Source organism: Diorhabda sublineata, chromosome 2, assembly GCF_026230105.1.
Source record: "Diorhabda sublineata isolate icDioSubl1.1 chromosome 2, icDioSubl1.1, whole genome shotgun sequence".
Classification (NCBI taxonomy): domain Eukaryota; kingdom Metazoa; phylum Arthropoda; class Insecta; order Coleoptera; family Chrysomelidae; genus Diorhabda; species Diorhabda sublineata.
The window spans coordinates 12,860,062-13,403,287 of NC_079475.1; the positions used below are offsets into that span (position 1 = coordinate 12,860,062).

At 32.9% G+C, this 543,226-nt stretch overlaps 13 protein-coding genes across 17 annotated transcripts; 3 read left to right on the forward strand and 10 right to left on the reverse strand.

The window, feature by feature from the left end:
* Positions 1-11,209: 11,209 nt before the first annotated feature.
* LOC130452750 (max dimerization protein 1-like) lies at positions 11,210-344,840 on the reverse strand. The gene is made up of 6 exons (XM_056792169.1): positions 342,850-344,840; positions 342,646-342,739; positions 330,059-330,088; positions 99,567-99,681; positions 75,602-75,812; positions 11,210-18,038 (listed from the first exon to the last, which is right to left on the reverse strand). The coding sequence occupies exons 1-6, from the start codon at positions 342,905-342,907 to the stop codon at positions 17,902-17,904; spliced, it is 645 nt and encodes a 214-aa protein (XP_056648147.1). The 5' UTR covers positions 342,908-344,840; the 3' UTR covers positions 11,210-17,901.
* Positions 344,841-347,428: 2,588 nt separating this feature from the next.
* Positions 347,429-361,072, reverse strand: LOC130452751 (DALR anticodon-binding domain-containing protein 3). Of its 2 annotated transcripts, XR_008910998.1 has the most exons (6): positions 360,294-361,025; positions 360,055-360,239; positions 358,845-358,978; positions 357,332-357,499; positions 355,854-356,177; positions 347,429-350,147 (listed from the first exon to the last, which is right to left on the reverse strand). XR_008910998.1 is itself a non-coding variant. In XM_056792170.1 (5 exons), exons 1-5 carry the CDS (start codon positions 360,956-360,958, stop codon positions 356,058-356,060), a joined length of 1,272 nt encoding a protein of 423 aa, XP_056648148.1. In that variant the 5' UTR covers positions 360,959-361,072; the 3' UTR covers positions 353,565-356,057. The 2 variants fall into 2 exon arrangements, 1 of the variants encoding a protein (XP_056648148.1); XM_056792170.1 differs by lacking the exon at positions 347,429-350,147 and having other exon boundaries at positions 353,565-356,177; positions 360,294-361,072.
* Positions 361,073-362,791: 1,719 nt separating this feature from the next.
* Positions 362,792-366,058, reverse strand: LOC130452752 (dnaJ homolog subfamily C member 25 homolog). Its single transcript, XM_056792171.1, has 2 exons — positions 365,596-366,058; positions 362,792-364,950 (listed from the first exon to the last, which is right to left on the reverse strand). The coding sequence occupies exons 1-2, from the start codon at positions 365,931-365,933 to the stop codon at positions 364,284-364,286; spliced, it is 1,005 nt and encodes a 334-aa protein (XP_056648149.1). The 5' UTR covers positions 365,934-366,058; the 3' UTR covers positions 362,792-364,283.
* A 264-nt stretch (positions 366,059-366,322) lies between these two features.
* On the forward strand, positions 366,323-370,688 carry LOC130452888 (EP300-interacting inhibitor of differentiation 3). Of its 2 annotated transcripts, none has more exons than XM_056792388.1 (5): positions 366,323-366,761; positions 366,903-367,132; positions 368,289-368,700; positions 369,517-369,632; positions 369,740-369,863. In XM_056792388.1, the coding sequence occupies exons 1-5, from the start codon at positions 366,659-366,661 to the stop codon at positions 369,788-369,790; spliced, it is 912 nt and encodes a 303-aa protein (XP_056648366.1). In that variant the 5' UTR covers positions 366,323-366,658; the 3' UTR covers positions 369,791-369,863. The 2 variants fall into 2 exon arrangements, with proteins under 2 accessions (XP_056648366.1, XP_056648365.1); XM_056792387.1 differs by lacking the exon at positions 369,740-369,863 and adding an exon at positions 369,884-370,688 and having other exon boundaries at positions 366,342-366,761.
* Positions 370,689-381,496: 10,808 nt separating this feature from the next.
* Positions 381,497-391,830, reverse strand: LOC130452725 (alanine--glyoxylate aminotransferase 2, mitochondrial). Its single transcript, XM_056792143.1, has 8 exons — positions 391,711-391,830; positions 391,454-391,638; positions 390,441-390,564; positions 388,349-388,537; positions 386,343-386,630; positions 385,127-385,348; positions 384,825-385,073; positions 381,497-381,685 (listed from the first exon to the last, which is right to left on the reverse strand). The coding sequence occupies exons 1-8, from the start codon at positions 391,792-391,794 to the stop codon at positions 381,596-381,598; spliced, it is 1,431 nt and encodes a 476-aa protein (XP_056648121.1). The 5' UTR covers positions 391,795-391,830; the 3' UTR covers positions 381,497-381,595.
* Positions 391,831-394,340: 2,510 nt separating this feature from the next.
* On the reverse strand, positions 394,341-397,614 carry LOC130453400 (dimethyladenosine transferase 1, mitochondrial). Its single transcript, XM_056793117.1, has 4 exons — positions 397,081-397,614; positions 396,720-397,018; positions 396,257-396,667; positions 394,341-394,568 (listed from the first exon to the last, which is right to left on the reverse strand). The coding sequence occupies exons 1-4, from the start codon at positions 397,197-397,199 to the stop codon at positions 394,393-394,395; spliced, it is 1,005 nt and encodes a 334-aa protein (XP_056649095.1). The 5' UTR covers positions 397,200-397,614; the 3' UTR covers positions 394,341-394,392.
* Positions 397,615-398,528: 914 nt separating this feature from the next.
* LOC130453399 (m7GpppN-mRNA hydrolase) lies at positions 398,529-412,196 on the reverse strand. Its single transcript, XM_056793116.1, has 5 exons — positions 411,942-412,196; positions 410,133-410,292; positions 406,386-406,690; positions 404,723-405,007; positions 398,529-402,803 (listed from the first exon to the last, which is right to left on the reverse strand). The coding sequence occupies exons 1-5, from the start codon at positions 412,016-412,018 to the stop codon at positions 402,620-402,622; spliced, it is 1,011 nt and encodes a 336-aa protein (XP_056649094.1). The 5' UTR covers positions 412,019-412,196; the 3' UTR covers positions 398,529-402,619.
* On the forward strand, positions 412,193-448,328 carry LOC130453396 (tyrosine-protein phosphatase non-receptor type 9). 2 transcript variants are annotated; one of them, XM_056793110.1, is made up of 9 exons: positions 412,193-412,590; positions 416,877-417,107; positions 418,377-418,607; positions 439,758-440,028; positions 441,360-441,606; positions 442,929-443,125; positions 443,868-444,097; positions 445,197-445,404; positions 446,445-448,328. In XM_056793110.1, exons 1-9 carry the CDS (start codon positions 412,558-412,560, stop codon positions 446,672-446,674), a joined length of 1,878 nt encoding a protein of 625 aa, XP_056649088.1. In that variant the 5' UTR covers positions 412,193-412,557; the 3' UTR covers positions 446,675-448,328. The 2 variants fall into 2 exon arrangements, with proteins under 2 accessions (XP_056649088.1, XP_056649089.1); XM_056793111.1 differs by having other exon boundaries at positions 412,453-412,590; positions 441,363-441,606.
* Positions 448,329-449,562: 1,234 nt separating this feature from the next.
* On the reverse strand, positions 449,563-452,654 carry LOC130453395 (uncharacterized). Its single transcript, XM_056793109.1, has 2 exons — positions 452,565-452,654; positions 449,563-452,090 (listed from the first exon to the last, which is right to left on the reverse strand). The coding sequence occupies exons 1-2, from the start codon at positions 452,652-452,654 to the stop codon at positions 450,051-450,053; spliced, it is 2,130 nt and encodes a 709-aa protein (XP_056649087.1). The 3' UTR covers positions 449,563-450,050.
* A 2,213-nt stretch (positions 452,655-454,867) lies between these two features.
* On the reverse strand, positions 454,868-491,468 carry LOC130453397 (chitooligosaccharidolytic beta-N-acetylglucosaminidase). Its single transcript, XM_056793112.1, has 9 exons — positions 491,275-491,468; positions 486,094-486,145; positions 482,457-482,639; positions 481,083-481,294; positions 478,059-478,380; positions 476,256-476,583; positions 474,273-474,490; positions 472,876-473,083; positions 454,868-469,199 (listed from the first exon to the last, which is right to left on the reverse strand). Exons 1-9 carry the CDS (start codon positions 491,279-491,281, stop codon positions 468,969-468,971), a joined length of 1,761 nt encoding a protein of 586 aa, XP_056649090.1. The 5' UTR covers positions 491,282-491,468; the 3' UTR covers positions 454,868-468,968.
* Positions 454,889-456,343, reverse strand: LOC130440602 (uncharacterized). Its single transcript, XM_056773864.1, has one exon. It carries the CDS (start codon positions 456,341-456,343, stop codon positions 454,889-454,891), a length of 1,455 nt encoding a protein of 484 aa, XP_056629842.1.
* Positions 469,806-472,561, forward strand: LOC130453398 (uncharacterized). 2 transcript variants are annotated; one of them, XM_056793113.1, is made up of 3 exons: positions 469,806-470,025; positions 470,082-470,244; positions 470,302-472,561. In XM_056793113.1, the coding sequence occupies exon 3, from the start codon at positions 470,565-470,567 to the stop codon at positions 472,191-472,193; it is 1,629 nt and encodes a 542-aa protein (XP_056649091.1). In that variant the 5' UTR covers positions 469,806-470,025; positions 470,082-470,244; positions 470,302-470,564; the 3' UTR covers positions 472,194-472,561. The 2 variants fall into 2 exon arrangements, with proteins under 2 accessions (XP_056649091.1, XP_056649092.1); XM_056793114.1 differs by having other exon boundaries at positions 470,082-472,561.
* Positions 491,469-495,733: 4,265 nt separating the features above from the next.
* Positions 495,734-502,426, reverse strand: LOC130453401 (homeobox protein aristaless-like 3). The gene is made up of 3 exons (XM_056793118.1): positions 502,181-502,426; positions 497,001-497,115; positions 495,734-496,850 (listed from the first exon to the last, which is right to left on the reverse strand). The coding sequence occupies exons 1-3, from the start codon at positions 502,385-502,387 to the stop codon at positions 496,555-496,557; spliced, it is 618 nt and encodes a 205-aa protein (XP_056649096.1). The 5' UTR covers positions 502,388-502,426; the 3' UTR covers positions 495,734-496,554.
* Positions 502,427-543,226: the final 40,800 nt, after the last annotated feature.

The following is a 543,226-nucleotide window of genomic DNA, read 5'->3' on the forward strand; positions in this document are numbered from 1 at the left end:
ACAATAAAACGTGTTATTTATATCGCGTTTCATGAAATATAATGGCCGTAATAAGACATATAAAAGAATTTGTACTCTTCAAATGCTATCCGATGTTGTTCAAAAACGATGAGATCCATACACACTATTGAAAAGGTCTACTTTTACTTTTAATTGATCTTCCAAGGTATCTATTTATTTATTTAAACTACCCCACAGCACAAGTGCCAATTACAAGGTGAGAAAAACATACATAACGGTTAACAATTAAATAATTAAAATTGAATACTACAAATAAACACTGATACATTTAGATGTCTCTTAATTAATATACGAGGTCTGGCTATTAAATGGTTACGAAAAAGGTTTTTATTATAAAAATTATTCTACATTCGAATGCCCTCCTTCAATATACTCCCTTCCCTTCGCCAAACACCTTTCCATGCGTTTTTTCCATTGATCGAAGCAGTACTGGAAGTCTTCTTTGGCGAGAGCCTTTAGGAACTCCGCCGTTTTTAGCTTTACCGCTCCATCGACTCAAATCGGGTCCCTTTCGAAGCAGATTTTATCTTCGGAAACAAAAAAAGTCGCACGGTATCAAATCTGGTGAGTACGGCGGGTTTTCGAGCACTGGAGTGCGCTTACTGGCCAAATTCTACTTCACAGATAGCGCGTTATAGACAGGTGCGTTATCCTGGTGTAAAATCGGACCGTTTTTTACGAATTCGTTCTCATAGTGTAGCCAAAACTGACAAATAGTAAGTCTGGTACCGTTAATATAAAAAAAAATGATCAAAATTGCCGAGAAAAAACACGTTTATTCATTATAATGAACTTAATATTTTGAACGAGCGTCAATTTGTATATTGACTATTGAAATGAATTTAATTTTTTTATAAGAAACAACGAAATTTGATTTGTCTCAATTCTATATATATATATTAATCGGGTTAAAACGTTCTTCGCCGTCTTCCGATTCCCAGTTTCCATTTTTCTCGATCTTCCCAAAGATCTTCTTCCAATCCTCTCTCTCGAATATCCTTCTCGATACCTCCTCTCCAACTTAATCTTGGTCTTTCTCTCTTTCTTCTTCCTTGTGGTGCCCAATTTAAAATTTGTTTGGGTATGCGGTCTTCAGGCATTCTTTGGACATGTCCGTACCATCTTAACTGATTCACCCTAATGTCTTCCGTAATCGTGTGTTGCACCTTCATGATCTCCCTGATTCTGTCGTTTCTTATTTTTTCCAGTCTTGATATTCCTGCCGCGCGTCTCCAATAATCCATTTCTGTGGCTTCAAGCATTTTGCATGTTTTTTCTTTTAGAGGCCAGACTTCGCTACTATATGTTGTTATACTTTTTATTATGCTATTGTATATTCGATGTTTGTTTTCCTTGGATATTTGTTTGTCCCACAATACACTATTTAGTTGTCTTATTGCTTGTCTTCCTTGGTTATTTCTTTGTGCTATTGCTTCTAATCTTCCATCATTAGTGATGATCATGCCTAGGTATTTGTATTTTGTACAATGACTTATTTTTTGTTGTGTTTCTTCAAGTATTATATTTTGTTGTTCTCCTCCAATACACATATATTCCGTTTTACAAAAATTTACTTTTAGACCCCATTTCCTGTATTCCTCTACTAGCTTTCTTGTCATATATTCTAAGTCTTCGTAGTCCTGTGCCAAGATTATTTGGTCATCTGCAAAACACAGGGTATATAGTGTGAAATCGATTAGTGGAATGCCCATGTTCTTACATTTCCTTTTCCAGTGTGCTAGTGCGTGTTCCAGGTATATCTTGAAGAGTGTGGGCGACAGACAGCATCCTTGTTTTAATCCCTTATTGATGGAGAATCCTTTTGAGACCTTGTTTCCTATTTTTACTTGTGATTTACTGTTTGTATAAAGCTTTTGTACTGCTTTTATTAGGGCCGCATTTATATTTGTTCTTTCCAAGACATCCCATAGTTTTGTTTGCGGTACGGTGTCATATGCTTTTTTAAGGTCAACATACAAAAGGTGGAGTTCTTGATTTTTGGCGGTTTTCTTATCAATTATTTGCGAAATCCATAATTTTTCCATAAATTCTGGATATTGTACACAGCACTGTAAGTCCCCGGTAGTTGTCGCAATTTTCTCTGTCCCCTTTTTTATATATGGTAGTCATATAAGATGTTTTCCACTCTTAGGGTAGCGCTTTACCATTTATACCCTTCTGGAAAAGCATTTGCAGATGAGAAAAAAGTTTTTCAGTGCCATTTTTAATTAACTCTGGTGCTATTTGACCCGGGCCTGGAGATTTTCGATTCTTTAGTGACTGACAAACGTCTTTTACTTCTTTAATTGTAATTCTAAGCGGAGATGTGATGATGTTTACATTGTCCTGTTTTTGATTTTTGAACTCTGGTCTTGTTTATGTAAACAATTTAGAGAAGTACTCATCCCATTTTTCTAATGTTATTAGCGATATAAGATTATTTGATCTATCTTCTCGAAGAGATTTTAAGGTTTTCCAACTTTCTGTGTTTCTGCTGCCTCCTAGGTAGGTGTTTATTTGAGTGCAGGTCTTTTCCCATGTCTCGTTTTTCTTTTTTGTTATAGCTTTTCTTACTTTTGTCTGTGCTTCTTTAAAATTTCTTTTATCATTATCATTTTTCGTGCATAGAAACTTGGAGAACTTTACTTTCTTATCGTTTTTGAGATCCTCAATTTCCTTGTCCCACCAGTACATTCTTGGTCTTCTAGTGTTATCGGATCTTCCCAGGGCTTCTTCCGCTGCAGCAATCATGCTTCTTTTGATAAAGCTGTAGTTTTGTTCCGGATTGTCAAAATTTTCCTGTACCAGTTTTCCATCTAGATGTTTTTGATATAAGTTCTTTACACTTTCCTCTTGTAAGCTATTTAGATTGAATCTATTAATTTTTATTTCAAATGCTTTTTCTTGTTGCTGTTTTTCTATTTTATTTATCTGCATGAAAGGTAAAATTTTTGTTCTAAGTAAAAAGTGGTCGCTGCCACAGTTTGCCCCTCTTTGTACTTTAACATCCTGTATTCTAATTTTTGTGTTTTGTCTCATTATTATATAGTCTATAATAGATCTTGAGTCCCGTGTATGCTGTACCCATGTGTATTTATGTATCATTTTGTGTTGGAAGAAGCCATTCAGTATTTTTAATGTATTTTGTTGGCATAATGTAATAAGTCTCTTTCCATTATCATTTGTTACTTCTCCCCCGAATCTTCCTACTATCTGATCGTCTATTTTCTTGCCTGTTCTTGCATTTAGGTCTCCTAGGATAATTACCTCTCTTGAGGTGCCTACTTTAGAAATTTCTTCGGACAAACATTCAAAATAGTCATCTTTGTTATTTACTGTGTCGTCTTCATTTACCCCATATGTTCCTATGACTGTCGTTTTGTTTCCGCAAATAGCTATATTTATTTCGATAATTCGTTGATTGACTGCTTCCCAAGATGACACGTATTTTCTTAAACTTTTCTTAATTAATATAGATACTCCTTTCTGAGCTCGTTTGTCCTTAGATATTCCCGAATAGAAGTGATCATAATGACCCAAATTTTCTGAACCTTGTCCTTTCTTCTTTGTTTCCGTTAGCACCACTATATCCATATTTAGTTGTCTTATTTCTCGTAGAACTTCATTGATTTTGGTGGAGAGGCATTGTACGTTCCATGTTCCTAAATTCATTTTCCGTTTCCGTTGCTTTGGTCGTCTCAATTCTTAATTAATTAATTCTCAGACGAAGTATACATTGGTATTCGAAAGCTTGGAAATATATTAGAGTTAGTACACTTTGCCACAATCCCATTAGGAAAACGCTCTTAGGAAACATGTAGTTTTTGTGGGAATAAAGCAAGCCTCAGAAGAAAAATTTTTAATTTAAAGATCTATTATTAAATCTAAGATTCGGAGACCTGAACATCTGCGAAATCTGATGGAACCTATCTAGGTAATTTTGTACGAAATATTTTAAAAACTATTCTAGGTCAAAATAAGATATAAAAGATTATTGGAGAACATAACACAATAAAAAATATAAATGTTAAAATACCTAGTGGTTCTTACTGAACGAATGAACGATCTAAATCCAGTAAACAAAGTTTTTTTTCAAAACTTTGACGACAGCGAGGAAGAAGACGATCATAATTCTGATAGACGGAATTGCAAGAGCTTATTAAGTGTTGAATATTAAGAGCTTTTTTTAGCATTGGAAATCTCTTCAAAAGAAAACCTTGGTCTACCATAGGCTGTCTATTAACAATGATAATTATGGAAGTTAATCCCAGTATTTTCATAGAACTTTTTTTAACAAAACTTTTATTGATAATTCTCCGGAATTTTCTTTGTCTATACTCGAACATACAAACTTTTCACTTATTCAAACATTTCTACAGTCCTTTGAACTCTCGCTTCAATGAAATAATTTTGGAAACTTTTAATTAGTAGGGAATTCTTCACAAGATATTCTGTTTATGAGAAACTTTATACGAAGTTAATTTTAAAAACATGTATTCTGTTTGTATCAACATTCTATTCAAACCAATTAAATGAAGTCTAAATTAAAAACTGAAAGTATCTCTGTCGATAAAATTAATTGAGATAAATAAGTGAAATTTCAGTTGTTGGATATAAAATTTTGATACCTTTTCATAATATTGTGTATGACTAATTGGTCTACGTGCCGATCTCAATAATTATTACCAAAATGTCAGTCATATATATATAAAAAATAAATAACACAGTTTAATTACGAAAACAAATATGAATGATTGATTTTTTTGTTAATTTATACAGGGTGGGGAATGAAAAATTGTCTTAGATAAAAATTTTTATATATTCTGTATATTATGTCATAGTTTTTGCAGATTCACTGTCACATTATTTGAGATATGATGTCATCCGATAAGAAATTAGAAATTATGATATTTCGAATTTAGTTATAAATAGGTTGATGGCTCTCTGATTTACGAATTATGATTTAACATCAAACTCAACGGTAGGTTTCAATATTTATTTAATAAATAATGAACAATACTCGATAATTTACTATATATTTATAACAAAAAACCTTTGGCTACCTGTATAATTTGGCAATTACAGCATTCAGGTTAGGTTAGGTTCAGGTAATGTCTAACCCTAGACCCTCTAAGTCAGCATCATGAAGTGCAGAAAGCAAATTTCTTCTGATAGATGATTAATACGATTGGAGAGTGAACGAATTAATTCTGGTATTAAAATCTTGTGAAAGTTGTAAATATCTATCACAATTTAATATAAAAAGGATGATTCATAAACTTGACTTTCCGTTTGCTGTTAGAAAATTAAAAACATTGAAATGCATGAGACCATTAATAGTTGCCGATTGACGTCGCCGTTTGCCGTTAGTGACTTCCAATATCAAACAAAATTCTGTCATAGCAACTTTCGTAGCAATAGAAAAGAGCCATCACATCCGTTTGCGTTTGTCACGTGATCTTGCCAAATGTTTCCAATAAAAAAATCTCGTCGTCTTTTTCCATAATATGAAAACAAAAAGCAAGACACACGTCAAAAAGTATATCAAAATTTTTTAAGTTAACGTCAGCAATGTCAAGTTTATGAATAGGGTCAATAAACGTCAAACGGCAAACGTCCTAAGCGAACGGCAACGGTAAACGGAAAGTCAAGTTCATGAATCGGCCTTAACTATAATAAAAAATGATCCAAATAATCTGGTTTTTTGAATATTGTCTATAGTATTCTTCCATTCAATGCGGATTATTATTCGACCAATACCACCAATTTTTTATCCGTTCATCAGAAAATATAATGTTCCTCATTAATGTATTATTCATATCAGTTTCAGCTATAATTGTTTCATAAAACTGTAATCGTTTATCAGGACCATCTTAATTTAATGCTTGGGTTGATTGCACTTTATAAGAATGAAATTTATTTTTTTAAGTATACTTTTAATCTCACTGATATCGTTATTTATTGCAAGCTTTGATAATGAATTTGTAGGTACACTTAAGGACTTTAACTCGGAATCAGATAACCTCTGAGAGTTGCTACTTAAGTTTCGAGATATGGCAACACTGATATGAATATTATGAATACGTTAAAAAACATGTTGTCATGTAAATGCTATTTGAGTTGTTCTCATATACTTGAAACATTCATTTAACGGAGTTCAATCATTTTCCTGCGATGATTTTTTATTATTTTCGACGTGTATTAAACCAACAGCAGTGTGCCCATCAACTTGCTTCGACTTTTGGTGATGAAGCACCATCTCGAGTCACCGTGTTTTGCTGGTTTTAGTTCTCAAAAAGATTGTTTCGCGTTGGATACCGCATGATTTAAAAATCGCTAAAAAAAGCTCATGTTGATCGGTGCAAAGAAATGTCTATAAGATCGTGACAGGTCACGAATCATGGATCTATGCATATGAACCCGAAGACTGTATGGGCATTTTAAGACGAGCTTAATCCAACAAAAACGCACGAAGCACTTCGAAGAAAATGGTCGTCTGTTTTTTCGTAATAACTGGACATGTCACCAACGGTATATTAAAGCAACGTCAGAGGTGTTTGAAAAAATCAGGGAAGCCAATCGCTGAAGACAAATCATTTTCCACGACGACAATGCGAGCTCTCACACATCAGTTGAAATAAAAATGTTTTTGAATAATCGAAACATCGAATTGATGGGTCATCTTTGTTTGGTACCCAATAATTTCGTAACCTAGAACAAGATTAAGATCAAATTTGAAACATAACCTACAAAAACTTTTGGTTGCCGTTAACTTTTTGTGTGTTAATTCTTTCATGATATATATTTAGTTGTATAATAGATTCTTGATGTTTAATGATTGTTATGGAGCAGTTATCAACGATTTACCCCTCACAAAGTCTAATACTAATAAGCTATTTAGATATTGTAGACATGGTAATATGAAAACATCTGTCAGGATGTGTATCATTAAGCAAATCGGCGGCTTCTTGTAACGATCTCTTTCTATCTTCAAAACAAAACATCAACAAAAATATAATTCTTTCACGTTCACTTAGTTTTCATGTCATTAATAATGTATTAATTTTAAATATCTTGTAGAATTAAATCTGATAAAACAACTGAAACAATCTGAAACTCCAAACTTAATTATGTCTTTGTTCAGTATACTGTGATAATGGATATTAATATTTTTAGTTACTATCGAATTTGATGTTTGATTATTAGAGATCAACTTTATATAGTGAAACCTAGCCTAACCTAACCTAGTCTGTTATGGAACAAGGTTTGTAATAACGAAATCTTGAATCATCTTGAACTACAACGCTGCAACATCCTGAGTTTGTGAAAAACTGTTCATAAATAACCAAGTATGCTGTTCTATTGGAGAATATGTTTGCATAGACGAAATGTTAGTTGGATTCAGAGGTCGTTGTGAAATTCGTATGCAAATATATTATAAATAATTATCAAAAATTAATGGATACGGGGTAATGAACTTAAAATATTGATCCTTGACGTCATATCTCAAACAATACGACATAAAAACATTTTATTTTAGAGAGTCATGATTTAGCTACATATTCGTTGTCTCGCTAGTTTTTCCCAACCCTGTATAACACATTGTTGAAGGAATAACCCTTTTTATACATAATAGACTTAGTTGTACCAGCGACCACTTCGATACCTGGTAAAAATAATTTTTGTCGTGTTGTCTCAATTAGAACAATCAAAACATGTAACAGGAGACAAAAACTAATGTTAAATTAAATTAATTACATGTACCTGCACATTTCATTATTAAAAGTACATGCCATAAGATTTTTTTCATTATTTATTTTGTAGTAAATGTTCAAAATAAATTTAGATAGAATTAGATGGATTGTTTTTATGTCTGGCTCTCATAGAGGGCGTTAGTTACACGGTTCGTACCGAGTAGTATTGAAAATAACATTTTCAATATTATATTTATTAAGCAAAATTTCAAGTGAACTTAAGCGTCATTTAATTCAACCCCAAAAAGATACTTTTGATACTCGATACTGTGTACCGTTTTCGGAATATTTTGATTTAAAAGTTTTTTATCCTGGAGACGGGATTATCTTTTTTTGAAACACCTTGTAGAAGAAAGAATCATACCGAAAATACATAAAAAAATCAACAAAAACATGGAATATTTAGGCTTGGTTTTACACGACAATCTATTAGGATTAGATAGGCTAATGCATGATAAATATGATAGTTTCAATGCGTTTTGTCACATTTTCGATTTCGATGACAAAATTGTTGAAATTACATATGGAATCGCTTACGCACTTACCTCATTTACCATATTTTGTCCCACTTTTACCTGTTAACATACCTGAAAAAAAAATATATTTGCCACGAATAATGTGGTAATGGTCGGAAAATAAATGAAAATGAGCAATCGAATTTTTCAATACAAAATGGATTACAAAAAATCATTAGACAAAGAAATGTTATTCAATATAGAAGATAGAACTGGATGACAAAGATATAGTATTTACGTATAATAACTTCCAGTTAACTTAATGTCAAAATGAGATTAAGTTTTGGTTTTAAGTTATAGACCAATAAATGTTTCGAACTGTAACTGTGAAGCAAGTTAATCTTAAAACACTTACCAAAGACAATGGCGATGAGGAAGAAAACATAGAAGCAATTTATTTGGAGGAAGCAAACAGTCTTGATCAATTAACAAGATACTAATCAATTCAAGAACATACCCCAAAAAACTAAGCTGTATCTATATCGAACAGTTATCAGATTTTACGCAAGCGAAACTAAATAAAATGGGACTAAAATAAATTAGATATATGGGAGAGGTAATTACTTAAGAAGATTTTAGGAGAGAAAAAGATCTGAAAGACTAGGATGACTGAGATACTTAGGAAGAATGCAGGAATCAAGAACAACAAAGAAAAAAAATAATACCCAAAAATGGTGTATGGGGGCGCGAGGAGATCTAATGGAGAGGATTTTGGGGACTGGAAGGCAAAGAATGGACGAAAATTATTACCATGCTGTGAACCTGAACTTGAAAATAGTGTGGCCGATTCGTAGCCTTATTAATTATTTTGTGCAACCAAGGTTTCACTTTTTTTGCCACAATTGTGGCCGTCTACACTTCATTCACGATCTTAACAATTACCACTTGTCGCGCGTTGTGGTCAGTTTCTTGACAAGGATGAGAAGAAACTCAAAGTGCTATATATATATATATATATATATATATATATATATATATTGGATGGATCTGTTTATTTGGAGAAAAACTGTGAAAATTCAAAAGCTTAAAGGCAAATTCTTCCACAATCAGTTTCTAATTTGTTAAATTTGTACAGTGGAGTGTTCTGTGGGAGGTATGATGATCAAGCATGGAGGGAGAGTTATAATTTTGTTAGAAAAGAAGTTGGAGGTTGTGAGAATATGACATGTACGATTTGAGATTAGTTGAATCATTTACCATTTGAAACATTCCAATTATTATAATATATTTCTGAGGAACATAGAGATAATTCAGTGAACGATAATTACCAATTTTCATTGCAAGAAGTGGAAAAAATGCAACCATGCAATTAATAAGATATTCTCAATAAATCTTGGTATGAAAATACAAACGAATAGCGATTTAGAATATTGAATGCTGCCGAAGCATTTATCTGGGAACTTATTTAATCTATACCGATTGATAATGATAATTATCATTTATTTTTGGGAGTTAGCTATTTTGAAAATCTGCTTCCACCTTTTAACACTTGTATCGGGTCTACTATCAAAGATGGGGTTGAAAAGTAACAGATAATTATTTGGAACCAAATGTTCCCAGACCAGCACAGGACTAAAACAGAGAGATCCTTTATCCACTACGATATACATAGTACGTGGAATCGGTTTGAACAAAACAAGGACACTAAAAACAAGATCAATGCAACTACTGGCATACGCAGACGATGTACATAATCCTTTCAATATCGCAAAATGGGCTTAAGGAAACTTGCAGAGACTTCATAGAAATGGCAGAGACAGAAGATAAATCTAAATAATTGATAATGACAACACCACAAAGGAGAATAGAGCAATGAGCAGTTTGTCAATACTTTTGAACTAACAAAAGGCAATGAGCTTAGAACAAGTTCAAAGTTATGTATATCTTGGGGTGGTTATCAAGGACGAAGGTGATGATGGAGAAAATATGGAAATAATAATAAGAGTAGAAGTGAGCTACGGAGGCGAAGCGTAAGCAGAACTAAGTAAAATAATAGGAACCAAAAGAATAGAGTGGCTGGGCCAGATTTTAGAGCAATAAAAAAATGATGGACATAGAACAAGGAGGAACAAAAAAAAGGAAGATCAAGGGAACTATGGAACGCAGAAGTGATGGAAGACCTAAGAGAGAGAGAGAGAGAGAGAAAACGAAAGCAAAAAATAGGAAACGGTGGAAGGGAATCATTTCCATGATATGGGCCTAAAAGACTTGCGTGAAGCAAATTCAATCTCTACTCTGCCGGCTCCAGAAAAACTGCTTAGTACTAGTTTTTGTAACTGCAAGTCGGGTTATAAAAAGAATTGTGGCTGTCAAAAAGTGGGATTATCTTCTCCAGTATGCATCACTTATTAGGGTCAAATTTGATCTAATATTGAATCAAATACAACAGATGAAAATATTAATGATATTAATGAAGAGAAAATTGATGCATCACATTTCTTACAACAGCGTACAGAAATGCTGCAAGATGAAGAAAGTGAATATGAAGAAGAAATAGTTGTTGAAGTAGAAGTAGACAATCATCTATTACAATAAAATTTAGAAGTGATCAGAAATTCTACTGTAATGATTAGTGATAGTAACATTTTTTCAATCCTTAGGATTCGATCTGATCTGGGGGAATCACGTAAGAAAATATTATCTCATATGGTAGAGTAGGAATTTTTTTATTAAAAGCGCGATATCTCAAGAATGGTAGTCGTACGAAAAAATGTGCTGGAACGATTTTTGTAGTGAATTGTATGATCCACTATTATCACGATAAAGCTTACTGTTTTGAATCATCCTCGGGATTCTTATGGAAAATAATTGTGAAGTAGTTACTGCTTTCTTAAAATTATGAAACAAACTCATTCTTAGTAAAATGAATTTAAAAGCATTCAAGCCTCCGCAAGTGTAAAATAATGGTCAAAATATTAGTAAACAGAAATTATTTTATTTAAGGAAATAATTATAAAAATAAATCCTTAAAAATATGCAGGTACAGTGATAATGAAGAAAAAATAATATAACAAATTATAGAAATCACTTTACCCTTTTCCACTGGCGCTTAATATAAATCCTCATATTTCTAATTAGTTCTATACAGCCTGTGCATTAATATTTGTTTCTTAGAATTATTGAAATTATCACTAATTTACACAGATTTATACAGGTCATAGTAACTATTTAACAAAGAGAGGTTACTTATAAACAATTATCTCATTAAAGCGTTCCTTTCAATTAGGACTTTCGAAAAGTTTTAACTTTTAGTACAGAAACTTTTCAATTTTTAGATTTTAATCAATTCAGGATAACAGAAGTTATATAATATGTATCAAATTACTATAACTTTTAAACCTTTTTTTCTTGATAAATCGTCTTGAATCTTCTGATTGAAAATTAGTTATTAAAAAAGGTGTAAATATTGAGGTGGGGCATTTGACTAATAGATTGCACCAATCGCTTTAATTTGTGATTAATACAGTTAACAAAATAAGCAATGCATTGAATTTCCACAATTCTGCGATGAAGAAGACTACCAACGATTGCTTTTACATATCGAAGTACGCTGGTTGTCGAAATGTTTATGTTTATCAAGATTTTATTCACTTTTTGACTCACTGTTAAGGTTTTTAAAGTAAAAATCCTGATTTCAAAGAAAACCTAATCAATTTTAATAGATTTGGTTAAAAAATTTAATGACCTCTACAAATGGACAGTTTTAATATAATAAAAATAGAGAGTGTCATTTCAGCTTGGTAAATTGGAATTTATGAAGAAATATTGGTCGACGCTACTTTTCAGTTTTCAAACTTTTCGTATATGAAATGCCTTAATGAAGATGATCAGACATACGTTCAACATTTGATGTATTTAAAATCAAATTTTGACGATGGAATTACCACAATGGATCATTAATCCATTTGATGAAAGGGAAGTGGATATGTGATATTACAAGATGAGCTACTTAAGCTTAGCTCTAATGAGGAGCTGCAAAATTTTGGCTGCAAGTAGAGATACCCTACAAACATCCTGGACTGTGGGGAATTATGCAACAGCTTCTGATCGCGTTTTCCTCGTCATATCTCCTCGAAAGTTTTAGTATCGTTAAAACGTATATACAGACAAAAGGGGAAAGATTGATCATTACAGAAAGTGGAGATTCGCGGATATTCCTTAAAAAAATCAAGTCAAATATTGATAATTTGCTGTTATGCTAAATGGTTTTATCTCGTTTATTTTTGAATACATGCATGAATCTAAAAAAAATGTGACGTCACATCTGAAGGAGTATAAAAATGTAACAAAGGACGGGGGAGGGGTTTGAAAGCACTAAAATTCTTGTGAGGTAATTTATAGATGATTCCTTAAGGTAGTCACACACTTGTTGTCATTGGACGGAGCGTTCGCAACGAACGGATCGGATTTATTTCGACGGCTGCGCACGCAGGTACGTAAGCTCCAGAAATTACCGATTTCGAGGTCTCTCGCCAGTCGTGAGTGTGATTGGCTGTGGAAGTCTCGTGCGTTTGGTTTTTGACTTCGTTTATTATAAAAAATTTGGATTTTTGTGAAATGTACATTATGTATATTGAAGAAATCATAATAGTTTCTTGCTTGCTGGCAGAAGAAGAAGAGAAAGAGCATAAGCTGGCCAGAAAGTCCTCAATTTTGATTCAACAAATCAATCAGAAGAGACACACATTATTCCCTAATCTGATTGATGATGATTCCAGATTTTTTCAATACTTCTACGGAGAGAAGAATTTTAATTATATTACGACTGTTATAACAATTAATAGTGTGATAATTTATATATTTGAATAAATACCTACAACACAAGGAAATAATTGATTGGCTTTTGTGCTGTGAGACAGGAGCTGTCAGCCATCTCTAAAGATGTATTCAAACAATGTTTCGAACAGTGGAAGCACCGCTGGGACAAATGTATTACTCGTAATGAAGGGGATAAGGTTGTTTTGTAAATATTTGTGAATATATAGCATTTAAAAAATAAGTCCGGTTATTTTTGGGTACCCCCTCGTAATAATCATAAGCAGACACCAACACGACGAAGCTGAATTGGTTAGGTTAGGTTTCTAGTAGCTTATACAAATAACCTTTCGAAATTTCCTGGAGCAGATCTATTCTGGAAAAATAACGTTAGATCATTGTAGAGTATGATTGTTAATATACCAAACACAGTTTTCACATATTCTACTTTTCTATATGGGTGCCCTGAAGGTCAAAAAACAGGTGTGATTGTGAATATGGATGTTTTGTAGATGATTAATAGATTATGATGTATTAGAATCCTTAATTATCTTCTCAATTTCCAAAACTTTCTGGTCTTGGAAGTGTAAAGACATTTTGTGGTCATAAGAATATACCATTTATATTTATAGTAATAAATATAGAAGAGCAATTGCAAAAACAGCTTTTACAAAGTTTGATAAGTTAAGATGAAATGTTATATTTGGCCCAATGGTGTGGTCCCTGAAAGTGAGATCCTTAAACAGAATAGAAGCTATGGAAATGTGGTTGTTGCGCAGACTTCTGCGGATCCCAAGGACCGAGCACATGATGCGGTAAATAAACAACGAAAAGTATCTTATTTGGGACACATCCTGCGAGGACCGAGATAATCAACTTTCAAGCTTATATTGACGAGAACGGAGGGCGTGAATAACATTCCTGGTTACGGAATATAAGAGACTTATATGGAATTTAGGGTGCCTTCAGATAATAGATTAAAAGTTTTGGACAAGAGAACAGCTACAAGCGGCAAAGTTTATGGTACTTGAAGAAGAAGAATGTAGCTGCGGGAGGTGCAGCAAAATTTTGAAAGGTTTAGAACCATTGCTTTAAAGGAACGTTTCAATGAATGTAATAAAAAATATGCGCCGCAGCGCAGTCAATCTCCTCTCCTTATTACAATTTAGACTATCCCATTATGAAGTACTAAATACGAAAAGTACAAAGAGGGAATTCTACAATCACATATTTATTCAATAAGTTTTTTAGTTTGATTGTTCGTATGTATACAAGTATTTCATAATAGTACAGCTGTTACTAATATTATACGATTCAGGTTGAAACTATGTACAATTTACATATAAATAATATATATAAAGATGAATATATTGATAATTTTATTAGCTCAGACATTATGTGATCGATATTGTGAAATAAAATTTACATTTATAAGGATAACGTTTCTGTTTATGAAATAACTACGAATGTAGCAAATATACGTTCAAAAAATCAAGTAAATTCTCTAAACATAGATTTTATTCTGAATACACTGTTTAAATCACTACTACACCAACACTCACAATTACACTCTCTAACGCGCGTTTCGATAACCAAGTTATCGTCTTCAGAGACGGTTATCGTAACGCGAGTTAGACAGTGTAATTGTGAGTGTTGGTGTAGTGCTAGAAATAAAAAGTGTGTTCAGTATGAATATCACCAATGGTTCCAGAAATTCCAGTTTGATAGATTTTGTTGATATTATTGTAAAGCAAATTTTATTACTAATGACTAACCATTCTACGACAATCTTTTCTTGAATTGTATACAAGATTCTAAGATAGCTGAAACACTGATAAAATTTTCTCATACAAACCGTTATTCGTATTCAAAATCCATTTTTGAAATTGCTAGTAAAACTGTAAAACTTTTGTTTTCTATACAGTAAACTGAGTTTTACCAGAATATAATTTGATAGTGACAAAACTGGTCAGATCAGATGCTTAGAAAGATGATTTTGTTGCTTAAAAATTTTATTTGTAACTTAAAAACTGGAGTTGAAGTTATATAAGAATTTTTGATGAAAGTTGTTCAAGTAGAAACTTCTGTATGTCTTGATTGATTAGAGGATTCCAGTAGGAAGAGTAACCGTTCAATAAGAGTTTTTTGACTCATTTATTACGGTGAGTTTTGAGTTTTTCCGCTATTTTTCTCCATTTTTTCCTGTTCTGGGTATTTCTCCACCATCCACGGACTCACATTTTGTTCAGATCACTTGTTACTTGACTTTCCCATTGGTTTTTATCAAATAAGAATGTGATTTATAAGTTCAATTGTGTTGATATTCTTCAATTCTTTATGAAGAGGTTTGTGGATAAGTAGTTCGACGAGGTTCTTGTAAATGAATATATTAATACACTACCTATCAAAATTTCTTGCCTACCCTATAATACGACCGAAATTACGACAAATAATCGTCGTCTATTCGTTTTTTAGGATATTGTGAAGTTGTGGAGTAGAAGGAGGACAATGCTTTCTGACTGACTTTGAGTACGTTTTCGCTCTACAATTCTTTCATATACACTTTGAGCAGCTATGAAGAAGGCTTCGGATCGTTGTCAAGCTGGAAGATCAATTTTCTGCCGATCACACGCGTACTACATTTTCCCTTAATATTTTTTAAAGCCTTCTTTCTTCTAAATACCTTCAATTTTTACCATTTCGGTGCCTCCGATATGTTTTACAGTCGGGATTACACATCTAACATCCCTTCTTCCTTTGACCTGAATACAAACAGTCTTCTCTTAGACCAAAAAACCTCAAACTTTGATTCAAACTCTCTTCCACTCGTCATGCGTCCAATTTTTATGTTTTTTAGCCCACTGCAACCTCCAAATTTTATTTTGACTTCTTCATTGCAACCCCTTCCAAAAAGGTCAGTTTCTCTCAATCTCCTTTTCACTGTAGAAGTACTAAATGGTACGGTTACTTTTGTCTAGTTGGACGAGTTTAAACTAGTTTTTCCCTTTTCAAAACTTACAAGTTTGAATTTGCGAGAACGAAAACAATTCGTATACGAACAATAAATAAAATAGTATCAATAAAGAGGTACTTAAGCTCCCAATCGAAAATGAAGCAGGTCGCACAAATAATCCAAATGATTTTAAGCGGCTACAGCATTACACACAAAAAAAGCAAGAATTGAAATTTATTATATTTTTCGGTGCGATTTTATAAATCTAATTTCAGCGTTGTTTTGGCCTATATATTCCACTTATCATTTTTCTATCGAAGTTTTTTTTCATCAGCTTTTGTTAGATTCATCGTTTCTCCTCCATAGGTTACTGCTGACCGTATTGCTGTTCTGTAGATTTTCATTTTAGTACGTCTGTTGATGTTTTTGCATAGCCTTAGAGGCCGAAATTTATTTCGTGGTAAAACCGATATAATTACCTATTATTATCATATCAAGGGAGGTGTAGATATTCTTGATAAATTCTCTGAAACCTCTGATGTAGCCAGGCATACCAGGAAGTGACCGATGCAATGATGAAAACGGTCGGGGTGAATTCTCAAATTATTTTTGCGTGTAATAATAAAGCATATGAGATTGTGATAAGATTATATTTAAGAGATGCTGGAATATCATTGACAAGAGATCATTTGGAGCAAAGTTCTTACGAAACAAATGATCCCAGAACTGTAAGACAAAGGAGACAAGAAGTTGCTGGAACAGGAGAAACCTCTATAGATGGAGATTTCCAGCCAGGGATCAGAAAAAATGTTTCTTTTGTAAAAAAGATTAAAAAAAAATAATCTATACTGAAATGTATCATTTTATTCACCTTCATGTTTTTTATTTTCAGTTTTTAGGATATGTGACGTTTCTGGTTCGGTTTATTTAAATAATTCTTTTAATATAACGTTTGTCATTAGTAATGTGTATTTTTTTTATTAACCCATGAATATTTTTTTTTCAAAAAACACCATATATTGTGATGGGTCTCTGACCTAGAGCCCCTGGTTTGAGATCTGATTCAAGGCGCCCGACCCGCAGGGTTAATATTGCATTAAATACTTGTCACAAGCAATTCTTTGTAACTAGAGGTATTTTTTGCATAATTGGGGCAAGGGTAAATGTCTATATTGACAGTATAACTATTGAAAAAGGTACATTATTTCGAGCACCCTAAAAAAATTGTTCAAAAGCTTAATTTTGAAATTTCGGAGTACAAATTTGTCATTAATTTGTCACTAATAATTGAAAATCCTGTTTGACACACAATCTAATATAAAAATTTAAATAAAGTTATCCATTTTATCGACTTCAAGTAACTATTATCTATCTAAAATTTTGAATTTTGATCTTTGAAGGTAAAGTATTTGATAAACATAATCCAAAAGAGTTTAGTTAGTTTGATTATTTGCAAAAAAATATTTCTGATAGCAGTGTCGTTTACAATGTTAATTGTTTTAACATATGTTGTAGAACAGAACGTCTCCTTAACAAATATGGAAGAATTTTTGTGAAATTAATTATAAATAAGGTTTTTAAATGTTAGGTGTTATAAATAAGAAGCTTAGGTCTAAATACCTAAACATCCATAATTTTCCTTATTCTGTACGGCCGAGAAACGTAATTAAATGTAAATATTTTATTCCACAATTCAACATTCCAAAAATCAGTCACACATTGACTGGACTAAAGAAGAAGTGTTCGTTGACTAGTAGGACACATCCCTTAAATAGTTTGGATCACGTCCCGTTGAAAAAATTTGCTTGGGATACGGGATTGGCTGTACTGGCTTGAGAGGTGTCCACTTCCTTTTTTATTTTCATTTTTCATTGTTATTCTATTTTAGGATCAGTCTGTCTGCCTAGATCACTTCCATTTCGGAAAGAGTGAGACGGCAAGTGGAAATAATAACACCGCTGTCGCTCGATGCTGATTGGACGCTGTAATGATCATCCGTATCGCTTTGGGTACTAGTATAACCAATCACGTCCACCTCATCTGTAACAAAAATAAAATCTTTCAATACAGTTCTTTCATTTATTGAAAAAAATAATGCAAAACAAAAAGATACTCCTTAGATTAGATTAACCTTTTAAATCAGAGGTGTCAAACTCAATTTTGAAAAGTGCCATATATTAAATTTTGAATTCGTAGATGGGCTATATTGAGAATAGAAACAAATGAACTGAATTATTATATTATATTGTTGTAAATTTTTCATTCAAAATACTGTCCGATTGAAGATCTATCAACTCCATTTGCAAATGAACTGGTACCTGTGAAACTTCAAAATTGAATGGATTATTGAAAATTCCATTGCATTAATTTTGTGAAAGTCTTCAAAACAATTGTTGAAATCCGTAATCAAATTTTGCAAAAGTTGAGAATATTCATAAAATTTTTTATGGTTCACTGTGCCCCAAAAGATTCTAAATGAGGGAAATGATCCAGAGTTCGCTTTTTTGATTTTATGAGTTTTATTGATTGAAATAAGAACTTATTTTTGAGTTTATTTTCTAAATTTTACATTCAAACATTATGAATTTTCATTGGATTATTTGAAGGTAACTTTTACAGAGACAACCTGTACAATCTAAAAATAGAAAGAATAAGTTTCTTAACAAAAGGGAACTCTTCTTTTAACTCGATAAAATTTATAATTTAGGAGATATGTGGACTTTTAGATCGTTGAACATGCCAAAGAAATCGTTCGCCATAAAGAGACATTCTGAAGAAAATAATCACAAATTGTAATTATTTCTTGAAAATACTTACAGTATATAATACAACAAACATTATTGAACTGCATACTGTCAGATATCGTGTTACTTACACAAGGAGAAAATTGAAATGTGAAAAAATTTAGTTGGTTAGCCTACAACTTATCAAATAAAAACGAATAAATGTTAAAAGTTAGTACTTTGCACTTTTACATATTTCCAGAGTCTACGGCTGGAAGGATGATTATTTGACAGTAGCCGACTAGATGAAAAATAATTATTAATCTCTTTCAAGTATTTCCTTATTCCAGAAAATATGATCTCTGATATTATGTAGTATTCGAAACGGAATCGTTATAAATGGTTCAAAAACATAGAAACGAAAAAGCCATAAATGATAAAATTTGATTGCCAGCACTTCACTTTATAACGCCCGGATTGTATTATATCTTTCGCCGGGTATCTTCAACAATATTCAACTAACTAACTAGAGCTAGCTGTCTAATTACAGTTTCTTCTACAGAGTAAGCCACCCACCATCTTCCATAATTTCCACTACAATAAGTTTTGACCGCCTGATAACGTGCGGCTGTGTACCTATCACAATATTAAAGACTATAATGGAATCTTCTCCATATTGGATCTGATAGAATATGTTATTTCAACCTTAGAAATCATAAGATTATTATTATGATACTGGAGGGAAAAGTGACAATATTAAATAAAAATTTCATTACTATGGTAAATAATTATTAAAATTTGGCACAAATATTTTATATCAAACAATTAATCACACACTCCATTATTCTGAAATGTAATTTATTATGAGGGATATTTGAGAATTTTTTAGCTTCTTTCAGAATGAGAAAAGAGAAAGTAGAATGGTTCTAACTTTGATTAATTATTTGGAAAAAGAAATGGATATTAAAGAAAATGGACCAGAAGAATAATTTATAATCCCGTATTTACTGAAAGTTCGCAGCAATAGCGAAGACAAGAAAGAGCGCGTGTGATAACAAATGACTCACTAAAAAGTTTGAGAGATGAAAGAAAGTGCCTGTCCAGTGAAAGATACTATCAAAAAGAACCAACAACATAAGACAAACAGACTCTTTTTCGTTTATTTGTACAAAGAAAAAACCGATTGCGAAATTTACGAGACACATATATTTTCTTACATTTCGTCTTCAATTTGTAGAATACTTCAGCTTAGTTATAAGGGATTATTACGAAGTGTTAGTTTGTATGATATAAAACAAAATTTAGTTATTTCTTTGATTCAACATCTAAATGTGAATATGCGCCATGAAGGATATCCGTTTCAAATGGATTCCTGTGTGAATGTGAATGAATTTATTTTATTAAATCCTCTAGCTAGCGTTTGACAGAATTATTTCCAACGAAATTTCTCTTAAATAATGCCTAATTAATTTGATATTGTACAGCTATAAAGCTGCTCATCAAATTACGTAAAATATATATTTTATACATTGTATACAAAGTGTTCCGGGACTTCATGCAAAAAATTCGGGAGTGATTAGATGATGTGAAAAAAATTTCTCGTACGATCTCTAGGCATTTGAAGTTGCGAAATCAGAACTCATATTTAAGTATATTTTCTAAATTATACATACGAATATTTCTCTTTCTATATTATGAATTTTTCTTGGATGATCTGAAGTCCAGGGGCGGCTTATGCCCAGTGGTTAAAAATCCGTAACTTTTACAGGTACAATCTGTACAATCTAAAGATAGCAAAAATTAATTTTTCAATCAATTTTTCAACAAAAACGTACTCTTGGTTTAACTCGATAAAATTTATAGCTTAAGAGATATATAGACTTTTTAATCGTTGTACATGGGAAATTGTTCGGGACAAAGAGACATTCTGCTGAAAATTATCATAAATTGTAATTATTCATTGAAAAGACTAACAGAAGGTATTAAAACACAATCAAACATTTCTTGGAGAACTAATAAATAAATAAATATACATAATATCAGAAATCATATTTTCTTGCATAAGGAAAAACTTAATAATTATTTTTCATCCAGACGGCTACTGTCAAATAAGCTTCGTTCCATCTATAGACTCCGGAAGTATGTAGAAGTGCAAAGGACTCACATCGAACATTTATTATATTTTTTTGTTTTTATTTGATAAGTTGTAGGTTACCCAAATAAATTTTTTCACACTTAAATTTTCTCCTTATGTAAGTAACACGATGTTTGACAGTATGTAGTACAATAATGTTTGTTGTATTGTATACTGTAAGTATTTTCAAGAAATAATTACAATTTATGATTATTTTCTTCAGAATGCCTCTTTATGGCGAACGATTTCTTTGGCATGTACAACGATCTAAAAGTCTACATATCTCCTAAATTATAAATTTTATCGAGTTAAAAGAAGAGTTCCCTTTTGTTAAAAAAGTTATTTTTTCTATTTTTAGATTGTACTGATTGTCCCTGTAAAAGTTACGGATTGTTAACCATTGGGCATGAACTGCCCCTGGCCATCAGATCATCCAATGAAAATTTATAATATTTCAATGTATAATTTAGAAAATATGATTAAATATAAGTTTTGATTTCGCATCGTTTAAAGGCCTATATCAGAAAATTTTTTTATATCGAAGCATTAATCTCACGCCACCTACTCCGAATTTTTTGCTTTCAATCTAGGAGCATCTAGGTAAAATAAATTACCGATAATGAAGAAGAAATCTAAGAAAAACTGAAAGTTCAAGCACCGCAGGAAGATTTGCATATAATAAGGCCGCAGTGATTAAATTTCCATTTCTAAATTTTTATAGATACTGCCCATTGTATAGACATTGAAAACAAAAGAAATAAATGAATAGACTATCTAAGAAATTATTTAGAAGCAATAATGCAAATAAACCGCCTACCACTCTAAAAATTATATACAAATGAACATCAAACTAGTTCCGCCATTTATAAAAATGTGAAAGACGTCACCCGAAAAGCACCGCGCGAATTCACCAAATTTTTAAAATTTGATAGCTGGACAGGGCCGAGCTAGGGAATGATCATGCGAACTTGCTCGTAACAATAATATTCAAGTAACTTTTCCTCGGTTTTTCATAATTTTTCTACGTAGGAAATATTGTTTCATTAAAAATCGAATTTTTCTTACTACAACAGTTTCATTCATAGGAATATAAAAACTAATTAGTTTGTCAGAATCATGTGAAATTTTGACCAAAAGTTTAGCAGAAGAAAACAATGGACATATCATCACACCGCTGTCGTATTTTAAGGAATTTTTATTCTCTGCATAATTTCATTAATATGGGAGTCCTCAAATCTGTGATATTTGATCTTTACGATAATTCGATAACAAAATAACGGTTTTTATTTTTATCTTTCAAAGAGTTCTTGACAATCAACATCCATCATCATCTTTCTTGTTTCAGGCTCTTACAAATTATAAGAAACTTTCAACTTGTTTTACATACTAGAAATTGAAAATCGTTGTGTTTTCCATAATTTGAGTCTACCCAAGTTCAACTGGTTGATCCTTACTCACTTGACCAACGCAGTATTATATGGCTGCAGAATTGGTAATCGGCGTGAATAGTATTATTCAAATACTAAATTTTGAAAAGAAATTCATGCGCTAGAAAGTTTATATGCTTCTCCTGCATGAAGAGAAAGGAAAAAATTATGGAACCGAATATTCATTTTCGACGAGACTTGGGCACACCACTATATTCGGGAGAATAAACGCGCGTTGTGGAGTGTAGGAAGAAAGACGAAGACGCGCCAGTTAAAGCAAAGATGTTATGTATCATGTTTTAGGATATGAGAGGAGTAATTGCGCAGCATTATAGCAACCTCCTAAAAAACATGATGAAACCTGTTTACAGATCAAAGCGACGCTATATTCCAATCAGTAGTGCAATATTGCTGCAAGATAAAACCAGATCGCATACAGCTGGATTGGGTTGGGAAGTACTGGAACACCCTCCTTATAGTCCCGATTTGTCGTCAAGCGACTATTACTTATTTGGTTCATTGAAAGAGTCACTGGTTACATGACAAGCTCAGAGATTTTCTATAATAATGTATCCGAAAGCTCCTAGACCATATAACAAAACTGTAAAAAGTTTTTTATAGCAAAATTATGGTTTATATTTACCACCTTCGTTATGATTACTGTTGTAAAATATGACCGTGGCTGGAGACACCTTTAACAGACTTTTAAAGCAAAGAAATTATTACAAATACACTTAAAACAAATTCAAATAGTCGGAGCTATGCAATAACTGATTCGAAAAAAATTACATTCATATTATTTCCGAGAAAAAAACAAAAAAACCTACTTTTTAATAAATAGTAGATATTAATGGAGACGGAGAACTTTGCCAAACAATGGAAGAGACAAATTGTGGAAAACTTCACGTAATTAGACTGTTTGAGACAAAACGATAAAAAGCCTGCGCTCATAAAGAAATTAATTATGGAAAAAGGTAATGAGATTGGAGAAATGAGAAGAGAGGACAGAAATGTTTTTTATTTGGATGAAAGATGGATAAATAAAGGGGAAAAGTTTGATATGATAAACTTTCCGACTCTCCACTCGGTATATTTTCGCTTCGATCAATTACGTTAAAGAAATAATAATAGAGTTCACGGCAACAGCGCACGGATCACTGGTTTGGTGTGCTTAATAAGTTCTGGAACGTTAAAAGAAGCTCAGTCTTATTGTAATTTATTACATCTTAAAAGGAATATATGGAGGCAGTTAGGCCGTTTTTGCGCCGAGATTCGCTAGTTTATTTAAATAAAATGCTCGCTTTGCGGTAAAGAAAATTACCAATGATTTTTCTATTCTCTTTTCTCTCAATTCCGAGTTAATTTTAACGAAATATACTAAAAATCATGTTTCAGTATTGCCAATTATACAGGATGTCCCTATATTCGACTACCAACGTTCTAGTGGAAATTCTTTTGGTAAAATTATGCCTATCGGGATATGGAACTTATATCCGCAAACGCTTCCTTTTAAAGATAAAAAGTGTTAAAAAATCAAACGTTTTTGATGATTATCAGGTTGATAAACTACTTGTTCCAGCATGAATAGTTGACATCTCGTTTTTGCGTGTAGCAGTGGTTAAGGACCCTCCTTTTTCCACCCCTGAATTTTCTACTCTCCTTATAAATTCACTAGGGCACAAGATGTTTTACCAAGAAATATTGCGCCTTGAAAGTAATTTTATAATTGGTGTCTTCCAAATTATAGGGAGAATGAAGAATTTTCTGAATTAATATTAAAACGATGAAGCAATTTTTACTGAAGAAGGCATGTATAATTTCCGAAACAGTCATGTATAGGCGGATGAGAACCCGTATGCTACTTTTACCTATGCATATCAGCAAAAATTTTCTTAAAGGAGATATTACCAGAATTTCTGGAACAAGTTCCTCTTTATATCCGACAAAATATGATATTTATTTCAACATAATGGAGCTTCTGTACATTTTGCAGCAAATTTACGACTCCATTTAAATTCCACTTATGGACAGAACTGGCTAGGTTGAGGTGGGTCAATTGATTAACCAGCTATGTCTCCGCATCTTACTCCCCTTGATTTTTAACTATGAAGTAGCGATGATTCAGGGCTTGTGTACAAGGCTACAAAATGATGTTATTGCTTTTTTACTAAAGAATGATAACAGAATTCAAAATTTGGAAAAAAACATTTTATCCAGTGGCGGAGAATTCAAAGTTGCACTCCTCTAGAGAAAACTAGATAAAGATCAACGTGATAATCGTCAAAAAGTTTCAATAATAATCGAACACACCATTTGAAAGTTTTCGAGAAAAAATCGTTTTATTTTTGAAACTTTAACACTCTATATCTTGGAAAGGATGCGTTTACGGACATAAGTCTATCCAGATAGACATTATGTGACCCAAGGCAAGCGTTGACAGTCGAATTGTATTCAGTTCGAATCTCAAGCCCGAACGAGGATTGTTATACCAATCTGATGAGACGTAATAACGTCGAAACTAGTCAGTAGTTAAACCTTTCCTTGCGATTGCGAGCCATTGGGGATGTTGATATCGATAAAAAGGTCGATTTACATCAGGCTCTTCAGAGGAGTTGTAACTACAATATTCGTCGAAGTGTTAGCCAGGAAAGCAGTTGTTTTCTTCTTTGAAGAACGGCAGAATTCATTTTCAAAATATTGAAAATATTGAATTTCGAAATGATTTCATAGGCGATTAGTAGAAATATATATATATATATATATATATATATATATATATATATATATATATATATATATATATATATATATTAGATTACTGGTAATACATGTTTTTAATATTTGGCGGAGCTACTTGTGCATCCACCAGTATTTGAACACTTCCGCCAATATTTCTGATTGATTTTTAATATAGGCAGTAAGTTCCTCAAGCAATATTGCCCATTTGGTGGATAGAGAAGCGAATATCGATGAACTGGCTAGCACGATAAACTGATCTGACATTATTAGATTTTTTTTATAGGGATATGTGAAGCGCATTTTGTACAAAAGTGAATCTTTCGATTTAAATGTCTTAAAACAACGAATGACGCTTGACATTGACATTCATAGTTCTTTGAATTGTTTTACATAATTTTATTTAAGCGAATTTCTGTAATTTTATTTTTGATTGAAGAAAAATTACACATTTCAAATGATATATCGCATCTTATACTTCTTATTTAATAATTTGGAGATTTTGGGATTTTTTATAAATATGTTGTAACATGCCATTCGGTTTTTTGCGTTTTGAATATTCCTTTGTTCACGTATTGTGGCACAGTAGTAACTTCTGGTTTATTTATTCTATTATTCGTGTTTTTGAATAAATTATTTTGTTATTCGACTCCATTCGAAAAATTAAATAAAACTTGGAAATTGATTCGATTTCTTTCTCTACCTATCCACACTTCGAATCAAAGTAAATTTTAGTAAATTAGTGATGAGTTTTTCCTTGTTTTTTTTATCATTGTGCTCACAAAAATTCCAGTTAACATTATGTATTCTCTTTTGTTTCAAGCAAATTTTGTATTATTTTCATATATTTTCATATAAACTCGTATTTTCTATTTATTTGGGGAACAGAACGAATAGAATAGAACAGATTCCTGTTTGGTTATATTTTGAATAATATAAATTCAGCTTTTTTATATGTTAGAGCATAAGCCCCTTTTTATTCAATTCTATTCTTCCTACTCATTCCTTCTTTAGTAGTTTCCATTTGGGTTCCAGTTTCCTTCCTCATTTAATTTTTTCCCGTAGTTCTAAAACTGCTAAGTTGGAGTATTATACCTAAAGTACTCAACCGATACACCACAGAAACAAATAAATTCAACTCAACTCCAACAACCGGGAATTCGGTTGAGGGCTGCAACCATCCCGAATTTCTATAGATAAGTCCCAGTTTTATCTTATAAAAATAAATATATAGATAAATCTGAGTTGTTTTTAATTTATAACTTATTTTGTTCGTTGTGTTCTTTTGGATACGCAGTTAATGAAAATTTATTATTTATTGTTCTTGAAACTTTTTTATATTATATTATTTATATTATTTATTGTTCTTAGCAATAAATATTAATTTGGATAATCACGGGATAGTTTAGGATTATTTAATGTTTATTTTTAATTCAATTCATTTCAATTCCTTTATTTATTAATTGTTAATCGTTCGTTAAAAAGCTGGTGGCCTCCAATTTAATATTAATTGTTCACACCACATCTTAGTACTAGTTATTTATATACTTTAACTGATCCCTGAGCAAGAGTCTCCTGCTGGGGAATTTAAGGTTATAAAATTCGATGTTTTATTGAATTTCTCGAATGGAGCGGGAGGTCAATAATAAATTAATTTCATCAAAAACTCTCGAATATGAGAATAAATAAATCCGAAGTGAACAAAGGAATATTCAAAACATTTGAAGAGAAACGTAACAAGATAAATTGCATGTTACGTTTTCGGGCCAGCAGTCTGTTGATTCCTCCAGGGGAAATTTGAAAACCTGCTTGAAAAAATGGCTTGCACACTTTTGAAACGTGACAATCACTGCAGGGGCTTCTTTAAAAGATTTGAAAATCTGACAGTTCCTTATTCACATTTGAATCCGTTTGTTTAATTCGTAAGCACGCTTCTTCAATTTTAGAAAGATCGTTGCACTGTTATCCGCTTAGGAACGCGGAGCACGACCTTTATCTACCTACTCTACGTTCAGAATTAGTTAAGGGCTCAATAGTTTAGAATGCAAAAAATGCACAATCACTTGCCGCTGATGAGTTTTCACGTTATTATTTCATTCATAGCCTTAAATATCTGTATTTGCTTGATGTGAGTATTAAATTTGAATAGATAATAAAGAAACTGCGTATGCGCACATGATAAAAAGGAAAACATACGTTGCTTTCCAATTCTCTGGACAAACAATAAACAAATCCCACTGAAAGGTATTTCTTTGTATGTTGTTATGTCGACAGTAACTATATTTTGTATTTATTTGGAAACCAAATATTTGCATAGAAATGCCTGCTATTTGTGGCGACTGAAATTGGAATATCGGAAACGCAAGTGTGATACAAATACATAAAATAAACTACCGTTCGAAAGAAAAAAGTTCGAAATGTCTGAATATAGATTTCCATTTTCTTTTTCTATCAGCGTATTTCTCTACTCATATATAAATTCAACGTAGTTTTTTTTATAGCGAAAACATCGATATTTTTTATACAACCATTAGCAATTTTTCGCCAGACTTGATTTGCAAATCGTTCCATTAAAAAATCGAACGTGTCCACTCCACCTCTTTTCACGGATGGTTAGATTTTTATCCCGATTTTCTACAGCGTATGTCCTTTTAACGTGTTCCACGAACTGTGTGATATTTGCAAATTGCCGACTGCATATGCAATGAGTTCGGGGCACAACAACCACATTACTACTGGCGAAATACTGCTGACGGGGTACTCGAAAGCTTCAAACACACACCACTCACATGCGATGATGATATTCCATCCTGTAATCTCTCTGGAGAGGTGAAATGTCTATATATTTAGAAACGAACAGGTTAAACATTTTAGTATTAAAGTTCTTAGCGTTTTAATGGCGTATGTCATCTCCACTATTTAAGTGGAAGTACAATTTTTGTTTCAAACAACTAAGGGGTTTTCCAATAAGGACTTTTTTCAAAATAAAATAAAAATCATTTGAGATATTTCGAAAACTTTATTATCGGGTTTAAGTACATTCAAAACATTTATGAATGGAAACGGCTGATATTTCGCGATCACTGTTGGCTTTGAACTTTTCCAACGTCGTCGGCTTATTAACATAGACCAATGACTTGACGTATACCCAAAGAAAAAAAATCTAGAGGCGTTAAATCGAACGAACGACGCGGCCAATCGACTGGTCCATTTCTTGAGATAACACGCTCATCAAACTTCAATAAATCGATTGTAACGTGTGCTGTGTCGCTTGTGGCGCTGTCCTATTGAAACCACATGCTGTCCAAGTCCATATATTCCAGTTCAGACCAAAAATAATCGATAATCATGGCGCGATAACGATCACCATTCAAGTAACGTGCTGACAAATATCGTCGACGAAAAAATATGGCCCTATGACGCCGCCGGTATGCAAACCTCACCAAACAGTTATCTTTTGTGGATGAAGTGGTTTTTCATTAAGCACATGTGGATTTTCACCCGCCCAATACCGCATATTTTGTTTATTGACAAACCCATTGGGCCAGAAATGAGCTACGGAGTACGGAGAACGTACGTCGCTTCGAATGGTAAATCGGCTTCAATTCTTGAGTGAGCCTGATTTTGTATGGGTGTAAAGTAAGATCCTTACGCAAAATTCGACCTAAAGTGGTCTTGGCGATGCCCAACATCACACAACGAATATGTAGACTCAAATTTTTTTACTAAACTTGTTACTGCCTGTCTACTAGGTCGAGAATTACGACCGAAAATCGGAGTTAACGCTCTTAAAGTAGCGGCCACCGACTCCGAATTTCTGTAGTAAATTTTTAAGATTTGCGTTCACAAACTTAATTCAAAATTGTCAAGTCCCAAAATTTCCCGACCTCAACTTGTAGAAGAATATAAGCAGGCATTATTGATGCGGATTCAGCAGAATTTTTAGGTCCATCACCAACTGTAGTCAAACATCACTACACTCATGAAACGAGAAAACAGTCATAACAAAGGATTACAAAGCAAAAGAGTTTTTTTATCAAACGACGACGTTATCGCAGAATTGGACGCCAATTTTAAATAAAAACTAAAACTATATTATTTGAAAGGATTAAAAAGATCAAATCATCACTTGTCCAAGTGTGTAGACTTCATACAAGACTGTAGAAAAATAAAAATGATTATGAAAGAAAAAATGTCTTGTTTCTTTGGTATGAAGCAATACAGGTAACTCCCGTATTACCAGGTAATACATGACTCAATAAGTTATGTGACTAACTAAGCAAAACGTATTTTTTGCCAAAAATCGATTTTATTCATGAATGCAATCTTCTTCAAGAGCAATACAATCAATCAAACGCTTCTTTAGCTTTTCGATGTCGTGCTTGTATAAGGTTTTGTCTTTCACTTCAGATTTAGCGATTCCGTCTTCATTTGCACTGAATTTCTTACCTGCGAGCATTTTTTTGAGATCCGCAAATAGCCATTAGTCACTGGTGGTCAGATCTGGACTATACGGTGGATGAAGGAACATTTCGAAGTGTAATTCGTTTAATTTAACCATCGTTGCCATCGACTTGTGATTCATTGTGCATTGTCTTGGTGTAACAGTGGATTTTTCTTTGACATATGAGGCCATTTTTCCTTGATTCCTTGATATTGAAGCCATAACCTTCCCAGCTGACTGTTGCGCCTTTGGACGCTTCAGACGTGGTTTACCGGGTGCAGTCCACTCGGATGATGATCGTTTCGAAGTTATGGGTCCATTTTTTATCCATCGTCACATATCGATGAAAAAATTTGTTTTATTACGTGTAAACATGGCCAATCACCTCTCTGAATTACCAAAACGTTGTTGTTTCATTTTTACTTGCTTCTTAAAAAAACAAACAAACAAACTTTGCCACTACTACTTGGCCAACTTAAGTGGCTTTTTAGAACTGTTCAGAGAAAGGACACTAGCTGCTACAGGTGTGTCCCAATCTACTCAATCAAAAAATTAGTACAATTAATTTGATTATCCACTTTTGTTATAATCTTGAACCAATTTCAAGCGATTTCGGGATTTTTCCTTAAGGTCGTATGAGCACATTACTTCCGTCAGTCATGTCTCGATATATTAGTTGTACCTACACTCATTGTGTATTGAGACAAAAACTTTTTTTTAATCATGTTATAATCTGGACAAATTAAACATTCGAAGTAACAAAATTCTTATCAAGCTGAAAATCAGTAAAAGTGTTTAAAATACAATTGAAAATAGAGAATGTTCCCCATCATTTCCGTGTAAAGAAAAAATTTTATCAAGGTCAAAGGTCAAAAAATATGTTTTTCGCAATTTTTACCCAAACGGTGATTTTAATCAAAAAAAGATCTTAGATAAAAATTGTAGATCATAAAATTATCTACAAAAAACGTAACAATACTTTTTTTCTACGATCCACCGTTTCTGAGATATAATGAATCAAAAAGTTGTCGTATTTAATGGTTTCCCCAATATGGAGTGCCCATGTGGATAAAGTCGTAAATAGAATAGTACCAAGGCTGGGAGCCATAAGAAGATGTACCTACTCATTAAATTGTATTTTTGGAAGTTATCTGTATAACAGTTCTGCAGTGCATAGATACTTCAAAATAAGTGTTTAAACATAATCTACTCACTACCATATAGTACCCCCACTATAAATTTGTTATAGAAATTCGAACAGTTTGAACAAGTAAAGCTAATATATCAACTAAAAAATCGTCATCTAAAAACACAAACAACTCTAGTGCAATTAAAAAACTCTTACAAAACAAGAAAGAAGGAAGAGCTAGTAAACAAATCGGCAAGAACAAAAAAGTCCAAGACTCGCCTTTATATAGAAGTATTGAAATCTACAACATAATGACGCTGACAATAACAGAACAAGATGTTGTAAAAAGAATGTGCTGTGACCTAAAAAGTTATCTCCTGAAAATACACTGAAATATTTATTTACTAAATTATAAGAAATTTATTAATTTCTTTTTATTTTTTGTTATATTTGAAATATTTCAGTTATTGTGTTGAATTTTCGGCCCTGGTGCCAGTAGTATTGTACTGTTTACGGGGTCAGAAATAAAGATTTTGTGAAAAAATAATATTTTTAGCAGTAAACTTTTTTTACAACATTGAAATGAACCGAGACTTGTGAGTATTTGTGAGAAATTTCTTTTGACTGGTTGGAACTGTCATAAGTTCATCAAATACATTATCAATCGATGAAGATGTTGCTAAAGTTCAACGATGTTGTTCTGCCGCTTTGGGATTTCTCATGCAATCATTATAGCCATTAAATACGACAGTAACTTTGAAACATTATAACTTTTACAACTTTTTGAATCATTATACCTCAGAAACGGTGGCTCGTAGAAAAAAAAGTATTGATACGTTTTTTGTAAATAATTTTATGATCTACAATTTTTTATTTGTTTAAGGTATTTTTTTCATAAAACTCACCGTTTTGTCGATTATCGTGAAAAACTTTTTGAAATTTTTTTGACATTTGACCTTGAATAAAATTTTTTCCATCCACGGAAATGATGTAGAATATCCAAATTCTATGTTCAATTGTATTTTAAACAATTCTACTGATTTTCAGCTTGATGGGAATTTAAATAGCTTTACTCTTATTTATTGGTCTAATTTGACCGGACTATAAATGAAATTTTTCATCTCGTGAGATACTAAACATAGTCACATATCTGGAATTCAATATTTAATATTCAAGTTTTGATTGTGATAGACAATGTTTGAAAAATTTCAAAGCCCTGTATATACGGCATAGTTGTACTCGTATTACAATAAGCATTCTGTACGGATTTATTACCTCGTTATTATTGCCCTTTGTTATGCTTTGTGCAATATTGATTGATCTGTAAATAACCAGTGAGGCATTGTTATGATCCAGACTAGATGTGGAATACATCCAGCATTTGAAGTAGGTATGTACGAGCCACGTGATATTGGCAACGTTATAGAATGGATGAAAAAAATGATAAATTGGAATATTCACATTGATTAACAATTGATATCGGATGTATAAAATAGGAGTTACATCAATGAAAATGTGAATATAGTTATTTTCCTAAGAAGTGCGGAAAGTGATACTTTCCCGCACGCGAATGCAGTTGTCCCGAACCGTGCGGAGCGGAGGTCGGGCAAGCGGCCAAGTGCGGGAAAGACACTTTACGCATTATTTTTTCTACAACCGTATATACAAAAAAGTATACCAACCCATTTTTCAAAAATTATTTCATTCCAACAAACATAATAATATACAAAACTTTAACTAAAAACTACTAATTATTATAAATATTAATATTGAAAACAACAAATTGTTACATTCTGTAGACTAGTAAGAATTACCGGTCCAGTGGAGTTATTTGGTTTCAACTGGAAGGTAGATGACGTCGGTGAGGATGTAGTACAGAGAATTTTATTTGATATTTTTTATTCTGATTGTCGGAGTCCTCCAAATAGCCCTCAGCGACAGTAGTAGACTTTCAGCCACCGAGGCGCTTTAGGTTGGTTATTTTTTCGCCGGAGTCTGCTAGGAACGTTGTCGAAGAACGCCTGAAACTGTGTTCTGTATAACGTTCCGGATTAGGTAGGCGTAAATATGCAGCAATCTCTACTGGCATCTTACCAAAAGTGTTTACGCCAACGCATTGAACTGAGCATTTTCCATTCTTATAATGAATAAAAAATCGGCGGTGTGGAGTGGTAGGTAAATCTGCGTACTTTCTGTACAGCGTCAAATAGGTTCCATCATTTATTTCTTCAGATAAAACAAATGATCTTAACGAATGATTTTTGAAATCAGAAATTTTCACAACAATTAGGTTGCCTTTATCTTGAATGTCGTCGATAGTGATATTTACAAGCTCGGATCTGCGGAAAGCGCCAGCCAGTGCTAAAATAGTATTCACTTTAATCATCAGGAATACCTCATCGGGAGCTAGCATAACCCTGGATATATCTTCTTTGGTAGAAACTTACGCTTTCTTTGCTCGAAAACCAATATTTTTTTGTACAAGAAACGACGTTAGCTTATGGAAGTTTCCTATATCCAAATTTTGTTTTATTTTTACTAAACTTTTTACCAATGAATAGCGAAACCATAATGTATTAGATTTCAAAACCTTACTTAGGTCTAGATAATACGCCAGAAACACCTCTTCCTTATAAGTTTTGGCCCATTTCTCCTTACACCATGTAACAATAATGGTCGTATTGCTTCTTATACCTTAGTATGGATTTGGCAGTTAACAGCTCTGAATTAGCTTCAAAATGGTTTCGGGAAGTTCTTCGTCGGATGAATCCATTAATATTATTGTATTGTATTGTATCGGATTCGGTTTAATGTGGTTTTATTTAGAGGAAAATTGTACTTATTCGGTCACTTCCAAGACGTTTTGAAGAGCTTTGACGTTTTAGTAACAATTACACGTCTGGGTTGTCGTAGAACTTTTACGCCGGTTTTTCCAATTATTTTTTTTCATAAAAAATGAGGTTTAATTAACACTAGAGATTAATTTATCTCTTTATTCATGCCGCAACTAAAACTTCATTTATGAGTATTGAAATTAATCTGTCAGATTTATAAAAATTCTTGGTAATTTCATACTTTCGCTCTAGAAAATCGAGATTTCGATGATTTTTTTACAAAATCTTCGTTTCTACGGCGGATTTATGAAAAAAATTGGAATAAATAGAAATGAAATCTTATATTGGTTAGGTTAGATTAGGTTAGGTTAGGTTAAGTTAGGTTAGGTTAGGTTAGGTTAGGTTAAGTTAGTATGATGGTGGTAGTTTAATGGTGAAAATTTCCAATTTTTCAAACTTAACATTTAATATTCTCCATTCTCCACGTGAGAGGAATGGAAGAGAGTAGACTCCCAAGCACCGTACTTGAAGGGAAACCAATAGGGAAAAGGAAAACCGGACGGCCACCTAAGAGATGGATGGACAGCAAGCAGTCCACCTCCCAGGAACTGATACAGAGGAGCCTGCGAAACTAACAGATCATGAGATCTTAAAAATGAATAAGAAGAGGAAGAAGAACATTTAATATTGTATACTTAATTACAATAAGTTATTTTAAGAATGTTTTTGTTCATATAACTTTAATCAATACTTAATAAAAAAGGTACAAAGATTATATGAGAGAAAAGGTCAATTTTAAGAGAAATTGTTATTATTTTCAATTGTATAAACATAATAAATCAACATTTTTGTGTATTTTTTTTTAAATTTGTTCGTTTTTTTATTTAGATTATGAACAAAAAATATAGCAACTTCATTTGATTATTTGGAAAAAAGTTATCAACAATTATAAGTCAATGAGTGCATGAACATTTAGAGCCCTGAAACCAATATAGGTTTTTATTTTTTTTATTCCCATATTTTTTTTCGTAAATCCGCCGTAAAAACGGAAGTTTAAGAAAAAAATTCATCGAAATCGGATGATTTTTCGATTTTCTAGAGCCAAAAAACGAGGAGACTGCGAAAGTATAAAATTACCAAATTTTTATGGGAACATAAGTGGTTCCAACCTCTAGAAAGCTGCAAGTTATTTGATTTTCATTCAGAAGTCATCATTTTTTGTCTTTAGTCTTGTTAGTCATTGTACACCCTGTAGATAAAGCTACATTACTTCGATAACTGTTTTATATTGATGAAACTTAACCACAATTTATTTGGCACATTTTTGAGGGTTCCGATTATGATGTAAACGTATTATTCGGTTGCTATTTATTTATTTCAGGTAGATATTATAAGAAAATATTAGTTAAAGACATTATTCCACAGATTGTTCAATGTTAATTACACAACAGGAAATAATTTCTTTGTCGATTCTCTTTCTTAACATGAATGTACATCTAAAAAGTCCATTAGTCGGCACTAGTGTTGTTAATTCGTAACGTGTACTCATCACTTGATTCTTTATAGAGTAGTTTCCCTTAAACAAATATTTTATAAATAACTTCTTGATTAATTTACAGGGTGATTCGTAAAATTGACCATAAATGCTTTAGTTTTTACACAGCTCATTTGATTTTTTAAATTTCTTCATGATGCAGTACACTAATAACAAGAATTCGACTGGTATTAGCTAAACTTAAAAATTCTTGGACTGGCTTTGGTAAAATTGAGGATTCGTATTATATATTGCACCTTTTCCAAATGCAATGAGTGATTTTAAAACTACATAAATAACCAATAAAAACGACATATACCACATTTTTATTAAATTTTTAGTAAAAGCCATGAAATAGGACCTTAGGTCCTGTCAACTTTTTGTTATAAATATTATTTAAATGTTATCTCATTGCTAGTAAAAAGAGGTGGGATACTGATGCTGAAAATACATCCCTCGGATAAAAACGTTCGCGCTTGTAGGAAGTCAAAATTGACCTGTCCTCTTAAAGGACCATTACAAAACTGAGCCTAACCTAACCAATTAGTGAATAATTGGTCATTCTTGACACCAATACTCACTTTAACCAAAAACCTTGAGTAGGAGCGATGAATAGCATGGGGATTTTTTGCTGCTAAATAACGGGAATTGTCTGTTCCGTTTTTGCAAATTAGGCATCATCTGTGAATAGTGTTCTGTACAGTGTTGGTCGATGATTGTTAATCCATCTACACAATTCCAACCAATGGATTTCATCTTCAATATATAGTCGCTGAACCATTGGAATATGATATGGCTACAATTTTGTGAGACTCACTGACAGACTATTTTGGTTGAGTAACATTCAGTTCTCGACTTACAGTTCAGTGCAGCTATCCTCAAGAAACAATGCACATAAATCTGAAGAACGAGTTCATAGGTTCAACATCAATTACCAACGCAAGACTTTGGGGATGCATCAAGTATGGTTAAGTGCAGGCTAAGTATGGTTGAGTGCAGGCTAAGTATGGTTGAGTCTAGGCTATCCTCAAGAAATGATACACAGAAATCTGAAGAACGAGTTCATAGGTTCAACATGAATTACCTAAGACGCAAGACTTTCGGGACGTATCAAGTATAGTTGAGTCCAGGTTGTCCTCAAGATACAATGCACATAAATCTGAAGAACGATTTCATAGGCTCATCATGAAGCTAGACTTTGAGAAAGTATCAAGTATGGTTGAGTGCAAACTAATCTCATGATATATTAACAGCATTTTGAACGAATTCATAGGCTCAACATGGATTACGCTGCAAGACTTTGGAGATATATCAAGTATGTTTGAGTCCGGGCTATCCTCAAGGTACGAAGGCGGTTTGACACATTTATTTATTATTGAAAATATTCACAAAAATGTTCTACACCCCCCGCCCCCCAATTTTTCCGTTATCGCCTTACGTCGACACAAGTCATATATTTTTAAGACACACTGTGATGCTGCGGTTAGGCACTCGATATGAATACTAACAATTCCGTCCCAGAACCCGCCTAGAACATCTACTACCGAGAGATGATATACTATGAAATAGATGTATTAATATATATATATATATATATATATATATATATATTTTAAACAATAATTTACAAAAAAAATATTATTTGGTTTATTAGCTAAACAGATTAAAAAATAGCAAATCATTGAGTGATTACGTCACCCCAAATTCCTGATAATAACTAAATATTGTTGCGGTTTTGTGAAAAAGAAATTCACTTCATAATTGCTAGTATCGAAGATTTCCTTGGGCAACATAAATAGCTATGCGACTTTTAAGATGCATTGAAATATGAAGAACTTATTTTTCAAATACAAAGGTGTGAACCTGTAGTAGTGAGGGGTATGATTTGCTCCAGATTCACACAAGTAATATTTATGTGAGAGATAATTTCCAGAAAAGTCAAAAATTTCAGAAGATAAACCGTACTTCAAAACGTGATTGGTCACAAAACTTGCTATACCAAAAGTATGCTAAATATTAGTCCACTGCAAATAATAATCGTGCCCAAAACCAAATCATCACTTAAGGGAGCTCTTATTTTCATTTTGTATCAGAAATATTTTTTTGTAGAACCAGTACAGTTTGGTTTGGTTTTGCTGGAAATTTATAAACGATAAGGAATTAATTTCTTTTTGATACAAAATAGATATAATGCATCTAATCTTATATATTAATTCATACAAAAAATTTACCGCTGCAAAAGGACACTTCATAGGTAGGTTAGCGCTCTTGAAAGTATATTCAATTTGATCATGAAAATATCTTACTAAGAAGGTACATGGATCAGATTTATAAGGAACAAACGGTATTTTCAACCACCTTCCGCTGGAAAATCTCTCCATTGACAACGAAAACTGAAAAGAAGGGGTGGTGAATTGTCAATGTTACTGTATATAACTAAATTTTAGCTATTTACCTCGACGTTACTTCCTAGAGGTTCCGATAAAACTAAATCTATGTCTAATATTCTTGTTGTTCTGTTGATTCTTGTAAACTTGAAATTATGCATTATTTCATTTTTAGGTTTGATTTCTGGATCTGTGCATAAATACATATTTTTAACTTCATATGTAACTTTTGCTGAAAACTGGTATTTGTTATTTTTTATTTCATATCACGGAAAGAAAATTAATGTTATCATGTGAGGTATGCCGAAAGTTGGACAAACTTCTGGAAGGAACAGAATTACATAAAATAATGTTGAAATAAATGTATGTCATACGAAAATTTCTAAATAAAAACAACTGAACTGAATGCTATAAAATAATGTCTACAAAACTTTTTAAAGAGTATCTTATTATATTCTGTCTTCTACTTTTTACTTTTACAATAGGTCTATCGCCTGCTCATTTCCTCATCCAGGCTCTAGATAGCCACTCCACATCTTTCGTGGTCAATCTTTAGGCCTGGTTCCATTTGAAGATTTATTTCGTAGCTTCAATTTCATATACTGCTTGAAAAAAATGGTTTGTCGTCAAAGATTTTCCAGCAATGAATGGATGTTAATGACCAGTTACTCTTGGGACTATCCACGTAGCTTCGATTTTATCTACTACTAGAAAAAATGGTTTGTGGTCAAAGATTTTCCAACAATGAAGAGATATTGATGACTAGGTACTCCTGGGAACATCTACGTAGCATCAATTTCATCTACTACTTGAAAAAATGGTCTGTGGTCAAAGATTTTCCAGCAATGAGGGATGTTAATGACTAGAAATTTCTAGGACCATTCACGTGGCTTCAATTTCATTTACTACTTGAAAAAATGGTCTGTGTTCAAGGATTTTGCAGTAATGAAGAGATGTTAATGAGTAGGTACTCGTCGTACTAGTCCCGACATTAGTACTAAAATCTCGTAAAAACCAATTTAACGATTCATTTGGTTTATTTTCTAGTTAGAACTAATAATAAAAATCTACTATTTGCTTTTTTTCTATTTAAAATCTGGGTATAAGGAAGAAAGAAAGATACATTGAAACCAGTCCACTTACCGATATTTGGATACTGACAAGCAAAATAGTAATTAATACTCGTATGTGAAGAATTATTTTGAACCTCATTTTAGGTTTAGAAAATATATCAGGATTGAAAACTGACTACCTAGTCTTCACCCGTAGTAAAAATGATTATGATAATGTTAATATGCTTTAGATCTTTCTCCCCAAACCTGTTAAATGGCCTAGAATAAAATGATGAATTTATATACATTGGCGTCACATTATTTTTTTATTCCTTTCAATTATAATACAAATTTTTTATTACAATCATTTATAGATTTAAAAACAATTTACCTGCTTGAATGATTAGGTACATAAATTATGTACAATCAAAACTTACAAATAGACCAACTACGTTCTTATATTGAGTTATGATTTCTTTAGTAGCCTGTGGCGTTAATTTTTTCCTAAAGTTTCCAGAGGAATAATCATAAATATACAAATAAAAATATCCACTTGCTTTTCTACATATTACATAGCAGTCCTGGCATGTCTTCCGTATTCTACATTAATTTACAATAGCTTGCTATTGATACGATTAGAAACTTCTTTTGGTGCCTATTCGTGACGAAATTTGGTGATCATTAAATTGAACCAGGTTCTAAGGTTCTTAAACCATGTTCGTCTTCTCCCCGGACTTTTTTCTGAATATTTTTCCTTACAGGATGACTTGAAGCAATGTATATCTGGATTCGTTTTCTATTACGTGGTCGAAGTTTACGATTTTTTATGCTTATCATCACATCTCGTTTTTTTCAACCTTTTTTGGGTACTTTATTTGTTACCCGGGCGATCCAGGAGATCCTGAGTATTCGACTATAATGCCACATTTGTAATTTTTTATTATAATCACTTATACGTTTAAAAATAATTTACCTGCTTGAATGTTATATAAATTATGTACAATCAAAACCTATAAATTTGATAGAATACGCCTGGGAGACGTGATTAGGGGTCTTGAGAAAAACAACTTAGATTATAAGTACCAACGAGTCATCAAAGAACTTTATACCGCAACCAGAACAAGAATTAAAACTCTCTGAAGAAGTTCAAATTAATACTTGTGTTTGGCAGGGAGACAGTCTTAGCCCAACCCTATTCAACATCATAATGGATCAAATTATCGAGGAAGTCAACAAAGTCAATGCAATGGGTCACCTCTCCCTAAAAGTATTGTTTTATGCAGACGATGGTATCGCCGTAGCAGAAAATGAAGACGACTTACAACGTTTACTATATAAGATGAAAATTTCTGCCGCATAATTTAATATGAGCATCTCAGTCAACAAGACACAATCAATGGTAATATCAAAAGATCCCACTAGATGCAAATTGGTAGTCGATAGCGGAATAATACAGCAGGTATCAGGATTCAATTACCTGGGAGTGAATATATCTAGTAGAAGAAACCTGATAGAGGAGGCAGCGATGAAAGCATCAAAAGTCAGCGGCTGTCTCAGAGATATAGTGTGGAAAAACAAAGCGAAGAGCTCACAGAGCATGCCCAGAATCTATAAATACCATTAGAAACTTCTTTTGGTGCCTATTCGTGACAAAATTTGGTAATCATTAAATTGAATCAGGTTCTAAGGTTCTTCCTGGACTTTTTTCTCAATATTTGTCCTTAGAGGATGACTTGAAGCAATGTATATTTGGATTCGTTTTCTATTACGTGGCCGAAGTTTACGAGTTTTTATTACCCGGGCGATTCAGGGAATCCTGAATATTCGTCTATAATGCCACATTTCTAATTAATAACAGTGACAAGTAATACTATCCATCAGGCTTTGTATCCATCTTCTGTATTGTCAGCAAATATAATGGTGTCATCTGCATAACTGATGTATCCATTTCGCACAGTAAATTTTTCTGTATCATACAGGCATTGTGAGTGGGATAATATGCAAATATGACTAACGCCTTTCATTATTTTCTCTTTTTTTGTAGGTTCTCCTTCGATTCTGAGATTTGTAAATTGATTTCCAACTATTCTCAGGTTTTTAGAGCTAATTCCTGTTTCTTTAAGTATTTAATGTTTTATTCGATCGAATGCCTTTTTATAGCCTGTTATACATGCATACACATCGGTATTCACGTCTCTGCATCTTTATATCAAGACCTGTACTAAGAACAATACTTTCATCATACCAACAGCATTTATAAACCCGAATTGGATGGGGGGAATTTGCATCTCACATAATTTGTGAGTTCACTTGTGGATTCCTTTGAGAAATAGCTCATAAGACCAATCGTACGATATTTTCCGAATTCCTTATCATTTGGATTCTTCTAGATTATAGTTTTGGTTTCAATCAATTTGTCCTTCTATTACTTCCTCTATTTCAAAGTTGTTTCTTTGGTTCCCTAATTAGTTTTTCAAGATATCCTTCCTTCTGTCTGATTTTGTCTTCTTCTGATTATATTATATTGCCGTCTGTTCGATTGCCTTCATTTGAATCAGCCATGATTTTTGAATCGTGGTTGTCATGTTTCTTTTTCAATGCTTCAATCTCCTTCTCTCTCTTTGGCCTCTCTGGTTTTCTTCCCAATTCCTGTTTGTATTGCTCTATACCTTTCTGGGTATTGTTTAACTTTTCAAAGATATTTAATAATTTACGAAAATAACACCTACGGCACTGTCCTTTTTATTATACGAGACATTAATTACAAACCGAATATAAATATATGATTTTTTGTTCTTGTTCAGTATACACAAAATTTTAGTTTTGTCTCGTTTATATTATGCAATATAGCTAATTATAGTTAATATTGTATAATATCCTACGATTTATTATATCAAAATAATACATAGATTGTCATTTTATTACATAGATATATATCTCATCGGGTCGGGAGAATTAGTTGATCCAGGAATGATTAAAAAGTGATTCAATTTAATGTATTGCGTAAACGTTGACACTCACTACAACAATTACATTTGGTCGTTTGTATGTGGACTGTATGTAACCCGGGTTCAGATGGATCTTTTATCAGCTGATTGCTGATTCTAACTTGGAACGAGATTTAGATCGGAGTTTCCGAACGTCGCGATTAATATTCGGTAGAAATTTGAAATTTAAACCATGATTTATTAAAAACCGTTGTCAATTATTCCATTATATTTATTTAGTTGTACGGATGTTTCAATAAGAAGGCAAGATTTGAATTGCGCACCATGTTTGACAGTCATAATGTCACGTGTCAGATCGAAAATTGACAGTTGAGAATTAGTAAACATGGATATTACACTGTAGAATAAGGCGCCCTGATTGGAGAACTTTTATATGATTTGATGAAAGAATGCCAAATTATGAGCTATCCACAATAAAATGTACTGAATCTTAAGGTTCGTTCAGACGGTGACATTCATGTCATGGCATCAAATGCTGTGACAACGTTTGACATTCGACGTTATGACACTAGGTGTTCACACGTACCAACGCTTGTATTGCGACATACTATTATCAGAAATGGCGGAACACATAACTGCAGTAGCGGATGTATTAGAGGAACTATCAATTAATTTGAAGTTGAGGCATAAATTAAAAAGGCGAGTGTGGGTAAAACAGTGGATTAGACGTAGGAACACATTAGATGCATCAAGAACACTGTTGAAGGAATTGGAGATAATAGGAGACGAATTCTTTCTTTCAAGAGAGTATCTAATGAAACCTTATCCTAGGCGGCCCAACCATAGTATTACGGAACGTGTTTTTGACTCTAGATTGTGTCGAGCAAGAAGAATAAGCGAGAATGGATTCGGAATTTTAACAAATAGTTTCCGGATATTTTTAAGGGTAATAGATCTTGAACCAGAAAAAATTTGTTAAAATCAAGCTGTGCTTTATATAATTGGATTAGGAACATAGCCAAGTCAAATTATGGATCAACACCTGATGTTGAAGATACAGAGAACGCTAAAATTGTTTTAGGAACATGGAGACCACAACTTCATTCTCAAGCACTGATAAGTATGGTTTCAACAAATACTAGAAATTTCAATAATGCTGCGTGTCAAAAGCGTGCACAGTTAGCTGATTACTTTATGGGCGAAGGCGAAGTATAATGGCAATAGGGGATGGTAAATCTACAAGTCACCGGGGGTGTAGGCCATAACTGATGAAATTCCAGAAAAATTTGCATTTTCCTTTTTCTTTATCATAACACAAAGTAAAATGCAACTACTTCAAACTAACAATGCAATGGAAACATTACATGAATAAATTTAAATTACTCTAAACTAATGATTTTTTTCTTACCAAATTTGTCTCAGACTCAGGTTCAAATTCTTCGTTTTTGGAAAGGAAGGAGTGTGCAAAATTATAACAGTGGAGCTTGAGCTTATAAATTTCATTAACACCAGAACCAGTTGTCATTGATTTTTTCACCTTTCGGAATTCATTGTTTTGCCCTCAATGCTTTCACATTTCCAAATTTAAAAATGTTCAAAAGCGCTTCTTCCGCTTGATCCCGTTTATTTCTATCCTTAAATGCTGAAATGGACTTATCCCATAGACAAGGGTGTAGTAAATCAAATGAAGACAGGATCGAATAACAAACAGCAGATTCTTCGCCGATGTTCAAACCATGAAACAAGCGATGCATTTGATGTCACTGCGTCATGACACCATGACATCGAGACATTCAACTGTTCAGACAATGCATTGTTGCGGCATTCACGTCACGACATTAGGTGCCATGACATAAAATGTCATTGTCTGAACGAGCCTTTACTCCTTGCCATTTTAAGTTTCAAGCATTTGAACGCATATTGGTTAATGCTTTGTTGCCAAATATAATATATAGATTCAAACACAATAATGAATTTGGCACACATTTAGAGCAAGATGTTGAAAGTAGTATTTGGAAATAGATCTCGAACGTCTATATCTCAGCGGAGCTTCGCTGCTCCGAAGAAGAGTAAACTTCTTTACCTTTACGATTCAAAACTCCTCGGCTGAGTTAATGTGAGTAAGAAATAGAAGGAAGTGCCATGAAACGATGTATTGACATTAAGGAGGTTATAAAAGAAATGTGTCATCTTGGAATACCCAAAAGTATGTAACTTGGAATTCCCTGGGTCAGGTATCGGTCAGTTAGAAGTCGTGGTCGCCAAAGACTTTGTGTTAATATCTGATAACGCAAGTCTCTACTTCGCTTGAATTGTACACCAATATATGTGGGACAATACAGGATTGCATAAAGGCACTCTCGGCTGTTTTTTCTATTTAGAAAGAATGTTTTGAAAACAAATGTGCATGTACCTAACCTTTTGGCAGATCCTCCTACGGTTTTCGAAATAATTAGACAAAGTTTACATTGTCTTTTGCGGTTAAGTAGAAACTCTATATTGAAGTTGGTACCTCATCATGTTTTATATTTAAACTTATTTTGAAGCTGACCAGCTTACAAAACAAAATGGCTGTGAAAAATCAAACGATGTATGTATTTGGTTCTACACAATAAATTTGTACAGATTTCAATTATATTCATTGCAATTCCCCAAATCCCGGGATTAGTTAATTACAATCCCGATTTCTTCTTCTATTCTTCAACTTCTTATTTCTTAGACCTTTTGATATGTTTATGTTCCTAAATCTTCTGGATTTTAGGTCTCTTTTGTTTCAAAATTAGTTTTTTTAAAAATTTTTGAAAGATAAGTCTCTAAGTCTTTATTTGATATAGACAATTTTATTCATCTTTCAAAAATTATTGAAAAAGCTAATTTTGAAACAGGGGATACCTAAAATCAAGAAGATTTAGGAATATAATACAATATTTTTATATCACTTTTGGTTCATTGATTTAAATACAGAAAACATCTAAGACTAGTAGAGTTTAAACGAGGCGGTACGATCTGCGTCGCAGTGGACCACAAAATGAGATTACGACTCCGAAATCCACAAAGTGGTACTGGATGATCGTTGACTGAAAGTGTGCGAGCTTGCAGACTTAGTAGGCATTTCACATAAAAAAGCCGAATTTTTTGCGCTGTTTCGTAGCCATGGAAGAAAAGTAGGTCCATTACTTCACACCAGAAACAAAAGAACAATCAAAACAACGGACTGAAAAGGTAGAGCCGGATTAAAAGAAGGTAAATATCGTCTTATCTGCAGTCAAGGTCATGGCGTCGGTTTTTTAAGATAATTTTCATTGTCTATCTTGAAAAAGGAGAAATTATCAACGGCGAGTATTATGCAAACTTATTGGAACGCTTGAGCGAAGAAATTAAGTAGAAACGGCCGCATTTAGCTATGAAGAAAGCGTTGTTTCATTAAGACATTGCACCAGCTCACACATCCGTTATAGCAATGGTCAAAATTATTGAATTAAATTTTTAATTGATACCTTATGTACCCTATTCACTAGATTTAGCCCCCTCGGATTATTCTCTAAACTTGAAAAAATAGCTCGGTTATCAAAGATTTTCCAACAATGAAGAGGTGAAGTCAGCAGTTATTGGCTGTTGTAATAAATATTTTTTTTCTTGAGCAAAGTACTTCTGGGACCTCGTATAATATTGCAGACATACTCATTGAATTTTGTCATGCATACTGTTTGTAAATAAATCTAACATTTTTTTTTCATAGTAACACGAACGAGCAAAGCAAATTAAAGACTTTGTAGTTAATTGTTATATACGAGTATTTTTCCAAGCTATTGCCGAGATCCAGTACCCTCTTGTACTCAATTAACAAATTAACCACTTCTGTTCAAACGGCTGAGGCCACTATATACCTGGGACCTTTCCAATACGATATTTAATTATATTTGAGAGAGTGGATTCTGTCCAAAACCCAATTATCATGATGTGAAAGTAGCATTAGAGTTGAGCCGTGTTCTCTTTAGTGGTTTTTGGTATAAATCAAAAGGATTTAAATGTCCACCTACTTGAGACAATTAATCAGATAACTTGATAGAACTGTGGGTGGAAAAGGGATGAATAGGAGGAATCATTGGAGGGGTCTCTAGGAAAGAAAAACGGACTCAATTTATCGATGGTGTGTCAAAATATTTCTTTTTAAAAGTAGCTCTAAAAAAATTGTTATTTAAAGATTGTCGCAATGTTCATGTTCAAGTAGGGAAGTATTTTGAATTCTCTAATATATATTTAATAGAAAAATCGCCATGAATTTCTCTCTATTTATCAATTTTTTTTTTAAATTCAATTTCATTTAACCCTCTGAGGTAATATATGATAGTCCTTCTTTGAGTCAGTCTTTTTTGAGGAAAATTTCGTCAATTTTTTGCACTTGTTGTCAAATATGAAATCCTGGAAAACATTTTTCTTTATCTCATTTAAGCAGCTTTAAAAGACGGTAAAAATGTATTCGAAAAAGGGTTACTGTAAGTGTTCAATTTGATGCCCATCTTGATCAGGCAGGTCTTTTTCAATAACAGTTCGGAGGTCAGGAAGGGTGCGTGATCCTTTTGCCAAAATACACTTCTTGATAAGGTCCTACTGGAAGAAGTCGCAGGGTGCCAGGTCACAAGACCGTACAGGCCAATGAACGAATCCTCGTCTTACTATCCATTCAGCAAAATGAAAATTGAGGCACTTTGTAGTGGGGCGAAGCGTCAATCTTCGAACATTTCCAAATAATTTTTGCCTGTCACGTTACTCTCAACAATACGAATCCACCAGACCTCCCACATGGATACCAGCTCACACAGATACGCTTGGCAGGTTTAATTCTTCTTAAATGAAGACGTGAGTATTCTGGTTGTTCCAGTTCAGCTTCAAATTTGCTTTATTCCACCACAAAATGGATGCTGGAAATGTAGATAATCCTGACTGAATCCGAGATACCATTCGCACCAATCTACAATCGAAATCATCATCGTGAAGTGCGTGAAGTAGATTGGTTCGGCTCCTCAACCAACGCTAACTCCGCTGTTTTCATATTTTCGTTAGTTCTTACAGATACCGGCGGGTCGCGGATCGGCAATAGAGCCCGTTTTTAAGAATTTCTGGTACGTTTTTCACTCTGTTGAACGATTTGTTGGAGGCGAATTTGGACATTGTTGTTGAAAGATACGACGTAACAAATTTTTTTGAAGCGTGCACTTGTATAGGGTTATTCATTTTGAAAAGGCGTTCACTCGACGAGCACGCGTTATCATAACACAACATGCTTCGATTTAATCTTTTTCGACAGAGTTGCCGGACTTATGAGCGTTGCTTGACTTATACTGAAATCTGTATATTATGTGTGTACTTATAGTGTAGTTTGTTTCATAGAGTAAAATGCGAATAATTGGTTTAAAACGAACAGACTGTACGGATTTTTTGTTCCCATACCCATATAGTAAAATATCTGGAAGGGTATAGGTGAAAGACAAAGTTAAGCTGAGAAAATGAACTGTATTATCCATTTTCTCGCTATCTATATATAACATCTTACTGCTTTCTTAGTGCTGGTGGATAAGCGGGTAGTAAATCGAATATGATAAACGACGAACGTCTGCCGGTACGGCAGCTGGTTAGTCATAAAGCGATATGAGATAATTCTTGGAAATGGAGTTATAACTAGCACGGAAGCTCATGAAATGAAATTTCAACAAATTCGTTGTAATATTTGCGTTATTAAACAAAGGAAATAAATCGTAATATGATTAAAAATTACGTACCATAAAATAGAAACTGTATGAAAAATTCAGATTTGTTTGATGGCTCTTGCTATAAATTATAAAAATTAGGATGTATATTAAAACCGCTTTATTAAAAATATGTAATGGAAATGGAGGGAAGCCTTTATCTTCTAGTTGTCTGATGAAATAACTAAGAAGGACATCGAAATTCGTTTTCGAAAACAACGATGTATCATTTTTAATTTATTTTAATAAATTACAATTATGCAATTGTTTAGTTCAGTGATTATTAGAGGAAATATACAATGAATTGATAATAAGTCGGAACTGTAGTGTTCGCAACTTCTTTTTTTGTCAAACGTGATCAAGAAGGGGTGACATAAACGGGATTCCATTTTCTTTTCACCTATTTTTTCTACGCTTAGCTATCCCTGGTGAGTATTTCCACTCTCCCTAAAGTTTTCAATCTATAGGCATTCTTTCTTGGGTCATTCTTATTATATGTCAATACCAATTTAACTGTATTCATTTTATTTTATTCATTATTGAAGTTTTGTCCCTGATGTCCCTTATGTGCTCGTTTCTGAGTATATCTCAATTCGTTGTTTCTAACATTTTGTACGATGTTATATTTCAAAAGAAAATTGCTGAATTGAGAAGCATTCCTTCACTTAGGCCAAAGGGAATTTGCTCTAATTCAGGAAATTTATTTTCTTTTGTTTATGTTATTATAGTGATAGTTTTGGCGTCATCTATTTATACATTGATTTGTTGATTTGCTTACAAATTTTCTGTCTATTTTTCCGTCTTCTGAGGTGATTTGGCCAAGATAGTCATACTTCGATATTCCCTCTTTGATTTGTATAATTGCTATGATTACCGATGACCGATGTTTGTTTTTTTCAATCTCCGCATTATATTCATTTACTAATTATTGCATTTAATTTTTTGCATTTGCAATAAATGTTTTGTTATAATCTATATAACAGAAATTTTACTTTACTCACCTCTAACTGAATATTATGTTAGTGCTCCAAACACGTAGTAAAGATATGGTAGCCTAGCAACCTTAGACCAAAATCTTTTTACGTCATTACCAAATTAACAAGCTAGCACAGAAAAATTTGAGATGTAGAATTCTAGGTTATGATGGATAGATTCACCACGTCACCAAGTTGAGTACAAGCGAAACAGTGCCCAAGTCTAGAATTCAGAATATATCTCACTAGTGAGGAAGGACATGGAGACTAGAAGCGTCCACAAATTTTCATCTCCAACTACTGCCCGCGACTTATAAATCCGCTATCCTAGCACTAAGTACCTCACAGGTCATCGCCGTCGTGATGTTCGTGATCAGTGATTTCGAAAACACCCTGAATGTATATATTTGAACAATTTCATCACGAATTTGCAGGTGGCTCTAGGAGACGACTTATAAATCCGCTACCCTCTCACCAAGTACCTCGTAAATCCTCGCCGTGATGTTCGTGATCTCAAAAATCTACAAGACATAATATTCGGCCAATTTCATAGCAAATTTCCACGGGACTCGATGTAGATATTAGACATCCTGGGCACCTCGTAGACCTTCTCTGTAATGATATTCGTGTTCAGCGATTTCAAAAACCCCATAGTAGTGAAATTTCCAGCATTATTTTCCGAATTAAAATTTTTTTTTATGTAATTTCGTAGTTTCATGAGGTTCTTCCGAATCGAATATACTTTGTCACATCTTGACATCTTAGTGCAAGAAATTGCTAAACATACAGAGTTTTAATTTTATTCTTCTTCTGTAAAGCCGGTTAACTTGGTAATTTAGAACAGCGGTTCTTAACCTATGGGTCGCGAAGCATATTTCTTGGGTCGCGCTGAGTCGAACCAAAAAAGTTAGTAATACACCAAATAATAAGTAATACCAACACCTCCTAGAAGAGTTATCCTTCCCTAATATAATGTTTCGGTTTTACCGCTCTTCGCGAATGGCCTTTCGGAAGTGACGTCCAAATTCTGTCCTGTGGCTTTCTCTTCTAGGAGGTGTTGGTAATACGCACGCCATTACTTTGCGTGCGCGCAGACTCAGTAAGCTCTCTGTCAAAAACTCGTTACTGCGTATTGTGTTGTGAATAACACTGAAACGTGTAATAACAGTGAAACGTGAAAACAAGCATTTTAGAAACAAATTTTGTCTTATTATTAATAGTGGAGTGATCAAGCTGCAGTGCATATTGTAAAATTGTAATCACCCTGATAATGGCAAAACGTGAATACAAGGAAGCATTTTTAGAATTAGATTTTACTTGCATTTATGATCGAGGAGTGAACAAGCCGCAATGCGGTAATGAATCGATGAAACCGAACAAACTTAAAAGACATTTTGAGGCAAAACATAAAAATTTTTCCTTTGCGGGAAAAGATCGTACTTTTTTCGAAAGAAAAGAAGCCCATTTAAAAAGACATCGTTTGGATGTACCAAGTAGTAATGGTTTTATATATTCTGCCAAACAAGCTACACTTGCCTCTTTTTATGTGGCTTGGCATATTGCAAGACAAAAGAAACCCCATAATATTGCTGAAAAACTTATAAAACTTGCCGCTATTGACATGGCACGTATCATGTGCGGAGATGAAAGTTCAAAGAAATTACAAAAGATACCATTATCAAATGATACAATTCGTTTACGAATTAATGATATGTCATTTGATATTAAGAATCAATTTATTTCTGCTGTAAAAATTGCTGGTTTATTTAGTATTCAACTGGATGAAACGACAGATGTAAGTAAAGATGCTCAACTCATGGTTTACGTGCGGTATCCAGGTTTAACAGATATACAGGAGGACATTTTATTTTGCAAACCAATGTCAACAACAATTAGAGGTGCATCTGCCATGACAACATCTCAAAAGGGATTTTCGACAAGAGCAAAACAAATGAATTCACAAATTATATCGATTCATTGTTTGTTACATAGACAAAATCTTGCTTCAAAAAAATTATCACCCGAATTATGTATCGGTTTGGATGAAATTGTTGCGGTAGTCAATTTTATCAAATCAAGAGCTCTTAACTGTAGAATTTTCCGCGAACTGTGTTTCGAATTTGGTGCAGAATACGAACATTTATTATATTATTCTGAAGTTAGATGGCTGTCCCGGTGCAGTTGTTCAAAGAGTATTATCATTGCGGACAGAAGTCGAATTTTTTTTGAGAGAAAAGAAACACCCATTAGCATCTAAATTCTCCGAGTTGAAGTGGATTACTCAAGTTGCTTATTTGTCAGATATTTTATTTGAAATAAATAATCTAAATACGTCTATGCAAGGACGTAATCATACTATTATTGAATTAACTGAAAAAATTACATGTTTTAAAAATAAACTCAAATTATGGAGAAATAAGGTTGTAGTAAAGAAACTTGCTTCATTCCCGACTCTTAATTTACTCGTTGAAGATAATAATATTGATATCACAGATTTTGAAATACAGAAAATTATTATTAATCATTTAGAAAAACTGATAGCAGACTTTGATCGATATTTTCCTGCAGACGATGTTTTCAAATATAATTGGGTTCGAATGCCTTTTAATTTTGATGTAAGTGATTTGCATGAGGAGTTTGTTAATATTAATCAAGTTCAAGAACAATTCATAGAAATACAAAGTGACCAAGCACTTCTATACAATTTCTACAAAAACACTGAATCTTTATGTGCTTTCTGCTTAAAATTAAAAACCGAAAAGCCAATAATTGTTAAAGAAGCCATAAAAGTATTAATGCCCTTTTCAACAACATATATGTGTGAGGCTGGTTTTTCGGCTCTGTGTGTAATCAAAAATAATTACCGGAACAAGTTAAATCCTGAAATAGATATAAGGTGCTCCTTGACAAGCATTCAACCGAGGTTTGAAGATCTTTCAAAATGTATTCAAGCACAAGATTCTCATTAAAACTATATGACTTGCATTTAAAATTTAAAAGACTCAATATATGTATTGATATTCCTTTTTTTTTAGGAATAAGTTAAAATGTCAATTATTTTCGAAAAGTTATGAATATATTTTAATTTGGTCAATAAAAATTATTGAAAACACTTGATTATTAATTAAATTTTCATTGGATGGAAAAGTACTTTTGTTTATCTTTATTATTAAAAGTTAAAAAAAGTCATCATCGTAGGATTTAATATTTTTAAAAATACGATCTAAAATAAAGCAATGAAAAAATTTTGACTTTTTTTGGGTCGAGACATGAACATATTTCTCAAATTTGGATCGCGGCTTAAAAAGGTTAAGAACCACTTATTTAGAACGTTGTTAACGAATAGAGCACGAAATTTAAAATCAAATACGTTGAGAAATTCAAAAACACGACATAACATTTATCAACTATTAAATATTTTAGTTATTTTTAAAGAGATAATTAGAAAGTTATTTGCGAAAAATTTAATATTAATGTTAATTAATAAAAAGTAACTGCAATGTTCACTGTAGTGTGGAATGAGAATATAAAATGCAAAGCACTGCTGATTAGACTTTTCCTCGTAGATTTATTCGGGAGCTTGAGCTTTTCACGTTTCTAAGAACTCAAATCCTAAAAGCAATTTCCTTCAAAGCGAAAATCTAACGAATTGTCCCTATTAAATTATTACTCGACTGGAAAAGGGATTATTGACTTTTAACCTTGGGTTCCGTTTTTTTTAAATTGAAATATGCCACGTGAATTGTAGGAAACGTTACTTCCTGTTAATATGAAGCTCATAAACCATGTCTTAGTTGTTTAACTTTAGTTACTTAGAAACTTTCTCCACTATTGAAAGATTTACGAGAATTTCCTTCCTAATAAAACCCCTGGGCTATTGCTTGGTACGTCTTTGATAATATATAGGTATAAGCGTTCGTATTTTCTAATAAAATGGCACGTGGAAATATACAACTGCTATTGTTAATATTTTAAGAGCAATAAATCTCAAAGAACAATCTCAGACATCACTAGTATATTAATTCATCTCCGATAAAACACTAGTAAAATAATAATATTGTTATGTTCGACTATGACGAAGGCATCCATTAATTCAGAAGAAAAAAAAACGTTGGATGCCAATCGTGACGTATTATCTTACACAATGTAAAATAAAAATAAAAACAAATTTAGTAAAAGTGGTTTTAATATCTGCATCGTTTAAAAATTTAGATTTTTCCTGTACTCGAAAATATTTACCTATTATTTATCAACAAAATAACGATACTTGAAACATTACATGAAGAAATCTCTTTCTCTCCGTGGGTTTTATGATAATGTGTGAAACTAATTTAATTTTGATAATTACCCTAAACAATTATATCGATTCAAATATAATGATCAAATATTAAAGAAAAATATTATAAATTGTTGTTATTCTGGTTCTGTCATTTATGAAGTTGAAAAATAGAATTAAATAGAATAACAAGTATTTGAATATTATTTGATTAGTTACAAAAATTGATTTACCCTTTAAAGACAATTTGGAAAGTTAAATTTTGAAAACTTATATTCTATCTGTGTCTGATTACACTTTTTTAATTATTACGATGATCTAAAGTAACGAGTGTTTATACAGGATGTTTCGTTATTAGACCGACAAAACTCTACCACAGAGAGATCTCAATAAATGATTCATTTTGATATAATCTAGTAGGCACGTGTCATATTTTTGGTAGTTGATGACACTTTGTGTATTTGACACGTTCTAGGTAGGTTGTCGGTGCGAAAACAGTGGACAAAAATAAAGAACTAAAAAAGAAAACGACATGGTTCTGTAGGAAAAAAAAGAAAAGAAAAAATCGTACCTGGAATATATGACAAACAAAACACCACCTTCATATGAAAACACTGGGAACTCGAAAGATCTAGAACCTGACTTCTACGGATTACAAAAGGAAATGTGGAGATTTATAAGAGGACAGAAGTAAGAAATGAAAGAAATAGTAGAAGATTGTACTCACAAAACAAACTCACAACAGAAGAACCGGAAACATCAGAAATAACAACTGACGAAGAGACCAGAACAAGTACAAAGGAAATGGAGGAAGCTCAGAGAAAACTGAAAAGCCGAAATGCTACAGCCAGTGATGTATTTTTAAAAAACTGTGGGAAAGCAATGACTGAGCAGTTGGCACTGTTTATTAACAAAATATTAAAACACAAAAAAGTACCTGAAGAATGGAAAACAAGTATACTAATTCCACGGTTTGAAAAAGGTGACAGAAAAGAACCGGAAAACTATAGAGGAATCAATCTTTTAAACACTACTCTGAAAATGACAACCAAAATGTTAATTCCACTAATAAATCAAAGAATATCTTTTGAGGACGAACAACAAGGTTTTAGAAGTGGTAGATCATATACAGACGCAGTATTTGTAACTAGACAAATCACAGAGAAAACTTTAGAATATAATCGACCGGCTTTCATTTGCCTAATTGACTTGACAAAAGCCTTTGACAGAATTAGATTGAGAGACGTGGTTCACCTTTTATACAATAGACAAGTACCGTTAGACATCATCAAAACAATCGAAGACATATATAAGGACAACAAAATACAAGCTAGAATAGACGTACAACTTGCAGAAGAAATAAACATAGGCACAGGTATAAGACAGGGAGATTCCTTAAGCCCCCTACTTTTTAATCTCATAATGGATGAAATAATGAAGGCAGTGGAGAGAAGGAAAGGTTATAAGATGGGAGATAGAGAAATAATAGATAAATAAAAATTCATTTCAATTCAAAAATGCAGATGATGCTATCTCCATAGCAGAAAGTGAAGACGACCTACAAAGATTGGTCCACAAGTTTAACATAGTATCAAAGAAGCTAAACGTGGTAATTTCATACCAAAAAACAAAATCACTGGTCATTAGCAAAGAACCGATTAGATGTGAGAGAGAAATTGACGGTCCCAGCATTGAACAGATTATGGAAACTAGCTACCTAAGCATCACACTATCAAGTTATGGAGATGTAGAATCAGAAGTAAAAAATACGGAAAGCCAATAGAGCAGCAGGATGCCTCAATAATACAATATGGAGAAACAAACATATTAGAACGGAAACTAAGACTAGAATTTATAAAACCAATAATGACATACCCAGCTGAAACGCGACCGGACACGTCCTAAATACAAAGAATGCTGGATACAGCAGAGATGAGAATACGGAGGAGAATGTAGAGAAGATTATCAAGTGGTTATTGTATAGAAAAAAAGAATGGAACAATCATATAAGTAAAATGACAGATGATAGGGTAGTAAAGATCTCAAGAGACAAATCGCCGGTCGGAAGGAGAAGTGTCGGTAGACCCTGGAAAAGATGGAGCGATAATATAACTTGAAAGCACAATAAAAGAAAGAAGCAGGCAGAATGCCTATAGAAAAGATAGAAGAAGAAGATGAAGAAGAAGAAGAAGAAGAAGAAGAAGGTAGTTTAAATCATAGAATTCACAGGGATTCTCGTAGTGAATCGGCAACAAATAAGGCCACGGTGAACTACTCCAGAAGGGTAAAAATATTATGCTTATTTTACGGATTTAATTGGACCAAAAAAATCTTATTGCAATGGCGATCAAAGTTTTTATGTCTACGACCTCCTCCCGCGTCTACTTCGTTCTTCGAATTCAGCTCCAGGTGACTATTTTTTGTTTCCAAACAAAGAAGTGTATCGGAAATATATAACAATCGTCTCACCAACAAATACCTAATCTCTTCCAAAAACCTTAAAAACCTTAAAGAGATCGCTTTGAACAATGAAATAATTTTTTTCCAAAAATCTTCGTATCTCGTACAATGACTCAAAGAATATTTTTGATCGAATATGAATATTCTTCTCTGCTTGCGAGAGTTGGCAATTAAAGAGGCTATTCTTATCTTGTTTACTGCATTTCTAAACAGATCTACAGATGACATATCAAACCACTGGAATAGGTTGTGCAACCGTCTCCTCCCTAATCCCCTCTTATTATCCATTTTGTCTTGGACAATCAATTGCAAAAGAGGGTATTTGATGTTTTAGTTTGTGGCGAAACTTCTCCAGTTTCAGTTTTTTTTACTGTTAAAACAACTTCTTTCTCTTTCCTTAATCTCCGTGCTCTGTCCAGAATATATTACAAATACACATTTTGAAACAATCCAGTCTGTTTAAATTAGCCTCGGTCCAAGCATCTACATCATAGAACAAAACAGAGAATATTCAGCCACTGACTAGTCTCGATTTTACTCAATTTTAGTTCTAAAGAAATATTTTTGCTACTATATAACAAAGCATATATAGTTTCTTCATGTTATTGAACGCAGGTCGAGCTCTTTCTACGAGGATGTATATATATCTAGATAGCCTGGACCAGTTCTATGCATAAACAAAATATTTCGTTACCATAGCAACGAACAATCACTTATTAGAAGTGTCAGTGTAAAGTTTGACATCAAAAAAGTAAATCAGAGTTACGCAATAAAATGAAAGGAAAATGTCCACCGAAATTGTGAAAAACGAAAAATTGGAGTATCGAGTCATCATCAAGTTCCTGTATTTAAGAGGGTTAAGAGGTAAGCAGATTTACGAAGATATCCTTAATACCCTTGGTGATCAATGTTCTTCGTATGTGACCATGAAAAATTAGACTACAAGCTTCAAAAGAGGCAAATTTTCCATTGAAGAGGATGTCCGATCGAGAAGGCCAGTTTCTGTGTCAGTTCCCGAAAATATCGATGCAGTTCATGACATGATTTCATCAGATCGTCGAATTGGGGTAAAACGGATATCTGAAGTACTGAATATTTCATACGAACGCGTTGATCATATAGTTCACGTCAATTTGGACATGAGAAAAATTGTTGCAAAATGGATCTCCAAATGTTTGAATGTTGACCAAAAGCTTGCAAGGGTAGAAACATCGCGTTTGATCTGAGCTCGTTTTGAAAACGAATTCTTAAACCGAATTGTTACTATGAATGAGACTTGGGCACATTTCTATGATCCAGAAACAGAGCAACAATCGATGGAATGGCGACACTCTGGTTCTCTAAGACCTAAGAAGTGCTTCAGTTTTTTGGGATTGCCATGGAGTAATCATGATCTATTTTTTGTATAAGGCTAGAACAATAACTGGAGATTACTATTCGACATTACTGACCAATCTTTGGGAAAAAATTAAAGAAAAAAGCTATTCAAAAGTGTTTTGTTTTTGCAGGACAACGCTCCTGCACACAAATCTCATGTTACCATGCAAAAAATTTGTGATTTAGTGTTTGAATTACTAGACTACCCTCCATATTCACCATATTTGGCTACGTTCGACTATTATCTCTTTCCTCAACTGAAAAAAAGTTTAATAGGTCAAAAATTTTCTTCCAACGAGGAGGTAATAAAAGCTGTGGAGGTCTGGTTTGCACAGCAAGAAGAAACATTTTTTTGAAAGGTCTAGAGACGTTGTAGGTAATAAATGTATCCAATTAAGAGGAGAATATGTTGAGTAATAAGATATTTTGACATTGAAATTTTGTTTTGGTCTATAGTAAGCTAAGAATTTTCCAATATATCCTCGTATATGGCGCCAATTTCGCGTTTACTGTAGTTCCGAGATATCTGTACGTTTCTACGCGATCTATATGATAATTAGACGGATTAGAGGATGTTAACTTTTGCTAATAATCCCATTTTTTGTTTTTGATACATTCTTCACTTGCTGCGTATATTTTTTGCATAAATTTTCTCTGAATATACTTTCCAAATACCCAACGCAAATAGAATATTGAAGTAATGCATCAATATTGGCTGAAATAATTCAATTGAAATTCCTCGTAATTGGAAGAGTTAATTATTCGAAACATTCAATTATTTTTGCTTTACAAAAATGCAATAATGAAAGGCTTCATATTGTCAAAGAACAATGTGAAACTTTTTAATTAAACTCACCCATATATGAGTTTACCTGAAAAAAAAAACGTGAATTGGTACACTACTGAATTTTTTTATTTATTATAGTGAAAAATCTCCACGCACAGTTTTTAATATACCACTCAACAGTGTTGCACTTCTAGGGATAGAAAAATATACACATTATTTTTTGTTTATACAAGGAGGTCCATATGTATAGAATAAATTCAATTTTAGTCTTATGTACTATGTGAATAAAATTTGAAATAGGTCGATTTTTATTATTAATTGATATTTTACGCTGCCATAGTCAAATTCATATGACGTACCAACTTTCGAAATACTTTGTGTCAAATGTCTTGACATTTCGATAAGTCAGAAAAAAATGACAACCATTTAAGTGGAGCTACTATTGTTATTTTCAAAACCAGCAATGGGTAATAAAGTATTATCAGGACTCTAATCGATCAAAAAGAACCATTTGTTATTGGTTTGCTGAATTTAAACGTTGTCGTACAGACACCGATGATGGTAAACGCTCTGGTCGCCCAATTGAGGTAGTTACTCCAGAAAACATCAGAAAAGTCCACAAATTGGTTGTATCTGATCGTATATTGGAGTTGTGTGTTTACAATTATACATGAACACCATGGGTGCCGCGTTTACTCACAATCGATCAAAAACAACGTACTGATGATTCAGAGCGATCCATCACGCAGCTGGGACAGCTGAGAAGGTTATGGCTTCAGTATTTTGTGATGCGCATGGAATATTGTTCATCTGCAAATGGGAGAGACAATCAATAGCGAATACTAGTAGAGTTGTTGAATAGTTTGAATGAAAAAATCAAGAAAAAACGGCCATACAACGATGATAAAATTGAACGTATTATACTTCGAATTGATTCCTCATCCACCGTATAGTCCATATCTGAGCCCCAGTGACTACTGGCTATTCGCTGGTCTCAAAAAAACGCTCGCCGGTGACAAGTCGGCTCAAATGAAGAAGCAATTGCTGAAACTTAAGCCTATTTTGAGACAAAAGACAAATTCTTCTACAAGCACGGCATAGAGAAGTTCGACAAGCGTTGGTATGATTGTATTACTCTTAAAGGAGATTACATTGATGAATAAAATCAGTTTTGTTAAAAAAATGTGATTTTCTTAGTTAGTCACATGATTTATTGAGTGATGAACGTCATTTTCAAACAGAACTTATTTTACAAGCTAGAACAGAAAGTAGAGACAGTGGTAGGAGTTTGAGGTGTCAAAGGTAAATTTCCTTATCGTATTAAAATGTACCAAGGTAGACCAACAGCAGAGTTTGATTGATTTACTCGTGAATATGCCAAAATTGGATACAATAAAAAACATTTGGATGTATCAACATTTGCAAGCATGCTATTTATAATTACTGAAGACACCCAAGTAAGAAATCAAAATATTTTTGTTATGCCCAATTGTTTTAATTCTTTTTTTTTGTACTCAATATTTTTTTCTAATTCTCATGACTTGCGGCATCTAAAGATGTTATGGTATATGTTATAATATTGTAACCAAATCTTCATTTTACTATTCCCAGCATTTTAAATTTAAAAACTGCATTCAAACTACCCATGTGGAAACATTTGTAGGATAAAGACACCTGCGACATTCACACGTTTTTGAGAAAAACTGTTGCTCAAATATTTCCTTTGAGCCTATACAATACTCTAAATAAAATATTGTTCTCAGCTCCTTGTATTAAAACATCGGCGATTCGTGCCCTCGGTGCCCTCTTATGACAAGCTTTTAAAAAAGTTTCGCTTCCGAAGTTCCACTTTAAACCTGTTCACACTAAGAGTTCTAGTCTCTCTTGGCAGCTGATTTTAGTACCTTAGTCCTTGAAATGCAATCGATTGTAGTTCTTGTTGTTGTGGTTCGTTGATGGTCTTCTGATCTAACACTGTGATGGTGAATATCCCTAACCAAATTAAAGGAGATTGTGGAGTATACATCTGTGTTTTAAGTTGGCTGCTTGCTGTATTTTTACAGATTTCACATTTAAAATTCCGTTTGGGAGGTATAAGCCTGATGTACGGTGAATATGAGGGAAACCAAAGACTCGTATAGATTTGTATGAGGTATGAGAGGTGGGAATGGATAAATGAGTAATATAATGTTAGTAATTCTTTGGAAGACGAAATAAACATGGTAATCAATTGTATATTCAGTATTAATATCATCAAAATCCAATTAAGAACAAATATATACTTCGTACTAAACTTGCTATGAAAAAATTCCTGTATATTCTGTGCGTAAATCTCCCCGATGGAAAGAACTCTATTCTTTGAAAAAATAATCCTCCTTCTCTCTTTTTATTGCCATATTCATGTTTAATGAGAAACTCGAAGGTAAAGAATTTAAAGCTGAGATGCACATCTTGAGAATGTACAAAATAATGAAGTTTCTTTTTATATACAAAGTATGTATACGTATACAAAGGTTTTTTCACCTTTCTGCGTTTTCAAAGATTTATATAAGCGCCCTGAAAATGAATATTAAACAGTTTTTTATTTCAAAATGTCAAAATGACAAAATTTTATTGGATGGGTAAAAATATCTAGTATACTATGTTAGAATACAGGAAATTTAATGAAAACAACAAAGATCAAGTGAAGTAGCCGAAACGATTAGTCTTGCAACAAACTTTGCATAGAGATTTTGATGTTATTGCCTGTTACAGCAAAAAAATACTTTTCTAAAATTGTATTTTATACCTTTAATTGATATTTGATCGTCGTATAGTACGTTGTGGGGAGCCACTTCAATTTCTTTATCACGCCAAGAGTGAGAGAACGATATACTTTCAAACAGCTCAATTAATTTGATAAGGAACGAGTTTTGGTTTAACGATTGGTTGGTAAATCCCTTCGAAAAATAGCCACGAGTAGTGGGTTGGTCTCAATACCGGCGTACACAAAAAACTAGGTACAGGACGTATCACAATAGCGACCTCACTTCAAGGATTCTGGATTTAAGTTCACAAGTTTTATTATGGACCAATTAGAATAGTTTATGACCAGATTGGAAGTTACTTCATACCGTCTTCAGTTTGTCGTACATTCCACTCCTAGGCACCGAAGTGATAGACTGGGTGACCTTGGAAAACGATGTCCCAAATTATAAAAAAAAATTGGTTTGTATATCCATGATGACCATGGAAGGTTGACAAAACGGCGTTACTTGTTGAAAGACGAGATGCTTTTGTAGAAAGGCTTTTACAACTTCTGTTTGGAGGGCTATCGCTTTTCGAAGTAGATCTCCTTTGATATTCATTAGAGACAACATGACGTGCGTTTCAAACCAAAGAGACAATTTGTTTGTATTAGAATATCAGGAGCATGTTTGGACTTGAGTTATATCATGATTTTGTTTGTATTATTGTGGTCTAAAACTTAATTCGTGCGGTTTTCTTTTAAAAATTTGAACGTTTATTTAAGAAAAACCTGTACAATAGTATTATTCACAGTATTGTCCATCTGAAGCTATGACCTTTTCCCATCTTTTTGGCAATTTGTGGCTCCCATCCCAGAAGAACTGCGCCGGCTTGGCAGCCAAGAATGAATTAAGCTAATTTTTGACATCTTGCTCTGATGTGAACCGTATTCCAGTGAAGGCGTTCTGCATCGACCGGAACAAATGGTAGTCAGAAGGGGCAAAGTTTGGTCTATAAGGCGGGTCAGGTAAAACTTACCATCCACTGTTTTCCAAATAGATCTTAACTTAAATAGCAACGTGGGGCCGAACGTTGTCATGATGGAAAATTATTGCCTCGTGTCTGGTCGCATATTCCGGGCGTTTTTCGGCTACTGCATTACCTTCGCGCCATGGATATTCGGCTTTGCCTTTGGATTGGCTGGTTGGCTGGATTTCACATATGATTTTTGGCGCTTGGTGTTGTCGTAATGGATCCATTTTTCATCACCAATGACAATTCAGTGACACCCAAAGATTCTGCGAGGTCTTCTTGTGTTTGCGAATAATCTTAATCGAGTAATGCTTCCAGTTCTTTATCTTCAAACTTGTTTGGCTGTCCAGGATGTTCATCGTCTTCCAAGCCAAAATCACCACTTTTAAATCGTGCAAACTACTTTTGGCACGTTCGCTCAGCTAGAACATGTTCATTATAAACTTCCACCAAAATACGATGCATTTTTTTTCATATTAAAGTAATCAAGAAGAACTCCCCGCAAAAACACTTTTAAAGGAACAAAGTTCGACATATTTGAGTGAACAAAAAATTATTGTTGTTAACGCTGTCGTTTCAAATATCTTGCACGAACTTGATACTATTAACTCACAAGTTGTTCAACCACTGGGAAATGGATTTCCACTCCAAGGTTGATGTTGAATATTTCTGGAATCACTTCTATAGAGTAAGTTGTCATGACAGATGAGGCTTCTACCTTTACTTTTATGTTGTTTCTCTAAAGTCAATGAAGTCGAAGATAGTTTTTATATAACTTTTAAGCTTTGGAACATTTAAACAAAATGGGATGTATGATGGTGAAAGATGATTAAAGTGACGATATTACGAAAAATATTGGCATTAGATGTTTAAATCAATGAAAAACAATGAGGAAAATGTTTTCTAAATACAGAAATATATATTCCTTCATAAAAAATGTGGTTCTGGAGCTTACATTCAGTTTAACACATACGCACGTCAAATGATTTAAAGCTTGAGATGAAAAAAAGCGTCTTTTCTACTTCCACATATTCAACATTCCGCTCGTAAATTTTCAAAAATTTCCGGCTGAGATGCTACGACTCTTTTGAATCCGTCAAACCTCGGAAACGACTTTATTACAAAAAAGCGGCAGAGACGGGTTAGTAATAGTGCCATTTTAAATGATTTATATGTTGATATTATGTGAAGTAAGTGAAATGCGATAATGTGATTACACAGTTTTTTTCTGTTGCTCTGAATATATCTGCCAATTTCTATGTTTTCTATTGCGCAGAAAAATATCATGCACTACTCTTGTAGAAAGCCCTCGTTTCGCAGAAAACAGAATGTAACACACAAGCTTGTGAAATTTCAATATACAGAACAAACCAGAATGAGTAACAAAATTATAGGTGATAATTAGTATGTAAGTCCATAGTAGAAGGCACTTTCCAGTAAATATGCCCTCAAATTATTGCGAAATGCGGGAATAACTGATATCGGTTTGATTTCAATTGGTAAGTAATACTGAACATGGAATAGGTTGGAGTACGTGGATAGCCTTGCAACGACCTTTCTGAAATTAGAGAAGCGTGCTTACGAATTAGGCAAACGGATTCAAACATGAATAAGGAAGGAAAAGTCAGAATTTTTAATCTTTTAAGGAAGTTCCTACAGTGAGCCCTGCAGCTCTCTTTCGTAGTTTGAAGATTCGCTCAAATTGAGTCGCACCCCATAAGGGAAGGGCATATAAGAGATGCGACTCAATAAGGGCATAATAGACTGTTGGATGGATGGATAAGTTCAGTCCTTTGGAAACTGATCTGAGCGCTAAACAGGAGGAACTCCATTTTTATTTAATAAAAATGTATGAAATCTATTTTTATACTTTAGTTTTAGAATCGTTGAGTCAGAGAAGATTAGAATCGCACCATGATTTAAGGGTGATTAGGTCATAGATATAGTCCTATGAAATACCTTGGGATCAGGATTGCCCCAAGAGAAACTAGTATCGTTTGCAAATAAACATATTTTATCACTGATGTCTAGATGTCATTTATAAACAGAAGAAACAAAATAGGGCCTAATACTGATCGTGGTCTTATGAAGTGCCGTGACATCATCAGTGCTGCTCCAAAAGAAACTAGTATCGTCTGCAGATAGAAATATTTTACAACTCATATCTGGATATCGTTTATAAACAGAAGAATCAAAATAGGGTCTAGTAGTGAGCTTTGGGGCCCTTCACATTCTATTGACTTGCAAGAAGACATCGTTGTATCAACCCTTACAAGTTGACTTCTATTTGTAAGGTATGACTTGAACCATGCGAGAGGTGTTCCCCTGAAACCGTAGTAATGCAATTTGTTGATTAAAATATTACGATTTACACAATAGAAAACCTTAGGAAAAAATCACAAAAAGTTGTTATAATGGAGGAATATAAACAATTTTTTCATTAGTTAATGTAAATACAAATATTTTTTCTTACTTTTCGAGTGTTTATAGTGCAAGAAGTACGTATAACAGTGATTTATTTTGTTATATTTGCGGTATTTATATTATAGAAAATGGACTGAATATTTTTTTTGGATATGAAGGTATAAAAGTCTCCTAGTGGATGCCTTTTTTGAGATGCGTTTAAAATGCACATAGTGTGTGATGGAAATCAATTCGCATCAATTCCAATTTTTCATTTAAAAAAACTCAAAGAATAATATGGAAATACGAGGTCTGGCTATTAAATAATAAGACTGGTTACGAAAAAGGATTTTATTATAAAAATTATTCTATATTCGAATGCTCCCCTTCAATATACTCCCCTCCCCTCGCCACACACCTTTCCATACGTTTTTTTCTATTGATAGAAGCAGTGCTGGAAGTCTTCTTTGGTGAGCGCCTTAAGGAGCACTGCCGTTTATTGCTTTACCACTTCCATCGACTCAAATCAAGTCCGTTTCAAAGCAGATCTTTTTCTAACCTGAGCAGAGCCGTTGACGCAAGAGCTTTTGGTCAGGTGTCAGATTTTTTTGGCACTAACTTCGCACAGACTTTTGTCATGTGTAATTCCTCGTGTAAAATTTTTCCAGCCGTTCCTTTATCAGCGGTTACAGCCTCGGCAATCATCCGAATGCTCATTCGAGGATCTGCACGCACAATTTGGTTTGAGTTTGGTCACTTTTTCCGGAGTTGAAACAGTCATAGGGCGACCTGGGCGCTGATCATCTTCAATGCTCTCTCGGCCGCCACTAAAACGCTTACTCCACTCAAAAACACGCACACGAGATAGAGACTTATCCCCGTAGGCCTCTTATAACAATTTATAGCACTCAGTCGGAGTTTTTCTCAATTTAACATGTTCGTTTCAAACCGCTACTGCACAAATACTAACGGAAACGTGTTTTAATATCTAAATACTCAACGCGCTACTCGTTTTTCATACCATCCTTCTAAGGAGCCCTCTAGGGGCGCAGTCTCGTTATTTAATAGCCAGACGTCATACTAAAGTAGTTTTGGAATGGATTTATTTGGAGCATGAATAGCTGTGTAGATTTCAAAAATGTTCAATTTTGACATGTGCAAAATGTGGATACATAAAATTTCTTGCTTCATTTTGTCGTGGGATAGAAGGTCAACGATCTATGGAAGTTGTTAAATAGGGTAAGAATTATTTTAAAGTTGTCAAAATCGCTGTTGATTTAAAGAAAACTGTTGGGTGTATTGGCTATCTAGCTTCGAGTAGATGCTCCACAGGGTAGAAGGTTTAACGAGTTCCGATTTTTGTGCCAAATAAGCCAAAGTTACGTCTTCTATAAGTGTTTTGCATTCCTTTAGATACATTCAGATTAGATACTTTATCTTTGATTTCGCATTCACTGCTACTTTCCATTATTTATTCCAATAATCGCAATCAAAAAACCTTCAAAAAAACTCAATTACTAAGATGTCTTATTAGTAAGTTGGTATGCCGTTGCTATTGTTTTAGCTTTAGGCTATGATGGAATAGCCTAAAGGTTGGCGGATGCAGTGGTTTTCGATATTGTTTTTTTACATGTTTTTATCACAGCGGCGATTGTTTTTTAGAACAAATTCCTAGGAAGGTCTTTTTATCTATTTCTTTGTTTATTTACTTTCTAGAATTATTCGAGAAATTCATTATCGTATAAATACGTACTTGTTTAATAGCGAGAGGTCAGTACATAATCTGTGGTCATTCCGAACACATCAGGATAGATAAGTAAACGGTGTGTTTAAGTAAAGTAATATGTTAAGTAAGAGAAATGTGTAGTATTAAGTCTATAGTTTACTAAACTATAATAATAATGACTAGTCTAGAATACTTGATGTTAGTCTATAAATAAATTAAGTATTTAAATAAAAAACGAGTGTATGAATCCACTCCACCATATAACAAACAGTTTAATTCAATTAGAAATAAGAAAAACATTACACACAATGTCAACTCCTTCAAAAGCAATATAATCATTCCAGTGCTTCTTCAACTTGTCGATGGCGTACTTGTAGAAGGATTTGTATTTGGCCTCAAAATAAGCTTCATTTTCAGCAATTTCTTCTTCATTTGAGCTGAAGCTTCAGCTGAATTTCTTATCAGTAACCTTTTTTTGAGATTAGTAGTCACTGGGGGCCATATCTGGATTATACGGTAGATGGGAAAGCAATTCGAAGTGTGATTCGTTCAATTTAACCATCGTTGCCATCGACTTGTGAATTGGTGCATTGTCTTGGTGAACTAATAGTTTCTTCTTTGATACATGAGGCCGTTTTTCCTTGATTTTTGCATTCAAACGATCCATTTACTTCATGTAGTATTCGCTATTGATTGTCTTTCCTTTTTGGGTCCAGTTCACAAACCATATTCCATTGTCAAGTTGACAGATAGCTATCAAAAATTGAGTGAAATTGAATATAATGCAGTATAAAGTAACCTGTCAATACTTGTAGAAATTGTGTCAAAAAAAGACTGCAAAAACCTTACTTTTGACATACTTTCACGTATAATTTGCTTAATTAAAAGTCTACATTGAACTTATGGTGTGAATTTTCTATGCTGAAGTCCACCTTTTTCAAAAGGAAAACATAGCCTGTAGAAATATAAGTAAACACCCTATGTATTCATTAAATTCATACAAATGTTGTTTCATACGAAAATCCCGAGGCATAACTTGAAAAAATACTTTAACTGTCCACTAAAAGAAGTGATACGACTATGGAGTATGAATGCTTCATCAATTTACTACTCTCTCAATAATATTTTGATGCTGCCACAGTTTATTTTTCAGTAGTAGCTTATTTTAGTAAAGTTGATCATCCAATTTCATACTTTTGCAACATTTTCCAAATATTTTCACTACTATACTCAAGAGAATAACCATTGCATTGCCGGTCCTGAGAATAAAACTGGTAAAAGTAGGATGTGTGGCCAAATATACCGACGGCACAGGACAAATATTTGCTTGTAGTTAGTGACATGTTTATGTTTACACATGACAGAGCCGCCCTTGATGTAATCGATCTGAGGTGAGGCTAGACTGCACAAGTTAAAAGTAAAGTCCGGCTATCTAAACAGTTTGCTAGTTTGTGAGACGTTTGTAAAGAACAATTCTGGGAAACGTTTTGTTTTTAATACGTCTCAAGATTGTTATTTCTTCCAATTTCCCTCTAAATTTCTGTAGAAAATAATATTTATGTTTCCTAGAAAGTCGTAATAGTAAATTAATTCCAATTCAAAGTTTGCAGTTTTATTTTAAGCATAATCAACTTGTATTTATAATTGTCATATATAAATTGATGTATCAATAACTAATCCGTCAGGTCATTTATACACAAATATTTATACAGAAAAAAATTTTGGTATCAAATTTCCCTCTGTACATCGACTAAACACCCAGACTTTATTTGGAAACAAAACATAAAAGACAAATAAAAGCGCCATTTTCCAATTTCCAGCTCTTTACCTAAACATGTTTACTCGAGGAAAACCAATAAACCACAAACACCGTTTCCAATAAAATGGAAAAATGGTTAACTAAAGAAGCGAATGAATATGAGATCAAACGAAAGTTATTGAAAAGGCATCGTCAGTAGAGTTTTCATAGATTTCTCTTTGGAAACACCTGAACTGAAAACCATAAGCGCGCATCTTCAAAACAATACACTCATATTTTTCAAAATACATGTCGATGAAATATAATTATTAAAGCTGTAGATCAAAAACTGGAAGTTATGATTTTTTGCTGGATATTTCATTTGATTCTTACTTATTTCAATTGAATATTGGAAACAATTTGCAAAGGAAATTATTTTTTCTATCTTCTGCTCACCCATTTTTATCATATTAGTTGTAGCTGTTATTTGGTCAATTTATTTCATTATTCTCAGAATATCCTGCAGTTACTTGACTTGACCTCTGTTGGAATCACTCTGTTCTGTTCCTTCCTTTCTGTAAATAGCAGTTCATTTAGTCCCAGAGCTGGCTACAAAAAACAGGGTCGATAAGGTGCGCGCCATTTCAGCTTGTAAACTGGCGGCTCCCACTTAATACATCACCGAACGCCACTTCTTAAGGTCAGCACAGGTCGGATATGAAAATGCCAGCCGCTTTTCCCGAACGAAAAAATTGGCTGAAAAACCTCATAACGTGCACGCGTGAAACCTTTTGTAACGTGGGGCTTAAGCCTCAAATAAGAGCGGTGTAATAGTGCAAGAAGTTTTGCAGGCCGGAAAACCCTCGTAAGAAGTGATCGAACTTTATCAAAAAGTATAACCATTCCCAGAAGTTTTAAAAAAAATTTGATCAAAATCACTTGATAATTGGCGCAGTAAATGAATTAAAAAAAAAAATTAGAAGCCCGTTTTTGCGTTGTTGGCGGCGGCTCGAGTAGGTGGAAAATGAGTAAGCGCTATAAAATCACGCGCGCGATAAAAAATGATTATATTTCAGCGAGTTTTCATCGTATCTTGATGATTTTTTTTTTAATTTCGGGTAGCTCAAACAGGTATTTTGAATGGAGACATCAAAAATAATTTTCATTTCAAATCTACGCCGATTTTCTTCAATTTTTTTTGGGGGTTTTCCGGCCCGCAAAACTTCTTGCGCTATCACACCGCTCTTAGTTGAAACTCTAAAAACCTATTAAAAAAGTTTCGCGCGCGCACGTTATGAGGTTTTTCAGATGAGTTTTCCGACACGTTCGATCACTTCTTACGAGGGTTTTCCGGCCTGCAAAACTTCTTGCACTATTACACCGCTCTTATTTGAGGCTTAAACCACACGTTACAAAAGGTTTCGCTCGCGCACGTTATGAGGTTTTTCAGATGAGTTTTCCGACACTTTCGATCACTTCTTACGAGGGTTTTCCGGCCTGCAAAACTTCTTGCACTATTACACCGCTCTTATTTGAGGCTTAAACCACACGTTACAAAAGGTTTCGCTCGCGCACGTTATGAGGTTTTTCAGCCAATTTTTTCGTTCGGGAAAACCGGCTGGCATTTTCATATCCGACCTGTGCTGACCTTAAGAAGTGGCGTTCGGTGATGTATTAAGTGGGAGGAGCCGCCAGTTTACAAGCTGAAATGGCGCGCACCTTATCGACCCTGTTTTTTGTAGCCAGCTCCCCGTCTAATTGTCTAGAGGTTAAGTTTTCCACAACGCAGTCTCTATAATTTGCAGGACTACCTCAACCACAATGTACGCATATTCTTTCGAAATATGTTTTTCAGGGCATCTCACATATTTAGGTTGTTTCACATAGTAAGGCAGTTTTCTGAACAAATTCGTTGCTTTCAATTTACTTCTAAATAACTTAGAAAACTATAGAAAACATAAATTTTGTATTGTTCCAATCGTCATATGTTGTTATTTCAATTTTTGTCAAATATTAACTAAGTAATGGCGTACATGTTAGAGATTGGAAAAAGTATATACAGTTTATTTGTAGAGTTGTCAAAAACTGTCATTTTGATTATATTTCGAAAATATTGCACTTTCGACCATTTATAAAACAATAAGTGAATATAAAAAATAATACCATGTTTGAATCTTCCAAAAAGTAGGCGACCTAAAGCTTTGATTACCGCCCAGTCAAATAGATTGGTGGAATATGCAAATGACAAATACGGATTACATAGAAAATTTGCTCGATGACGTGAAATATAAACCCTAAAAGAAATTTGAAGATAAAGTTTTGGTATGGTGTGCCATATCCGAAGAAAGTATTTCACGTCCTTATATTCGGAATGTGTGGGGTGAGACGTTGGAAGCACATTTTACAGAAAGATCTACATCATCCCAATATTGAAGCAATATTTCGGCTTTTTGTGACTACGCCATAATAACCAGAGATTTGTTAGACATTCGTACTGAAAGTTGATAATCTCCCAAATGTTCCCCAAGCTCGCCCTATTGAAGAGTTTTGAGAAATATTGAGTAAGAAGTGTATGATAAGGGCTGGGAATCTGAAAATGAGAAACAGCTTTGAAGTAAAATATTTCAAAGAAATCGCGAAATTAACAAATAGCGTATGATGCAATGCGTTAAGGAAAAATCACTCGCAATTAAAATGGTCTTTTAAGTATGATTTAAATTGTTTCTTGTCAACTATATGCCAAGAAAAAAATTCTGATTGATTCTGAATTGTTAGAAGTTCCAAAATTGTACTACAAATTTTTTTACAAGTGTGTGTTCATTGCTTGACAGCCTTTATACAGTTGTTGTTCATGCTTTATTGGAAATATATAAAACATATTACCAATTTCACGTGATTACTTCACATGACATTAGCGAGATATAAGTTTATAAAAGGTGTTTTATTGACAAGTTGCTAGTAAGTTTCACCTCCTTTTCTCAGCAGTATAAATTGGTTCAAATACTCTAGAGTAATCAATCATACAAAATTTCCAAGAAACTTTGACGGTATATCCTTGTATTCCATCAGGACGTGCTCGTATTTCAGAGTTGAACTAGCTCTTTTCAAGACGACGGGCCATTTAAATATTAATTTTATGTTATTCCCAGTTTCATAAACAAAATTTTTTATTACAAAAGTTGTACGATAAGATATCTTCCCTTGTGAATATGAGGATGGCCATCGACAAAGTCTACAGTCCTAACATTCACTATTCTTAAAATTAGAGGGGACAAGATATAGTCGTTGCTACTTGACTGATCAACTGTCCGGGGTATATATTAGAGCAATAGATCAACATGTTTTTGATATATAGGGTAACAAGTTGATGTGGTACTACCAATAGACTCATTCACTTTTCCTCTAATAAAAACTTGAGTTTCCCAAGAACCAAATCCTAAGCAGTTGTGTTTGAATGTGGAACAATCAACACCATTCATTCATTAACACATAGAAAAACTTTCTTTAAGGTTACTTTGTAAATTGTTTTTGATTGATACGAAGGTTGCTACTTGAATTTTTGAGATATAGCAACACTGATGTGAATGTCAAATCTTATGTTGCCATCATAGAGTTTGACATTTTTAATCGTGAACGTACTCCAATTGTGAGGTACGAGAAGTGACTATTAATCAGTGCACAGTAAAACGAAGACTGTAGGAAAATAACCTGATATCTAAAACCGCTGCAATTGACCCAAAGCTAACTCCAGCTCATTGGCAAGCACGCCTGCGTTTTGCACAGGATCATCTGAATTGGACGTTGAAATAAAAGGATCTGCTCTCATATGATACAGAATATACCTTCATGGTAGCATTCGAAGAAGAAAAATGTACCGAAGACCAGGACAGCGATTTGCAGATTGATGCTTTGAAGAGCATGGAGGTGATTCCTGTATGATCTGGCATGCGATTTTTATAGTAGCCCGAATTGACCCTGTGTTCGTAGGAACGACCGTATTCACGGAAGAAGAGGTTTAACAGCTGGTAGGTATATTAGCAATTCAAGTGGTAACTTAAGTTGACAATGCAAGGTCGCATACCACCAGAATTGTGCAAGATTACATTGCAAAAGTCGGTTTCCAGGTTATGGAATAACCAGTATACAATTCTGACCTAAATCTGATAGAATATTTATGGCATGAATTAAAAAGAAAAATTCTAGTTAGACTTCCTACCCCAAACTCTATCCCAGTGCTTATTGTTGCAGTAGAAGAAGAAGAAGAACATGCGACAAGAAAAAATAGCTAAATCTATGATGAATTGATTAGATCTATGCACAATGCTATAAGAACAAGAGGAGGTCATACCCATTATTAAAAAATTGACTGTTAAGTTTTCAATTGTCAATAACCCTATTTATGTTGTTAATGAAAAAGCTTAATTTGCTTAATGCATTAATTTCACTATGCTAAACATAGGAAGTTTTCATAAATTCCCCTCACATTAAAGCATATTAATTTGTCTTTCACACAGCGCATTTCTTTTTTTATCTGATGAACAATTTGAAAAATATGTATAGTTAAAATCAAAAGTTAACAGTAGACCGATTTCTATGCACGCAATTTTTAAAAGGATCTTTCTGAATACTTCATTTGGATCTTATTTACGACATCTGATTAGAAATACATAATTTTCAAAAAAAAGGGCATTAGAAAATATTTTTTTTGATTTAAAAAAAAAATGTTTTGCTCATTTTTTCTCCATAACTATGAGAGATACAAAAACAAGTAAATAGTGAAATTAAAGCATTTTTCACGACGATTATTTTGCCTTTTTTTAATTTTTTTGTAGCATAAAAATTGACGGAATTATAACCAAATTAATCTGTCACTGAATGCTTAGACACAGCCCTTTGACCCTTTATTAATAAAATGTGGAGGATTTTAAGCCCTTCAAACATACATAGGCTTATAGCCCTGAAAAGTACCTTCAAAATGTTTTTTCGTAGGATGTGATAGCTTCAAAATTGATGGAGTTACATGCTAAGTTTCCTGTAGGGGTGGTTCTTAAGGGGTGTCATGGTCTAGAGATTTTTTTTTTAATTTTTATCAAAATCTAAAAGTTGACAGTCATTAGATTTATTTTTATTCCATTCTCTGCAAATGGGTTGAATGATAAAAATTAATAACCAATTAACTTTTATTAAAATGGCATGAATTTTTTATAGTAAAAATGAAATTGCAATGTTTTAAATCGTTAAAAGATTTTTCCTTTATTATTTTCATCAGAAGGGTAGTTTTAAAGATTTTTAAGGGTTGATACTTCAAAATATATAAATTTTCTATAAAACAATATGTTAAGATATTTATGCTGCATAAACGAAAGACATTTGAATTGAAAAAAAGTAGGAAACAATGTAATATCGGTATTTTTCGATAAGGGGTGGTTTTCACCTCTTAAAAACAATTTGCGACCATGTAGATCTTAATATGGAGGGTAAGATAAGTTTAACTCTAAATTTTCAGGAAAATCGGAGCTGCATTAAAGAATTCGGAGGTTTGACACCATTTTGAGCTTAAAAGCCTGCACTAAGATTACAGATTTACAGCAAAATAGCTAACTAGTAGAACTTCAAATTAATTTTTTGAAAAATGGTTAAAACATATCATACATAACATATCCGAAACTAATTTCACCATGGATTTCAGCAATATTCGACCGTAAATGAAAATGGTTTTAATTTAACTTCAAAAACAATTTTCATTTTAAGAAAAACCTAACCAATCATTTCAAAAATATCCCATCCACATCCCGTATGGGCATTATTGATGCAGATAATATATTCTCGTTCTTATATTTTGATATATTTCAAACTGCTTTTATGAGATGATTTTGTATAATTGTACTCTTTAGGATCAATGATAAAATTCAAGATTTACAAGGATATGTTGGGTCCCTACAAGCCTCTCGCAACAAGACCAAGACCAAAACTAAGACCGGACTATGCGCAAGACCACATATGAGGCTGCAAGAGCAAGACCAAGACCAAAACCAAGACCGGACTATGGAAAACTCAGGCCAAGACCAAGACCAAAAACCACATATGAGGCTGCAAGAGCAAGACCAAGACTAAGCCGGTTTTGACAACCTATTTGTATTGAAATCTTAGTAGTTTGTGGGTTTTTTTTTCAATTTTCACTGTTTGTATTTAGCTGACTAATTTCGTTTCTCATTCATCGGACATTAGTATGATGTAGAAATACCATACGCAAATACTGTACGTAATAAATCATTACAGTGTACGATCTTTATAACAAGCACGTATAAAGGAGATCGAGATTTGAATTACAACAGTGGCAACAGAAGTTATCATCCTATAATATTGTGCCGCGATTATATTAGTATGCAAATTGCTTGAAAGTGCAACAAAGCATTTGCTAATTTGGCTCTTCACTCATCACGTTTGATATACCAATTAATATGTCTCTTGTTGTTTTGAAACCTTCAAATTTTTAATTCGTTTGATACACTCTACAAAATCGATTAGTTTGATTATGGATATACCTAAGAATGTTCTTGCAGACACGTTCAACTCAAGTGACAAATTGGACTATTGGACTATTGGACTATCTTTTTGTTAGATCATATTCAAGCAAAGAATTCGAAGTTTTTTTGCTTTTATTCCCATCGTCTTTGATACTGAATGTCAGATGGGAATGGAGGAAATGACATTCGAGCACCAAGGGATTTGTAGGCATCTAGAAGTTCTTCAACTAACTATTGGTAGTTTGGATCTATATTGTTACCCAAAAATCCCCTCACTACACAAGCAACTGCTTTCCGTGTTCGAAGTTTCTGTCTGTGAGCTTTTTCATCGTCTGGGGAAAGACTTCTCTAATGTATTCGGATCCATTACCCTCTTTATACATAGCCTTTACAAAGTTTTTCATCAATCCAAGTTTAATGTGAAGGGAGGCAGAATGACATTTTTGGGATCTACAAGGGGATAAACTCAACATTTTGAGATCCCGGGTAAAACTTACTACTTGCTTACCAATTTTTTTTACATAGTGTTGATTTACTGCCCGACAGCCCCAAAGACAAAGAATGTTTCTGAAACCCTTCATGAAGTCCCATTAAAATTCCAATCAATCTGCCATTTATAGTTGTTGTAGTTAATTTTGTCTAAAAGCAAGCTAATATTTTCATTCAACTTCACAGAATGAGCAAATGATATAGATGGTTTTAAATTTCCATTGTGTCATAACTCTGCTTTTAAACTGTATTTAGACGATTCAATAAATAGGCGCCACTCACTGGGATTATGCTCAATATTAAGTTCGTAAATTTTGTCTCTTTGGTTAACAAGTTCCATCCCTTAAGATGCGGGGCAAGAAGTTCAGACTGTTGCTTTGATAACCCCAAATCACGTGCTGAATCATTCAACTCACTTTGAACAATTAAATGTGGCTAGTCAGTACTTGGAGTAAAAATAAGGTCGGTACATTGTTCTTCGGAGATTCCTGATGGTACGTTGTCTCCAGTATCTTCTAAAACAATATTTTGCGAGTGAAATGCATTTTCTTTCGTCCCGATATGTTGAGTTTTAGAGGAGATACAGCAGTTTCTTCTCCAGCCGGGGACGTAATTTTCCTTGGACTCGTGGCGCGAAAACTTTTTAGTAAGATGTGATCCCGAAGTTTGGGCGCATTTTACAAAGAAATGATAGCTCTTAGGGAAAAACCACAGAGAACCTTTTTTATAGAAAATTTCTTAAGCTACATTTTTTATCCTCTAATATTCCCCGAAATTTGGCATAGATTTCTAATTATTTGCAAAATTCGGAATTTTGAAAATTTAATCAAAAATATATCGATTAGCGGCCAAAACTTTGATGTTAACTTTCACTATATCCTGAGAAACTACCTAAATCCAGAAAATCAGCAACATAACTAATTTTCGTGGGTCAGGAGTTGTGATCACTGGACTTACTTGTCGAATTCCCGTTGGATGCAGTAGATCCAACATCAGAGCTGCTGGTCTGTAAATGTGTTATGCGAGATTCTAGGCAGTCCAATAATTGGACCTTTTTGTTTTAAGACAGTTAAAGTAGAAAGATATTTACACTTTTTAAGCAACGAATTATGACACCCATTTTCAAGAGCCCCATATAGAAGAAGCTGATGACACTATAAAATTTCGCTTATTATAACATTCACATTATGTTTAAATTAAAAAGACATGTTAGTTAGTCAGTTAGTTGTTTGTCACATAATTCAACGTAAATTTTATTGTCGGGAATGTAAGGGAAGTGTAAAGTAATATAATAATAATTTTTTTTTAAAGTGATTTTCCACCTTCGGTGATTTATTTAACGAATTGCCTGTACTGTCTTCAACATTTTTGTGTGTGGTAGCGATTGTGGGTGCTCCACCTTCATAATCATCTGTATGTATTTACCAAACATTTGTAGATTTACCAAATATGTGTAAAAGTTAATATATGATAACCATGTAGCATACTTCAACAGGATGTCATATTCTAAACATAGTATAATACAATATGATGTAATGATCAGTAATTTTTTTGGATCATAAATGAGTCAGGCAAGAAGCAAATCTTTTGAATAAATTATTCACAATTTTTTGGATTCGCTTCTACATTCAGAATCGAATATTTTGATATCTCTATCAATCGAAGTAATACTAAATGTACTTTTAGTTTGAATATCTTATAAACCAAATTGTCTCTGTATACATTTGGGTTTTTATGGTTTTGTTGATTTCATATAGTATATATTTTCATAATAAAATCCGTATATTATAATATGATTTTAATTTCAATAACAGTAAACTGATGATCAAGATCTTCCATTATTAATGTTGCTAAAACTTTTCCGTTTCTCAAATTTCAAATACACTGAAGTGAGTGTTAATTGCATAGCTATGATAAATTCGTATTTTTAATTAACTTTTTTTGAATCAATATTGATGATTGACTATTTTCTCATTGGCAAAGTTAACTTACCTGATTCCGAAATAGGCGAGGGAGCAGAGGAAAATGACGTGTTTGAATAACTACTAGATAATGTTGAAGACGAGGAACATTCCGATACGGAACGTCTTTTCGACATGGCAAAATCAACTGAGAGTTGTTCTAACCTCCTCCTAAGAAACCTTTGTTCCCTGCTTAATTGTTCCTTTATATGTGAATGTTTTCTTTCTTTATCTTCCAAATTCTGAAACGAAAAAACATCGGCCAATTATTACGAATATTATTTAACTTATACAATAATTTGTAATTACAGTAGTTACCATTTTATAAGACACAACGACCCTATCAGAGGCCTACGTGTGTAATGGTACCTGACCGCCTACTACCTAAACTATGAATTCAACTGATATTATCCAATTTCGAAAATCGGTTTTGCCTATCTTCAAAGGAGAAGACAATTTATTTTCTCACTAAAGTCGCGACAAATATTGAATATATACCAGGATGGTCCAAGAAGTACCTGGCTTGACCTAGAAGATGGCGGTAGCTTCTTAAAAATCACCACTGTGTTAGAAAGTACAAAATCTATACAGCATATTTTTCAAGTTTGAAGACGCTACGTTCTTTAGTATTTGTTATTTAAACGAGGCCGTACAATCTACGAAAATCAGCATCGCAGTGGTCAACCAAATGAGACGACTCTAGAAATGTTGATGAAAATCCGAAAAGCTGTACTGGATGATCGTCGACTGAAAGTGCGCGAGCTAGCAGTTATAGTAAGCATTTCAGAAAGTACTGTACATTGCTTATTAACTGAAAATTTGGACATGAGTAAGATGTGCGCAAAATGGAACAAAAAAAGGGTCATGAAGATGTTTCCATCGAATGTTTAGCAATGTTTCACAGAAATGGAGCCTATTTTTGCGCTGTTTCATCACCATGGATGAAACGTGAGTCCATCATTTACCACCCGAAACAAAAGAACAATCAAAACAATGGATTAAAAAGAGAGAATCGGCTTCAAAGAAGGAAAAGAACCTTCCATCTGCAGGCAAGGTTATCGCGTTGGTTTTTTGAGATGCGCGTGGGATAATTTCCATTGACTACCATGAAAAAGTGGGAACCATCAACAGCAAGTATTATGCAAACTTATTGGAACGCTTGAGCGAAGAAATTAAGCAAAAACGGCCGCATTTGGCAACATTGGAACACAATGCACCAGCTCACACATTTTCTGGTCAAAGATTTTCCAACAATGAAGATGTGATGTCGCCAGTTAATGTATATTTTGAGGAGATTGACGATTCTTAGTATAAAAATTGTATCGAACTTATTGAAAATTGCTGGGAAAAGTGCATGGAGCTTACGTTAAAAACTGAATATATTTCTTCCCAAAATTTGTGTTTTGTTTCTTGGTCCAAGTACCTCTGGGATCATTCTCGTATAACTGGTTCAAGAATTTATTGTGATTATAGTTTTGACTGAGAGATGAAGATTTGCCTATGAAAGTAATAATGAAGATAAACATTATAAAGCTAATGTGTTTCTCGATGAAAAGGAATGTTTGAATTGTACAGATAACCACCTTCATTAAAAATTTTTATTAAATAAGAATATTCATTGGTTTGTATAAACATAAACTGGAAGAGTATCATTTGAATTCAACACTTACTCACTCAAACTTACAACAACGTAAAAATATGAAAATGAAATATACAAACAAATTGATGGTTGCGCTATGGGGGCTTCCATTTCAAATTTTATGGAAGATCTCGAGTAAAATATCCTAAGAAAATTTGATATAAATATTCTATTCTTTTTCCGATATGTAGATGATTGCATTACTACCGTACCAAAGAATGAAATTGAAAACATAAATAAAAAATTCAAGTCTTATTATAAAAAACTTCAATTTACAATCGAAATCGAAAAAAATAATAAAATCCTTTTTATTGAGGTCACGATATATAAAATTAAAAATAACATAAAAACATATTGGTATACGAAACCAACTTGGTCCTTAAGATATTTGAGCGCTGCCTACATAGGGCAGACCTCTCAATATTTAGAAAATAGACTAAAAGGTCAATAATACGATAAAAATAATAAAACTGCATTAACGAACCACGAAAAGAGAATTTTTAGAAATTTAGATTTCTAATAGAACTACAAATAATTTAATTTATGACTACTACATATTTTCGAGATGAAAAACTGAGGAAACAATAAATTTCTATTTTGATATTCATGATGTAGGTGATTAATATGAATAAGCAAATTGTCAGTGTCAATATCATATTTTAATAAAGACTGAAAGTAGTCGGAACGACAAAATTTTTATCTATCTTTCAAAAATTCTTAAAAAAAAACTAATTTTCCAACAAATATATTCTTTATAATGGAGTAGTATGCCGTTGTGTTCGACGATCACGTCGCGATTCAGTTGCAAAGTCGAATAGGTCTTTTCCACCAGGGAACTACCTTTTTAGATCGTGGACTTCCAACTTAAGCACTTTTCTCTTCTTATACTTTGAGAGTCATTGCCATTGCTATCGACTTACAACGAGCTAATATTTCCTGCTGGAAAACTCTCCATAGTTACGTGATTGTTGTACCTATCGAGTCAAAATTCGTTTATTACCTCTAACAAGATGTATATATAGGGGAGCAGCAGATATTCATATAGAGCACTTTGTCTCGATTTGTAAATTTGGTAGAAATTGTCATAGTTACTAAGAAATAAATAAAAAATAATAGCCTTAAGAAATTCTCCTATTACGTAGCCTTGGTTAGAAACAGCAAGATTTTTATAATTTTTTGCTGATAAAACGTTAAACAAAGGTTAAAGAGCATTTTTCCGGCCTGAGAAATCATTAAATTGGAAAACTAAGAATTATACAATATGTTTATTGTACTCCAGAAAACCATTTACATTTTTATATTGATAGCGACTCGTTTTCAGTATTTTCACGATATTAACATCTTAATTAATTTCAATCAAGATCCGAATCTTAAGCTCATTTTCTGATAAGGAAACAAAATCTGTTTATTGGTAATTAGACTGATACTACTTTTCTCTGTTTTCTCTTTGAATTGAGTAAACTGAAATGATTTATTTCCTTCTAAAACCTTTTATACAACGTGTTCAGTTCACAGCATATGGAACATTTTATTATCAATAAATAAAAATTTATTGTTCATAAAAAGTGATGCGTGATATAAAATTTGAATTGTTATTATCAAATATCAAATTTTTTTAGTTGCATGCAAAATATGTTGAAGATCATTAATTTTACACAAAAAGAAAGTATACGAGGTGTTCCGAGTCTTGATACAAAATTAAATTGAAATTAATGCTGTGACATAAAAAAAATTTCACATACGACGTCTCTGAGTTATAGGCCTTTAAAAATGCGAAATGTGTAAACATGTACAACCTAAAGATAGCAAAAATGATTTTTTCGATAGATTTTTTAACAAAAAGGTACTCTTAGTTTAACTTGATAAAACTTATGGTTTAGGAGATATGTAGATTTTTAGATCGTTGTACATTCTAACGGAACCGTTCGCCATAAAGAGACATTCTGAAGAAAATTATCATAAATTGTTATTATTTATTGAAAATACTCACAGAAGGTAAAGATGTATAACTTAAAAACGAGGAGTCGTATGAGAAAATTTTTCCTATGTCATAGCATTCGTTTCACGACATCTACTTACTCCCGAATTTTTTGCATCGAGTCCCAGAACATCCTGTATACAAGATTTTGTATATTTTTATATTATCTACTCCACATTAGTAGAAAGAAAAAGAGGACTACTTTATTTTCAAAAATTGTTTACAATTTATACACAAAAAAATATGCACAATAAAGTAAAATCTAAATAAAAAGAAAATACACGAAAAATACAATACACACATAATGATAACTTTTTTAAAATGTAACTGTTCAAAATTTTATATGTAATACACATAGGAACTCTCAAAATATGTAAAATTTTGTATTAAAAATCTATATTAACATTAAATCAGAGCGTAGAATGTTGAAAATCAAATTATTATTATAACACAACTCAAAATTATTGGGAAATGCGGGTAAAGATATTATAGATTTGATTCCAATTGGCAAATGATTATGCAATTTTTTCTAATTGTACAGTATTGAACTTCAACTAACCACGAACGTGGACAGCTTTTCCAAGTGGATAGTTGTACAATGATTTCTCTAAAATTGGAAAAGCTCGCTTACGAATTAGTAAACGGTTTCAAAGATAAATAAGAAAGGAAGAGTCAATATTTTGAATCTTCTAAAGAAGTCACTGCAGTGAGCCCTGCTGTTGAATTTGAGTAAGTAGCTAATAACACTTTTTTGTGTTCAAATTGAGTTGCATAACACGTATCCTAGAAGGGAAGGGTATATCGCGGATGCGACTCAAAAACGGCATAAGAAGCGGTCTTACGGGTTGATGAATTTAGTTCCTTGAGAGAGAGATATATATTTTCTTCAGTTTCTTTCTTTCTTTCTTGGTTCAAACACTAAGAGTTTTTGTTTTGAACCTTCGTTTCTATTTCATAAGTAAGGACTGGGCATATTAGGTCTTTGTAAAAGAAAACTTTGGTTCCTCTAGGCAATGATCGGCTATTCATGAATTTCATAAAATCATGTTGGCAGATACAAGTCTTAAATTCATTCCCAGGTATAAGTTCTCTTGGAGAACTGTGTTTTACGCTATCCTCCGATGTCCATAAATATCAGACACGTTTGGAAATTTCATTTATTCATAGAGGATGATTTCGTAATATATATAGTGCATCGTCGGTGTTGCAGGTTTTCTGAGGTTTCCCTGCAACCTGGTGAAACGGTTCCCCAGCCAAATGGCCGGCTATAGGGATTAAAGCAGCCGCAGCTGTACCCGTAAAGCGAATAAAAAAAAATTTTCAAAAATTCGACAAAAAGAAGAGCCGCTTTTACTTGAAAGCTCTCTTTTCGTTTTCTTCTAACCAAAAATCGTAGATCGTAGATCTTCGCTTTTCCTTCTCCAGAAAAGTCAGCAAACACAACCCCACGGAACCCCCAGAGCCCCAGCCCTGCAGAGGAGCAATTCCTATATCAGGGTCAACTCCAACAAACCCTCATCGAATATCTACCTCTCTTATATTATAGTTCCAAAAGCTTTAAGGCCAGAATAACTGATTGTAACTAACTGACATAACATTTTTTGGGGATATGTAAATGTCTTAGTTTATGAAGTGCTTTAGGATTTGTTGTATGTATGTCCATTCCCATCTGATAGTTTTCCCCGAAAATTTGGTTAGCTGTCAGTGATGAGCAGGGTGATTGGTTTTTAAAAAGAGAGAATGCAAATAATCAAAGTAGAGCTAATTGATATTTAAAGTGATTTTTTTTGAAATTTTTGTTTTTAATAGATGTGAGGTATGTTTATTAGATGTATACTATAAATATTGTCAATATATAAGATTTAAAAAACGTGAAATTATTTGATTATTGTATTATATACATTTTGAATTTATTTCCGAAACATGAAATAATTATAGTATGTACAAAGCAAACCAACAGAATGTAGTCAATCAGAATCCGAAGCAGATATCTGAAGGAAAAAGCCTTTTTGAAACTAAAGGATGAGATAATCATGGCTGTGTTTCAAAGGAGTAGGAGGCGTCGCTATCGATTTCATAAGAGATATTTAGTCATTGTCGTCGACAATGTGACGCTCTAAACAATCTAATTATCAAAACGAAACCGACTCTTGCATCATTAACTAAGTTAACGCCCGCTGCCGTCGCCAACGGTGATGGGAGCAACATGAATAATGAACATTCTAGAACCGTTCGCAATGTTACTGATAACATATACTGCCAGATTCTATTTCTTTTTTGTTAATACATTTAATTGAAGGGTGGAAAAATTGGAATGTTTACAATTTATTGGCCTTTTGAAATAGAAAAATGAAGCTACAAACCGTCATGATAAAAACATGGTAAAGACTCATCGCAAATTTCTCTTTTATTTGGTCAACTTCATCGAATGTCGATTATGGCCTATCCTAAATAGATTCACCCAGAAAAAAATCGACGTTTTTTGATTTTTTTAAAACTTCGGTGTATCATTCTATATTCAATTTGAAGGAATTTTGCCACTTTCATTTTTTCCGAAAAACGTTTTTTTTACAAAAATCGATTTCTAAAAATCCCACCCTTAATTTGTGCGAATTTTGGAAATGTTTTTCAGAAATTCCTGACCTAAATTTTTGTCAATGGCGTATTCACAATAAGGACGATATTTCTTCAAATTGGATATAGAATGATATACCAAAGTTTGGATTTCTTTGCTGGGTGAATCCATTTGGAATTGGCCCTATACCAAGATGGTTTTCTGAAATCTTTGAATGATTTGTCCACTATTTGATAATCACCGCTTCATAATTGAATACAATACGAATACATGGATTTGAGAGTGTATGTTTATAAAGCATGAGTTGGGTCCATTTTATTCTATCAACCAATACATTCAGTACACTTAGTTTTATATTGTTTTTTTTAACATCTTCTTCATCATCAGGGGTTATACCAACTTTTCTTTTAATTTTTTTCAAACTTTGGGGTATCATTCTATATTCAATTTGAAGAAATATGACCACTTTCATCTTCTCTAAAATCGTTTTTTGAACCCTCTGGCGCCATGCTGAAGTCTACATTGTGAATACGCTATTTAAGCGTTTCAAGTGATACACTCATTTCAAACGGTCGCCATTATGTCCCAAACTGGCCTATCGGGACCAATTTTTTTTAAATAAGCGTGTTTCACTCTACTCTCAGCTGGTACTTTCAGAATTAACATCGAATAAAAAATTTCCCGTTAAAACTAAAAAATGTTTCGATTTCTAAAAATCCCACCTTTAATTTGTGCGAATTTTGGATATGTTTTTCAGAAATTCCTGACCTAAATTTTTGCCAATGGCGTATTCACAACGTGGACTTCCACATGGCGCCACAGGGTTCAAAAAACGTTTTTCGGAAATATGAAAGGGGCCATATTTTTTCAAATTGAATATAGAGTGATATACCAAAGTTTAGAAAAAATCGATCGATTTGTTTGCTGGGTGAATTCATTTAGAATGGGCCCTATACCAAGATGGTTTTATAAAATCTTCGAATGAATTGTCGACTAATTTGATAATCACAGCTTCATAGTTGAATACAATACGAACACATGGATTTGAGTGTATGTTTATGAAGCATGAGTGGGGTCCAGAAAAATTGGAATTTTGTCCTATCAACCAATACATTCAATATACTTAGTTTGAAATTGTTTTCTTTAACATCTTCTTCGTATCGAAGGTTATACCTACCTTTGGAATAAATTATTTCAATTCTCCACTATTTGGTTAATTTTCTATTTCTTTGTTTGATACCTATAGTATTTCACCCGCTTTCTCATGACTATTTTCTACTGCTAGTATGGCAGTATTGTCTGCAACATTGACTAATTTAGGCATATCATTCGTATTCATGAGTTGTTGGAGAATTTCAACATACTTTGGCACTCCATAATTTTCTTAAGATCAGAGTAGCCTTCCTCTTGTTGTCTGAGATGTATGATAATGAAATTGTATAGTCAATTCCAATGCATTTGGAAGCATTCCCATTACTAAATGCAAGAACAGTTTAAATAGGGATAAAGGGCCTATTCCTTATAACTCACTTTATAGGTTAGTACTTATGGAATGAATATGAAGATGACCTCCAAGGAAATTTTCACGCTTAAATTATCTTTCGCGGGAGAAGGTTCGTGGGTGGGAAACTTCAGTATAAAATAGGGAGATCACGTTATTAGGTTTATTTTCATTTTCTTGGGACGATAACCAAGAAATGCACGTCAGACTGAGTAATCGTGACTGTCACGTAATTGTCACTGTGAAATTAGAACAGTAACAAGATGATACCGCGTCTGCGCAGTTTGTAGTTACTTTTTTATTACTCCATTTTTTTTCAAGTTGTTTAGCCTTGAGTGAGATATAAAAAACTTCTGTTAATAAAATCATTGTTCATCCAAATCCACTGTTGTGTCTACACCTTAATAATTTCTTTAAAAGATTAAAAATTCTGACATTTTCTCGGTTTTTCATCTTTAGTTAACGGCTCAATATTTTACAATGTGAAAAAAATGCACAATCACTTGCCAATTAATATCAAAGTTATTTTTATGTTTGTTTTTTAGTTTTTATAAGCTTTTGTCAACAAAGTGTAACAATTTTTTGATAATAAAACATTTCTCTTCCTCTCTGGATGTGGTACTTCCGGTTGAACTATAAGTAGACGTGTAACTTTTTTATTTTAACTAGAATCTTATTTTATTTTAGATGAACTCTATATAAAAAATGGAGATTCGAGATATTTATACATTTATACAAAAATCCAACCACTTTTGACATATTTTGTGTTAACCTCTTCGCACATCAAAATTAGTTTTCGCTTATGTCGACACCTTCGAAATCGATACTGTTCCCTTTGGTATTCGATTATATCCAAAGATTTAATTGTTTTATACAGTGTGGTATATTGATCTTCAAAGCAAACAAACCAAAAATCAATTCACTATCACATATCCAATGATACCACTTAGTATGATAAATTTTTTCACGTTTCTGTTCGAGAAGTAACAACAGATGATGGAAAAAGTTTCCAAAACTGTTAATGAATTTCTCGCGGAAGTAAATAAATAAAATCTCTAGCTATAGAACTTGTTTAATTAGTTTCTTGTATTTAATTACAGTCTCTAGTAGTCAGCAGTATAAAATACGTGCTAACAGTCTATCCATAGACGGCAATTTACCCAATCGATCTCTACAGAGAAGTTCCAATGTTTTTCGGAGAAGAAGATGATTAAATCAAAAAGTAATATTAAAATCTGTTGAAGTTTCTGAAAAGTTTGAATAGCACAGTCTATTGAATAAGCATTAAGTACAAAGTAAAATATGAATGAGTACTTATAAATGAACTACATAAACTTCTAATCAAGGTTATTGAAATATTTTTATTAGTGCTGCTTTCTTCATTTGATACTGGTATAATTTGTCGAAAAGAATGTTATCCGTTTATAACGATTGATTATCTGAATTCTAAAGATGTCTAGTAGTTAAAAATCATACACTTGGTTTATCGAACTTTCAGTTTTTCATAACCGACTAAAAAAATAATCGTTAGGGTTTTTCTTTTGTCTGAAGCTGCTTGTGATCAGAACTATTTTTTTAGGTTTGAAATCAAAAATGATCGAAAAAAGTAAGCAAATGAAGACATAGATCGTAATCAAGAGATAATCAATAACATGAGATAATTAAGTAGAAAACATTAACAAAGTGAAACCAATGGTTTTATCAAATGTAGTCTTCAATAGAGAAAAACAATTTTGTAATAAAAATTGTAAATGTAAATGATAAAAATCATAGAATCGACTCTGGTACAATTTTTTCATGTTCTTATAAGTATGCAAGTTGAGAAACTTAAATTATGATAAATGTATTTTCGAAATTAATTTTCTGGGTAATTTATTAAGTAAATAAAATATTTCTATTATAAAGAATTGAATTTATATAACATTATTATAAAAACTATCAGGCATTTGAAAGAAATACTATATCATTGTACACAATTGTATATTTAATAGAAGTGAATTTTTAAGTTTCTTTTTTGTAAAATAATATCCCAGTCTGATAAATAGTAAATAGTCGTCATAATACAATAAATCTGCAAAAAGCATGCGCGTTAAGACAATGACAACTTATTTAATTTTTTAAATATTAAATTACATTGACCAAATATTTATATAACCAGATCCATTATCAGCGAATGCCTAAGTTTTTACCCCTGAATGCATTAAAATGGAAAATACCGGGTGGTTCTATTAAAAAAATGAAGAAATTTCATATTTATGAAGTTAAACTTTGAACACTTTTTATACACATCCTGTATAAAATAAAAAATTGTTCAACATAGATTCAAATACGTCTAACCTTGCTAAAAGCAACCGAATAGAAACCATGCAACGGTCAAATTTTTTACAAAAAAATTAATAACTCAAAAAGTATGTATTGTTCTAAAAAAGTTTTTAGACAAAACTATACTATAATTCTAAGCAGATTTCAAAGTTGTATTAGTATATAGGGTAGAACCAGAAGTCGGCCATGTTTAAAACTATTTTAGTTAAAAGATCGTATTCGAAAACCCAAACGTAGAAATTTTCATGATTTCACTATAAGTATTTTGCCATATACAGATAGTTTTAACTCGTCGTGGGAAATGGCAGGTTCCCATATTCCGTGAAAGGTTCGCGGCAATGTTTTAGAATTATTACCGAGATTTAATGTGCTAATGTGATTCCCAACAATTTCTGAGATTTCAGAACCTCGTTTTGCAGAGTTAAATTTTCTTAGTTTTTGCTTTTATTAATTTCAGATTTCTCGAATCAGAGCAAGATTTTTTCACCTTTAGCTTATCGATGCTGACGTTTTCATTCCTTTCTGTTAGGAATGTAGCATCGGTAATTAAAATTGGTCGACAGACGCTGGTAAATCGTTTATATATAGCAGAAACATTAATAGTTCTAATACTGAACCCTGAAGGACTCCATCGCTCACTAATAACTAGATTCACGGGTGTTGTAGCTTAGGTACTGCTGTCGATTTTCTGAATAAGATTCGAACAAATCCAGCTCTCTACCTCGGATTCCATAGTGTTCCATCTTAAGCCACAAAAGTTCACTCAGTCAAAGGTTTTAGTTAGGTCACACATAAAGGTGTACGTGTTTTAACCAATAGTGGACAAGTGGACTGGAGCTCTTTCATACAACAAATATGGTCCTCTTTCCTCGAATTTGACATTTTATTTGGACAAATCAGCGTAGCATTGTTCAGTTATGCTTTTTTTATAAATTGTCAATAAAATTATAATCTTGGAAACTCAAAATACTATTCGAGCGGATTATGCTGTGGACTGTGGGATTTTCAGCGTATTTTCTAGTGCAAAAATGAGTGGGATAAAGGTATAATTAAAAATATAAAAACTTTTTAAAACAACGAATGTATTTTTTAAAATTATATTTTCAACGATAATCATTTTGAAAGTGAAGATATAATTCTTCAACTTCAAAACATTCTCTTTAGAAATCTAAGATTCCATGTCATTTTTTGCTAATTATTAATAAAAGGACTTTTTCAAACTTTAATTAAACTTCTTTAAAAACTAATTTACTGGAGTTGCCTATTTCTTATTTTATCAAAAACTTTTTGTTTGACGTTATGAGTTAAAAACCATCAATTATAAAAGAATTACTTTCAACACAACTTTAATGAAAGGGGAAATTAGGGAAAAAACTTTAGGGGATAATTGGATAAGATGATCTAGAAAGTAAGGAATATTTTAAGTCCAATTTGTACTTCTAAAGCTAATGTTGATAAGAAAAATAAGAAAATTAAACTTTCTATTGCAAATTATAAGCAAAAAAACTTCCAAATTTAGATGAACTTAAGATATTAAATGATATAAAAAAATAATTCAAATGTATCGCAAACTATATTTGAATTTAAAAATTATTTTACGAATTATAAAGAAAATTACTTATTGTACATAATAATACTATCGATCCAAACTTTTGTAATCGTAAGTCAATGGTAAATAAACTGGACACGAAATTGTATTTTTCTTAATAAAATATCAAAGCTAATGGAATTAGCTTCAAAATGATTTAAAAAATTGTGAAGTTTCCAACCAGCTTATGACTTTTTCTTTTAACAAAAAAAATATTCAATTGAAACATAACCTGCCAGGATTTTATGCAAAACTTTCAACAACTTTATCATTAAAATTATTTAGGTTTTTATTGATTATAGATTATGTGTACTTAAAGGATGGCCCTACTGTACAGGTCGTGCATGGTAAAGCGATCAAAATTTTTAATGCTTTTTCTGTTTCGGGAAAGAAGGAATTTGTTTCTTTAAGGATATTAACAACTATTAGATTTATTAGATTAAGCCTATTCTGCCACAATTAGTGTCAAAGTTCAATTTCATTCTTTATGTTCGGTATATCATGAAATTGAGCAATAGATTCAGATTTTCAGTTGTCATCTTTTGCATCTGCGCTGGGTGTAACCTAGATAATGTGAATGATGGCGTACCTCAAGTCAGGTAATAATTGAATTACTAAAGACCTCTTCCAGTATTCTGAAGGGCTTTCTGCTGGATGATTGCTTCTATGACGTTGTTTCCCCGTAATACGTGGCATTGATGTGATGTCCTCCTCCAGCACCAACATCTTCCCTTATAATTTCATTTGTAACTTTTTCCGGATTTTCACGGTGGTTTTTAATTAAAAGTAAAATAATTTCAACGTGTTCCGAGGCTTTGACCACGTCCAAATCTACAGATTAGACAGAAATTATACAAAACTAACGTGAATGCTGGTGAACGGCTGTCGTAGAAAGAAATGCAATGCACATAAACTCTATACATATCTTTATACTGTTTAATGGCCTTGAGTTTTTGCAAATCTGATATAGTCTGAATCTGAATATTTCAATACTTTCTACAATATACAGTGCTTTTCAGATAAAAGTATCCACCTTTAATAACTTTTGTAATACTGGTATTTAGAAAAAATCCAAAAACACGTCAATTTATGTTGGAAGGGGTAAGCATTATGGCTTATTTAAACTTACTGGAAAAGTCACCCCCTCACCCCTAGCCGTATCCCCTTTATTTTTTTAAATTACTTGTCATATTTTTTATGTAAAATTTGGATACTCCTCTTTGAGCTGATTTCAAAAATGTATAATGCTTGTAGGTTAAAGTGGTTAGTTTATGAGATAAACAATTTTTCTTTTAAGAGCACAAATTTTACTTATTATTTACTTTCACCTTATTTGCCTGTACTAAAATGGGTTGTACAACAGTTCAAACTCTTTAATCTTTTTAACTGTGCTATTTATTATGAAGTTACAATAAGTGTTCAAAATGAGTACCATTCACTTCCATACAATGGTATAATCTATTTTGAAATGCCTCTCTGACATTGCTTAATACGGCTGGATTTAATTGTCGACATTCATTTTCTATCCTCTCTCGTAAATCATCCAGAGATTCTGGTTGGGTAGCATAAACTTTTGTTTTTAAATACCCCCATAAAAAGAAGTCTAGGGGTGTTAAATCCGGTGACCTAGGTGGCCACTCCATCATCTGCCCCCTTCTACCTATCCAACGACAGGTATAGCATAGTGTGGGGGAGCTCCGTCTTGTTGAAATACCAGTAAATCTTCGGAAAGGTTATCATCATTTTCTATTATTGTTGTAATACGTGGGTCAACCCCTTCCCTGACTAACTCAAGATATGATTCACCATTTAAATTTCCGTTGATGAAGAAAGGTCCGACAATGTGGTCACCTAGGATACCACACCAAACGTTTAACTTTTGGGGATGTTGTGTATGGAATTCACGCATACTATGTGGATCACTTTCAGCCCAATATCTACAATTATGCCTACTTACTAAGCCATTTAATGACCATGAGCATTCATCGGAAAAGCAAATATTGTTTAACAATTGTGGATTGTTATTGATAATTTGCGTCATTGATTCGCAAAACTCTAGACGACGATCAAAATCATCTCCATTCAACTCGTGCACCAACTTAACTTTGTATGGGTGGTACTTGAATTTATGTAGAACTCGGAAAACTGTAGAAGATGAAACACCGATCGCTCTACTTATTGTTGACAACGATTGGGGTTGTTGAGCCTCTAAGCTGACTTGCCCTAAAATTTCCACTTGGATTGCTTTGAGTCCCTCTCGCTTATGCACTTTATTGCAAACAGACCCTGTTGTGGTAAATTTCTCCATCAGTTGAATTACATACTTATGAGTTGCATGTCTTCCGTCATGTAATTCGTTAAATATTCTAGCAGCAGCTCTTGCACAATTATTATTTTGGTAGTATAAACCTACAATTTCAATTCTTTCTTGCAAAGAGTAAACCATTTCAGAGAAACAAAATAAATAATGTATCAAATTACACTATCAATAGTGACTACAAATTCTAGTTGACAATGTCAAACTTTAATAAAAAGTAGAGTTTTTTGTTGTTTGGATTTTTTAAGTAGAATAAATAGCACAGTTAAAAAGATTAAAGAGTTTGAACTGTTGTACAACCCATTTTAGTACAGGCAAATAAGGTGAAAGTAAATAATAAGTAAAATTTGTGCTCTTAAAAGAAAAATTGTTTATCTCATAAACTAACCACTTTAACCTACAAGTATTATACATTTTTGAAATCAGCTCAAAGAGGAGTATCCAAATTTTACATAAAAAATATGAAAAGTAATTTAAAAAAATAAAGGGGATGCTGCTAGGGGTGAGGGGGTGGCTTTTCCAGTAAGTTTAAATAAGCCATAATGCTTGCCCCTTCCAACATAAATTGACGTGTTTTTGGATTTTTTCTAAATACCAGTATTACAAAAGTTATTAAAGGTGGATTCTTTTATATGAAAAGCACTGTATATTAAACTTTAATTTGTCATGCGATACGGAATTTATTAATAGGTAAGGAAGTCAATTGCTCGAATGGCCTTAGGACTTTATTTGCTTTGCGTCTAGCTACATTTAATCTCTAGGAGGGGCAACTGCCCTCTCCCTGCCCCCCATTAGTGACGCCCTTGGATGTTTTTTGCTCTCACTCAGTCTAACAATACGTTATGATCGGTTCTAATTGACGTACCTTTATTAGTACTGCTGAAAAACTTTTCGATATTTCGATATCATTTTCTTTTCATAAACGCAATTTTTCTTTTAGTGCCATCGATGATTTTAGAGTAAATTTGAAAACTAGCTGCAATCAGGTTAAAAGTGATATAATGATATGAAGTGTTTGTAATCATTGGTTAGAATTGAATCAAAAACTGGGAAAATTGCATATCGATTCGTATGCACGCGGAATCTAACAATGTTGCGAATTCAACGAGAGTAAAAATAATGAATCTCAATTAAAAATGGTGATTGCAGGCTCAGAAGAATAACTGCAATTAATAAACGCTAGCGAGCTTATCGCAAAGGGAGGCGAATAGTAATGAGAATGGGAGGAAAAGCATTCCGTAACGAATCGACATCCATTTCATTAAGTAAACCGCAGTCTATAATTAAATAAATATTCGAACGAATAGTGCCTATCAATAGGGTTTTAATTAAAAATATCTTGTTACTTCTTAGTATCGACATGTTTATTTATACATGTTGCGAATATAACGAGTTTCGAAAGTGATACACCTCGTACTAGTTAATGTTTTGGACGAACAGATAAACGGCGAATATTGAAAGGTAAAAAGTGAAAAATACACGTTTAAACGAGTTGTGTACACTATTTTTCCAATGACCACGTATTAAATTTTTCAACAAAACGTATTTTTTAAATAAGAAAGTCAATTAAACAATATCACACAAAATATATAAACATGTGTGCTGAAAAGTTGAAAAATCCTACATTTTTTTTTTATTTTGTAATAACCAATGATTATGGAATATTTTATAGAAAACAACCAATAGAACAATAAATGTTTTGTAGGTATATTAGATACCTAATAAGAACTAAATAAGTATTTATACATTGACGGACAGTAGAAATAAGTGAAGTTCGAAAATTAGCACTATATTTTTTTGTAATTTTTAGAATATTCGAAGTATTGTTCTACTTTTTTCGCATAAATAAAATTAAATTTGGTTATTTCAGCACCTTTAATTAGGCTATAACCGCCATGGCACCAGCGGAGTCTAGAAACTAAGTAAAGGGACGATGGCGGCTATCACAAAAAAAATTTAAAAACGTCTCAAATCAGCAATTTTTGTGCGCATAAAAATATTTTTGGGAGTTTTCCACGAAACTTGGGAAATTATTTCCAAAACAAGACACTAGGATTTTACTCGTACGCCAGTAAATGAATATTTGTGCCGTTATAGCCTTATTATCAAAAAACGACCGTTTTGTTTTAGACGGCTATTGCCGCTTTGACACATCTAATGATTCAAGTGTCCCTCAACGAGTTAATATAATCTCAAAAAATCATATTGTTTACTTCTTCAGTCTTTTTAAATTTAGCCTTGTGCCTAACGGCACCCAGCCAGGTTCATATTGTATTCGCGTATTCTCTTTATCGTTTGAGACCATATATAATATAAGAAAAAGAAGCATTTCAATACATGTATGTTTCGTTATTTTTAGAACAGGTGTGGAATAAGTTACTTTTTTAGGTAAAAATGAGTGTGTAATCTATTATTTTCATAAGTGGTCGTAGGAAATAGTTATTTATGCAACAAGTGAGTAAAGTAATACTTTTTTTACGAGTTGGACGGTTTGACGGAAATTCCATATTAAAGCAACCTGAAAAATGCTACAAATAATATCTAAGCTTACATTAAAAATTTTGCTGCCATGCCTTATGCATGAGATAATGATCGTTTGAAGCTTGTAACAGAAACTTATTTGTGGTGCTCTTCAAATCAATTATTTTGTGGGCTAGTTTTTTCGGCAATGGTCGAATTTGTATCTGGAGTACGCTTTGTCATTGAACGAGTTACAGCGAAAATTTTTATAGATGTGGCAGAGATGTTTTTAAGATCTTCGACGTGAATACGAGATAAGGCATCTGCGTCTACGTTATCTTTACCTTTAATGTATTCTACCTCAAAGTCGTACTCTTCTAAGTCTAGACGCATACGTGTTAATTTGGAAGAGGGATCTTTCATAGTAAATAAATAAACGAGTGGTTTATGGTCCGATCTTACTAAAAATTTATAGCCAAAAAGATATGGCCTAAAATACTTAATTGCCCAGTGTACAGCAGCCAATTCTTTCTCAATTGTGGCCTTGTTAGTTTCACCTTTTGTAAAAGACCTCGATGCATAGGCGATTGGTAGTTCGACTCCATTAAAATTTTGTGAAAGAATTGCTCCACAGGCCTGTTTGGAGGCGTCCGTGGTTAAGATAAATTGTTTTCCAAAGTCGGGGTATTGCAGAATTTGAGATTTTAAAAGCTAACTTTTTAGCTTTAAAAAGGAGTTTAGGCACTCTTCGGTCCAAACAAATTTCGAATTCTTTTTTGTTAAGTGGAACTGCAAACTCGGCAAAATTTTTAATAAAGCGACGATAATAATTTAAGAAGGCAATGAACCTTTTGACCTCATCGACGTTTGTAGGTACTGGGTATTTGTTTATAATTTCGAATTTTGATTTGTCAGGTAAAATTCCATCGCTTGTAATAGTATGACCTAGATAAGAAACATTATTTTGAAAGAATTTACATTTACAACAACAACAACAAATTTCTTCACGGGCAAATGTTTTAGATCTTTTGGGTTTATAGCCAACTGATTTATTTTTAAATTCGCAATGAGTTTCGAGTATTTACTTATGTCTACGTCCTTATTTACTATTATGGTGGCTTTCAGTTTTGAATAAGTCGACCAAAGTGTTGAGGACTTCCACATTTTGGATTTAGTTTCAAAGTAAGCTAGTAACATTCTTTTTATGAAGCTGTTTATGCCTTTTCAAGTACGCCACTCCATAAAAGAATTATATTCCTTTAAATACTGTTCCCTGGATGTCTTAGTTGTTGCAGTTACCGACAAAATCTTCTAGTGTGCAGTTTAAACTTTCTTTACTATCACTTTCCATCACCAATAATAATATTGTTGCGTACCCACTATTTTGATAAAACAATTTTAAAGTTGCATTAAAAGATGACACGTTACGACACTTCTTTTAACGCAAAATCGTGAAAAAATAAACCGTTACGGTACTTTTTTGACCAATTCAGCAATTACATTCTTTATGGATGAAAAAAAAACGTGAATATTATATCGAACGTAGAAAAAAAAACATTTTCATTATAGTCTAGACGTTTTCTGTTTCACGTTAGTTTATTAGTTGTTATTATATCGAAAAAGTTAAATAATCTGTGGCTAATCAACTTGTTCTGGCACAGGCACATTTGGTCTTTTAGTCGTTCGTGGTACATATTCTTAGTATGCTACATCATAGATCAAAAGCGTCTATCCACCGTCTTTCAGCCCATCGCACAACCCAGGTCTTATTGTGAAAAAAATTCATAAGGTTTTTAAAACAGGTTACCTAGTCTGGAGGATTTCAAAACATTTATTTATTAATATACTCTACAGGCCATGTAGGCCTAGGGCAAGAATTGCAATCTTAAATAGTTTTATATATTATATATCAAAGTCGTCTATTTTGCATTTTCCACACAATATTTCTCCATCCCTTCCTGTTCACAGCTTTTTCTCTCCAATTCTGAACATTATTATTTTTTAGGTCTTCCATCTCTTCCTTTCTCTTTTTCCCTATTGGTCTTTGTCTCCTCTTAGTATCTTCCTCTCCCATCTTTCCAACATGGCTTCATGTGCCTTTTTTAATATCCATGTCTCACATGCATATTTTATATATTCTTATTTTTGTTTTTCTTCACACGTATTTTGACTTCATCAGTGATTTAATACTGGCTTTAAGTTCTAATTCTTCTACTCCCTTGTCTTCTATTACTACTCCTAGATACACAAAGATGGAAACTCTTTCGAAATTGTACTCTTTTTGTCTGGTTGTCCTAAAAGACAAGTAATCCTCTGTTTCTAACTGTGTATCTCCCATGATCATATAATTTGTCTTCTCTTGATTTATTTTTGGCTTCCTCTTCCAATTTTATTACTGCCTTCTTTAAATGCTTCTTGGATTTTGCTATCAATGCTACGTCTTCTGCGAAAGCTAGACATTGGCATTCGTTATTGAAGATTGTCCCATCGCTTTTTAATTTAGAATTTTGGATAATTACTTCCAAAAACATATTACATAATACAGTGGAGAGCGGGTGACCTTGTTGGAGTCCTCTGTTGACCTGAAATTCTTCAGACTTATACCCTTTCCATATAACTTCATTTTTTGTTTTATCTAAGGTTAGTCTAACTAATCTGATTATTTTTGCCGGTACTCCTAATTTGCTTATTGCTGCGTACATTTTGTTCCTATTTAATTTGTCATATGCCTGCTTAAAATCTATAAACAAGGAATAAAGTGGTATCTTGTATTCATAGCAGGTGGTTTGTAATTATTTTAGGGAGGATATTTGGTCCGTTATTGATCTATTAGCTCTAAATCCCGCTTGATATTCCCCTAGTATTTTCTCGGCACATTCTTGTTCTTTATTATTTTTGTTAGCACTTTATAGCAGGTATCTAGCAATGCAATTCCCCTATAGTTTTCGCAAAGCAGTTTATCACCTTTTTTTGGAATTGGAAGTGCTTTACTCCATTCTTGGGGCATTCTCTCTTCTTCCCATATTATTATATAAAAATAGAATTAAAAATTATCTAGATAATAAATTCAAAAATACACAAAGTGTACTAAAGCTACTAACCAATTCAGGGGTGGTTCCGAGTTTAATCAATTCCAACATTGTAAGCTTGGGTCTGAATTGAGTAGAAAGTCGGACAAAAGTACGAAATAAAATTAATATTGTTCAAATAATTATTTGAAAAAAAGTGAAAAATTTGCCTGCAATCTGAATGAATATAGGGAAATTCTTTCTTCCAAGCTGCAACTCAACTTTTCAAATGCAATGGTATATTAAGTTTGGTCATCGAAAAGCTCGTACTCATGTGATGATTGTAAAATAATTTTTTTTATAAACACAAATACAAAATGAATAGCTTTTCATTGCTATTTCAAACATCATCACTCTCCAATAAACGGTTCACCGTATCTACATCGATGGTGCTTCATTTCGAAATTCCATGAAAAGGGGTGATTGAGAGGCGATATGTACTGGCACTGATACTCTGATGGGTATTAGTGTTGAACTCGAGCTTAGTACATCCCATCGGTCAAATTAGACTGCAAGCATGATTTATGTATATGCTGCGTGTCTCAGATTGATTGTTGAATCCTAATTACATGAAATGCTGATGGAGGTTTTGATCTATTTAGAACGTGAGTAATCCAGCTGAAAACACGTTACGCTATAGAGAGAAGTTGACCGATTAACGAAAGTTTTCAATAGAATTCAGTTTATATGATAGTAAATTATTCCAGTGATACAGAATGATTTTTGAAAAAAAATCGACGTGTCAATTTTAACCTATTAATGTCCATAACTATGTGAATATTTCTAAATGATTAAAATCATTATTTTGTGTTGAAAAATTATGAAATATGACATAAAATATGTTTGAAAAAATCATCTTCTTTTGGTCTGTTGGCATATAATCTAATGGAAAGTTGCACTACTACACAAGCCCTCTTAGGTCTGGGAATTAAGCTCCATAGCAAAATTAAACCAATATATTGAATATTATTATTAGAATAGAGGTCATTTATAATGTAGAAGGCACTTTCCAGTAAATATGCCCCCAAATTATTGCGGAAGATGATATCAATTTGATTTCAAACGGCATATAATAGTGCATTTTTTTGTATTGTGAAGTATTGAGCCCTTAACTAATTCTGAACTTGGAGTAGATCGTTCTCCGCGCTCCTAAGTGGATAGCCATGCAACATCCTTTCTGAAATTTTAAGAATTTTTAATGTTTTAAAGAGGCCCAGCAGCTTTCTATTGTAGTTTGTAGGATCGCTCAAAATAGAATGGTAAGGAGGCGGATAAGTTCAGTTCTTTGGAAACTGATCTCAGCGCAAAATAGGAGAAAATCAATGTTTTGGATAAGGCGACACTATGTAACGCCCATCTCAAGGAATTGTCCTCCACAACAAGCCATAAGAATTTAAAAGATTCAACGACATCAATGGTGGTGTTATTTAATAAAAAAGGCTGCAATTTCGTCTGCAAATAAAAATATTTTACCACTGATATCTAGATAGGCGATGTCGTTTATAAACAAAAGAAACAAAATAAGGCCTAGTACTGAGCCTTGGAGCACTCCTCATTCTATTGTTTAGGTTCTATCGAAAGCCTAAAGTTCCGATTGAATGTAAACTGTGGACGACAACCGAATATAACAATGAAATTCAATTCCGTTGGAGTACCAAAATCAAGTGAAAAGGATCTGACAGCGAAAACGATCAAAAGCCGTAGAGGATTCAAGGGCGAAATGGACAACAAACCAAAAACCAAACACACGGATACTACTAGGTTGTCCACCGCAAAGATGTTATGACAGCTGGAGCACAGCGTCTCAAGAACTCTTGTTTATAGTTTATCTCAATGATAATTTAATAATCTGTCACAATTTTTGTGCATTTGTTAATATCTAGAAGGAGTGTGATATTTGTTAACCAATATGACAAATATGATGTTCGGTAAGTGTTTTTCGGTTTCCTTAAGTTTTAGAAATACATTTTAATTTGAATCAGACAAGTTTTTCTCTTTTTACTATTTCTTCGGAACAACAAGTTTCGAACATCAGACATTCCTTGTGAAATTACGAATTATTGGAAAAACTTTCACCGCAATCACTTGAAATAATGTATCAGAAGTTTTGTTATTTCTAAATTTTCCTCGAGTTCTTTGACGAGCGAAAAACTTTTGGAACTTTCATAGCCCTTAAATATTTTCTTTGTTAATAAGTTAGTGAAACTTTGCTAGAAGTGAAAACACACTGTCGTAAAAAAGTCTCGCTTTTTCAAAGTTGACGAATGAAACGGTTTAATGATTATTTTGTTCATAAAATAATAACTTTTAACTTAAACGTCTGAAAAACCATCGATATGGTACTAATTAAATACAAATTGGCAAAGTAATTCTACGAAATAATAAGGAAAAAATGATTTTTGCGCAGTTGTGTTATTATAACGAACTCCTCCACAACATGAACCGTGAAACCAGTCCTGATAGATTTTGTAAATGGAACTGTTTGGTGCACAGCGCTCAGTATAAATTTCCAAGAACGGCAAATCTTTTCATAACTTATTCACAGTGTGTAATTTCCGTATTCACAGAACTAACTTCTAGAAAAGCCTTTTTGTTTCTTTACTTTCTAGAATTGAATTATCGAAAAATCCTTTTTGTAATAATATGCGCTTGTTTATCAGTCCGTAAATAATCTGATATCATTCCGAACACAACGGGATAGAAAAGTAAACGGTGTGATTAAATAAATTAAATCAAATATTAAAAATTAGATAATTGTTTAGTAATAAGTCTGAGTGTATAGTTTAGTGAATAGTAACTTGTTAAGTGTATTTATTCAAAGAAATACATAAATTGTTGTTCGAATAAATAGTGTGGTAAAAATGCTTTGAAGTCTAAATGGTAATCGTTGCATCGAAGACGTTTCGAAATGGATTTTGGAAACAGAACCATTAAAATGGGTTCTGAAGATGAATTAGTCTAAGAGTAGCACGCTGCTCGAAGAGAAACCATGATAGTAGCGCGGCTACTGGTAATCTTGGAAGAAGGTACACCGGTTATGATGAATCCACGACGAACAGAATAACAAAAGAGTACTTATTGGAAAAGGAATAGTTACATTGGCGAAAGACATCCCAATACGTATAATAAACGTAAACTGGATTACCACCAAAAAGGAAACCAGTGTTGGATCCTGAGTACTACTAACTTCTAAAGTCAACAACAAGCTGAGAACTGGAGAATGAAGAAGTTTCTCTCGCAGTATCGAGACCTATTCGTACCAAAAGGAGGGAAGATTGGTAGAACATCAACCGTCAAACACAAAATCGATACTGGTGATTCCAAGCCAAACAGTCAATCTGATCACAAACTATCAAGAGCGAAGAGAGAGGAAGAAGAAGTGAGAACAATATTAGTGCTTAGAGAACCAGTATGAGATTTGATGGAAGAATGGCTTTTTAATGGAAATGTTACTTTATTCTAAAAAAATATATTTTTTATGAACAAAATTACAATCAGTCCATGGGGTTTGTAATACTTTCAAAAAATTGTATAAGATATTAAGTAGAATATCCATTTGTATCTTCCAGCACCTCTTCACTCTTCAGCAAACTATTTTTAGAAAGTGTTTTAAAGAAATCGTAAAACAGTTGGACGAATTTTTCTGCAACAATATGGGACAATTTCCATACTATATTCATAAATAAAACCATTCAGACTGACATCCATGAAACTCAACAAATTTCTTCTTCCATTTATTCCATATTCAGTTATAATCCAATTATTTGGTTCGCCTTTTTCTTTATTCTGTACAATTAGTACATTTAAGCCAATATAAATAGAACTGAGATAGTTGTTAGTTCTTTTTTCAGATTCAAGTCGCTTGAATATAAATTTGCTTCTGACCCACAACATTTTTCATCCACATTCTAGTTTATTTCATGTTTCATTTTTTTTACTTACACATATCTTTAATACGTTAGTTTTTGAACCTTTCTCTATTATATTATCGTGAATAAATTATCATTTTATTATGATGATTTTACCACACTCATTTCACATTTACAAACTTGATGAATAAGAGTTTTTCCGTAGTGGTATTGTGGCAAAATTAAACACCAAAGTGTACTAACTCTAATATATTATTGAGTCTTTCGAATGCATTCGCACTCATCGTCTGGAAATTAATTAGTTGAGAATTGCAGCGTTTTAAATTTCGTTAATTTTTTCAAAATTTATCGATTTCAAAAAGCAATACTTAATTAACGCTAGGTATACATATCAAAGTTATTGATTGAGAATCAACGAAATTTAAAACGCCGAAATTCTTAATTAATTTCCAGACGATGTATACACAAGTCTTCGAAACCTCAGAAATATATTACAGTTAGTAGACCTAAATGTTTAATTTTGCCACAATCCCACTAAGAAAATTCTGCTAAACAAAACATGGTAAATAATATGCCAGTACTATTTCCTTTTTTAATATAATTGTGTATGGATTATTGTATTTCTTAATTTTAGTTTGTTAACGCTAATTCTTTTACTAAAAAATGTATGAGAACTTACTTTTATAAACCTCTTTGCCTTTGTTAAAAGTCCTAATGTAGTATGCCTAGATGCTTCGGGTCCCAGAGGCACTATATCTTTAAGTTTCTCTAAGCAGTTTCGCAAATGTGCCCGTCTGAAAATAAAAACAACTTGTTACTTTAGAGTATTTACAAACTCTGAAGCCACCATAAAAGAGAAGTCACAGTGAAAAAGTTGTAATTGAATTTGCTCATCAAAATGAAACAAATTTCATATTTTATTGATATATTGTGCAATTTGACCGGTCTTGACATTTCAATAGTACTATTCAGGATATAGTTTATAGTATATTCATAGTTTTTGAATATCACCCTACACACACATAGTTGCATCTCCGCGAAAAAATGCCTTTCGGGAAGAGCTTCCAATCGCTACCCATATCTCTTCCGACGGTGCCATCAGCTTGAAATCTGGCTTTGCGTGTTGTGTTTTTCGCAGCCTCTTCTTGCCTTGATCTTTGTCTTCACGGCTAATCGTGGACAAGCTGTTTTCTCGACCTTGGTTGCTTGACATAATCTTCCGTCAACTATCTCAGTTGGATGATTGTTTGTGTCTAATTGTCCTTTTGCTTCTTCGTCTTTCCTTGGTTTAGGATTACTCCTAGATATTTGGTTTTGGTGTCCCAGGTAATTGCTGCTACCACGATGTTCACATTGTCTTCTGGTGTCTTCCTCTTCTGATAGAATACATCTTGGGTCTTTCGCGTTGATGCTAAAACTGGATTTTGTGTGTGTGTTTCAAACCTAACCAAACTTCGATGACGGTGGTTTAAGTACTGGAGCACGAAGATCAAAAGGATGACTTTATGGCCGCATCAGCTTCATTGATACCCTTCTTTGGACCGTAAGCCTCCTGCGGCGTAACAAAAATAGCTACTAAGAATAGAATACAACTTTAGGGCAGTGGCGAAGGAATTAAACACGTCAAAGACAAGCAAACAATTTACATTACCCATCATAAAACTTCAAAGCAAAAATTATTAGTAAAGACAGTGAAACTGATAAAATTTTTGTGTTATCGTGGCATTGTGAGGTCAATAAACATTAAAAATTGCTAGAATTGACAGAGGAGTTCTTGTATAGGTTCCGTTGAACAGAGAAGGAAACTGCATAGCAAATATTATGTCATTGTGATAGCTTCACAAACAAACAGCTCACAGCATAAGTTTGAGGAAAGCCACTGAGGAGTTGAAGTGGAATAAAACATTAGCCACTTCAGTGAAGACCAAAACCTAGCTGCCTAAGTAGCAAAATCTAGACCGTATATGTTATGGTTTGATTCTGCTTGTTCATCGCTAAACACTGTTAGATTTTTCCCTCTATTAACATCTAGATATAACGTTTTATACCTAATGTTTTTTTTTCTTTATATTTTCAGCTTTCATTCGGAGTGAGTTGAATGTGTGAATCACATTTTCAGGATTTGTCTATTTATTTATATGTACCTAATAAGAAGTAATGTATTCATTTCACTCGACTTCTCTACATCTTTCACTTATATGTTGTTTTTATGATGTCGCGTTCTTGATGTTTACTTTAAATGGAAGATCTCCACCGTATAAGACTGTATAGGACACTGGGGTAAAAGGATTTCTATACAAAAGTTTATTCTGTTTAATGTTTGTTTTCTTGAAATCTGGCGCCGTCGTCGTCGCAATCCTTATACAAAATAAAGCTGAAACTATCTTTTGTCAGCAAATCTCTAAAGATAAGCTTTTCAATTTAGAAATTCGGTGGAATTTACTCTGAAGTAAACCGCTAGAAACAATAAACAAATTTGATTCATTATAAGATGACAGCATACACAAGAATTTTAAAAATATATGGGACAAAAAATCTGGACGTAACTAATTCGGTTGATCAAAAATATTGTTTTTGGAAATCCCTAGGATATAATTATTTATTTAGAGAAAATGAAGACAGTTCACATCCATTTACCCTCGATAATTGAGTTATCATACGGATTATTTAAAGAAGAATGATCTTGGACCTTGAAAGCTCAAATGATAAAAAAACCTTGGACTGACAAAATCACCAACGACAAAGTACTAAGACGCATTGGTCGCAAAAGAAAGCTGTTGACAATTATTAAGATAAGAAAAACATCTTACATAGGACACATCTTACGCAAAAACCTGCTACATAACATAATGCAGGTCCTATAGAAAAAAATTAAATGGCAAAGTTGTAGCTACTAAAAAGTTCTACACTTTAATCATGCAATTTGAAAATTCAAGTGAAAAATTCAAATAACAAAATTTTTGGTTTTTATTCTTATTTGAAAAAAATATTTTCCTTTACAAAATTAGATGACAACTCACATTTGATGTACAAAACACACTGTATTTATTCAGTGAAAATATTATTTGGGTCAATATCGAAAAAAAACCCTTATTTTGAATCAATAATTCTCTTGTTGAAATATCGGTTTTTTCAAAAAATGTCGTTGTGCTCATTGTTCATTGGAATACCTACTTTCTAATGGATGAAAAAATATACATTGTTGTGGTGAATTTTTTCAGAAAACACAGAAACAAACGAAGGAAATTCCAATACAAAAAAATTTTAATTAATCTCTATGGATAATTTTTAGCTGTTTACTATAATTTTACACTTAAATTCACTAAAGCAAAGTATATTTTTACCACCATTAAAAACTGGAGATTTCATTCAACAGAAAGCCTACCGATTTTTTTAAAAAGCCCAAATTTCTGAATAAAAATTGGGCTACCAGTCAAAATGAGGTGAAAAACTAAATATTTCAAATCAAAAATTACAGTGTGTTTGGAATAAAAAGTTTTCATCAAATTCCATGAAGATATAGTTTTTCTAACTAGTCTGGAAAGTTACTTATATCCAAATTTTGTTTTATTTTTACTAAACTTTTTACTATCGAATAGCGGGACCATAATGTATGAAATTTCAAAACCTTACTTAGGTCTGAAAACAGAAACACCTCTTCCTCATAAATTTTGGCCTCTTTCTCCTTACACCATGTAACAAATTGGTTGTATTGCTTCTCATACCTTAGTCTGGATTTGGCAGGTAGCAGCTGGGAATTAGCTTCATTTGCAGCCTTCAAAATGGCTGCTAGAAGTTCATCGTCGGATGAATCCATTAATATTATTGTATCGGATTCGTGGTTTAATATAGAAGAAGATTACTTATTCGGTCACTTCCAAGACGTTTTGAATAACGTTGAAGTTTTAGTAACAAAAACACGCCTGGGCTGTCATAGTAAATGATATCAAGCTCGGGTGGTTTGATAGTTGTTTTGTGACACTCCTTTGAAGAATGTACATGGTTATCTAAAAAATATCTTTATTATTTTATATTTTCAAAAAATTTAAAATGCTACAAAAAGCTAGAAAAGGTTTAAATATTATTTGATGGATTATTTCGTAAATATTTATTTGCTTGTAATAACAAAAGTTATAACGTCCGAAGTAAAAAACTATCTAATAAGGTAAAAATTGCATAATTTTACTTTCCCGCACTAGTGCGTTCTTTGTAGCAAAACCAGCGCTAATGTCGCTAGTTCACTCAGTTCACTGTACATCCTGAACTCGGTCTAGAGCCAGTGCAAGATAGTGCAATAAGTGTAAACTGGAAATAGTGGAATTACATCTTCGACGAATGTAAAATATCAAAAAGTACTAAATCGTTTTCCGTTATTGTTATTACTACAATACTGGAATAACATCAAATACACAATCAACAAATGCTCCATTGCTCTCTGCACTCTGTACTGTACAGTTCATTAAAGTTCCAGTGCAGCTACGAAGAACAAACCTATGGATACAAGACTATCCTCAATATACAAGAGTAAGTGAGAAATTCTGAAAAATAGCATAATTCAATTCAAAATCAGACGCATTGTATTCTATAGAAATGAAAATTGAATTTTCAAACTTCAATTAGGTGTTACCACCTCTATTCCAATAACATAGTTCCAGTAACAATTAATTGTACAAAAAATTCTTCATTCGTATTCAAAATGTATGTATCCCTCACCAAAAGAATTTTGGGTTCTGTATGGTGGAAAGAAATTGATACCGAACTTGTGAAGGATTTCTACCCATAAAAATATATTTTGACCGTTACCGAATAAATTGTTACAGTTAAATACAGTTTTCCTGATTTCATATGAAACACATTACGGTACATTTACATGACTCAATGGCAATTTCAGATACAATCAATGCGCGCTTGTCAACAAATATGTTATAAATTTAACAGGTTAACAGAATTTGATGTATCAAATTTACATATAAATTTGAAAACATGGGCACTACATGCAACGCTGTTTAACTGATGGAAATTGCTATGTAAATTTTTCACGAACATACCGATTGAATTTGATTATAAAATTGAAAGATAATAAATGGGAGATGAGTTAAACAAAAATAAGAAACTAGCTGACCCGGCAGACTTAGTACTGCCTCAATCCATAATTAAAGTACCTAAACTTTTGTATAAAATAAACTTTAAGCGAACAAAAGGAATCCTTTTTTTTATTAAAACAAATATAAAATGCTCGGTATAAATGAAGTTTTATTATTATTTTCAATTAATTACACATGATGTTTCTTACTTACAAAACTGAAATACTGAAACTCCCAGTTGATTTCGTAAACTTCCTACGACTGGCCTTTCGATTTATTTATTGTTATTGCAATGGCCAGACATACCGGATATTGTAAGCGGTTAAAATCGAATGATAAACCCGTTGTAATCATCGGCATGATTGCCACAATGAAGTTATTCATCACCTTTTTCACAGTTTGTTCCATTGCACACTCGAGGTTGATGAATGTTACGCAGCATGATGACTACTGTAAATTGTGAGGTGGTAATCCAGAAAATTCCAGTGAATTTATGTGGGATAATTGACTACGTCATCCCACGGTGTCGATTGATTTGAAGAGAACCAACTGTCCTGGAAGAAAATTCTTAACGGTCGCATTGAGATCCTCGATATATTTCACCCAGCCAATTTCTATTGCAAATCGTCTTTATGTATAGATCTATAATGCGAAATACATTATGTGCAGGAAAAAATCAAACAATTATCAAGTTTATTGATAGTCTTTGAGAACGCCAAATTTTTGGAAAGCGTGCAAGCTTGTTTATCAAGCAATGTAAATGTTTGAAGTGTTTAGAAGAAATATTATTCGACAGTGTGTTTGACAAATCTATTTGAAAGTGTGCAACTGCGAAGATTGAAAACATTTCTGAAAAAGACTCTCTATTGCAATTCATCTTTATGTATGGGTGTATATCGCGAAATACATGCTGTGTAGGATAAAATTGAAGAAGAAAAAACCAAGAGACTCTTTAAAATCAACACCTATAGCCAGGTTCCTCAAGTTTATAGATAATCTTTGGAAAGGTAAAATTTTTGGAAAGCATGCAAGCTTGTATGTCAAGCAATGTAAATGTTTGAAGTATTTAGAAGAAATATTATTCCACAGTGTGTTTGACAAATCTACTTGAAAGTGTGCAACTGCGAAGTTTAAAAACATTTCTGAAAAAGATTTTCTATGACAATTCATCTTTATGTATAGATTTATATCGTGAAATACATACTGTGTAGGATAAAATCACAGAAGAAGAAAACAAGAGAATATTCTAAATCGACACCTATAACCAGGTACCTCAAGTTTATAGATAGTCTTTAAGAAGCTGGTATAGATTAAACATGAAGGTATCCAATTTCACAGTGCAAAGACTTAACATTGTTGAAATATATGTATATTCAAATGTTTGTGCAGATAAAATATGCTATTCTGTTATAAAATTTCAAGAGTTATCTCATAATAATTAACCACCTGCGGTTCCCTCACTAAACCACATGCGATTCCCTCACAAACAAGTGGCTTCTGATGTGATATTATGGTTCCCCACTTGTACACAAAATTATTTATAATTTATTGGATAATACCTTTCATAACAAGTAATATTCTCATTATTGAGGTCTAGAGTTAAGAGAACGCGTCTACAACCTCACAGGGGTTTATATAAAAATTTTGTTCAAGTTACAGACCTTACTTACGCTTACTTAGACAAGATATTTTCAAAACAAATCATTTCTTGTAGATTCACATCTTTTGCATAGAAGAAAAAAGTATTGATTAATTTTTATCAATATTTCAAAAGATATTTGAGATAAGAACATAAAAGGAACCTCTTTATTGAAAGTTTCAGTTAGATGAAAAATCATCTTGAGGCAACTCTAGCCACCAGTCATTTGATTCGGCTTTCAAAAGATATAGCTAGGAGTAAATGAAATTTTCCAAATTTCGCTACATTCATCAAGAGAAGTTAACTTCGAGAATGAGATAGTTTAATGCTTTTTCAATATTTCTACGCTAATAAACCTGATACGAGTGTTTAACAAAAAGTTTTAAATATATTTTAATATATATTTTAATTTCCTCGCCATAACCTAAGGAATGTTGCAGAAAATAAACTCAAATTTACATGGTGATTGTTTGGGGACGATCATACGTTGTAATTTCTAGAACTTCTGACATTTAATAGACAAAAATCTAATTTTGAATTATTTCTTAAATTTTACGAGATTGTGTACAATACATTTTTTGTTAAATTGTCCACCTTCTATACATACCATTCGTTCTGTGTAATAACTTTGGACAAAAAATAATTGTATATGTACAACTTGTATAAAACATTGAAAAAATTTGCATTAGACACCTAAATCCAGATGCGGTTTATAGCAATCAGCAAAACAATCTACATAATACCTGAATTCCGAAATTGCAATTTATTTATAAATGAGAAATTTTTTTCTTCGGAATCGATACGATAAATGATTAAGAAGAATTTGAGTTTCTATATTGGAGTGCGTGTAGAGGAGCTGGTGAACACGCTCATTTATGATTAAAATTATTTAATATTCTTTGAAATAAATCGAAACGCAACAAAAACATATATACATTTCCACCAACAATAATCAACTTTTCAATCACTCAAATTTTGGCATTAAGTCCCTCATCATATTTGTCACTAATCATTAAGTTGATGAAAAACATAATACAAAATTTTGGCAGTTCTATTAAATAACTATAACTTTGATTCTCTTAAGACGATAACTTGGTTATCGAAACACGCGTCAGACGTGATGAAAGACCTCCAGCGTTTCTACTTCAACTTATAGCTCGATATGAATAATGCGATTAAGACGAAAATATCAAAATATGTATTATTATGAAATAATAAACTGAATCCTTCGATTAATTTTTGAAGCCTGTTATTGATTAACAACTTTCAGGTACATTATTGCTGCTATAGTTTACGTAAATTATGAAAGAGCTTTTTTCGATACGCTTGTGTCTGCTGCATTCGTTTGCAAGGTTCTCACTTGCGTCTGAATAATCCCGTCGTAATTAAAATTCAAAGCGGCCTGGAAAGCTATAGTGGTATTTTTTTTATCAAAAGCTCAAATAAAAAAAGTTTGAAGTATAGCGGAATTCTCATGAAGGAATCTCAAACGTTACCAATCAACTTTTTGCGACATCAATTACATTCCAGCCTAGCAAAAACTATCATATATTTATTCTGAACTTACACTTTGATGATCGTATAGCAATTTTGGTGAAACATTAGTAAACTATGTTGGAAACTTTTTGACTTTCTACACATGAATTTACTTTGGTCATGAGGTGCGGTTTAGAAAAAAGGTACTTTATTGTGAAAACAATATTTTATTGCTCGACTTGCTTTGCTTATGCTGTTGTTATGATAAAAAAATCGCGCCAACTATTTGTTTTAATTAAACTATTTACACTTTACTCTATAAAACAATGGTTATCAAACTATAATTATACATATTTTATACAACTAAATCAGCACCCAGTCGGCTGGCTTTCCTAATTTTTGTTGTTAAATGTTATATTCAATTAGGAAATACTGATCTCGTGTTTGCCGTTGTTTTATCAAAATAATCTTTTTTAATTCTTCATGTGTTGTTGCATTCCAACGTTCAGAATATACGCTTCATTTCGAATTTAGCCAAAAGCGTTCAATTAGTTTCAATCGAGGCACATTAAGAACATCCCCTCTTAATAAACGGAATTTTCAACTGTGCAAAAGCTCCCAAAATGTCCATTGCATAATGAGCAGTTTGACATATATGGCAACACTTCTGAATTCACTTCATCGCCTTTCTGACAATGGAAGTCTTATTATTCGTCATTTTAATCGCGTTAAAAGTAAAATATGACCCATCATCGATAATGATTTTTTAGCGGGCGAAAATTCGTTTTCACTGAGAGTTCTAAGTTTGGATTTTGGTTTCATTTGTTACGTTCCAACGTTTAGAATATACGTTTCGATTCAAACTTACCAAAAGCGTTCAATTAGCTTCAGTTGAGGCGCATCAAGTGCATTCCTTCTCAATAAACGGAATATTCAACTTTGCAAAAGCTCCCATAAGGTCCTTTGCATAATGAGCAGTTTGTCATATATGGCCAAAGCACAAAATTTCTGTATGAACTGCATTAATCTAGATCTCTTTTTTACATATTTTCACAGTTACAGAATTGCCAGAAGGATTGTTGAGATTTTTTGTTTCTTTAGAAATTCACTTGTGATTTTTCTTCATCGCCTTTCTCTCAATGAAAGTCTTATGATTTGCCGTTTCACTCGTCATTGATAATGATTTCCAAATCTTTGACGGGCGAAAATTCGTTGTCACTGAGAGTTTGTTAGTCATTTGGAATATTTGTGTACCCATTTTCTTGATTTTTGAACTTTATTCTGTTCCTTTATAAGGTTGCTTACATATTTTTTATGAATTTTAAATTTTCTACCAAATTTTCGCAAACTGTCTCCCAGTTTACCGTGAGCTACTTTAACCAAAGCTTCTCTCTTCTATTTTGACATTTTTTGTTGCTTCTCTGCCTGATCCTGACTTTCTGTCAATCGAAATACGCGTTTCAACATCCCAACAGATATCGTAAATTATTTGTCTATCAAATCCCATTCTTACAAACTGATTAACCGTAATCGATTTCTTTAGATCTTGATTTTGTTCATAATTATTTTACTTCGATCGTTTTCTTTTAGATTTTTCATAATTGAAACTAAACTTTTAACAAAGACGTAATGTTATTTGATAGTGACAAAAAATAATCTCAAATTCCCAAATTACGTGTTTGTTCCTCTATATTTATCTATGGGAGCTAGATAAGGTGTATACATATGATGAGGTGATATATTAAAACGTTGCCTATATTTCTGCAACAATCGCGGAGACATGGAGAAGCAATGTTGTGGTTAGAGAAACTCTTTTCCTCAATAAACGCAGTCGTTTTTTTTCAGTTCGCCATTATAACATCTCAGAATATTAGCACAACTTAAAACTCTTTGTATTTAATGAGAAATCGTCCTTTATTCAGGTGTTAAATACTTGTTTAAAATGAGTAAAATATTCTGATATAAAGGAGACACATATCTTGTGAACCTGAACTACCTAAATCCTGATCATATTACAGAGAAAATATACCAACATAAATCTTCTTAGTAGTCATCCTTGTCAAGTCTGAAGTACCTTTGTGAGTAGAGTTGCAAGTAATAGATGCAATTTCGACTTTGATATAGAGTTCGTTGCGATTGACCTTTCGTTTAAGTGAAATGCGATTGCTACCCGTAGCGGCATCCATTTCTCAACAGCTTTCCACAGGAACGTCTCCAGATGAAATTCAGATCTCGAAATCAAGAGTTACTCGTATCGAACTCAAATTTAATGAGTTGAAATTATGTATCCAACGTATAGATTTGAATCCAATATTGTTACAAAATGAATGATTCTTCGATGCACAATCAGCATTCAGCAATTTGTAATATATTCAGAGAAATCAACAGAAGATGAATCAATCATTTCTTGTTTGGCAACCAATGATTTTTATTATTTCTGCAGACCGAAAAAAATTGCATGTTTCTACACCCGAAGAAGCGTCCAATTATAAATATTTGTTTTTATTTATATAAGTAACAACCCTCGTATTTATAATTACTGTTATATATCAAATATTGTGATGTACGGAAATATTAATCGAAAAGGCTGAGACTTTCTAAATAAATATTCTAAATTAAAGAATTATAATGTTTAAGTGAGTGGACTTACTAGTTGATGAATTTATCAACAGATCTCTATCTACGTAAATGGCCTTGACATAAAGCGATGTCATAACATTTTGACAGTGAGATTTTTATTCAGTTTAAATGAACTAACGAACTTTATAAAATTCAAGGAATGATTGTAATAACGAAGATTGTCTGAAAAGTTTCTGACCTCAACCTGAGGACTTTTAAATATGAGAAAACCAGCAACTAATATTTGAAAAGTTTAAAAACGTCCCGCTAGAAAAATTATATAATAGTTATTTATGCAACAAGTGAGTAAAGTAATACTTTTTTTCCGAGTAGGACGGTTTGACGGCAATTTCTACGAATGAAAATAGTTACTTTACTCACGAGTTTCATACAGATTTTTTTCTATGTCCATAGACTTAAAAATTCGATAAGACTTTCTAACGAGTTGTGTACACTATTCTTCCCACGACTACGTACTAAATTCTTCAAAAAAATGTATTTTTTAAATAAGAAAGTCAATTAAAAAATATCACACGTGTGTTGAAAATTTAAGAAATGCTATATTTTTTTTTATTTTGTAATAGTGAGGATGACAAAAACGAAAACAAAAAGAACCAATAGAACAATAAATTTTTCTGTAACTATATTAGATATCTAACAAGAACTAAATAATTATTAATATAACCTCAAAAAATTATATATTGTCTATTTCATCAGGCTTCTTAAATTTGGCTATTTGCCTTTCGGCACCCAACCAGATTCAAATTGTATTCTCGTATTCTCTTCATTGTTCGAGACCATATATAACATACGAAAAAGAATCATTTCAATATATGTATGTTGTATGTTGTTATTTTTTATATAAAATAAGCTACTTTCTTAGGTAAAAATAAATGTGCAATCTATCATTTCCATGAGTGGTCGTAGGAAATATTTATTTATTCAACAAGTCAGTAAAGTAATAGTTTTTCAAGAGTAAGACGGTTTGACGGCAATTCCTTCGAGTTAAAAGAGTTACATAACTCAAGAGTTTTATATAAAAATTTTCATTCGACAACGAAAACATTCGACAAAACGTTTATCAATTTTTGATTTAGTAATAGTAATATTAAAAGTACAAATGTGGGCATTATTTATTTGAAGTGAAGAAGAAGTTACATTAGTATTGGTACTTGAATTGGCAACATTTAACAAGTTTAAAGAAATAACATCCTCTATAGTTGTATTAGTACTTATTGGATTGTTGGTAGAATCGTGAACATTTACAATGTTGCTTCAAGTCGAACTAGTTGTTCCAGTTAAAATTTTCACTGCGGAATCCATTTTGTTTTTTATTGAGTCGTCTACGTAGCCCTCCGTAACTGTGTTGGATTTCCACCCGTCGTGCTTCTTTAGTTGAATTAAATCACTAACGAAATCCACTATTAGAGACGCCGAAGAGCGACGAAATGTATGCCCAGTGTAATTTTTTGTGGGTCGTTGGTTTTTATATTTTTTATAAATGTTTACCAAGTTTAATCTATTGTCAGATATTTCACCAATAACAGTAAATCGACGTTAAACATCAGTTTTTGTATCAGTTGCTGTGATAATTAAAACATTTTCGGTATTATTAATATCGTTACACTTCATTTTATGTAATTTCTCCCTCCGCAGAGCTCCTGTGATTCCGAATATTAAAACAACCTGAAATATGTTACAAATAATATCTAAGCTTACATTAAAAATTTTGCTGCCATGCCTTATGCATGAGATAATGATCGTTTGTAACTTGCAACAAAAACTTATTAATTTCTTCACGGGTAAATGTTTTAGATCTTTTGGGTTTATAGCCAACTGATTTATTTTTAAATTCGCAATGAGTTTCGAGTATTTAATGATGTATACGTCGTTATTTACCATTAGGGTGCCTTTCAGTTTTGAATAAGTCGACCGAAGTGTTGGAGACTTCCACATTTTGAATTTAGTTTCAAAGTAAGCTAGTAACTCTCTTCCTGCGAAGCTGTTTATGCCTTTTTTAGTACACCACTCCATAAAAGAATTATATTCCTTTAAATACTGTTACCTGCATGTCTCGTTGCAGTTGCCGATTCAACAACATCTTCTGGTGTGAACTTTAAACTTTCTTCACTATTACTCTCCATCACTAATAATAATACTGCACAAAACGGATTTTCGCAAAAACGTGAAACAATGAACCACGATGGTACTTTTTCTCACGCTTTTTGACCGACGTAGAAAAAAGACTTTAAAACAAATTATGTTGAAAAATGAGAATGATATTGAAAAAAACTTATTTTTTGATAAGTCGATAAATTTTCTGAAAACCATCTTATTTTCAATTTAATTTAATTTTAAACCTACCTATTTAAATTTTTTTATTTAATATTTATTTGGTAATAAATATGAATATTCTTGTATGTAATATCTTGTTTCAATTACAATAGCCAATTTGGTTACTGTCGATCACAATTTTCCTACAAACGCTACTGTAATGCGGTTTCCTGCCCTATGCCTCACACTCTTTTCTTGACCATTCATTTCCATCTCAAATGGCAGGGTCTACTTTGTTTCATTACCGAGTTGCCTTTAAACCCGACTAGCTTGTCCGAACATAAGATGTTATACAACTTATGGTCCTTTACTAATATGTGGTCGTATGTGACCAGAGTACTTCATTCGGTGGTTTTTGTGGGTTAAAATGGCGGCCACTCTTCTAGTTCAAATGGAAATTGGAAGCGGCATATTTTGCCACAACTACTATAATTTATATGAACACTTTAAGCACAGTTGAGTTTCATAATATTGTCTTTAAAAGTTTCACGAATATACAGGGTGTCCCACGATAAGTTAAAAGTATCTGTATATGGTAAAATACTTATAGTAGAATCATGAAAATTTCTACGATTCGGTTTTCGGATACGATCTTTTCAACTGGAATATTTTACAAAATGGCCGACCTCCGGTTTAACTGTAACTTTGATTTTAAGTCGAACATCCTGTATATTGATATTGAAATCTCCGTGAAATTTTAGTATACTTTTGTCTAAGTAGTTTTTTCGAAAAATGCATACTTTTTGAGTTATTTGACTATTATAAATAATTTTTTACGAGGATACCATTAAAGACATGAACATGGTTTCTATTTGGTTGCTTTTAGCAAGGTCAGCCATATTTGAATCTATGTTGAAAAATTTTTCATTTTATACAGGGTGTGTATAAAAAGTATTCAAAGTTTAACGTCATAAATATCAAATTTCTTTATTTTTTTAAATAGAACCACCCGGTTTTTTATTTTAATGTATTTAGGGGTGGTTAAAAAATAAAGCAAATTCATGTATATTTTCTTAAGCCCAAACCTTACCGTTATCCATATATTAAATGTTTTCTGTAAATTTTTAGAGATGCATGAGTGGTTAGCAGGCCTAATAGTGATAGGACTGAAAATTATTAAAAGTTAATGAGTTTATTCGGAGGGTTGAAAATTTCGTAGAAAAATACATACTTGTATTAAATCCATATGACTTTCAGTCACATGGATTTAGTCCCAGCCTTCAAAAGACACAATTAGTTTATTAACATTTTGCGTGAAGTTAATACGAAATAATAATACACAGGTTTTTACAATTCAATACATTTTTCCCTCATAACATAAAAATTTGACATTTGTTGTTTGACCTAATTTTTTATTTATCACCATTTTTATTATGTTCTTTGGCTAATTGGCCTATTAAGTTTTTGCGTATTTTTATCTTCTATTTCATTATTTACTTAACGTGGAGCAGTAGTCACGCCTGTTGTATAGTCACTTCCCAAACTTGACAGCTGTCAGCAAATCATACATTAGACACTTGGTAGTTCAAGAAAACTGAATTCAAAGTTGATGACAACTTGGTAAATACGGAGAGTTGTAAGGCGAGGTCGAAATCGCTTACCTGGTGCCCTCATAGGCATGCATTAGTATCTTGAAATTTTTCGATTTCGACCTCTCTGTATTGAACAAGCTGTAAATAAATTTGGATTTAGTTTCCTTAATCTTTTGAGTGTCTAATATGTGAGCTGCTGATATTTGTCATGTCACATTTTCAACCACCAGCCACCATCCCCTATACGCTCAAGGCTGTTAGCAACCCTTGAAATTATTCCTAACAACACCCAAACAATGGTATTAACTAAAATTTTCACCATTGATCGATGAAGTACAAAACTCGCTTCTATCTCTTAGACTAGAATACAAATAATAATCAGGTCCATTTAGACATTCGAAGTTACATAAATACCCATCAAGCTGTGTATGTAAAAGATTTTATTCAAAGTCAAAGGTTAAAAAATGAGTTTTTCGCAATTTTCAGCAAAACAGTGAGTTTCATCATAAAAATACCTCAGTTAAAAATTGTAGATCATAAAATTATCTATAATAAACGTATTGATACTTTTTTCCTACAAGCCACTGTTTCTGAGATATATTGATTCAAAAAGTTGTAAAAGTTGTTGGATTTAATGGTTTCACCAATATATTTTCAGTATTTTCTTACAGCATTGAAATGAACCGAGACTTGTTGTGAGTATTTGTAAGAAATTTCTTGTGACTGGTTGGAGCTGTCATAAGTTCATCAAATAAATTATCAATCGACGAAGATGTTGCTAAAGTTCGAGGATGTAGTTCTGCAGCTTTGGTATTTCTAGTGCAATCATTAGCCATTAAATACTGCAGTAAATCTGAAACAATTTTCACAACTTTTTGAACAGTCATATCTCCGAAACGGTGGCTCGTAAGAAAAAAAATATTGATGAGTTTTTAATAGATAATTTTATGATCTACAATTACTGTGTGAGATATTTTCACGATAAAATCACCATTTTGCTGATATTCACGAAAAACTCATTTTTTTTACCTTTGATCTTGAATAAAAATTTTTCCATACACGGAAATGATGGGGAACATTCAAATTTTATTTTCAATTGTATTTTAAACAATTTTACTGATTTTCAGCTTTATGGGAATTTATGTAGCCTCACTCTTATTTTTTGGTCTAATTTATAATTATCGCTATGAAGAACAAGCGAGAAATTAAAAGTTCAGAATATTAATTATTATTGTTTGTTATGAATGCAATTATTGGGATTATTTGAATAAATTTTTGTATAATTTTTGCTTTGAAATTTAGTTTTCCAGTAACTAATCGAATCGGTTATAAAAAAAGGCAAAGTTTACGTCAGTCACGTCCTTATTAGTAGGTAATTTTTTCTCATTCTTTTCTTGTTTAATAATAATTTGTATAATTTATCTGCCTGTCTAGTATTTTTGTAAATTTTAGATCCCCCGTCTATACTGCTCAATTGTAAATGGTAGAAACTATATTTGAACCACACATAAACTCACAATTCCAAAAGTTCCAACAACTCCTTAAATTAAGTATGTCTAATAAATCCAGGTCGTTGGATCTAAGAAATCTCTTTCACAATTACAACTGATAAAAATATTCTAAGTTAGTTGGTAATAACTAAGTTGGAAATTCTTCATTCAACTTAACGACTTTATATGATCCTCTAATTATTGAAGGCCACGATTATAAATTTTGTGAAAAGATTCAATCTCGACACTTTAAATCCAAGAGAAGTTTACAAGAGAGGGTAGAGTGTTTACTTTGTCATTTACTCCATAAATCTTCTTTAATCCATCTCTACATTTAGCAAACCAAAAGAATGTTATCATTATCTCTACTTATTTCAGTTTTATATAGAGATGCTGAAGCATATTAGAATGATAAATTATGATAACCTATATAGTAACTTTTTTATCATCAGAATTGATTGTGCATAGCGAACGGAGTTTTTTTTAAATTGATAAGAAAAATCTATTCTTTTCCCAAAGAGGAAAAAAATTGATTTTATGCAATTTTAGGGGGTACGGCTAAATGTAATATTGAATGTAATGAAAGCCAGCGAATAACAATTCTTAATCACCAAAAATTGAAGCGACTTGATTGACACAATGCTGTTGGTTCAATCCACGTCGAAAGTCAAAAAATCATCGTACGAAAAAGTTCGCGATTTAATGAATCTATAAGCAATTAAATAACACCCGTATGACAACACGTTGACCATTGCAAATGTTAAACTTTATGATTGCAATGTCAGATTTGACATATTCACATGTTGCTATAACTCAAAACTTACGTAGCGACCCTCGTATTCTCATTAATGGAAAAAGGTTTCAAAGTTGTCAAAAATCGAAAAAAAAATTCTCGGTAACATTGGAAACTAAGTTTAAGTGGGTTCTTGTAGCTAATTTTCCCCATTATCAATCTATTTTGAGAAGTTTTGATTTATTTGGAAAAGGTTTCAAATTTGTCCACTTGTTCTAAAAATAATGAAGAGTCTAATTTCTTATTCTGGCTCAAACTACAAGTTTTTTTGAATTTTTAGCTGCTGACTTCTTTATATTATCACCATATCGAGAAGATTGCTTGTAAAAAGGTTGTCATTCTAAGCAGATAAAACAAAGTCCTCAATTCTCTTGATTTTGAGTGAAAACACAAGTTTAAGAGTTAACTGATGATTATATATGGTATATATGGTTTAGATCGTCCATTTTTCATTGTGTTATATTGTTAAATTATTTCTCTCTTGATCGTTTCATTCCTTCCATCCATATTTTACTTGGTTTCCTCTTTTTCGGTTTTCTGGTGCTATCCATCTCATTACTTTCTCTGCTAACATGCTAACATATTAAATGTTTCCTTCCTATACATTCCATTTTCCTTTTAACTTGTTCTTTTTTCTGCAACGACTCTGATCTATATATCAATGTAGATAAATATAATAGTGATATTATCGATTTCAAGTATTTCAATTTCAATTATTATTAAATTTTATTCCAGTAAATAGAACTGGTTAGTTAATCTAGAGTAATATTCACATTCCATAATTCATCATGTTCTCTTATTAACATTTGTGCCGAAGTAACTTTTCAAGATAATCACACTTTGTTAAACAAGAAACCCAGAACATTTATACTTTCACAGATTTAATCAAGCTAAGTGCCTCCGACATTCTGTTTTCGCTAGTGACGACAATGGTACGTACCTACCATGATATTAGAGAGAATTTTTAGTGAATACATTTCTTGGTTTAGCAGTGGCGGCTGATAATACAAGACTCTAATCTTGTAACATGTATTCATAAACATCTAAACCGAATATTATAGTATTAAAATCATTTATAATTAGAACAAACAAATAGAAGACTCTATTAAAAAAAAAACATTTTTCTAGATTCTAATGACAGTCAATTTACAATTTTCATGATATTAATGATTAAAGTCTACGCTCGGTATTATTGTTTCTTCTATTGATGAGAAAGCAGCTTATTATGAAGCAGTCAAGTATTTTATCAAAACTGTTAATCATCATAAACTCCTTTCGTTCAAATCTGTTCTTTCTACTCGTTTTTCCATACTTTCCAGCCGTGTTCCCGTTTCCTTCTTCATTTTATTATTTTTTTCCACAGTCCTACAGCTCCCATGAAATTGTATCCAGCCACCTGACAAATTCAACGCACTCCAACAACTGGGAATCTAGTTGAGGGCTGCAACCATTCCGGATTTCCATAGATAAGTCCCAGTTTTATCTTCAATATATAAATAAATTATTTTTAATTATTTATAACTGCTTTTGTTCGTTATGCTCTTTTGAATACGCAGTTGATGCGAATTTATTATTTTTTCAATTATTTCGTAGCAATAAATATTAATTTGGATAATCGTTTCCGGGGAAAGTTTGAGATTGTTTAATTGTCATTTTCAATTTAATTCATGTGGTTTTTCCAGCTTCTCCGCCTTTTTTATTAATTGTTAACGTCGTTCGCTAGAAAGCTGGTGGTGTCCAATTTGATATGAATTCTTCATCCCATCTGAATACCAGTTATTTACATACATTAACTGAGGCCAAATACCACTTCCTGAAAAAGTCTGTTCCCGGGGGATTTAAGGTTATACAGTCTAGGTAGCGAATATCCAACCACAGAAAAAACTATTTGCTTAACAAATTACCAACAATTAGAACATATATGGTACTAGCACAAAATCTTTAGAAAATTTTCAAAACGATACAAAACTGCAAAACAATGCAATTATAGATAAAACTTGCAGATGCTGAGTTGTAGTCAATACTTCAGAATTACCAGTAATATATAACAAAAAACAAAATTAGGAACCAACAAGAAGGTTGAATTAATCACAGAAGATACAAGAGTTTAGTATTTCAATTATAGTATTTCATTAGTATTTCAATAAATCAGTTTACTATTTGATCGTTCACGTTATGTCTAATTACAATCATGTTGTTCACTTACATATGTATGAATTTAGTGTATAATTTTTGTCACCCTTTCCAGTTTTTCGCAGGAAGAAAGAAATGGAATACTCAACAATTAATTCTCCATAAAAATCCAAACCAACGATAACCCTAAATTTTTTTATACAGAAAAATACATCAGATACTGCAATCGCAAATCACTAGCAAAAAAAATTAATACGAAATTGTATTTTTGTTAGTAAAATTTTGCAGCTAATGCCATTATCTTCAAAATGCTCTCACTGTCCAACAATATACATATTATGATACTACTATCTCTAGGGGTAATGACTTTTATACCGATACATATCTCACAACAAATAAGAATTCTACGTGGATGGAAATGGACACACCAAGTGCTAAAGCTCCTCAAGTGGCCCTCTTAGTGCGACAAAACGAGAGTCAGCCAGTGCTCCAGTGCGTAAACATGAAGCGATCTGTTATTTCTAGAGTTTACCGTCGTTACCAAGAGACGCGTAACTTTCATTGAAGATGCAGTTTAAGTCCAACAAGAGCTCAGAGAAACGCGAGGACTGGCTGTGAGTAGCTGGACAGTCAGAGGAAGACTCAAAACAGATAACAAAAAGGCCAGCTACTTGTCCCAAATTGAGCCCAGCCGACCAAGTAGCCCACCTACGATTTGCCAGAGAATACGTTGATTGGACGAATGTTCTCTTCTCAGACGAAAGCAGAGTGGTTCTACATGGTAGTGATAGAAGAGGACGAGTTCACATCAGACCTAGAGAAAGATTTGCGCAGTGTTGCTTATAGAAAACGTGACTTTCGGAGGAACTTGGTAGGCATTTCAATGGGAACAAAAACCGAGTTTTTATTGAAATTGGAGGTGGAGTGGGGGGCTTAACGGCGAACTTATACATAGAACAAATTCGTCGTTCCTTTCGTTAATTTCATTGGCGAAAACTTTATCCTAATGTAGGACAATGCCCGTCCACATACTGCAGGTTCTGTACGGTTGTATTTACAGGATGTAGAAATTGTCGCTATAGATTGGCCAGTGCGTAGTCCGAACCTAAATCCTATAGAGCGTTTATGGTATGAACTTAAGAGAAAAGTTCAGACCTTAAGATGGCGCTCACGAAATAATAGAATAGTAAGAGCACTGAATATTGATAGGTTAATTTCAAATAAAGTATTAATCTGACTAATTTGAGTTAGTATTTTCTTTACTGTTAATTATAACTCTTTTTCATTGTTTGAGATTCCTTTTCCTTTGATATTTGCCCTTTACCAAAAAATAACTCAATAACAACATAGACCATTCATTATAAAGCTAAAACTAATGACCTTAAAATGCTTAAATCAGAAAAACAATGAAAGCTACAAATTTTTTGCTAGTGACTTTTGACCTCGAGTTTTTTTTCGAATGATAATTATATTGACTCCATTTCTTAATAAAGCATTTTCTGCAGATAGTGTAAATAGTTAATTATAGAATTTCCATTTACACTAAAATAGTTCTTCAACAACCTTTTTTAAATGACGCCATCTGAAAGTTGTTCGTTCTGTATTCATTTACAAATGGAAAGTTGCGTTTTCAGTGTTCCATGTAGTGAAAGTGACAGTTCCGTACTGCAAAACACTTTCGGGATGCTCTGGAGTAGACAACTTTAACTCAATGTTGACAGTTGACAGTTTAACTTCGATGATTTTGCATAACCTTATAGCTTATATAGATGACTCAATAACAAACAAGACACAAACACATCTACAAATTGTATCGAAATTACAAACATATCTACAGAGATTCCATCATCAACATGGAATGTGTATATTCCATCTGCATTCAATCCAATAAATATTAATAATTGCCCTGGAGGTACAATCAAACATTACTTTATGTAAATAATTAATAAATTAATATTGAAATTGCAAATATCATTAAGTTCATTATACTGTTCAATAAATAAAATGTTTATAATTCTCTCTTTATAATTATTTATATTCTTTCCTCAGTGTAATTGAAACAGTTTTGGATCTTTGCGTCGTCTGAAAAATGTTGTGTACGCCGCGGCTGAAATACTACTTTGTAGGACTCGTCTGTCGTAGCACTTTCAGTCCTTTGCATACAAATAACTATTTTTCGTAATTTAATCAACAAATAATATGAAATTCTAATTTCAATTCTCATATATTCTCTTATGTGACGCTTTTGTGGGGATATCGATCAAATAAACTTTTCGCATATATCAAAACAAAGTTTTAGAGTTTCTGTACATATTTTTATTTAAAACAGTGAAGATACCATCAGTTTGCATACAATTGTATGCTATTATTATTATTCCAGAACTCTATATTATTACTTGTGAAATCTTTTGTGAGAGGTACCGGCGGGAGACTTAATCTTTGGTTTGCAAGTTTGTTTTGTTTCATGTATCTGCGAAGATATTTATCACCCCTTCTCGAGAATATATTCGCCGGTGACTAATATCCGGAGATAAACCATTGTTTTACAGAATTATCGTCTTGGAAAAATATACAGAGAGAATATACAGATTTACGTGACTTAAATAAGGCAAATTTGGTAGTTTTTTTCATGTGAAAAGCAAGCACAAGAAGGTTAACCCCTGGAGATGCCTGCGTATATTGATTTTGTTGAAATTCTATATGTTGTAGGGTTAGGAAAGACGTGCCTTGGTAGCTGATTCCACAGACTTGCACTTCTCCAAAGAATTGAGTCGCGGTAAATTAAAGTTCTGGGCGGCTGCAGGTGAACTGGGTGTTCATTAGCCACATCTGCCTGTTGAGTTGCAAAAACTACTCTAGACGGGATTATGTTGGACAACTCTGAAGAGCATTGGTCGTGTTAGTAAAACAGAGTCAAGTGCTCTAAGCTGTCTAAGCTTTTGGTCAACTCTGGATCATCTATAAGTCGAACAGCTCTCTCATGTATTAAGTCGTCCATATGGACGAATTTGGGTCTTGTAGAGGATAAGAAGATGTTGCGGAGTATATAACTTTTTGGTCTTAACGTTATTGTGAAGCTGCCTTAGCTAAATTGGTCAAATGACTATGCCAGGACATACTGCTTCCAACCTCAACATTCAACAAATGAATTTGCGGCGATGGTGATATTTTATGTGCAGACAAGACCAAATCCTGAGCTGCAATGCCAGCCTACTTTGTAAAAATAGCAGCCTGGATCTTTACTGCATTGAACTAAATCAAATTGCTTCCATCTCACTCCAGAATGTTTACAAGATCGATATTGATGGGTTTGCAGATATTGGGTTTGCAGATTTGTCGAATAGATCATTGATGTGCAGGAGGAAGAGATTAGATTGCATACCCGAGAAACACCAGCGTTGACCTCAAATCTTTCTGAGGTGTATCCATCTATAGCGACCTGGATGGATCGGTCTTTGAGAAAGCTACTAAGCTAGTCGATAAGTCATAACGATAAACCGTACGATCTTAATTTAAAAGGTTGTCATGCTAAACTCTGTCAAAAGCTTTTTTATAGTTTCAGTTCATACGTTGTTGACTTAGGCCAGGAGGACCCCGGTCGATCTATGTTTACGGAAGCCGTATGACGATCGCTGATGATGTTACCAGACTCAAGGTGCTGGTTAACGATTTTCCATGACAATCGGACGGTAGTTATTGGGAACCGTTTTTTTCCTTTTTTTTTTGGTATGGGTTGAATTCGAGCAATTTTCCAATCTGCAGGAAAGAGGCCTCTTTTACTTAATAGAGCAAAGAGTTTGTAAAGTGGATTTGTTAGTGTATTGTTAGTCAGTTAGTATTTGTTTGTGAATACAATTGGTGATATTTCATCTTGGCGAGTCGCTTTATTGATGTTCAAGCCTTTGAGAAGTTTGGCCATATTTCGGTGACAAAATTCTATTTTTGGCTTAGATATACCAACTCCGGGCACAATGGGTAATTTTCCACGCCAATCAAGAGTTGAATTTAAAGCAAACATGCGACCTAAAAAGTCAAATATCTCATAGAAAATATTACTTCTTCCATTTTATGTAGTTACAGGTTTTGATTTATTGATATATTTTGATAATTTATTATATCCTTCATGATTCATTTCGATATGATATTTATTAAAATGATGTGATAGTTTTGAAGACCTTGTTTATATGATGAGAGAAGGTGATGTACATTTTAATCTTTAGGATCTGATTTTTTCGTAAATTGATAATACGAGGATGTATTGATAGATAGTTAGTCTAGACCAGTTCCATGCATAAACAAAATATTGCGTTACCATAGCAACGAACAATAACTTATTAGAAGTATAAGTGTAAAGTTTGACGTCAAAAAAGTGAAACAGAGTTACGCAATAAATTAAAAGAAAAAAGATGTCTATCGAAATTGTGAAAATCGAAAAATTGGAGTATCGAACCATCATCAAGAACCTTTATTTAAAAGGGTTAAGAAGTAAGCAGATTTACGAAGATATGCTTAATACCCTTGGTGATATATGCCCTTCGTATGCGACACGAAAAATTGGATTGCAAGCTTCGAAAGAGGTAAATTTTCCATTGAAGATGATGACCGATCGGGAAGGCCAGTTTCTGGGTCAGTCCCCGAAAATATCGATGTAGTTCATAACACGATTTTACCAGACGGTCGAATTGGGCTAAAACGGATATCTGAAGCACGGAATATTTCATACGAACGCGTTCATCATATAGTTCACGTCAATCTGGATATGAGAAAAATTGCTGCAAAATGGATCTCCAAAATGGGTAGAAGCGTTCGATCTGTGCTCGATTTGAAAACGATGTAAACTTCTTATACCGAGTTGTTACTATGGATGAGACTTGGGTACATTTCTATGATCGATCGAATGGTGGCAATCTGGTTCTCCAAGACCTAAGAAGTTTCGTGTCCAAAAATCTGCTGGAAAAGTTCTTGCTTCAGTTTTTTGCGATTACCTTGGAGTAATCATGATTTATTTTTTAGATAAGGGTAGAACGATAGCTGGAGATTACTATTCGACATTACTGACCACACTACGGGAACAAATTAAAGACAACGCCCCTGCACACAAATTGCATGTGTCCATGCAAAAAATTCGTGATTCAGGGTTTGAATTATTAGAACATCCCCCATATTAACCAGATTTGGCTCCGTACGACAATCATCTCTTTCCTCAACTGAAAAAAAGTCCTAAAAAAGGTCCTAAATTTTCTCCCAACGAGGAGGTAATAACACATGTGGAGGTCTGGTTTGCAGAGCAAGAGGAATAATTTTTTTTGAAAGGTCTAGAGATGTTGCAGGTTCGCTGTAACTAATGTATCCAATTAAGAGGAGAGTATGTTGAGTAATAAAATATTTTGATTGGTTATATAGTAGGCTAAGAATTTTTCAATATATCCTTTTATTTGTTTATCCTTCTTTCCAATATTATATTAGTAATTTTTTCGTGATAATTATTTCCTCTTTATGCGGTTTTAACTTTTTACATAGTTGTGTATACACGATCTGATAGATGGATAGCTTATTAACCAAAGTAATAATCACTTTTTTGTGACATAAGATGAGACCATTGACTGGAAACTTTTTTGTCTTTTAAATATTCTTGACAATAAGCTAATAGCACATTTTGAGTAAACACAGTTTACGTTTCTATTGTTGCACCAGTTTTTGAAAATGTTCGATAATTTTTGTTGAGTAGCTGGCGTTGCTATCTTATTAGTTTACCTACTTTTATGACTTAATTACGTAACGAATTGTTTCCAATTTTCAAGGAAAGAAATTTTCTGTTAAAATAATAGTTTTGATTTCTAGCCTTCTCAATATTTTTATCAAAAGAAAATCAACTTTAGCTTGCGTTGATGGGCTTGATTTATACAGGAAAAGTCTTCAACTTTATACTTATTTATTACTTTATATCTGTAAAAGTAATACAGATCTTAAACAGTATCATAAAATCTAATGTAAGTAAATTTCACGCCAGAAGTTTCTATAAATCATTTTCAATGGATGATCATATTTAACATCAGATTTAAATCAACGAACCCTGCTTATTGAGTCAGTAAAATAGAGTGCAGGTTTTTTTGAGTAGTTACTACTTAACCTAACCTAACCTAACCTAACCCTTATTTGTTCTCTTAGTATTCATAATATTAAGTAATTTGGAATTAAAACGCTGAAGTATACCAGCCATTATTCAATGTTTTATTTTTTACGAGAGGGTAGCGGAAAAAGTCTACAAACAACTACTTCTGAAATCTCGTGGTTGCCATATACCTAGCAGTTGCTTAAACTGAACAAATTTTCCTAAAGTTAGGTACTTAAATGATTATTAATAAGCAGCATTATATTACGCGAGCCGAGGTCTTCTAAATCTAAAATAATTTCATTCGGGTTCTGGATAAATCAGAACAGTCACAACGCGTTCTGCCAAACGCAAGGTGCACAGAACGCGTTTTGGCCGTTTTCGGTCTAACATATATATATATATATATATATATATATATATATATATATATATATATATATATATATATATATATATATATATGGGACAACTTCAGAAACAGTAGAATGATTATTTATAAGTGTTTTCTATCTATAATTAGAACCAATCTTGATACGCGGATTGGAGATCTCAGTTCAGATCATAAAATCACGTTGAGCATCGTACTTATCTGCTCGGTTCCAAAAGATGACTCGATTTTATATTGTTGTTCATTTCAATAATCTGTGATAACAATCTGGAAAATAGTTTATAGTTTGAAATATGTAATCAGCTAGTGTTCTCAAAGCTTCCAACAAGTTTTATTCTTTATGCGCCTCTAGCATTTCTCAATTATGGAACAAAACACGAATCATGCTTCTGACGTCATTGTCATACTTTCAAAACTCGAAATAATGGAGCTATATGATTCCCTCGAGTTTACATTATATACTCGAATGCCATAACAGCATCTAACTAATTATTTCCACGTCAATAGTAAATTAGTTATAGGAGTTATAGGTTAGAGCCGGCTCAGCTCACATTTCCGTCAGGAAATATGGACGGTTTCAACGTTCGGCGTTAATTAATATCGAAAAAATATACAAGGTGATATTTCATAGTTAGAAGCCCAAAAGAGGGCTATACATACATGTAATCGAATATGTAGTGAATCTAATTGAATGGGATAATAAGTTTGTAATTGATAAGCTTCATTCATTTAACTATAAATCAATTTTCTTCCATTGCAGAATTTTCAACGGACATTAAAGACAACAAAGGTGTTGAAAATATCGTTATCAATACAAAACAAGCTGTTTTTTTTAATTTAAATTTTCTAAGAACCCCTTTCGATCTTATGCAGACAACGGAGTTATCATTTACTATCGTTTTTTTTTATATATAATCGCTTTTATCGCTTTTTATAAAAACTTAATTGTCTGTTTGGGACACTGTTCCAAACTCACCAAACCAGAAAATTTTTAGGAAAACATTGTTTAGACCTCATAAAGGGAATCGGGATTAAACAACAGGAAATTTTAATTTTCTTTGATTTAAATTCACAATTTCCTAGTAGACCAGATCTAGGAGTATCTTGGAACTAAACATTAATAATTTTAGGGTTGGTATGACTGAAGAATTCCTACGTTTAACTTTATTCAGGATAAGGTTTATATAAGAGGTCTTTCAAACCAAACAATCACATGTCTATAAATGTGGCAGTAGCTAAATACTTTTATGACTCTGTCCACAGCTCGATAGGTAGAAACTTAAACGTTCCACAAGCTTTGATTGGCTAAACCCTGACATGTGATTATTTGGTGATTTTTATTAGATTTTTGTCGCTTAATGCAGTGACATAACTCCTGAAAGACCCTGTATAATATAATAGCCGCCCTTTAGAATCACGCGGAATCACCTCTTTAGTTTTCTTGGTCTACTCTCCAGCCTGTTACAGCTTCTTGCTCATTTCCCTCACTATCCAGTCCTCTCTATCCTACATCTCCAGTCCCCTCCGCTGCAATATCCTGTATTACTAGCGTGCTTTGCATCGATCTCTTGACCATTTTATGGCTTGCTTCTACTCCATTACCTTCCATATCAGGGCTTTCGGATCTCTTCTTCATATATATCCAAACCAAATAAGCCTTTGAATCTTTATCAATGTCACAATATCACCATCATTCACTTAGTTTTTAATCTTGTGATTCATTAACCTTCTTAGGTATCCTCCATCGTTCTTGACAGATCCCAGCTCTCTCTTCATTATTCGAAGCTCGTTCTCGTCCTTTTCCGATAGCCACAGAGTTTCAGCTCTATATGTATCGACTGGTATAACTCCTGTTCTGTATATTTTTGCGTTCATGCTCAGCTCTTTAATCCTTAGTAACCTCACGTACCTCCAGTACGCTCTATTTGCCGCTCAGATTCTCTTCGCCAATTCTATGCTTTCATTATTTATCTCGCTTATTGTAAATATTCGAAATCTTCCACTCTTTAGAATTAATATCCTTCCAGAATGATCTCCCTCTCTTCATTTGTCCTTTTCTCAATCATCAACATAAATCACGTTTACCTCCAGTCTCTGAAGACGATGGCTTCTGACAAGCTATTTAGAGGGCGGATTCGCTAGTTCAGCCTTCAAGAAAAAAGAAATTTTCCGTCACAGTCAAGCGTTTTTTGAAATTCACTAGCTCTTGTAGAAATTCTGTATAGCTAGAATTTAAGTGATTATTATTTAATTGAATCAGAAGTAACAATCTAGCTCTAAAAATTAGCCGTAACCGAAAAATCTAGATCAGGTTAAAAATCAAGGTAAGCTCATTCCACAGAGCTAAATGTCACTATAACAATTAATAATAGATTAGCATCGAGTATTTGATTAACCGACTAATGTTCTTTATAAGATTAATTTAAATGATAGCTTCTGATTCCCCACTAGTTTCCACAGATATCTTTTATTCAGTTTGTATACATTTATCATTAATGAAACTGAAATTATTTTTTGTATAAGTTCATAAAGATGAGAAAAAAATTTCAGTTTAATTCCGAAATAGATTTGTATGGATTTAATAGAAATTCCTGCCCAACGTTATCCCTCAAGTCTATTATACTCTTTTTCAGAAAAAAATATTGTGGTCCGTTATTACTCCTGGGGTTGCTATTTGGAATTCAGTCGATTAACTCAAGGAGAAAATCCAAAAGGGTAGTCGCCAACTGTGCTCTGGCTGCTTTTCATATCGGCGGATCCATTCTTCATTGCTAGTTGTTTCCATTTAAACTGAAAATACTAGAAGACTAGAAAATGCATAAATTACTGTATTGAATTAGTCTTGTATTTGATCTAGAGAAATAACTAAATAGAGGTTAATCGTAAGATATTTCTCTTTAATAGATCGGAATGTTACCTCACATAAACTGTAAACAAATTTGTTGATTACAAAGCCAAATATGCTTTGATGACTGAGCCCTGTAATAGCGAGATTACACTGCAAGAATAACACCCCACATGCAAGATTAAGACTATCCAGCTCGTAGTCTTAAACTTCATTTACATTTACTCATCATAGTGGTTTTGCAAAATCCGATCCGATTTTTCTTCGATCTTTGCAATGCTGAATCGTCGGTTTTTAAAAAACATTTTAAGGTGTTGCAGTGAGTGCTCCATCGACTGTCTACAAGGATAGTCACTGAAGAATGTTGGAAAATATATATTTATTTTCAACGTAATTTTCCAAGCGCTGTTCAATAAGTTTGATAGCCTTTCTATACTAAGAATCGTCAAGTTTCTCAATATAACCATTCAATGGCAACTTGCCACTTCATTTTTGGAAAATCTTTGACCACTGTGACATTTTTACAAATCTGGAAACAAAAAATAATCCTAAATATGGTGATGGGTGCATGAGGTAGCAATTCAAACTCCAATTCATTTATTTTGGTCATTTCAACGTTGGATGTGTGAACTAGTGATGAAACAACACTTCTTTCTTTTTTTTAGTCAAAAGCGGCCGTTTTTGCTTGATTTCGTCGCCCAAACGTTGCAATAAGTTCGTATAATATTCGCCGTTAATAGTTTTTCCTTTTTCAAGTTGGCCAATGGAAATTATTCCATGAGTATCCCAAAAACGCCATGATCTTGTCTGCAGATGAAATGATCTTGGCTTTCTTTGGTGCCGGTTTTCCCTTTTCAGTCAAAAAACTCAATGGAAACATCTTCAAGATACCGTTTACGTTGCATTCCACATTTTTTGAAAATGCTATGTCTGCTAGCTCGCGCAACTACAGTCGATGATCGTCCAGTACCGTGGATTTACTTCAGCATTTCTGGAGTAGTCACCTCATTTGGTTGACCACTGCGATGCTGGCCCTCGCAGGTCATACGGCCTCGTTTAAATTCTGTTACCCAATATTTTACTGTTGATAACGAAGAAACAGTCTCTTCCAGAGTAGAATTTAGACTTTCAAATAAAAGTATATATATCACATAACGATTACCATGTTCACAAATTCACTGAAAACGTTCACTACTAATGACTACCAAACAAATACTAAACAACGTTGCGTCTTCAAATTTGGAACATATGCTGTATAGATTATATACTTTCTAATACAGTGGAATTTTTTCCAGCAACTACCGCTATCTCTAGGTCAGACCAGGTACTGAAATTTTTGACATATTTAAACTCGATATACCATATTCATCTCTGTATGCAGAATCTCCTAATTTATCCATCGAATGTTTATGATTTTTTGGTACAACTTTTGTAATTGGAAATAACCAATAATTGCGCGTCGCTCTATACAATCCATTTTGACACTGTGAAAAAACTTTTTAGAATTCAAAATTCCTCTGTAGGTTCGGTTCAATAGATTCACACTTGTCAGTTGCGTGCTTCGGCCCATAGTACGTAATAATGTGATACTACGAGAAATAAGTGCCTTACAAAGGGATCAACCCTCCTATATATTGAATAATAAATCCAATTAGTGTTTATAAAATACTAATGATAAACCAGTTTGGGTGCTAATGCATTAGTTTGCGTGAATTTTCTATTTAAATATCTTTCTAATGATATGTCGCCCATAATATACTACCTATTAAAAAACCAGCGTTTAAGGAAATTTAAAATTTAAGGGATAGGTTTAACAAATATCTATCCCACAAAAAAATCGATTTGTTTCAGAATTTCTTCAAAATCTAATGAATACTACCAGATATCACCTTAGATTGTTTTCTATGACTAATCCTGTATAGTTTTCTCATCTCGTAGTTACATTTTACAAATAATATTATACGATATTATTTGTCAATCCTAGTATAAGTTTCATACAAATCGGGGAACAATATCTGTATCCAGTCAATGGTTCCAGAAAGGCCACGATAAATTTGATTTGATCGCAAATAATGGAATGAACAATAAAAAATGCTGTTTGATTTTGGTAGAACCTTCAAATATAAAAAATAACATCGAAAAGACGTTTTTTGCAGTTTTCCCTACTACAATGATATGCTACAATGATATTGACAGAATAGGAAAAAAATGATTAAATAGAAAATGAGAAACCTACGATTTCCGCCAATAAAAAAAGTCGTGATTCTAGCAAGCCATGATGTGAACATTTGTTTCCTTTCACGGAAAACTATGAAGTTTTCTCTATCCAAAATACCACAAAATTTTCTTTTATGGCACTTCTTTTACCAACTTTATTTCTCTTTATGCTCTCACAAAAGTTAATCTCGAGTCAGTGCTGTTACCAATTCCGTGCAGAGACGTTGAATGTAGAGTTATTAAGCTTTCGACCTTCGTTGATATTATTTGCACTAATCTGTTACAATTTTTGATAATGAACAATAACAGAGTGTAAGTAAGAAAAAAATAACCAATGGAAGAGATACAAAAAATATTTATTTTTATATAACAACTTTCACACTTCTTTAATTTTCCTGAATCTACTTTTTGCTGGAATTCAGGAAGTTCCCAAGAAACCCACGCTCCGTTATGTTCATTTCTAATTTCTCTTATGGGTATAAAAAGTAGTATACGGATTTTTTTTCATATTGTGATAAAAATTGTCCTTTATAATCTCCCTAGAGCTTGAATGATTTCCGAGGTGCAAATTCTTTGAAAATTAGAGACTTAACAAATTAAGGTGACTATTTGACATTTTTTGTGAAGGTTTAAAGCGTTTGAAGTTTTAATCGTGGAAAAAAAAGGTACGAGAATATTAAAATCAACAAAATGTAAATAATTTTTGACATTTTTAAAGAGAGAAAGTTTGTAGTGCATGGTTATCTGAAGATATTTTTCTCATTTTCTCTTCTTAGCGCATAACTTTTGGTGATTGAACTTTCTGATAATGTGATTTTAAGATGAATTAACTAATTCCTCAAATTTTGTCTCTGACCAAAACTAAATTCAGTGTAATCTCAATATAAATTAGTGAAGTGGAATTTGAATAAGAAGCATAAATATGATGTTGCTATTATTTCTCTTGCAGTAAAATCTCCCCTTTGTTTTGGAAATATTCATTAAAAAATAATTCTTCATGTAACTCTGTTGTTTGTTACAATGGAACTTTTGAAACGAGTTACGGATATTTAATTGCTAGCGAGAATAGCTGTTGTGTGAAGAAAGGCCAACTATATTTTATTCACCATAATGATGTATTCATGTCACATTTCTATTTATGTACAGTAGAATTTTCAAAAAGAGAACTTTGAATGAGGACTATTGTTTCCTGAAGTAATTTAGGTATTGCAAGCTGTAGAGGTAAAAAAATGCCCTCAAGCATTTTTTACACGACGCGAGTTTTTGTTACAAAGTATACTGGATGTTCACTCATGAATATAAATAATACAGGGTGTGTTCCAAATAATGAAAATATTGCTGTGACGAAAAAAATTTCTCAAACCATCCCTCGTTTCTGAGTTGTACGCTTTTAAAGTGGTCAAATCAAACTTCCATTGTGACGCTATAAGGCAGTGCAAGTTGCCCACTTCAAACATTAATTTTTTTTGTTTTTGATTGGTAAGTAGTAGGCTAACTAACCAAATCTTCTACATTTCAATTTTTTCCTTATTTAAGTAACACGATGTTCGACAGTATGCAGTTCAATTTTTATTGTATTTCAACGAATAATTACAATTTATAATAATTTTTTGAAAATGTCTCTTCAGTTCTGAAACATCCTGTATAATGAAAAGTCACTTGATTTTCTGTCTAGAGTAGAGGTCACTTAATTCCTGATCATTTAATTAGTTTTGGCAAGAAGTAAGCTGTCTTCTATTTAGCCCGTATTCTGCCCAAGTATGGAGAATGCAAAAGATAACATTTTCTTAATAAATTTTGATTCATTTTAAAAGATACCAGACCAGCTCTAGCTATTAAGTTTTTGGTTTTATAAACATCCATTTTCTAGGCTATATTGATTGAATTTGACTCTGTCTCATCAATAAATACTTTCCTTGTTGCATAATAAAACTTATCAGCTTTGTCAGATCTATGGTTCAAAATCGGTTCCTGCTTTTCCTTTAAATCAACTATTTCTTCTGTAGAAGAACAGTTTTGGTGTAATTAATAATGGAAAGTTTGATAGACCCACATATTATGCTAATATTGTTTTTATTATCTCTTGAATGAACGACCTATCTCAAAACTCTTCCACTTGTATGAAACTTTTGTAAGACACGGAACGCCGCCGTTCACAATTTGCATATTATTCGTGATTTTACATAATATCAGAGGAAAATTCAGAATTTCATTCAAATGAGTCTGCATAACAGGACTTTTCTATTTAATAAAGTGGAAAGTCTTTGAGATAACAATAAATAAAAGAAATTCTGATGCAAATGTGAAAAAGATATACAAGTTTCATCTCGATATGGTTTTAAAGTTTCCCAATCCTACATATACTTAAGTACATTTTTTCCAGAAACGTTTTCAGTACACAAATCTTTAATCAACATAACGAATTAAGTAATTAAGCAAAATTTCCTGCATATATGTTGCTCTTTTTTTTTTCTACGCCCCCAATTACACCTCAACAAAACAGTAGTGAATCCTTGTCAGGATAAAGAGAAGAAAGAAAAATTATGCAATAACTCCAATAAAAGGCTCAGAAGACTCATATAGAAACAGATTCTACGAAAGGTCAAAACCTCGAAAAATAACCTCAAACGAAATGAATTGAGGGGCTATTAAGAAACAATGACAAAAGTATACTAGCTGATAAAGAAATTGATGGCGATGGCGATGGTGGCGATGAATATCGAATATCGCCAAGCCAAAGTAAATTCTCCGCTCGATTTAGGCACGTACAAGATTCTAAAAAATAACAGAATAGCAGACAATATTGGTAAAAGGATGAAGATGAAGATACCGGACTACCAAAGATTCATAAAACCACTACGACCAATTGTAAGCACTGAAGTTTTTCCTTTATATGACTTGACCAAATAGAAATTTACTACAACTATATCTTTCGAACCCAGTAGTCCTTTGCATTCTGATTTTATGTGGAAAAGTATTACCAAAAAACGGTCTATTATCACTATTATCAAAGAACGCGAAGCCAATTGACGCCTGGGATAGCAGAATATGCATTAACATGCAACAGGCAACTATTATCATATGAAATTTGAGAAACCACAACTAGTTGTTAAAGAGGCTATTGAAACCACTTCTACAACTAGAACGTACCTACAACTAGAACGTACTAGTTGTAGAGAATATACAAAAACAATATTGAGTGTGCATTTGACATTCAATTTACTCCAAAGCACACTTGTTCTACTAAACTACATCATTCTCGAATTCGTTATCCAAAATTTGATTTGTTGGTATCTAAAAACGATGTTTTTTCGCAATTGGCAGTAAAGTGAAACATTAATGCCGATTGGTCGATATAAATCGCTTTTCAGCACCTAGACACTGAAGTAGCTGAACTGCCCTCCGCTTCATTTCCGTCAGAAATAAAACAGCTTACAACCTTTTGACATCACAAATAATTCAAACTGTCCTATTACCATAAATATAAATAAATAGAACGAAATAAGGTTTGCATGCCGATTTTAAAAAAATAATCATATGTTAATGGTACAGAAGTACCTGGCCAGCAAAAAAAAAACACAATAATTTTGGAAAAAAAATATATTTATTTTTCAATATAGTGTTTATCTCAGCGATGTTCGATACCTTTTTATAGTAAGAATCGTCAAGCAACCTCAAAATAACCATAAACCCGATATCACCACTTCATATTTATCTTGCTCTTTGATCAACGAGCATTTTTTTAAGTCTGGAAACAGATAATAATCCTAAATCTGGTAAATGAGGTGCATGAGATAGAAATTAAAACTTTAATTCATCAAATTTGACCATTGCAATAACGGATGTGTCAGCTGGTGCATTGTTATGTTGAAACCACACTTTCTTCTAAGTCAAATGCTTGATTTCTTCACTGAAACGTTGCAATAAGTTCGCATAATACTCTGTTGATATTTTTTCCTTTTTCAAGATAGTGAATGGAAATTATAGCACCCGCATCCCAAAAAATTGAAGGTAAGACCTTGCCTGCAGATGGAACGATCTTTATTTACTTTGGAGTCGGTTCTCCCTTTTCAGTCCTTTGTTTAGATTGTTATTTTGTATCAGGTGTGAACTGATGGACCCACGTTTCATCTATGGTTATGAAACTGCGCAAAATTCTTTATTTCTGTGAAACATTACCAAACACTCAATAGAAACATCATCAAGACGCTGTTTTTGTTCCATTATGAGCCAACGCCGCACTCATCTTGCGCATAGGCTTTTCATGTCAAAATTTTCATTCAAGATGCGATCTACCGCATTTTTCGAAATACCTACTAACTCCAGTACTGCTTTGTGGATTTTCTTTAACAGTCGTCACCTCATTTGGTCGACCACTGCGATGCTGGTCCTCGCAGGTCATACGGCCTCGTTTAAACACCGCTACACAATATTTTACTGTTAATAACGGAGGAGCAGTCTCACTTATAGTAGAGTCTGGTTCATATTTTATATTGATCGGGCTAATGCCTTTCAAATAAAAGTAATAAAAGTATTGTGTCACAAAAAGATGAAAACCCAACAACGTGGCGTCTTCAAACTTGAAACATTAGATGTACTCGTATAGATTGTGTACTATCTAATCTAACTACCACCATCTCTAGGTCGGGCCAGGTACGCAGTCAGCTGTGTAATCAAACGAGGCACTAATAACCTAATCTGCTCGCCTCAATTCCAAATATTTTTGAATTTGGGAGATTTCGAAAAAATGTGTTATCTAACGCCTTGATCTATAAATAACACATTCATTTATGTCCTTTTCGACAATAACGATTTAATTTTTATATCATTATCTCAATTATATTGTATACGAAATAAGTATAGAACTTCCATTGATTAAATTGTCGGCACATTTTTCAATTGAAATTCTATATTTGCTTAAAATATTTCATTGTAGCAATTTGAACAATTTGATAGAAAAGATAAGTGAAACAACCGCGACAGCTGCGAAAATTTAAATTGGCGCAAAGATTACTTGGAATATAAGGAGAATAAGCAAAATCGAGAAGAGCTGAGAATTTCTAATTTAAAAGTAGATTGGCTATGTTTCCTAGGTGGAAATTGCATTTAAAACATTTATTCGACTCAAATCTCTGAAAATATTGATAAATTCCTTAATATATTTTTGAAGGAGATTTTCATTTGCTCTAGTTCTTGAAAACATATATTCAGTTACTCACTATTGATCATTCTCTTGATTAAGAGCATTCAGCATTTTTGCACTATAACAATAATTTTTGTAAGCAGATGAATAATTAAAATAAATAATCAACTTCGCTTCCTAGAATTTTTACATTTACTAGCACCAACCAAAGTAATGATAAAATTTGAATTTACCCAATAACTAATTATTTATGTATTAATTATATTCAGTAATCTATTGTATATCGTGCCTAGCTGAAGATGGTGTAAGTTATCAAAATATTGAGCAAACTATGTGAGAATAGGAATATTAAACTCTTACGTAAAAACGTGTTTTAAGTTGCACACTACCTTAAAGAAAAAGTGTTTGAAGACATGAAAGCACGACGGGCAACGTTGTGTTCCACGAAACAATTTCAATTTTTACATAATCCACCATAGTTGATACCAAAAGCAAAATTCGTCACTAATATCATTTGATACCGTTCGTGCAGCAAGTTAGTTCAATTTTACCATAAATGAAGATAATGTATAAGAATAAGACTTCACCTAACAGTAAACGGCATGGTATCAATCATTTGCAATCGATGAAGTTGTTGAAAACTTGACTTTTCTTGAAATGTGTCAACAATTTGTAGTACTTGACGCTAATTTTTTTCATTAGATATTGCTTTCTGTTTATACTGTACTTTTTACCAAAAAATAAATAAACTAGAATTTCTTCACGGTTGACATTGGTTCAAAATTTAAAATTTGAGACCCCTGCTTCATTTGATTGTCTATTGTCTTTTTCCAATTAAAAAATCATATCCAGAAGATTTTGTTTTTTTATTCAGAAATTCTACGCTGGCAGGTTTGGTTTGGTTTCTGAGGCTCTATTTTGACCATAGTTTCTTGAATCTTAACAAATCCTGAATTTTTAAGTTAATATTGATCTGGATTTGATCAGTTTTCATAAAATTGTGTATTGCCTTCCAATTGAAAAATCATATCCTGCAGATTTTGTATTATTTTCTTCAGAAATTCTACTCTGGCAGGTATGATTTGAAATAATTCTTTTTGTGACTGCAATACTTGAGACGTTTTTGTTTAAAATCCTTGTTATTTTCTAAGGCTCTTTTTTGTTTATGTTAACAAATCCTGGATTTTCTCGGTTAATATTGATTTTTCTGAAATTTGTAGCTTGGACGTATTGATAAACTTTCAGAAGCATGTTTAAAATAGAAAAAGTCCTCGCGTTTCATAATTGTAAAAATAAAAGGTATTTTCCAAAGTCCACTGGTACCTCGCACGCTTCTTGCAGTTGTTAATTTTAAATTTAGACGTAATATATATCGCAGCTCATAAATAAATGACCTAACGCTAAATTCTTATGATTGATCTCATCAAAATTCCCATTGGAAACTAAATAAATTCATAAAAACAAAAACATTTTGTTTTTATTTTGCCCGGCGTAGTTATCTTTCACATCTGCGTCAATATAATATTAGTGAAATTTTTTCTTGGACTTTTCGATCACAGTTAAAAATGTTGATGAGAAAAATTCTTTATGAATATCTAAGAAATAGTTTGAGGAAGAAAGATGCAAAAGAAATATAAAAATTTCCATAACAGATGATTGGGAGTATGAGAACGAGCTTTCCATTTTATTCACTCATACTAGAAACATTTAAGCAAATAGAAATCCCATATTGTGTTTGCTCTTCCACACATAGAAACTACATTAGTTTGAAATTATTAGTTTTCATTTAATTGACTTCTATACTCGAAAACTTAATTATAAAATTTTGTTTATGTTTCAAACTCTACTATAAGTTTTAACGCTCCTCAAACTATTATATGTATTTGTTCCATGAGGTACAGTTTAGTAGAAGTAGCAAAATTTTGTGGAAACGAGCTTAAGCATACAGCATATTATTATATCCGAAGCTGATATGCTGCAAGCGTTAACTTCAGCTAAAATCTGTTTCCAAATATTTTACATATTACTCATATTACATAAGATACGTACTTCATTGTTTGACATGTTATAGCATTTTCGTTTATTGTTTAATTATTGCTGAATTCTAACAGAATTTCTATTTAGTTGATAATATAGTTTCGAAGACGTACCCAACCAGCCAAATATTGAAGGATACAATGTTAAGAAAATAATGTTTCAGAATGGGCGGGCGTTTAATACCCGCCATAAAAATTTGGGGATAGTGGTTGACATGAAGATTAGACAACCCGGGACGGAAAATTATGCAGCTCGGGATTCAATTATGAAATGAAAAATGGAAATAAAATATATTAGTGTATTTCGGTAAATAATATTTTGCGTTTTTGAATACATAACACCTAACCTAACCTAATCTAATGTAACCTGTTTGAAGAATGAAGAACGGTGTAACGAATTTATCATTTTAATTTGAAAAAGGGTGGTGGCAATATTGGGGGTAGAAGTTTAACCAATAGCAAATGTACATTATTGTGTTGGAATTTTACAAATGACGGCTTGTGCAAATTTTAAAATTTCATTTCTTTATTGTTCTTTTCTTAGTAACTACCTAATGTTCAAATGCAATTTAAGAGATTTGGAAACTCTAATATTTAATTTTTGGATTTTCAAACTTTACATAGTGGATTAGGTACTGAATTCCAAGTAATCCTCTTAATGAATTCGTCACGAGTTGTATTATGTACTAGGAATACCTTGTCGTTTACCTGAAATATCCTTGCAGGGAGCAAAAAACCGAATACCTCGTTTTGCGTCCCATAGAAAAATATGAAATATAAAAATCTACAACTCCTATATCCATCCTTTTTCACACAATGCCAAAATTTTTGTGATAAATTGAAATAACCAAGTTTATGGTTCATTATTTTTCTTTTAGAAAAAAATTTTTCCCTTAAATTCACACTGTAATTAACTTGATTTGAAACATTCATTTTTCAGCTTATTTTGACGTATTACCGAAAAAGCACCCTAATTTTCAACCAAAAATTCTCCTGTCAAAATATCAGCTTTTTTTAAAAAGTGAGTTTTTTGTTCATCGAAATCTCTACTTTATGATGGTGTAGAAAATATCACCATTACTATGATCAATTCTTTTAGAAAAGGTTAAAAGAAATAAAATCTATGTAAGTACAAACTTTGTAGCTCATAAAATGTGCAGTACAGAAGAGCTTTGCTAGTTGTTTCAATAGTTTTGAAAACAAAGTAAATCAAGGACTATTTTAACATTATACTGGTTTGTGAGTACTTACACTTTATATGTGGCGAGATTTCACTATTTGTAAATATTCTACTGCTATTAAAAAATGGTAGAAATACGAGGGTTGATACGATGATTCTCTATAACTTCCGACGTGGATTAAACTAACAACAATGTGCCGATCAACTTGCTTCGACTTTTGATGATAAAGCACCATCTCAACTCACCTGGTTTGCTGGTTTTCCGAATTCAAACATGGTCGCACTTCGCTACAGGATGAATTTCTTGATAGGTCGTCAAAAATCGGCAGTTGTGCCAGAAATTGATGATGAGTGCAAACTCATATTGCAAGATAGTCAAGTGTCATACAGCCGAGTTTATTGGTGCGAAGAAATGCTGAAAAAATTCGATGGCGGTGTTTAAAAAGACGTCTGTAGAATCGTGACAGATGAGGAATCATGGATCTATGAATATGAACCCTAAACTAAACATCAGTTCAAACAAAAACGTTTTTCAACAGTCAAAACATCCAATTGATCCAATATACAGTCCTTTCACTAATTACAAGTTTTTGAAACACCTCAATCAGAATGGAAAAAATGCATCCTTATCTCAATGGATTAATTATTTTTGCCGTAGTATTCAGGAGAATGATTGATCAGTATTTTAGAAACTTTGAAAAAATTTTCTAAAAATGTAAAAGTCTCAGATCTTTCATCAAGTTTTTTTACGATTTACGATTATTTAGGAATTATCACCTCACCTGCAAACTGAATTCGTTTATAGCCATGAAAATTGTAGTCAGAACTTAGATTAATTAACTCAGATTAATGAAAAATGTATTGAAATTTATAAAAAGAAGCAAAATCAACCTTCATGTTCATCTCCGAAAAAAAAGCTACGAAATAGCACTGATCTATTGAGCTTCGACTGGGAAGAAAATTGTGTCTTTTATGGACAAGAAGCTGGTGTAGCAAAAGAAGCAACATTGATTCAAAATCGATGAAGAAAAACTTACTGCAACGCTTTGACAATACTTAATCAAAAATTTTGAGAAACGCCGTGATTCACACGAATCAGCAAAAATATTTAAGTTCAATGAAGACTCCAATAATAGATTTTATGGTGTAGCAAATATCTTGGCTTTATATGGAGCAAATAATTGAATACATTGAGATATAATTTTTTCATTGAAGCTACAACTAAATACAAGTTATTTTATCATCTTCACCACCTACAACTAATGACAGATATGAACACCTGAATAGGGTGTACCTGCAAACCCAGATATGATTAGGAAATGACATAAATATTGGAGATTTTGAATGGAAGTTTCTCATCAACATATTTATCCCGATAACGATAAACTAATCACCAGCACTAGAATCTGCTACAAATGTTATTTTGTAATTATAAAAAATGGTGTGGAGTTGCTTGTGGAAGAGTTGTTTATAATGTAGTATAGCATGTTTACTGTAACGAAGGTTTGTATGATTTTGAAGCTCTACTATTCAGGCACCACATCGATGCTCAAAGTATGAAGTTGTGATTCGAACCGCTATTCATATTACAACTACAAAAAACGCAAAGATAATTGCAGACTTTCTTGCTCATAAACTTTATATCCATTTGTAGTTGATTCCGTTCATTTTAAGTTATTTTTATTTTATTTTTATGGTATGTTGATCTAATAATACCGTTTATGAGCAATATAGCTAGTGACTATTTTATTAAGGAGTTTTTATTTACAATAAAGTTGTTTTGCGAACGGCTGGTAAAATACTTAAGGGGCACATAAAAAGTTTATTTCTACGAATTGAAAAACTGTTCATGTTTATTTGGAGTATGACAGGGATAAAAAGGGACTAAAAAAATAACGACGATGCCGATAAATGGTGAATACTTTCACAGTAAGGATTCAATTAGCAAGGGAGATATAAACGCAAAGGTTAATCATTGAACTTTTTAAAACGAAGATGTCACGACTTTATTTGATGAATGATAATCAAGAAACATTTGTATTAAAAAGCAATAACAACATTAAACCAGTGCGCAGGATGCTTAGAATTAAATATTATCAATAGAATAAGAGTCGTTTACAGAGTAGAAGGCACTTTCTAGTAAATATGCCTTTAAATTATTGTGAAATGCGGGAAAAGATGATATAGATTAAATTTAAATTGGCAAGTGATTATGCATTATTTTGCACTGTACAGTATTGAACAATTAACTAATTCTGATCGTGGAGTAGGTAGGTGAAGGTCGTGCTCCACGTTCCTAAAAGGATATCTGTACAACGATCTTTCTAAAATTGGAGAAGCGTGCTTACGAATTAGCTAAACAGATTCAAAGATAAATAAGGAAGGAATAGTCAATATTTTGAATCTTTTAAAGAAATCCTCCTGTTTGGTCTGAGTAGACTTTTTAAGTCTGAAGATTCGCTCAATTTGAGTCGCACCCCATAAGGGAAGGGCATATCGGACATGAGACTCAATAAGGGTATAATGAACTGTTATAGAGGTGGATGAGTTCAGTTCTTTGATAACTGATCTCAGCACAAACCAGGAAGAAGAAAGAATGTTTTAGATATGTAACTCAAAGAATTGTCCTCAACAAGCCCTAAGAATTTCATATTCAACGACGTAAATTTTAGTTTTAGAAACTTGAGACACAGAAAATTAGAATCGCACCATGATTAAAGGTAATTAGTGTGCAAAGCAAGCTGAGTAGGAGGATAAAAGATAAATTGTTCATACAACTTCATTTCTTCAAAAATGATAGATAAAAAAAGGATAAAGATTAGAGTGGAGAAAAATGGAAAAGCTGTCAGAATGGGATACAGAAAGACGTACTTATATAGGAAACTACAGAGAATATCTAAAATTAAAGTATTATATGATAAAATTAACGGAAAAAAATAATTTAAAATCAAAATGGTTTGATGATGAGATTGTAAATCAAGGTCCGAGCAAATTGGTTGGATGTGCACCTGAATTAGATATCTATGAAGAAATGAGAGAGTAACAGAGAAAATAGAAAGTTATTTGAACTCGTGAATACACAGAAACGAACTAAAAGTTACCAATAGACGTTAAAACGAGAAAATTGAAAATCACACTTTGGAATTGTATATACATAAAAGCAGAGATAAAATAGAAGGAATCGAGAGGATCACAGTGAGTGAATCTTCTTGCTACTAAGACTACAATTAATCGTTAATACATAGAAAACCTTTTTTTTTCTTGAAATCTACCAAGAAACTTTGTTTAATAGAGATACGACACTGAATAATTAGATGAGATTCCTATTCGGTGCCTCTGTTTGGCGAATGCCATTTTGAAATGGATAAATTCATTTAGTGTTTTGGTTCATTTCCTTATATTTGAGATAAATTGTGACATATTAACAATTATTGATGAATAAATCTGTATACTGTATATTCCATATTCTGTTCAATAGTAATAATGACCTAAAAATGTAAATGTTCTATATTCCCAGGAAATAATACATAAATCCGTAGTTTTTCTGTTACAATCTCTTCTGATGATGTCAATTCCAAAGTCGCTTCCGGGAAATGGCTAGTATTTGTCATCCGATATTGACAATCCAGTCTGCAGTCTGCGACAGTGTTTTTACATGAGAAATATCCGAGAAACGCAAAAATTGCACCATTTCCTTCAATAGTAAAAAGAAAATCATTAAAAAGAAAAATGATTCTTGGTGGACACACATTTTCCATATAAATATCAAAGAGCTATAAGGAGTTCTTTTAGCGGAAAACGGTGATCGCATAGATCGTAAATTCCAGAAAATGCGATTTTTCTGCGCTTACCTTATGTATTCCATTTATTATTGTAATATCTTTGCGTGATACTGTAGCTTTATGTGCAGTAATTTATAATTCCACGTTTTCTGCTTGTTTCCATTTCTGCATGCCTAATAACAGTATTTTCTTGAGTAATAATTTTACATGCATTATCTTTAAACGGCAAATATGCCTGTTTGAGTTATGATGATGACTCCTTTGTGACATTCAAAGAAAGGATGAACTTAATTTATTCCATTGGAATAGCATCGTTTTCATATAAATCAGAAGAAAGCTCGGATAAAGTAAAGAATAAGAATGTTGTTTTTTTGGAAAAAAACTTTATGGGTCTTTAAATTTTTAATAAATGGTAAATATAGAATATAGATACCATTTTTTCGAAATAGTCTTTGATTCTATGAAAAGTATTCATTCTCTCTTTGTTTATTCATGATTGGATATGGCTTTATTCATTTCAAAATATTTTCCATAAGGATCAATGTTTCCATGCGTTTGAACCAATTTTCCATTTTGATTGAGGTACAATGCATCAATCGCTTTTTCAAGTTTAAAAAAACGATAACCTCGCAATTTATTTTTGATTTGTTTGCGGGTACAAGAAGGAATCAATCAAGGGCTATATGGTGGATGACTCATCAATCGATTTGTTTTGACTTGAACTTGAGCATTGTCATGATGGAGAATAATTCGTTTCCTGCGATTGGTTTACCTGGTTTTTCGAACACTTCTGGCAAGCAATTGCTGGTGAATCATTCAGAATTAATCGTTCTAAGTTGCTCTAATGAAAGAGCGGCGACGTGTCTAGTTATACCGAAAAAACAGACAACCATTTGTTTCGAAGTGCTTTGTGCGCGAACAACTTTTGTTGGGTTAGACCTATACAGTCGATTGTTGTTTAATTCATATGCATAGATCCATCATTCGTCATCTTTCGCGATCTTATTGACGACTTTTGAGGCACTGCGATTCAATTTTCTCACCATTTCTTTGCACCAATTGACACGAACTTCATTTGGAGCGATTGTCAAATTATGCGGTATCCAACGTTAACAAATCTTATCGACAGCGTAATATTGGATGGAATGGAATATACAACTAATATTCAAATATGCTTTAATCTCAAGGTATGTCAGATGAAGATCCTGCAATATAAGTTTACCAACAGCATCGATGTTTTCTGACACAACTGCAGATTTTGAACCACCTTCACGAAATTTATGTTGTAGCAAATTGCGACCACGATTAAATTCATAAAACCAGCGAAACACTGTTGTTCGAAAAGGTGCTTCTTCACCAAAAGTCGAATCGAGTTGGTTGGCTCACTGCTTGGCTTAATCCAGGTCGAAAGTCATAGAAAAGCATTGTATGAAAACGTTTTAATTCTATTTTTTTGACCAAGACCAAGGTTTCAAGAATTCATGAACAATTCAAATAGCACTCGTATGACAACACGTTCTGAGTAGGTTCACCATAAAAAAAATGTATGTCAAATGTCAGATTTGACATGTCACATCTGTATCTTAAACTGTTGTTATTTTCAGTGGGTTTGTGTTCTTTGTTGAGAAATGATGTTCAAAGTTGACAAAATGTTCAGTTCAAAGTTTCAAAAGGTACCTGTCAATGTACAAAAAAATCAGTATTTATTACAATTTTATTAAGAAAATTAATGAACAATATTTTGACATGTAGCGACAAGATTTAAATACAAAACTAAAGCTTAATTTGATAAGGAACGAACTTACCTTTTGAATCGTTTGACAATACTTGTTTTGATTAACAAAACTCTTGCTAAACAATCGATACTTAACAATTCTTGAGATTAGAAATTGGAGTACGTTTGGCTGTCGCCATTATATTTCGCTTTTTCGGTGTCGCGTGAACATATCAAAGTGCTTATGGCCTGCCAACTTAACTAAATTAAAAATTAACATGAATATTATCACCAACTTTGACTATAAAACAAAATAATGTGAGATAAGTATAGGGTCTAGGTTTGGATAGGTCGGGTCAGCTGTCAATTTGATCAATTCTCAACCTAAACCTCAACTAGCAGTCCTCATCAATAGTTTGGAGTACGATAAATATGAAATTCAATAAACATCAATATGCAGAAGGACAACCATATGAGCTACGAATATATTCTTTTTTATACATTTTTTCTTTTTTGTATATTCCTTCAATGTGGAAGATTTTAACTAGAGCTATGGAAGAACTCATAAGTGGAAAAATTATTTAGATAAGTTTTGTACGACGGAAGTTTCTCTAACTAAAGCAGTCTAAGTAAATTCTTAAAATATGCATAGAGATAAGTGTAACGTGTAGTAATTCTCATCCTTGAGATCATGAAAATGCGTTCGTTAACTCTAGAAACTATTCCAAGGGTACTTTAAAACAAAATTAACTAACTGTATTCTGGAGAGTTTAATACAAATCAGCCGCAAAAGAGTGACTGAATTCAGTTCTATCAAACCATTTAATGTTTTTTAACTGTATTAATAACAAAATAGATCTTTCAATGGATTGAGAGGATAAACAGTACTATCAAATCACCTTATTCGATTCATACACATAATACAAATATACATTTATTCATCAGTATAGGCTCTGAACAAAAAAATAGGTCGTGGTTATACTATGTGAGTCATGAGGAACTTCACATACTCTTCCCACCAGAGAGAATATCATGAAGCTACTAAAAAATATCAACTCTCCTAGTTTATCAATTTACAGAGTGATTATTGAAATTGGCCATGAATTATAGTCATTCTTGATATTATTGCTATATGTAGTATTGATATTGATATTATTGTCTTCCTAGTATGAAACAAATTTCTAGACAATAATATCAAGAATCTTCATCTGGGTTTTTCGAAAGCAGATAGCCAACATTCTAAATAAATAAATTTCATTTTCCGGATGTGTTCAATATGTTAAAGATAAAACTTAAATAAAACAAAGTTAATAATAAAAAACACAATTTAAGCGTTGATCATCTTTAGCACAGACGAGGAGCTTAAGCGGAAGCTTGTTGTGACTGTCATGGTAAAAACAGTGTCATCGTGAAATTAGAACAGTAATAAGACGATACAGCACCTGCGCTGTTTTTTTATTACTCTCCTTTTTTTCAAGATATCGAACCTTGCGTCAGATATATAAAAAGCTACTATCAATAAAATCAGTGTTCATCCAATTTCACAGTCGTGTTCGTTTACCCTCAATTACATAGAGAAGCTCTTGCTGTCGTTTTTACAGTCATATCTTTCTGTGTTCAACTACAACGTAGTATTCAAGAGCGGTCGTCTAAATGCCGAAAAGATTGTTTTTCCAGACCTCTGGTTCATCAGGCGACAATTTCAGCCGACGCCGCCTTCAATCTTGAAATTTCTCACATTTGCATGGCTGACGTCAATCAAATTTCATCTCAAATTGTGAATGCCTTTATTCTCTGATAGTGAAATTCAAAAGATAATTGCTGAAATCGAAATCGATCCAACCTTGGAATGTTAATACACTGATGAAGATGGTATAATGTTCAGAGGAAATCGAATTGTTGTTCCGAAATCTCTACAACAGGCAATCTTGGACGAAATTCATCGGACTCATTTGGGCACAACTAAAATGAAGCGATTAGTCCGTCGACATGTGAACTGGCAGGAATCCCATGGGACGAACCAGAATCAAACTGGGAGCGTATCATATCGATTACGCTGACCCGTTTCATAGTTACCAGTTTTTCATTGTGATCGATGCTAAGTCAAGATGGGCGGAGGTAAACATTCGCCTATTTCGGAATCAATAATCGAATTGCTGAAAGACATATTTGCTACTCATGGATTTCCCACCATGATGATCTCGGATAAGGCGTCAATCTTTGTAAGTGAAGAATTTAAGTGATTTTGTTCCCAAAGTGGTATTTTTCAAAAACTCATTGCTCCGGATCATCCAGCTACCAATGGTATGGCTTAAACATCATTTAAAAACCATGGCTGACGATCCAGACGTGTATGTGTATCCGTGTATGCAAAAGTCCACCAGATCTTGTTCAGATACAGGTCCATCCACTGGTTTGTGGAAAATCACCAGCAAAGATTGACCTTGGAAGGAACATTAGATGCCAACTGGATGTACTTCGTTCAATTAATCACAAGCCAAACGTCGATCATGGTCTCCAGAGCCACCAATTAAGCGTGGGAGATCGCGTCTTATCGAGGTAATATGCCAACAACCAGAATCAGTGGAAGTTTGGCACCATTCTAAAGAAGCTCGGAAGACTTCACTACATCGTTCAGCTCGACGATCAACAAGTGGAGATAAAGCGCACATTGACCAGCTTCGGCGTTCAGAAATATCAAAGAAGAAGGTTCACTGTGCCCCTGAACCAGAGGGAGATGATTTGCAACCTACCTCGACTGCTCATTCTCCTCCAAACCTACATGACCTTCAACCTATTCCTGCTCCAGATTCTGACCGTACTCAACGAGGAAGACTTTCAAGTTCCGGCCTAAGTCAGACTCCAACACCAGAGGTTCCAGTTGCAGGGGCTGCTCCAGAGCCTCCCACTACTGATATCAGGCGTTGCAACCGTCCTCGCAAAGCTCCCTCTTACTTGAAAGACTATATAACGTTTTAATAAGCGTGGGAGACAGTCATGGTGAAAGCAGTGTATTCGTGAAATTAGAACAGTAATAAGATGATACCGCGCCTGCGTAGTTTCTAGTGACTTTTTTATTACTTCACTTTTTTTAACGAACCTTACGTCAGATATATAAAAAAATACTGTCAATAAAATCAGTGTTCATCCAATTTCACTATTGTGTTCGTCTACATCTTAATAAAGCTCAACCAAGGTTATCAGGTTTATCGCCTTTTTCTCAACAAAGGTTTCAGTATGGTTACAAGAATTTTGACAAAAAAACAAACCGTTTGGGAATCATTGAAGCAGGGTCACGGGGAAAAACGATCAAAGTCCAATTTTTTGGCAAATTCACGTTATCACGAGACCCGTTTGTTTATTACAAGTAGTTTTCAACTGTACTATGATTTAGACGAGAAAGATCATAGTCACTGAGTTATAACAGTCAAAAGATTGAAACTAACGGGGAAGAACGATCACAGTCCGTGGACAGATCTATAACCTCAACCTAACCTCTTTTAATATTCAAATTGCAGTATGTTGAGTGACAACAGACAATGTAGATGGGACTAGTGAACAAGGTAATGTGAAAGAAAGGAAGAAACCTCAAGTAATGAGATTGGTGAGAATTGCAGGTGCTTCCGGTGTTTTTGCCTGAGGAACGACAACGCATAATATCTAACTTCAATAAACTGGGTATAACAAACAGAATCAGTATTTGTGTGGATTGATCACCGTTGTTCCTGTTCAGAGGCGTCTCAACAGAAAGAATGATGCACAAGTAAGTAATCACATGACCTCTTATTCTTATCGTGTACGTGCTCATAATGATGATAGCCATACATTAATGGATGTAACAGTTTACCACAAAACTTTTTTAGCCTTTTTCGGTATAACAAATCACCGTGTGCAAACAGTAGACCGAATTTGATGAATCCCAAATAGATGGTCGTGGTAAACACAACAACAGACCAAATGAAACTAAATTATTTATTGTTATTGACTTTATTAAATCAGGAAATCCCACTGTTCATTAAAATATACATCAAGGGTGTATTTTCCTGAAGAAGTAAATAAAGTATAGAATGTACAATGATGCTAACAAAGATTACCGTGCTGGTTTGACAACATTTCGTGAATTTTTTGATGGAAGCTTCGATATTTCCTTTGGTTTTCCTCGAAAGGATAAATGCAATAGTTGTGATTTACTTAATACTGAGATTTCAGTTTCAGAAGATAAAATTGACGATGAAATTAGAGAAAGTATTACATAAAAAGGAGAGCAAAAAAGTACATTTGGCTATAAGTGAAAAGTGTTAATCAATCAAAAGAAACTGTCGCAAAGAAGCTAGAAAAAATGAAGGAGTTGAGGGAATTACCATTGACTTTCAAAAAAATCTACCTACTCCTAATATAACTATGTACTACAGTTGTCAACTGAACTTCAACATTCAAGAGTTGTCAGACTCGACATCACTCTTTTATACATACGACGAAAGACGTTTTCTTCATTACACATTTTGTACACTGAAACGATTTCAGACTGCTAAAGTGGTCTTCCCCATAAAAGGTCACTCTTATATGAAGGGAGATAAGGACATGAGCCTTGTGAATCATAAATCGTACACTGGGACACCCGATGACTGGAAGGATGTACACAGAAACAGCAGAATCAAACCTTCATCGTTCACAGCAATTAACTGCGGCGATGAGGAAAAATTTGAAACTTTGACTGATTTTTTGTCTTGTGTCTACATTAAAGCGAATTTGGTAGAAGGAAAAAGTCAAGAAAGTTTGTGCAAGAAGTAAGCCAACTTGAAAATCTGTACATTAGGAAACTGGTCATTGAACCGGCTAAATTAAAAAACCTCCTTCATTTAAAGCGGTTCTTGACCAATCCAGGTGTACAAAGATTCTACGACTCATTGATCCCTGCCCTTGTTGAAGAAGATAACATCGAGTGACTGACCCACCAATTGATGAACCTCCTCAGTAGCTATCTGGAAAAAACGATCAGGGTCCATTTTTCTTTTTAGTTTTTATATAATTTGTTTAGGTTCAATGTACTAAATGCATTACTTAATTTGTTACAATGTAATAAAAAATGTATTACAGCTACAAGACTTTGAAAAATTTAATTACCACCATTTTTAAGCTTTTTATTCGACTTCAACCTTAAAAAACGCAATGCTGAAAATTTTTGTTTTTGGAACTGTGATCGTTGTTCACTAGATTCAGCAGAAGAATTCTCCAATCTTTTATATTCAATTTTCTGGTTATCACTGAATTCACTTATAAAATTTAAAATGATGAACAATTACGTACAAAAAAAGCTATTGATGAAATTGCAAACGAATGTGATGTTTCAGTTCTTCGATTACTACTATATCAGTACGAATTCAATCCCATCGATTTGATTTGGTCACAAATGAAAATATTATGGTTCGGCCTCTTACTATATAATATATATTTATTCTAAATCATAAATAAAAGTTGGTGAATAGTAAAATAAAACGCGGGCTTATAGAAGAATAAAATATATGGGGGTTTGACAATCTGTTATATCTTATGAAACCAATAATGAATCAAGTGAACCTTTTCATATAACGGTTCTAAATGTTTCTCTACAATATTATTTTGATGTATTCTAGTTAGATCTCATGATAAATACTACCAACAGCTCATACTTCAAATGATTCTATTTTTGCACAAATGTTATGTCTTTTAAATCACCAACATTATTGTGACATGACAATTTGTCGCGAGCAATCATATCCTCGTAGTAAACGTATCTATATCTCTTGTGACAAATAGGAGGAGTAATTTTTCTGAAAAATCCTTGAGTAGTTGATAGTAGAGTAGCATGTTGAAATCATTTCTTAAAGTGTCAACTTTTGTAAAATAAAATGAAAAATATGTTAAGAAATGGAAATGGAACAAATAGGAAATGAAAGTTCCGATTCGACATCATTTGTAAATTTTGTTTACCATCTGAGACGACAGTTAATTCGAAAACAACTAATTCTTTTATATATTTTCTGACATTTATTTAAACCCATACTTATTTTGAGATTAATAAAAAGATTTATTCCATCACCGATAGATTTTATACGAAAATATGTGACTACTGGTCAAAACTGTTAAAGAAACGTTTATAAAATAATGTAATGTTACGAACTCGTCAACTAATATAGACCGTGAAGCCGGTTTTGTTCTATTATGTTATCGAAACTAAAGTTTGGTGGATGCGTTCGTATTGTTTGGCTTACCAATTATACATTACGTTGTTTTTATAGAGAAGATTTCTAAGAAGGTATTTTTGTTTGTTTACGGCATTTTTAGTGGATGATCAGCAACTGTTACGTACATATGCCTTATGATAGGCTCGTCATGTCCTAATGAAAATTACCAAAGGTCGATGTCCTTTGCAAAACTAATCAGGTACCTTAACTTGAAACTAATTACGAAAACAGTAAAACTTATCCAAGTATTTAAGCCTCGCAAAAGTGTGTGCTGGGCACTCACGGATGACATATTCTGCAGTTTCTGCCTCCTCTATAGACCAGTAGCATTGCGTGATATCTAGTATATAGATGGCGTCTGAGATAACCGATCAGGAGGCCAGTTACCAGTCATTTCTGCGCCTATTGAAGTGGAGCAGTTGACCGTTTTGCGAGTAGACTACTGAGAGATGTAATAGCTACAATTTTGGCTATACCAACAATAAGTTCTGGTCTAATTGGTGGTTGAGCGTCGTTGTCTTTGTTACCCAAGTGACTGAACCTTGTAGTTATCACTCATCAAGTACTATTTCAGCCATTACATTGAAAGTTATCAACTTTTTAAACACAATGTACGAAGATGTTCCCAAAAGTACCTGGCCTGACCCAGATATGGCGGTAGTTGCTTGGAAAATAATACTGTATTAGAAAGTACACAATCTATATAGCATATGTTTCAAATTTGAAGACGCCGCGTTTTTTAGTATTTGTTTGACAGCGTCAATAATGAACGTTTTCAGTTGTCAGTGATACAATAATTTTATTTGAGAAGCATCAAACCAAATAATATGAAAGTTCAACTAGATTCCACTTTGGGTGAGACTTTCATTCGTTACATTGGGTAGCAGAGTTTAAACGAGGCTGTACTACCTGCGAAAACCAGCATCGCAGTGGTCGACTAAATGAGGAGACGACTCCAGAAATGTTGATGATCGTTAACTGAAGGTTCGCGAACTAGGAGACGTAGTAGGCATTCCAAAACGTGCGGTACATCGTATATTAACTGAAAATTTGAACATGAGAAAGTTGTGCGTTTGCTCATAATAGAACAAAAACAGCGTCTGAAGATCCATCCATGTTTAACAGAAATGAAGCTGAATTTTTACGCGGTTTCATGACCATGAATGAAACGTGGGTCTATCACTTTAGAAGACAAAGACCGTTTCATCTGCAGGCAAGGTCATGCCGTCGGTTTTCTTCTTTGAATATCTTGAAACAAGAAAAACTATTAACGGCGAGCATTATGCGAATTTATTGCTACATTCGATCGAAGAAATAATGCAAAAACGACCGCACTCGACTGAGAAGAAAGTGTTGTTTTATTAAGACAATGCACCAGCTCACACATCCGTTAATGTCATGGCCAAAGTAATAAATTAAAGTTTGAATTGGTATCTCATTCATCCAGTCTGTTCACAGACAGGAAAAAATGCCTCGATGGTCAAAGATTTTCCAACAATGAAGTGGTGATGTTTGCAGTTAATGACTATTTTGAGGAACTTGACGATTCTTATTATAAAAAGGGTATAGAACTTATTAAACATCGCTGGGAAAAGTGTATTGAGCTAAAAAGAGATTACGTTGAAAAATTCTATATTTTGTGTTCCCTTTGTTGGACTAGGTACTTCTGATACCATCCTCGTATGAGTTATTGTAGGTATTTTGTGATTTATCATTGTGTTCTAAAAAAGGAAAGAGTGTTAGTGGAAACGTAATTGCCTTATAAATTTTTGAAAAATCTAGTCTCTCTGATAAGAGCGAAAAACTATTGTTGAGTAGATTAAATCTCAACTATAAATTTAACTCGACAATTTTTCCTGGTAACTTCCATAAATCAGGAACAATGAAAAACCTTGAATTCGAAACGCGAAACTTGTTAGATTTTCGTCAACCACTCAAGTGATGGAGGCCAATTTATTTGAACCGATGTCTCATACAATACGGAAATGTTCTTTTGTTTTTTTTAAGATGAATTCACCTACGAGATTTATTTTCTCTTTGGAAAAGATGAGACATTAATATATTTGGCTGGAATGTTTCTATTATCTCACCAGAATTGATTCGGAAAAGTAAAATGAACAGAGGGTTAAGAATGATCGACAGTTAATTTGAGATAGATATATAGAATGCTTGGTGAATCGATACAAACCTTCATTAGGTATATCGTTTCAAGTTACGCATAATCACCTCATTATGAAGTTGGATTAACAGATTCCCGATATTTTCTCTTTTTTTTTAGAGCTTATTAGAGTTTTAGAGATTTATTTTTAGGATTATCATATAGTACGATACGAAAAATGTATGGAGTGGTTTATATATTCAACGTAGACTTTTGGAGAACCAAGGGAAGAGGAAATTGACAAATAGAATTATTGAATAAGTTTATTATCAAAAAAATGTTAAATATTTATTTTGTTAATGTAAACAAAAAATGTCAAAATCCGTAGTAGCGTTGCTTCACTCATCCACTAAATTTCAATGATTTAAGTGATTTTTTTAGAAGAGTTTCCTCCGGTAGTGTTTTTGTTAGAAGTTTAAAACTGATGTTGTGCTCCACCATGACAACTCCAGACTACAACAATGTTTCTATAGCGTATAGACAAGATATTACATCATTCAACTATTATTTGATTTGTCTAAACATTCTTGGTGTCACAAAAATTTGATAATAAACGATCATCATCTACACCGATGGAATTATGAAACTTTGCAAAAAATGAGGCCTTTTGTTATTGTTATTATTATTATTATATTGACTGAAGAGTTATGGATGCATAAGCTACCCGCGCGTTAGGTCAAAAACATCTGCCGTATCATATATTTCTTTTCAAATTTTGTAATGTCATGAATGTGGCATTGGTTTTCTTGGGTGCTCGTCATAGTTCTTGATTTATCTTTTTTCCTATTTAGTACACTTATTGTGAAACACTGATGGTAAGAAATGAGTTGAACAAATGCGTGTTTTCTTTTTCTAAGCGTGCCGTATCAAGTCCCTTTGACGTTGGCGATCAGCATGACAAAACTCTCTCTATCTAATCGCTAATCGCTAATTCAAATAACTGTCTTGTTTTTGTTATCCCAGTCCATTTTCTAATATTCTTCAACCAAGAGGCTTGTTACCTTCCAATTTCTCTACGACCTTCAACTTTTTTCATGCATTTAATGTTATCCACCAACTCACGAACCTCATTTGCTCTGTTAAGGATTGCATCGTTTATTTGCATAACTAGACACGGTATCTTGAGCAGTCTATATAAGCACATTTCAAAAGCCTCTAGGCGATTAATGGTAGATGCTTCGACACCAAATAAGAGAATTGACCATATGTAACATTTGATCATCCGTTTCCGGAGGTGAAATTTTGAATAATCATTAGAGAATAGTGATCTCATTTTAAAAAATGTTGCATGAGCTTCCTCAATTCTACATTTTATTTCTTTATCGGCATCCAGTTGTTTAGTGATGTAGCAACCAAGATATTGGTTAGGACACTGGACACTCTTTGAATCGTTTGTCCGTTTACCTGTCCATACACTATAATTGTATTGTCTGCGTATCTTATTGTATTTATAAGTTTACCGTTCATCTTTACTCCATATGATGAGTTGTGTTTAGCTTGCTTAAAAATCATATCTGAATACAAATTAAACAGAAGTGGTGACAATATACAGCCTTTTCTGACTTCTATTAAGATTTTGCATTCTTCTGTCGATTTTCCGTTGTTTCTAACGCCCGCTCTTTGGTGCCAATATAATTTTTTCGATGATTCTTACGTCGGAAGTATCAACTTCTGTTTCCCTTAATATATTTATTAACTTATATCGTGTTGTACTCGATCGAGTGCCTTTTCGTAATCGATAAAGACTGCAAATACATCTTTCTCGTTCGTCTCGGCATTTTTGTAGTAATATATTCAATGCAAAAAGTGCTTCTCGTGTTCTCAACCCATATCTGAAGCTGAATTGAGTTTCGTCTTGATCTTCTTCGCATTTATTTCTGATTCTATCGTGGATGATTCTTAAGAATATTTTTATAGTGTGACTCATAAGACTTGTTGTTGAATTTATTTAAATAATTTCACACTGAATTTTACTATCCGTTATATGTCATATTCTCTTAAGATTCCTGTCTTTTCTATTCAGCTGCCAGCTTTAAAACCAATATAAGGAGGAATGAAGCCTGACATTTTTATAATCTAATATCAGTTCTTGAAGTTTTGCCACTTTAAATTCGCGCTTATCAAAATAAGGAGTTTCTAGATTGAAATATCTAAAAACGACTTTCTGCGATAAAATTGTGAATGTTTTTGATGCTGAAATTTACCTGAACCGGTCTAACATTATTTAATAAAATGAAAATTTCAATTTGTCTTTGTTATCTTTGACAATGTCTCATAATTTCCGTACCAATTTGAATATAAATTATACTTACAGCTGTAAGCATTTTCTTAATTATTTCTTGTATCCAGGTGTTTCAATCAACGTTTTTCTCTTTCTAAAATACTATCTTTGCATCCGAAAATATTTTTAATTCGCGGATAATATATAAATTTTGAATTTATTTGTGTCCAGTTCATTGGAAAGGAAAACTCAAATGCTTAACACACTTTGAAGAAAGTGTTGGCATTTTCTGTTTGAGACAAATAGAAATAAATATTTGTAATTGGATAAAATTTTATTATTTTTCAAAATATTCTGCATTAAGTCAATATAATTCTGCATTTTTTTTATTCCGATTGAGGTATCTCCAAAAAATATGATTTGAACTCATCAACCGCTTCTTTACGTGTAGAAAAACGTTGTCTTTGTAGTTTATTATTGATCTGAGGGAATAAGAAGGAATCATTAGGCGTTGAAAAAGGACTGTATTGTGGATGAGTCATCAATTCGATGTTTTGGCAGTTCAAAAACTTTTTTGTTTGGACTGATGTGTGAGAGCTCGCATTGTATTGGTAGCGAATGCTGGTGTATCATTCAGAATTGACCGTTCTACGTTGCTCTAATAGAATAGTCACGACATGTCTAGTTATACTGAATAAACAGGGAATCATTTACTTCGAAGTACTTCATGCAAGAACAACTTTTGTTGGACTTGGCTCGTCTTATAGATGTGTTTTGAAGCACCACTAGTGAATTTTTTCAGCATATCTTTACGCCAATCGACTCGAGCTTTTCTATGAACGATTGTGAAATTACGCGATATCAAACGCGAACAAACTGTTTTGACAGCCAAAAGTTCATGCGATTTTCAATATATGCGACTGAAACAGCATGCCTCAATCTTACGGTGTGTCACATGACAATCTCGCAATATTATTTTACGTACAGCATCGATGTTTTCTAGCACAACAGCCGATTTCGGACGATCTTCACGAAATTCATCCCGTAGCGAAGTGAGACCACGATAGAATTCGGAAAACCAGCGAAACACGATGTCTCAAGATGGTGCTTCATCACCAAAAGTCGAAGCGTGTCAATCGGCACACTGTTGTTGATTTAATCCACGTCGACAGTCATAGAAAATCATCGATCCATCGATCCTATTTTTTCACCAAGATGAATGGTTCAAGTATCTGTATATAACTCAAACAGCAGTCTTATGACAACACGTCAATGTCAAACTTTATGATCAGATTTGACATATTCACATCAATGTTGCCATATCTTAAAACTAAAATAGCAACTACCGTATCATGTTCAATTAACATTTTAGGCTTCAATCAGCTTTAGATTAGGGCACCAACAATGTTCGACCATAATAAACTATACCAGGACCGTACTTTTGTTACATCGATTGAGAATTATACGTTTTAGAAGCGATACGGTAAGGAAAATAGTTCGAAAATTACGCGGTTAGGAAAAATTCCGGTTTTGGTTATTACAATTGCCGTGCCTAAAGTTTTCGAGAAACTTTCGTCTAGTACATTTTGTCATCACTACAATTTGCAGTTCTGTCAAAACAAGAGAAGGTGAACGACGATCTTTTGATTTTTCGTTAATTTTTTTTGTATTTCTTTATATTATAAGTTAACTTCTCTCTGAGCTCTAAAACTGGAGCATTGCAGACATGAAATGCTATAATATTAATTTATTGTGAGTTATTTTTCGTATGGTATGATAAAAATATCCATTTGCTCACTAATGATAGCTGATTTCATTCAAGTTAGTAATTATACATATGAAATTGAATCATGGTTGCCGACCACAACGTCGTTGAAAAAACTGGAAGTTTTTGTTAGGTCTGTAATTCCGATATACTATAATATTAACCTTAATAATATTTGAGATCAATAATAACATCAAAAAAGTGGAATAATTGCTGTAGCTATTTCTTCAAGTGGAAATATTCGATTACAGATTACGTGATTTTAGAAACTTAGAAAACGGTTTACCTTAACTACCACAGAGCTTTTCTGGATCGCAGCAGCTAACAGAATATCCATGTTAAGGTAGTCCACACTTGTCGTCATCGGACTGAGCACACGCACGCATCGGAGGGATCGGATTTTCCGAATGTGATTAAAAAGTGTGAATCAAATCGATCTGAGCGCACAAATTCATTCCGAATCATCCGGACGGAGTGACAACAGTATCAGGAATGCCTCCGTACGGAGCCTATTGTAGTTAGAATATTCAGTCCGATGTTTAATACGTGATGGACCCCATGTATCAATATATTATTTTATAATAACTCGATTGTTACCTGAGATGGATGCAGCTCAGTTAATTGTGATCGTGCAGAAATATGAAGAGTTATATAATCTGAGGAACCCTCAATACTCAAATCAACAACCCAGGGATAATTTTTGGGAAGAGATAAGAAGGAGGATGAACCATCCTAGTAAGTAACAATGCATTTATTTCAATGATTTCGTTCATTTTGTTTATATAGTTTACATAGTTACTTATATAGTCCTAAAATAAAGATAAAAATTATTTGAAGTACTTTCATCAATGAATTGTAGTAAATGTTATCGAATTGAAATCTTAAGGTTATTTTTAGATCACATGTCAATGTGTGATATTCTCCATACTCCTGTCTCTTCTGATTGATTTGAAGAACCTAAATTGAGAGCTTTTTGGCCAGCTTATGCTCTTTCTCTTCTTCTTCTGTCAGCAAGCAGGAAACTATTATAATTTCTTCGATATCCATACTGTACATTCAATCAAAGTTTTTACAATAAACGAAGTCAAAAGCCAAATTCACGAGACTTCCACAGCCACTTAAACTCACGACTGGCGAGATACCTCGGAATCGGTAATTTGTTAAGCTGTGTGCGCAGCCGTCTTAATAAATCCGATCCGTTTGTTGCAAAAGCTCCATCCGATGACGATAACCGAATAGACATTACCAGAAGAAGAATACCACTAGCGTTTACCAATCCACTGGACCACAAACATAGAGAAATGCACTATTCACAAATGATATAATTCTTTCGTTGTGCGGAGAAATTTTGTCCTGGATGATAGTTACCTTACAAATATATGTCCCATTTCTGAAAGTCAGTACATTTTCAGCCTTTTTCATGCACATTCAGTAATGAATACTGGATGTACATATCTATTTAACTAATTCATATTTTTAACAATTTAAAGATGATATAAGAATGAATTATGTATGAAAAAAATTTACATACAAAACTGTTGAACCAAACTGTTCAATTCACGAATCTGTCAGAATCAATCAGACATGTTTTGATGAATTGGAATTTGAAGAGCTTTTAATCAATTCAGATCCAAAACAATTAATATGGAAGAGAATAACCAAATTCAAAGTGACAAAATGAGAGACAATATAATGCAATCAGCATAAAACGTGAAAAATTCTATTGTGAAATACATGAAATTTGTAAATGGTTGATTATAAAGTATTTTACGATGAATTGTAATGGTGATTACACAATAATGGCAGTCAAAAATGCATATTATAGGTCTTTTAGATAACTTTAGGAGTAACTGGTAGTAATTATAGCACGCCATAAACTATTTTCCGGATATGCATCGTTCATTTAACCACAATAACGATAATCGCAAAAGTTTGATATTATATTCATAAATTAAAGATTGTCCAAAATAGGTTTTATAAGTAATTATTTAACCTACTCTAAACATAACTAAGAGTTGGTATTCCCCTTTAAAGAATTTCTTATCTGAATCTTAATAAATTTTATTTATAGAGTCTCATGTTATAATTCAATTACTTCGTTATCGATTTCTTTAGAGTCGTAAATTTCCAGGATTATATTTTTTATTTATATTATTTCTAAATCATTTATGAATTGTTGATATAATGATTTAAGGGTGTGGGGACACAAAATCCGTACATTTTTAGATAGCTTAGCAAGTAAAGTAAACGTTTACCGATAGTGTTTTGAATATACCAAGTATAAACATGACATCTCTGTTAGAAGTTTGGTTGCAAGTATGGAAAATTTGAAAGAAAATGAACGACGTGTAATAATTGCCAGGTTTTAAGAATAAATCAAGATTTAATGTGTTGGAGAGTTAAGACAGGTATTTTGATTGGAAGAAAATCAAAACACAATAACAAAAAAGAGGAGAGAAGCTTTGGTTAAAGCGACTCATGGAAAACTGTTAGTCAGTTTACAAAAACTAGACATAAAATTCCAAATCGATAAAAAATATGTAAGTAACATTCTAAAGGAACAGAATGTAGTTCAAGAGTAGTTCAAAAATCGAGAAAATCTGCACACAAATATAGCAGCAAATGGAACAACAGTCAAAACTTAGTAGTCTCAGTAACAAGGGGAGGTTTCGCTCGTTTGGAAAGCATTATCGACGATGATATGTTACTTTTGAAGGGAGTAAAACGGCAAATGATAAGACTTATTAGGAAAGCGATGAAATAAAGTGTATTTCAAATGACACAAAAAGTTCAACCCAAAATTTTTGATATAATTGACGTTATTCAGTATACATTTGTCCTTCTGGAAATTCTGTAACTGCCAAAATATATGAAAAAAAGTGTGTTAGGTATAGATTAAAGCAGTTCATAAAGAAAAAAGTATTCTGAAAGAAATTTTGTGTTTTGACCAGATATGAGTTGAGGTAAAGAAAACTGGACAAGTAAAAAGACAGGTGCAATAGTAGAAAGTACTACTACTACAGAAAGAAAATAAAACAAAAACAAAACAAATTATTTAATGCAATGAAAGCATCATTATTAGTGAATAAGAAATACCAACAAATAGGAATATAGTGAGACGTAGAAAATATAAAAAGAATTGAAACAAATAGAGTAACACTAAAACTAAAAGGAATTAGAGATGAGATACGAGGATGTATTGATATCTAGTTAGCCTAGACCAATTCCATGCATAAAGAAAATATTGCGTTACCATAGTAACGAACAATAATTTATTAGAAGTGTCAGTCTAAAGTTTGACGTCAAAAAAGTAAACCAGAATTACGCAATAAAAAGAAAAAGGATATTCACCGAAATTATGAAAATCGAAAAATTGGAGTATCAATCCATCATCAAGTACCTGTATTTAAAAGGGTTAAGAGGTAAGCAGATTTACGAAGATATGCTTAATAACCTTGGTGATCAATGTCCATTGCATGCGACCGTGAAAAATTGGACTGCAAGCTTATCAGACCGTCGAATTGGGCTAAAACAGAGTAGAAGCACTGAATATTCCATACGAACACGTTCACGTCAATTTGGACATGAGAAAAATTGCTGCAAAATGGATCCCCAAATGTTTGAATGTTGACCAAAAGCGTGCAAGGGCGGAACGGCGACACAATGGTTCTCCAAGACCTAAGAAGTTTCGTATCCAAAAATCTGCTGGAAAAGTTCTTGCTTCAGTTTCTTGGGATTGCCATGGAGTAATCATGATTGATTTTTTGGATAAGTGTACAACAATAAAAGGAGATTACTATTCGACATTACTGACCACTCTACGCGAAAAACATAGGAAGAAAAGACGCGGAAAGAAATCCAAAGGTATTTTTCTTGCAAAACAACTCTTATTCACCAGATTTGGCACCGTCCGACTATTATCTCTTTCCTCAACTGAAAAAAACTTTGATAGGCCGTAAATTTTCTTCCAACGAAGAGGTAATAAAAGCTGTGGAGGTCTGGTTTGCAGAGCAAGAAGAAACATTTTTTTTTAAGGGTCTAGAGACGTTTTAGGTTCGCTGTAATAATTGTATCCAATTAAGAGGAGAATATGTTAAGTAATAAAATATCTCGCAATTGAAATTTTGTTTGCTTCTATAGTAGGCTAAGAATTTTTCAATATATCCTCGTATATTAAGCACAAAATAGTAGTATAAAGAAAGATAAACAAGCAGTTGAGACAATTGGAATAAAATAGAAAAAAAATTAGAGATTGGGCGAAAGATAGACCCATAATCCACAATAAAACAGCCATATACCTCACGGTAATCTGGCTTAGACATCGACTTTGTAGTCATGGTAAAATATTTATCATCTTCATGGTCAGACAATTCCTAAGAAAGACAAAATAACTGAGCCCATCTTATAATACAAAAGGCTAGTAATTCGAAATGGAGTAATTTTTAATCCCGATGTTTCTGCAAGCTCCGAGTGGTCTCCTTGGATTCAATACCTGAAAGTTGGTCGACTGACATACCATTTAGCCCTTTTTATCACTTGTGCATAAGTATATGGCTACCATGAATTTAAAAAATAGTATAGTATATATTTTGACTTTATTAGGTTAGGTCATTTTGACATTTTTGAAATCAAATCTTTCAAGATATATTTATGTGGATGTTTCTGCCATAAAACTAGAAATTATCACGTGGAATCAGTAAAATCTGTAGCCAAATAAATAACATTCCGCAAACTCCAGCTTATATTCGATGGACTACATGAATTCTTCAAGCAACTAGACATTTTAACATACCGTTCACATAACAATTTTTGTTGATATATTTGAGGTTTGTGACTTTTGAATGTCATTGTCAGATTATAGGGAAAAAGGGATATGTAAATCTTTTCGATAGTGCGAGTAAACTACGTATATGCATAAATGACAAATTCTGAAGAAACACAGAATGCCCTCGAGCGGAGATCTACCAGAAACTTTATTAAAGAAAACGTTCATAATATTAAACAAATACAAGGCGTAATGCAGATGCAGAAAGGATCGAAGTCAAAGTTGATAAAAAGTGACAGGTTTCGAAATTTCCCTACTGGACATTTTAGGAGAATAATCCCGGAAAAAGCCAATGGGGAGCAAAGTAAATTTAAAAGATCTGAGGTAACTTTGAAAGCTAAATCTGAACTTGTAAAAACTGAGAAAAGACATGATATTCTTTCTGATACAATGCAAAAGTTTTCTCACCGTTCCGTACAAACCGAGAGAACAGATGATCTCGTTTCTTTATACGAAACTGGTGTAATAAAGTATGCCAGCGCGAAGCCGTTCAAATCTGCAACAAAAAATAATAGATGTCACGCTGAAGGGGATTATGAAGATGGGAATGATTTCGGAGAAAAAGATCATATTAAAAAGAATATAGAAAATTTGAAATCAAAAACAATTCGCCACCAAGTTCCTAAAGTTCCTGTTGATGTTCCTCCGACATATCAAAAAGGTAGATTACCAAAGTATTTGCAAAACAAAAAAGAGGAAATCAAAGAAGAGGAGGATACCTGTCCAATAGGACACATTCTCCTTCCTGAAGCCGAAAGAAAAGATACTTTGAAATTATTACGAGAAAGTTATGCCAGTCGGATTCAAGAATTGAATACATTACCAGTAAGAAGTGATACATTGCGAGTTAAAAAAAGAAAACAGGAAATTGAAGAAGATCTAAAGAAATTAGATAGCGGTATAAGGGTGTTCCAACGTCCCAAGGTTTTTGTTAAAATTGATTCGTGAATTAATTATAATGAGGGGTTCAAAACAACAACTCATAAAAACTAAATTATTTGTACAACGTGGTCTACTCATTTTATGTTAAATTATCTGGTTGAAATTGTCTAGAAGATTCTATTAAAATTATAATTTGAATATTGGTTGTATTTTGTTCCATAGATCACTGCTATATTTATTATTTGACAAATTCAATAAGTCCGTTTGTGCTCATATGGAGCTCTACCTATAATTTTTGCTATTATCGGTCCCATTACGAATAGCAACTGGTTCCATAACCGTATCTACTGGAAACTTCCACTTAGGGAGTACTACGTCCTTTTTCTTTTGCCTTGCTTTTCTCTTTACCAGCAAGACATAAACTGTTTCTTGTCCCGTATCCCGTCTTATTTAGAAAACTTTGTATTTGCTCATATCCCGTTAGTAATTAAGCTAGGTAATATTTTACTTCACCATGTATCCTTTCCTCCCAGTCTTTCACATTTCCTGTTAGCCAGTGGATCCATAGTCCTCCAGTTTCACTGCTCTATCTCTTTTTCGTTCCCTCCAGAGGATAAAGTCTTCCTGGTAAGCTCCCAAAATGATAGCTTGGAGTCTGACAACATTCCTAGATACGAAACTGCGGGTGATGTTTCATGATAGTTTCACCTCCGATCTTAACTAGAGTGAACAGTTGAACCAACTTAGTATTTACAAACATGGACTTCCTTCTAATGTTCAGCAAGGGACAGAAACCTTCACTCCATTCATTTTATAACTCTCTTCATGGTGTCATCGAACAGTATCGGCAGTTTCTCCATTGTGCTTGCATCTATAACTCTCTCCATGCGCAGCGTAGCGTAATTGATACTCCACGGGACCTAGAACTGAACCCTGTACAACCCATGAGGTGATCTATTCTTTCCTTGTACCATCTTAGTTTCCGTCAGTTGGTGATCATCTTATCATCAGTCTGCGTGGATTTTGATGCTGTTACTATTTCATTGATCGCATTTATGATCGATTAATGCTGAGAGTAACTCTATTTATTGCAGTACGAATGAACGACTTTTGATTCGAGCTGTGATTTGAGTCTATCCTGTAACGCGTCGAAGATCTTAGAAGTAACTAACCCACCTTAATATTGACCTGATATTTCTTAACCTAACCTAACCTATTCTTAATCTAACATAATCTCATGTTGACCTAACCAAACCTCAAGTTATCTTAATCTAACCTAGATTAAAAAAAGTTTGAGATTATGTTAGGTTAGGTTAAGATTAGGTTAGGTAAGGTTTGATGTCTAACCGATAGTGGTGGGTCAGTTAGATATCATTTTGAAGATAATGATATTAGCCTTAGATTTTTTTGCTTAGTATGTGTATTTTCTAATAAAACGATTGCTTTAATAGGAATAGGATCTACGCGTTGATAATACAATCTTATATTCTTAAGAATGTCCTTATATGTTATTTCCTTAGGAAGTACAGCTGGATTATCCTTATTTCATATATTAAAAATTTCTGTTCCTTGTACAGGGTAATTCATTAAGAATGTCCAATCTATGAACTGTAGATTCTAGACCTCAAAATATGATGATTCTGCTCAACATGCCTTATGCAAATATTGCTAGTTTCCGAGATTCAAAGTTTAGTTTAAATTTTGATTTTAGCAATAATTTTTTATGTTTTCACGATTTCTCTTCGAAAATTGGCAATTTTTGGTTTTTTTGGCATGAGGGATCATAAATTGCACTCTAATTTAACATTGCTAATAGAGGGCGCTAGTTACACTTGTTTGTGTTAATTAAATCAAAGTAAACTTTTTTTGGGCTAAACTTACAACTAAAATAATAAAAAAATATTAAAAATTCTACAAAAAAAAGTTACTCTTATTTGAATCAATCGGTTATCGAGTTATTTGCTTCTAAAAAGTTCAATAAATTTCAATTTTTTTACAAAAAATTGCCCAAAATGCCCACCATTTACTTCAATACACTTTATGATCCGCTTTCGTAAAGATCTCTTAACACAAACAAGTGTAACTAGCGCCTTCTATTAGCAATGTTAAATTAGAATGCAAATTATGATTCCTCGTGCCAAAAAAACGTAAAATTGCCAATTTTCAAAGAGAAATTGTGAAAACATAAAAAATTTTTGCGAAAATAAAAATTTAAATTTAAACTTTGAACACCCCATATCTCGGAAACTAGCAATATTTGCATAAGACATGTTGAGCAGAATCATCATATTTTGAGATCTAGAATCTACAGTTTAGACTTTCTTAATAAATCACACTGTATATACATAAATTAGTACTTTCTTGTACTTTAAGAGCATTCTAATAAAGTTAAAATTTTTTAGGTAACAACTTTTTTCTATAAACAACGATGTTATTGACGTGATTAATAATATACAACTCTGGTCATAATATATAAGTACAATCGAAGGATTATAAGCGTTTATTGATTACGTCTAGACATTAGTTGAAAAAAAATGTCATAAATACTTAAATTCAGCAAAAAGTACCACAACGTAGAAAATCTATTCAAATTCAGATGCGTGAACAATCACTTGAAGTAAAACGTTGAAAGAAAGGACAGTTATGCCCGAAAATTACTTCTTCATGTAAATGAATAACGAAGTGCCTAGGGAGGAAACGGAAACGTCTCTGTCGTATTTCCACCACCTCTCAACTATCCACGATTCGTATCTTGAAGTGTTTTCACTTTGAAAAAACAAGACTCTCATCTCTTTTCAATTCAGAAGAACAATTTTAAAATCTATTCTAGATAGAATCGCAAAAATGAATCTAGAGAGATTTGCACTTAATTTATTGTATAGTTCTGATAATCCTGATTTTAGTTGACTGAAAAATGTAAATTCCTGCGCTTGCATTATCCTGAATAACAGATATATGTTATTCATTGTGAATAATATATGTTTTTTATATTATATTTTCGTTTTTTTTCCTAAAAAAATTAACGTTTTGCTGTACCCTTTCGTCAATTTCCAATCACTTCATTGGTTGATGGATTGGAAAAAGAGAACTTGTGAAGTAACGAGTTCAATCACGCAATTTAAACTCTTCAGATTTCTTTCTCCGGGGTTACGTCAGATTAAAGGTGTTCCAAACACATTGTGAATTCAAAAAAGATTTACATACATTTCGAGGATGCGATTCATCGACTCAAAATTAACTCTAATTTTATGTACTATTCAATAAAAAGAGTATTTCCCTACTTCTATAACAAAGAAGATTATGAGAAATTTCCATAAACATAGAGATTTAATTAGACTTTTCCTATCTGATCATCGCATTCACACTTTTAGCTTAGTACTAGGCAGATTTCCAGATAAGAACGAGATTTCCGAAGGAGGTTGAATACTCCAGATGGTCGAAAGTTCCTAATTTTTCACTACACTTCACATCATTCTATACACGTCGACAGATATAATTTTCAACACACACAACACAATTCCGCTTTCGCCAAATGTTATATTTTCATTATAACCTGACAGGGTCAGCTTCACGGCCTATGTCGTGGGCTTGGATATTATTGGAAACGCAATTGTGTGAATATTCGATCTAGTCCCGCTAGTGTCTGTTTTATTACTAGATAGAGCTTCATTTGAGTGGTGAATATTTGTAAGAATCAAATTGGTCTCTAATACTGATATTGTAAAAGGTGGATTTAAAAAAGTTCTGTCATTTTATCTTTATGATTGTGATTCTTGAAGCACAATTTAATTTTGTATTGAGAAAATTACTCTTCGGCAACAGCAGTGGATTTCCATCCTCCATGTTGTTTTAATTGAAGAATGTTTTCATTCTAATCAACTGGAAGCGATGCCGAAGTACATTGAAACCTATGACCTGTATATTCTTTTGAATACAGCAACAAATTGTTGCCACATTTGCCTTTGCTATGATTTCAAAGTCAGAATTTTTATTTTCTTTCTTAACAATAATAATAATAATAGGAAGCCACTACTAAATTAAGACAAATCGAAATATTGATTAAAGTCAAATCAGTTCATGCGCTACTATGTTAAAATTAAAGGTGACTTGATATATTTTTTCAATAAAGGTGTGGACGAATTGCACTAATCGACTGTGTTAGCTTATGGAAAACGTGAAATAAGTGAACGTTATGACACTTTTTTTCACTCTAACCATGAATCACCGCTTTAAGCGCAACAAAAGAAAAAAAATTTTGTGCTTCTCGACAACTCTGTTTCCATGTAATATTCTATTAATAACAGTCTTCCACACTGTCATATTTTATATAATATTGAGATTTTTCGGTTGAACAAATTCTCATTAATAGAAAGAGAAAAAGTTATATGGAGTATATATTAACAGATTATTGTGTTCTATTCCATTGGACTTTCGTTATTATCTCTTCTGACACAGCGAGTGTATAAAATGACTATACGGGTGCATGAACATTCGTTAAACATTACTACGTACGAAATCCGCTTACAGCAACCAAAATACCAGTTAGCGTTGGATATTGAAGTTCCATTATTTTGGTTTGTAAATGAAACGCTAATACGCCTGATCGCTTCTTTTAGATTATTAAATGTATTCCGATTCAATTTAATAACTTTAATACAGTTCTACCGATTCAGTTGTTTCGTTTAATCTTCTTAGTAAACTTAAATTAGTTAATTATTCCTCTATTTACTTTTGTTAGATATACTGAAGGAGGTTATTTTCTGAAAAAAATCTTGTAAGTAAAAATAAAAAAACTCTGCTGCTAAATCCGGTTCAATATTTGTGAGTAGCAGCTTTAAACATCTTTTCAAGAAGATGCGGAATCCTTAGCCTACCTACTAAGCCGCCATCTTCTCCGTCCAACTAGAAACTATGGTGATATTACTTCTGGTTCGGGATCTCTCCGTCATACTAAGCAGTCGTCGACATTCTTTTGTCCAAGAATTCTTTCTCTGTAACAACAAGCTGCCACCATTCTACCTTGTGCAGCATCACCTGGACGATATTATCAGAGTAGATTTCCAACAGTCGCTACTTCTTGTATCAAACCCCTTTAGTAGTTACACACGAAGAACGTGTGTTTGGCAATCGTGTTCATAATACGTACACTCGGGTGTACTTTCTTCATTTTTGGAGACACCGTCAGAAGGTGAATACATCAGAAATTCACATCTTCGAACTTCCTTTCGGTCCACAGTTTTAGGTCTTTTATCAGTCGTCGCGTCCATTTAACTGATTTTTCTTCTGTCCACCGTTGTCGCCACGTATATATTGTTCTAGTGCGTTCGATGGCTGCCGCATCCTGTCGTCTTATATCTGAGCTGTTTCTATATATCCTGAGGAGGTCCACAGGGATTACAACTGCCACCACTAGAACAGCCTATGCAGAGACAGTCTGATAGGAGCTGACGATTCTCTAATTCTTTACAGAAACCTTCAACATCTAAAATTAAGAGTTAAGAGGATACATCTCGTGTGTTCTCACACTCGTGAGAAGAATTGAACTCTTCCCACTTGTTGCACAATATACTATGGCTTACACACAAATATTGACAAGTAAAAACGTCAAGAAGAATTGCTTCGAATCTAGTTGACAGTATTTTTTATAAGGACTAGTAGCATCTAGTATTCAGATTTTAGTGGTTACTAGGTATACTAAATTGAAGAACTCGACGGTTTGTTTTTTATTTCTGCAGAAAATATGATTGGTATATTTCTTTCTCATTTCAATAATGCATCTCTATATGTTATTTCTTTCAAAAGTTTCATATAATCGAGAAGCATATATTCACATATACATATTTCGAAATAAAGAGAATTATATGTCGATAAAAGTAATATTTATGTGTTATAAAATTGAAGAACACTGCCACAAATTTTTAAAATTACTTTTGAAGCAGTATTTGGAAACTAGTGTACACGATAAAATAGGAATGTTTTTATTTCCATCAGATTATTCAAAAGCTATTATGATAACATGGAACCGGTGAAGCAATTTAGATTGCGTTTCAACTTGATGTATGACTTCACATCGAAGCTTATCTTAGAGGTAGTTGGTTTTTGTTGAATTTATTTTTATATATAAATTCGTGGTCATAAATAACGCACCACCCTTTATTTCAATATCTAAAACTAAAATGTTAATCTTTTGTTTTCTATCACAAAAAGTTAAGTATCTTAAATATTAGCCATAAAATGTAGCGAAATTTCTAATCAGCAAATCATTATTTTTGTGGTTTTTTAAAATTTTAATTTTATGCATATTTTAAGGTTTCTTTTATTCTATTGTTGTACCAACGTGTGGAGAGTAGTAATTTAAGTCAATCAAGGTGTGTTAAAGTCGAGACTAGTTAAACAAAAAATAAGTAGCTCTAGGCAGTCCAGTCAACGCGAAGCTGAAAGAATAGCCGAGTTATTGGACAGAGAAGTGGCAAATCTGTTTGGCGTACACCACACAACCATTGGCAGATTGATGCAAAGATTTCGAGGGACCGGTTCACATTCTAAGAGGCCTTTCAGTCCTTTCAGTTTTAACTCCTCGAGATGACCGTTTTTTGCAATTAAATTCAATAAGAAATCGGTCAATGACAAGTGTCGATCTCAACAGCCTTTTACGAGAAGTTCGAAATATAAATATCTCTGATAGATCAATAAGATGACACCTTCAGCATGCTGGTCTACACAGCAGAAGAGCTCTCCAGGCACCTTTGCTAACCAGGCAGTATCTTGTTGCTATACTAAGATTTGCAAGGCAACAGTTAGATTGGATTTTAGAAAATTGGGTTTATTTACTGATAAGTCAAGAATCAGTCTGAGGTCCAGATGGACGTAATCAGATTCGAAGACGGCGAGGAGAAAGTTTTGCGCAGTCTTGTATCATTTCCAGGGAGCCGTTCCAAGAAGGGTCTATCTTGTTTTGAGGAGGAATTTGTTTTGATGCCCGCACAGAATCTCTTCCTATAACCGCCCTTAACGCAGCAAGATACATAACTGACATACTTGAAAATCACGTCGTTCCATTTGGGCCATTTATTGGTGATGATTTTCGTTTAATGCTATAATAATGCTAGACCACACGTAGCGGCAGATATTCTGAATTACCTAAACCAAGTAGGAATTCATACCTTGGACTGGCTATCAAGATATGAATCCTATCGAGCATGTCTGGGTCATTTTTAAACGCCTCATTCGTCGTCTAAATCCATCTCCTCAAAATTCAAATGAGCTTGAGCAAGCGGCATTAGAGGAATGGGAGAACATACCTCAAGAAGTGATACAGCAACCAATTGAAAGCATGCCCAGGAGAATGTTTGCAACAATTACATCCAGAGGCGGAAATACACGCTACTAGCGTTTTAAAAAAGAAAACATTATTGCTTAGAATGCAAGTTTTATTTTTAATAAAATTTGGTTTTACTGCAATGTTTTCTATTTTTATTTTTTTTACTCATTAAAAATCATTCAAAATTACTACAAATATCTTATTATTGCGTCAAAATGATTGAAAAGAAGTTAAACAATAGCAATATTAATTTAAATTTATTAAACAAAAAAATATTTTCAGAAATCAAGGTGGTGCGTTATTTTTGTCCACGAATGTATATATAGAAGCACCTACTGTTTCTATTTCGTAGTACAATAGAACTTATATAATCAAAGCTACTGATTTGAATTTTTCTGATAACCAGCGTATTGGGTTTAAGTACTAAAAGAAGTAACCAATAAATTCACCATAATACTGTATTTAAATGTTTTCCGTTCCATATTCGTATATTATATGGCAAATAATATGATATTATAAATAGAATTTTTATTTTTCATTATCAAATAACAATAAAGCATGAACATGGAATGCATAGAAAAACCAAAACAAGACATGAAAACATTGAAATAAAAAAAAATAGAAGAAGATAAAGGAAACCTGAGCATTGGAGCGATTTATCAATCAAATTTATATTGTATAGTGGAAAAACTGACAACTGAATTAAAAATATAGAATTTCGGGAAAAATTAGACAAAACATTGCATTCAGTAAGTTAATAAAACTAACGAACTAACCGATCAATCAATTATTTTATTCCAGCCAATGTAAATGTAGTGTTTTATAATGTTTTTAGAAAAATTGAATAGAATCACATTTACATTTCAATTCTGTAGATGTCTGTTATCGATTATTTAAATGTGTTACCATTAAACTCTAATCAACCATAATTCTCTCTTTTATATTCAAAAATTCGACAATTTTCTTAAAACTATATAAAATACTCCTAAAGTTTTTTTTTAAGTTTTCCAACCGATCTTAAATTATTCCCAAATATTTAAAGACATTTGCTGGTTTTATTGTGATAGAGTTTTGTATTGTTATATCAAATTTTGGAAAAGATGTCTGGAGACTTCCGAATGGTAGATAAACTGTTTTTTTGAAATTCACCGATAATCTATAATCCAACCAAGTTTTAATTTCTACAAAATCCCTTTCAATTTTCAATTTCAAGTTGTACCAGATTGTGTTTTTATATACGATCACAGTATCATCGGCAAAGCTAATGATTTTTCCCATGTTTTCCAATAAAAATATGTTATTCATGTAAATTAGTGAATAACAATAGGCCTAAGACTGTTCCTTGAGGCACTCCACATGTCACTTCTTTTGTCCTTTATTTTGACCTGTTGTAGGTTCTGTTTTGAATACTGACTATAGTTTACTCTAGCTCAATTCCATTAATAGATCTAAGGAAGAGACTCTCGGTGATTCTTTTAGAAGGAACGTGAAAAGAAAGAGCACCACGACCTAGAGATATTTTAGAACTAATATTCTTTCTAACGAAATAATTATTAGGATCGATTGGGTCGAGGTGACTAGTGTTTGATGAACGTGTTTCGTTTCTTAAATTATGGAATCATAGGCTGGGGAGGTGTTTCAAAAACACACTATAAGACACTAAAAGTTTCGCAAAAAAAAATGTTTGAAATTACTCCTGAGAGTATAACACGTGTCCTACTGATGAACTTTATATCGAAACTAAATTATTAGATATTCTTCAAATACATTACCAGGTCTGGCTATTAAATAACGAGACTGTGCGCCTAGAGGGCGCTCTAGACAGGTGGTGTAAAAAACGAGTAGTGCGTTGGGTATTTAGATATCTATCTAAACAGGAGCAACGTATCATTTTGAAATTTCTCGTTAAATTGAAAAAAAACTCCGATTGAGTGCTATAAATTGTTGCAAGAGGTTTATGGGGACAATTCTCTATCTCGTGCGCGTGTTTTTGACTGGTGTAACCGCTTCAGTGAGTGCCGAGGAAGCAAATCAAAATTCAAGGCAAAGTTGATCGTTTTTTTCGACATTAACGGTATCGTGATGACTGAATGGGTCCCAAAGGAACAGATCGTCCACCAGACTTACTATTTGTCAGTTTTGGTAATACTGCGAGAATGAGTTCGTAGAAATTGGCCCGAGTTGTGGAAGATTTGGAGTATTTTGCACCAGGACAACGTACCTGCCCATATCTGTGGAGCAGTATTTGGCCAGTAAGCGCACTCTAGTGCTCGAACACCAAATTTGGCACCGTGCGACTTGTTTTTATTTCCGAAGATAAAATCTGCTTTGAAAGGGATCAAGAAAAGATATTAATGAATTAATTGACAGTTCTTGATCTAAAATAAACTTAAAACGTACATTGATTGTGAAAAAACTTTCTACTTTCATTTTTTTATTTGTTTCATTTCTTATATATAACAGTTAACTTAAATAAGTTTAATAATAAGTACTAAATTGCTTATGTATTTGTTAAGCTTTTATTTAACGAAATATCCCACCACGTACAGAAGTTTCTGTGGTTATTCATGTGTTTATTGAAGTAAATGTATATTTAAATATTTCATCTCAATGTAATTAATCATGTCAATCAATGTATTTTTTTGCCAATAAATAGTTTACATTGAGTGGCAACACTGTGCAAAACAAACCGACAGCCTCATCCCCAACCACTGTCGATAATATAATTCATTGCCAATGCAGATTTTTCTTCGCCATTCCTGAATTCACTAGACGTAATGGCCGTAGAAAGGCCTAGCTAGATCGGGCTTCAATAAAGCGTTAGTAAGGCTTATTTATGTTCCGAAGTCGTGGTCCAACGGAGCAACATTTATACTAGAATCGATTTTGCATAGATTCGGTTACGTGAGTATAGGGAGGAAATTCCTCTCCTATATCCATATATTGTCTGGACGTTACTTTAACCCTAAATTTTAATTTAATTCCACATTATTAGTTTTCTGGTGAATTATCACGAATTTTCAATACCTTCAGTGTATCCGAATTTTACTGATTATATGAGTTGCGAAAGTTCGAAATTGAAATTCCGAAAGCGGGAATATATCGGTTCCAGTATAAAGCTTGTTTGATTGTGTAATTTTTTTTCGAAACACATTAACTAGAACCGAATAACTAGAATTAAAAAATTGCTGGTGTTATGAATATGCTATAGTTAATAACTTTGGCATATACTTGGTGTCCCAACTTCGGGACGTATCGCAGTTGCACAATCAACACATTAACTAACATATTATGGACTTGAATGCTTATAAGCAATCTAGTAGTTTCCATAAAGAAAAATTCCTCCTCTATTTCATGAAAATTGAGAGTTTGTAAATAGTTATTTGTATGCCAAGGACTGAAAGTGCTTCTTTGTTAGACGAGTACAACAGTACGAGTACAGAGTATTTCAGCCGCAGTGTACACAACATTTTTTAGACAAAACATAAGATCCAAAACTTTTTCAATTACACCGAGGAAAGAAAATGAATAATAGAGAATTATAAATATTCTATTTATTGAACAATATAATGTATTTAATGATATTTACAAAGTCAATATTAATTTATTAATTAATTGCAAAATGTTATTAATATTTATATCATCGGAGTAAAACTGTCAACCGTCAACATTGAGTTAAAGTTGTCTACTCCAAAGCGTCCCGAAAGTGTTTTGCAGTACGGATCTGTCACTTTCACTTCATGGAAAACTGAAAACGCAACTTTCGGTATATAAATGAATACACAACGAACAACTATCAGATAGCGTCGTCTAAAATAGTTATTTATTTTGTCGCACGCGTTTTTTAGAACACCAAGAGCTCGGCGATAAGTACTACAAAGCAACGAGTGCTACGAAATTATATAGTGTAATACAGAATTTTTCCTATTTTGCAACTATTTTAAATTGGAAAGTTGTTTAAACGTTATACTAGGAAAATTGTGGTAACTCTAATTTGGTAGTAACACTGATAAAAAATCTAGATGAACAAGTTCCAAATTGTCATTTCTTGATACGTCAAATATAAAAGTTTTATTTCAAAATACTAGAAAATGGGTAAAAACCGAGGAAAATAATTTAATTACACACCTCCAGGATTACGTAAAGTAAGTAGGACTTTACGAATGGCCCAATATAGGCCCAGACTTGGGCCAACTATGTACAACTCTACCCTAGCTTAGAAGTAGTTATTGGTCCAGACTTGGTGAGACTCTGGGATGGTAACAATGTCCTTCGCTTGGTTTGTAAGCCTGGACCAGGCTGGGTTGCCTAGATGAACCAAATAACTGGTCTGCAGCCGTGGGTCATGCTGGTTGCTTGTAAAAATAGATTTTTGATATATTGTTAATCAAATTATAGTTTTATCTCAAATTTTTATTGATGCACTCTACTTATTAATGTACATAAAAATATTAGTTAAAAAATTAAACATAAAGAAATGATACTATTTTTTATTATTCTATGTTCTATTGTCTTTTGTGCATAAAAGAATTTTATTCATAAAAAAGTATTACTTTTAAGTAATGTCAAGACATCAATTATGGATAAAATAATAGAACAAAACTTTATATAGTTTTTCAGAGTTCTGCCAAGTCTGGCTAACTGCAGAATGGCCGAGGTCGCGTTACCCAGACTTCAACCTGGCTTTGGCCCGGGTTTCCCAGCGTTGTCTCAGGCTAAGCCCCTTCGTTCAATCTGGGGGCTCCTACATGGGTAATCCGTTCCAAAAAAGTTTTCAAAAAAAATATATCAGAAATTTCGATTATGGCGTGATGCTAACAATGTGCACACAATAACCGAAAATATTGAAAATCTAAGATAAAAAATCATCCACCTTGCTATGCACACATTGAAGGCAATGCAGTGTGTAGATAAAAGTGTTGATATTTCGAAATATTCAAGACTTCACGCTTACCTGAAAACATATTATTATGAACAGTTTTTAGAATCTGAAAACATTCATTGTTTAATTGCTGGAACTGATAATAACGTGTACTTAGCAATTAAATTATGTATTATTTAGTTATATATGGGTTTCCACATTAAATAAATGATGTATATACACTATCTTGAAATAAAAGCTGTTGTTATTATGGTATCCGTACTTAAAACGAAACTATTTTAAACTGATACCTACTATTTTAACACATAAATGCTTAATATTTAAATATCGTAGTTGCAATATAGTCCAATTGTGGAATGGCACATTCCATGTTTTATAGTGTTCTTCACTGTTTTCGAACGTTCAATGGTTCAATGGGTACTATAAAACCGCATGGAGGTTGGGCTACATTAACAATTCTATCAAGAAAAAAATGGAAGTAAATCAAATGTTTTCTTCGGGAAGATCTCAACCATCAACATCAGTTTCTTCATGTTTATATAATACAAACAAACAAACAAAGCATTGAAGTGAATGCAAAAGACACAGCAAATGTTTCCATAAAAGTATTTACTAACTGTACGATTCACAATTAATATGTTAGACGTTTTTCGTTCTTTGTTTTATTCATTTACTCATTTAATTAGACAAAATATATCTATTTCGTTTAATATAACAACATTGATTAAAAATACTTCACTCAAATTTACAATAATCGATCATACAAATACGTAAAAAATACAAAATAACAGCTGATATTTGAGGTTATGTTTGAAGTTTTCGACTGGTTGTAAACTGGTTGCCGACTGCCTTTACTATCTAGAAAGTCAAAATTTTGTCAAAATCATTATACGTTTCATAAATTTGGTGATTATTCTACTTCGTTGAAGAGATCATCAACTTAACTTTTTGTGTTTGACACTTAACAGTGACAGATCGTGCAAAATAAAAAAGAAAAATGTATATTGAAAAGAACTATAATTAAAATCAATCTCTGTTATTCAAAATTATAATAAATACAGTTGAAACACGATGAATTATAATTGATTATATAGACTTGTCCAGTAGCAAACAGTCGATAACTTACATAAACAACAATGAGATCAAAGGAGCAGTCTTCAGTCCACCGATACCAAATAATATTTGGTATCGGTGCATGTTTCTATCAATTTAACGCCACGTTTTAGCAGTGATTATTTATGAAGTTACTGATCAATTTACGTCGTCGGTAAGTAGAATCCATTTATCAAACCGCATCTACGGTAGAAGATCATTAATCCTGATGAGACTGATAAGGATAATGGGATAAAGTTCTTGAATTAGTGTATTGCCGTCGGCGTCGGTCCTTAATAAATATGCAAAATTTCGAATTTATCTGATTGGGTGCAAAACAACGAGTCCAAAGATTATAATTCATGAAATTATATCCATAGACTGGCATACATAGGCAAGAGAAACGTCTTAACACGCGTCGGTTACATTTAAGAATATTGAATTGTCCAACATGGGATGGCGTGGCGTGGCGTTTTTTTATATTAACAAGTTCCGATCGCAAAAGTTGGATGAGGAGCGGTACGTTGGTGAAAAGTATTCGCTGTTAGTTACTTTGATGTTTGATGATAACTTACCAAACTTTTGCTTAATGAAAGTAAAAATTAGCGAAACATTTTTTTAATTGTGTCATCTCTTAATGTAATTTTCAATGATAAGTGACGCCTACTTTCGATAATTACATATCGTGCTTTGTAATATAACGTCCGTCATATAACCATCAATCATATAAAAACAGTTTTGTGATTAAAGACAGTAACTTCATCACTGACGATGATCGGAACATGCTACGAAATCACGCGATCCGCTTTCCCTGGGTAAGGTATAATATACGTTGACTGTTGCTTCCAATTCTCGATTTATATTCGATGATTTCTCGTGTCATCGCTATATTACTTTATACTATTCACAAATCTGTGTAATAAAGGATCGTCGTTGCCATCGACTTATGAATCGGTACATTGTGGTTTTTTCTTCGACATATGATGTCGTTTTTTCTTGATTTTTGCATTCAATCGATCCAAAAAATCTATGTAGTATTCGCTATTGATTGTCTCCCTTTTAAAAGATAGTCGATTAACAATATTTCATGCGCTTCCAAAAATACTGAAGTTTACTGTTGACAGTTGACATTTGGCTGTTGAATGTTGTGCCTTTGGACGCTTCTGACGTTTCAGTCCACTCAGTTGATGATCGTTTTAATACCGGAGCTGGTCCATGTTTCATCAGTTGTTACATATTGACGCAAAAAATCTTATTTATCATATGTAAACATGGTCAAAAACTGCTTCGATTTATCCACACGTTGTTTTTGATCAACTGTGAATGATCGCGAAAGTGAATTTTGAAAAAAGCTTTCTCATAGTCAAATGCTCATGCATAATTGTAAACCCAATGCCTATTGATATTTTCGCGGCCTCAGATATATCCCGGAATTTCAATTTACGATTCGATATAACAACCTCAATTGGACGACCAGAACGTTCACCATCATAAGTGTCTGTACGACCACGTTTAAATTCAGCAAACCAATAAAAAATGGTTCTTGTCGATGAAGCAGAGTCCAGATAAGACTTTTAAAGCCATCGCTGAGCGTGTGTTTTTTTCATCAAGAAACAATAATTAAGTAAAACACGAAATGGTTTTGAAAACAACAAAGGTAGCTTCAATTAAAAGGCTGTCACTTTTTTCTGATTAATCGAAATGTCACGACATTTCATAAATAGTCTTTTGAAAGTTGGTACTTCATAAACGTCATTTAGATTTGACAATCACAGCGCCATCTGTGTCTCAATCACACGACTTATTTAGTGATGTATTACATCAGCAAATCATGTTTATAATCTTATTTTCAGATTATTATTTCATTAAAAATAAAAATAAAACGATGCTATAGAAAATTAAGAGAAGTTTAACTCTTTCACTCTCTAACGTCAAACTTAAAGATCTAAATGGCAGTATTTTTAGCAAGTAATAGATCTAACTTACTTCAATCTGAAGCGCTTTTGTATCTGATGCTAAATTATTTTTACTGATGTGTCACCTCGACTGTCCTATATAAAGATCTTATATATGGTAAAGGGACTCAGATATCCTTCTTTATGTCCATCTAACACGATTCAGTTAATCCCAAAATCCCTTCTTGGACTCCCCTATTATATCTGTAGTTCTAATTAAATCCGCACCATCAAGTTGAACAGGATTTAAATGAGCTATATAAAACTAGAAGAACATTATTTAAGATGGCGCATCGCTATTTTGTTGTAGATAGAAAATAACTACTGGACGAAAATCGCTTGTTCTACACGATTCAAAAGTAATTCGATGGTTTTTTTTGTTCTCAATACCCCATTAGGAGTTTCAGTATCGTTCAAGCCGTCAAAATTAACATTTTAAATTCGGTCATGAAAATTATCCAGTCTATTTCATGCGGCTTCTTTTGTTTGATATCAAAATACCACTATAAACGAGAAACGTTTTTGAAAAGTTGCAATTAGAATTCATATTGTTTCATTATTCCTTTGTCGAAGTTACTTTGCCGGAGGGTGTGAATAGAATTTGCCAGTGAATAATCCAAATATGATGAAAAAATTTAGAATACATTTGAAAAAGGGATGAATACGAGACACCATCATAACTATGGATGCAGACACGTTATTCAAAAAGAACCATGTGACATTTGTATGTATGTTTTGATTAGTTTGTCATGTAAATTGCGATCCAAAGGATCTATAGTGTCCCTTTTTCTTACAGAGAGACATAAACTGTATTGTCATAAAAAAATTTACCGATACTTAGTATCGGTCATCAAGTATCGGTAATTAGTATCATCCATTGAAATATATGTAATAAGTAATGGTATTCTTTTTGGATAAATAAAAAATTAAAAGATATCATGAAAAGAAATCTGTTTTTGTAGTGCTTTCCAAAAATATCAATTTTTCTAAATTATTGTCGGTTAGACGATCTCTGGAAGCTGTGGCTGTTGCGCTAGATTTGAAATACAGCTTTTCGCAATGTACGTACCACGCTCAAATATATTTGTGCTCGTTTATGTAACGCTGGGAATAAATGGGATTTAAATTCTAATTGACACTTCATCTGCTTTTGAGAAAGCACGCCTCAACTTCTGGCCAACTGCGAGTCGTTTGTGGTATGACCAAAAATCAAAATCTTCTTTGGCGGTTTGAACTTCACATCTACTTCTCTCGGGTGATTATCTCTTATTTCCAAGCCCGAATTGATAGATAGGTTTCAGCTCCATCATCTTGAAAACAAATGCCTATTCTAATGATCTTAAAAAATCTCGTTTTTTATAGGGATCAAGAAGCTTTGGATTTGTATCGAAATGGAAAATAAATTTATTAAAAAAACGATGGATTTTTGGAACAGCCCTCGTATTATACGACACGCATATTACATTCTCATATATAGATAAAGATTCGTTTCTTTTTACGGTTTGACTGACTGCGACTTAAGGCATCTGATTATCATCTGGAAGGATACAGAATGCTCAATGTGACCATTATAAATAGCGTAACGCCAAATAAGTACCTCCACTAAGCTTGAGCAATAAATTGATCTTCTTGAAAGACAGTTATTGAAATGGATTATTATACTACTTTGATGCTGAATTGGTTGATAAGATTTATTTGAAGAACGTTTCTATGTACAGATACTTTAATGACTATTGGTCCGCAAAGGATTCAAATTCGATGCGATTTCTAAGTGACATTAGAATCGCTACATGTTCTGAAAGTGAAGGTGAAGGCATAAATATTATTTTTTAAGACTATATGTACAGTTTCTGTAATTTCAACTGGATTGGTAGAATGTTGAAGCAGTTATTGCGTTAACTGTATTGCTTGAACAAAGTAATTCTGTTTCAGTGATAAGAGAATATTAACTGGATGAAAATTGAAAATCTTCAAGGCAAATTTTCTAAGATATATGCAGATATTATATAACAGACAATGGAAACAAAAGAACTGTCACAATAAAAGAATAAAGTAAATAAGGTGAAGAATGAAATGAGAAACATTTTTAGAACGGTACACCAGAGGATGATATTGAGTTATGGTACAATTACAATAACAAAGAAAGAGACTAAAATACTGAAAATAGAAAGGAAAGTAAAACGTATAAAGAAGAACAAACAACAAAAGATGTGATGTGGTGAAGATAATATGATTAAAATTGTGAGAGTATCTATGGGAAGATATACTAGAAGCTAGGAAGAAAAGGATGGATGAGAAAGGAAAGGATCAATGTCGAGATGGTTGGATGAGGTTGAGATTCGTTTAGAAAGAATGGAGGTGCCATAAAGAAATTTGTTTGTTTTTGATGTTTTGTTACAAATTAAATTTCTGTACGCAACCATAATATTTGACAGTTGACAACCAACTAATATGTCGATATATCCTCTATGTCGATCGATACCTCAGACAAAGAATGCATCCTTTATCTTTGTGAGAGACAATTACCGAAACTTCCTTTACTTCGTTGATCCTTTGTGATAGTGACATTTTAAGTTATGTGCTCTTTTTGTGTTGATCTTTACTAGTAATTGCGTGAGAACTTTTTTCATTTTGATTGATTACAATTTACGATTCCGAGGAGGAGACGACCTCATTTAGATCGACGCAGTCAATGAAATATGTGAAGAGCTACCCCACGTGCTAACCGCACTGATCACCAGAGAGAGATAGATCAAGAAAATAGTCGTATTGTTATATCAGAATTACGAACATCTTAAAAGGAAAAAAACAATGGAAAGGATCTCTTGATCCCGCTTATACCGATGATTCTGAAGGTTTTACCATTCGATTTTAAGCGTTTACATTTTCCGGTACATCTGGCTTTTACGATGACCATAAATAAATCGCAAGGCCAGGAGTTTGGAAGTTTGCAGAATCAACTTGGAGTTTCCCTGTTTCGCGCATGGACAATAACAAATTTAAATCTTATAAATAGCCAGTATATCAGGAAAAAAATAATAAAACTTCATTCATACAGAGTATTTTTTTATTTGTTCAAATGAGAAAAATATTCCTTCTGTTTCTTTTAAGTTTATTTCATAGAAAAGTTTAGGTTTTAAATTTATTGTACGAAGTCTGCCAGGTCAGCTAGTATACAGAGTGTTCCAAAATTATCTCTGCAACTTAAAAAATTCATAACTTTGCGTTGAAGCTCGACTACTGCATGTGGGATTTCAGAACACCAAATTCGTACGTTGTGGCGGTTCATTGTACCAGACACATGGACCTTGGCCTCATCACTGAAACACACCTTTTTCAAGAAATCTACATCATGTTCAATACGCTGTAAGATGTCTACGGCAAATTCCACACATTTTGGTCGATCTGTTGGCAACAGTGCCTGCAGCAACTGTACCTTATAGGCATACAGACGCAACTGTTTATGAAGAAACTTGTGGATTGTGTTGTAGGTATTTGGAGTTGCCTTGAAGCCTGACGAATTGAAGTTTTTGGATTTGCCGTATTCGCTCCACATTTTCTGGACTTGTGCTGGGTCGTCCAGCTCCACTTTTATGCAATAATGATCCAGTGCTCATGAAGCTTGTGTGCCAGGCACGGATGGAGATTCTGGATGGTGGGTCTTTTTATAATTTTGTCCTGAATTTCCGTTGAATCTGTGTATCCGATTTCGTCTGTTTGAACCATGACACGCATTGAGCTTTCTGTTGTAGTGTCCACATCTTCACTTATAACTGTTCAGCCTATTGAAAAAAAAATTTTATTAGTTGCAGTAATACATGCAAAAGACAGAATATAAATATTTTGTTTATGTTCGAAGTTATGAATTTTTTATGAAGTTATAAAGATAATTTTGGTATTATATAAATCTTTCCCGCTTCTCAGAATGTGCTCATAATCCTTTATATATGGATTGTCAAATGAGTAATAACATTTGAGAAAGTAAATATTCCTTCATTTGATATTAAATTTGTATCATGTGAAATAAAAAATTCGCAAAAGCTATGACATCATATGAAACAGATGGATCTTTGGTTATAGTTTTATCTAAGATTTTTAACATTGCTGATACGTTTCTTCTTACAAATTGATCCAATCAAGTGACACAAAAACACATTCTATAGAATGTGAATTACATATTATACTGAGATATTAGCATAATATATCGAACGATAAGGCAAAAACGGAATAAGAAAAAATTAATAAGTCCACCCAATTAGCACAAGGAATAAAAGAGCAAGAACAAGAAGTCTCTATAGTTATATCGGCGACACGAATAGCAACAAAATGTTTCTCGAAATAAATTACGACACTAAAGATGGGACCACAAAAACATATAGAAAGCAGTATTATTGAAAACAGCAGCAATAATTCGGAAATTTCTGTATCCATAAAAATGAAACAAAAAATAGCAGAAAATGTTTTGATAGGGCCTGATCTCTGATACTACCGTAATAACTAAAAGAAAGCCGCGTTCCCGAAAAGTAGAGGAAAAAACACATAATAATAACAATGATAATTGAAAACCGACCCAAATTAAACGGAAAATTGATAATAAGAAACACGCAGTTTAGAATATCATAATGTTATTCAATCATCTATCTATTAAGAATTTTTAATTATAATTTGAGTAGTTCACAGAAATATGTTCAATGTGCCTTTGGCATCTTGTCAAAAATATGGCGAATATTTCATCAGCCCTCAAATGTGTCTTGTAATCTTGCGATAGACATTGTCACAGCATGCTGTGCTCTACACAATTTTGTAGTGATTATAAATGGAGTACATCAATCGGAAGACTTATTTATTAATGAGGCATTTTGAGATGAACAGCCAGCCCGCCGTATATGTAGTTACTAAACAGATTTCAAATTAATGTTATGAATTTCGGCAAATTTATTAGCAGTTGAAAAAATATAACTCTCAATTACTAATGTTGTGCTTTCTCTGGTTTTCTTCTCATCGAAATTATACTGGCGAGCAAAAAATTGAGGTCACCTTAACATTTTCATGTTTTCAGATAGTATTCGCAAAATGTACATCATTGCATGTGCGTTTGTAAGCTGAATGTTATACTCTATACTAAAGAAAAATGTATTCTTTTCTTGGATTTAATGATTTATTCTGAAAAAGAAACAAATTAACGATGGTCGATGTTATCTCATTCCTGCAACAGCAATCTTTTCAGCTCCTAGGAGGTTCTTGGTGCTGGTGTATGTCTGCGGATCAGTCGTCTCAACACATCCCAGACATGTTCTATGTGATTCATGTCGGAGCTACGGCTAGCCAGTGAAAGTCCCTAGTTTCTACCTCATCCAGATATTCTCTGACAAGTCTGGCTGTATGTGGTGTGGCATTATCTTGCATAAAAATGCCACGTTCCCCCATAGTCACCATGAAAGGCATAACACGGTCTTCTAGAGCCTCCGTAATGTACCTGCGAGATGTTAGGGGGCCATTTTCTATGAAGACCAACTCTGTACGAGCTCGTGCAGTGATTTCCGCCCAAATTATAACTGACCCACCGCCAAATGGAAGACGCTCGTCAATGCAAACTTTAGCATATCTTTCCCCAGGTGTCATCATCATTCCAACGAACGTGATCTCTGGCAAATATCCATCTTACAGTCCGTTGCAACGGGGGACCTGTAGCCATTCTTCTTTATGAAAGTCCAGCAGTATGAAGCCTTCTTCTAACGGTCCATTCACTAACGTTCACATTTCTCACTTCTTGCCACAACAATCAGATCTAAAGGCATTATGGGCCTGTTAAATCACTACACTTTGCAATCGTTAAGTTTTACACAAAGAATCAACAGTAAACTGGAAAACAGGCAAGGGAAATGTGAATGTTCAATTAGCGCAAAGCCACATTTTTCATCGTACTCTAAGTACGTCGTAAGTAAGAAAGTCGTACTCTAATAGATCGAATGACAGCTAATCGCAGCTGTCAAGTATCGGAAAAAATTTGCTTTAACCCCTACTAATCCTTATCAATATTGACGCTAAAATTATTCGCAATATCTGAATTATTCGCAATTTCTGAAATGACCTCAATTTTTTGGTAAGCAGAGTTTGACAGATAATCTACTATTTTTCTGTTGATAAGGTGACAATCGCCAAATTGTTTGATATAATAATCTATTTTCAATGTTTCAAATTGTGGACAATGTCTTGAAGTATTATTTCAAATATGTTTTTTGGTTGAAGTCACATAAATTCACACAATCAACTGTCCAATAATTGGAAATGGTTACGGAAAGACTTATCCACTTCCCACTTTCACTTAACGTATTTGCGTGCTTCCCACCTATGGAATTTTGACTGTTGTTGATACCTTGATGGTCATAATTCACAATTCCGTTGCACCCTCCCCTTATATCAGACACGATAAGTGTCACAAGAGCAATTCTGTCCACCAAACACTTAGTGTTATTTCGGTAACCCATATTGTATTTACCATTGGCTAATATTAGTACATCTATTTCCGCAATGGAACCGGAACAAGCTATTCCAGGAGATTTACTTAACAAATTTACTGCACATACTTCACTACTAGTTTACTAATATCCGAATTATCTATTTAGACATCATGATACAAAGCATAAATTAGAATGAGTATATGTATGAGTAAGTACGAGGATGGTACCAGAATTACCTGGTCCATCAAATAAAACACAGACAGTTTCGTAAAAATGATATTTTTTTTTCAACGTAATCTCTTTTTAGCTCCATTCACTTTTCTCAATAATGTTAAATCAGTCCGTAACCCTTTTTATAATAAGATTAATCAAGCTCCTCAAAATAACCATCAACTGCAGACATCACATCTTCAATACTAGAAAATCTTTGACCACAGAGCCATTTTTTCAAGTTTTGTAACAGAAAATAATCCGAGGGGGTTAAATCTGGCGAATAGAGTGCATGAAGTAGCAAATCAAACATTAATTTACTAATTTGGGTCATTGCAATAACAGATGTGTGATCTGGTGCATTGTCTTGATGAAACAACACTTTTTTCTTAGCCAAATGCGGCCATTTTAGTTTGATTTCTTCGCACAAACGTTGCAATAAGTTTGCATAATACTCGCCGTTGATAGTTCCTCCTTTTTCAAGATAGTCTTTAAAAATTATTCCAAAATACCGACGCCAAGACCTTGCCGGCAGATGGAACGGTCTTTGCTTGTTGAAGTGATTGGTCTACGTTTTATCCATGGTTATGAAACGGCGCAAAAAATTGGCTTCATTTCTGTGTTTGTCATTGCCAAACATTTGATGGAAACATATTCAAGACGCTGTTTTTGTTCCATTGTGAGCAAACTCGGCACCCTTCTTGCACGCAGACCATATTTCTAGTTAATATGCGATGTACCGCACTTTTTAGAATGCCTACTGTATCTGTTAACTCGCACAAATTCAGTCGACGATCATCTAATACCATTTTGTGAATTTTCTTCAACATTTCTGGAGGCGTCACCACATTTGGTCGACCACTGCAATGCTGGTCTTATATTATGTTTGTATATATACTTCATTGTACATTTTCCTTACAAGAAATGGAGGTATTGGTTTATATATCCTGGGAAAGGATAAATAACGTATTCACGAGAAGGTTAAACATATAATATAATCAATTAAGGAACAAAATGAAAACTAAACATCAAGATGTATAACACCTTTCCTTGAGATATGTACAAGAACTTTTTCACATTGTTTCAGTAAATACGATATTAGTATAATTCGTAAAGGTCATAATACATTATCGAAATATTCCACTAAACTAAAATCTAAGACACCCAAAAACAACACAGTATACATAGGACAGACATCCTAATATTTGGAAAATAGATTAACATTGATCAATACTTAAAAAAAATTAAACTGCATTAACAAACCACGGAATATCAAAAAACAAAAATTAAATTGTATATATTCAAAGAATGTTGAAACGAAGTCAAAAAGAAGAGAATTTTTAAACATAGTTGATATACATAGGAACGAAAAAGCTGGCAATGATAAAATGGTAAAAAATGTAATTTGAGTAAAATTCACAATTCTATTTAATAAATTTCATTGCAAGTATAAATAATTCAATTGATGACTGCTACTTATTTTTTTAAAATTATGCATTGTACGTGAAACTAATTTTTATTTCATATTCATGTTGTTGATGATCTATTTATTAATATATATATATATTATGTAAATTGTTAGTTTCAAATTATATTTTGATCAAGACCTAAATAGGTCGAATGGTCTGGATTATTAATTAGCAAAAACTCTTAGCTTCGGAAAATAGTTTTTCTACAAATGATTGGTTAAGGAGATATAGAAGCTTAACACGTATTTGAGGAAAAATCAAAAAAGTAGCTACCAATACAGTGAGTGCTCGAGTTTCAAGAAATTCCACATAATTCTGATCGAGAAGCAGAACCACTGTTCAGCGTTAGCCACAGATCAATTTTTCTTCCAGTAGAAAATATGCGATATCCTGGAAAAATTAAGTTTGGACAGGAATTGTGGGAAATCATATCTTAGATCCTGTCAACTTTGACAAACTTTTCTTATCCAAGAAAACCCAAAAGTTTCTGACAATATAATATGATTGAAAATAGGTATAGGACATTGTAAATAAATTTATTGAAGAATTTAAACCATAAATAATATACAGGAGGTTTAATTTAAAATAAGAAACTCACATATTCAATAATATAAATCAACGTATTAAAGCGTTTTCTCAACGTGGTTTCATTTATTTATTAACATGACTTATAAACATAGTTATTATAAAGGGTGTGATCATCATCAAAAGCACGACATTCCAGAATGGGCTAGATTTTTCTTTGGAAAGATTTCCAAGCGACGACCATCCTCCTGCTTTTCTAGTTTTTGTTAATACAAATCCCCTTCCCATATTGTCTATCCATTTACATTTTAGATTACATTCATTAGTATTTTATCACCAATATTTGATAGTAATTCAAGTTATAATTTAGTAACTATGTCTAAATATATATTATTCAGGCGTCTAAGAAAAGAAGCTTCCATCCGCTACCTATGTTTTGGAAACATTTTACAGGACACCTTGTATATTCTGTTCTCCATTTTCTGGACTATGTTGTTTTCGTGTTAACTAATTATGGTTACGATAGAATTTATAATTACACTCCACAATTCTTTGAAAAATATGAACAGTTATATCGGCTGTATCGGTCGTTCTGGATATTTTAAGTTCCTCACTTTCTTTTTGTGTTTTTTTCCGCTATCAAGTGGAAGTTGATAATTTCTAGATGAAATATAATGTCGAGTCATTCTATTTGCCAGCGTAAATCTTTTAACAATATTTATACACTCAATATTTCTATTAAGTCAAACAGCCATTAGATGTTAACGCAGTTTTTCAGGAAAATCATGACTGGCAGATTTATCGCCTTTCATACAGCTATGTATCAAATTGATAGGTTGATCGGTAAATTCATGATAAAGAAAATGAACTTCATCAGGAGATAATATCGCGTTTAATAGAGAACTTTGGTAATAATAGGTAAAAATAGAAAATTAAAAAAGTCTACTGGATAAACATATTTTTACTTTTCTAGAGGTTTTCTTAAAACAAGTAGAAAAGTCGTACGTAAATATTAACAAAAATCTTAACCCTTTAAGTACCATGAGTCCCATTTGGGGATTGCGCAGTTTTGCCCTACTGCAGTTCCATTTGGTTGATTTGTCATGTGTGAGTTATATCGTTCGCACTGTTAATTTATTCAACAATTGTAGAAATAGAAATTTGAACTGACTGAGTAACTAAACTCTCAGTTGTTATTTATTTTTGAGGTTATATTCGAACATATTTCTGATTTTAACATGATCGGTTAGGTTAAAAACAATTGTTGGGCAATCCTAATGATAAAATACCAAATTGTAACTAAATGTATTTTTAGGTATACTAAGAGACCCGTTATTGCCCGGTTTGAAGAGCACATAGCTCATTTGAAATATGGACATATCGAAAAATCAGCTATTGCCGATCACGCTGCCAGTCACAATCAGGACATAAATATTAATAATGTAAAATTATTAAAAAATGTATCCAATAACAAATTGTTGGATGCATTTGGGAGCACTGAAATTACTAGATGTAAAAGTAGCTTAAATAGGGACAAAAGGCCAATTCCTTACAGCCCACTCTTTAGTTTAGTAGTCAAAGAATGAACATGAATATTCCCGCCAAGGAGTTTTTTCCCTCTGGAATTAATTTTGGCGGCAGAAGGTTTATTGGTAGGAAAATTTAGTATAAAACAGGTAAGTTATTAGATTTTAGTTTACCTTCAGTCTCTGAAGACGATAATTTGGTTATCGAAACGCGCCTCAGACAGAGTAATCGTGAGTGTTGGTGTAGTGGTAATGTAAATAGTGTATTCATTATGAATATCGGCAACGGTTCCAGAAATTCCAACTTAGATGATCGGTTGAAAATTTGTTATGTTCTTGTTGTTTTGAATCTTATATGTCATCGTATACATATACGATTTTTTTTACTTTATCTCCATTCAGTTTCTTTCTCTTCTTAGTTGAACACTTATACATGCAGTAGATACTGTCGATGATGGTCCGAGTAATTCGGGTTACCAGTCAACTAGAAAAACAACCTCTGCTAGAGCAAAAAAATCTCGTCATCTTAAAATACATAATGTCGACTCAGAACATGATTCTGGTGAGGATTCGAATACACCCACTCTTCATCAAAGTAAGAAAAGGAAGTCATCAATTCCTGATAGTACCGAGACACAACCAGTTCTTCTTGAAAGTTCCCTCTTTACTTTTTAATGGTAATATTTAGACTGATAGAAAAAACCAACAATATTAATGGGACCTGATGGCAAGTGACTCTTCATTTGTAAGGTATTTAGAATACCTAGTTAACTAAACGAATTTCATGCGGCGAAACGCTTTTTTAATGAGTGTTACCCTGAACGCCCTATTTTGCAACTTATTCAAAGGAGTTGCAGAAATTGTATTAAACCCTTCCACAGCCCAAGTAGTGTTTATCTGTGAGGTCAGCCAGCTTGTTAGGTGTGAGGCTGGAAGCAATATGTCCTGCCATAGTCACGTGACCGATTTAGCCAAGGAAGCTTCACAAAAACTTGGAGTCCTCTTTAAGAACAGAAAGCTACATATTCCTTAACATCTTCTCATTTGTCCATTTTTTATTGCTCGCACATTTTGAGCTCAGCTCAAAGCATAACCTTAGGATGCTCGTCTCAATACAGAAGGTATTCGACTAACGGGTGACCCAGAAGCTTGGAAGGCTTAGAACGTAAAGAAAAAGTCGCTGACTTGACTCCGTTTCATTAATTCTACCCTGAAGATGCTCTTCCGAGCTGTCCAACCAAATCTCACCTAGAGCATTATTTGCAAGACTTACTCGACAGGTAGAGATGAACACATATAGACGACCTGAACGTCAATAGTCGAGCCTTTTTTGAACTCTCATTTAATCGGTAAAGTATATCTCGAGATGTTAGAGATGGCAATTGAGCCGTTAATTCTTCAAATTCTGGAAGATAATCCAGATGAAATTTGGTAACTTCAAAATAACGTTCCAATAACTTTGCAGTAAGACGATGAGGAATATTCTTGTAGATGGAATCGATGACGCTGTCCATTAGAATGACCAGTATGATCACCGAACCTAGTACCTTTAGATTTTTTTGGGAATACTTTAAATTAAGTTTACGCTACAGCTCCTGGTAGTATTGTCGTTTTAAAACAATGAATTGTTTGATAATATGAGGCAATTTCCCCTGACACATTTCAATTAGTCCGACAAGATTTAATAATAGGTTATTTCATCGGCAGGAAGTAAATATAGCAAATTATTTTAAGAACTAATTATTAAAAAATTATAATTATTAAGAATTAATTAAAAGCGAATCTCAAATGAGGGATTATGCGGTGCATTTGATTCAAGTTTTTATCACAGCGACGATTTGTTTTCATTATTTTTCTAGAACTAATACTTACAAAGGCCTTTCTTTGTTTGTTTATTTTATAGAATTTTTAAGAAATTCGTTATTAGTATATAAAGGAGTTTGTTTAGCGGAGTTAGTGAGTTTATTTAGTAATTCGAAAAAAAATAGATTTTTGAGTGATGATTGTCTATCTCTTGTCAGATTATTGTGGAGGGTCATCAGTGAGGATTTGATCTGACAACGGCTCCAGGACTTGGTTAATGGGAAATCGCTCAAAAATGACGCTCAATCAAATAACAAAAAAATAATTGCCAGCTACCAAAGAATTGACAGAAATGTTAATCCTAACTAAATAATGAAAAGGTTAGACCTGCGATCAGGGCTTATCTTCCGGTTGGAAGTCCTCCTTAACAATTAAGAAAATTAGGGGGCAACTAATACATTAATGGAAATTGTCATTAGCCTCCCTACAACTAATGAATAGTGAGATGCAAATACAACAAAGGAATTTCCGGAAATTTTTACTTTGTAGTTAATTACGAAAATTTGAATTAATAGTTTCATATACAAAGCGACAAAGACCTGTTATTTCATGTGAATTATTGATCAAAACAACAAACAGGGGTAAATTGCTTCCAGATTTAACGGTGCGTGCCAAACTAGCTTAAAGTTATATAGAATTTAATTAAGTCGCTAGTCTGGTTCGGTAAAGGTCTGCAATATACTTTTTCTCAAAGTTCAAAATAACTCAGAACAAAGCAGTTTCACTCGCATAAGGCGTATTGTCGACAAGGTGCCAACACTTCAAAGTTGATATCGTGTTGTGTAAATGTATGTGATTAATTTCGTTAACTATGTTGACATAATTTAATCGGAAAGGAATAATGGTAAGCAGATTGTATGGAATATTAACCACGATGCCTTTCTTACAAGAATTAATATAAAACAAATTTTCGCGGTAACCATATTGTTTCAAACATACATTGTGAGAATAGCAACAGCGTGCATTGTATCCTTTGGATTTCTTCTCAAATATTGACCTAGACTACCGGGCAAATTTTTTTGCACACCCTTTAACGTCTTCTTATCTCTATTACGAGTAAAATTTCAAGGTTGGCAAATAAGAAAAACTCGCCAAAGCCCAGATATGGTGAATACAGTGGACAGTCAATCAATACGAAGTGTAACTCCTGTATTTTAGCAATAACCATCACCGAATTGTGAGAAGATGCATTGTCCTTTCTTTTTCTTCAAATTCAGTTTACTTTTTTATAATTTCTTTCTTCACCCCATCAAGCAATGATGCGTAATACCCACTTCTTACCATTTTAAAAGATAGTTGATGGACGCAATTTTGATCCTTTATCATTAGAATGAGCTCTAAGTCCTATTTTGTCATAATGTAGCTTTTTATAGAGACCGACTTCGCTTTTAATCACATAAGCTGCTGTTTAGGTTCGAAGAAATGTTCCTTCTGTTTGTTCCAAGTATCTTAATGCCCAAATACCGCGTGAATATATGAAGGTAGGTAGTACAACGCTGTTATACAGGGTTTTTATTGACTAGAGAGATGCTATACCCGCTCAGTTTATATTTCTCAGACTTCTTGGGATAGTCATACTTTTCGATCTCGCTGTCTTAACTACACAAAAGTCGTAAACTTTTTTATAATCAGTAGGCTGCCTCCATATTCATACTTCTTACCTTCAAATCTATTTTTCACGTGAAAATTCAGGTGCCGATCTATCTTGACTTCGAATGGGAAGATTATAATAACCTTCAACAGCTACACAGAGTTTTATATTTGACAACAAAGTAAATTTTAATTCTTACTTCGAAGAATTTGCCGTAAATGTTTCAAAAATAGTTACTGTCATTTTTACAATTTTTGGAAGACCAAATAACGTCGTTCCTTGCTAGAGCTCGCTCTCATATTATTCGCTAACTCCCCTAACCATCGCGAAAATCATTTTTTCTACGACCGTGCGTTTTAACCCACTTTCCCGCACGCATTTTATGCACATTTTGACCATATTAGATAGTTTTTCACATCTACAAATTGTATCGAAATCACGAACACATCTGCATAGATTCGATCAACATCTAGTAGAGATATACAATCAACATTACTTTTTGCAAATAATTAATAAATTGATATTGACTTTGCAAATATCATGTAAATTATATTGTTAACTAAATTAAAATGTTCATAATTCTCTATTATTTATTCTCTTTCCTCGATGTAATTGAAAAAGTTTTGGATCTTATGCGTCGTTTAAAAAATGTTGTGTACGCCGTGGCTGAAATACTACTTTGTTGGACTCATCTGTTGCTCGCCTTACCTTCGGTCGTCTCGCAATTTTCAAGTTTGTTCAACAAAATAGCACTTTCAGTTCTTGGCATACAAATAACTATTCTTCAAACTGTCTGTCAAAATATTTATTCCTTATTGTACAATGTTCACTTTTAGTCGTAGACCATCAGAAAATATTCATTCAATAAGCAACTACAGAAAATTCTTTCTTTGTTGACTACCTCGTATAAATACGTCAATTTGTAGTACACCTCAACATTAGTTTCGAGGTCACCAATAACATTTCACTACACAATTAACTCAAATAATATCTGAACTTCTGAAACAACAATATGTTAAAATTGTACCAACATTAGGGTTGCGGTTTCTGTTTCGTGTCCTTTGTCGTTTATCCGACTCTTCGGTGGCGGGACACATTATTCACAAAGTTTAAAATATCATCACTAAGTAACAATGAGCGCACGTCTCCAATTATGATTATTTCATCGCACTATAGCTTGTTCTCGAAACATTGTGGAAATATATGGCTAATATTAGGACTCACGTTGGGAATAAATCTCACAAATGAGATCTGAAGAAATTCCCACAATATTTATGAGAGCAAAAATATATAAAATCTTCGCACGTTTCTTGTAGTCCCATAAATAAATTCAAAAAGAAAACTATCCAACGGAATATCAGAGATAAATGAATCGCTATTTTAAATTTACATAACATGATTTTTTTTTTATTACAAAATTCGCATCAACCGTATACTGGTTATTAGCGATTGACTAAAAATTAAGTATTTTATCTATAAATATGATAGATATCTGTTTAAGGTAATTTTGAAGGTAAGTAATATTGTATTTAGGTCCTAAAATTTTACGTATTGTTCCGAATGGTAGATTTGATGGTCATTCTGCGATTATATGTTTTATAGTCAATTTGCAATTGCAGTTGCTACATTTTTGTTCAGGTTTCGTATCAAATAAATAGCTATGCGTCAATCGCGTATGGTATAGACCAGAGGTGGATAACCTTTTTACATTAGAGGCCACATTTAAATTAGGCAGCAATAAGGGAGGCTGCATAAGCTGATTAACCTAAGAAAGTGACTTTTGTGAAATTATTATAGTTTTTCTATAGATTTAACAATTTATTGCATTATATATAAAGAATAAAATATAATACTACAAAATTCTAAATATAATATACATATAAAATAAATATAAAAAAATACAAAGATATTTTTTTATTCACTAAGTTAGTGACTTATTTGGCTTTGTTTTTTATTTGACAGTAATTGTATATTTGAATCAAGCTTCGTAAAGCACAGATTTAATTATTGATCCTCTAAATGTGCATCTGTAATTTGCGTTCTTAAATTTGTTTTTATTTTTGATATGAGAGAAAAAGTTGTCTCGCAACAGTAGATACTTCCGAAGGAAGGAAAGTAAACGGCGTGCATATTCTCGAAGGCATGGATATTCAACAGCATTTTTCCATATTTCTATGGGATCCTTTTTAGCGTTAAAAAGGGATTTGATGATACTATCTTCTCCTAAATCAATTTACTGTATTAACTATGTAGTTCTGCAGGAGCCTCGGATATATCTATTAAATGTGGTTCAAATGCCAGTTTCATATCAGGAGTGTGCTCGTCAAAATCAGAATCAGTTCTGTTCATTTAATATTTTAGCTAGTTCCGGGAAGTGTTGTGCAGATATTTCCGATCGATTAAGCAATGTTTTGAAAAATGATAAATTTTCTCTAAACATTTGGATCTTTTGCCACATTTCATAAATATACCTCGTTTCACCTTGCAGGCAAATATTTAAATTGTTTTGTTTTGTCATCATATCAGACAAAAATGCAAGGTTTTTGAAAAATACTTCATCTGATAGATCACAATGTTTTCCTTGTTCTTGATAAAAGTTTGTCGTCGTAAAGACAAAACTTTTATCAAAACCTGACCTGTTGAGAGCCAGCGAACCTTGCAGTAGTATGGTAGGTCAATACTATACGTTTCCTCGTTTAAAGAGAGCATCTGCCGAAATTCACGATGACGCATTGCATTTACGCGAATATAGTCGACAATGGCAATGGTTCTATCCAGAGTGTCTTGCAAAATGGTAGATTTTGCGCAAAAATTTTGCTGATGCAAAATGCAGGGAAATGATATCAATTTTTTCAAGTTTAAGTTTTTCTTTTTTAACAAAGCAACGAATCCTTCTTTTTTGCCTCTCATGGAAGGTGCGCCATCGGTGCAGACACTGACTAAATTACTGACATTCACTTGTAATTTATTACATACTTCTTTAAAGTTTTCGAAAATATCGGCTCCGCGAGTGCTTCCAGTTAGCGTACCCAACGCAAGTAGTTCTTCGTAACATTGAAAATCTTCAGTTATAGCACGAATAAAATATAAAACTTGTGTCGAATCTGTTTTATCAGTGCTTTCATCTGAAGCAATTGAAAAATACACATCTTCATATTGTATAATTGTATGAAGTTGCTCTATTACATTTTGCGCTAATTCGTGCTGTCAATCTGTTACAGTTCTTCTGGAAAGAGGTAATTGTTTGTATTTGTCGACATTTCTTGGATCTAACATACTCACTGTTTAAACAATGTCACTAAATTGTTTACCCCTTTTTCCAAGTATGTGTGATATTTTATACGCAACAGTAACTGCAGCGGAATTTTGATTTACAAAGGCACTAAAAGATGCCTGCTGATGATGCTCCTCATTTTTCAACTTTTAAAGAGCAGCTTTTCGTGATTCACCTTCTAAAGCGAAATATTTATATACTTTACGAGTCATGTAGTGTTTATTTGCATTCGCTTTTTTCAAAGTACTTAAAACTGTATTGCACAACAAACCCATCATTTTATCTTTCTCAGCAGTAAAGAAAAAATCTAACTCCTATTCTACATTAAATGTTCTGTTTTCATCACCTAATTTTTTTCTCTTACTATTTGACATGATGGATAAAAAAACGAATTTCAAATAATATCTTTAACAAAGTGTATACTTTCTAGAAATACAATAAAACCGTGTAACTGTTATAAGCACGCACTGTTAACTACAGTTTGCTGAACATCGCAACAGGGAAGCGTTGAGAGATGCGACTCAGAGAAGCCAAAGCAAGGTGTGACACTCAAATAGGAGATCTGAAACCGAGTTTTGTTTACTTCTTAGACAAGGTAGTTGACGCTGCTAGCGCTACTTTAATTTTTTTTGCAAAGACAATCAGCTGACTAATGAATGGCTCTGTGTAATCGATGATGCAACCAATCAATATCGATGTAAACATATCGTCTGCTAGCATGTGGCTGCTCTGTATGACAAATTTTGTAAATAATATTTTGTAATTTTACTTTATTTTCAAATAAATATAACATAGAACATTATTCGTTTCTTTTAGATATGTAAATTACATAAACAATGTGGAATTTTCAGTAAAGTGAAAAATTATTTATTTGGATATAAAACCAACATTTCGGCAATACTCTGAAAAAAGCATAATTGATTTCTGAAATTCTGATATCTTCGAATAAATAATTTTTCAATTACCTGACAACTCTACAATTTTTTAATTCCCAATATTCCTTCTAAATAAAAAAAGAAAAAGATAAGAAAAAGTTCATTCTTATTGCAGCTTGGGGGCGCTAAAAACTATTTAAAAAATTAACATTGAGGGTCCAAGTCTGAAACGGATGGTCTGTGGGCAAGAGCTTCGCTCATACGGATTAGCATTTCAGACTAGTATTCATCTTACAATATGAGTGTTTTTGGCGGGATTTGTCGCGCAACTGTCATGGCGTTGATGTACAATAGTTGTTTGAAACGAACTCTACCATTTTGTACTAGGTGACAAAGGGCCGCACAAGAACCTCGCGGAGGCCGCAGGTTCCCCACCTATGGTATAGACGGAAACGTGTTAGAAGAACTTCATCTCTGCAGTAGAATTGATCATGGTTTTACTGAGTTTTTCACTTCACGAAGTTTATATGTGGACGTTGACCATTTTTTCTCCCATTCATTAAGCACTTTACGCTTTAGGATTTTTTAAATATCGGCAGTAATTAAAAAGTTCACGCACTCCGCACTATCACTATTTATTTATATTTCTATTTTTTTGTTGTTGTCTTCTATATATTGCAGTTGTTGCTTGATTTTGATTGCTAAGGAATTTGTGATGTGAATTTTTTTAAGAGTTTGGATTGAGCTAAGGGAATCTGCGAGTATGAGGTGATTAGATCCGTTCGAGATATCGATGCGTCTGTGTAAATGTGTACAAAGTACTCATTGAGTATGATTGGTGTGATGTTTGTCGAAAGAAGTGTGCTGGGTAATGAATTTAGTGCTTTGTATTGTCCATGGTGGAGTCTGAGAAGATTCGATAGGAATGCATTCAGGAAGGAAGAAATTTAATTTGCTTAGATTGGAGGGTTCTGGGCATATTTGAAAAAAGATTTGTGAATTTCTTGGAGAAGCAGTTTTGGAGGGTTGGATTTGAAGGATTGGATTCAAGTTTGGCTGCATATGTAAGGCACAAATATATTCTTCTGTCTCCCAAGGATGGTTCCCCTGATTCGCAGTACAGACTTTCTACTGGTGTTGTTTTGAATGCACCTGTTATTAAACGTAAGGCTGAGTTGTGGAAGCTGTCGAGTTTTTTCAGAAGCGATTTGTTAGCTGTAGAAAATACAATTTATCCTTAATCTAGTTTTGATCGAATAAGTGTTCGGTACAATGTTAATTATGTCTGTCGATCTGCACCAAGATATTAATATCCTAGGCAGGATATTCCTCTTAAAGTATATATATAGTTTTTATTAGTAAACCTTAACAAGTCAAACAAGTTTGGGCAAATCATGTATTCAGTCATTCTATGAAAAGCCGGGTATTTTTAGGCAAAGTATGGAATCGAGCATTCATTCAATGGTTCGAATAGGCATTCTATGAAATATCTAGGTCATGTATATAATATTCATATTAACTACGTGAGTTTATATTAAAAGATACTTTATTTATCTACTGACAATTGACGTGACTAATGAAGTTTACTACTGTTAATATAACAATGAATGCAGAACACACCTATCGAAAAATCATAACAGACACAGAGTTATATAAAAAATAACAGTGAAATTATTGATATAAATTATTAACAGTCGTTTAAATGTAAAAAAGTATATTACTAAAATCAATTTTCGCTGCATATCCACCTATTTGTTTTTGCATGAGGAATTGTGGCATTTTGAATTGCATTGAACTTTATGTTTGACGCAGTTAGGTTAGATTAGGTTAGGTTAGGTTATGATAGGTTAAGTTAGGCTAGGTTAGGTTAGGTTATATTAGTTATATTAACTATTGACTATATGGATATAAAACATATATCCATATATCAGTTGTAAACTTAACTGGTTACGTCAATTGTCAGAAGATAAATAAATTATCTTTTAATACAAACTCAAGTAGTTAATATGAATATTTTTTGTTATTTTAATTTTATGACATACGTTGAAGAGAAAGTTTAGTGGACAAAAATTATAGTAAAGCAAGGAGATAGTCTTAGTCCTCTCCTATTTATATTTTTTATGAATGATAGGATGATGGAAATTGGAGAATTGGAAGAAGAAGTAGATAAAGTTGATAAAGACAATAGAAGACCTGAAAGTGGAAATGAACATAAAAAAATGAAGAACAATGGACTGAAAAATAGATATAGATACAGAGATAGCAAAGTGATTAAGATCAGCAAATCATATATAAAAATGCAAATCTTAATAGGAGAATTTTTGGGAAAAAAGGAATAGAACAAGACATAAAAATAAAAGTAAGTATATAATTCGACGTTAATATATGGAAATGAGACTTGGCTAATGAACAAAAGGATACAGGTAGAATAGTGGAGATGAAGAAACTGAGGAAAATAGCAGGAAAAACAGGGAAGGTTAGGTTACGAAATAAGGTAATTTCATAGACGTTAACCAATCTGAAACAAAATAAGTAGAAGAACTTGTACGGACAGCCTAATAATGAAAGTGGAAGAGACAAAAAGATAAAAAAACGCAAGAAAGACACAGGAAAACTTGGCTATAGCAAGTAACACAGAAAGGGGAACGACGATAAGGGAAAACAACACAGTCGATGAATGAAGTAGCAATGGATCGAAAAGAGTGCAAAAATAGATGAAAGGAGAATGAAAACTTAAATTCCAATATTCTGAAATACGAAAGGTCAAAAAACAAACGAAATATCAAGGTATTATTGCATAGATTGTCTGTACAGGTCACGACAGGTTATAAACCGTCTAAAAATATACGTTTCCCATTTTTTACATTTTTAATAAGTATTTTTATTAACGTTTTGACAGTTTATATTTATACTAATAACTAACATCCATGTAATAATTAATTGAAATTAATAAAAAACATCGCGTTGGTTAAAAACTCAAATCACAAAAAGTGAAAACTACAAATTTTTTTAAATATTATTGAAAACTTCTCTTCCTATTGGTTGTTTCTCATAGCTCGACAAGGAATTTTTTCAAAATAAATATCATTGTATATTCATATTGGATTTTCTTTAGAAATATTTTTACTCGTTTCCTTCTTAACTAAATTATAATCTTCCCCTTTTCAGTTTCTATGTCCCTGAATAGTCAGTTAATTGAGTTCAAGTGGAGTTGTAATTGATTCTTGCTATCAGAAATGTAGCTAAATGACAGCGTCATTATAGAAATAATTTGTTTTTCAGATTTTTCCATAAGTATAATTCCAAACGACTCCATTTTAGTTTCATCGCAATTTAGGGAGGACTTTCTTGATTTTGATTTTAACTCCGAAGTATGATGAATGATACGGCAGTTACTTTTCATTTTCCGTTGATTCATGTTTCTATATATATATGCTATAATATAAACCACTCGAGTATCTAGCAATGCAGCATATTTTCCAATTTTTACTGTAAGACGATTTTTATAAATGTGCTAGTCCTTCGCTGACAAAAAAATATGAAGAAATACGCATAAGCCGTTGAAATTGGTGCGGAAAATAAATCCCAGAAGATCAGTTTCTGGCATAAACTGTAATTACTACGGGAAGTTTTGCAGGAAATTGTAAAATATAATTGTGGTGTTGTCGGAACTTGTTTCTTTCAGTTTTCTTTCCACATTACTTCTTTCGCGAACAAATTGAAATTTGAAATAAAATGAGAAATGTTTCATTTTATTCCCACGACGTTTAGAAATATCATCAGTTCCTTGTTTCCGATTAATGTTTTTCTTAGAAACATTGGAGTCCGCTTTTGAAAGTAAAAAAAAGATAATTATCATTATTAAAATTGAACCAATATGCTAAGAAACAGGCAACATTTTCAATTTCGTTCATATAACAAAGACAACAAATACAGTAGCAATCTCAAAAATACAAAAAAAAATTGGTAAGTCTATTTTAAGAACCCAGTTTTGTAAAAAAGAACATTTATGCTAGGCACCATTGAACTGTCAATATCTTGATTCAACAATTTGCAACTTCTTCTTTTTAACAGATGGAATAATCTCCTTGTGTTCTGTCCATATACTGTTCGTACTAAGAAAAAAACACTAAAAAACAACTATAGATTTGACAATTGTATAAAAACTATTTTGAATTCAATGTTTCCATCGGTTGTGTATCTTTTACACCACCTGGTACAATTTACATCATTGGTTGCAAGCTAGTATGCATTTTCAATTTTTAGGGTTTTTAATCAAAGTGATCTTCCAATACATACCAGGCTTGTCTAAAAAGTTTCCGCTTTCATCCTGAAGATTTAGCACTTATTAATATAAGATGGGAAATATATTTCCCACTAAAATTTCAGCCATTTTGAACGCTCAATTTCTGTTTAACATATACGTAAGTCGTGATTTTTCTGAAAATGGTTGAATTTTGAGCTATAATTAAATATCATTCAGGTAGCCGTTAGCTCGACCAACGACGAACCGTTCGAGATGGCCAAAAACTGCAACAACCAACGATGTAATTGAAAAGGTTGACCAAATGGTCCTAGACAATTAAGATTGATGAGATAGGATAGGCTATCAGCTCAACTATTTGCCATATATTGAAGATTTATGTATACGTAAGATATGCGAACGTTGCGTTGATTTAAGCAGAATGAGGCGTTAACTCAACTGTAGATGAAACCTTGATCGACTACTACGAACCTTAAACAAAAAACCCTGGATTTCCAAAGGTGAATCTCTTCCAAATAAGGGCATAGATGGTTTCATAGGAAAAGTGACCTCCTATCAGAGGTTGAAAATCAGATACATTACTCTTACAGATTTTTGTAACCAGAAAAACTGTTGTTTACTTTTTTTTCCTTTTGATGTTGCCTTACATTTAATTGCATTACTATTTATATTACCACAAGATTACAAAAGCTTCAATGTTCTCAATATTTGTCTACTTAACCGCCATGTTGCCATACCATGACCCAGAAACTTTGCAAGAAGTCTCCATTCGGAATAGATACTCTTAACTTTCGATGGATGTCAAAATATCTTTCTTTCTAAAACGAGAAAGTCGTGGGAATAGAAAGAGCTCTGAGGATTCAGATCTGTTAATAATGATGGATACACCACTATTTTTTTGCCACAAACTATTTGAAGATATTGGCTATTTAAGGGTAAACATTTTTGTGCACATGAACCTTGTTGTACATATTGGACTCGTACCCTGTGTCGACATTACATAATGGTTAATTTTACTTTAAAGCCAAGTACCTATCAAAAAATTTAAGAAACGTATGATATATTTCGAAGTTATCCTTAGAAATAATCTAATTCACGTAATCTAGAATTTTTTTAAGTCTTACAGGTTATCACATATAAAAAGAACTTTAGTATTGCATTCTTGCGAGTGTTACGCATTCATTCATTTATGAAAGAAGTTTATATGAACAATTTTTATATATGGGAAATGTAGAAAATGCGCAAGAATAACGGCAATAATATTTATCATAGTTTACTGAAACTGTTTCCGTATTTTGGCGCAATTTCAAAGCACCTTTTTTGTAGAACTATCCACATTACTTCCCAATGTTATCGCCAAGTAAAATTAAATCACGAAACAGTGATAGAAGATGTATTTCATTCGAAGACTTCAAAAAAAGATTTGTGAGACAATTATACTTATTCATTCTACCACCCTGTAGATCAGTATAAGTTCAGTGCGAACTAAAAGCTACTCCATTTTTTTATCTAAAAAAACTATCTTGGAACGTTGCAAGTTTTGTGCTAGATATTTCATAAGTTCGACCCTGCAGCGTCCGATTACCAGACTTTGCAGATTTGCAGATCGCCGTAGAGATGAATCAGATTTAATCAAAATGCTAATTTTATGGGTCTTCCAAGGCGGCCACTTGGCTGTTTCGACCAGAAACCAGATTTTATTTGTTCAGCCAATGAGACGATTTTGATAAATAAATGTACTACTACAATGTACCGTGTTCTTTTTAATACTTGAATATATTAATTATTCAAAACGATTCTTAATATACCATCTGTTTCAAATAGATTTTGAAACTGTGTATATACGAGAATGATCCAAGAAGTACCTGGCTCAACGAAGAAAAATTTTGGGAAAAAATATATTAATTTTTCTCCATACACTTTTCCCAGCAGTGTTCAATAAGTTCGATTGCCTTTTTATAATAAGAATCGTCAAGCTCTTCAAAATAGTCTTCACATCTTCATTATTGGAAAATGTTTGACCAGCGAGCCATTTTTTCAAATCTAGGAACATAAAATGAAGCCAGGAGGCTAAATCTGGCATGAGATAGCCATTCAAACTTTAAATCATTAATTTGTGTGAGCTGGGGCATTGTTTTGATGAAACAACACTTTCTTCTAAATCAAATACGGTCGTTTTTGCTAGATTGCTTCGCTCAGACGTTGCAATAAGTTCGCAAAATACTCCCCGTTGATACTTTTTCCTTTTTCATGAAATTCAATGAAAATTATCCCATGCACGTTCCAAAAAACCGACGCCATCTCCTTGCCTGCAGATATAACAATATTTGTCCACTTTTGAGCCGGTTCTCCCTTTTCAGTCTATTGTTTTGGATGTAAAGTAATGGAGCCCTGTTTTATCTATGGTTATGGAACGATGGAAACATCTTCAGGACGATGTTTTTGTTCCATTGTGAGCAAACGCGGCACCCATCTTACGCACATCTTTCTCATGTCCAAATTTTCAGATAATATGAGATGTACCGCATTTTAAAATGCCGACTATGTCTGCAAGTTCGCGTTGCTGGGTTTGCTGGTCGTAGGTCTAGTTTAAACTCTGTTACCCAATATTTTACTATTGTTAACGAACGAGTAGTCTCTTCCAGATTAGAATCTAGTTCAGCTCTCATATTGGTTGGCCTAAGGACTTTCAATCGAGCTGATCTAAGGAAAAATCGAGAGAAAACGTGGTCCTGACAGTCGACAGGCTTTATGGCTGAAGAATATTCGCGAGTGGACCGTTTTAGACTTTCAGATGCTGATAAGAAGGGCCAGAAACAGAAATGACTTTGCTGGGGTTATCGCCAACGTTCCTAGGAAGAGTGCACCCAAAGGAGAAGAAAAAATGCCAATAATAAAAAGAATACTACTCACTAGCGAGAAAATAGAAACTAAACTGTGAAATATACAATAGTGAACAACAGTGAAAAACCCCTTAATTATCTATTTAATATGACAACGAATTCGTGAAGAATCATCTATCACGTTTAGTGGAGAAACTAATACAAGAAAATCAGGAGAATCTATCCAAAAGATTGCAAAGTTACTTATTGACTCTAGAGCCATAAGCCCTAAAGTTGCTAATAACCGGTATGTTTGAGAATATAGCTTTCTGAATCGACCTAGAAGAGCTTGAGTTAATATGGACAATTGGTCAAAAACTATGGCCCTTGAGCATTAATAAAAATGCTCATAGTGATCTACAATAAAAGAAAGAAGGTAAAACGATGAGATCCATTCTTTCAAATCACTTTTCCTAATCTTCTTGGCATCTTCCCATGATGTTTCAATAGCTTCCCATAGCTCCTCTTTATTTCTAGCAAGAAAATTCCTTTTGTAATTTTTTCCTACCAACCACCTCCTTAATTTTCAATCAGATTTATACCAGGACTATTTCCCGACCACGGTAAAGTCTCAATACAGTTTTGTCGAAACCACTATTGAATTATGCCTGCGGTGTAGACAGGACAATTATCATGTTAATAGATAAAATCGTTTACATCATAAGTTTCATTTACTGACATAATGCTGTCTAAAATATTGAGGCAAACTTCAGAGTTGAACCTTTCACTAATTCTCCAATAAACGCCTGTCACATTGATTCTTCTCCAAGCTCTAATTTGCCGGATTTATTACTTCCGTCAACATATTACTCTTCAAACCTCGAATTTGGTTAGATTAGAATTAACGCTAAAAATTGCACGACTTGAATCTTTTTTCATCTGTGAAGACGATTCGTTTTTAAAAGTCTAGATCAAGATACACATAAATAAATGCAAATACAACTCTGGATTGCTTACACAATTTTTCGAATTCTTAGCTTCAATTTGACAGCACTAGCAGCCGACTCGAAGGAATATTCCTCTTAAAAAAATTAATCAATGCAACACCTTGTGCGTCATTTGAAATTTTCTTTCCTCCAGACCGAACCTGGTCACATCTTGTTCCCATCGCTTCTTCGCTGTGGTCACGTCTTGTTTCCATCGCTTCTTCGCTCTGGTCACGTCTTGATTCCATCGCTTCTTCGCTCTGGTCACGTCTTATTCCCATCGCTTCTTTAGTTACCAATCTTTTGATAGACCATTTTGCAATTTGGCAATAATAGCAGCTTTCCGAATTTCAGTTTCACTTAAATTAAACTCAAATTAATTATTGAATTATCTATTATTAGGTAAAAACGAAGGCAAAATGTACATGTAGAAGCGTAATTTTACATTAAAAGATACATTAAAAGGAATATATTTTTTGAGTTACACACGTATGTCAAGTGAATTGATGATACAAATACATGGAAAATTCTGAGGAAAACTTCTGAGTATGATACTGAACTGGATGAAGTCGAAATTGTTTATTTATTTTTCTATCAATAAAGCAAAACCGAGCGTTTACCGCAGGTACGTATACACAAACTTCCACACATACTTACGTGATAAAAGGCTAAACTGTCTGCCAACAGCAAAGCCGCATTCTGGTTTCGTATGTGGTTTGTTCTCGGTCGGAGCAAAAAGAAAGATGGAATGACATCGTTAGTCAAGCCTGACAAGGTTGGGTCAATGAGCTGGGGGAATAGATGTCGATTAGAGTCGGAAATTTTCTTTTTATTTTTTCACAAAAGGTCAAGGAAAAAGTACGTTGATACAATACATCAAATTTATTAGAAGCGAAAAATTTGAAATTGAATTTACAATAACATTCAATTTTTTTAGGGGGGCTTAAATGACGTATCATTATTTTCATACATGAAAAGATACGCTATTTGTATCAATTTCCGTTTCCCTAAAAGACAACAATACTTTATATCAGGGGTGGCAGCCTTTTAAGTTAGAAGAGCCAAAAGTTACAATTTACATAATTTCAAAGTTTTCAAAGGGCCACAAAATTTTTACTGATAATAAAAAGTACTCGCATAAATAAAATTTTTGGCAAAAAACACTAATTTTTCATTCAGAAGGAAAAATATCTATTTATTTATATATTTCTTTAATTTCTTATTTCTTAGACCTTTTGATAAGTTTATGTTTCTAAATCTTCTTGATTTTAGGTCTCTTCTGTTTCAAAATTAATTGAATTTATGTTTTTTTTATATTTCATGGTTCTTTGATGCAGTTCTATATTTTATCGTATTGATGACCTCTTAGTCTATTCTCTAAATACTGATATGTCTGCCCTATTTACACAGCGTCACGATTATTACTCGTCCAAGGCAATTGATGTATAATATTACTTCTATTTTTAGTCTTTTTGATTTTAATTTAGTGAAATATTTGGATATATATAATGGAATGAAAATAAACTGTAAAAGTGGGATCAAAACACCATACAAAAAATGCCATTAAATGGATCAAAGACAACGGACGGTAATGAAATAGGATTGTACGGGCCCAGAACCAAACCAAAAAAAGTCTGTGGCAGCGCACTAAGCATTTTTCGAGCAGAAATTTATGCAATTGAAACATGTTTTCCATTCAATCCAGGAAGGACTTATCGCAAACAGAAGATCTTCATCCTGTCCGATAGTCAGGCAGCCACTACAGCTCTAAGCTCTATGCTATTGGTTTCGCAAGAAAAATAAAATTACAATGAATTCCGGGATACACCGGGAAGTGAAATAGCTGATAAGCTCGCTAAAGCGGGGATAGACAAGCCCTTCATTGGACCTGAACCCTTCTGTAGTATCAGCTACAGATCAATGGAAAAAACACACTGGAAAAGAAGGTAGATAGGAGCAAAACCAATTATTGGGACAACCTACAAGGATTGAAACAGGCAAAGGCTCTTCTGGGAAACTATAACCAAGAGTAGATCTGCTGAATGTCTCAATCTAAGTAAAAACAACCTTCAAATACTAACAGAAGACCTGAAGACGCGGCGTGTAGGCTATGTTACACAGAGGACGAAACCACATTCTCTCAAAGTGTGAAACACTGAGAAACTCCAGAGCACTACACCTGGAAGTGCATAAAATAGAACACGAAGATCTTTGGATATTGAAGTCATCCCACATTCTATACTTTTTGAAAGGAGTAGAATTGATAGATCAGCTGTAAGCACGGGGTTCTCCATGATCGCAGCAAGAGAGAGGAACGCAATAGATCCTTTGGGTCGCAGTGTATACGACACCCCAAATCCATATATACTCGAACATATATGGTAGAACGAACATAAGAAATTATGAGACATACTAATTGAAGTAACATGCAACGGAAATAAAAATTCTATTCATCGTATTTTCATATCATGCCTCGTAATTCACTTTTCATCTCAATCTAACTTATCTAGTCAGCTACACTGTTTCAACTGAATAAATATAGAAGTTCAAAGCTTGTGCATAAAGCATCGCTTATCCTATCTATCCGTAGTATCTGTTCAGAAACAAGATAAAGAAAAATTTCCCAAGAAACGTTTTATATCATAAAAGAAAATCTGTTTTCTTTCACAAAATATTGAAATTTTATGTACTCGTATCTCTTTGTACACCGCTTGGTTTTTCACTCAATTTAATATTTCAAAAACAATTTTATAGTTATTGCCGTATTCTCTATTCATATTTCACCAAGAATACTACCTTATTTACAAGTGAAAAAACTTTAGTAATACCTAAGCATTGTAATGTTTTTTTTTTATTTATTCAAACTATTTTTAACGGAGGGTTCAACACGTGCCGAGTTATACATCGGGGACAGCGGTAAAGAAGGAGAAGGACCACTCGGATTAGATCTTTGCTTTCCGAAAAGGATTGGAAAGGTTTTACCTGAGGCAAAGAAGCACACACACAATAAGACGTCCAGAAAAAGAAGCCAAGAATGTATAGCCAAGGCTAACTCTTAACAAAAAGATAAGACTTTCCAGAATCTCCCATAGAACTCAGGGGAGAAGGAGAAGAAGAACTAGTATGAGCACCTGTCAAAATAACATTTTCCGTTTCCGTGTATTTGGAGTGGATGCTGATAGAGATGGGTTTTCTCACATGCACGTGTATGTGTGTGTTAAGGCCTAACACCACTGTAGAAATTTAAGAAGTCAATTTCGTCATTGGTTCATAATATACTTCGAACCTTTTAGAATATAATACCGAAGGTTTCATTCCGAAAAAAGAATTTTCTTTTGCATTTTCTGGACTTATACCTGCCGCTCCGATCGCTTACCTGCGAAAAGTATGTACCTGGTTACCAAACTTGGTACTATAGATGTCGATTTTAACCTGTTATGAGCCAGTTGAACTAGTCTTAAAATAAGCCCCGGTGCGGTCCATAGGCTCATACTTGCACTTTCCTCACAGTCCAGAGCGGTCCTATGGACCGTATTTTATTTCGAACCTTCACCACGACTTAACATACCATATTTAAATATGTTTTGCAGTTTGGTTGAACCGTCCTGGATCCTTGAATCATTACCTTACACTTGGTCTAGTTGTCTCTTTGCACCTTGTGACTTGGACATTGTTTTTATTTTGGCATCTCTCAATCAGCAACAGCCTTATTTTCTTTCGTTAGTAAATTCATTGCTACACTGATTTGAAATTCAGTAGTTACTATAATCTTTTATGAATAATATGGGCGTTCACTATTTCTGTATTAATATAACAATTCGATAGCAACTTTCCTATACCACATTCTTCTCAAAGAAATATTGTAAGTTGATGATTTGATCAGACCGATCTAGAGAAGATTTACCTTTGTTATAGTCGACCACAGCTTAAGACTTTACAACAAGGACCGGCTTCACGGTCCATGTCGTGGACAAGTTCACATCGCTTTTTTATTAGGTAGGAATCTATAAAAACAAAGATTTCCGTTGCGAACAAAGGTTGAAGTAAATAGTGTGTTCACTGAAAAATAGAATCAAGATTAAGTAGCTGTAAGGATTCTCAAAGATCAAGATAAAATAATCAATTTGCTAATTGAAAAAAAAAATATAGAATACAAGGTAATACATCTCGAAAATATTGTGAATTTCTGTTTGTTTGTAGTCTTCAGGATGATGTGAAGAGCCTTCTGTTTTCTGGAAAAGTTATACACATCCTCAAGAAGACCACAGTATAGAACAACACAATAACATTAGATTTTTTCAAAGGGAAACTTGAACAATTAAACGTTCCCACTACAGGTTACAGTGCGATTATATTTATTTTCACCAGATGGTATAATCATCTTCACAAAAAGATGTAAGAGTCGCCCCACTGCAAACTGAGTAGTAAACAATTTGTGCAGGTACGTATTAGAAAATTTAATTTTCCGAATCAATGTGATGCAGTGATCAAAGCAGTCCACAAGCTGAGATCGAATATGTGGTCAGTCAGAACAAAAAGACTTGGATGGGGCATACAACCAGTTAGTTGGATCTTTATTAAGGGGGGGAAGGAGGAGCGAAAAGGAGAAGAGGGCGCCCACTGAAAAAATAGAAAGAAGCATGTAGAGAAGTTCTGGAAAGAATAGCAGTCATGAACAAAAAAAAAATGGAAGAGAGTAATGGAACAACACCACCAAACGTTATGCCTACAGGGTCTGTTGAGCTGTTTTAAATATATAAATATAATTCAACAGAAATGGGTTGTTCAAAAATTAATTTCTTTTAGTTGATATAGAACAGAAATCACTATAGATTCACTATGATTAATGATATAGAAAACAAATATGATAAAAGTAATTATCATTTGTAACGCGTTTTCAATTATTCCACATTTTATATAGGGTAGACTAGAAAGGCGTACAATTTTACAAGCTCTATGGTGGGGATGAGTGTGATTCGATCGTGGGTCAGAAAGTTCGAAGCTACTGGTTCGATTCTCAATCAGAAGCCTACGGGACGCCCAAGATCAACAAGAAAAGAAGACACAATTCAACAAGTTCATCATAATCCTGATCTATGGACTCGCTAGCAATTAGCCGAACTTGTAATCTGAAATTACGCTTATGCAGAAATTACAGCCAAATGATTTAATTTTAAGACGAGCTTTTGTTGGAATAATGTTGGAACGCTTTCAGAGTTTCAACAATATTCTGTTCTCCAACGAAGCTCATTTCACTTAAATGGGCCTATTAATAGCTTCTGCATTCGCCGAAAGTAACCGTTCGGGCGGACATATCATCGCACAGAATTATCGGACCCTATTTCTTTCAAAATCAACAGGAGCAATTTGAACGATACATACATGTTAAGTGATTTTTTCTTTCCGCAACTGCAACAATTTGAAGCCTATAATCGTATGACATGGTTTAAACAAGATGGCGTGACATGTCATACTTAAGCCTCTAATGGTGGTCGTAAAACAGATGTTTGCTGGAAAACTGATCTCGCCGAGGTGACATTGCTTGGCCACCTAGAAGTCCGGACCTAACACCACTGGATTTTTTATTGGGGGAATACTTCAAAAGTAGAGTCTTATCCAATAACCCAGCCACGATTAATCAGTTGAACACCAACATCCGAGTAGAAATAGCAGCTATTCCCCGCGCAATGTGCGTAGATTTCACCAATTTGATATCTAGATTCGAGAAATGTTTGCAGCGCGATGGTGCACACCTTTTTAAAAATGAATTTTCCAGATTTATATTTCAAATAAAATAAAAAATTGTATGTGGATTGTATTTAGTTTTATTATTATTATTTTTTTAAATTGGCAAAACTTTCTGGCCCACCCGCAAGATCCTAAGGATAAACTTTCTTGGATATCTTGAAAGTAAAAATTTTTATTATTTTTATTTTATAATGAGATCGTATGTATTCAGATTGCACATCAAATTCAGTGACTGGTAACATTTTCGATGTCATTTTCGAAGCTTAAAGCGAAGTCTTCGTTATATTGGAAGAGATACAGAGCATACGTAGTTGAGTAGGTTAAGAAACATAGAACGACATTTATATGTAGATAGAACGAATTTACTACCCAAGAATATGATAATATTATGGATTACGGAAATAGATCGTTTCTTTTTTGTCTAACAAATATATGCATGGGTAACTTATTCCATATAATTCCTAATATTCCTGCAACGGATTCCAAGATTATATCAAATGTCTTCTTTCATATAGTTTCCAAATTAGATTTTATACATATAATCATACAGGATAATGGACCTCAAATCAAACAATAATCAACTGAAATTTAAAATTTATACTCGGTCAAATAAAAAATGTAAAATTGTGAAATTTCCTTTAGCCAATCCAGCGGAACAAAGTACAGGGTTATTCTAAATGATGGACTCATTTTTATTAAAGTACGAATGCTACTTGAATACTTTTTATACCAATTAAAAAGGGAAGTTTAAAATTTTTTTTCAAAGTAGGCTGTGATGGTTCCAGAAGTGTCTGCTAGAGTTCTCACGGCAATAGGCCGCCATTTGCTGTCACTGCCAGATGTGAGTGAGATGGAGACTGTGGAGCACAAGGTGTTCTGTGTTATCAAGTGTGTCGCAAATTGTAGTGCAGCGGGCATTTCGTGCTGAAGTTGGTATTAAACCACCTACTATAAAAAGCATTATTCGTTGGTTCAAATAATTTAAAGAGACTGGAAGTATGTGTAAAAGAAAAAGCACAAGCCGACCGCGTGTGTCAGAAGATTATGTCAGACGGATAGAAGACAGTTTTGTTCGCAGTCCAAGTACCTAGTAAAGAACTTGGAATACCCCAACTGTATGCCTCGTGCAGGCTCTCAACCCAAATGACAAAGAGAAGCGATGACACAGTTGTAAAGCGTATCATATTTAGCGATGAAGTAACTTTCCACCTTAGTGAAAATATCAACAGACACAATATTCGCATATTGTGGATTTGCAAAATCCACAAACAGCATTGCAATACGAAAGAGACTCACCGAATATAAACGTGTTCTGTGCCTTATCACGTACATATTTTTTTGCTGAAAGAGCTGAGTCTGGAATAACGTTCCTGGACATGTTTGAACAATGGCTAATCCCTTTCTCAGCGTTGGATTGGTCGCAAGGGAAATGAAGACCTGGCTCTACACTTCTGGCTACCGAGATCTCCTGATCTCACCCCATGTGACTATTTCTTATGGGGCTGTGTCTTATATTTTCGTGATCTTATCTATGATCATGAAATAGTTTTAGTACATATTCTTCCAAACGTTCCAGTTGCTTTTTGAATTTGGGTATTTCACATCCGTTTTCATCTTCAAAAACATTGGGTGTTTGTGGTTTAATTTGACCGACAATAATAAGGCTTCTTATGTAAGTTAAGAGAGTCATAATGTTCTGGCTTCCCTGATTTTTCTTCTTATTACACTCAGAATACTTTTCCATTTATTCTCTCATCCATTTGAGGAACTTGGTTTTCTTTTTCTGTTAGTTTAACTTCTTGAACATGGTTTTGCATTCCCTCTAAACAACTTCCACTTCATTCTTCTTTTTAAGATGTATAATGCATTCCTCTGCATGACACCAAGGATAGTAGCAAAGTCATTTAGCACAGAATTTGCTTAACTTTCCATTTTTTAGCTGTAAATACTCTCAATTTGTAATATCAATTCAGCACTCCGACGAAAACTATTGAAAAAAAATTATTAGAACATAATTTATGTGATTTAGGTATCCCACATCTAATGATCTTCTATGAGTGGAAGTTTCATAGGGTCTACATCTCAGTTGATCGTATTCCATCAGTCCAAACATTTATTGCAGTGCAATTATTTTAAAGATAAGAAAATCTTCTTCGGTAGTTTAGTGGAAAAAGTAGTGTTCAGTTTGACCATGACGTCATTTAATTTCATAATCTCGAGACTATACAATCAGCTTAAGTAATTTCTCAAATTTTCTTCTAAGACCTTTCTGGTCATTTTTTAAATATATGTTCTTGATTTTAACTCTGTCTTGAAGAATGACTGACTATTTATATACATTATTTTTGACGTTTTGACCTAACTTCTGAATCGATTGAAGTATGATCTAAAATGAACAATTCTGAGGAATGAATTTATAGATCAAGTAACACTGCTTTAACCATACGAAGCTTTCTTGTTCTTCACTCTCACAAATCAAAATGCAGTAGAAAAAACAAATATTTTCCTTACCATTAATAGGTTTCAAATTTTGCCTCACGCGTGGAGATGTAATGGTTTAGAAAGAAGTGCCTTGGTAGCTAACTCCACAGACTTGGATGCACTGCAGAATGATTAAAGTTCAGGACGTCTGCAGGCGAAGTCGGTATTCATGAGCCACGTCTGCTTTTCGAGAAGATCTTGCAGATACAGAAGAGCATCTGCCGTGGTAGTATCGGTCAGAGTCAGTCCAGCGACCTCTCTTCTATGCTCTTAGCTGTCTAAGTTCCTGGTTAACACTGAATCGCCTATTAGTCGATTTACTCTCTTCTGTATAGCATCGAGTATCCTAAAGGCATGCTCAGGAGCCGAGCTCCAATGTGGACGAATCTGGGCCTTACAGAGGATTAGAAGCTGTTCTGGAGGATATATCTTTTTGGTCTTATTTAAGATTTTGGAGAGGATTTTGTAACATTTGAATTATATTACTTAAATTTTCAAACTTCCCTGATAAAGACAATATGTCTTCTTCGAAACAGTGAATATTGGAGATGAAAATGTTAAGAAGAGGTGTAACTAATTTTATTAACATGATAATTTATCACTCATTGTCTACAGCTGTGTAGTTTGCATCAGACAAATAGTAAAACTTCCAGTGGACGATACTTCTTCAGTATCCTCACTGATGGGAATGAGATCTGCAGCAAGTTCATTTAATGGTCTCGTTTGATCAGGTAGTTTTGTTGGCGCCCCTCTATCTTCTTCCACCCACCCACGATAGATAATAGTTTGATAAAGACCAAAATCAGTTCGTCAAAATTAGTTCTTTAAAATAGATAAAAATAAATTAAATAAGGGTCAATTTTGTAAACGTATGGAGTTGGTAGAATCCTCATTTTCCTACACCGATCGACATTAATGGTATAAACTGGAACAAACACATGAAATTACATCAAAACCAATATATGAGAAGCTTATTTTCAAAGAATTTTTGTTATAATACGTTTAGCAGAGAATGTATACATCAAACAAAGGAAAACATCCAGAAAATTGAGTTTGACCTGTGAGTGGGACATAAGTTCTGTGACGAGGTTAAATTTTTTGTTAGAAATAACACAAGAAACTGACACAACTCCTATTTTCTCAGCGTAACTGTTGATTGGGACGGAGCCAAAAACCTTACGCTTCACTTAGTTGCGAGCTTGAAAGAAAAATAAACTACGTTTAATGTTTTTGGAATTGACTAGATTTGGATGTGCGAACGTAAGTGAATTCGAATTATTGAATAGTTTTCCAAAGACATATAAACAAGAAAATTAAATAACGAAAAAAAACTTTTATTACGATTCCAAAACTCCATTAGATGCTATTAGATGATATTAGCTGCAAATGATTTTAGTTAAATGATTTAGTCAGTAATTTTTCAAAAAAAAACGATCACTTTTAATAACAAATGTTTTTCTTATGATAATAGAAATTATTAAAAAATCTTTGGAACACCTATGGGCTTATCAATATTTCCTGTACCAGCACATTATCTAATAGATTATACGAGGTGTATTTGAATTTATGCGCCAAAATGTAGGAGGTGATTGCTCGTATGTAATTGAGATGGGTCTTTCCTCTATCAAAATTTTCTCAGCCCACTTCTTTCCGAGATATCACCCTTAAAACGTGGTGACTAGAATCCAGTTTTTATTTATTTTTATAAAATTTCAGTATAGCTAGAAATTTTGTAATTTTTGTGCACTCGCGGAGAACTAATCCTCACATTATTTCACATCAATACTTTCTACTAAAGATAAAGTTTTATGTAATAAAATTAGAACTTCAGATCCTTGTTTTGTTTATAAATTTTTTTCATTCTCAAATGTTTTCCCAAAACAAATAGCTGCAAAGAAAAAAAATGAACAGTAAAGATGTAAAATGTAATACGTTTCATAGTAAATACGGAAAATAACCACCTCTAGCCAAAATACACGAACGTGTCATGGATTGCCGTACATACGGTACACGTAAATTTGATGTGTATATCATATGGTGTCACACGGTATTTGAATAAGATTTTTCAAATCGTTGATATCAACTATATGTGTCATGTAGACTAATAATTAAAGGATGCTAGTGGTTAGTCTCTGCGAGTAAACGAAAATTACAGAATTTCAAGTTTCTAGCATAGAACGATCTTAGTTTCATACGATAAATCACTACCTGGATTTTGTTGTATGAATTTAATAGTATTTTGGGCTTTTCAATATTTGTTTTATCACAGTATTTCAAGTTTCTGGCATAGAACGATCTTAGTTTCATACGAGAAATCACTACCTAGATTTTGTCGTATGAATTTAATAGTATTTTGGGCTTTTCAATATCTGTTTTATTACAGTATTTCAAGTTTTTAGCATAGAATGATCTTAGTTTCATACGAGAAATCACTACCTGGATTTTGTCGTATGAATTTAATAGTATTTTGGGCTTTTCAATATCTCTTTTATTACAGTATTTCAAGTTTCTGGCATAGAACTATCTTAGTTTCATACGAGCAATCAGCACCCGAATTTTATCGTATGAATTTAATAGTATATTGGACTTTGTAATATCTGTTTTATCCTTTAGATTATTCTTTATTAAACAGTATTTAGATGATATAATTTCATTACTTTCCTATGATGAAATCGATTATAAACAATTTCCCTTCAATAGTTTTGATCCTCATCTACAGTTCACTATAGGAAGAGAAAATATTAAACGATGACACTAGAAACGAACAATTAAATTATTTTTTCATACTGCAAAAAAACGAGTTTTATCAAATGAGTTTTTGCCATTACTTCATCACAACCCTATATATATCTTATTAAGTAATATATCAACTGCTTAATATCAAAAGTAGGTTGTGAGTTGAATATATTCTGTATTTTTGTACCCTACACAAAGAGCAATTTGACGGTCGACAAAACAAGTGAAAAGTAGACTCTAGATAATATCACGAACTTTTAGAGTTCTATAAGTGCATCTTTAGAAATAATAGCTACATATATATATTTTTTCGTCTCTTTTGTACATAAAAGGGAAAACAAAAGAGACGAATAACGTGCCCTTATATATAAAAGACGGTCTGTCGTTCCACGGAATGGTTTATTTTATGAGAAGAATCGAGAATTTTTTTGTTTGTTAAAAGCTTCTATCAACGATTTAACTTTTGAAGTAGTAGAAGATTGAACCGTCAGTTGTCAACATTGCCTTTGAATAAGTCCTATACACTTCGCTTCTAATAGACAAAATATATCTTTTAATAATATTATCGCTCTTATAAATATTCCTTACCTTAGTTGTATTAATTTTAGTAATGAATTCATTGTTGATTCTATATACAATGCGATCCATGTGTATGGAATAAGTTTAGCGGTAATATGTACTATGTGAAAACCTGATACAGGTCGTTTTTTATTCTTAAATTGATAATTCTATCCCCTCCAGCACCCCTTCTATATTATAAGCCCCCCTTGAGAATTTTAAATGAGAAAGGGAGTCGTGAGGCACCTTGTTGAAAAGGGATTTTAGTCCTCTAACATAAGAATTGGTTAAAAATGTTCTAAGAAATGATCACCATCATCAATACTGATCTTGAAAACATGCTGGAATAAGGTCGAAGCAATCTGATTCAGTTCAATGCAGCAAAGACCCAAGCTTTGGATTTGGTCCCGTGTGGACATAAAATATCACCGCAAATTCGCTTGTTGGGTTTGAGGTTGAAAACAATATGCCTTGGCATAGTCACTTGACCGATTTAGCTGAGGCAGCTTCACGAAATTATAGTTTCTAAACCTCCAAAAGGCTCAGATTTGTCCATCTTTAGAATATTGCCCGCACATTTGGGGCTCGGACCCCAAGAATACCCCGACTCAATACAGAAACCTGGACAGCTTAGTGCATAGAAGAACGGTCGCCGACCTGACTCGCCTAGAATAGTTTTTGCAAGACATACTCGACATGCAGACGCGGCTTATGAACACCAAGTGCGCCTGCAGACGCGGCTTATGAACACCAAGTGCGCCTGCAGACGCCAGGATTCATTTCTTTGGAGAAGTTCAAAATCTATATCTTGCTTGCTTTTTACATAATAAAAAAACAATGAAAATTACCGCTAATTAATTATATAAAGTCCAATTAATGTATGTTAACAGTTCTCTTAAACTCATTTCCATTACTTACACGTTAATTTATTCTCTAAAGGCAACGGTCAAGTTAGCAAAGAACATTGAGAGTGCTTTCGTTAAGATTTTTGAGCAATATTACACAAACCAAGCTTTGCTACGTAAATATTGCTGGTGTGTTATGGGGCACAGGAAATTTAAAAATAAAAGCTGATTTTTTATTTACTAAACTTGTTTCGTGAATCAGAAATAATGATTATTTCGAACAAGGGACATTGAAAGTATATCAATTGTTTTTATGTGTGATAAAATCTTTAATAGGTTTCATATATGTAAAATGAACTATTCTAGCTGATGGAAACAAAACTATTAACCGGATTCTTCGCGTTAAAGTGAATCTAGATACGCCAATGAATCAATTTTCGACATTAACAAATCCCTTTTCTTTGAAGTCATTATTTTTAGGCAGAAGAACACAGTCCACAAACTCCAACAACTCCATAAAAGATGACAGGATTAGACAATTTTGAAATGTGCAATTTAAAATCCGATTTACTCGTGATGCAGTTTCTCTTCGTTAAATCTCACTAGCTTTCCTTAGTCCTGGGAAAGACAATAATAAAACAAAGGATTTTGCCGTAATTATATTATTCCTTTTTTGTTGATTAGGGGAGGAAGATTAGGTTTCTCTTTCCATTTCAATAGATACAGGAAACGGAAATGTTTATTTTCAAAAAGTTCAAGTTAAATTTACTGCCGGGTGATTTGTAATTTAGAATAAATTTCTTCAATTTCTTATTTCTTAGACCTTTTCATATGTTTATGTTTCTAAATCTTCTTGATTTTAATTCTCTTCTTTTTCAAAATTAGTTTTTTAATAAATTTTAGGAAATAACAGGATATAGAGCATACAGAGCATAATAGAACAAATTTTGAAAGATGTTGAGCTTGACAGGTGTTTGAAGACAATAGTATTGTCCAGGTAAAAATTTTATTGCAAGACATTTTTGACATTGTTTATTATTATGTGCTATACGCGATTTTTTTTTATAAAAGTATTTGATAATGTCTGTAATTTGAATATTATGTTATTTAAAGATGAGAAAAGCTTAAAATTAATTTGCCAGACATTAATTCGATTGTTGAACCTTGAATTAAAATAAAAAAAGTCATGAAAAGTATTGCAGTATGATGCTAGTATGGGACAGAGCACCATACAAAAGTAAATTACTTGTCATTGTACATAATAATAATAATTAAATAATAGTATGGAAAACTTCTGGTATAAGATATTCCCGAGCGTACACAGGAAATTAGCGATGCAATTTTCTTACCTCCTACAGAATCCAGAAGATACTCCAACGTTTTTAGCACTGGGTTCCACTCATTTGCTTCAAAAGATCTGACGGATGACCCCACTCAGTACAGACCTATCACGTACCTACCCACTTTATAACTAATTTCATTGATACTTAAATCACAAGTCTAGCTAGAGAGAACATATTCTAACGTTTTTTGATTATCTAAATTTGAAGCAGCATCTTCTGATGGTACCTCACGGTTAAAATCTAAATCAGGATGTCTTTGGTTATTTGAACTAGGAGCAACATCTTCTGGTGTTATTTTACTATTCAAATTCAGTTCAAAATCTATTCTCTCTGATTTTATCTGAATATTTAAACATGAAGGAGCAACCTCACTGTAGGAGTTTTGAGTTACGTTAATATCTTCTGGAGTACTCAATAACAAAGTGAGTGAAGTGGAGTTACTGGCATAATCCGTTTCTGATGAATTGAGAAATGTATGTGATCTTCTACCACAGTTGTAGTGTTAACTCTACTAGAGTAATTTTGTAATGAGTTATGTGAGTAATGCTGGTATCTTTTTGGCAACAGTGTTTTTGACAGATCACGCGTGATTCGTGTCTTGTGTCATTGTCAAACTTGTTCAGATTTGTCTATAATTTAATCATTAACCGACTTACGAACGAACAACGCTTGCAAATTACTGAATTTTACAATAAAAATTCATGCTCGGTTAAGAGCATCGCACACTTTTTCCAATTTAAGGGCAGTTTAGTCGGCCTACTGAGGGAACTATTTGGAACCTTGTGACTAAATTTCAAACCTAGTTTACACTATTGGATATTTAACCACTAACAAGCAAACGTACATTGAAGACCGAAGAAAATATTGTGGCTGTATCCGCCAGTGTTACTGATGACCATGTAATGTCGATTTGCCGCCGTTCGCAGAAATTGGGCCTCTGTTACTCCACTACGTGGAAAATTTTGCGAAAGGATTTGGTTGTCAAGCCTCATAAGATAAGGCTGGTGCAAGAATTGAAGCCACACGATCTTCCACAATGTCTACCATTTGGTGTATAGGCGCAGACAAAGTTTGAGGAAGATCCATTTTTTTATCGAAAAATTGTGTTCTGGTTAGGTTAGGTCTGGTTGAATGGATACGTCAACAAGCAAAATTGTCGCATCTGGAGTGAAGACCAGCCAGAAGCATTGCAAGAGCTACCAATGCATCCCGAAAAAGTCACTGTTTGGTGTGGATTATGGACCGGTGGCCAAACTGAGAGCCGCCTTCGGTGAACAGTTCATCTCACGTTTGAGGCCCGTTAATTGGCAGTCTAGATCATGTGATTTTACGCCTTTGGACTATTTCTTGTGGGGCCATGTTAAGGCTAATGTCTACGCACGATTTATTAATTGATTGACGCAGTGTAAGCCAATATTGAAGCATTTATTTGTGAAATACCGGCCGATATATTGGAGAGAGTTTGCCAAAGTTTGACCTTGCTTATGGGCTATCTAATGCGGAGCCGCAGCCAACTTTAGCATGAAATCATCTTCAAACATTAAATTATACTGATCGTTCTATCGATTCCAATAAAGATATCAAATTTTTCAAATCTAGACGAAATATCTCACAAAGAATAAATTAGTTTCTATATCCATGTTTCCAATTGCTCCTAATGTGGGCGCCTATACTTCATTCAACGTCAAGCTACAGGCGAACAACGATGGTTGCTACGATCCATGCTTCCTCCAATAGTGCATTGCGAAGTGTGATTGGTTTTCTACAAGCTAAAGCATGCAATGCTACTGATATTCATCGGGAAATAAATAATGAACGGTGTGTGAGTAAAACTTTGAGAAAGTACGCCCACGATAAAGATGGTCAAGTTTATATTAATCATGGGGTACAGACACATGGAGGATACTTTCAGTAAAGTTTCTATAATCTTGTAACTGCAGGGATAATATAACAAAAACCGTGTTGCTATTGGTTCTCAAAAGTGTTAAGCTTCAATGAATGCCATCAAAGAGCAACCAAAGCAATGTACTAGTTCTTAAAAAACAAACATAAGAATTTGAAAAAGAGGAAAACAAAGGCTAATATATTTTGGAAAGTATTTAGCGTGCTTCTTACCAGTTTCGTGGAGCAATAAGTAACAGTAACAAATGAAGTCTAGTCTCTGATCCTAAGTTGCCACAGGGGGGCATTGCGAAGCTGCATGCTCTCATCCGACTTTGTGACGAAAAAACTCTCCCAATAGTTCATGTGGGAAGTGTTCTATCAACCACTATATAATCCTAATTTAGGATCCAGTAGTCTTAATCTCTCTCAAGAAATGAAAGTGTGGTTAGGTGGACGGGACATCAACAAAGAGCTATAATGACCTATCTGAGTTTATTGGTAACGAACTTCTTCATGTTGATATTGTTGGCGAATGAATATGACTGTGAAAATTTGTTAATAAGAAAATCATCTTTTTATCTGAATACGTTTTTATTTATTTCTAATAATATCAATTATCATTCATATAAAAATTGATATAGTTTACACAGTAAAATGCGAAACATTGATGTTAATTTCAATCCCGATAACACAAGTTTTTTTTAATATATTTTCCATGTTAGAGTCACGCAAATAGTAACAAGAAGAAATATTTTCCAGGTGTAATTTTATTATTACCTAGCATGAAATGATTTTCAATTTAAAATCACAATTTGCTGCTATATTTTTTCCCGTTTTCAGTTAGAGTTGCAGTGCGTAGGAAGTTACGAAATGAGATATAATTTCAGTAACATATTGATTTTCTCTTCAACATGTACAGTCCTTGTAATTCAACTGGTCTATTTTGTCAAATGCACCTTGATTTCTGAGATTTCGAATTCAATTCAATAAATATTGTTACAAAACGTGATGAAAAAATAGTGATTTTTTCAAAATATTTTTTAAGTAATGTTTTTTTGCGATGAAGCAACTTTTTGTATTAATGGAAACGTAAATTGTCATAACAGTAGATACTGGTCACGTAACCATCCTCGTTATATGCTTGAATTCCACACCCAATATCTCGAAAAACTGAATATAAGGGCTGGAATGATAGGCGACAAAATAATTGGTCCCTTTTTCATTGAGGGTAGCTTAAACGGTCCGGTATATGTAGATTTATTGGAAAATAGTTTATATCCAAAACTAAACGTGGATGTTCAATAACTATATCCCAAACAACAATATTTGGCTACAACAAGATGCCCCACGTGTGTGGTGACCCCCGCGATCAACTGACATGAATCCTTTAGACTATTTCCTGTGGGGTCACTTCGTTCATAAAACAAAGCCTACCAATATTTTTATAATTATCATTATAACCTTACTGAAAAGGCATCGAGGACAATTTTAGCGAGGCGGGTTTTAAAGTTTTATCGTTTTCAAAGAAACTTTTTCTAAGGAGAGTTTCTCTTTTTAAATGAAGCTATGCATATATTTCAACCGGTGAATGAAAAAAGTCCACGCGAAGTACATACAATTGTACACAAACTTCAGAAGCTCGTTTAAAATAACCATAGGCGTACGATCAACAAGGGAAATAAATATCTCTATTCATAAAATGAAAAGATAGCATTGGACGAATTTCTGAATAGGAGGCAATAGCGATAATTATCCTTCTCTCAATCGATTTTAAAACCGTATAATTTTGATTCCCGCGAGACAAATACCTAGTGCCATCTTTTGAGTATCTCCCAATAAGATTTTTATGTTATTTACGTATTGCCTTTAGTAGGAATAAAACACATGCCTTTGGGTATACCATACCCACGTTATATTTATTTATTTTAATCTCAACATGAAGACGAGAACCAAGTAAGCTAACGCTCAGAAGATTAAATTACTGAACAACAAATGATTGATGATGAGTGATACCCCATGAAGATATGAAGCGATAGTAAAAGAAATAGTGACCATAATAAATAGGGAAAAGTCACCAAATGTTCTTCAATAGCAAAATGAAGTAGAGCAAAAGTTTGATGATTCAATGCTCTCATTTGAATTTGAGTCTCAGGTATATTAATAGTTTGTTGTAGTTAAAAAAGAATAAATCAGTTTGTCCTAAACCATTTCAGAATGAAAAAATACTAACAATACCCCTAAGTTAAATAACTTATTTCACAACTTTGGAAAACTATTTATCAACATAAAATATAAATAAATAAATCGATTTAAATGATCTGACTACTGTAGTCGTTGGATGTCAAGACTATATAGAACACTCTATGCGTGTTTCTGCTCTTTTAAATACTAATCCTATTGTATACAAAATTTATAATTAATAAGTTAATGGAACTTCAAATATCTAAGGGACATGTGGAACCGCTTAAGTAAGACGTTGAGGACGGTCAGTTTAGTGGTTTGGTATCCCCTTAACATTTGAGATGACCGAAAATTGAACGCAATCCCAAAACCACTACGAGAAATCATAATGATCGAAATGAAGCAAAATTGTTTAAAATAATATTAATCTGTAATCATTTTTATACTTTAACATTTGATAAGAAATTTATACATGACGTACATTTTGTGACATAACTAATTTGTTGATTGGAATTCCGTTTGTTGCTTTGTTTTTCTAACTACTTACATTCTCTTCTGTCGTTTCAGTCATAATTCTATAAATTTCATCTCGACCTTACCTGAAACAAAAAAAAATTACAAGTTCCAACATATATTAGTTTGAGGAATCATAATATCGAGCAAGTTGAACAAAACACTGTTTATATGAAAAATAAGAAAGGGTAAATAATCTTAGATGAGACCGAAATGATCCAAAGATGGGAAGAGCATTTCAAAGAAACGTTAAAAAAGCAAAAAACGAAGATGGAGGAATTTACAGCCCTATTCTAGAAAACGGCAAGTCCCTGGGAGAGGACGAAATAGAGCCAGAATTAATCAAGTATGGTGAAACTACACTGAAGACGAGAATATATCTTTGAATAAGCAGTATATAGAAGCAAGAGACAATACCAGAAACGTACCAATACACAAGAAAAGGAAAAAAAATAAATGCTGAAACTACAGAGGTATAGCGCTACTAGATACATACTACAAAATTTAAACGAAGATAAATGTTTGAGAAAACAGTATAGAGAAAACTTGTTCAGAGACAGCCAATGCTCAATAGGATGATGATGGTGTTCAAGACAAGACAAATTTTATGAAAATCAGCAGACGTATACACATGCACAACTCTGGTTGAATGGAAATTGGTTGCACTAGGACTGGAAGGATGAGAAAGAATTGAATTGGCCTGCAATTCCAGAGTACCCTAAACATCTAAGATAATAGCTTGAAACTGAGAATGCGATACACTAGATGTTACGTATGGTCGGTATTTTTTTTATTACTTGGCATTAACCAATTTTTGGTTATCAACGCTTCAAATTTTTCTTAACAATAATAGTATTCTATTCACATATATTTGTTAAAATAAGTTTATAATCAAGATCTGTCTAAGGTAATTTTTGAGGTTAATAATATTTAGGTCCGAAGATTTCAAATATTGTTAGAACTTCATCTCTACGATTTCTCGGTAGCTCCGACCATGGTTTCGGGAAGTATTTCACTTTACGAACGTTCTGGTTGACCTACTAAAGTTGATGATTACGAAATCAAAGTCACAATTGAAAAGGATGTCAAATAACTGTTTGTGAGGTTGCGAAGAGGTTTCATGTATCGCACACAATTGGGAAACCCTTAAAATGTATTGGGCTTGTTAAGAAGCTTGATATTTGGATATCTCACGAATTGAAATAAATTCATTTAACAATCAATATTTGCGTTATGCACCTTAAGCTGACCCTTTTTTGAAAAGAATCATCACCGGTAATGATAAATGGGTCCTGTCAGGAACGTAGTTCGAAAATGACCATGAAGCAAATACGATGAACCAGCACGAACCACATCAAAACCTGAGAAACAACAAAAAATCTCATGCTGTTAGTTTGGTGCGATTACAAAGATCTTGTGTTTTTTGAGCTACTTCTAATTAACCAATACAATTCTTATGTTTACTGTAAAAAATTGATGAAAATGGATGAAGCAATCAAAGAAAAACGATGATATTGCAAGGCCTCACACATCTGTATCTTCAGAATTATTTGATTAGTCAAACTGGACATGTTTTAGAGTTGATTTGATATCGATACTAGTTAGAAAGTTCACGCACTTCACACTAATCACAGTTTCCTTAGCAACCAAGTTTGCTTCCTCACTATTCCAGTTTGTAAGGTGTGAATTTTTTTGAACAGTTTGATTTGAGCTAAAGGAATCTGGGAGTATGAAGTTTTACTTCATAGTATTGGGACATGGACGCTTCAAAACTCAGACATTAATAAATTCGAAGCATTTGAAATATGGAGCTACCGTCGAATACTAGGAGAACCGTGGACTGAAAACACGACAATTGAAGAAATCATTGGAAGAATGGAAAAAGACAGAGAAATTTCTGAATGTAAAAAAATAGGCTACTCAAAGGATCCAAAAATCCATTGAGTCATGGTTATAAAGAAGTGGAAACATTAAATAAGACCCTAGGTATGAAACAATCGAAAAGTTTTTTCTGGTCTGGAAAGACGAGTTAAGGAGAAACTCATAGTTGAAGGTATGATAGAGGGTAAACGAAGAGTAGGGAGAAAACAAATTTCTTGGCTGAGGAGATCTGGTTGACACATGGGCGGATAGAGAAACGTACGAAAATATAATAATCCAATAATATTAGATCAATACCGAACGTAGATGATAATGTTCAAGTAATGCCAATTAAATCCAAATATAACTACATTCACATTATTACCAAATATTCTCATTTACCAAAAAAGTGGAAGACATCTCCGTTCTGGTTAAATTAGAGGGATAATTCCAATATATGGGTACAGCAAGCCAAAACCTTCATAGGTTGCAGCTAACTAAAGGAAAGGCGAATACTCTGGTAGTCTTTATTACACAGTTCTGTTCTGTGGACAAATGTCTTATTATTCCATTTCTGGAAAATCTCCATGGGCTAGGATGAAGACGATCAACCGGAAAAGGATTACCAGGATTACCCATACAATTCCATTCACATTTAGTAAGACTGATTTACTCCAGGAGAAGAGCTACATCTAGTATAACAGCAGATCTGTATTCTTGAAACGTCACAGTGACAACTATAAATCGTAGAAATCAGTAATTTTTATCAATTATTAAATTAAAATGTGTTTAAAATAGTATTCCATTGGTGATTTTGCTTTTTCTTGTTGATTATATACAATATGTTTAGAATTTAATAATTGCCATGACAAAATAAATGGAGCCGGAAAAACATTGGAATACAGATTTAGGGACCAAAAAAATAAGAAAATTGCTGTACCTCCAAGGAATAAACAAATAATTGAAAATATAGAAAAGCATAACATAGATCTAATCAGTAACTTTCAGACCTACTTTCCTGAATGCACCTGGATTATACTATAGAATCAACGGTGTTTATTTTTAGATGAAAAATTTCAAAATTCCATTGCAAATAGAATTTCTGTATCGTATTATCTCATTATCACTACGCTTGTTTTTATCCTTTTCAGATCCAAAAAACGAGATTCTATTTTTCAAGTTTCAATTGAATTTGTTCTGTCAGCCATTCGCTTTGTGAAGAATAAAGTTAACACCTGTTGGAGGCAGGTAAACGATGGACGAGAACTTATTCTTAACAATGTTCAAGCAATTTAAAAATCAGATACGTCCATTACTTATCCCTATAAGAAGCTGAAGGATAGAATAAACAGTGTAAATATAAACGAAATACTTTCGCTTTATACTGTTGAATTTTTTAAATAACTTGTGTTAGTACTGTTCTTTACCGTTTGTCACATTGACGCAACTTTAGAAGCAAGTAAGATGTGATTTTTATTGAAGATATGAGTTGTGTATTAATTTTAAATGGAGGTGTAAAAAATTCCGTTCTGGAGATTTTTTTCCCAAAGATGAGCAACGTCTGGTCGTTGATGATGACCAAATCAAAGTCACAAATGAAGAGGATGTCATGTAATTGTTCGAGAGGTTGCGAAGAGGATACATGTATCGCACACAACATTTTAAAAACGATAAAATGTCTTTGGATAGTTAAGAAGCTTGATATTTCACGAATTGAAATAAATTCATTTAACACAAAAAATCAATATTTACGATAAGTGATGATAAATGGGTCCTGTACGGGAACATAGATCGAAAACGATCATGGAGCAAACACGATTAACCGCATCCAAACCTTAAAAGAACAAAAAAAGCTCATGCTGTCAGTTTGGTGAGATTCCAAAAATGTTGTGTTTTTTGAGCTGCTTCTATTTAACCAATGGATCAATTATGATGTTTACTGACAGCTATTAATGAAACTGGATGAAGCTATCCAAGGAAAACGATGATATTGCAAGGTCTCACACATCTGCATCTGCAGAATTATTTGAATGGTCAAACTGTCACAAATGACGATGATCTTCAATCGAACCTGGTTCAGCTTTATGCTGATAAGCTGAAAGAACGATGGTAAAAGGTTATAGAGCAAAATAAAAAATATATAATTGATTAAAAATTATTCTATGTTTATTTTATTTTATATTACAAAATCGAAATTGCTTTGTGGCCAAATATTTTCGACAAAAAGACTTATCGAAACTCATTGTATCATGTATATGATCTAAACAGGTGGAAAATTTCACAATCAATTTGTGTAGCTTGCAATTTTCTCAGAAAAAATTAGAATTTCTCATCAGCAAATGGTGATATGCAGATTGTGAATTATTCCATTTGATATTCACATACACGCTTTTTGTGTAGTCTTCTGATGTAACACGCAAACTTGTTAGTTCAGTAATTATGGGCTATAGGAAGCGATATTGATCAAGTAAATTTTGCACAATTTTCTTATCATACTCCTATGAAATTAAAATGCAATTTCAATATTAGTGTTCCGAGTATACATTCCAAATGTCAAATACGGTCTTTAAAGCAACAAGTTGTCTCAAAATAAAGTTTACATTTAAAAAAATCATTTTTGAAAAAAAAATATTAAAAATACAATGCTTAGTAACTGGACATCGTCCAAAACTAAACCCGTTGCGCTTGCTTTATTTAAAAGAAACATCGTGACAGATATTTTCTTTTAATCGTATCAGGAAAGTCTATTTGTTAACTTAAACTTTAGAATTGACATAAACCCACAAGAAAAAGTCCATATTTGTTAAATTGGGATTGCGTGATGGCCAATTTATGTCACCTCTCCTGGAGATCAATTTACTATAAAAACTTCATGAACTCGTGGCAGTATGTAAGGTTACTTCGTCTTGCTGAAACAATTGTCTTTGGATATAATTATTAAAGTTGTAATTAACGTAAAGTACTAAAGGTTTAATTTGACGAGAGCTTTGTTTACTGTGCTGTGTTTATTTCCTTATTTATTAATAGTAAATAGTTTATACTTTGTATAATTAGTAAATCTCTTTTTTTTCAAAATTCGACAGATGCAACATCACGACTGATGGTTGTTTTTTGTTGCTAATCAACAAGAAAAATTTAAGAAGAAAATGATCATAATCGGAGCTATTTCTGAGAACATTCGAAAATTGACTGTTTCATGATTTTCAAATTAACTTTTTAAGAACTTCATTTCGCACGATTATTTTTATGCGTGTTTACAATTAACGAACTTACTAGAAAAATTATTACAACTGATTGTAACTGAAAAGAACGATGATCTACAGATGAAGTACGTCTAAATGCTTTGTAACTTGATACTGTGGTGTTTTTTTATTCATCTAAATCATGCATCTAATCTTACAAATAACCGACACTTTACATTTAACTCAGTTTACAAAAGATTGGTGCTTTGGAGCTTGGAGACTGTGTCTCCATTATCGATAAATTCGAACACTTCGTCGTTTACGTTGTTATCAATTCTTTCTTCTTGACCCTCAGCAATTTTCTTTATCTCTTCTTTGACTGCTTTAATATAGTGTTCCCAGTATGGATTATTATTATTCCTGTGGTGGTTATTGAAAAAACTAACTGTATCAACAATTCGAAAAAGTGGGTTTGACTAAAACGTCAGTAATACACATTTGGAGAAGTTTACTCAGTTGATTTGGGTTGCACCTTTCTTATTAAACAATAAACCTATTCTGAATTATTGAACTCAAGTTACATTGATCTATAAACTATGAAAATCGTTCCGTTAATGTGTGAATTTGCATCACACTGTAAAATATTGCAGATATTACTGCAATAAATCAATAATGCGGGTTAAAAAATAACGTCAAATGCAAACTGACAATGCTGTACGTATGCAACGTCGCCCTCGGTTTTTGTAATATTAAAATATCCATCATAAAATTTTTATCTGCAAACCTGTCTGGCGTACATTATATCCCATTAATGTGTGTTCGCGTATTTTTGCTTTCACCCGAAATTGTCATTGTTTTTGTTGTAGCTGCATGGTTAAATAGAGGGATATTCAAAGGCAGTGAATAATCTGTATTGTTCAAATCATTACTATTTAGATTATCTACATAGATTCATCCGACGCTTCATTATCACAACAAAGAGTAGTAGTATTTTGCTAAGCATTTGATACCGGTTGTTATAAATTCAAAATATCGTTAAAACATCACAAAGGCAATTTCCGAGTTAATTTATTATGCCGTTTAAAGAAGACTTCACTTAAATTGCACTTCAGTCCATTATGTCGTGAATATCATAAACGCAATTAAGGAGAAACCGTTACTAACAACTAAGACAGCTCAGAGATGTGAGGATTCGTCGGTGGGGGAATGAGAATTAACTTAAATAAATACGTATGGCTGCATTTTGATCATTTATACCCAAACACATATATTTTCAACACGAACTATTCTATTTATAAAAAAAAGTTCTCTATATTAATATTTCATATTGAAACTGAATTGTCTTGTTATCAGTGTACATGATTAGAAAAATAACTTCGCATGTCACAGGTGGCGCTAGTTTCTCTGGTTCCCAAGTTCCATGACTGAGAGATCAATTTTCAAAAGTAAGGCTTATAGGACGACAGGACACTTGCATAACTGAGTTCTCGGAAGGGAACAGATCTACTTGAAGAATCATTCTAATCATCAGTTTATGATGCCTTATTAGATGGCAAAGCATCCAACAGAACTTCTGGAGCTGATTACGAAGATTTGAAGAACCAATCCCAAATCTTATCAACTCGAATCGAGACATTGTTGGCGTTCGCGATTAGCTTTCACAAGTTTTACATCTGCAGTTTTACTACCCATAAATATGTATTCGATGTAGGCAATTACAAGGAGCTAATTCTACCAAAACATCTATTTGCAGCCACTTCTTGGATGAGAGAGGTGTTTTGGAGAGAACCACAGAAGATCATTGGTTTACAGAGCGAAAGATAAATCTTTTAAAATTAGTTCAGCTTCTTTATAAATTAATACTCAAGCTAAGAACGTCCCGCTCCAATCCGAGAACCGATATTGACGAATCATATTATGTTTACTCCTATCCACTAAAGTTTAAAGTACCTTCTGCCATAGCTTGTGTAGCTACATTTTCAAAATCGAGAATTTTATATGAAATATTCAAACTACAGTACAAATTATCGACATAAAAATGTTTTTCATTAGCTGAAGTCATTTTCCAGATTCCGGAACCATTTTTTTAATAACATGGTAAATTTGGTAGTCAATCACTGTAGCCAACAGGTTAGTTAAAGTCAAAACGAAAGTATTATCTCTCATGGTGACAGTTTTCAAGACAGTGGAATCTTCCTGGTCCAACGACGACCACTTGGACTTCAAATATTGTTAGTTTATAGGGTTCAATTCAATTTGCTTTTACAATGTCGGCTGATAATTCAAAGAAAGAAGACCTGGTCATATTTGTGAAAAAAGTGATCACTCAATTTTCTCTTAGTAACAGCTAAGCGTTTCTCTACAAGCTCATGGTTTGGAGAAAGGTCAAGCATCATCTCATTCCAAGGCAACCTCACCCTGTAACTCTACTGTATTATTGAAATATTCAAGAATGTCAAGAAAACTTTTTTCTCATCTACTCTACTCTTTCGACGGCTACTTTACCAAATATATATATATATATATATATATATATATATATATATATATATATATATATATATATATATATATATATATATATATGCGACAAAAATAATAATACAAAAGAAAAGGTGAAATTAAAAGTATCCAATTTAAATGCATATGGAAATTGTGGTAGATTATATTCTTAACCTAACTTAATACATTCTTCTTAGAATTTAAACAGGATTCAAGAGGAGTCAATATTTTATGAATACGAACAGAACTCATACCAAATTAAGAGATGAAAAATAATGTTTACTCCCCGTATAAAATTCGGTAAACATCTAACAAACCATCAGTCCACGTGGACTCAACATATCTTCACTGTTCGTCAATGAAAACATCGAATCGTAAATATAAATCCATTTCTATTGGCTGAAGCCGTATGTACACAGTTTGTTTGAAATGTTAAGAAAAAGCAGTGGCGTAACTTGGTGAGATTCATTTCATTCATAAATTTATTTAAATAAATAGAAATATGGCGTTCTTTAGATAAGATACTGGGAGATAAAAACAAAATTATGTGACAAAATTGCGACAATTGGCGACTCTCTAAAGAAGCGGAAATCCAAGTTGCTATAAAAAATAAGAAGCTCGCATTTATGGTCGAAAATGGAGCTTAAAGGAAACAGAAGGTAAAAGAAGAACACAAAAAGGAAATGTTTTAGTATGAAAAACAAATAGAATTGGTAGATTTAGAGTTAAAATTAAAACTATATTATTAAATTTGAGTATGATATTCATTTGAGTTAAAAGACACACATGGTAATGAAACAGCTGATCGATTAGCAAAAGATTCAGTACTAAATGGTTTTTTATAAGGTATATACAGTATATACCGCCTCAAGATCGTCAAATTACACCTATTTTCAAATTTATCCTACTTTACCCTCACCCCCAAACTATATTTTCAAATACATATCTTCGAAATTTTACTCAGCCAGTATACCTAGAATGAAGACTGGTCATGCCCATCTTGCAAATCTGGGTGTTATACAATCATCAGTCTGTACCTGCGATGATAAATCTTGTACTGATCTCAATCACATTTTTTTCGAATGCAGCAATCACATTCATAAAATAAAAAATTTGTTGCAGTTACTTGTTAAACAAAACTACTCCCTACCTTTAAAACTTACAAAGCTTTTAAACATATTTAACCTACAAACTTTTATCAAGAATATTAAAATTAATATCTAAGTGGTATTATTGAAAAATTCTATAGCTGATGGACTTGCAATTCTCTTTCACACACACAAACTCAAAATTAAAATTGGAAAAAAATGTCGATGTACAAATTGATGTCGAATATTATGAATTCCATTGTTGTGAGATTTCGTTGTTATATTGTGTGTCTACTATTTGGCAATTTATACGCAACTAACAATCCACGTCACGACCAAGGTCAGTTAAACATTTTTTTCTTGGACTATTATTGGCACCTAAATTATCAGTTTTCAAATGCATGTTTCACTCAACGTTCATAATCTTTACGTTTGTATACATTGTGTACTAGCCAAGAATAGATTCATGATTTAAATTATATATATTATTATATTTATAAAAAGTTCTGAACATGTCAAACTTAAATTTTACATTGACATTTCACAACGTGACAGATCAGTCTCTGAAAACGATAACTTGATAATTATCGAAACGCGAGTTAGACAGTGTAATTGTGAGTGTTGGTGTAGTGGTAGTGTAAGTAGTGTGTTCAGATGGAAAAATGTACTTAAAAAAACAGATCATACAGAAAACCTGAAAATAATGAAAGGAGTTTGTCAAATCTGCATATTATAACCACTCAACTTCAACAGAAAATATATTCAGCGAATCTCTATATTAGATAGAAAAAAGGATACTGCTAAACAACATCAGATGTGCAGATGACACCGTTGTATTTGATGATAACATAGAAGATTTATCTCATGGATAATATCATCCGTCACAGTCAGCAATTATGCCTTAATATCAATGTCAAAATGACAAATCAAGTTCTAATAGGAAGAATCACAATATAAATACCTTGGTGCTATTATAAAAGGGGATTGGATCAAGAAAGGGTTGCGTCGAAAAGGAAATATCCATCTTTAACCGTTTGAGTGCCTTTTCCAAAAGTTGCAATCTCTCTATCAAAATAAAAATAGGAATCTTAAGATGCTACGTTTTCTCTGTCCTGTTTTATGGAGTTGAGACCTAGAACGAAGTTCAGAGCAAAAAGTTAGAAGCATTCGAAATCTAGCTTTATAGACGAATATAGTCCTTAAAAGAATGGAAAAATAACGAAATTTAATAAGTATAAAAACTCGCAAACTACAATACGTCGGCTATATAATACGAAACGAAGATATGCATTACTCCAAGTCATCCTGCAAGACAAAATATTTGCGAAAAAGGTCCAGGAAGAACATGAACATCCAGGCTTCAGAACCTGATTCAATAGAATCTTTCGCATTGCTGCTGACAGAATAAAGTTGTTGTCACGGATAGGTACCAAGTTCAAATCTATGTTATAAGCAAACCCTGTACAACACTGACTCATTAATTATTTCTGAATGACAAAGAAGTTTCCAAATAATATCTAAAGATTAGTACCCAAGCCTTGTGTATTTATTGCCTGTCCTTATTTAGCAAACTGTCTTAAAAAGTAACAAATTGTAGTTAACTTTAATTAATTTCAATTTCAATTAAAAACCTGGAGTTAAACCTTTCCCTCAAATACTTGTAAATTTGCTTCTTCTAAAAAACACGCTTCGAGAGATTTTCTGGAAATTCCCTCTTTAATAGAACGTGAACAAAGACAGAAAGGAAATATTAGTGAATTAATTATGTATCTTAAGTTTTCTTCTGGCACAAACGGTATAGACTAGTGAACATGAACTTGAAACTACAATAGTGTTTTCTGTATACGAGGTATGGCTATTAAGTAACGAGGCTGCTGATATAAAATATTTTATTTTGATATTATTTTTATTACAATCTTCAATACATACCACTACATCGCTTCATGGCAATCTTCCATTATTCTAAGCAGTGTAGGAAGTCTTTTTCTGTCAGTTTTACACCTTCAATAGACTCAAATCTTCTTCCTTTTAATGTCGATTTGACTTAGGATAGAAGTCGCACGGTGCCAGATCTGGCGAATCTGGTTGCACTGGGATGTTGTACTTGGCTAGAAACCTCTTAACGACTGTGCGGAATGAGGCACACTTTTCGAATGTTAAAAATTTCATTCACACATTCTTTGTCAGTTCTTATAGATTCAATAGCTCGAATACATAGCCTACGGTCAAATCGAACAAGATTACTGACTTTTTCGATATTTTCTTAGCGTAAAAGGGCACAACAATCCGTTGCTTTATTTTTACGTCGATCATTTCTATTGCAGAACAGCTTCTATACAAACAAAGGAACGGCTACGCTGGTTTGTTTACAGACACCTCGTATACTCCATTTTTATCAGGCTTATTCATAATAAAGGCTTGCGCACGACACAAACAAATGAACAATACTTTCACAATTAAAATCTTTCTCCAGCCGTATCGCTTAGATTACTCGACTCAACTGACTCACGTCACGCCGACGCACTCGTTTTATATAGTTAAATAAGGTTCTAGTCTAGACTCGAAGCGTGTGGAAGATTCTATGTTCTCTACAAAACTAATAGTATATTTCCGCTGCTGCTAAGAGATGGCAATACTCTCGCTTGACTAGGCACGTACTGCTCTTGAAATTACTTATAAACATCCGTAGACTTCATAGTACGAGAATTTAAAATATCCGTAAAGGAATCGAATGAAGTCTAAAAGCTCTAAGGAAACATTATTCTTCTTTCTGTGAAACATTGCCTTATTGATACGGTCCAGGGGCCGGAAGGGCCATATCTTTGACATGACTTGTATACACCGTTCATATACCAGTGAACGAAACTGATACCAAAGATAAAAGTTATGGAGAGATAGATATAAAATAATAATAAAATACTTGAATAAAAACTACTGTTAAATTGAGTTTAGGAAACACTTCACTTGAAAAATATTTGTAGAGCTACAAATAATACCTTGAATAAAAAAAGGATCTGTCAAAAGTGGATAACGATATATTTAGAGGTAAATAATGTTCAACAAAATGGAGAGCGTATCAGATAAGTGCGCGGGTCTCTATGTAGATACAAAATTAGAGCATTCTTCCGGAAACGTTCATCTTTAGATGACCTCATATTCGCAATCAATGATGTAGACTGAAGGTAAATACAAACCTAATGAACACTTTGTATGCACAGAGATAAAATTGTAGCTTGAGAACGAGCAAACACTATTCTATATACGTATACAGGGCTATTCATTATTTAGTACATAGCTTGTTTCCATTATCTGTTTTTCGTTTTTATAATTACATTGCAAATAGTCTCAAACGCAGTCGCTAACCAATTAAATTTGTAATTCCAAGTTGAAGTAAGTCGTTAATAATTAAAAATACTGAAAATGAAACAGAAGGTACAAAATGCTAGATGACCCACTTAATGGTTCATTTACTATATATTTTCATTAATTATTAAATTATATTTTATGATCAGAGAAAAATATTTCTAGATAGTTTAGGTGAAATCATGATATAAAAGGTGATTACGTAATGAGTTAAATTATAAATGTATGTTCACGAACACTAAAAAGTCGGTACCGCACTTTGAAGTTACATAAATACAGAGTTTGTTCCAGTTTGTTCTAGCTTTATTCTCCTTTTCCCTGCATAAGAATGAGAATTAAAAAAAAAGATTTTTGAAATAGTTGAATGTGTGGCGATTCTGGCAGTTGTTCAGTGTTGTTCTAAGTTTATAGTACACTGTTCCAATTATAATCGTTGTTTTTACTTATTTCAAATTTATTCCCAATTGTTCTTTGTTATTGCTGATTAAAAAAAAACATTTTCATACATTTTGGGTGAAGTATATTATGTCGTAAATATTTCACCTCAGTTTAGAGAAATCGCTTTTATATAAGTTGTTCCAGGTTGTTCTAGCTTCCTCCTATATTTTTGCGATTGTTCTAGGTTTGTTATACTTAGTACCAGAACGGAATAGAACTAGAAAAACAAAAACGATGTTTGAACTAGCACCGCATTTCTTATTTGTGGCGATTCCAGCGGTTGTTCTGTATTATTTCAGGTTTGTTATATGCTGTTCCAAAATATAGCATTGGAAAAAATTATTTTGGACGAATTTGTTAAAAAATTATTTCTCAGCTGGCATGATACTTTCGGGAAATTGCGATTATAATCGTTGTTCTGAGTTGTTTCAATTTTTTTTCATTTGTTCTACAATATAACTTCCGAAAAAAAAAATATTTTTCATGAATTTTAGGAGGATTGATCGTATTATTATCCTAAATATTCCACTGCTACCTTAGTTTCGAGAAATAGCTTTTATATGAGTTGTTCTGGGTTTTTTATAGCTTCTTTCTAGATTTTTTCTGTTGTTCTAGGTTTTTCATACTTTTTACCAGAACGGCATAGAACTAGAAACTTGATAAACAAAAACGATGTTTGAACTAGCATTGCATTTTTAAGGGAGACCATTCTAGCAGTTGTTCTATACTGTTCCAGGTTTATTCAAGTTTACTTCTCACAAATTTCGCGAAAAATAATTTCTGAACTTGCATGTTGCTTTCAAATTGTTTCAAATTATTTTTCAATTATTCGACATATATTTTTTAATGAATTTTAGGAGAATTGATCATATTATTATCCGTAAATATTCCACTGCCACATCAGTTTCGACAAATAGATTTTATATGAGTTGTTCTGGGTTTTTTCTAGCTTCTTCCTAGATTTTTGCGGTTGTTCTAGATTCATTCTCCTTTGTTTCAAAGAAGAATAATTTAAAAAAAATTATTTCTATATTCCGGAAAAGCCTTTAACTATTGTTGTCGCTCATTCCAACTAATATAAATGCTGAACTAGATTCGTTTGTAGACTTCCTTCGTTATCAACAGTAAAATATTGGGTAGCAAAGTTTGAACGAGGGCGTACGACCTGCAAAGACCAAATGAGGAGACGAAATGTTGATGAAAATCCGCAAATCTTTCCTGGATGATCGTCGACGGAAACTGCTGGAGCTAACAGACATAGTAGGCATTTCAAAAAATGCGGCACATCGCATATTATCTGAAAATTTGGGCATGAGAAAGGTGCCACGTTTGCTCACAATGGAACAAAAACAGCTTCATCGAGATTGACAATATTGAAAAAGGAAAAACTATCAACGGCGAGTATTATGCGAACTTATTGCAACGTTTGAGCAAAAAAATCAAGAAAAATCGATTGCATTTGGTCAAGAAGATAATTTGTAATTAAGTCAATTCACCAGCACTCAAATCCGTTATTGCAATGATCAAAATTAATGAATTAAACTTTGAATTGCTACCTCATGCACCCTATTCGCCAGATTTGGCCCCCTAGGATTATTTTTTGTTTCCACACTTGAAAAAATAACTCGGTGGTCTAAGATTTTCCAACAATAATTAGTTATTGGCTATTTTTATGAGCTTGTCGATTCTTATTATAAAAAGGGTATCGAACTTATTGAACATCACTGATTAAAGTGTATAGAGCTAAAAAGAGATTTTAGTGTTTTTTTGTTAGGTCACGTACAATCCGTGTAACTATTCGAGACTCAGCATGTTCATTCGACTTTAGTAAATTGCATCATTGATATAATTAGATGCGACCTGCGGTCGCCCGTTATTTTGGTCATCTGTGAGCGGTGTACGCGTTGCTATGCTAGGATTGGCTCTGAATTTCATATCTATCAATTAAAAAACTTTGATGACAAGCTTGATTCAAAAGAACTGAACGACGAGTCAACCAGAAATGAAGCTCAATAATAACTGTTTGTTCAGAATACGAAATATATCTTGAAATACCAGCTGGACATCCGAAGTTTTTTGAATAAATGTTGTACTGGGGAAAAAAGGATGGAAGCCGTGAGTTTGGAACTAAAAAATCTAATACAATTCTTCAATCAGCAGTGAGAGAAGTACTGAAAGCTAATATGATCGCTAGGAGTATAGTACGTCAAGAAGATTGGGTTTTTGTGTCCATCTAATATACCTATGAATAAATAATTATCTCGCTTGGGCTTCAATAATTTATTCGAAACTCATTCAAATAATAGAAATCATTGTTTAAAGTTATTAATGTAACACAGGGATTCTTTATGACACTGTCATAGTTATTATGTTGCCCTTCTTTTTATAAAACTTATCTAAGGAATGAACGGACAAGTACAAGAGAGATTCGAATGATTTAACATGTTTCTTTATACTCGAATCGTGTTGCAACAAGGGGCTTTACGAAACGTAGGCCTCATATTACACGATAGTCACGATCGTGTTAAAACTTGTTTGGTTTGCTGGAGAGTTCGGAAACGAGTAAATTCTGAGTTTGAAATTCGCCGACATGATAAGATATATTTACATAATAAATATTAATGTGGCGTTTGGTTTTTATATCAATTTCACATAGAGTAAACTTTATTGATAATTTATATAAAAAATACGAATTAGATGTAGTCATAAATGGATGGATTATCTTAGTTTGTTATATAAAAGTTTCGTTTTGAAGAAAACATATGTTTGTTTTGAAATATTTATTGATTCAATTTCACACTTCATCATATTTTGAGTCATGCTATAGAATAAATAGATTGGAATGATTTTTTATTAAAATTAAACTTTGGGATAGTCCTAATACTTGGGTCTCACCAATTTGTTCTACCTATTATGATATTAAACTCATCCGAAACTTATGAATAAATTGAGAAATGTAAAGATAACGTACCACTCGGAAAACAGAATTAATATTAAATTGTTCACCAGTTTCTTGTTTCAACTTCTGAAAATAATGTGCTTTTAAAATGTAAATTTGAACAGAAGAGGAAACAAACACAAAAGAAAAGCACTTGAAGAATTAGTATTAAATTGCGTTTGAAATTGTTTGAAAGTCGAAAGTTGAGAACTATATTTCTTCTAAAGTAAAAATAGAAGGAAGAAAATATTCTAAACTCGCATTGGATTATATGTAAGTACAGCGTGTTCAAAAAATCAGGTAAATTCAAGACAATTAGCAATGTAGGTTCAGCTTTTTTGTGGAAATATTGCCTTCAACAAAATACAATTAAGCGAAACATCAAGTTAGAATAGAATTTTAATATAATAAAGAAATTAACCAGATCAAAAATTTTTTATTAACAATATCCCCATTAAAGAAAACTAATAAAATATATTTTTCTTCTTTATTAGGCTACCGAGATTGCAAGGTTATGTGGAATTTTCATCCACTAACTCCTCCAGAAGATATTACTTCATCATACTGCTTGGACTTATCTTGGTATATCTACTACATCTTTTCCAGGCTTTCTCGCAGCCTCTAATTCGTTTCTAACAATTTTGTTAGTCAAAAAGCTGTGCTTTTCAGTGACCTCCAAGAAACATCCATGCCTTGTGTTCTATTGAGTAAAACATTAATACAGACTCTCGTTAATCCGGCAGACATCAGACTCGGGTTGTGCCGGATTAGTAAAAACTTCAGATTACTGGAAAATGATAGTAATAATTCGCAAAAAGTACAGAAGAAGTCAAGTTTTATTTTTGAATTCTAAGTAAAAAGTACATATTACAAACAAAAAGAGTTTAATGGTCTCTGTTAAAAAATGATTTTTTAAATGTAATCGTCTTGGGCCCTGCCCATTGTAAACAGTAACGTAAACATACCAAGACTTACAGATCTGATGGACTATTCCATTGGAGTGAAAAAAACTATCAGTTGTCTTTTGCTTCTTGGCTTGAAACGACACTCTTAACACATTTTCTTGAAACCCCTTTTAAACAAAAATATTATTTGCGAAAACATAATTTTCTTCTGCAGACTTTATGGAAGTAGCAAATTCACTCATTGCAGGATCATTGAACATCAAACGCTTCATCTCGATTATCACTATATTCGTCTTCTTCTCTACTTAACACATCTTCGATTACTACGTTGTCTATCATAAACTGGCCGTTTTCTTCTTCTTCGCCGGCTAGCCACACGCTCACGTCATCTGTAGTTAAGCTTTCGTATCCATCAACAAGTTTTCCGCCGATTACCTCTATCAATTCACGATTAATTCTTTTTCTCAGGTTCTTCAGTAGCAAGAGAAACTTCCTCCTCTACATCTCAAACATCATTTTTTTTTCTATCTTTTCTTTATATATTGCTCTGAGAGTGTCATAAACAGCCATTAGTTGCTCCACGAACAAACTAGAACTTTTTCGGGTAGATTCTCTCAAGCGTTTGCAATTGAAAAAACCACATATTTCAAGATCATTTTCTTTTAGATTTTTTTTTACTTTTGGAACAAATATTCCACAGAACTAATCCTTAAAAACAGCTTGTATAATCCATCGCCTATTTTGGTTTTTATAATCATCAGGTGGATTAACATTTTTGAAAGGCCTGGAATTTTTCGCCATTCCAATCACCAATAGATTCAACTAAGTTAGAATTTCTGAAACAGTTGGCGATATTCATACCGAATACACTGTTTATATCAACACTCACAATTACACTGCCTGGCGCGTGTTTCTATAACCAAGTTATCGTCTTCAGAAACTGAAGATAAACTGTTTATGTGTGCTACTTGCATTAGAACATGATATAAACGTTTCAGTACGATGGACAAATGTCTTTTTAGGCTAGCCGCCAAAATAAACCGCTCCCATATGCATTATAGATTTAGTCTGGAGTTAGGCATAATTCTTTGACGAACTTCTTCAACTTATCTTTATATGGGTCGACTGCTACGGTATCACAAGATAGTTTTTCGCCCGTTATACTTAACAGACGATTTCCAAAACGCTTTTTGGATTTTTCAAGTTATCCTTCACTGCCTTGAAAATCATCTTTACTCATTATTTTAACGAATTTGGTTTTATCTTCAAGAACTTCTAATGAATTCGGTATATGCTAGTTTCACTATTGGAGGCATCAAGTTTACAGGCTAGGCTGTCCTGCCCCGAGGAAACTCTTCAGTTTTCAATGTTTCTAAATTATCAATGTTTTTGTAAAAAGATTTTATTTTGTCAGTGTTTTTTCATAAGTCGTTTTTATTGTAGTATTTTCCATCATTAGGTCTACAAACTCTTCACATCTATCAGAATCGTCATCTGACAACTCTTGAACCAACGTTACTTTGTTTGGATGGAATTTATTATCGCGTAAAATTTTAATTACGGATGTTTGCGAAATATCAATTTCCCTAGATATTTGTCCAGTACTCAATTGTGGATCGTCTAAAGATTTGTTTTCAGTTGATGCAGTTTTTCTGCACCCTGATTTGGATAAATCTTTTACTGAACCAGTTTCACTAAACTTTTCCACTAATTGACTGACAGTAGTAGTAGTTGTTATGAGATTTCGGTTAGGATATAAATTATTAATGATATTACACGTTCCTTGTTGATTTCTACGCCTATCACCAAACATTAAAATAGTAATTCGTTCTTTTTCAGATAAACGTTGTGATAACAATAATAAAATAAAATAATAAGTATTTCTTAAGGATATCGAAAAGCGACAAATATACAGGGTGATCCATTTGAAATAACAAAGTTCATTATTATCCGGAAAAAAGAAAGATCTGACAACAATTTAAATGCCACTATAAAATTTATGAAAATTGTACAAGCAGTTTCCGAGATAATTGAGGCGTTCCATACATAAAATTCACTCTGTATATGAACGAAATTTTGTAATTGAGACTGGTTTATCGGGGTTGGAATATGATAAATAAAAGAAAAATATTAAAATTTGTACCGCACATTTTGTGATGATGTCACTAGTTTTTATATTTCTTTCTTGTTTAGTAGTTTTCTTTTTGTTATTTTCACTGTACTATGTTACTTTTGTGATCTTAAAGACTCGCCGAAAAGAAAATTGTTCTTGGTCTGAGGGCGAGAATTCACCAGAACAACCGACAAGACTTAATTTATGAAAAATTGCTTCGCGAATTAAGACTTCGTTTATCCTTTCGGGGTTATGGAGGAGGAAAAAGTCAGCACCATTAGCAGCGCTTTTTCAATCTAACGAACTTTTTGCAAAGATAATTTTAATCTGAAACCTTAATGATAATTGAGGTGAAATTTATTTCTAAGTTTTCGTTAATGAAACTCTTTTGCATTGAAAGAAGTTCCTTTTGCAAGAGATGATGGAAACGTTTTAAAGAATACACATCTTTAATTACGACGAACAAAAACGATGAGACAAAACTATTTTAAATTCTGCATTTTTAAAAGAGGATATTAAATGTTAAATCGACTTAAAAAATGAACGAATAGTACAGGGGAAGTCATCTGTATTTATCTTGTGTCCAATGAGCAAATGGTGAAATTTTTTAATAACTTTTTCTCATAGTAAATTAATCATTAAGAGTTATACATGAGAAAATTTGTTAACATATAAACATATAAACGATTTTTCAATTAAAACGATATCTATATAGTTACATTTCAATGTTAGACATATAAAATTCAATTATGTATACAGGGTATCAGACGACGAGTTAAAATTTAGACCACACTTGTATCTCTTAAAATTTCCAGATATTTATGAATTTAAACTTTGAACACTTTTTATACACACCCTGTAGAAAATAAAAAATTTTTCAGCATAGATCCACATACGTCTGAACTTGTTTAAAGCAACCGAATAGAAACTATTTTCATATCTTTAAGGATATCGTCGTAAAAAAATAATTTATAAGGGTCTGCAACGGTCAAATTTCTTACAAAATCATTAATAACTTAAAAAGTATGCATTTTTCGAAAAAAGTTTGTATACAAAAGTATACTAAAATTTTACGTGGATTCCAAAAATGTATCAATATACAGGGTGTTCTATTTAAAATAACAAAGTTACAATCGACTTCGGGTAGAACCGGAAGTGCACCATCTTTAAAAATATTTTAGTTAAAAAAACCGTAGAAATGTATTTACTAAGAGTATTTTGCAATATACATATAGTTTTAACTCGTCGTGGGACATCCTGTATATGTTGTAAATATACACTGTAACCCAAAGAATATATTATGACTCCTTTATTGCTCTGGCAATGGAGGTATTCAGTTTTTACAGCTGATCTATTAATCCCATTCATTATAGGAAGACTAGGATGTTGAATGACTCTAGTTTCCAAAGATCTTCCCAAAGACTGTGCCAGTTGTAATGTTCTGGAGCTCCGTAGTCTCCCACAACTTGGGGAGCTTGAATAAAGGTTTCGTCTTCTACCTAACAGAATCTGTAAGTTGCACTCTAGCCTCTTCTAGTGTCCCTGTAGATGAAAATTCCCCCGACAAGATTCGTATATTGTTTTTACCTTGAATGATACCTTCAATAAACTTCACCTGATTATAGTTTCCAAGAATATTTTCATCTGCGTCAAATTTTGTAGATAGTTCCAGTAACTGTTTTTTCCCTATCTATGTTTTTCTCCAGTTACTTCTCCATTGTTCTTTTGCAGATTCCATAAAAGAATTCTGGTTCTTTGAATGGTTTACCCGCCCGTACCCAAACTACCTGGGATCTTATGACATTGAAGCTTAAAGATCTAACGGGTGCTTGACTACCGAGCAAAATAATAATCGTATTCTAAATATACCGGTAGATGTCTCTCCAGTACTTCAGTAAAAGTGATATTGACAGTGTACGATTTAGGCGAGACAGTACGATATAGGCGACTGTCTCCTATATTCGCATCAAATTTTCAAGTATGTTTGAGAAGCTACCTCTTAAAAGTACATATAATATATGTCATCTATGCTTCTGGGTCAATTCTTAACCTATACTAGCACCTAGATTTCAAACCTCGTTCTATCGATTATCGATTGAAAAATTTTATGATCATAGCAATCTTTCTGCGTTCAATTGTATGTGAAATAAGTAAACAGTAACCGTGAAATAAAAGTTTTCATGGTAAACTAATTTTGTTTTCATCTAAGATAAATATTTCTACGTTTGTTAAAGTTTTCTGAACCGTTTGGCATCTGGTTATGCATTCATTGACAATCCTATTTTGTTTTAAATGAATTTTTCAATAGAAAAAGCGTAATAATAGAACTTTCCTATACAAATCGCTTTTCTACTATCAATTGGAAGCATGGAATTGGGATAGAAGATTTTAATTTTGCTCTTCTTGGTCAAATATTTTCTTCAAACGGAATATTTACTTTCACATATTAAACTTACTATTAATTTTGAAGGGTTGCTACTTAAGTTTTGAGATATGGCAACACTGATGTGAATATGTCAAATCTGACATTTCCATCATAAAGTTTGACATTTTTAATTTAGTGTACGTGATGTCATACGAGTGCCAATTGAGTTTTTTACAGATATTTGGAAAATTTGTCAAAAAATGCGATTCAATCGTTGATTCAAACTTTTCATGCAAAGAATCAAAAGACGTGCTTCCAAAGACGTCTATAAGATCTTCACAGGCGAGAATCCCGGATCCATGCATATAAAACCGGAACTAAACAACAATCGAACGACGAATGGGTCGTTCAAGACGAGCTAATTACAACAAAAGTTGTTAGCGCACGAAGTAAATAGTCGTCTGTTTTTGATATTTTCTGAATGGCATTTGTTTGCCAGAAGTGGAAAATCAATCGCAGAGGATAAATCATTCAGATATCAGTTCAAACAAAAACGTTTTTAAACACTCAAAACATCGAATTGATGGATAATTCATCGTACAGTCCTTGTTTGGCACCCAATGATTTCGTTCAAATCACATGTTTTGGAGGTACCTCAATCGCTATGAAAAAAATGATTCGACAATTGGTTCAAATGCATAAAAAAGTTTGTTGATCTCAATGGAGAATATTTTTAAAAAGTCATATCAAATTATAAATATTTGTTTCTATTTATCTATCTCAAAATTAAGTAGCAACCCTCGTATGTATAAAACATGTCAACTTATGTCCCTTAATGCAAATTGTACTTAGAAGAATTTTACAATTTTTTTAATATGTTTATGCAAAAAGAAAAATTAAATATACAAGATTTATGCCAGTTTTATAAAACGCTTTCACGAACTTGAAAGACAGACCTAATCCCAAAGATAAAATATTTGGAGAAGAGTGGTTCCGAAATTGACGTATGTTGTTAATATCCGGTTTAAAGAGCAACTAACTCATTTCAAATGTGAACGGACAGGAAAATTGAATATTGCGGAAAACGCTATTATTCATAATCATGAAATAAATATGAATAATATAATAATAATATCCAATAACAATAAAATGTTGAAAGCTTCTGAAACTATTGATATTGTTTGATATAAGAATAGTTTGAAGAAGAACCTAGGGTCTATTTTTTCAGTCCACTCTGTACTTTAATAATTAGTGAATGAATGTGAAATTTATAGACAGATTAAGTTATTGAGTTTCAGTTTATCTTTGATCTCTGACGACGTGGTTATCGACACGCGCGTCATATAATGTACACGGGCGTAACCAGGATTTAGTTTCGGGAGGGGTTTGGTTTGAAGTATATATTCATCGGAAAAATTACAACATAGGTAATTATAAAGCTCTTAACTTCAAATAAAATTAATATCGTTCCTCTGCGCTAAATCTATAACCATTAAAGAAGAAATCTTCGGCTTTTTCTTCTAAATTTATCCACTATTTCATCTTCATCTGCATGAATTTTTTTTCCATAGTGAATATTTATGAAAGCCAAACCATTAAGTCTGTTTTCACTTGTAGTAAATAGTTTTTCAGTTTCATTAGGCTCCAGAAAAACCTTTCTGGGGTAGCAACGGATACAGGACTGGTAGCCAAGATTTGTAGTAATGTGTAAATATTAGGATAAAGGTTTTTATAGCATATATCTAGGTATTCCAAATTAGATTTAGGGGTAGGCGAGATACTTGTCATCACTGTCTTCCATACTTCAATCTCTGTTTTACCCACTGATACGGTGTTTCTTAAATTTCAGAACTTGCAGTAAAATTAAAAGATAGCACACCAAATAATGCTTATACTACTTTACGATGTTTGGTAAACCTTTCAACCAATTGTTGAATTGTATGATCAAGAAATGGAATGAAAAAATTAATTTTGTAATACGTGCATACATCCAATGCAGGAATGTTGTAAGTATACCAGCATTTTCTTCCAGTAAAACCTTTGCGTTTTCATAGATATGAAGATATCCGATCGAAGCGTACTTAGCAATTGGGCGGATTGTCGCGATGTTTCCTTATTGTGATTAAATTGGAGTCCTTCGAAAGCATTCACAATCGCTGAATTTCTTTATTAGAAACCCTTTGACTACATCACTTTTTCCAGTAGTCCATACCTTCAAATTTATCACCCTCCCTTTTTGTCCCTCCATTTTTCGACAATAATAATGATTCACGTATCTCTCCTTAACACGGTTACCGAATAACACTGCTCTAAAATTACTCACTTACACGTTACACTGAATTCTCTTCACTATTCATTCACCACTTTCCACTTTTATTCGTTTTGAATTCGCATGGAAAAATACTGCCGCAAGCCACTTATATAGCAGCCAAGTAGCCGTCCAGAAACTTCCACAAAGCTCCGCTCATTCCGACCGAGGAGCGTGGCAAATAATCGAGAAACAACGCGAAGTGTGCATACAATACAAATTAGTTCGGATACTCGACTAGAGATCGCGATACTGTGCGGAACGTCCCTTGGCTACGCTACGTGATGTGTGGTATATTCACTATGGAAGAATATCTGGAATTGAGTTTACTTGGGAATATGTTGTATGAGTGTATAAAAAAATTGTACCCGTACATACACTTTTTTTGGATTTGCTACATTAGCAAACTATTTGCGAGATCTACAAGGTCCTTTTCCTTTTATAATAAAACTTTATATATCAGCGAATAACAACTTGATAGGTCCCTAATAATAATTGACGATACTCCCATAGAAAAAACTAAGTTGAATACGTCAATTGCAACATGAATGACAAATTAATTAGCAAATGTGGATATAAATATACTGCTTTCATCAAAGTATAACGAATTATAAGTTTTCGTATGCTGAAATGCTATGTTTACTCGCAAAATAATATTTATACGAGTTTATTGACTTTATGCCACAAACCGACGAGATTTGCATATTATCTTGGTAGTTAAAATACGTATTCACCTTGATATCAAACAAATTTTCTTTTCATAAATCCCTATAGTGTAAGCAGGGCAACAAATTATCATTTGTAGAAATTTCCCTGAACATGCTAACTAAAATGAGTCGTATGATCGTGATTAGCTTCATATCCCCAGGGGAATGTCCTATTAAAAGGTCCTTATACCTCAGATATTTCCATCTAATCAGTTTGCTTCATATCAAAACCCTCCGATCTACTTATTTATATTCCGCTTGCAAAAATATATATTAAAACTAACGTTGGAAATCAAACAATAGACGTATCAGAGAACGGATTTTCAAAATACGAATCACAAATAATAATGGTTCATATACACGAGGTTTAATAGTAAATTATGATGTATGAATTAGATTTTAATGAGTGGTGTGAGCGATTCTAAAGTAGAAATGAGTTAGTTAAGGACGACGAACGGTTGAGAAATTCTACGACTTAAACATGTGGTGATAATGTACAAAGATTGGCTACAATACGATGTACAAAGAACATATTTAAGGTATGGACCAACGAAACGGCTTTCTTCTTCACCGCGACGCCCACCGACCCATGAAACGCTTTTAACTCCGTTTTTTGACTGCTGAAAGACTTCTTGTTTATGCAGATATGCCTTATTCACCTGATTTAGCACTATGCGCCTGGATCAAAGAACATCGTTTCTTAAAAAATCTTAGAAAAATGCTTTTATTCAAGGATTCAACGCTAATGTAGATGCTTTGCTCGCAAAGAGCAGGTTTTTGAAGTAAATTATTCCAAATTTTATGTCATTTGCTTAATACTTTGTCTCAGATCAGTTATTTCTTTTGATAACATTGGTGAGTCGTAAACCTGGACTTGAGCTGATCCATCATGATTGTCCATGAAACTAGTTTCCTAACCAATTGGAGTTTGTTGTTCATTTTCAGACTTTTTATTTGTGGAGACTGTGTATATCGTCAATTTTCTTCCATTTCGAGTCATGGTCACTTGGAATGTCATATATTTCTTTTTTAAGCAGGAACCTAGAGCTTCGACATTTTCTAGAGGAAAACTGTGACAGTTTAACGTGGGGTTATTTTAGATTGAGAGAAACACAAACTTTGCAGAAAAATCTAATATTATGGTACTTTTGATGATAGAGTACTTCTGTTGTGGTCTTGTCCAGTACAACTCATGCAAAAAATTCTCTCCACTACAGCGGAGTATATACGAGGATTTAATGATATCTAGTTAACCTAGACCATTTCCATGCATAAACAAAATATTGCGCAACGAACAATAACTTCAACGTCAAAAAAGTAAATCATAGTTACGCAATAAATTAGAAAAAAAGATGTCCACCGAAATTGTGAAAATCGAAAAATTGGAGTATCGAGCCATCATCAAGTACCTGTATTTAAAAGGGTTAAGAGGTAAACAGTTTTACGAAGATATGTTTAATATCCTTCGTGATCAATGTCCTTTGTATGCGACCGTGAAAAATTGGACTGCAAGCCTCAAAAGAGGTAAATTTTCCATTGAAGATGATGACCGATCGGGAAGGCCAGTTTCTGTGTCGTTCCCCGAATATATCGATGCAATTCATGACATGATTTTATCAGACCGTCTAATTGGGCTAAAACGGATATCTGAAGCACTGAATATTTCATACGAATGCGTTCATCATATAGTTCAAGTCAATTTGGACATGAGAAAATTGCTGCAAAATGGATCGCCAAATGTTTGAATGCTGACCAAAAGCGTGCAAGGGTAGAAGCATCGCGTTCAATCTGTGTTCGATTTGAAAATGATGTAGACTTCTTAAACCGAATTGTTACTATGGATGAGACTTGGGTACATTTCTATGATCCAGAAACAAAGCAACAATCGATGGAATGGCGATACTGGTTCTCCACGACCTAAGCAGTTTCGTGTCCAAAAATTTGCTGGAAAAGTTTTTGCTTCAGTTTTTTGGGATTGCCATGGAGTAATCATGATTGATATTTTGTATAAGGATAGAACAATAACTGGATATTACTATTCGACATTACTGACCACTCCATGGGAAAAAATTAAAGAGAAAAAACGCGAAAAGCTTTCCAAAAGTGTTGTTTTTCAGCACAACGCACCTGCACACAAATCTCATGGTGCTATGCAAAAAATCACTAAAATACTCCCCTTATTCATTAGATTTGGCTCCGTTCGACTCTTTGTCCTTAACTGAAAACAAGTGTAAAAAGTCCTAACTTTTCTTCCAACGAGGAGGTAATAAAAGCTGTGAAGGTCTGGTTTGCAGAGCATGAAGAAACATTTTTTTTATAGGTTTAGAGACGTTCAGGTTCGCTGTAATGAATGTATCCAATTAAAAGGAGAGTATGTTGAGTAATCAAATATTTTGACATTGAAATTTTGTTTGGTTCTATAGTAGACTAAGAATTTTTCTCCTTTCCTAAGATGGTCTTTTGACAAGAATCTTAAATTCCGCCATATTAAAGTGAAATTCAATATTCCTAATTAAATGTTAGTCTGAAAAAGTAAATAAATATCACTGGTAATACTCAATTTTAGTAAAACACAAACTAGGACGTCTGTATGATGTCGGACCAAAACAAAAATTAAAAAACAAGTCAAAACAAAACAAACACTCAATAAAGACAGAGACAACATACAACCGTTTTCTACGACTGCTAATATTGAACTGTATTGGTGTATAATAAGAAAAACTGATTCAAAAAACTATAAGAAGAAGGCCAATATTTGCCATTTTCAAGTATTTTGTTTTTGTTTAAAGTTAAAGAAGCACACTTTGTTCGCGATGAAATCGAAACTTCTTGCTTTCCCAGCTCCAGCAGATTGCTACTTCCTGCCCTCTTCTTGCATTGGTATTATTATTTGTCTTCTTTTCTCCATCATCTTCAGCATTACTGGAAAACGCGTATTATAAGAAGTTTGCGTGTTGATTTGCATTTTACTTTGGTTATGATTCATGACGTTTTTCTCATTTTTTCTTTCTTATCTTCTTTCAGTACCTGCTTCATTCTAATGAAGAATGGATATCATCCTTTGGAATTCCTCACGATCTTCAATTATGCATATTAGATTTACGACATCACGTACATGGAACCAATCTCGAAGGTTTTTTAACCATGAAAATCTTTTTTCTACCCAAGCCTCGCTTACCTTCTATCTTCTCGTTTTTTGTTCCTTTGTCTTAGCTCCTCGTCGTTGGTCACCCGATCCGTTCATGGTATTTTAAGGATCCATATAAAGAGCCACACTTCAAAAGCTTTCACCTTACGAATGCTGGAGACCTTCAACGTCCAGCTCTAAACACAATAAAGTATAGTAGCATTGTGTTATTCTCCAGCGTGTTCTCAGGTTAAAGTCATTAGTACGTAGTACTGATAGTATTTACTCTGTTTGAAAGCTGTTGAATATCTTAAATGATGTGGGCTAGTATTACAGTGTCATCTACATACCAAATATTGTTTAAGATTTTCCCATTAATTTTAATTCCATTGGAAAATTAATGAGGCTAAGATTTCTGTCTTATACTAGTATTTATGAATATTTATAAAAATATGTTTATCACGATCAACACTTTTCTGATTCTTAAAAAGTTTCTCAGTATCTTTGCTTTCCAAGTCCATCATAAATTAGAGTGAAAATTCTTTTCTATATCAGATGCGTTTTATATCTGAGATATTTCTATTAATATTCTACCTGCTAGTAAAACAAGATTTAAAAAATTTTCTATTGATATTGATAAAAAATATGGATTGAGGAACGAATATAATCTTTTCGACTATCCACGTTTTCCTTTTCATTCTCTAAATCGAGCACCTCCCCATTAGTTACACAATATCTAACGTTAGGATTGCCCTCGAGGAAATAGATGGGACTGTAGGTTCTGAATAATGTTTCACTTCCTTGTTTCCTAATTGGCTACTTAACCTGCCCAGTCCCTTATAATTATCTCCATAGATCTTAAATGTAATGAGAGTAAATTATTTCGCGTAGCGAAAAACGACTCTCAAACAGCAATCTATTTTAAGGAGAAAATTTGGAATGATGTAATTTCTCAGTTTCCTAATATATTCCTATGAATATAAATGTGATATTATATCCGCTTTCTTACAATATTATTCGATGGTATTCATTATTCACAAACGATTTTATTTAAAATAAAATGAATGAAATGCTTTATGTTCATAATACATTCATCAACAAACGGCTCAACAACGAACATTTTTTTTCTTATGAGTATTAAATCTAACCAATATGTCAAATTTTGACAGATAACGTTGAAACCATGCGAAAACTAACAATATAATCACTGTAACAAAAGTCAAACCACCATCTTAAGTTTCATCCTTAGATATACCGAAATGTACGTGGCAGCGCGCGTTGGAGCGTGGGGCTAGGAAGAGGAAGGTTGAATAGGGTTAGTGCATATCTCTTTCGGAGGGCGGTCGAAGTCAAAATGAAAAAAAAAAACGATCGAGTAGCCATAAGCGATCAATTTTTGCGCGAGACTAAACGAAACGCAATGCTTCAGGAGGTATTTGAGGCTGATTATGTTTTGAAATCTCAGTTGGATAGTTGACAAAGATATTTTAAGATGACCGGGAAACTGTCGAAAACACTCCGAATTTCTACCACCTAGACAAACTCTTACTGCTATATCAACTTCATCAGGATTCTTGGAAGCTTTGTCACGACTAGGCGTCAACTCACTCGGCCTCCTTTCCGACATCATTACTTGACAAAAACACGATGTCAAAGTTATATTCCAGTCGGCCTACAAGATCGACCTCAGCAAGGCAGATTTCTTTTTGTTCCCTCGGCTATAAATATCGCTGGATGACGACAAATTGACAACATTAGAGCCATTTAACGAGGTCTTTTTATAACATCCTCGTTGAAACCTTCCACGAAGTCTATACCGCATGGTAATATCGATGGTTAAAGTATATTGATGAAAAGAGTTTTATTTCGAATAATATTGTACTAATCCATTCAATAAATTTTTAAATCCAAAGTATATTACTTTCCGGCCATACCCTGTATAATCGGTCTTTTCACATTTCTCTTTTTGGTGATAAATTAAAAAAAAACTTCATCCCTTTTTTTATTTTATTTTTTTCGACAACTTTTTGAGAAAAATGATACAATTTCGGTACACGTTTTCCACTAGTTACTTCTTCAGTCATTTTGTAGCTTTTACTACATGTCTACTTACGAGGGTTGCTACTCAAGTTTCGAAATATGGCGATACTGATGTGAATATGTCAAATCAGACATTGCCGTCATAAAGTTTGACGTTTTAACACACGTCAGAACGTGTTGTAATCGAGTGCTATTTGAATTGCTTAGAGATACTTAAAACATTCGTTCCAAAAAACTTTATACTAGGATATGTGCTTTGTGGGCTCGTATAACAAATATAAAGGAGAAGTACTTCAAAATGATTACTTGGAATGAGGTAGCGTTGTCGCTCTTAACTTACTGGGAATCTTTTCACAGAAGCCACTGGCCCATGGAAATTCGCTGACTTTGAGGACTCTTCTACTAGATCAAATCCCAGGATTTTCTCCAGGTGTTAGTAGGAGCTCGACAGGATGTGTACTATAGTTTCCTCCTCCATTATTAAGTGCCTTGTAGCATTTTCGAATCAGATTTAATGCCATTAGTACCGCTGTACTGTTTGAATAGATGTGCACTTCAATGTGCTGTAAACTGAACTAGAGTGAATAAGTCCACTACCTCATTTTGATCAACTCGTCTCCGTTGAGAAGCTGGACTTTGATTTCCTATCAAATAAGTTATTATTTCGCCTGGTGGACTACACTAGGGGAGGTGCCTGTGCTGACTTTTCCGTCACTGTTGCTCCGTCAGCGTCAGAGCTCTATGTGCCGTTTTACTGTCAATAATTTTGTCCTAGACCAGAGAAAAGTAAATTGGTTTGGATATAACGATGATCACGAACGATCAAGGTCGAAATAATGAGTGTATCTCTTTGTACTAGGTCTTTACTATATAATTGAGCGTTTTCCTTGAAATTTTATTGTATTACAATGAATAGTTAAGAAATGAGGTTTTTCTTTTGAGAATTATTGGGATCTACACATTGAAAAAAAAAACTTTGACATTCCAACATTATTGTGAGTTCTACTCGATTCCAAAATGTTGTCATTGCGTTTCTGGCGTTCTGCATTGAATATCTATTTTTGTATTGTCTATAGAAATCAATTAATTTCATGGATTAACCACAATGACAACATCAGCATTAATTAATTAATTATGTTCTATACAGTATTCAATACATCTACTCATTATCAGGAACGGTTTGTAATTAGCATTTTTAGTCAAAAGAGAGACATATTTATTTAACGAAAACTAAACAAACAAATAATTGGAAGGAGATTGAAATCCAATCAAAAAAATGTAACTAATTGTGTACAGAATAAAATGGAAATAATCTGATTTCATGCCACTCTAGAATTAATACGGTGTCTCGTGATCGATTAGCGTTGCTGCCTTGCCTGTATTGATCTAAATGAAACTCTTTGTTCTCTAGATATTATAAATACAAGAGTTTTAATAAAAACTATTTTTTTTTTTTTTTTTTCGGTATAATATAAGCTATAAGTTAATATTTTTGAATTAGGCGTAAAACTCTTTACATATAAAAATATTTTTCTTTAATTTCTTATTTCTTAGACTTTTTGATATGTTTGTGTTTCTAAATCTTCTTGATTTTAGATTTGTTCTGTTTCAAAATATTTTTTGATTATCTCCAACTTTTATACTTCTTAGACCTTTTTATATGTTTTTCGTGGTAATTTGTCTTGATTTTGGTTCTCCTTTAGAGATTAATTAACAGTAGAAGAGGCAAATGCATCACGATTTGTGACTAAGGTACGTTGGCCTGTTGAAGTTGTACATGACGCTATTGGTAAATGTTCTGGACAAAAAGCTTTTACTTCTGGCAAAACTATTTGTTAAAAAATTGAGCTTTGTCGAATTTGTTGATACTATCATTGCTTTTATGAAGGATCGTCGAAATCAAAAGAATGCAATACAAAAATGAGTTAAAAATGAAAACTTGAATCGGCGAAGAAACTTTTTTCGAAATTATTTTCAACTAGTCTAATAGATTTTCCATAACTGAGTGAGACTGATCTAAAATATCACATACAAGCATTTATCAATTATCATAAGCATCTCACTGGAATAATAACTGACAAAGAATTAAAGCTTCTAATTTTAGAAGTTCCCGGAAAGATCATAAAACTGAAAGTACTATCAAGTCCTAAAGATACCCAAGATCACCAGCGACGAAGTACTAAGACGCATTTGTCGCAAATGAAGCTGTTGATAATTATTAAGATAAGAAAGCGCAGTGCATAAATTTTATGAGTTTGTTACCTAAAATCAAGAGCATTTAGAAATATAAATAATTAGTTTATCGATAGTCCTATATGATTTCAATTTCATGAATCCGCTAGATCCTTTCACTTAAATTATTTAGATCTCTTTTATCGTTGATAGCTAACTCATTCCTATGTATGTGAACTATTTCTTAGAATTCTCTTTTTTCTTATATTTGATTCCGTAAAATTTTCACATTTTTATAATTAAATGTATGTTTTTTTTTAATTATTCATGGTTTGTTAATGCTGTTTAATTTTTTTATTTATTTATATTTATATTTTATATTTAATTTTTTTTATCTTTCTTATTTTTCGGTCTATTTTCTACGTACTGATATGTCAGCCCTATAAAAAGTTTTATCTCAGCTCAACACTAAATTTTTCTCAAGTTTTAAGATCTCTGAGGCAATTATTCAATCTGAGTTTCAACATATATAAACATTTCTAAAATCGTAATTCAATAACTTGGGGTTATTATATCTCTCTATGATGTCCACGAACCTCCAAGGATGTTAGTTGGCTAAGGGCCACCTTCCTACAAGATCTAAGAGCATAGCTTCTATATGAACCAAATGGATTTTGATCAATCAATTGCAAAACGATTGCAATTAAATGTAATTTGAGACGAACGACTGTCTCTTTGATCATTTTAAGTTGTTGCTTTACAAAGTATCAAACAGAAATATTTTTTCACCGATTCGTAGTACCAAATATCAGATATATCCGCATTCAAACATATTAACCAACACTTATGACAGATGACTACATGTACTAACATAGATATTAACGGTATTGCACATGCACTAAAAGTCAGCAACAATGCAGTGCCTACTCTTACTGTATACATATAAGTATAGTCGTAGTTTCATTTAAACCATAGTTGTTTTTTGGTTTCATATGAAAAACTTATACTCATAATCTATTAAAAGACATGCAGGGCAATGAATTTTAGCATACTAAGTGTTTTCAAGTAATTTCGGCGTTTTCAATATGACCGAGACTATTGACACCTAGTCCATTTTTTCACGGAAAAAAATATCGAAACATATGGTTTTATCTGCCCATCGATTTTTGTGCTAATCCGTGCTACAAAATTTGCAAGACAATTTTAGAACGAAAAAGTCCAAATTGGTGTTCAAAATTCTCATCTTTGAACAACAAGAACTTTTTAAATTTTCTGTAAGAATCTCTCAAAACATATGCAAATGTACATCTTAACTAATATTGATAAGTAGTGACATCTTCATGATGAACTCGAAAACTTTTTAGAAATCTCTTGTATCTAAAAGTCACGTCAATTAATTTCAACTGATATCAATATTTCGTATAGTTTTTATTCCCTTTTAATCGTATTTCTGATGGTTTGGTACTTCATTCATTTGTCATATTATTTTTTCTTTTTTTTTGTCCTTTCCGTGCTACTTGTTTTAGCTAAGTTTTTCTGGGTTTCTTTTTCCTTCTCTTTTTATGGATCTTTATTTCTGTTACTTCTCTTATTAGACTTTGTGGTATTCTTCTCATTATGTACCCTTCTCAATTCAACTATTTTATTCCAGTCATTGGTAGTTTTACCATGAAAGTTTTTGTGGAGTTTTGGAAATTAGAGGTTTAAACTTGTTTTTTGACAAATAGTCATTTCCAACTCATGCAGCTTTTGACTCAATACATGTAATTCTCCCACTTCTGTTTTATTCTCGTTTCTATTAAGCTCCTTATTATTTATATGATACGTATCGTTAGTTTCTCTTTTCTACATTTACCTTACTCGTGCTCCAATTCCTCTTCAATATATTTTCTTATCTTTGTCTCAGTGATTCTTGTACAAATTTTCACATTAAAAACATAAGTTAATGGATAGAAATAGACGGTAGATTTATCGGAAAACTTCTAAAGACATATTATCTCGTATACTATCTCCAATTACTTTTATTATAACTTTTAGGGAAGAATAAATTAATACTTCGTAAAAGTACGATCCTAGAGATAGTTTTTTTAAGGGGACCGGAATGATAAAATACCGTCGGCGCCAGATACATTCTTCCTCTAAAGCATGTATTACAAATTCTCTGGACACATTTCTACTAGAGTGGGCAGTCAAGTGACCTAAAGGATTTATTTATGGACGTGGTTTACATTATATCCATTCATAAATATTTCTTGTTTGCCTATATATGTACCGACGAACCTATATTGTAAAAATGTTATATAATTGAACTTTTTTTGTTTATAAATGGAAAATGTTGAAATCAGAGGCAATTTTATTTAAACGATAAGTTTGACTGCAAATAAATGTGTGTCTGCTGATCATTTTCCATTCTATCGACATGTTTTCACAAAGTTCTAATCCATACTACTATATCTGAGACATCAGACGTTAATACGATTTTTCTTTTTCAATTGTCCTCAAAGGCTTCTTTTTCAGTTGTCTTCGAAAGCTTCTTTTTCAGTTATTCACAAAAGCTTCTTTTTCAGTTATTCACAAAAGCTTCTTTTTCAGTTATCTTCAAAAGCTTCTTTTCCAGTTGTCATCAAAAGCTTCTTTTTCAGATGTTCTCAAAAGCTTCTTTTTCAGTTATCCTCAAAAGCTTCTTTTTCAGTTGCCCTCAAAAGCTTCTTTTTCAATTGTTCTCAAAAGCTTCTTTTTCAGTTATCCTCAAAAACTTCTTTTTCAGTTGCCCTCAAAAGCTTCATTTTCAATTGTTCTCAAAAGCTTCTTTTTCAGTTATCCTCAAAAGCTTCTTTTTCAGTTGTCATCAAAAGCTTCTTTTTCAGTTATCCTCAAAAGCTTCTTTTTTAGTTATCCTCAAAAGCTTCTTTTTCAGTTGCCTTCAAAAGCTTCTTTTTCAGTTATCCTCAAAAGCTTCGTTTTCAGTTATCCTCAAAAGCCTCTTTTTCAGTTGTCATCAAAAGTTTCTTTTTCAGTTGTTCTTAAAAGCTTATTTTTCAGTTACCCTCAAATGCTTCTTTTTCAATTATCCTCAAAAGCTTCTTTTTCAGTTGCCCTCAAAAGCTTCTTTTTCAGTTGTACTCAAAAGCTTCTTTTTCAGTTGCCCTCAAAAGCTAACTCTGTCCTAGTCTCTATTGCGTATTTCATAATGAGCCAGACGCTTATTTTTCTTCTCATTTTTCTTTTAGCCCTCTCTATCAATTCACCCATTTCCTCAATCTTTTGCTATTCTATGCCGTTTGATTCATTGTTTAATGCATTCGCTTTCCTTTATCTGTTATTGGTCTTCCCCTCCTCCTTCTTCTTATAGTTGTATATCCGAACCAGTTTAACATCCTCTATCTCCCTTAAATATATTGGGAAATGCGGAAAAGATGTTATAGATTTGATTTCAATTAGCAAATGATTTTGAATTTTTTGCGTTGTAAAGTATTGAGCCCTGAACTGATTCTGAACGATGAGTAGGTAGATGAAGGACGTGCTCCGCGTTCCTAAGTAGATAACTGTACAACGATCTTTCTAAAATTGGAGAAGCGTGATTAAGAATTAGCCAAACCGAAAAAAGAGTCAATATTTTTAATCTTTTATCGAATTCTCGGCAGTGAGCTCTGTTGTTTAGTCTATTTTAAAGAATTGTCTACAACAAGCCCTAAGAATTTAACAGATTCAACGACGTCAATGGTAGTTTTATGCAATAAAAAGGGCTGCAATGTATTTTTATATGATAAAACTTTGGTTTTAGAACCGTTGGGACACAGCAGATTAGAATCGCATCATGATTCAAGGGTGATTAGGTTAAGATCCGGGCTGCTCAAACAGTCTACAAAAAGACATATTTTACTACTGATGGGAGATATCGTTGATAAGAAGGAGTAACAAAATATGGCCTAGTACTGAATCTTGAGGTACTCCACATTCTATTGTCTAGCAAGAAGACATCGTTGTATCAACCCTTACAAGCTGACTTCTGTTTGTAAGGTATGACTTAACCTAGACGAGAGATTTTAACCCTGAAACCGTAGTAATGTATAACAAGCTTGTCGTTAAGATGAAATGTTATTTTTGAATTTCCTTGATGCTTCAAAGATAATTGACTCATCTATGAATCTATTTGAAGAGATTATCATTAGCAAAATCGAGGTAATCCCACACAATCGGAGACCAGCTCATTCTCCAAACCATTGCAGAAGTCCTTAACGATCTTATAAAGGCCACTTGACCTCTTGATCAAAAGCATGCGCAGATGAAGTTCAGCTAATTGTTTCATGTAAGATTTCGCACTTGCAGCATTATCGGTTTCTTAGTTATCTTATGTTTAATTTTTATTGGGAGTTTTTGAAATGTTTATTTATTCTTTCTCAAATAATTTTTGTATGTTTTCTCATCTCATTCCAAGGCTTGTTCCACCATTCCCTGAGTACTATTTCTGTTCATGGGGCTGTTAAAGTAAGTCAGCAACAGATAGGATTATTGCGAATGACGCACTTTTTCTTATTAACTTTCTCTTATTAACTCACAAAATATTGAATAAAATTTGAGGTTAGAAAATTGTTTACTTTTCCTTATGGAATTTTGACTTGCATAATGCCAAGTGACGTGCAATATATGTTAGACCGCCTTTAAGAGAACTCCTTGGAGCAATCAAACCTTAAAGTTGAATAAATAAGACGAGTGGCAACATGGGAAACATTTCGTGCAATTTTCTATAGATCAATAAAGTTTACCTTCAGTTAAACGAGTCTATATAACCTGTTTATTTAGAGAAAAATTATTTTTGTCGATTCACCCAGTCGTAGAACGGTTAGTTTTCCGACAAAACCATTTCGTGAAAAACTATTTATAATTGATCATCGTCGCTGTGGTTTTACAGTTCCACAAAAGCCTATAAAATAAGCTTATATATAGAAGAAATGCTCTGAAATGTCGATTATTTGCACACTACTTGGTTATGTCTAATCATTTTTTTCAATTGTAATAAGAAAATGATGATTAAAAATTATCAAAGTTGTAAGTATTTTGTATGAATAGAGATATATTCGGTTTATGCGGATATAAGGTAACAATTTATTTATGAAAAAAGGTGTTTTGCACTAGGAAATCTATGTTTTAGTGTGACTGCAAAGAATAGATCATAATATTTAGAGTTCGATCTACATCGAAAAACTATTGCTTCATAAAAAATGTATATATTATTACAATATTTGTTTCCATTCGGTGGATATCTACAACATTTGGCAATTTAAACTATTTTCATCCATTTCCTCACCTATTGTCAAGTTCTTTTTGGAAAAGAATGAGGGTGACCAACTAAAAATTGTCTGCCCGTTTTCTTTGTGACAAACGTAGAAATTAGTGAAGGATTACTGAGGTTTAAGGAGGTCTTAGAAGTCCAAGGAATTCAAGTAATGGATTTGTTTCTTATACCAGAGATTTATCCGATTATGGGTGATGGAATCCTTACTACCTTTAGGTTACTTTAAAAGGCTGCCATTTAAAAATGAGATGAATTAGTTCTGTAATATTACAACTTCTTGTACTATAGGGCTTCGACAACTCTTATTTCATGCATCGGTTGCAAATAAATACGATAATTTATAGATACTATGACTCATATTCATTTACGTGATAATGAAACCCGCAAACTATATTTTTATATCAAATAAGTAATTCGTTTTATCGGCTTAATTTCTTTTGCATTTTATTTGTAATGAAAATTATATAAGCTTTAAATATTACTATTATTGTATTGTATAATGGATATATCAAAAAAATGTGTTTGTGAAAAAATTCATTTCTCTTTCAATGAACATCCGATTTTTCGTAGAAAAATGTTTTTGACGTTTCCAAACAATACTGATCTCAATTAAATCATAACTTGACATTTTGCTGGTATGAAATGTCGAAAATATCTATCTAGTTCAAAAAAACAATACATTTCCAGTCGAAAATGTTAATTGTTGGCTGAAACTCATCGTCCTGGAATGTACTTTTACTACCAAATTTATTTTTATTGCACTCATTTAATTTTTGCCTATGAAAAAATTTCCTTGATAATAACAGCTCGATATCGTTGTCAAATGTCAAAAAAAGAAGTGTTACTTATAAGGATGTTGATTTGCATGTTGGAAAAGTTGCTTCCGCAGAAATATGTGCTTTCCAGTAAGAGCAGTGAATTTCAGAAGTTGCATTATCCTTTTTTAGCTAAATTTTCGTCTGTACGATTTCCATTTAGACTAGAATCATTGCAGTAACAGCCTAGCCGATGTATTTTGTTTTCTTGTACCTCTTGCTACGATATTCGATTATATTACCTTGAGCTTGCATAATAATAGAGTGGCGCAATATAACGTGCATTTAATAAGTATAGACTAAAACAATAAATAAATAAGGTATTGTTGGAATAAAATATATGATGATTAGGTAATTAAATAAACTTTATTTTTTAAAAATAATATCATCTAAATGACGGCACTCCTCTAGACGCGAAGGCAGATTTGTGATAACTCTTGTCAATAAATCTGGCGCGATTGCTGCCATTTACTAGCGGATATTTTACTTTAGTTGACCGATATCCCTCGGATTGTTCATGTAGACTTTATGTTTGAAGTGTCCCAACCAAAAAAATCAAGAGGTGTCAAGTCAGAGCTACGTGGGTGTCAAGGGATATCACCTCTATTGGAAATTAGTCGTGCGGGAAACATCTGTCTCACAACCGTCATATAGTTATTTTTATAGTCTACAATCCAGCTTAGTAAAAGTTGGATATTACAAAGGGCAATAAACCAAAAGCAAAAAAATCTTTTTTTGTGGAGAAAAGGAATCATCCTTTCTCCCTAGGATTTAATAAGAAAGAGATTTCTTACTAGATTACGCCCGTTGCAGATATTTTCTTTTATAGTTGAGAAACCTCGGGAGTAATTCAAATTGATGACTAATCCAGTAGTAACCATTATTGAAGTTTCTAGATTGGAGCTTTTTGTAGATCACGGGTCCACAAATTCCTGTCTATTGCATATGCCAAAGAATTTCTCCCACTGTATGTATGAGAAGTAGTGAAGCAGCAGTGTCAAGTTTTAATAAATTCACCTTTTCTTGGTGGTTTTTGATGAAGTTTTATACTAGGACTCAAGCCCTAGAGCCTGCAGGTCTACAAAACCAACAACATGTTGCATAAACGAATAAGAGCGCTTCTTTAGAAAAAATATAACTTTGCTATGCCGTCACCACATTAAAGACCATGTATATTACTAAATAATTTTAATATATGGAACTATTGACTTTCTGTATACGTCTTGAGACAACGGAGTCATTGAATACTATTTATAAGTGAAACATTTTAAAGTCTCTGAACCCCCGAGCCAAGCCCCCAAGCATTAGAAGGAATACTTTTGCAGCAACATGTTTAAAAGAAATAATTGTAGAATTATTCGATTTGCTCTATTTGAAAATAGCAGTTTCCCCTTACAAAAACGTATTTTCTTATTTAATTTGAAAAATCTCAATAGAATAGCTACATCTCGTGTTACGTACAATTTTCATGTTTACTGAAGAAGCAACTGCAGAGACTAATTGAGCCATAAAGAAGAAGACATTCGACAGTCGAAAACTATGGAATCAAATGAAATCTTTAGAGACAGACATTGTCAGGCAAACACGTAATAGGATACATTTTTAAACTCTTGTTCGAAAGTTGAATAATTAAATAATTTAATCTAGTACTTTCTCACCTTACGAGGATGGTCTTAGAAGTACCTGCCTGACCTAGAGATAGAGGGAATGACAGCATATGTTTCCAGTTAAAAGAGGCCATGTTGTTTAGTATTTGTTTGGCAGCCATCATTAGTGAATACTTTTATTTGAAAGGCATTAACCCAATTAATACAGAAGCAGAACTAGATTCTAATCTGGGTGAGACTGCTTCTTCGTTATCAACAGTAAAATATTGGGTAGCAGAGTTTAAACAAGACCGTACGACCTCCCAAGACCGGCATCGCAGTGGTCAATCAAATGAGGTGACGACTCTAGAAATAATGAGGAAAATTCACAAAATGTTACTGGATGATCGTCGACTGAATTTGTGCGAGCTAACAGATACAGTAAGGATTCTAAAAAGTGCTGCACATCGCATATTAACTGGAAATTTGCCCATGAGAGAGCTGTGCGCAAGATGGGTGCTGCATTTGCTCACAATGGAACAAAACGTCGTGAAGATGTTTCCATCGTATGTTTGGCAATGTTTCACAGAAATAAAGCCGTTTGGACGAAGCGTGGGTCCATCACTTTACACCCGAAACAAAATTTTTTAAAAATTAAGTTTTATATTATTGCTCCAGATCTTGAATCGAAGGTTAAAGGGACTAGGGTCAATATTTTGAACGTACGACATACATTATTATTAGAAATAAATGTAGGGTGATCCCATAAAAATTGGGTAACGAATACTGAAAGATTGAGAAGTATGGCATAGAATTATAATCAATATAATACTTCTATACTTTCCAATTGCCGGATCTATTTCATCTTGCCGTCTGGTATGGAGTGTTAAAATATTAAAGAATGATTCGTCCACTTCTATAATTCGGAGACCCGCTCCATTGGCCTATAGTATTCCACCTTTATTTGAGAGCAGCAAAAACATTAATTGATTTTGACATAAATTTACTAAAAGTGGCATAACCTTATGTATTTGAATGACAAATGGCTCTCCTGTATTGAAAACTCTTAGTACAGGGTACAGCAGTCAATCCTGCATTTCTGAAATAGCCGTGGATACGTGGAGGAGTTGTCAAAGTTAGATGTTCTCCAATTCAAAGTTTGAAACAGTGGTCAAAGCACCGAGTATTTGCCGTGGAAGCGTTTTACCAAACCGGTAGCTATGCAGCAGCTCAGCGTCGTTTTCTTACTCTTTTTGAAGTTAAACACAATCACCCAGTGGCTTGTGTAAATTTAATAAAACTGGCAGTTGGCAGAACTAGATCCGTTCGAACTTTTGAGAATGTTGAACGCGTGAGAATTGCTGTAGAAAGAAGCCCGCGAAGGTCAACGCGTCTGCAGAGAGTCGCTGTTGTAATAAAGGATCTTAAAGACTGATTTGCACCATCGACTTTACGTAATTCAAATAGTTCAGCAAGTATAGAACAAAAACGATTTTGCTCCCAATGGTAACTCTGAGACGAGGTACATTTTCATCTCTCGGGACAAACAAAACATTAGGTACTGGAGTGATCAAATTTGTGAGTGCCATATCCTCATCGGTAATGAAAGACATATTTTTTCGAAAATGAACTAATTCGGAAATGTTAAGGTCATTTTTCATTCCTCAATTTCATCAATAAGGTGTGAATGATCAAACCTTAATAAAACAAAATAGAGCCACAAGCCACACAGCTTATTGAGATTTTCCCGAATCGTGTTATACAGCGAAACGGAGCGATTCATTGGCCTCCCCATCCACCCAACATCATACCATGTGAGTTTTTCTTGTGGATGTTATGGGGATTCCTGAAAAGTGAAGTGTACGATGAACGACCTCGTACAAGGAAAGAATTCTATTGGATATCTTGAAAATTCCTCAGGCCATGTGTCATAACGTGATGGACAATTAACGCCATCTGACTGATGTTTTTTTAAACGTTGATTAATCACAGTAACGTTTCGTCTATGTTTTTGAATACACAATGAAATTATATCAATATAATTTTGAAAAATGCATCCATTTATTTTTCACAGTCATATCAATGCAGGATTGACTGTATTACAACAGTGAAATCAAATTTATTTCAATACAGTTCCTTAAAATCGAATTATATGTTATTGTAAAAACAAATTAAACTTATTTTTTTGTTCAACTTCCTACATGTCATTTTTTGCTAAATGGAGTTCCAAAATCTAAAACATAAATTTCTATTCGAATCCATCCCTGTTTCTCAACGAAATGAAATTCTTTTCACAGGAACAACCGATGACACCAGCGAAATTGTGAAATGGATATCACAGGAGTTTGATTACTTTGCTACCAGCAGTGAAAGAGGTTATATTTATTTATGGGTCTCACTCCAGTCCGACAGTAACGCTGCATTTAGTATTTGATATAACGAGCTCCCTTATACTCGTTCAATGTAGAGACGTTTCTTTGTTAGTTATTAAATTTTCACTCTCAAACGTTTGCAATGAGATAGGACAAGGTGCTTTTATACAAAAGACAAAAATATTTAGACCAAAATGGTTTTCTATTATGAAATATAGTAATTTACTGCAAATTACTTCACCTATCCTCAAGCTCGAGGCAATTACTTTCCAAACTCCGGAATGTCTCACTTGATTTAACATTGACGTGATACTTCATTTCAAATTATAATGAAGAATGTTTCTTAAGAGTATAATGCATTGAAGATGTCTAGGTGCTGTGTTTGGATTTTGGTCTGAAGCAAGGAAGGAGGTATCCACTGCAAATGTTGCGTACATCTCCATATATTAAATTAAATAGTGGCCAAGAACGCTACCTTGTGGAACTCCTGATTTGGTTATAGTTCTGTGCATTCGATTTCATAGAATCTCTCCCTAAGGTTAGACTATGAATAGAATCTTTAAAAGCAAATCTACTTTCCCTTAAGCATTAAAAATGATAAATATAAAATAACATTTAATAATTGAATCTATTTAATAAAACAAATTTGATAGGCATCCGTTTTAGGAATAATCTCTGTAAAATTAACTTAAAGTAATAGAAAAAACAGAATTACAAAAGATGAAGACATATTTTTTCAAAATATTATAGTTAAAACAACTGTTATTGCTTTCATTTGATAAATACATCGGAACGGCAGTTGGAAAAGCAGCCCTTATATCAACGGAAATAGAATAAAGATCAATCTGAAATAAAATGTGGCTACATCTAAAAATGCAGTCTAAGAATATTTCTTGTTTTCAATATCATTTTCCATTTCAACAATAACTCTGTGAACTTGTTCTGTAGTTTTGTATTATTGACAAAATTCAAATTTGTAATTGAGTATGAGTAGATTTCTCTTCTATTATTGGAGTCTCTTAACTATTAACTTTTCAATAGCTTTGGGTCTATTTAAACTTCATTATTTGGTTATGTTCCTGGTATCATTGTCATTTGAGCTATCTTCTGTCTGTCAGTTCCATCAGGACGCACGCCAATTATTCTTTCAGAGCTTCAATAAACTCAAACTTGATCCTTTCCTTGCATATTTAATTCGTCACACTTTATTATCTTTTCTAATAAGTTTGAGTTATTTAAAATCATATTTAAAGTGTCAATACAAATATTTTGCGACCTTCTTGTTGTTCAAATATGAGGATTTTCGCATGTTAAAATTTGCCTTACGCATTCTTTGTTAATTCCTATAGATTCAGCAGCCGCACGAATACTTAGCCGACGGTCAGATCAAAGATTACTTACTTCTTCAACTTCTTCTCCGCCATCTTGAAAACCACTTGAAACTACGTGGATACTATAAACATTCTTTGCCATACACTTGTTTCAGTTGCAGCTTGACCCAGTTTCATGTGAACTTTCCCAACAATCCGTTGCTTTCGTTCGTTTTTACGACGAAACAAAAAATAGCCTCTATACAAACGAGGTCCACAGCTACACTGATTTATTTGAAGACACGGTAGACATTGGATCCGAAACAGTAGACTTTCGTAATCTGTTGTACTTACTAGTAATAAGAACATAACCTGGAGCTTTTCTTAGATCGATTTCATTTAAAGCTAGCTTTTACCCGCGGCTTGCTCGCATCGAATCAATTAAACAAGTATCAGAAATCATTATAATAGAAAAGAACGAACTCTGTATGTATATTAGAACCTGAGATATAGATTTTTGAATGTAGAAAAATGTCAAAAACCTACAAAAATCCATAACTCCACATTGAATGTCCGCGCCTAGCTCCTCTCCAACTCAACCGATTCAAGTGTTCAAAAACTCAAAAGAAGGAAGATGTTTCAGCGAGTGTTCTTAAACCAAAACGAAGTCTTTATCTTGAATAGAACCTGAGATATTGAGGATAGAACGTGGGTATGTGGAAAACTCCCATAAGTAATGTACAGGGGGATATCGCATTTGAGTATAACTTGAGAATGGTGAAAATTAGATGAAATCCGATGGTTGATGGCTGATCTGTGCATCCATACCTTTCATTGAAAAAAAAATTAAGCAAATCGGTGGGGTAGAACGCCTGAACGGACTCGGAATGGAAATCATCAATTTTTTTAATATAACTGTTTTTATTCGAGATTATTTATTATTTCTTCATGCTTTTTTGGTCATTTAAATTTTTTGTCTCTTATAAATTATATTAATATCTATGGTTTTATAGTTTTTTTGTAACTAGTCCAAGCGATTAATCTTACTTGTTACCTTCTCCAGGTATTTTTGCATCGATTGATATTTGTTATCTATATTTTTAGTTCTCTTGATATTAAATTGGTGTAGCTATGTGTACGATTTCGTTGCCTTAGTCTCCTTTTCTCATTCATCTTTTCTTATACAAATGGTGGACAATTCTCTTTATTCTTAGTGTTTGGGTGTACCTGAACAATTTAAATATTTATATTTGTTTTATTTAGTTTTTCTGTTTACATATATACTAGTTTATCGATTATGTTATATCTAGATTTGATGTTAGTGTGAGTTGCCTAATATAAATACCTCCATTCACTTAAAACTCTAAGAGGTCTTTAATCGGGTCAAAAAGCCAATTGATTCACCTGTAGATACAAATTTTGAGTCATTGTCGATTATAGCTGCTGAAAATTCATGTCCTTTTGAAATTGTGATTCCTACCTCAAATACTATTTTTTGGTAATGAATTGAAAAAAAAATATTAAAAAATAGCTAAACTAATAATACTAGTACATCAAACAGTGCACTAGGAAAGGTTAAAACTACAAAGAAAACTCATGAAATTGAAAGGAAACTTAAGATGAATTGAACAACTGGACAATGAGTACCCAGTGGATATAACATTTTGAGAAAGAAAAATATGAAAGTTAGACAAATTAGGCAACAGTGGAGAGATTCTACAAATAAATCTACACAATCTACACAACCTTCAAAAATAGAAATTGTCAAAATAAATGATGAAACGGACAATTCTATAAGTCTATATTAGTCCAAAGAAAACTTTTTTTTATCAAATTTAGAAATAAATGTTTGCATATAAATATGTCATAATGAAGGGTAATTTAAATCATCACTTCGTTACCCTTGATCATATTCAGGTCGATTGGCGGTGTTCGATTGTCTTTGGCGGTCCGCCACTTTCTATTACGCGATTGCACTCACCAAACAACCCAAAGGTCTTTGAACCGTTAATCAGCGAACGTATCGCATAATTATTAGCGCCATGGGGTCGAGTAGATCAGTCCGATGGAGAAAAGGGAGATATACTCACGAGAGCTTGAATCGCAGTCGCCTGGGTCACGCACCCGTCAAAACAACTGACGATCAACGGAGAAGGCGACACGGAAATTGGAGAAATAATCAGTAGCGTAACAATGTTACTGAAATATTACAACACTAATTTTTGAAAAAGTTATACATCTTTTTTTAGAACGTCACACTTAAACACCAAATATGTGGTAAAAAGCATTTGAAAGAGTTAGTAAAAGTTGTGAAAGGATAAGGAGGAAAGCAAATATGATATTTAGACGGAACTTGGATGAATGATGGCCATACCGTCTCCAAAATTTCAATACCACAATTTCTAAACAAATAATTATCCTCCGGCGGTTGCCTAAACATAGTCTAGAGGAGTCTCAGACAATATGATATTCACCAGGAGATTAGTTTCGAGTTTAAAGGGTGGATTATTTGAAAATAATAATTTACAAAGTTTTACAGAAGAGTTTTGACAAGCATCCAAGTTTTCTACGAGTTTTTTTCACTTACCTTAGTTTTAACCTTAATGTGTTGAAATCACGTTATTACTAAAAACCACCGTATCTCCAATAGCGTTTTTAACCGTTAGCTCCTCAAATCCTGTTAATACGACGTATGTATATTGTATCAAAAAATATCTACATAATTTCAACTTTTTATCTGCCGTTGTTTATTGGAGAAGAAAACTATTTTCCTAAATAATACCATCACAAATATCCGAAGAACGTGACGTCCATAGATCTATTGGTTAATAATAACAGACTGACTCCCAATTGCAAGGAGAGAGACGTAATCCGCTGACCGGTTTAGATCTTGTTGGAACTCTTCAGATAGGAATAATACCACCTCATTCAGAAGGTCTGATCCGAACTGGAAACAATATCAAAACCATAGCACAACTTAATTCGTCTGCCTAATTTTCTTGATTTACTAAGGGTGGCTATTAAAGCTTTATAGTTGCTTCTAGTTGCAAATATTATACGAGTGAGTTCAAAGTCACTAGCACTGTAATTCCTTCTTCATTTATTTATTTCTTGACTAGAACTTCTCTTTGTACCTTCTGAAACATGTGATTTAACCGGATCATCCGCTTCTTTAGGTATAGAAAAACATGAACTTCGCTATATATTATTGATCTGAGTGAACAAGAAGAAATGATTGGGTGCCAAACAAGAACTGTACGGCGGATGACCCATCAATTCGATGTTTTGACTATTCAAAAATGTTTTGGTTTGAACTGATGTGTGAGAGCTCGCCTTTTCGAGGTGGAGATTTTTCCGAACTGTTGACCGTTCTACGTTGCTCTAATAGAACTGTGGGGACCGTTATTCCGAGGTTTTTCGTGCGCCATCAACCATCCTTGGATTTGGTTCGTTTTGACAGACCCATACAGTCGATTGTTGTTCAGTTTCGAGTTCCCTTGCACAGATCCATGATTCATCGACTGTCACGATCTTGTAGACTTCTTTTGAAGAATCGCGATTAAATTTGTTCAACATTTCTTTGCTTCAATAGACACGATCTTTTTTAGGCGATATTCAATTCGTACCAATATTTTTGACAGCCAGATGTTCATACAATATTGAATTAATGCGAATGGAACTAATGCCTAAGTATGCCTCCATTTTACGAATATCACATGACATTATCTTGCAATATCGCCTCACGCACAGCATCGATGTTTTCTGGCCCAACAAACGTTTTGGGAAGATCTCCACGAAATTCATCCTGTAGCGAAATGCGACCACGATTGAATTCAGTAACCAGCGGTGTCTTGCGATGTACTTCACCATATGAAAATCATAGGAAATTATAGAAAATCATAGAAAATCATAAAAAATCATAGAAAATCATAGAAAATCATAGAAAATCATAAAAAATCATAGAAAATCATAGTAAATAATAGAAAATAATAGAAAATCATAGGAAATCATAAATAATCATAAAAAATCATAGAAAATCATAGAAAATCATAGGAAATCATATGAAATCATAGGAAATCATAGGAAATCATAGGAAATCATAGGAAATCAAAGAAAATCATAGAAAATCATAGAAAATCATAGGAAATCATAGAAAATCATAGGAAATCATAGGAAATCATAGGAAATCATAGAAAATCATAGGAAATCATAGGAAATCATAGGAAATCAAAGAAAATCATAGAAAATCATAGGAAATCATAGAAAATCATAGAAAATCATAGAAAATCATAAAAAAATCATAGAAAATCATAGGAAATCATAGAAAATTATAGAAAATCATAGAAAATCATAGAAAACTATAAAAAACTATAGAAAATGGTAGGAAAGAATTTCTGCTATATTTGGCTATGCCTTTTCTGATTATTTTTTTTCTTATAATCAAAAATTTTAGAATATTCTCACAAAATACCCCTACAGTCTTTGTAGTTGGCAGTTGTGTCCTCTACCAGATTTGTTTCCTAACCATACCAGTTCTGTTAGAAATTTTTTTCTATCAGTATTAACTTCACATGTTATCCATATGTTTAATTCAGTTTTATTCCCTTACAATTCTGTTTTCACATTCAGTTTATGTCTCATTATCCACGTTCAAGCGCTTAAGTATCGGTATGCATATCTTTTTCCACAGACATTCTTCCGCACATGCGTCAATCATCACACACAGATAGATGACATCTATCGAACAAAGTTATCCATGGTTCGATATCTGTTAGCCTTCCTGAGATAATCGCCACTTCCGGTATCTCTGGAAGTAAATGTTTCCGCATAAAATAGATATGATAAATCGATTTCTCGTATCATCAATAGTCTATGTATAGAGTTTCATGATGATTGTCGTGGGGTGGCTTATCATACTTATGCCAAAACGTTTGCAAATAGTCCAAACATAGAATTGATGGGTCATCTACTACAATCCTTTTTTACTACTCAATGATTTCTTCTTGTTGTTATTTGTTTATCTCAAAACTGAAGTAGCAACGCTTATACCTGAGCAGAATAGAAAATGCCAGTTATAGGTCCAAAACATCTGCATGTATTCTAATGATTTTATGAATGTTCATCGTTCAATTTTATACTTTTTTCATTATTCATAGCAATTTCCAACCTACGAATTCATTGAAGTCAATATTGAAACAATTCGATTTATATTGTTGAATAAAATAGCTGTTTAGAATAATAGTCATAAAAAAGAAAAATGTTTCAGACGGCTCCTTTTAAATTACTTCTATGCATCAGTAAATATGCCATTAACAAAACTCCTATTCTTTGAAGTGAAGTAAAAGCCTTTAAAGATAATCGTAATAAAAATTGATTTTCTATAAAATCTACTGTAGGCTAGTAGCGAATATCTTAGATCAGCTATTTTTCTTTTCTTTTTGGATAGAGACTTTCGTTGGATACTAAAGTTGCTAAAGTAAGCAGAAACATTCCAGTTAAACAAAAATTCGACAAACAAAGTTATTCTTTATTATTTTGGCTGCAATAAATCGAAAGTTGTTCACGACTATGACAAATATAATCTACATTATAAAGAAAACAATTATTTGGATTATTGAATCGTATTTACTACTTTGTTTTGGATAATTACTCCCAATTTTTGAATTGGTTTATGATACATCGTTTGAAAATACATAATTTAATAAAGACCAAAATAGGTCGAAACATCAGTTGTTTACCAATCTATATACAACGGATTTCTCGATAATTCGGATGCTAGAATGTAAACAAACCAAGAAGCCTCCTTAGAATCGTCCCTATAGAAAGATGTCATGAAAGATATAATCAGCTTATAAAAACAATACAAAGAATTGCCGCCCTGTAAAAGAATATCAGGTAACTACACGTTAATTACCTGGTTCATTCGGCAAAGCTAGCTTCTATTAATACAACAGGACTGGCTTCAGTGGACAAATTCGTAAGATTGAGTTATCAAATTAAAACTTACCAATCATAATTGAGACAGCTTACCTAAAACAGAAATAATCCAACATAAATTCGTCATTTAATCGTTAAAACAAACTTTGCCTGCAGTGCTTCTGGGTAGACTGAGTAGCCTAGTGGCCGGTCCCAAGCCCGAAAAAAAGAGGAAGGGATCGATTTGGGATTGTGTTCATCGACAATCTTCAAGGCAAAGGAAACCGATCTAACCTAACATAACCGATCGCATTCGAGGTAAAAGAAAATGCTTTTCAAGGACTACGGACCTTTTCACACTTCGATGATACGTTAATGTTTATTTGAAGAAAAAATGTAGCAGCTAATATTTAAAAGGATTAAAAAAGTTGGATTCATTCAGATCTTTTACAAGTTCGAGTGTAACCACGTGCGAAGGATACTTAGATAAAGTTTTATATTGATGATAGGACACTTGAAGTACTGTAGCTGACAGAAGTTCTAGTGAAATTTAATTTCTCATTTAGTTTCTTCCTATAAATATATCTTTTATTTTCTTATTCATAATGTAAATACCAGTTCCAATTTTTAAAATAATCCATATCTCTTTTATATTTCCTTTAGATTTCAACAGTATATTCAAAGTTTACAAAATGGATTCAATTTGCTCGGAAAACTTAGATTTGTTTACAAAATCGTTGAAAAGGTTTACTTTCTCGGTTTACGTTTGTTCGAAGATCTAAAATATCTCCAGTTCCTCTCTAGAGATCTAAATATTTCAGAGGAGATTGTCTCCATTCTGTTTTTAATTCGGAATAAAAATTTATTTTTACATCAAAACATCAATTACATTTTCTATGAATGAACGTTTATTTTTGTGCTCTACATTGACACATTTTCATTAAAAACATTTTTAATTGAAAAACAATATTCAAAGCAAATGTTTATTTCAAAACCTAGCAATTTTTTTTTTAATTTTGCGAGTGAGTGACCAATAAAATGTACGGAGGATATACACAGATTACATATCTGATGTCTTAAAGAAAAAAAAAACACTCGTGAGTAAAGGGTGTAATCGCAAATCACTGAACACGAAACTGTATTTTTCTCAGTAGAATCTTGAAGCTTATTTTATTAGCTTCAAAATTAGATGAACTTTTTCTTGTTTTCACTGTCAAACAATACGTTATATTCGGTAACCACCCTTTTTAGACTTGTGGGGAGTAACAGGCCCTTATAAAAGGTTATCTACCCTACCCACTACTATCAGTTAGCGATCAAACGTCAACTGATACACAAACGAGAGTTCTACCTGAAAATGGACACAACAAGGAATAAAGCTGCTCAAGCAATCACCTTATTCCTACAAGGCAGGTTTGAGAGAGATCACTGATTCATTGTCAGCACATCGCTGAGGAATCTGGACCTCACTGGTGTTCAAATCTAAGAAGATATTAGAGAAATGTGGAAGTAGCTGTCAATCGCTGGATAGAAGATTAAGGTAGCTAACCTTCAGCCAAAAAGGCCAGCTACTGGCTCCAAATTGACCCTAATACTCCAAGCAGTCTGTCTACGATTTCCTAGAGAACACGTTAATTGGATGGAAACTGGCAATTACTGCCACTATAAATTGGCCAGCTCGTTGCCAAGGCTTAAATCCTTCCGAGCATTTATAATATGAACTTAAAAGAAAAGTTCGCGCTGGAAATTCTGCGCCAGCTACGAAATTGGAAATTGGATAATATCCACCAAAATCGAGAAGTTACAGATTTGTTGGTAGAGACTTTTGACTACGATTCTGCGATTGGCTACGATTTTTTCTCATGAAAAAAAATTATATCATTTGAATCCGTCAAAATGATTATATAGGTAGTTCCCAGTGTAGATTCTCTACGAAGAGAAATTCCTATTCGATGAAACGTTAACCTAGGATCCTCAAATATTAATAATCCCATGGTTCCACATCGTCCATGATCCCAAATAATTCTCTTATATTATCCTCCATGGCTAGAAAAGCAGCTCCAGATAATAATTAAGCCTGCACCTTGTTTGTTTGTTTTAACTACACAGTCTGGTATCATCTTTTCTTGGACACTGCGTCGAAAATTCTTCGTTTTGAACCGAATAGCTCAAACTCGGATTCATAGGTCCAAAGAACTTTTCTAAAATCGTCTTCAGTCCAATCTCGATGAGCAAGGGTTCATTGCATCAATTTTTTCTTGTTGTGTGGTTCTCAAATGAAAAGCCATTCAGATATCTTCAAATACTTAAGCCATTACAAGTTTTTCTTCATATCAAAGAATAAGAAGTCTATGCTTTTTTGGAGTTCATGTCAAACATTTTCTAATAATTATATATACGTCATTTTCAGAACTCTGTCCAAACTCCAACACTGTTCTTGTCACCAACATGAATATGACTATATAGCTATGTAAATCCAGAATCGTTCTCCTGTCTAGTTCCTGCTAATAATTCTATTTATGAATGATGCTGAATAGCTTGAATTATACAACTTTGGAAGTTTATTGTCAAACGTATATAGGGTGTTAAACTGACACACAAGAGACTACGTGCTGGAATTAACTGCTTTTGTTAACTCTTGACATATCAAGTGAGGTTAAACAATGGATAAAGGGGAACCAATATTATAACCGTCCTTATTATAATTAAGCATGTATCACTTCCTATTTGAAAGAATAAAGATTAGACATTGTCTAATATTATAGCAAACAAATAAATTAAGAATTCATCCAAACAAAAAAAACGTCTTTTTAGTTATATTTTCGACGTCCGATAATTTATTTTTTAAAAATTAATCGAACTCAATAATACAGTATTTTTAAAAAGTTGAATGAACACAATTGATTTCACAAACGAATTAACTACAATTCATGCAACTTTGTAAAAATATTGGGTAATTATACACTTTCACGGTCACCTGGTTTTTTTGGCTCTAGAAAATCGAAAAATGGATGGATTTTAATGATATTGGTCTCAAAATGTTCCATTTTTCGGCGGATTTATAGAAAAAATACGAAAATTAAAAAAAATAAATATTTTTTACAGTTTCATAACTTTAAATGCAAAAAAATGAATTTCTACATATAATCCTTCGTAACTGCTCTGACGTCATGGAATCAAGTTCGTATATTTTTTTTCGCAATTTACATAAAAAAAATGAATATTTTGAAAAAAAAGTTTTTCTACTATGTAAGGTTTAAAACTATTAAAAACCGCAAATTCAGCCACTTCCCCCGTGTTTTTCATAAATTCGTCGTAAAATGGAACATTTTGAGACCAAAATTATAAAATTTATCTATTTTTCGATTTTTAATGATCCAAAAACTATTAACATTGAAGAATATAGTACGAAACTATTCACGAAAATTGATTGTTTTTCATCGATTTCATTTTAAGCTATAAAAACTGAAAAAATCATTCTTTTTGGATTTTTTTATAAATTGTTTATTAATTTATGTAGAATACAAAAAAAAATATAAGAACTTTATCTGATAATGAGATAATTTTTTGTAAAGGATTATTTTGCAAAACCGTTTTTTTTACGATTTAAAACAGTAAAACTATGAGAAATTTTCATTCCAGCTATTTCTACTAATTTTTTTATAAATCCGATCATTAAAATCCATCCATTTTTCGATTTTCTAGAGCCAAAAAACCAGGTGACCGTGAAAGTGTATAATTACCAAATATTGTAATATTGAGTGTAATAAATTTTTAAAAATAAATTTTCGGACATAGAAAATGCAACTGGCGCAGTCATTCGGATTCGTGCGGTCACAATTTTTTCCGCTAGTGCGAAAAAAAACCTGCTAAGACTTTATCAATCCGTTGAGTTAGGAAGATATAATTTTTGTAACATTTAAAGTTTAAAATTTTTATGAACGAAATGGGAATTATTTAATTTAAAATTGGAAAATATCAAACCATATGATATGAGATATTAATAATTTAAATAAATTTATACATAGATATGAAAATTTAATTGAAACATGCAATTTTTAATGATTGTGACATAAATTTACATGTATTAGGATGCATAGAAGAAAAGTTAGTGGGACAAGCTGAACTTATGGTATGGGAATACAAAATAATTGAACACATAGCAAAAAATTAAAGAAGCATTAATACAGTGTTTTGCGGATAGACGAGACTTAGATTGTATTCTACAAGAATTAACAAGAACAAGTTAAAAAATGAAAACTTAACTTTGGAAATAGTTTACAACTTTTAAAAAGACAAAATTTGAATCCAAGTGAGATAGATAAGAGATGTCAAATTAATCATTGCGAAAAAAAGGCATTGAATACCTTTATCGTAGGATGTTCAGGGATAATAAGGAACAATATGCATTTGAAAATGCCTAGCTCTTTGGAAGACGCTATGGCATACTACAGTTCATTCAACTTTGTAAAAATATCGTAATATTGAGTTTGATAAATTTTTAAAAAATAAACTTTCGGACATCGAAAATATAACTGGCGCAGTCATTCGGATTCGTGCGGTCATTTTAAGATGAATTTAATGAAAAATAATAAATACACTAATAATAATAATGATAATAAATCATTAACTAATTATCCCTACCATCATCAGTATTATAATAATAATAGAAATCATTTTAATTATCCACGAGATAATAATTATAATGGATATAATAATAACAATCATAATAATGATTTTCCTAGTCAACCAATTAATATAAACCCAATACCTAAACAACGAAGAAATTACCCAATTAACGCTCAGGTGTTTGGCACCAGAAAAAATGTTTTCCGGTCAAACCTGTACAAAGACTACCAAAACCAGAACCAATGTCTACAGCATCTAGAAATTTCACTGATAGACCTTGAAGAAATGTTAATACTAATCCTAATAACAAATATTTCTAATCCAGAAATGAAAAACCAAATTTTACATCAGAAGAACTATATAATAATTATTATAATAATAAAAAAACGAAAAAAGAAATAGAAAAAATAGCAGAGAGTTTTGAAAATTTATTCGAATTAGAAGAAAACGATAATAATCAAGCAGTAATTTTTTAAAATCAGCCTCGGAAGAAAAATTAAAAATAGTTAAAATAAATGTTGCTGCTAATAATCCATTACCTTATATTGAAATTAAGAACCCTAAACTGATATTATTAATTGATACCGGAAGTAATAAATCTCTAGTAAAACCATCAATTGTCGAAAATATAATTTTTCAATATTTTTTATAATGATTGATTAAAAATTAAATTGAGAAAAATATTGATCGCATCCATAATGACTAAGTTGGAATTATTGAATTTATTTCTAGCACTACACCAATATTTACAATTACACTGTATTACGCGCGTTTCGAATCCCAGGTATCGTCTTCAGAGACTGAGGATAAACTAAAAAATAAATTTTTCTTTCTTCTTTTGAAAGTTTTATGTTTTGATATATCGTTAAACCTATGACAGGTGCGTAACCTGAATGGACGCAATTCATCTGAGAGATCAAGATCAAAAAGTTTTACTTGTAGCCTAAGTTTCATTCAACGAAACCAGGAATAAGCAACGATGCAAATTTTTATATTTGCTATCAATAGAAGACAACGCAACAGAAATTGCTTTGCAATAATATATTAGTCAGTCGTTTGTAGTAAAGTTTTTGAAGAAATAAAAACTGTACGTATACAAAGTTTCACTTGTTCACAAACTTTTGAGAAAGGAATTTTGTGAAATATTCATGAGGCATTGTGATGAAAATTCAAATTATCTAAACACCGTAGTATTTTAAAACGTTTTGTTCAAGTGATACAGTAAATCTACATAATTCTCCCTTGATCTTGGGAAACACCCACTGGATTCGTTTAACACGCCCAACGTCCCGAAAAAATTATATTTGGGTAGGGAAATTTATTGGTCTATATATCTTTTATGGGAGTTTTCAGCTGAGCAATCTTTGGAGCAACTTTGTATGGCAGTGCTTCCAATTGAGTCTTTGCCAGACCCAGATAATAGGGAAAATTTTATCTAATTAATTACAAATGATTGGACCATATGGTGGACTGAAGGACTGCCAATTACTCTTAAGAGTTTTTCTGGTGTTAATATTATCAAATCGAGTACACGTCACAAGAAATTTCATTCTTTTATAATTAATGGAACCGTTTCACTCAATATCCGCCCTAACATCTCAGTTCTTCCAAGTATTGCCGATCACTCTTATTTTTTGGTCTAATTTTACCGAACTATACCTCTGTAGGTTTTGCGTCTCTAGCACAACAACTCTCTGTTGTGAAACAAAAACTTGTTATACCAAAATATATGTTACTCATTTTATAGATTAAATGCGCCCGACGAAAGGTTAAAGTTAGTCACATTAACTTTACTAATTTTGTATAACTAGAAAATAGTGTTTTCTATGTAGTAATAACTAGAAAGTTAATAGAAAATAAGAAAAAAATAGGACTTCGATAAACCTTGTGGAAACTATTGAATCAACATAGTTTATAATCTGTTAAGTGTTAGCATTATCAGAAAAAAATTATTTATAATTTGAAGTAAAAGTATTTACATGCTTAAAAATAAATATTTCATTGTTATAAGAAACAATAGCTATTGAATTTAAATGAATTATCTCGATGAAGTGTATAATTAGAAGATAATTTGAATTTTTTATAATTAATACTGTGAAAGGATGTAGGGTGACATATTTCTAGATTGATACAATGAATCAAAGCTCCCACATTTGATTACAGGCCTTGTAAATAGGATAAGGCTCGACCCCCCTCCCAACCTTTTTGTTCGCGTGCTCCCACTATGTAGTAAATTTCCATTTTGAGATAAATTTCCCTTACTGACCAAGTTAACAAAATAATAAAATTATGACAAAGTTATGAGCTAAGCAATTAATATTTCTCTAATTACAAAACGCATACTTTGACGCTTTCATTTCACTAAAATCATTGATGACGTCAGAAATGTCAATAGTCAACTCTCAATTGGCAACATTGCCGGATGGTTCAGACGAGTTTGGCCAGTTGTGCTTCGTTGCCAGGTTTTCAGTGAATTCGACATTCCACTAAAAGACCTCTCAGCCGTTGAAACTGTAACTGGGATAGTACAGAAAAGTCTTATAGCTGTGCATAGGTTCAAGAAAATGGGCTGGAGGTTTTTCTCATATATTGATAAACGGGTACTTTTCTGACTGGAATACTATTTCAAGATTTTCTTTTCTAAGTGACAATTCTGCTACGGCGACCTGTTTAATCAGTTTTAATCAGTTGAGTTTCTGGAACGAAATTCCTTTCCTTTGAATGATCTCATTTCTTTGATCAATTGAGGTCAAGATCTTGTGCCAAACCGATGATTTCCAGAGGCCTTTTAAAGACCTGACGGAAAATGTAGGGGTGAGTAGGCGCTTGGTAGAGTATGTAGGGCCCGAGCAGGCGTTGTATGCAAACATTGCAAACAGTAACTAGCAAGTGCGCATCTAATTAATTAGTAACTAACCTGAAATCTAGAATTTACATTAATTTATGAAAAATCCACGGTAAAATATTCTGCAATAAAATTAAAAATTAAACTGAAAGAGGGCTAAGCTCGGGCTCCCCGTGGGCCCGTGCCCTGTGACTAGAGTTGCATCAGCCATACCCTTGTGAGGGCGATGAAATGAATACTTCAGAATGTTTTCACATAAATCAAATGTTTCATCCAAATTTTCGTACCATTGGAAAATCTTATATATCAACGCCGATGTCTAGATTAGACTACAAAGTAAAATAATAGGGAATGTTTCCACATACCGAAGAAACAGCAATATCATAAAGAGTTTTTTTGTCAAGTAACAACCTTTGTTCCGTGTTTACGGGTTCGTCAGCCGGTTATGCAAAAAAGCTAGAAAGAAACGTAAAGCTGAACAAATGTACTGGAGCAGAAGGGTCGGACTGAGGATATTCTTAAAAATTAGATCGTATAAGTTCTTTCTGTATTAATTAATCTTCTACATATCGTCGCCATCGAGTATAAACCTGCTAAACTTACTTTTTGTCTCAAATGACTAATGAATGCTAATCGAAAGAAGACGCTCTATCGTTTGAGAAAAAAGGTAACGTCAAATCAAGAATCACAGCGTATAAAAATGAGTTATGACTGCTAACCTGCTAAAGCCATACGATTCAAACTTTCACGGTTAAGTCCATCGTCATTATCGCTTAGTCTTTGCTGCTGTCACTTAGTGGTCTCAATAATTAACGGTTTCTGTGTTTATTTCGAATGTTTAAATAATTCGTGATAATTATTAATGCAAAGTAAGTACTATATGTCTAGTGTTATTTTTACGAGATCTATCAATATTTTTTTGAAATCATAACTGTAAAAGTTGTTACCATTAACGTTTTTTAGATCTAAAAGGTGGTCCAACTATAATGCACGATGTTAATTGTGAGTCGCACCTTAACGTCAAGTTTTTTACCCAACTTAATTTGACATTTCTTTGTTTCAGTGTTTGACAAATTCAACCATAGAGAGGTACACAATTGAGCAGCGCGTTAAGATTGTTGAAACCTTTTACGAAAATGGGCGTTCAAATCAAAATGCATTTCGTGTACTTGGTGATTTTTTTGGTCAGCATAATCGACCAAATGTGTGCACAATAGGGAGAATTGTGCGCAAATTTCAGCAAACCGTGTCTGTAGAAAATGTGGTAACACCAGTGCATGCTCGCCCCGTTCGATCTGCGGAAAACTTTTCTGTTATTCGCGATAGTGTGGCAGAAGAGCCGTCAACCTCGACTCGTCGTCGTGCCCAACAATTAAACATCTCACGAATATCACCGATGCGAATTTTGAATAAAGATTTGAATTTACACGCTAACAAGGTTCAATTGACTCAAGAGCTGAAACCTGCTGACCATTTCAAGCGTCGTCAATACGCCGAATGGTTGGTTGAACAGACAGAAGTGAATGGTGACTTTACAAAGAAAATCATCTTCAGCGACGAGGCACACTTTCATCTCAGTGGATTCGTTATCAAGCAGAATTGCCGCAATTGCATCCAAAAAGAGTGACTTTTTGGTGCGGTTTATGGGCTGGCGGCGTCATCGGACCGTACTTCTTCGAAAATGAGGTCGGCCAAGCAGTTACCGTGAATGGTGTTCGCTATCACGAGATGATAACGGACTTCTTGGGGCCAGAAACTGAGGATATGGATCTCGACGATATGTGGTTCCAACAGGATGGTGCCACTTGCCACACAGTCAACGAAACAATGGCTCTTCTGCGCGAGAAATTCAATGGTCGTGTTATCTCACGTCGTGGCGATGTTAATTGGTCGCCACGATCATGTGGTTTGACACCGTTGGACTTCTTTCTTTGGTGATATTTGAAAGAAAAAGTGTACGTCAATAAGCCAAGTACAATTCAAGAGCTAAAGGATGACACACATTAAAGACATTGAACCTCAATTATGTCTCAGAGTCATTGAAAATATGGACCATCGGATAGAGGTATGCCATCGAAGACGTGGCGAGCATTTGGCCGATATTTTGTTTCACACATAATTGTCATAGATCCTTCTATCATTATAAGAAATATTGAGATAATGCTCTGAAAACTTGTTTTATTCACAATTAGCATCGTGCATTTTGGTTAGACCTCCCTTTATCTGGTTTTTTGTAATTTCTACTTAGCTATTTCAGTTCATTTCACATATAAGTTTGCAAATGTTTGGGTTGCCTAAATTGAAAAAAGTTATTGCCATGTTTTCAACTATCGAATGAGCGCTAAAAAACAAAGCCATAAATGTCCCTGCAGAGTATGTTGAGGTTTGCAGATCAGCTAGAAAAAAAAAATAAAGCCGTTTGATGTAATCTCCACCAACTCTTAAAAAGTTGAACGTTGAATTTCTTCAAAAGCATTCGTCCTTGTCGCAAAGGCGATGCATAAAAAACAGATATTCGAGCTATGCGTTATCCTCCAAGCTATGACATACATATATTTGCCATTCACTCAGCTTACAAATCCTCATGAAAATAGAAGGAAAATTACTGCCAGAAAGTTCGAAGATCCGCAATATTCGAAGAGATCACAGCCCGAAGATTATAGAACATAATATACAAAAAAAATTGTAAATTTGTATTTGAAATTATGTTAAATAGATCAACAACTTTTGTCTTTTTTGTCCTAAATAGCAATCAAGAACTTTATGAAGTTTTTTCTCTTGTAAAAACACCTTGAAGTTAGTTAGCTGGTTTACACTCCAAGCCGATGATATTTATTCTCTTGATTACACTCCACAGTCTTGAAACTGGACCCTCAATATAAGATTTCGGTTTGAGTGATTCCTCCTTCACAAATGCACCACACGTTTACAGACGTTTTCTCAACTTCCCAGTAGAATCTACATATGTTATTTCTCCAAGTTTCCCTGTAAGTTGATTCACTATTATCCTGATTGATTGATTATATTACCTACCTCTGTCCTGATCTATAGGTCTATCAAAATTGAGACTCTCTATATCCAGTTTGAAGCTTTAAAAAGGATTATCGCAAATTGGTTCCTCATTTTCCAGGTTTCCTGGGATGTGTCCAAACTATTGTCTGTACTGTAAGATGCACATGAATGTAAATTACGATTCCATAGATTGCAAAAAATGATTTAGAATTATTTCTAGAATAAAGCGCATAGAAGGAAAATATAACAGAGCATTTGGGAAAATGTACAGCTGCACTATTTACAAATTTAATTTATACATTACCTAAAATTTAATTTATTGAATATTGCACAAAATATATGACAATCTTTGAACTACATGAGAAAGACTATCAATTAGAACTGACAAAGGACTCTCCAGGAGCAACTTCTTTATCCCTTCACATCCTGAAAGTTCATGCTATGGAAATAGAAGATTCTCCAGCTAGATTGACCTACGTTCAATGGCTTCTAGATAAACAACGAGTTGATAGTACATTTATTTGACAAGTACCAAGACTCAATATCAATTTTGTGTTAATGTGTGGGCAGGAATAGTGATTAATAATTTAGTATTTAGTAGTCCATATTTTTGTGATAATAACCTGAATGGTCAGCGATACTTAGAATTTCCCCAAAATGATTTCCCACCCATGTTATGTATATGCAACAGATGCATTGATCGGAGAGGTCCATTTGTATGACCACCACGTTCCCCTGAATTAAATACAATTGATTCATTTTTTGCAACACCGGTAAACACGAGGAATGAATTGATCGATATATATGACGCTGTAAGACTGAATCTTGGAATGCTCTTCCAAGATCAAAGAAATATCCTGCGGAGTTTTCTTTATATTATTAGTTCAATCTTTGGTACTAACTTTCTCCATTTGATTTTGTTATATGCCTCTTCTTCCCATCTTTCTATACCAATTTTTGTTTATCTGCTTTACCTGTTCTTTACATTTCTTCTTTGGTCTTCATTTTTTCTCTTTCCCTCTTCTCTTCATTTCGGTATTCCTAAATTATTCATTCTAAAGACGTGCTCGATCCATCTAATTGATCGTTGATCGTATACGGTCATTATTTCTTCATTTGATCTTCTTCTCCAGACCCCTTTATGAGATTAAATTCCTCCAAAGATATTTCTCAGCAATTTTCCTCTCCTATTTCGATTATATCCATTGTTCAGAATAGTATAGCACTGTGGGACTATAAACAGTTTTATAAAATCTAGTCTTTCTTTTTTTCTACTACTCAAATATCTGTTTTTTTTTTGTAATTTTCAACTCCCTGGTATTCATATTGGATTACCTCTTCAAAATAGTATTTTTATCCGTTATCCACCTTTATTAATAAGTTGCTCATTGATCTTTGTTTCCTTCCCTTCAATTACCATATTACAACACGCGCGCGTGAAAAGTTCCGTCACTCTAAGCATCCACCCTCGGATAAATCCGCGGATGGATGTGGAGAAGGGATTCCACTACCTTCTATCATTTCGACTGTTTCTCATCCTCGTTCGTGTTTCGCGCGTGGACTCTTTCCTCTCCCATGAGTTCCATGGGAGATTCTGGAGGTCTTATCTTTTTGTTAAGAGTTAGCCTCTTTGCTATAGACTCTTGTTTATGTGTTTTCGCTGCCCCGAGTATACCCCTTCTTCGCAAGAAAGGATCTAATCCGAGTGGAGAAGACACTGACCAGAAAATTCAAGTCATTCATGGAAGTTACAATTGGGAGCAGCAACAAATTTATGTAAATGCTCATGTGTCAAGAAAATTTTGTATCAAATTATGCTATTTTTTTGAGTAGATAAGAAAACATTATGAAGACCAAATTCATATATGACAGTTGAATGGTTACTTTTTTGGTTTCTATAAGGCTTTTAACACTATTTTTGTACATTTTTTAAACGTGAATTGAATGTATGTTCCGAAGACAAGATTTTCTAATAGATGAGCGAATATTGTACCAATAAATCTCGAAAAAATAATGAAATTTCACCTAATTGATTAATTTTTGGTCTTTAAGAAGGCTTTTGAAAATGTCATGTCATGTCAAAACATCAAGCTCAATCAGGCGAGGAAATTTTAGTTAAAAAATCATTTTTTGGGTTTCAAGGAGGCTCTTAGTTTGTAAATAAATAATAGTTGTGAACAATATTCAAATCAAAATAAGAGAATAATCTGAATAAATTGATCCAATTCTAATATGCATCGAATTTTCATAGAAATCGAATAAATCCAACGTGGTTCTACATTTGTAAGTTGTATTATTGGCTACTGTGTGCTAAAAAATAATAAGGTGTGATCCATTGAATTGAAGCAGAAATGTTTTTCTATCGAATGTACAAAGAAAAAAGGGTGTCGGACCCAACTGTAACTAAAATGAATGCAATTATGTATGGCCTCAATCCAAAAGTGACAATTAAAATTACTCTAGACTGATTCACACTTTATACAAGATTTGACCCCAAGTAGCATTTAACTTATCTTACATCAAGCACCTCTTAAGATATCAAAGAAGAAATGAGATAATTTACATGGTTGCCGTATTCTGAAAAATAATCGTAGGTGTTGTTTCCTGGAAAAGGGGTGGCATCCCAATTAATGATTGGAAAAAACGAGGAGGTAGTTTATTGAATATAATGTTTATTAGACTAACATTCACATTTGTCTAAGGATCTACAAGAATATATATTATCATATACCGTGTTTGAACAATTTTAGAATACGTAACTAGCTTATTCCATCCCTGAAGAAAACGAAGGGAAACAAATAACATTTCGCTTGGTTTGTCTTGCAGGAATGAACGATCTCATACATTATTCATATTCGTACACACGACTTTTTTGAGGGGGTAATAAATAAACAAAAAACGACCGGATGAATGTAGTTAGTTATGTTTGTTTCTCATTTTGTTTTCTCGTTTCTATCTCTAATGCGTTTAAATCATCAATGAATGGATAGAAGCTGTAATACGAACTTGAAGACTGGATAATTTATCAATTACATTACTTATTAGTAAGTTATATAAATTGACAGTCATTGATCGATGAATTGAGAAAAATTTTAAAAGTTACGAACCTTATATTATTACTTAATTGGAAAAGACTTCCTTTGAATTGAAGCAATTTCAAACTTTCTCAACAACTTATGATCGAGTAGAAGACAAATATTTAAAATCAAACTCAAATGGAGGGAGAATATGTTGAAAAAAGAACATACAGAAAATACTCACACAACAAGAACAGCTACTCATATATAATAGATTCATAAAATTAATAACTAGTCTGGCATCCATTTCAGGCGTATTAAAAATAAGCAAACCCATATATGATTTTATGATTTTACGATGGGTCCAGTATAGGTCCAGACTTAACCCTTAAACTAGCTTGATATTAACCAATGCCTTTTTTAACCATAAGTTTTAATAAGGTGTCATAAATTAGGGGGTTTAGTTTAGGGGGTACTGAAATTGATAGTTATTTAACTTTTGTTTTTTTTCCAAATTACCATACAAAGATGCCGAATGATTCTTGATGGAGGCTAAATTTCGATCGTAATTAGTAATTGCTTTATATCTACAGAATTGTTTGTTTAAATTGAGGTAACATCAACAAATCTTAGGTCAAAATCATTTTACTGAAGATTCACAATACTAAAAAATATTAAGAATGGGCATCAAAGAAACAATTTCTTCCACAAGAAAACAGAAAATCAGTTATCACGATTTTTCCTTTCCATAATTGCACAATATAATGAAGCTGTGACAATTTGCCGCATTCAAAAAACATTATAACAAAAAACAAATTATCTCTCCAGAATGAGACGCCATTTCACTGATGAAATGTAAAATATTGAATGTTTTTGTTGATAAACTTGCGATCTTTATCTCACATAGGGAAATCCTCAGACAGTGTCTTTTTCCAGAATTACTTGAAAAATTTATCATAAGACTATAAAGGCCGCCAAGGATATTTATTATAATAGAAGACTCTTGGTCAAGCAAAAACTCTTCGTAACCTGATAACCTTAATAATTACTTTGTGAATGTAGCCAAAACCTAACCAATCCTTGAACTATCTTCTTCTCCGCCAGTAGATTTCATTTTAGCTATTTTGATATGGTTTGCGTAAAATTGAGAAATAACACTTTCGTATTGGATTTCTATTCAAATAAATGCTAAATAGAAATATCAATATTAAGGGTGCGGGGACAAAAAATTTGTACATTTTTAGACAGCTTAGCAAGTAAAGTAGTAATTGGCTATGAATGTTATTATTTGTTTCTTGTAATTTAGCAGTTGCCAAATGTTTAGTTTCAAATATGTTAAATCTAAGTAAAAAAAGTTTTATATACAAAATCAAAGTATGAAGAAATATTTTACGATTAATCACTTTGTAACAATGGGAATCGCTGTACAAACAATTCACGTTGCGATAGGTATTTCGATTGAAAGAAAGTCAGGATCCAGCAGCAAAGCACAAAAAATGTCAAAAAGAAAGAGAAACATTGGGAGTCAGTTTAAGAAAATTTGGGAGAAAGTTCCAAAACGATGAGAAATTTGTAAGCAACAATCTAAAGGAACTAAATGTAGTTCAAACATCAAGAAAATCGGTTCCCAAAAATGGAACCAGCAAATGGAACAAAAATCAAAACGTAGAAGCCTCAGTAACAAGTTTTCGACCCCTAAAAGTTTGTCATATTTTATTTTTGACTGGAGAGAAATGGCGAATAAATTATTAGAGTTATTATTGTCAGAAGGGGGATGAAATAAAGTCAGAAGTATATTTCAAAACACACAAAAACTTATTGGTATGGTTGGCGATATTTTCTCGTGGTCATTCTTTAGCATACATTAGTCCTTCTGGATATTCTGTAACCGCCAAAATATATGGAAAAGAGCATCTTAAAGAAAATTTTGTGTTTTGGTCAGATATCACAACTGCTTATTATGCAAAGGATGTTCCTAATGTGCCTCAACTGATTCCAATTGGACTTTTTTGGCGAAATTTGCATCAGAACGTATATTCTAAAGGCTGGGAAGCAATTATACATAAAGCATTAAAGATAGTTTCGAGCCAACTGTACCAAACTGTACCAAGCGAGCTCACTGGGTTCATTCATTTATACAGGATATTTCAAAAAAAGCTGATCCAGTCCCTAGGATAGAAAGAAAACTGAAAAATAATTGGGGCTTGCTCAGTAAAAAATTTTTCTAATTCAAGATAAAGGGCGTCAAAGAAAAATAAAATATATACATTTTTTACGAATTTGCCGCAACTACTGGCAACATTATATTAAAATTTTATACAGATATGCTTTGGAAGATGATGCATCCAATGAATTTGTTTTTATGTCTGACTCTCATAGAAGGCGCTAGTTACACGGTTCGTACCAAGTAGTATTGAAAATAACATTTTCAATATTATATTTATTAAGAAATTTTTCAAAAGAACTTAAGCATCATTTAATTTTAAACCAAAAAGGTACTCTTTATGAATTTCGCTACTGCGTACCGTTTTCGGAATATTTTGATTTGAAAATTATGAAGTAATAACCGATGCTTGTATAAAATATTGATGAAAATATAAAAAAATGGGACTGAAAGCTTGTTTAATAAGTGTGGGCACACAGCTATTGAACGTATATGAAACAAACAACAATTTGAGGATCGTGTATTGCTGTTCTAGGACTCAAACTCTTTCATACTAGAGCCCCCAATACCTGAGTACCCATAATTATTTAACTTTCAATTTTACACGGCAATAGCATTGTCTCTGATTTTGCCACGGAAAACTGTCATTCATTGATAGTAATGACGTTGAGTTAATGATAATTACATTAGTTATTTGTTAAATTAGATATTGTTGATAAAAATGTACTCAAACTTTGAATACACTGATATGTTATTAACCGTAATGTTTAGAAAACTCTAGTGCAGCTGTTACGCAGAAAAGTTTTTATTTCTTCAAAAACATTACTACAAACGACTGACTAATATTTTATTGCAAGGCAATTTCTGGTGTGTTGTCTTTTATTGACAGCAAAATATAAAAATTTGCATCGTCGCTCATTCCTGGTTTCGTTAAATGAAACTTATGCTTCAAGTAAAACTTCTATCCTTTCTTTTTGATCTTGATCTCTCAAATGAATTGCGTCCATTCAGATTACGAATCATATTGCGCCTGTCAGAGGGTTAATGACTTCATAACTGACTCCCAACCGTTTAGAAGATTAATGGATTTATTAGAAAAAAGGATATTCCGTGAAAACGGAAGACATTTTGAACATCTATTCTGAATTCTATTTTATGTTATTAGCCTTTTTTTCAAATTTTCATCTAGTGATTTTTTGTTTAATCAATACATTTATCATTATTCCACACCAGCATCAGTTATTATTTCATAATTTGCACATGAAAATATTTTGAAAACGAAATATTATTACTTGTGGCTAATAACGCAACCAATTAGTACATTCTTATATTTTTATATTAAATAAGGAGCAGTATCGAAATAGACGCAATTTTCAAATGAGTTCTATTTATTTCCCAACTATTTTATTTCGATTGGTCGTGCATTCCTAGTCTGCTGTCTGGCAAATGTAATAAAAACACCATTTGTTGCAGACTTGAGCGTCGTTTCGTATGCTCGCTATATAAATATTGGCCATACGCGATGTTTTCGTCAAAATGAAATTCCCGTCGAAAATAATATTTATGGAAATAGCATACTCAGAGATTATTCGCTAGTTATATCACTCGTCCTTCCATAATTCACTATTGTGAATGTTGCGGCCAGTCAGGTTAGATACCAATAAACCAAACAATAAATCAAATTAATAATTGTGTAAACCATAATAATGATATGATTTGAAATAGAAAAATATTATTTTTAACGTACCTTCAGTGATTTTATATAATATTCAATCATAGACAAATAGTTTTTTTTTAATAAAACTTAACGAACTCTTTATTTTTATATTGCCTGGAATAGATTGCCAACATTCCTTCAATTCTTTGGGTAATCTTTCAAGTAGTGTCTTTCCTGTTGATTTTATTTTTAATGCTAAGCGAGGCAATTGCATGTTTTATACGCGCTCACCATTACTTTTATTGACCTATAGTTCTTCCAATATCAATTGCCGAAGACAGTTATGCGAGGAACAATCAATATTTCATAAATTTTGTAAACATCTAACAAACCGTCAGTCCACGTGGACTGTTTACCAATGAAAACAACAGATCGTGAACATAAATGCATTTCTATGGGCCGAAGCTGTCGGAAGGCGTATGTACACAATTTCATTGAAATATTCCTACTAGATAGTCTGCGATAAGCAGTGGCGTGGCTAAGTGAGATTTATTTAATTCATAAATTTCTTTAAATAAAGAGAAATATGACGTTCTTTGGACCATGGGCGAATGAAGACAATGAAAAGAAAAATATTCAGCAATCATAATAAGAATTGCTGATTAAGTAAGAGTAAATAAACTTTCCATTTATCGAGTAGTCACTGAACAATTGAAATCAATTGACAATGTAAAAATCAGAAAACAAGGTAGCAGATTATCCAGAATACAATTATACCAGTTTAGAAACGTCAAGTTTTATCAGCATGTAGTTTTAAATACAAAAAACTGAAGAAACGGATTATAATAACCGAATCATGAAGGATAGTTCGATGGCGACAAAATTTGCGTCAGATAAAAGACTACCTACCAAGATCTAATAGACGAATGTTGTACAAAAAGTAGCAAGTTTACGAGGTATAATAATGATAAGCTTCAAATAGGACTACAATTGAGTGCATCTGTATAAATAACGGCGTATAATTAATGAGTTATTTAAACCTGTGGTAGATCAAAAAAAAGTTGTGGGCAAGGGTTTTTATACTCTGCAATTGATGTTGAAAGAACTACACCAATATCTTACTGTTGATGTTGTCTGAATCGATTTCTTATTTTGGTCTTAAACTTTCATTGTTGCTACTCTAACTTCTCTGGCACCTCTACGAAAGTTTCCTATCTAAACCTGAAGATATCAACATTTTTCAATATAACTTGGGAAATATATTTGAGCTTGTGTTGAGAGATTATCATTGAAATTTCCGCCATTTTTGACGCATAGTTTGTGTTTTGACAAATATTTAAGTTAGTCATTGTGAAGCTTGCTATGAAAATGGAAAACATTGAGTATCGATCATGAAATAATTAACTGACGACGAGAGATCAGGGCAGACAAAAACTGACACAATAAGTTTACCAGATGCTACTGGAAGACCATTGGATTAAGAGATAGGAGAGGCTATCGGCATTTGTCTTTTACTATCCGCAGGTCCGAAACCGCGTTTGCTCACGTCGGTCCACAACGCATTGTAATAAACATTTCCCAGTTCCTTTTGCATCGATTCATAACTACAGATGGAATTTATATCCACCACTACACTACTGAAACGAAAACACAGTCAAGTCAGTGGATTACCAAGGAAAAACCTGCTCCAACGAGGCAAAGAACATTTCGTCGACCTGAAAAGTGATGGCAACCGGAGAAAGTGCTATTTCAGGACAACGCATATTTCAGTATACAATTCATGAATTGTACTTCCGGGACACACCTGATGAGCTCGCTAAAGTGAGAGCAGCCCTTCAGGTCTTCTGTGGTGTCAGCTACAGAGTAATGGCAAAAACACTGGAAAAGAAAGTAGATAGGCAAAACCTACAGGGGTCGAGACAAGCAAAGACTCTTCTGGGAAACTATAACCAGATAAATAAGAACAATTTAACAATGCTAACAGGAGTTCTATCGGGGCACTGTCGCCTCAACAAACACCTGAAGGCGCTAGACCTAGCAGAAAATATGACGAGTAGATTTTGTTGCACAAAGTACGAAACTTCCATCCACATTCTCTGGAAGTGTTAAATACTCAGGAACTCCAGAGCACTACACCTGGAAACGTATGAAATAAAAGAAGAATATCTCTGGCAATCAAAGCCATCCCACATTCTATACTTTTTTTTAAAGGAGTGGGATTGATGGATCAGCTGGGTTCCTCAGTATCGCATCGAGAAAGACTGACACAATAGATACTTTGGGTCACAGTGTCTACGAGACCCCAAATCCATATATACACTAGCAGTCTCAGCCACGCTTTGCTGTGGCTAAGTGATTTGAGTTGAAATAATTCTAATGACAATACAATTGTTCTCTCTTCTGCTTGTTCAATGAAATTATACTGGTATCGAGTTGTTACACGTTCTTCACAATTGCCCATAAAATAGATCTGAAGAAATTTTGGATCTTCATTTGGCATTAGCATCAATGATCCAATTTTATGGTATTGGCCTTGAATTTTGAATGTTGTCTCAAAATTAAGACCATCAGATGACAAATCACAAACTTTGGATGCTCCAAACGACGTTATTTAGAAGCAAGAATTAAATTTTCGTGCCTTACGTAAAAATAATTTTGATTCATTTGAAATACCAGAAAGAAGGGATTTCAAAGGTTCAGGTGGAGTAAGGAGTGGTGACAATACAACTTTTCCTGATGCACAGCACATGCCGGGTGTTTATTGCGAAATTTTAACGCCTGACAATAATTGCATATTTTTTCCATCGCACCAATAGTAACTTTGGTAGAAGAAGAAATTGGAAAAAACGACCGCATTTGAAGAAAAAGAAAGAACAACGCACACTTCAGTGAGCTAAAATTCATGAATTGCACTTCGAATTAGTTAACCACCCACTATATTCAGCATATCTGGTCCCCAATGACTTTCCACCGTTTCCTAATCTTATAAAAAGGAGATTAAAGGAGAGATTAATCAGAGAAAGACGTAATCGCATACGTAAATCCAACGGTAACTAACAACAACCCCTATATAAACAGCTACACTGGTTTGTCTACAGACATAGAAGACATTCATATTTAATTCTATGTATTGTGTTATATTATTTAAAATCAAATAGTTCCTATGTATTTAGTATTTACGATAGTTACGTTCTATTTTTTGCGTTACAACAAACCGGTCGTGGATCATTTGAAAACCTTAAACATTGTCGAATTTTTCACTTGTACAAGTTAGCTCAAAGAAAACGTACTTAGTGAGATATTTGAAATGTATTACTGATGAATACATAATTGAAAGACCTTTCTAAAGTGATTTAAAGCTGGCGATATCATCGTTTTTGAACACTTTTTAACAAATAAGCATTATAATTTTGAATAACTCACTACAACACTTTCAACAAAGAAATCAACTGCAAACTTTGCTTTTATGGACCAGTTAAACAATAGGAATAGTTACAAGCGGAGCTTGGACTTTTTTTCTCGGCCATAGGGCAATTGGATTTATCACAAATTAAAGAAGAGCTATATTTATTCATAGAATTTGCAACATATCAATTTTATTTTCGAAGAGAACAATTTTCAACACAGTACTGTACATTAAGTATAGCTAAGACCATGCTATTCTAAGCTGGGATGACATCCTTCAATTGAAATTATACCATTCGAAACAAAGTTTGCATTTCCCGAAAAATGCAAAAAGGAAAAGGTTGAAAATCCTCAATAAAATATACTTTTTTTTGGTCCGTATCCTCTGAGAAGCTGGAATACCTATCTAAAATATTTGTATGAATTAGTTTGTACAGATGTAGGAAAATTTTCGAAATTAGCATTATCTTCTAGCACTCTAGAGCTTGAAGATGATATTGATGATTTAGGATTCTCCATAGATTTTGAAAATGAATCAGAAAATCGAAAGCAACCAATCGTAACGCAAGTGATATAATTTCGAAATAAATTTTCGGTATTTTGTTTTTCTGGGTGAAAAAAAGTAAATGAAAGCGAGTATATTTCTTTTCATTTTCCATTAGTATTCAAATAGATTATTTCACAAAATAGAATGTTTTTCTATTAGCAGAAAAAATTATAATTCCCTGTATTCCCAGTTACTATTCAGAATTGCTTTTCTTCATATGACGTAGAATTTTTATAACAATGATTATCATGTTTTTTAAATGTGTGTCTTGTATAGAACCAATCGCAAAAAGCAAAAAAATGGTGACCTAATTTTTTCGTACGTTAATTTAATACCATCCAAGAAATGATACTCGGGACGATAGCAAGTTTGCGTGTGTTGTACTAAGAATAACGTTTTAAAGGATAAACGCACGAATGCCGCCTTGGTTCGTATATTAAAACACAATGGTGTCTACATTTTTCGAAATGAAATCACGATAACGTCTTACTACGGAATTTATTTTTGAACAAGCGTGATAATGTTTGTTATTTTTACACGTTTCGTGCGATTATCCTCGAATTTTTTATTATTTGTTCTCTTATAACACACTTGATAATATTATGGATGGAAGTGCATAGCATAAGATGGAAGAATACACAAAATATGAAACTAGAATAATAGTCCAGTCATTTAAGGTAGTCCACCTAGAACAATCTAGATACCCAATTATAAAGTCGTTTAAACTTGTTCATTTGACATACTCAAACTCCTCTTAAAACTCACATATAATTTAATGTGAGCAACTTTAAAAATCGGGGGTCAAAAGTCGAAAAAAATCGATTTTTTATAAATTTTTTGTAAATAAGTCGTTTCCTATGGGTTTTACGCTATTTGTATTTATTATCAAGATTGTAGAAAATTAAATTGTCTATAACTTTTCTTTGAAAAAATTTTTCATACGGTGAATCGTTTCTGAGATAGGGGGCAGAGCGCCCGCAGTTAGAATCCCGTTTGAAATCAACTGGTAGTCCCGATCAAAATAATCTCTTATAAAATTTATAAATTATTGCTAAAAATATAATTATGAATAATTTTCATTTTTCATCAACAATTACATTATATCTGAATATTTTTTTCAGTAATGAACTTATCTCTGAATTCAAAAATACTTATAATTTATTTCTGTCATTGAACAATCTTTAAGGGACATACTTTAATTACATTTTAATTATATTCTCGTTTATGTTAATTACATTTTAAGTAGAAAATAATTTGGTATATCTCTTCTTTAAGACTATGGTAAGGCAAATGTTAAAACGGAAATATAACAAGACTTCTGCGCTCTTTAACAAAAGGATAAAAACGTTTTTAAGAACATTTGAAAAACTGTCTAATTTGGATGAACTAGCAGCAGCATTTGAAGAAGAAAACTGTCCAGTTCAAAGATTATTTGAAAGTGAAATGCAAACCTTATTAGCAGTTTATAATGCTCTAAAATCTGTGGACAGTATCGATCATCTCCGCCATGCGCAATACGTTAAGTTAACAAAGCTCAATAAACCTGTGTAGTTAACAAGTCTCCCACCAATAAGCGGAGCTGCTCACCAACACTTCAATCGTGTTTATTACCAAGTTCAAACTTGGTTATGGAACCTCATGAATGGGGTTGGACAATGCGTAACAGGTTCATAGTACCTGTCAAGACAATCTTATCACCTGCTCCAGACGAATTACTAAAAACTATACTCTGTAACTGCAAGAATGGTTGCGGTTCAAGATGTGATTGCAGGAAAGCCGGGTTGGAGTGTTCTTTAGCTTGTGGCCAGTGTAATAGACAAGCTTGTCTTAATGCTGTACCATATGAAACTGATGTTAATGAAGACAGGACCTTTGATCCAGAAATCATGGAAGAATTGGAAACAAATATAATTGAAGACGATAAAGAAGCAGATAACGACGACGATGAGGAAGAAGAAAATTTTTTATTTGTTTTTTTAATTTTAACAATCACAAATGTATCGAATGACATTTTTTAATAAAAATTAATTATATTTTCATATCTTTGTTATTATTTTTTATTTATTTAAAAATAATAGCTATAAATAAGATTTAAATTATGATATGATTAAAATTTTTCTCTCTACGATTTTGAAACTACACGGGAAGGTAAGTGCTATTAAAGAATTTATACTTGATTGGAATTAAATAATTAAGCAAAAAATATTTAAATATAATTTAATTTTTGATAAAAAATAAATATTATTTATAGTTATATATCTCAGAAACGATTCACCGTATGAAAAATTTTTTAAACTTTATTTTTTGCACAAATCTACCTAAAATGACTGTACTATAAAATAACTTCTCAATTTTACTCACGATTTTATCGTTTTCAACTAGAGTTGAGTATGCAAAATTTGAGGACCGCATTTTTTATATACAGAGATCGACATATGTCAAAGTCTGACCACACCGTCGAAAAAGATTAAAACGAAGCATGTTAGTGCTTCAGACAGTTGTGTCTGTGTCTTGATAACACGTGCTTATCCATTGGTTCCCTTTTTAGAATGAATAAACAATACAAGTTCACACTTCAAGAAAGAGTTTTTTTGATACATCGTATCTGTTTACGAACGCGGATTACGAAACTATGTCTATTCTTAAAAATGGGTTCTGTTGCCGACGCGCCGCATCCTGGGCGACCAGTATCTGTAACAACTAAAGAAAATATGAAGACAGTGACGCTGGCGTTAGTTGAGCAGCCGAAACAACGAATGCAGAAACGCCTGCACTATCGAGTTCACAGTCCAGGTACTTCTCGACGCTGATTTCGATCGCAGATTGGATTTTGCGAATGGTACTTCGGATGCAGACAGGACAATCCGTAGTTCCATTTTGTGATCAGATGATGCAACCATCTAGTTAAACGGTGCGGTCAATCGGCATAACTGCGTGTATTCGAACGACCAGAATCATCACGTCTTTATTGAAGAAGAATTGAATCTATCTGGGGTCCGAATTTTTTAGAACGTCACGTGATGAGCTCGCAGGATGAAACTACGCCGCACTACGCGTTATGTGTGCAGTTATACCTTTATGTTCATTTTTGGATAGGCAGACGAGGATTCGTTGAGTGACCCGAACAGTCATGTGACCGGATACCCTGTGATTTCTTCCTGTAGGACCTTCTCAAGGACAGCGTTTTGCAACAGGACTACGTACCCTTCCCAATCTCCGAACTGCAATTGAAGAAAAATTTGAAACTCTTCGTGCACAGCGTGAGAAACGTTGCCGTAGATGCATTGACTAAGTTGGCAGCCCCTTTTTTATAAAAGTTTCTTCTATATGTTTCAATTACAAATTCATAGTAGAATTAAACTTAATTTTTTATATTTGATTTGTGGAGCTATCAAAACTCGCGTTGCTTATTGCCAGATACTAGTTACAACTCACTCCATTTTTGGGAGAACTATTGAACTATGTAAATATTGTGTCGAGAAGTATGTTGGGCAGACAAAGAGATTCATTAATGAATGGTTTAAAGAGCACATAGATCTTTCATAATATGAGCGGACGGAAAAATTGAGCATTGCCAATGACGCTGCTATTAAACCATGTAAATATTGTGTCGAGAAGTATGTTGGGCAGTCAAAGAGATCCGTTAATGTACGGTTTAAAGAGAACATAGATCATTCATAATATGAACGGACGGAAAAATTGAGCATTGCCAATGACGCTGCTATTAAACCATGTAAATATTGTGTCGAGAAGTATGTTGGGCAGTCAAAGAGATCCGTTAATGTACGGTTTAAAGAGAACATAGATCATTCATAATATGAACGGACGGAAAAATTGAGCATTGCCAATGACGCTGCTATTAAACCATGTAAATATTGTGTCGAGAAGTATGTTGGGCAGTCAAAGAGATCCGTTAATGTACGGTTTAAAGAGCACATAGATCATTCATAATATGAACGGACGGAAAAATTGAGCATTGCCAATGACGCTGCTAATAAACCATGTAAATATTGTGTCGAGAAGTATGTTGGGCAGTCAAAGAGATCCGTTAATGTACGGTTTAAAGAGCACATAGATCATTCATAATATGAACGGACGGAAAAATTGAGCATTGCCAATGACGCTGCTATTAAACCATGTAAATATTGTGTCGAGAAGTATGTTGGGCAGTCAAAGAGATCCGTTAATGTACGGTTTAAAGAGAACATAGATCATTCATAATATGAACGGACGGAAAAATTGAGCATTGCCAATGACGCTGCTATTAAACCATGTAAATATTGTGTCGAGAAGTATGTTGGGCAGTCAAAGAGATCCGTTAATGTACGGTTTAAAGAGCACATAGATCATTCATAATATGAACGGACGGAAAAATTGAGCATTGCCAATGACGCTGCTATTAAACCATGTAAATATTGTGTCGAGAAGTATGTTGGGCAGTCAAAGAGATCCGTTAATGTACGGTTTAAAGAGCACATAGATCATTCATAATATGAACGGACGGAAAAATTGAGCATTGCCAATGACGCTGCTATTAAACCATGTAAATATTGTGTCGAGAAGTATGTTGGGCAGTCAAAGAGATCCGTTAATGTACGGTTTAAAGAGAACATAGATCATTCATAATATGAACGGACGGAAAAATTGAGCATTGCCAATGACGCTGCTATTAAACCATGTAAATATTGTGTCGAGAAGTATGTTGGGCAGTCAAAGAGATCCGTTAATGTACGGTTTAAAGAGCACATAGATCATTCATAATATGAACGGACGGAAAAATTGAGCATTGCCAATGACGCTGCTATTAAACCATGTAAATATTGTGTCGAGAAGTATGTTGGGCAGTCAAAGAGATCCGTTAATGTACGGTTTAAAGAGCACATAGATCATTCATAATATGAACGGACGGAAAAATTGAGCATTGCCAATGACGCTGCTATTAAACCATGTAAATATTGTGTCGAGAAGTATGTTGGGCAGTCAAAGAGATCCGTTAATGTACGGTTTAAAGAGAACATAGATCATTCATAATATGAACGGACGGAAAAATTGAGTATTGCCAATCACGTTGCCAGTCATAATCATGGAATAAATATATATAATTTATAATTGTTAAAATGTATCGGACATGAAATTGTTGAAAGCACTGACATTGTTAAATGTAAGAATATTATGCTCGATACATCGAGTTTTTATGGGAAAATAGGTTTATTATTGGTTCTAATTATTTCCAACTTTTCAATAAAACCTCTAAAACCAATTCCCAATTTCCGTCTTTTGAACTAATCAAATAAGTTCACTTTGAGAAACTATTAACCGCATCACTTCATAGTTATTTCTAATTTGTTTGTACAGTATTGCATTGTTAGGATTAATAGTATCTCGTCAACCGTACTCAAATTCAAAGTGAAGGGAAATAAACAATTCTAGTAAGTTTGGTATCTGGGGTGGTTGAATGTAGACGTCGAGTCAGGAGAGAGGAGGAGAAAACGATTCAAACACTAGATTAAATTTCCATCATATATTCAGCCTTTGATTGAGACAAATATTTATTTATACATATCTAATAAATTTTCTATATAATATAGCAATGGTTATGGTCTCTTTAATCTTTATTTTGAACATAAAAAGTGGAAATAAAGTTCCAGTCGAATATATGTATATGTCACCGTCATTTTGATTTAATAACTATCATACATAACTGGTCATTATATATCATAACAAAATGTCTAGAAAACGTGTTAAATTAATCACTTTATCCAGATATTGTTTCTAATAGCCAGTCAAAGTTAGCAAAAGTAATAAATGCGGCTCAACCGAGTTGTCACCCCTTCCGTTCTTCAACCCGGTACCGCAGGGCGTGTTCGCTGCAATCTCGTGTTTGTTGTTGTTTTGATGTGATGATGATGATCAACATTTGTGTTTAATTATGAAAGTAAAGCAATCAAAGAACAAGATAAGTAAGAAAATTTCAGCAGTTCTACAGCTGCCAGGTTGCGAGTTTCATCCACACCTTAGGATTCAGCCAAGGCACCATTACAAGAAAAATGAAATGAGGAAGGAAATGGGAACACAGGAAATGGAATGGAAATTACTAAAAAAGGAACGAGTAGAGAGAACAGATTTGAATGAAAAGGAACTTATGCTCTAACGTAAAAAATGAATTCATATTTTTTTAAATATAACCAAACAGGAATCTGTTCTATACTTTAAAATGATACGATATGAGAGTGTTTTTGTTACAAAAATTCCTTAGACAGGGAAAAATTTTCATTTTGGCCCGCGCTTGAATGTACAAGGTCCTTCACGACGAGCTGAATCGATATGCATATGGGAAAGTACAGCGTCTAGTGTTCTGAAAATTTGCTTGCATGGGTTTTCCGAAATGCTCGTTTCAGCTAAAATAATTTCAGTTTTCTGAAACTTCTGGTTATACCGGAAGTGGACCCAAACTTCGTTATTTTGAACGGAATGCTATAGTTTTTATTAAATTTTTGGAATATACGTGAAATTTCAATATAACTTTATTTAAGGCATCGTATGCCTAAAGTCCACCATTTTTTAATTATTTCACATTTTCGAAATTTTTGGACACATGCAGCCCTCCGTTAACAAAATTATATTTCTAAGTTTAAGTGAGTCAGGTGTAATATTTTGGGATTTGGACAAATAACACTTAAATATTTCAAAATCTGTGAAAACTTTGACAAAAATTTATATAGGGTGTTTAGAAAACTGTGCCGAATTTCGCTATCTAAAAACCATGAAAAAATAAAGTTTTCGAAATATTGTGTGTCCAAAAATTTCGAAAATGTGAACTAATTAAAAATTGGTGGATTTTAGGCATACGATGCCTTAAATAAAGTTATATTGAAATTTCAAGTAGATTCCAAAAATTTAATAAAAACTATAGCATTCCATTCAAAATGACGATGTTTGGGTCCACTTCCGGTATAACCAGAAGTTTCAGAAAACTGAAATTATTTTAGCTAAAACGAGCATTTCGGAAAACCCATGCCAACAAATTTTCAGAACACTGGACGCAGTACTCTCCCATATGCATATCGATTCAGCTCGTCGTGAAGGACCCTGTACGTATACCTAATAATTAACTAAAAATTATCTAATCCGGCCTTCTTGTCAATAATTTCGGCGAAATAACTTTTTTCAGTAAATATTTTTCAGTGTGCTAATGCATTATTCATTTTTTTCTTTTTCAAATTTTGTATGAAGTCGTAAAACAAACTATAGTGAACATAAAAAATGTTATTTCTTTATGGAACAGCGGATTCGAACGTATCCAACCAATATTGTGTATTTAAATGTCATGGTAAATAACTACATACGCAGACATAATCATTAGCAATGCAATATTAACACATATAGTGAGGGGAATGAATTGGCAACATTGCATAACGCGCGTCCTAAAGAGTAATCATATCGGCTAAAGATCGATAGCGGTGACGGCCGCTTTTCCGTCGGTTTTCGAACGTATACATGCGAACGACATCGTTCGAGCACATGGTCATGCAACCGCTAATCAATTTCAACACCTCATATCAGTTTCTTATTCGATCATTTCTAAATATTTTTTGTTTAATTCTAGATCTTCTCCTCTTACTTTCAGTTTTAGAGGACTAGGTTCACAAGAGACGCGTTCTAATTCGAGCTATTAAGTAGATTTTAATCTTTGTTTCTTGGTAATAAAACTGGCCGTGCAAGCAATTGTCTTCTTCGCCTATTAATAAATTCCGCATCGCATAACAAATTAAGGTTTAATGTATATTGTAGAGAGTATTGAAATATTCAGATTTTTACATCCGTTGTTAAAATCGTTTGTGAAATTTTATACATTAATATTGATATGAGAACCGTTCTTATTACAATCGCCATCGAGGCAAAGACTTCGAAAGTGTAACGCTTCAAGCTCTCGACTATACCAGGCGTTCATATTTTTTATCCTCCATAATATTGCCCCATTGCCCCCCGTTAGTTATAAGCTGGTGACGCCCTTGGCAATACCCATTGCAGATAATTTTATCTGGTGAGAATCTGGCCTATCACTAATCCATAACTACCCTTTTCACATCGGCGCATCATCATCATTAGTTATCGTTGCTATAAATTGTCTGCGTTTAGTCTCTCTGTCAGTTTTCAACTTCAACCTCATTAATATATCGTTTCCAATTATTTATTATTTAATTATTATTAATGTGACTATAATAAACCATAAATACATTTATCTAATTTTATAATTATTTTTGTATAAGATGAGAACTAATATATGAAGAAGCCTGTGAAACTAATACGGGGTTCATTCAATTTGATATTCGTCTAGTACGCCAGTTAGATTAGTGTAACCACTTATAACTTTCAATTTGCTAAATTGTTTTTAAAAACCAAGTTGGTGAATTGAGTTATTTAATTAGATCATCACAACATTTAATTTAAAAACATATGAATGGGGAAAAGGGGGCAAACTTATTGGTCAGCTCGGTCATGAGGTAAACTTTAAAATTAGAACAATTCTTTTTGTACATGTTAATTGACGGAGAAATATTAATCAAAAATTCGAACTAAGACTGAATTGATGAAAACAGTGAAAATGATTATTTGATTTGTTTAAAAAATATGGTTTATAAAAGTATATAATTATTTTTAGAGCACAACCAAAAATTCTATTTGTATTACAAAATACAGGGTATTTAATTTGAATAAAGCGTAAGAATGAAAGAAAAATTACAATCATTGTTCACTCTAAAATATACAAACTATAAAAATGATGTTTATGTAAAATTTTGACAAAATTCCCGAGGCCTTGTTAGGTAGAATAATTTTTTGTTTCTTCGACGAACAGAAAATACTATGACCAATCTAATTGAGTTTAATAGATAGAAGGTTGTAACGGAGTATTGTAATACTTTGTATATTTCGATATATTACCAAAATATGGACATTAAAAAGTTTATTATCTCACATATTTGATATATCTTGAAATAACCCATATATCGAAAAATTAATAAAATGAAGCAAACTTTCAATATACTTATGATTCAGTTCTTACAAGTTTATATTCAAATTTTGCAAATAAATTATGTACAACAATTTATCTGAAATCTGCGCTATGCAATGAAAAAAGTAATTTAAAATTCAGTCTCGTTCATCTTTTGTTTCGTATACTCCATTGCCAAATCCTTTTTGACAATTTGAGTCGCTGTATCATTCAGAAATATGCTTTTAAAATAATTACACCTCCAGCATCTTAGCACTTACCGAAATGGAACAATGCAACTATCATCACAATTTGAAAAAGTGAAGTAGAAATATTAGCATTAGAATTTCAGTAACATGAATATTTGGAATGAATTGACCTCGTTTCATATTTTTACATTCTTTATACAGAGTACTACCTAAAACCCTATATAGTCCGGAAATTTTTCCACGTCAGGTACATGCATTTTCCGACGTTTGCAGGTTCTTCATTAGTCAAAATTTTCGAAAGTTAGATTTATGTTCAAACTCGAATAATATATATTTCCAGATATCTAGAAAGTAAACAAATAAATAAAAAAACCATCCTAGAAAAAAAAAAGTTCTAAAAAAAACATTAACAACTTGCCGCTGTTTATAAAAAAGCGTCAAAGGCGCCTCCGAATTGGCCAAATTTTAGAATTTCATTATAACCGGACAGAACCGGCTCCACGGACTATATCGTAGACGAGTTCGTAACAATATTATATGTTCCTATTATTCATGATGGCGATAAGTATAATAAAGGGGATTGTCGATCAAGAGTTAAATGTTGTCGCAACTAACCTAAGCGAATTAAACTAACGGGAGCTGAGCTAAAAATAAGTTGGGTGTTCAGCAAGAAATAAGCCAATTATAATCAGATGCTATTTATTTGTGGAGTACAGATGACGTAACAAATATGAGTGATGAAGAAAGTTCCGATGACGATTTCGATAATCAACACAAATAAAGGACGTTATCAATATCTTACTATTTGAAGAAAGAAAAGCGAAATCCATGATTTTGGCTAAGTAAATACACTAAAGGTAGTGATGTGAGGAGTTTGTTATCTTATTTTGGGAATTAGGCAAAGAACATTTCCAGTTATTTGCAAGATCACAGTTTTATTAGTTGCTGTCAATAATCGCTTCGAATATCATTAAAGAAGACACTAAATTTCGTAGATATAACTCCACAGAAAAGGTTGGCAATTTGTTTTAGGTAATTCAATTCTTCCACTATCCGTTTCCATATTGCATTTTGTTTATACAATTGAAATTGAAATTCCTAGAAATCCTAGAAATAAGTTCTAAGAAAATAACATTAACAACTTATCGCTGTTTATAAAAAAGCGTCAAAGGCGCCTCCGAATGCGCCAAATTTTAGAATTCAATTATAACCGGACAGAACCGACTCCACGGACTATATCGTAGACGAGTTCGTAACAATATTATATGTTCCTATTATTCATGATAGCGATAAGTGTAATAAAGCGGATTGTCGATCAAGAGTTAAACTTTGTCACAACTAATTTTCGTAAAGATATAACTCCAGAGAAAAGACTGGCAATTTGTTGTAGGTAATTCATTTCTTTTACTATCTGTTTCCATATTGCATTATTTTTATAGAATTGCGATAATCCTTATCTTCTGTATTATACGACATTGGAAACTGTTTCACGATTTCAATGAATTGCTCCATCCAATTTTTCACTGACTACTAGAGTGCAAAACAACAAATGAAGTTAAGAAAAGGTAAGCCATGGATGGGAGAAAAGCAGCTTAGCTTAGCTTGGAAATGGATACAAGCTCAGTTTAGCTTTTGGTCCACAAGCCGCTTAAAGGAGAAAACAGATTTTAACACTTATTTTCTCTGTCATGATTTGAAGAAAAATAGTAATAAAATATAATTTAACATAATTGACTACTTTTTACTTACTCATCCGCAACCTCTATCATAAGTGTAGAGGTGATATTTCTTCTCCACTTGGTTCCTATTTAGTCCCTCTCCAGTGCAATCTTCCTTTTTCTGTATTCCATTTCCTTCAGGGTCTGCCTGTTCTTTTCTGTTTGTTTGCTTCGGATCCCAATAACACCTTAACTGTTCTGTTCTCCTTCATGTGTCCAAACCAATTCAACTGGTGCGGACGTTTAATTCGCATTTAATTGTGTCTTTCTTTATTTTATTTAGTCTATCCACTCCTACTATATTTATTAGAATTTTTTTTTAGTTGTTATTATCTGCTTGAGTTTGTTGGTTAGCACCCATAATTCGCAACCAGAGATCAGCATTTGTAGTAGTACTGATTAGTAAATTGTGGTTTTTGTACGTTTTGTTATCACATTTTGTTGAAAAATACTCTGTACAGGGCTACATATGTTCATATTGTCTTATTTACCCCATTCATTCTTTACAAAATTTTGGAATTTCTCTTAAACGACGCGGACGTCAACCATTATTTTATAACAACCTACATCCTAGAGAATTCTTCTACCAAAGTATAAAGCTAGTACTCCACTCATATTTATTGACCACTAACCTTTTTATATGCATTTGTACAACCGTGAAGGCATTGTACGACTGAGTTCTTAGTCTCTTTTCGACAGCTTGCTGTGTGGTTTTCAATACGTGAGCTGATATTACCTCTAGTACTGATGGTTTTAAGCTTGGCTGAGCATTTGATTGGTGAAGTTTACCACATTTTTTTATGTGTTGACCCTCTTTACACCAGTTGTCAACAGCTTTCTAAACTCGAAACGCTACCACTGCATCCTTCCAGGAGCCATCATTGCAACCTGTTTCAAGAATTACTATGTAATTCGCCTATGATTGGTACTAAAATCTTCCAAGGATGGTTCTCTAAAGAGATCATCAAGGAAGGTTGATCAGAGTAATGACGACAGACCTCCTCTTTGTAGACAAACCCCACCGGCTCCTTCTTGTCTCAGAGTGGAATCCACTGTCATATTTTCGAGGTTAGTCTCTATCCACCTGCAGATCTCAGTAGATGTGCCCCATTTACTCATTGCGTTAATCAGTGAACTAGTAGAAATATTATTGTTGAAAGCCCAAATATCAAGGAAAGTGACCCATGCTACCTCTTTCATTGAGATCAGACTGTTCGGCGAGGGATCTGTAAATCTGTCTGTTTAGTATGTATATGAGCAACTGCTTAAAGGGTAAATTTAAAGCACCTCGTGTAAGGAAGATATAACCTTCATTTTTTGCATTGTTCCTGATATAAATTCCCATTCCCAAGAGACTATTGAGAAACTATTTGAGAACGGATGAAAAAATAGAAAAACTCCTAGAAGAAAATAAAACATAAGTTCACTAAGAAATCCTTGGCCAGAGATGTAATATTAGCAGATTAGAAACTCATTCCTCCCTAAAATTAAAACTTGCACGCAATAAAAACGGATATAAACCAATAATGTCGCAAGTGCGTATGAAATAATCAGCTAAACTTCATCTGCGCAAGCTTTTGATCAAGAAATATTGCATCTTGCATTGCATTACACGTTGTTTTGCATCATGTCACGAGGCCTTGATGTCTGTAGTCTTACATGACCGTGTCCAGTTAGATAGCCAGTAACCAGTATAATTTCGCCCTTATTTAGGTGTAGCAATTGTTTGGTAAAAAGAGGCAGAGAGCCTATATTTGTTTCAAGTCTTTTGTCTCATGCCATTTATCTTCGTAGAGGTCTAAAGGGTTTTAGCCTTGTGAAGGAGTGTACTTTGTCAAAATATTTTTCTATGTATTAACTGTAGAATGATAATAAACTTGTGATTGAAGCTTCTTATTGAAAAGGAGTTTGGGGCTTGTTTTTGCAAGCTATACATTTTGATTACCACTTGTTTCGTGGTATTTCTATACTACTGGGTACATATTTTTGAGAAACAAAATACCATTTATGATGTGGTGTGAGTTTCACTTATTTATTTTTGTTTTAAAAATAATTGGTTCATTGCAGATTGCGATAAAATCAGGTAACCTTTTTCCTACGTCTATTTTTAGAATCCAAATCGAGTACTACGACAGCCAGGGCGTCACCTACTGATGAACATACGTTATCTTTAGGATTCTATTGAAAAGCGCGTGAAATTTATACATGAAAACGACCTTGACCTTAACCATCTACCGCACACCCGCCTTCATAAAACCGATGTTGCCGGTTTTATTATAATTCAATAGATTATGTTATGACTCGAGGTGTATACGATTTTTACATAGTTTCTTATAGTGAAATGTAATAAAATACTAAATATAAATGAAATTTTTATGTACCACCATCTTCAAAGTCGTTCCAAGATATTGTTTCATCTATATCCCCTTAAATATTAACTAACCAGATTGGAAACATGAAGAGATTAATCTACGCGTGAAAAAATCTTATGAAAGTCTTGATTCCAACACTATTAATTTTTTTTTTGGTTTCTAAATCGTGTTGATTTTATATCTCTTCTGATTTAACATTATCAGTGTCAATACATATTTTGATAAAGACCGCAACAGGTCGAAACGTCAAATTTTTAAGACGATTTAGTGGTATAACCCTAAGAGAAATTGAAAATTTTTTCGTTACCAGTAAAGAACGGTGACATATGATAGGGTGTCTTTCGGAAACTATGATCGGATTATTCCCTTCACGATCTGAATGTTCGGACACTCGAAAACTGATCGAGTTAATCGGGTCGTAGTCATACGATATGATCCCTTTTACCCAGGTAAACCAGTGGGTAAATGAGATCAGCTGACTGGTTGTTTCTTTGATTTTTTAAAGATAAAAAAATATTTCTTCCTCCTATATGGTTGTCTACTATGAATGGACTAGAGCAAGGTTACTGATGTTTGCGATTTCGGTAATTTTTGCGGTACCCTAGTTTTTTGGCTCTAGAAAATCGAAAAACCATCCGATTTGTATTTTTTCGTTAATTTACACAAAAAAAAACGAAAGTTTTGGAAAAAAATTGAAAACTGTTTGTTCCGACATTTTTTATCGCCCACAGTCAATATTAGTAAGATACCATTTTTTTAATGGTGAAAAGTTTCAATTTTTCAATGTTAACTTTTAATATTGTACACTCGATTACAATAAGTTATTTTTACAATGTTTTTGTTTATATAACTTTAATAATTACCTAATAAAAAAGGTACAAACGATTATATGTGAGAATAAATCAATTTTAAGTGAAATTGTTATTATATTTAATTCTAAAAGCATTATACATTAATATGTTTCTATAATTTATTTTCTCATTTGTTCGTTTTTTGTGTAGATTATGAAAAAAAAAATATAACAACTTCATTTGATTATTTTGAAAAAACTTATCAACAATTATACGCGAATGAATGCATTTTCATGAACATTTAAAGCCCTGAAACCAATATTTTTTTATCCCCATAATTTTTTTCGTAAATCTGCCGTAAAAACGAAGATTTCAAAAAATAATTTATCGAACTCGGATAATTTTTCGATTTTCTAGAGCCAAAAAACGAGGGAGCCGCGAAAGTATAAAATTACCGTGATTTCTACACTTAATATTAATATATAAGCAGCTCATTGGTATCAAACTTTAGTGGGTAAATCGATTATATCAGCTCAATAACAATTATTAAACATCTAGATTACATTATACAGGATGAGTCATGAGAAACTTTACATACTTCCACCATATGTAGAGAACCTCAATGAAGATATCATGTGGCTGCTAAAAACTCCTCTTAATTTACAGGGTGATTTGTGATGTTGGCCATAAATTTCAATTGGCTATATTGTTAACACAACTAAAATTAGAATTCCAGGTCCGGTTTTGGAAAAATCAATTAAAAGATGCGTATTGAATATTTCACCCTGTATATTTTTTTAAAGCAATAAGGGATTTTCAAACTACATAAATAACCAATGAAAACAACATATGCGACAAAGTTATATTTTGGTATCAAAATGTCTAATAGGGAATTAACGCAAACATAAAATATACGAGGCATATTTTTTAAGTAAGTACCGTTTTGCAATACCGCCGCCGCAACCCCAAGGTCGGCGTTCCGCACATGCGCTCTGGTTACCTACATCTCTTGTCTACGCACTGACGCCATTACAGTCTAATTCTTCATTGTATACGTTGTTTACTGAGTGTTTAAGAAGCCACCGACAATCGTGAGTCCCGCCGATTGTGAAGTACGGGCTGTTTTACGATTTCTTAGTGCTAAAGACGTAAAACCGATCGATATTCATCGTGAGATCTGTGAAGAAGAAGAAACAACAATTCATGGAATGGCGACATTCATCATCACCCAAAAAAGTGAAGTTTAAGCAAACAATGCCCGGAAAATCATGTGCACAGTTTGTTGGGACAGAAAAGGAGTGGAGTTTCGGCCTTGTAATGAGACAATCAATGCAGAACAAAAGGCGTGGCCCGTCCATATGTGGCTAATCTTAAAAAACTGGTGCCACGTTATGACAAGTGCCTCAATATTCACGGAAATTATGTAGAAAAGGTACAGGCTTTCCTGTAAAAATAAAATTATCGCGATATCTTTACAATTCTTTTCTTAATTCCAAAACGGTACATACTTAAAAAATATGTCTCGTATAATAGAATTAACTCTGGAATGAAATACGCTATAAACTTTTTGGTATTTTAGATAATATCTATCCAATTATCAATAAATTCGGTTTTATAGTTATCCTCAAAAACTGCCCAACAAATCGACAAAAAAAAGGATCATTACTGATGACGACACACGTAGATTCTGTAACAACCTTGATCATAGACGTCACACAAAATGATTGATGCACGTCTGTAGACATCCTAGATGGCGGACATGGCACAGGATACTTGATGAGTGCGATCATAGGCTTCATAGTACACAAGATGATTGACACGTACGACAGTTGACACTTAAGATGGCGAAAACGATAAATGACACATGATGGGTGCAATAATAGGCATCAAAGCAACAATATTGATATACCACAGTTGACATCCAATATGGCGAACACGACATATGACAGATAGGGCAATCGTAAACATTAATTTCGTTCTAGAACTGCTGTAGCGTTAGTACCGATGTCAGTATAATTAAATGTACAGTTGAAGTTAGTTATTTTTTAACTGTCACTTTTTTATGTTTAACTATACCTCATTATATTTAATATAATTATCATACATCACACTATCTATCTTGGTATGCTAATTTTAAATAACAAAAGTTTGTTTTATTAAAATTTTTCCAGTTAAATACCTCCACGGTTTTAGACCATTGGGACTATTACGTTGTTCATCGTAGGTCATGGAAAGAGCGCGCAAAATCCGCGTATCCCAGATGAATAATGATATTATTATATAATATTATTACTATTCATCTAGTCGACTTAACTGAGTTGTTATCAATTATTCGAAGGCAACGGCCAAGTATTAAAAATTTGTACCAGTTTATATTATTACTGTTATTATATAAAAATAAGGTTACAAATTGTAAAGACGAATCCAAACTTTTGATTAACGTGGATTTTGCTAATGTGATAGAAGTTTAAGAATCAATCCAAAATCAAACAGATTCCAACCTATTTATTTTCATAGTGTATCACGCTGACTTTTATTTGTTTTTATACCATTTATTTGGTCTTCTTATCAGGTCTGCCTCATGTCAGATCGAAGCAATTGACTTCATTCGAGTGTAACGTAAATAGAATAAGTAAAAGAACTTGTAGCGCGAGATCATTGCCAGACTTGAAGGCAACTTCAAAATCTACGCTGCTTGTTTTTAAACAGCTGGTTATTTGCTAATCGATCGAACTCCAAATAATAAAAACGAATCTAATACAGACTACACCAAAATTTTTATAAAATCCATAAAAAAATGTCATCGCGTAATTATTTTTTTATGAGTTGAAAAATAAGTTTTTCATAACAGTACTGATTAATATCTGAGTGAAATAAAAGGGATTTTTTATGAAAATAAATTACATTAAACGTTCCATATATATTTAAAAAGATTGATTGGCTTCTTCTTATAATAATCCAATCGATATATATTAGAACGACTTATGAAATGTTATCAGAAACTTACTTTTAACATTTGATCGGCTTCATTATAATTTACTGCCGAAATAACGTGCAGTAGATTCCTGGAATGAATTTAGAGTGAACCGTAATACATAGTTGTCATGTTTATTCACAGCAGTACGCAACTATGAAAAGTTTTATATACAGGGTGTCCCACGACGAGTTAAAACTATCTGTATATGGCAAAATACTTATAGTGATATCATGAAACTTTCTACGTTTGGGTTGTCGGATACAATCTTCTTAACTAAAATATTTTCGAAGACGGTCTACTTCCGGATCTAAAGGAAGTCGACTGTAACTTTGTTATTTTAAATAGAGTTAGATGTATTTTGATTCATTTCTGAAATCTACGTAAAATTTTAGTATATTTTTGTCTAAAAACTTTTTTCAAAAAAATGTATACTTTTTGAGTTATTAATTTTTTTGTAAAAGATTTGACCGTTGCAGACCCTTATAAATTATTTTTTTACAGGGATACCTTTAAAGATATGATCATGGTTTCTGTTCGGTTGCTTTTCGAAAGGTCAGACGTTTTTGAATCTATGTTGAAAAATTTTTCATTTCATACATGGTGTGTATAAAAAGTGTTCAAAGTTCAACTTCATAAATATCAAATATCTTATTTTTGAATAGAACCAACCGGTTTTTTCTATTTTAATGCATTCAGGGGTAAAGAATTAGGCAAATTCATGTATACTTTCCAATTTATGATCATTTTCTTCAGAACGGTTTTCTTGGCATGTGCAACGATCTAAAAATCTACGTATCTCCTAAACCATGAATTTTATCAAGTTAAACAAATAGTACTTCTTTATTGAAAACTCGATTTAAAAAATCATTTTTGCCATCTTCAGATAGTACAGGTTGTCCCTGTAAATGTTAGGAATTGTTCACCATTGAGCATTTTTCGTCAAACATATAATTCAGAAAATATTCTTAAATATAAGATGGCAACTTCAAAGTCCAATATCTCAAAAACGAGGGATTGTTTGATTTTTTTTGTCACAGCATTATTTTCACGTCATCTACTCACTCCCGAATTTTTTGCATCAAGTCCCGGAGCACCCTGTATAGCAAATTTAATGATATAGTTGATTCGAACATTTTTCTACTACTACCCTTGTCATTTGAAATCTGTAACATTTACAATGAGCAAGTGGTTAAAAAAATGTATAATTAACCTGTAAGAAAATTGTCCCTTCGCCTTGGGCATTATCAAATGTGGGGCCGAAATTCAAAACTTTTGTCACCGACATTAGGGACGAAAATACGTATTTTTGATCAAGGTATGAAGAAAAGGAGTTTATTTTAATAGGAATGTTTATGTTGATCACAAGTGCACAAATATATTTTCGATAAACTTGGCAAACATGTTTATATACATTATCAAAGAATCAAACAGCTGATAAAATGCTTGAAATATATTTATTTGTGAAAATATAGATTACAAACATTCTTTTCAATAATCTAAAAATATAAATTCTCCGAGATAAGATTAAATTTCTTGACCTCATACATTAAAATATTTATGTGATTTACAGCATTCAATTGCACATGAAATATTTACATATAATTCGTTTTAAGATATTTTATATTGCCTTAATACCTGGAAATCGACAAAAAAGGATATAAATTTACCCAAAATTGCTCTAGGGATATCTTAATACCTACAACAAATGTATTAACTAGTAGGCCAGGGCATTTACGAAATTGCGTGATAAAATTGATAGTAGAAAAAAAAAACAACGCCATCGTGTTCTAGGGGTTAAATAAAAGTTATGTGCATAAAAGTCAACATTTTTTATCTATGCGTTATTTTTTTAAACAATAAAAACACCAAAAAATCGGTACAAATTTTGTTTTTTGCGTTTTGCGCTGAACCTACGCAAGACTCGTCTTTGTTACTACGGGTAATATTGTAGAGAATTGAAAAATCTTCAAAATAAGCTCTTATAAATTAAATTTCGATAATTCATTGCTTAGATAATTTCACCAAAAGGAGGAAATTTTTAATTTTTATAATTAATTGTGTATAATGTGTTTAATTTCAAATATAAAGGTTTCTTATTCACTGAAAACCGAGATCTCGATGTACTTAATCAATGCTCTAAAGATGGGCTCTGTGGCCCCAATAGTTTTTGCAAAATGGCAATTAAACCATAGGAGGCCTTTTTTTTTCAACATTCTTGCTCACCAGATGGTCCTATCATCAATTGGAAAGTCGCGTTGGAAAGAAGAAGAATTGAACTAAAAATCCCTTATCTCAGTTTTTTTATTTTCTTTTTGACCTCAAAAAACTGTTCAAAATATGATATTGGTATTACGATATTTTTATAAAATGTTTAAAGAACATTTTTTTACCCCTTTTTTGAACACTTTTTTGACGTCAAAAAAAAATTTCGTCACCAAAAGCCTTTTTTTCATAAGTGCCCTGGCCTGTTTACACTATCACAACACTACAGTAATATAAATAAAGGAATTTAATTTGCCATTAAAAAACTGACACAGCTTATCAAAATGTCACAAGCAAAACGAAAGACATAATTTTTCGAAAATTCTAAAATATGATTGAAAAAAATTGGGGATATCAATTTCTTGGTCAAATAGCTGATATTTTCGAGAGAGAATTTAGTGAACTCATTGATTTAGTTACTGCAATAATTAGAAATTATAAAAACGGTTGATGTGGAGAATAGTTTTTCATTAATACATTTTTATTCTGACAGACAATTTTTTTAATTGTAAACATCGAAAAACATTTGCTGGTTTACTATTTTCATAGCTAACGACATGTGGCATGAATGCATACTTAGGTTTACTTCAGTACCATGTAAAAAAATTTAAATTGACTACGTATTTTAAAAAGAATTGACTAAGAATTTTTTTTGCATATTTTCAACAATTTTGTACATATTTTGACTGAATGATTTTCGTTAAAGAAACTGTATTTATTTATTAAATAAATATTGAAATAACTGTTCTGTATGTTTTATAATTTCACATAAAAACCTCACATCTGACATCTTTCGAAAGAAACTCTTTTGGTACAACTCTTATTCTTTCAAATTTTAACTATCACTTTTTAGGGAAAATTTTTCTCAAGTTCTAATTATCTATGTAAATACATAGATAATTAGAGAAATGTGTTCACCCGTTGTGTGGAATTGTTTTTGAAGATTTTCTCTATAAAAATAAAAGCGCCAGGTGTTCTAAGAACAATATTACTTTTTAATTACTCATGTAATACCTTAATAAAACTTGGTAGAAATTTTAAGGTTGGGATTATGTAAAATGTCTACTATGAATCAATTTATGTAATTTAGCATTTACACATGCCACCCCTATATAATTTTGTTAATTTATATTGGAAATAGAGTGTTATAATTGAGGGGCTTGGAAAAAGAGGGTAACAAGCCGCAATTCACAAAATCACAAATTGAAACATCGTCTAGCGGAGGCGGACACAAACCTTACAATCTCGAATTGGAATCTATTGACTACATTTTTAAAAGTAGAAACTAATTAATCTTCATTTCCATAACTTTGAGTGAAATTAATTAAAACATTTTTCACATTGCTTTACAAGTAATAAACATATGACAACCAGCACTCACAATTACACTGTCTGACGCGCGTTTCGATAACCAAGTTATAGTCTTCAGACACTGAAGATAAAGTAAAATCTATTTTATACTTAATTTTCCCATCGATGGACTCTCTTAGAGTAGTCCTAAACTACAGAGTGGGATGTAAGGGATAAACCCTTTGTATCTATTTAAACTGTTCTTACATTTAACAATATCTATGCTTTCAAATGCGGTAGTATAAAAGAAAATTGATGCAAATATTAAAAACTTCAAGTATCAAGATGAGGCGGCCACCTATCAACGGTACTATTAAATATAGATTTGGTTAGGTTATACTGATGATGTAACATTAACACTTTGAGCCCCAACCAAACTTAATAAACTTTCCCATGAGTTCAAAAAATTTTTTTGTTTTTACAATCTATATGGGGCGTGGATGTAAGGAAAAATGAAATAAAAAGTTTACCACTAAACCTTTCCCGAAGGTCCGGAGCGTATACAAAAAACATAATATTTTGCACTTTTCACTGAAAATAAATATTTTCGTCATAGTTTTTTGAAGTTTCACCCTATTTGTAGTATTGAAAAACAACATTTGGTTTTTTATCCTTTGAACGATGATTTATGCTTTTATGTAAAGTGTACAAAATGTGCGATATGTTTTAAAAAATATTATATGGGATCAAGGTAACGAGAAGGTGGCACTCATGAAAAATTTTAGTCAAATATTATTCAAATTATGTTGAAGAAAACAACATGAACAGTAATTGTTTTACAATGGAATTGAGAATCATGGAAAAAAATCAAATGGGATCAAGTGTAGGGTAATGTTTCAAGAGCCCAGGATGGTCCAACCGAACTGTAAAGCACATTTAAATACAATCCATTGGGCCAAGAAACAAGTTTGAAAAAAAAACGTCGTGCAGTCCTTAGGAAAGCTCTGGGCTCTGGGGAAAGTTCAGTCGCGGGCCTATGGACTGCACCGGGGCTCAAAGTGTTATAGCAAGGAACAGAAGAAATCTTAAAGAAACCAAAAAACTATAACAGCAGCAGAAGACATAGGCCTACACTTCAATAATAACAAAACAAAGTTTATAGAAATAAAGAATAAATGTGGAAGTAAGACAAAATACAATTTCAAACTAGATAAACATGATGGGACGTACTACTAGATAATAAATAAAATCGAACTAAGAGTTGACAAAAGTAACAGCCTTAGAAAAATATTAACATCGAAAGAGATATCCAGATCTGCGGAAGTTCCAAGTTGATACCCACCCTGACATATGCCTGTGAAACCCGGGTAATGACGAGTAAAACTAAACATAAATTGGAAATCTAGGAGAGAAGAATATGAAGAAGAATTTTTGGAGGAAAGCAGACAGAGTTGTAATGGGAGAGAAGATGAGACCATGAAATTTACACACTTTCTAATGAGTCACCAATCAGCACGTTTATGAAGATAAAAAGGTTACAATGGATTCTTGAAACGAGTTGCATGGATGATACCAGAGAGTGGGAAAAGAGGTACACCAAGAAAAAGGTGAAGGGAAGTAGTAGAAGAAGAGAGAAAAACATCCAGAACTGGAGATAAAAAACAAGGAACCGATAGAAGTAGAGAGAAATTACAAGGCTATGCACCTAAAGGTCTGTATATAAGCCTGTATATATGATTTTAAATGCATACAAAAATTTATTATTGAATAAATTTTTTAATATTTTTACATTATCTATCTTTTTCCCATGATTATTGCTGATAGAGTGATGGCAATACAGAATTTTTCGGTCTGTGCTTATTTTAAATGAGCTATGTGCTCTTTAACTTGGACATTACTAGATCTCTTAGTTTGCCCAACATAATTTTGGTATTTTAGCCTTTTCGCGGGAGAAGTCTCATTGGTGGGAAAATTTAGTATAAAATAGGTAGAGCAAGTCTTAGTTTAACTTCAGTGAGTCGATCATCATTCATTGTACTCCCGTGCCAGGTTTTCACCTGAACGATATTTTCACAGTAACATTAATGAATGGGAAAGCACTGCCTTGATGCAGGAAAAAAACATTAGCTTCATACAAAACTGCATCCACTTCAATGTCCTTTAATTCGTCTTCTGCTAAATTCTTTTTTTTCCGCATATTGCACCACAAATCTAATTCTGCAGAGACATAAACCAACTCATAAAATGCCATGAAATATTGTGCATTATTTTTGAAATTTTTGAAGCCATTCTTATCATGCTTGAAGGATGAAGATAAGTTAAAGTAACAGGACACAGGACACGCATATAATATTATTTATCAAAGCTTATTAATTGATTTTAAAATGTTCATAAAAGCAACAGATATCAAAAATATATGCAGAGCAGAAAAATACGTATACTTTAGATTTAATTTTTTGTTAATTAAAATTATTTCATTTATTTTTTCTTTCGTGGGAGGGCAGTAGTCCCTCCCTGTTCCTCGCTGGCTACGCCCATGATAAATTTCACCAATAATACCAAAAATTCCAACTTAGAAATTCAGAAATGTTCAAACAGTAAAAAAGTTGTTTTTTTTTTGGTTGAAATAATTCAAATTTTGAGACGCTGTACTATAAATAATTATATATGCTAGATACCCGTGACAGTCATTCTATTCCTCATCTTAGACCATTGAATCTGTCATGATATCGATCATTTAGTCTATGACGAAATCAAGATAAGGGCACCCGTACAGACAATTGTTAACCCACATCTAATGAAGCGATGTTAAAGGTGTGTGCCCCATTTGTTAACCGATATTCAATTAGAACGTATTCAAAACGTTTTTAACATCGTTATGGGTGGTTGTAACCACTAGGATAATGGAACCAAGAAGCATTCGAGGGTTTGGTACTTTGAAAGGAAACTTTCTCCTACAAAAATTGGATGTTCGCGCAGTGTTGGTGAAAACTAATTTGTGTGTGCCCCATTTGTTAACTGATATTCAATTAGATGATGAACGTATCCAAAACGTTATTAATATCGTTATGTATGGTTTTTACCACTAGGCTCATGTAACCAAGAAGCATTCGAGGGTTTGGTATTTTGAGAGGGAAATGCTTCTAAAAAAATTGTTATTCGCGCAGTATTGGTGAAAACTAATGGCTGTTTTCTTCGGTTAGACATATATCATCAAAAACGTACCCGATCTCAAATGATGAATTAAGTGAAATTTAGACCATTAAGGACAATATTTGTTAGTTTTTGTCCCATTCTTTCCAAAGAATTAATACATTGTTTAAGGCAGGAATTCCGTTACCAATTTAACATATCGAATTTTCCATTAAACCAAAGATGTTTTTCCTTAAATTCCTCAACTAAATCACTTATAATATAAGCACAGCTGTTTACGGTCATAATATATAATTTTGAATATATTGATTATGACGTACTTTAGTAATATCGTAAAATTAAAATACACACAGATGACCTTGTACTGAGTAACGCAATATTTATTGAGTCAGGTTTGATAAGGTTTAAAAACTTAACAGTTTTAATTTGTTAGATTCAGTTATAATAGAGAAGTAGAGATACGATTTTTAACAGGTGTTCGAAGGGAGCTAAAAATTCGTCCCATAATATCTCAACAGAAATTCAGACTTGGCTGAAGAAACGCCAGTAATAACCAACACTTGAATTATTATACATACAATTTTCTCCTTCTAGGTTTACTAATTGAACTAAAATATAGTTAAATTGAAAAAAGTGGAAAAGATAATTTAGAAACGAGTTTTTAATACAAAATGTTCGCCAAGCTATATTCGCAGGCGAGTACTGGAAGTCTAGGAGTACGAAAAAACAGTTTCCAATCGAGATAAGTACATTATTCTTTCAACAACCGGATTAGTTATTAACATTTCTTTACATTATTTATTTATTGTACAAAATTATTAACATTATAATCCTTACATTTTATATGGTCTAGGTAATTTTAATTTTGTATGTAAGTGAATTGTCTATTTATCCTTGAGCGACATGTTTGGTCTCTATTTGTGATATTTAAACAATTATCAGCAAATAACGTCACTAGTTCCCACGGTTCCTCGGTTCCACGGATCCTCCTCTTTCAATTATCCCCCAAAGGATGTGACACCATTTATATTTGATTCAACAGTAGTTTCCATGCTTGCCTATCTTGTACAATCTTTTTGGCATGATGCAATCTCATATTTATTAAGGCTTTTGTCTCGTCTACTCATCTAGTTGGAGATATGCCTCTTGCGCGTTTGCCTTCTACTATTAAAGCATCAAAATATGATCAGCCTTCACAATTGGATTTGAAACTCGATCCATTTTGGCCATAATTGCTGAAGGTAGTGAAGTACGTCGCCTTTACTAACCCACGAGCAAAAAGAGACTGGATATTCAGTGTAACCACTATGCATTCCCATCTGAAAAGTTACCATTTTGTTCTCCACTATTATTAGTAAAGCATATTTCTCATATTTCAATGTTTGAAGTAAGAATGAGCCAGATGTAGAGATGGGAATTCATCTCCTTTATGAAGAACTGAAGTTTTTGTACAGATGTCGATAAATGATTCTTTCCATATCATTGCAATAACAATATCCGTCTTCTTTTCCAAAAAGTTCAGAAAATATTTCTTTGATCACTCACATTAACATCCTATCCTAGCCAAATTCCACTGGCTTAGCATTGAAGTCAATATTTCTGTTTTATGTATCGAACCCTTCTGAATTCAAAAGATCATAACTCTTCCTTCAAATTTTAACGAGAAGGCAGGAAACTGCATCTTACTGGAGCGGTTGTGGATGGTGAATTTGGCTACTCTTTTGCATTTTTAGCAATCCTTTTAGCTTACATGGATCAACTAAATTGTAAGTAGCAATCATTGATGTAATCAGTAGACTCCCTTCATATTCTTGATACTGCTCTTTTTAATATTCTGTCTTGATTTAAATAAAAGAATAATTGACCAAGAACAGACCACCAAAGAGGTGGTACGAGAGCTGGAGTTTAGCTTCTCAGGAAGATCCAAGAAGAGGGCCAAACGTACAGGATTGAACAGGATCTGGTCCCATTGTAAGAGGAAGAATGAGAAGATGAAGAAGAATTGATAGAGAAAGGATTGAAATGAAAAGAGTCAACAAAAAACAAGAATGGAAAGCATCTTGAAACGAATTGATTATTAAATTATAAATATCTCCTTCCAAACAATTGAAATATCTAATATATTATAAGAAATGATGAAATAAAGAGTAGATGAATTCAAAGAGGGGATACTCAAACTGAAGGTGATATAGGACGACGAACATTGTTGGAAGAACGGGAACTGGGATGAATAGTGAAGACACATAAAACATCAACAAAAGAAGAAACTACCAACATAAAATATAATACCTGGGGGAAAATACATACAGGTATATAACAGTAAAGAGAAAAGCGAAAACTGCAGATCATTACAAAACTGTAAATGACAGTTAACATAAATCAGAATGAGAATTACAAAAATTACAAAAGATATTGTTGATCATATTGATGAAAACACTGGAGAGTCTCTTTTAAGATGAATGGTTATAAAAACTAAAACTTTGTGATTTTACTGTTGATAAATCACAATTCAATTGGCGATACTTATTCTTAGATCACGTCATGAAATTAAGAAAAGAAAACTAGTGATCAATAACTCTACGAAAATAAAGCTTGCGGTAGAAAAGTTAACAAGTGTGTTAAATCGTACGGATCTTGGTGAGAATAATTACGACTCTGGAGGTTTTTTCTGTTCTTTTCATGAAGAAAACGTCGACTGATTGCCGAGAGATTGAATATAAGACGTGGGGTGAATGATTTGGCGAGATTTCCAGAAAATTGGGAAAATAATGAGTCCTTCAGTTCAGGAAAAATTGAGGATACGAAACAGAAGTGGCAGTAAAAACTGGAGCGGTTTCCGGATTATTTCGATAAATAAACTTGATCTGATGTGAAATATTTTCTAGCAAATGTATCTGAAACATACAAATATGACAATTTATAGAGTGAGTATCTATGATGCCAGTGAAAAACAACTCTAATACGATATAAAACATCGAAAACTATATGTAAATACATATATCACGATCTGGAGTTTGAGTTATAATGAACGTTACAATGAACGTGTTATATTTTGAGGTTTTCTAACAGTACTGCTTATTCTGAAGGCATATATTGCGTACGACCTATTCGAAGAGCTTCTTCACACATAAAAAGTGTCTAGAAACTTGATGGAAGTTCGAACAATCGAACCATCATCTACGCCGTCCGGCGCGTACTTTCTTTTTTCTCACCATCACCAGGTAAACTTCCTTTTCCTTTATTAACCTCATCCTTAAGGTTGCATGTACTTTCAAAAACTTTTAATAAATACCTACTGACTTATGGTAAAACCGTATTTTTCTCCATCCGGGATTAAAAGTTTGCTTTTCTTCCCTGGTAAGCGGGCCTATTCTCTCCCGGGAAGAACTTTCTTTTGCTCATATGCCAAGTAGGGCATTCTTGCCCAAGCCCTAGGTCCGTAAAGTACTATTTCAATAATTTAGAACTACTGAGCTAAAAATTGAATCTAACTAGACTGTTTTGAGGCCGATTTCACACTATAAATAGAGCACATATTGAGCTAGACATGGTCTAGATATGTGGGTCTACCGTTGTAAGGAAACACCTTACCGATCGTTTTATTATTATTGTATAGTGTTTGAATGACTAAACATAAGACGTTACATTGAATAATTATACTACACATTGTCTTTTTTCATCTTGACACTTTTCTTCATGATAATATTTGTATTATAACTATATTTTTCGTATTTATTTACACTTTTTTATTCGTAGGATGAATTGATAAACACTATATCTTAAGTTCATAATTTATTCACACAATACACTTAACTTATAATAATTTACTTATAAATATCACTTACTTACTTCATAAACTTATTTATATATCACATATAGAATTCTACAAAGTTCTAGGTCAAAAAGAAACAAAAAAATAAATAAATAGATTTTCCTAGAAATTATTTATAAGAAATACTGTAATAAACCGCCTTCTATAATAAAACCTTCATCAGAGGCGCATCCGCTATTTATAAAAAACAGATTAAAGGCGCTGCGCGAATTAGCCGAATTTTCAAATTTCTTTGTAGTTATACAGGGCCGACCTAAGGACTCATATCGCGAACTTGTTCGTAACAAAAATTTAGTAATTAATTAAATAAATTACTAATTAATTTGGATACCAAGTCCACCGAAATTTAAAGGTGTAGTTGTACCATCCAGAAAACGTTTTGACGACTATATACACCAATTTGAAATTAATCTGTAATCGACTGCTACGTCGGGTCACTTATAAAAATAAATTTAGTACATTATCTAACCACTTAAATTTGATTCTGCATAGAGTAGGTGGGAATAAGTAACTGCAAATAATAACACACAATTGTATAAACATACTTTATTGAAGTAGAACTGAAGCTCATACATTTGATATCACTCAATTCATTACAGCTGCAAAATTTATCAACATGAACAAATTCTTAGACAAACCTTAGTTTTTTTCTATCTAACTCTGAATTATTTGCTGCTATAAAAACTTTCAAATTTTAGTATATTCAGTAATTTTCTTCAGTTACCATAAAACGAAGTAACCATGTTCATATTATATAAAATCAGGAAATATATCACTTCAGTCCCGTCAATTTAGACATAAAAATAGTGGTCTAAAAACAAAACTTCCTGGAAAACAAATATTGGCTGAAATCTGAGGTTTTAAAAAACCCCATCGATCCTATGTGTGCTATAAAAGTTATTCGGGGTCAAATGTCAAAATTTGAGGTTTTTTGATATTTTCTCAAAAACAGTAATCTTTATCAAACAAAAACCTTCACCAAAGTTGAAGATCTTAAAATTCTCTATAAAAATGGTTCTCATAATTTTTTTCCTAAGCGTTAACATTTCTGAGATATCGCGATTCTAATAGTCACATTATACAAGGTGTTTCTATATTCGACCGACAACGCTCTACCACAGAGAGATCTCAATAAATGATTCATTTTGATATAGGAATACGAACCCTTTTGACATAAACAAAATTTGGGAAAATGTGGCGCGCTGTCAGGGTTAGTTGTCACTTTTATCCCCCTATTTTTTACGCCACTGGAGCAAATTATTTTTTTTATTCTGTTTTACATTTATGTTTTTTGTTTAAAATAAAATTTAGATCACACTTGCATCTGTTAAAATATTTAATATCTGGATAACGGTAAGGTTTAGATATAGGAAAGTATACAGAGAATTCGCTTTATTTTTTACCCCTGAATGCATTAAAATAGAAAAAACCGGGTGGTTCTATTTAAGAAAAGAAATTTTATATTTATGAAGTTAAACTTTGAACACTTTTCATACACACCCTGTATGAAATAAAAAATTTTCAACACAGATTCAAATAAGTCTAACCTTGCTAGAAGCAACCGAATAGAAACATTTTAATATCTTTAAGGGTATCGCCGTAAAAAAATAATTTATAAGATTCTGCAACGGTCAAATTTAAAAAAAAAAGTTATAACTCAGAGTATGAATTTTTTTAAAAAAGTTTTAGTCAGAAATATACCAAAATTTTACATAGATTTCAAAAATGTATTAATATACTATTCCATTCCATTTAAAATAACAAAGTTGGAGTCGGCCTTAATAATTTGATAATTGTTCTCAGAACCATAGAATTTATAAATAACATTCAATCGGTTTCTGTTTAAACTATCGATATTCATACTTTCAAATCAAAAGGAAATTTTATATTCAGCCGTGTTCTAAGTTAAAAAATATTCCATAGTGCAATCCCTTTATGTTGATGACCTCAATTCAAAATTATAGAACGAAGTTGAGTGCGCTCTACCTGAATAACACAGTCATGTCTGTGCATAATTTTGTGTGTAAATAGAGTCGGATTTTGAACAAATAAATGAATTGGAGTGACATGAATTAATATCTACTTCTATGTTAGATAACAACTTAACGTGTAGACGAAGTTCATATTGGAATAATTTATATTATAAATATTATTTGATTGATGTACAACTCACAGTACATAAAATCAAATATTTTACTTTTTTGTGCCGAATTCATCGATACCAGATTTAGTGAGTCTCCATCTGACGGAACAACAAGGTATTCAATTGTTGGTACTAATATTAATATCCTAAGTAATTATCGCAGTATGCCGAAAAATGTTTTCCATTTTGACGTTTGTGTCAAATGACATTAATTTTCATTTTGTCATTGTAAAAACGCACATGAATTTAACACAATTGAGTTTGAAACTCAACAATTTGTTTCATCACTTTTGATTTTAGAAGATACTAGCAGACTCGGCCACGCGTTGCTGTGGCAGAGTGATTTAAAAAGAATGTATAGTGTGTAGTCTAAGAAAATATATCACAATAAAGTGTGCCGCCATCTATGAGGTGCAAAGGACAAAATTTTACAGTTCTCTGTAAGGCGCCATCTGTTCTAGACTTATAGAAACCACGATTAATAACAACAATCAACGTTGATGATCAGTTTATTATTAATTATTGAGACCAATAATTAAAATAATAACTATCCTATCATTTAAGTTGGACCAAATTACATTTATATGCCAATTTTCATGACTATTAGTTGACTCGTTTTTGAGTTCAATCGCAACATACACACGGACATTGAATTTTTATATATTAAGATGTGAACAAAGTGAACTTGAATTTACTCTATTGATGATTGTTAGTTTTGAAGACACAAAGAGATGGTTACAAAAAATCCTGCCCGAATATTTCCTACACTCCACAATCTACAGTGAAACTAGCAGTGTAAAAAATATTTTCAATTGTGGATGAAAAAGAACGGCCACAAATGAAGGTAATGAACTTAATGTAATTCTAAGGGTACAAAAGAATCTAAAAATTCAATTACAACTCACAATAAATAGCGATATTAGTGAGAGATCTGTAAGAAGGAAAATTGAAGAATAAATTCCTTTCTTAGAATGTGCAATTACAACAAACATTAAATGAAGATGATCCTGTGAATGATACAAATATGAATAAAATTGTTTTTCCTCTGAAGCAACATTTTACGGATTATCATCCCTATTGGATGGAAGAATTTCATATATATATCCACAAAAGCTCATCGTTTGGTGTGAAATAATTAGAGAAATAATAATTGCTCCCTTTCTTATGAGAGACAATGGTTATTAATATTTACAACTTTCATATCAAAATTAATTCGTTCGTATCCCAATCCTATTAATTATTCACAGTTACAAGAAGAAATTTGGTTTCAGCACAAGGTTGTTCCACCTTATTATACTGCTTGGATTATACGAAACCTGAACAATGTATTTCCAATGTTTAAGTAGGCTGAAGAGGTTATATTGAATGGCCGGTAAGGTCGCCCGATTGATCTCAACTTATTTTTTACTTTGGGCCTCTATTTATGTCTGACTCTCATAGAGGGCGCTATTTACACGGTTCTTACCAAGTAGTATTGAACATAATACTTTCAATATCAGATTTATTAAGAACAACGTCATAACTATAAATTGATGCCGTGTCAAATTTTAAAAAGTTTATGGATACTTAGCTATTGGGGACCTTAGTATGAAACAAACAACAATTTGAGTCTCAGAACTGCAATACACGATCATCAAATTTTTATTTGTTTCATACTAAGGCTGAGTATCCATAAACTTTGAATTTTACACGGCAATAGCATTTTCTCTGAGTTTGCCATGGAAAACTGTCATTTATTGATAATTATAACGTATTTGTTGTTAATAAATCTGATATTGAAAAAGTTATGTTCAATACTACTCGGTACGAACCGTGTAATCAGCGTCCTCTATGAGAGTTCGACATTAAAACAAATTAATCAGTTGTATTAGCTTCCAAAACATATCCGTATAAAATATCAATATATTGTTGCCAAAAGTTGCTGCAAAATCGTGAAAAAAGTCTTCAACACCCTTTGTATTCAATATGGATGGCGTTACAAAAATTTCTAACCGAGCAATCCCCAAATATTTTTCAGTTTTCTATGTATCAGAGAGACGGGGTCACCTTTTATGAAACACCCTGTATATGTAACGCTAAGCCGTTTATTTATAGACGGGAAAAAATAAGACTTTTATTTTTATTTAATATCAATAATTACATTGCATTCAATATATAAACCTTTTTACATATAGTTGTTTATAATTCCACTCAGAAAAAGTCCGACATCTTGTTTCTTCGAGATTCTCAATCTCAATCCAACTAATGTTATCCTGATACCAATTTTTATAATTTTATTCATATTCGGGTTAGTAGTGGTATTCTTCGAAATACTAGGACCTGCCTTCCGTTTTCAGAATCATAGGAAGAAATGCGTTATTCATTCGAAATCTAACCTAACCTAAACTAACCTAACGTAACCTAACCTAACCTAGCATAATATAACCTAACCTTACTTAGCCTAATTCAACCTAACCTAACCTAATCTAATCCTAGTCCAAAACTTGAGATTGAAGTTGACCGCCGTTCATATTATCCAGCTTCCCACCTTTAGATCTGGTGGCTGTATAAATATTTCTTGTACCTCATTATTGTAAGCCATTTCAAGGGCCTCTTCTAACCCCTAGAAACAAAAAAATATGTTTTTAAAAATTGTTGTATTCACTAGTGTCTAATAACCTAGCGTTACTTATATGAACGCTCTAAAAAAGCCGTTCCAAGCTAACTTTCGCTAATCTTTTTTTTTTTTAGAAATAAGATTTGCTAATGAAAGATACATATTTCTACTACAGAAAGCAACTACGAAAATAAATTTAAGCTAAAACCGAAATGTTTCGTAATACTTACACGAAACGAATGCCAACTTCTTAGTCAATTGTTTCAAAACACTTGTTAACACTAAGTGCGTTTGCAGAAACAAGCTTAATTCAAGATAACACTGGTAGCACCCTCTAGCCACAAAATGCTGAAGTATAGATCTTATTTAATTATAAACCGAATAGTGCAAGTTACTTATATGTAACGCTAGGTCCTGATGGGATAATAATGACCTTATTTTTATAGGTGTTTGGGTCATTTTTTCTCAAGTATAGACCAACAGTAATCCCCTTATATATTTTCATTAAAAAATTTCTGATGACGTTCTCCAAAAATCTTTGAACCTCGATGTAAGTACTGGAAATGAATCTTTAATGACATTTGAACAAAAATTTTTTGATTAATTCAGTTACAAATCTTCATAATTTTGTTTTTTTCAATTCTCAAAAACTCTTTGACTTTTTGAATGACTTCCATCAACTTTTTTCAGTTTCTAATTGGAAGAATCGACAAATAACCTCTATTTTCTGTTTATTAAAATTTAAATTTATTGCTTCTAAAAGTTCTCGGATATCAGAATTCCCATTTTCATTCAAAAAATGTGATCGACATCCAAAAAGTTTTGCTCTAGCTCTTGATAATTGTAAAAATATGTGGTACCCATTTTTACTTTGATTGCCAATAAGAAATCAAAAATAACGATGAATATTTTAAAGAATCTATATAATCGAGATGTTAATTGAACTTGACACAAGATATTGGATGTTGAGTAAGACGTGAGGGGAATATTAAACTAGTCACCAAGTAGGGTAGTTGATAAAAACAATCTGGTTGAAGATAAAATGTGACATGATGGGTTATTTTCAAGTTTAAAGAAAGTAGGTAACAGCTTTATAAATTTTTTACGTCAGGGTACATAAAAGAAATCAAAATTCAACTTGTCCCTATCTGTATTTCAGCGAAAAAGACTGAAATATATAGATTTCAGAATGATGTAAATCATCCCTTTTTAAGTAGAATATAATCATTTTCCATTTATGTGCAACAAAAAACAACTATTTTCTACTTATTCCTTTGTACATGAATCTCATTGCTTAAGGCTTTCTACGGCTTTATAAGAGTACAGCCTTGTCGGCAAAAATTATTTTCTCTCTGTGTTTTTCCGCAAATTGCTGCCCGTATTTTTTTTTTCGTACATTTGCACTGCATATAAGAATATTTGTTTTATAGTTGTATTGAACGATAAATTTGACATTGAATACAATGAATAATTTTGGTTTTTGTAATTTTTTTATTTGAAAATCAAGCATAAGAAAATAAATCCTAATACTTGAGTAGTTCGCGTGGTGCCTGCCATGTGAAGATGCCTGTGAATTTGATCTTGAACTTCTGTAGATTGTGGTGTTCGGGAAAGGTGTCTTTGTAATTGATGAACCTCAACACCCAACAAGCGAATTTGCGGTGATATCGATATTTCAGTCCAAACCTGAGCTGCAGTGCCAGCCTTCTTTGTAAAAACAGCAGCTTGTGTTCTTGCTGCATTAAATTAAATCAGATCAATCAGAATGTTTTGAAGATCGGTATTGATGGTGGTGATCTGTTGCTGTCTATGGATTTGGGTTTTAGTTGAGGAGTTTATCGGAGTTTATTTGAACGACAACACCTGTATATATCGGGTTTGCAATTTTGTCGAGTACATCATTGATGTACAGGAGAAAGAAAGTAGGTGATATATCCCTGAAGAACACCAGTGTTGACCTCAAACCTTTCTGAGGTGTGTATCCATTGATAGCGACCTATTTTGAGAAGATGACAACTATTATATGAATGTAAAAGTATACCATTCAATAAAGTGAGTGTTTGAATATATTTACCATGATGCATTTTATATAAAAATAACATATTTGCATAGACTTTTGACGTACTAATTTTATTATCAATTGTCAAAATTAGTACGTGTTCAATTTTGAGCTTTTTGAGTGTGATTCACAGAAAGAGTATTTTCCAAATAAAAAAATTGAAGTACTGCATCCCCTTAATCATTATAAAAGTTCTACTATACATAATTATTATATGGTCTACAATAAGCATTTTCATCTACAACGAAACTTTTTGAAATGTTTGTAGTTACTCCAAAAATTCAACCATTATACAAATAATATCAAATGTTTACTCCAGGAATATGAAAATATGCTACATGTCATGGGTTTTTGTTCATCGGATACGTTCAAAAAAGTTAAATAATAATAAGAAAGAATACCCATTACTTGATAAAGTAAATGTGGAAATTGGAAAAAACGCCTATTATGAGAAAAATACGGCATCTATTATTTGAGAGGATTAAAAAGATTGAAGCTTCGTTCGACTAAGTGTATTTGAAGAATAAAAACGATTATGAAAAAAAAACGTCTTGTTTCTTCGTTAGGTCTGAAAATTTTCAGACAACCCTCGTATACAACATACATTTTCTGCTTGTTGAAAATTAAAGTATACAGAGCTTTAGGATGACCTCGTTCCCGTGGTGCCTCTTTGGATTCGCCAATAAATGAGATTCAAAGAAATTTCGAAACAATTCAATAAAAAGAAGTAGATATAAAAAAGTTTTCGTTTGATAAAGTGTTATTATCTCGATAAATTCATTTTGCAATTCAAAGCCAACACTGTTAAGTACTACTTGGCAAATAGAATAATTGCCATAACTGTTTCCAAGCAAATATTATAAGCGGCCTTGCCACAAAATACAATGATCTCGCAGCAGCTACATAGACTAGTCGACAAATATTCGCAATAACCATAAACTTTCTCTTTGCTGTGCCACTATACGCAATTATTATAGATTGATATGGAGAAGAATAAATATATGCAGTTTGAATGCTACACACAATAGAATAATAGAACTCGAGTGATTTAGAAATTGAAATAGAAGTATACAGGGTAAGGCTGCTGGAAAAATAAATTTTTCTACGTTTTACTGGAAAAAGTAGATCTTTATTGCACTAATGCAATAAATATTTATTATACAATCCTTTTAAAGAATGGTGCTTCGATAAAAAAGTTGTAAATCTTACAAAAAATGTGCTTCTTACATATTTTTCAAAAAGATCGAAAGATATTAAACCCTCATCACTTTGGTCTGAGTATTCAATAGTGAAAGCTTGCGTTTCTTCAAAAGAAGATATTAATATTAACAATTACAAAAAACTAATCACATTTATGAAGCAGAGCTCTGCAGGATTTCGGTCAAAAATCCCAAATATTGGAATTTATTAAGCAGAACTCGGTCAAAAAAGTCAAAAGTTCTTAATAGAGGACACAATTATCAATTCCTAAAAGAAGCTCCAAATTTCCAGTTTTTGATAAAAAATTAAGTCAATAATTATTGTTCAGCTTTCGTAAGACATTATAATTTATTTTCCGTATTCATATTCCAATTTCTGGTCGAGTTCGTCAACGCTTAGACCGTCCTATTCCGAAGCTGATCCTTGGATCTAAGAGCAGATAGATTCTTTTTACGTCCGGCAGGTTGTTGGCCTCACAACCCGGACTTGGGACCAGTAGTGACAGTCACCAGGCTACTCTATCCGCCCAGCAACCGACCACAAGCGTAGAAAATAAAACCATAGAACAGGTAATATCATTTGACTACCTAGGCATACAAATCAGCGCAGACCAGAACAGAATAAATGAAGTAAAAGGACAAGCACACGAAGCAAGCCAAATATGAGGCGCACTCCGGGGCATTATCTGGAATAATACCAGTATGAACAAAAGGGTAAAAAGAGATATTAGCAAAGAACGCACGAGACAGTAAACCAAGGACACGACGACCTTTCGGAAGACCTCCAAAAAGATGGATAAATTCATGAACATCAACATCTCAAGGATGAGAAGTTGGAAACTACAAGCCTAAGGCCTACAATACTTTGAAGGAGAAAGAAGAAGAAGACATTATAAAATTATGTTATAGATCGCCGCAATATTTGGCATCGCAGGGGCATGTCGTAGAAAAGAGCTCCAAAAATTGAATATTGAAGTCATAGAAGAAGTAGGTTCAATATTGATTGTAAAAGTGCCACGTTCAAAAATTAACAAGGAATGAAGTTTTGTCATTAGAAGTATTGTTGAATTGAATATATACCGTAAATACACGAAATTACGTTCCAGAAAAGTGCACTGTCCAAGCTGTTGCTTGTTAAAAGCCCGTATGAAATTGCAAAATTTCTGAATTTTGAGAATCTTGAGTTATACACAAGTCACTGCTTCAGGAAATCATCCGCAACACTGCAGCAGATGTACTAGAGCTGAAACGATACGGCGGATGGAAATCGTCGACGGTAGTGGAAGGATACGTAGAGCAACAAACTCAATGTTGCAAGACAAATATTTCAAGCTAAAGATGATGACAATGCACAGATACCAACTACTAGTACATTTAGAGAAGTCGCAAATCAAGAAATCGAATCAAAAAATAATTCACTGAGAAATATTAATATTGAAAATTGCAAAAATTGTTCATTTACTTTCATTATTAATAGTACAAATAATGATAAAGTTAAATTATTCCTAGTTACTAGTTCTTAACTTTCTCAATGTTAACCGATAATATTTTGCTCTTAAAATACGCTTTTTATTTTTCTACACCTAAATAAAACATTTTTCCATAAACGTAGAAAAAATATTGTATGCAACTGGTGCAAAAAGTGTTTATCGTACTCGACGTGAGAAACTCAGACTAGTTAGCTGCCGAGACACGTTCTATTTCATTTTTGATGTTTACGTCCCGAAAATCAGCTTCTGTTTGTATCACATGTTAAAAATACAGCGTCAAATTTTTAATCACTACGTTTAACAAACTGTATACTTTATCTAGTCCTGAAAAAAGTATATAGAATTCCGAACGAAAAACTAATATATCGGGGTACTTAGAATACTAATTCGCACGACAAAAATAGAAAATTATACTAGTTTCGTATTCTTAGTAACCCCGGTAAGAAAGTGACGTCAAAAAGCACGCGTGTTCAGTCAAAACAACTGGTTGATTTCAAAGAAGCCGTCCCATTATTTGCATTAATTTTTTAATCAATTGACCAAATTCACTTACAATCTGTTTCTATGTAATTGTAGGTCAAAACAGAAAAACGACTTTTTCTAGTTTCCTTCCAAATTGTCTAGTTTATGCAATAACCTATCGGTATCACAAAACGTGTATGGAAAAGTGGTTTAAATATCGAAATTAATGAATTTAGAGGTTAGTTCAAACAGTTAACATAGAGGATATTACATTATTAAATTGAAAATTGAAGAAGCTCAAATATGATATTAAATGTAGGGGACATTTCTTAAATAAAACTTCTAATTCATATAAAATATATCTACGTCAGATAATAAGTTCTAACACTAGGTTTTTGGTTTGGTTATTGTACTTTCCACTGGTCACTTCAATTTCTTCTCTAGCCGAAAGGTCTTGAATGTAATTTATAAATAAATAAAATCAAAATTGTTTCTGCGATAGTAATAATTAAATTACTCATTTCGTTATATAAGTATTGGTAAATATTGTAATAAATATTGTAGATTTTAGAATAAAGTTTTACAAATTAATTACGTGGAATGAAATCAAGTCATCTCTAACAGTGCATATCATTGTATAAATCCATTAAATCTCATTTAACTTACAAAACAATGAAATATATTGGTTAAGCAATGGAAATTAACTCGACTAAAAGTGAGAACTTCTTGTATATACGAGGATGGTACCAGAAGTACCTGGCCCAACAAAGAAAACGCATTTTGGAAAATTATATATTTATTTTTCAACGTAATCTTCTTTTAGCTCTGTACACTTTTCCCAGCGATGTTCAATAAGTTCGATACCATTTTTATAACATCGCCTCTTAATTGTTGGAAAATTTTCTACCATTAAGCCATTTTCTCAAATATGGCAACAGAAAATAATCAGAGAGGGCTAAATCTGGTTAATAGGGTGCATAAAGTAGCAATTCAAACTTTGATTGCTTAATTTTGGTCATCGCAATAACGGATGTGTGAGCTGGTGCACTGTCTTGATGAATTAACACTTTCTTCTAAATCAAATACGGCCGTTTTTGCTTGATTTCTTCGCTTAAACGTTGCAATAAGTTCGCATAATCCTCGCCATCGATAGTTAGTCAATGAAAATTATCCCACGCGTATCCCAAAAAACTGACGCCATGACCTTGCCTTTTGGCTCATGTTTCATCCATGGTTATAAAACGGCGCAAAAATTTGTCTTTATTTCTGTGAATCATTGCCAAATACACGATGGAAATATCTTCACGACGCCTTTTTTGTTCCATTGTGAGCCAACGCAGCGCGTTTATTGTTCACACTTTCTCATGTCCAAATTTTCAGTTAATATGCGATGTAACGCACTTTTTGAAATGCCTACTATGTCTGCTAGTTCACGCACTTTCAGTCGACGATCATCCAGTACCGCTTTGTGGAATTTTCTTCAACTTTTGTGAAGTCGTCACCTCATTTGGTCAACCAACACGATGCTGGTCTTCGCAGGTCGTTCGACCTCGTTTAAACTCTGCTATCCAATATTTCACTGTTGTTAACAATTAAGCAGTCTAACCTAGAGTAGAATATAGTTCAGCTTTTATATTGGTTGGGCTACGGTCTTTCAAATAAAAGTATTTTATCACATAACGATGATCAATTTTTTCACAAATGTTTACAAATTCACTAAAAACGTTTACTATTGATGGCTGCCAAACAAATACTAAACAACATGGCGTCTTCAATCTTCAAACATGCTGAATAGATTGTGTACTTTCTACAGTGGTATTTTTTAAGCAACTTCCTCCACCTCTAGGTCAGCCGAGGTACTTCTGGGGCCATCTTCGTATATAGCGATAAAACAGTGTTTACATTTTAGTAAATTACAATGAAAAAGAATTAAGACATTAAACTCACCTATTTTTTTCCAGTTCGTTATGCGATGTCCTGTAAAAGAAAAATAAATAAATCTCAAATACGAAGCAAATAAAAAAAGTCTTCACGAGACAGTCAGTAATCAGTAAATATTAACAAAAACCTTGTTTCCATGAAAAAATAGAAAATAAAAATATTAATAAATTCATTCAATTTCTTCAATTTCCTAGACCTTTTTTGTTATGTTCATGTTTCTAAATCGTCTCTATTGATTTAAAATTAGTTTTATATAAAGACAGGTGAAAATTTAACGTTTCGACTAATGTCGAAATATTTTGATAAAGACTGAAAGTAGTTAAAACCTCAAATTTTCACCGATCTCTAGAAGAAACTAATTTTAAATCAGTAGAGACCTAAAATCGAGAAGATTTAGAAACAATTTCATTTATTAATTAATTTTGTCCTCATTATTTCTTGACAATTCTCATAATAATTGGTTTATTCAATCAAACATGACCTCAAATGACATGAATTCACATCCAATGAATCCAATATACGTCTATTGTCATTTGATGCTGATCTATGTCATTTGCTGGTGATCTATGTCATTTGCTGGTGATCTATGTCATTTGATGTTAATCTATGATGTCTATTGACGGCGATTGATGGCAATTCACGTCAATTCATATGATTAATAAGATCATATATTGATTATTTTAATTAATTCTCTCTAATAATCGCCAAAGTTTCTTTCGTTTTGATACATCTACAGCTATACAAGAATTGAATGCAAAAAACCTGAGCTGGTTACATGCTTTTTATGGGAATATATCGCTGCTACAGATAGACGTACAGCTAGTATTAGCTTTTTTTGTAAAAACATTGAAGTACCATAGCATTCATTAAATATATTGTAATATACAAGGGAAAAATCAGGAATTTCGCGTTAAATGAGATAACTTTCTACATAAAAATTGAAATGTCACATATCAACTTCTTCTTCTCTTCTGTTGTGGTCTGCTTTTAAAGTCAATATTTTTATTCTTGGGACGAATACCATAGGAAATGTTTAGTTAGTGATTGATTTGTTAGTTTATCGGATGCAATCTGTAAATTAATTCATTTGTTTTCTTATTGTCACTGTAACACTGAATATGTACGAAAAGGGTATACAGAAACTATATCGCGGCACCGGTACGGCTGTTGGGGCAAATGAAGGATTCGTATTCTGTCAGTACCTAGCGGACTTTGACTTTTGATATCTCAGCTTCTAATAAGAGTATAAAAAAATTTTAAACGCCTACCTTTTTACTACGAGATTTGAAAAAATATGTAAATAAAATGTTTTCCGCGTCCATTATAATATTCACGTTTTTTTCTATTCATTTGCTAACATAAAGAAAAGGAATAGTGCAGAAAGTTTAAACTGCACACCAGAAGATGTTGTTGAATCGGCAACTGCAGCGACTTTGAATTTCCTCCCTGAAAAATCCAGGGAACAATATTTAAAGGACTTTAATTCTTTCAGTGGTGTACTAACAAAGGCTTAAATAGCTTCACAGAAAGAGTCTTACTAACTTACTTTGAATCTAAATCCAAAATGTGGAAGTCTCCAACACTTTGGTCGACTTATTCAAAACTGAAAGGCACTCTAATGGTAAATAACGACGTAAACATCAGTAAATACTCGAAACTTATTGCATATTTGAAAAATAAATCAGTTGACTATAGACGTAGATACAATTTTGTATGAAACTCGTGAGTGAAGTAGCTTTTTTTCACTGCTAAGCGAGTGTGATCAAACCGTTCTAGTCGTGAAAAAAAGTATTACTTTACTCACTAGTTGCATAAATTATTAAAAATTTGGTTCATTGTCTATTAAACTAAAACTTTCACTTTGTCAATTACAACTAACCAATCTCAAAATTGTTAATGTTAAGCTGTTATTGCAAGTTTTGTGGTCTTCCAGATTATTTTACATCATTAATATACTATACGCTGTTACAACTTTACGGAGAAGCTCACTTAAATAAGTTCTTGAACCGGGGCGGCGATCAGGAAACTTCTCATTAAAAATACCTTCTACTGAATGAATATTTCGTGTAGATTCACCAAGTATTGCCGTAATTTGTTACCTGATGCACCTACCATTTAGCTTCCTGAAGCATTTCAATAGTCGGCTTAAAATAGTTTATCAAATCATTAAATTCACAAAAATATAAAATCAATAAAAGTTCTTGAATGGGTAAACGTTCGATCAGCAACACTGAAATTATTAAACGGTTTTTATAATCCATACTTGATTCAATATTCTACAAAAAAATTATATAAATTTTCCCCCGTGGATTAATTAAAGACCAACAGTAGTTTGCAAGAATTTCTGGTTTCCATTTTCTTTGATGACACTTTTCAATTGTTAAGCTACCTTTATGAAAATGCTCTCACTTGAAGAATGTACAAAATGTACTTTCAAAGACATACTACTTCAATTTATATGCATTGAGGCTTTTTTTGATGACGTCAGACTATTGAGAAGATCTGTAGTTGCCGGATCTTTAATTGATTTTTTGTCATCACACTTTCTTTTATTGTAGCGTCATTCAAAGAAAAAAAGTTTGTTTCTAAAAGTTGAAACCAGTTTTATCTTTGTCCATGGCTTTTACAAAATTTTTGTTAGCCCTAATTTGACGCGCAAAGGTGGTATTATAATCTTTTCGGGGTTAACTAGAGGTTCATTCTTCACATTTTTTTGCCCAGGAGCGCAAACATTTCTTGCTTTTACATACATTTCTTTCTCGGCTCTTTCAGCAACAGTATTTTGTATAACCAGTTTGTAGTCCTAAAACCAAAGCAGCAGCTTTCAAACCCACACAAATTAACCATTGGTTTTTGCTATATTCTATCTTCTCCAACACTAGTTTTGTAATGTCGTCTGTTTCTTTCAAATAAGCTGCGCAACCTAAAGGTAGTGATGGCTATTTATTTCCGTTATAGAGCAGCAGTACAGTCTTTAGACTTGGCTTTGGGGAATCAATTAAGAGTCTCCTATTTTTATAACCCAGTTTCAACATCAAACCCTCAATGTCATTTCAGTACACTGAGTCGTCCTCTTTAGGAAACAAATCAACATATAAACTGTAACGTTTAGTCCCGTCTTAAGATTCCACCGTTTCAGTCTTAAACTTAACACTTTAGTTGTTTCTTTGAGCAAATCCAAATCTCTTAGGAGATCATTAGGTTCCAATTTGTTAATCAAGTGCGGTGCTTGAGGACTGACATGAGCTGTAAATTCTGTTCAAATTTGAACTGGAGAAGGCACAGGAGTTTCATCCGAATGAATGTTCCAGAAGACACCTCCGCGTATTTTACCGTATGCTTCGATTTCCTCGAGAAGCCTTTGATATTTGGTCAAGCAAAATTAACAGTGGGTTGTGTGATTAATAGATTCGTGTCATATCACTGGTTTAGCAAAAGACATTGCAGAATATTGTCTATTAAAGCAACTGGTCGAATATCTTCAATCACATATTCGTTCCTATCTGTTGAAAATAAGTCTTTATCTTCATAATTTTTATTTTTCTTATTTCCCAATATTGACATTAAGAAGTATAAACATTTATCAACATTTTTAAACCTTATAATGAAGGTTATTAGTCTAAATAATTACAATTAGTATTAATTATTTGTCGCAAAATTAAGTTGACTTTTCTTTGAACTGAAAATGTGTTTCAAGAGGAATTTGCTTAAATAAAAGATAAAACTGAAGCAAGATTGAGAATTTGCTATAACTACTGCTTCTAAGGGCTTCAAATTTTAAGGATGAAATATTTTTTGTCAAGATTTGAATAAAGAGTTTAACCAGTGAATGTTCGTAATATTGGAAAATTCACCAATATTGGACGCCCAGTTATGAAATTGCTGCAAAAACTTCTAAACAGCTTTTTCATTAATATATAACAGACTTGCAACTGAAGATCTTTTATAACTTAACGGATTTGTAGGTCCATGCATATTCCTACTGTAATACTTGTTAATATTGTTTATGTTTATTGGATCTACCAGCAACAATAATTGATGTTAATTTTATCTGGACTATATTCGTTATAATGTTGCTCACATACCCTGCTGTTCTACAGACAAAGGAAACGAGTATTTGGTAAATCCACCTTGTAAATTCAATAATAAACTGATGAATTTCACGTCATTGTACAATTGGACGGATGTAAATTAGTCACAACGGTAATCCCTTTACCTGCCTTTCGAAAAGTGTCATTACTAATAACATGTAAACTCATCAGAGGCGTTTCCTTGACTACCTTCATGTATCTATAGATACGAACGAATATATGTCTTCTTGAAAAGTTAAAAGAATGTCAAAATGAAGCATACGTAGAAATACAAAGTTTGAATACTGTTACCTAACTATTTAGGTACTATAAAATAAATGTTTATTTCATTTTAGTACACATTTAATCGTAGTTTATTTGTGCACAAAACACAGTGGACTATCACATTTAGGACGGTAGATTTAGAATAATTGTACCAAAATCTGCAGGAAAATTTGAATAACATAGTTCGAAAACGATCATGGAGCAAACACGATGAACCAGTACAAACTACATTGAAAGCTGAAAAACAACAAAAAAAGCTCATGCTGTCAGTTGGCGGGATTCCAAAGGTGTTGTGGTGCTTCAAATGAACCAAATGATCAGTTCTGATGTTTACTGTCAACAATTAATGAAAATGTATGATACTCTCGAAGAAAAACGGTCAGAATTGTCGAATCGGAAAGGTTTAGTGTTCCATTATGATAATCCAAGGCCTTACACATCTCGTGGGAAACTATTGGAGCTTGGCCGGAAAGTGATGCCACATCCCCCATACCGCCCTGATCTGGCACTACCTGATTACCATTTATTTCGAAGATTGCAGAATTATTTGAATGGTTAAACTTTCAAAAGTGACGATGACCTCTACGCACCTGATTGTTTTCTGGTAAGAACCTAACCAAAACTACTGTTTGTTAAAAAAGTGTTTTATTTTATACTACAAAATCGAAATTACTTCACCGCTAACCCATTATGTGTTTGTTATTACTAATCTCTTTTCTTCAAATCAAAAAGAAAGAACTTTATTCCTGAAAGAAATAAGACGTTTTACCAATATTGTGTTTTAAGTGAAAACCTCTCCTCTGACTAAATTTTGATTGCTATTTGCGGAATATTTTTTTTTTTTTTGGATGTTTGTTTATTCTGAAACAAGTTCTATTTTTAACTTGATAATAGTTATTAAATTCAAATTCAATTCTCTAGCTTGCCTTTTTGTCGTCTCTAGACCTTTAAAAAAAATGTTTCTTCTTGCTCTGCAAATCAGACCTCCACAGTTTTTATTACCTCTTCGTTGGAAGAAAATTTACAGCTTTTTGAACTTTTTTTTCAATTGAGGAAAGAGATGATAGTCGGACGGAGCCAAATCTGGTGAATAAAGGGGGTATTCTAGTAATTCAAACCGTAAATCACGAATTTTTTGCATGTCAACATGAGATTTGTGTGCCTTTGGATAGCTTTCACCGCCTTTTCTCTTAAATTTTTTCCCGTAGAGTGGTCAGTAATGTCGAATAGTAAACTCCAGTTATTGTTCGACCTTTATCCAAAAAATCAATCATCATTACTCCATGGCAATCCCAAAAAACTAAAGCAAGAACTTATCCAGTAGATTTTTGGACACGAAACTTCTTAGTACTTGGAGAACCAAAATGTCGCCATTTCATCGATTGTTCCTTTGTTTCTGGATCGAAGAAATGTACCCAAGTCTCATTGTTAGTAACAATTCGGTTTAAGAAGTCTACATCGTATTCTAATCGAGCAAAGATCGAACGCGATGCTTCTACCCTTGTACGCTTTTGGTTAACATTCAAACATTTGGGGATCCATTTTGCAGCACTTTTTCTCATGTCCAAATTCATCACCAATGGTATTAAGCATTCTTCGTGAATCTGCTTACCTCTTAACCCTTGTAAATACAGGTACTTGATGATGGTTCGATACTCCAATTTTTCGATTTTTACAATTTCGGTGGACATCTTTTTTCTTTTAATTAATTGCGTAACTCTGGTTCACTTTTTTGACGTCAAACTTTACACTGACACTTCTAATAAGTTATTGTTCTGGTCTAGATCTAGGCTAACTAGATATCAATACATCCTCGTAATGTCTTATGCTTTTGTTTCTTGTTTAATCTTCTTTCTTGTTATTTTCCTGGAAAAGTTCTTTTTCGCGCATGATGAAATGTAATTGCCGCACTGATTCTTCCATTCACCTCTGCTTCTTGATTTCTATCGCTTAGTACGTCAACGCTTAAAAAGTAGAAAGTCTTCACTTCGTCCAATTGTATTTCATGTATTTTGCTTGCTTCATGCTATATACCTACTTCCAAGTTAATCAATTTTGCTTCAATTCCTCTTTAGTTTTAATACCAAATTTTCAACAAAACACATCCAGAGAATCCAACTATTTCCATGTTTCTGTATACTATTTGTATATGTTCCATTTTTGTTTTCACTTTTATATTGTTTTTGTTTCGGCCCTTCTCTTGATAATGGCGTCGAGAATTTTCAAAATTCTTCCAACGTTTTCCGAGTCAATCCCAAGATACGGTAACTTCAAACTTCATAAGCAATTGTCGAGTTATGGGAGTAATCCCATGTGATGGGAACAATAAATGGAATTTTTTTTCATAAATTGCTTTCTTAACATGTCTAGAATACGGTAGTGAAGTTATTTTTGAAAATTCGAGGTCGTTTTAAAGATACAGCAGGTAGAAGAAAGAGCTGTTCGGGGCGCTGAGTTGGCAGTTGGCATATATACATTTATACAAGATTAGACAAGTTTCTACAGGCTTAAACAGAAATTTTTATAGTTATAGGAAGGAATACTCTATGGACAGAATAGAACGTTTTTTTCGTATAAGCCAATCAGCCGGAATCGTGGAGGAAGTGCGAGCTCATTTTTTCGAGGCGGGGGTGTTCAGAACTCAAGTTCTACACAATATTTTTAACTTATTTATATTTATACTATCGAAATACATGTTAATGAATGATAATAAACTTAAGGCCCCATCTATTTACTGGTCGTAGAAAAAAAATCCTAAAAACTCCCTAAAAAACAGGCCGACACATGGGATGACACCCTTATACATCGGAGACAGCTGTAAAGAAGGAGAAGAACTACTCGGATTAGATCTTTTTTTGCCGAAGAAGATAGAAAAGGGTTTACCCGAAGCACACACACTCTTATTAGGATGTCCAGACAAGAGACTATAACCAACAGGTTAACAAAAAGATAGAACTCAGGGTAGAGAAAGGAGTCTACGCGCGAAACAGCGACGCGAACCAGGATGACAGGGAGTGATGGAATGTCCTTTTTCGCATCCATACATGGATCTATCCGAGTGTGGATGCTTGGAGGGAGGGAATTTCTCACGCACGCTCGTGTGTGTATGTCCATTTGACTCAATCATTTTTTATTTTGTTTTAGGCTCCCAAATATTTTTTAAATATGCATTTCTTCCATTCCTAAAGACGTATTACGATTTCTCTAAGATACTCTCCTGGAATTTAGCACGAAAACACGATTTCAGTGTAGTATTTTGTCAATTTTTTTAAAATAAAATCTGTCGGATTTTGTCTTCCATCAATATTCGATGTATGAATTGCCCTTTATTTCTTAAATTTCGTAACATTTCTGATATAATATTGACGTAGCCCGCTGCTTTACCCCTTTTTCATCATTTTCTAGTTATATAAACATTCATATTGTGTAGGTTCGAACTAATATAGTAAAAAGTTCTTAATTATAGTTGTCTATTTTCTCACAAATTATTACATAAAAATGGACGCCCTTACGATCGTACTCACATATTTTCACTGTGCCTAAGGGAATGTTCGTCCCTTTTTATTACTCTCTGCATTTACAAAAAGTCTTGAAATGGTACTTTGAGAAACATATATGAAATTTAGACGATGCAATAAGCTATCTAATTTATTTATAAACTTTGTAGCTTCTGGTGAAAGTCGTACATTTTATATGAGAGTATAAAAAAGAAACTTTTCCGTTTCTTTCAATAGTATAAAACATAAATAGTAAAAATGAGTTTATTTGTTTGATATTACTTCGAGATTTACATAAAAATGGATCTTAAAATATCTTGTATGCTTGTTCGTCAATTCAAAAATGAATTTAAAAAAAAATCAATTTTGTGTTTTGAGTTTAAATTAAAAAAAAAATAAAGCATTATCCTACCCAGCATTGCTAGAATTAGCTAAATATACTGTTGATTCCATAATTGTTAAGAGTGACTAATGTAAAACGATTTTATAGGCCAATCAAATTGTGAGTTTAGTACCAAAAAGTTATTTTTAATAGTTATTGAATTTTTTAGTACCACCAAAAAGATAAAAATTCAGTATTAATAAAAAATTAGATAATAGTAAGTGGGTTCTAACAACAACGGATAAAACTTAGCACACTGTTTACACCAACATCAAAATTACACTGTCTGACGCGCGTTTCGATAACCAAGTTATCGTCTTCAGAGACTGAAGTTGGGAAAGAAGTTTACCTTTCAAAATAATACCCTTCAACAAATTTCTCATCTATATTATCGCGGGAAGGTCGAAACGATGTCTTACAAATCAAAAATAATAGTTTTCGTTATTTGTTCACTTTATACGATTTAACAAGTTAAAACTTGCAAGCACCGGCTGATTTGTTTATTATACTTCAATTATGAATTATTTCCCTAGATGTTTAGGATTGTAGATTAGACGCAGTTAGCACTGTGAGACGCAAGAACGAGCTGTACTTTAAACTTTTTGGAACAAAACATTTTTTTGTAAAGTTCGTAAACGAATCGTTTGCATTCTCGCAAATTCAGACTTGTAAGTTTTAAAATGGGTAAAATTGAGGAACTATCGGTTGAATCGCATGTCTTCATAGTCTAGGCTCGACGTCCCTTGGAAAATTGTATCACCACGAGCTTTGGCAATAAAAACGTTCAGGGCGGCCTCAAAAAACCACAACCGTTGAAGACAAAGTATAGTATTGATCAGTAAATTTGATCGACGACTCACGGACACAGAGATAGCAGCAAATATCGATGAATCTACGGAACTGTCTTTGAGTACTTCTAGAATGAAAAGGAAATTGAGCAAAGCTGCTTTTTTGGGAAGGTTGACAGTCAAATAATAAAATTAAGAGGTTGCAGTGGACTAAAGAACATAGAAATTAGATGAATGAAGCGTCGAGATATATGGACGGATGTTATATCCATGTATAATCTCGACTGTAAAACACATGGTTATCGGGTTATTTGAAGGAAGGGAGACTGGAGACCTGGTAAAAATTCATCTTTCAGCATGACAACGATCTCAAGCATTCCTCGAAGCCGCGCGAAGATATTTTGAAAGAATCGGAAAGAAAAAATGTTCTGAAAATTATGATTTGTGGCCGTCACAGTGGCCCGATCTCAACCCGTTGAGTTGGTGTGGGATGTGGATCATAAGGAACCAAATAGACGACGATTATTTATTGTTAAAGTTGTGCACCGAAATAATTTAAGCAAAAATTCAATTTTATAACCATAACTCTGTAGTTTTTCTTTGATATATAAATATCAAAATCGATCAAGTTGTTTTGATTTATTGAGTGTCAAGTAAACTATAAGGTGGGCAAAAACTATTGACCGGTAGTGTAGATTTTTATTGACGTAATTTTGTTTAATCACCTCCATTGCAAACTGAGAATAATAGATATTCAAATACTATGCCAGTGGTCGCTAAACAGTCGATCGCGAGCCACCGGGTTGGCTGGGAGCGCTGCAGCCGGTAAGTCATTGCCGGAGTTACAAGTTTTTGTTTCGCAGACTGTTATTGTCACGCGTGTAGCTAGAGTGAGGTTATGTCTGTGCCGTATGTAATCAATTCACGTGTACACGTTTAAGTTTTTTCCTTGTTTGTTTTTACTATGGATAGTTCAAGCAAAAAGCCGGAAACTTATCACTATCATGGCCATGCAGAGTGCGAAACCGATTACTTTTTTACGCAAGTTAGAGATAAATGTCTGTGTCTACTTTGTAATGTGAGTAATGTTGAGCGTCATGTCAAGACAGTTCACTGTGGAATTGAAAAAGAAATCGCTGAATTAAGCTCTGAGAAGAGAGAAAGAAGGTGATGCAGTTAAAATATCACCTAAATGCATAGCAGTCAATTTTTAAAACACTAGACAAGAACAAGACAGCTACTGAGGTGTTATTCCGAGTTTCCAATGTCATCGCTCAACATATGAAACTGTACGAAGATGGTGAGTTCATTAAAATTGCATTTTCAGAAGCTGCAGATACATTATTTGATGACTTCAAAAACCAAGCTGAGATCATGTCTGCTATTAAATCTGTTTAGCTTTCTGCTAATGCAGTGATGCGAAGAGTTGAAGCTATGAGTTCTGATTCAGTTTCACAGCTTAAAACTGATTTTGATCGTTGTAATTATCTTTCCTTGATGAATCAACCGATATAGTTGATACAGCTCAGTTTTTGTAAGAATGGTATTTGAAGATTTTGAAACAAAAGAAGATCTGGTAAAGGTTGTGCCGCTTACTGGGCATTAAGTGGAAATTATACATGTTTTGCATTTAAAAAGCTCATTGAATCTGAAAACATTCCTGTGAAAAAGTTGGTGGCCCTAGCTACGGATGGAGCTGATACAATGGTTGCCGTGGAAAAAGGATTTATTGCCTTGTGTCGTAGACAGTGACAAACCAAAATTTTTGTCTTACCATTGCATCATACCTCAGCAGTCACTGTGTGGAAAGTTCTCAAGTATGAACAATGTCATTGAAAACAGTTGTCAAAATAGTAAAAAAAAGACGACTTTTCAGAGAACTAATTGAAGAGTTCGAATGCCAGTATGGTGATCTGTTGCTTCATACAGAAGTTCGTTGGCTTATTAGAGGCAGAGTTAGTTATGCAACGATGCTACCTGCACTGGTGAACTTCTTGAATGATCGGAGTGAGCATCTCACCGAACTGGAAGATCCCACATGGCTACAAGATTTTTCCTTTCTTACTGATATAACTGAAAAGTTGAATGGCTTAAGCTTGTAGCTTCAAGGTAAAGATAAGAACATCCTTGGAATGATTTCAGATGTAACATCATTTTGAAAAAAGCTCGAGCCGTTCCAGAAAATATAACACATGAATATAAGCACTTTCCTAGTCTAAAGCGGATCGTTGACAAACAAAATCCTCCAATAACCAAAAATACGTGGAAATTCTTTCGGACTTAAGATAAGAATTTGATCAACGATTCCAAGATTTAAAAAGCATATTGATTGGGGCACAGTTCGTCAACTCTCCCTTTGTAGAGATCGATGAAGAAGATTTTTCAGCTTGTGTTGTAAAACATTTTGGTGGAGATCAGGCTGCCGTTGAAATAGAAGTTGTTGATTTTCAGAATGACTTGTATCTAAAGTCCTTCTCTACCACTGAAAATGTCTGGCCTCTGGTCACAAATGAAAAGTATCCAATTGTGGTTCAAGTTGCATTGAGATTGAAAGCTATGTTCAGTTCTACATACTTGTGTGAAGCATCTTTTCCAAGTATGAAATTCATAAAAAACAAATATAGAAACAGACTGATTGATGAACATTTGGACAACTGCATCAGAATGACGGCTACAATATAATCTCCAAAGTTTAAGAAAATAATTGTTGGCCAAAAAAAGTTCCACTCCTCTCGTTGAAATGAACATTTAAACTTTTTTTTACACTTCATATATATTATTTTGATTAATACTAGAAATAAATGTTCGTTTGTAATAAATTAGTTTAAGTTCCATTTTGTGTACTTTTTTTGCCCAGTATTTTTAGGTTTATAAATACTAGGATGGATCACTAACTCAAAAGTTTGGCGACCACTGTACTATGCACTAGTTTTTCATAATGGTGAACGGTGCTAAAATAAATAGTAGTCTATTGAAGGTTAACCAGACTTAAGGTGAACAGAAAAACGATTCTCTTACAAAACATTTATTTCTCTCAAATAAATACAGCAATTAAAAAAGATGTCCACGCAATCTAATCTAATAATATGATTCATCTTGCATAAATTTCATAATCAGCAATGAATCTTTCATAGATTAACATTAATGATATAATGAATATTAATTTTGAAATGAACGTGACCTTAAAGGTCGTTCACTATTGAGTGCATACCTAGAATCAGAAGGAAGCATATAGATACCACCAATTATTATGGATTTTATAAATTACGTAATTATATTTAATAGATGTTGTTGCACTTCAAATTTAATTTCACTTTGTTGTTCAAACATACCAAAGCGAAGAGCAAAGTTTTATTTATTCAGAATTAATTACAAGTTGCATATATTTAAAAGACAAATTTGCATAGCAAAAATATGGTTGACCACTTAACAAACAAATGAAAAATTAGTTTCGAATGTCATAACGGAAGGTATGTATCAAACAAACCGTGAACTGTCAACTGGATAGTATTTAGAGAGAACAAAGGAACGCAAGTTACGTAGTGAATTACATTCACATTCGCAAACTCACCTGTTTCCCTGAGATTTTTTCGTTTTTGGCCGTTTGATAACACTTCTGAGATCATCTGGAAAACGCAAGGTTGAAGCATACCCGTGTTCTGCTTCTACAACAAAATAAACAGCTACACTATAATTCGATCGAAAACAGCTGATTCTTTATATAAAAATAGAGCGTGTAGATTGTTAGTTCCGAAGTTTTTACGTTTTTACCTACCCCTTTCTCGTCTAGCAATATATTCAGCAGCTTCTAGAAGAGTTTCAATGGAGTTCATATTATTAAATAATTAGATATACTACGATAAATCCGTTATCTCTCGACCGAATAAAACAGTAGCAATTTAGCACCACACACAAGTTCACCTTCTCCGCGTCGAATACAAACTGACGGTATATTGTTGGCACTCACCACTCGATTTATCGATATCGCGCGCGCGGTTGCTGCCTCTAAGTTGTTCGCTTCTTGGTTTTATCGCGCTCCGCGAATTTTACGTCGATGTTGCCAATTCGAAATTGTAAACTTCCTCTTTTCACTTGTAAAATGCTTAAATTTTGATATTTAATTATTGTATCAAGATATACTCAAGAATTTAAGTCCCTAGGATTTACCATATATGCAATATGGACAGTTCCTATAAGTGGAAACTGTTTCGACTAAGGAAGACAGAATGGCAACGATTTCTCTATCCCACGAGGTTCAAGCTCAGTTCTGCGCATCCTAAAGCATGCGCAGTATAGATAGTGTCTCAAACGAGAGAGAAAATGAATATTGTCACACCGTAACGTAGGGACATGTTTCCTGATTGTCCATATATGGAACTACCTTCAAATAATTCAAGATCAGACCGGAAGTCGACGTCAATTTGATTATAACAAAAATCATTGCCGTGATCCATCTAAATATAAGCGATCTGTGTTTATTGACGAAAATCGCATGTCAATAGATGGCGTCTCATGCAAGATCTTCTACTAGCAACATTATCGGTTCGGTGCCATTTTTATTACGTGTACAGTCCCTGACCAAATTATTAGACGCACTGTATTTTTTTCTTAAGAGTTTTTATGCAGTAATTGTATATTTAAACTACAATAATATTAATTTTTATTTCGAAGATTTGTTGTAGACTACCTATTTGTATTTATTTTCAACATATGGCAACACTGTGTTCACAATGTGATACATGAACGTAAACAAGTACGAACCTGTATTAGTCGCAATCGGAATCTCGTCAGGTACATGCGTGTTTCTGTGGCTTTATGGACTGCGATTGTTTGTTTAACAGTTTAATACTACTCAGTTATTTCTTTATTTTATTTGTAGTGTTAAACAAAAATAATTGGACTTTATCAATTATAGGTAGAAAAGGAGATCTTTCACCACGTAAAAAAGCTGAAATGAAGGCCCTTGTGAATGAGAAAACATTTATAAACCGCAAAATTTCACGAAGATTGAAGGTTTCTGAAGTTATTGTACGACGCATAAAAAAGAAAATTGAGTCAGGAGAGGAATTAAGTCCAAAAAGAAAGAAAAGATGCTGTAGAAAACCAAATTTCTTTCCAGAGATGTTTGAAGAAAATTTTTCTAGAAAACAGATTTGCTACCACAAAAATGCTAAAATCACAACTTCAGGATGCTAGCGTAAAAGCTTCTGAACGCACTGTTCGAAGAAAATTGAAAGAGCTAGATTTTAAGGCCTGTCGCCCCGCCAAGAAACCCAAGTTTAGAGCTGCAATGAAAGCAAAGCACCTGAAGTGGGGCAAACAATGGAAAGACAAAGAAGTGAACTTCTGGATATCGGTAAGATATTGTAATTTAATCAAAAATTTACACATTCATATCATTTTCAGGTAAATAAAGCAAAAAAACATGAAAGTTTGTATATTTTTTTCTATTTTTGACAGATCTGCTTCAGTGACGAAAGCACATTCGAAATTTTGCAGGATAAAGCTCTGTAGGTGCGTCGTCGCTGTGGAAAAAAGTTCCTGACTGTGTCGTTCCAACGGTTCAACATCCCACCAAAGTGATGATTTGGTCAGTCATCAACGGCAAGGGCACTGGACGTCTGTACGTCGTAAAAGGAATAATGAGGCAAGATCAGTACAAAGAAGTATTACAAAATCACTTGATTCGGCAGCTCAGAGAATGGTTTCCAAATGGAAACCATTCACTTTCATGAAACATGGAACTCCCTGCCACACTGCTCGGTCTGTCAAAGCTTTTTTGGCAGAAGAAAATATCCCTCTGTTGTATTGTCCGGGTAATAGTCCCGATATGAATCCGATTGAAAATGTGTGGGAGCTAATGAAAAGAAAAGTAGCTAAAAATGTGATTACCACCAAAACCCAGCTTTTAGAAAAGATTATTCATGTGTGGGAATCATCATTCTCGAATACAGGAGACAGTACATTGATAGCATGTCGCGCAGAATTAAAGCTTTGATAGGGGCTAAAGGTGGCTCAGCTAAATATTGACTTTTACTTAATTAAATTAAATTAATTGGTCATTTATTAGAAAATATAAAAATAAAAAAGCAATGCAATTTAAAACAATAAAACGGTACAATATCACTCGGTAATTAATATTTTACATGAAATCTTGCAGTGCGTCTAATAATTTGGCCAAGGACTGAAAGTTGCAATTTTAAAGAGAAATGAGTTTCTAATCGATGATATTACGTTTCATTTTCCTGACGAGTTTTTCAAATGTTTTTTCATCTATTCTCAACTAATTTTTGTATGTTTTCTCGTCTAATTCTATAGCTAAACTCAGGTTTTTTCTTATCCTATCTAGCCAAGGCTTGGCCTACCATCCCCAGGGCTGTTCTCTTTCCATCAGACTCCAAAAGAAAGGCAACAGCAGATATCATTATTACCAGTGATGTACTGACCATTTTTTCTTGTTTTCTTTACCTTTAAATTATCCACAAAATATTGAATAAAGTTTGAGGTTAGGAAATTGTTTACTGTTACTTTTGAAATTTTAATTACTAGCAACCATGACGTAATTGCAACAGACTTGCATAATATCAAACGACGTGCAATATTCCTCTATGTAATATTTTGATCTTGCAAGGAATTGCATGCAATTTCTTGCATCATGTCAACGGGCCTTTAAAAGTAAACTGCTGTCAAAAAATACGAAAATAGTCATAATACAACCAGTTTTATTGTATAAAGCTGAGGTGTGGACACTAACAAAATACACCCAAAAGAAGTCAATAACATTTGATAATAAAATATTAAGGAGGATATCTAGACCAGTTTTCGAAGGAGAATTTTGAAAACCAGAGAACTCAGGGAACGGGTACAGACGACCAGATATTGTGGCAGTGATAAGAAGTAGAAGAATTAGGTGGATGGGTCATGTAAAAAGAAGAGATGAAGAGACAATAATAAGAAGAGTATGAAGAGGTCAACCAGAAAGGAGGCACCCACTGGGAAGACCAAGAGTAAGATGGAATGACCAAGTGGGTGAATATGTAAGGAGACTTGGTGGAGAAGTAGATATGGCTGAGTATAGAAAATTATGGAGGCAACATTTAGTAATAACAGTATGTAGCAGGCGTACTTAAAATTTATCATTTCAGTTCTGTCAAGTTAGCGAGCCAATTCTAGCCGTACTTTGCCATGAAATTCTCAATTATTTTTCAAAATAATGTTGTGGCTCACTAATTTGAGAGCGGGCCACCCCTATAATAGGCTCATTTTTTCAATAACTAAAAAAACCATTTCTACGTATGATATATTGATAAGAAACTGGTTTTCCCCGTTATACCCCAAATACCAACAAACCCCAAGTGCGACAATGGTATTTTTTCCCGATTTACCCCTGATGTCAACGAACCCCGAGGTCGGCAATGGTATTGTCGTGAACGGCAAATCAAGTGGCAATTATCTTCGTGCTTTATTACACTTATTGTTTAAAGAGAACTAATATTCCAGGGGGTGCCTCGCTACATTGATAGTTAGCTGGCCACTCCCCGGAATATTGCTTCCTTTTGTACGAATATTCAAACTGAAATCATAGATAATTGCCGCTTCAATAGCCATACAAGAAAATACGGACCCCGATGTTGGGGCACAGTAGCATACGGTGAGAAACGGGTAGAAGGCATTAGGTTTTTTTGGGCATGCTTATCAACTTGGTGTGCTACCTCCTGCTGAGTTGTTTTTCTTCGTGCGGAAATGCATTTTCAATATTCGAATGATTGCCGATTCCGAGCAACCAGCAAATATCGAAGTATGAAACCCAAAAATGCTTCTTACGATAGGTAACAGATGCAAATAAAAAACCCAAGGAAGTATTTTATGAAACAGCCCTTTTAATGCCACCCCTGTTCAAGTACTCGTGAATAATCTAAAAATAAATTTTCATTATATGAAAAATTTTCAGTTCCATATCGCTTTTTTCACATTAATTATCCAAAAAAATAGTTGAAACTAATTACGTAGATAATTGCTGCTTGGTTTGCCGTTCAAGGATATTTGATGGCCTGAGAAATGTGGAGGGCACGGGTCTACATACCCTCTACTTGACGGAATCTATTCCGCGACAAGTCAGTTATCAAATAATAAACACCTAGAGCACTAAACTCTTTTGATCGAATTATCTATGAACTATAACAGATTCAAATCAAAAATTCAACGACTTGAACTTTGCAAAACAGCCCTTTTAATGCCACCGCCGATCAACTAATCGTAAATAATCTAAAAATAACTTTTTATTAACTGAAAAATTACTATTTGGTTGTTTGGTTCGTTTGGCCCCAGATGCTGACGTGTCCCAATGTCGGCAATATTTTCTTGAACGGCAAACTTAAGGACAATTATCCCCGTAATTAGTTTTAGTTATTGTAAAAAGGAAAGCCGTATTCTAAGGGTGGGCCCAATATCTTGAGTATAAAGATAACTTAACCTAACCTAACCGTGGAAATTCTGGGAATTTTAAGGCAGTTTGTGAGCTTGTAGAATTTATTTTCTATAAGTTGGCTAACTTGACAGATCTTATTAATCCAACACTTGTGGCATGGTCAACATTAATAATTATGTTTAAAAGGTACATTAATTCCAAGAGGGCTACAAAGGTACCCCTATTGGTATCCTGTACCTCAAATTTTTCCTTTCGAATCAAATTTCCTTGGAAAGCTGAGCAGGCATAATCTTTGTTTTCACAACAATCCGGAAATCCTTGCTTTGGCAACGGAGCACCCAGGCGTTAAACCACAGCGATTTTCGTGTGGAATATAGTAACCCCCTAACGATTACCTTTCCTTAACTAAGGTTATTAAGGATACCACTTTTAGCCTTGTGCCATTTTGGCACTGGTCACAGCAGCAGCCTTCAAATTTCTAGAAACCATTTGGCTCATCACATCATGGGGATAGAATATCACAGAAGAGATTTTCATTAAAGGGGTGGCAAAGTGGTTACAATATTACATCTGTTGACACCAGGATACAGTGAAAATTCACTAATTAAATAAATTAACATGATTTTTAAATAACAGTTTAATTTTTACCCAAACAATTTTTATTTATTATACATATTCCTAATTATTACAAAATTATGGATGCAAGATTTCTTCTTGTCCTTTTTAAGAACAGCTAAGATTTCATCCACTCCTGACGACTTGGACGGCTGAAAGATGTTCATAGCACATTTTATTCTTCCACTGTTTCATTTTCTGTCGTAGCTTTGCTATATCTGTCCATCATTTTTTCTAAGTACTTATTCTCGCTTCCAGGATAGTGAGTTTTTAACGACAGTCCTCCTTTTCCGTAAAGCTACTATCTAGCCTTCCAGTCCCATTATTGTATTGGTTTCACACTTCACCACCCTTCAACTCTCCCAGAATTTTTTAAAAATGTGCACACCACTGTATCCAAACCCTGGTCCAGAATAAGTGCTCGGGGAGAGTGCATAAACTCTTTCATAACTATTCGTAGGAACAACCATAACCAGGGAACAAAAAAAACGAAAAACAGCGAAAGCTTTCCACAAAACTTAAGAATAAATTACTGGAGAGGGAAAAAAAAGCGAGAGATCCTCCTCTTCCAATGTCATAAGGCATAAGAAGAGCATACCAGATCCAGGCCAACCGGAGGACAGAGAAGATCCATTGAGGCGTGTGTTTAGTGGAACAGGATGCCGATAGTAACTTTGCTACATCAGCAAAGGACTTGCACCGGAGTCTAAGGGTAGTAAAGCTAAGCTTCAAAAAGCAGAGGGGTTGATAAATCAACCAAAAAACCGGATAAACCGTTCCCTGAGACTATTTTCAGTACGAACGAGCAAACTTCAGTGCAGGAGGCACTTGTGGAAGAGCCTAAGAGGCATCCACTTCCGGCTGGGACTAATTCTCGTCGACTATGAACATAACGGTCGTCTGAGTGGTTACTGCTGAAGGTTCCATAGATCGGCAGTTGAACGAACCACGTATGCGGAGGAAGACATCCCGAAAGCACACACCATCACCTTTTTTATGGCTCCAAAAAGATTTATTCTATGAATTGAAAAAGAGCAAATCGTAGTTTACATTTGATTTAACATGAAAATGTTATTAGTGATTGTAGATTGATTTAGTCACCTTCCAGAGATGACAAAGAATATAGACTTATTTGATTGTTGGGACTATTTCCTCTTCTTCAAGAGCCGCCTCTGAATTCTGAAGTTCAGCTTTGAGAAAAAATTTATCTCAATAATAAACTGAACAGAAATGCCATAAAATGGTTTAGGGATGGATCAAAAACAGCAGACAGAACTGGAATAGGAGTGTACGGGTCCAGAACCAAACACTCTGAAAGCCTGAAAAATGTTTTCAGTTCAATCTAGAAAGAAATTATGACAAACAGGATCATTATCCTGTCCGATAGTCAAGCAGCCATTAGAGCTGGAAGCCTTCATGGGACCACTTCTGTGGTATTAGCTACAGAACAATGGAAAAGCACTGGAAAAGAAAGTAGATAGGAGTAAAACCAATTATTGGGACAACTTAAGGGGTTGAGACAGGAAAAGATTCTCCTGGGAAATTATAGCAAGAGGAGATCTGCTGAATGTATCAGCACAAGTAACAACAATATACGAATACTAAAAGAAGACCTGAAGACGCTAGACCTAGCAAATGATGGGGTCTCACTGGGTTCTCCAGTATCACACCAAGAAATGGGGACACAATAAATCCTTTGGGTCGCAGTGTATACGAGACCCCAAATCCATATATACATATACAACCTCAAGTTAGTACGAAATTCAAGAAATGGATTGTAATAAATATAATTTTATTCTTTTCTTTTTTGTATAAATTATCAAAAAACTGTAGTTAATATTATTCCAAAATAAATTATTATTTTTTGATTTTTAGTTAAGATAAGATGTGCAGTCGGATCGGTGGAAATCTTCCATTATGTGACTCAATCTACGATTTATCAAACACATATTTTCTACATTCTATCTTCTTCTATCAAAAGAAATCAAACATGAAGACATAAGATTCGATTGTCTGTTTCACAAGATTAACTGCAAGAGACATACGCAATAGTTTGACAAAACTCTGTTGAAAGTTGATGTTGACCTTTTAAATAAAATGCAAACAATTAAAAAAAATTGGATTTGTTGCTTAATTACCAATTCTTAAAAGGCCGACCTTGGAACAGCACGTACTACATTGTACTGTTACGGAAAACAAAATAAGTAAGCTTTGTGAAAATAATATACAATAGAAAAGGAATAAAGATTAAAAATGACACAAAGAGGCAGATCATACTTGATAGAATTGTTCACTGGAGAAAATGATCATAATTGGAAATTTAGGATGGAAATAATCTTGACTGAAAATGGAATGAAAGGATATGTAGAGCCTGTCATAGATGAAACTGATTTCACAAGTAAACAGAAGGAGGAAAGTAAGAAAAAAGAGGCTAGAGCAATGTGTTTAATTGTGCAATATGTGAATGATAATCAGTTAAGAGTTATTAAGAAAAAAGGAATCAGCTTTTGATATGTGGGAAACGTTACGAGACAAATATGAAAAGAAAGGGATACCAGGTCAGTTGCATTTAAGGAAAAAATTATTGTCTATGAAATATAACAAAAAGTAATCAATGGAGTCATTTATGGGATAGTTTGAAGAAACTGTGAGATTGTTAAAATTAGCTGGAGCAAAAATGGATGACAGTGATTTAATATGCACAATTTTACTTGGACTAGTTAAGTCTTACGAGACAATTTCAACAGTTACGGAGAATACACCAGGTTTGACATTTGTTGATGTTAAAAAGAAACTACTTGCCGAGTATAAAAAACGAAAATTATATAAACAAACTATGGGAAATACCAGCGTTCCGTATGCTTTACAAGCACAGAATAAGCAAGATTGTTATCAGTGTGGAGAGAATGACACATTTTAAGAGAAATTGTCCTCAAAATAATTGGAGAGAAAGAGATGGAAAATGATTACAAATGAAAATAACCAGAGACAGAATACACAGAGTAATAATGAAGCATGTAGAGGTCGTACAAGAGGAGCTTATAGAGGAAGTTATGAATCAGGGTTTGTTGGAGGTTTTGGACAATTTAGAGGAGATTACAGAGGTCAGGGCCGAGGTTTTTACAGACGTCGAGGAAGAGGAGGTAACAGACAATGAAATTATGCAGTAAATGAGCAAGGAGTACAACAGAGCTTGGAGCAAAATACACAAGAAGATCAAGAATCAGTGGACAGAAGCGTATGTTTTATGGGAGAAAGAAATGAACCAAAATCAAAAGAGCCTCAAGGTGTTATACAATTTTATATTGATTCAGGCTGTACTGATCATATGGTTAACCAAAAATCTTATTTCTCAAAGTTGTTGATGTTAGAACAGCCAATTAAAATTGCAGTTGCTAAAAATGAGGATTTTTTGTTAGCCACAGAGGTCGGTAATATAAAAGTGGTAAGCCAAACTAAGGATAAGAAAATTGATTGTACAATAAAAAATGTTTTGTATGTACCTAATTTAAGAAGAAATCTTTTAAGTGTTAAAAAATTAGAAATGGCAAATATCAAGGATTTACTTGAAAATTCAGAGGTTAAGTTATTAGATAGGAATGAGCAAAAGAGAGAGTTGAGGGCAGTGAAAATAATTTTATTAAATGGGCATATCGGATGTTCTGGTTTAAAAGAAATAATAAAGAAAAATATGGTTTCAGGGTTAGAAAATGTAGAAATTCAGGATGTAGTTTTGTGAACCGTGTGTGTCTAGAAAAATGACGAGATTTCCTTTTCAAGAAAGAACAAAAAGTAAAATAATATTAGAAATTGTGCACTCTGATGTATGCGGGCCGGTTTCACCAGTAATAGAAAAATATCAACATTAAGATTCGATAATGGAGGGGAGTACATTTCGAATGAATTCAAGGAATATTGCTGTAAAAGAGGTACTGTTTTAGATTATACTATTCCGTATACCCTCGAACAGAATGGTAAAGCAGAAAGAAAAAATTGAAGCTTGGTAGAGAGAGTAAGGGCTATTTTAAATGAGTTTTGGGGAGAAGTTGTACTGACTATAAACTATATCTTGAATAGAGGGACGTCAGCAGGGTTAGATGGCAAAACACCTGCAGAAATCTAGTATGAGAGAAAGCCTGACGTAAGTAACTTTAGAATTTTTGGTTGTTTGAGTTATAGCCACATTCCAAAAGAGCGTCGAGGTAAATTAGATTCACAAGTTGAAAAATGTATAATGATGGGCTACAGTCCCACAGGGTATCATCTTTGGAACTTAGAAAAACAAAAAATGATAGTTGTGAGAGATGTTAAATTTAATAAAAATGAATTTTGGTATAAAAGACAGATGAATATGAAAGAAGGTATAGAGAATGATATTTCTGACGATATAGATAGAGAGGAAGAGACAGTTTGTATTGAAGACAATAATGAAGTAAATGATGAAATATTTGAGGTTAGGAATAGATTAGGAGATAGTAAAGGATCGATAAAAATACCGAAAAAATTTGATGATTATGAATTGTATAAGTCATTTGAGGCTTATAGATATGTTGAAAATACACCAAATCATTTTGAAGAATTAAAATACAGAGCAGATAGGGACAAGTGGTTAAGAGCTGTTGATAGGGAATTAGAGTCGATTAAATTAAATGAAGAGGTAAAAAAACCTGAGAAAATTGAAATTTTAGATACAAAGTGGGTTTTCACATATAAAAATTTAGAAGAACAAGAGATAGATAAACATAAATCTCGGTTAGTGGGTAGATTATTTATACAAGAGAAAGATCAACATTTTGATGAGATTTATTCACCCTTAGCTAAAAAGGTTACAATAAGAGCCATGTCAACTATTGGAAATCAGTCTGAGTTTTACTTTTTGCAATTAGATGTAAAAACGGCATTTTTGAATGGCACATTAGATGAAGATGTTTTCATTTATCCACCAGATGGTTTAAAATGTAATCCTAATAATGTTTTGAAATTAAAGAAATCTTTGTACGGGCTCAAACAGTCATAAAAGTGTTGAAATGAAGAAATAAATGCATTTTTACTAAAACTTGGGTTCATAAGATCTGGTAACAATTTTTGTACTGCTTTATGTAGACGATATTATTTTATGTGGACCGGACTTAAATATTTTCAATGATGTTAAGATCAAATTAATGAAGTGCTTTAAAATAAAAGACAAAGTTGATCTTAAAAATTTTTTGGGCTTAGAAATTGACCATAACAGAGAAAAAGGAATATTAAAATTAACTTAAGTCAGATATATAAATTCGATTTTAAGGCGTTTCAATATGAATGAATGTAAGACTTCTTTAATACCACTTGATCCAAAATTAAAGTTAGATATGTTTCACGGAAAAAATAATTTGACAGAGAAACCTTATCGAGAATTTATTGGTTCACTGATGTACCTCATGTTAGGAAGAAGGCCCGATATTTGTTTTTCATTAAATTATTTTAGTCGCTACCAGGAGAGGGCTTCAGAAGAAATTTGGACACATTTAAAACGGGTATTGAAATATCTTAAGGGCAACGCAAATGTAGGCTTAGAGTATGTAAGAAAGCAAGAACCTTCACACTTAACATGTTTTGTAGAAGCTGATGGAGGCGGTGACTTGTGTGATCGAAAATCAGTGTCGGTATTTTTAAGATTTTGACAATAGTTTTATGAGGGTAACTCGGAAACAAAATTGTGTGTCACTTTCGACAACAGAGGCAGAATTAATAGCAATTTGTTTGGCAGTAGAAGAAGGTTTACGGCTGCAAAAGTAGTTTAAAGATTTTAACATCAATCTTGAATCAATTACTCATTTCGAAGATAATCAAGGATGTATTGCAATAATTGAAAATCCCTCTAGCAACAGAAGAGTCAAACATTTGGATTTAAAGTAAAATTTTGTTTATGAGCATTTTAAAAGAGGTTTTCTGAATTTAATACATATACATTGAAAGTAAAAATCAACAAGCTGATTTGATGACTAAAAGATTACCTTTCAATAATTTTAATAAGTTCAGATATTTGTTAGGTCTGAGAGATTTTAGCGAGGGGAGGTGATAGTATACGCTAAAATCTGTGTAAACAGGTCTTGAGATTAATTTATTGTAGGATTGCATAACTTTTTTTTTCTTTTTAGCCTTAAGAACTTTGCCAGAATGTTTTTCGAGAATAACTTAACAGAGGTTAGGGTTGTTCCAAATAGAATGTGTTGAATGAAAGCATTTTAAGTTAAATTAAAGATGAAAAAGACTCCATAGTCTAATTATTGCCACGAAACATAAAACATCACCGTCGATGTTAACTGGTATGGAGTTGACAATATTAACATCGCATCTTAACATTTTACGTCCACTGGAAGCAGCGACTAAGGAAATATCTGGCGATAAATATTGTTCTAGTGCCAAGGTCATTCCATTAGTGCACTGCATGATATCAAAACTGAAAAACCTAATAAATGAAGAGCCTTTAATCAAGGAGGTACATAAACGCACTCTTACCAAGATTAACAAACGAATTGGATCTATCGAATACGTATCATCATTGACTATTGCTACAATATTGGACCCGAGGTTCAAATAACTTAATTTTTTGAAGATCCGTTGGCCTGCGCAAATGCCGTTAGTAACTTTAAAAATATAATTTAAAAAAACCAAGTAGGATGAATATTATGTACTACTACGAAATCTGACATGGACAATTCCGACCAAATTAGTCTTTTATCCGATTATGGTCTCTAGAACGATCACCATAAACTGGTCTAGCTGAATTGGAAAACGAATAAACCAGACGAAAATCTTTCTGATGAGGGCTCCAGTTAGTAGATTATACGAAGGTAGATGACAAGGTACAGTTCCCAAAGTTATATAATCTCGTTTTTAAATATTTAACAATAGTGGCTAGCTCTGTTCCATCTTAGCAACTTTTCTCGAAAACTGCGCAGGTTTTAACCCAGCAGAGAAGCAGACTGCAAACCAAGAGAGTTGAAAAAATTTAGCTATTGCAAAGTCTAAAGAAAAAGTATTGGGATTGATGAATAAATAAAATTGATTTATTTCTGTATTCTGTTTATACTCAAATTAACCTAAACCCTATCTGATTTTCAATATTTTAAACTAGTTGAATACAAATCCCTTACGATATATCGTAAAGTATCGATATACAGTTGAACATCGTTGAATATCTAAAATCCAGACTGATTCGTTCATATCGTAATTTTTAGCTTCTGTATTTGACACTAGATGGCGACTCCATACATAACCATAGCATGTGGAATCAAGAATTTTACGTATTTACGAAATTTCCGCGCTACGTTGCGATCGCGAACCTGGGGAGAAAGAGAAGCTAGTATTCTCTGACATAGTCTAAATAGTTGACGCATGCGCAGTGCTCGGAGATCCGAGAGGTTGAGGAGGGTGGAGTTAGTTCAAAATTTGCTTTTTTTTTTAAATCGATAATCGTCATTTCGTTAAGAAAATAAACTGTAAACGAAGTGTAGACAATATTACTACCTCGAGTTGTACGAAAACAAAACAAACTAGTCTTAGAATTACAGGGTAACTTTAAAAATAAATATGAGCGAGGAACTTCCGTTCGTGATGCACTGAATTTGAAATAGGAATGACAACCGTCTATAATATAATTAAGATGGCGCTATCATAAACGCATTCAAATGTTAGTATGATGTAAAATACGGAAAAATCCGGATTTACGATGTATTATATCAAGATATTACCGTTACTTTTTTTGTATAAACATCCCTACTAAGTACACAGAAACTTTAGATTCAATGTCAAAAGATGCCGCATGAAATGTTTCATTATTCTGGTAAACAAATAAATAAATTTTGTAGAGTTTCCAGTAATTTGTATTTTCTTATTCATCGCTCAAAAAATTACTTTGAAACCATTTTGGCCTAGTTGTCTCCATATTTTTATTCCTACATCTCTCGAACTGGATCAACGTTCAACAAACGCAAAGAATTATGGAATACACATTGTAATGCCTTCAGCAGATATATTCTTGCATGAATGATAGAAAACATGTGTTCCTTCGGATTCTAAAATTGAGAAAGATAATCATTTTTTTATATTTTTAATATTAAATTTTTATCGTTTGGCGCCATTTTATTCTAATGATTTTTATTTGGTCTTGGCCCCCCTAGTAAACTTTCAAGTTTGCCTATGTGGCAACTTATCTTAAAGATACAAGCAATATTGTAACAAAAAATAATTTTCTTCCGTAAATATAAATATTTTTGTAAAAGAAATCAGATTTAAGTAACTTGACAGCGAGTTCATTCAAATTTTGTTGAAAATGCCGGGTAATATGATATACCCTTTGTCTAAATACGTCACGAATTTCATTTTTCAAGATTATAATGCGAGACCACATCGCACGGAAACGGTACAAAATATACTAGAAAAAGTAGATATCCAAAGAATGAATTGGCCATCAAATTCGCCAGACATGTATCCCATTGAAAATGTGTGGGATTATATTGGTAAAGCAATATTCAATCGAGAAAACCCTTAAAGACCTGAGTGCTGCCGATCAAGAAGAGTGGGACAAATGGCTGATAATGTTATCGATAACTTGATTCGCGGGATGCCGAAACGAGTTGGCCAATTGATTGCAAGAAGAGGCGGTCATACGAACTATTAATTTCTTTTTATTTTATTACATTATATCTTTTTTCTCAAAATAAAAATTTTCACACTTCAATATTTTGGACATTTTTCATTACTTGGTTTATTTTATATTTTTGGTTCTGAGCCTTGTAGAAAATTGCGGATTATATAGCTTTTTGGTCTTAAAGATGGCTCCAAGTTTTTGAGAAGCTACCTTAGCTAAATCAGTCACGTGACTATGCCAGGACATATTGCTTCCAACCTCAACACCCAACAAGCGGTAATGTTAATATTTTATGTCCAGACAGGACCAAATCCTGAGCTGAGGTGCCAGTTTTCTTTGTAAAAATAGCAGTATGGGTCTTTGATTTTCTTCAGTAAAAATTGAGTTTCATCAAGACACGATTTTTCAAATTGTAAGTTCTACCACCAAAAATCAGTATCACAACCAAAGTTTATTTAAAATTATAGGAGCTACTTTTTAAAAGAGAAACTTTATTAAAAAAAAATATCAGTTCTGAATTTGTGATATATTGGGAATAATTCATTTATCAGTTGTATTAAAAAAAAAAATTATTCCTACCGTTAATATCCTAACTCTTCGATAGTAAATACTGAAAGTAGAAGATAGGTTTGATAAAAAATATATCAAATGTTGAGGATTTATGATCCCCTTTTCAATATCTTTGATACAACTTTTTATAACCATTGGAAACTGGATAATGTATACATAAAATAATTCCCATTCTTCCTGAAATAAGATTTAAACAAAATTAATTAGCCCAAAATATTAAAAAAAAACTCACTTCCCTAACCAATAATATATGATCAATTAAAAAATCTACGATTTAATTGACCAATTAGTAGTAATACTAATAATCAAGTTGATATTTCATTTGGAGAAATTTGTTCACTTCACCAATAGATGGAGCTATATTTCTATACAGTTTGCAATAGATGGCGCTATTAATGTTTACAATTAAATTACAGATTTTTATACGAGGGTTGCTACTTAAAATGTGAAATATGGCAACACTGATGTGAATATGTCAATTCTGACATTTCCATCATAAAGTTTGACATTTTTGATAGTGAACGTACACAGAGAATGTTGTCTTACAACTGCTACTTTCGTGGGATAATTTCCTATGACTTTCTTTGTAGATTAAACCAGCAGAAGTGAGACGATTAACTCGCTTTGACTTTTGGTGATGATACATCATCTCGATCCAACGTCTTTCGCTGGTCATGATAAACTTTTCGAAATTTTTCGCTAAACCGAAATCCAAATCCCCAAAAACAGAATGTAATATAACAAGTACCTTGTAATGATTCCAAGTCTGTTAATTTTGGAAATACATCTAAATATTTAGAAGATAGATCAAAAGGTCATCAATACAATAAATTTTAAAAAACTATAAAATCAAATAAAAAGATTTTAAAAATTCTTGGAATGATACCTAATAGATGAAAAAGAGAATTTTTAGAAATGATTCACATACATAGTTGCGAGAAAACCAGCAATGATGAAAAGCCTAAACTAGAACTTTTTATGCCCCTTTGAGCGTTAGTTTATAGAAATTTTAATTTCTATTCTCCTTTCGCCTATTTTTTCCACTATATCCGATCCTTTGCTACTTCATTTATCTGCTGTATTGTTTTCCCTTGTCTTCACCCTTCCTACTTGTAGCCATTCGTTGCTCTATTTTTATGGAAAAACAAAAAAACAGTCCCTATACAACGAAGGCCACGGCTACACTGGTTTGTCTACAGACAAACAGCTGATAAAGTTAACCTTTGGCGCATACATACTTTTCATATAATCTCGTTACTTAACAGCTGTACCTCGTATAATAAATAATATTATATATTGATTCCATTGATAAAATTCTTAGTGATCTATATTCGTCCTTTTACGTTTGTTAACGGTCGATTTGGCACCTTACAGCATGGATTTTTTTAGTTCTTCCCCCTTCTTCAACTAACTTTGAACAAACTTTATCTAAAGTAACTTTTCCCAGGTACAGCATATTGAAAATCTAAATTTTCTATTCACCCTAATTAAAGATTTAAATATTTTATTGACAACTACTTACTGGTTGCTTGAGCAGAGAAAAGTCAATATCTTTACAATTTGGTAGTTCAGGATACTCTCGCATTGAGACTCTTTTATCAAATTCTTTAAATAATGCAGATAATCTTGCACAATTGTAAAATATAAACGCAGCTCCTTAAACGAATAAAATGTTAAAATACTTCGAGTTTAATATTCGATAGTCATTTTTCAATTGAATTGAAATATTTTGTTGTACTTTCAAATATTTAAAGGCACTGCTGACAGTAATTTTAAGCTCTCCATACCACAAGAAAAATCACTCACTATTTATCAAGTTTGAATAGTTGTTAGACAGAAACCTAGCTAGGAAACACATTCTCAGATAGCCAACCGGCATTGAAGGTCTTGAATGTTATTGAAAGCACTCCCAAACTAATGTGGCAGTGCAAACAAATTCTAAAATCACTAGTTAACAGAATCAAAGTAACCCTAATATGGCTACAGGCTACCAGGGTATGCCAGGCAATGAAGAAACAGCCAAAAAGGGGCAATGACTCCATACTTAGGACTAGAACTCTACTGTGGCCTCACAAGATGCCACATCAATATAGAACTGAATGGATGGCTAAAGAATCCCATGGAGTTTTACTGGAGGAACACCCCAAGTCCAAGACAATCTAAAAGATTCATAACCATATCGGTTAAGTCTGCAGATCTTCTCATGATGACTAGAAATGACATCAAATTGATGGTCAGTCTTTTGACAGGTAACTGCCCTACCTTAAGACAATATGTATGGCAGAGGACAACCATAATTTTTGCGAAAACGCCATGAAAACAGTGTAAGTACCTTGATAAAGTAGTGCTAAACAGCTTGAGAAGTGAGACATAAAAACCCAGAAAAATTTCCTTTTTTGAGAGGAGCCTTTTGGAAGCAGAGGGTGCACAGTGGGTGTAAAGCTGTAAAACCAAAACGACTCCTCAAACAATCTATACCAGATAGAGATCAATTCATAAATTGTATAATTCCATGAGAAAAACAATATAGAAGAAATTAAAAATCAAGGCTACAAACTAATTATAACTACCACCAAAATAAAATATATAATTTATGGATTTACAACAATTTTGTTCTTAAGTAAACTAACACCAAAATACAAGAATTTTGCTGTAATAACTTATTTCTACTGAAATCTAAGCATTTTTTAAGAGAAGATAGGTCCCTAAAATTATAAGAGGATATACGATACCTTTGTTGGCAGACTGTAAATCATTTGGAGTAATTTTTATAGATTTTTGGGGCTTGTTAGTTAACATTTCTATTGTTACCGATCCTGTACCCAAATTATCAAAATAATTTTCCCAACTAGGGTTAAGTTTCACTTGAATTCCATACTTATGCTGTGCCATCATTCTCATATCAGCTGATCTCTTCCTATAAATTATCCATTCCATGTAAAATGATAAAGTAAAATAAAACCATACTCACTTATACAACTCGGAAGCCTTATATGTACTTTTTACACTATTTTCATTAACTACTGGTCCACATAATATTGTTTTTTTATCTTTTTCCACAGGATTTAAAACTAAATATACATTGCAGGTATTGGATGTTGATTTAGACGTATTTTGCATTATAAAATTTGTACTTATATCTTTTAGCAGTTTTAATCTCAAATTAGTTAAATCCAATTGATTTATTTCACTATTTTCTATATTAGGAGAAATTTTAATAATCACATTATTTTTAATAATATCGCTGAAACCATATGTATCACTATGTTCTAAAACATCTTGCATAACAACCCTAAACAAATCAAATGATTTATTAAAAAAAATAAGGGCATCATTATTCTTAACTTTAATTTGTTTTATTTGTATTTTCCAGTTACTGCTCTCAGTAATTAATATATTTAGTAAACTGTCTTTATCACTCTCCGGGTATTTGTACTGCAGTATAGTAGTTATTCCAGCATGTCCAACATTTTTATTGTCAATTAAAGTAGACCATTTATTAATGCATAAAGGAAAACTGATTTCACCAAGTTCATCCAATTTCTTTGTATGTTTTCTAATAATATTATGATCGTATTCCTTCCTGCTTACCAAAAAGTCTTGAAGACTTGATAAGAAGTCTTCTAGAATATACATTTTAAATAATAAATATTTTTTTCAATTGAAACCATTTAATTTATTTGGCAATATTTTGATTGGAAACTTTAAAAACATAACCAAAGAAAACAACCAACAATCAGTGTCGCCACTAAATTCAAACCAAAACTCCCCAACTGCAAAACAAATATTTATTAGTAGCGCTCTTTTAGCATGATATAACTCAGTTATTTGACGAATGATTGAAAACTTTGAAGATATATTTATTTGTTTTTTTTTTATTAGCGCCTAGTGATTAATATAGTAGTTAAGATTTGCATTTTGGATTAGAATACAATGAACCGAATGCATCTCTCAGTTTGTTATTCCATTTGACTCACCACATCAAAATGAGAACATGTGAGCTGATATTATCAGTTCAATTTGAAAGAAATCTCCAAACCGCCGGTAACGTTTGAACCACAGTTTGTCGGAGAACGCCATCTATAAAACGCGAAAAAAGCTTTATCTCACAGATCACCTGATATTATTCATTCTAACCAATTCGTCTGGAGGTCTGAACTACTACTAATATGACATCCTTAATAACATAACAGCAAATTTGAATTTTAAGAATGCCGCGTGATTTGAATTATTTCATACCGTTATCTTACAACTAACAAACTTCCAAATTTAGGTTTTTTTTATAATATTCCTCAAAATTACACATTTCCAAGATATAGTATCTCACAATATGAAATCTTAAATACTATTATGAAACAAATTATAAATTTGGTAATTTATTAATTGTAATCTTGTTAATAGAAAAATATTAATGTTAATGTAAGCGCACTTTTCTCCTTATTCAAGTGAAATGTACACAAATCAGGTTTTGGAAGAAATATAATAATTCTTCAATCATAATAATAATCTAAACAAAACGTGTTATTATTTATTAATAATGTGAAAATAAAACTTGAGGGAAATATAAATATTTAAACAAAATATTGCATACAAAAATAGCTAATTAAAATGTTTCATAATAAGAAATTAGACTCATTTTAATAAATTTCATCACTTGAACTTCAAAATACATCGCTTTCAGTTAATTTAGTATTATTTATAGCTAGCAGCCATCTATTAAAACATTTCAAGTCTTAAGACGATTCTGGAACAAATGCATCACATTAATAGATTCTCAATGTTATACACAACATTTCGTGAGCCGTAATTAACCACAGCTAAACTATACACAATCGAAAGGACACAAAAACCCGAGCACAACGATAATGAATCATCAAGAGAAACTTTACATGTATACCAACATTAAATTATTCAGTTTTGTGTCAAATTCACCTACTATATATATAGTTATGCTGGCAGATCTATCTAGGGTTCTAAACTATAACTACAAAAATGATTCAACCTTGGGTCATTTATATGAAACGTCATGAAATAGGTGGTGTGTGCATATATGTAATACTTCTATATGGGCAATTTCTATAAGTGGAAGCTGTTCCGACTAAGGAAGACGGAATGGCAATGATTCCTCTATCCTCCGAGGTTCAAACTCGGTTCTGCGCATCCTCAGCATGCGCAGTATAAAGTGTCGCAAACGAGAGAGAAAATGAATTGTCGCACCGTAACGTAGAGACGTATCAACTGTCCATATAGGATTATTACATTTGTGGTGTATCTGTAGTTTAAGCTGACGTATGAAGCTTAAACTTCTCTTGTGAAATTCACGTAAATTACGAAGTAGGCGACATCTATTAATTTTGTTTTAAACTTCAATAGAAGTGAATAACAAAGCCAGAATACGAACTAATTTTATTGTTTTATAAACATTAGGAAATGGTATTTGAAATTTTAGTCTAAATAGTAAAACAATATACCTGTTTAAACTTCTGTGAGCTCTAAATGATACGCGAATCTTCCTACACAGAAGAGGCGCAATATGGAGGAATGAACGAAGTGTAAGGTCGGGATCATTAAAACAATTTTTTTACATCACGTACATTTTAATAATAATCAATTATCTCTGTACTAGTTTATAATATGTCGATATTACTTCCGGCAAACATGCTTACGTTTTATGAAATAACGTAAAGCCGATACCACACGATGCGTCCAATGCTTCCAACGTTGGACGCTGGTATGATTAGACGCATCGTGTGATCGTATTGCACATGTCATTCGACGAATGTTTTGCTCTCAACGTTGGCCATGGAAAGTTTTTTGACCCGCGTCAACATTGGAACGAAGTTGGAATCAACCACACAGACTTCTTACGTCCTTGCGTGTGAATGTACGTGTTTTGCATAAAAAACCAAAGTTGCCAGTATCATCCAGTTAATTTTCAAATAATTGATATGCAGTCCGTCCCTTTTTTCCACGTTTTAATTTTTTAAGGTAAATTTAGATAAGGTTCCAGGTTGGAACGCGAATGTTGATGCAAACGTTGGACGCATCGTGTAGTACCGGCTTAAGTACTACAAATTAATTGAGAAAATAATAAATGTATGAGTTAACTGAATCATCCTCTTTAAAATGTTAATGCAATCTGTTATATCTGCTTAAAGTTATATTTAATAGTTTGATGAACTTAAACTATTATAGAAGCAGACTGGAGAGATCCAAAATAATAGAGAAATAGATGAAATAGTAGACATTCCCATTCATTAAAGCCCAGAGGTTGAAAAGGTTTGGCCACATTCAAAGAATGGAGGAAAAGCGGTTAGACCCCGTATTAGATCAAGTTCACAAAGACTTACAAACATTGAATAAAAGAGGATGAGGAAATTTGGTAAAGAACAAATCAGTTTGAAGGCGAATTTTCGATGAGATGCAGGCTCACACTGAGGCCAAATTGAAACAAATATTGCACTAGATAGGATTGAAAGAAAATTGCTTAAATGGTTCAGGTACCTTATGAGAATGTATGCAGACGGATGGCCTCAAGATGATATTCCAGTGGATACAACCTAACAAACGGAAAAAAGAAGATCTCAAAGATTGTGAAGTAATTCGGTATTCTATCGAAAAAATTGCAACAAACTGCTGAAGACTTTTTTTACAGAGATATCACCAAGGAAAACTCCAAGACTGTGACTGCTGTATATTTTCAGATAATTCTAATAACAAAACATTGTGTAACAACAAAATTAAGCCAATAGAAGAATCCTGATGTACTTTTATTAAAGTTTTAGTCAATAAACAAATTTTGAGCCAATTTTGCTGGTTAGTGTAGTTTATATTGTATCAAAGCTGGAGAGAAAATAAAAAGAAAACAGTAGAGATTTTACTAAAATGGATGTGAATAGTACAAAAAAAAAATAAATAATAGATTTAAATTTGTTGAAATATCCCTAATAATAATACAAAATTAAGAATCATCAAATGTCATTCTTCCTACTCCGTGATTTTTAATATAACGTCTATACTGTTTATATTTATTACTTTCAGCCATTTGCCTTTTGGTGTTTTCTTCTTCTTGTTTATACCATTCATTGAACTTTTCTCTTATCCATAATTCTTGATCTAAAAATTCCTGCTTTTTGTCATCTTCTTGACTATTGAATTGATGTTCACTCATTTTCATAAATTTTCTTATAATATACAATTTTTCTTCATCATTGTATTCTTGTTTCAGTACTGTGTGTCTCCAAAACCAAGATAAATACCAATAAATATACTTAGTAATTGTGTATGGAAGCATAATTAACTGAATCCAAAGAATATCCATTATGGTCGGTTTTGCATAAGCTCCTTTTATATCCATTTTATCTTCTATTACCCTTTTAATTATTCCTTCTGTTTCTTCTTTTGATTCTTTTTTACTTTTTCGAGCTCTCTTATCATGAAGCAAAAGTCCATCTTCTTTAGCAATTTCTAAAGCTTTATTTCTATACTTTGGCACCGTCATGAAATACTTAATGGCAGTATCATATCTCTGCCATCCACTGTAATATTGTATTGCTGATATTATTGAAATTGTTACAATTAAAACAATTCGAACATCTACCTTAGGAGCTACTCTTCTTCGGTAATACCTGGAACAATTTAAAAGAATCTGTTATGAAACTAAACTAATTAAAATAAAAATACATGAGTATATGTTACAATTATTTCTTTCTTCCACTTTAATACAAAATTTTGATAAAAATTTGTATCACTAGAACTCAATTTGGTTCCATATTAGATGTACATTTTCCTCCCATATTTTTTGGATAAATACTAGGGAAATTTAAAAACAAAAATACTTGGAAATCAAATTATAAATACAAAAACCGTTTTGGTTATCAGAATGAATAAGTTAGAGTTCTCAATTTCTTCTACACTATACTTAGTTTTGTTTTAAATATTTCTGGAAATATGTACTGGTAATTTTAATTTTGATATCAGCATAAATACTACATTTCAAACTGTACAAATATTTAGTATTCTTGCTCAAGCATAAAATAACTACATAACACTAGTTGCTTTGTGAACTGTTCATCCATAAAATAGGTGATATTATACAATAACAAATGAAGCAAAGAAATTAGTCATTGAATAATAATACCCGTTCCTTTTTTCTCATAATATACCTTATTTACTATAATTAAATACCCTAACCAATTCTATTTTGAAACCTCCCGTGAGTGATTAAAAAAAATGGTATTATTTGTTAGTAAAGTGAAGAACATAAATATTACCTATAATAATGGGCGTAATACTCATCGGGATTATCCAACATATAATCATAATCGGTACGAGTTTCTTCATCTTTCAAGATTTCATAGGCATTTGCTATTATTTTGAATCGTTCTTCCGCCTTCTCCTTGGCTTCTGGTGTTCTATGAAGATCAGGATGATACTGCTTTGCCAGTTTTCGGTAATTTTTGGATATTTCACTTTTCGTTGCCTCTCTTGTGATTTCAAGTACATCATAACAATTTTCTTTACCACAATATATCCCTTCCAATAATTGAGCACTTGTAGAAAATATGGAAATGAATAATAATGAAGTTATCGCTATTAAGTATTGGAGCATGTTAATTTTAATATTATATCTAACAGATTATTTGAAATATTTAACAGCCACGTTCAAAATATCAGTACAATTTGTCATGTATTTGACAACTATTAAACTTAACCTTAAAAATATTTTTAAAATCTACTTCTTTTTTAACTGTGAAAATTATCTACAGTAGAGTGAACGAATAAACTACTGAAACATTCTACTTAAAGAACTTTTTATATATATTTCAACTTAACTTATGTAACGAATATTTTATCCATTACCTCTATTTCATACTCTGTGATTCTGATTGTATCATTCATGATATCACAGATTATCGGTCAATTATACTAAATTAATAGTTTAAAAAGTGGTTTGGCTTTAGCAAACAGTCGCCTGTGAATATTACGAAAAGAAGATTTGTGTATTTAGAGAATGAATAATTTATTTTATGCACTTGCTAAAAGTGTATCACTAATATTTGCTTTTTTAAGGAAAATAAGAAATTTGATCATTTCATATAGCCGAAGAAGTGATAACTATGAGTCATACTCGATAGTATTCGCAACTGTGGACAGTTAAATTAAAATACATGAAATTTGACTTGGTTGAGGGGATAATCTACGAAATAAGCCCACAACCACAGTGAAAAAGAAGATTTATGTATTTTATACTGTACCGAATGTTGAGCATACTTCTATACAATTCGAATTATCTGCTCGTTTATAATTGATAAAATATTTACGCAACTGATAAATATGAGTAGATATGCTGATGAAAATCAAGAAAACACTATGAGACGAAACCCTCAACAACGGAAACTGGTGTATAGAAATCTTTTAACTAAACTAGAAGGAATTGGTATGTTGTAGATTTTTGAGAAACGTTCATCTAATATTTATTTAATAGTTCTTGGTTCAATACAATATAATTGTAAAAAAATTAGCACTTGAGAGGTAACTTTGAAATTATCTTGACATGTTTTATTTTGTCATTATTTAGAAGAAACAGAGGATGTAGGTCTCAACACAGTGAATGAGTTAGGAAATGTATTAAGAGAGGCAAATGCTTTGGATACAGAATGGAATATTGATGATAGAGTAGAGCATGCAGATGAAACTTATTTAGATTGCCTAGTATTGTCTTCAGCTAGTTCTGTTTTAAAGAAATGTATACATGCTGTTGATGTGTTTACTTCTACGTATGATCCATCAGAATATTCCTCTCACATAGTAAGTATATTTAGAATATAAATATATAAAATAGTGTTAATCATATTGAAGGTAAGATGGGTTTAATTATCTAAATCTTAATTTTTCTGAAATATTTTTATGTGTTGGCATGTTAACAATGTTGAAACTTATGTCATTAACTGTTTTCTCTATCTGCATTCTTAAAATTAATTATGGTGTTGTGGGCTGAAGACTCAAAATAAAACTGTCTTAAGAGTTTTTTAAATTGCCATTATTTCAATCCTTCTTTTGATCTTTATCAAAGCATTTTAAATTATTAGACATCCATAAAAAGTCTGATAAATGTATCTTGACAAGTGAATTATTTGTAATTTCATACTAAGAAGGATAATAACATCAAGAATGACATCTTTCTTTCAATTAATAAAAAATTAATGAATAAGAAATGAAGCATTAGAAATCATATTATTATCTTTGCATTCATCTGTGATTATTAGAAGTACAGATACCCAATCATCTGAAACCTTATGCCAAATGTATACAGAATTAAATGTACCCAAAAACTTTGATTAAGCACTCTTAAAATATACAATATTCAATAGGTTCAAATGACAGTACGTAATTGTGAAAGCAACTAAATATTTTTCAAGAATAATAAAAATGTGGCCACATCTTGGAATAAAACTGGCTCTTAGTAACAATGTTATGAAGCAAAAAAATTTCAAAAATTATATATTACCAATGGAGTCACAGTAATGATCTAATTGTAATATACAGCAAAGTTGAGGTGGTTTTAGTGATTCAAAATACCCCTAAAAATTTTATGTGCTGGATAAATTTCGATTTTTTGAGTTATAAATATGCTCTTATGAGTTATGTATCCATTTTCATTATGAAAAGTTAAACGATTGATAAAATATTGGAAAAAATCCATGTTAATTTTGTACTTTTCACTTTTTGTATGTGCTCACTTGCTTTTGTATGTGAAAAATATTGATTTATTTATCTTGAAGCACAATTACTGAAAAGCATTGTCAAGATAATCAAAAATGAAAAGTTTGCATTGCATATAGCATTGTTTGTGAATGAACCAGAAACAATGAGACTCATTTCAACTTGTAATCCCTCTATTCTATGTAGAATTTGTCTAATGTTTATAAAAATTTCGGAATTTTTGTGTTTTTCAAAATTCTAGATAAACAGTATTAAAGAAGATGTGGAACTTAGACCTCCAGATTTACTAAAACTGCTGGACAGTGCCAGAAAGATAATTCCAAAAGTGCCTCGATACACATATGTATATGGAACATATGATTTAGACAAATTACCTGAACCAAAGCCACGAAAAGAGAGATTGAAAATAGTTAAAGAAAAAGTACAAAAAAAAGAACCTGAAAAGCTTATAAATCTGAATAAAGAAGAAGAAGCTATAGAAGATATAGTTAAAATATTATTTGATGTCTTATCCTTGAAATATGAAGAAAACAAGGAACAACCAATAAATTATTATGATTATATCATTGATACAGAAGATTTTGCCAACACTGTGGAAAATATGTTTTACTTTTCATTTTTAGTTAGAGATGGGAGGGCAAGTATAGATTTAAGTAAGTTTCACTTAGTCATTTCATAATGACATATTATTAAAGAAAGCTTATTGATTTTCCAGTCAAAAAATTATATTTTCACGTTGATACACTAGTGTAACAGACATTAAACAAAGTCAAACGAATTTGTGCAAGTTTATTGATGAGTATAACAATGATTATTTAAATCTTATTTATTCTTGAAAAAAAAATTTGTACTCAGAACATAACGTTGGAAAACTGATATCGACCACTTTGGGAGACCCGCTATGATATTTGACTTCAAATTGAAATTACTCCCAAATCTTTTTTCTTTTCGCGAGATTTGTTAAGAGATAAATTTAAAATGTCTTGTATTAGAACAAAACTCAGTTTTTAAGGACATATTCTTAAAGGCTAAGCTAGAATAAATTATTATTTAATAAAGAATAAAAATCATTCTTTTTCCAAACCTGTTGCTTCTGTGAAAAAAAATGTGTTAAAGAAAGAAGTATTTTGATAAATAATTTTATTTATAAAACTGAATGTCAAAAACGGTTTGCTAATAAATAAGGTTCTTAACTTCACCCCCTTAAAATGGAAATAATGACAAATAACCAATGGTTAGGCATTTGTAATTGTAAGGAATTTACCATATTTCAATGTATTATTTCACTTAAATAAAAGAAAAATAAGAAAAACTCAATTTTACTTACCAAATATAGCGGTGATATCTCTGGAGTGGATGGGTTGAGGAAATGTTTTATATCTCAATTTTCATATACATGAAATTAACTTTAGAAAGTCAATAAAAGTTACGATTCTATTATGTAAATGTATAAATTGTTTATATTCTAGATAGTAAGGGTGACCCAGTTATCAAACCAGTAAAAAAGAGGACATTGAAGGAGTTTAGGAAAGAAGGAGGTGTTAATCCACAAATTATTAGTCAAATAACCATGGATCAATGGAGGGTAAAATTTTTTTAATATTTAACTCAATGTTTAAACCCAAACAAACCAATCTTTGAATATCTAAACTGACCGGGCTAATCAGAACATCCTTAAATTTTTATTTTTAGAAAATCAACAAACCTGGATACCTACAACAACATAAGAAGAACCTATGCTGATAAAATATGTTATTTTATACAAATATATTATTTTTATGTTAATGGTTTTTTTTAAATAAATTTTTTTATTGCATGCGTTAAACTATTTTACAGATCATGAGTCACTATCAAGATGATATTACCAGAGAATTAGTTGTAAAAATGGAATTTATAAACTAGGAACAATAAATTATCGGTATTGTACCCAATGGGGAAAAAAGAAGAGAGCTAGGCGTTATCTCAAAAATGTGATTTTACCAATAAAATGGTGAAGAAAAATAATCGTCACCGTATTCTTGAAAACTGAACACACTGTTATCTACTGATATATTCACAATTACACTATTTTAAAATACTACTTGCTTGTAAAAAAACGTGATATATGAATAAAATAATAGTGGTAATTTAAGTAAATATTAATCAAAAATTTATAAATGGTTGAAGTGAATAATTTCTTATATGAAATTTTGCCATTTCCTAAACCAAAAATACGTTCACATTTCTAAATAAATATTGTGAGGGATGCTTCTAATTAAATGAAAAATGAAAGAAATATCTCAAGTCAACTAGTTTATTTCTAAATTTAAGAAGATATATGTGGGAATATTGAATGCAAAAATCCTTTTCTTTTAAGATACTATACTTTTATAATATTAACTTTAAGAAAATTTTGGAAAGTTTTCTATTGTAAAACATCTGTTAAAGACATTTTTAACCTTGTTGAAAGAATATATTTTGGTATTTCCCAAAATAAAGAAAAAAAGATTTTCTACCTACAGGTCATAAAACCGGGTTGAATATAAAATCAACAATACAAACCCAAATTATATTAAGTAGGTAATTAGTTCTCTCCGATCCTTAACATTGTAAGGGTCATGCCTCCAAAACTCCAATAGAAATAAAATAATTTTCCAATTGATAACTTAGTTTTTCTTTTATAAATCCACTGTTACCTAATTCTTAATCCCAACAATACAATAGTAATATTTATTACAACTGTATAGTATGAAAGCACAATAGTATATAATTGTATGGAATGTAAAAATCCTGATCTTAATAGAAATGGCCCATAAGTTTGTTTTGTCAGTTTTTATTATAGCAGGCGGTTTATTTATTTATATATTTAATATAAGGAATTTTTGTTAATTTATACGTTGGAAATACCCGGAATCCGTTTGAGGTTTGTTTTATTATGGCAGGCAGTTTATTTACATTGTTTCTTTAGAATAATTTCTAGGAAGGTCTATTTATTTATTTATTTGTTGTTGTCTTTATTTTTCTATAATTCTCAAGAACTTCGTTTAGATATATAAGCGGGTTCGTTCTGCGTAGTTGAGTCAGTTTGTAATAAATAGTCGTAGTGATCCTAATGCTACCATGCTACCAATGAGAAAGTCACGTCTTGTGAAACGGCCAAGTTGAGTTCTGTCTATGAGCTGAGCTCAAGTCAGAGATTAGATTGGCTTCTGGAATCTCTCTTTTCTTATGGATTCATGAATGCTCAGGATGGAATTGTCAATCATATTGCGAGCCTTCAGCGTGATTCCAATGAGCTTAATGTCGAATTGAAGAGGCTGTATCAGGCTGAACTGTCCGAATGAATATTGATGGGGCGGATCATTACAACTCTTCCACCCCCTTAATTGTTTACTGTGACAGAAGAATAAATCTCAAAAATAACAAGGGAATGATCACCACAAGAACTAGAAAGCCTTTGGAAGCTTGAAAACAACTGGTACCTTCAAAGGAATAAGAAACTGTGACAGAAGAACGAATTTCAAGCCTTTGGAGGCTTAAAAAAAGTGGAGCGAAAACTTAATTGAATGAATGAAAACATTTATACTTACGCGTAAGAAGAAGATATTCGTCGTTTGTTTCTTTGTTTTATGGAAATAAATCTTAATAAAGAAAAGTCAGTCGAACCGTCATATTTTAGTCTACACTAACATATTTTGATATACACAATGAATTTGATGTCAATCAACTTCATGTCAGTCATTATAGTAAATTTTTTTCGAAGTGTTTTCTATGTTTCACCAAATTTTTGTTGCTTTGCTGAAGCAGCATATCATGAATACAAATATACCATATGAAATTCATCTATCAAAATGTCTGTAATATCACCGACGGATCACTTTTCTGGTTGTTTTGGAATATTAACGAAATTGAATGCTATGAATACAGAAAACATCAAATATTCTAAAACGCAGTTTTTTCAGAAAGTTTCCAAACCTTCAAATAGTTACGATTCATCAACTCGTATAACTGTTCAAACTCACAAATACCAGAGAGTGTCCACTCCCGAATCTTTTATCAGAACCTCCAAATTTCAACAGAAAGGAATCATTTTTATATGGCCACAAAAAAAGACGCATTTCAGGTAAAACGAAAGCTTTTACACAATTTTTACATTATTTTATTCAAAATATATAAAGCAACTATAAGACGCAGCAGAAACAAGACCAGATACCATTAGGACATCAAAACTGTTCACGACAGATTACGAAATGAAGATATTAAAAAGCAAAGTGGTGGGTGAAACATAGGCGAACATTCTGGAAAAAAACATATAAAAAGAAAGTATTACAGAACAACTCAGAAGGAAGAAAACCATAGGGAATATCGCCTAAATGAGGAGGAGAATGCAGGACATGGTTTTTGAGGAAAAATTTGCTGGAAATGAACAAGCAGTAGCCTACTTTATGGTCACCCACGTTAGAAAGAAGAAGAAGAGTAATTTTAGACCAGGGTGTCTGAAAGTGCTGAATATCGACACTATGGTAGATATTTACATAACAATTATGTCGTATCTGATGCTTACAGAACAAACAGCACAAATTCGATGGAAAGGACGCGTCATAGAAAGTTATATAATGACTTAATATTTGATAAAAGCACGTTACTTAAGATTGGACAAAATAAATTTTTAGTGAATATCAAAAATAAGAGTAGGCTTATAGATAGAAACACTTTCTTCTTCTTTCATTGCCTCGTCCGTTGCGAACGTTGGCTAATTAACAAGACTAACCTTATCTTGTTTACCGCGTGTGTAAACAGATGACATTGGAGCACTGGAGTACGTTGTGCAACTATGTATAAGCATAACTTCCATGTTAGTGATGTGTTCCGTCCAGGATATTTTCAAAATACGCCGATATATTCACATTCTAATCATTTAAAAGTAGTCTCGGTTGAAGTCCAAGCCTCTACACCATAGAATAAAACAGAAAATATGTAGCACCTGACTACTCTTAATTTTAGTTGTAAAAATAATATCTTTGCTGGTATCTAGTTCCATGGTGTTAAACTCTGCTCGAGCTCTTTCTATCCGTGTTCGTATTTATGATTCCTAGCCACATTTTGCGTTTACTGTGGTTCCGAGATATATGTACATTTCTAATCGATCTATACCTTGACAGTTTATCGTTAGTGCGTACTGGAGGATGCTACCTTTTGCTAATAATCATATGTTTTGTTTTTGATATATTCATATTCTTCACTTGCTGCGCATATTTTGTAGCTCTTCATTGTTATTTGCTATAATCACTGTGTCGTCGGCATATCTAATGTTGGCGATTTCTCTTCCGAGTATTTTCATACCATCTGATAATTCTGCCAGTTCTCTTCTGAATATTTCTTCGGATTAAATGTTGAAAAGGAGAGGAGACAGAAACACTTTCAGAAAATGACATATTTTCTTGCCTAGCAGAAAATAATTGTTATTAATTTAAAATCCGAAAATATTGTTGTGACCGAAGATGTCGATGTTTTAGTTTTTTTGACTGCACTCTCACCAATAAATCGAGAAATATATTTTCGAAAACCAGTAAGGGTCTTCAGGTATCTATTGAGGCGACAGTGCTCTGATAGGACCCTTGTTAGTATTCGTAGATTGATCTTACTTAGGTTGATACATTCAGCAGATCTTCTCTGGTTAAAGTTTCCCAGGAGAGTCTTTGCGTGTCTCAGCTCCTGTGGATTGTTCCCATAATTAGTTTTGTTACTATCTTTTCCAATGCTTTTTCTATTATTCTGATCCCATGAAGGACTTGTCAACCTTCGATTTAACGAGTTTATCAGCTGTTTCATTTCTGTTGTAGGGTAACTATTTGAGCTTAGAGCTCTAATGGCTGATTGGCTATCGGACAGGATGATGATTTACTCTCTAGATGCTGTGGTGGTGCTTGGTGTGTTGCACAGACTTTCAGAGTTTTTGGTTCTGGGCCCGTTTACTTCTATTCCAGTTCTGTTTGCTGCTTTAGATCTGTCTGTATACCATTTAATAGCATTTCTTTATCCTACTTATTTCTACAGCTTAGTATTAAGGAAATGTTTGTTTTCGAAGCTAAGCTTTTTCGGCGAATCATCCTGAGGCATGTTCCAGGTTTGGTCATTATTTAGAGACGGTTTTTCTTTGATGATTACGTCTGAACATTCTAAGTATTGTTTTCTCTGCCATTATGTGAAGAAGTGGGAGATTTAGAATCACTTCTCGTGCAGCTGTTGGGCATGATTTCATTTATTTAGGTGTTTATTGATTTGTCGGCTACTGTCTGAATGTAAATTGGATTTAATATTACAAAATTTAATATTACGTTAATTCGATTTCGGTTTTAAGTCCAATATTCGAAGTGTTTCATGTAAAAAAAATACGAGATCATACCACTAATTTTTAGAATTAAATTTATCATTAATATTCACAATATGAACTTCGAATGGTGAGAGAGTTTTAAATTATATGTTTCAAGTAGTATTAAAGATAATCTAGTAATTACAATAATAAATATCAATAATATAACGAGTCATAATATTTTATTCTAGACACCACGAAGTAACCTTTGTCGCTTGGATTGCTACCCACGTATTATATTGGTTATATAATTTACACGTACTACCAAGTGGTCGAGTACTACCCATGAAACCACCTCCTTGGAAATTTCAATACCGTATTCGAAAACCCGATACTCGTGATTACATCATAGAACCGGCTTGGGAAACTTCACCTATTTCCAGCACACATTCAAATTATTAGGCTAATTATTTGTTGTTTTATTTGTCTCCAGAGGAGTATTCTCTGTATATAAAACTCTATTAATCCTTAATTTAGCAACGATCTAATTTATTGATTGAAAAAATTTTTTTTTGAAATTGTTATTTAAGGTTTAAATAAACTAATATTGAAGTTTGAAAAATTTGGGTTCATTTTTAGATGAGATATGCTGTAAATTCGATTTGTAAATTGTAAATTCGCGTCGTAGTTTCGTGCGTAGACTACTTCCTCTTCCTGAGTTTTGTGGAAGATTCTTGAGGTCTTATCTTTCCGTTAAGAGTTAGCGTGGTGGCTATACACTTTTTTCTTCCTGGTTGTCTGGACGTCTTAATTTCTGAGTGTGTTTTTGCTGCCTCAAAAAAATCCTTTCCAACCTTTTTCGACAAGAAAAAATCTAGTTCGAGTGGTGTCTCGCCTTCTTCGTCTCCAATCGATAACTCAGCACTTGCTTATGAAGCCCTCTCGTGGATTAATTCGAAAATCTAGGATCTTGGAAGGATTTTTTTTATTTTCTGTTTTTTTTGTATTTTATTTCTTATTTATTTATGTGTGGTTTTGTTATTTCTTTTGTATTTTTGATATTTCTTACAAATCTATCGATCCAGTTGTCTTCTTGGCCTTCTATAATCTTTCCTGATGTACCTCATGAGTTTCCTTAATTCCTCGTGAGGTGTTGCCAGCTTTTTCGACCTGTCGTCCATAGTGTCCAATATTTTATTCGGTTTCGTGTTTCCGTATAGCTTTTTCGTTTCTCCTTGTCCAGTGGAAATTTGATGCTTGTCTCAGCGTTTTTAGGCCTGTAGCTCGATTTGCATATCCCCATGCAACCGAGGCCTACGTCATAATTGGTATGATTATACTTCTGAGACCTTTACGCCTAGATATTTGGCCATTTTGGTTCCCTGAATTTCTACATCGTTAGTTTTTTATGTTATGGTCGGGTCAGTGGCTCTTTCTTTTCTAGTAGAGGACGGCTTGTCTCTTCATCATTCGTATATCTTGTTTTGGAGTATTTTCGTGATGTTTTCACCTCGTTGCTATTGCGGTATTGTCCGCATATAGCGGTGTCATGGTATTCTTCGTTTTTGGGATGTCCGCTGTGGGTATGTTCTACAACATCGGTGATAGTATTGCTCCTTGCGGTATTCCCGCCTGCTGCTCTCCGATTTCACCTATAACTTCCTGTCTTTGAGGTACATGCTCGGAAGTTTAATGTTTAGTGTATCCTCCCTATTTCATATTGTAAAGCAAACCCTCGCGCCACACTTGATAAAAAGCTTTGCTTATGTCTAGGAAGATCATCCCTATGGATTATTTCAGGTTGAAACCTAGATTAGTACATTCTACTAGTCTCAAGATTTTCTGTTCGGTGCTGTGGTTTCTCCGAACTGTTCTGCTGGTGTTGTATTCGGAGCTCTTGTTTGTTCGTTGAGAATTGGGATCTTTTCTGGGTTTTCTCAGCATGATGATTACTGCTCGTTTACATCTCGATGGGAAGACTTTGGATTCAGCTAAGGAAGTCTGTGAGTATGAGTTGATTAGGTTCGTTTGATGAAACGGCGATGTGTGTAGCTCGATATTTTGCATATAATTCAGCAGTGAAAGTGGATAGGGTTTGAGGAGCTTTTATCATATATTTGGAGGTTGGTGTAATGATTGCGATCCCCGTACCGTCTTGAGATATTGATGTATATTGATATATGTACAAAGTTTTTGTACTCATTGAGTATGTTATTTAAGTGTCCTTCGATTAGCTTATGGTTGGTGTGGTGTTTGTCCAAAGAGGTGAGATGGGTAATGAATTTGGTGCTTTCTATTGTCCGTGGTGGAGTCTGAGAAGACTCGATAGGAAGGCATTCGGGAATAACGAAATTTAATTCGAATTCTAGCATAGAAACGTTTGGGGGGTTCTGGGTTTATTTGAAAAAAGATTTGGGAATTTCTTAGAAGAACAGTTTTGGAGGGTTGGATTGGATTTTAGTTTAGCAGCATATGTAAGGCACAAATATATTCTTCTGTCCCCCAAGGATGGTTCCCCTGATTCGCAGTACAGACTTTCTACTGGTGTTGTTTTGAATGCACCTGTTATTAAACGTAAGGCTGAGTTTTTTCAGAAGCGATTTATTAGATATACAAAATACAATTGATCCATAATCTAGTTTTGATCGAATAAGTGTTCGGTATAATTTTAGTAATGTTTGTCGATCTGCACCCCATTCTTTGTTCGTTAGCATTTTCAGTAAGTTTAATCGTTTGTTGCAAGCTAGGAGAAGATTTCTAATACGATAGTACCAGCTTAATGTGTGGTCGAATAGTATACCGAGAAATTTTATTGATGTTTCCATTTTTATGTCTTCATTATAAAGTTTCAATACCGGTACGTTTGGTATGTTCTTTTGTCTTGAGAAAAGAATGTAGCGGGTCTTTGTAGTTGAAAAAGTAAAACCTGTTTTTTGACCACAGTTCTAAGTTATGGATAAAAGCCTGACTTAGTGAGAAGAGGTTTTCAATATTTTTTCCTTTACGGTAAACAACCAAGTCATCTGCATATAGTCTAGCTTTTACTGGTAACTTTAAGTTTTTCAGGATGTCGTCGATTACGATGATAAAGAGTGTGGGACTTATGATTGATCCTTGGGGTATACCATTATTGAAATATGTTTACCGGAGTTGGTGCCGTTGGTTTTTACTTTAAATGTTCGATTTCTCAGAAAGTTTTTGATAAACACCAAGCAGTGACCATGTATGTTGACTTCGTATAATTTTTTTATGATGTAATCATGCCTTGTAATGTCAAAAGCTCGGTTAATGTCATGGAAAATAGCTAAACAGCTGTTTTTTAGGGCAAATGCTTCGATGATTTCACTTTCCAAGTCCATTATATTATCCAGGGCCGATCTATGTTGTCTAAATCCGCTTTGTTCCGGTATAATAAGGTTTCGTTTTTCTAGAGTCCAGAGCAATCTGTTGTTTATAATTTTTTCCATTAGTTTGCACATAGCACATGTGAGAGATATAGGTCTATAGGGTTCAGGATGGATTCTAATGGTTTGTAGTTTTAGTATAGGAATTATTATGGATTCATGTTACTTTTCAGGAAAGTTATGCTGCAGCCAAATGGTATTGAACAGGTTAAGGTATATTTCATCTGGTCCTGGTGACGTTTCTTTCAGGCTTGAAAGAGCTTCATTATATTCTTGGGTGGTAATGGGTAAATTAATGGGTTCGTTTTCATCGAACTGTATCAATATCTCATCCTTTTCCTTTCTCTTATGAATAATAACAGTATCATCGTAATTGCGTAATGTGATCGAGCAATTTTTGTGAGTGGTAGCTAGTGTTGAGACTATTTTAGAGTTATCTGTGGTTGTGTGTCCGTCTTTCTCTAGCATTTGTATATTATGTTGCTTGTAGAGTCCTGATATTTTTCTCATTCTTTCCCATACCTCCGACATGGGTGTTTCAGAATTTATTGTAGAGACGTATTCTATCCAGTATTTGCGTTTAGCATTTTTTATTGTACGTCTAGCTTCGGCTCGAGTTTTCAAGAATTCGATTTTGTTTGCTGGTGTATTGTATCTTTTATATCTATTGAAAGCTTTTTTGTTGCTCCTAATTGCTGATTCGCAGTCGCTATTCCACCACGGCTCAGGATTGCGTCGTTTCAGGCGCGTAGTTCTTCAGATTGATATGTTTGCTGCTCGCCGAAAGATACTAATAATGTTTTCTATATCTGTTGGAATTATGTTGGAATGAAGTTGTCAAACTATTTGAGTTAATTGTGTTGAAAAGAGCCCACTCCGCTTTTTTTAAGCTCCATTTTGGATATGTCGTGATTGTGATTTGGTTTTCTATTGTTATGAATAACGATTGGATAGTGGTCACTGTTGTGGGTATAGTCCAGCCGATCTCAGGAAATAGCCGGAGTCAAAGTTGGGTAACAGATAGTGAGGTCAATACATGAACCCTGTCCTGATTGTATGTTAAATCTAGTTGGGTTTCCCATCATTTATAATGGAGAGATTTGCGTCATCAAAAATATCTCCTAGTAAGCGACCTCTGTGGTTTAGATGTGGATCCCCACATGGTGTTATGGGCATTGAAGTCTCCGACTATTATTCTAGCTTGAGGAATTTGTTCCAATAATTCATCTAATTCTTTAGCATCTACTTATATGCTGCAGGAATATATACATTGCAGATATTTACTTTTGAATTAGTATGTAGTTCGATAGTTAGGGCTTCAAGGTTTGTAAGGATCGTAATTTACGCAGCTATAAATATTGCTACTCCTCCGCTAGCTATTTCAGTATTTATTCGGTTCTTGTAGAAGCTGTTGAATTGCCTGAGCGGTTCGTTGTTATTGTGTTTGAAATTGGTTTCTTGAAGACAAATAACTTCGCATTTCTGTTTGGATAGGATGGTTTGCAACATTGGTAAGTTGTTATAAAAACCATTGATATTCCATTGTAGAATAGATGTAAGGTCCATGAGAATACAGAGAGAAAATAGAGAAAAAAGAAAAAAATATTAAAGTAAATTATTGGTTTAGTTAGTGAATATTTGTTTGAGATGATTCACTTTCTGTTTCTGAGAGGTCTGTTTCTGGTATGTTCATTTGTAGGTGAGAAAACAGTTTCTTCTTGAGATTAGTGCATCTGCTTTTAATAGATCTGTGCTCAAAGGGTAAATTTTTGTTAGTATGTCTATTAATGCAGTAAAATCATTTGTGTGGTTCTTTATAATACTTATTGGATCAGATGAGCCGTAGACATTTTCAAAAAGTTCAGATATCTGGTCGTGGTTCAATATGAAAGGAGGATTCTGTTCTGAAATGACTTTTCTAATTGGTTCCATGAGAATTTCTGTAGAGATTTCTGGTTTATTTTTAGGCTTTTTACTTGGCTTATTTGGTTTGGGGAAAGAAGGTTTCTTAGGGTTCTCTGGTTCGCTTCCTTCTGGTTGAGGAGGAGGCGTAATTATTTGCTCGTAGTTACGTTTGGTGCTGTTTTGCGGAATCTCTTTTATGTTTATCTGATAAGTTCTCGGTGTGTGCTTGGGGAGTATAGGCTTCGGTATTTTGGGGCTGCCGCGAAGGTTGGGTGGGGTCTTGTGGTAGTTCAGTGTCATTTGGGGTTCTTCATAAGTATGTAATTGGGAGTTCTTACAGTTTGCTGCAGTATGACCTGGTTTTTTGCATGTAAAACATAATAGACGGTCTTGGTATAGATAAATTCTGTAACTGGTGTTCTCGTGTGTGATCATTAGACAATCGAGTATTTGGATTGTGGATGGTAAAATAAAGATTTGTCTTCTGAAGCTGTATATGTGGTTGTATTCCGGAATTGTGGAGCTAATTTTGAAAGACATTGGTGAGAGTGTATTGAGACCTATTTTGTTAAGTTCATCGATTAGAGCTGATTGTGGTATGGTGGGGCATACATTTGAGGGTATTTATCTTTCGGAAGGTGTTATAAGCTTTCGGGCTTGGATCGGAGTGTTGTTGATAATGATCAGCCCTTTATAAAAGGTCATGAAGCGTTCTACAGTATCTTTATTTGTGAGGTACATTCATATTCTATTGTTTGACAGCGTCGATGTGAATAGTATATTTTTTGGACCGATTAGTTCTCCAAGTGATATTAGGTAATCTGGAATTTTCAGATTAGCAACAGCTGGAAAAACAATGGTTTGATGTTTTGTAGGAAATTGTGGTTGACTAAGTATAGATGAGTATGTTTTTTAGGGTTTATATTCTGAGAGCTTCTGTAGTCAGAAGTCCCAGCATTTGTATTTGACGTAATTAATTTTAGAAACAGGCCACTTCATATCAAGTTGATAAGAGCTGGTTTTTTTTGCGAATTCTTCTTCCAAACCGGTGTAAAACTAATAGCACTGTATGTAACAAATTCACTGTTTTGGTATGAATGTATGAGATTCTACTTACAGTAATATGTATCTGGGTTTAGAATACTTCTAAAATTTTCTATCTATAGTTTTATAAATTTTTAGAACTGTGATAACTATCGAAGAAGAGTTATTTTTATAGGAACTGACACTTTCTCTGTAAACGTTACGGTTGTCAGGCCGGACTCTCTCCTCTAATCTTTCTGTATATAAGTTTCCGGCGCTACCTTGTTCTAGACTGTCCAGGTTAGAACGTGTTTACTATATTTTTCCGCAACGTTGCGCTTATTTGAAATGATTTAAAGGTCGAAACGGACTAGCATTACGCCACGCCACCCCACGCCATGCGACGTCGGTTCACATGGTACAATATTGTGTAAACATTTGTGATGACACGCTCATTTCATTCTATAACTCTAAACAGAAAAATGTTTAGTAGCTTTGGGTTATGGAGAGCCCTAGTAGTTTGTTTGATGATATGGAGCTTTGAAAAAATGTACTGCTGTGGCTCTGGTTTTGCATAGCAAGAGAAAAAAAGTTTTTGGGTTCATAAAATCAGCAAAAATAATGGGGTAAACACGCATCGATTACATCTGAGAATTTTGAAATATATGATGGCGTGGCATGGCGTGTGGTAAGCTTAGTGTGTACGCAGACATATTCGACACGTGGCGTGGGGTGGCGAGGCGTGTTGTTAGTGGGTTTCGGTAAAGTATTGACAGTGTTTGACCGGCGTCGAGACTTATTACCTCTTGTTATTTAAAAGGAGTGTTTTAATCTAAAATTTGTTTATTCTATTTTTCATTGTATTATCTGAAATCAAAATCGTATCTACATATACAAAAGAAAGTATACTACTAATTGCTTGCATCATACATCTTTCAGGGAAATTTCCATTACTTTTAAAGTAAAATCGGCGTCTTCTTTTGTTATACACATTGGAGGCTTTATTCTTATTACCTAAAACATTATTATGAGTGAAACATATCTTAGAGAGATTAAGGAAAGGAAAAATATAATTTTGAAGATTTTTCTCATTTCTTTGGAATGTAGTCAGCATTGAACATTTTTCGCCCATTTGTTTGATCCCATGAAACAATAAAGTAGATACGAAATGCAGTTCGCCGAGTTTACTACAGAAAAAGTTTGGCATAAAGACAAAATAATGCTAGATGACGTTGACAAGATCCATTTAAAATACAGCGTGAGGGGTACATGTTAACCTTATCGCGCATTCGCAAATCGCTCAGTGTTCGTCAAAGTGCTGTTGAAGGCATAGACAAAACGTTAAAGATAGAGAGAGTGGCGTATAAATGAAATTGTACTATTGGAGAGAGAGAATGAGCATCATCGGTTTACCACTCTCTCTCTCTCTCTCTCTACTCGCCAATAAATTCAAAACTTGTTATACTACTGTTTTGTCATCCTTACCACTTGAAACTTCGACGTTATTTCGATCTAATCATCATCTTTATTGATCACTTACTAATTATTGTAGTTTGATATTTCTTTGTGTAATTTTCAGTAATAATAATCCAAGAACATTGATAATTGTTGTAAAAAAATTTATAACTGATTTGGAAAGCTTATTGCTTGGAAACTGTTTTTTATAAGTAACAAGCTACGAATATAAAATGTTAATAATTTGATTATGATGTCTCAGCGTTGTTGGGCCTGTAGTTTTGTTCTGTTCGATTTGCAGTTAACAAAAGAACAATTAAAAAAGTTAAGTCCAGATCTAGACGTATTAGTTTCTATAACTGATGAAGATATGTATTTCCAATACGTATGCTATTAATAATTTCGTTATGATGTTCTTCGCTAATGTTCAAGTAGGGTTTTGAGTTGGCATCTTTGTGACCAGTAATTTTTATAAGCTCTTCCTTGGTATTTGAATCGTATATCTTGTAATGGGCATGTTGTACACCACTTTTGATCAATCGACTAACCGCGGTCGATCGATTGGAGTGATTAATAATTTTTTTCCCTTAGTAATCAAGTCAATCGCTCCGGCAGAAGATTTTGTTCAATTTTGAATCGTATTTTTTTCCAATGGGCATATTATTCCAGTGAAGATTTATTCTTAGGAGTAATCTGTTGATTTTAATATGTGAGCCCCGTTTTGATATCAATTTATTAAATAATCTGACAGGACAAACGTTGTTGACGTTGTTTTCTATTAAAAATTTGCTTTCAGTGCAGATTCTTGAACCACTTTTGTAAGTTTTGCTGAATACAGGGTTATATTCAACTTGATTTGTTACAGAACCATCGTTTCCAAGTTGTTGTAACTCAGTCAAGCAAGCATCAGCTTCTTTACCTAAGCCAAGCTAATTCTACAGCGGCTAAGTAATAAACTTCCGTTGTTGTTCTTCGGGGGTATTTTCATTCCATAAATTGATCATTTTCGTTATTTCTACGGAACTTGAAATAGCCAATCGTACCTTTCATTTCTTTATAATATTTTTCTTGTTGGGTTCCGGTTTTGACCGTGGTTTGTTTAAAATCTGTACCATCTTTCCTTCTCATAGTCCATAAATGCTTTCTACTATTAACAGTATTTTTTGTTATATTTAATGCTACCATCTCATTAATATTTTCGTCAGTATTACAACCAAATCGTGACATTTTGATTTATTAAATATTTGAAACGTCGAAATCGAAATTAATCAATATATATCCATGGCAAAGTGAAAACAGCCAATGCGATCTGTTTTCAGTTGTAATGATCGATTTTCTTCATTCGGATGACTTCAAATTGATTGATTTCATTGGATTTCTATTGGAGCAAAAATTTTTCAAACCAATTGATAAATATGGTGAACTTTTCGTTACTAAATTGCCAATACTGGTTGATTGGTTAGAGGCATCAATAAAATTAGCTTCAGCTATAATCAAAAGCGGTAAGATGAAAGCAGCGGGACAAATTTAAATTGTTCAGTCGTTTCTGATTTTTTAGCTAAATTCTTAATTTTCCCAGAAGTTTTGCCGTAGAATCAAGAGAATATATTTAGTAGCACCAGAATACGGCCAGTATGTCACAATAGTTTTATGTGTGTACAAAACTGGTGCCTGAATCTCGCAAAAATATTTGTAATGTTACTTTGAATGGCATTGAAAAAGATTCAAACTTATTAGAACCAAACGTGTGACGAATCAACTTCGCCAAGGCCAAATGAGCAAATCAAAATTCTATGTTTGTTTCCTTCCTATATTTGTTTTTTTCGATATACATGGAATCATACACTTTCACAGGGTTCCCAAAGGTGAAACTGTTGATCAATATTATTATTTTAACATTCTTATTAAATACCATGGAAGATTAAGAAAAAATCGATCCAAATTGATGAAAGAGATGTCATGATTTCTAGCACAATGGGCCAACTCATTTCCCAAGAGATTTTTAGCAAAGTACGACATCCCAGTGTTGGACCACCCATCTTATTCGCCGGATCTTCCACCGTGCGACTTTTACCTCTTTCCTAAGGTCAAATTAAAGGGTAAATTTGATCATGGACTATCATTTCCAAGTGATGTCACGTATCGAAAATATCACGTATATATAATATAATAATTGGAGAAAAGAAAATGTGGAGGTGAATAGAAAAAAGTGTGGGTTACCAATTGAATTCAGAATTTGTGACAAGAAAAATAAAATGTTTCACAAATTTGTTCGAATAATTAGAAGAAGAGGACTCGAAGTCGTATCCATTTTTTTTTATAATGGATCAAATAGTCTTTGAGCTTTGGTTACAGTAAATAGATTAGAACATAACCCCTATTCCAAATTACTTTTCGTCAACACCTTGACTTTTATTTTTTTTTCTATTTTCCAAATCTCGGAATTTCTTTGTATCTCTAGCTTGTGCCAAATCTTCAATATATTTATTTTCTAATTCCATTTAAAAGTTTTTTATATTGAGCAAATTTCGCCCTGAATTCCTTTTATCGTTTTGGATATGATCTGGTCAATAACAATGGTTTGATTCTTTTATAGTGGTTTTCTCCTTACAGAGACAGAATCTAATCGAAGGAGGAAGATATGAAGACGACACAAATGTTGTAAAACTTGCGCATAGATATTTAAAATGGAACTTACGTTTCCATGCAAACCACCTCTTCCAATAATTAATCCGAGATCAAGACATTTTTCCCAAAATTTCATCATTCTTGCAGCATCTAACGGCACTTTAGAGTCCTTGTCTTCAACTAATTCGACACCAATCATCAATCCTTTCCCACGAACATCACCCACTATACTAAATTTTGATTTTAATTTTTCCAATTTCAATAACAAGTATGTTCCAATATTTTTAGAGTTTTCTTGAAGTTTTTCTTCTTCGATAATCTGAAAATTTTAAAGCTGTTGAAAAGAATACAAATAGTAAGATTTCCTTTTACCTCAAGTACAGTCTTGCCTACTGTACATCCTATTGGATTTCCTCCGAAAGTATTGAAATGTGCTGCTTTTGTTAATGCACTGGCAATTTCTGGGGTAGTTGCTACTGCCGCCAAAGGATAGCCGTTACCGATTCCTTTAGCCATTGTTACTATATCTGGAACGATACCGTGTCCTTCAAAACCCCAAAAATGTTCTCCTGTTCTTCCAAATCCTGTTTGTACCTTAATATTAAGAAAATTTGTAATCTAAATACGAGCTCGATTCTCTAATTTAAATTTGAAGGTTTTTTTTAGATATACGAAGATGTTCCCAGCAGTACCTGCCCCTACAAAAATTTTCGAAAAAAATGTTTATTTGGTGATGAATCTGACGAATAGGTTGATGGGATAGCAATTCATACTTTCATTGATCAATTTTGGTCATTGTAATAACGGATGTGTGAGCTGGTTTATTGTCTTGATGAAACACTTTCTTCTCATCTAAATACTGCCGTTTTTACTTGATTTCTTCGCTCAATCGTTGCAATAAATTCGCATAATACTCACCGTTGATAATTTTTGCATTTTCAAAATAGTCAATGACAATTATCCCGAAAAACCGACGGCATGACGGAACGGTCTTTGCCTTCTTTTGAGCCGGTTTTCCCACTCGATGGAAACATCTTCATGGCGCATAGTGAGCAAACGCGGCACTTATCTTGCACACAGCTTACTCGTATCCAAATTTTCTGTTAATATGCGATGTACAGCACTTTTTGAAATGCCTAATTTGTCTGCTAGCTCCCATACCTTCGGTCTAAGATCATCCAGCACCGCTTGCGCATACTGCTTTAGGTAGCCTTGACTTGGACAGCTCGGAAGATTATCTGACGTGGTAGTATCGGCGAAACAGTGTCAGGTCAGCTCCTTTCCTATACGCTTTAAGCTGTACAAGTTTCTTGTCAACTCTGGATCGCCTATAAGTCGGATTGCTCTCTTCTGTATTGAGTCGGTAATGTTCAGGGTATGCTTGGGAGCCGAGCTCCAAATGCTGCTCCAACGAATCTGGGCCTTGTAGAGGATTAGAAGCCTTTGCTCCCATTACTGATTGTGCTATAACAAATAATATGGATGCCTCCATAGCACAACCATCTATTTGTTAATATCTTTCTTCTTAAAATTTGAAATATTATGTAATTTTATGTTATTATGTTCTATGCAAATTTTGAATACTTACTTCGTCAGCTACGTAAAGTCCACCTTTACTTTTTACCATCTCATAAACACCTTTTATGAAATTTTTGGGATATTGAACAGCTCCTCCAAGACCTTGAATAGATTCCGCCCAAAAAGCAGCTAAGCCAGTATTTGGAATATCGTGTTTGAGTTCATGTTCGAATTGTTCCAAATATTTCAAACCTGCCTGACACTCTCCACTGCAATTGCAAGATCTGTCTGTTTGAACGGGACTGTCACGACAGTTCTGACCACCCCATAATCCTCGGTAAACATCAGGATTTAAAGTCTGAAAATATACAAGCACGGCAAAAATACTTTTATTGATATTTATCTAAATTGACAGATTGAGAATAAATGTTAGTTTGAAGCACTGTTTTTCAGGGATATTTCAGCCGAAAGCTTCTAGGAGTCTCTACTATATACCAGAGACAATGTAACTGTACCTACATGAAACTTGTGGATAATGCCCCGTTGGAAGAAACTACAACAGTGTATCCAGACGTACACGTTACATATACGGATCTCCAGAACATCGGCCAACATATTTATTTGTTAATCTTTTAGATGAAAGGTAACTAGAGGATTGAAACAGAAAATAAAGATATTTTTAATAAGTAAATGAATGTTGATAACAAGTAGAACTGGTTTTGTTGAATAACATGAGCATACCCAGTAAGAAAAGGGGATACAATCTTAGGGATTTTATATGACAGTGAGAATTAAGCACCTACCCTGTCAGGATAATATTTTCGTACCTTTTCTCATTTTTTATATTATTTTTTCACTGGAAAAATCTTGATTAACAAGCACTCGAAATTCGTTTTTTTTTATAATTACCAAATAACTGAGAGAAGAAGTTGTAGAGCTAGTAAAGAAAGTTCTAGCAGCAGACCTCAAGAACTTTGCAAAAGCTGGGTTGAATATGTTATCAAAGAAGAAGATGAATATGTGATATCACCCTCTTTGCAACCCTTCATAATTCAATAAAATGATGACTCTAGTTCGGACGATTCTGACTACCATTATTATTTATAAAGATACTTTAGAATAGAAATGTTTTATTTGCAAAGAATTTATTTTCCTTTATGGTTTTTACTTTGAAATTAGTACAAAAAGTGCTCAGTCTACGTCTGGTACCCTGTTTAAACCAAACGCCTTCACAAGCAGGTACAATTTACTCGTCTATTTACGTTTTGTAATTAAATATTAAGTTATAGCAAGTTAACGAGGTAAAATAATGATTATTCTACAAGTTCCAAGTAAGACACAATTAAGTGCATCTGTCTAAATAACGGCTTATAATGCCGACCAATTTATAATGATTCGATGACCTTTTAACGAATACTTCCTCCCATAAGATATAAATATATTTAAAAATATTTATAAAAATAATAAATTTTATAATTTACAATTGATAATGGAAGAACTATAGTCCCATTATATTATCGAATCAATCACCAACAATATTCCGATTGAATGTAAAACAGTTGTAATTACAATTTCTCAAATTAATACATTTATATAAACTATATTGAAAAATGAAATAATTTTTATGAACTTGTCCACGAGATAGATCGGAAATCCAGTCCTGTCCGTTAATAATGGAATTTTAAAGCGGAGAGTTGTTTATGCTGTTTTTTTTTCAGAACTTAGTTCTAGGAAGTTCTTTTTGTTTATTTGTTTCGTTATTTTCTAGAATTTTTGAGTTTTGGGTATTTAAAGGAGTTTGCTTAGCGGATTTAGTTAGTTTGTAATTAAAAGTCATAACGAACGGAACGACATAGAAAAATAGTCGCCGAATTTAAATAAATTAGTTAAGTCTAGTGTGAGTGTTTAAATAAATTATAAAGTAAGAGAAAGTGTTTATGAATTCACCTCACGAATAGAAATAGTGTAAATAAATAAGAAAAGCATTACATAATAATAAATTTTAAGAAGAAATGTGTCATGTATTAGAATATTAGTCTTCATTCTTCAATAATTATCAAAAAATAAATAAATTACCGTAAACATTCCAGCTGGCCCTGCTACAGGATACTTGTAAGTATTATTTGATGTCAATCCCATAGTTTGGTAAGTCATACCGTGATAACAATTTTTCAAAGACATAACATCAAATTTTCCAGTATAAGCTCTAGCTATCAATAAAGCTAAATCATTTGCTTCACTACCACTGTTTACAAAATAGATACTCTGAAAATTAGGAAATAATTGTTATTTTTGATATACTGAACGCACCATTACACTCACAATTACACTGCCTAACTTGCGTTTAGAAAAGTAAATAATCGTCTTCAGACATTGAAAGTAAAAAATTCAATGTGGTGTAAACAATATGTTTATTCAACAATTCAGACTTAGCACCCAGTGACTTTCATCTTTTTCCAGATCTGAAGACGGTGGCTATGAGAATAGCGCTTCTGTTTATCTTAGGTTTACAAAATTTTATGGATCTCCAGGGCCCGAAATCGTATGAAATAGAAAATGAAGATCAAGTGTGAATACTGTATATCTTCGGTGACAGGACAAGAAAAGAGGATAGGTCCTTTGTATAAGATACGTATTCATACAAGAAAATCACCAAGAACCAGTGCAACAACTTGGAAAAACTTTCAATGTGTATTAGAATTACAGACTCCAGTTCAATTGGATTCGTTTGATTATAGTTAGTTTGAGTTGGATAAAAAATATTAGTTATAAGGTGAGATTTAAAAGAAAATAGACCTCATTATAGAAGAGAGGCGGCAAATAGAAAAGGCAAGTAAAGAAAATAAAACTAACAAAATGGCAAACAAAACAACAAAAGAAATGAAAGCAAAGACCAATTGCCAAGGAGCTCATCTACAAAATAGAAGTATGAGCTAATTGCCCTCACCGTAGACCGGATTATTTCTTGACCTAGGCACTGACAGGGCACGGATCTTTTGCCACATATACTAAAAAATCGGTAAAACAGAGGATACTCTCTTCTATTGCGGAACAAGAGATACACCAGAGCTCACCTCATTCCACTGTAAGGAATGGAATAAAATCATAAAAATGGCAGAAACAAAAACAGCAACAACGCTAAAGAAAAAAACTTGATCTCATTGATAAAAAAAAACTGATCAATAATAAATAGTATGATAAACAAAATTATGAAAATGGAGGAAAGAACCAGACAACAAATTAAGTCGGCAAAGAAAGGAAAACAAAGATTAGCAGCTGCTAAAGGAGAAGTCCACGAGGATGGTTCCATTTTCTGCAGGAAAAAAGAAAACGGTGGGTTTTTAGCTGGTAGGCGTTTGGGCAACCTATGGAGTGTAGAGAAGGAGGAAAGTCTCCTACTATGGGATTGAGATCTGAAGTTAAACACTTACTGTATAAGAAATTATCAAAGTTGTGACTGACGTTTGATTATATTCATGTGGAAAGCTGTGCAATCCTTAATATCTTATTAGATTTTTATTTTTTATTAAGAACTTGATATATTTCTGTACCTGCTTGCATAAACTAATTACCAATGATATTTTAACAAAACTATAATTATTATATTTGTTGCGGATAGAGTTCAATATTTTATTTCTATGAACCAAAATGTTTTATTATCAATTATTTTATTATTCTTATTGATATTTTTATATGACTATAACTATTATATTAGTTGCTAATGAAGTTCAATATTTTATTTTAATCGACCAAAATGTTTTTTTATACTATTTCATTATTGTTACATGATTCTACTTTTTTTTCATATTAGAATATATGTATTATCTAAACCAAATAAATAGCTAAATAATAAAGTTAATTTAACGAGATTCTGTTTTGTTAATCGTTTCATTATTTTAATACTACTAATTTTATTATCACGGTGCATTATTTAAAGCATTACTATACAGTTATTTTCAAATCAGCGCGTAAAATTCAAGCGAATACCTTCTATAATCAGCGCCACCTATTTACCCATCAAAAATCAGCTCACATTTTTTAACCCAGAGACGTTCCTCCTTCTCTACACTCCATAGGGCAACCAAACGAATCTAACACCCCTTCCCAAAAGTCTTTATATTTTCCTACCCGTAACAAAAAAGGGTAAGATTGAGTGTTATTTACTCACTTCTAAATTACCCGGTAATTTTCCAGCCAACTTCTTAGCATATTCTTGCAATTTTGTGTTGAAATAGAGAGTTGTGATATGACCTAATGTATCCATTTGTTCTTTCACAGCTTCGTTAATTTTTCTATATAGAAAGAGGAAATAATAATTATACATATAATCGAAAAGATTTGGTACTTGATGTCAGTCACTGTTTTGAATTTGAAAAGACACTATAAATTCTTTTAAATTTATTTCCGCTTCTAAGGATATCTCTAATACAAGTTTTAACAACAAATCTCGATTCACAGCTGGAAATCTGTCCAATGGTTCAAATTTGTCTTTTGTTTTACCAGTTTCCAAGTACTTACTTGGAACTTGGTACAAACACTGCTTCAGCAAGTTAATAACCAATGAATTGTCGCGCATTTTGAGGTTTTGCACGTAAAAACAAAAAGTTACGCTGTCTAATGTGAAATTATTCCAAAGAGTTCGTGAAATATTTCCTATCAAATTGATCTCCAGATTTAACACTCATGTACTTTTTCCTGTGAGGTTATGTCGATTCTAAAGTTGAAGCTAACAAACCCACTTCCCTTGGTACAATAAAAAGAAAATATCCGTCACGAAATGGCAGTCATCTCGGAGAATACCTGATGAGCCATCATAGGTACTTTTAGAGCTCGATTAAATGAATTTAAAATGGGAATTTTCTCTTGAGATAGCTTGTACATACTGATTACACTGTTTACACCATGACTACACCAAAACTCATGATTACACTATCTGACGCGCGTTTCTATAACAAAGTTATCGTCTTCAGAGACGATTATCGTGGCGTGTAATCAGTATGAGTATAGCCAACGGTTCCAGAAATTCCAACATAGCTTGTACATGTTATATCCTGTGTTATCAGGAAGAATACAAAATACTTTAAAAAAAAATATTAGCATCGACTAATAGGTAATAGGAAGAAGTATTTTCTAATGATTTCTTTTCAAGATTGATAGAGGAGTATTCTAAACGTTTCTTACGGATGACAATGTCCAACAGCAACTGTACACACTCCCGCGAACATATCTAAATAACGTTTTCCATAAATATCGAATAACCATTGTTTATAACCTTGATGTAAGGCAAGCGGTTCACTATAATAAGTTTTAAGAACGGGATTGACGTTTAAGTTTCGTATTTCTTTCATTTCATTGTAGGACAAACCCTGGAAGAAGAAACGGTTCAAAAACAACCAAAAAAATCGAACATGATGTGACGCTTGGATAATAGGACTCACCTTGTACTTTTTAGGGATGAAGTCACATTTTGGCAATTCTGGTTTTGTACAGTAATGTCGTAAATAGCGAACGAACTGATTCATTTTCGAAAATTGTGTGATGAGATTTTTTTGTGTTGATATTCTATATATGGAATACGAAATTAACAAACAATATAAAAGATATGAATAATTAATAGGTTCATATTTTAAAAGGTAATAATGTAATGTAACTGAAGTCATACTGTAGATATAGAACAATAAATTATTGTTATAAAATCCTACAATTTGAATACAGGGCGGCCCATTATAGAGAATACATAGAATAGTTTTTCTTCTTGAAAACTCTCATTGTAAATAGTTAAAGTTATAACAATCAAATATGATGGAATCATATCTAATTGAAAGTTCGTGATAACATAATAACCTAGTAAAGTTGACTCATTACATTTTTTTTTATGTATGTCTATGTACTGTTAACGCTATCACTACACTAAAGCCGGTACCACACGATGCGTCCAATGCTTCCAACTTTGGACGCATTGGACGTAGTGCAACGAATGTTTTGCTTACAACGTTGACCGTTGAAAATCGGTCAAAGGAGTATCCAATATTGGAACGAATTTGGAACCAACACTTGTTCCTCAATTACAAACACTTCTTGTCCTCTTGTGCAAGGATTCTACGTGTTTGTATGGCAACCAAACCAAACCAAAGTTGCCAGTATCATCCAGTTGATTTTAAAAGAATTTATATCCAGTTCATCACTTCTTTTCCACGTTTTCATTTCTTTAGGTAAGGTTCTAGCCTTCGTCCTATATTCAGCCGTACGTTGAAACCCGAATGTTGGACGCATCGTGTAGTACCGGCTTAACACCATGATTGCATTTAGCGGACGAAACCGTTGTACAACCTTAGCGGAATCGTTCGGTGACACATACGCTCAACACGTTCAGGAGCGGTAGCGGAAGTGAAAGTTGTTAAATCGACTTTGCTCTGTGATCAAACGTATCTTTTCTCAGAAGAAAAATAATGACACATGTTTACAAAATATGATCTTTTTGCGTATTAATTATTAGAATATTCTAGATTTTTCTTCATGTAACTCCTCCATCCCTAAGAATGGAAAATAACGGAGGTATTTTTCAGATCCTGTTCTGTAGCTCCTGTTCTTTTATCAAATTCATATTCTTTTTTTGTTCAATTTTCTGTTTTTCAAAAGCAGCGATCTGAAGTTACTATCCATCGAAGAAAACGTAGATATTCGCGCTTCTGTATTAAAATACTTAGTCGAGTATTTCACAGCCTTATGTGTAAAATTCGCGATAGCACGAATCCTACTACGACTGCGCCAATTATATATTTAACTTTCGAAACTTAATTTCACGATTGAATTAACTAATATTCATTTGGAGTGTTTACAACAATCCTATTTTTATATTAAAATAAATGCTAACACATCTTCAATTTCAGTATCTAGCAACTCTGCCATTACATGTACTCTCGACTCAGTTGAGCTTTGACGCGCATTCACCACACTTGGGTTATCTTAGTTATATTATTTATTTTCACCTGAAGTACACGCGGATTGCATAGTACATATGAATATCCTAGGATCGATCCCGCACCAGATTAAAAAATTGTTATGCCTGTGCGTTACCGGTCCCAAAAGCCCTAAATATTTTCTCCTTTTAAAAATAATCTCAATACTTAGTTACGTAAATGCTATCTTTAGCATTTGAAACGAACCAAAATTAACGAAGATATGCTTTTCGCAAACTGACATAGACCGTGAAGCCGGTCCTGTTCGATTATTAAGTTCAATAAACGCGTTATTGACGGTAAATTTTTTATATTGTTTCTATAACCTGTTCACATTTTGTTGTGGTCGATTTTTGAAGAGTCTGTTACTAAGAAGGCCTTTTCATTTGTGTACGGCAAATTGAAGATTCACAGGAATTATAACATTCTGCGAAATGAGATAGTGTATATAAACGAATCTCTAACAGCCCTAGTAGTTAGTGTTAACTTATAACATGGTTGAGGTACACTGTGTGTATAAATTCACCCTACCGTTCAAAAACGATTTGAATAAATAAGAAGGACATTATATAACATGCTTTTTAGTAACTCTAGAGTTCACGTAAATAGTAAACAGTTCTCCTTTTGATGATATAATTTTATCTCAATTGTCATCAACATCGTAAAAAACGCACATAGGTTATAAACCAGGCGAAACCTAAATTTTTGAGCCAATTCTAAAGATGAAAGACGGTTATCTGGGACTTCTGTTCTGGAAGCGACTTGGTTACTCATTCCAATAAAAAATGTAAAAGACAAATAGGTTGAGGATCGATTTGACATTGTGAATAATTTAATATTCCTTCTATTTGAATAATTAATGTATTAACTTCGTCAAAGGTAAGTGTTGCATTTTGAATGGTACGTTTCAAGTGGTACTTTCCACCCTTTACGCTTGCTTCCCAGGTTGTTCAGTAAGAATATCATTAACGGTTTCTACAATTCCATCTTAATTAAAGTTAAAATTCCAATGAAATAAAAAATGGATCTTGAATTTTCCCTATTTGTTGAAAATTAATTATTCTTGGGATTGTTCGAGAGTGGTAATCTATAACTTAAGAACACGTTAAATTAACGTTAAATTGTTTTATTTATCTACATAAAACAAAATCTAGAAAAATATTACATTTGCTGCTCCATCAGTGGTATTTTAGCGGCTCTAAAATCATACTGCTCTAATCCAGGGTGATCCTCACAAATGACCTTGTAGGCATACAATATTCTCACGAATTCCTCATTACTTATTTGAAATGGTCTTGTAGTAGTCTCAATATCAGCTAGTTTACAAAGTTTGACGCCTAAAAATTAATAACACATTGATATACAACATATACACGTGTTTTCTAAATAATCTAAAACATTGTAGTGTGAGTTTCGTCACTCCATTTTAAGACCAAAAATTCTGATGAAATATGTTTTGTCGTTAATGAGATATAGGGCGTTGAATTGTTTGTAATGAATGAGCTATGACTGTAAGTGAAATTAATTTTTCCTAGTGGCGCTACTAGAAGTAATAAGAAACAACATGCTTATTCTAAGTGACCTTTGTAATAATGTTATCAAACCTAAAAACTAATGCAATAAATGAATAAGAAATAAATAAAAATTATTTTTAAAACTAGCAATTGGAATATTGAGTAATTTTGAATTTTGTAGAGGGAAATTGTTTATCGGCTTCTCAATTGAGATTGAATTTTATTATCATAAAAATAAAAGTTGTAGCTCATAATCTAGTACAACGTTATGCCGAAAATAAAAACTTTCAAAAATTTGAATTAGATCATTGAATAATCCAAGTGAGATATCAATTGGATTATCAATTTTGTCAAAATTTTTAAATAGTATATTTTTCTCAAACGCAATTCTTTGGAAAAATTAAGAACCAATAAAATCACAATGCCTGGAAAATGCGGTGCCCGCCAAAAAAAAATTTCCCGCAAATTTTGTGAAAAACCATTTTTTTTCATAGTTTATATTTTGGAACAACATAGAACAAACTTAGCACAATCCAGAGCAACATTCAAAATCGCGATACCTCAAAAGTGTGGCATTAGCTCAAAAATCGGCTTTTTTGAATGTTTTTTTTAAAGTTTCAGTCTCAGCCATATGCCATTTTGGAACAATACAGAGCAACCGGCCTACACTTCAATAATGACAAAACAAAGTTTATGGAAATAAAGCATAAATTTGGAAGCAAATTCAATTTCAAAACATGAAAGGACCTTAATAGAATTTGGATACTAGATAATAAATGCCAAGAAAAGGAAATCGAACAAGAATTGCCACAAATAATATAAACATCGAAAGATTTATCCAGATCTAAGAAAGTTCCAATTTATGACTATTTTGAGACCCATCCTAACATCTGGCTGTGAAACCTGGAAAATGACAAACAAAACTAAACAGAAATTGGAAATTTGGGAGAGAAAAATACTAAGAAGAATTTTTGAAGCAAAGCAGACAGAGTTGGAATGGGAGGAAAGAATAAATCATGAAATTTACACTTTTCAATGAATTACAATGGCTAAGTCACTTAGAACAAATGGATGAAGACAAATTCTTGAAACGAGTTGCATGAAAGATACAAGCTGGTAAGAGGAACAAAGGTAGAACAAGAAAACAGTGGAGGGAAGTAGTGAAAGAGAACTTTAGAGACAAAAACATCCAGACTGGAGACAAAAAGCTAGGGACCAAAATAAGTGGAAAGAAATTACAATCCATCAAAATATCTCTAACTTGAAAGTGAGGTGCCATCTTCTTGGGGCTAGCAGGGTATATCAAAAGTTTTGAAAAATCTTAGAAGGAGAGCATAGAACAAGTGCAAGTGCAAAATAGATAAAAATTACTAAAATAGTATAACAATTCATTGGGGTGCTTGTCCATAAACTGATATTGATTTTTTTTATTCAAAACGACGTTACGTGGTTTTCCTTCAATTTTAAACATCTGGAGATTATATTATTTCCAACTTAAAATATTGCATTACCTAGATCAGTTCTCAGATGTTCTGGAAACAGTTTTTCAATTCCTCGTATGCAATACTTCTGCCTCATATTAAAAATAGTTCTTAGAACTTTTTCAACCATTTTGAATGGAAGATCCACTAGAGGATATTTCAATGGAACAAGAGTCATTACAGCAACGTCAACATCTGGTTTTGGTACAAATGCTTTACCGGGTATGGTGAATTTATATTGAACTTCACACCATAATTGACACATTACTGATAAACGACATCTTTGTTTGTCCATAATAGGCGCCACCATTCTTTCCCCAACTTCTTTTTGAAATGTTAAAGTCATTGATGATCTTCCGAAGGTCCACGCTGAATTTTTCTCAGATATTGCCTGTAGAAATCTAATGATGAGATTTGTAGAAACACTGAAAGGTAAATTACCTAAAATGTATATAGTTGATGCTTGTGAGTTTCGTTAGTCTACTATAAATACCAATTAGATGAACTGGAGGTGGTGCCTCAAACCAATCATGTTTTGGAGCTCCTTTAAAACCAGTCTCGAAATTGTAACTTCTGATATCATCAATTTCTATTTGAAAATCAGTAAAATCTTTACAACATTCTTGCAATAGCTCCAATGTAGGAAGGAACCTGGGATCTTTTTCAACTACAATCAATTTCTTAGGTTGCTTTTTTATTATTGACCTAGTGATACCCCCTGGTCCAGGACCAATTTCACAAACATGATGATCTCTTAATTTTCCAGCAGCTTTAACAATATTATCGGTAATCCTACAAAGGAATTATTATTCCATTAAAAAAATGGTCGTTTCTATCAAAAAAGAGCTACTAACCTCTCATCCATTAAAAAATTTTGAGATAACTGACGAAGTGCTCGAATACGATATAACTTAACTAAATCTCTAATAGTAGGTAAAGGAGGTAAACGAATATGCTTTCTTGGAGTAATCATTATTGAGTAGTTTTAACTGGCTCGTCAAAATCATCCAAAAATCTTTCCTGTCTTACAGCAAACATGGAATACCCATATATACTGAAAATGCCCACGGTTATAAGACCAGCCGTAATTAAATTTCTTTTTCTCAAATTCTTCAGCTTTTGCACTCTCTCTTGATTAATTTTTTCAATTTCTTTTATAAAATTCAGGTCTGTCTTATTAATTTTGCTGAAATCAATTTTAGGCATACGATCAGACATACTTTATTATTATTTTCGGGGTTTTAATGTACATGAAAATAGCAAATCTTTAACTTAACCTCAATTTTTAACTTAACCACAACGTAACTAACATCACAGAACATACCAAGGGTAAGTTTCTATGACTGACATTGACTTATTAGAAATGTACTGGCAGTATTAACTCTATGGTACTGGTCAGACATATGGTATATTTTACTAAACGTTTACGGCGTCTGAAATACTTTTTGGAGCATTCCACATAGAGACTACGATCTTTGTGATGACGGTGTGAACGTCACTCATCTCTAACGTTCACAACGACCCTTGTCAAAAGTGGGTCAAAGCGAGCGTTGAAAGAATTAGCGGAATTTTCAAAACTCAAGTAACGTAGATTATTGCAACCATGAGAGTATTTCTCATTATTTTTTGCGATATTATGAGTATTTTTGAAACATTTTTGTGACACGCCACCAAATATTTCACCATCGCCGCAGAAGATATTTTGATTTTACTTTAATGTAAATCAGTTAAATACTGCATTCAAAAATTCAATAACTTACAAATCATAACATAACCTCTTAAAGCTTTTGCTTTACATGTTCTGTTTTGCCATTCGTTGATATTTATCTCAACGCTCAAAGCGCCTCGTTAGTTATTTATATTGTACTCATAATATACCATGTAACTAGGGCCACAAAATCAGGTACTACAAAGTTTTACCTTCAAACTAACTATTTTATAGACGTTTCAAGCAGTTGACCAAAGTATTGTATTTGACTTAATATCGAAGAAGCACCCTAATTTTCAATCGAAAATTCTCCTGTCAAAATACCAGCTTCTTTTAAAAAGCGGGTAGAGTTTTCGCGCCGGCCGCCGTCCCGTCCGCAATGTGTAAATTAATACAACTTATGGTGTATGTGGTTGTAATCTTGCATAAACTTGTTTAATTCTTCAACAATATAAACACGAATGTCAAAGATAAACGGTACTCGTTTGTTTTCGGAATTTCACAGAAAAAAGTGAATGTCGATTTCGGAAAAGTGAGTACCTACCTACTTATAAATTCAACTACAACGCAAGTTTCTATAGATTTAATCTTTTTTTTTTCGAGATTTGGAAATCGGTACTAATGTAGCTGCACCACCGGATCCAACAAAATTTTGAAAGTGGACTATTTTTCAACTATTTTTTTATTAGAGCTGATGGTATCAACTCAATTTGCCGCCGTATGCTACAGCCTATTTAGCCTGCTGGTGAATCCAGCGCTGCTCTACTGTTTGATGATGATGATTAAAGCAACTTTTAATTCAGTACTTACGAGTTTATTATTAATTTAATTTGGCATTTGACAGTACCTATTGATACAATCATTTATAATTGAACATATGAGTTTAAACATGTACTGTATTTTTTTTGTAATGCCAAGGTTGAGTATCATTTTGCTTTCTTTTATTTTAATTTTACTGGCACCCTCCCTAAGGGCACGCGCACGGCAGGTTGATGAACGCTAATTTAGGGTATGTTAGTATTTAGTATTTCAAAACTAACAAAGAAAAAAGTTTGCTTCACATAAATTCAATATAAATTTTTCTCCACAATATAATTATTATTCATATAAATCTTCATTTTTGTGAAATAAATCAAGTATAATTAAATTATTTTTCTTAATTATTGAACCGATGAAAAAAAATCAACTACTTATTCGGGTGTCGTTTAACTGAATAAAATTTGTAATATAATCAGAAGAAATTATTTTCACATAATTAATATTGATTGAATAATTGGCAATTATTGAGCATCACATAATTTGTTATTTGGTAACATGTTCCGTCATTCCTTTAAGAGGATATAAAATAATTTTAAAAATCTCACGACAAAATTGGCAAAGAAAATTAAAATTCTACAACATATACAACATCTAATGAACCTACTGGACTAGTATTTTTAAATCTATTAAGGGGGTATTCTGGTTTAGGAATTTGAAAAAAGCTATTTTTTGCATATTTTTAAAGTTTAGATCCTTAAGAATAGGGTCGGACGAGAGCCGGCCCATGGGCCTAATCCGACCCTTTTGCTTACTTTATCCGGCCCGTTAAAAATTCTCTCATACACTTGTAAAGCACGCATATTGTTTGTTTTGATTTAACACTAGACGCATACTTGTCATTTCTTAAAACATTGTTTTTATCTTATTGTAATAATTAAATTTGTTATTTGTAGAAATTTGAAAAATGAGTCAATCGAAAAAAGGAAAAGTGGATTTGAAATTCAGAAGTTTCAATGAAGCATGAACGGTAAAATACCTTTTTACAAACATTGATAAGAAAGCAATTTGTTTAGTTTACCAGGAATCAATTGCTGTTTTCAAGGAATACAACTTAAACAGGCATTTTGAATCAAAGCATCCAAAATATGCATCTCACTACCTTTAAAAGAACTTCGAAGTGTAACAGAAAAAAAATAATAGAAATCTTGATTAAGCAACAAAATGTGTTTACTAAACAAAGTAATATTGAGAAATCTACAACTAAAGGAAGTTATTCTGTTGCACACAAAATTGCTAAGTTCTGCAAACCTTTTACCGAAGCAGAATTTGTAAAACAATGCATGATACAAGTATGGGAAATATGTTGTCCTTGAAAGTAACATATTTTTGAAAATATCAGCCTTCCCAAAAAGAACGGATCGAAATATATAACGAAAATTTACTTGACCAGCTTTGAGTAAAAATTACTCATTTCACATATTGTTCTCTGCAATATTACTGACACAAGTCAGTTATTAACATTTATCCGAGGCATTAGCAAGAAATGTTAAATAAGCGAGGAACTTCTTAGTGTACATACAATGAAAGGTACAACTACCGCGAAGACTTCTTTATCGCTGTTGAATAGTGTTTAGTTAAAGTAAATTTAATTTGGAATAAAATAGTAAGCTAGTTTAACAAGAACAAATGTCGGTTTAATAAAATAAATAAAATAAAAGTAAAAGAGTTGCAGCCAGAACAGGATATATTATTTTCACGCTGTATTATTCATCAAGAAGTGTTGAGTAGAAAACTCTTGAAATTGAATCACGTCGTTACTGTTGCCACAAAAGTTGTGAATTTTATCCGTGGACGTGTTTTAAATCATCGATCGACAGTTTAATGAATTTTTGTAAGAAATTTAAAGTGATTTTTACGAAATTCCTTATTACACCGTAGTGCGATGGCTTAGCATCGGTAAAGTTGTGGTTTCAATGTTTACTTCATGAAATAGTATCATTCTTGTCGGTAAAAGAAAAACTACATGATTTTCCTGATTTTCGTTTTCAGTAGATATTTTAAAATATTTGAATGATCTAAATATAAATCTACAAGGGAAAAACCAGTTCGCTTTCAATATACATTCAAACGTCAAAGTATTTATGATAAAACTCAATTTATTTGTCGAAAACTTTAATAAGAAATTACTAAATCATTTACCATCATTACAAACACGATGATAATTATTGACGTGCTGTAAGAAGCTCCTATTGAAATTCAATAGGAAGTTTACAGCACCGGAAATTCAAATGCGGTTCAATGATAGTCACAATAAACAGATATAAATAAGTGTAGTAAAAAAATGCTTACAAAAAGCAGACCTAAATGGCAGAATTTCTACAAAGAAACCACTCTTGCGGCGCGGAAACAGAAAAAAAAAAAGACTAAAATGGACCCTTGCACATAAATATTGAACAGTAGAAAACTGGAAATAAGTCCTGTGGACTGATGAGTCCAAATTCGAGACCTTTGGGCAAAAGCGAAGAATTTATGTTCGTCGCGGATCTTCAGTAAAAATGCACCCCGATGCTATAACTGTTGAATATGGAGGTGGCTCCATGATAGTGTGGGGTGTTTTTCTTATGCTGAATCTCCACAGAATTAAACGTGGACAAAAATGGTTCCCATTACACATTAAAAACGCATACTAACCCTTCTGTGATGCACCTAATTGGCCGTGGGTGTGTGTTTCAGTAAGATAATGACTCAAAACACGCATCTAAGCTTTGTCTCAACTATTAAAAAAAAGATAGTGGTGTTAGAAATGATGAAACGGTCCCCACAATTGGATCTAAATCCAATAGAACTATTGTGGGATGAACTGGATCGAAAAGTTAGAAAATTGAATCCCACTTCTTTGGAAGGCTCTTCAAACGTCTTGGAATAATATACCAAAGTGTGTTAGAAAAACTTAGAATAAAAAGAATGCCACTTGTAGTTAAAAAGTGGCGGTTAGAGGATTTCTTTGATGAAAAGAAAATGTAGCAGTAAGTATAAAATGAAAGAGACAAAATATGTTCATGATTTTAATCGTATAATGTTCTTTTAATATTTTTTAAAATAAAACTTGTTCTAATTTGATTTATTTTACTTTTAACAAATTTTCATCTTGTCCGAAAACTTTCTGTCGGCAGTGTATTTTTTGTTAATGATTGTTAACGAAAATAAATATTGATCACTGACGAAAATCTATACTCGGTATAAAGGATTTCTACAAGTGATTTGGATCCAAATTTTGATTAAAGAATTTTCGCGAAAAAAATTATATTTCATGTCGACGCCAGTTTGTGAGTTTTTTTTTGGCTAAGGTCAACGCGATAACATCTTTACAAATTAAGAATTTTTTTTGTTTCAGATCACTACAAGGGATTGAATCATGTCAACCAGGGTGTACCATTTTTTTAGTCTCCACTTCACCGGCCTGTAATTAATTGAAATTTTGTTTTTTTCTTACAATTTTTTTATATTCTTATAAAGTCCATAAATATTTAAAAAAAATGGATATTAAAAATGTTTTTCATTTTTTTACGTTAGTTTCAAAAATGCCTTAAATTTAGGCTTCTAGATCAGAACACCCCCTTAATTTATAGTTCAATAATAATTACAACAGGTTAATGTACCAAAAATAAATAACAATTTTCAAAATTTTAAATTATTACAGAAAAAATTCTTGCAGCGGATTTTCTTTTAAAATAATATTTGTTCCAAAGTTGAATAAATGATGTACCATTCAAAATACATATATAGATAATTTACCAAAAAATGAATGAAATTTTATGAAATAAAACTATGAAAATGAGCAACACCAACAAAAATAATGAGAAATTATTTAAATGAACAACCCAAGATTATATATTAAATGGTAGATCATTTAATACTCAAAAATTTCATGGCATACATTCCATGATTGCATTTTTATCAAATTTGAAATTTAACCAAGAGGGAGCACAAAAGTTTGAATCGAAATTATCGTCTTCCGAGAATAATTGTTTCTTTGAATGTTTTTTTTCTTGACGTTTTTTGATATGCCTTAAATCATCTGCATCTAACTTATTATGCATGGATTTGGTCCTGCAATAAATGAAAACATATTAGTAAAAATTGAGTGGTTCCAGTGATGAATCAATAAATAATAATCCACTAGATAATATTACCTCAAAAATAAAAAAGTAAATATGGATTGTGTTATAAAAAGTTCATGGATCGGACTCTGGTAAACTGAGTTGAAAATATATCAGAAAATGTCATATGAAATAAATATAATAAACATTGACCTAAGGAGTGGGATTAATTGATCAGCTGTAAAGACTGGATCCTCCAGTATTGCAACAAGAAAGGAGGACACAATAAATCCTTTTGGTCTCAGTGTATATGATACCCCAAATACATACATACATACATACAACAACGACTTACGAAAAATTTCGAAAATGAAATAATAATCTCAACACACATCATTCTCATATCATTAAACTCAAAGCATATTTTGTCAAAAAATTGCGTCGCTGCTTTAAGGAATCTAAGTCTTTTTCTGAAATAAGTAGGATATTCGCAGATTAGATTCTGTGTCATATCTTTGGCTTGTTTGCAGAATCTTCAGTTGCAATTAACAGGACACTTGATTGACCACCAGTTGAATATCGTTTCTGAACATCTAGAAAAATTCTTCAGACTTTTTAGCCTATGTGGTTAATAATATTTTTGATTATCTCAAGCCTGGATTGTTTCTCCATTGAAGTTTAATCTGATTTACGACATCTTATGAGGCTACAGTAGATCTGTGGTTCAGATTATGGAGTTGTTGCCCCTTTTTTTGGCTTCTTCTTTACCTGATATACCTTGACGGCATGGTAGCCACTTTATTTCTATTAGCTAGTACTTGTTTATACTTCCATGCTAGTGTGTTCAATAGTCTCGAGGGGCTTCAAGGGCGCTTAGATATCGGATGTGTTTTCTAGCTAGGTTTCTATTAAACAATCCCGAGCACATATGTTTATTGCTAGCAACTTGGTCTAGAAAATAGTAATTTTCGTAGTGCTATGGAAATAACCAATGGAGCTCCTTGCTCTAGCTTTGAACTATCTGTATACCGCAGAGATATTTTTTTTGTGGAAGGGAAAGTCTTCAAAAGACATCTCAGCTGGTGTAATTGCGAGGATTCGTGGGATTTTTATCCACTAAAATCCCCCTTCATGCTTCTCAACAGACAGTATAACCTAACCACCGGAAAGTATTTCTTTATCATACTGCTTGGACTTATTTTGGTCTATTTACTAAATCTTTCTTGTTTTGATTTATTATTTTTATCACCTTATTATATAGGGTTTCCCCTTCATCTATCATTTTATGAATATTTTCTGGTGACAAAAAGCTTCCGATTTTTTGTATTGTTGGTCTATGTCCCTCCTGCCATATTTGACATGTAAAAAAGGTTTGCATGCCAAAGAATTCTAATGGTTAGTTTTCTATGGATTTTCTTAAGCATGTTGCTGTGCTTTTGGAATCTGAGCGCAAGAGACCAGCTTGGAACATGATTGAGTGGGTAACCGTACCAAAGAGTTTTCACTTTACAGAAGTAGGACCATTGAGGTTTGGCATCGAGCGGCCCAAGGACGTCGCAGCTTTTTTGTAGGTATTCAAAATGTGTCTTTTCATAGAAGTCCCTGGTCTATGAAGTGACTTCGGTGACCCAGAGATATTGGTATACGTTTGATAGTCATGGATCACCACTTTGATTGGTATGTTTGTGTTCATCATGATATATATTTAGTTATTTAGGAATAAAGGAGTGAAATATACATTGAGACTACGATAATTTGAAGTAATTCGAGAAATTTCCATTTGAAAATGTCATAAATCTGAAGGGTAGTATAAAAAAGTAATCCTACATATGAGCAGTTATTTGGAGAGGTAATTCTTGAATTGCTGGTATTCTTTATACAAAAAAATGGTCGAAGAACTTGCGTTTTGATATTAATTTCAATATTTACCTATGTCTCGAATATACCAATTCGTTTTCACACAAACTTACAGACTTATGTCTAAGCCTGGGATGATTTGTACTACCATTAAGATTACACAATTGTTTCAGTCTTTTCACGAATGGTAAAACCATAAAAAATGCATTAGCATTTACACCTATTTTTGTCTTAGGTGTGGAATCTTTTTTACTGGTCGGTAAGTCGGTAACGGCGAACCAAGAGCATGCCTTTATTTCACATCTGGTTTTCGGACAGAATTTTGTTGTCATCGGTATATTTTTAATTATGTATAACCTAAAATAGACAAATAGAAGTTTAAATTTTAGTGAAGCATGAGTCACTTTATGTTGTAAAAAATTAAGTCATTTGGAATATCATTTTGACAACACTTTCGTATTAGAAAGAACCAAAAACTGTAATGGTTTATTAAAATGGAATTGGACTTGAACAAACTACAATTAAAATAATCTACTCAAATTTATTCGAACAAAAAAACAGAATTTGTACAAAAATTTGAGAGAACAAATATGTATTTGAAAAGAAACTAAAAGAAAAAAGGGAGTATTAATTAGCAAAAAAACTGAAGCACCAACAATGGGACAAAACAAGTCACTTTTTACAATCTCAATCAGTTTTTTCAAAAACACAAGTATAAATACAGAGCAAATTAATTGCACGTTTTCACGATGCCTACTGCTTTTTTACATTTCGAAAAAGCATTTGATTCAATTTAAAAAAAAAGATGAAGGCTTTGAAAGACCAAGAGATAGGAACGAAATTCAGAAGACTTATCGCAATGACTATGAAGGAACAACAAGTGTACTGACCAACAAAAGAGAAACGGAAGGATTCTTAATTTATAAAAAAGTAAGAGAAAGGGAATGATCTTCAACACAATTCACTCTATCGCTACAGGTGCTAAAAAATATAAATATAGGAAATTTAAGAATCAGTGGGGGTCAAATAATACCATGAGTAGAAGATGTAGTTCTAATTACAAAAAGAAGATACATTAATGATATTGAAAATAGAAGGACGAGAAATGGGGACAAGAATGGATGAAAATAAACAAAAATTCTGAGGTATAGCAAGCAGTTAAAAAAAAGGATATTATGATAAATAAGTACAAAACTTCAAATATCTAGGAATCGTGATTAATAAAATAAGAATTTGTTGAAAAGCAAAATACTATATAAAAAGACCAAAATGAATATTTACAAAACAATGATAGGGCTGATACTAAAGTACGATGTAGAAACAATAACAATAACAAAAAGATTAAGAATAATGAAAAGAAAGATGATAAGAACAATATTAGACCTAATCAGATTTGATAAAAACGAATACAGACAACATATGAATTATAAAATAACGGATGAAGTTGAAAGGGGAGATACCGTTAAAGAAATAGGAGTACAAAGACCAAGATGGTTAGGTTAGGTTAGGTGCATCTATTAGAACGTATTTCATTCCATCGGTATACATTTTTGAGACACGCTTTATGAAGGTTACTTAATTTCAAATCAAAATTATTTTTATTGAAATATGAAACGGACGTTTTCTTGCTTGTATAAAAGTTTTTGGGATACAGTGTATGTAAAAAAAAGTACTGCTGTTTTATTCCTTGAAATTTGATGAGTTGATTAATTATGTAAAATAAAATATTGCATACCTAACTAGTTGATCATTTATTGTAGATTCAAAATATTCTTCGGGATTTAAATGATTGCTGATATCGAAACCGGTTTCTTCTAGTACTTCCCTAATAGCACAATGGGCAGGATCTTCCTCTTCATTTACTTTTCCTTTTGGAAAACTCCAAGAGGATTTTGTCCAATAACTCTGGACTAGAAGAACGTGCGATAAATTTTCAGACAGAATTATGGCCCCATAGGTTGGTACGCTTTGTTTATACTCTTTCCATTCTTCTAGGATATCATTTAGCTTATGACTTTGGGTTTTTAAGTAGGGAATATGCTAAATAAAAACTTATTTCATTAATAATTCTTTTAAATAATTAAAGACAGTTATCAAAATACAACTACAGCTTAATAACAACACCATAGAGCATTTGTTTGGAATTTCTGGAACCGTTGGTGATATTCACACTGAACATATTGTTTACACCACCACTCACAATTACATCTTCAGAGACTGAAGGTGATCTAAAACCTATTAATTTGATTTTCATACTAAATTTTCCCAACAATCAACTTTCTCCCGCGAAAATTGAATCCATTGGGAAAACCTTTTTGACGGGAATTTTCACATTTATTCTTTGACTACTAAACTATAGAGTGGGTTGTAAGGAATTTGCCCTTTGTAAATTTGAATACCTAAATGACGCGCCAAAACGCATTTGTTGTCACATGACTGTGACGTTGTGTGACGTAGAAAATAAGTAAACAGACTTAAGTGAGGTAGGAAGTAAATACAGTTTAAACAGAGTTGTTAGTATTCTTTTAAAAAAACACCCGCACGCACGGCTGTGAGTATTTAGTTTTGTAGAATACAAAATGACGTATCGTTGGTGCATTGTACCAGAATGTACAAACACTAGAATAAAAACACCAAATAAAGTTTCCCTACAAGTCTCTTCAGGGGAAAAGCGACGAAAACAATGGTTTCAAACTATGCGAGCGGCAAACATGACAGCCCAGTATTTGTTTGTGAAGACCATTTTAATGTAAGTTTTTTACTGTAGCTTTAAACCAATTTTGAAAATTATATGATGTGGGAACTAATGCAATGCAAAAAAATGTTATTTCAACCAAATTCTATTGCCACTAAGATCGGAAAAAGGCATTTCGTGAAACAATTCGCCCGTTGGCATTAAAACGACAAAAAAACCGACATTATCGAGGAACTTCTTAGTGCCTCAACTTCAGCTGGCTGTTCAAAAGATGTATAAATATCAATGGATATCAACATTACAGAAGTTGCAAATAGTAATTCCCCATCAAATATTTTAGAAGTTTCTTCATCATCGCCCATTTCAGAAGTAATAAGAAATCCATCCTCATGAAGCAATTATGTTAAAACCACATTTTCATTAATCAAAACATAACCTTCAAAGCTATAATAATAATTGATTTTGAGCAAAGAACGTAGCAACCATGAATGCATCTATCTTAGGTAGATGGTCCGATCTTGCTTTGATATTTCAATTAGAATAGTCTTTGAAACCATTACAAAAACACAAAACGTTTCATTATTTACTTCCTTTCTACGTCACAATCGCAGTAACCAATAGAAACATGTTTTGTATCACGTGTTATTATTCAAATTATAATCAATTTATATTTGCGATTAATAATATTTCAAGTTAAATACCCATAACCGACCACTGCAAGGACGCTATTATAATCATAAATTTAAAGTAAATATATAAACATTGTATAGGGTCTTGATTTTAAGAAAGGGTCTAAGATAAAAGAAGCTAAGCAGGGCCGGATTAAGCTAGGGGCGTGGGGGGCTATATCCCCGGGCCCCAAGTCCAAGAGGGCCCCATCATTTGGAAATCATTCTGTATTTTTGGATGTGTTGATACCACAAATCTAACGTATTGATATTATTTTTCCGGGTTTTCGAATTTTCGAATTAATTAACCAAGAATTGTGGTATTTCAATTATTCAAAAAACAACTTTCAAAAAGGCAATAGGTAGAAATATTGAATTTGTTATTGTATAGGGGAGTTTCCTGAATAACTTTTTTTAGTTCAAACATTTTCAGTTGTATATACTGGAAGGGATCCCAACCTTTTGGTTTCAATATAACCATCTATCTAAAAAATCCCAGTTTTCAGTTATCTCAATTTTTTTGGAAATGTTGTAAGATTCAGTCCCAGAATTTATCTAAATAGTGGGTAAAACGTCCTGTCCGGCTCATTTTATCAAATGGCAATCCCATTTTTGAAGATCCAGCCTAACCTTACAACTCATATACACATATTAGCTCACATGTTATACTTTGGACCAGGAATATTATTTGAAATGTACCAGCCTCTACATTTTGACTCTTATGGAAAATTTAAAACGTTTACTTTCAACTGGGACGGTTTTTTGGCTTATTTTCCATCAAATTACATCCTCTAGTGGAGGAAGACACAACCTTTAAAATCTATTATGAAAATTAGATTATGTGAAACCTTATTTCACTTTAAAGTTTGTTCAAGTACCTTCTGAAACTTGGATGAAACCAAATACAAAATAAATATTTTTATGTATCAAGTGATTTGCAATAAAACAAAAAAGGAAAGAAACTTGATGAATTTCTCTATTGTTTTCTAATATTTTCTGAACAGTTAATCTCTCAAATTTCTCCCTAACATTTCAAAAAACTTCTGCCTAGAGCTGTCTATCCTCTACTTGTTGCTTTTATTCTTCTCTTCAAATACTACAAATGTTGAGGTTATGTCTTATAATCAATTTAGATGCCTCCATAGGAAGAAACTTAGTTCATAGTAGTAGACCACATAGGCCTTCATATAAGCCTATCGTGCCTCACTTAACGCTACCAAAGGCTAATGTCATTCTAGAAGTAGATCATGTGCTTTGACTTCAATGTCTTTAGTGATGCTTGTTCAAGTGTTTGAGCCACTCTGGGCATTCATAGATGACGTAGTCTGCAGTTTCATCCTCCTCCATGCACCAGCAGCACTCCTAATCTTCCATGATGGCCATGATGTAGAGATGGCGTCTTAAATTACTATGTTCAGTTAAAAATCCAGTCAGATTTCGCGCCTATTTATCTGGAACAGTTGTTTGGTGTGAGATTTATGTGTGCCTCGGCTTTTCTCATACCAGGTGTCTCTATCCATCTATGCCGAGTCTGCCATCCAAGTAGACCTTTGAGAGACGCCTTAGCATCAAGGATGGGTTCTGGGCCCATTGGTGAATTCGCCGATTCCAGTCTGACGAATGAGTCCACTTTGTCATTGCCCAAGTGTTCAGCTATCCAAACGAGCTGGATCTTGCAGTCATTTTGTAGGCCTTTCTTGCATTCCAGCACTAGCCTAAAGCCTTTCGGCCTTTATGAGTTGTATGGCAGCTCTGCTATCTGAGCAGATTGGAAGAAATCTAAGGCCACAAAAGAGGCGATTGCAATGCTTTCTCTTAGCCTTTAGCATCTCTATAACTGGAAGAAAGTTTTCCTTATTGTTTCATTAGACATTCCTGCTTGGTGATCCACAATAAGAAGTGTGTTTGCTCAAAGCCTAAAACTTATTTACATACTAAATTTCTTACAAATTGATAAGAAAAAGTCAAGTAAGTGCTTTTTTGATAATGTTGGATCTTTAGAATGAGCCCCCATTAAAAAGTGTGATATATCTCTCAAAATATTTGATTTTTCCACAAAGGTTACAAAATAGAGGATGATACATTCTCAATTGACTCCTTGTATATAAATTTTACTAACCTGAAACACATGTGCAGCAAATTCATATATACTGCAAGCTTTTAACCTATTATCATTTCCAACATAAAAGTCCAAATAGAACCAATGAGCTAATTCAATTTGAAAACATATTCTTATTAAATTCTGCTTCGCAGATTCTGGCACACAAATAATAAATCTCCTGAAAAGAAAATTTTCTTGTTATTTTGTATTTATAACTTGATTTTGTTGCCGATAACCTAAAAAATCTTTTACGCTTTTTAACGTGACTACTGCTTTTTGTTTTTGTAATATATTTGTGGTTGTGTTTGGAATCCGGTATTTATAGACGAAATTATGAAAAAAAAAAACGTTTTTTTATTGGAAGCATCGGCAAAATCACGTGAAAAATGCAAACGAATGTGATTGGCTCTTTTCTAAATCTACGAAAGTTGCTACGAACGGACGACGGAAAAAGATAAAATTCATTTATGCTGAAAGTCACAAACGGCAGACCGATCGGCGAACACCGGCATCAAACAGCAACTATAAATGGTCTTATGCAATTTAATGTTTTTAATTTTGTAACAGCAAATGATAAATGAATCAAATTTTTGGATCAGCGTTAATTCATGAATCATAGAATATTAATTTATTTTATTTTAATTGTGTTTTGGAATGTTTTAAAAAATTACATAAAGTTGAAACAACTTTATATCAGCAACTATGAATAACCTTATGCATTCCAATGTTTTTAATTTCGCAGTTTGTCCATCGGTCTGTTGATGACTTACAACATAAATGAATTTTACTTTTTTCCAGTCAGCCATTCATATCAACTTTCATAGAAATAGAAAAGTGCCAAGCACATCATATATGTCATACTCCTATATGGCCAGTTGGTATGGGAAAAAAACGTCCCTATGTTTCGGTGCCGACAATATTTATTTTCTCTCTCGTTCGAGACGCTTTATCTATACTGCGCATGCTTCATACACACAAAAGAGATGCGTAAAACTAACTGAAGCGCTCAGAGGAGAGAGAGAACGATACACTATTTGTTTCATTAATCGGAACACCTTCCACTTAAAGGAACTGTCCATTTATAAGTATTACATATATGAAACATATACTTTGTGTTTGTCACGTGATTGTGACATACGATATTAGAATGTAATGTTGGTGTTATTTCTCTTTTGGTTGTTTGTTTTTGGTAGTCTTTTGGCTTTGCTTGTATTCTCTTCATTATCTTCCATAAATATCGAATTACACACAAAAATATCACAACAAAAAGTAGTACACACGTCAAAAGGAATAACGTCTAGTTTATGAATAGACTGTAGAATTTGCTAAGAACGTCAAATGGCAAACTTCACGCGCGAACAGCAAAGGCAAAGTCAAGTTTATGAATCGGCCTTAATTCCATCTATCAATTTCCATTAACCTACCTAACATCGTCGGTTACATTTAATTTACGATTATTGTAATATATTTTACTGTATCTTATACTTTAATTTTGATAGCCTTCCAGTTAAATGTTTCTGGACACAATTACGTTTCAATTCTATAAGATTCTATAATTTTTTCGAAATATGTATTCAAGTTTCTATAAAGTGTTATACTATTTGATTCTCGTTTAGAGTAACAAGGTTGTTTTTATTTTTCATAATATACTTATATATACATATCTGTTAGATGCATTAACATATCTATTAATAGAATAAGAGTTTAAAAATGAGTTAATAGACAACAAGGTAGAACTAAAAGGCACCATCCATTTAAAATCTAGTAGCACTTATTAAGACATATATTTGCGTTTAACTTATAAAACATAGTGAAATAATTACTTACGTTAAAAGGTCATTTAGAATATCAATAGGAATAGAATGCTTTACTGTTCTCGTCTCGACATTTTCTGTTTCACCCATTATACTATTATCACAATCTTGAAATCATCAACAAGAACTCGAAAAAAAAATATATAAAATATTACGTGTAATATATAAGAAAATGTTTTTGCCTTTTGCTTTTTTCATTCCTGATCGACATTTTGCTTTGTTATGATATGGAACAAAAACATAGACTATGTCAGCTGTCAAAGAGGTCACCCGACCAAAAATACCTACATGAAGGTAACTGTAATTATATTCCTTTCCGAAAAACACTCTTCCAATATAAAAGTGATTAGGAAAAAATTTGTGAAAATTGTCCAACGAAACTAAGACGACACCTTATACCATTGGTTTTGATTAAAAATGCAACATTATCAACATTTATTATTTTTCATTATTGTGCTTCGGCAGACGTAAGTTTAGTCATAATATGGTATGAAATAACTAGTTTGGATTTGCAGTCAGAAATTATAGACATAAAGAGAAGTAGGGACTAAACAGATGCATACAGATAAATAAAAAATTGTTGAGTTGAATGTGGAAGCTGTGGGCAAATTCATAATTCTTCTAGAAATATGGCTGCAAATTTAACACCCGATCAAGAAAACGTAAGTTTACATTGATTTATTAATATCAATTAACAGTGAAACGGAACTCTCGAACATAATTGTAGAATACGTTTCATTTCCTTTTAGCTGTTTGACATTTATAATCTGCTTTTAAATACAATTTTCTTAGTGATGTCCAAATAAAAAACTTTAGTGTTTATACAGTGATTTTATAAATAATTACATGGTTACATTGTTAAAAACATGACATTTATAAGTAATGTTATTTACAATTGGCTACATTAAAGTCTCAATAAAACTTGTAAAACCATTACAGTTTTGGTAAGGTATTAACTAACTAACGTGATTTGAGAAATATATTTTGGTTTAATTTTTTTTACGTCAATTATCCAGTGAGTTTAATGTTTTGAGAACAGTCCTTTAAAACTAGTATTATTTTAAAATGGTGCATACCTCATCCAATAATGAAATTGTATAATAAGCTTTAATTGAATATTATTGTAAGTTTTCATTTTTTTCTTCTTAAGTAATTGGAATACCCATAAATACTTTCAATTATATGAGTCAGTGATTCCCAGATTCCCAAAGTGGTCCAGGTGCACCCTCAGAAGTCCGTGGGATGCTTTACAACAGGATTGTACTTGAATTTCCATAGTTAGATGGTACAAATGTATCAACTAAAACCAGTAATAAGTATTATGAAAGTTGTTTATGATGAAAAGAAGTTTGGGAACTTCTGTTATAAGTAGTATAGTAGTAAGTAGGTTTAAGTGAGACTAGCTCATGTGCAGGTCCCCCATGATTTCAATGTTGACTACCTGTCAATGTGAGTACCATAGATGATATGTTTATAGTTGAGGAAACAAGTATGAATGATAATCTGTGTTTTATGGTGGAAAGAAGAAATTTTGAGGATAAATGCTAACAGAAACACAACACAGAAAAGTAATCAAGCATGTGTAAAGTGGAGGAGAGAGATATGGAGGATATACAAAGAATAAATTATACTGTGAAGAGGTCAACATCTTTCTCGAAGAAATGTCCCAAATTTTTGTTCACTGACATACCCATTTACCCAGAAATAGGCTTTGCAGATAACTTTTCTATGAGAAGTAGTGTGAGTTTCTAATTAGCTTGGATCTTGGGCCAGATGGAATTTTGTACAAGTACATGAAGCAGAAAAAGTTGTCAAATTGTGATCTGGGAAAATTCGAGCTCTTGTAAATGACGCAAAATCGACTACCACCTGTAAACTTTAATCGAAAGCGGCGATGTTACCAGTAGATCTTGCGTTTCCTTCACATACAGGTGTTGCTTGATTGTTTAGTGAATCAGTCGAATCAAATTTATCTACCACAGTGCAAATAATCTTCTGTAGGACGATTATGACGACTGAAAAATCAACAAGAAGCACGATATGTTATTCAAATGGTAATTTGGCACAACACAATGACAATTTGACAGATGTATCTTCAACAACCCGAATATTATTAACTATATAACTTTTTATAGTCAATTTCATAGAAAACTGTATATTGATTATAAACTATCAAGTATTAAATTATAATTACAAAAGAAAAGAAAAATATTTATGGACCTCCAAGAAGCATTGGTTTCAGTCAAGTAGTAAACTAATTATATTGTAATGTTTTTCTTTATTTATTTGCACTCTTTCTATTTGTTGGGGGAATTTAAAACACTGTCTCTTAGTTCTTAATTTATTTCAACACTTTACACTACTCTTAACTAATTTATTTAAATTCTTCAATTACTTTTTTATGTCGTTCTGTTCACTATGATTATTTGCTATAAACTAAACTGAACTGTGCTAAACGAACTCGCTTATATATCCAAACGAAGTTCTCCAAAATTCTAGAAAACAAAGAAACAAAACAAATGAAGAAAAATACTGGATCAATATTTTTTGAAATTTACTCTAAGGTTAATTTCTGAAGATCATTTTCGCTACAACTTTCATCATTATTATCAATAACAACATCAGATGATTATGGAGAGGGGCGAGGAAACAACAGGCTGGATCTGGGAAACACTCACGTAAATCATAGTCCTCGTCGCTATAATCTTCATGTCGATTCGTTCACCAATTTTTTGCAGCTCGTATTATGCCATTATTTTGTTATGTTTTGACATTTTTAGATGTAAACTGTTGGAACAAAACTTTACTATTCAAAATCTGCAAAAAAAGATAACTTATGAATAACATGGTTGCCAACATAAAACTTCCTTGACAAGCCACGTGACTCATAACATCCAAAGTGTTAATATTGCACTATACGATACACCACCTGAATTTTTAGTAAAATATTTCAAAATCAATGAATTTGTAAATTTAAGGGCAACTTCACGTTTATGTTATTTATCAGAAAAAATGTATGAACTGATACAAAATATATAAATGACACCCTATATATGCCTGTCAATTTGCATTTATAAAGACAGACAAACAGACAAAGTTTGGGTAAATATGACCTAGTTCTCCTTCATTTAAAAACTTGTTTTTGTGGACGAAGATTACTTGCACTTGTCGACATAGGAAATAAAAAAAAATAGAATGCATCGTAGAAGAAGAAAAAAGAGTGCGCTAATGATCCACTTTTTTCACTATGAAAGACAGTGATGTTCTATTCAAATTATACAAAGTCCAACAGAAAAATATTATATAGAGAATAGAGAATAATTACGATTTGAATTCATATCAAGCTTTTAAAGAATATCTAATTAAAGGGTTGAAAATAATTTTCAATATAAGCTAAAAACAATAATGAATAAAAAATACTTGTATTATTGTGAAAAAAGCGTCGTCGGGCGGCGCAAGCTTTAGTCATTAGTATTATAAATCTCCAACAGAGGGTACACGCATGTAAAATAAATTTAATGTGTTAAATGATGCCGATGCAGGTAGTATAGTAAATCTACAACAGATGGCAGACATTTTTATAATTTCGATGTAAAGAGAAGTTTTGCGGTGATAATTTAAAAAAAATTGCGAATAACAAACAAATTTTATTCACAGCGTGAACGGGGTTTGAACCTACGACCAGCGAATCAGGTGGTTGACGCCTTGTTCGCTCGATTAACGATATATGGTAACACTGATGTGAATATGTCAAATCTGACATTGCCATTAAAGATTTTGATATTTTTAATGGTGAACGTACTCAGAATGTGTTGTCAGACGAGTGCTATTTGAGCTATTTACAAATACTTGAAACATTCATGTTGGTAAAAAAATTACGACTTTTGACGTGGATTAAACCACGCTTCGACTTTTGGTTATCAAGCACCATCTCCAACCACCGGTTTCGCTGGTTTTCCGAATTTAATCGTAGTCTTACTTCGCTACAGAATGAATTTCATCATAGTCGTCCAAAATCGGCTGTTGTGCTAGAAAACATCGATGCTGTGCGTTAGTTTCACTCGCATGCATTAAATATTACATGAATATTTGACTACCAAAAAGATTTAATAATCGCTCCAAGCAAAGTTCGTGTCGATTAGTGCAAAGAAATGTTGCAAAAAATCAATCGCGGGGCTTCGAAAGACATCTATAAAATTGTGTCAGGCTAAACAAGAATCGACTTTATGGGTTTTTCAAGACGAGCCAAATCCAACAAAAGTTGTCCGCGCACGATGCATTTCCAAGCAAATGGTCGCCTATTTCTTCATCACACACATCAGTTCAAACAAAAACGTTTTGGTACAGACAGAACATCGAATTGATTTCCAATGATTTCATATTCCCTCGGAGAAAAGATACTTCGATAATAATTGACTGTGTATTTATCTTAATGGAAAATATTTTGGAAACTAATAAAGCCATATCAAATTATAAATATTTGTTTTTATTTATCCATTTCAAGCTCATTTCAAAATTGGTTTGTGCTCTACCAAATGTTACCTCGTACTTCATGGTAACATTTTTAATAGCCTCATCTTTTCTAATTTTAATTTTAGGGATTAGCTTATTATCACGGGGGCATTAGCAATTTCATTTACTATGAACTACAGTGCGGTAACATTATTTTTGTCTCTACTTTCTGATCTGATCGAAATAACGTACCGAAAATAGACGAACCATCGAAAACAGATTGGAGCTTGCCGCGACAAACAAAAGACAACGTGCCTTTTACCTTTTATTTATTCCTATCTGCTTACTAGGATATCCTTTAGCTTTATGAATACGGTCGATGATGATTTTTTTGGTGCCTGAACTACTCCTTGTCTTTCTAGTTTTTATGATCCACATTTCTCAAATTGGAAAGAGAATTTTGGTATGTCGAAAACTGAAGATTATTTTGTTCCAGGCGACAAAAGAATTTCTCGAAAAAGTAAATGCCAAATATCGACGAAAAATCGGTCCAATATCGTGGTCTACAGCAGTGAGATTTTTGTTCGCTCGTAAATTCGACGTTGCCAGAGCTCTTGCTTTATTTGATCAACATGAGATAACTAGACAACGTGAAGGCCTAACGAATTTTGATCCCAAGAATGAACCACTCAAATCTGAATTGCTCACAGGAAAATTTACAATATTGGTAAGTGTTAATTAGTTTTGTAGAAGGTAATTCTTTTAGGTAGAATAGTATAAGTTGTCAATTCAATTTAATACGCCTTTTAAGCCTTTTATGCCATTTTTATTTGAACTTTTCACTCAGCAGCTTTTTTTTTAATCCAACTAACTGTACTAAATTTTCCCTATAATAGTTCGTTCCATGATCTTGACATCTCATTTGTAAAATTCAATCAATTGTGCCATTCAAAAAATGAAATTGTTAGAGGTCAATTGGTTCTATAAATTGGATGGATTATTTTTTATTGTCCGTTAAATATTTTCAAGATCACTAAGTTTCGCACCTGAAATATAAATAATTTCATTTGAAGGGAGTGAGTGTAATAATTTGTTAGTATTATGGTAATAAATTACTCAATAAGTCGTGTGACTGACACAAAGATGGTGCTGTCATTGTCAAATCCATATGACGTTTATAAAGTACTAACTTTCAAAAGACTGTGTGTAAAATTTCATGACATTTGGATTCATCAGAAAAAAGTGATAGCAATTTAAGTGAAGCTACTTTTGTTATTTTCAAAACAATATCGTGTATTAATTTATCAAAAAAAATACATCGATAAATATTTTTAATGATATCCATTACAAGTTTTATCAATAAAAATTTTGAATTAATATCTAAAAGTACTGCTCTTGGCTTGCAATGTACTTATTCCAAGACTGGAGTCATTTCTGGAAGGTTTCTTTCGGAATGGTTTTGTGGCGACTCGGTCTGGAATATATTATGTTCGGAAAGAGTTTTATGTTGCTAAATTTGACGAATGGGGCAAAATTCACTAATAAAAAAACAGGATCGGCTTCACGGTCCATGTAGTGGACGAGTTTGTAACAATTATTTTGGCAATATTATAATATTATAATATTATAATAATATAAAGTTAGTACGCTTTCGCTTTTATACTTTCGAGAGTTTTAACAATAAATCTTTCACATATCGGTGGATTTTCTCGATTTAATAGATAAACCAAGGCTTAAGCATTTAAAAATGTAAAATGTGGAAAAATAATAGTACGCTGAAACTTATTCCATAGTATAATAAAATAAAATAATTAAACGAACCGGCGTATTCGTCAAATTTTAGACCTCCATTATAACAGTACCGGATCGGCTTCACGGTCTATGTCGCGGACAAGTTCGTAACATTATCTAACCAAAAGTATTAGAAAATTATTGATTATTTTAACAATCCTCATGTGCCTCGAAGGTATTACTTAACGATTCTTTTTCGTTGCAGCCGAAGCGAGACTCGGCCGATGCCGCCATAGCTGTGTTCACTGCTCATAAGCATTTACCCTCAAACAGTACGCACCAAACGACTTTACAGGGTGTTGTATATCAACTGGATTGTGCCTTGAAAAATTCAATGACCCAAAAGGCTGGTATTGTTTTCATTTACGATATGTCGAATTCTAAATACTCGAATTTCGATTATGATTTATCACAGAAAATATTAACTCTTTTGAAGGTAAGCAGTCATTTTATTTTTTCATTAATACACTAGAGACATCTCATATTATTTACTCTTCACCAGTGTCTTTTGCCCCACCTTAGCCTTTTTAAAATTTCTATGCCCCCTGTGTAACATACATAATTTTCAAAATTGAAAAACTGATTTGTTTAATCGTGAAATCTGATTGCAAAATAATATATTTTTCCATTTGATAAAATTTTCTCGAACATTATGCTTTCAAAAAATTAAAATAAATAATAAAGGAGCAAGAGCAACAGTTTTTATGGACACTTGTTTCAAATTAAGAATGTTGTGAAACACTACAGAATTTACGATGGGCATTTCAGGTTGTTTAGCGAGGTTCTAAAATGTCCCGGGTTCCCCGCGGACAGGGTTCCCAACTTAGGGGTTTCACCTCTTAAATTTAAGGGGGATTATTATAACTTTCCTTCCACTCCAAATTTAGAGGAAAAATGTGGCATGGGATGTTTGCAGGGTTTTTATTTATTTAGGGATTTTTATAATTTTCTTTTCCTCCAAATTTATGGGGGAAATTGTGGGATTGAATGGGATGTTTTTAGCGGTGTTACATTCTTAGGGATATATATCATTTTTATAACTTAAAATATTTATGATTTCAAAAAAACCGGAATTTGAGGAGAATTATTTGTTACTCGTTTTTAATAATTTAAGAAAAAACTGATGTTGCCGAATGAAATTATTTATTTATTGTTTGAAATTTATCATTTGTTTAATGATATTTTTAATGCATTATTTAGTTAAAAATATTCAATTACTTATTTTATAAAAATAAAAGTTTTTTAGGGGGAATTTGTAGTAATTGTGAGAATTTTAGGGGTTTTTTATTGGGTGATAGGTCATTCAGGTTGTTTAGCGAGATTCTAAAACGTCCGGGGCTCCCCCCAAACAAAGTTCCCGACTTAGTGGTTTTCTCATTAAATTTTATAACATTTTCCCCCCCAAATTTAGGGAGAAGAATATGGGATGTTTTATAGGGTGTTATATTTTTAGGAATTTTTATAATTTCAAATATTTATGTATTTCTTAATTCCAAATCAAGTAAAGGTGTAAAAGTATATGGAAATTATTTATTATTAATATGTATTATTTTACAAAAATTAGAGTCTGAGAAAATTTTCGATAATTTATGAATAAAGAATTTAAAAAAATGATATTGCTTAAATTAAATTATTTATTTTTTTTATTGAAATTTATTTGTTATGTGTTATTTGTTTAATGATATTTTCAATATATTATTTATTTAAAAATATTCATATTATTCATTTTTTAAAAAATAAAAAGCTTTTTTATGGTAAAGTTGTAGTAATTGTTGGGAATTTTAGGGGTTTTTGTTAGTGGCTTTAAGAAGATGAATTTTTGAGAGTTGAGCTACCCTCGGAGCCTGCCCTCTGCCGTGGGGATGGTTACTTGACGCTAAATACTAAAGTGACCATATTTTTTTTATTCAAATCCGTGACGGAAACTGGCAGCAGGGGGGAGGGGTAATTAAGTCAAATAACTGAAATTTGTTTAGGTTAGATAAGGAAATTTTTTTTTCATTCCCTCTCCTTGTGAGACGCCAAAAAACCAATCGGTGGGTTCCCATTTTCGTAACTCCAGTTGTTGTTTGATCATTTTTGTCTATACAATTTTTGGAAGAATTTTGACCCGTAAAGAAAAATTATCTTAAACTCCAATTTATCCCTAGACAGTAATCTATCAAACATTAACAGATACTTTGGATAAAAACTTTTCAAATTTACATTTTTATCAGTCTCAATGATGATATTCGTATTTGTTTTAATAGCTGTAAATTGATGAATAGGTTCGGTGATAAGGCGAGAATTCCTTCCTGTTTGAGATGCTATTTAATGAATCATCGTTACTATTTTCAGATATCTGGAAAAAACTCTCAATTCGCGTCAACGTTAAAAAAACCATTAGCAATAGCGGTCTACTTTTGCCAATTTAAGTGTTGTATAAAAAAATTTACGCTCGGATATTTTGTTTTTGGTCATAATTAAAATTAACAACTGTTATTTTTATACGGTAATACCAAATTACAAGTAATTTATTAATTATATTCTAGGAAATGATGATCTGTTCTTGGATAACATGACAGATAAATATTATATCCAAGATATTTTTTTAAATATATTTATTGTAGCCTCAACTGCGAAGGTTATTAGCGAGATTTCAATTTATTATTTGTGATATAATTCACTATCACTTGGTTATTTAGTTTTGTAATGTTTTTTTTATTTATTCAAACTATTTTTAACGGTGGGGAGAATTTATCACACTGTCTTTTACTTACTCAATTTATTTACACACTTCCACTATACACTATAACAATCAACTTATCACTACTTATACAATAAAATATTCATTACATTTATGATTTTTTAAAATTTCGTTCCCTTCACTATGAGTTTTAATTATAAACTTATTCTTGCTGCTGAACAAGCACGAATTTATATCAGAAAGGAATTTCTAGAATTCTAGAAAGTAAACAAACATAAATAAAAAGGACTTCTTAAAAACTAGTTTTGAAAAAACAATATAAACAAATCGTCATTATGACAAAAACATGTAAATCCTGCGAACCGGCGTATTTTCGACCTTAATTGTAACCGAACAGGACCGGCTTCAAGGTTCATGTCGTGAACGAGTTTGTCACAATACTTATATAATTAAATATTCACTACTTTTATTTATTTTTTCAAATTCATCAATTAATTTTTACTATTTCGTTCCGATCACTATAAAACTTATAAACTTATATTCGTTGCTAAACAAGTACGAATTTATATCAGAAAGGAATTTCTAGAACTTCAGAAAGTAAAAAAACAAATAATTAAAAAGGACTTCCTAAAAACTAGTTGAAACTGTTTAAACATATCACCCCTATAATAAAAACATGTAAATTCTGTAAAACGGCGTATTCGCCAAATTTTCGACTTTAATTTTAACCGAAGAGGACCGGCTTCAAGGTCCATGTCGTGGACGAGTTTGTATCAATACTTATACAATTGAAAATTCATTAATTTTATTATTTTTTCAAATTTATCGTTTAATTTTTGCTGTTTCGTTCCGTTCACTATGAGTTTTAATTATAAACTTGTTCTCGCTGCTAAACAAGCATGAATTTATATTAGAAAGGAATTTCTAGAATTCTAGAGAGTAAACAAACATATAAATAAAAAGGACTTCTTGGAAACTAGTTGAAACAGTATAAGAAAATCGCCGCTATAATAAAAACATGTAAATTCTGCGAATCGGCGTATTCGCCAAATTTTCGACTTTCATTGTAACCGAACAGGCTTCGAGGTTCCATGTCGTGGACGAGTTTATAACAATTATTTTTGCAATATTAAAATTTTCGTCAAGTAGGGAGATTATATCGTTTGAACAGTTGAGTACGCTTTCGGTTTTATACTTTCGAGAGTTTAACAATAAATCTTTAACATATCGGTGGATTTTCTCGATTTAATAGATGAACCAGAAAAAAAAATGATAGTACGATGAAACTTATTGGTCAGTATAATAAAAATAGAAACAAAAATCAAACGAACCTGCGTATTAGTCAAATCTTAGACTTTAATTATAACACTTCAGGTTGGCTTCCCGGTCCATGTCGCGGACAAGTTCGTAACAATATCTAAGCAAAAGTATTAGAAAAGAAGGAATCAATAGAAATGTAAGAAAAATAATTCCAAAGGCGATTTGTCATCGGAAGGTGAAGGGGGTGAGCTTTTGAGGGGAAAAAACGGCTTGCGGCAAAACTACAAGTTCTATGGAAAAAAGTTGTAGGTGATAAAAAGATCTGCAACTTTTGTAGTTACACTTTTTTCACATAACCTCAAAACGTTGATATAACTAAATTTTTGGTTTTTTATTTTTCTTTTAAAAAAAAAAAATTTCACAAAAACTTACCTTTTTAAGCACCAAAGATATTATAATTTTTTGATTTAACATATTCATTTTTCACTTTAATTTGATTCCATGTCGAAAAATCACACTAATTCTCGCATCAAAATATCAGCTTTTCTTTAAAATCAGTGGCCTTTTTGTTCGTTGAAATCTCTACTTTTTAATGGCGAAAAAAAATTATACATAACTGTAGTAAATGTTCTCCGAAAATACAAAAAAACGAAAAAAAGTCGAATCTGAAAAATTTTCAATATACAATTTCATTTAAAAATTTTTTTTTCTATAAAAAACTTGATTTCTCAAAATCTAATTACATTGATGCATAAAAAATCTCATAATAGATAAATATAAAGGGTGTTCCAATAAGAATGCAAAATTTGAATTGCGCGCCATGTTTGACATTTATAATGTCACATGATTATGACGTGACAGATCGAAAGTTGACAGTTGGGGGTTAGTGAACATGGAGCATTACACAGTAGAACCACGCGACCTGATTAATTGTCACTATTCGTAAAGTGCGTCCAATGCTCGATCTAAATAATATACTTAATTCATCTAATGTGAAAAGAATAATAAAAAAATTCGAAACTACTGGTTCGTGGAGCTCGTAGATGTCGTTTAGAGAAAAATCACGTTAAATCACGAGAGTGTGATGGAAAGGCCAGATAAGTCAATTCGCCATCGGACTCAAGAATTGAATATTTCAACAGGTTATTCTTCAGCGAGTTCTCACTAAAGATTACAGCTTCATACCTATAAAATCCAACTGATTCAACGACATCTGCCAGTAGATAATAAACAGAGCAAGAGAATTCATCAATTAGATCCTTAAGCAAGATTGAGCTGCTGATTTTGCAAACAAAATCATTTTCATTGTTGAGGCCCATTTTACCTCGTTAATATGCAAAACTGTCGCATTTGAGGCTTAGAAAATACCCGAATGATTCATCATACAGCAATGCATCAACAACGGGTAACTGCATGGTGTGCATTATGACCTGGGGGTATAATTTGACCGTTTTTCCTTCCGACAGTTCCTTGTGGCTCATGTGGTTTCTACTATATGTCATACCTCCCGTGAAACATTGAAGATCTGTTCAGGGGTAGTTTTAAGGATTTGAGGAAGTTTTAGAGTTTGGTGATTGAGATTTTAATCAACTTGCTGCAAACTATCATTGTACCAAGTTCCAGAAAAACTGGCCGATGCCCCTCCTCTTATTGTGCCCTTGGACTTTTCAGGGCTAGATTTGTGGGTTTGGGGATATTTTGGGGCTGCGTACATCTTTAGACTTCCTCCTAGGGTATTTTTGGACATTTCAGTGGTAGTTTTGACGGTGTTGGGTGTGTTTAGGGTTTAGACTTTTATCAACTTGCTCCAAACTATCATTGTGCCAAGTTTCAGAAAAACTGGCCGATACCCCTCTTATAGTACCCTTGGACCGAATAATTTTGGTACTAGCTTCACAGAAGAACAATTGCTGGTATTTATTAATGCGGGGCCATTATGTGGTCTCTATGGGATCTTCTTCGATTGATTGGCAATCATATCCTAATTGAAAAGGCCTATGTATTTGACGGCCCTTCGCCGTCCACTATGCTACAATGAATTATGATATGATGATAGCCTCTATCTCTAAGCTCAATCCGATGGTCGTACAGTACCATTTTGAACACTTTTTCGATGATGTCGCTGGTTGTCGTAGTCTTGAATTATTGCGTATAGTCACCGTACTCAGTATCAAGCTCCTTTCTTTCTGTAGACGTATTGCTTTTCAAAAAGAAATACTTAATAGCAGTTGGTACTAAATTGTTTTCCATTTTCAACAACAATAATTGTCCAACAGAAACTAATAGTCTAAAATTATAAAAAAAAATTTGCTCAAAAATATTTTCAAACTTCCCTGGTATACAAAAAGTTATTTATTTTTAAACTTATTTCGGACGAAATTAGCTTACTACTCCTATTCCGTGTATAAATGTAAGGGATAATTTCACCCAGTCCTTTTCGTCGAAAAAACGTCATAGATAGTGAGATTGTGGCCGCGCAGACGCCAAAATTACGCGTCTTGACGCCGGTCTCTATACATCGATTTAGTTTTAACAAGAACGTCGTAAACTGTTGCTCGCAATTAATTTAACATTAAAATTCGTATATACGCCAATTTGGAAACGGATAATCAAAAATAAAGTACCGTATCAATTAGTGTTACATTTTTTGGATAATTTCAAGTGTTTTGGGAGTGTGTTAGAGGTGAGTCATTCTCATTTATCGACTAGTAACCGAGCTAACCGCAATTTTCTCATTCATCAATTATTTTTCCCGTTAATTCGATTTAAAATAGCCAAGTTATTTTCGCTACCGGTACGTCAACAAGAGATTTTTTTGTCAATGTAGTAAATGCCAAAATCACAATATATTTGTCGAAACTATGTTTGTAATCGTGTATCTGCTCGGCCTATTTAACATAATTCAATTAACCAATTTTTAATGTTTATTTAAAAATCGATAATTGACCTATTGACCTTATAGAATTAATCAAACTTTATAGGTAAATATTGAGAAAAAATTTAAGAAAAATATTTCATTTTTAATACTAAAAATAATACTTCCACAAGTAAATATATTAATACAATCGCCATAACAATATGTTATGTATGGAAATTGAAGTTGAGATATCCACAGTAAGATTAAAAAAATACATTATTTCAAATTGACAGTTTGAAGACATACAGACGAAGAAATAAAATAAACTTTACTATTAAAAGATTAAAATATTTCAAATGTTGGTAATGAACATTAATTTACACTCGTGTGAAAAAAAATCGAATCCGCGATTGCAATCGCAAAAAAACTGTATTTTCATATAGTATTACTTCTCACAGTCAAAAAATATGGTCATCAACCATCCTTTTTATGCTTGTTTACAATAGTGTTAATTAGGGGTAACCGACCTTTATAATAGGTTATTTACCATTATCAGTTAGCCATCAAACATTAACAGACACAAATCTTCGTTAACAACAAACAATAATTCCACCCAGAAAAGAACACAACAAGTGATAAAGCACCTAAAGCATCACCTAATTGCTACAAGACCAGAGTCGGTGAGAAGTGGCCAGTGCGCTGAACACGAGTCAGTCTGCTGTTTCCACTGTTTACCGTCGTTACCAAGAGATTGGTAACTTTCACCGAAGATTCGGTTCCGAAAGAAAAAAGTTGCACATCCGAGAGAGATCACCGATTCATTGTATACACATCGCCGAGGACTCGGGTCCTCACTGGTGTTCAAGTCCAACAAGAGCTCGGATTGAGTGGCTTGATGGTCAAAAGAAGATTTAAAGCAGCTAATCTTGAACCAAAAAGGTCAGCTATTGCCCGTCTACGATTTGCCAGAGAACATCGTTCTCTTTCCAGATGATAGCCTGAATTATAGCAATAGAAGAGGACGAGTTTACAGTAGACCTGGAAAAAGATTCGCGCAGTGTTGCATAAAAGGAACCGTGGCTTTTGGAGGAGATTTCTGAGTGATTCTGGCGGGTATTTAAATGTTTTTCAATTCGTTTTTGGAATTGTCCAGAAGCTACTTCTTCTTTAGAAATTGATCGCACAGCGTGAGTTATTCTGTTTTTGATATCCCACTATTTTCCAGAATGTGTTCTATTTTTGAGCTGGAACATTGTCTTGATGAAACAATCTTTGTTCTCATCCAAATGCGGCCATTTTTGCTTAAACGTTTTTCCTTTTATAAGTCAATGGAAATCATCCCACGCGCTTCCCAAAACTCCGAAGCTATGACCTTGCCTGCAGATTAAACGGTCTTTACCTTCTTTGGAGACGATTCTCCATTTTTAGTTCATTGTGTTGATTGTTCTTTTGTATCGGGTATGAAGTGAGGAATCTACGTTTCATCTGTGTTTATGAAATGGCCCAAAAATTCAGCTTTAATTCTGTAAAACATTGCCAAACATCTTCATGATGCAAACGCGGCAACCATCTTGCACACAACTTTCTCATAGCCAAATTTTGAGTTAAAATGCGATGTAACGCACTTTTTGAAATGCCTACTATGTCTGCTAGTTCGCGCACTTTCAGTCGAACGCTTTGTGGATTTTCTTCATCATTTCTGGAGTAGTTAACTCATTTGGTCGACCATTGCGATGCTGGTCTTCGCAGGTCGTACAGCGTTGTTTAAACTCTGCTACCCAATATTTCACTGTTGATAACAAAGGAGCAGTCTCACCTAGAGTAGAATCTAGTTCTAGTTTCATAATGATTTGACTCATGCTACATAACGATGACCAATTTTTTCCATGTTTACAAATTCACTGGAAACCTTCATGATGGCTTCCAAACAAAAATTAAACAACGTCGCGTCTTCAAACTTGAAACTAAGACTGAAAACGTTCATTATTGTTAGGAAATTCATTGAATTCGGTTCGACGGGTTGTTTCATTTGTCTATGGTTTTTTGACTTTTGAAAATAATTTGTCCCCTATAAGTTTCTGTCTGCTGTTAATTCGGTACATAAAATCAGAATATGTGATATGTGACATCCAGGATGTAGTAAGGTGGGCAAGAAATCGGCGAAGGGAATGGAGCAAAGGAAGGAAAACCAAATACATCCCGACCATCAGGACGACCACCTACAAGATAGTATGAAAGGTGGTCTTCATCATCCCAGCTGCAACTAGGCAACCATTGACGTAAACACAGGACTAACTTCTAACGTACGATGAAGAAGAAAAGAGAAGATAAAATCAGAAGAGATTATGTTTTAAATTTGAAAATTCCAACGAAAATTGAACCCGACATTAGGAAACTGTGATCTAAATCTCGTTGTAAGTTAGGTTTCGCAATCAGTTGATAAGTGATCTACTTAAATCAGGGTTGTAGTTTCAGAAAATTCCTTTGGTTTTTAATAACCGTATGCTTTTTTCTTCTAATAACACTTACCTCTCGCTACGCTTCTGATATACTGATTTGATGTTAACAATACAAATATAGGCGGCTTAGGCGGCCCCTAGACAATCAAATTTATTGTGCAATATTACGAATTGTGCAAAATTATTGATCGTTTAAGGTTAATATTGAAGATTGCACAATGATTGAACAAAAGTTTGAGAGAGTTTAATTTTTATTGCACCATATTTTTCTATTGCATTGTTTAGGGTCAGTTTTGCGCAATATTTTTTACTCTGTGTTTCGTCTTGACGAGGATTACACGCACGCGTGCATAATGGCGGAAAAAGAGAATAAAAAAATTAAGAAAGTTTATAGTCGAATGTATCCAATTTTACAGAGAATTGCCATCTTTGTGGAATGTCAAGAGTAATCATGACCGTGATGCTTACGAAACATTGTTGTTTAAATACAAAGAGATGTTTTCACGGGCAAGCAAAGATGATGTGAAGAAAAAATTCAATTCTTTGAGAACTAACTACCGGAAGGAGCCCCAGTGGATGAAATCCGGATCTAGTACTATAGACAACATATACCAACCTTCTTCTTCTTCTCATTTTTAAGATCTCATGATCTGTTAGTTTTGCAGGTTCCTCTGCAACTGCCAGTTGTCCATCCATCTCTTAGGTGGTTCTCATTTCCGTATTGGTTTCCCTTCAAGTACGATGCGTGGCAGTCTATTCTCTTCCATTCTTCTCACGTGGTCATACCAGTATCTTTTTCGTTTTGTTGGTTTCCTCTTTGGTTTCTATTCCATATGTCATGATTGACCTGATACAAGTTTTATAGATCCTAACCTTGCTATCATTTCGCATGTATTCGTTCGTCCATATTATCTGCCTTGAGCAGCAACCTACTTTGTGGTATTATAATTGAGTGTACTTTTTATACAGCATCAGATTCACTGCCTAGACGAATTTCAGAATTCCCGCCACTTTTTCCTAGTTGGCGTGTGCTATATATTATGATATCTAAGTATATAAATTAAACACCAATAACGTTTATGTGGTGCCTAGAATTACAACGATCATTTTCTTTTTGTAATTCAATTAATATTGCTAGTTACATACTCGGTAAGTTCACGTACTGAATTTTTATACCGAAAATAGCGCGTGATCCGATTTATTCAGGGACTGGAAGTGTGTTGCTGTAGACAAAATTAAACTTAAATTGTTGGACGGAAACTGAATTTATTAAACATCACTTGGCGGGTTTTCGTTCGACCTGCTTATCAAAAACTATATGTACTTTTGTGACTCATCAAGAGAAGGGGAATTTTGTAGTACATTCGTTGGGACTACAACCGCCTATGCATGAAGTTGATATTCTGAAAACCTGAAAAATATAATAAGATATATTACCCCTATGGGTCGCTAAGAACGGATATCTCACTCGGCTTTTTAACGAACGACGTTAAAAATTAATAAAAAATGCGGAAAAGCTGGAAACAACATGAATTAAATTAAAATAAAAATTAAACGATCTAAAACTATACCCTGACACGATTATCCAAATTAATATTTATTGCTAAGAACAGTCAAAAAAGTTATAAATTAAAAGCAACAACATAAGGCTGGGACTTATCTATGGAAATTCGGGATGGTCGCAGCTCTCAACTGGATTCCCAGATGTTAGAGTTGAGGTTGAGTTTGTAGTCTGGTGATTATTGTGGAAACTCCCAACCTGGCAGCTATAGAACTGCGGAAAAAATATAATGAAGAACGAAACGGGACACTGATGGAAATTACCAAAGAAGGAATGAGTAGGTAGAAAAGATTTGAATAAAAAGGAATTTATATTATTTAAAATATAACCAAACAGGAATCTGTTCTATTCTATTCGTTCTGTTCCCCAAATAAATAGAAAATACGAATTCATATAAAAATTATCATACAAAATTTGCTTAAAACAAAAGGAAATCAGTAAAGGTAACTGCAATTTTTGTGAACACAGTTAAAAAAGAAAAGAAAAAGAATATAAGGAATAAAATCACCACAAGTTTAGTAAAATTTACTTTTGCTTGAAGTGTACATAGGTAGAGGAAAAGTTGGAATCAATTTCGAGGCTTTGTTGAATTTCTCGAATGGAGTGGGAGGTCTATAATTTCCTCAAAAACTTGAAAATTAGAATAAATACATCCGAAGTTACTAATGTGCCACAATACGTAAACGTGAAGAAATATTCAAAATGTTTGAAGAAAAACATAACAAGCGGAATGGCATGTTACAAAAGTGAAATTTTTTGAAATTTACCCAATTAAGTGACACTTTATAAACGATACTCGAATTCGTCAACAAATTCTGCGCATTTTTTTGTTACAAGGTTTAGTGGGGGAGAGTAGGAACTATTATTTAAAAAAAAATGAACTTAAATCCGCTTCTGCGTTTGTTGTTTGAAAGATAGTGTTGATTATGTTATAGAAACATAAAAAATCAAGTTCAAAATAGCGAAAACCGCATATCGATATCTTTTTTCTGTCCCGAGATATCTTAAGAAATGTGTAAACGACGAGATTTTTCATACATGAAATTACCAGCCGTATACTTTATACTGAACACACTGGTTTGAGAAATTTCTATCTGAAACCACTTTTTTCCAAACTCACAATGAAAAACAAGAAAATTTGCTCTGATACCTTTCAATCCTGATTACACAAAACGATGGGGACGTAAATTTAACAGAGTGAAATTAGTTGTTTGATTGACAAACTAAGAGATCCGTTATTGTCCGATTTAAAGAGCACCTAGCTCATTTAAAATATCAACGGACCGGAAAGTCTAGTATTGCCGATCTCGCTGCCAATCACAATCAAGAGATAAATATAAATAATTTAATTTCAAAGCATTGAAGTTGCTAAATGTATTAGTAGCTCAAATAAGGCTAAAGACCAACTCCTTACAGCATACTGTATAGTTTAGTAGTCAAGGAAGAAGATTCCCGCCTAGGAGTTTTTCCGCTGAGATTGATTTTCGTGGAAGAAGTTTTATTGGTGGGAAAATTTGGTATAAAACACGTAAGTCAAGTTAATAGGTTTAGTTTACCTTCAGTCTCTGAAGGCGATAACTTTGTTATCGAAACGCGCGTCAGATAGTGTAATTGTGAGTGGTGGTGTAGTGATGGGGTGCATAGTGTGTTCATTATGAATATCACCAACGGTTCCAAACTTAAACCCTGTATAGTTGTTATACCAATAACAGTTAACCCTATCGGGTAATCTATAGACGAAGCTCCTCTCAAAATTTAATTAGAGCAAAAGTAAATTAAGTCGTACAACTTTCTTGAAAAATCTCATAATTAATTATTTCAATTTCCTTATTTCTAAAGTAAATGGTCTCTATATGAGGATATATTGAAAAATTCTTAGCCTACTATAGAATCAAACAAAATTTCAATGTCAAAATATTTTATTACTCAACATATTCTCCTCTTAATTGGATACATTTATTACAGCGAACCTGCAACGTCTCCAGACATTTCAAAAAAAAATGTTTCTTCTTGCTATGCAAACCAGGCCTCCAAAGCTTTTATTACCTCCTCATTGAGAGAATTTACGACCTTTTAAACTTTTCTTCAGTTGAGGAAAGAGATGATTGTCGAACGAAGCCAAATTTGGTGAATAAGTGTAGAGTGGTCAGTAATGTCGAATAGTAATCTCCAGTTATTTTTCTAGCCTTACACAAAAAATCAATCATGATTACTCCATGGCAATCCCAAAAAACTGAAACAAGAACTTTTCCAGCAGATTTTTGGACATAGGTCATGAATAACCAGAGTGTCGCCATTCCCTCGATTGTTGCTTTGTTTCTGGATAGTAGAAATGTACCCAAGTCTCATCCATAGTAACAATTCGGTTTAAGAAGTCGACATCGTATTCAAATCGGGCACAGATCAAAGGCGATGCTCCTACCCTTGCTTGCTTTTGATCAACATTCAAACGTTTGGGGATCCATTTTGCAGCAATTTTTTTTTATGTCCAAATTGATATGAACTATATGATGAACGCGTGCGTATGAAATATTCAATCCTTCAGATATTCGTTTCAGCCCAATTCGACGGTCTGATAAAATCATGTCATGAACTGCATCGATATTTTCGAGGACTGACACAGAAATTGGCTTTCCCGATCGGTCATCATCTTCAATGGAAATTTTACCTCTTTTGAAGCTTGCAGTCCAATTTTTCACGGTCGCATACGAAGGACATTGATCACCAAGGGTATTAAGCATATCTTCGTAAATCTGCTTACCTCTTAACTCATTTAAATACAGGTACTTGGTGATGGTAACGCAATATTTTGTTTATACATGGAACTGGGCTGTGCTAACTAGATATCAATACATGTCCGTATACATATATAAGTCGCTTCGATTTGAAAAGTTGTATTGTAACGTTTTCACTGCTCACAGCTTGTATTACTTTTGTTGTTAAACATTATACGATATAAACTTACCAACTTCCTTTTGTAAATAATTTTCTTTATAAGATATTTTGTCATATTATCTTTGAGTAGAAATATTTACATATTATACTTCATATCTTTTTTGTAGTTTTATATATACTTGTTGGTGACATACTGTGTTTCTGGATTTTAAGTTATTTAGTACATTTTAATTTGTCCTTTTGTTGTACTATTTTTATATAAACGAATTGAATGTTTGGTTTATTTTCTTTTGAGGTTGAGTCTTGGTCTACAGGACGCAAGCATTATTCGAAATTTGCCAGACGTGGTATAACTGGTTGTCGTCATCACGTGTGACCCGATTTTGCTCAAGAATTCTGCTGCTAACTTCATTCATATTTTCCTTTTGACTGTCAACTAATGGGGAATTTTTCATTATGGATTTGATTATAAATTTTTGAATTTGGCTCCAATTTTATATTTGCGAAAGTCGTGATATTTCCGACGGAGAATTTGACAATTGCAGAGATAGTTGTTACCTTGTTGTTACCTTCTTGTCAGCGACCGTGCTAGCGTGAAGATTAATTTCTCCATAGATTTTTGAAAAGCGGGATTTTGCCGGTCCAAAGGAGCTTTCTGTCGATTTCAAAAATTCTGGAATATAAAATTGTTAATTGACTTCTAATAAGAAGTAGATATAGGTTTGGGATCTAGTTTTGGACATAGGACCTTTATCGGGGCTTAAAACTTCGACGGCTTTAATTTGGATTTAACGGCAAACTTCGACTCGTGGAACTACCTAGTCAGGGACAATTAACTGAATGAACTTCTTTAATTCCTAACCGCATTCCACGGATATGATCCTATTTGTATTCTCCAGACGAGTAGGGAGCCTTATGTGTTGTTAAAGCTCAGTTCCATTCATATTAGTTTTTTTTGTCGTAAAATTTACTTCATTATTTTCTGTAAACCGACAAACTCATGAGTTTTGCGGGTAATTTTTTTTAACCTGGGTTTTTTTATAATTTCAAATATCAATATCATTGTACTTTGTTTTTAACGAGTAGCTTTATTCCTAAAGATACTTCAACTTTTTTCCATACCTTTCTCAGTTTAGGTTAAAAAATTGAGTGACGCCCCATTTGGGAATTTGAAAGCATACAAAATTTTTTAACATCTTAAACACAACAAAACCCTGACAACATACATTAACATGATGAGTTTAGTCGGAGCCCAAAATGTGACCTTTTAGGTTACAGTATCCGTGAAACCTAAATTTTTCGTAAGAAGTGGCAACACCTACATTGAAAACAATTGCCGGATCGTTTGTTCAATTTAACCTACTCCGTTTTATTAGTCATGTACCATACACGCGCGATTCCTCGTCTGCTGTTCGTTATGTTTTCGTTTATTTCCACTTGTTTTGTTTTTAGTGGAATTGTATGTTATGTGCGTCACTTACTTTTAAATTATGCGTGACCTTTTCAGATATATATAGGTAATTATTTTTTAATAAAACTACTTTTTTTATTACGTAAATTTGATATATACTTACGTTAGTTTACAAAATTGATTTTCAAAATTAATTGTCAATCCTTTAGGTATCATATATATATATATATATATATATATATATATATATATATATATATATATATATATATATATATATATATATATTTCAATAATTAGAACGGTTTTTTTAAATTTGATTTCAATTCGCATTTCTTGGGTTTTACTTATTAGACCAGAGCATAGTGGCGCATTCGTTTGCAAAATTGTTTTAAGACGTTACTTTTTTTTAAAATGTCCGGAAGGTGTTCCTGATTATAAAAGTGTAAGATGACACTTGATATCTTTTGATATTATTGTTTAACCAACGGAAAACTGATTAAACCAGAAAAAATGCATTTTTTGCAATGAATTAATTTTTCGTCGTGTTTCCAATCGATTAATTGTTATGAATTTTTTCAAAATTCAAAATCACCGAAAATCCTAATTTTCCTGAATGTGTAATAAGATAAAATTTTGCGCGTACATTTCATTTTCAAATTGGATTTAATTGCTCTAAAAATGTTGAGGCATTTGATATTTTTTTCATTATTAAAAAGGTGGCATCAACCATACAATGTTATTAGCAACAACACTGAATTGAATACATCGAAATTTTATTATTTTATGATACTATTTAACAATATCTGCTACAAGGTAGCTAGGCTACAAGGCTACAAAAAAAATTAGCTCGTCTCCAAGTTACAAATCTTCCCCATCCGCAACTCTGAAGATCATTGGTTAAAAAGCGATTGTTGCCTTCGCAAATGATTTCAAAATATTTTTCAACCTAACTTTGCAAAAACAGATCAACATAATATCAATATAAATCGATATTTGACTTACAAACTTCTTCTCCTAAAAATAAGAACAAAACAACTTCAAGACGCCATAAATTTCCTAAAAATCAGGAAGTCCCCGGGTCATGCGTTGATTAAAACCAAACTTCTACAACAACTACATGAGCCATGAAAATCATAACATGCTTAATGCAATAATCAGAACTAGTTATGTTCCAATTCAGTGGAAATTGGCTGAAACAATACCTGAAAAAGCGGCTGAAGAAGTTACTTGAGTTTTCTTCCAATACTGGCTAAACTGTTAAACTATTAAAAACCATCTTAATCAAAAACAAGTTATTCTGAATCATACATTTGGAATCATGCAAGATCTGTAAGATAAAAAGTACTGCTCCGGGATATTCATCGATGTAATTCAGGCCTTTGATAAAGTGTGGCAATTGAAACTACTTGAAATTACTTTTCCTAAATTATCTCCTTATTTTCAAATCCTACCTCGAAAATCAGTATTTCATGGTTAGGTACCAAAACAAAAATTCAACGATTCGTCTAATGGACCAAGTGTTCCACAAGGTAGCGTTTTGCTTCCGCTACTAGATCTTCTACATACAGCCTATTTACCCACATCAGAGAACACACTTAGTGCAACATATGATGCTGCTTTACTAGCTTCATACCGAGATCCTTAAACTGCTGACATCTTCAAGTTGAGGTCTTAAACTTTTCAGACAATTCTCGTATATATTACCTCCGAAAGAAAAATATCTGTTCGTGTGTCAAATTTATTCACTTTCCTTTTTTAGTTGTTATAATGAATTGAAATTCTTTGTTCATTAATCAGTGGTTGAATCGTCACAATACACATTTTTATCGCTGGAAATTGTGCCACATATTTCTCAGCATAAAACTTTCTTTATACACAAATTGTGGTAAAAAACAAAGGGAACTCTTCCGGAAATTAAAATTCTGGGTCAACCGAGCTGTTATTTCTATTTCTCTTAATTTCAAATTAGGTAACAACGTTTCACTGAAAGATACGAAGTATTTAGATAACGAAAGATACACCAATACATTACAGAAGAATATATTAATATATAAATTTTTTGAATTAGTTCACCGTCATAAAATGCTGAAAAAAGCATAAGGTGTAGACAAACCCAGTATGGACTTTGAAAGCCTTTGCAGTCTCATCGATAACTAGGTTTTTTCTTATTCCATACTACATTTTTGCACTGTGCAGTAACTAAAGCTATAGAAACAATATAAATAGTGTAGAAATATGTTTGAAAATATAATTTTTTTTTCTTATTCTAGAATGCGCTTTGTGTATGAATACTTTGGGAATACAAAATTGCAATAAAACGTATTTTATAAGTATCTACAAATTTGGGAAACTGTTTACCAATTACGAAACTCATAAACACTCAAATATAAACAGATCCTCGAATTAAAAAAATTCTGTATCATCAACGGTTTAACTACACGCTTGTTTGAATTATCGTTGAACTGACTAATAAAAAATCGTATCGATGACTAATTAAAAAGGAATCCAATTGCTTTTAGTGGTATCAAAATATTTTGATAAAAACCGCATTTACACCGAAATGCCATTAAAATTAAAAAATACCTAAAATCAAGACAATTTTCAACATAAACATATGAACAAACCGCACTCTTTTTAATATATATTCCTAGGTTTTGGATATCTATGAATTCATCATCGGGAACTGAAATTATGGTTAAAATATAATGTGTATTGTATATAAATTCAGAAATATCCAAAAATTAATTATGTTAATTAACTGACATTGTTGGAATCTTATTTTTTTAATAAAATAGTGAATTAGATGATTGAGAAAATAACAAAATGACACTAGGTGTAAATATTGTGATTGTTCAATTTTATAGAATTCTTTTGCTTAGAAAATTATATTCCGTCCACTTTTAAATTTCGTTGAATTAAGCTATAATGAATGACGTTGAATTCCTATACTAACTTTTAAATGTTTAATAATATTATTAACGTAATTTTGATCTATTCTTTCAACCTTGTACTCGCGTCGGTGCAACTAAATTCATGTTGGCTTTTTATGACTTTTGAGTTTAATAACCACCAAAACAACATATATTTTCCGTAATGATCAGTATATTAATAATGAAAACTGATTTAAATAATCTTAGACTTACACCAATCGGGAATACAGAGTGGAAAATGAACGATATCTCCTGGAATACTAGGTTTATAATTATTAATATTATATACAATTATATATACTGTATATTACTAGCGGTTTCTTATTGGGAACGTGGCAATGAAATACCAAAGTGGACTAACTTTAATATATTTTCCGAGCATTTGAATACTTATGTATTCATCGTGTAGGAAATAATTAATTAAGATTTTCGGTAGATTTGAATCGTATTAATTCTTGTAAAAATTTTAAATTCATAGGTTACATAATTCAATATTCAAATTAATGTTGATAGGAATATTGATCAATTGAAATATTTCAATTAATCAATAAAACAATCAATTAATTATTTCCCAGACGTATTTGGAAGCTCGGAAAAAATATTAAAGTTAGTCTACTTTGGTGTTTCATTGTCACGTTCCCAATAAGAAACCGCTCATAATATAGCTGGCAAAGACTTCTTTACAATTTACTGTATATCACTATATAAAACTATTTTATGTCACTAATAACTATCCTTATATATCTTAAACAATTCACGATTTGTCTACATTAATTCCTAAACTAACTTTTAAATGCCTAAAAATATTATGAACCCTCGCGTCGGTTCAACTCAGTTCATATTGACCTTAATAAGCACCACATAACGACATTTGTTTATTTAAAACTTATTCTTATGGTAAAATATGCGATAGTGCGACAACATTTTTACTTTTTTAGAAAACGGTAGTTTAAGTAGTGAAAACAAGATACAATTTTTTGTAGGGAAAATTATACTAATTAGGATATTAGGATGCCGAAAACGTAATTTTAGTAGATTACCTGCAATAGGGATCCACAGTAATGGGTCCGCAAATAGCCAATTATATCAATAAGAAAATGTGTTAATAATAATAGAGTCTGTAAAGAAAAAAGGGATCGGCCCTCGTATATGTAGTTTTCTTATTATAATCATTCTTACTCACATTTTAATTGTTACTTTATTAAAAAAATCATCATATTTTAATTACTCTGTATTTTACAACTGAATTACTGTTTTGAACAATAAAATTAGAAACAAACAAGATCTATTATTAAAAACTACGACTCTATATTTGCGAGTATTTTCGCCTAATATTAATTGTTTGCCAAAACGAAATATATGTGCGCAATATTTTCAAGACTCTTAAAATCAAGAGTGTGTTAATTGCTGCTGTTTAATGCAATATACGGAATTTAGAATTCATAAAATGAACATCTGTTCAAAAGTTGATGATATTGATTGAATTCGACTCTAAAAGCTAAAAAAAATTAAATGGTATTTCTTAAAGGGGTATATTCAAGTACGAGTACATCCGATAATTAATTATCATTAAAAAAGAATTGAAAATGATGTATGGGACTTGATTTCCATTTTTTCATGTTTCCCACATAAAAGACATTATATAGAAAAATGGGTTTGTCAAAACTATGTTGAAAATTAATTTAATCTGTCAAGCAGGTTCAAAATTCGGAAAAAAAATTGGTAACGAGAATTTTTTGGCAACAAATTATAGGTGGGTCACGTTAATAAGCTTTAGTTTACCGTTAGTCTCTGAAGACGACAACGTGTTTATCGAAACTAATTTGTCAAGCAGGTTCAAATCTCGATAAATAAAAATTGGAAACGAGAATTTTTGCACATCACATTAAAGGTGGGTCACGTTAATAGCTTTACTTTACCGTTAGTCCCTGAAGACGAAAATTTGTTCATCGAAACTAATCTGTCAAGCAGGTTCAAATTTCAATAAACAGAAATTGGAAACGAGAATTTTTTGACAACACATTATAAATGGGTCACGTTAATAAGCTCTAGTTTACTGTTAGTCCCTGAAGACGAAAATTTGCATATCGAAACTAATAGGTCAAGCAGGTTCAAATTTCAATTAACAGAAATTGGAAACGAGAATTTTTTGACAACACATTATAAATGGGTCACGTTAATAAGCTCTAGTTTACTGTTAATCCCTGAAGACGAAAATTTGCATATCGAAACTAATCGGTCAAGCAGGTTCAAATTTCAATTAACAGAAATTGGAAACGAGAATTTTTTGACAACACATTATAAATGGGTCACGTTAATAAGCTCTAGTTTACTGTTAGTCCCTGAAGACGAAAATTTGCATATCGAAACTAATCGGTCAAGCAGGTTCAAATTTCAATTAACAGAAATTGGAAACGAGAATTTTTTGACAACACATTATAAATGGGTCACGTTAATAAGCTCTAGTTTACTGTTAGTCCCTGAAGACGAAAATTTGCATATCGAAACTAATAGGTCAAGCAGGTTCAAATTTCAATTAACAGAAATTGGAAACGAGAATTTTTTGACAACACATTATAGGTACGTCACCTTAATAAGCTTTAGTTTACCGTTAGACTCTGAAGACGAAAACGTGTTTATCGAAACTAATCTGTCAAGCAGGTTAAAATTTCGATAAATAAAAATTGGTAACGAGAATTTTTTGGCTACACATTATAGGTGGGTCACGTTAATAAGCTTTAGTTTACCAATAGTCTCTGAAGACGAAAACTTGTTCATTAAAACTAATCTGTCAAGCAGGTTCAAAGCTCGAAAAATAAAAATTGGAAACGAGAATTTTTTGGCAACACATTATAAATGGGTTACGTTAATAAGCTTTAGTTTACCGTTAGTCTCTGAAGACGAAAACTTGTTTATTGAAACTCGCGTCAATCAGTGTTGGTGTAGTGTTTCAAGTATTTTAACCCTTGTAAATTAAGACTACATTATCTACGGTTCCTTTAAATGTATACAGGTATTAAACATTATTTTCATTTCGTTACTTCGCACAAATTCCCGTGTTAGTGAACTTACTTTTTGATTGCTTATCTTATTGAAAAATCTTGATGTTTTTGATTAGATAAAATTTATAATAGGAACGCTTATTGGAAGCGTTTAAATGATATTTTCTGTACAATATTCAGCTATGCACGGTTCTTGTATCAGTACATGCTATCAACCAAGCATCGAAAAGACCGTCCTGGAAACGGTTTACAAACGATACCTAAAGAACATAAAACGTATAACGGTAACTGCGCGGTTGGAACACGTAATTTCTATTGCGCAAAATCGTCACCGTACCAAAACCAGTTCTTTAATCGGTTGGAACGAACCTATTATGAAATGATGTTCCATTTTATCATCACCCAATTACTTAATCTAGAAAATGGTTAAATCAGAATATTTCGTATCACGGGATTTTTATTTTCTCAAGTAAAATTTTGTCTTGATATAAATAGATTTTTTTGAGTTTTTTCTTATTTCAGGGTGGCTATCCTGCCAAATTAAAAAAGGTGCTAATCGTTACTGCACCTCTATGGTTTAAAGCGCCATTTAAAATTCTTCGATTATTTGTTAGAGAAAAGTTACGGGAGAGGGTATACACAGTATCAGTGGCTCAATTGTCGAGTCATATCCCTAGGGAATCTCTACCCACCCAACTGGGAGGCTCCCTAGTCCTGGACCATAATGGATGGCTGTCGCACTGTGTACTGTCAATGACTAGTACCAGACCAGAATCACCGATTTCAAATTATGGTAAGTATATTTCAGTCTTCTAAGCTATTTCATAGCAGCTGCACCAAATGTACTCTTTTCTTTCTTTGTCAATACCTAATATTCACAGCTGTATGTGAGAATTGGTCTGTGAATTGCTTTGAACACTTTCATTTTTGTTTCTTTGGAGATTTATTTCTTATTTATGAGCCTCATGATTAACGCATAGTATACCATGTTCGCCTTCTCTGTTAAATTGTTTTATTCTAAATCCTGTCTTCCTGTTTCTTACAACATAATCCCTAGGTGTTGAAAAGTACTAACTTGTTCTATAAGTTTCTTTTCCATCCTGATTTCAATTCCTTATTTTTTTACCACTACCATAACGTTGGTTTTCTTTTTTTTTCATTTTCTATAAATATTTGGTTCCAGTTGTTTAAATTTTCTTGTAGATCTTTCCGATTTTCTACTATTCATCCATATGAGTAGTTATTGGGTCTCATTCTTGTGTTATGAACGTATCTGATTTGATATTTATACTTATGACTTATTTTTTATCTTTGTACAAGCATCTAGTGACTCTCGTTAATTTTTTTTTAAAGCAACTGATGTCTGCCGTATGGAGATGCCTATGGATATTGATTTTGAACTTCTGTAGGTTATAGTGCTCGGGAAAGACGTGCCTTGGTAGCTGATTCCACGGGCTCTCACTTTTCCAAAGAAAGGAGTCCCCATAAATTGAAGTTCTGGGTGTCTGCAGGTGAACTCGGTGTTTATGAACCACGTCTGCCTATCGAGTAGGTCTTGCAAATACTGCTCCAGGTGGTATTATGTTGGAGGGCTCGGACGAGCATTTATCTTGCAAAGCGACCTTTCTTCTATGCTCGAAGCTGTCCTGCTCAACTCTGGATCGTCTATAAGTCGAACTGCTCTCTTCTGTATTGAGTCGAGCATCTTCAGGGTATGCTCGGGAGTAGAGCTCCAAATATACAAGCAATACTCTAATGATAGATTAATTTGAGCCTTATAGAAAATTTGTGGTAATGGTGATATGTCCAGACAGGACCAAATTCTGAGCTGCAGTTTTCTTCGTAAAGCATGCTTGGTCTTTGCTGCTAACATTTCTTTTTTTCGTATTATTTTATATTTTCGATCGTGGGACTTTATCAAAAGTTTTTTCCATGTTTAGGAATTCAATGTATACTGGTTTGAATTATATTAAATATTCAATGTATGAAGTACTGAAAAAAAATTATCAGGATACCTTTAGACCGTACGAAGTATCTCATTTGAAAAAAATGACACTTCATATACATATGCATAACTGACTATCTAATAATGCTACTCGAATTCTAATTTATTTTTTGCTTTAGAAGGTAAAACGCCGTCGCCCCAGAAACGTACATCTGCCCCAAGCGACATTGACATATCTGGATCTGGAAACGGCGTCGATAGTTGGGCCGAAGAAGCGAACCTGAATCCTCCAAGTAGCGCTTCCAGTGGTTTCTCCGATGATGATTCTCTTCATGGAGATGGAGCCGCTCTGACGGCGATGCAATTAGTTGATTACGTTAGAGATAGAGGACGATCTGGCTTGATGCAAGAGTACGCCGAAATCAGGTTAATATTATTAATCAAAAAGTCGTTATATGTACATCGATAAAATCCCGTCAAAATGCAATTTCATAATTTTTGTGGTTAATTTTTTTGTAGTGGGTCTTTCAGTCGAGGTATATCCAGCAATCGTAGCACTAGGCTACCATTTATGCTTGTAATGACACAATTTACTGTACCAAAAGCGTTGGTACGATAAGAATAACTAGAGAAGATCTGAAGAAAGTCGTAATAAGGATGACAAGTACTGCATTACAGCAAAAACGTTAGCTTCTTATCGAGATGCCGCTTCTTCTGTCTTTGTTTAACCGGCGCTACGGTCCATTGAGAACATGGTGCTTCCAACTTCAAAACCCTAGCTGGATTAGGTCCGCCTCGACGTCCTCCGACGTGGTTTCCCTCTCAGTCGCCGTCCTCTAGGAACTCCATACATGGCTCTGCGTGGGTGTCGATTAGCAGGCATACTCTCCACGTGTCCCAGCCACCTCAGACGCGCCCTCTGGAAGAACTAGTATAGCTCAGCATTCCTCCGGATCCTCCACGCATCGTTCTCGCTAACAGGCCAAAAAATTTTTTTCAAAAATGTTACGTTCCCAGCAGTTCAAAATCCACTTACTTGGCGTCGTCATAGTCCATGTGATTACAGAACGTATTATTGTCAAATCGTGAACTTTGACCATCGGAGACTCCTCTTGTTGTCACGTCATTATCTTCAGTTATCAAGGCCACAAGATATTTGAATTGGTGTCACACACGGAAGCGACATTCTCTGAGTTAGAACGTGGTTTGGGAGTTTTTTTTTTTCATTGATTTGGAGTCCACTTGCTTCAACTGCTCGTTCGAACTCCTCAATTGCTCCTGGAAGAGCCAAAGTGGTTCAACATCATCCACATAGGCGAGGAATTCTGTGAGCCTATTGCAAATAGTTGCTACGGGATTAGTTTGGATACTCCTTGGGTACCTTCTAGTGAGAAATTGAACAGTGTTGTCGCTAGTGGGTCTCCATGACGCAAATAAAAACTGTGCATAGAGACCTCGATACTTTCAATCTGCCTGTGGCGGAACCTCTCTAAGAATGTAAATTTTATATAAATATATATATATATATATATATATATATATATATATATATATTCGTAAATTATTAATGTAGTTACATTTACTTTACCTTCCCGCCCCCACCCCAATATACAATTATAGATTCGCCACTGATTGGGGCTATATGAAAAGCTGAGGTGTACATTTACAGCCTAGCACATGAGGCACAATTGATCTTTTAAGTCACATTGCAATTTTAATGAAAGAGAAATGATTATTGTTTTTTTAAGGTCGAGACCTCCCGATGGAACGTTCAATATAGCCAAATTAAAAAATAATTTACCCAAAAACAGATATACCGATGTGCTGTGCTACGACCATAGTCGAGTTATTCTGTCCGAATTGGATAATGATAAAGATAGCGATTATATTCATGCCAATTTCGTAGATGGGTATAAGCAAAAAAATGCCTTTATCAATACGCAAGGTAAACGTCATGTTTTATTTATTTTTGTTTTTAGAAAATTAAACTTAATAGATTGTGTGTACTTTTCCTTGACGTAACAAATGTATAGATTCCATATTCATTATCCTGTAATGACCAATAGATAACTTTGAATTGTCAAATTCATGTGACATTTATAAAGTACCAACTTTCAAAACAAAAAACGTTTTTTAATTTCCGATGCCATCATCAGACATCTATACAAACCGCCGAATTCATCACTTTGGCTATCTTGGGTTCCCTATTATGAATAATGTTCGTATTCGTATAAAGTGATTAATTTATTTATTTATTTATTGTCTGCACAATTTTGTTATCAAAAGGCCGGTCATTATGGATAATAGCTATTTAATCACAATGACTCTAACAGTAACTAATACAAATTGTACTCTCAATAAGTAGTGTGACTACTAAAACAACTTTCTGTTGCACATTAAAAATGATTTGCCTCAATTCACTCCACACAAAAACTAGTGCAAAGGAAAACCTCTTGTGGTACAAAAGTAACTTTGTATGCAACCATTTTTTTGCCATAATTAACTCAAATGCATTTTTTCGGACTTGTCTCCCTTCTCGCGAGCATAAGCGAATTATCTTTTATAAAGCTTATAAATCTCATTGTGTCGTCCAATTCATTTTTCTAGAAGCTATTGATTTACCAGTACTCCCTTTCGAATTAGTTACTATTTCCTTTGAAATGTATATTTGTAACTATTAATTTTAGGGCCCTTGGCAAAAACAACTCCAGACTTTTGGCGTATGATATGGGAGCAACACGCGTTGCTTATAGTAATGACAACTAGAGCCATGGAAAGGGGGAGGCCGAAATGTCATCAATACTGGGAACCTGAAGTGGGAGGAGAAGTTACCTACGGACAATTTCTGATTAAAACTGAGGCTGTAGAAACTGATAAGGATTATACCGTAACCACTATAAATTTAACAAACATAAAAGTAAGTTTACAGATTTTTTGGTGTAATTTTGCAATTACAGGTTTAAAGACCACTTCCAGTCCAATAAGGAAAAACTAAAGGGACTAGAAAAAATTCATAGGATGAAACTATAGTTTTTAAAAATTTCCTTTCTCAGATCAAGAAATTCCAGTCAAGATCATGGAAGAGTGATAGATTATTCAGTATCAGTTGAAATCGTATTGTTATGAACATAAGTGCAGGAAGTATCCTAAGTAACACATCACATTAAGTTTGATATTAAAAAAGGGCCAAGAAAACTAACAAATGTTATCTATTTATAGTGATAACTTAGTTTATCTATTCACCACTATTCTCTTTCAAATTCGAGTATGTTCTTCTTTCTTGAAACCAGAATTCACGCCCACCCTTCAACAATTACCATTAATTAGCAATCTTTCGTTCATATTCTGCCCCGATCTTTCAAGTAATATCTCATAACGAGAAAATAAAAACTTTGAAAGGTAGTCAGTCTTTGTAAACCAGTAAAAGTAGTAACTACGAACACGATCGCATACCGCTGCTCTTTAACCGGAAATACCGTTCAAGTTACAAATTCCTAATAATCTTTACAATTCTAATTAATAAACTATTAATCTGATATTAATTTATTCGGTTAATCCCAAATCCCTTTAAATCTAAAATAAGTTAATGATTAAAAACAAACAGTACTTTCAAATTCTTTTTAGATTGAAATTTTTGCTTTTTGATCGCTTTTTATTATTTTTCAAACGTTAGTAATTTTTAAAATCGAACCTCATCCTTGTTTTTAACAAATTGTGTTTTTTTAATGTAAATTTTTAAAAATCGTCAAGCTACAATCAAAAATTTCTGTACATACAAAAAAAAAACAGCAAAAAGTACAAGAATAATCAGCGAAAGAAACAAGTAAACTAAAACTAAGAACAGAACAAGCAGGTCACGCAGTGATATCAAGAACATAACCTCAAAATGTGAAACGTTTTCCTAAGTATTTAGCGCTTTTGAGTTAAGTCATTCATTGGAAAAAATCATAATTTGAAATAGAAAATTTATAATTAGAACCATGGTGTGTTATAATTTTCTTATTTTTTTCTTTTAGACCGAGGAAACTCGTGAAGTTTCTCATTGGCAATTCACTTCTTGGCCGGATTATGGAGTTCCTCATTCGGCAAAAGCCATGTTGGAATTTTTGGAACGTGTAAGAAGAAAACAGGCCAGTATGGTAGTTTCTTTAGGTGATACTTGGGCAGGTCACCCTAGAGGACCGCCTATTGTTGTGCATTGCAGTGCAGGTATTGGCCGTACAGGTTAGTTGAAAATTAAAAACCTTGCAATAAACTCCTTTCATTAATGTACATTTTTTATATGCCTAGTTGATTTATTTCAGAGAACCTTGAACTCACATTTAACACACACAAATTCTTCCACTCCTGTCATTAATGTCACAACATTACAGGGTGTCGCATTTAATATGAAGATATAGATAGTATCTTTATTCAAAAGAATATATATATATATATATATATATATATATATATATATATATATATATATATATATATATATGGCGCTTCGGTTCTTGAAGAACCTTGTCCGTCGACACGACTGTCTTCCATTCTTCTCGATGTTGTACTTTTCTCCGCCATTTTCGGACGTCTAATCCATTTAGGTCCTATTCTACGTCGTCCTGCCATCTAATGCGTGGTCGTCGTGGTAGTATGTGGCCTTCCGACTTTTACCAGTATGCAAGTTTGACTCCTAAATCCTCCGGCGTCCGTTTGACATGACCAAACTCGTAGTCTCGCACTTTTGCTACCAGGATGATTTCTCCATAAAGCTATAGATATGATAAATATCCCTTGTTTTACCTTCCACTAACGTATCGTCTCGGATTAATTAAATTTCTAGTTATTATTGTATTCATTAAGATTTATTACTCAAGCAGTTGTACACTGACCGCTTCTAATGGGAGCCAACGTCATAGTTGAATAATTCCAAGTGTCCATTAGACACGATGAGATGGTTGTTGGTTAGATATTAAGAATTAAAATTTTGGTTATTAAGTAACAAAGTAATTTGTATACAAAGAATATGATCAACCATCATTGGTTAATATGAAGATACATTACATTTGCTTTTTAATTGCATCCCATCATTCTCCTTCAACAAAGTTTATTGATTTGTAAGAAAAATGTACCAATTAATCAACTTTATAATAGCCAATCCCAGACATTTATTTTCTGAGATTATTGGTCTTAATAATTTATAACCCAATGAGATTTATCTGTGGTCCTGGTCCGGTGTTCTCGAGTAAAATTTTCTAAATTTCAAATTATTCTTTTTACAGGTACATTCTGCACTCTAGACATTTGTATCTCCAGATTGGAAGATGTAAATACTGCTGATATCCGAGGTACAGTAGAGCGGATAAGATCACAACGAGCCTATTCCATCCAAATGCCTGACCAGTACATATTTTGTCATTTGGCTCTTATAGAATATGCACTTATGAAAGGCCATCTTCAAACGGCCGATCTCACTGGTTTCGACCAAACCGCCGAAGAGGATTCTGATTAAGAAAACAAAGGATGAGAACAGAATTTAGGTGTACATTTTTATTAACTTTTTCAATTGACCATTCACGTGGTTGCTTTCCACTAATTTGTAATTGACAAGAAAAGTTGAAGATTTTATTTGGTGGCTTTTTTTATCCAGCCACTTAGATTGTTATTAGAGAAAAATCCTGGATTTCTGTCAGTTATTATTTATTAATCCTACATGTAGTTATTATAATTTTAAAAAAATATTTAAAGTTAACGGTCAGTTAATTTTCGTTTATCTAGAAACTAAAGTACAATAGAAATATGTTACAAAATTGAAAATATTGTCGTTTTATAATTAGTGCTTTCAAATGGACCTAAAAAATGAATGAACATGAAAATAAGTTTTAGCTAAAAACTGTAAGTATCCCAATTAATATCGCAACATGTATGGCACAGAGGGGTTAAATTTGCTTCATTATGTAACGCGAAAACTTTGGATATTATTCTGTTGAAAGGTGACGGAAATTTTTTTTCAAATCTCAATAAAATCTCAGATTCTTTAACTCATTTATCAAACTAAAAACTTGGTTGTTATGATAGCGTTGTTACTGGCGACCGCTCACAGCAGGGGTGGACAAATACTTTAAGCCCGGGCCAAAATGAAAGTATCATTTTAAAGGATTCGGACAGAAAAATTAATAAAATATAATAGTAATAATAGATTGTCTTACTTAGGTGTATATGTGACAATTTTGTGCCTAGTTAAATATGTTACATAATTTTTGAAGAAATATGATCAATTATATTAAATTAATGGTCATTAGATGGAATCAGTTGATGAAAGATTTTATTTTGATGTTTATTTATCTCTTAAAGATACAAATGTTTTATTTTGATCATAGTTATTATATTTTTATATTTTAATTACATTTTGTAATTGTAATAGTGAATATAATTAAAAAAGAAAATAACAAAGATGAAACGTTGAAACAGAATAGTTTTAGTTAAAGCGAAACGTGAAATCTCCAATATTATTTCTTCAAAATTTGGATCGAAATCATTTGTAGAAATCCTTAATACCGAGTGTAAATTTTCTTCAATAATTTGTGAGTGATATTTATTTTTCGTAGAAATCATTAACAAAAAATACACTGCTGACAGAAAGTTGCTGGACAAGATGAAAATTTATTAAAACAACGAAGTAATGCTACAAAACAAGAAAATTTACTTACTTTCAAAATATTATAATTATGTGAAAATAATAAAATCACTACTAGAAATTGAAAAAGTGCAAAAAATAATCCAATTTTTATAACTAGAAAAAAATAATTTAAATACGTTCACTTCGTTGCATGCCAGATACGTACTAATAGTCGCGTCAATGAATACATAAAACAGGCAATCCTCGGAAGTCCTCAAGAACAGCTCCGATTTTGATTTTTTTTAAAATTTGGTTTTTTATATTCTTTAAAATCAGAAACCTCTTGGAGTGGGAACGGAACTATTTATCTTGTTTAAACAATATCTGTAATATTTATGCACAAAAAAATTTCTACTATACAATATCCATTAAAAACTTGTAAATATAATGAATGTTATAAACAATTACCTATAAGTTTGTTCTGTGTAGTAATGACATGGAATTAATTTATGGACCAAAATATAAATTTTTTATTGACCATAGAAAATTCATTATTTTATATATAAAAAAAGTACATTTAATTTTCATTCTCATTTCGTGTTTCGGAAACTTCTTCATCTTCTTCATGTGGTGGGTTAGGTTAGGTTAGGTTGGTAAGAACACGATTTTTGATTGTTCATACTCAAATCCAGTGGTTAGGTTTTGCATAAAACCGTTCCATCCCGGATAATTATTAGATTCAATATGCTACATGAACATCCAGAGTGTATTCAAATGTGTTGTATAAGAAGGCTCCAATTTTACGTTTTCTTCTGGTATTTGAGCTATTATTTTTCTTAATCCTTTACCACAGATTTTATATATAGTTCAACTCTTATCTCTCCTATCTCAGCAATATCTTGTTCCGAAGGTATAGTTTTTAATCGCGGGAAGGATTGCCGAGGTTGTATTAAATTCGCCGGGGCTATAATACTAATTTCTCCAAGATTATGGAAAGTTCCTGTACCAATGTTGCGGTATTAAAATCTGCATTGTCAAAAATGGACAAATGGATTATTATTTAGTACAGCAGAATCTTGATAAAGTGCTGAAGCTTCATATAATTGTGCTTCAAGATGAGATGCACAGAAACCTAAAGCATGACATAGTCTATGGAGTCTGGAGCAGACATAATTGCTTGTGCGATTGATGTTTTTTTGTCGAGTTTATTATCATTGACATTTTTTTCCCTCTTGTTCTTTCTTATAATTTCATGGAGTAATAACTTCAATGATTGAGGAATTACATCCATCAATTCTGTTTCAGAGAACATTTTATCACTACCAGAATAATTATTATTATTGAAGATTTTTTTACAGATGTCTGTATGCATTAAATCTGCGACCTCCTTGATTTTTCTAATATTATCGTCCTCAGCATCCAAATTACAATCTACAAAAGATCGATTTAGAATCTCATGATGTTTCTTCTTAAAACAAAAAAGAGTAGACAGTCCTAGGTAATTTGATACGATAAGATCTTCTTCAAAGTGTTCCTCTAATCGACGCTTAATAGTTTTAGGAGCAGGTGGATTATCACCTATTACATCCATCAGCTCTTTTAAAGAAAACTGACAATCGGGATAATCGGCAACATAATCAATTGTTCGGTCCATACTGTCATTTGTATTAACCGTTCGTGGATCAATTGTTTTTTCTGGTGTATTATTCTGTTTTACAATATCTGCATAATAAGTCCGATGGTATTTTGCACTTACAGATCTCAAATCACTGTCTAAATGAATCCTCAAAAGAAGAGATTAATCTCTTTTATTCTTAATAAGGTCAAGTAATTTATTCTTCGTATGATGGGAAGTAACAACAGAAATATTCTGGCGTTGCTAAGAGATTCTTTTTCACAAAGTTCAAGTTTTCTTATCTCAGTTGAAACACGCTCTGTAAAGCTTTTTCGACAACTAAAATAAACAAATACTTTTTTTCCGCTATTAAGAAAATTAAGAAGTTCATTATTTTTCAAATGTATTTTAGCCAATCTTTGTTGTTTAGAATTTTTTCATATTTTGTTTTCAGACCTTCACATTCAAATCTTTTAGGGGGCTTCTTAGTTTTAATATGATCTTTAAAATAGTTTAGTGTGACTTTTTTTTGGTCATCTGTCCAAGGAACCAGTTTACGAGTTTTTTTCTTTTTAGTCCCTGCAACAGGTTTCCCATCAACGTTGTTTGTTGGAACAAAATCTTGAGCAGATGGCTTTGACAACAGTTCCCTTATTATTGGATTTTCATCTCGTCACTATCATTATCAGAATCTCGGTTACTTAGAAGATTTTTTTCCATATCAATGTTTATTTCATCAATAGATTTCCCTTTATATTGATCTGCTCCTCCTTTTTCCATTACCATCAACAGTTTAGATATCTTCGCCGTTTGATAAACATCATCGGGTAGTCGATAGGAATTTCTGTGAACACCACTTGTGTGTCCCATAAATGTCGCCAACTGTTCTATTTCCCCATCTGATAAGTTGAATAATTGCGATAAAGTTGCAAGATGTTTGCGCAGTCGGGTTGACGTAATTGATGATGGGTTTTGTGCTCCACATAATTTAGCATGTTTGGCTAACACTTTATAACCTATTAAATGTGAATTTGAATTCGCCATTGCGAAAAGATATGGGTTATTTATGGGCACAAAATGGTGTCTAACTTCTAACATTTTTTTGATATTGTCTTGTATGTCAGAATGAAATAAAACTGGAACCCCTTTGCCTCGTTTACCTCGGATAACTACTCTCTTCAATGATTTTAGGAGAATTTTTTCGGGTAGAGAGACTACATTGTCAAATTCCTCATATTTTTGAGTATGGTTTGATGTATTCAGATATGTATGTAAATACATTCGTTGTAGTTCTCCAGAACGTTTTCGATTTAATAAAATGACTCTACAATAAATAGTTTCCATCAGATTATTAAATGCTTGAATTGTATCAGACTTTTTTTGATATTGCTGATGATCGATATCATCTTCTATGATATATTTCATATCCTCAGCTCCTTTAATTAGGACTCTTAAAGATTCTCCAGTTAAGTCGATGAGATGATTCCTTAATAAACGCAAATCACTGGCAAGAGGTACAATGGTTACATTGTTCCATTTGTTAAGATTAAGGTTGTAACTGGCATGTGAAGAAATCTCACAACTCCAATTAGTTTCAAAAAGACGAATCAACGTTTTCAAGTCCGCCTCTATTTCCGCAGTAGATAAAGTGGTACCTTTATTTTTAGTGTAAATAAAAGTAATTGCAATATCGCAACACTGTTTCAAAGACGTAACAATATTCATGGCGAAAGTTGGAGACAGATAAACATCTCGTTCCGAATCATATTTGGCAATTCGTTTTGTGGCTTCCACGAAAATGTCGAAATACTTTGGCTTCAAAGCTGAAATGAATGTGGTTATGGATGGATCCAACTTTCTTATTTCCAAAAGGATTTTAGAAAGTTCTCTCATTTTGCGTGATGTTACGTAAATAAAATGTTTTTCACGGTGCGTTTTTAAGTACTTAGCTCCGAACTCGCAAATAAGTGGATCTTTTTGAGCTTCCAAAGACAACTTGTCCGCTCTCATATGCGGGAATACTTCCTCTTTCAGTCGTTGATCTACTTTAGCATTATGGAATAGTTTTAACTGTTTGCTATTTTGAGAGCTACCAGAATCTTTCTTTACACATTTTTTCTTATGTCTGTATAAAAGTTTCGAGGAAAAATACCCTAAACAGTTGTTACAAGGTACTTTATCTCTCTCTGGTACATAACCCTCCCTAACAGGCTTAAAACAAGTGCCACCGTCGGCCAAATAATTTCCCTTTCTTCTAAGGTCATTGAATAGCTCTTTTCTTTCTTTACTTTTAACGGGCTTTGCTAAAATTCTTGCTACATCTATTTCGTTTGAATGGTTCCGTATCACATGGCGGCCGAAATTTAGAACCTTAGTTTCGCAATAATAACAATGATCCGGTTTTCTCTTATATGGTGTTTTAATTGGTTTTGTACAACTTAAAGTACTCGGTAACCTTGAATTGTTACATAAGTCTTGGTCTTTATCCATCGTTTTAGTAGTAATCAACTGTCTACTGCTTGAAGTATTCGGTACATTTAAATCGTATTCGTTATCTTTAGCTGTATCATACACTCCAATAGAGGGCGAATTAACATAATCAGTAGTAATCTTCATCTGGGTTGAGCTTTTGTTTATATTAGGTTTCTTAGTCTTCTTCGGTGCTGGATTCTCATCAACATCTGAGCAGCTATCCTGCGAAAAAAATGTAACGTGAATTATCTCGTGAACCAATTAGGTGATAAATGTATAAGAATTTATAAAACTAGAAAGAATTTAGTGAATAGCTATTTAAGTTCTTAGTGCCATAATAAGTGTTTTATAGTACGCGTCTGGAAGTTTGCCGACCGAGCTATATGCTAATTCTCTTACCAGACAAAAGTACTATAAAACAAGAATATGCCATGTATAATATACAAGGTTTTATCTTCGATCCCTCACCGCAATTTCGATCGACTATTTCTGCAATTTTTTATAATCACTAAGAACAAAAGTAATACTAGTTTTTCTAAAACCCCTTAACAAAGTAGAATTCGACGCTTTCAAATCCCAACACAAAGTAAACGTTTTCCGGGAAATCAGTATGGGCCTGGATATTTATCTACTCACAGGCAAGGTCCAAAACCTATATTCACAATTTAATGAAAATGGAAAAAAAATTTTACTTACTTCGTCACTACTAGGACAATATAGAGAATCTTCACTTGACGAAGCATTAAAAGGATCTTCCGGTGTACATGGAGATGACTCTGTATTCATTTGAATTTTATCGTATTCAAATATTTTGTTTGAGGTAATATTCAGTTCTGACTAAAATATAAAAAGCAAAAAAACGTTTGGATAATGGAGAAATTATTAGTTTTGTTTGGGAATACAAATTACCTGTTCTCTGGGTGAATGATTTTTGTCAATAATATTCTTTTGCAAGTCAGTATACTTCTCGTGGGGTGGTTTTATTATTGTATTATCAAGCACAACTATTTTGTTGTCATTTTCTTGCTTTTTAGTAAATGAAGTTTCCTAAAATACGTAATTATCTTTCAAAGTTTTTCAAAAATTATAGAGTGCGGTTTACAAAAACTTCACAATTTTTCCATATCCATAAATATTTCTTACTCGATGTTATAAATATTACGAATTAATTTTAAAAAAGATTATTTACCGGGCTGGAAAATCCTCGATTACAAAACCAGATTGATTTTTTGAAGTTTGATGTTGAGTTACATTCATAAGCTGAAAAAATATTGATGCTGTAATTGGCAAACAAAAGGCAAATATGAAATATTTACATGATTTTTGGAGTACGAAAATATCATTCCGTTTATCAAAAGTGTTTATATCTACTTCCAAATAACCATTTGTAGTTATTTCTGGAACATCTGCTACCGATGAAGGAGAAGGCGTTTTACCTATTTTGAATTTGAAAAATATTTGTAGAAAAATTAACACATGACAACATGTTTTTCAGTAGCTACAAAATTAAATTAAATTGCAAAATTTCAAAACTATCCCTTTTACTCACTAAAAGACAATGAGTGACAATACCAATAATTATTAGTAATTGGAGGTAACTGAAAATTTTTATAAAGACAAAAGTCATAAGAACATCACGAATGTAATAATTTCATATATATTATAAAAATACTTACCTTCTTCAGTATCAAAACTCAAGTTACTGAATATTTTATCAATGCGCCTTGTCATATTAGCACACTGGAAGCAACAATGTCTTAGAATAACACGATCTCACAAGCACAAGAAACGTTAAAACACAATATTTTGGGTCTAAAAATAGAGAGCAGTGTTGCCATATCTCGGACGCAACAACATATTACGTTTCTAAAATATATACTTAAGTGTGTATACAATATTTGGTCCTCTGCCGGAAAATCAATAAACTAACAATATACATTTTCATCCATATTAGTAACATTATTGCGTCCAATTCCAAATAGAAAATCCAATAAAATCATAGAGAGATCACAAGATGACGTTGACCTAACCTAACCTTTGTTGACTGTTCTTGTTAATATTTTTCACAAACGTTGGCAAAAATCCACAAAAATATGGATTGACATTGTTGCGTCCGATATTCGGATATAAGGTAAGGTGGGGTAGGTGTGTAGTAAAATTTCAAAAGTTCAAGCTTAGCTGGGTGTAAAAAAAAAGTTATTAGATATTTGAAATTAAAATTTTATTCCAAGTACGACTATAGGTGTGTGCTTTAGATGTTCTTCATTTAAAGGTTTTATAAGAACTTTGTGCAGAGATATAAATATTTTTTTAAAACTCTGTTCATAATACACACTTTCCCCGCAGAACGGGGTAAGTGTGTAGGTGGCTATTATTTCTTGTATAAATTCAGTTATTGCGATCTTGGGGTCAGTGTGTAAAAGTATAGAATCGTAGCTATCGATTGCCGGTTGAATTGTTTATTTAACTTAAAGACTAAAGGAGCTACAGACTTTTGTGAACTAACATGTTTTATCGTTCTTTAAAATAATTCCGAGAAAAAAAATATTATTGACCCAATTAGCACAATAATAATAAAAAAATTAAAAACAAAAGATTAATTAATATTGAAATTGTTAAACGAAATCCCGAAACGATGTAGACCTCGTTTAGTAACATCAGGTTTAGGTAATATCGTAACAATGTCTTGTATTCCTACAACGCAACATTCTTCTGGATCCGCCCAAACAAAACACATGGATCTTGAAGGATCAATGGAACGAACTTTACGTGAGAATTTCACTTCTATCTCGTCATCATCTTTGTTAACGGATAATATTTTACCGACATAATGTTCCCGGGTAGTTTTCCCTGCACATGCAATTAACACCCAATCATTAACACCTGCATCTTTATTCAAATCCTCAACAAAGTCATTCAGTTCTTCCTGATCTCGAAATTCTTCGCCAATATCATTATCACTTTCTTCATACATATCTGAAGACAATTCTGAATCTGTCTCCACAATTTTTTCACGTAGTTTATTCTTTTTCGCTGGTTGTTTTTTTTTGTTGTTTCTCCTGTAGTCTTTCAACAACCTCCGAAGAGGTTATAACTTCCGCACCGCTTGCAATCTTTGTTCTTTTTTTTTTTAGATTGTTGTTCTCGTGCTGCTTCACTTTTTCCAGCAAAAGTTCTTCAAAAGTAGTAGTGCTACCTTCACTTGCATTTTCATTGATGACTCTGTTAATCTGGTTGGGTTGATCAACAGATGGACCAGCCTGGTCTTGGTCATTCACGTGTATATCATTGCGGTTGTTGTTATCCTTTTCATGTTTTTCCCATCGTTTCATTGCAAGTGGATCAAAGTGCTCCTTCGAAATAACTTCAGAGTTATATGGAAATATTCCCCCCTTTCGAAATCCGCTGATTATAATATCGGGGTTAGTTTCCATCCAAACCTTTCCTATTAGCTTGCTAAAATGATTCTTAGGAATTCGTTGGCCCTGGTGATGTCTTTGCCACTCGATAACTTCGGTATCCCACCTTGATTTAAGGGATCGAAATACACTGAGGTCGAGCGGTTGTAGCAAATGACTAGAATGAGGGGGAAGTTTTAATATTGTCACATTATTTTGTAAAGCACACTCAATAAGGCGTTCGTCGACGTGTGATGTATGACCGTCATAAATTAATAGCACTGGTCTAGCATCGCCAATTTCTTTTAGGAAACTTTTTTCAAAATATTTTAAGAAAATATTTGACTCCATCCAACCGTTAGCTGTAGCCGCGTAGGCTGTACCTGGGAATCCTTGACCATCGGGAGCAACCCATTCATTCCATATATTTTTACCCTTAAATATGATAAGAGGTGGTGCCTTATGCCCAGCAGCGTTTCCCGCCATTAGAACCGTTATGTTTTCTCGTCCAGCACCTGCTGTGGTACGAGAAGCTGCTGTTCCCCTTTTGCCTACAACTTTCGTCTTAGATGGATCCATACAAAAACCGGACTCATCAAGATTCCAGATGAGGTGTGGCTTATCACGCAAGCCTAAGTTATCAAGAATATTCTTCAATAATTCGAAATATTTGTTAATAATGAACGGATCCAAACTTTTTTTGCGGGCGTATTCTACTGACTGTGGCTTCTTAATGGACAAACCATGTCGTTTCGAAAATCCAAGAAACCAATCTTCCCCTGCCAATCCTGCTTTAAAAGGAGTCTTTAATTTGTTTCGTTTAACATAATCGCCAACAATTTTAAGGACTTCTCTTTCTTCCTGAATAGGAATAGCTGTACTCCTACCTTGACTACTGCTCTTTACCCCTCGAATGCCTCTTAAACGATAATTCAGGGTCATCATAGGAATTTTAAATCTTTGACTGGCCTTGTATGCTGTAATTCTTCCAGACCTCACTTCTTCCATAGCCCGTTGTAAATCTTCTTTTGTATAGGAGGTAGCCCTTTTGCTTTTTCGGACGTAGTTCCTAACCATTTTATTTGTTAAAGTATAGACTGATACACTTTCGCAATCCTAAAAGAGAAATATTCCTTGGATACAATTCTTTCTTGGGGAAAGTGTGTACTACATACACACATACCCTCTCAAAATAGTACACACTTCCCTGGTATTATATTTTAAGGAGGCAAGTGTGTAGTAGCTCAAAATATATATCAAAAACCTAAATAAAAAGAAAATAACATTAACTAGTTAAAACTACAGTATTTCTTACCTTATTAATAAAAAAAACTGCTTAAAATCAATGTACTTGTCCCGATGATTATAGATTGAAAAAAGAGCAACGAACTAGATGATTTGACCACATTAACATAATAACAGAAAATACTAATTTTCACCTCAACTGAAGGTATCTGTTGCTGCCTTATATGTTAGTTCTAGAATTTATGTATGTGTCTTCAGTTATTCATAGATGGCAGAAGCAGTTTCAAACCCACTCAAGAAATAACGTTGGATTACACACTTACCCCGTAAACACACTTACCCCATCTTATCTTACCAAACTGAATTTTTCATATAAATGTCGTTGATATTGTTTAAACAATATAAATAGTTCCGTCCCCGCTTTAAGAGGTTTCTGATTTCACATAATATAAAAAAAAATTTATCAAAATCGGAGCTGTTTTTGAGGACTTTTGAAGCAAAGGCTTCATTGACGCGAGTATAAGGATGACGATTTTATTTTGTTTTCCACAAACAGGGACAGGGACGAAAGACACAATCGTACACAGTTCGTAAACGAACATAGCGTTTTCGTTATAGATCAAGTTAACGTGTTTATGTATCATATTTCAATTAAAAAAATAAACAAAAAACTTGTCCGGAAACTTTCCAGCCACCATAGAAAACAACTCGTTTTAGTGAAAATTTTCTTTGAAGAAGATACCAGAATCCTAGGAATAGTAGACTGGAGAGCAAAATTCAAAAGCAGAAAAGAATGAAGAAAACTGACAAACGAGGTCAGGATCTACAAAAAATTACAACAAGGGAGTAATCCACCCCAATAAAGGGATATGTAGACGCCCCAAGCGTTAGCCATAATCCAAGAGATTAAACAGCATGATGATGATATTATAATTCCATTAGTCACTTCAAGATGACCAATTTTCGAATCTTTATTGTTAAGTTACATAAAAAACGTATTAAATATTACTCTAGCAAAACAGGGCACTAACTATCATAGAGCTGTTTATGGGGGTTCTGATTTTTATTGTTTTATTAAAAAGGTACAGAAATCCCGGATTTTACTTGAAAGATTCTAGTATATTTCATTCAAGACGATGTAAATTTCATATTCATTTTATATGTGTAATCAGTATACGATTCAAATCTTGAAGAAATATATCAAGAATATAAGAAAGCAGTGCAGCGTTATTCTAGCGCAAAAGTTTTTTCCCAATAATTCTGATGAGTCGTTCCATCTAAAAAAATCACTGTTTTTCATAATTGAACTTAGCATTCTTACATATTAAAGTGTTTATTCATTTGAACACACTGTTTACACTACCACTACACCAACACTCATAATTCACTGTCTTCCGATACTGAAGGTAAACAGTTTACCTTCAGTCTCTGAAGACGATAACTTGTTTATCGAAACGCTAATATCAGACAGTGTAATTTTTTATTATTGGTGAAGTGGTAGCGTAAACAATGTGTTCAGTACGAATATCACCAACGGTTCCAGATATTTCAACTTAGTTGTTTCTTCATTTGATTAGTAATAATTATTCACTTATATTATCTACCGACATCTGTAGATCAATAGGGTGTTAGGAAGAAAGCTAATGTAAAAAATTACATTGTATATGTTAAATTTACTTGATAATCAATAAAACCCATCCTATTTATGCTAATTTTAAATTATAGTTAAACCATAAATGATTGACAGTTTATAATTTATTCAATACGGCTTGGTATGTAGAAAAAATCTCATGGTCTGTTCAATTCCTTCCTTCCAGGTCCTTGAGGCTCGTTTCTATTTAGCGGTTAATATAACAATGCTTTCTTCGGCCACCTGTTCTACTCCATCCTCAGCACATGTCCGTACCAGAGCAGATGCTTAGTCTCTCTTAGTCTCTCTGAAGTCGTATATCTTCTGTTTTGGATATTCTGCACGATCTTCTCAAGTAGTCTTATTTCCACATCTCCTATCTATCCATCAGTTGCCAGCACTCTCATCCATATGTCAAAATGGGCTCCACTATGATTTGTATATTGTCATCTTTGTGCTTAACTTACTTTTTTCTGACCAAGAATTTGAGTAGATTTTCCCCCTTGTTACACTCACTATTCAAATAACATCATTTACCATAAAATTTTTCAGTTATATAGCACTAATAGTGAAATATAAGAGATTTTATAATTTTTTGAGTTATGACACTATTTCAGCGGAGGTGCGATATGTAATATACATTATTTTGTATTTATTTTCAGAATTTGATGAACCTTTAATACAAATATAACGAAATAGTTTTGATAACCAATAATTCTAACGATTATTATTAAACATAAACTAAAAGTTAATAGTTTACCTGTTTACAAAACTATTTCCAAAGCTGACGTTCGAAAACTATATACCTGGATCAGTTTTATGCATACATACATACGAAATAATCGGGTGGAAATATATCGAACGAATAAATAAAAAAATAACTGTCAGTACCTATATATTTTTTATGTTATCGAGAAATATTTAAAAGTCAGAATAGTGGTGTAATTTATACTGTGAATAGTACAAAGTGTCTTCGCGTCGACTTATTTTGCCTGGAATATATTTTTTATTCGATACATTGCATACACTTGTCCTTAGTATTTTTCTACGACTTTTGTTTCGTTAATTGAAACATTATTTTGAATATTGAATTTTATATCATTTATAAAATTGGGATAGTCATCAATGCGGAGACCATAGTAAATGTAAACTTTATTTTTGCTACAAACAGGGGCGACCTGTTTTAAGAATTTTAAGAATTAAATAAATTAATAGAAGACTATTAAGTTGTGCATATTTATTCTATATAATTTTAATCTACTATTTATTCATCCTTGTTGATTGATGGAGAGGTAAACATTAAAATAACGTATAAGAAAATTCTATATCCTTCAGTAAGCGGCAGTAGGGGATGGGAATAGGGACGTGGTGGTAAGTAGCGAATGAACAGCATTAGAAGGATTGGAAGATACTTGAGCAGCATATGACAAGATAAAAGATTGTCGTCTTAAGGATAGTGGTGACTTATCAGCTTCAACATTGATACTAGCAGCGGCGCTTGAGAGAAAGGCAGAAGGCAGAGGTGAAGAGCAGTGTTGTGGACACAGTTCAAAAAGTCTCTTTTAGAATTTGAAGCCTTTACTTTATTTCGGTGTTTCGTACACAATTTTTAAACACTGTGGAGAAAAAGGTGTGTTAAAATCACGAACCCATAAGGCTCAAAATTGACGTGTTTCGGTCGTCGGACTGGGCGAACGCGTCCCCTTTTTTGTCGGATAATATCATCCGTATAGTAATTTGCTACATAATCTTCTCATTAAAATAAAAACAAATTATGTTATTACCACAAACCCTGAAGGCTAAAAAATGACATGTTTAGGTAGTTACCAAAAGCAAAAGCGTCACTTTCGTAATGCGCGGTATAAATATTCGTGGTAAACGGGTCAAAAAGAAGGTTTTTAAAGTGTTATAAGACTTCATTGATGGCCCAGAGATTATTTGTTTGTAATTTACTCTGTTGGTAATATATTGTTATAATTTTGAAGTTTTGTTAAACTTTTTTGGCGCCTCTGATTGTAAGCAAAGATTTGAATTATTTCAAAATAGTGTCGTGCATTTTTTACATAGTTAAATGATAATAATTCAGTATTGAATAATTTCAATTCGTGGAAAAATATACCAGAAAAGAAATACCAGTTTTTTCATTTTTGGATACAAATATTTTGTTTTTCAACATTAAATTACTAAGTATTCCACTTGTTTATATATAAAGATAGATTAATAAGATCGTTGTTATTCAAGTTCCTGTGAAATGTGATTTTGTTTTCATTTGAAATCCAAATTTAATACCAGTGGAAACGAAAAGTATAAATATAAGATAATAAACGAAAGTAACCTATAAGAGAAACCATCCAATTTAATCGGTTAGTTAACATCGTCGTACCAAATGGAGACAAAATCGTAATACAAAAATTTATTCTACTATGTATAAATATTCCACGAGCCAACGGTTTTTTAAATTTGTAAATAATTGTTTTGAAAATGTGATCGAGAAACGTGTTTTGTGGTTAGTACGTGATTCAGTTAATAGTATTGTTTAAAGCTATTTTTCTAGAATATTCACTCTAGATTATTCATTAGAATATTTTTAAATCAATTTCCAACATATCTTCCTACCTGTGGGTCTGTTTTTTCATTCATATATTTTAACAGAAAGAATGCGCAAAGTAAAAAAAAATGAAAGCAACGACCGATTAACGGATACCGTCCTTTAATGTATAAAATTGTTTAGGATTGGAAAACACCGATTTTATACGTCAGATACAGGAAACAATGTCTTCAAAACATTATTTTCTATAATAGTATGTTTTATAATCTATTATTTTTATTAGAAATAAATTTAATCTATTTAGATGAAAACGAACAATTTCAAAACATTAGGTTTATTAATGCATTTGAATTTTCTTGATTTTAGGTCTTCTTTCTTTTTTTAATAATTTTTTAGAGAAAGATAAAATTTAACAAAATATTTTGATAAGAAAAGTCGAAACGTCAAAATATTTTGATAGAGGAGTGTTGCCTGATTTTGGATACTTTTTTTAGTTGCGTTTTTTCCTAAGAGAAAACATTTTGTAATTATTCTTTTATGATTAAAATGTCGTGTTGCCTTATGAAAACACGTGGTGCAAACTAAAATATTTATTTCATATTTGAATAACGAGAAAAATTGGTTAAACTAAAGAATGACACACTTTTCCAAATTAAAAAAAAAGATTCCCAAAATTGGATACCTTATCTAAAATTAGGAACCTATTTTTCCATACAAAAATCACACATGTATGCTTTCTTTTTGCCACTACCAGCACATTATTCATACGACCATCGGTAGCAAATTGAACACTGCACCCAGGCTTCTCCATGTTTGTCCGTTCTTCGTCGGCATCCATATCTGAGTCATCATCATATAACATATCTTCTGAGGAGACCGAGGGTTCACGTTCGTCTTCTATATTCTTCACCCTTTTGTTTTTGCCCAACAACTTTTTAGTTTTACTCAATTTTTATAATGTTCGCAACTGGTTTTTTTTCTTAAGTGATTCTTTTCCTTGTTTCTTTTTAACACCGGCTTCTAATTCGTGCTTGTAGGGTTTTACGTTCCCTGTTTGAAGTAGGAATCATTGAACTGCAGGATGGTAAAGGCGGAAAGTCTTGAACTTTTACAATGTTCAATAACTGTTTAGTTTTAACACCGCTACCCGTTTATTGTTTCGGGGGTGTTTGACAGTTGCATTGAGCTATTGGTGTGAACTGGTTCGGACGAAAGAGTCTTATCGGAAGAGTGGTGGAGTTCTTTCTCTTTGTTTTTCTATTAGAAAGTCTACGTCTGAAAATATATTCCGATCGAATGAGAAAATTCCTGCTTTAAAAAATCCATTGGCTGATATCTCAGCATGCTGGCACATTTCTGATAAGCAGGACACAATAATTTTCATATTTCAAAAAAATTTATATTTCGAGAAGTGTTATTCTTTAGCCAATTTTGTATTTCTTATGAATAGTATGTTTTTAATAGAGACATAAAACACAAATCTAACGGTTGAATTTTATGTGAGGTGTGTGGAGGAATACAAACAATAGAGACATAATTTTTTTTTAGGCTAGGTCTATAACGTCCTGATTCCGCGAATGACTATAATGGCCGTCAAGAATGAGCAGCACGGGGTCTTTTTCTGAAGGCTTGACATGATTGATAGAATATTCCATTCATCTGGTGAATATGGGGCTCTGGATCCATCCTGCCGGAGCTCCGTCTAATAGCTCGGCCTTAATATTTTTCCGTGGAAAAACAAATAACGGAGGAACGAATCCTCCGGCGACATTCATCCATGTAACAACGGTTACAAGTGCTCCTCTCTCTGCAGCACCCACAACTCCCACTTGTTTTTTTCCTTTCAAGGTGATGACTCTAACAACCTTAGATTGTACCGTGGTGATACCGGTTTCGTCTACCTTTTCTAAGGAGATTGAAACTTATCTTCTCCATCGCTGGTTCCAGTATTTCAAAAAAAACGTTTGATATTTTCCGGGGTTCTACCCTTTTATTCTATTTTTTAAAACCCCTGCGGTTTTCTCAAAGATAGTTTGGGATGACGTCTCAAGAAATTTCGGAGCCATTTTTTACCGGCATTACTATCTCTGTTTGAAAAGGGATGGGGAAGGTTGTTTCTTCTAGCAAGCTGGTAAGCCAGCCTGCGAATATCTGCAAGTCCTAGAGCATAATATCTTCTATCCATTTCCAAACAGTACTGTACCAAGTCTTCTTCCATTTCAGCCGGTAATACTGGTTTGCGACCCATTCGTTATATTTTCTATATTTTATAAATAAATTTTATCTTCCAAAAATCATTAAAAAAAAATAATTTTAAAACAGAAGAGGCCTAAAATCAAGAACATTTGGAAACATTATTATATCAAAAGGTCTAAGATATAAGAAATTAAAGAAATATTAGGTTAATGATATGCTTACGTATCTGTACATCATTTCTAAATACTCCAATTCACATTTTTATTTAACAGACAATTTTTTTGAAAATGGAATTTTTTCTATATGATCTATACCTCGGTTTTTCTCACCTTATTTATTTCATTGTAGTATCGTTATAACACGGCTTCAAAAAACTATGATTTGTGATATCTACGTTACGTCAAAACATCGAGAACGATTAATTATTGAGCGAAAAAAATAACCGCAATGCGTTCTGGACGCTACCGAAACACCAAATACTGACCACGACGCTTCCTGGATGATTCAGCAAGATTATAAGTCAGGTAACAAATTCATTAACAAAAATTCCGAAAGGGATTCGGTACAATGTAAATGTTCAAATTATTGCGCTACTTGATCAATGCATTTATAGTAATGTTTCTCAACGGAAAGGCAGGTGCGGTGAAGCATGTCAAGTTGCCCACTAAGAGTTTCAAATTCTTCTTCAATTGCAGTTCAGAGGTCGGGAAGGGTGCGTGACCCTCCTGTAAAAACGTTGCTCTTCAAAAGGCCCCACAAGAAAAAATAACAGATCGGTGTATGAGCTCTCTAAATCATCCGGAACGCGTCAAATCCCTTTTGAAATTTGTTTTAATAAATTCATTTTGACCTTGCATCTCTTAATTCAAATTTGTTACCTAACTTATGATAACGGTATATAAGCTTTCTAAATTATCCAGGACGCGTCGTGGCCGTTTGAGCATTGTCCACGACGCGTTGTGGTCAACAAGAACGGGAAAAAAGCAAAAATTATGTCATTTCAGTAATTGGTCTTTCGGCATCGTCCAGAACGCGTCGCGTTCGTTTTTTTTTTTCGCTCAATGCTCGGGCGTAACATCTATTCTGTTTCTTCTTCTTCTTTAACTGGCACCACGGTCTTTTGAGAACTATGGCCTTCTCAACAATCGACTGCCTATCCTTTCTGTGCTTCCAACGTCGAAACCCTAGCTGGATAAAGTCCGCTACAACGTCCTCCAACCAACGAAGGTCACCGTCCTCTAGGAACTCCACACATAGTTCTGCGCGGGTATCGATCAGAAGGCATTCTCTCCACGTGTACCAGCCACCTATTGACGCGCTCCCTATTATGTGCACTATATCAACCCTCTCATTGACGCTGTGATTGATAGTAAATTATCGAAACGTAACTAAATCAGTGTAATTATAAATATTGGTGTAATGTGAAACTCATCAACGATTCCAGAAATTTCAATTAGAATGTGGTGTGTTTTAATGCTACTCTACTATGATAAAGTTGATACTAAATCTTCAAAGAATTTTAACGAAAAGTTTCTAAACGTTCTAAAAAGTGATAATTATTAACGTTTATCAGAGTACTCTTATGTTTGAGTTTATGAATACTTTGCTCATTCTTATTTGACCAGTTTTATTGGACTTTATATTGTAATGAAGTTAAATAGCTTGTTCATGTAGTTGAAGGTTGTTTCAATGACTCGATGATGATTCTATTAGTAATAACTACCCACTACTATTTGCTTGTCGGCATCCACTTTGTAATGTTATCGTTTGTGTATATAAATGATATAATTATTTATTCTTTTATGAAATTAGTATTCTTTCAACAATCTTCGATAAATTTTCATTGTTATAATCGCTTAAAGTGGCTAAAAAATGAGTATGAGATCTCTCCATATGCTATCCTAATGTTTCTGACGAGAAAAATATTGAGAATTTATGAAATTAGTATTCTTTCAACAATCTTAGATAAATTTTCGAAATTTTCATTGTTATAATCGCTTAAAGTGGATAAAAAATGAGTATGAGATCCCGCCACATGTTATCCTGATGTTCCTGGCAAGGAGAATAATGAGAATTTATGAAATTAGTACATTTCCATCAGTTCTTGACAAATTTGGAGAATTATAAATTTATATAATAGCTTATACACTCATATTTCGATATTATGTTCTATAATGTAACTTTTTCATCTTGTGAAAAGTTTGCACTTCGCGGCTTCCTTTGCCTTACAAAGAATATAGATTCAGGATACTGACGATATGAATTTACAATTTAAAGACACAACAAATGAACGTTTAAGTATTAGACATTAAAATGTATAGCATACATTCAATTTCAATACAATCTTCAGTTAAAATGACATATGACGTTAATGTGAGACAATTGACGTAAATATTCATATTGTAGTTCAGTTTAGGACAATTGACACTAGAGAAAAAGGAAAAGAAAGGATTAAGCCAACTTAATCATAGAACGTTCATCAACATAAACCCTCCTTAAATAATTGGGCCTGTTTAGAAAAGATTGGCTTACATGTTAATTAATTAATGTTTATATATTTGCCGCGCTAAAAATTATCGTTCGTCTTGTCTTTCAATGACTAAAACCATAGAATATATAGCTCCTCTGACTGACAGACCGAAGAACTAAACTAGACGCGCATGTGCAGTTAACAAGTATTGCCATTCCGTTTGTACGTCGTTGTACGTTCGGTCCGGATTCCCAACATAGTGGTTTCTCCTCCAAATTTAGAGGTAAAAATGTGAGATGAAATGTTCAAATATCGCTATATAACATTGTAAACAATAAAATATGATGATAATAAGGATAACATATGATTATGGTTCGATCCACACTGCAACGGAATAGTGGATATTGCCCAACATTTTAACCATCTCCAAAAATTTTGAGGTTATTCAATGTCGATATGTATAATTTTAAAAAAAATGATGCTAATAATAAAGGATTTTAGGGGGAAGTTGTATTAATTGTGGGGGTTTTTAATTGGGGTTTTAGGTAGATAAATTTTTGAGAGTTGGGAACACTGCGTTCGGTTTATGTCACTCTCGCTATCACACTAGTGAACAATGGACAGTTATGAGGGGAACTAGTTCGAGTAGTTTATCTGTGGGAGCATTCTTACAACATAGTTCGTTCGCGAACTACACAAAACTAGTGTTGTCATGTACACATTTTATAATTATATGAACAAGCTACATAACTACAATATGTTCATATCTTAAGGCACTAATAATTTACAGAATGTGTCTAGATAAATGTTTTTTCATATATAAATATATATATATTCTAATTATAATAAATGTATAATAAAAGTATATAGTTCGATACCTATATTGCAGAAAGTTTTAAAATAAAAATAAAATTTGCGAGTTGCAGTTTTCTAATAAAATTCTAACTCAAAATGAAATAATTTTAATTTAAAACTTATTGTATACTAAAGACTGTCCAATTTTATAATACAATATTTTTCATCTTAATTATTTAAAATTTATGGTACATTTTACCTAATGCAATTAACAGTAAGTTATGATTTGTAAAATATTGTATCAATAATACTAGTTTGAAAAACGGTATTGTGACTAAAACTTGAAATTTCTTTCATGTCTCAGTCAGACAGTGTATTGAAAAATAGAATTTAGGTTAAGTAACCGTCATCCTATGAGACTATATGGCTCCTGTAGAACTGCTTACTGCAAATAATGTTAATATATTAGGGCATGGCCATCTGAAATCGATTAATTGATTACTCGGACCAAAAAAATCGATATATCGTACTGAACAGATTGAGTGAATCGATATATCACCTCTGAAAATCGACAATCGATGGCATGATGATTACTATACAATGGAACCTGATAATGTTTGGAAATATGGAAACTATTTTTTTTTTATATTTTGTATCAATATCTAATAAAAAGAGTGCCAAATGGTATGTTGGAAAAATTTTTACAAATTGTAACTGAAGTGTTAATTACTTTATATAATTTTGCCGTTAGTGAACCCCCTAATTATTGAGAGTGATTTAATTTAAAAAATTATGTTGCTAAAGTATCATGTGACTATTTATAAAATTAAGTAGAAACTTGTATTGTAAATATTGTATTTTATTTCTTAATACATGAAATGCTTTTTAAAATAAATATTTTCAGTGTTTCATTTTCCTGCAAGATAAAATCTCTATCATTCCTACTTTTCTCTACAACTTAATTGATGACAATATCTACTTCAGATCAGTAAAATCATAAAATGACGCCATAGTATGAACAAGCAATTTTATTTTCAGTTAAAGTACAACGTAACTGATGGTAAACTTGAACACTTTACAATTTTTTGTCAAAGAAAATTATATATCAACTAATTTTCATGACTGAAATATAGCAAACTGCTTGAATTATGACATTCTGCTGAAAACTCTTCGAAACTTGCCTTTATTCAATTACTATCATTGCAAATGAGTCTAATTTAGATATTTATCCGGAATTTAATGTACAAAATGTAAATGTAGGAAATAGGGTCACAATGGTGAGATAGAATTAGAAAATAAGGAACAAATAGTACACCAGTATCTACGGATAAAGAAAATTTGAAGACCAATGGGATTTTTTCATTGTAGTCTCGAGATGTCGATTATTTCATATCCACCTGCCCAAGTCTCGAGAGAAAGTGAGAGACTCCACTCACAGTGACAAGTTTAGTATAAATTGTTTTATTCATATAAATTTTTCACACTCGTAAATTGGTTGAGGATAGAAGATGCACAACAATTTAGAAATTTTATCCGGATGTCTACAGTGCAATTATATGCAGTGCAGTGATATTGATGTTGTTGGGATGAAACCTGGTACAATAAATTTTAAGGCCGAGAAAAATTTGCATGGACAGGTAGGCATACTACGACGTAATTCGTTCCTTCCCTGAACGTCGAATAAATTAATTAATATTTTCAACTTAGTATTTTATGTAAGTTCCAGTAAAGTTGGAATCACATGGTTACGGTCATCACAATTTTAATTCAATTAGAGGCACAAGTATGATAAGCCACCCCACAACGATCATCATGAAACTGTATAGATAAAATGAAAGTCTAGTAATTTTTATAAGGTTAGGTTAGGTTGTGCTAGAGACTGAAATAAAGATAAACAAAAATAATTTTGCTTAATCAAATATTTTAATTGGACTTAAGTTTATAACTTTTGCAACTTTTTTCATAGAAACTCTTCTGCACATGCGTCAATCATAATGACTTTAACATACAGATAGATATTGATGAGATCTATCGACAAAGTTTTAAAATTAGTATTTCAAATTAACACTATCGATTTTCACACATTTACGAAGTTATGTCTTTTAAATTTGAAAATATGGTCGGGTATTAGATAATTAAAATCAAATAAGACTCTGCATCATATCTTCCTTTATCATAATAGGTGAAGCAAGTACCTGATTTTTAATGTACACACTGATTGGCAATCAACTCATCATCAAACATGTAAAGATGCCGAGTAACACACCTCATGTTGCTGATACCAATCTGAAACCGCCTATCCAAATTATTCGATAAATATGTGATATAGGAAAAGGACAAGTTGTAGTGGAACTAATAACCTAACTAAATAGCTTTTCTTGCCGTCATGTAGTGTCATAAATTACTATAGTCTTTTTTTTTTATGGGCGAGCTAGCAATATAACCTACTTACTAATCCAAAACTTGTATGGTCATTTTACAACCATAAGCTGCACAGAACAATAAAGAACAGTTTGGATTGATCAAAAGCCCTGAGTATTAAAGAATGGTCTTAGTTTTATCCATATAATAAGGTCCTAGTTATATATTCTTAACATTTCAGTTTAGTTGCAACTTGCAAGGTGCAATCTATTGTAAATTCTAGTTCTTAAACTAAACACTTAATTTCTGAAATATAGTATTTTTTTTTAAATAGGTTATTCTGTAATTTAAACCGTTATTCCAAAGAGGTTTTCAATTTTATTTTACTGAACGTAGACGTTTGAAATCAGAGCATATTTACATGAGAGTTTTATTCCTAAATATTTAAATTACAATTCTAGAGATATCCGTTACATTCACCTTCGTTTTCTATACACCATTCAGGCATAACAGCATCCGCGTGGATACCTAGCTTGATCAAACGTTCTCTGTGTGCGAACATTCTATACTCTGCTGTATTAGCTGCGGTAGATGGGTTCGTCCACATTCTTTCTGCAGCTGCAGCAGCTCGTGGCCATACTCTTGAATCTATATTAGTATCGTCTACTAGTTCACCCCACATACAAACCTATGAAATAATTCAAATATCAACAGGACTTTATTCTATATTCACTATATCTACGACAGCCCAAGCAGCACAGTGTCGTTATAATGACGTCAATTATTGGACATTATTAGTCGGCGACGTCGTAGACCAATAAGCGACGTCCATATGACGTGACATTTCAGATGTCATTTTGACGTCGTCTAGAGACGTCTTTCGTACGTTTTCGGTCGTTTTAAGTGCTTTTTAATCAACTATAAAAAAAATTAGAACGAAAGTTTATTACAAAAACTAAGCCCTATACGTGCTTTATAAAAAATTGTACATTTTAAATTGTTGTTTACCTAAAATTTGGATATAAATATAAATTCATTAATTAGCAATGAAAATACTAAACTGACGTTTTAAGTGGAAATGCAATTTGAATTTAAAGATGAAGTGAGAATGTTGTAATTAACAATTATTTAACTATTTTATTAGTAGGAAACAATTATTTTTAGCATCGATTCCTGTCGAGGCTGTCGACCAAGATTTAATTTTGGCGCGTTTTTAATCGAAATGCCACGATACGATACGAGACGTGCAGGCGCATGCGTGCTGGACTGCTGGTGTGAACGCGTGTGCGCGTAATGGCGGACGGCAGCAAAAAGTTGTAATCACTTTATTGAAGACCATTAGAGAACAGAACAATCAAATTTTGCAGTGGATCCGAAAACAAGATCGCAGTGGCAATCACGCCAGTAATACAGATTTACCAGATGATATAGGCGTACAGTTTCCTTTGAATTCTCAAGAGGATATTACCAAATTGGAAACATACCTGGGTGAAAAAAATAATTGCCTGGCTTTGGTGAGTGTTCTGTACCACTTAATATGTATTTTACAATTTAAATTATGTGATTCCAGTCGGCATATCTATCGACTTTTGGAGGGAGAGATTTTACTGGACATACAAACCGCATTTTAAATTTTTTGTTCACTTATTCTCTTGCAACTAATTGGAATTTTTGTGGCAAACGAGGTGAGAAAAAGGCTTTTAAAAACTTAAACGTAAAGGATGTGATTATTGGTAAGTGTTTTCACTTGTAGGTGCATACTTATTATTAATCTGAAACAACATTTTTAGGTGCTGTAAGAAAAAGCTCCCTTCTAGTCAGTCAGAAAGAAATAGAAGATACCATCAAGGTGTGGTTGAAACATGCACCAGAGAAATTGAAAAAGCAGCAGCATGGCAACCCGTAAGAAAAAAAGTGTTGTTAGTCAAAGACAACTCTACAGAAGGGTGGCAGAAGCAAATTTAGCACCTGTGAGTCAGAATTGTTATAATACATCTTTAATAGTTAATAATGATTCCAATGAATCATCAAATTCCATTTTTTTGCTGATTCAATGTGTGAAAGTGAAAATGACACCTGTTCCTCAAGAGATTTAGATTTTAATGTAAACTCGCCTAATGAAAATTTGCTCTTCAATGATGCGACGTTATACAACCATTTGACTTCCTATTCCAGTAACGTGGCCCCTAACGATTTATTTTCTAATGAAACGCCGCCTAGCGATTTGCATTCGAAATTGTCAAACTGGGCAGTTTCAAGGTACGTTCGACGTACAGTAGTTACTCATCTCTTGCATATCTTGCATCCATACCATAATGAGTTACCGTTAGACAGTCGAACGCTGCTGAAAACGCCCAGAGAAACGAAAACAAAATCGTTGTTAAATGGCGAATATTGTCATTTTGGACTTGTTAACGCTTTAAAATTAAAGTTATTGTCAGTGCCTAATATTTCTCAGTACAGCATTATCAACATTTCATTTAATGTAGATGGACTGTCCATTTATAGAAATGGTCAGAAACATGATCTCTGGCCCATTTTAGCATTTGTAAAAAATTTTAATAGTGAGCCGTTTGTTGTTGGTTCTTTTTTAGGAAGTGGCAAACCAAATTTATTGTCAGCGTTTTTAGAAGATTTTTTAATTGAGTTATCGAACTTACTTACCACGGGCATTGAAATTAATAATAATATCCATGAAGTAAAAGTTCACAGCTTTGTTTGCGATGCTCCTGCGCGCGCATATCTGAAATGTGTGAAGACCCATTCAGGGTATAGTTCCTGTGAAAGGTGCGACAACTCTGGAGAACACCTGGGACGTGTCATTTTCAAAAATTTACCTTTTAACAAGAGAGACAACGAATCTTTTCGGACTAAAATTGATGTATCTCATCATCATGGAGAATCTCCTCTAATAGCTCTTCCTATAGATTTGATCTATGTATTTTCTTTAGACTATATACACCTAGTTTGTCTAGGTGTAATGAAAAAACTTTTGCGTATTTGGACAGGACGCGCAAGCCGAGCCAAAATGAGCTCTACTGCATTTCAAAATGTATCTGAAAAAATTGTTTTTCTCAGTAAATGTATTCCAGTAGAATTCAATCGGAAAGGGCGCAGTTTGTCCCAGTTGGCAGATTGGAAAGCAACGGAATTTCGAACATTTTTACTGTATATTGGGCCAGTTGCTTTGTATGGGAATGTCGATTTGGCAATATATGAGCATTTTTTGCTATTTCATTGTTCAATTATGATACTTATTTCTAAACGCCATATTGAAAAATTCGGAGTTCCATTTGCGCGCCAACTTTTGCATTTATTCGTAACGCACAGTGAAAAGATCTACGGATTAGAGTTCTTAGTTTACAATGTACATTCCTTATTACATTTGGCAGATGACGTTGAAAATTTCGGGCCACTAGACAATTCGTCAGCATTTCCATTTGAAAATTATCTCCACCATTTAAAATCGTTAGTTCAGTCTCCGAATAAACCGTTACAACAGATTAATAGACGCTTAAAAGAAATTGAAATGACAGTGTATGAAAAACATGACTCTACTTCACCTGATGATGAACACTTCTGTAAATGTGAATTGTCCCATTTCTTAGGACCAACGCCAAATTTCTCTTGCAAGCAGTATAAAAAGCTTCATTATAAAGATTTTATTTTTTCTATTGCATAATATTCAGAAGCAAATTGTTTTTGTCTTACCTTAGAAGGATTGGTTTTCAAAATAGAAAATATAGTAGTGGATAATAATGGAGCAGTTTTTATATTAGGTAGGAGGTTTCAGGATTACCGTTCATTTTACAAATACCCTGTCGACTCAAAAGAATTCTATGTTTATCGCATCCAAAATTTATCGGAGTATATCGAGTTATTGCACTGCCACAAAGTTTTTTCGAAATGTATTGTTTTTCCTTTCAAGCGGGAATGGTTGTCATTTTCATTATTGCATCATTAGTAATTCCTTATTTCAACTTTTATGTTCTATAAGTGTAATAGTATGTAGTTTTTTAAGATTTTGTAATAAACTGGTATTAATTTGAACGAATTTTTTTATATTTTTGATCCTACTTATACGTCATTTGTCAAAAGTAAGTACGTCATTTTGACGTCTCACCAGCCGGACTAGGTACGTCATTAGTTGAGGTCTGTAGGATGTGACATTAACCCGTCATAATCACGTCATTTTAGACGTCTTTTTAGACGTCCCCATTGGTCGCCAATGGCCTATAATTGACGTCATAGTAACGACACTGTGCTGCTTGGGAGGGTACTTAAAGAATCAGTTTAGGGACCCGCGAACAAAATACTCTGTCGTGGATGCAACTGCAATTTGGTTTCAAGTAATTTCTATTTACCTCACCACCTAAGATTGCTTCATTATACGATGAGTACATAGTGTTGTCGTAAACAGTTTTCCATTTATGATAAGTCCAGTACTCTCCCCAAAAACCATGATCTAAATACCATTTATCTTTTGTGGAAATAATTACTCGGTAATCTAAATTCAATAGTTGTTTTATTAGGTCGTTTTCACTTTCTGGCACCCAAGTTTGTATAATAAATCTAAAAATAACTATTATTATGTCGTCTATAAATACCTTAGAATAGAAATGAAAAACTATCTGCCATTATGACGAGAAAGATCCGAAACGTATGGTACATAATCAATCCATTTGATAAACTTTGAAAATTTTGATGCAAGCATTTTTAATCATCTCATTTTGTATATCTAACATTATTTACAAAAAATTACAAAAACATCAAGCGGATTGTTTACGAGGTATCTTGACTGACCTAGAGATGGCGGTAGTTGCTTGAAAATACTAATGTACGAGGTCTGGCTATTAAATAATGAGAGTGGTTACGAAAAAAGTGCTTACACCACCCAAAAACACGCTCACGAGATAGAAAATTGCCCCCATAGGCGCGCAGTGTAGTCAGACCTCGTATGTATGTTCCAAGCTGGAAGACGCCACGTTGTTTTGTTCAGTATTTGTTTAGCAGCCATCAACAGTGAGCGTTTATTAGAAAGGCTTCAGCCCAACCAATATAAAAGCAGAACTAGATTCTATTCTGGGTGAGGCTGCTGCCAAACCACCTGCGAAAACCAGCATCGCAGTGGTTGACCAAATGAGGTGACGACTTCTGAAATGTTGAATAAAATCCACGAAGTGGTACTGGATGATCGTCGACTGAAGATAAGGGAGCTAGTAGACTAAGTAGGCATTTCAAAAAGTGCGTTACATCGCATATTAACTCCCACATTTGGTCACCATGGAACGAAAACAGCGTTGTGAAATGATTCAATGTGTTTTGCAATGTTTTATACAAATTAAGTCGAATTTTTGCGCCGTTCAATAATCGTGGGTCCATCACGTCACCACCCAAACAAATGAACAATCACAATAATAGACTGAAGAGGGAGAATCGGCTCCAAAGAAGTCAATCCATCTGCAGGCAAGGTCATGGCATCGGTTTTTTGGCAAATTTAATTCAAGAATTATTGTTTTCACACGACACCTTAGGAATAATTGCATTAGGATACGTCTAAATAAATAATTCCAGCCCCCGTTCTAAGTATCAATTTGTTTATTGTGTTGTCTACAAACAATTATTATCCAGTAAAAAGATGGACGTTGCGAAACTGTTTCAACGATAAGAAGTACCTATATTGATCAATAAAATATTATAAAACAAGTTAATATTGAATCCTTTTTATATTATACTTTAAAATGAAATAATATTGACATACCTTTCTTTGGATAAATATTTAGTTATAATTGATGGATCGGTCAAATGACTACTCCATACAATAATTGAAGTTTTATTGTGTCCAGTAGCTTGATCAAATGCTTTTAAGTTTTTCTTTTGAAATTCACCCCATAGATCGAAGTAAGTTTCTTGTGTTAATGGTCTATTCTTTAAATATTCCAGTATCTCTGGAGTTGAATTCCAGCATGGTATAAACACCTAAAAATAAGTAAAAAGTTAGTTCTTGATAATATTCCATATATTTGATAACAACAGAAAACCTTTTATAGTTACATGTTATATCATGATAGATTCTAGTCCTTTCACAGTATAATAATTTTTTCCAAAGGACTCCTCATTTAAACGTTTAACAAAAATATGTACACTATATAATTATAGTTTAAAATTGCTGCGTTTTGCAAGTCGTTGCAGGTTTTGTAATGAAAGGTCAGTTTTTTTAAGCAATCCTACAGATTTCTCAAAATAAGATTGTTGACACGTTCAATCTTAAATCATATGAGGTATTCCGGAAATTTCTCAATAAAAAAAGAGCAATTTTTTTTTCAAAATTCAATTTAGCAACATTTCGATGTTGTTCTATTGATTCAAAGTAATTGTCTGAGGTTTCAAACACGGTTACAACTTCTGTTACGATCCCACGTTACACATTTGAAATTCTTTGAGGTATTACTTTATTTTGGAAAATCGAAAAAAGCCTCTGGAAGCAATAACGGAGCCGTAGGGTTGGTATATTAAGATGAGGGTCCGGAACATTTTTAGGAAGCACAGCTGATGATTGATCGTTTGTCTATGGCGATCGAAAATTCAAGCCTTAAAAAAGTCAATTAAATTACGAAAAGATAGAGATATAACTGAAAGCTATCTTAGGTATATTAAAGTCTCTTTTATGCACGCGTTTTTTGTCGCTGGTCGTGGGGCGACAAGAAACGCGGCGTTATTTTGTAAACAATAACAAAGCGTGCCTTGTCGCGTGCCGCTTTCAAATTTCATCAGTTCCAACTTTTGCAAGTGGACCACACAACGGCAGTGATTAAAAATGGATCCGTGTGTTTTTAAGTATTTGATATATAGAAATTTATAGGTGACGTCGATATTTTTGAAATTCTCGCGACCTCGCAAGGTCGAAAATCACGGTCATTTCGTACTTAGGTAGGAGCAGAAATATCCGCCAGTTTGCTCGTTCATTGAATTAGTGGTAAATAAAACATTACAAGTTTAAAACATTTTTTGAGTTAACTATTGGTTTCACTACCAGCGACAAAAAACGCGTGCATAAAAGAGGCCTAAGATCAATAACAATACCAAAATAAAAAAAAATAAAACGCACGAAATGTAACTAAAAACTTATTTTTTAAGCTTTGATTGATGAAAATTCTAAAATTATGTCATCAAAGTTTAGTTTGGAAACAGCTACAAACTCTATATAAAGAATCACCAAACTTAGGCAAGTTTGGTTGGTTTATTAGGTTCAAGATATGTTCACAGCTTGTGACGGTCACTGGCATGGTGACAAATATCCTTAAACTTATCTCGATATTTGGATATGCATTTTGTACTTGATAAGCTTTTAGAATATCCAAACGTGAAGCTGATTCTATGTCTTCAATGAGCTCAATTATCTAAAATTTTAAGACTTCTTTCAACTATCTACATCTTGATTATACTTTAGCCCAAAGTCTTTTGCATAATTTACCAATGAAACTAAGTTTTACTCAGTTTACTCAGTTTTTTAATGAAGAACTTGCCAGAAACCGAAAGTTATTAGCTCGCGCCTATCAGATTTAAGTGAAATTACAGTGATTGTATACCCAATGTGATCCAATTCATACGGTTACGTATTATTTAAACAAGATTTGCTTTAGAATCTTAAATTAGTAGCAAATTGGTTCATAGATATATTTATTATCATTGCTATAAACTTTTTCGTGAATGATTTGAAGCCAGGAATGATTTTTATACAAACCTCATCACCACCTTGATGGAACATCAAACTATCTGGAATCGTTTCGACAATATCTTTATACAAATCTGTTAAAACATCATACAACTTCTGATTCACGGGGTTCAATTGACCACAAGGTGGTTGAATACAAAAAGACCTCCATGGTTGTTTATTAACGCATACTGCTAAATTTCCGAGACCAGCATCGTAACCCCATTGCCATCCCATTCCAGCATGCGATGGCCCGTCTATTTCAATAAGAATTCTGACTCCTCTAGTTTCAGCGTATTTAACAAGTGAACTCATATTTTCTTTTGTATAAATTTTTGTTGGACTGTAAGCACCAAATCTAGAACGAGACAATTCTTCGTAAAATAATGTTTGTTTTTATAACAATATTAACAATACAAAATCAAAACAACCCGTGGTGTCATTGGAATAGATGTCCTTTGAATCGTACAAGCCAACAAAGTAACAATTACGTTTGTTTCAAAATTACAAAACGATTATCCACAAACTACAACCAATCACTAAAGACCTGGTGTGCAGAAATTTCTTGTGTACATACGCCTTCCGACAGCTTGGGCCAATAGAAATAGATTTATGTTTACGATTCGATGTTTTCATTGGTAAACAGTGGAGATGATGAGTCCACGTGGACTGACGGTTTGTTAGATGTGTACCGAATTTTATACGGGAAATAAACATTATTTTTCAGTTTTAATAGTTGATATAGGAAGAATTATACTAGAACTGGTCTGAACAAGACGAAAATCAGTCACTCGAAGATAAAGACAGAAATCATCATCATGTCTATCATTCGTACTAGAAGTGATACTAAATCTTTCATTTATTCATGTAGTATTAAAAAGCGTGTCATATAGAATGTCATGATTCAACAGGAAACTCTCTCAACAAATGATCAAATCTGGGATATGCATCGGGAATAATTACCGAGAGAAGGTTCAGTTTTGAGAAAAATTTACTTCAAAACCAAGTTGTAGAAGCAAATGAGATATAAGCAGCGAGAGAGAGAAGCCCAGAACCAAACATTTGGAGAGCTTATCAGAAGATTATCCTTTTGTCCAATAGCCAAGCAGTCATCAGAGCTCTGAGCTGTCGTAAGATTCAAGCTGCTTTGGGAATACCTGGACAAGTTAAATAAAGTAGTATAAAGTTACCCTCCAATGACTCCCGGGACGTAGTAGAGTGGAAGGAAATTAAATATATCAGACATACTAAGGTAGATAAACCTTTTTGTGATATTAACTACAGAAAATAGGACAAAACTGAAAAACAATGTAGATAAAATAAAAAAACATTTACTGGAACAATTTATAGGGGTTGAGACCATAATCAGGAAAGATTTGTTGAGTGTATAAATCTAGGCTAGGTTTAGCACAGGGTGCAACGTGCAGATTCTGTTATAAAGGGGACAAAACCTCTATCCACATTCTATGGAAGTATGAAAAAATATGTAACTCCAGAGCATTGAAATTGAGAGCGTACGAAGATCTTTGGCAGCTAGAACTATTTCAAATCCTGAATTGAAAGAAATGGAAGTAATAGATCAGCTGTAAACCACAAGGAAAGAAAAGGGACACAAAATATACAACTAAATATTGTATATTGATAATATCAACTTCAACTGGGTTATTGTACCATGTATGTTACTTAATCAACGTTTTCTGGTTGTATCTTAATAACTTAGTCAATATTACGATTAATTTCACTATCTTCAAGACTGTAGCCCTGGGAAACTTTTCAAATGTCGCTGCGAGGAAATCTCTTTCAATATCACAACTTTTACTGATCAAAACTTACTTCGTCATATTTGGTAACTTGGTAGATGCCAACGGAAAGCTTTGCGAATCTGTAATGTGCCAATGTAGAACATTCAGTTTTGAAACGGCCATTCCGTCAATCTGCTTTTTAATTGTATCAACACTCAAATAATTTCTCGCAGTATCAATCAATAAACCTCTATGATGGTATATAGGCTTGTCGGACATTTCAAGATTACTCACAGTAGATAAACATTTAGAAGTATCTTCTACCTGCGGTAAAAGTAGCTGTAAGAAAGTTTCAATACCGTGTCTTACGCCGAATACTGTGGGAGCTGTAATGTTAACAATAAGATCCGTATCTAAAAAAAATAAAACACTAATTTATGAAGGGTTTCCTGAGATATTTTCAAAAAGTTTGATTTTTTGGTATTTTGGTTCAATGGATTCGAAACCATAGTAAATTCAAGCGTGTTTTGAGAGAATTTTGGGTGCAATTTATTCGAAATGATGATAAATTGAAATGTATTTTAAAGGAATTTAGAAAAATAGAAATAAAATATAGAAAAAGTAGTGAATCTATTTTTATATCAAGGATGGTCACAAAATTTTACTTTCACTTTGCAACAGGGATATCGGATGGTTCGAGGCAAAAATCGTGAGGTCCATAGTAAGAAAATCGTGACAAACCGGGAAATTTCGAAATAAAGCTCCTGGAGTGAACAAGTAGAAAATTCAAGTATTGATTGTAGCAATTTTCCATCATTAGGTCTGCAAACTCTTCACGTCTATCAAAATCGTCATCTGACAACTCTTGAACCAACATTACTTTGTATGGATGGAATTGATTATCACGTAAAATTCATATTACGGATGTCTGCTAATTATCAAGTTCCCTGGATATTTGTCTAGTACTCAAATGTGGATCGTCTTCTAACAGGACACAAACATATAAATATTTGTTTCCAGTTGATGCAGTTGTTCAGATTTATCCAAATCTTTTACTGAACCAGATCGTTAAACTTTTGTACTAATTTACTTACAGTAAACTTGTTATGTTATTTCGGTTCGGATATAAATTATTAAAGATATTGAACGTTGACTTTTAGGTATAGGGAACATCAGATGAAAAGTAGTATTTCTTAAAGATTTCGAGAAGCGAAAAATATACAAGGTGATCCATTTGAAATAACAAAGTTTCCGAGATAATTAAGCCATTCCATACATAAAACTCACTCTGTAGAAGAGTATAACTAATTTAAACTTTAACACAAAATAAAATGAAAAATACTTTATAAAGAAATGGTGTATGAATAATTGGGGATATAGAATCTAATTTATTTGTTGAATCTGTAGAAACAGTGAAGTTGGAATTGGTGCTGATATAGGAGTCGATCCTTTCCAGGGCAGGGGTTGTGGTTATTTATTTGTTATTGCATTGTTTCAGGCTGCAAAACGAAAAAACCGACGACCAAACTGGGTTTGAAGGAAGAAAAAAAAGGAAAGCTCCAGCTTAAAAAAACGGTGGTTTACTAAGTTATAGGAAACCACAGAAAATCTGCAACATCGACGATTGCTAGCCCGATAATGGAAATTTCCTCTTATATCCCCACATAAGTACCCTTTCGGACTTTAATATCTTACTTGGACCAATTGTGGGACGCATATACTAAAAAGCCCCACCAGCCCAATCGCTTCTAGACATACACGTATATTTTACTAAAACTTGGTGTGTATGGAGCTGTCTTATAAAACTTTAACGACCAAATGGTCGTCTTCAAACCCTCCTCCATAGGGGATGACTTCTAAGAGTATATAAGGAATTTTGATTGATTGAGCCCCTCTTCCACTTAGTTTCTGAAAATTGTTTCTTTTTGATTCTTTTATGACATCTGCGTTTAGGTTAAGTCTTCTTATTATATGTATTATTATCTCGGGTGTCAATCCCTTAGATTCATAGTACCCTGCATATAAATAGACGCTTCTTCTTCTCATCAACAGATTCTGCTGTTATGTCTTACCAATTTGATTAACCTTTTAAGGTTTAAGCTCTTGATGCATATCTGCTATGGAAATTTATCTCTCTGAAAACGCCAACCATTCAAGCTAACCAGAGATGGATAGCTGATTGTTGTTTGTATCATGATATTGTTAAACTTACGTCAAATAAAACTGCAATACCGCCAGGATGTTTAAGCGCTTCTTGAGTGCTACCGAATCTTTTGATTCAACGGAGTTTTGTTGAGGTTTCTTTGTGAAAAAAAATTTTCGGCAACAGTGCTGGAATAAAGTTCAACTTCTGGCGACAAATGTAGATGCCATATTCATTTAGGAAAATATTAGGATGTTTGGGGTTCTATTTGTTATGTGACTGACAATTTAAAGACCGCTCGCTTCATATCTCGTAGTGCATCGATTATTCTGTTCTATTGACTTATGAATTAACCCCATGAACTCTTGGATACTAAATGTTTCTTCTTGTATAGATAGTGTAATATTTTTAGTTGAATTGGTGGAGCATTATTGATGTAATTTTTATATTTTGAAAAATCAAAAAGTCGTTTAGTTCAACAACAAATATTATGAAATCGTGAGATTTCACAATTATAGCAATTATTGACGTGTTTTTTTTGGTCTCACCAGATCTTTATTATTGCATCTTTTCACCTCAATACCAAACTAAAAAATGTAAATAACATTAATTATATTTGATGAACTTTAAACTATTACATTTGATACATCACTTGATTAAATGTTTCTTACCCCCCTAATATCTTCAGCATCGTATTTACACTTTGGCCACGACATTTTAAGTTTTTCTAGACTTGTATAAAATACCTGATTGTTGTTTATCGCTCGTGTGCCATCTAGCGGTACTATGTGAACGTAAAAACCCCCATGCCGATGGCGCCATATTTTTGATTGAATTTAATTTAAATTCATTAAAAGATAATTTAATAATGATTTTATTACGGCAATTGGATAATAAAAGAGGTTTTTATCTGGGCAGATTATTTGATATTGATCGGTAAAAGATATAGAGAAATCAATTTTTGGTTATTACCTGTTGATCGAACAGATAATAGATACATCTCATTTGTATCAACAGTTAAACTTAGATTATCATTAATTGGATTCAATGATATTTTCAAATTTAACATATTTTCATCACAAGAAAACGGTCCTTCATTCTCGATACGATCTTCGAAATATTCCGTAACTGTTGCTAGGTAATTTTTGATATTGGCTGGTCCATTGTAGTCGAAAGCTATGCGTCTAAAACGATTAAAAACATACATTTGTACTTTGGATTATTCCACCAAATGTAAAGCTTAATACTAATAATTAAAAGTTTGCTTTATTAGAATGAAAAGAGCAAGGTGTATATTGACATAACCTAACTATGAAGTGTATCTTCAAGGCTCCTTACAGATTATTTGTCTAACAGAACGCAGCGGGTGAGTATCAATTACCAAAATATTTCTAATTGTGTATTTTGAGTTGTCAAGAAACTAGATTAGTGTTTAGAATTAGTGCTGGGAACACTGAATTTAAAATATCACCATTCTAAAGTAATTAAATCATGTGCTTGCTATGGTGGTTTTGCTACGGTGATTTTATTGTTAGTTTTAGCCATGGTACTATGTTAAAAAACTGATCCGTGCTTATATATTTTTATATCATCTTAGTGTTAAAAGTATCGTATCTATTTATGTTGGAATCTGAATATACGAGGTTTGGCTATTAAATAAAGAGACTGCGCGCCTAGAGGGTGCCCTAGACGGGTGGGGTAGAAAACGAGTAGTGCGTTAGGTATCTAAATATCTTGTCTATGCAAGAGGTCTATGGGGACAATTCTTTATCTCGTGCGCGAGTTTGTGAGTGGTGTCAGCGCTTTGGAGAGTTAGCACTGAAGTTAACTAGCACCAATGGTCGCCCTGTAACTGTTTCAACTCTAGAAACAGTAACCAAAATCAACCAAATTGTGCGTGCAGATCGTCGAATGAGCATCCGGATGATTGCTGAGGCTGTAAACGCCAATAAAGAAACGGTTAGAAACATTTTACACATGAAAAAAGTCTGTTCGAAGTTGGTGCCAAAAAATTTGACTCCTGACCAAAAGCTCTTGCGTCAACGGGTCTGCTCAGATTTGAAAGGTTAGAAAAAAATCTGCTTTGAAAGGGACCCGATTTGAGTCGATGGAAGCGTTAAAACGAGAAATAGCAGAGCTTCTAAAGACCCTCACCAAAGAAGACTTCCAGCACTACTTCGATCAATGACAAAAACGTATGGAAAGGTGTGTGTCTAGGGGAGGGAAGTTTATTGAAGGAGGGCATTCGAATGTTTATTATTTTTTATAATGAAACCCTATTTCGTCGCCACTCTCGATATTTAATAGCCAGACCTCGTACAACATATATACAAAAATATAATTTACTTGGTATTTACGATGACTAGCTCTTTTGTACTCTTGATGGTTCCAGTTGGCTTAGGCCAAATGTTCAAATACTCCGAGCATATCAACTGACATAAGGGTAAAGAAATATAACCCTCCCTCTCATTAAGTACACTTTTCTTTATACAATATCCACTGTCGCATTTCCAAATCCAATCTGAATCACTAAAAATTTATATGCATAAATTAGAATGTAACAAATTAAACAATTATATACTTAATTCTTATATTATTTAATGATTTATTATTTAAATTTGATAAACGCTTGAGATAACCAGAGATAAGTACTTTGTGATCAAAATTGAGATGGAATAACAAAAAACATATTTACGTAATTCAATTCAGATTCGTATTTCAAACAGGCTCCTTTCGAGCCTGATAACAGTTAATCCAATGTTTGTAAAACTGGGCTGTGATGGCCGTCAGTACCTATAGCGAATTTTATTTCATGGTGTCAATGGACTCATCGAAGGTGATTTTTGATTATAAAAAAAAAAAGAAAAAATTCATAGAAATCGAAATCCTGCGAATACGGTGGGGATTCGTTTCGTGTTTTGCCAAAAAATCATGTTGGAATATGAAAACGTATTATCGTGGTGAAAAATCCATGTAATGTTTTTCCACAAATCCGGTCGTTTAGGACGAATTGCTTCTCATAGAAACCTCAAAATCACCAAGTTGGACTCCTTATTGAAAGACTGACTCTTTAAAGCGAATTCGTGGTGAACCACACTACAGTAATCAAAGAAAACTTGTATCACCTTGATTTTCGATCATCTTTGACGTGGTTTTTTCGGTTTAGTTATATTTTGAAAATGTTGTAAAGTTTTGATGTCATATCTATAAATCCACGTCTGGTCACCAGTTAGATGTGATTGCCGAATGTGGGGTACTAAGTTTTCTGCGACCTCTACTCAAAGTTGTTTTTCCAAAAGATATTTTGGTACGATTCTAGCATTTACACAAAAAATTAAACAAAATATATCCATAAATAAGAGATGTTGAGTGGTTCTTATATACGAGGATCTTCTACCACCATTATCTCAACTTTTTTGATGTTATCGTTGTTAATAGGGACAAATTTTCAACGACTGCATAATATTTACTGAATACGATACACATTTCCGCAATGTTTTTAACACGTTGACTGCCAACTACGAGCTAACTCGTAGATTGATTTCGTTTCCATGACGCCAACTACGAGTTATTTCGTCCGGTGTTTACTTGCCATTTTTGTGGGAGTTACGATTATACTCGGAATATATAAGTGCTATAAATGACTTCTGGGAAAAGAACAAAAAATCAATGCTAGAAATAAAATGATATTTTATTGTTCGTTCAACTTCTTAAAGCAATCTTCCACACAAAGGGCTGGCTTTTCATTACATATTGGATAGAAATAACTTCAGGTTCGGAGACGACTTCATCTTCACTAGCACTTGAATTCTCAGAAGGTTCATAATCGCTATTATCGTTATAATCCTCGCCAAAAATCCCGTCTAATTCGAAATCACTCAAATTTGCGTAGAACTCAATTTCATTTTGAGTCAGTGGTCTTTTCTTATCCATATTGGATTCTTGATAATTTAATTATAACAATAATTATAAAACAAAACACTCAAGAAAGACGTAATGTAATGCACTCGACAATATCTGAGATATTACTGACAAATATATGATTTAGCGACAGCGAAGAGATTTATCTTACAGAAGCCAACTACGAGAGAATTCGTAACACCTTTTCTTAAAAAAAACATGCTTTTTATGACAATTATGCACTAGAATTTGAGTTTTTAATAATATAATGTCAACGTGTTAATTATTTTAATGCCGTAATTCCTTTGATTAGACAAAATTTAAGTTTTAAAAAACATTAAAAAATGTACCGATTTACTCAGTGACTACGACTTCTAAGTTTTAAGTTCTTCATACAATTTTATTCTGTGTATTCATGAGCGTATCAGGATTTATAACAGGGGGGGGGGCAAACTTTGGTCATGGTCCATGGTCGTTCAAAATGTAAAATTTTAGGATAAAAAAGAAAAGGCGAATGAAAACAAAACTTTGAGATTTTAATTATACTTAAATTAAAGTGATAAAACTTTTCTTGTGTTTGAACTAAATTTATCCAAAACTTTCTTCATTATGCAGTCCTGATTTTCCTTCAAAAATTTTCGATGTGCACTCATCAAACTCAGCCCAATAAGTTTATCATCACCCATTGTACCAGGTTTTCACCCTTCGTAGGGTACTGAACGATCTTTACACAGTAGCAGTAGTGGATGGAAAAGCATTTAATATTAGCAGTGCGTGCCTTGTTGCAGGGGAAAAAACATTAGTTTCCTCCAAAACTGCAGCCACTTCAATGTCCCTTAATTCGTCTTCCGCTAAATTCTTTTTCTTCCACATATTGTACCACAAATCTAATTCTGCAGAGTCATCACCCAACTCATAAAATGCTATGAAAGATTCTGCATTATTTTTGGAATCTTTTGAAGCCATTCTGAGCATGCTTGAAGGATAAAGATAAGTTAAAGCACAAGCAGGTGCATTTTCGTCAGAGAATCTAGCATTCAAAGACGAAGTTAAAGAATCATGATAGGGGACGATTATTGACCGCTTCCAGTATTCAACTGTAGACTCAAATGGTGGATTACTTCTGTGTACTTGCTTTTGAGTGACTCGTGGTACTGACAACTCAACCCTTACTTTCTCTGCGATATCAAGTGATTTTTTAAATAAATCATAAAAAACATTTTCGACATCTTGTCGATCTTTTTTTATTACATCTAGAATATTATCAATATGTTTCTTCACCATAACCGAATCCGTACTTTTTCCTTGTAAAACGTTTACAACGCGTTCCAAAATTGCAGAGTGTCTTGCAATTATATCTAATCCTACGATGAATATTGGTTTAGTAATTGCACAGTGCAATTGGTAGGCAGATTTTTTTGTTGCATAGTTGCCTTCAACAGATAGATGTTCTAGTGCTTTAACAATGTCAGTGAAGCTTTTTGAAAATTTTTTATGCTCTTATATTTTTTCGACCACCTGGTCTCACAGAGCCTTGGAAGATTTGGTACCGATTTCCTTCGGGATGGCGATTCATGAAGATTATTGTGTCTTTAACCGTTGCAATTGTATTTCTTATTTCTGGTAGGTTGTTAGTATTGTTGATAACAAAAATATATGCAGAGCAGAAAAATATGTATATTTTAGATTCAATTTTACGTTAATTAAAATTATTTAATTTATTTTTTCTTTCAGGGGGGCATTTGCCCCTCCCTACCTCTCTCTGGCTACGCCCATGTGTGTATTGAGTCAGTTTATAATCAGTGAAGAGAAGACATTTTATTTGTATCTGTTGTTTTATCAAATTCAGTGTAAATATTTGGTCAACTGTTGATTGACCTGTTTTAAAACCACCTTTGGTCTTTTTCCTGTTTCTTATACATTGGTTATATTAGTGCCTTTTTCATATATCTATTATTTTTTCCTCTTTTCACGTCTTGTGTGAAAGGTCGTATATTTTATTTTGTAATTTATCTGAAGCACTGTGCTGATGTGACACCTTTGTGCATAATACATACATGTAATATTTAAAATACTATCTTACCAATACACGTCATTGAAAAGAACTCCAAGAATGTAAATTATTAAGTATATATCTGAAAAAAAATCGTTATTATTGAGAAGAAAGATTATAATGTTAAACTTAAAATTGGTTTTGAGCGTAAACAAAACAGCAAATAGTGTCGGTTCAAGCGGTCCTTTAGAAGCCTCTTCACCGAAACTTAAGCTGTCTAAAGTTTTATTTCTTAGTAGACGGAGAGCCTGGGCCAAAAAGTCTCCGAATTTACAAACCCTAGTTTTTTCATAGTTTGTTATATTCGTTATATTCTGCGGTCAGTCAAGCGAAACTGGCAACAGGTGTCTTAGGTGCGGTATCTAAGGTGTCGTACCTGCCATAGTAATACAATGAATTTACTAAGGCTGAAAATTTTTATACAAATAACTTATTGCATATAAATGAAAATTATAGTAGTCAGTCAGCTAAATCAGGAAACCGAGCTGGTCAGTCGGCCGAGATGCATGACCAAAAAATAAATACTGTGCAATGCGTTTACTATACTTAAAACTTCTATGATGGTATTAAATATTATATCAAACATAAAACAAAAAATGGTCAGTCATCGATTTTTGGGGACAACGCCCGTCAGTCAGCGAAAATAGAATTAAAAATTTCGCGCGAGCGGACGCCCGGCGTCGCTGGCTATTTGAAATCGGAGTATAGAAAAGAGCGTCGGATGATTTCAAATACTTCACTTCTATTGCTGTCGTTGATGTATGCAATATCAGTAAATGCTTTTTGGTAAACTGCGTTTTGTCTGTTCAATTGCATAGGCCCTATTTTACCCTTTTTATAAAATGCTGGGTTAAAATCGCACCCAGAAAACGAGTGCAGTCCCGGTAGCGCATTACATAGAGTAGGACCCATTTCGTCGTATAATTTATTGACATCGATGATCCTTTGCCAGTTGCCAGTGCCAACCTCTATCCAAATCCTAGATGTATTTGGTAAATTTTCCATGTTTCCTCACATTATAATAAGGATATCGGTATCCGAACACCTTATCATAATATTATAGTTTTGGAAGATGTTGCATGCATGGCAAACTATTTTCGTATCGGCCTCTTCATGTCCTGTGCATGTAACGTTTTTCGCAATTGTTCTTATAACTTTGTCACCTTTTACTATATTCTATAGTACTACTATACTATATTCATAGCAATCACCATAATTTATTTGGACGGTTTTGATTCCAAAGTAAAGTGCTAATTCATCATTGGCCCAATGATCAATTACGAATTTCACAAAAGCTTCTTTGAATTTGATTTTCCTTAGTTCTTTTTAAAAATATTTCCTACATTTTTGGTTGGACCCAGAGATATTGCAGCTACATTGTTCAGAGCTATCCTGCAATGCATGCTCGCAATGCTTTATGGACGGTGTGGGAGAGGTGTCAAAAAAGATCGTGATGTTTTGTGCAATGAATCGTATTATGTTTTGTAATAGTTTTTTCGAGATTTTTCCAAAAGTTAAGGGCACGTCCTTCATCAAATTCAAGAAGCCGTCAATCAATGTAGATAGACGGGCGTTTCCGGAAAAATCGATGACTGACCATTTTTTTCATGTTTGATATAATATTTAATACAATAATAGAAGTTTTCAAGTATAGTAAACGCATTGCATAGTATTTAATTTTTCTTCATACATTTCGGCCGACTGACCAGTTCGGTCCCCAGATTTAGCTGACTGACTACTATAATTTTCATTTATATGAAATATATCATTTGTATAAAAATTTTGAGTTTTGGTGAATTCATTGTATTACTATGGCAGGTGCGACACCTTCGATAGCGCACTGTTCCCAGTTTTGCTTGACTGACCGCAGAATATAACAAACCATAAAAAAATTAGGCTTTGTAAATTCAGCGACTTTTTTTGGCCCTGGCTATAGTAACTGAATCTTCTTTGTCTTATCTCATACTACAACAAATAGTTTGAAATACTACTTTTCAAACTCATAAAGCGTGATAAATGCTACTCAGTCTATCTGCTTATTTGATTAACAAAAGCATGACAACAAATAGTCGATATGCTTGATTCAGACACTCGCGAGGCGCTTCCTAGATGATATCGACAAAAGTCTGGGTTAACAGAAGCTGCAGGAGCGCTAATCATCTACACTTTCGATTTATTCTATATTCTTGTCTTCACGTCCTTTGAATCGTGTCCGAAAAACCAGCACAGAGTGAAGCGAGACAGAGGCGAGGCGAGTGAAAACGAGAAGAGGCAAATACACCGTCCACTCTCTCATAAAGGCGTCCCTGGGTGGAGCAGATTCTGCATCGGGCTTTAGACGAGACAATTGACAGGGAATGTTGCCACACTCCCTGTAATAATCCAGGAGCCGGTATGGATGGATTCCTAATGTCGAAACAATGTAAAAAAAAATATTAAAAAAATGGAAAAATGTTTTATCGTCATCGCAGATATTAACTTTTTCTACGACCGTGCGTTTTAACCCACTTTCCCGCACGCATTTTAGTTTTGAAAGTGCCACTTTCCCGCACTAGTGCGGGAAAGTAAAATTATGCAAATTTTGACCTTATTAGATAGTTTTTTACTTCTGAGATTATAACTATTGTTACTACAAGTAAATAAATATTTACGAAATAGTCCATCAAATAAAATTTAAACCTTTTCTAGCTTTTTGTAGCATTTTTAATTTTTTGAAAATAAAAAATAATACAGATATTTTTTTATTTAACCATGTAATTGTTACTAAAACGTCAAAGTTGTTCAGAACGTCTTGGAAGTTCTTCTAAATTAAACCACATTGAACTGAATCCGATACAATAATATTAATGGATTCATCCGACGAAGAACTTCCCGAAGCCATTTTGAAGGCTGCAAATGAAACTAATTCCGAGCTGTTATCTGCCAAATGACTTAAAACCGTTTTTGTCACCGTCATCGTCATCTTTATGCGACCTGCAACCGATGCCATCCTCATCGACATCATCTACCTTCCAGTTGGAACCAAATAACTCCACTGGGCCGGTAATTTTTACTAGTCTACAGAATGCAACAAATTGTGTTTTCAATATTAATATTTATAACAATTAGTAGTTTTTAGTTAAAATTTTGTATATCATTATGTTTTTTGGAATAGAATAATTTCAGAAAAATGGGTTGGTATATTTTTTTGTATATACGGTCGTAGAAAAAATAATGTTCCTAACTCATGCGTAAAGTGTCTTTCCCGCACTTAACCGCTTGCCCGAACTCCGCTCCGCGTCTTTCGGGACAACTGCAGTCGCGTGCGAGAAAGTAACACTTTCCGCACTTGTTAGGAAAATAACTATTTCGACATTAATTTTTATTGGTTTCTAGAAAACAATCACGCAAACCACTTTTTCTTGCTGGAAGGGTCTGGGATACCTATTTGAAGATGAGGGCTAAAATTTTTTCATCATGCCGGAATTTTTCTTATTTTATTCATTTTTATGTAATTTTTAAAAATATCTTGGTATGCGCACTCAAAACTTGCCGGAAAAATCCCGCATACCATCTTGAAGTGCGTAAACTATATTAGCATCTACTCCAAAATGTACGATGTTCAATACATTTATTTTGGAGTAAATGCGTTTTGTCGAATAAAATGTTTTTTTCTCTTCTTAGTTTTAAAAGAATATGAGGATTAATATGATTTAAGGAATAATAGGAGAATTTTTATTTTAGATAATTGAAACAATAAAAGATGATTATTTAGAATTAGAGCTCCAAGCTAAAATCATTTCATAAAGTTTAGTAAATAGTAAATTTAAGGCTGGAGAGACAAATGATTTCCATTATTTCAGACATTACATAGTACAACTTATATATGATAAATCAATGAAACCTAATCTAACCTAAGCTAACCTAACCAAGATGATAATTATTTAGAATTGGTAAGTTGTACCATGTAATGTCTAAAATAGTGGAAATAATATGTCTCCCCCGCTTTAAATTTACTATTTGTACCCCCAGAAACAAACTGAAGGGACAGAATAACTTGTACCTTCTAAAATGGCCATGGAGACTATATAGTCTATTCTCCTGTACTAAACTATATTATATGTATATGGAAAAAAACATTCACCAACATGAATAATTTTATAAGAAACATAATTATTATTGATGTAATATACCAGATCAGAATAATTATATAACAATGGTTATTCGACAGAAAGCATTTACTCCAAAATAAATGTATGGAGCATCCTACATTTGGAGTAGATGCTAGACTAATTTATGCACTTCAAGATGGTATGCGGGATTTTTCCGGCAAGTTTTGAGCGCGCATACCAAGATATTTTTAAAAATTACATAAAAATGAATAAAATGAAACAAAAAAAGAGTTTCCGGCAGGATGGAGAAATTTTAGCCCACATCACACACTTTAAATAGTTTGCGTGATTTTTTTCTAAAAGCCAATAAAATTTACTGAATACATAAAAAAATTATATCTGCGATGACTGTAAGATATTTTTCCATTTTTTTAATATTTTTTTACATTGTTTCGGCAATAGAAATCCACGCATACCTAGCTTAATTTATTCCTATACTTATTTTCTATTTATTTGAATAAAAATTTTTTGAATTCACTATGACGGAACTTTCAGAGTTACCGGCACCCCGTCTATGAATTCATTTGATTTATCGTATGTTTCCGGGTACTACAGTAAGTATCGTACATGGTATTTTATGGTATGATATGAATACGATAATTAACGTACATTTGGAAATACAGGATCGAATTCAAGAAGACCAGCAACTTCATAAGGAAATAAATGTTTTCAAAAAAAAACCTACGCCAGCTAACTAGTCTAAATGAGTTATTATTATTTTCGAAAGTAGATAAAAAAATATATTAATGACCAAACCCTTCAACTAAATATTATATATTGTGAAAGAGATTACAGTTAAGAGTGTAATAATTCAGTCTGAACTATTAACTAGCTATAGCATTTGGTAGATAATAATTTGAATACATTTTTTTCTTCGTGTAGTTTGAAATTAAAGATGTATGCTATTAATATAAATAATCGTACTATAAAAAGAATGATGATGTCATTTTCATTGAAATTTGTTCATCATACTGGTTTCTAAGATTAACCGCCACGTTAAAAATTTACATAATTTCATACTTTGCTGGTATTTTTAACAAACCAAAATGTACCCACTTACCGAACATAATGTTACTATCTAACTAATCTAACTTTTTGCAACACATCAAACACAACGACAACAATCTCACATTTTTATAGGAAATTTGTTGGTACAGCTTTTGCCATCACGATCAGAAATGGAATGAAATAATATAATACAAGATAGCAAATGAGTTTGTGTGGGGTTATGATTATTTAAGATTGACCAGAGTTGTGTAGTTATTTTTGATAAAAAAAAAATGGTGAGTGTCGATAGACTTATCGTGTTTTTTAAATTTCTCACTTATCAGCAATTAGATGACCGAATTACTATGATATATACGAGGATCGTCCCAGAAGTACCCGGCCCAATAGAGAAATCATAAAAATTTTGGATAAACATATATTTATAATCTCCTTTTAGCTTCATACACTTTCCCCATTCATTGTTGGACATCTTTGACCATCGAGCTAGTCTTGGAACAGAAAATATTCCGAGGGGGCTACTTCTGCCGAAAAGGGTGCATTAGGTAGCAATTAAAAATTTAATTCATTAATTTTGTTTATTGATGAAACAACACTTTCTTCCTAGCCAAATGAAGCCGTTTTTGTTTGATTTCTTCGCTTAAACGTTGCAATAAGCTAGAAAAATCCTTGCGTTGATAGTTTTTCGTTTTTCAAGATAGTCAATGGAAACTTTTCCACGCGTATCTTAAAAAACCGACGCCATGACCTTGCCTTCTTTGGAGCCGCATCTCCCTTTTCAGTCCATTGTTTTGATTGTTCTTTTGTTTCGGTGATGAAGTGATAGACCCACGATTCATCCATGGTTATGAAACGGCTTTATTTCTGTAAAACCTTGCCAGACCCTCGATGGAAACATATTCACTTCACTGTTTATTTTTTGTGGAGTCAACACCTCATTGGATTGACCAGGCCGTTTAAACTCTGCTATCAAATTTTCTATCTCAGTCAGAGTAGAATCTAGTTCAGCTTTTATATTGGTTGGATTAAGGCCTTTCCTCGTTTACAAATTCACTGAAAACCTATTGATTGATGCCAAACAAATACTAAACAACATGGCGTCTTCAAACTTGAAACATATGTTGTAAAGATTATGTACTTTCTAAAACACTGGTATTTTCCAAGCAATTGCCGCTATCGCTAGGCCAGGCCAGGTACTTCTGGAACCATCCTTAGAAAGTTAAAAATTATGTCTAGTTCGCAGTATACCCGAATTTTTAATTATCAATACCGAGAAAAATACTCTGCTGAAAAATCTCTGCATGGTATGAAATATAAAATGCAGCCATCACATGATACAATAGTTCAGTACCTCCTTTGTCCTTTCGGATATTAATTTTAAAATTTGAGCAATTATAGCCATGATTGGTTTCCACATTTTGAAAGTTTACAATCTTACAGGCTGTTGTACATATTAAAGTTACATTTTTTTAAATCAAATACCCTATATATCTACATATGATGTGTTTTCTTCGAGGTATTTAAAAAGTTTTCATATAAAATTCGATCCATTTTATAGATACTTGTAGCCGAGCAAATCATCTGGCAATTTTTTTATACACAAAATGGTCCAATTAAAAATATACTTGAAAGCCAGAATTGTGAAGATACATTTTTTTAAATAAAAAATTTGCAATATGCAAAAAACAGTGGATATTGTTGCAATCGCGCTAACCCTGCCAGAAGTTGATTTTTTTACTTTAAATATATTAAATAACATAGAAAAAGTTTGAGCCTTGTGAAAGTACTTTAGTCGAAGAGGCGACCAGCTCTCCGACTATAGAAACAATCAGAGAAATATCAGCAGTAATATTGGATTAACTGCTTAGAAAACTAAATTGGCAGTGAGTAGCCGTTTATTCAGTAGGGCTATTTCTTTCTGTGGAATAACTCAACCACAATTTTACTTTATAAAAAAGGAGTCCCTAGTCCTTATCTTTGTCGACTACCATAAAGCATTCGATACCGTTGAGCTGCCAGATATTTTGAAATCATTAAAAGAATGCCGAGTGGCTCACAGATATTCATGTATTATATCAAATATATATAATAACGCGACAACAACGGTCAATCTACATTCTCCTACTGAAAAAATTAAGATAGAAAGAGGCGTTAGGCGAGGTGATACTATGTCGCCGAAACTATTTATTACTGTTATGGAACATGCTTTAAAACAGTACAGTGGGAACATAAGGGTATCAACATAGAAAGGAAAAAACATGATACAAGATTTGCAAATCACAACAAGGAAAGTTGGTCTAAAAATAAATTTCAATAAAACCAAGATGATGACAAAGATATTTAGATGGTGGAGAGTTATATATATCTGGGACGTGAGATAAAAATTACTAGAGACAACCAAACAACAGAATTGTTTCGAAGAACGACAATAGGAGGGGCTTCGTTTGGTAAATTGCGAGATGTGTTCAAAGGAGATGTGCCAATCGGCTTTAGGAGAAAAGCCTTTAACCAATGCGTCCTCCCAGTCCTGACTTATGGCGCGGAGACCCTGACATTAACTAGAAGATCAAATTACACAGCGTAAAATGGAAAGGTCTTTGTGTAGCATCACTATGAGAGATGGGATAAGGAATGAAGAATTGCGCAGACGATCTGGAGTTAAAGATATCATAGACCAAATACTAAAACAAAAATGGCGGTGGGCAGGACATGTTGCAAGGATACAAGATACAACCGTTGGACAAAAAGAATTCTAGATTGGAGACCGAGAACAGACAGACGAAATCCAGGAAAACCCCTTACGAGATGGACTGACGAAATTAAAGGAATACGGACAAATTGGGTAGCAACCACTCAGAGCAGAGAAAACTGGAAGCATTTGTAGGATGCCTATGTCCAGCAGTGGACGAGATAGGCTGAATGATGATGATAGAGTAAAGGACCAAATAATGACACGTAGTAGATGTATTTGTTTTTCGACGATTCCATGTAGGTCCTCAGATCCCAAAAAGAGGCAATTTTGGCGAGTAACAAACCCATCTAGATGAAAATATGCTTCGTCGCTTGGGATGATTGCTTGAAAAATCAGCATCCTTTTGTTGATGCTCAATAATCCATTCAACAAACTTTCTTCGATGAGCATGGTCATTGGGCCAATAGATATGATACTGAGACTTTTTTCATGTTAAATTGTAATACAAATAATATTACTGTGTATGAACTAATTTTTGCTGTGTATCAACTATTTTAAAACGCCAAGAAAATGCTACAACACAGAAGTTGGGAAACTTTTGATAACCAATGAGTCAACTAATCAGAAGAAATTAATAGACTTTTATACAAATACGAGGAATATTAACGAAATAAATAATTTTCCAAAATTTTCACTACTATTCGAATGCTTTCTATGAAAAATTGGTTTTAACTTTTCAAATACCCCGCAGAACACATCATAACTCTACATTATTGTAATGGGAAACTCAAATTGATATATAGGGTGTTTGATTTAAATAATTTAACTATGATATGTCACATCATTCTGGAAGAGGCAATTTTTTTTATACTCAAAATTGTTCAATTAAAAATATACTCGAAAGCCAGATTTGTGAGGATACATTTTTTGAAATAAAAAATTTGCAGTATGCAAAAAACAGTGGATATTGTTGCTACCGCGCTAACCCTGCCAGAAGTTGATTTTTTTACTTTAAATACATTAAATAACATATAGATAAAGTTTCAGTCTTCTGGAAGTGACCACCAGCTCTTATACTACTAGTATATAATTTTTGAAAGTGATTCCAATATTTTCACCTTTTCCTCTATTTGAATTTCGTTTTGTTTAAAGGATGGTGGATCTCCACTAAAAAATTATGATTTCCTTAGTGAACACATTTCCTTTTCTCAGAGCCTACTCATTTTGATGTGTTTGAGCAAAAAGTTTACCAGGTATGGATATTTTCTTCCCCCCTTTCTCACTCGACTACAAGAATATGTTAAGGGGGCAGAATTATTTATGATATAAGTCCTTTCTCACGACAATTGCGAAACATTTGTTTCTGATGTAAGTTCGTATGAGGTGTGTTGGGGTTTGGGGTAATGATTGAGAAATTCAGGATTGTTGAAACGCCCTGTTTCATCAGTGGAGATATCACAAATTTCAATGCTCTGGACTGGTTTTGTATTCGGGAAAACGGGATTCTGCGCCTCGATCTAGAGATTATTTGTTCAAAAATGGAATTTTAGACTAAGAGTATAGTAAAGAGATGGATATGTAATGAGAACCGAGAAAATTTTGTCTCAAATGCATAAAATCGCATGTACCCAACCCAACTCTACATAAAGTAACCTAACTCAACCTTGTTTGTATTGATCCCTTCTGAATGAAGCTTTCATAAGTAAGCTATAACCAGCTCATAATGGTTAATTCAGTTCTATATGTGTAAAATATTGAACTTATTAATGAATAAATTTGTAAATAATATGAATTTAGAGATTCCAATTGAAAAACTACTATCTTTTGAACAATACTTTATACTACAAATTATAAATATAAAACGTACAACTTACATAAATTACACTTATGTACAGAGTAATATTTTTCCCTTCTCAAAACGAAAATACGTTCCTAATTCGTCGTAGAAAATTTTGATTCATTTAGAAGTAGAAAAATTGTTGCAAATACCTTCCCCCTTTAGCACTTAATCGTCATCTGAAAGGCAATTGTTTTTATTTCTGCAAACTCTAAAATAACTTTGGAAATCACTAATCAACGTACTCTGGTACTTGAAACTGTCACCGTATTAAAAGTTAATATTATATTTAAACCTAAAATTGGTGACACAAAAAATTCTGTCATTTGTACCACTAAAGGTTTCTCCTAATTATTTAATGATGGAAATAAAAATTGTGCTCTCAGCGTTGATATCAGATGTCTAGTCTTGTGGGCGCTAATCGAAAGTTTAGTTAACGATTTGTTTTCAAAAACTTTTGTTAATGGGTAAACATCTAATTTGATTGGCTTATAAAGTCACTCTTTACAATTGTGGCATACAACTTTTAATTTTAACGTTCTCCCCGTAATTTTCTTTATTATTGTTCGAATCCGTTTTCTATTCTGTTTTTTTTTATCTAACGATAACTGAATATATTGTCAAAATATCCTTATTAACATTCATTAGTAAAATGTAGCTACACAGAAATGACTTCTTAATTGCACTACTTCTAAACGAATCCAGTATACAAGTAAATGATATCACTGTCAGAAAAAGTTCTAAATCACTATTATAATAATTATCACTCAATAATATTTCCCCAGCCCCTTGTATAGGTTACTCGTTTACTGAAGGGCAGCCGACCCTCGATGTTCACCGTTGGAATTGAAACACTTGTTTATTTCCATATTTTCTTCATTAGAAATTTTCTTAGCTAGTGATAGATCATCAGGTCCACCTGGAGATAGTTGCGAAGGGCTTGGAGAACTTCTTAAGCTTTGCGGGCTTCTGTTTTCGGTTCCAGGCGAACAGCTACAAGATAATGGAATGTTTGGATTATTTACAGGCGAAAAATCGTGGGAAGGAGTTTCGGGAACGTCTGAATGGCTACCTGGAAGAATTGGTTGTTGTGGGTGTCTCCCTAAAAAATAAATTAAAAAACTATCATGACATATCTATTAATTATTATATATATATCATATAGAATCTTCTAAATTAATACAGATAATTGTGGTTGTTAATATTAATAATATGATTCGTTTGCAATAAATCAGTTTAATTGATATATTACCTGTTAAAATGAGTTGCGGTGAGGTTATTCCTAAACATCGCATTCTCCAAGCATCTTGAAGAAGCTGCAGTCGCGCTTGTTTCCGCCATTTTGCTCTTCGATTTTGAAACCATACCTAACGTAAATGAAAATCGAAATCGTTAAATAGAAATTGTGAATATTAAGAAACATGGTACAAAAAACATGAATAGGTGTATTAAAATTTTTGAGACCGCGTCAGTAATATTGGAAAATAATTGAAATTAAGAGTTTGCCAACTTAGTTTAATCGATTAATTTTGTGAGGTTATCAGCACAGAATATATTAGGTTAGTCTGTATTGGTAGTATTTTTTTTGTTTATAACATCCTTGTTCTTTGGTTATGGAAAAATTATTCACGTTATTGCGACGATTTTCGCCGGGGTGTTTTATTTTCAAAACTGATATCACAAAAATGGGCAAAACCATGTCTGAAAGTCAGCAATGTCACCAATATCCATACTGATAGACAGTGTAATAAGTTTTACACAGTTGTGTGAGAAAAAGGACCCATACAGGGTATTTATACTATTATCCTCAATTTACTATATAAATAAAAAAATAGCACTAAGAAAGTTCAGTTTATTTTAATTTTGGCTCCATAAACCAAGTTTTAGTGCTTAGTAAAATTTAAATGAGAAAGTTCTATTAACCTTTCGAATGTTCAAGTAAATAAAAAAATAAAACGTTTATTCCTAAACTCATCCATTTCGTTAAGAGAAACAATGACCAAGAAAAAGGCCAAGGAGAAGGGATGGGCCGAGAAAAACTTGGAGAAACGAAATAGAGGAGGACTTGAAGGATTTGAAGCACCAAAAGCGATAGCCATAATCCACATGGAATTGAAAGGCTTGATGATGATGATATTGACCAAGAAAAAACAAGAATAGAATGATAAAGTGAATAAATTTCTTTAATTTCTTATTTCTTAGACCTTTTCATATGTTTATTTATGTTTGTTCCCAACAATCATCAAATTATTTCAATAAATATGATATTAGTATAAGTCATAAGGCACATAATATGTTATTCAAATATTTCACTAAATTAAAATATAAAACACCAAAAAACAGAAGAAGTAATATTATATATCAATTGCCTTGTACTAATTGTGAAGCTGTGTACATAGGACAGACCTCACAATATTTAGAAAATAGACTAAAAGGTCATCAATGCGATAAAAAAATTAAAACTGCATTAACGAACTTTGAAATATAAAAAAAAAAACATAAATTCAATTCAATTATTCAAAAATACACGAAAAAGAGATTTTTGAGAGATGGTTCACATTCATAAGAACGAAACAGCTATAAATGATAAAAAGATCTGAATAATTTAAATAAAATTTAAAACTATTTTGATATTCATGATGGAGATGATCTATTGTTCAATACATTGTCAGTGTCAATATCATATTTTGATTAAGATTTAAAGAAAAGTCGAAGCGCCAATTTATATATCTATATCAATCTTTCAAAAATTATTAAAATGACCAAAATCAAGAACATTTAGAAACATTAAAATGTATATATACCTCTTAGAGCACTGAGGGAGTATTATTACTATGAGGTGTAGAGCTTAAAGGTCGCTTGACATGATACAATACAACGTGCAATGCAATGCAAGACGCAATATTTCTCAAAATTTCACACTTGCAACATTTTTATTGCGTGCAAGCTGCAATTCTGTTCATCAAATTCCAAAAGTGAAGTAGCAGAATATATTATTATTACCAGTTATTCACCGATCTCTTTTTTCTTAATTATTTCACTTAACTTTGTTATTTTCATCTTTAAACCTGTCACAAAATATTAAATAAAATTTTACGTTAGGATGTGTTCAATATATCTGAAGCCGCTTGATATAATGTTCAATATTAAAAATGTTGCATAGACGAATATTGCACTTAACTTGACATTATGCAAGTATCTTGGAATCGCGTCATGGTTGCCAATAATCAAAATTCCATAAGTAAAAGTGAACAATTTACTTCTTCAAATTTTATTCAATATTTTGTGATCGGTTTAAAAATGAAAATAACAAAGCTAGGTAAAGTGTATCACTTGCAATAATTACATCTGCTACTACCTTGCTTTTCCAGTCTCATGGACAGAATAGAGCTCCTAGGCGATGGTGGAACAAGCCCTGGAATTATCCGAGAATGGTTGAAGAAACATTTGAAAAAATCTTAATGAAAATAAAACATAAGATAACTAAAAAAATCCTTAGCGGGAGGCGTAATATCAGTAGATCAGAAACTTATTTCTATTGATTAAGAATTATTGCGTATTGAATTGCATTGCACGTTGTCTTGCACCATGTCAAGCTGCTTTAAATGATAAGACTCGCAACGCAGCGACAGATATTCAATACGCGTCAGTAAGATGTGAAGTGCAATCTTAAAATTTTTAAATAATTTGCTGTTACGGTGTGCTATCAGATTCGGATATATTTCAACAGAAACTTTTGTAAAACATCTGTAAGTCTAGGGATACAGTGTTTTGGTTCCTGGAAGGGCGAGAGAATTATACAGTATGTTGAGTATGCTACGGAATGCATTCATCTGCAATAACTGTTGAAAAAAAAAAGACAAAACTCGTGAACTTTTCCTTTAAGATCGTTCTTCGGCGTTCTAAGTGATCAGATTAATTTGATTCACATAACTCACTTTTCATAAAATTTTTATTAAAGAATATTAGGAGTAAAAAAGATATGTAACAGTTCAATAAACGATTTGTTAGCCTACTTCTCCTGTTTTTCCTCCTTTTTCCTCATTTTTAAAATGAAAACCTATCTAGAGCTTTGAAATTGTTGTAACCCATCAGCTTATGGTGGATATCCGAGTTCCAATACTGCTATGAGGAGTGGAGAAACCGTTTCCAACGCTTAGTGACTTTCCAAGGCAAAATTTGAAATAAAGATAAAATACAGTTTTTAATCGTTTGATTGTAATTTTTTTATTAAATCATAAGGTGGCGTTGATGCAACGAATCTTTTCCTTTATTGTAAGCATGGTTGTGGTCTTATTGACGTAGACCTATGATTTTAAATAATCCCATAAAAAAAAATCTAATGCTGTTAAATCACAGGATCTAGGGGCCAATTCTGATCACCGAAACGAAAGAGTACACGACCTGGAAATGTCTCATGCAGTAATTGAAGTATTTCATTGGCTGTAAGGCGCCGTATTGTTGAAACCACATATTGGCCACATCAATATCATCCAAATTTGGCAAAAAGGACTGACTGTGTTATCTTGTAAGATATCGAGCACCAGTAACAGTCACTGCTTGAATAGACTTTTTTCAAAAAAGTATGCGATCCAGGACATTTGAACTTGTTTTTGGTCGGTCAGTATGTTTGGTATTTCCGACTGAATCAATCACTTAACATTTGACGAAGTTAAAACACTATTCTGCCCATATTTTATATGAAATTTTCGATATGCGGTCGCCAAGCTCATTATTTTTGAAATATTGTTCAATAATGAGGACACATTACTTCATCGTGTAACGCCCCATTTTGATCAACTCTAAACTATCAGCTGTTGATTTGTTTTCTAAGGGTTGTCAACAATGAATAAATTGCGACAAGTTTAAATCTTGCGATAATTTTGGGACACCATCTTACGAGAAAAAGAATAACTAATTTTCAAAAATTGATTTGACGGCAAAGTGAATGGAATACAGACAACGCATGAATTATGGAATAATGGAATAATCCTCCAATCCAATCATCCCATAAATTTTCTATCGGATTTAAGTCAAGACTGTATGTTGACCACTCTATAACCCGAAAATCGACTTCTGCAATGTAATATTGAATGATTCTGGCGATTTGTGGCCTTGCATTGTCACGTATAAAAGTAAATTCGTCTCCAATGTAGTCGATGTAAGGTAATACATATATCAAAAATATCCTCGATATATTAGCCGTTAAACCTCTTCTTCCGTGAACATGTTCACCCCAGACCCGGTTCGAGCTGCCATAGAAATTGCACTTCAGAACATGCAGAAACCAACTTAATAAGCACTCTTCAAAGCAGCAATATGCAAATCACTCTCTTGATCTTCGATACACTTTCCTTCGTTGGTTGCTACTATGAAGGCATATTCTGGTCTCATCAGAGAACAGAACAGATCCCAATTGTTCCAACGTCCAATTTAGATGATCCTGTGCAATCGCAGGTATTTTCTTGCAGTCTTCCTCTTACTGTCCACTGACTGATAGTCACTTCGTGCACCTTACGGAGCTGTCGTGGACGATTTCCAGTCACATCATAACGCTGGCACATTCTTCAAATCGCTGCGCGGGTCATATCTAGTTATCTAGCATCATCTCGCTGACTAAGTGCATTTTCAATTTAATTGGGCGACTTTTTATGGTATACTATTCATTAAACAAACACACTTGAGTTTATGTAAAACGAATAATATGCAATTTTCTGTTACAAACGCAATATTTTTAATATTTGAAAAAATTGTTATTTTCGTTGCAATCACAACATAAACACGTTTCATATGTTTACCGGTTGCTACGCATATAAACATCATGCCTTGCTGATAATTTTGTACTCACTTTAAATTGTCTTTCAAACAGCATAATTCTTTTCTTGATCTGATGAATAATTTAAAAAAAATGTAGCTGAAGTCAAAAGTTTACAGATTTCTATATACGCGAATTTAGTTTAGTTTAGTCTAGCCCAGAAACACCCCATTATATCAATTCAACCCCAATTATATTTTCAACCCAAAGTTTACTCAACAATTGAAACATAATTTAATATTTAACTTTTATTATTAAATTTAAGCAATGTAATACATTTTTATTGGATATTGGAATACTCAGTTTTATAAGGGAAAATATTATATTTTGTTAATTTAAAATGCATAATTTTAAAACTAATTTTAGTATTTTTTCTCCCATACTTTGTAAGTAGAGTCCTTACACATTTCCATATTATTATTCAGTGTCTAAATTAGAATTAGAATTAATTTGAAAGTGAGATGAAACATCTTTCTAACTGTGAGTATTGTACTAAGCCGATTCACTAGATTTTAAGAGACGTATTCTAAATAAGAATGCCCAAAACTATTCTAAAACTATTACTCACAAACTAAAACGTCCCATATAAATTCAAATATGTCATGCGAAAAACTAACCTGCACTCTAGCTTCGGACAAACTTATCCTCAGCGCCACTTCTTCCCTCAAAAACACATCCGGATAATGCGTCTTCTGAAACAGCGCTTCCAATTCCTGTAACTGTTGTGGACTAAACGTCGTTCTGTTCCTTCTCTGCCGTCTCCTACCGAACATGTACTCAGTGAGTAGATCTCCTGGTAATGAGGGTAAGTACGGCCCTGCCATTTAGCGGGCTTTTCGTTAACGCAGTTAAAATCAAACTGTGCCTTCGGAATAGCATGTAATAGTTGAAATTAAGAGAGACTCCACCCTGCGTTTGTTTTCATTGGCGCTTGAAGGACGCCTTCCAGGCGTCGAAACGCCGACGCGTAGCTTCCCTTAATAAGATAATGCTATTATTGGTGCGCAAAGTTAACAGCAACAAGTCATTCCTCCTTTGGTAGAACTTATAGATTTTGCTTTTTTTATAATTCAATACCGTTGTTCTTGATTCTTTTTCTTTAACCTAAGAACTTTTCAATCAAATACATAACGTTTATGATAACATATACATAAGATTTTTTTAAAAAAAATCAGTGCACGCTTCCATTATATTCAAAAGCTGCATAACAAACTTCTTTAAAAGATTAAAAATTCTGACTTTCTTCCTTATTGAATTTTGAATCCGTTTGCCAAATTTGTAAAGACGCTTCTCCTATTTCAGAAGAGCAGGACCTTTACCTACCTACTCCACGTTCAGAATTAGATAAGGGCTCAATAGTTTACAATGCAATAAGATGCATAATCACTTGTCAATTGAAATCAAATCGATATCATCTTTTCCCGCATTTCGCAATAATTTGGGGGCATATTTACTGGAAAGTGTCTTCTACTTTGTACACGACTTCTATTCAAATAATAATATTTAATTTCGGGCATGCTGCATACGGGTTTAATTTTTGTTATGGACTTATAAAGTAATTATAACCTATAATTTTGTTACTGATTGTAGTTTCATTCTGTATATTGGAATTTAATTTTATTAGTCTCTTTATCTCTTTATGTATATATATTTTTATGTTTGAAATACGATTGAAAAGGTATTAAAATTATTGTTATTAAGTAAAAAAGTCGATTGCAACAACTTACCCACGATTTGGGAGATGTTACAACTTCGGGGTACGATGTTAAATTAGTTAAATTAATAGATAAAATCGTGAATAAGTAAAAAATAAATAAATAAATATTATTTGAAAATGTTACAAACAAAAAAGATCATTTGAAACAGTGTTCTAACATAGCACGAGTACGATTTCCGTGGCGCCTGGATTTTGTAAATCCATCCAAAATAAGTAGAAAATGAAGAATAAAATTTTTCAATATCTCCCTTCGTTTTCGAGATATTGATACTTGAAGTTGGACTTAACTGACTGACTTAACCTAACCTAACCTTCTCGTGGTGCACTTTGAATGTAAAAATTTCAAAAATCGTGAAATTTTTACTGCCAAAATTGTCGAAAAAAAATTTTATTCGCGTGAGGATTTTTTTAGTTGTACTACTTAAATTTATTGTAATTTAACTCTTCAGTTTGATTCCAATAGCGAAAAAATAATTGAATTGGATTCTGTTCTGAAATTATACAGTACACTTCACATATCTCGCATAAGGAAATTTCATTTTTTGAGGTTATGTTTACCAGTATGAAATCGGAGGTATTGATAACCTCGTTTAAAAACTAGGTCCCATTTTCCTACAGTACTGGATCAGTTGAAGTACATGGGGACAACCAGCATGTCATCCATGGTTAAAAAGAGGCTTTTATTATTTCTGTTCAGGTATACTTATTACCCATCAATTTGGGCTTTTAAGTAACAAATGCGGAAATGATACTATATCTTCTCTTCTGAATAATGTCTACTTTAGCCTAAACATCCATCACTCCAGTGCAACAACTTTTTGTGATTTTTTATGGCTTTCGATTGTGTCAATTATAGTATTTTAATCAACAAGTCGCAGTACTACGGTTTCTGGGGAACACACCTCGCATGGTTCAAGTCATACCTTTCCAACAGAAGTCAAGGTTGGTACAACGGTGTCAAACTGCCAAAAAATTGGATTTCTGTTTATTCAATTCTTGATCTAAATTCATTTCATTACGGTGATATTGAAGATCATTCTACAATTTTTCTCAAGTTTAATGATAAAATTCAAGAAATTCAGTTTATAGTTTTCAAGAAAAACCAGAACACAAAAATTTCAATTATATCGATTTCATATTTTATTTTGTGTAAAAAATGTACTACTTAAATACATAGTAATTAAACTTTTCAGTTTGATTCCAATAGCGAGAAAATAATTGAATTGGATTGTGTTCTGAAATCAACTAGTACAGTTCAGATATCTCGCATCATGAAATTTAATGTTTTGAGGTTATGTTTGCCAGTATAAAGCCAGAGGTATCGATTAGCTGAAACTGATAACCTCGTTTAAAAACTAGGACCCATTTTCCTACAGTACTGTACCAGTTAAAGTACATGGGTTCAATAGTCAAAAAGAGGCTTTTATCATTTCTGTTCAAATATAAAATCCTTATTACCTAACAATTTGGGTTTTTAAGTAACAAATGTGCAAATGATGCTATATTCCACTTTCTAAATAATGTCTACTCTAGCCTAAATAGTCATCATTCCAAACAAGTTTTTCTAATTTTTCTAAGGCTTTTGACTGTCTTAATCATGATATTCTAATCAACAAATTGTAGTACTTTCTGCTTATTCAATTCTTAATCAAAATTCGTTTGATTACGGTGAGAAGTTTATGTTATATTGAAGATCATTCTACAATTTTTTAAGAAATTCAGTTCAAGGTTTACAAGAAAAATAAGAACACAAAAATTTCAGTTGTATCTATTTGATATGTTATTTTGTGTAAAAAATGTACTGCTTCAATTTATTGTAATTTAACTGGCGTAAATTGGTGATTTGTAAAGTGAGGATGAAGTGAAATCTAAAAATTTTGTTTCTGGAATTTTCTTCGTCCCGAATTATTAAAATAATACCTAATATTATCAGATTAAAGTTCTACCCTGTAAACAAAAATGCAAAAGTAATCCGAATCCAAGTATTTATAGCAATCTTCTCATCGTGACAATGCGAGATATTAAGAATATACCAGATCTGTTCTATATTCTACAGAACAATAGTTACAGTGTGTGGATCATCACCTCGATTCTCGATCCGGAATATGCCGGAAGCGTTGTAGCGAATCTTATTCCGGGAGTTCCAAGAGTTATTAACTCCGCCGTGCTGTTTCAAGCTCACTATGAAATATACTTGTTCGCCTTTGCAAAAATGAATGCATTTTCATTATTTTGTTTTGTTCTTTGGCTCGCGTTGATAATGCAGCTCTTAAAAATATCTGAATTATTCTTGGCTCACGAGTTTACATTGCAATTTTCGAAAATTAAATGTGAGTTTGTGTCACTTTCGAATGTTACAGCAATTTTGCATTCTTAAGAAGGGGACGATTTACAGGATTGTCTAAAAAAATTAATTAGTTGGAAAAGAAGAAAAAAGAAAAGAACTTTAAAATACTGATTTCCATATACAGGGTGACCTAATGAGGAAAAAGTTGATGAATAATAAATTTCATAAAAGTGTAGATAACTTCCTCATCTGCTGGATATCAAGTGCAAGGTGTTTAGTATCTCTATTTTCTGTTATTTCACTATCGTTGATTTGATTACCATTGAGGAATTCAGTGATTTTCTTCAACCATGTTCATTTGGGTTTGATTATGATAAAACTAATCACTTTTTCGTTGGAAGTAAAACATTCACTCAACATTTTTCGAATTCGAATTTTGGTATACTGTAGACTAGTTCAAGATAGAGAAAGTTTTGCCTTGCTGATCACCAACGCCAAGGTGATAGGGTACGCTAGGAAGATTACTGTAAACTATATGTTGATTTCATCATTTTTCTGTTTATTTATTTACCCCTAACTGTCCTTTTCAAATGCAGGAACTGAAACTTTTTCCCCCCTTAATTCAACTCACTTCAATGGGATTTTTTTTTTCGGAAATCGATTTCATTTACTCTGTCATGGCTTTATCAATATTAAGAATGGTATTTTCTATTGCTTTCCTTCTTATTTTCTGTAAGAGCTAGACGTTTTTTAGTAGCGATTAAAAAGTGATGGCACGACTTTTTAGCATGATATAAAAGGAAGACCCACTTTTCAGGAAACTTTATTACCTTTGTTTATCAAACGTTAGTTTGAACAAGAAATTTTGTGTAATTTCTGTACCTACATTATCTTCTAAATTTGAAATAGAAGAACATGCCACCCATCAGGAGCTTCCTCGTCACCGTTTTTTGCAACTATCAGGTCAAATAAAATTTGATGCGTTATCAAAGATCTATGTTTTAAGATAAACATTGCAAACACCATCACAACAAAGTACTCAATACCTACTAAAAAGCAGCAACATATTCGAACTTATCACGAATTGTCTTGATATATGAGGCTAAGATACGTACTAGTCTAATGGCAGGTTTCTTCATGTTCTAATAAAGGGCCAAATAATTATTAGTCACATAACTTTAGTAGGAACTTTTAATTGTCGAATAAATGTTTATCGTTTCTCACCCTAGTTGATTTAAATCCGAACTAACTAATAAGTATTTGTCATGTTATTATGTATTTAACAATTAGTCTACTGTTGGGAACACTATGAAAGATGCCTTTATAACAATCGTCCATGTATTGAATAAGGAAAGAAATAAGCGAAAAAACGTTCTTCTATTGACATTTCTGACAACTATCTGTGCGTAATTATATTTGCACGTGTTTTGATAAAGTTAATGTTGAAGTAGTCGTTAGTTTGAGAAATATGTGTTGGTCTGATAATTATAGTTTATATTGAAAATAATTGATAGGAAAGGGAAAGAAAACGGTCAAAAAATTTTATGACGAACGGAATAAGCATGTTCTGAAATTTTCTGTATTTCTTCAATCAAATATTCATGAAACAAATCTTCTAAGGCCGGTTTTCTTCACATTTTAATAAAGTCCCTACTCACTATTATTTACCGAATAATCAGAAACCTCCTAGTAAATTGAGTTATTTGCCAAATAGTCGCAAGTGTCAATTGAAGAGTTTAGTAGAAACATAACCTAAAATATTATACATCAAAAGTGATTTGTTGATTTATTATACATTATTTAATTAGTTCATTTTTGGATATGTTCGTCATACAAATACTTCTTTATTTATATGGATGTTTTTCAAGATTTAAGGCCGGTATCTTCACGTTTTAATAAAATGCCAAGTAATTATTAGCAATATATATAACTTGATGAAGAATTGATTGAGGAAATACAGAAAATTTCAGAACCAGCTTATTCCGTTCGTCATAAAATTACAATTATTTGTCCAATGATGAAATTTTTTCCTTTCCTATCATATTATATTTTCAATATAAACTATAATTTTCAAATCGGCACATATTTCTCCAGCTAGCGACTACTTCAACATTAAGTGTAATAAAACACGTGCAAATATAATTACGCACAGAACAGAAGACTATTTATTAAATGCATAATAAAGTGACAAATACTTATTAGTTATTTTGGATTCAAACCAACTAGGGTAAAGAAACGGTAAACATTCATTTGACTATTAAAAGTTCCTACTTAAGTTATACGGATAATGATTATTTGGCATTTTATTAGAACGTGAAGAAACCGGCCCTAAATCTTGAAAAGCATCCATATTAAATAATTAATTATTTGTATGACGACTATTCCCAAAAATGAGCTAATCAAATATAGGTATAGAAACAAATATATATATATATATATATATATATATATATATATATATATATATATATATATATATATATATAATATTTTAGGTTATGTTTCTACTAAACTATTTAATTGACACTTGTGACTGCCTAATAACTTATTTGGCAAATAACTCGATTTACTCGGAGGTTTACTTCATTAGAAGGTGAAGTACACCAGATATTTTGTTATTCGGTAAATAATAGTTAGTAGAGACTTAATTAGGAATTGAAGAAGCCCGGCCTAAATAGATGAAAGTTATTGCTTGTAAAAAAATCATTCGACTTATATTTGATCCCACCTCGTATGCTGATATAGAAATGTTCCGGTGATCAGTTTTAAAAGGTTTATGTTCGAGGTTTAATTAAGGACTTCGACCCTCTTATGTTTTTGTACGTCGAGACTATTTTTTGCGAACGACCGCCTTTTATAGCGTTTTTAATATAAAGAATAGATTTAAGCCATGAAATACTTCTCAAAAATATTAAATGAGTATGTTATATTGCACAAATCAATATTAAAAATGTATGTTTTGATATACGAGAATTGGATTTCTGCTTATTCAATTCTTGATCTAAATTCATTTCATTACGGTGATATTGAAGATCATTCTACAATTTTTTAACAATTTTTGACTCAAGCTTAATGATATGAAATTCAAGAAATTCAGTTCATATTTTTCAAGAAAAATTAGAACACAAAAATTACAGTTATATCGATTTTATATTTTATTTTGTGTAAAAAATGTACTGTACAATTTATTGTAATTAAACTCTTCAGTTTGAATTCAATAACGAGAAAATAATTGAATTGGATTGTGTTCTGAAATCATCTAGTACAGTTCAGATATCTCGCATCATGAAATTTAATGTTTTGAGGTTATTTTTGCCAGTATAAAGCCAGAGGTATCGATTAGCTGAAACTGATAATCTCGTTTAAAAACTAGGACCCATTTTCCTACAGTACTGTACCAGTTAAAGTACATGGAGACAACCAGTATGTCATCAATAGTCAAAAAGAGGCTTTTATCATTTTTGTTTAAATATAAAATACTTATTACCCAACAATTTGGGTTTTTAAATAACAAATGTGCAAATGAAGCTATATTCTACTTTCTAAATAATGTCTACTCTAGCCTAAATTGTTATCACTCCACTGGAACATCTTTTTGTAATTTTTCTAAGGCTTTCGATTGTGTTAATCATAATATTTTAATAAACAAATTGCAATACTCCGGTTTCTGGGAAACACCTCTTGCAAGGTTCAAGTCATACCTTACAAACAGAAGTCAACTTGTAATGGTTGATACAACGATGTCTTTTTGCAAGCCAATATAATATGAAGTACCCCAAGGCTCAGTGCTAGGCACTATTTTGTTTTTTCTGTTTATAAACGATATAATAGACATCAGTGGTGAAATATGTCTATTTAAAGACGACACTAGTTTCACTTGGAGCAATATCTAGTGACCTAATCACCCTTAAATCATGGTGCGATTCTAATCGTATCTATCTCAACGTTTCTAAAACAAAAGTTTTATCATATAAAAATACATTGTAGCCTTTTTTATTAAGCAACACCACCATTGACGTCGTTGAATTGAGTTCCTCCTGTTTTGCGCTGAGATCACTTTCCAAAGAACTGAACTTATCCATCTCCTCAACAGTCTATTATGCCTTTATTGAGTCGCATCTCTGATATGCCCTTTACTTCTAGGGTACGTGTAGTGCGACTCAATTTGAGCGAATCTTCACGCTTCTCCAATTTCAGAACGGATGATGCACGGTTATCTACTTAGGAACATGGAGCACGACTTTACCTACCTACTTCACGTTCAGGATTAGTTCAGAGCTCAATACTTTACACCTCAAAAAATACACAATCACTTGCCAATTGAAATGAAATCGATATCATCTTTTCCAGCATTCCGCAATAATTTGAGGAAATATTTAGTTATTTTAATATTTGTTTTTTAGTTTTTAAAAGCTTTTGTCTACAAATTGCAACATTTTTTTGAAAATAAAGCATTTCTTTCTCCCTCTCTCTACTTTCACTTCTATTGTGCAGAAGTTTGATAATTCGACAACAAGATCCGTCAATTCAAGAAGGAGAACTCAACAAATGTCCTGGCTAATTCCGCGACGAATATTAAATTACTTCTCTTCCGAAGAATATGACAACGATTTATCATTACAAGAGGGTAAATTCTATTACGCTTAGTAGTTCTAATGTTGCCTGAAATTTGGAGATGCCTGTGAATAATGGTTTTGAACTTCTATATGTAATACTATTTAGGAAAGACGTGACTTGATAGAAGGTTCCACAGATTTGCATTTCTCCAAAAGAACAAGTCCGGATGAAGTGAAGTTCAGTGACAGTGAAGAACAGAGACAGCTCTTCTAAATTCTAAACAGTCTAAATTTGTAGTCAAGTCTGAATTATCTATAAGTCGAATTGCTCTTTTATGTATTGAGTCGAACTTCCTCGGGGTATGTTTGGGATCCGAGCTTCAGATGTGCGAGCAATAATCGAAGGATGGACGAAGATGTCTTAGATGATTCTGTGACTTGAGAATACCAGGACGTATCGCTACCAACTTCAATATCTAGTAGACGAATATCTGCTAATTTAGAAGATGACACCATCGTACTATAGCCAGAAAAGCTGTAGATAGAGTTAAAATTTTTGTCGAGCCGATTGTTGAAGAGAAACACGGTATTTGACAAGATACATCGCTGGTGAACAGTAGGTTAACCTGAACCTTTTCTGAAGTGTGTTCATTGATAGTAATCTGGAAGTATCGGTCATTGCGAAGACTACTAACCAAGTGAGGAAGACGAAGTTAATGTATTTAGGAAGTTGGCATGCCAGACCCTGTCAATATGAGTGATTACCCAGGATCCCTCATATTCCTTTACAGTTTCAGTTCATATTTTCGTGACATGGTCGTATTGATGATAGCTGATGGTGTTAGCAGTTTCAAAATTTACTGGTTAACGACTTTCTCCTTGACTTGGATAATCAGCAGGACTGAAGTTGATTGGACCTCAAGCAAATTTCACATCTGCATGAAAGTTGTCTCTTTTACTTGTTAATTCAGCCGATATGTTTAGTTTTTTGTAATTCCAAGACGCGAGGGATAATTTGCTGACTAGTTTTGATTTTGTTGGATATTTTCAGAATTATTTAGCGCCCTCTCGTTCAAAAGGAGTAATCCAAACTGAAAATAACACCAAGCAACCAGCATTTGGTTCACGTAATTAGATACGAGCCAACAGATGGTTTCTAGTCGCCGAAATTTTCTTTGATATACGGGGTGGTGCTACTGATGATTATGTACTTTTTGTTTCTGTTTAAAATATCAGTCATTTATTTTTAATTTTAAATTTTGACAAGACATTCATGAAACTTCTTCATCGCTATTTGAACTTACAACAAAATTAAAGTAAAAAATTCATCTACTTTCGAAGTATTACTCAATTATCTTGTATCTTGACGAATATACAGGTTGAGCTAAAATCAAATCAAACGAAGATCATTGAAAACAATTTCCACGCCTTCCCCACTAATTGTTCCATGTTTGATGGTTATTGTTAGAAGAGTAACTGAGTAGACCAAGTGCGCGCTTCTACTTTATTAATTACAAAACTCGATGTTATGACGTCGCCTATTGTACAGAATCCGATTGTCATATAACATCAGAGCTAGGCTACGCCAAAGCGCAGCTGTTCTCAACTAAAATAATTAATATCTCTCTACAATGGAAAACATAGATTGAATGAACTTCAATATTATGTTAAAATGATAATTCTGTTTATCGGATATGTAAGAGAAAGCTTGTACATTGCATTACTGCGGAAAGTATACCAGATATAATGAAAAATAGTAATTATATTCGTAGATTTGTCTCTATTGATTCATTTAAGACGTGGATGAAAAATATTCATAGTGAATAGAAAATAATTCATAATGTTCGAAATCTTTCCGACTTAACAAAGAAGCAAGACATTCTTTTCAAAATTATTTTTATTTTTCCATATATAGGCACAGGAATAAGTCACTGGGGACCAGATCTGGTGATCTGGTGAATACGGTAGTTAACGAATTAGATGTGAAAAGCACTTTCGTTTTCTTGAAGTCACGTTTTTGCAATTTCCAGGTATCATCGACAATTACGAATCGGCGCTTGATAATGAATGTTTTTTATTCTAAGAAAAATACGATTGGCAAATATAAAGTAAGCGACCAAAATGGATAAAATTTCAGTACTCTCAACGCATGTTCTAGATATTAATAATTGCACAAGGGTGGAATGTTTTCAGATAACCCTTTCAGTAAAAATCGGAAATAATAATTGAGATGGCAATGAAAAGATCTAGCGATAAACGATAAAGGTATAACAAGGTATACCAGAGGTAGTTGAAGTCAAAACGCAATACAGCAAACCAATAAAGGAATCAGTCCATTACTAACAAGAACAAAAAAAACTACGGGAATAACAAAAATTTATCAAGCAGAACTCGAGTTTCAAGTAGAGTGTAGATATAATGCATAGAGGAAAGTACGATAGAGCCAAGCTTGAATTATCTTTGTAGAAGTCTCGTTTCAGTCTTGACAAAAATCAGAAATAATAATCTCGGTGGAATCTGTCTTGTTGAGCCCATTATTGTTGTAAAGACTGGTTATACATCATATCTTTCACCAATAATAAGAAAAATGATTTTAAAGCTAGCAGTCATAGCCCAAGCATGGACGACCATTGGTATAGCTGAAATTTGGTTTACCATAGATGCATTAGAGAAAACGCAAGAAAATACGTGGATTAAACCCATAATGACGAGAGTTGTTCAAATGAGAAATTACGGAACGACAGTGTGGGTATAAATCTTCTCCAACTGAGTCACAGGGCATCATGTCCGGTCCGTAGGATTGATACTCAAGCTAGTCCCATCAAATCTTTTCATTTAAAAATAAATTTGGGGAGCAGAAATTTTCTTCATCCGAAATATTAACGAAAGAAAATAATTTTTAGAGGCTTATTTCTCACTGAGTATATATTTTTTTAGAAATCAAGTGAAATTAGTGCTGAATACTAAGCATTTACCGAGTGTGTACGGAAAACTGTATATGTAGTGAGAGCACTCGAATCAGTTGACCATAGTGTTTCAACTAAATCCATATTCTTTCTATCAAAAATATTTTGACAGTATGACACTAAGATGTGAAAAATATATATACAAGGATATGAAAAAGTTACTTTCGACGTTTAAATAGTTACGATAAATTACATAAATCTTCTTATAATTAAAAAAATGTGTTTCAAAATGATATTGTACAAAAGACTCATAATATACAAATAGAAATTGGAAAAGAAGGATATAATTTGTGTAAAAGCATCAATTATGATGTTTTTCAGATTGATTAAAACGGGGCCGGAGATATTATACGGCTGTAACAATGCCCAGATGTAATGATTGATTTTGAATGAAATGAATGATTTTTAATTCCGGAGTTCCGGACTCTTTGTTCGACTGAAGCGTGCACCAGATGAATATATATGATTTTATTCATTGCGCGTTGTTACCACCCCCACAGGGACGAACTAACCTCACACTATCCTATTCGTAAAGGTGTAATAATCGAGTTGCGAGTCGTAGGAACACCTATTGTTTATAATCATATCCATTCGATATAAATTTTTAAGGTGTGCGTTATTATAAAAATACCTTTTTTCTTCAATATTCGCAGCATTAGATGATAGTTTAATCATCAGACTTTTTATGACTTATCTGTTAGACTCATATGCACATTTTTCGAAATAAATAGTTCGCGAAATTGTCAAGTTTAATGATCTAATGGACGAAAACATTTGCTATTTGGGAATTTGTTTGATTTCAGCTCAAATGCTGTATATGAATGTATTTCGGCAGATTTTTATTTTTAGTTTGGCATTTCGCCGATTGTACAACTTAGAAATTGCTGATATTGCTCGTCATATCTGCAATCTTGTTTCAGTAATTTGTAGTAGTAGTAGTAGGAAGTAAATTAAGTACTTTTATTGATTGTTTTGTACTAATATTTGTTTAGAAGGGTTAAAAAGGTTAGATGATACCCGCGCTACGGTTATAGATTAAAAAGGAGACTATTGAATTGTCATAGTCCTGATGGGTTATATTTTTAAAAATATAAATTCAGTTTTTTCATATGTTGAGCATAAGCTCCTTTTTCTACAAATTTGTTCTACTTACTCGTTCCTTCTTCAATAATTAACATATGTTTCAACCACATTCAAAGGACTCAACCGGTACACCACAAACACACAAATTGAAATGAAAATGAAAAAAATGAAAATGATTTTGAGCTTTGATAGGTCAGAAACTCTATCAATACCACTTCATCTTTATACGAACAAGAATATGAAGAAAATATACATGAAGTGGAGTCTTTCGATGACAGTTAGATTTGACAGATTCCAGATTCTTGGCTAGTTTTGGTAGTGCATGTTAATTACGATTGCAATGATTTGATTGATACTAATGTCCTTATTCCGTTGATGGAGGCAAGACCTATTTTGTGCGATACATTTAAAGAATCCTGCCAGGGATACATGGAAGATAAGGTAAAAATACATTTGGTAAGTAGTTTCTTGTATGTGATATTTTATTCGTTTTAATCTCTTGTTCACATTTATACAAATATAAACCATCCGAATACCGGGTGAATAAAACTAAACCAAGTACCGGGTGGAATCTCTGGCGATTCCACTACCCCTACTACCACAAAGCAACTGGTTGTTTGGCCGGTAGAAATCCGGTGTGTGTACAAGAAGCTTGCTATCGATAAAGTAACGAGAGTGGGTAGCCTTTTGCTATTTGCACACACACCGATTTTGGACCCTCAGTATAAATTCAACCGATATTTGATCGGTGGCAGGCTACTTGCAAACACACCGAGCTTTTCTGGTCAAAAATCAGTTGCTTTGTTGTCGCGACAAGAGGTTATTAGATAATTATGAATCCTAAACGAGTTGTTGCTATGTAATTATTGAATCGCCGTATTAAGCGCAAGTGTTCATCCTATCAATCAAAGCAGAGAGCACACGGGAACATTATTTTTGAAGAACTAATACGTGATGGTTTTTCAACTTCCTCAGTATATCTATTGCATTCTTTGAAGAACTCCAACCAGATGTGGAAATCCAATCGTAATTAGCACGCCCTACCAAAACAGTCGAATACTCAGCGGCTACTCAGCGGATTTTTCCCGTCACCGATAGTATCCATAAAATAAAATCCAATATTTGATGAAATACTTAATGTAATATTCATGGGAATGGGAATGGGAAGTAATCACCTATAATTTTGAGATGGGTGCAGGGAAAAAGTAATAAAAATCTACATTGATTCACTGAAACAGTCATTTTTATTTGAAATGGATTTCAGCTTGATTCAACATTTTCAACAGGCACAAATAATTTTAAAAAAATGATAAAACCTGGCTAGGGAATGACTATTAATAGTCAATATTGTCGTAGTGCATGTGCACAATAATCAGGTCTTTGAAAGCTATAAAAATATTAGAATTCCTTTTCTAATAGCTCCTCACAAATCATCTTTGTATACGTATACATATGAATTTCTTAGACCTTTTGATAAGTTTATATTTCTAGATATTCTTGAGATTAAAATCAAGAACATCTAGAAATATGAACGTATACATATGTATACATAGATTGAGGGTCTCGTATACACTGTGACCCAAAGGAAACTGGAGAACCCAGTGTTTACAGTTCTCCTAAAAGTCTAGAAAGTGTAATGGTTTTAATTGCCGAAGATCTTCGTCTTCTAAATCATATTTGGTTTCGGATTTTTCCGCATTGACAGTAATCCTTCAGGAAGTCCCATAAGAAGAAACCCCAGAAGGTCCCGTGAATACGGGGGTTATTCTATACCTGCGTGTGCTAACTTGAGATATCCTAAACTGATGATGCGTTGACCATAAATTTATTCTTTTACTTCCAGCTTAGTACGAAAATATCTATATACTTCAGTATAGTTTTTACCTCTAGAATAAAAGCACTCGATGAAATCCACTTTTTCTTCGCTTGTAATGTTGCTCATTTTAGAGTACACGTATTTAATAGAAACTGACAACATTCTTGAGTATACCTACGTGGGCCCAGCGTCATAAGGTAGAGAGATAAATATACTTCAGGCGACATATTGTCACCCTGTAGTACCACAACTAACTTTTACTTTTAAAGAATATTTTTTTTGTATCTTAAAATGCTTTTCCTTTGATACTTGAATATGTCATTAAATTTTATTAATACATCTAAATGTTCTTGATTTTAGGTTTCTTCTGTTTTAAGACTAGTTTTTTCAATAATTCTTGGTAGGCAGATAAAATTTGACGTTTCGATTTTTCTGTAAGTCTGTTCCAAAATCATGAACATCAAAATAAGAATAAAATCAAAATATAACATGTTCTGATAATAAAAATCATTTTTTCCTTAGTCCTTACATCTCAAATATATAGCATTAATCAATCAAATTATTTGTAGTTTTATTTTTTCTTATCATGCATACAAGGACGTTCCCAACAACTATCAAATTATTTTAATAAATACATTAGTATAAAGTCCTAAAAGACATAATACGTTATCCAAATATTTCACTAGAATGAAATCTAAAACACCAAACAACAAAAGAAGTAATATTATATATCAAGTGCCTTGAACTAATTGTTATGCTGCCTACATAGGACAGACCTCACAATATTTAGAAAATAGACTAAAAGGTCTTCAATGCAATAAAAAAATTAAAACTGCATTAACGAACCATGAAATATGAAAAAAACATAAATTCAGTTATTCAAAAATTCTTGGAACGGAATTTAATACACCAAAAAGAGATTTTTGAGAAATGGTTCACATTCATAAAAACGAAAAAGCTATAAACGATGAAAAAGACCTAAATACTTTAAGTAAAATTTATAGCTCTATTTTGTAGATTCTAATAAATCTACAAATGATTTGACTGCTACATATTTGAGATGTAAGGACTGAGAGATAATTTTTCTTATTAGAACATTTTCTATTTTGATTTTATTCTTATTTTGATGTTTATGATGTAAGTAATCTATTGATTAATATAAATATGCAGATTTTCAATGTCGATATCATATTTTGATAAAGACTTTTACCGATTTTACCAATCTCTCAAAATTATTAAAAAAAAAATAATTTTAAAGCAGAAGACACCTAAAAGCAAGAACAGTTAAATGCATTTATATATATCTAACAAATAAGAGATTGCAGAAATAAAATTTTATTCTAGATACTTCATTTTTTTTCATCACAAAGATGATTTTCAAAATTTATTTTTATAGCTTTCTCAGCGATCTGTTTATCAGTATCTTAACTATCACTAGATTATCCACACCATAAGATTGATACTTATTGTTTACTAATTATCAAAGTTTCTCAAATACTGAAAGTAAAGAAACAAATTAATGTGAGAGAGCTAGGGTGAGTCCAGTCCTGTTATTCTCTCACCCACCCCACGTCCATAGGGTTTTAAAAAATCTCTGTTCAAATTAAAAAGTGATTCGTTCACTGTGTCGCTGCTTTAATTATTGGACGAACTATCGGTATTTTTTTAATCTGGGAACGAATAAATATTCATTATCAAATATCAAACTAACGTATATAGAAAATTTTGATGGAAACGAAATTAATAATTATTCAATAGAGCGACTAAATATTTCCATATTTAACACCAGTTTTTCGGAAGAAATCAGATCAGTGTAATTTTTAAACTAACAAATCTTCCGATTGAGATAAAATGCGATTTGAACAAATCAATTGAATATCAATAGCATATATTAAAAGTTCATTCGGTTCTGCATAAGAAAAATCAGCAAATTAATTACAGCCACAAGTTTAACGTCAAAGTAATGTATTGGGGGGTCACAGCCACAAGTTATTTGAGGGCGACGGTCATAAATTAATTTAGTGGAAGCTATAAGAAGATGGAACGTGCCTCCATCTATTAACTAAGTGTTGAATTATCTTCAAAATGTATGTGGAAGAAGTTCGCTATTACTAGTCAAAGAAGGTTCTGCGTAACATCTAAAATCACAAAACAAACTCAACAGACAAAAAAAACGAACATTTCATTTTTAATTTTGGTTATCACAGAAAATTTAGACTACAAGTCCATTGAACTAATTCCTACAGGATTAGTAAACCATTAGAAACTATTTTAAAGTGCGAGTAGATTTTTGCACATTAAATTTCTTTAATTTATTGACTAAGCATTTTTTGTCACGTGCTCTTGGGGTAACGAAGTCATGATGCACTCTTGCGTTTCTGTATTGAGATATCGACATTTAACAGACCTCTGAGGTTCGAGACTTGAAATGGCGCGTTACTCACAAGTAAGCTCAGACACAGTACGCCGGAGACTGAAGGATCATGGAATTGTAGACGTCGTAGAGAAGAGCGATTATTTACCGACCATCATTCTCATTTGAGTGTAGGGTAATGGGGAACTATTTTATTCACCAATGAGTCTCGAGATGATCAGGAAATCAATTACTCAATGTGCTCGTCGCGAATCACGACGTTTCGAAAGGAAATCAAAATTGGCTTGGAATGGAATTAATTTCGACGCCCGAACTGAACTGATTTTGATAATAAGATCCTGATTGCTCGAAGGTACATCAAGGAAGTGCTCTTAGAAGCTGCGATCCCATTTATTTCATTCATTGGTTACCACTTCATTTTGACACAGGATAATGCTCATCTAAATACTGCCAGAATTGTTGCCCAATATTTATAAGTGGGAATCACAATTCTGGCCTGTGAAATCTCCCGATAGAAATTTTGGATATCATGTTGGACATCGTTATCTTCCTATTAGAATGATATAACTACTCAGAAAACCTAACAAAAATTAAGAATAAAGTTTTTAAAGAATGTAATAATTTCTTATTTTGTATTTTTTTGTTAATAATCAACGAAAATTAATCATTTGAGGCAGATTTTATGAGAATAACTTATACAGTGCTTTTCAGATAAAAGTATCCATCTTTAATAACTTTTGTAATACTGGTATTTAGAAAAAATCCAAAAACACGTCAATTTATGTTGGAAGGGGCAAGCATTATGGCTTATTTAAACTTACTGGAAAAGCCACCCCCTCACCCCTAGCAGCATCCTCTTTATTTTTTTAAATTACTTCTCATATTTTTATGTAAAATTTGGATACTCTTCTTTGAGCTGATTTCAAAAATGTATAATACTTGTAGGTTAAAGTGGTTAGTTTATGAGATAAACAATTTTTCTTTTAAGAGCACAAATTTTACTTATTATTTACTTTCACCTTATTTGCCTGTACTAAAATGGGTTGTACAACAGTTCAAACTCTTTAATCTTTTTAACTGTGCTATTTATTATGAAGTTACAATAAGTGTTCAAAATGAGTACCATTCACTTCCATACAATGGTATAATCTATTTTGAAATGCCTCTCTGACATTGCTTAATACGGCTGGATTCAATTGTCGACATTCATTTTCTATCCTCTCTCGTAAATCATCCAGATATTCTGGTTGGGTAGCATAAACTTTTGTTTTTAAATACCCCCATAAAAAGAAGTCTAGGGGTGTTAAATCCGGTGACCTAGGTGGCCACTCCATCATCTGCCCCCTTCTACCTATCCAACGAGCGGGGAATGTTTCGTTTAAAAATTGTCGGACAGGCATAGCATAGTGTGGGGGAGCTCCGTCTTGTTGAAATACCAGTAAATCTTCGGAAAGGTTATCATCATTTTCTATTATTGTTGTAATACGTGGGTCAACCCCTTCCCTGAGTAACTTAAGATATGATTCACCATTTAAATTTCCGTTGATGAAGAAAGTTCCGACAATGTGGTCACTTAGGATACCACACCAAACGTTTAACTTTTGGGGATGTTGTGTATGGAATTCACGCATAATATGTGGATCACTTTCAGCCCAATATCTACAATTATGCCTACTTACTAAGCCATTTAATGACCATGAGCATTCATCAGAAAAGCAAATATTGTTTAACAATTGTGGATTGTTATTGATAATTTGCGTCATTGATTCGCAAAACTGTAGACGACGATCAAAATCATCTTCATTCAACTCGTGCACCAACTTAACTTTGTATGGGTGGTACTTGAATTTATGTAGAACTCGGAAAACTGTAGAAGATGAAACACCGATCTCTCTACTTATTGTTGACAACGATTGGGGTTGTTGAGCCTCTAAGCTGACTTGCCCTAAAATTGCCACTTGGATTGCTTCGTTATTTACGAGTCCCTCTCGCTTATGCACTTTATTGCAAACAGACCCTGTTGTGGTAAATTTTTCCATCAGTTGAATTACATACTTATGAGTTGCATGTCTTCCGTCATGTAATTCGTTAAATATTCTAGCAGCAGCTCTTGCACAATTATTATTTTGGTAGTATAAACCTACAATTTCAATTCTTTCTTGCAAAGAGTAAACCATTTCAGAGAAACAAAATAAATAATGTATCAAATTACACTATCAATAGTGACTACAAATTCTAGTTGACAATGTCAAACTTTAATAAAAAGTAGAGTTTTTTGTTGTTTGGATTTTTTAAGTAGAATAAATAGCACAGTTAAAAAGATTAAAGAGTTTGAACTGTTGTACAACCCATTTTAGTACAGGCAAATAAGTTGAAAGTAAATAATAAGTAAAATTTGTGCTCTTAAAAGAAAAATTGTTTATCTCATAAACTAACCACTTTAACCTACAAGTATTATACATTTTTGAAATCAGCTCAAATAGGAGTATCCAAATTCTACATAAAAAATATGACAAGTAATTTAAAAAAATAAAGGGGATGCTGCTAGGGGTGAGGGGGTGGCTTTTCCAGTAAGTTTAAATAAGCCATAATGCTTGCCCCTTCCAACATAAATTGACGTGTTTTTGGATTTTTTCTAAATACCAGTATTACAAAAGTTATTAAAGGTGGATACTTTTATCTGAAAAGCACTGTACATATATTAATCAAATCTCACTTTAAATTAAAGATATTTATATATTTATGTTTCTAAATCTTCTTGATTTTAAGTCTCTTCTATTTCAAAATTGGTTTTTTTAATAAGGTGATCAATATTGATCAATATAAATACGCAAATTGTCAGTGTCAATATCATATTCTGATAAAGTCGAAACGTCAATTTAATATATCTTCAAAAATTATTAAAAAAACTGATTTTGGAACAGAAGAGACCTAAAATCAAGAAGATTTAGAAACTTAAACATATCAAATATGAAATTAAAGATATTTAAATATTTAACAAAATTATAAGACCGAATTTGAGCGTCCATTTTTTTGTTGTTGAGGTGATTGTAATTGTGATTGTAATAAAATTTTAAGTGTTAATTGATTAACTAATAAAATTTTTTCACAAACCTTTACCAGAAAGGCATACAACTGGGTGTCAGAAATAGATGGAGGGAATTGTTAAGTGCGTGTTTGAAAAAATACTTTTCGTTGATTTCAAGAACATTCTGTTAGGAAACCAGAAGAGATATCAATTTCAGATACATGTTATATATCAAAAAAGGTTGAATAACGAGTTGGAAACTAACGGAGATACCCAATTTGAGAGAGAATTCTATTCGGTAACCAGGAGATATACGGAATTTTCGAATTTACCTTTAGATTGTACATTAAAAAAATGGTAAATAAATGATAATGATAAATGAGACGCATCCTTATAGCATTTTATTGGCATAAATATTCCATTGAGATTATGTGATACTTAGAAATTATAAAACCGAAAACGTATGACAGCACAGTAAACTTGTGTTATTAGTACAATAAGGTGCCTTCTTATTAGCTCTTCCACCCACAAACTGTTGGTCAATAAGAAAGGAAACTTCTTATTTTGACAGTAATTTGATCGACAGAGTCTTATTGGTTATATAGTAGGATGTACGGCCAGTAGGTGATGTTATCATTTGTATTGGCATCATTTTTTTATTCATTCATCCACCTTTAGGATTAGTACAACAAGGTGCCTTCTTATTAGCTCTTCCACCCACAACCTCTTGGTCAATAAGAAAGGAAACTTCTTATTTTGGCAGTAATTTGATCGACAGAGTCTTATTGGTTATATAGAAGGATGTACGGCCAGTAGGTGATGTTATCATTTGTATTGGCATCATTTTTTTATTCATTCATCCACCTTTAGGATTAGTACAACAAGGTGCCTTCTTATTAGCTCTTCCACCCACAACCTCTTGGTCAATAAGAAAGGAAACTTCTTATTTTGGCAGTAATTTGATCGACAGAGTCTTATTGGTTATATAGTAGGATGTACGGCCAGTAGGTGATGTTATCATCTGTATTGGCATCATTTTTTTATTCATTCATCCACCTTTAGGGTTAGTACAACAAGGTGCCTTCTTATTAGCTCTTCCACCCACAACCTCTTGGTCAATAAGAAAGGAAACTTCTTATTTTGGCAGTAATTTGATCGACAGAGTCTTATTGGTTATATAGTAGGATGTACGGCCACTAGGTGATGTTATCATCTGTATTGGCATCATTTTTTTATTCATTCATCCACCTTTAGGGTTAGTACAACAAGGTGCCTTCTTATTAGCTCTTCCACCCACAACCTCTTGGTAAATAAGAAAGGAAAATGGTTAGGTTATTGATACATTTATGATACATAATTTTTTGCAATCGTTTGTCAGTTGATAAATTACCTGTAGGAATTGAAAACGTGAATTCTTTTCTATCTTAGGTCACTCTGTGTAGTTTTCATTAATTTGCATAGAATGAATACATTGCTAACAAAAACTATAAATAACAATTAAGTAATTGCGCTACTTCTTAAACACGCTGTAAATAATCTTCTATGGCTTACATAAAACAAAGTTTGTATCTTTTGAGTAATACTTGAGATCAAAAATACCCTAATATAATAAGTCGTTTCAAATTAAACATGCAGTATATGGAATTCAGTTTATCAAATACACAATTACATACAACATTCAATCTCTATCTACATATGTATATAAAAGAGGGTGAACTCAAATTCTATTAACTAAACGGATCTCAATTGACTTGTAAAGGATTCAACCCCTAATTTGGTCTAAACACCAGCTGATTTATATAATGGGGCCGTATTTGTTCAAATTAAATTTGCCTCGTTTGATCATTCGCGATTATTTGATAACGGGGTTCAGTTAAATATACTCGTACGTTCATCCAATTCCATTAATGTATCTTTAAGGATATGTGTTATTTTTTGTGTGATCATTACACAGTTAAAAGATGTAACTACAAAAGAATATAAATGACCTGAAACAAGTAAATGTAAAATACGTCAAATTGCATTGGAAAGGGTGTAATTTATTTCTCAATTTAAGAAATACCGTGTTATCAAATTTGACCCGTACCGGACAATAATTAGGGCCGTGATTCCCAAAGTTGTTTAGGAGAACCACTAGAGGCTCGACGGGGGTCTATGTTGTGCGTGATAGAAATGGGGGTCCACAATCGTAAGAGAGGGTCCATGAACATTTATTTTGTTTCTATAGTGAAGAACTAAAATGCTAACTTCTCCTATCAATATCGACAGATAAAATTTTTATAAGCTCAGCGATTGTTACTTGTGAAAACTTGCATATTGCATATTCAGTACAACGCGTCGAGACTTGCCGTTGCCGCGCCGGCCGCCGTCCGCCCGCAACACTTGTTACGACGTGCAACTCAATTCGACTTGTGGTGTATGTGCTTGCAATCTTGCATGAATTTGTTTGATTTTTTATCAATATATATACGAATGTCAAGGATAAACTGAATGAACGATTGCTGTTACATACCAAATAACGCTGATTGTCGAAAGGTGCTTGTTTATCAAGATTTATTTACTTTCTGATACAGTTTTAGATTTTTGACAGATTTGTTTAAAACATTTAATGACCTCAATAATTACAAGGGAAAAAGCTTAATTTAATAAAAAAGAGTGTGATTTCAGCTTTTCTTGGTAAATTCACATTTATGAAGGAAAATATTAGTCGACGCGAATTTTCAGTTTTCAACATTTGATTGCCCTGCATGATGTTTCTAAAATCAGATTTGAAGATGTTATATATATGGAAATAGCACCGTGGACCATAAATCCATTTGATGATACAGCAGTGGAGGATGTGATATTACAAAAGGTGCTATTCGATATTAACATTTTAGAGCAGTTTAGAAATACCTAAAAATATCCTGGACTGTGAGGAATTGTGTAAAAGCTTTTGATCCCATTTTTCTCGTCATATCTTGTCGAAAAAAGTTTTAGTCCCATTACAAACTTATTAATAAAAAAAGGAGCAAATTGAATATCAAAGAACGGGGAGATTTGCGGTTATTTCTCACAAAACTGAAGCCAAATATTGAAAAATTTCTGTCAATTCATCAAGTGCAGTCTTCGCATTAAAATTACCATTGTAGAAGTTACATTACGTTTAATTTTGATTATATTACGACTGTTATAACAATAATCAATAATTGTGTAATAATTTATATACTTTAATAAATACTTACTACATAAGAAAATATTCTATAATTCTTTTTACCATTCCAAATGGGAAGCTTTCTAAATAACATTTGTGAGAATTGATTGGCTCTCGTTCTGTGAGTCACCGTAAATTTCCAAAAAATTGGAAGTAGTCACTTTTTCAATTGGCCAGCTTTGTTTTTCTGATATCCACTCACGGCACAATCAATTGAAATTTAATTGAAAATTTGTTTAGTTGATTTGATTATCAAATAATTAACCCTATCAAGCAATCAATGATAACTTTGTTTTTTTCGAAAACTGGTAATTCGTCTTTGAAATTCACCCACAACGCAAGTTTCCATAGATAGATCTTCACTTTTTTTCGAGATTTGGAAGTAATGTAACCGTCTACCGGACCCAGCAAAATTTTGAAAGTGGTCTATGAAACAAAAAAGTTTGGGAACCAATGAATTAGGGGGACTCACACGCCAGACTGGGATCAGCGTGCTCACCAATGGGCCCTGAACCCATCCTAAGTACTGCTATCGCATCTATTAAGGGTTTACCTGCAAGAATGGTTAAGCAGAGATGGATAGAGACACCTGACACGAAATAAACAAAGATACACATAAATGGACCTTATGCGTCTCACATCAAACAACTGTTCTAACTAAACAGGCGCGAAATCCAACTACTGTCTATGACGCCATCTACACACTATGGACGTCATGGACGATTCTGAGTGCCGCTGGTTCATGGAGGATGATGAAATCCCAGACTACGTCATCTATGCGTTCCCATTACTCACACGAGCGTGTCTTAAGCACAAGATTCACTGATTCACTAATGATATCAAAGGGTTCAAGCCAAAGGGCCTGATTGGCTTCTCAAAGGACTTCGGCCTTTGGTAATGTCAACGGCACAATGTAACTATTAAAAATGAATCCTGGTTCAGGTAGGTCACCCATCAGCTGAAGGTGATTTAGATCCCAGTTTCCCAACGTTGTGTTTTCAATTTTCGATTGAAGTTTCAAATTTACAAGATCTACAAGAACTTTCGATATTTATTACTAATTTGTTTGTTAATTCTTCCATGATATTCAAAGACCAGAGAGAGAGGGAGAAACAGAATAATAAGGTATTTCCAGTAGAAATGTCTGTGTCAATCTTCGGAACTTATTAAATGTATTTGCCATTTTTAATTCCGAAGATAGTTGATTGAATAATTTTTTGGTGGTGGAATTTCATACTTACCAGATCAGAAGTGGGTATAGTTAAGTAAATGTCCAAATTCTTTCTTCTGGTTTGGGAACCAGACAAACGGATTCTAAAATGAAAGGAAAACAAAAGTATAACGAATAGCTCCTTTTTTTTAGTTTGAAGATAGATTCGAAGAGATACAAACTACAAGACCCCCAGAAAGGGAAACCCTACCGAAGATGCGATTCGAACAACGAGTAGTAAGTTGTTAAAGCTGTACGAGATTTGAGCCGTTCAGACAAAGATTTAATCGGAAAACAAGCAGAAGATAATTTTTTTGCCAAAATTTCTACGTCTATAGACCATTGAAGGGCACCGTCAATATGTAGATCAAGAAACTTGAGGATCGTATCAAGTCACTGTTGCGTTTAAGAGCTGATAAAGCTCCTTTACAACTAAAGTTTGTTCATTATTTAAAGAGAGACCGTTCGCGTCAGACCAGGACTTAACTGTATATCTGGACCACTCCAGGTTAGGTTACACTGGTATCATCTTCGAATAAAGTGAATTTACCATTAATTCGTAAGTCTATGACATCATTAATGACTAGCAAAAAAAACCCAAAACTGAAACCTGAGGTACGCCGCTTGTTAGCAATTTACTTGAAACTTTACCATTAGCTCTAACCAATTGTTTTTGACATTAAAATTAAGATAAAAACCATTTTAAGGGAACAACTCGGATGCCCTAATATTCTAATTTGATAATCAGAATATCATTATCAACACAATCGAAAGCCTTAGCGAAATCACAAAAAACTGAAGCTGGTTAGAAACGATCATATGACAACGACTTAATTAACCCGATCATAGTTTTCGGAAAGTCCTATAATCTAATAACTGGTTTATGAATTTTGATTGATGTAATTTTTCAAAAACTCACTATATTTGTAAATACGAAAACAATAAGTAGGGAGGTGAATAAAATTAAACATTTAGTTTGAACATGAAATGGAAATTCATTGCCTACAAAAATATACCTAAAGTTAGGCTACTATTAATGTACATACTGTAATATAGACTAAAGTAAATATTAGCATACTTCATTTAAAAAAGACTTTGTGTCCGTTTTTATCTAGAAATTTACCAACTCTGATTTTTTATAGGAGCTGCTGCGTAAAACAAAGCTTATAAATGTTTTGATAGCGGTACTAGCTTCACTACGTTAAAGTATTAATTTTGAATCACCATCAGCTCTCTCTTCTTCATTTGATTCGGTATATACAGGCTGAGGCTCTGACTGAGGTCCTAACATACTTTCTATGAGCTAATTGTCAGTCATTTTTTCTACACCAGGCTCGCTGCGATAAATATCTATCCAACACTTCTTCTTGTGGCAATTTCCTTATTGCCACTGTTTTTTTTTGAAGTTGAAGAATATGATGTATTAATATATAAATAGTTTTGAATAAAATTAAAACAGAATCGACTTGAAAGATAAAATAAAATCAAAAGCCACAAATGCACTAATTTATTGATGAAACTAAACTCGGATTCAATTAAGTTTCATTAACATCCCTCGTTCATCAAACGAATTTCATTTTGGGGCAAGATCTACCGACCGAAATGAGTTCATCTATAAGAGAAAGCTTACCACACGTACCGATGCGATGTTTAATTAATCAACTCCGAGTTGCTTGCTTGCTTTATTAACAGCATTGATCATTGGTGTATTCATAGAGCCAACCGCAGACAAGATCACAACCTGCATCCTTTTCTCCGACTGATTTCCACCTATTCTAATTTTAATGCTGTTTTGGGAAATTGGATGGCGCTGGAGCTCCAATTGTGGTTGTCTCAGTTTCGAAACTTTTAGTTCGGTGTCTGATATAAATTTATTAATAAAAAATAGAGACTTGTAGTTAATAATATATTGTTTTCGAGATCGTATCAACTGTTTTCTGTTAAATTACGTTATATTTTTCTTCTGCTATTATTATTTATTCCTATTGCAGTTATTTTTCAATTTCACAAAAAAATTACATCAAAAAAACTCGGCACATGGATTATTTTTGAAAATATCAAAACATTTTATTTAGAAAAATCGTAGTCGTCATTAAAATATTATATTAATTTGTATAAACCAGAAATTTTCAAACCGGGCCCGGCCGAACCTAGTGTTTACGTAAAATTGTGATAAGGGTTCCATCCAAATTATTTATTATTAGTTTTCAAACGTTTTTCGATCACTTTCTTAAAAAATATTTTGATATAAAATGGATATAAAGTTCATTTATTATAATAAATCAACTAGAGATTTTATCGTTTCACACAATGAGACGTCAAGAAAAAGAAGCCAAGAGTGTACGAGGTCTAGCTATTAAATAACGAGTCTGCGTGCCTAGAGTGCGCCCTAGACAGGTGAGGTAAAAAACAAGTAGTGCGGTGGGTATCTAGATATTCTTCTCTATGCACGTCCCAAAACACGTTTCCGTCACTATTATAGTATTTGTGCAGTACCGGTTTGAAACCAACGACAAAAACAAAATATTTATCTCAAATTTCTCGTTAAATTGGAAAAAAAATTCGATTTAGTACTATAAATTGTTCCAAGAGACCTATGGGGACAATTCTCTATCTCGTGCGCGTGTTTTTGGGTAGTGTAAGCGCTTTAGTGAGGACCAAAAGAGCACTGAAACAGTGACCAAAATTAACCAAATTGTGCCGAGCAATTTTACACTAGGAATTACACATGACAAAAGTATGTGTGACTCCTGACCAAAAGCTCTTGTGCCAACGGGCAAGATCTGCTTTGAAAGAGACCCGATTTAAGTGGATGGAAGCGGTAAAGCAAAAAACGGCAGAGTTTCCAAAGGCCGTCACCAAAGAAGACTTCCTGCACCTCTTCGATCAATGGAAAAAACGTATGGAAAGATTTGTGGCGTGGGGAGGGGAGTATATTGAAGGGAAGAATTCGAATCTAGAATAATTTTCATAATAAAACTCTTTTTCATAACCAGTCTCGTTATTTAATAGTCAGACTTCGTATAGACCACTGTAGAAAAAGAAGATTCCTAGAATCTCCTATAGAACTAAGGAGAGAGGAAGAGAGTCTACGCGTGAAAATATGACGCGAATGAGGATGAGGACCTGTCGAAATGACAGGGGTTTGGTGGGATGTTTAAATTGAGATATTATTACTGGGAATAGGTAATGGTAGTATTCGACCATTGGGTACATATTTGTTGTAGGCTCTTATTAAGTAAATCACAAAGATGATTGTTTTTGATTGTTATGTCTAAATATATTGCATTTGCTCACACTTCCTAAAAGCATTGTTGCAACTGCAACTGCAACTTTTTTTTGAGTGAAGCTTTTGACTTTAAAGTCAATGTTTCAGTTAATGGTAACAAAGTCATTACAAAAAATTTTAGCCATATTATTAGTATTTTGCATGAATTGTTTATCCACTGACTTGTCTTTTGGAACCACGTGTTTCGACATTGTTGAAAAGCACGCGCTTACACCGAGACATGAAAACTTACTACAAACGTTGCGGATACCACGGGCGATGCATGAATCTGTTCAATTTTCACACGCGGGTGACAGCCACCACGTCGTCGCCTGTCACTTACTCAAGTATAACAACTACATCTAAGAACAATGTGAAACAGATGCAGGAGACGTCATCTGGAAGTATAACGACGATCTTAGAAGTGATCTTGTGATGCTACTAGAGGTACTCTTTTACTGAGCACTTGGTGGTTAATAACATATTTGAAGTTGAGAAGTTTGTCAAATGTTATCCGTCTCTTGATAAAAATAGGCTAGAAACGAAACTAAAAACGACCTTTACCTACCTACTCCACGTTCAGAATTAGTTAAGGGTTCAATATTTTACAATCAAAAAAATGCACAATCACTTGCCAATTGATATCAACTTTTCCCGTATTCCGCAATAATTTGAGAGCATATTTACTGGAAAGTGTCTTCTACTCTGTAAGCGACTTGCAACAATTTTTTGACAATAAAGCATTTCTCTTTCTTTCTGAAGAGTTCAGAAGTTCAGAGCTGTTTCAACTAAAAAAGAGCACCGAATGGATTATGACTCAAGCTCATTTATTAATAAGTAAGTTTCTGGTTCTTCGATTTTGCGTGTTCGGTAAAAGATCCGGGATGAGATATTTTCCAAAATGACGAAGAAGATAGAATCGCTTCAAGTCTCACTAAATTTATAGCACCCTTTTCTCTTAAAGTTACGAGCTGCGATTTGATGGACTAGAATCCTGGCCAAACGAGATTTCTCTGCATTTTTCAGGAACCGCCAAAGGCTCTTTCTATAAATTTTCATTCATTCGAGGATATAAGCTGTAATTATACTAATTAGATAATTAAAAAAAATACCACTAACCAATTATTCGTATTATTATTATAATTAGTTTTTTGATTTTTTCTTTAATTATTCGATGCACTAACTAACTTCGCAATAATATTTTAAAGTGTTTATTCTGTAGGTGGAAAATAGACAATAAATATTTAGATTTACGTGGAATGTGGTGGTAACAATGTAAACTGATTCATCGTCTCACGCAGAAAGTATTTGGAATTAATTGATCATCAATTATTTTCTAATTGAAGTTTGTTTAAATGATAGATTAGATCACTTCGTTACCTATATTATTTGGTCTTACTTATTAAACAGTCTCTTACTTGTTACTCAAGCTAGGCTAGCTCCTCGCCTATGTTCTCCGTTAATTCAAATTTTCTGCTCCTCTTTTGAAAATAATTAATGAATTTTCCTTTGGTTAGGTTTATTCAAATTGTCCTGTATGATTTCAAATACCGACAGACAAGTGTTCAGATAAGATTTCATTCATATGCTCAAACTTGTATTCTACCAAATTTATTAGATAAATTGGAATTACGTATTAAATCGTTTAAATCACTTTAAATCACAATGATCAATTGGATTGGATTGGATTCTCTCGAAGATGACTTTTCATAATTTTCACAACAAATTCTGGACTAGAAACAGTATCCTGTTTTATACTCGACTTGGAGGCTTTGGAATAGTCAGTTCGGCACTATGTGTGATTGGTTTGTTGGGTACTGGACAGTGTGTTGTGATGGGTTTTGAATCAAACAATCACTTGCATAATCTTTTAGTTTCGTCCAAATCATTGGTATACCAAAAAGCAAATATGAGGAACCCAGGATTTTTCTTGGTGGCGCACATGAAAACGAAAATAGTCTAAATACCACATTTCAATTAATGGTGCAAATTTTCGACGCTGAGATATAAAAGTTAATTCTCCACATGCACAACAAAAACTGTTAAGGTACACCTAAATCAAATTATTTAAACGAAAACACTTAACACTTAAGTGAGGTTAGACAAGAATATATAGCTGACACAAAGAAACTGGATGTGACTCAATAAAAATCAACACAAAGTTCGTGTGACAAAAACAGTGTTTACCAATGTTGTTTTTTGTATTTTGATTAAACTCTTAAGCAGCAATTCGTTGTTGTTCTAGTTCAATTGTAAGGCGCGATAACCAATCAAAACGAAGCTTGCTGTGCGCAAAGGGTCAAGGTAAATGATATAAACATTTGCATGAGACATCTTCATAATATCTCTCTTAATTTCACTTTATGGTTTTCAGTTTCGCAATTTTTAGAACCGGTTCTTTTGAAAATTCTCATTGTTGAGAATTATCTGGGCTTGTAGGGCGACAACGGTGCTAGATATCTAAAAATTTTCACATAGGACTATTCTATTATCAAAAATCGTTTCTATATTCTTCTGAACAAAAGACTGCTTCAGTTAAAAACATAACATTATTGTATCTTGATCAAGCTACAACAATATGTAAAAACCTTTTGTAGATCAAAGAAGAAATCTTGATTCATGATTCAGTTATGGTTATTCTCCAATATTATAAAAGTGAAATATGTAACAACTATTTTTAAAAATGTATCAATATTCTATTCGATATTCCAGCTTATATACATTTATATTTATACTCGAACGCCGCTGTCCCACATTGAAAATTTCAACTAAAACATTATTAACTAGTGCAGCGTTCATAACAAAATGCTGCTTGTGATGAAAGCCTTCATTGCTCGGTCCTCAAAATTATTTTTATTCATAATTAAAATATCTACCTTCCAGTTTCGGAATTACCTGTTAAAAACGACGCGGCTAACTTGGAACGTTTTCTTTTTGTCTACTTCTATTTCTTAAGAATGTAATTAAGTCGTCTTCTCCAGAAATTGCAAGATTTTCTATATCTCTGTTGAAGATCATTAACTCATTTCAAGTTGATTGCGAAAAATGCTGGTATTTATTGGTTCCAGTCGATTTTTAGATCTATTTTAGTTAATATATACTGATGTATTGTTCTATATTCATATTTATTATACTAGCTGACCCGGCAAACGTTGTTCGGTCATATAAATTATATCTCCGAAATATTTTTCCATTTCAATACAAATAAATAACTTAATACTATAATTAACTATAATTCTGTAGGGATGTACTTGTAATCGAAATCATTATTGAAGTAACAAATTTATCTTAAATTACGATTCTCGATCACTAGCTAAACATCAAAAATAATTATTCATATTTTTACTATTAATTATGTCAGTTAAAGAAAAAAGATTAATCTCTGGGTGCAATAGAATGTACAATATTTTTGGTTAGTCTGTGTTTAGCCAACACAAACAAACTGGATGGATTTCCCATGCCAGAACACGCCAGTTGTCCGTGGGAAAAGCATGGTGTTTCCAAATCTAAGTCACATACAGACAGTATCTGGCCTTGTGCCTTATTGATCGTCATAGCAACTGCCTAATTAGGAATTGGTTGCATTTGATTTCAATTGGCACATGTGTAGGAATCATAGGGATTCGTGGCAACAACACATTTCCGCCTTGAAACTTTCCATTTAAAATGATGGCTTCAATAACGTTTTTCATTAATTCTTTAATGACTAATCGTGTGCCATTACACAGCTGTGTTGGGCTCAAGTATCGAGGCAGAATGATCGAAGATCCAAACTTCAATTGTAAATATTGTGGTGACATGCCTGGCGAATCCAAAGAATTCAAAAACTCAATTGGGTAATTCACACTTTGGTTGGTATCGCAAACTGCATCGATAGATTTGTATGGCATCAAGTCCCTAAGCAGTAACTGTTGTATCTTTAACACGTTGAGCCCTGATGCGGTCCATAGGCCCGCAACTGAACTTTCCCTACAACCCAGAGTGATCCTATAGACCGCATGACATATTTCATCCCAAACCTTCTCCACGGTCAAGGAGACCGTATTTAAATGTGTCTTACATTTTGGTTGGACCGTCTTGGGTCCTTGGAACAATACCCTATACTTGATTCATTTTATTTAGTTCTAGTTTTCTCATTTTTTTTGTTCTCTTCGATTTTAAATCAAATAATATTTGAATAAATTTTTTAACTTGTGTTACTTGTACATTAACTGTGTCTAATTTGGTTAATATTGTTTTTAACGAAAAAAATATTGAAATATAAATATAAAATTAAAACATTTTTGTTACAATCTCAATTATTTATGTTTTACGCAAAATACTGATAACAGTAATGTGATTTTCCAAAACAAACACTGCAGCAAGTAATCACTTTTTCACTGTACTCTACCCTTTTGCTTAAGACCTTCTTTCTTCACTGAGCAATATTTTTTTTGGTTTTGGCGTCTCTTGATGAGCAGCATTTTTAGTTTCTGTCTTCAGTAACTTCTTTGCTACATTGATTTAAAAATCAGTTATTGCTAAATTTTCGTTTTTGTTATTTTTTTATGAAGAATATGGACATTTATCATTGCTGTACCAAATAACAGCTCGATAGCAATTTTCCTACACCACATCAACGTCCTCCAAGAAAAGTGTTGTAACTTGGCATTCGATTAGACAATTAGAGAAACGTATAGAAAATTTACCTTTCTTATAAGCAAAAAACTACCTGCAAAAATCAATACAATAAATAAAAAAAATTGTAAATGACATCTCTGAACTCTTACCTTCAACAATAAAAATTTATCATTAGCTTTTTTCAGGAATGTATCAATTTGCTCAAGCGTAAAAAATTTACACTTTTTTGCTCGATAACCTACAGCTTTTATTTTCAGAAATGCTACTAATTTTGAAAACTGCTTGATGTTGATGTTGTCTCGTATGTTCAGCATGCACTTCAGCATGGAATAAATGCTGCATAAAGTTGAACTTTTTACAACATTTGATTTCTGCATCAAATAAGCCGATAAAATGTTTTCGGACATCGTCTTAACATTCTGTTTGTCACACCAATCTTTAAAAGTAGCCGTAACATTTTTCATACTACCGTTTAGATTTTTCTTTTAGAGTATTAAAACGGAAAGTTCCGAATTTACAATAGTCCAGTCATCTTAGACCAAATTAGGTGAATATCTCAAATCGACATACCCAATATATTAACATATAATTGGATGATCCCATGTTTGAAAATCAGGAGACAAAGTTCACAACAATCACTTTTTTTCACAATTTTTGCAAATATGTCGTTTTCTATGGGTTTTACGATATTATCAATATTGTGGAGAATTTAATTTTCTTCTACATTTTCTTATACCTTGAACAGTTTTCTCGTCTTCTTCTTCTCGATCTTCTTCATTTTCTTCTTCTTCATCATCGTCGTCATCGTCCCTTTGCCGTAGAATTTCAAGTTTCTCGTCTTCTTTTCCAACGACATTTGTCTCCAAGTCATTCATGATTTCTGGGCCAAAGATTCTACCATCATTAATATCAGTCTGATATGGTATAGCATTGACTCGAGCTTGTCCATTACACTGACCGCAAGCTACATCTTGAGTCACAGCCACTTTTGCAGTTACAGAATATTGTATTCAGTAATTCATCTGATGCAGGTGGTAAATTAGTCATGGTAGGTTCCAGGAATTCGTTACGCATTGTCCAAACCCATTCATGTGGTTCTGAATCATGCCCGAGCCAAGTTTGAATTTGATAATAAACGCGATTGAAATATTGGTGAATTGCTCAACTCGTTGGTGGAATATTTGATAACTGCACAGGTTTATTCGATTATGATGACTTGACGTATAGTGCGTGACGGAGATGATCGATACTATCCACAGATTTCGGTGTATTATAAACTGCTAATGAGGTTATATTACATTCTCAAATAATCTCTGAACTGGACAGTTTTCTTCTTCAAACGCTGCAGCAAGTTTACGGATTTTAAATAATTATCTATTTCAAATGCTATTAGTGTAAATGAGAATATAATTAGAATGTAATTGAAGTATATCCCTATTAGTAATTTTTCATTTACCGAAAATTTAGAATTATTAGAAAGAAAGATTGAATTTAATCTAAAAGTTGATAAAATTATATATTTAGCAATTAATCATAAAATTAATATTAGTTTTTGATCGGGACTCCCAGATGACCATAGATAATTCTCTGACTGCGCGCTCTACGCCCTATATATCGAAAACAGTTCACGGTATAAAAGAATGTTAAGTATAAAAGTTGTAGAGAATTAAATTCTCTACAATATTGATAATAAATACAAATAGCGTAAAACTCAAAGAAGACGAGAAAAAATTGATTTTTGTGACCTTTAACACCTATAATGACTCTACTAAAACGCTTTCGAGTTCAGGAGAAATGGAAGGTAATGAAATATCTCTATCAGTATCAGACATTTTGCGTTTTGTCAAGAACTGTCAAAATAATTTGTATATATTGAAACATATCATTTTCATACCACACGTGACATTGTTAAACGTTAAACTGCTGTTGATTGTAGAGCAATAATATATTCATTTACAATTATCTAGTTTAATAATTTTAACCATTATTATAATATTTCGCGGCCTAACCATACAATTAACTATTGTATTATACATTTATGTATATTATCAAGATCTTTGAACATGTTTATTATTGTCTATACCTCATTTATGTAAATGTTGATTAAACTTTTTATCTTATAAATCCGTAAGAAAGGTAATACAATGCAAACAAATTACCCCATATTTACCATTGTTCGGAGTCGTCAAAATACAACAAAAGCTTTTCACAGAGCTTTATAAACTAGTCTGATTAAGACAAGCGAAACGCACCCTTATTTGAGTAGAACCTAAATAGCGTTATGTAAAATTTCTTGTTGTCTCATTCAAACAGGACGCACATAGGCGCGACTCAAAGAACTTCGAAAGGCAGGTTAAATCAAGACACTCCAATTTTTACATTTTTTATTACTACTTTGCATATTTTCTGGTTTTATCATCATTTTCCACGACACCATTTATTTGTGTGCGTTTTTTAATCTATATCTTCATGTTTTCGGATTTGTTTCGATATTCTGTAATCGTGATACTTTTAAAACAGAATATATCGAGCTATGAATAATATTTTACATCTAGACCCTTCTACTTTATGTTTTGGAATGAAGTATAACGAGATTTTTCCTATTTCTCTTCATTTCGTTTAGTTTTGGGATCAGTATACACACTCCGCCATTGTTGACATTCAGGCGTCAGTCGGCGTTGTGCTACAGCCACGTAAACATGTCCGCCATTAGGATGCTCCCGTCAAGTATGAATTGCGAAGTGTGATTCGTTTTCTACAAGCTTAAGGCCATAGTGCTGCAGAAATCCATCGGAGAATGAGTGATAGTGCGTGAATGGTGTCGAAACGCAAATCTGTCATTTCAAATGACCTGGTTTAACGAAAATGGTTCCAGGAAACCACAGATTCAGCATTACTACTTTGTCTACGGAATTTCCAGTAGTATCAAAGTCTGTTTTGTACTCTACTTAAATTCATTGGTGGCAACTTTCTCTGAAGAGGGTTTTGAAAACAAATTTCTTCCTTTCCTGGTTTCACAATTACGATAGTTACTTTGTATCTTCAAATTTCTTTCTAAATTTTCATCCATTGTTAGTCACAAAGTCAATTAAATGACAATTGCAGAAAAGACGACAAAAAAGAAAAGTTTACCTTCGAACTTTGAAGGTTATCGAAACGTGCTTTAGACATTTTCATCATAATGGCAGTATTTTTAATGGTGAACGTACTCAGAACGTCTATGAGTTGATTACAGAAACTCGAAACTTTCATTTTCTCTGGAATCGCCTGGAATTAAATTTTAATAGATTAATTAAAGTGGCCTCTAGTTTCTCGTATCGAAAAAAATCGATGTTTTTTCATAAATCACATCTACAACATGTTTAGCCAAGGGATTCACAAGTTACTGCCCTGCCCCTATTAATATCCCTAAACCTAACTGCTACCTAAGCATTTTGTAAATTAGGCGTAAAGTTATAAAGCCAATTTATGAGGATTTATCCAAAGAAGAAGCAGATGCCTCGGAACGGAAACTCAAAATAGTAACGAGTTGCTTAATTCGTTAATCTGGACGTTTGCTCCGAAGTACCTCCATTCTGGGTATAAAACGAGTTGAAATCGTCACGTTTCTCGCTGTCATAATCTTCAACGAAGGATCAGAATCTATCCTGAAGACCTTGGAAACCATAGGAGTGAAAATCGGATATGTTCAACAGCATGATAGCTCTCGGATCGATCGGTCGGCTATGGAGCAGCTCTGCTTGACTTTCAAAAAGAAGAGGAAGGCCTATTGTGTGGTACAGGAATAAGAGTTTGACGGTAAGATGAGATTTTTGGTATAAATCACATGTGCAAACTTTCATACGCGTTTTTTCGAAATACTATTTTCGAAACGGTGACCAAGATATTTCAGAAACTACTCCATCGACATTGTTCAAATTCATACAACATTTTTAATATGTTATAAGCCAGCAATTGAACTAAAATTATCATCATTGATACGTTGAGTAAAAAATAGAATGTAATTTTCAAAAATGTATAAAAAAGTGATTTTCTCAAATTTAAAATTCACTCGAACTCAATTGTTGGTCTTAAATATGAAGATTAAAATGCTGTTCGGTTTTTTGATTTCAGATAAGCAAAACAGCCGCAATTTTGGTCATCGTCAAACAAATCTTTTACTTGATATGTGTTGTCAGCTATTATAACTTTTATTCTATTATATATTTTCACTTCAAAAAATTTGTAAGCTTATTAAAATGTTAATAAAGATTATAGAAAACAATGAGATTGATCATTTCAATAATTTATTCGTAGAAAATTATTGGAGAAGCCATGAAAAAACAACCAAGAAACATAAAGTTATTTGTTTGGTATCCTAACAATATAAGTTTGCTAAGTAGTTATTTGAAGTATGAATAAGTTTTGCGAAATTTATAATTGCCATAAATCCAATTTTTAACTTCACGTTCTCCAATATTTTAAAAAAGTTTGTTGTGAAAGTGAACGTTTTAAACACAAATTGCAAATGGTCACTTTAAAAACATTTTTCTGACATGTCTCTGGTGATGCATTAGCCAAACAAGCAGTGTATAATATAACTAATGGACGACAACACTGATTGAAAAATTTCACAAAACACAAAACGCCTCCAAAAGAGAGAATATTATTGAATGAGAATCTACGCTTCGCTCTTTTCACTGAAAATATACCTCTACCAACTACAAACGTAGTATACACGATGATAAATTCCATTTTTGTTTCTTCTGATGCAAATATTACATTTCAGTATATTGTTCGGTAGCTGGAGAAACAGCGTTTTGATCTAATGGTAATTTTTAAATTAAAAATGTAGGCTGTACAAGGTCTGCATTATTTCACATTAAAAAATTAAATAAACCACACTTTATTTAAAATGCATCAAAAAATAATAAAAATACTTGCTATTAATGCGAAACATGAAAAAGTAAATATATGTATAAATATATAGGTTTAGTTATTTAAAAGAAAGTTAATCTTATAGGAGCTGTTAATTTATAACAATTAATTGAAAAATCCGTTATTGAGTAAAGTTAAAATTCATTATCATGGGTATTGACGTACAATGTGATTAAGTTAAAATTATCCTCAGTCACAAGTATGAAGGAATCTAAATTTAACATTATAATTACCGTAGTGAAACTTTTGGAAAGTCTCTTTCGTCAAATCATCCTCGTATCACCGAATATAACATTCTCAATAAAAGATGAGAAATATAAAAGTCGCTTCAGCTTGTTATCACCTATACAATAGAGACAGTGTGGCCAAATAAGAGTGTTCACTATGTTTAACCCAAACTCGGCTACTTAAGAATTGAATCACATTTCAAGGGCTCAGTAAATAACGGTAGTACCTTATTGTAATTTTTATTCTTTGCTTAGCATAATGATCGGCCAAATTTCCCATATTAACAATGGTTTCTACAATGCATACTGTAACTTAAGCAGAAGTTTTAAATTAAAATGTATAGTTGTAATATAAAACTGTAATTTTACTCAAGTCGTTTGACTAACTAAATAAAAAGTATTTTTTGCCAAAAATGGATTTTATTCATCAATGTAATCTCCTTCAAAATCAATACAATCAATTCAACGCTTTCTAACTTCTCGATGCCGTGCTTGTAGAAGGATTTGTTTTTTTCCTCAAATAAGTTTCAGTTTCAGCAATTTCATTTGAGAGGAATTTCTTACCAGCGAGTAGTCACTGCTCATGTCGGAACTCCCAGACTTGAACGACGGGGCTTAGCTTAAGCCAAACGCTGGGAAGCCCGGCCTTGGCAAATCCAGCCTGGTTGATATCTGGGTAAATTGGCCCCGGCTATTCTATAGTCAGCCAAGCCTGACTGAACTCTGGGTAACCCAACCTCGACCATCTTATAGTCAGCCAGGCTTGGTAGAATTCTGAAAAATTATATAAGTTTTGTTCAAATATCTTCATTCCATAATAGATATCTCAACATTAAAAGTAATAATTTTCTATGAATAAAATTCTTTTATACGTTTAATTATTCAACTAATATATTTATGTACATTAATTAGTAGAGTGCATTGATAGAAATTTGTCATAGTCCTGGGTTTATCTAGATAACCAGGCTTGGTCGCAAACCAAGCGAGGGACGTTGTTATCATCCCGGAGTCCCACCAAGTCTGCGCCAATAAAGGCTTCCAAGCTAGGGCCAGAGTGGTACATACTTGGCCCAAGTTTGGGCCTATGCTGGGCCCATCGTAAAATCCTATATGGGTGGAAGCCAAATCTCGACTAATCGATTATATATATATATATATATATATATATATATATATATATATATATATATATATATATATATATATATTTGTCCGAACCGACACACTTTTTTTGTTCTTATTATACAGCCGATCTCTCCCTAGCATTTTTCCTGCTTTCCTCTTTCTTATTCATGACCCAGAATTCACTACCATGGAACATCATAGGTTGTATAACTGTGATTCCTATATAGGTTTTTATTGGTAAATCATCTAGTGGGATTTCTAGGAAGGATATTTTTGTCACAAGGACGTTCCAATCTCTTGATAACAGATTTTTTCTACCAGGTGATTTCAGTGTTGCCGCTGTTGGATTAGTTTTTATAGTCCCTGTAAAGTAAGTACAGGGTGTTTACACACTAGTTCAGGTATTTATTACTAGACTTTCCTATCCATAGGTTACTATCGGCATAGTGTTAAGACGCGAATTGTCAGTGTCAATATCATATTTTGAAAAAGATTTAAAAAAAAGTCGAAACGTCAATTTAATCTATCTTTCAAAAATTATTAAAAAAAATAATTTTAAAACAGAAGAGACCCAAAATCAAGAATATATACATAAACATATCAAAAGGTCTAAGAAATAAGAAATTAAAGAAATCACCGATGGCTATGGCTGTATCCATAGCGTCTTCGGTAACCATCTAGTAGGATTTTACCTAATGGTATGACTCTTAAGCCTTTTTAACCGATTTCGTGGGCTTCTGCTAGAAATTCTTCTTTTTGTGATCGCTAATCGGTTGTTGATTACCTGGGTACCACAAAAAAATTTAAATTCAACAGTTGATTGTCGTAAATTCTTAGCTTCGGCACTCTTGAGATATCTTTGGACCTTAATAGGTTTCATAGAGCACCAACTGTTTTATTGCCTCTTGCCAATCTTTTGTCGAATTCTTTAATTTCGTCTTGCCACCGTCACTCCCAGGTATTCAAATTCTTGTTCTCTCTCGAACCGGAGGGAGCTCCTTGTTTTGCTCTATTGTATTTTTTTAATTGGTTGTCATTTAAAAAGTGATGGTCAGTTAAATTTTACTTGGACTGTCGCATGATAATGTTTTTGTTAAGTTTTAGTGCCATATTTCCATCAGCTGCTTATTTCTCTGATAATATTGTTTATAGAAAAGAGTTTATCAAGGAATTTGTTCAAAATTTTGTGTTTCCAATGGAATCACAGCTACAGAATCGCTGGAAATATTACAAGTGTTTTGGGGAGTCTACGGAACTCCTTATTTAGCTCTATAGTTATTTTTTATTGATTGTAACTCAAATTGTCGTTTTCCATTTCCTTATTGTCGAATTATAATAAACTTAAAATATGAAAAGTATAAGAATTTCAGAAGAGTAGGATTTTAGAACCCAATATTTCGACAATAACTCCAAATAAACACTTAAGTTTTTAGCTAATATTAGCTGAGAGTTAAATAAATTCAAATAATAACGAGTGCTCGATATCTTTAATATTTTCTACACTTTCATGTAACTTTTATTCGTGTTGAATTACTTGCTGCATGAAATCAAGCCTTAGAGCATGTTTAAACCCGTAATCATATCCTAATTTGCAAAAAAGGATTACTTTCCATATTTAAGATGTCTTTTCAAAAAATCTCGCTGAGAAAACAAACTGAAGCTAAGTCGAAAAGTGTAGGACATTCAATCGATGACTTGGATTTTTTTTCAAACATTGGGATATTATTATATATTCGATTTGAAGAAATATGGTCACTCTCGTTTATTCGAAATTTTTTTTGGGCGCTGTGGCGTCTCAAGTGGGTAGACTCATTTCAAATGGCCGCCATTATGGCCCAAATTGACCAATTTGTACCAATTGTATTTTAAAATGTTTGTTATTTACTTTACTTTCAGCTAGTCTTCTCAGAATTAACAAGACTCGGAAAAACTAAAAAATGACGTTGTTGCAAAAAATCCATTTCTCGAAAACCCCACCCTTAAGTTGCGTGAATTTTGGATATGTTTTTAAGGAACCCCTGACCTACCTTTTTGCCAAAAGGCAGTTAACCAAAATACCTTGTTCGGAAAATACGGCCCCGCAAGGAAAATGTCGGTTTCGACCTCACGTTATGTATTTCACTTCCAGCGTTTATAATGTAGGTTTTATCGTAAAACTAACAACTCCATCATATTCTACATGAAAAAATACATGAAAAACATATATCAGTCTATTTAGAAACATTTTAAATGGTATTCAGCTTATCCGACAAATAAATTTACGTTTGACGCTACTCATTTACAAATCCAACATTCTTTCCAAAGCTTGTAATAATTTATATTTTCCATCATTTATTTTGTGAAAAATAGAAAGAATTAATAGAGTGATATATGTTTTCCATATATTTTTTCACGTGGGGTTAGTTTTACGATAAAACCTATATTATAAGCGTTTGGAGTGAAATAAATAACGTATGTGAATCTTGGATAGGTCAAAACCGATAAATTAATGGTGGCGGTTTTTTAGTTTTTCCGAATTTCCCGGAAAATTTCTAATTCAATGTTATTTTAGGTCAATTTGGGCCATAATGGCGGCCGTTTGAAATAAATGTACCACTTGAAATGCTTAAATAACGTATTCACAATGTAGACACCACAAGGCTCAAAAAACGTTTTTGAAAAAAATGAAATGCGCATTTCTTCAAATTGAATATAGAATGATACCCCAAAGTTTGAAAAAAACGAAGGCATTGATATTTTTTGCTGTGTGAATAAATTTAGAATAGGCCAAATAAGATTTCTTTAACATAATAAAGGAAATTTTTTATTGGTATTATTTTCTTTTCTTATTTAGAATGTACTGTTTGAATTAAAAACGTGTGGTTACTTTTGTATTTTGACATACACGGTATATATGCAAAACTAGAAATTGAAGAAAATAGAATAATATAATTAAATATGGGGACTTTCTTTTACGTATTTGATATTTGCTGACATTCAACGCTGAATGCCCAATATTCCAACATTAATATCGTAAAACATTATTGTGCATTTCAGTATTTCGGAAATTGAATTCTAATGACTAAATGTACAACTTGTCACAATAAAATTGTATCTTTCTTTAACTGTTTTCGAGATTCTAAAGATACATCTGGAAATTGGGACATTTAGTACATACTTTTTTGGTTGCTAAAATATAAATAATGGTAATAATTTGTTCAAGTTCACACGCATAAAACAAAACATCAACTGGATGCTTGTACCTAAAACAAAACTTTCTGATTATCAACATTTTCA

Coding starts and splice junctions, on each gene's coding strand:
- LOC130452750 (XM_056792169.1), bottom strand. CDS start 342,907: ATGAACTCCATTGAAACTCTTCTAGAAGCTGCTGAATATATTGCTAGA. Junction 330,089..342,645: donor AAAAAATCTCAGGGAAACAG/GTGAGTTTGCGA, acceptor TTTCTTTTACAG/GACATCGCATAACGAACTGG. Junction 75,813..99,566: donor AGGCAAAGAGGTTTATAAAA/GTAAGTTCTCAT, acceptor TTTTCGTTTCAG/AATTTGGAAGATAAAGAAAG.
- LOC130452751 (XM_056792170.1), bottom strand. CDS start 360,958: ATGTATATTCTAGAAGACTTCTTATCAAGTCTTCAAGACTTTTTGGTA. Junction 358,979..360,054: donor TTTACAGTCTGCCAACAAAG/GTATCGTATATC, acceptor TATTCGTTTAAG/GAGCTGCGTTTATATTTTAC. Junction 356,178..357,331: donor GAAGAGTTAGGATATTAACG/GTAGGAATAATT, acceptor TCTCAATTTTAG/AATCCGAAGGAACACATGTT.
- LOC130452752 (XM_056792171.1), bottom strand. CDS start 365,933: ATGCTCCAATACTTAATAGCGATAACTTCATTATTATTCATTTCCATA. Junction 364,951..365,595: donor TATTACGCCCATTATTATAG/GTAATATTTATG, acceptor AAATTGTTCCAG/GTATTACCGAAGAAGAGTAG.
- LOC130452888 (XM_056792387.1), top strand. CDS start 366,659: ATGAGTAGATATGCTGATGAAAATCAAGAAAACACTATGAGACGAAAC. Junction 366,762..366,902: donor AACTAAACTAGAAGGAATTG/GTATGTTGTAGA, acceptor GTCATTATTTAG/AAGAAACAGAGGATGTAGGT. Junction 367,133..368,288: donor CAGAATATTCCTCTCACATA/GTAAGTATATTT, acceptor TCAAAATTCTAG/ATAAACAGTATTAAAGAAGA.
- LOC130452725 (XM_056792143.1), bottom strand. CDS start 391,794: ATGAATCAGTTCGTTCGCTATTTACGACATTACTGTACAAAACCAGAA. Junction 390,565..391,453: donor GCTGTTGGACATTGTCATCC/GTAAGAAACGTT, acceptor CTTTCTATATAG/AAAAATTAACGAAGCTGTGA. Junction 385,349..386,342: donor GACTTTACGTAGCTGACGAA/GTAAGTATTCAA, acceptor CTTAATATTAAG/GTACAAACAGGATTTGGAAG.
- LOC130453400 (XM_056793117.1), bottom strand. CDS start 397,199: ATGATTACTCCAAGAAAGCATATTCGTTTACCTCCTTTACCTACTATT. Junction 396,668..396,719: donor ACCTCCAGTTCATCTAATTG/GTATTTATAGTA, acceptor TATACATTTTAG/GTAATTTACCTTTCAGTGTT. Junction 394,569..396,256: donor ACATCTGAGAACTGATCTAG/GTAATGCAATAT, acceptor ATTAATTTTTAG/GCGTCAAACTTTGTAAACTA.
- LOC130453399 (XM_056793116.1), bottom strand. CDS start 412,018: ATGGGTGAAACAGAAAATGTCGAGACGAGAACAGTAAAGCATTCTATT. Junction 406,691..410,132: donor TTGCTGCACATGTGTTTCAG/GTTAGTAAAATT, acceptor GTTTTTATTTAG/CATATTCCCTACTTAAAAAC. Junction 402,804..404,722: donor TTGGTATATTCGAGACATAG/GTAAATATTGAA, acceptor CATTTATTGCAG/GACCAAATCCATGCATAATA.
- LOC130453396 (XM_056793110.1), top strand. CDS start 412,558: ATGGCTGCAAATTTAACACCCGATCAAGAAAAC. Junction 444,098..445,196: donor TAAATTTAACAAACATAAAA/GTAAGTTTACAG, acceptor TTTTTCTTTTAG/ACCGAGGAAACTCGTGAAGT. Junction 445,405..446,444: donor TGCAGGTATTGGCCGTACAG/GTTAGTTGAAAA, acceptor TTCTTTTTACAG/GTACATTCTGCACTCTAGAC.
- LOC130453395 (XM_056793109.1), bottom strand. CDS start 452,654: ATGAATACAGAGTCATCTCCATGTACACCGGAAGATCCTTTTAATGCT. Junction 452,091..452,564: donor ATTGTCCTAGTAGTGACGAA/GTAAGTAAAATT, acceptor TTTTTTTCGCAG/GATAGCTGCTCAGATGTTGA.
- LOC130440602 (XM_056773864.1), bottom strand. CDS start 456,343: ATGGTTAGGAACTACGTCCGAAAAAGCAAAAGGGCTACCTCCTATACA.
- LOC130453398 (XM_056793114.1), top strand. CDS start 470,565: ATGTGTGAAAGTGAAAATGACACCTGTTCCTCAAGAGATTTAGATTTT.
- LOC130453397 (XM_056793112.1), bottom strand. Junction 481,295..482,456: donor CTAGTCATCGTAAATACCAA/GTAAATTATATT, acceptor TAATCGTTTTAG/ACGCATAGCTTTCGACTACA. Junction 474,491..476,255: donor TCCATCAAGGTGGTGATGAG/GTTTGTATAAAA, acceptor ACTTATTTTTAG/GTGTTTATACCATGCTGGAA.
- LOC130453401 (XM_056793118.1), bottom strand. CDS start 502,387: ATGGCAGGGCCGTACTTACCCTCATTACCAGGAGATCTACTCACTGAG. Junction 497,116..502,180: donor TGTCCGAAGCTAGAGTGCAG/GTTAGTTTTTCG, acceptor CATTTACGTTAG/GTATGGTTTCAAAATCGAAG. Junction 496,851..497,000: donor ACCGCAACTCATTTTAACAG/GTAATATATCAA, acceptor TTTATTTTTTAG/GGAGACACCCACAACAACCA.